This window comes from Vulpes lagopus, chromosome 10, assembly GCF_018345385.1.
Source record: "Vulpes lagopus strain Blue_001 chromosome 10, ASM1834538v1, whole genome shotgun sequence".
In the NCBI taxonomy this organism is placed as follows: Eukaryota; Metazoa; Chordata; class Mammalia; order Carnivora; family Canidae; genus Vulpes; species Vulpes lagopus.
Window position 1 is genome coordinate 50,481,072 of NC_054833.1, and position 563,985 is coordinate 51,045,056.

The window sequence follows — 563,985 nt, forward strand, 5'->3', positions numbered from 1 at the left end:
GAGAAAATCTCAAGCAGACTCTGCACTGACCGTGAAGTCCAATGCCAGGCTCTATCTTGTGACACTGAGATCATGACCTGAGTCGAAACCAAGAGTCAGATATTTAACCAACTAAGCCACCTTGGTGTCCCTCTATTGTTCTTTCAATCTCTATTTATTTCCATTCTAATCTTTCTGTTTTCCTTCTACTAGCTTCGGGCTTAGTTTGTTCTTCTTTTTTTAGTTCCTTTAAGTGTAAGATAGGTTGTGAGAGATTTTTCTTGTCTCTTGAGTTAGGCCTGTATAATTATAAACTTCCCTGTTAGAACTATTTTTGCTCTGTCTCAAAGGCTCTGGAACATTGTGTTTTCATTTTCATTTGTGTCCATAGTATTTTGTTTGTTTCCTCTTTATTTCTTTGTTGACCCATTGGTTGTTTAGTAGCATGTTGTTTAGCCTCCATGTCTCTGTGTTTTTTTCCCAAATTTTTTTCTTGTAATTTCTACACTCATGCCATTGTGGTCAGGAAAGATGCTTGATATGATTTCATATTCTTAAATTTATTGAGATTTGTTTTGTGGCCTGACACGTGATCTTAGAGAATGTTCCATGTGCAGTTGAAAAGAATGTATATTCTGCTGTGTTTGGATGGAATGTTCTATACACATCTGTTAGGTCCATCTGACCTAATGTGTTACTTAAAACTACAGTTGCCTTGTTGATTTCCTGTCTGAATGATCTATCCCTTGATGTAGTGGGGTATTTAAGTCGCCTAGTATTACTGCTTGTGTCTCTCTTTTTGTTATTATTTGCTTTATGCATTTAGGTGTTTCTATGTTGGGTGCAGAGATAATTATAGTGCATATTTATTTATATATCAGTCTTGTTGGATTGATCCCGTTATCATTATGTAATGCCCTTCTTTGTCTCTTGTTACAGCCTTTGGTTTAAAAACAAATTTGTCTTTTCTGGTGTAAGTATTGATATCCCAGTTTTTGTTCCACCTCTATTTGCATGGAATATTTTTTTCCATGCCTTTACTTTCAATCTGTATATCTCTTTAGGTTTGAAGTAATGTCTTATAGGCAGCATATAGATAGTCTTATTTGGTGTGAGGGGGGCAGTTCCTTGTTTTTTATCCATTCTGTGATCCTCTGTCTTTTGTTTGGAGCATTTAGCCCATTTACATTTAAATTTTTTTTTAAGATCTTCTTTATTTTGGAGAGAGAGAGAGAGCGCGCTCACACATGAGCAAAGGGAGGAGAAGAGAAGCAGACTCCCCACTGAACAAGAAGCCTAATTCAGGGCTCAATCCCAGGCCCCTGGGATCATGACCTGAGCTGTAGGTAGATGCTTAACCAACTGAGTCCTCCAAGTACCTCTATATTTAAAGTATATTTAGTGCCATTCTGTTGATTGTTTTATGGTTATTTTTGTAGTCTGTTTCTTGTTCTTTGGTTCTTTTCCTGTGGTTTTTAAAAAATATTTTATTTATTTATTCATGAGAGACACAGCAAGAGAGGCAGAGACATAGGCAGAGGGAAAACCAGGCTCCCTGTGGGGAGCCTATGCAGGATTCTATCCCAGGACTCTAGGATTGTGACCTGAGCCAAAGGCAGACACACTCAACCACTGAGCCACCCACGTGCCCCTCTTCCCCTGTGGTTTGATGGTTCTTTAGCATATGCTTCAGTAACTTCCTCTTTATGTTTTGTATATCTATTGTAGTTTTTTGGTTTGTGGTTACCATTAGTTTTGTATATAACATCTTATCCTTTGTATAGAGAACAATCTATATATTAAGTTGATGGTCACTTAAGTTTGAACACATTGTTGAAACACTAAATTTGTATTGCTTCCTCCATGTTTTATGTCCAAGATGTCATAGTTTACATGTTATTATGTTCTGTATCCATTGACTAATTTTTGTAGACATAATTGATTTTACTATTTTTGTGTTTCAACCTCCATACTGGCTTTATGAGTGATTAATCTACTATCATTACTGTGTGTTTGCTTTTTACCTGTAACATTTTTCCTTACATAATTTTCTTTTAGCTATAACCTTTTCTTTTCTTTTTTTTTTAACCTTTTCTTTTCACTTAGAGAATGCCCATTAACATTTTTTGTAAGGGTGGTTTAATGTGATTAACTTATTTGCCTTTTTTTTTTTTTGAAACTTCTTATCTCTACCTTGTTGGGTAGGGCATTCTTGGTTGTAGGTTTTTTCCTTTCAGCACTTCAAATCATGATATATTGTGTCATTGGAACAGACTGGCCTAGAGGCGACTGTGCTTCAGCCACAATGGGAAGGTGCATGCCCACACAGGGGACACCCCTGGAGCATCCAATTCTGGTGGCTACAAGGGATTGTACTATAGGCATGATAAGACCTCCTCTTTACAAGGCCATTACTTTCAAGACTAGAGGACATACCTGACCTACCTGATACACAAAAACAATCACAAAGAGTCAGACAAAAGGAGACAGGGAAATATATCCCAAGTGAAAAAACAAGACACAGTTACAGTAAAGCAGCTAAATGACACAGAGATAAGAAATATACTGGATAAATTACCCAAAATACTGGTCTTACAGATACTCACTGCACTTGAGAAAAGAATGAATGAATTCAGTGAGAACTTCAACCAATAGACAGTAAATATAAAAAAGAACCAGTCAGAGCTGACAAATTCTTTAACTGAAATGAAAGATAAACTAGAAGGAATCAATAGTAGATCAGAGGATGCAGAAGAAGAGATCAGCAATCTGGAAGACAAGGTAAAGGAAAGAAACCAAGATGAACAGCAAAAGAAAAAAGTAATAAAAAATGAAATTAGAGGAGTTCTGGACATCATCAGACATAACATTCACATTATAGGGATCCCAGAAGGAGAAATAAGAAAGAAGGGGGCCAAAAGTTATTTGAAGAAATAATAGCTGAAAACTTTCCTAATCTGAGGAAGGAAACAGACATCCAGGTCCTGGAGGCACAGAGAGCCCCCAAAACAATAAACCCAACAAGGTTCACACCAAGACACAGAAAAATTAAAATGGCAAAAAGTAATGATAAGAATCTTAAAAGCAGCAAGAGAAAAGAGAACAATTATATATGAGAGAAACCCCAAAATGCTTGCTACTGACTCTTCAGCAGAAACTCTGCAGGTCAGGAGTGAGTGTGGCATGATATATCCAGTATATTTCTGGATCTGATTTATCTAGTGTATTTCTTATCTCTGTGGGGCACACTGCTAGGCGTGGTATCTCCTTTACTCTCCAGGGAGGAGTGATGCTGGTCCTGGCCAGGGCTGCCTGCAGGGTGTGGGGGAGCCAAAGCTGCTTTGGGTAGACAGACATGGTAGGCTGGGTCTGCAGGGGGAGCAGAGAAGCAGGGCAAGCCAGGTAGATAGTGTTAGCATTGGCTCCTGCAAGGTTCTGGCTGTTTCAACTGGGGAGGGGAGAAAAATGACACCTACAAGCACTTTTGTTCCTGGAGAAATCTACAGATCCCTGCCCCTTCGGCACATGTTCTCCTTCATGTGTGACCCAGGCACTTTTCAAACTGCTTCTTCTGTGCTGTATCTTGTCTTGGGCAGTTATTTAGTATGCTGGCGCTTTAAGGTGAGGACTATTTCTTACTGCCTTCACACTCTCCTAGAGTGGAGCCTACTGATACTTAAATCTTCTGATGTTAAGATCCAGTGATTTCTAAACTTACTGTAGTTAAGCCCCACTGGTTTTCAAACCAGATGTCATAGGGACTCATATTTCCCTTTGCATGGTTTCCATTGCCAAGGGTGCCCAGTGTAGGGTCTGATCCTCCTACTTCTCCTTTCTAGTGATGTCCCTCCTGTTTTTGGTTAGTTGCTTCAAGTGGAGGTGTGGAGTTGGGGTGCAGCTCCCAACCTTGTCTCCAGCACTCCTTCCTTTTTCAGTGTGACCTTCTGTCCAAGACTAGCTGTGGTAAATCTGTTCTGCCAATCCTCAGGTCATTTTCAGAATTAGTTGCAATACATGTAGTTGTTACCTTGGTGTGTCTGTGGGATGAGGTGAGTCCAGATTCTCCAACTCTGCTCTGGCATCTTCCCTCTAGTTGAACTCAAGAATCCATTTTTTATTTTTTATTTTATTTATTTATTTATTTATTTTAATTTTTATTTATTTATGATACTCACAGAGAGAGAGGCAGAGACACAGGCAGAGGGAGAAGCAGGCTCCATGCACCGGGAGCCTGATATGGGATCCGATCCCGGGTCTCCAGGATCGCGCCCTGGGCCAAAGGCAGGCACCAAACCGCTGCACCACCCAGGGATCCCAAGAATCCATTTTTTAAAGTGGCTGTACCATTTTGCATTTCCACCAGCACAAGTTTTTGTTCCACTTGTATTTTGTCACTTGGTGTTGTCAGATGTTTTAATTTTAGCTATTCTAGTGGATGTATAATGAATGGTATCTCATTGTGATTTTAGTTTGCATTTCCTAAATGTCTTAGGATGTAAGGTTCTTTAATATGTCTATTTCCAATTTGGATGTCTTTTTTGGTGAGGTATCTTTTAAAATCCTTTGGCAATTTCAAATTAGATTATTTCCTTATTGTGTTAAAAGGTTTTAAAAAAATATGTTCTAAAAACAAATCCTTTATCTGATACTGGTTTAGCAGCTGTGGCTGTGTTTTCATTTTCCTGATGTCTTTTAAGGAGAAAAAGGTTTTCATTTTAATAAAGTCCAGATTACAATTTTTTTCTTTTATGGCCAATGCTTTAATGTCTTCTCTATGAAATCTTTTCTTAAACCAAGATCACAAAGGAGTTCTTATGCAAATTTTATGGTTTTAGCTCTCACATTCAGGTATATCATCCAGTTCAAGTTAGTTATTGTATATAGTGGGAGAGATCTGAGATGTGTTGGGGTGGGGAGGGTTTGCATATGGATATGAACTTTTTTATTGTTGCAAATACTATCTTTTCCCAATTAAATTAGCTTAGAGCCTTTGCTGAAAATTAATTAGTCATATATGAGAGTCTGTTCTTGGATTCCTTATCCTGCTCCACTAATCTGTGTATCTCATCTTTATGGTAATACTACCTTGTATTTGTTACTATGGCTTTATTTAAAGTCTTTCAATCTTTTTTCCTTTTCAAAATTGTTTTGGCTTATCCTAATTCCTTTGAATTTTTACATAGATTTTAAGTTCCAAAAGAAAAAAAGGAAAAATCTTGCTTGTATTTGACTGGATTACATTGATTCTATACATGTATCAATTTGGGGAGAATTGCTATCTTAACAATATTGAGTCTCCCAATCCATGAACATAGTACATCTTTCTGTATATATTTAGGCCTTTGTTTTCTCAATATTTTATAAATTTCAGTGTATAGGAACTTCACATATTTTATTAAAATTATGCCAGCTATTTCATTTTTATATTGTTAATTTTAATTATTTTTATATCAATTTCAAACTATTTGATAAAGGAAATTTTTACAGATATTACTTGATATGATTGGCTTTCATTTAGTGATTGATGAATTGGGAAGCATCCAGTCTAGAAAATAGAAAGGACCTTCTTACAAAGCAAGATGTTTCATAGACCAAGGTGAACAGGAACAAGGAAGTTATACTGGGCATTTAACTGGTTAAAATAGGATTACTTTTCATATATGGAGAAAAGAGAAGACTTGGGACTCGATTAAGTAACTTATGCTGAGCATGCAAGTACTAATTGGTTGGTCTGGGTGTTCCTCTTCTGGGAGAGTTGAGCATAGACTGAACTCTTTTGGTTTGCTGATGTGGGATGTAGAGTAAGTGATCCATCTTGGGCCTAGTCTGGACACTTTGACATTGGTATACAGAAATATTGTTTTGTATATTGACCTTTATCACGTGATCTTGTTAAACTCACTAGTTCTAGACTTTTTAATATATAGAATCTTGAGGATTTTCTACATAGATGATCATGTCATTTGCAAATGAAAGATAATTGTACTTCCTTTCAAACTATCTTTTTTTTTTTCTTTCTCTTTGCTCTATTGCATGGGCACAAACTCCAGTACATTGTTGAATAAAACTGGCAAGAGTGGCTGGCATCTTTGCCTTGTTTCTCATAAGATCTTAGGGGGAAAACATTTAAGTTTTTCACTGTTAAGTATGATGTGAACTGTGAGCTTTTCATAGATGTCCTTTCTCAAGTTGAAAATGTTCCTTTTATTCCTAGTTTGGTAAATTTTTATCATAAATGTTGAATTTGTCACAGGCTTTTTCTGCATCTATTGACGTGATTGTACGGTTTTTGTTACTTTATTAACATTGATTTTCAAATATTAGACCACCCTGATATTTCTGGAATAATGTCATTTGGTCACAATGTACTGGTTTGTTTTTTTTTTTAAATATACTGATGGAATTGATTTACTAATTAATATATGCATTGTGTCCATGATACTGGTCTTAACAGTTTTCTTGTAACTTTTAATTTTTGATATAAAGGTAATGCAGGCCTCATTAAATGGGCTGTTGTTAATATCAGGAAGTGTTTGAGTAGCACTGGTGTTATTTCTTCCTTAGAAGTAGAGGCATTGATTCATCAGGATTATTTTAATTGTGTTTAATCCTTTTCATAGCATGAATATGTTGGAGAGGCTTATGAAATCCACTTTCCATGTTGGGTTTACACTACAATGTCTTTAAACAAAATTGTAACCAGTTGACTGATTACAATTTTTTTTCTTAAAATATTTCCAACTCGTATAATTATGCACACCTTAAAAAAAGTTGTTTAAAAAATATTAAGTTTAGGGATGCCTGGGTGGCTCAGTCAGTTAAACATCCAATTCTTTGATTTCGGCTCAGGTCATAACACCAGGGTCATGAGATCGAGCCCCATGTCAGGCTCTGCACCCAAAATGGAGTCTAAGATTCTCCCTCTGCTCATGCTATCTCTAAATAAATAAATATTATTTTTTAAAAAATATTAAGTTTAGCAATACTTACAAAGATTTATAAGTCTACAGTGGATATTCAAACATTATATATATATCACCAGGGAACATTTGGGGATAGTTTTCAAATAAGCTAACATTAAAATCCACTAGCAAAGTTAACACTACTCAGAATCTGGTTTCAAAATTGTCAGTTGAAGGACATTATTTTGCTTCTAAAACATTTCTTCTCTTTGCTCTCTCAGCTCTAGGATCACGGGTAGGGTAAATACCTGGTATTTTGCAGTTTTAGAGACCTCCTGAGGATTAAGGTTATGGTAATGGTTAGGGATTAGGGTGTGTACCTGGTATCCTGCAGTTCAGACCTCTTCAGAGAATAAAACCCCTGACTTCTGCTGGGGTTAGGGTCAGAGCTATGGTCAGGGGTCAGAGTCAGGGCTTGAGTCTGTATTCCTGCAATAGCACTCATAGGATTTATATAAAGTTTACTTCTATTACTGATGAGTGACTTAGCCATACCCATTAGGATAGCTACAATAAAAACAAAAACAACCCAGAAAATAACAGGAATTGAGGATGTAGATAAATTGGAATCCTTGTGCACTGGTGAGATGAATATAAACTGGTATAGCTGCTCTGGAAAACAGCATTGTGGTTTCTTAAAAAATAAAAAATATAAAAATAAACAAATAAAAAATAAAAATAAAAAATATAATTACCATATGATTCAGCAATCCTGCTTTTGGTATAGTAAGGGATGTCTATGTAGCCATATTCATAGCAGCATTACTCAAAATAGCCAAAAGGGGAAAATAACCCAAGTGTCCATCAATGGATAAATGTAAGCAAAATGGTAGTATATACATATAATGGAATATTCAGTCTTTATGAAGGAAGGAAATTCTGACATACAACATGAATGAACCTTAAGGACATTATGTTAATGAAATAAGCCAGTCACAAAAACACAAATATTGTATGATTTTACTTACAGGAGGTAGCTAGGGACAGAAAATAGAATGGTGATTGCCACAGGCCAACTAGAAGGGAGAACGGGAAGTTGTGGAATGGTAATACGATTTCAGTTTTGCGGGGTGAAGAGTGAAGGTGAGTTATATGGCAATAAGAATGCATGGAAGACTACTGAACTGTACACTTAAAAATAGTAAGGATGGCAAAATTATGTGTATTTTACCATAAGTAAAAAATAGTGACCCACACATTAGTTGTAGACCAGCAGTGAACACACTCACAGCATGGGAAGAGCCAAGTATAATCATGACTGTTTCTCTCCTACATGCTTCTTTCTGTCCCAGTTTGGAAATGTTGACTATTAGCTGCAATAGTGTCAGTGTCCCATGCTCTCACCACGCCAGTGACAACAAAGTGTCTCTAGACATTCTGAAATGTCTTCTGTGAGGGTGGGCAGTCAGGAAGCGCCATCACCGCTGGTTGAGAACCACTGCATTAGCATCACAGGCTGTACATAAGTGTACAAAGTATACATTTTTACATGATGCTATACATTAGAAATTGACTCTATGGTATTTGTGCAAAATTCATTTTTTTCAGAAATGAGAGCCCAAAACTCTGAAGGATTATTTTTAAAAAGTATAAATATTATGGAATGCCAACCTCACATTTAGGATATCGGGACCTTTGTATTTGTCATATTCCAGGATGTATCTTTTATTGTTGTTGTTAAAGATTTTATTTACTTATTTATTCATGAGAGACGCAGAGAAAAGGCAGAGACATAGGCAGAGGGAGAAGCAGACTCCTCGCAGAAGCCCAACGTGGGATTTGATCCCTTAACCCCAGGATCACGCCCTGAGCCAAAGGCAGATGCTGAGCCACCCAGGCGTCCCTCCAGGATGTATCTTTGAGACTTCAGAAATGTCAACTAGATCATGTCTGGGCCCAAACATGGAACATTTATTTGCCGTTCTGTAATGGGGTAATTAAGGAAAACAAGCAGGCTATTTGGACAGACACACAGGCTACCAGACTGGATCTGTGCATCTTCCTAGTTGCCACTGGACAGGAAGCTATGTGCCTGCCCCAGCCTGGAACTCTTTAAGGGTCGGCTGTTCTGCCTCACTCATCACTGTCTCCCTGGGAACTAGCCCTGGGACTGGTACACAGAACACTCAAACATCTGAATAAAATAAATAAGTCTTATTTAACATGTATTTTCTTTCAGGATTATTTATTCAAAAACAGGGAATAGCGTAACTGGATTCTGGTAACAGTATAGTAAAGAAATACATTCAATGGTACTAAAATAAATCTACAGAAAATACATAATTTCATTAAAGTGCAAACGAAATATTTGAAATGGCACATACTTTTATGTTTCAGGTCAGTATACTTTCTACTTTTTTAAAGAATTGCTGACTACAAATAAGAAATCCAAAGTTCTTCCTCTTTGCTTTTATTTCCTTTATACCATGTATAAATCTTCAGCACTTCTAAGTGCATATATTGTAAATGTACACTAGAAGGAGACAGCTTGAGGTGGTATGACCAGCACAGAGTGGTAGCAGGGTGATGACCTCCCTTAATTCAGACAAAACTGTTCAGTCAATGATCTACTAGCCTTTCTATGAGCTGCTCTACTAGGTTTGTACCGAACAACTGGTGAAGCCTGGTTTCTTTGTCCACATTACACTTATACCTTCAATTCACTATATTCTGGTCTTGGACAAGTTATTTCTCTAAACTTCACTTTCTCCAGCTGTAAACTAGAGTACTATCACTAATCTCCCATGGTATGCTGCATGTATTGTAGGTCAGGCATCCAGCATACAACAAATTGTATAATTAATATTTTAAATATCTATTTGTTTCTAGACAGCATTCCTGTCGGAATCTTTGAGAAGCTGAATTCTATCAACTGTGAATCAGCTATTCCTCCTAAATTTGTTATCTGCAAACTTGGCAAACTTTGCAAAACCATTATGAAGAATATTCAAAACAGGACAGGAAAATTATGGCATACCTCCTGGATGATAAGTACATTAATGATGCCATTCAATTGCATATATCAACTAGCAAGAATTTTAGCTACAAGTTTATATGTCTATCCTGTCTAATCTAGCTAATAATTTCTTATTCCATCCACAAAAACTTCAAGGTTTTCGGAAAGACATTGTAAATTTATTACAATCCCTTTATTCACTACTGTAATCAAACTTCCTATATATACCAAATCTTCATTTAGACAGTGTGCAGAAAAAAATACATCAAGGTAAGTTTGTAATTTGAAATGTAAACTAGTAATTTTAAGAAGAGTTCTCCAGAAACCTTATCTGGAATGAATTATTCCAGGCCACTCAAAATGCCCACAGAGAAAGCCTTGCTGAAGTTCATCTTCCAAAATTATGAAATATGTGGATAAACATTCCACCAAATATAAAATTCAACAGATACAAACAATAGGAATTTGATTTAATATAGAGCTGTTAGACTGTAAGATAGGGATATGTAAAATGATTAGTGACATAAAAAAATGGAAAAGTTAAAAAAAAAAAAAACTAGATGTTATAAATCAATAGCCAGATCTGAAAAATGATACATAGGTAGAAATTAAAAACAATCTTTTTAAAAAGATTTTACTTATTAGAGAGAGAGAGAGCACAACAGAGGAGGGGGAGGGGTAGAGGGAAAAGCAGGACTCCCCGCTGAGCAGGGAGCCCCATGTGGGGCTTGATCCCAGGACCCCAAGATCATGACCTGAGTGGAAGGCAGAGGCTTAACCACCTGAGCCACACAGGCACCCTGAAATGAAAAGTAATTTTTGAAAAAAGAAACACGATAAACAGTCTAAAAAGGAGATTATACATAGCTGACAAGAGAATTCATACACTACAAGAGGCACAAAGTCATCAGAGAGAGAGAAAACAGAAAGCACAGAAGGGTTTTAAAAGATACAGAATAGAATGAGAAGTTCCAATATACATTTTTAAAATAGAAACTGTACTGTGTCTTAGAAATTTGTTCTCCATAATGTAACAACTTCATTATTCAGTAACACTGGGAAATCTTACTGAAAATATTTAAGTACTAATTTGCTTTCAACATTCCTTATTTTTAATGTAGTTCTACCATGATACATAAATGCTTACAATTTTAAAGCTTTTTCTTCCTTTTGTAAATTCATACCAAATAACATCATTCATACATAATATCTGGGAAACAAGTGTTAATTAAAAATCTACCTCAAACCAGCAGTTTCTTTCTCCTAATTCATACCAAATTCATGTTCTCTCCTCCAGTTGCTTCCATTTTCAGCTAAAGTCTGTCAGTAATTCTACTGAGAACAACAGTAGTACATACTTGAGAAGAAAAACCAAATGGTTAGGTAGAAGTACAGCACGAATGACACTTATTTCTAAAAGCTGAGAGAAAAGATTTTCCTTGAGACTGTCAAGTTCTCTTGAGGTGACTGAGTCAAGTATTAAACATTTTTTTAAAACACAGTAAATAGTTCACTTAAATATTTGTACCTATACAAAGTCTGTTGGATGGGTTAAAAATGAAGGCCACAATATCATTTTTAAAAGTGGAACTGCAGGGAAATCCATATACTGCATCATACCCACGCTTTCCATCCTGGGAAAAGTCGGCTGAGATTTTTGGGGTCCATAGCTTGCTGTATGAGCAGATTCACCTGTCCCCCCACACTGAGCACCGTTCCTTCTTCCACTCCTTTCAGTTTCTCCTGTAATCTCATCAAGACACGCTCTGCTACTTTGTTGAAACTCTGGTCACTGTCACTAAGGACAAACACACAGGTGGTAGTGAGGTGGGACTAGTGAAAACACACAGGTGGTAGTGAGGTGGGACAGGCTAAAGGGCCTTGGGCTTTCGCAACAGGAAAATCTGCTCACCTGAGACTGCGTTTGCATTCCTGGTCATCTCCACTGGGAGTGGAGTGGAGCTCAGTGTCATCCTCCAGCCTCTGCTGTAAATACAAAGCTTTCAGAGGATTCATAGTCCAGTCAAACAGGGGGTCGTACAGGAGAACCTAGACAGAACATATGTGTTAGAAGAACAATGTGCTTTCTGATGAGGTACTCAAAGAGGAACCAGCGTGAAAAACAGTACAGAGGCCAGTCAAATGGCAGGTGACATGGGACAGGGATGACCCATCGCAGGCACTTCCTGTTCCCTTGTGGGGGAAACGGTGCTAGGCTAGTGCTCTGGGCCTTTGATCCCATTCTGAATCCATTCTTTCTCTGTGGTTGGGGGTGGTGACATCCCTTAAGCTGTTTCCTGACTGGGTGAAACTCCTCTATTAAAGAGAGACAAGAACACTTCCTTCCTTCTAGCTCTCTTCCTCTTCACCTGTGCCTGCCCCATCTCTCCCTCAGGTGGACTGAACAGACAGATCACGTGTGGGAGCTGGACAGCACCAGCAAGCCTGTTTGGGCTTCACTCCTACACCATGTTCTCCAATAATTTTACCAGTAATAAAGCTAACATTCTGGTGTCTGTTCTTAAGGCTTTTTTCTTTTTCTCTCAATTAGTTCCAAATTCCACTGGGAAAAAAACAAAAGGTATATTTTATTGAAAGCTCCTCAAAACCCAAGTTCCCTTTTGTGGGTGAACCTGGTCTGGATCTCTGAACTGTAACGCCATGTCAGTGCCCAACTGGAGTTACACAGGAACCCTTGAACTTATGCACAAACCACAGGTATTCAAAGTCAGAGCTCGCCACATTTTTAATGGCCCTGGGCATTGCCTGAGGCACATGAAACAGATGAGCAGACTTGATACTGCTGATGCAGTACACCCCTATGAATGAAACATGTAATGCTCAAAGGGACTTTACAGTCCCAGCTTACAGAAGTACTGAGAAAACACAAAAGGCAGCAGCAAGAAGTGTTACAATTCTGTCATGGTGGAATATTCTGCTAATCTGCAACAGATTTCTGCACATTGATCTTGTAGCCTGTGACTTAACTCATTTATCAGCCCTAGTAGTTTTTTGGTGGAATATTCTGGGTTTCCTATTTTTGGTATCATGTCATCTGCAAATAGTGGCAGTTTTACTTCTTCCTTACCAATTTATGCCTTTTATTATTTTTGTTGTTGTCTGATTGCTGAGGCTGGTACTATGTTGAATAAAAGTGGTGAGAGTGGACATCCTTGTGTTGTTCCTGATCTTACAGGAAAAGCTCTGTTTTTCCCCACTGAGGATGATGTTTGCTGAGGGTTTTTCATATCAGGCCTTTATGATGCTGAAGTATATTCCTTCTAAACCTACTTTGTTGAGGGCTTTTATCATGAATGGATGTCTACTTTGTCACTTAATGCTTTTTAAGCACCTATTGAAATTATAATATGCTTTTTATCCTTTCTCTTATCAACATATTTGGGATCCCTGGGTGGCTCAGTGGTTTAGAGCCTACCTTCAGCCTAGGGCATGATCCTGGAGACCTGGGATCGACCCGCATCGGGCTCCCTGCATGGAGCCTGCTTCTTCCTCTGCCCATGTCTCTGCCTCTCTGTGTGTCTCTCATGAATAAATAAATAAAAATCTTTAAACAAAAACATATTGTAACAGGTTGCTTGATTTGCAAATACCAAACCACCCTGCAACCAGAAGTAAATCCCACTTGACCATGGTGAATGATTTTTTTAATGTAGTGTTGGATTTGGTTTGCTAGTATTTTGTTGAAGGTTTCTGCATCTATATTCATCAGAGATATTGGCCTGTAGTTCTCTTTTTTATGTTCTACTTACCTGGTTTCAGTGTCAGGGTGATACTGGCCTCATAAAATGAGTCTGGAAGTTTCCCTTTTTTTATCTATTTTTTGGGATAGTTTGAGAATAAGTATTCTTCTTTACATGTTCAGTAGAATTCGCTTCTGAAGCCATCTGGTCCTGGACTTTTATTTGAATCAGTAATCAAAAAACTCCCAACATTTCTTGCTGGCAATCAAATAGTCTGTCCAAATTTTTTACTTCTTCCTGCTTTAGTTTTGGTAAGTTACATGTTTCTAGGAATTTATCCATTTCCTCCAGGTTGTCTAATTCGTTGCCATAGTTTTTATAGTATTTTCTTATAACTGTATTTCTGTGGTGCTGATTGTTATTTCTCCTCTTTCATTTGTGATTTTGATTCTTCTTTTTTTTTGATAAATTTTGCTAGAGGTTTATCAATTTTGTTGATCTTTTCAAAGGACTGGCTCCTGGTTTCATTTCTTTTTTTTATTGTTTTTTAGTTTCTATTTATTTCTGCTCTTAATTTTATTATCTCCTGTCCACTGGTATGGGTTTTGTATGTACTTTTTCTAGTTCTTTTAGGTGTAAGGTTAGGTTATTTGGGATTTTTCTTGCTTCTTGAGGTAGGCCTGTATTGCTAAAAACTTCCCTCTTAAAACTGCTTTTGCTGCATCACAAGATTTTGGACCACTGTGTTTTCATTTTTATTTGTTTCCATGTACTTTTTGATATCTTGGTTGATTTCTTGGTTGACTCATTCAATGTTTGGTAGTATGTTTTTTTTTTTTTTTTTTTTTTTTTGGTAGTATGTTATTTAACCCTCATGTATTTGTGGTCTTTTCCAGATTTTTTCTTTTGGTTGACTTCTCATTTCATATCATTGTGGTCAGAAAAGATGCACAGTATGACCTCAATCCTTTTGAATTTGGTGAGACTTGTTGTGTGATCTATTCTGAAGAATATTCCGTGTGGATTCTAGTATTTTAAGGTGGAATGTTTTGAATATATCTGTTAAGTCCATCTGGTCCAGTTGGTTATGCAAAGCCACTGTTTCCTTGCTGATTTTCTGTTTGAAAGATTGGTCCATCAAAGTAAGATGGGTGTTAAAGTCTCCCACTATTATTGTATTACTATTGATTGGTTCCTTACATTTGTTATTAACTCTTTTATGTATCTGGCTGCTCCAGTGTCGCAGGCATAAATGATTACAATTGTTGTATCTTCATGTTGGACTGTCCCCATTATTATTATATCGTGTGTTTATTATTACAGTCTTTGTTTTAAAGTCTATTTTGTCTAAGTATTCCTACTCCAGCTTTCTTTTGACATCCATTAGCATGGCAGATGGTTCTCCATCCCCTCACTTTCGATCTGCAGGTGTCTTTGGGTCTGAGATGAGTCTCCTGTATACAGCATATGGATAGGTCTTGTCTTTTTGTCCATTCCATCACCCTGTCCTTTGATTGGAATATGTAGTCCATTTACATTCAAAGTAATTATTGATAGTTATGTATTTATTGCCATTTTGTTACTTGTTTTATGGTTATTTTGTGGTTTTTCTCTGACCCTTTCTTTTCTCTCTTTCATGGATTGCTGGCTTTCTTTAGTGATACACTTGAACTCCTTTCTCTTTATTCTTTGCATGTCTATTAATGGTTTTGGATTTGTGGTTACCATTTGGTTTGCAGGTAGGGTCTGCATATAGCAGTCCATATGAGGTTGATGGTTGCTTCAGTTTGAACCCACAGGGAGGTACATCTTATTAATCAAATAATGAAAAGGAATGGAGGCTTCTATAATTAGAAGGATTTCAGCAGAGAAACAACACAAATTATTCTAAACCCTAGGGCTTCTGTTTAGAGGAGACATATTTGCAAATTTTGAAATCAAGGAAGAACCAGAGTACTTTAAAAAATGGACATTAGTCTTACTATCAGAACAGAAGTGGCTGAATGAAAACAATAAAGGAACAGAGACTGGTTAAGCTACAGCAGGGTTTCTTGGCCCCGGCACTACTAACACTTTTGGGCTGAATACTTTATTGTTGCAGGGACTGTCCTATGCACTACAGGATACATCTCTGGCCTCCACCCATTAGATGTCAATAGCTTTAAAAAAAAAAAAATCGCAAACGGTCCTGCCCCATCCCCAGAAGTATGGTTTGAATATGGTCAGCATCAGAATTTCTTATAAGCTGTACAGTGATATTAAAGTACAGCCGGTACAGCAGCACCAGGTTAAAGGAATAAAGGCTAAAGGCTGTAAGTGAGGGAGGCTGACCTGTGCTCCACCTCTGACATTTCCCTGTGGAGGAAACACTACTGGTCTCTTGCCCCACATACTCTTTACCAGGGTGCTAAATCACTGCTGTACATACAGAATTCTCCCCTGGGTAGAGCTAATGTCATTCAGAACTGGAAATCTGGTGTTCCTCCTTCTCCTTCTGCCTGACCCACATGAAGCTGTGATAAAATGTTCTGAACCTGGGGCAGAGGCAAAGGAGATATAACTTCCTGATTTCTCTCAACCACCCTAATGGAAACCATTCTGAAAGCAGGTAATGCCACAGGAAAGAGCTAATATGTCAAAGTGCTGATTTATGAATTAAGCATTAGAGATGACTTATAATACTATAAAATGCCTGGAAACTTGAGGACTGGAGTCGTTTCTCAACCACTATTGACCAATGTGCATACCCTCCTCCCTCCGGCTGCCCAGCATTGTCCTACCACATTAAATCCTCAAATCAGTGATATCCCCCCCTTTTTTTTTAAGACTTATTTATTTATTCATGACACACACACACACAGAGAAAGAGGCAGAGACACAGGCAGAGGGAGAAGCAGGCTCCATGCAGGGAGCCCGACATGGGACTCGATCCTGGGTCTCCAGGATCATGCCCGGGCTGAAAGCAGCACTAAACCGCTGAGCCACCAGGGCTACCCAAATCAGTGATATCCTAACAACACACACAATCTTTTTTTTTTTTTTTAACACACACAATCTAATGACAGAGAAATAAGGACTTCCTTATAATACACTTTACCTCCACAATGGTTAACAGGGTTTCCTGAGAGCTTCTCATAACCTCCATGGTTTTCTCACAGCATCTACGAACACAAAATATGGATTTTGTTATGTTTCTAACATATTCATGTATACTGTGCCGAGACTACTCGTTAATAATTCCCAAATTAACATCTCAAAGAGCACAGTAGTCCTGGGTAGTACTGGGCAGACTGTGGTTTCAATAAATGTTTTTGAGAGGAATATAAATATCTATGTGAATGTATGCTAAGCATTTAGAAGAATAACATGGTACTACTATGAAACACTTCAGTCATTGATTGTGGTAATAGTTAGTTCACTTTGCCTAGAATCTACTCTATTAAAAGCTGAGCACATGGACCAATGCTGGGAAAACTAGACACAACTGCGAAGTGCTTTTAGCAGAAACTGGTCCATCATACACTCCTTTAGTGCAGATTATAAGCCCGACAATTGACACCTGGAGGAGTTCCAAGCAATAAAGAGAGTTCGCAGGGCAGAGGCATTAACGTAGAGGCAAGCTGCTTCCAGAGGGTGCTGGGAAGGACAGCTATGGATGCTCTAGAGGGTGAGGTTACAGACGGTTTGGAGAAGGGGAAACTATTACTGTCTTTACCCCAGGGTTTTCCTTACTACCCATAAATCACTGGGAGGTAATTTAGCAGTGAATTTTATCATCTATAGAAATCAATAATCCAAACAATTTTGACATGAAAAACCACCTGCTTTCAACACTTTTAAACACTTACCTTCTGAAGACGCCTTCAACACCAGTAATGCCCATCCCATCCACAATATCTCTGGTGAGCCTGAAAGGAACTGTTTCAGGAGTAGGGAGGATTTTACCCTGTTCAAAAGCAACTCCTAAAGTAAACAGTACAGCAAGGTTAGGAGGCGCCACAGCAAACTGTCCTCCCCCACGGCCCAGAACTCACAGCAGTTCATTGTGTTTCTGCTCTGCCACTGTCTAGGAGATGCTCCTCAACTCTAAAAAGTGTAACTACTTCAACACATAATTAGAGAAGTTCTAGATTAAAGGGTAATTTTTAAAAATGAAATAGTTATGGGTAGGATTTAAAATGCCAAATATGCATATAATCTTAATTTATATGTATTTAAATATATATACATTGGCTGCATATTAATAAAATTTTTTAAGTGAAACTCTTTATTCTGAGATAACTACAGTCATATGCAGTTGTAAGATAACAACACATAAAATACAAAATATCCCATATACTCTTTATTCATTTTCCCCCAATGGTAACATCTTGCAAAACTATACAGAACAGCCTCATAGCCAGGACACGGACACTGATCCATCATCATAAGGATCCCTCACGCTGCCCCATTTAGAGCCACCCACAACCCTCCTGAGGCCTACTGCCCCCACCCACCTTGTGCTTCCAGCCATCACTACTCTTTTATAACTTTTTATAACTGAACTCATTCTGGGGAAAGCCATATAATAATCTTCTCTATTCTAATGAAAATCAATCTTCCTTTCTCAGCAAACAACTTATATAGATTATACTACAGAACTTATAATTTCCTAAGACTGTACCCTTTTTAGAAATCTTAAATTCCACATTCTAACTGAAATCTCTTCTTCTACCTCCTTATTCTTATTGAAGAATCTTCAAACTCATTGAGATTTCTAGTTTGTCAGCCTCTCTTCTTTCTCTACTCCACTCAGGTTTGGTCCCTCTCGCTACTACCTCCCATCCCCTTCACCCCTGGCCTCCTCCACACTGCACCATTCCAATCCGCAGCTGAGACTCCAGGGATAGGGGAAGGTGTGGAAAACACTACTGGCTCCCCTGCAAATACAGGTCCTCACAGCAGGCAAGCACCCCGTGGACTGTGCGATACGCCGTTTCGTTCATCTCTCCACTCGGCTCTTGGTCTCACCTCCGTGGAGGCCAGTTGACACTGTACTCTTCTCCCAAGACCAGGTATCATCCCTCTGAGGTTCAGCAAGCATACTTTCATTTTCCCATTTAAAACAACAGCAGATGTAATTTCCCTCCAATTCTTTCCCCTCGAGCTCAAGACTTCCTCCTCTCAGTGGAAAAGCTAAAGCACCCTCCGTGTATCCCCTCTGCTTTAGGACTTCCCTAGCTATTTCCAGATCTCTGTCTCACTCCTCTAGCTTATCAATACAGAATATGTTCACATTTCTCTCACCTTAAAAAAAGCAAATAAAAAAACCCCTCAAAACAAAACAAAATGCTCAAGCATGTCTCCCCATCTCTACAGCGAATGGCTCTCCCGTCCTTCTAAACCTCTTGCAAACAGCTGCATGTTCTTGGTCTGCACATCCCAACCTCTGTTCAGTCCCTACCTTTCCACAATCTCACCTCCTCCATTCTATCCGAATTACTTCCTAGACTGCTAACACTGATTAACTATTAAATTCAAAGCCCTGTTTTCAGTGTTGCTCTTATCTGACCTGCCATATCAGACACTACTGAGCACTTCTTCATGAAAAATTTTCCTCCTCTGCCTTCCAAGATATCCCTGCCTCCTCGTTCCCATGACTTGTTGCTTATTCCTCAATCTTTTATTTTCTGACTCAGGCTTTTCAAAGCTTGCATTCCTTAGGATTCTAACCTTAGTCCTCTTTATCAAGGATTACAGAGAAGATCAGAACCTCCTCCTGTCTAGTGACCTCAACTGAAATCTATTAGTGGAAGGTTCTACAGCTCTACCATTTGCTCAACCTCTTTGCCTTCCTGTATATTAAATTGCCCTTTATACCTGGAAGTCCCATTAATACCTAAAACCGCTGTGCAAATGTAAACTTACTGCTTTTTGGTTCTTCACAAAACCTGCTGTGTTCCTTAGCTAGAAATGTCAGTTATCTGGAGTCCCTTCTCCTGCTGTTGCCACGTCAGACACCCTTGGTGCAGGTTCCTATGAAATATCCCCCACATCCCATCTCCTCACCTCTACAGCTTTGATCCAAATCATCATCCTTTCTTGTCTGAACTATTATGCTGGTCCTAACTGGTCTTTCTACTGCCAGTACCACTCCCCAAATTATTTTTCCAGTAATTAAATAATAGTTGTGTCCTACTTAAATATATCTGCATTTACTTTACTTCCCCTTGCTTAAGAGATTAAAGTTAAAAGTCTTAACCTGGCTTTTTACAGTCTTGTTTGTACCAAGCTACCTCACCAGCTACTCAACTACAGGCACCTTCACTCCGGCCACATCTAATGTCTTGCCATTCCTGTATGTTACACCTTCATTATTCCCCATTTCATATTTGCTCTCTCTCCTGTCTGGATTATCTTTCCTTTCCTGAAGAACCAGCTTAAATGTCACCTGTTGTAGTAAGTTTCACTCATTATCTTGGCAGAGTTAGCTACTCCCTCCAGCATGTGTTTATGCTTTTTTTTTTTTTTTTAAACATTTATTACTTTGTTCTATTTGTCTCCATAACATTCTGGGGGCAAATATCATTTCTTAAGACCAAATATTTAATAAATAGAATACAGATGCATCTCTAATATTTTATTACTTACCCAAATCTATATGTACAAGTTCTGCAGACTGCTCATTTATCAAGATATTCTGTACATGTCGATCACCAAGTCCAAGTATGTAACCAACTGGGGAAAATAACAAACCAACCTGAAATCACTGGTATCGTCTATTTCTAGAAAGCATTTAGCCATAATTTCTACTAAGACCACTGACAACATGATTTTTAAGCAGCGTAGGCTATTCAGCTTAAAGGATAATATGTACATAACTTGTCACTTTAAGTCAAATCTTACCAGCTGTTTTCATTAGTATGCATTTTACAAATCCTAGATGATGTGCTAAAAAAAGCTTCCCCCTTACTAATAAATATGCACTTAAAAATATTTGTACTTTGAAAATTACTGTGGTTAAAGTTGAGACCTATTATTGAGAAGGGTCAAAGCAGGGCATTATATGCACTCAACTATTTTATTAAGTACACTTTTAAATTGAGAAGACTATGGGTAAGTTCTTCATTTTTCAGTGAAACTTTCTTCTGCTAAATGAATTATACTTAACATAAATTAATCATTAATTCATTTCATCAGGTATATGTCCAGGAAAAACTGCATTTCTGTTTTTAAGATAGATGTGGTATACCTGAGTACTTCTGACCTAATGGAAAACACCATGTGGTATGACAGAAAAAACAGTAGAGAGGGAGGGAGTGAGGACACCTATGTACCTGGCCAGCTTGGTCATTAATTGGGCCGACTTTCTTATTTAAAAACTCAATTTGTTGAATCAGATTAGTGATTCTCAATGATTCTACAAAGAAGAGCGTTTTGTAATTACCTAGAACTTGTTCAGAATATACACACCCTGCCTTTCTGGGGTATGCTACCTAAGAGATGGAGGGATGGTCTTTATTAATTAAAAAATCAATAGATTAGAAAATCTCTGGTGTTCAAATTAGTTTTTATACTCTAGGATTTTGCTAATTGCCCTGTCAAACTATTCCAGTCTTTACCAATTAAAAAAACAAGGTCAAAATATGTATTATGCACTGCATATTTCAGTGCAGATCATGATTTTTAATCCAAATACAAAATTCTATTAAAAAGATTCAGTCATTGGGTGATAACAGAGATTCTGTGCTAAACAACAATAATTAAAGGAGTTAAATATAGCTATTGTGAGTTTTATGATTTCCCAAAGACGATCTCAGAAAATAACAGATGGAGGGAAGATTGAAAATATACCATGTTCACTACTGAATAAAGAAGAGCCGGACTTCTCTCTTTGGAGAATTCTGTCCTGCAAAAGCTCGGAAGAGCTACAGTTATGAGCCGAGGGTCGGGAGGAACACAAAGCGTGATGATGGAACGAGGAGGGTGGTCTGGCTGACCAGCTCCATCAGCACCATCACCCCCAGGAAGCAGCCAGGGGCACACCAGCTAAGATGGACAAGAAGATTACCAATCGAGGAAGTGGCCACACTGCGAGTATAAGCCAGTCGCTTCTCAAACCAAACAGCTGGGTCCAAGAATTTTTCCATGCAGAAGTAACGGAAAACTGGCTGAAATTTTTGGCAGATATCCATGAAAGTTTCATATTTCTCTTCAAAAGACTTTTTTTGTACATCCTTTAAAAAGATCAAATATAAAATTTTCTCAATATTGTGTTCAACTACTTTAACGTCTACTGAGAGTTTCTAAACAGAAAATAGTACGACAGATGCAGCAGAGGCAACAGGTGAGTGAGGTACCATTCACCCCCAGGAAGCTAAGAGTCTGGTCAGGGAAACCGTGAATCTCAGAGGAGGAGGCACAGTGCCAGGGACTGTTTTAATTCAGTTCTAACCTGAATGATTCTGTAATCTGTGTGGAAGTAAACACAGAACAGTCAGAGGTGGCTCCAGATGGGCTAAGGAGGTTGCTCAGCACCAGGGCACAACAGGACACAGAGAAGCAAGAAGAATGGAAAAATTGCTGCAGGATGGTGAAGTCACTGACGTGTCTCAGATCCATCCTCTGATATCTTCTCACCAGGTAAGACTTTCCTGCAGCAAAGCTCTTCTACCTCAGTGGGCTCAACCCCCACCCATGTGATGACCCCACATCCTTGTCTCCAGGTCACATATCTTTATTAAGCTCCAGCTTCTCTGACTGCCCACTCAGCATCTTCACTTGGATCACGTCCAAACGCTTTACTTTCTCACCCTCAGCAAGCCTCCACCACCTCCTCTCTTCTACACAGTGAAGAGCCCCTCCATCCACCCCACCACCCAAAAACTGGGCATAACTGATTACTTTTTTCTCCCAACCCCCCTTCTAATCAGCAACCAAATCCTATCAGTTCTGCCTCCTTCATATTTCTGGTATATACCCCTCCTTCTCCATTCCTACTTGGATTAGTCTTAATTCAGGGCCACCGTGTCACGCCTCGAGTCAGCTTCTCAAAATGGTAGCCCACAGTGTTATAAGTTCTTTCTCTAAAATGCAAATCTGGTGTTACTATCCTTCCCAAGAGTTTGGCACAGCCTACAGGACAAAGTACAAAGTTCTTAGGGTTCCACCCTCCATTTTGTTATAACTACTGCTCCAGTCTCCTTTATCTCTTCCTCCTGCTTTCTCTGCCTATCCATGCCTCCTTCCCTTTGCTTCCATGCTCCTCCTGCTTAGAAACCTGACTCAATCAGTAATCTTGGCTCAACAGCCACTGCCTATGAAGCCTTCTGAATCCGACTCCACTCCTGCCCATCGACGGTAGAATGAACTACTTCTTCCCCTGGGTTCCCCTGGTACCCAGGACAGCATCCCACCCATCACAACGCCAGTGGCAGCTTACTACTCATTTAAAAACATACATAACAGAAAACACAATAAGAGGGAAAGCAATGGATCTTAGGGTTGGACGAGAAGATTCAAATCCTTGCTCCACCATTAGCTCATTAACCTGGGTAAGTTAAATTTCTGAACTTCCTTACATTTTAAAGTGAGAGGGTAAAAAGGGGTAGGTATGATGATGACTAGTCCTAACATTTGTGAAGTGTCAGCACAGTGCCTGGGAGAAAGGACATGTCCGGTCAATGTCAGGCCACATGGCCAGCATAATGTGGCCAAGGTCTTAAAAGGTCTATTAGTTTTATATAAAAATTATTTCAGGGATCCCTGGGTGGCTCAGCAGTTGGACGCCTGCCTTCAGCCCAGGGTGTGATCCTGGAGTCCCGGGATCGAATCCCACATCAGGTCCCTGCATGGAGCCTGCTTCTCCTTCTGTTTGTGTCTCTGCCTCTCTCTCTCTCTGTCTCTCATGAATAAATACAATCTTTAAAGATATATATATATATATTTCATTATCTGTTTTTTGGTTTTAGTTAGTGTTTTGTTTAAATTAGCTTACCCCAGACTGGAAGGAAACTAACATTCCACCAAATGTTAAACCTCTTGTCAGACAAGAGTTGGTACTTTATATAGTTTAAAAACCTTCCTGTATCACACACACTTTCATGCTGGAGAGTGAGCTTTCTTAGGATCATCAGCTGATGAAGCTGAAGCATCGTGTACTCTTAACATTTGATAGCTGTCAGCTGCAGCAGCTGGCACATAATTTTGGAATAACTTATATTTCTGAGTGTCACTCACCATCATTTTCTTCTGGCAGTGAAGGGCACTCAAGTCCTTTGGCCTGTATCTTTTATGAGCACCATTCTCGTTGTTGACAAGAAACTCACCAATAGGGACGGTTCCCGTGCACCATTCGAGAACCCCGCTTCGCTGAGAAAGTGGAACCACCTGCATCAGAGGAGATACCTTTTGATTACTGGAAGCATATCCAAGAGCATGGGATGACTGCTCAACTACCAGAGTCAGTGGAGAGCAGCTCTTTCAATTGTCTTGCTATTTCTGTGTCGAGGGGAGTTCAGCAACAGAAAATACACATAGGCTCCAAGAATAAGATTTTCTAGCCTGTGGCTGAGACTTATGAGGACCTGCTCTGCTCCATCTCAGTAATTCCCTGAGAGGTAGGCCCTGCTATGGTTTTCAGCATCATCTCATTGAGCCAGTTTCCTCCATTTAGCAGATGAATTACCAGCTTTCCTTATGCTTTTAATTTCAAACAATCTGAAAAACTTCACTTTGGAAAATAATGAATATAGTCTTAATACTAATATACTTTGTTAAGTAACTGTATTCTTGCTTCAGAGTCTTGTTAGCTACACCAAGAGGAAATGTATTCCTGAACATAAAATGAGCCAATCTTACTGGAAAAATTAAAAATTATGGCATATATATAAACATAAAGCAGAAAAAATGATATAAACAAACATCCTCTTACCCACTAAAAAGCTTTATCAAATGTAAGATTTTTCTCCCATTTGCTGTTAAGAGATGAAGCTTCCTTTGTGATCCTTCCTGGCTGCATTTGTGAAGTTTTCCCCACAATTAGAATGACTGCTAACCTGAGCATGTTCATGTATTTTTTTGGTATATTTTTATTTCAAGGCAATATATACATAAATAGTGGTAAACTTTTAAATAAGAGACTGTTAAACTCAGTGAATGCCTCTGCAATTGGTTTTTTTTTCTCATTCAACACTATTTTACCATTAGGTGCATTGTATATGTAACCCTAAATCATTTAACAACCATATGTTGTATAAGAATACCATAATTACCCACGTTATGCAACCTGCATATTAATTAAGACTTACTTCTTTGTGGATTTCCCTTTACTGCTGTGAGAACTAGTGGACCAGTGAATGTATCTCATTTTCTCGAGGGCATGTATACACCCAGGAACTCAATACCTGGGTCACAGGGTATGTGCATCTTCTCTTTAATCAACCAGATATTGTCAAATAACCATCCAAAGTGCTTATGCTGATTTAGCACCTAGTATTGTGCCAATCTGTGAAGTACACAACAGTATCTCACTGTGGTTTCTTTTTTTTTTTTTTTTTTAAGATTTTATTTATTTACTCATGAGAGACACACAGAGAGAGAGAGAGAGAGGCAGAGACACAGGCAGAGGGAGAAGCAGGCTCCATGCAGGGAGTCCGATGTGGGACTCAATCCCAGGACTTCAGGATCACGCCCTGGGCCAAAGGCAGGTGCTAAACCGCTGAGCCACCCAGGGATCCCCTCACTGTGGTTTCAATCCATATTTTCAGAAGCTCAGTGATGCTCAGCAAAATTTAATGGGCTCACTGGCCATTCAAATATTTTCTTCTTGAGTTGCCTGTTTCCTTTACCCATTTTCTACTGACATATTAGTCTTTTTATAACTGGTCTGTGAGAGCTATTTATACATTCTGTATAGAAATCCCTTGTTATTAATATTATAATAATCCTTTGTTGTTACTAGTATTATTATTAAAAACTAATTTTCCTTAGTTGGTCACTTATCTTTCTAGAATCTAATTCTATAAATTTTTTATTTTAACATACTCAAATATGCTGAACTGTTTTGCGTCTTGTGTCCTAAGGAAGCCTTTCATTAATTTATTAACTATGTTGAGAGTCTATTATGTGTTTAATAGAATAAAACAGGCATCTAAAAAAGTGAGTAAGAGGGGCGCCTGGGTGGTTCAGTGGTTGAGCATCTGCCTTTGGCTCAGGTTGCGATCCCAGAGTCCTGGGATAGAGTCCTGCATCAGCCTCCTTGCAGGGAGCCTGCTTCTCCCTCTGCCTGTGTCTCTGTGTCTCTCATGAGTAAATAAATAATCTTTAAAAAATAAATAAATAAAATTTAAAAAGTGAGAGATGCGGTCAGAGAAGGTCTCTTTGAGGAGGGGACATGGGGAGAAATCAAATGAAGTACAGGAGGGAGTGCAGGGTCTGAGGGAAAACTATTCCAGGACTGGGGAGTAAGGAGACCCTGAGCTGAATGAAACAAAATCGTATATCAGCCACAGCAGGCAAACCTGGTGAGCAGTGCACAGCAGGGAGATAACTGAGCATCGATCACAAGAAGGTGGTGCGGGAGAGCAGCAGACACAACTGCGAGAGCAGCAGGGGCAAAGCACTTTCATTCATGGATAAGTCAAGTCATCCGAATTCAGAACAGGAAAAGGACAGATTTATTCCATCTCAGATCTCGTAAATAGATCATCCTAGCTGCTGTGCATAAAACGAGCTGTGGTGGGCCCAGGGAAGAAGGAAGGAGTTAGCAAGGCATCATGGAAGAGACGTGACTGCGGGGCAGGCACGGCAGAGGTGGCGCAACTGTGACTCGACGGACAGCAGACCAGCAGGGACTTGCTGATGGAACAGATGTGAGATCTGAGAGAGGCAGAGAGAGGGGAGATCAAAGGTTTGCTGATATTGCTACATGGTGTTTAGGAATTACTGTTAACTCTTAGCAGTGGGGACAGTACTGTGGTTCTGTTTTGTTTTCTTATATAACTATACAGTGAAATAAATGGACATTTTGTTTCAAAATAATATTGGAGGGGAGGGGACAGGGGGAAGCAGAAATGAAACAAATTTATCCGTGAGCTGAGCACCACTGGAACTGGGTGACAAGGGAATTCATTACGTTATTCTACATACTTCTGTTTATGTTTGAAATTTCCCATAGTAGTAAAAGCAAAAAGAAAAGACCGCCTCATGATTTTGGACTGAGCAACTGGGTAAAGGTTGAGGCATCTGCTGATCTGTGCAAGAGCAGTTGTTCTTGGTTTGGGGTTTGGCGGGAGAATGGGGGGTGGGCGGGCAGTGGAGGTATTAATTAAAAGTTCTACTTTAAGCTTGCTGAGCCTCAGACCTCTACATAACTCACTCATCTTGTCAGGAACCAGCCCTTCCAAATTCTGTATGTGATCTGACAAAAGACTGCTTTTATAGACTAACTTAAGGGAAAAACAGGGTTCATTATTAGCAGGGAAGATGGCCCAAGGGCAAATGAACCAGGACCCTTGAGCCACCATCCACAACATGTTATTTTTCCAGTGATTCTGCCACACAGAACTTGCATGGCCCACAAAGTCTCAAGTGTGTACTCCCACAGCAAACACTGGCTTGAGCCCTAGTCTACATAATGGCATCATATGGAGGAGCAGAAGCAGAAAGTCATCACCTTGTACGTGCAGATAGTCAGCTTCCTCTTCCTGGTCTCTGTGTTCCTCTGCAGTAACGTGTTACACATCTGGAAAACCTGCTGCATGACAGCGTCTTGTCTCAGGTCATCACGGCCCTTCGGAGTGATCACAGCATGTATCAGTGGGCATCATCCACTTTATTACAAAATCATGCAGCCAGCCACATGAGGACTATGAAAGGGCACTCAGCAGTCAATCTGCACATCCTCACAGTCTCTTTAACAACTAAGACCTAATGCTATTCCCTCACTCAGAATGAGCTGTACCACTGGGCAGGCCGGACCAACCGGGAAAGATGCTCCCCCACCCTTGCCACTTCTGTCACTGGGCTAACTGGAGCTCCTGCTCGGGGGGTGCAGGGCACTGTTCTCTCTGCACTATCTCTTGGTGGCCCAGAGAGCTGGGGAGCAGACTAAGGGGACCACCAGCCCCTTGCCGATGCCTTCCACAGCAGTGAGGTGGGGGGGGGGGGGTAGATGAGAGGGTGGGTGTACAACACCGCCCTTAGGACTGCCCAAGCAAGAGCCTTGAGCCTGAGCTCTTCCAGGAACTAAGCAACAGCACCTAATGGTTTCCTTAACAAGCTGCTTCTCAACCTCTTCATTATCTGTACGTTCTACTTCAATCAACTGTTAGAAGGATGGCCTTCCAGAGACACACAAAATTTAGGAAAAGCAATTGGCTTCTAGAAAATAATATATCTATATTCTATAAGTTTTCCTCACTAGCAATTTTTGAGAAGAGAAATAAAGGCTCAAAAATAAAATAAATAAAAAAGAAAAGAAAAAAAAAGGCTCAAAGCAGGATGTAAGTATCAATTACAGTTTTGCTTTGACTTTTTCCACTAAGCCACCAGGGACTGCATTACTGGAGGGAGCCTCACCTTGACGAGCTGTCTCCTTTCCTTGCCATCAGACCCCAAACAGTCTATTATTTTCGGTAAATTTAGACCTCCTGCTAAACGAAATTCTGCTTTAAATGACTGTACAGTCACCAGATTTCTGTATTCTCCTGTGGGGTCCACCTAATAAAACATATAAATGAGAGAATAGGCCAGGTGTACTATGTGCTTTTAAAGAATAATGAAATATACACACCAATTTTAATATTAAGTAGAGGGATGTATGACAGTGTACTGCAGGTTAAGAGCTCAAGTGATAATCTACTTCCTGTTTAAATGAAAGAAACAAAATTCAACACTGGAAAGGTTTATCAAGTCACACAAGTCAACTCCCTAAGCATCTCACTGACCCTGGGGCGCACAGTGTTAGAACAGTGTTGCCAAAAAGCTTCTAAAGAACCTGGTTTCAGGTCTCACCACTGACTTTGTCTATGTTAAGTCCTCTGAGAAACAGCAAATGTCTCACAAAAACACGTGAAGTAAAGTTTAGAAAAGTGTACCGGGTGGTCTGCTAGGCTGAACTGCTAATACCTTTGCCAGTGTAGCTGGAAAGGTATTAGTTAATCCATATGACGAAGCTACATTTTTTTTTAAGATTTATTTATTTATTCATGAAAGACACAGAGAGAGAGAGAGAGAGAGACAGGCAGAGGGAGAAGCAGGCTCCATGCAGGGAGTCTGACGTGGGACTGGATCCTGGGTCTCCAGGATCAGGCCCTGGGCTGAAGGCGGTGCTAAACCGCTGAGCCACCTGGGCTGCCCTGAAGTTTGTTTTGAATCAAACAACTACGTATACTAAGAATGTAGTCAAATGATCTTTGTTTTTAAATTTTTTTAAGTTTTTATTTTGGGAGAAGAAATGTGTGGGAAATATCAGAAAGGGAGACAGAACATAAAGACTCCTAACTCTGGGAAACGAACTAGGGGTGGTGGAAGGGGAGGAGGGCGGGGGTGGGGGTGAATGGGTGACGGGCACTGAGGGGGGCACTTGACGGGATGAGCACTGGGTGTTATTCTGTATGTTAGTAAATTGAACACCAATAAAAAATAAATTTATTATTAAAAAAAAGTTTTTATTTTAATTCCAGTTAGTAAACATAGTTATTAGTTTCAGATGTACAATACAGTGATTCAGCACTTCCATGCATCACCTGGTGCTCCTCACGACAGGTGTGCTCCTTCATCCCCATCACCTGTTTTCCCCTTCCTCCCACCCTCCTCCCCTCTGGTGCCCAGCAGTGTGTTCTCTAGAGTGAACAGTCCATTACTACACTATAACCTCTATTATCATACACATCTTTACTAATGTGGCATTTCTAGCAATAAAATATCACCACAGCATAGCTAAAAGTATTACCTATATTACAGTTAATTTATTTTTTTAAAAAATTTTTTTAAGATTTATTTATTTATCTATTTATGATAGACATAGAGAGAGAGAGAGAGAGGCAGAGACACAGACAGAGGGAGAAGCAGGCTCCACGTCGGGAGCCCGATGCGGGACTCGATCCTGGGACTCCAGGATCGCACCCAGGGCCAAAGGCAGGCGCCAAACTGCTGAGCCCCTGGGATCCCCTATTACAGTTAATTTAATACTGTAACACATACTGTGTTACTTGATAGGATAATACATGACAGTCAATACATTCTAACACACAGACTTTTTAAAATATAAAGCATTTAGGGACTTTCTTGCCAAGTTAAAAATTAATCTTAGCATAAGCACAAAGAATCTTTTCTTCTTTTGGCCAATGAAGGTGAGTCTACAGACCTTCCCAAGGAAGATGGGAGGTGTGAAACTGATGGAACAAGAAAAGAAAGCAGGAGAGTTCTGTAAGTGTTTGAAGGCTTAGGTAAAGGAAGTCTATGGAGAAACTATAGGCTGAAACAAATGGAAGTGCCAATTTTTAAACCACTTTTGCCCTATTTCAAATGGTTAACCCAATTAAGAGGAATTTAGTTCAATAATAAAGTCAAGATGGTTAATAGTAAATTACCTTAATTTCCATAGTTGGAACAACAACATCTTCTAAATTCTTCAGTTTAGTAATTGGCTGGTCTGCTGGGATATTGATGCCTTCTATATAGAAAAGAAAGAGGTTCTGGTGACAACTACAAGCTGAGGAACAGCTCTGAAGTTAAAGCAAAAGAACTTAGCAGATAACACAGACCCCAAACCTTGGCTGATCTGCAGTTCAGGCTTCGACCCAGAAATGAAGACCTGGGGCTTGAGACACAATGTAGTTCAGGGCCAGAGCAGGACAATGGCCGACATGGCTTACAAGTGACCTTACACTTGACCTTGGCTTACACATGATCTTGCATAAGCCCAGGCTGAACACCTTATGATAATCACACAAGAGTCTGCACAGCACACAGATAATTTATTCCCGCCATATTACTATTAAATGTAACCAAAGGAAGTGACGATCAATGTTTTGTTGGCTTAGAGGAATATGATGAAAACGCTCATTCTTATTTTCAAGTATTAAGAATTTAAATGCAAAGACCTGATTCTGATCAGAAAAAGGAATACAATTGTTAAAATATGGGCAGAGAGACTTATAAGTACATGCACATAACCAAATATTACAGCACCTGATAATTATTTGAACAGCACAGCAAGAAGAGCAAAGGATTACATGCAAGGCATTCTAACACGTATGGAGGAAATGATAAAGGCTTGTCATTCTTAAGACCTTGCATTTGCACAGTGAGTAACCAAAATCATTTTCAGAAAGCTTTGACCCTGAAAACTGTCAGTTATTCAGTTATTTTAATGGACTTGCCTCTATGCAATTAATTCTCTGCAAAAAGTATTTTGTACCAAGAGTCCCCCAGAAAAATCAAATCATTAATTTAGTGCAATCACGTATTACCAGATAGATATAATATATTAAAGGAAAAGTGACTAGGGGTTTTTGAAGTTACTAGATAAAAATTCAGCTATGGACCATGGAGTGAATTGTAATCTTAAGGACCTTCATGTCTGCAATTAATGTTACGTATGTAAGTTAGAGAGATTACATATTAGGCGCTATAATTAATATATCCATACAGAGAAAAACAGCATAAAAGCAACACTCATTCTTCCAAACACCTACTTCTCTGAGTCTTCCACTGAGCGGCATCTAAGTTTGCTAATATGATGTAAGCATCACAAAGTGCTTCCACACTTCTGACCATATGAGGTCTCCGACTTCTGATAGTGTGGATTATTCTGTTTGCAGCCTCTGTTCGATCCTGTTCATTTAAAAAAAAAAACTACATAAAGAAATACCCAACACTTGAACTTTTCAGAGTTATAACAAAAGGAAAAGCAAAATTTATGCACTAATATAAACACTGGAAAGACTATAATCCCTCAAAAATGAACAAAATAGTCACCTTCTGAATGAAATACTCAAAGATTCAATAATATCAATAGTAAAGGACTTGGGTGTGTTTTGAAATCTATTTTTTCTTTGCTCAATGCTGTGAGGAAAAAAAGTATTGGTATCTACTATGCTTGGAGAATATTCAGGAATTTGGAACCAGCTTTAAGTAGAATAACAAAGGATTTAAAAACTGAATACAGTTAGCAACACACATTCTTAGAATCTCTGAGATTTAAGAAAGGAATATTGCAGGAAAATATAAATACTACAATTCAAAAAAGTATGTGTATTTAATCCAAATACCTCATCGAGCTGAGAGCTTTGTTTAGGTGCATTTTTAGTTATTCTACTCCTTCTTGCTGCCTCTGGTTTGGTCAAAAATTCATCTTTGTTTGCATTTGCTAAGGCCAGTATAATAAACAAAGTGTGATGGGGGTGCTCCATTGAAATTCTAGAGATAAGCTGTCAGAAAATAAAGAACTATTAGTTTTATGCAACCAACCAACCAACCAAGAATAGGAAATCCGTAACATTTTTCATTCTGTTTGGCATTAAAGAGAAGTGTTTCTCTACCACATACTGCCGTGGGTAGAGTATGTGTGTGACACGAAGGAAGGATAGGAATGACAGGAAAACTAAGTAACTTATACGGGGTGAGCCAAGACAAAAGGAAATTTTTATTTCCACCCCCTTAAAGCATAATAAATATGAATGACTATTTTTGTATTTTCATTTCCTAGAGTGGAACAGTAATATATAACATATGAAAGGAAAGCAACTGTGTTTTGATTTTCAGGTTTACTTACATTATTGAGGACTTCATGAAATCCTAGGCCTCCCATCATTTTGGTCCCCATTCTGGCAGCCAACTGGTACATGAGAGGCAAAAATTTGTATGATGGAATCTTCATTCCATCTCTCTACCATTAAAAAAAAAAAAAAAAAACTAAGAAATAATGTATTTTTTAAAATTTATTTTTTATTTTTATTTCATTTTTTTTAAAGATTTTATTTATTTATTCATGAGAGACACAGAGAGAGAGAGGCAGAGACACAGGCAGAGGGAGAAGCAGGTTCCATGCAGGGAGCCCGATGTGGAACTCGATCCCAGGACTCTGGGATCCCGCCGAACCAAAGTTAGATGCTCAACCGGTGAGCCACCCAGGCGTCCCTGAAATAATGTATTTCAAAAAAATCTCACATATAAGCAAATTAGATAAGATAATGCTACTAGCAGAACCATCTACTTGGTGGTTGTTTTTTTTTAAAAAAAGATTTATTTATTCATGAGAGACAGAGAGAGAGAGAGAGAGGCAGAGACACAGGCAGAGGGAGAAGCAGGCCCCATGTAGGGAGCCCGACGTGGGACTTGATCCCGGGTCTCCAGGATCAGGCCCTGGGCTGAAGGCGGCGCTAAACTACTGAGCCACCTGGGCTGCCCTCCATCTACTTGTTAATAATATTTCACTATCTTTTTTCCCTTGAGATGCATTTTAGGTGGATCTTCCTGATGAATGGTATTCTAGGTTGAGTCACCGGTGAGTCACAGTATTTGATCCTAAATTAAACTGTATTCAGAAATGGAACACTGGCACTGATTACATTCCAGGGAATCCAAGGAGGACAAATGTAGATTTGAGGGCTATTGTGATCTGGACTATAGAGAAGTTGGTGTGTAATAAAATGGAGTAACTTTATCCCCTACGCTGAAACTAACAGGATACCAGCCCCTATGCATTCTAGCTGCAGAGATTGCTCATATCTATTATGAGTCTTATTCTTTTCAACGAGAAGAAACATTTTACTTTTATGTTTCATATTGATTGACAATGTAGATCCTGTAAGCATAACTTTAACATTAGGTATTATCAATAAAATCTAAAATTTTAATAAATACTCATGAAATACTACTGCCTTCATGTTTTCCTAAATTTTTTTTTTCATTTACAAAAGTAATTCACACTTTTGTAAAAATCGCAGAAAAGATAAAGCAGGAGGAAAAACCTGCCTGTGGTTCCATCATCTTTAAGCATCTTCCGAATCTCACAGGTTGGCATTCTGGTACTTTCCAGGGGTAACTGAGAAGGTAGGGGCAAAGACTGAACTAAATGTTCTCACCTCCACATAAACCTGTGTCATTGGAGCTCAAGTACCCATGAGTAAAGCACTGAACCAAATACCGGTGATACAAAGAATATACAAAATCTGTGACACTAGTGGGCTTAACGTCTAAACTTTTCAAGCACAGGCCAGAAGAGTGGGTTCAAAAAAAGACTCACCTTCATCATGCCATTGACTTCAGGAACTCCGGAATTTTCAAGCCAGAGAGAACAAAGACGGAATATCCACATATCATGTCCTTCTCCACTCAATAAGCAACTGATGTAATTTTCAACTGCTTTACATAAGAAACGTTTACGATCCTCTTTCAGTGCACGGAGTGCACATTCATCCAGCTCCAGCTCCCTCTGAACCTTTACTGTGTATCTTGCATTCGATAATTAAAGGAAAATACAAAACCCGTCAGATGGTACAGAACTACAAAATCATACAGGAGATACAACATAAATGAATAATCAGGTGACCATCCCAGGAGAAAGAAGCAAAATTCTAAAAATTCTAAGAGAACAAATTTACTTTTAGTATTTTAAAGTCTGTGCAATTCCAAAGCCATTCTAGACAAACAGGGACAGAGCAGACCCTCCCCAAGATGCCTACTTTACTCAATTTTCTATTTTCCCTATTGTATACCGGCCAAAGGCAGGTTTGAAGAAGGGTTTAATTACATTGGAAGAGATAACTCTTCTGTATTTAATTTCAACACCTATCTCTTTTTAACTATGATACCAACAAATCCAAAAAGCAAAACAAAAAGCTAATATCCATATACTCTACAATGCACTTGGAATCATACAAAGTGAATTCACGGTCTGGTTCCACACACCTCTCTACATATAGTCACTGTATCTCTGTGTAGCTTGTCACTTATCACTCGTAGACCTCTCATTACCTGTTGGTCTGGATTTTATGTTCCCTAAGAAGGCCCACTTCCTCTTTGGCCCTTTTCAAAAGAGCCTGCTTGTTTTCAAACTCTGATGATTTCATGTAGTTTTCAATTCTCTGGTACTGTGTATCTGAGAACCGTGCTAATGAGAGAAACGCTTTCATTTTTCCATTTCTAAGTTCATCACTGCTTTCTCCATCGTAATTTCTAGCAACTTCCACTGCCTTGAAGAAAACACAATTATATTGAGAAATTAAATGCACTAAAGAATCACTCAAATCAAAGAAATACCCGCTCTAAGGTTCAATTTATATATATATATATATATATATATATATATAAATTACTTACATTAATGGTATTGGTATTTTTTACATATATATATATATATATATATATATATATATATACACACACATATATGGGTAAGCTAAATTATACTAAGTATCTGAAATTTTCAAACAACTTTGACAGCATAGAAATAACCTGAACAGCTAATATATTAAAGAATTGTACAAAAACAAATGGCTCCATAAAATTTAAAGATAGTCATATTAAGATTTTCATGCTACACTAGCTATTTCCACAATTAATTAAACTAAAGGAGTCAGAAGGAGCAACAGGAAGGTTGAAAGGGGCTGGGGCACAGAAGTGCTAGCCCTAAACATAGGGCAGCTGAGTTACAAAGGAATAGTAAAGACTGATGTGCATATTCCTTAATCAGCTCTTTTTGTAGATAAATAAATGGAGAAATGATTAGAAACAGCTTGTTAAGAGAGTAGCTGGTAGTGAGGGGGTGGACGGCAGACATATCTGGGCTTATTTCAAAACAAAGTCCTTCTTTTTAACACTGTATTTCATTCTGCCTTAAAAATTACACAGAGCTACCACAGTAATAATATATACAAAAAATGAAATCTTTTAACTTTTATTTGCATTTGAAAGGCACATGGCCCTGAAGAAAAGATTGAGTGTATTCATGCTGCGAACTCTCAAAAATTGCTAGAAAACTTTACCTTTTCTAGATAGGTCTGCATAATCACTGCAGGGTTTTCTAGGCAAGTTTCTGCTAACCAGGTGCCACAAACCCTCAGACACTCTGTGTACAGAAGGCTTAGGTCGGGATCATTCTGTGTACGGAAAGCAGAATCGTAAAAAGTCATTCATTACCTAATGAGTATACAAAAGTATCTTCCATGCAGGGAAAAAGCAAGTTAGAAATAGTTTTCCTCATCTGCTTTCACCATACCACTATTTTAATAATTAAAAGTATGTAAGTTTTTATGAAATAATCATCTCCCACTGCTTATTATTATTATTACTATTGGAGCACCTCATAATTACTGAACACTCATATATGCTAGCACTTCACAAAGGCTTTGGGTATATTAGCTCATTTCAAGAGGTTCAAGGTTCAAGAACCCTATGAAATGAGAACTGTTAGTCTCCCTAATTCGCAGAGTTCAATGTTAATGCTGAGCATGGGTAACTGCACCCAGACTTCCTTCTGGCTACATCTGTGAGGCAACATTTAAGCATCATATGGTCAGCTATCAGTGCTCGGTGTAGTGATAAACTCTCTGATAATGGAGGATTATCATACGAGTGCCCAGTACAGAAACCACAGGAAGCTGAGAGTCACTAAGCAGCATGCATCAGAAGGACAGCATTGTGGGCACACCTTTAAACACCGCGCAAGTCCTGCAAATGCCTCTACTTTTCCATCATATGCTGGACACAGAGCTACAGAAGCTAACACATTTTCAGCAACCAGTAGGTAATGTTAGAGAAAATATCATACATTGTATGTCCTAAGTAGGTGGACTGACAATAATTCCCATTTGCTTTTCTTTTAATGTCTGTTCTCTCATGCATTTCCTCTATTTTTTTATGTCAAACTTATAGTAGCTTTCTCCCCCCACCACTCTCTAGTAGTCCTTTCATGTTTATTCCCACACACCCTTCTCCAATTCTACATAAAGTTAAAACAAAACAAAACAAAACAGCTTCATACTGGGATAAATCAAATTACCACAAGATTGATAGAATTATTATAAATAGAAAAAAAAAAAGAGTATTTTCTAAACTTCTTTTACAAATACTAATTTTCCAGGCTCTTACAATTTCTTGTTCATGGATCAATAATTTCAAGGCTTTCATAAAACTGTGGATTTATTAAAAATATTTTAAAGCACAGTAACTTTTTTATAACAGTAATTAATTTAGCCAATTAAAAAAAATAGTGAACCTGTGCACAACTGGCATCCAACTTCTTGATCATTTGCTTGAGAATACTTAGGGCAAGACTCTGCTCCTTTTTTGCCCAAAATACTTGTGCTTCCTCCAGCTGCCACTCAGAGACTCCACAACTTGCTGGATTATACTGTTTAATTTGAAATATTGCTCTTTCAGGGAGCTGAAATGAAAATGACATGAGAATAAATACTTTTACTACTACTACTACTACTACTACTACCTGAATAATCATGACAGCAGTAACTACCATTCATTGATGACTCTTTGGAAGAACTATCTTAAGCACATCTCTATCTGCCTCCTCCAGCCCAACTGTCTGTTTTCCCCATAAATACATAGATACATACAAGAATATGTTTGTGTGTGTGTTTGTAGACTATATAAACACTATATAAACTCACTGAACTGTTACCGATATAATAAGTTAGGTATGTTCTCATTTCAGAACTAGGAAACAGGCTTAGAGGAGGTAAATACCCTGTCCAAGGCTTAAACTTAAGTCTGATGCCAAAATGGAGAATCTTGAACAATTATGCAAAACAGTATTTTTATAATAATCTGTTTCTCAAGACATTTCTGTTTTACTCATGCTTTCTATTTTCTGCCATAAAAGGAAAGGTCATGGGTGAGACGACATGGTTCTGAATCCTTTTACCTGAGTGTTCTTGGCAGTTCGGGCCAGTATGGAAAGTTCTACAAGGTGCTTGGTAAGAATGTCCCTAAAACATTCTCTCTGGGAGTTCTCCATTTCCTTTTCCATCAGGATTTCCAAAATGACTGTGCGGAGAGCCATGATGGGCTCCTGGAAACTGAAATCACTGTCTTTGAGAAGCTGGGAGTGTTTCCGCCACTTTGTGTATACTTCGGATGGTTGCCTATCAGTGACTGATCTGAAAGTACAATCACAGAATTCATGCAAGCAAGGGAAAGGAGGAAAATAAGATCCCTATTATGCAGGTTCTATATTTAAGATATAATACAAAAGAGTTTTTACAGTAAGGACACTAGAAATTCAAAATGGTTTAAAAGAAGGACCAAAGTTTAGAAAGCTACAAAACCATCAGACCTCTGAAGGTCAGCACAGGGGCTACAGATGATGAACATTTTTAAAGACTGTCTTAAAAAGCAACATTTCTAAGTATATATTCTTCTGAAATGAGAACACATTCATCAAGTGTGTCATTCAGAACACGCCCTGTGGAAAAGCAGACATGTCAGCAAGGAAATGAAGTGAACTCCTGAATTTCTACTGTGCCCAACTAGGCACCGGGGGTGATTCTTTGCATAATGACAGTTGTTAAAGAAATCACAATTCAGTGAGAGACAATGCTGGCAACTGGCAAAGGTTTCACTTACCAACATTATATATTAAATGAAAAGAAAATGCACATTGTGGAATTAGTTTACATGGAAAGTCTGCTTCCCACACGTTACTGCCCAATCCCTCAGGACCACTGCACTGACAAAAATAGAGGGGACACAGGGACAGGAAGAAGACAAGGTGATGACTAGGAAGTGAAAGCTCCTTTAGGAAGCTTCTAGGTCAGCATGGCAGAAGGGACCTAAAACAACACTGATGCCACAGCAGTGCTGCAACAGAATGGGGGACCATGAGCTCTGGCATAAAATCATGAAAAAACAATTTTATCTGGGGTAGGACAGGGGAAGAGCCGTAAAGAAGAAAGCACAATGAAGCTAAATTTCAAAAACCTGTATTTTTACAATAAATATTTTTGAAAATGCTTATTTTAATAAAAGCACAGTGCATGAGGCTAATCAACTTCTATTTTCTAAGAGAAACAAACCTACAACTAGCTTCTTTCCTTATTTCTTAAGTGACTGCTGAGAGAGAAGAGCAGAGCTGCACCTGAGGGTGGGTTACGCAGCCGTCTGAACCACATACCTGGAGAGGAGCTGCCCGATGTTTTCGAGCTCCCCGATGGCCTGCAGCCTGCTGAGTGTGGGGTAGAGTGAGTACACAGACTCGAGGCCACCCTTGCACAGCTCTTCCACTTCCTTCACCCTGGTGGCAGCAAACACAAGACACTTGGGACACTTAGAGGTTTTCAGAAATATCACAGTTCAACCCTGCTGCTACAGAGTTCTTCTCCCTGGCTTTGCTGTTGACAGAGTGCCCCCGAAATTCACGAGCACCAGCACGACACGTGGGCACGGAAGCATCGTCTGGGCCGGAGGTTCATCCCACTCTCCCACTCCTGGCGGTTTAACCCACAGCACATTACTGGCTACCTAAGTTTTTTCACTTTCAGAATTATTCAGAAGCTTAAACAATACGTATGGAAAGAGCCTGACAAAATGGCTAGCACCTAATAAGCACTGAAATGGTAGTCAATCTTCCTGTAATAAAATACAGGATTTAACAGGTCAACAGGTTGTTTGTTTTTTTTTTAGGATTTTATTATTTATTCATGAGAGAAACACACACAGAGAGAGAGAGAGAGAGAGAGAGAGAGAGAGAGGCAGAGACACAGGCAGAGGGAGAAGCAGGCTCCCTGCAGGGAGCCCGATGTGGGACTCGATCCCGGGTCTCCAGGATCAGGCCCTGGGCTGAAGGCGGCGCTAAACTGCTGAGCCACCCGGGCTGCCCCAGCAACTACTGTTAAATAAAAAAGTGTCTTACATATGTTTAGCCTGTTACAGTTAAGTACCGTCTTGTGCATGATCTCATCTGTGCCTCATAACAAGCCTACATATCTGTAAGTCCGACCATTAGTCACCACTTTACAAAATGAACACTAATGCGAGGAGCTCAGCGCCACACAACTACTAGAGGAGACAGGATTAAAACTGCAAGAAGCGGACAGAGGCGGGAATCAACGAGACATCCTTAGGGTTCTGCATAAAGAGCTGAGCTTGTCCCAGTGGGAATTTTTTTTTTTTCTTAAAGATCTGGGGCAGCCCAGGTGGCTCAGCGGTTTAGCGCCGCCTTCAGCCCAGGGTGTGATCCTGGAGACCCGGGATCCAGTCCCACGTCGGGCTCCCTGCATGGGGCCTGCTTCTCCCTCTGCCTGTGTCTCTGCCTCTATCTCTCTCTCTGTGTCTCTCATGAATAAATAAATAAAATCTTTAAAAAAAAAAAAAAAGATCTGAACCATATGAACAAATAAAGGCATAACATTAAACAAAAAAAGTAACAATTTATGCAAGCACCTAACATACAAGCATGTTCCTACATCTAAAACAAAAATTGAAAGGTTTTATTGGTTCTTTCTTTCTATCTATCTATCTATCTATCTATCTATCTATCTATCTATATTTGACAAATGTATTAAAGGATTCTCTAATATAAAACATTGAAACACAGAGAATCCCTTTACAAGGAAGGGAAAACAACTGTTAAGATAGGCATACCCACAGCTCCTACAAAAACATTCCTTCAGAAGATAAAACTCATCTGAGCACTTACTTCTTAGATGTACAGCAGCTACAAAATTGTTAATCCCAAGATTTTGCCTCCCCCTTCTGTACCCCGAGAGCATGAACACTGATTGGCATGATTTATTACACTGTGAACTTGGTTTTTGAGAGGAGAATGGAAATAACAAAAAAACAGCCTGACCAAAGCCAACAAGTCCTTATCTCTTCATTACTAGGGCAAATCTTCACACTGAAATTATCAAGTTTTCAGAAAAGCAGCCATGAATTAAATGTTAAAATATAGTAACTCATTTTATAATACCTGGCATATCTGAGACTTTCATAAAATGTGGAGAATTCTCTATCTCTTAGAGACTGGAGAGCATTGTACAATGATTCATGGTAACTGGTTCCTTCTGTTCCTTTGCTGTGAGATAATTAAAATATAAGGGGAAAAATGGAATTATAAACAAAGAATCCTAAAATATCCACGTATAAATAGTTTCACTGAAAAAACAAAATTCGACAACTAAAATGAAAACTTCTCCATTTCTAGGAATTTTGTCAAGAAATACAAAGAATTTTGCAGATCATTTAAATTATTCAGGCAGAAGAAAGTAAACTTCTCAGATATTTTGCCTGGTTCTAACTATGCTATCTTCTTATTTAATGACTCTGTGAACACCGACTGTGTGCAGGCACTAGGCACCAGATTCCAGAGGGGAATCCATGAGTGGACAAGTCAGATAGGTCGTCCTTCTCATAGAGCTCTTGCTATGGTTTGGAGAAGATGGACAATAAATAAGAAAACTATTGGACAGTAATGACGACATGTGAAGAATTAAAAGAGGAACCAGAATTCTTGGGTGGCTACTCTGGATGAGTGGTCAGCAGAAGTCTGAGATGGGACACTGTTAAACTAGAATCTGAATGAAAGAAGCCACACGCATGGCAATCGGCAAAAAAACAAGATATATGTAAGGCCTTGAGGTGGAAACACATTGGCCTGCAGGAAGAACACAGAGGAAGCCCACGTGCCCATAATGTAGCCAGCAGAGGGAAGGATGGGATGCGGTGATTTATAGAGGCAAGCACGAATAGGCTCCTACAGTAAAATGCTGTAAAAATATGAGAGCAAATCTCTAATTTTACAGCAATCTAATGGTCTGAAATTTGAAAGACATTTCAATTAATGAAATTTTTTTCAATGAAGGCAATTCAACATATAGTTAATAGGATTTCATTTTTTGGTATTTTTGTCATCTATTTTGACATAAAAATTATTTTATTTTTACATAAAAGCAAAACCTTTTATTGGATGAGGCGTTTGGCTTTCCACTCAGAAAAAAAATGGTGACATTACATTTAGGTTATAAACAGTATCTTCCTGTGTTCCTGTTTCTTTTATAAAAGAAAACCTTTTATAAATAAAGCAATCTTCTGTGAACCATCCAGCCAGTAAAAGAGCAATGTGACTAACTAAAGAATCTGCAGCAGGGAGTGGGAAGGGAAAGGACTATATTTTTCTTGAATTTATAAACAAAAAGATGCTCATGAAAATATACATTTTAGACTGCTATTTTCAAGTACATCTTGGGGGTGGGAGCGGAGGTGCCCTGGCTAAGAGGAGGGTGAAACTGAAACGTAGGCATAGTCACTGCTTACTGCTGTCCTAGTCAAGCATTCAGGCGTGTCTACAGCTGACAGCATCTATAAAACATACAATACACAACCCGTTCCCCTCAGAGGGTGAGATTAAAAACTGTTTCCTGTTTACAACTAGAGAAATGGTAGTAAAAAATGTCTGGGTTCTTCCTACTTGACAGAAATGCAGTGCTCCCACTGCATGTTCCTCCACGCAGCTTGGTAGTGGAGCTCCTGTAGCTCGGCACAGCACTCCTTGTTTTCATGATCTAATCCTTTTAAATAGATGGAGAGAATATGGCAGAGACCCAAATTCTGCAAGGCCTAAGCAGTTTAAAAAAAAAAAAAAAGTTCAGTACTCAAAGGTAACAGAACTAGAGAAACAGCAATCAAACAGGAAAAGTAACTTTGATAACACATCACGAAAATCCCAAAACACAGTTTAGTATGCTCCCCCCAGAACACAAAGATGGAGCTCACAAGACCCTGCCACATGATGGGGGAATGGCTAAGGATAAAGAACATCAGTCAGGAGCACAAGGATGGCCCTTGGGCCCAACTCTAGCGCAAACCATGAGAACAGTTTACATGAGACCCATCCACCCCATGGCACACTGCACAGTGAAGAATGTCTTCTGCTGTCAGCTAACAAGACTGTGACCAACAAATCTACATGATCTTTTAGGTCAATGTTCCACCCAATTCAGTTGTGTGTCCCCCTCTGGAGGTTAGCCCAATGCCTGAAAAGCAGGTAACTTGCACTCTCACCTCTAGTGTGCCCCCACTGACACGTTAAAATCATGTCAGCACTCCACTAGTAGTGCTTCTCCAGAGCAGAAAATAACTCACCTGTATTATTCCTGCCTGGCGGGTTGATGAGGAGATTGCCGTCTCAAGGTCATAGGTCACCAGGGCTTTCCCCCACATTGCTTCATGTTCATATGTACGCAGTCTATAAAGAAAGATTTTCAAAATGCCTTTTAGTTTTACATGCACGTAACTCCTTCACAGACAGAATTACCACACCGTTATCTAGAAACACGCAATTTACCTAGTAAGGGGCTGTAACATTTTCCCTCCGCCACAGCCATACAGACTGTCTGGCTCTCCTATACTTCTGTAGATTTCTAAAAGCAGATCCTAAAAACACGGCAGCAACAAAAATGGGAGAGGAAAAATATCACTTTATGAATTTAGCAAATGGGAAATTTTATCATTACCAACATGTATCTCCTAACTCTGTTATAAAAGTAAAAGACAGTGATACCAAAATATAAAGTTTTGAACACAACAAACTGATTCCAGAGAACAGAATGACTGACTCCCCTGAAAAGAACTGCTCACAATTTCATGAATTTAAATAAGAAAGCAATCCCAATCTATCGGACTTTTAACACATACAAAAATAATCATGTGAGTCAGAAGAGCTGGCTCAGTCAGAGGAGCATGTGACTCTTGATCTGAGGGTGATGAGTTCAAGCCCTATGATGGATATACAGATTACCTAAAAATAAAATCTTAAAACAAAAACATTAAATGAATCCCTGTCAAAATACTACAGCATTTTTCCCAGAACTAGAATATACAACCCTAAAATCTGTATGGATTCACAAAAGACTGAGAATTAAAAAAAAAAAAAAACAGTAAAAACAAAAACAAATAATACTATTAACGACTAAAACTGTACATGGGAAATGATGTCTGCCAAATCTGACTCCTGAAAACTGAAGTAGTAAAATAAAGGTCACGAATTTTTCTTTGAAAGAAAACTCAAAATTGCATTGTATTACAATTGATAAAATGTGGTATGGATAAAGAAGTGGCTTACTGACTCAAATCTTTGTTGTAAAGTTTGCACAAAATCGATTGTTTAAAATCATCTCAGTAAAATAAAAATGAAAATAGAAAACAAGAGAAAATGGGGTTGCCTGGGGGGCTCAGTCAGTTAAGCATGCAACTCTTGGTCTCAGCTTAGGTCTTGATCTCAGGGTCATGAGTTCAAGCCCAGCATTGAGCTCCACAATGGGCATGGAGCTGAAAAGAAAAGAAAGAAAAGAAAAGAAAGAAAAGAAAAGAAAAGAAAAAAGAAAAAGCTAGAAACTTTTGCAGAGAAAACCAGACAAGAGCTTTATTAATAGTGCTTGCTCTGGGAGATACTTACTACATACAAATTCACCAATACTGGCATAATTCTATACTTCTAATTCAACTGTTTATATTCACAAACATCAAACTGAGCCCTTGGTGTTGGAACATTCAGGACCCAAGCCTCATACAGTGTCTTAACACAGGAAATACTCTAAGAACTCAGGCAAGACTATAAAAAAGCAAAAAGGGAAAAGAGAAAGGAGAATGGGACAAACCCAGAGAGGACACACCTCACACAAGGTATGGCTGAGGGTGCTAAATGTTCACAAAACATCAGGGAAGACGCTGGAGGGAAGGTGACCCTCTACTAGTCACCTGAAGTTTGGGAGGGTGGGGAGAGCCTTAGCAAGTGCTGCCTGAGGGAGCCTGGAAGGTCCTTCACAAAGTCTGGCTGTGAAGGGAAGGGAGGCCAGAAAGGGGGGATGGAAGAGAACACAGGGCAGAGGGAAATGACTTTGTGTTTGTCTGAAGGGGGATGATTTTATTTTGTCTTCAGGAGGCTTCATACCCAACATGGGACGTGAATTCATGACCACGAGATTGAGAGCTGCATGTTCCAGCGACCGAGTCAGTGGGCGCCCCTGAGGGGGTGATTCTCAAAGGAGTGTGGAAACCTGTGTACACACTCAGAGGAGTGCAGCGCAGTAAAGAACTAATTCTGAGAAAGAGTTCATAAAAATGAAACCATCTAGTCCAGAAAGGACCATCTGGACTAAAAAGAGGAGGTATTTGGGGGAACAGACGCAGAGAGACTTCCATATCTGATGGGGAAGGTGGTGGGACCTCTTCTCTCTGTCCCCTGTTTTCTTCAAGAAACAAGCAGGAAGAGATAAGCAGGGCTTCAGGCAAAGCAGAAGGGCTGACACAAGTCATTTCAGAGGAATGAGCTGACCAGAGATTCAGTGAGGGTGGACATTCAGAGATTTACAGAAGAAGCCATCTGCCCTAAGATGTGACATGCAAGAGACAAGTAAACAAATGAATATATTATGATTACGAATGTTAAATGCTATAAAGAAAATCAACAGGCTACTGTGGCAGAAAAGATACGGTATAAATTTACCCCATGAGATAGGTGGTTTTACTTCCAATTTGCAGATAAAGGAACTCAAGGTTGTAAGTAATTTTGTGCAAGATTTTACAACTAAGTGGCAGAGTAAGTTAATAAGTTACAACTAAGTCTGTCTGCTACTCCAAGGTCTAACCTTCAAACCATGAACTTAAGGTATATGACACTCAGTCTAAATAGTAATGTCACTTTGAAAATCAAATGACATCTCTATAATCTCAGTAACAAAATAATAATCCAAAATATAAAATAAATAGTATCACAAATAATAATGTCTCTATATTTACCTGTAAACTTATTCCAGTTTCTTCTTTACTTTTTTCACTCAAACTAGAAATAGCTGTATTCTGGCTTGCTTCTTCAAACGTAAGACTTCTGTTTGTAACAAGAGCACTTCTTTTAATGAGAATCTACTATTTTGAAGCTTGTTAATATATACTATAGATAGACTTGGATGGGAAAAAAAACTAACCAAGGTCACAGTTAAAACATAATGAACCATTTACTCTAAATTATATGACTTACACCTAGAATAGAAAAAAAATTGTATTACTTTCTTGAAGGAGATCAAATTTTAATGACAGTCTGATATAAGGGAAGGCCACATGGCTTCTGTTCTAAATGTTCTGACAGTGTTCTTACCTGAAGTTCAACCTCATTCATAATCACGGGCACACAAATAAAGACCACACAAGATACCACTTAACACCTGATAAACTGGCAAAAAATTAAGAAGTCTAATAATACTGTGTTGAGAAAGAAGCGCATCAGTGGGATCTACCCACACCCAAGATTATAAAACTAGTAAGTGACAGGATGAAAACTCGGATTTGTAGACTCCAAGACCTTAGCTTTAAACCATGCATTTATATAGAGGACATTCTGTCCCGTAAGTAATTTTAACTCAGAAATCATGCCTATGGACAGTTTATGACAATAATAATCCAAAGTATAAAATACATCTTATCATGGGTAATAGTGATTCCATTATTACCTATCACCTTATTTCTGTTTGGCTCCCTTCCTTAAACGTAAGGATTTCCACTGGTCTACTTCCTCATAAACTACATTTCTGAGAAGTATGCAAATTGGTATAACCGTGTTAAAAGCCAATTTGGCACTATCTTTTAGGAGGCTAAAATTTTGCATATCCTGCAACCCAGTAATTTTATACTTAAGTATATACCATCAGGAAATGAGCAAATGAACTGTAGTGTGTCCTCCCCCTAGAACGTTAAGTGGCAGTGACAAATTCATGAAGTACAGCCACACACAGCATAAGTATTACAAAAATATCGAGCAGAAAAACAAGTCATAGAAAAGTACACATATAATTTGTCATAAAGCTCAAAAATAAGGAAAATAAACTCTATTTATGGGTTCATGCTCCTATGATAAAAATTCCATCCAACAAACAATGAACACAAAACACAAGGTAGCATCACCCACTGGAGGGGAGCACAGAGCGCAGAGTGCCAAAACAGCACGGACAACATCCAACCTTCCCATGTGGATGGGACAGTTTCCTTATTGGCAAGTTATGCAGAAAAAGTTTTCAGAGGAAAAGTGGAAAGTAGGGGGACAGTCCTGGGGGTTATGACTCTGCCAGTCCAAGTCTCTTCACCCTACAGGCAAAAAAACAAGCCGTCGGACCCGAGCTGTCACTGCCTCACGGATCAGGAGCACTAAAATGACGCTGTCAGTGAACACTTCTCAGCTAAATCTGTTTCGCAGAGTTTGGGATTTCTTTCTAAAAAATTATGGACACTAACCTGAAAAATCTCATCTGTTCCCAGCAGTAAGTTAATAAATAAAACTGTAGGATACCTAACACAGTTACTGAAAAAACCAGCGTTCCCTACCCCCAATCCAGCTCATCTGTGTGCCCTTCCTTTGCCATCAGGAACCTGAGGGAAAAACAACAAAACCAAACAGCAAGCCCTATTTGTCAAGGACTCATTCCTAATGTTAACCAAAATAAAATCCAGGCTCACCTGCTTATTAAACAAGCACTTTTGCAAAAATGTGCCAAATTCCATACAATCATCTATCTGTAAATTAAGGTGATTTTATTTACGCTCAAAGAAGAGCTCAGTTACTCACTCCTAAATAGTACAAAATACTATACTGTGAAACCAAGATACTGAAACACATTTAGATCATAATTACTATACAGATCCTGACTCAAATTTTAAGTCTCTAAGAAATAAGCAATAATCAATTCCTTACTCATTACACACTTAAAGAACAGAACTGTCTTCATATAAAGTCTATAATGATTGTGAACGTGATCAATTACATGTTACACACAGTACCTACACATTATAGGTTTTTGTTTTCAGTTGGAAAGCAGAAATTAAATACGAAGCCAGAGAGTTAAGAAATCGGCTCAGGTACACTAATTTATTCATATCTGGAGCAGAATTTGAAAACTGGCTCCCGGTTTTCCATAGTCTAAGAACCACACTGCTTCCAGGTTAAGGACAATCCAGAGTAGAAACTCTAAGTAACAAGTAAGAGAAATGTAGCAATACTATACAACTTTGTTCTTTCAATTCTGTAATATGAATCATTTTGTAGTTGGAAAATGAGGCTAACAACAAAAATAAACAATAGGCCATGTCAAATGAGCATGATCTGAGGAAGGCAGTTGGGATAATGCAGTATTTTTACTCTAGGACAACACCTGCTTGGCTCTTAAAAGAGTTCTAACTCAGAGGAAAAGCTAATTAAATTAGTAGAAACAGGGAGATAGCAAAGTAATCAAAGTGACCTAGTCACAGAAACAAATCAGTTACATTACTTTACAAACAAGTAAAATGGATCTTGAATAAGCAGGGGTATTGGTAAAATGAACTTCAGTGAAATTGGGGAATCACTGATGAGAAAACTATCTTTGATCACTTATAGTAAGTTCCCGATGCTGTGGGGAATACGGAGAGAAGGGTCTCTGTCCCTCAGGAGTTGGCTATCTGAGAATTTCCACAATTCTTAAATAATAAACATCTCTATTTTATTTCAGAGCATAATTACTTATTTCTTTTAAAATATTATCATTTCACTTTAAAAGACTTTTCTCTCTGAGATGTCTTTCAAATGAAGGACTGGGAGCAAAACAAACTATATACTTTAACTGAAACAAGGTCAACATCAATTTAGAAAACCAAAGGTATGCATCCCATTCATTACCTTTTGTCTTCTTCCATGCTTTTCTTATCTGCGTAGATTTCTGCATAGAACAATGCTGTAAAGTGAGCGGCACAGGACTGAGCTACCTTAGCAACTTCTAGATAATTCAACTCCAGCCAGAAAGCATCATCGAAAACTGTTCCTATGGAAGGTCTAAAGAAAAATGTAACATCCAGTCATTACAACTTCACTGTCAGAGAAAAGTCTGCTGCTCTAGAACACAGTGGTATCAAGTGCTGGTTAAAAAGAAATTACATTCAAATCACCAGAACTCACATGTCCCCAGTATACAGCTCTCACCTTCTCAGACACTGTGGCTGAAGAGCCCTATTTCTGACGGTTCATGGATCACACACCATGAAAGCAATGGGGCATCAGCTCACACAAATGTGGGGCTCACTCCTGCCCTCCACCAAGGGATCCATGGGCCACAGGCCAAGAACAGGCTGCACAGAACAGCAACTGACACACAAATTTTTTTTTTTTTTTACACAAATCTTTTTAAGTAGCCAACTGAATGATAATATTGTTTCTTCTAAGACACAATTACATGTTTTTCCTATTGCAGTTCATTTTTGAAGTCAATCAAAATCTCCTGTGGTAACATGTCAGCATTGGAAGAGACCATAAATACTACCATTTCCAAAACCAATATTATATATGAGATGTGACAAGAGATTGGTTAAGAGCACTGGTTTTAGAAGGTACAACCTGGTTCAAATCTAGCTGGACAACCCCCCCCCCCCCACACACACACACACAAGCTGTATCATCTGCAGCAACTTAATTTTTCAAGCTTCAGTTTGTTCACTTGTAAAGCCCAGGGACAACACATGGCATCAACAATCGTTGCAATGATGAAATGATGCTTCTCAGGCTGATGAGTAAAGTGCTGACACTTAACCATAGCTACTGAGGAACCTGAACTTAGAGATCACACACAGCTCCTGAGCACTGTGGCACCTGAACTTGAACCCAGGTCCTTACACCCTCTGTTCTATCCATATTCTCTCAAACTCTTCGTTGAAGCCTATTCAGAATGAGAACCGAATACCAAGAATTTTGTCTTCTCCAGGGACTGCCCACATCAACACCATTCCACCTGGATGATAAACTGAACGATTCAAGAGTGCCTCCCCACACCAAGAATAGAGATGTTTCTAGCTACAATTAAAGCTCTTTATGGGCTTTCTCAGAAGAGGATCTGAGACAGACAAGACAGTGAATCAGTAACTTTGTTTCTAACTAGAAACAAATACGCTGACAGACCTAATATTTCTTCTTTAAGGAGGGAGTGGGATGGATAAGCGGGGTACAAACAAAAGGAATTCAGGGATTTTTCATTTCCCCCTGCCTCTCCTTCCGAGGCATTACCAACCAAGCATTACCAACCAACAGCTGCCACCAGCACCTGAGACATCAATTTCCACCTACTTGAGTTAACGGAGGACTACACTTTCTTCAGAGCTCCAGTCAACTCTGGAGCAGCAGAAACCAATCAGACCACTCAAGGTAGCAATTCCTGCACTCACTGGTAAAAATCCCATGAATAGTAACAGGAATAAGACATGATACTATAAAACAATTTATCACAATCAAGAAAATAAACACTGCCACAGTATACTGAACCATTTTGAGGACCATAATTCCTAGTAAAGAAACTTTTATCTTATGAAGTTCTTAACCAAAGAACCACCCTGAAAACAGATTATTTCAAAATGATATAAGCATCACACAAATTAAATACAGCACCTTGCAGCAGCAGCATCTAAATTAATCATGTTAAAATTCAACCAGCAGTTAACAAGCTACACTTCTAAATCCCAAACTCCAAAAGCAATATTCACTTCATTACCTCTTCTGTCTCCTCATGTAGTCCACGACAGCCAGCATTGTTCTTTGTGATTTTTTATCCACACAGGATCGGAAAAAGTGCTCTGACTCTGACAAAGAAAGATAGCTCCCCTCAGTCCCAGACAGACTTGCTTATACACATTCTTCCCTGTTTGTGTGTCTGTCTCCCTCTATGCTATAAGCTTCTGGAAGGCAGTAACCTGGCACAAAATTGGTTCCTAATAAATATGAATAAATAAGTAGAATTTAATGGCATTTCTTATTCTTTTAGAATAAACTACGAAGCTTAATAAAACCTGAGAATTTAATTACAATTTGTATTTTATTTCTGAAGGGGACTAATTCACCGATTCAGTAAATATTTATCAAGTCTCTTTTATTTATTTATTTTTAAGATTTTATTTATTTAAGAGACAGAGATAGCGAGGGAGTGCAAAAGTGAAGGGCAGATGCAGAGAGAGGGAGAGGGACAGGGAGAAGGAGAGGGAGAGAGAAGGGAGGGAGAGGGAGAGTCTGCCCAACAGACTCCCCACTGGGCAGGGATCATGACCTGAGCCGAAGGCAGACACTTTACTGACTGAGCCACCCGGGTGCCCCTCGAGGATCTTTTATGTACTCACTGCTCAGGATCACCCCTGAATAAGACAGACCACTGCTGTGCACACAGAACTCACTGACTACATCATGTGCTCTGTGCTATGACAGGGAGAATAGATGGCAGGTAGAGGCATATCAAAAGGAACCTACTCTCAACAATTAAAGTTCCACAGAGGACGTGGTATCTGACAGAAGAGTAACAGCCAGTGTCCCAGGAACAGTCAGGTTATCTGAGATGGCCAGAACAAGAACTCATTGAACCAGAGAGTTGAGAAGCAGCAGGGATGCTGCGTGAGCAAGAAACAGAGGGACTGATGTTATTTACAACCTAGAAGTGAGAGGGTCTGGCAATCTTATGGACACAGAAGAGAGGTTCTCTGGCTTGGGCAGCTGGGTGCCACTCACTGAACAGGTACAAGCATTAGAGAAACCAGGCCAAGGGAAGGGGTGAAGATGCTAAGTCTATTTTGGAGAAGTGGGTCCAAGTTGCACAGGAGACATGTGAGTGTAGACAGAGAGACTGACCTCAGAAAAGATAACTATTTAATCTGACAGAAATTGGTATTTACGGGACACCTAGGTGGCTCAGCAGCTGAGCGTCTGCCTTCAGCTCAGGTCGTGATCCCGGGGTCCTGAGAGCTAGTCCCACACTGGGCTCCCTACATGGAGCCCTCTTCTCCCTCTTCCTGTGTCTTTGCCTCTCTCTGTCTCTCATGATTAATAAATAAAATCTTAAAAAAAGAAAAAAAAGAAAAAAAATTGTATTTCCTTTTAAATGACAATTTTACATATGAAAATTGAATTTTCATTCACAGTCATATAGAAATTGGCACTTTACACAGAGGTAAAATAAAGTGGGCTGATTTTTGCCTAGGAATGGTGATAGCATAACATGTATGTATGTATGATAAACATAAAAAAATGTCTTGGCTATGTTGATGATAATGAACTACCAGGTCATCAGAGGCAGTGATTTTATTAAATTTGGTAATAAAATTATTTTAATATGACTTTAAGTGATTTTAATATTTAAAATTTAAATGCTTAGTGGCAACTGAACCACTTATACCTTATTTCCCAAATTAAGAACAGAAGATATAGTTTAGTTTGTAAAGTTTCTGAGAATTTTTTATGAATATCAATTTTTATATCTATATGAATTTCATATTGATCATCTAAAGAAACTCCACATAAGCCTATCTCAGGTCATTTAAAAGACCAACTTACAATCTACTAGGAACTCAGAATGAACTTCCATGTCTACATTTATAAAAACATTATTTCAAACGGTAGATGTGTAAGTGCAGTCAGTGAAGAGGAACTACATAAAACCTAAAATAAAGTGAGGTCCAAGTGACAACACAGCCATTTCAAATAGGTTTCAGCAGCCCAGAAAGAAATGACTGGGAGAATCGTGTGATTACAACCTACACCAAAGTGACAAGAACCACATTCAAGATTCAGAAGAGCAATTTAGTGGCAGCAAAACAGCACACAAATCCATATTTGTCTTAGAACTGTACTGGTCTCTAGTACACTAAGTAAATCTGTACCTGGCTTTATGTTTGCACATAAAATATGCCAATGATACATATGAAAGACAGTAAGTTAACATTATAGATTTGTGAATTTTTTTTCTTTAATTTTTGGTTTGAAAAACTGACCCAAGATGAGCCCTCAGGTATGCATATATGTATTATGTAAATACAATGTTCCTGCTCCTGGTGGAAGTTCTACAATAGACTCTTCCCATGGAAAATATTTATTTTGTTTTTTTTGTTTTTTTTTAAATTTTTTATTTATTTATGATAGTCACAGAGAGAGAGAGAGAGGGAGAGACACAGGCAGAGGGAGAAGCAGGCTCCATGCACCGGGAGCCTGATGTGGGATTCGATCCCGGGTCTCCAGGATCGCGCCCTGGGCTAAAGGCAGGCGCCAAACCGCTGCGCCACCCAGGGATCCCCAAAATATTTATTTTGAAGCTCAGTTTATATTAGTAAATAAAATATAATCTAATCTATTTGGAGGTTTTTTTGTTGTTTTTTATTTTGTGGTTTTTTGGTTTTTTTTTTCCTTTTTTTTGCTAGTGTGGTTTGTTTTTTTAAATTTTATTTATTTATTCATGAGAGACACAGAGATAGAGAGAGGCAGAGACACAGGTAGAGGGAGAAGCAGGCTCCACAAAGGGAGCCTGATGTGGGACTTGACCTCAGGTCTCCAGGATCACCCCCTGGGCCAAAGGTGGCGCTAAACCACTGAGCTACCCAGGCTGCCCTGTCTAAAGGTTTTTTCTCCACTGCTAGAAGGTAGGGGGTCCCCTTCCTTCCGTGGTGCTAATGCTGAGCACAGGACCTGATATACACCAAATGCTCAGTGCATTGCTCTGTTATTAGAATCCAAAATTCACTGAGGCATCACTATGTGTCAAGAATCATCCTGGGGGGGGGGGGGGATCCCTGGGTGACGCAGCGGTTTGGCGCCTGCCTTTGGCCCGGGGCGCGATCCTGGAGACCCAGGATCGAATCCCAAATTGGGCTTCGATCCTGGAGACCCAGGATCGAATCCCACATTGGGCTTCCGGTGCATGGAGCCTGCTTCTCCCTCTGCCTGTGTCTCTGCCTCTCTCTCTCTCTCTCTCTCTCTCTCTCTGTGACTATCATAAATAAATAAAAAATTAAAAAAAAAATCATCCTGGGGGCTTTCCATATGTTATCTCCCTGAACACTGGCTACGACTTTCTTTCTTTTTTTTAAAGAGATTTTATTTATTTATTCATGAGAGACACAGAGAGAGAGAGAGAGGCAGAGACACAGGCAGGGGGAGAAGCAGGCTCCATGCAGGGAGCCTGATGTGGGACTCGATCCGGGGTCTCCAGATTCAGGCCCTGGGCTGAAGGTGGCGCTAAACTGCTGAGCCACCCAGGCTGCCCTGGCTACGACTTTCATCTCCATTCTACAGATGATGAGAAAATAAATATTGAGACGTTATGGAGTTAAGATAATAAAGCATCCTCAAGGGATTCAAACAAATCTTTCTCTATAACTGAAACATTAACAGTATAAATGCATTAACAGTATAAATGTTAAATGAAATTTAACAGAATACCAGAATCCAAATTTGCAGGGGTTGTGGATCGGCTCGTTGGTGAGGAGTGTCTGAAACAATTAGTGAAGAATCCCTGAATCTGTGTAGAAAGCAGGTTTCTCCAGGATTCATTTGTATCTTGCAGTAAAATATCATGAATCAAGTATGGAAGCACAGTCTGACAAAAGTCAGCTTTCACCTAAGAACACAGAGACACACTGAGCAGACAGTCTGAGGGAAAATAATATATCTCACTTAACATTTTCATTCCCCATTACTGGCACATTAGACTTAAAGAAAAACGACAGAGGGCAGTCCCAGTGGTGCAGCAGTTTAGCACTGCCTGCAGCCTGGGGTGTGATCCTGGAAACCCGGGATCGAGTCCCACATCGGGCTCCCTGCATGGAGCCTGCTTCTCCCTCTGCCTGTGTCTCTGCCCCTCTGCCTGCCTCTCTCTCTCTGCCTCTGAATAAATTAAAAAAAAAAAAAAAAAAAAAAGACAGATGAATCTGCCAGGAACTCCATGTATATTGTACCACTTAAGGCAGCACTTAAGAAAAATCAAAGAAATCCAGAGTATCAATGTCAAACACATTAGTTACATGACACCTGTCCATTTCCAATCTAGGTCATCTGCATATAATGAAACAGGATAAAGCTTACAAATGCAATTATTACATCACTACTGCAAATAAAATTTCATAGTTGAAAAGTGTTGCTAATAACACACAGTTTTCTAAATTACTACAAAGGAAAATGGGAATCAAAGTTTAAGAGAAAAGCTGAAAATCTGATCTTGGTGTGCATTTTCTATACTCAGTGAAAAACTACAAATAGGTTAAAGTGTTTAATAAACCAATTTCTGCATATATAATTTGTGATATACTCCACAGTGTAGAAAGTACTTTAATACTTGTGGTATGTGAAAATAGTCCTCAATCTTATTTTTGTCAAGGTGTCCTCTTTATATATTCATGACACACCACACTCACAGAACAGATGACAGATTACCAAATGTACACTTTTTTCTTTTCTTCTTAGCACAAGTACAATGTAGAAATAATGCTGACAGTGTGATAATTTATTCACTGCTAACATTTCTGTAGAAGCAAGGACTGCTTTATAAACTGCTTTCAATCAGGGCACTTTATCAAAATACTTTCTCTAAATTTTTTTTTTATTTCAAGCTTTTACTTAAACTCTAGTTAGCTAACATATATGGTAAAATTGGTTTCAGGAGACTTCAGTGATTCCTCACTTAAAGACAACACTCGGTGTTCATCACAAGTGTCCTCAATGCCCATCCCATACGCAACTCTATCAACCTTCAGTCTGTTCTCCATTAAGAGCCTCTTGTGGTTTATTTTCCTCTCTCTTTTCTACCCCCCTTCCCCTACATTCCCTATTTTGTTTTTTGAATTCCACATATGAATTTAATCATATGGTATTTGTCTCTCTGACAGTATTATTTCACTTAGTATCATACCCTCTAGTTCTATCCACGTCATCAGTTACTTTTAATTAACTAGTCAGATACTTTGTTTTCACACTGTCATTAAATTGTGTTTGATGGTACTATATAAACTAGGTTAGCATTAAAGTCTTAGAGCATTTTTATATTATACTGTTTTGGATGGCATACTTGATAAAAGTATACCAATTCTGTGTTTGATTTGGTACAGACCTTTACCTCTACTGAAATAAACTGTATTGTACCTTCAAAAATTAAAAAGCAGGGTGTCTGGGAGGCACATTCAGTTAAATGTCTGCCCTTCCTGTGGAGGAAGAGAAATAAACTGTTCGCTTGCTCACACCCTCTCTATTAAGTAAATCTTTAAAACAAATAAATAAATAATAGATAAAAATAAAAAAGTAATGTTAACTGCTATCTCTTTTTTCTTATTTAATAAAGTATACGAGGGAAAGTAAATGACAATGACTTTTTTAAAAATTAAGCTTAGAAAAAGAGAGCAGACTTTTGGTTAAAATAAGTAATTTACAATCATTAGTAACAAATTATTCAAGGCACCCTTTAGAGCTCATCCAGTATGCAGTTACCCCACAGCTGAAACCGACTGCACAAAGTTCTAACTAAACAGAGGTCTCACTGGGCCCCATTTGATGGACTCCCAACAGCCAAGCACAGGTGATATTTCCTGAAGATGTGCCCTACCATAGCACTCTTTTTAGAAAGACAAGCACAAACATGTGCATAGAAGCCAAAGGGAATGGGACAACCAAAGACTATTAAGAGAAGGGTCAAATATAAAAAGTACAGATAGAAAGGGAGTAAGGCAGACTAATTAATCTTCTTACTTCACACATTGGCTTTAATAATTGAAGAATTTCACTTTTCATGCCTCCACTATCCAAAAAAGCACAAGTCAGCCTTTTAATCCAAATGTCATGATTTTCACTTTGGGGAATCCACAGGCTTGTATCATCCAGGCCTTCTAAAGGACTTTCTTTATCCAGTCTGGGTACTTCCAAAAACTAGAAAGAAAATAGTCAAAACATGTAAGTAAGGTAATTAGAAATACATTTTATCTTTCCTATACAGAACATATTTAGGTATAAAATCTGTTTCCAAGCCAAACTAAATATAGTTAAAAATGAATCTGGAGGCAATGAGTAACATAAAATACATCTATGTTTATATGGAAGGCCATGTGGTATGATTAAAAAATTACTGGTCTACACAACAGGATACTTGAGTCCACTCTTAGCTCATTGCAACACAAACTCTGCCTCACTGGTCTCATGGACAAAACCAGCTCAAGTCTACCACAGAGAACTGATTTCAAAATGTTACAATTACAGTGTTTTACAGATTGTATTACTGATCTTATTAATAATTTTTATTACCAGTAACTTCACTAAGACCAAAATTATATTTATGATATATTTAAAAGACTATTACAATGATGGGTTTATGTCCTGAAGTTAATTTGGTGAAAATTCTGTTTACCTCCTACTTGCTTTATAAGAAGAAAATATGAAAGAGGAATGTTTAGACTAAAAGAAAAGCAGAGTTCCTAAATATCCTTCAGAATACTCTCGGTCAAATGCTGTAGGATATTAACGTGGAAAAAGGGAGAAACCTAGAGGTCATTTTATATCTCACTAAAGGACTGTGATACTTTAACTTTCTATAGACATATACACTTGCTTGTTGCACAAAACCTACAAACCACACCTAACATCAATGGATTTCATAGGATTGATGTAAAAGCTTTCTACTCCCACAACAAACCGAAATTTCCAGATATAGTGGGTATTCAATAAACATTTATTATTTGAGAGACCTTTTTTCTCGATGTTCTAAAAGGCTGTAGATAGATCAGCATGGGGTCAGTTGTCGTCTTATAAATCTCCCAGAAACTATGTCCAGTCTTTGTGGCTAAAATGCTCTTCAAACAGGTAACAGCAGCTGATCGTACTTTGACACTGAAAAATATATAATTCAGATGCCTATAAAGTATTTCAACTATTGATGAATGTGAAGTAACCTCCAATAAAAAATTTAAATCTAAAATTTAAAATTTATATTATAGTTGAACCTTGAACAACTTAGGAGCACTCATCCCCACACAGTCAAAATCTGCATATAAATCATGACTCCCCCAAAACTTTACCACTAATAGCCTGCTGTCGACAAGAAGACATATAGATAACATAGTCAATTAACATATATTTATATATGTGTTATACATTGTATTTTTATAACAAAATAAGGTACAGAAAAGAGAATGTTCTGAAGAATATCATAAGGGAGAGAAAATACATTTACAGTACCATATTGTGTGTGTTTATGTGTGTGTGTGTGTGTGTGTGTGTGTGTGTGTATAAAATCCACATATAAGTGGACCCAAACAGTTCAAACGTGTCATTCAACCACAAACTGTAAAGGTCAACTATGTCAGGCAGTTTTTACATTAGAAAATTTTACATCTATAAATAAAAATTCCATAGCATCAAAGCCAAAATTATCAAAGAATTTTTACTATTCCTTCAGTAAACCTGAGTTAGTAATCACTGCAGGAGTGGGGGGCACAGAAAGCAAATGTAATTTCATAGCCACCAAGCAGAAATCAGGACAGAATCTGCTGCAATTTTGTTCAACATAAAGAAAATCAATGGGCAAAAGAAAAACCCTATCTGATTGGCTTAAGATTTTTGGAGTTAAGAAGCTGCTTCTCTAGGACTTATTTTAAGAGGCTAGAAATACTTTCAATGAGAGAATAGTGCCTTTGATTTCAACAAGTGCCCAAAACATCCTCTTTTGCAATTCTATTTTAATGTTCTGTATAGAACTTCCTGAAAACTTCCTTATTGTGTGTCTAGTCTACTCTCATTAGAATTTAACATTGGTCCTGTCGGATATGCTCATCAGTGAATCCAGTGCCTGGCACATAGTAGGCCTTCAGAGATTAAAAGAAAAGTATGGCCACTTAAAGGAGAATGCTTTAGTTTCAGGACATGTTATTTATGTAAAGTATCAATCTCCTTAAATGTCAGACGAAGTAGGTGCCATCAGACATTCAGTGTTATTAAATACTCACCAATCTTCTACCAGTGTGTTATTCAGGTAGGTCAATGTGATGAAGGTCCACTGAAGTTCTTTATCTTCAAATAACTCAGAGGCCTTGATAGAAGATATATCTCTGCTATGCTGTAGGGCTATCGTAGAGAAATCTACAGGACCCACTTCTCCCAGGCAGCTTCCAACAGCCTCTATATTTAGAAATTCTTTTTCAGTACAGTTGTAGCTAAAAGATCTCCCATTAAACAAATTTTCTATTTTCAAAAATATGTTTTGTCATCCTTCAAAATTTAAGTGGTTTCTTTTTTTTTTTTTTTTTAAGATTTTATTTATTCATGAGAGAGAGAGAGAGAGAGAGAGAGAGAGAGAGGCAGAGACACAGGCAGAGGGAGAAGCAGGCTCCATGCAGGGAACCCAATGTGGGACTTGATCCCGGGACTCCAGGATCACACCCTGGGCCAAAGGCAGGCGCTTAAACCACTGAGCCACCCAGGCATCCTGATTTAAGTGGTTTCTCAAAGATTGTGAATAGATTAAGGATATTGTATCAGTAGGCCAAAGATATTTTCCCATATAAAATCCTATCCAGGAGAGAGAAATTAGTAACAGAATGTAGACAGTAAGGATGAAAGTCTAAACACAGCTACTATACGAAAGTTATCAACAGATGGTAAAACTGTTAAAACATTTTTGAGGTATTATATATACAAAGTACACAAATCTTAAACACTCAGTTCAGTGAAAACTGACACACACATTCTCTTCAGCACGCAGAGGATGTTATCAGCATCCTCAGAGGATGTTATCAGCACGCAGAGGATGACAGAGCAGCTCCTGCGTGCCTGAGAACTCCCTCACGCTCTTTCCCAGCCGTGAGGGGATTTACCACAACACACAAACACATTTTCTGATAGCTGTCCTTTCAAAAGGTGCAGCCCTAGCTCCTCCTGCCTTGAGTGTGGCATGTACTTGCTGACATGCTTCTAACACAGCGTGCAAGTCTTTTACTTCCTTGATTAAATTTATCTCCAAGTACTGGATTCCTTTGGATGCTATTATAAACAGAACTGTAAATGGAATAAAACTTTCTTTTTAGATGTTCACTGCTGGTGTACAGAAACACAACTAAATTTTGCATATGGATCCTATATCCTGCAGTTGTGCTAAGGTCATTTATTAGCTTTATTACAGTCAATTTCTTGTAGGGTCTCTGGGATTTTCTAGATATGGGATTGTGTCATCTGTGGAGAGAAACAGTTCTACTTCTTCCTTTCCAATCTGGATGCTTCTTCTTTTCTTCTTGTTCCACTCCTCTCGCTAGAACCTCCTGTACAACTTGGGCCACCACTGGGAAAAGTGGGCAACCCTGTTTCCTTCCTGACCTGGGAGTGAAAGCTTTTAGTCTTTCACCACTAAGAATGATGTACAACCAAACTAAAATCTTCTGTTATACAGGAAAGCCACTCAGGACTCCTGGAGCAAATCAGGTCTGTCCCTGGAAACAGCACCACTACAGACAGGACACAGACATATGAGTTCCTTGATCAAATGACACTTCCAGGGTCTGGTAAAGGCTCTGTTTCTCAGTCTGAGGGCTAGCTAGATGAACAGGTACTTTCTGATTATGAAAAACTTCCGAGTTAGATACTATTATCTGTATCCTTTTCTGTATGTAAGGTATATTTCAGTTACAATAACTTATAAATTAAAAAATGCCCTAGATACTAGGCTCCCAGTGAAAAGACAAGATAGACTCCATTGAAAGAAAGTAGAATCTGTGAAAGACCTCTTATTCCTCCAATTTTCCTTATTTGAAACAATGCTGCCATAACAACCTCAAGCTGACTTCAATCAGTGTTTCCATCCTGTGATCACTTAGCCTAAACACATCTAAATAGGACGTATGGTGGCCATTTATCTTACACTAAGACACCCCTCAAATGGTGGCAGGAAAGGGTTTGGATGTGGCTTTAATATCTGAGTTTAATTCACCCAGCCCTCCAAATCCTCATGCTTACTATGTCCTACAAAAAAGATGAAGCACCAGTCAGTTATATTTACAAAATATAGTACAAGTCAATTTATTTGCAACATAACACTACAAATATTTATTTCTGACTTTCTTAAAAACATAAAAGTATTTTTATTTTTTTTATTTTTTTCATAAAAGTTTTTTTTTTTTATTTTTTTTTTACCCACCCCACCACGCCCCTATAAAAGTATTTTTAAATGAACAGTTAGGGGGACGCCTGGTTGGCTCAGTGGCTGAGTGTCTGCCTTTGGCTCAAGGCATGATCCTGGATTCCCAAGATCGAATTCCGCATCAGGCTCCTTGCATGGAGCCTGCTTCTCCTCCCTCTACCTGTATATCTGCCTCTCTTTCTGTGTCTCTCATGAGTAAATTAATAAAGTCTTTAAAAAAAATAAATTATTGAACAGTTATGTACACACATAAATCATTAACTTCTCACTTTATGCAAATGTTTAAGGAAGGAAAATATGAAAGGAGGGTTGCTTAGGGACACTTGAAATAAACAGAAATATAACTCAACTAGCATTTCACATTTCCCTATTATTCCAAATGACAAACTTTTACTGATTTTGAAAACAGAGATGACCAATGAAACACAAAAACTCATATTCATTTAGCCAAAGAGCTTACCTAATACTTCTCTTTCACCAGTGTGGTTCACTGCCATCTTGCATAACTGCAACAAGCTGACAATGAGCTTCACCATTATGCCATCCTGCGGGTTATCTACGAACAGTTTTGAAAAAATTAGTTTCAACCACAATGGAGAAATTGCATTTCTTTACAATATGTTTTATATTAAATTATCTGACTAGAAAATTTTCATTCAGTTTTTCTAAAAAACAAAGTTTTAAATCATGAGCAGGTCAAAAACATAAAGTGAGTGTACTTGAGCTACCTTATAAAACAGAACCATGTAAAAGTGATCAGCAGTATTTGGCAGACAAAGAGTAATATCCTAAGAAGTTGTGCAAACCAGTTAATACTTTAGCAAAATCACTAAGAGTTAGAAACACAAAAATCATTCAACATTAACCTACAAGAGACCTTAGAAGCTCACTTTGGTCTTTAACCCCTAGCATCTAGTCTACACCAGCATTGTCCAATAGAACTTTGTGCAATGAGAAAAATATTCTACAATGTGTCCAACAATAGCCACTAGTCTAGTTAGTACTGGGAACCTGACATGTGCTAGCACGATTGAAGATACTAAATTTTAAATTTTATTAGACTTTAATTCACTGAAATTTAAATAGCTAAAAACAGCTAGTGGCTGTATTAGATAAGACAGGTATGGACCAATGAATTACCCAAACACATGAGAACAAAAGAGAGAAGTATTCATCTTTTACACATGCGCACACACACTGCACGCACCTCAGAACAAATGCACTACAAACTGAACTCATATGATCAAAACCCAAATTAGTTTTTAAAACTAATGGGGAAAAAAAATCTACAACAGAAATAGGAAATTAATGGTCAAAAGATGAAAATCAAAACATAAGTAGAAATAATTTCCTTTCTAGGAAATAAAGGGTTACAGAAGGGGAAGGGGGGTAACTGGGTGATGGGCATTAAGGAGGGCACATGATGAGATGAGCACTGGGTGTTATACTGTATATTGGCAAATTGAATTAAAATAAAATGAAAGAAGTTGTTTCCCCTAAGTACAGTACCACAATAATCTAAACTCAAATCAATATAAAAATGTTTTCTTAAAAAAAAAAAAAAGGCTAGAAACACATATACAAAAATGTGTGTTAATATAGAAAAACACATATACATATGCAAGTATACATATGCACATACATGGCTAAGACACTTAGAGTGGGATACATTTCTTTTATTTAAACAACTTGGAGCAACAGGCAGGGATAGATTACCTGTATGCCTGGCTCTAAGGAATTCAAAGGTTTCTTTCAGACAGCAGGAAGTGGTTAAAACTATTCAAGCAGTAGCGTAACACCATTGATTGTGTCTGGCTTTAGAGAAACCACTGTGGTAGAGGTGTAGGGGATGGATAAAATGGGGGTAATTCAAGATGAGGAGACCATTTACGATCTCATTTATGGTTAGATGAGAAACGATAAGGTCTGAACTACCTGACCAGAGTCTAAACTAAGTTCACGGCTACTAAAGATCAAGAATCTAGAAAAGACTCTTTTGAAAAGACATAGGTCCAAGTAACCCATGTCATTAACATCAGTACCCTGAGATGCTCTCATGAGGTCTGCCATCTGGTCCTTATGCTGTGCGAGCTGTCTGCAGACATCCTTCAAGCCTTCAAGCCTTGTCAAAGGGAGTGCATCATAAACACTCACCGAGAGAAAATGGTTTATTTCCTAAAAGAGGAAATTAGTTAAAAATGTAACCTGCTTTTTGGACATGCATGAAGTCTGTGGAATAAAACGTAAAGAAAGAAATTAGTAAGTGCCTTTTATAGACATTGACTTATATCACTATTATTACCACCTGAGGTAGAAATAAATGACTTCTTCCATTTCAAATCTGCCAATGTTTTATCCACTTAAAATTCCAATAGATTCTCTCATGATAACATACTTAAGATTTTAAGATTGGAATAGCATATTCCAAGGGAAAAGCTTAAATCTCTACTTATTTAGGACTGTAACTCTAGTTCGACATTGTAGTACAATTTAACTACATTGTCATACTGACATAATATTTTTTATAATAAAATTATAATTTATACCAAAAAACACATCTGAACAGAATTTTCAAGTTTATAGAGATTAAAAAGTAAGATTAAAAGCTGAAAAATTCTTTTAAAAGGCAAATACATGCACATACATGTACTTGCACATCTCTAATTCAAACATTAAATTGTCCCTTAAAGGATCAGATGGTAATTTTGAGATATTAATGGATCTGATGTGTATGAAAATCAAGCATATTTTAGATCATATTTCTTCATTAATTTCAGATCTTAACCAAGAAATCTTGATATTTATCATTTTACTGCAATACAAGAGGATATATTGTTTCAGTTTTTTTATTTGTTGAGGGTAAATCTCATGTTATTTTTAATCACAATTTTAAGAAAATATTTAGTTTTTATTTTTAGAGAATTGGAAGTTTTCAAAAAAGTCAGATGATAGAATAATTATTACCTCCAAAAGTGAAAAGGGTCCATTACTGTACTTAATTTTCTGCTGAGTAATGCGCAAATCCTTAAAGACATCATGGTCAGGAAAAGGATCTAAAAGTTTAATTGTCATATAGAGGTTTTCATTATCCTTGTTATCTATCACTAAGTATTTCAACAAGTCCAATACCTAAACATAATTAAAAAAAAATAAAAAGAAAAAATGGTTTAATTATATTTTAAGGTAAAACAACCAAACCTACTGTAATAAATGATAAAAACTTTACTAACCCAGTTCCAAGAAAAGGATCTAATTACTTCTATAGTACCACCTATGACTTCTGTGCTTTCAAATGATTCAACAAATATATAAGGTGCTGCTACAGGATGGGCACTGGGGTAGACACATGCCAGTACTACTGGAACATTCTGTGTACGTAAGACCTCACCATTACAGCAGGGTCAATGGCTGCCCTGGTTTTTATTACCTCTAAACTTCAATCTAAGAAACTACTAAGTTATTCGTTAGTTCAAAATTACTAGGTACTCTGTAATTACATTATTACAAAGATTAATTAATTGCAAATGTTTTTCCAACCATTTTTCAGAGAATATTTTCACTAAAATGGCTAATGACACTGAGTAAACAAAACATTCCAGCTTTGAAAGGAGCTGCCTTTCAAGAACACTTTTATCAATGTTATTTCAAATATCTCTGCAAAGATGATTTGGGGCAGTACCTGGTCCTGAACTTCCATCTGATCATTCACTAGGGGTATAAGTGTACCGATGATGACATGAAGATGATTTTCTAGAGCATCCTTACAGTAAGTGACTGCTGTGTGGCAAACCCGGCTTAACAGGTCACAACACAGGGAGAAGCTCCGTAACGACACATCCATGAAACGAGAAGGCCTAACCCAGGGAAAAAACAGTAAGTTTAAGAAACTATTTCAGTACAAGCTTATATAAAAGTCATTTTTCTTCATCAGCTCTAATTCTGAAGTGCCCTGACCTATAAGTCACTTTTGTATCTAATTCCTTAATGGTTTAAAAGCAAAAAAGAGTAGTGACATCAGCAAAATGACAAGGTAGGCAGCTCCAATCTCCCCTCCTGACAGAAACACTAAGAAACAGGCAAAACTGTCAGAACTCTAAGAGTCAAAGGTTTACAGCAATCAAACAAATCTAAAATTTTAAAAAAAAAAACAAACGGCAACTTATAAACTGTAGGAAAGCTTTGTGGTGTTTTACTTGCCTTGGCCCCACTCTTTCCTCTCCCCTTGGTAGCTGCCATGAAAAATGACAGTCCCTATTTCCAGTGTGGGATCTCGGCTCTCTGTTCTAGAAGGAGCATAGCAGATCATATTTGCAAATTACTGTATACATCTGTTATAAATCAGTCTGGGCACTGCCCACAGAACTCTTGTAGGGTGCCGGGTCTCGTTTGTTTCACATGCATCTCCCCGAGGCTGGAAAAGCCATGAGCAATGCTTGAAAACTGTAAAACTGACCAACTACCCACAGCTGTATAGGACAAAAAGATTCCTGCTGAGACAGACAACAGACTGCCTTACAGCCTAGGATGAAAAGCTAGAAAGACAGTTTCCTTCTGAAATTAGAGCATTCAAAACCACACATCTAACTGGGAAATTCAGAAAGCCACACACATACCCAGGGGTAAGATGCTTGCTCAAAAAACACCTGAGAAAAACATAAGCTTTCACTTTGGGCTAATCCCCAGGGTCAGTGCAATCCTCCCTAAGTGATGAAGAGAGATCCTATCCTAACACAGAGCCAGTTTGCAAAAATTAGCAAAGATTCTCATTCTGTCTTTCACTCACTCACTCACTCCTGGCATTCAAGGAAATCTCTGTCAAAACACTACTTGAATGCAAGTTAAGGAACAGTCTTCAGTAGCCACACACAACAAGGAATACATACTCTGCACAAAAAGTTAAGTGTCCTCATGAAACAAACGGACCATTACAACCCTCAACAATAGAAGAAAAAAAAAGTCACACCCAAGGGAAGGGGAAAATCTGATTTTCCAGTTACCACACTATGACAGTAAAATATCCAGTTTTCAGAACAAAACAGAGAGTCCAAAAATAAATCCATTACATGACCAATTGATCTATGACAAAGAGGGCAAGAATATACAACAGGAAAAAGTCTCTTCAACAAATGGTGTTGGGAAAACTGGACAGCTACATGCCAAAGAATGAAACTAAACCACTTTCTTACACCATATACAAAAATAAACTAAAAATGCATTAAACCTTAATGTGAAACCTAAAACCACAGAACTTCTAGAAGAAAATACACACAGTAGGGATCCCTGGGTGGCTCAGCAGTTTAGCGCCTGCCTTCAGCCCAGGGCGAGATCCTGGAGTTCCAGGATGGGGATCAAGTCCCACATCAGACTCCTTGCATGGAGCCTGCTTCTCCCTCTGCCTGTGTCTCTGCCTCTTTCTCTGTGTGTCCCTCATGAATAAATAAATAAAATCTTAAGAAAAAAAAAAAAAGAAAAGAAAAAGAAAATACACACAGTAATTTCTTTGACATTGGCCAACATTTTCCTAGATATGCCTCAGCCAAGGGAAACAAAAGCAAAAAAACCCCCAAACAAAAAAACGGGACTACATCAGAACAAAAAGCTTTTACACAGCAAAGGAAATCATCAACAAAACAGTAAGGCAAGCTATAAAATATCTTCAAATGACATATTTGATAAGGATTAAAATCCAAAATATATTTTACAGAACTCAAATAATTAAAAAATAATCTGATTAAGAAATGAGCAGAGTACTTGAATAGACATGTTCCCAAAGAAGACAAATGCCCAAAAGACACAAGAAAAGATGCCCAACATCACTTAGCTCAGGGAAATGCAAATCAAAACCACAATGAGATACCACCTCACACCTGTCAGAATGGCTAGTATCAAAACGACAAGAAACAACATGTGATGGCGAGGATATGGAGAAAAAGGAACCCTCGTGCACTGCTGGTGGGAATGCAAACTGGTGCAGCCACTGTGGAAAACAGTCTGGAGGTTCCTCAAGAAGTTAAAAATAGAATTACCATGATCTAATAATTTCATTATTGGGCATTTACTCAAAGAAGATAAAAAAAACTAACTCAGAAAGATATATACATCCCTATATTTATAGACACATTTTTTAGAGTAGCCATGGTATGGAAGCATCCTAAGTGTCCATCAATTAATGAATATGTAAATAAGATGTAGTGGAATATTACTCAGTGGAATATATATACAGTGGAATATTATTCAGCCATAAAAAACGATGAGATCATGCCACTTGCAAAAACTTAGATGAACCTATAGGATATTATGCTAAGTGAAAGGCAAATACTATGATTTCACTCATGTGGAATTTAAGAAACAAAACAAAATAAAGAAAAGAGTCAGACAAAAAGGCCGACTCTTAACTACAGAAAACAAACTGGTGCCTACAAAAGGGGAGGTGGGTGCCAGGGGTGGGTAACATAAATAAAGTGGATTAAGAGGACACTTATTATGATGAGTAATGTACAAAATTGCTGAATGATTACATTATATACCTGAAACTGATATAACAAAATAAATTTTTAATTAAAGAAAATTTTAATGTTAAAAAAATCCATCTCTCAACAAAAGAATCACAAGACATACAAAGAAATAGGAAATTAGGAGAGGATGGTCCATTTAAAGAAATAAAATATACTGGCCAAAACAGCTGCTAAGGAAGCTCAGAGAGTGGAGTTACTAGACAAAGACTTTAAACAACCATCTTAAATTTGCTAAAAGAGCTTAGAGACAAATGAAAACAGAAGCACACAATACCCAAATTTATGGAATGCAGCAAAGGCAGAGCTGAGAGGAAAATATGCAGCAGCAACTGCCTACATTAAAAAAGAGGACTGGGGGTGGGGAAAAAAAGATGACTAGCAAAACACTACCACACACACACTTAAGAATTAGCAGCAGTCTATCTCAAACTCTTCCAAGAAATACAGTAATAATAGGGAATACTTCCTAATTCCTTCTAGGAGGCCAGAAAGTCTCTAATACCAAAGTCAGATAAATACACCACAGGAAAATTATAATACTCAATGCCTCTTAAGAATACAGATTTAAGACTCCTCAAAAAAGTACCAGCAAAACAAAACAAAACACAAAAAACAAAGTACCAGCAAACTAAATATAAGAGCTTATTAAAAGTATCATATAGCAAGTAGGATTTATCCTGGGAACACAAGAGTGGGCCAATATAAGAAAATCAATCCGTGTAATACATCATGTAATAAAATGAAGGAAAATACATGATCATTTCAATACACACAGAAAAGGCATTTGACAAAATTCAATTGCCTTTCACAATAAAAACAGTCAGAAAAAACTGAATAGATAGGAATCTACCCAACATAATAAGAACCAGCAAAAGAAAACAAAACAAAAGGAAACAAAAGGAAAAAGGTAATTTATGAAAAACCCACAGGTAACAACATAATCAATGTTGAAAGAATTGAAGCTTTCCCACTAAGATCAGGAACAAGATAAGGTTGCCCACTTTCACCACTGCTATTCAACATTGTACTGAACTTCTAGACAGAGTAGTTAGACAAAAACAAAAAGGCATCAAAGTCAGGAAAAAAGAAGTAAAACTATACTCAAAGATGACATGATTCTGTAACATATAAACTCCCAAAGAATCCACAAGAAATCTACTAGTTGTAACAAATAAATTTAGCAAAGTTGCAGGTCACAAGATCAATTCATGAAAATCAGTTGTATTTCTATACAACAGCAATAGTAATCTAAAATGGAAACTAAGAAAGCAATTCCATATACAACAGCATCTGAAGAATTAAGTACCTGGGAATACATTTAACCAAAACTATAAAAATCCTGTACACTGAAAACTGTAAAGCAAGGATAAAAGAAATTAAAGAAATCCAAACAAATGGAAAAATATCCCATGTTCATGGATTGGAAGACAAACTGTTAAGATATCAATACTACCTAAATGATCATATACTCAATGCAATTTCACTCAGAATTCCAAGTCTTTTTTTGCATAAATGAAAAAGGTGGTCATTAAATTCATAGGGGAACTGCAAAAGGCACTAAATTGATCTTGAAAAAGAACAAAACTGGAGGATACCCACTTTCATATTTCAAAACTTACTCTGAAGCTACAGTACTCAGTGTGGTTCTGGCATAAGAGCAAACCAAAGGAACAGAATTGAGAATCCATAAATAAATCCACACATCAATGACCAGTGATTTTTGACACAGGTGCCAAGTCCATTTAACGGGGAAAGAAGAATCTCTTCAACAAATGGTACTAGGACAACTAGATTTCTACATGCCTAAGAATGAAGCTGAACCTCTACCTCATACCATATGTAAAAACTTAAATGGATCAACAACCTAAATAGAAGAGCTAAAACTATAAAACTCTTAGAATAAAACAGAGTGGCATATCTTCATGAGCTTGAATTTGACAATGGATTCTTACATAAAGCACCAGAAGCCTGAGGAACAGAAGAAAAAACAGGTAAATCAGACTTAATCAAAATTAAAAATTTTGTGCATCAAAAGACATTATCAAGAAAGGGAAAATAATATTTACAGAATGGGATAAACTACTTACAAATCATATTATATACTGATTCAATATCCAGACTATTTGTAAATCATATAGTAAGAGCTCAATAGCAAGAATGTATAATGAATTCCTACAGCTTCCAAAGAATGTATACAAATGGTTAATAAGCCTAAGAAAAGATGTTCAACATCATTAGTCATTAGGGAAATGCAAAAACAAAACCACAATGAGATACCACTTCACATCCATTAGGATGGCTATAATAAAAATTAAAGCAAAAAAAATTTTAAAACATAAACAAAACAAACACCAGAAAATAACAAGTATAGGTAAGGATGTGGAGAAAACTGGGACTTTGTGCATTGCAGGAAGAATATGAAATGGTGCAGCTGCTGTAGAAAACAGTTTGGCAGTTCCTCAGAGTTAAACATAGAATGATCACAGGACCCACCAAGGCTGCTCCTAGGTATATACCCCAAAGAACTGAAAAAACTCAAACACACATCCATAAACCTATGTTCACTGCAGCATTATCCACAATAGCCAAAGATGGAAACACAAGTGTTCATTAATAGATGAATAAATAAATTGTAGTATATATATATACACATATGATGGAGATATTATTCAGCCATAAATAAGAATGAAGTTCTGATACATTATCATGTATGCTGGATGAACCTTAAAGATGTTATGCCAAGTGAAACAAGACACAAAACAACAAATATTTTATGATCTCACTTATATGAAATATCTAGAATAGGCAAATTCATAGAGACAAGAAACAGATTCCAGGTTATTAGGAGCTGGAGGGAAGGAGAAATGTAGAGGTATTGTTTAATGTGTATAGTGGTTCTGTCTGAGGTAATGAGAAAGTTCTGGAAACAGATAATGGTGATGGTTGTACAACACTGCGAACATAGTATCACTGAAATGGATGCTTAAAATGGTTAAAATAACAAGTTTGATGTTATATATTTTACCATAATACAGAAAGTTAAAAAAAACTCAATGAATGAAAAAGAAAGATTGAATAGCTATATATACATTATTTAAATTAAAATAAAAATTATAGGATACTAAGAAAAAGCCGAAAAGAAAAACATGACAAAACAAAATGGAAAAAGATATTCTTTGTGTGCTTTGAAGAACTCACATTTGAAAGCAATGTTATGTACTAATAAGAATAAAAACATCATCAAAATCAATGGGAAGGAATAAAAATATTTAAACTGAATATATACCCAAAATCTACAGTAACTATGATACTGCAATTTATAATAAGAAGTATATATTTGGTCTTCATCTCTGCTTCTGGCACAAAGCTCCTAAAACTCTAGGAACACCAGTGATGAGGGCAATAAAACTGTCTGTCTCTAACTTCTAAAAGCACCTATGTCACCTGAGGATGAGAACTGGGTACCTGGAGAACCAATCTTGTGATTAGAGGGTTGGAATTATTAGTCCCACTCCTCTGATCTCTGGGGAGGGGAATGGAGGGGCGATGGAGGTTATATCAACATCCAACAGCCAGTGATTTAATCAATCGTGTCCTTGTAATGAGTTTTTTTCCCCCCTGAATAAAAACCCAAAAGGACCAGCTTTGGGAGCTTCCAAGTTGGTGGTGAGGGCAGGGAAGCTCTACCCCCTTTCCCTATACATGGTCCTATACCATCTCTTCCATACAGCTAGATTATAATAAACTTAGGAAGTTTAGTCAGTAAACAGCTTTCCTGAGTTCTGCTAGCAGCTTCAGCAAATTAATCAAACTCAAAGAAGAGGGTCGCTGGTACCTGCAGTGCAGAGCTGGCTGGTTAGAGCACAGGCGATAATCTGGGCTAGTGACCTGCATCTGAAAGGAAGGAGGGGCAGGCAGTTTTAAAGGACTGAGCCCTCGATTGTGAGATCTGACACTAATCAACTATATATGAGATGAATTGTAGGACACCCAGCTGGTGTCTAGAGGATTCTCTGGATGTGTGTGTGTGAAATACCAACCTCCCCACACACAGGAACTGGTGAGCAGAACTGCTATAGTGACCTATATATTTCAAGCCATCTAAAATTCGTTTAAAATGTTGGAGACCCTTAGTACTTTTTTTTTTTTTAAGATTTTATTTATTTATTCATGAGAGACACAGAGTGAGAGGGGCAGAGACACAGGCAGAGGGAAAAGCAGGCTCCATGCAGGGAGCCCGACGTGGGACCTGATCCCGGGTCTCCAGGATCATGCACTGGGCCGCAGGCAGTGCTAAATCACTGAGCCACCCGGGCTGCTCTTATTTTTAGAGTCAGAGAAATAGTAATACAATTTTTAAAAATAGTGGGCAGATTAAAAATAGTGGGCAGATTAAAAAGCAAAATTAGGAGAATAATACTCTGGCTTCTTCCTCTTAAAACCACAGAAATTTCAATTAAGACAACATGATAGAAAACACAACTTATATCTTAGTCTAAATATATTACATACCTTTTGTTGATATAATGAATCAAAGTATAGATAACATCTCGAAGAACAAAGGCCCAGGCTCCTCCTAAGGCACTTTTTATATCTTTCAGTAATAAAGTAACAAACAGGTGATATATTTTAAGAATTCTGTGCTTTTTATAAACATTATTTGTCTCAGTGGCTTGCTCACATATGGCTAGGAGAATTTTCTGATAGGAATCCTAGAACATAAAGACACATTTCATAAATAGCTTATTTAATAATGTATACTCAATCATAATAAATTCATTTTATATTTAGAATAATAAGTTACATATAATTTTATTTTGGTTTGATATCAAAGGCAAATATTTTATTTAAGAAAATCAGTATCTGAAACTGTTGTCAATTTATCTAGTTTTCAGATAGCAAACAGTAATTTTAAAAAATATATACTCCCTAAGCCAATATATAGACTGAAGTATCATGAAATTCAGGCTTCATATATAACATATTTTAAATAATGCTGACAAGTAAAATATCAAGATATAACTTGTAAATGAGCATTTTTCTCATTTATTCAGGTGAGTTTTCCCTTTATTTTTCTTTTTAAAATGTACTTGCACAGATTTTCTAGCTGAAAAAGAAGGAATTCTTTCTTTAGTTATTATAACAATAATACATACTTACAGGACTTTTGGAAAGAATTTCCAAAATGCTTTTAAGCTTGGTTTTATGGCAATTGCTGATATAGGCAAATGTTGCTTTAATCACATGTGATGGAAAATGAGGTGGATTAGGAGGAGGATCCAAATCCCTAAGAGTTATAGGAAAAAAAGCAGTCATTATTTTCAGAACAAAATTATCAAGGAAAATAAAGATTCTGTTGATAGACCAGTGAAGTTTCAGAAAGAAAATTTAGATTATAATAACCCCACGTTCTAAAATTATTTTTTCTACTAAATAAAATCACAAATGACTTATCCCAGTCTACATGTTATCAGTCAAAATATATAAATACCTTTACCCTCTAATCGATTTTAAATAATTTGCTTAAGAAATCTTTTATGAAGTTAATGGCAAGTCTACAAATGAGCCTTGGTATCACTTCAGGCCTGAATTAAAGCTCTATGCTACTACTATAAACACACTAACATTTTGAGACTGGCAATCAAACCATTTATATGAAATGGAATTATATACTAACAGTACTGTAGGAGATATTATTACTTTTCCATACAGCACCTTTACTGGGTGCTGAAAGCACCTTTACTTTCAACTACCTGGCAATCAAGCAGGGAAAATAACTAACATTCACATACAACCAAGTGGGTCTCACATTCAAAACATTGTAGTAAAGTAAGATTCTGATATTAAGGAGCATAATAAAGAAATGGTGATCCAGAAATGCAAGACACAGATAAAGAGAAGAAAACAACAAATGTGCCACAAAGAAGAAATTTCAAAAGTCAACAGATGGGACAATGCTCAACTATTACAGAAATACTGAGAAGAAAAAGGTCATCAGATTTGCAAACAAGGTGATCAACCTGAAGAGCAATCATCATGAAAAGGCTACAGTAGGAGAATAGAACTACTTCAACTCATAAAGGTAGTTATTTTTAAAGAAACAACTTAAAAGCACAATATTGTGTCTACAAACTGAAACAGACGTTTGAAGGTGTCAACCAATAAGCTTCCCAAGGAAATTCTGAAATTGCAGTGAATTCTGGAAGTTGAAAATATCCATACCCTGAAAAGTCACAGAGGTCCATGCTCTGGCTGGCACCAGAAGTTGCTGGTTCATGTAAGGTCATCAACAACTCCACAACAATCTCCGGTAAGTTACTAAGGAATAAATGATCAATCTGTAAGGATACAAAATTAAAATAATATTTAAGTTTTTATGTCTGTGACCTTTAAGACAGCTCAAGGGGCCAATGTTATAGCACCATTTCCAAAATTAATCAGTGACTAAAAAGGAAAGAGATAACAAAAGACCTAAGATATGCAAGACTTACAGCTAACTCCACTTTTTTCTGCCATACAACCGACCTGTAGCCTGAGAGGAAAGGAAGGAAATCACACCAAACAGTCTCCTTTATTCTGACTCTTGTTTCATTTTAAAGAATCATTTTACTTGATTAAGGCTTGAGGTGTGGCACTGAATTCCCCAACCTACTAATTTTCCTGCCAACCAAATTCCCCACTGATCTACACTGATTCTCTGTCTGCATTTTACCATTGACTTAGTTGGAAAATCTAGCTCACTTAATGATACTTTACTGGTAAAAATCCCAGTGACTCTGCTTCCCAGATTTCTACTTGGTTGATACCCCAAATCCTGAACCCAGCTGCTAGCCACATCCCCTGTCATCAAGAGTAAACTGAAATCCTCCCAGACAGGACCACGCCCTTCACTGATCCACTTCCTGTCATGATGGCCTCACAAGGGCATAAATTCTCTAAAGAATAGGTCTGCTCCACTTTGCTTCACCAAAATGAATAACAATTGTGGAGACTGCAAGGTGGATTTATCAGCTCTCCAAGTAACAAATTACAATGCTCTAGCCTAAAAGGTAAAGGGCTGATTTACTTGGTGCACAAGATTTGAAAACACACTTCCTCACAACAGAAACATTTTAAAATGTGACAAGACATCAAATGTAAAAATCCTAGCCTTTGCCTCAGGCTTACACATCATTCAGGTCATCATTTCCAAGGTTTCAATCTTTTAGAAATCCAGCCTCGGGGCACCTGGGTGGCTCAGTGGTTGATCGTCTACTTTTGACTCAAGGTGTGATCCCGGGGTCCTGGGATTGAGTTATGCAGCGGGCTCCCCACAGGGAGCCTGCTTTTCCCTCTGCCTATGTCTCTGCCTCTCTGTCTCTCATGAATAAATAAATAAAATCTTAAAAAAAAATCCAGCCTCATTTCAAAGGGATCAGGAAGGATAAACCAGCCATGTCTGTTTAATATTGGAGGACACAATGAATTTCCTCCACATAAGGTGACAAGTGGCTTCACGAGTTTTGTATCATTCTACAAAGCAAGATCTGTAAAGTTTAGCTAAAGGGCCATATAAACTGTACAGTTGTCTAATGAGAGCTAACCAATGTTGTAACTGTTAATATTTCAGGCTTTTGACAATTGACAGTTTTTAGAGACTGAGGGACTAGTAATAGTTGTATGGACACTTCTGCACAGAAGAAAAGAATCCAGAAGACTGATGCGGAGAAAGTATCTTATTAGAGAACCAAAGAAAAAGTAAACCTGTAACAACTTAATGCTAAAAGGAACTGAAACTAACAAGAATTTAGGTCTTTAACCAAGAAGCTAAGAAATTATTATTCAAGTAGGCCTCTTTCCATTCTTGAGAGTGACATTTCAATCAGGCCTCAATGTAATTATTTTCCCCTCCTAAATGAACTCCAAAAATTGCTACCTTCTGGTTTGAATATATTTTAAAAAGTAGTGAGATTAGGCCTGCTTCAAAAGACTAGGCAGGGAGATGGCTGGGAGGGGATAGAAGCAGGGTCTTTCATCAATTCCATAACCTTTGGAGCATCAACATTCTGTTCCAACTGTCTTGAGAAAGGAGCTCCTTGCTTGCCTCCATATGCTCAAAACCAGTTCTGACTGGCAGTGGTCCACCTAAGCAACTGAGAAACTCCATGTTCCATTTCTTGGTTCTATACAGGTAACTGGGCAAACAAAAAAAAGTCTCCTGAAGTTTATCCAATCGTAATTTTGACCATTAGCCAACCTTTGTTAGTCATCTTGTACTTACATAAAAAAACAAAAAACAAAACAAAAACAAAAACAAAAAAAAAAAAAAACACTTGAGAGTGAGCAATCTTCTTTTACCTTAAAAAAAAGTTTATATATGTGTTTTAATGTAATTTCTCTCAAATAATTTCGGAAATATCTAAATTACAATTAAACAGAAATGGTTAGGTCCCTTTTTACTTGACTCCATCTTTTATCTAATAGTATTCACTACATACGAGGTAGCCAGGATACATCAGCAAAAAAAAAAAAAGGTAAAAAATCCTACCTTCAGAGTACTTATAGCGGAGAAGACTGATAAATCTGGTAACAAACTGGGTGGCTCACTGGGTTAATAAGTGTCTGCCTTCAGCCCAGGTCATGATCTCAGGGTCCTGGGATCCAGTTCTCTGTCGGGCTCCCTGCTCAGCAGAGGGCCTGCTTCTCCCTGTGCCTTTCTCCCTGATCATGCTCTCTCTCTTAAATAAATAAATGAATAAAATCCTAAAAAACAAAATCCTGGGAAAGAGCCCTGAGTTGGGCTCTCTGCCTCTCCCTTTGCCCCTTTCCCACCTTGTGCTCTCACTCTCTCAAATAAAATCTTTTTTTAAAAAATACACACAACCTTGCTGGTTCTCTAATGTTCACCAGATTAAGGAACTTTTCTCTTAAGGTATCTATGACTTAAAGAAATGTGATAGAAAATATTCATTTGTAAAAATATTGAAGTATTTAACTTTTCTCTACCCGAACCCTCTGAAATTCAGAAATTCTCAATGAGCATTCTTTCTTCCAGGGCAATCACAGTCATTTTGCATAAATTCAAGAAGAATCTGTTCTCCTTATAACAGGACATCATTGGGAATACTGATTATATTACCAAGGCTTTGACTGGAATGTCACATTTGAGAGAGACATACATAGACTCAGATATAACCAGACAGCTTTAAGAAACTAAGGTTGACTTTATGAAGCATTAAGCCAATAAAACCCCTTGGAAGTGTTGGCCTGATACCTTTCCCAGCAGCATTACTAGGTGAGTAAAGAGTGTCACTCCCTGGCAAGTACAAGAATCTCAGGATGCTTTGGGAACCTCATGAAAAGGAATCACCCAAATCTAAAGTTACTGCAGAGATGTCTGATGGCAAGCACTTGGCTTGGCTTCTAAAAGTTCAATCGAGATCCCTTATAAAAAGCTCCAGCAAAGCAGATTCTAAAAGATCTATATGGTCAATCACTACTCTTGCTAAATTTATATAAATTATTAGAACAATTTTGTTAAAATAAGACTCGTTTTACAAACTAGTTTTCATTTGATGATCTGATTAAAAATGAATGTTAATATAGTGTTTCAACAACACATCTTTATAAGTAATAGATTTTAAGCACTTGAGACTTGACACTGGTTTCATAATTTGCTCTAACCATTAAACTATATTTTTTTTCTTTGGTTTTCATCAAGGTGCCTCATATTAATTACCTGATTGCTTGTGAAACAGAGTATATGATGGCTAACACCACTTGCTATGCCATCAAGGCCTTAAATAACTCAAAATGGCATGAAGATATTTTCATTGCTGCACAAGGTGAAACAAGTGCTAGTATAAAAACAGAATGTTGTGGGATGCCTGGGTAGCTTAGCAGTTGGGCGCCTGCCTTTGGCTCAGAGAGTAATCCCAAGAACCCCGGGACTGAGTCCCACTTCAGGCTTCCTGCATAAAGCCTGCTTCTCCCTCTGCCTATGTCTCTGCCTCTCTCTCTCTCTCTGTGTATCTTTCATGAATAAATAAAATCTTTAAAAACAAAACAAAACAAAATAGAATGTTGTGTATATATTCCAGATATCACCAAAACTACCAGGATTGCTCAAATCAATGCTTTAAATTACTTTCTCTTCCCTTCAGTGACTGGTTAAAACTCCTGAACTGGATGACAATTATGGCCAACTATAAAAGGTCTTTTATTCAGGCTTCTCTTTCTCATTATAATATTAACCTTATTTTGTTGTCATTTCTGGTGTCTCCCTGACAGACTCCTTCACTGCCATAACTTCCAGCTGACAGACGATCCTTTCTACTCAAGGAGGTTCATACATGTTGTCTATACTTTGGATTGGCTGCTTCTACCTTTGGTAACTCCAATGTATAAATTCTCCATGTAAGGTGCCCAAGTGGCTCAGTCAGGTAAGTGTCAAACTCATGATTTCAGCTCAGCTCATGATCTCAGAGTCATGAGACCGAGCCCAGCATCAGTCTCTGTGTTCAGCATGCCTGCTTGATATTCTCTCACCCTCTACCCACCCCCACCCCAACTTGTGCTCACTCTTTCAAATAAATAAAATCTTAAAAGAAAAAATTCCCCACCTGACCAAAGTTAACCCATAGAGAGGGACATCTCTATGTCCCTATTTAGCAGAAAGAAGTTACAAAAGATGATCCTCCACCCTCAGCAATCCTCAAGATTTAAGGGTAAAAACTGTTCAGGGGAGAATGATGTGGAAAACAGTAGAAGGAAACAGATCAAATTAAGTTTCCTTAAAACTGGTAGCCCATTGACAATACTTGAGATGGGCAGAGTATAATATTCCTTCAGGAAACTCCCAACTGTCTTAATGTTAATGCCCTACCAAAGGGAAAAACAAGCTTAGCTTGACAACAGCCAGGCCTTCAGTATCCCAAGTCTTCCTGAGTCTACTTTATTGCATGAAAATCCTTTTGGAACTCCCCTTTGTCTTTACTTCCCCTTACCCAAAGTATATCATGAGCTGCTTCTCACAGTCCTGGGGCAGCAGCAATTTTGGCCCACAGGTCTTGTCCCAAGCTTTAATAAAATCACCTTTTTGCAATACCCCATGCCAAAAATTTAATAATTTTTATAAACATTTTAAAGAAAAAGGAAACCATAAAATTATTCTAAAGTTTTTTTAAATTTCTGATTAAAAATACTTCATTTAAAAGCCAATAAAAAGGAAAGAACACTGTAACAACAACAGTAACAACAATATTCATGGATTGCCTATACTAGACAGTGATTACTACATATTAAATTTTACTGCATAAATGATGAATAGTCTTAAAACTCTGAAGTTGTATCTCAGATGAATTAGAGGATGATAAGTATGGGGAGCACTCAGTTGGTAGAGCATGTGACCCTTGATCTAGGAATCAGGAGTTCAAAACCCACACTGGGCCCACAGCCTACTTTAATGAATTACATATATAAACAAATGAGATTAAGTAGATAAAAGTGAAGCCATACCTGTTTTCCTAGTAAGTTTTCATCTTTAAGCATATCATAGACTTTGGTAGCTGTCTCTCTCTGCTGTGCCATCCCACTATCTCCTGTACACTCATAGGCAAAGTAAGGAAGAATATTTACAAGAATCTTTGGAAAGCAGTGTGTTAGAAGACTTTTCCAATCCTCTTGAATCTGATTAGCAATGGACTTCACCTCATCAAAACGACTTCTAATCACCAGATGTGGGATCAAAACCTTGTAACATGATCTGAAAATATAAAAATTTGAAGTATATGTTATATATAACTTACCATAGTCAAATTTTATAATATAGCTCTTAAAATAATGGAGTGCTTTACTTAGTAAACATTAGAACATCACTTTATCTAGAACACTAAGCATTTTTACTCTAATTTTAGAAGTGGAATTGAAATTAAATGAAATTAAACTCTAAATAATCAAATACAAGAAACAGATCTGAGAATATACCACACTAATTCTATGATCAAAAACAGTGCGAACTGAATTTATGTCTTCTGCATTACCAATTTATATGAAATGAAATGTGAAAGTTAGGAATTCAAACAATGTAAATACTGTTATTGCCAAAATGAAAAGAATAAGGGCCAATAAACACATATGAACTATTTACTCATCGTCCTGATACCTAAATATTATTCTTTACTTGTTCCAAACTTCTCCATTTTCAAAATTTTCTTCTTAAAAGTTAGGAGTTTGCAAAATAAATATTTTTGTATTAAACTTTAAATCTAACAAAAATAATGACAAAGTGGTTGACAGCCAAGCAACAGAAAGGAAGAACAATTTATCTTTGTCCTAGGAAAGATTATCAAATATTAAAGCTGAAAGAGCCCTTAAAGATCTATGTAATCCCTTACTGCACAGATTGAAAACCCAAGGCCCAGGGGTATTTTCATAACTTGCTCAAAGTTACAAAGCTCATTACTGGCACAGCCAGGACCAGATCCTAAGTCTACTGATTCCCTTCAATGCACTTCAATTAAAACAAGCAGCCCTGCCTCTCACACTACACAGCCTCCCAGTTCTGTGGCATATGTGTGTGTGTGTGTGTGTGTGTGTGTGTGTGTGTGTGTGTGTGTAAGGTGGGGGAAAGGAACTGCCAAACATTTCCAACTAATTTTAAAATGAATATATTTCACATGTGCCATTTGTAGACCTACCTATAGAAGTCCTCAACATTTGTGTAGTTTAGTAAAATAAAAGGGAAAGAATATAAGCTATTTTCAGTATCTTGAAGATTTAGCCATTCCAAAACCAGATAATCCAAATGAGAAGCCATGAAGTCTTCTAAACATCTATATCCAAAAGTTTCAGAAACCTTCTCTAAAACCTGCACAAATCAGAAAGAAGTCAATGCTTTAAGAAACCAATGAAAAAATAAATCATTTAAATCCTTTTATTTACAAAATGACTTTGAAGCAATCATCCAACCAATGTCTTCTATACATTGATTTCCTCGTCTAGGAGATAGGGGTAATAAAACTACCTAGACTTCAGAAAGACTAAATGAGAAAAACGTATTTAATATAATTAGCACTGAGCACACACAGCACACAGCAAACAATAAATGTGAAATGAACAAAAATGGAAAAACATACTGTAATGCTCAACCTTTCATTATATTTCAAAGGAAGGTCTAAAGTAAAATATTGTCAGTCCTAAATCTAAATAAGAAAAATCCAACCACTATAATCCACTTAAAATAATTAGGTAGTGTAGGGGCGCCTTAGTGGGTCAGTCAGTTAAGCAACCAACTCTTGACTTTGGCTCAGGTCATGATCTCAGGGTTGTGGGACTGAGCCCCCCCATCAAGGTCTACGTTCAGGGTGGGGGCTGGGGGCAGTCTACTTGGTTTTCTTCTTTTCCCTCTCCCTCTAGTCCTCCCCCTCCCATGAAAAACAAATAAATATTTAAAAAGCAATAATAATTAGGTAATGTAATAGTATACTTTAAAAACAACAACTTCTTCTAATACTGAGAGGTGAAAGTTTAACCCATGTAGGACCGATTCCCAACAACGTGGACTATTATGAAGTTCCATGGAAATCGTGCTGAGAGAATGCTGAGTGATCTAACAGGTCACTGATCTATCACCAGCTCATCACACGAACAGCTACAATGGAAAGGTCTAGAACTTTCCAAACTCTGATGTGGTGGAGGGTAGAGGCAAATATTTGACAACCTAGTGCTGATGCGACTGCACACTGGACCCAAGTGCTCCTTCCCTAGGCAACTTAGAAGTTTCACAGCTCTATCATTTGGCTCCTGGCCCTGCTAGATCCAAGGTTGTGACCCAAAATCTACCAGGCAAAACACTTGCTACTGATCTTTTCTCCATGCATTTTTCTCAATATAAGCAATTCCAGAAGGCCTGGTCTGGATAGTAAGTCATTCATCCTGCTAGTTCAATGAATACTTTGTGAAATACTTAATATAAAAAAAATAAACAAATACTATTTAAAGAGTTACTACTTTCCAACATTCCAAATCTAAAAAACAAAACTGTCTCCAAGCTTTTAATCAGTGACACTTCAAAATAAACCCTAACTTTTTAAATTATTTAAAAGTTACCCAAGGAGGAAAATAAAAGATATGCATCCACATGTACCTTTTTAATGAGGTGAGGTTCTAATCCATTCTCTTTCACAGACTTGCACAGTGCGAACAAAGCCTGTTTTTCACAGACAGGGCTACAGCATAAAACCACAGCTACTGTCATCAGTAAAACAGATTTTCTGTTATAAATTTCATCCAAAAGTTCAGGGTTCTCAGCTCTGCAGGACTTCAAAAGAATTTTTTTAAATACTAATATAAATATATAAACATTACAAATAAACCAGTCTAAAATCGATGTACCCATTATAATATCTAAGCAGCCACTGAGCAGTTTTTAAGATTTCATTTATCTGAGAGAGAGACAAAGAGAGAGAAGAAGCAGGGAGAGGGGCAAGGGAAGAAAACAGACTTCCTGCTGGCAGGGAGCCTGACATAGGGCTTGATCTTGGGATTCCTACAATCATGACCTGAGCCGAAGGCAGACAGAATAATACATACTTCTAGCTTAGTGATCATTATAATATCCCCACAGAGGTGAACATTTTTAACTAGCTATAAAACTGACAGAAGTTTCTCAAGGCGCCTCGCTGGCTCAGTTGGTGCAACATGGGACTTCTGATCTTGGGGTTGTGAGTTCAAGCCCCATATTGGGTGTAGAGATTACTTAAAAACAAAATCTTAAAAAACAAACAAACAAACAAACAAAAAAAAACAGTTTCTCTTCACATTTTGAAAACTCTGCTACTCACTGATCCTACTTCCTTTTTTTCCTGGAACAGGGAAAAGTAAAAGCCCAATTCCTTTACTAAATGGCCATCACTGACGTGTCTGAAGATAGCTATGAGGTTCCCACTAAGTCAGCTCCTCCACCAATTAATTCCTTACGGGAAACCGATCTACAGACTGTAACATGTTAAAAATCTTTTACTCAGAACCAAACCCGACAAGCTAGTTGGCCTCTATACAGAGGATCTGAATCTTTTTATTAGCTTGTTCATGACATTATGCTTCTACTAATGATGTCTAAGACAGAATTTGCTTCTTTTGATAACCATTACAATGTGGATTCATGTACTGCTCTCAAGATGTAAAACTTCCTAGGACTTTTTACGAATGAATTTCTATCAGGTCAATATTTTCCCTATTTTGCATAAGACATACTAGTCTTAAAATGTATGATAGACATCTCTATTGTTTATATTATTTACATTCATTTTTCCATTATATTGAAACTTTTTTGAAATTTACATTCTTTCATGCAACTATCCTTTTCAGTTTTGTGCTATCACCAATTAGACAGTATTTGGCTAGCTGTCTCACATACTTTTTACAAACACACCAAGGCATAAGTAAGTGAATAATTTCTAACATTCAGATAACCGTGCCACTTAAGAAAAATATTATTCTAAGGGCGCCTGGGTGGCTCAATCAGTTGAGTGTCTGACTCTTAGTTTCAGCACAAGTCATGTTCTCAGGGCCATGAGATCAAGTCCCTACTTGGCTTGTGCTCAATGGGGAGTCAGCTTGGGATTCTCACTCTCCCTCTGCCCTCTCACCCCCTGCTCTCGTGTGTGTGCACCCACTTTCTCTCTCAAATAAATACAATTTAAAAAAATATACTGCTCTATGAAGAAATAGAGAAATCATTACGTTGGCTTAAAAAGACCAACATAATTCTATATTCCCTATTAGAACACTGTCTTTAATCCATTTCTTCCTATCATCACTTGCTCTCCAAATTAGCTTCTAATTAGATCTTATAAGAAATGATATTTTAAGAAGATTGAAATCATATCAAGCAACTTTTCCAACCACAGAAGTATAATATCAATTAGGAAAAAAAAAGACAAAAACACAAACACAAGGAAGCTAAACAACATGCTACTAAACTACCAATGGATAACTGAAGAAATCAAAGAGGAAATTAAAAAAAAAAAATACATGGAAACAAATGAAACTGGAAATACAATGTTCCAAAATCCTTGGGACACAGCAAAAGCAGTTTTAAAAGGGAAGTTCAGAGCAATATCTCAAGAAAACAACAAAAAATCTCTAATAAGCAACCTAACTTTATACCAATGAACTAGAAAAAGAACAACAAAGGCCAAAACTGGTAGAAGGAAGGAAATAATAAAACTTAGAGAGGAAATAAATAAAAGAGACTGAAAAGAAAACAAAAAGAAAAAGAAAAGAAGAAGAAAGAAAGAAAAGAAAAGAAAAAAAAAAAGATTGGGTGCCTGGGTGGCTCAGTCAGTGAAGTGTATGCCTTGGGCTCAAGTCATAATCCCAGGGTCCTGGGACCAAGCCACCCGTTGGGCTCCTTGCTCACTGGGGAGCCTGCTTCTCTCTCTCCCTCTGCCATTCCCCCTACTTGTGCTTTCTAATAAATGAATAAAATCTTAAAAAAAAAAAAAAATCTAAATGTGAGACCTGAAACCATAAAAATCCTTAAAGAAAAATAGTAATGTTTGTCTGAATGTGTCTCTTCAGGCAAAGAAAACTAAAGCAAAAATAAATTATTGAGACTAGGCCAAAATAAAAAGCTTTTGCACACTAAAGGAAACCATCAACAAAACTAAAAGGCAGAAGATATTGGCAAATGAGATATCTGATAAGGAATTAAAAGCCAAAATATTTCTAACTTCTACAACTCAACATCCAAAAATCACTTTGATTAAAAAATGGGCAGAGGACCTGAATAGACATTTTTCCAAAAATATCCAGATGGCCAACAGACACATAAAAGATGCTCAACATCACTCATCATCAGTAAAATGCAAATTAAAATCAGAGATATCACTGTCAGAATGGGTGGTATCAGGAATTCAAGAAATAACAAGTACTGGTTGGATGTGGAGAAAAGGTAGGCATGCAAGCTGGTGTAGCCACTGTGGAAAACAGTATGGAGGTTCCTCAAAAAATTAAAAATGGGAATTCCCTATGATCCACTAATTACTCAAAGTGCTCACTCAAAGAAATAAAAACACTAGCTTGAAAGATACATGCACTCCTATACAATACTTACAATATCCAAGTCATGGAAGTAACCCAGTGTCCACTGACGAATGAATGGAAAAAGATGTGACTGGTGGGAGGGTATGTGTGCAGGTATGTGTGTGCGAAAGATGGAATATTACTTAGCCATAGAAAACTAAGATCTTGACATTTACAACAAATGGACCTAGAAGATGTTATGCTAAGTTAAAAAAAAAAAGACAAACCCCATATGATTTCACTTACATGTGGAATCTAAGAAACAAAACAAACAAACAAAAAATTAGACTATAAATACAGAGAACTAGTGGTTGTCAAACGGGAGGTGGGTGAGGGAATGGGTGAAATAGAGATTGGAGATTAACAGATACAAATCTCTATCTATAAAATGAGTAGGTCACAGAGATGAAAAACACAGCATAGGAAATACACTCCATAATAGTGTAACAATGCTGTCTAGTGACTACACTTATGATGACCTTGGGTAATATACAGAATTACTACATTATATACTTGAAACTAATATAACATTGTAGGTTAACTATACTTCAATTTAAAAAATTTTTTTGATTAAAAAAAAGGAAGCCATCTGTACTCCTATAAAAACTCAGTAAATTTTGTTTTTCCTACAAAAATAGTACATATGAGTTGAACCAAAAGAAATTGTAAAAAAAAAAAAAAAAAAAAGAAAGAAAGAAATTGTGATTATTGGGCCAATTCTAACTCACTTCAATTAGCTCACAGTTGTTTTAGTAAATTGGTGGATGCAAACTGTCTTAGGCCACACTTGGCAAAGTAACATATGGCATATTGATAAGAATTATATGATAATAGCAAATACACAGTGCTAAAATTACCACTTCTGTCATTCCTTCCTGAGCTTTCAAGTACGCATTTTCAAAAGCTGTCTGCTGAAGCTTCAAAGGAAGTGCCTTCAATAATGTGGAAGAACCTCCATGTTTCATATCTTGGAATAACCTTAAAAAATAAAAAAAGCAAAATAGTTTTTTACCTTAAACACTATTTTCCAAAGCATATTATGGGACACAAATAAATCACACTGTGAGATATACTAACATACTGGTCCTTCTTTCAATAAACCTAATGAAATCTAAGCCCATTTAAACAGGTTCAGATCCAATGCTTAATATTAGGTTTTTAGCATATACTCCATTTCCTCCTAGAACTGAGAGGGTCTCAAAAAATCTTTTAGCTTATTACTCAAGTAGTCTTGAACTCAAACTAGCCCATAAAGGTGACCAATTAGAGGAAGCCTCAGACTCCTGTCCACTTGCTGTCATTTTAAAAAGTGATCTTATCCCAGGGTGCCTGAGGTAGTTCAGTCAGTTAAGTGTCTCTTGATCTCAGTTCAGGTCTTGATCTCAGATCGTGAGTTCAAGCCCCATCCTGGGGGCTTTGAAAAAAAAAAAGGTGATCTTATCTCACAAAGTGGATAGCTTTAAGCCTTAGTGATCTATGATCTATTTAAATTTTTATTGATGGAGAAGAGCTGAACAAAGCTTTCATACTTTTTGGTGTTCCTGAATCCTCCAGTTTCTCTAACATCTCTTACAGTAGACCAATATTAAATATCACCAATAACCAGAAAACAAAAAAATCTCAACAAATGTTATATTCATGTCATTCTTGAATTTATACATTTTTCAAATCTTAAAGAGGCTTCTGACCACTGCTCTGCTTCATTATACTTCACTGTGTTTCTCCATACCCCTAGATGTTTAACTTCAGTGGGTATTCCCATCTTTTAAGGACTTGGGAGTCTTGAAGTAAAGTTCATGTTCATTAGCAACCCTTAAAACACAAGCCCTGAAGAGAATCCCATACCTGAGGAATTAGACACAATTCCAATTTGAGAAAATATTACTGTCAGATATTCAAACTGTTCACATATTAGGTTTATCTAACACATATATTTATGTGACTGCTGGGGCAATTTCTTTATAGCAATCTTTATTTATTGATCACCTATATCTGAATAGTAAAGTTACTCAAATGATTTTCAGTTTTGGTGATTTTAAAGCATAATTAACTTCCTTTTCAAATACTAATTTATTTTATAAATTACTCAACACCTACCACATGCCATTATTGTTTTTGGTGCTCAGTATACAGCAATGAACAAAACAGACAAAAAAACTAATGCCTTCTAGAATCTTATATTTTAGGTAGATGTGTTATATTTAAAACAACGTTCCAAGTAGTCATTCATGCTACTGAGAAAAACAAAGAAGAGGTACTTTATCTGCAGGGAGTGTAAGGTGGAAAAGGCAGAGACAGGTTACAATTTAGATTTTAAAAATAAAATAAATAAAATTTAAAAAAATAAAAAATAAATTAAAAAAGATTTTAAAAATCAACTGGACAACCTGATAAACATGTAGTGCTAGGAAATTAATATTGCTTCCTCAATTATTCAAACACTACACAGGTCGCTACAATAGAATTACTCCAGTGCCTAACTATATATTCATTCAAATAAATATAATTGCAATTAGCACAATGTAAAATGTGCTAATCTTCATTTTACAAACTCATGTAAAAATCACAGTAATAATATCCAACCATTCAATAAGTCCCATAAGTGGTAGTAGACACAGCTCATTCAATTCCACCTCTTCACTAGCTGTATGGCACTGACCAAGTTACTGTCTCTCGAAGCCACTTTTCATTTGTAAACTGGAGGAATTAGTGGTATCTCAGTGATAGAACTGTCAGAATTAAGAGAAAACATAAATGCCAAACACATGGTATATGCTCAGGAAATCCTGGCTATTTTTTGTACAACAAGCTGTGCTACACATGACATTAACCCCTGCAGCACCCCAGACACATCAGGAATCTAGACCCATTACCTATTGATTGACTCTGCAGCCAACATGCTAACTTGATGATGATTATCAGCAAGAAAATGTGGAAATACTTCATTTACAGGGAAGTCTTTTCCCATCACATTAAGAATAGCCCATTTTGAATAAGGATCAGCCTATGGGAAAAGAACAATTGGTGTTAAATATGAGAGAAAAATTATCCAGTTACAAACAGAAACAAGGACTACTTTAAAATTTTTAATGGAGAACTTACTAACAATTAACATGAAATAACTCACCTCAAGCAAAGTTTTAAGGCATTTTACTAGTGCCATTCTTACAGAGAAAGTGCATTTTCCCTCTTTTGCTAAGTGCCTGAAACAAAAGTGTTTGAAAGTCAAATAATTATTCCAATAAAAGCATAGTCAAAAAAATTATTGGATATTACACTTAGTCTTACATTCTTATCCTCCCATACTAAAATTTCTTTCCATATTAAATTTGATTCTCATTATGTGGCACACGCTGGTCAATATTCTCAACTTTCGTTAAGAAAGTTAGTTTGAGGGACACCTGGGTGGCTCAGTGGTTGGGTACCTGCCTTCAGCTCAGGTCATGATCCTGGGAACCAGGATCAAGTCCCACATCAGGCTCCCTGTGAGGAGCCAGCTTCTCCCTCTGCCTATGTCTCTGCCTCTCTCTCTCTCAGTCTTGTCTCTCATGAATAAATAAAAAAATCTTTAAAAAAAAAAAAAAGAAAGAAAGATAGTTTGAAAATGAGTTCATTTGGGGCCCCTGGGTGGCTCAGTCACTTAAGCATCTGCCTTCGGCTCTGGTAAGGATCCCAGGTGCCTGAGATTAAGCTCCGCAATGGGCTCCCTGCTCAGCGGGGAGTCTGCTTCTCCCTCACCCTTTTGCCGCTCCCCCTGCTCATGCTCTCTCTCTTGCTCACTCTCTCAAATGAATAAAATCTTTTAAAAAAAAGGTTCATTTTAATATACATTGTTTTATATGATTATGACTCTTCTAGGGGCTATCATACTTCAGCATACCATGTTATATACTTACATTAAAAGGAAATCATTTGTAAAGTTTCATTTTCATTCTTATATCAAAGATTTCAAAACCAAATTCCATACTGATTCAGAAGTCCTTATCAATCAAGTGGGTTCAAGAGTTCTAAACTACATGTGTGTTCTTATGTAAGTATCATAAAGTTACATCACACAGTGACTACATGCTTAAAATAACCAGAAGCTGACAAGGCCAATGTGTTCACTAGTTCTTCAAGCAATTAAGGAGGAAAACAGAAGCTACACACTACTGTTGTTAAAGGTTGTATACAGTTACATGCAAGGATTACCATAAATTACTACGTAGAAATGCAAAGTTTGTAATTGTATCCAGAGCAGCAAAAGAACATTAAGAACTCCACAAAAACTCTGTACCTACCAAAATGCTCCAATCACTGTTAGAAACTGCCCTTGAGCATCCCTTGTGTTTTCAGCATCCATATTGCCTTGACACAGGTTCCTCACTATATGAACAATGTGGTTTAAAACTGCCTTACAAACATCCTGGTCACGTCGATACAAAGAACACACATTGCTGCAGTGGAAAAAATTTAACTTTGTAAGTGTAACAGAACATACCTATTAGCTTATAAATTTAAAGTGAACACAACACATGGCTTTAATTTCTTACGATAGTGGTTTTAGAAGTTCAACAACCTCTTCCATTGGCAAAGGATATTCTTCTCCAGGAAGCTCCTTCAAAAGCACTAGATACTAAGATAGTTGAAGAGAAAAAAAATCATTTTTTTCATAAATGATTTACTAAGTATAAATGTAACCATAAATTCAGCCATTAATGCATGCACATGTATACACACACATACACATGGTGAATTTTCAAAAGAGGCAGTACAGTAATAAAGAGGTCTGAAGTTAAACAGAGCTGGATTCCAATACCAGCACTACAACCTGTTACCTGCATAGTTAAAAACTTACCTTGTCACCTGAGCCTCTGTACTCACACCTATAAAATAGGGATATAGCCCTTAGCTGGCCAGATTGCTGTGAGGACTAAAGGAAATGAATGTAAATGTCTACTATTTATTGTAGGAATTCATTAAGTAGATAGCTGTTACTACTTTTGGGATTAAGAGCTTGAGCAAGAATCTGAAATTACTGTTAATGTCTCTATGCTCCAAAAATAATGCTTGAAGATAAAACTTAATGGTTAAAAACTGTTCTATGAATGAATTTTGGACAGTGGAGATAATTGTGGGCAGGGAAAAAGTAGAATACCCTCAGTTATCTTCCTATGAAGCGATCTTATAGGGTTCTCTATGCTACCGTTGGTACCAACAACCACTCAGCAACTACAGGTATAATCATGGTAGTTGGGCAGCCTGGGTGGCTCAATGGTTTAGCACCGCCTTCAGCCCAGGGCCTGATCCTGGAGACCGGGGATCGAGTCCCACGTCAGGCTTCTTGCATGGAGCCTGCTTCTCCCTCAGCCTGTGTCTCTGACTCTCTCTCTCTCTGTGTCTCTCATGAATAAATAAATAAAATCTTAAAAAAAAAAATCATGGTAGTTATAATAAGGCAGCCAGTTCCTGAGAGCTGCCAAATCCCTTTCTAGTTATAGTAAGAAATCAGAAGGCATTTTTCTCTATCATGTACATGTAGAAAAATGTTTCTTATTCCTTTTCAGATATTATAAAAGAAGATTAAATTGGACCATCTTAAATATCCGTGTTGAGAATCACATGTGTGATGTTATTAATTAAGTGTCTTGAACTGATTTTAAGCACCAAGGCCTCAAGAAAAGTACACAGACCTCCTCATTGGTCAGAGCTGGATACTTGACTAGTTTGCCAGGGTCAAAACCAGGGTATCAAACAGGATTCAACCAAGCACGTTTGCTGGGGTCAGAGGATCAACCCACTTATTCACTGCAGCTGAAACATGACGAGAGATTCTGGCATGGACTCAACCTACCTGACCACGAAAGGTTCTAATCAGGGAATTCCCCTGGCATGTTTCCTAAGGGCTGAGGAAACAAAGGCATATGTGCCAATCCACTGGGACTGAGGACATGACCACAGACTCACCCAGCAGATCTGCTGAGCCAGAGGCTCCCTCTCAATGTTCACCAGTGCTGGGGCAAGGAGGATGGCCTCCATGGACAGGAGGTACATTACATGTAAGAATTCTGAGTGAATATACTGTACTGAAGGTGAGTGGGAAGCCAGCTTTCTTCCGTTGGGAAAGGGAGCTACAAATACGGACAGAGAAAAAAACACAAATTCTACTATGTTGGACTGGAAATGAAGATATCTATCTGTATATGGATAGACCGGGGGTGGGGGGTAGCGCAGGAGAGGGATTTTTTTTCTAGTATTCTCACCAAAACCTAAATCTAAATCTAATTATGAGGAAATAGACAAACCTAACATGAGGGCTTTTGGAGAACAAATGGCTGTCCTATTCAAAAATATGAAGGTCAGGAAAAGTAAGGAAAAACTAAGGAACTATTCCAGGTTCAGAAACTGAATAGACCTGACACCTAAATGCAATGATATAATGTTAGTTTCCTGATTATACTGTGCGTATATAGGACAGTATTACTGTTTTTGGCAAACACGCACCAAAGTACAAGGGCATCACATCAGCAACTTAATCTCAAAATGTATCAGAAAAAAAGACGTATGTGTGCAAGCACGCAGAGGGAGAAAATCAAACAGCAGATTTAGTAAAATGTTAACTGTGGAAGTGTATGGAAGGAATAGAATTCTGTAACTTTACTGTCACTTCAAAATTATATCAATATATATTAAACTGTATATTAGCAAACTAGAATTTAAATAAAAACAGAAAGAAAATATTTAAAGCAAAAACAAAACTTTAAAGCATAAAGATTAAGGTCAAGGCAAGATTCAGAGCTCAACTATAAGGTTATGTATTATTTTTACATCAGAGACTGTTTCCTAGCCTACTATAAAATAATTTATAATTAATAACTCAAAATAATAAATCTATCCAAAGTCCATGCAAGTCCATTCAGTATCCACTTAAAATTTTTTCACAGTACATTAAAAGAAAAACTGTATTTTATAACTAGCATCAGACTTATTCCTCAAGGAAGCAATTTCAAACCATCAGAGGTACTGTAGGATTCTTACAAATCAGTCTGTTAACATTTATCCAGCAACAACAGGCAGAACTAAAGATATGTCACTTTCCCTTAACTCACCATGTGCAGATGGAGAGATTTACTAGGGTCGAGCACGCTAGAATCAATTAACATTAACAATTTCCTCCGAATGTCAGCTGCTCTAAATGACACAGTGCTGGTCTGAGCAGTAGTTACACACACACACAAGAACTTGAGCATGTCTAAGAAAAGCAGATCTTGCTTTGACAGATGTTCTTCAGCTAAAGGATTCATGGCACCTAAAAATAAAAAGCACTTATTAAAACTAAGAAAGGGATGCAGCAAACACATATATTAAATATTAGCTCAAATATCCTCTGATCTACCAAAAAAGAGAAGTTACCCTAGGATTCTGTCATCAAGAAATAATCTATGGGAAAATTTATACAAACAAATTTATTGCAATACTGATAATTATAGAGAAATAAAACTGAGTCTAAATTTCTGGCAAAAAAAATGGTCAACTGAACTATGATAAATATGTTAATTGGGATATTATGAAGTCATTACAAAGGATAATTATCAATACAATAACTGAATGAAAAAATGCTATAATTGTTAAAAGAAAATGAACAAGCCATAAAAAAGCATTTGAATGTTGATGCTGATGGTAATAACAGATAAAGACTAACAGTGATGGCCCTATGAGTATTTTCATTCTCCTACTTTCTGTTTTCCAAATAATCCATGATATGGTTCTATTTTTTTAGTAAATATTTTGAATTCCTCTCATGAAGAATAAAACAACTAATAAAATTCAATCAAAAATCAGAGAAATCTAAAGTATACAGAAAAGAACAAACATAATAGACTATACAAGGGAAAATAAAATGAGCATAATATTGGTATCTATGAGGACTTTTATAATGCCAAGTCAATACAGAAAGGTAAAAGAAATCCCAAGCAGGAAATATGTATTTACCAATAGTACTCTGGCCCTCTCCAGATACATTTGCATCACTAGCATTGCCAGCAGGGGAATCACTGAATAGATTCATGGATGACTGATCTTCCATCTCCATCAGATTGTCATCAGTATCGTCTTCCATTGATTCTACTTCTCCAAAGTCAAATGGCTTTCTGATAAAGGACGCCTTCAAAGAAGAAAAAGTAGTGCTCAAACTGGCTTCTTTCAGTAGCATGATGCAGTTAAAATTCATCTATTCAAACAAATCAACATTCACGTGTATGTACACTGCAGTATTATTTCTATTAAGTGTCCAACAATAAAAAATGGATATATAAATCATTACGTCAATATAATAGTAATATGCAAACCTTTAAAATAATTTTGTTTTTTTTTAAGTTTTATTTGAGAGAGAGGGAGATAGTGTCCAAGTAGGGGTGGGGGTGCTGGAAGGATAGGAGGAGGGGAGGGAGAAAGAATCTTAAGCAGGTTCCACACACAGCACAGAGCCTGAGGTGGGCCTCAATCTCAAAGTTCAGAGATCACGACCTGAGCCGAAACAAAGAGCTGGACATTTAACCAACTGAGCCATCCAGGCACCCCTTTTTTTTTTATTTTTAAGGATAGATGATTATTTTAAATTCTGGTACAGTATTACACAGAAATACATATAAGCCTGAATAATTAGTTTCCAATCATTCAGTCTGTTATTAATTATTGAAAATCTAAAAGTTGAGCAGTATGTAAGGTCCTGACATTAAGTAGCAAATATGTTCTTTCTGAAAGCCAAGTAACTTTAATTTTCCATATTTAAAAAACATGAGATGCACATATTGTGAGATGTATCCCTACTGAAGAGAGATATCAATGAAAAAAATATCTTAGAATCAATGAAATAAGTTGGTAAAACAAACATACTTACCAAACTTCTACATATATCTGCAATATCATTCATTAGCTTTGATGTCAACAATCGTAGGAAAAATCGAGATGCTATCTTATTTGGACTGGGCTGTAATTAAGTCAAAAAGCAAGAAAAAAAAAAAAGGTTATTCTTGGCAGATAATATTTTCTCTCTCTTTTTTTTTAAAGACTTTATTTATTCATGAGAGACAGACAGAGACATAAGCAGAGGGATAAGCAGGCTTCATGCAGGAAGCATGATGTGGGACTCGATCCCAGAGTCCTGGGATTACGCTCAACCACTGAGCCACCCAAGCGTGCCTATTTTCTCTATCTTAAATGAAATACAGATTTTTTTTTTTTTTTTTTGCACTGGAAATTCTCTACTATAAGAAGCATGGATAAATACTTTATTATCAGGACCAAGATATAAATCACATTAAAAACACTAACCCCATTTCTTCAAGTAATAATTATGGCACATGGAAGTAAGTTGTATATAAATGTTAAAGTAAAATACCAACTACTGACCTTAAATTAAGTAATAATTGTAAGTTAGAGTTTTTTTTCTTCCACTTCTCTCCTCCCCCATTTACAAAAGAACATAGAAAAATACAATTTTTTCAAGTAAAAAAAAATTACAAAATCAAAAATATATGCTGATAATATGTTTATATAGCCATGTAGTTATCATTAACTTCAAAAAACCATTTTTTCCAACTATTACCATCATTCTGGCCTGGCTCGACTAAACTGTAGGCTTCTTCCAATCAAAATAAAGATTGCACAGAGTAACACTCTTTCTACCAAGTGTTCTATGAGACACTTTGGGCAAAAGAAAGTAATATGTATGCTGCAATGATCTTCATGGAGCTTGCTCACCCCACTACAGTGATACGTGCATCACACAGCTAGTAGTCAACATTCTTATTAAACGAACAAAAATATGCTGATGGTAAAAGAGTCATCTATGTAGCTGTATATAAAAGTGGCAAAATAACCTCAGAAACTTTCCTGAAATGATGAAATTACTTCATTAGAAACTCAGATTACCTGTTGCTTTATTCCTTTGGTTGCTTTTTTTTTTTTTTTAAGATTTTATTTATTTATTCATGAGAGACACAGAGAGAGAGGCAGAGACATAGGCAGAGGGAGAAGCAGGCTCCCTGCAGGGAGCCCGATGCGGGACTTGATCCCAAGACCCCGGGATCACAACCTGAGCCAAAGGCAGACACTCAACCGCTAAGCCACCCAGGCATCCCTAGTTGCTACTTTTATTTGCCATTCAATTTGATTTTAAATCAGTGTATAAACCTATGAATGGACCAAAAAACCAGTAACACCACGAAGTAGTTATCAACCCTGTAGATGGACCACACAGTCAAGTAAGAACACCATCTTACCTTCATACAGTTACACAAGCAACTAGTACAGAGATTCATCATATTTCTCAGTGAAACAATCCTAGATTCCTCATGTGTCTTGTTTTTAAACAGAGTGATACTTTCTCCTGCACACTGCATCAGAGACTATTAATAAAAGAAGGAAAATCCAGACTCGAGTTAAAATTACAGTTGTGTGATTACCTTTTAAAGTTTCACTTACGAAGTAAAATTGTTTTTGGAAGTTATACTTGGTTATATAGTGTAATTAAAAATCATGGTAACAATTTTTTTAATGACATTATGCCCTTACAAACCACACCACTGACTGAACAAGAACTCAGAGATGGAAGGCAGTTTCACGCTTGGAGCTGACCCATGTAACAGTCAAGGATTCTTTAGGACAATTGATCACAGGAAAAACTTTTAAAAAGTGCCCATAAAAATCAGTATTTTTGTTAGTAAAATTGAATTTAATGCATTATCTCAATTACTCTATTTATAGTTGGCTTAAAATAACTGCAATTGTTAAGAACAGAGAGTATCGTTTCTTTCACATAGCATAAATGAAAGAAAAGACCTAACCTACCTAAAAGTTTTGTTTTTTCAAGCCAACATACCAATTTCCCCAAGCATACACTTCACTCAAATTTCTCCACAACTTTACCAGAATAAATTTTCATACCTTGGCTTTCTGGAATAGTTCTGATGTATATGCCTCCTCTTCTGTTATTACACTTACAGAGCAATAGCAGCCGAGAACCCCCACCAAAAGACTTGAACACCGGATAAGCGTCTCTGCATCTGTAGTCTTAAAGAGAAAAAAAAATACATGTTTCAATATTGAGTACTCCATGATTATCTTTTCTAAGAACAAATTTATGTACATATTGAGAATTTTAGTTAACTGAGTTAGTAGTGACATGATATTGGTGATCTCTGAAAAGATCTTAGATATCCCTGCAGAGTTGTGATAACTAGGATTCACAATTATCTCCTAACAGCCAAGTCAGGTATCTATCTCCTCTGAAATTGGCAGAGTACTGCACACATAGGTCCTTAACACTGGAGGCTGGGAGGAAAGAAAAAAAAAAAAGGTAGACAAATGAAAGTCTATAACTCTTAGAATGCAAGTTGAAATCAGATTCATATAAAAGGAAATTAAAATGACATTCTGACCTTCTGAAGGATAAGAACCTTGACTTATTCAGCTTTTTTGGACTCTAGAAACTAATACAAATTTTTGCAAGTAGATACCACATAGCCAATTTTATAAAATTATTTACAAATTTATAATGGCTACACAGAAAAGTAAGATTTTCAGATTGCTTTGTTCCTATATTGAAGGAATGGAATTTTAGGGTAAAACACAGAAGACTATATTACAAAGTGGCTACAACCACGACCCAGGGGAATGTTAGTAACTAAGGGTGAGGCATACTGTCTCTTCTCTGGTTCTCTGGGTCACCATCTCCGGCTACTGAACTCACTCCATTGAGTAACTGGAAGATTTTATTTTATTCAACAAATATTTTTACTATTTACCATACAACAAGGCATTTTGGAAGATACAAAAATTAATAAAAATAAATACGCCCTTTAACAAGCTTACAGCAGGGTTTGAGACATTTGTGTATAAAACATACACACAAACATCCACACTACAAGGAAGCTGTCAAGTGTCATTTTTTTTTTAAGATTTTATTTATTCATGAGAGACACAGAAAGAGAGAGACAGAGACAGACAGACAGGCAGAGGGAGAAGCAGGCTTCATGCAGGGAGCCTGATGTGGGACTCAATCCTGGGTCTCTAGGATCAGGCCTTGGGCTGAAGGCGGCACTAAACTGCTAAGCCACCTGGGCTGCCCATGATTTTGCTTTTAAATCAAGTGTTTCATCACCCCCTCAGCCTTTCCTAACCGTCCACCGAAGTTGAGTCCAAGATAGGCTGTGGTTCTGAAAATCTCACCTCAGGTGAGTAGTTACTTAAGAGCTGTTCTGATAATCCCAGGAGATAGCGATCCAGAGATTCCTTGAGATTTTTGTGGACAGAAAGGCCTCCAGTGGACTGCTGCTTCTCTACAGCAGATTCTTTCACGATGGTTAAAAAACCCATCTTGTCAAAAGTTGTCTTAAGAAACAGTTCTTCAACTTCTGAGAACGAAGGCTCTTCTTCATCTTTTTGGTGCTGTTCACTTCAAGAAAGTAAGATCTTAAATTTAGAACTGAATGACCAACTGCTTCACCTCCATGTAGCAGTAATATATTACAGATGAACACATTAACTTAGTGTCTACATTATTCACAAATGGCTTACACAGTCAATGGATTATTCTTTAATATGCTTCTCTTCTTTGGAATTGGTACCTACTTGCACCAGATTTCATTATATGATAGCAAATTCTATTAACAGGTGGATGAAAACATACAGGTTACAACCTCAAAGGAAAATTCAGAAGTAATAAAAACAAACATTACTAATACCAGGTATAAACACTAAGATAAACATTATCTGAAAACTTTTCCCTTTTTCCGTGTTGATTTCTCCAAAATGAAGGAGTCTGTCATCCTCTACCCTCTCCAGGGAGATCAGCAATCTTTATGCCAGTGAGTCATTCTCAGCCACAGTGATAAACATTGGTCTCTTGAGTCAACTAAAATGAGGTTTTTAGGTTTATTTTTACTTTCTCTCTCCTCCCTTATCATTAGTTCTAAAGCTCATAGATTTTACTTGACATACAAAAATGGGTTGTATCTTTAAAGAACTCATTCCTAACCTCCCATTGTAACTGTCCTGTATAATCTGATGGCAAATGTCACAAATTATACAGTATGAAAAAAGTCAACTCGATCAAAATTATAGAATGCACATTACTATCACCGAATTAAAAGCAGCTTTTCCCTAATAGCTCTAATGGGCTAATGAGTGTGACTTTTTAAATTTTTTTATTTTTTTATTTATTTTTATTTTTTGTGATTTTTATAAATTGATCAACTTAGTCCATAATTTTTAAGATATAGCTACTTACTACTCTGCTAAAATTATGATCTTTGTAATTAAAGCCATATCTTAAAACAACTCAGAACTCTATTAGCTAACATACCATTCTGGCACTCTTTGGAGAAAATTCATTGCAGCTTTACAATTTTTCATAGTGAGACTCACAAGAATTTTCTCCACTGCAAGATGAGGAAAATTACTACAAAGGAAAAAAGAAAAATCTTCAGTTAGAAGACCAAAAGCCATTTAAAGCATTCTTTAAACTTAAACATCCACTTCTGGCTGTAAATCTTGACCTCTAAAATCTGGATCCAAAATTAAAATTTCTTTCATCTGTACTGAATTTTTTGACATCTAAACCAAGAATCAAGAAGCATACATTTTGTTACTATCTTTTTCAATACTTCCTAGCAGCAGACTCGTCCAACTTTTAAAAATCATTTCTGAAATAAACAGATTATGAAATTAAAGCAAAAGTATTAAGCTCCTAAGGTATATCCTGCAGCCCCTCAGCCCCGACTCCCTGCTGTGGAAGGGCAACCAGGTGTTCCCCCTCCTGGTGTTTAAGCCTCCTTCTGTCTTTGGCTTCCTCCCCCATTAACTCAACACTTATCACCCAGAACATGCTCCCATTATGATTCTAGGATACGTCTGCATCAGATGTAGACAGAAGATCACCAAGGAACACATAAGCACTTAAAAAAAAAAAAAATTCCTATTATTTAGACACATCCCCCTTATTCTCACCGTCCTGGCAGAGATAAGAACTAAGTAAAAGAACATAAACAGAGATCCAAGCACAACACAGAACACTGTAAAAAACAAAGGGACTGTTTAAGATCTGGAGTTAGCTCTGAGAAATCCTGAATTACCACTGTAAAAAAAAAAAAAGCCATCTCGTAGCAGGTAATGGAGAGGACCTCACAAAACAAAAAGCAGCATGCTAATAAACTATTACCTGTGAAGAACTGGAGGCAGCTCTGAACTATCTTCAAAGTCATCCTCTAACTGATAGAGTAAGAGCCATTTCATTATCAATTCCTTCAAAGAAAAATTTCTATTTACTTCACCTATATTCTGCTCCACTCCTGTTCTTACAGTTTCTGGAACCAAACAGATGTTCATTGCCAGAGTCAAGCAGCATACTGCAGGACTAAAACAAAGGACGACCATTGTTAAAAATAAGCTTTTTTTTTTTTTAATATAATTGCTATGGGTTGGTAATTTGCAATAGGTGTCATCATGAGAATTAAAAAACAAAAATAGATTAGGTGTGATAAAACACTAAATGTTTCATACCCTTTAGTGAAAGAATGGGAGAAGCATTACAAAAGGAGATCCCTGAAATGCTACTTATATATTCCTGCAGCAATGCATCCATTTTAACAGTTACCACCTCACTTCCAACTTCTTTCCCTCAAAAACAATTTGAATCTCTTTGGCATGCAAAGTCTTACAGGTTAGTAAAGCTTCCGCCAGATGCTTATGCTCTTTTTGCATAAGTCTTCGAGATATGCTTCATGCATTCATAGGAGTCCCTTAGAAGGATTCCAATTTCTTGTTCAGTAGCAGATTGAATTTCTGGACTCCGTATCCCTGTATCTGTGCAGGTCATAATTCCAAACCTTTCACTCATTCCAAATTTAGTAACCATCCTCTTTGCTAAAAAATGAGCTTTTTGAGGTAGAAAGATCTGGTCTATTTACCACCATTGCTGCTACTAATGTTTAAGACAATGCCTGACACATAGTAGATGTAGAGTGAACTTCTACTGACCAACTGAACACAAAAAAATTGTGAAGTCTGATTACATTTGAGAAGAATCATCTCATCATAACTGCAGCACTATTTAAAAAAAAAGTTTATGAATACTGAATAAGTCCTTAATATTGAGTTAAAGATAAATATAAACACTAATTCTTTAAAATTGGCCTTGGTAATCTCTGTATACTTGAAACTAAATTTACATTTATTTACCTATTAAGACTTCTGGACAAACAACAAAAACATTTAAAATAGAATTTAACATATTGTTAACTGAAGTTACAAACTATAAAACCGGAAGAAAAGAAATATTTACGTCTACATATAAATCTAATACAATACAGAGTCAACTTACCATGAAGGTCTGCAGGCTGACCCAGTAAATAACTTCCAGAATTCTCTATCAACCTCAATTAAACTGCCTTGAATTATAGCTCCAAGTAAACCAAAGTTTTCAGCTTGTATTTGTTCAGAACTTATACCACGAAAGGTAACAGACCAAATTTTACTCCAGAGTTTCAACAAATCTGATTTCTGTGAGCCTTCTAAGTTGGACTTTTTGCCTTGACACAATGCAACTTCCATGAGGCATCGCAACACATACGGTGTGCGCTCCCCATGTCGTCGTTGAGGTAGGAGCTGGTATAGTATCATCAGTAATGATGACAACTCAAAGTTAGGCAAGCTTGAAGGGTATTTTGATATTAACTGGGTTGTAATCTGTAACCTAAAAAAAAGGGATAATTAATTTGAAAACTATTCAATTCCATAAAAGAAAAGTATATAGACATAGCACCCTTACAACATCCTAGAGTATCACCATCATTTTCCATATTACTCTCAAAATAAACTGCCTCTTAGTATTTTTTAACTCCTACTTCCTAAAATGGCAGGAAGAAGGAGGACTTTCTGGCTAGGTAGGTACTATTTCCCTTCCACAAAAACTATGAGGAGTAACTAAATTAGGGGCACCCAGCTGGCTCAGTTGGTAGAGACTGTGACTCTAGATCTCAGGGTCCTGATTTCAAGCCTCACATTGGGCATGGAGCCTATTTAAAAACAAATCAAAATTAAATTAGAATTTTCTACTTCTGAGTTATCATACCCACTCTTGCTCTACAATCACCAGTAATATTCCTCTAAAACAAGAAAACAAAAAACCAAACCAAATAACTATTTTTCCTAGACACTCAGTTAATAAACACCTGTTGTGAATTCTCTAGAATGTGAACAACTCAAGAAGGGGAATTTTACCTTGCTCCTCTCTGTGTCTCTAATGCTTGGTGCACAGCAAGTATTCAATAAATAACCTCTGACTAGGGATGCCTGGGTGGCTCAGTGGTTGAGCATCTGCCTTCGGTTCAGGGCGTGATCCCGAGATCTGGGATTCAAGTCTCACACTGGGCTCCCTGCATGAAGCCTGCTTCTCCCTCTGCCTATGTCTCTGCCTCTCTGTGTGTGTCTCTCATGAATAAGTGAATAAATCTTAAAAAAACAAAACAAAACAAAACAAAACAAAAAACCTCTGACTAAATGGAAAAACTGAAGTATCTGAAATTGGGATTCCTCTACCATATAAAAAAAAAAGCAACTTAAGCAACAGGTACCTATATCAAGATGCTTTCCCCTCACATCTCAGTTATATTTAAATATTACAACAACATGGCAAAAATCAGGGCACGGATCACACAAGTTTGACTGCCATCTACAAACTTGCAACTGTACTTGGGAAGCTGCTTAACCTTTCCTCGGTTCATCTTCCTTTTGGTAAAGCAAACAGGTCGGGCTGGATGAATTCTCAAGATTCCTACCAGACCTAATATTTGTGATATCACAAAATTCTACAACTTATTTATATCATTTAAATAACTGCCTATGCTGAACACAGCAAATTTTTTTAAAAAAAGCACCTTTTACTGTGGCATGAGGTCCAAGTTATTCTGTGATTTCTGAATGCCATCTTTAATTTCTCCTAATCTACTTCTCCTGGAAGGTGCTAAGATGTTCAGCTCAGTGTATTCCAGACAGGCCAGGCAGCCATCCTCCCATCTCCCTCGCTAAGGCAGTATGCTTAGGAAAGGTGGCCCTGGCCCAGCACTGGCTCCAGCAGAGGAGCCTTGGTGGATGAGCTCAACGTGTCCTGGCAACCTTCATCAGGGAATGGTTTAGAAGTGGACAATTGACCTAGTTACAGCCAGGCCATTCTACTGGAGGGCTTGTGAGAAAAACGAAATGGCACTAAAACAACACTGGAAGAGGCAAGAGTAACATTTTACCAAGGCACAAGATCAAAATCACTCTGTGACTTCTGAAGATGATCTTTTATTACTTCCCAGCCTAATTCTATTTTCTTCTTTTTGCAAGGTACACTGTAATCATTAAATTCTCTTTGTGTGGTAGTGTAAGACTGAGAAATCTCCAGAGATCTAGTATCTTCATTAAAGACCTAAAAAATAACAAAAAGAAAATCTATTTTTTTATACTGCCCCTGTTTTCTAATAGTTCATGAGGGGAAAAAATGTTCCTCTTCAAATGAAGACACAGGGAAGTTCATAGAGCAAGAGTAATAAATTACAGAAATAGCTAAATATGGTAACACAATAACAAACATTTTGCATGACTGTAAAAGCTCTCTAGAAAACAGATATTATCAAGTTACTAGATTTAGTTCCCAGAACATTGACTAAATGCACCAAGACACCTAAAGCAAAGCAAAAATCTGTTTTCAACGGGATTAAATTTCAAATTCTTTTGATTAAAAAAAGGGGGATTAAATCATAAATTTACCATTAAGAAAATATCTGACAACCAAAATTACCCAGGATGTTAACCAAATTTCTAAGTGAAAATGTGTTACTTAAGAAACAAAACCATCAACTGATAGATAGGTAAGCAAAATATAATATATCCATACAACAGAGCATCATCCAGCAGTAAAAAGGAATAAACTACTGATTCATGGCACAACATGGATGAACCTTGAAAACAGTGTGCTAAGTCACAGGAGCCAGGCATGGAAGACCACATGTTGTATCATTCCATTTATAGGAAATATCCCAAGTAGGCAAACATATGGAGGCAGGAAGTGGATTACTGGCTGGTTGTGGAAAAAGCAGGGAATGGGAATAATAGGTACAGAGTCTGTTCTGGGGGTGATGCAAATATTCAGGAAATAGATAGTGGTGATGCTTGCACAACACAGTAAAAAATACTAAAAGCCACTCGCTTGTACACTTTAGTGAATTTTATGCTACATGATTTCTAACTCAGTAGAGAAAAAAATTTAAAAAACATTACGGTTGGGATAATCTGATTTCCTACAGACTATCTTTTAAGAATGAAGAGTTTATCACTGGTTTTCACTAAGTTCGTATGTGCAAAATAGTTAAGCCAGAAGAGCAATTGAAAAGGAACAATTTAGTATACAAAGTCATTTTACAAGGCTTTTTTATCAGAACACATGTTTAAAAAACTCAGTAAAAGGAAACTAATGGAAAATTTCAAAATGTGACAAGACCTACTATACCTGGTGACAAATATCTGCCATCAACTCAATCAAGTTTTCCTTGACAGCAACATTACGAGAGCCTGAAGAATATTTCCCTCTGCTTCCTATATGACTTATCTCATTAATTAGCAGATCATACAAGTTATATAAGATACTTTGCCATTTACTTGATTCATAAGCACCTGTAATTCAAAAAATTAAAATACCGTTACATATACACTCCATTTGCACTGACAACTCCCAGAAAACCATTCAGGTGTTAAGGTGGAAACTGGTCCAACTGTCCCTTCAGTACCAGTGCTTCTTCAGACAATATCCTTGCAGGCTCTGCTTTGTAACAGTATCCAGCTCATACTCAGTTACCTGTATCGGTTATAAAATTCTTCTATAATCTGATCTTTCTCTAATCAACTCAATCAAAATCCCAATCCAACTTTAATTTCTTCTCTCCCAAGGCAAATACAATTCATAGGTCCTGTCATTTATATGAGGACCAAGTTCTTTGTACATCTTTAAGAGAAAAACATTACTAGTTCCTTTCATGTATTAATGACATATTATCCAGACTTCTCATTCCAGCCATCTTTCCCTAAACACACTCCAGTTCACTTCTGTCCCTCTTGAAATGGTGACTCTACAAAATCTGGTGGACGTGATAGGCCCACTGTGATCTGACCAGTATGATATGGGAACAAAGGAACTATGACTTTCCATAGAGAACATCTATTAGTGTAGCCTACAACTACATTAGTGTTTCTGACAGACTCATCACCCTGCAAATTTTCAGTTCATCCTAAAGATACAGTTACCTAAAACCCTAAATATATCATGTCATTCCTGGATAAGCCGGATCTTCATCCTGATGAGAGCTGTGTGAGCAAGGAAAACCTATGAAAATCCACCATTCTTTGACTTACAGCGGTTTCATGGGCTACAAGTACATCTAACTTCACATATGAGACATAGACAGCTACTTATGAAAAAAATTGGCTATCATAGTTTTCCTCTATTTTAACAATTTCTCAATGTAGCTTGATTTCCTAACAAGGACATTAAACTTGGCATGATATATTCATACAAAGGCTAGTACAAGCTCAAAGGTAAACACAGCATCAGCATGAGGGTACCCATTCAGTTCCAGTTCTACCCAATAAAATTCCTGTCTACTGAATGAAGCTACACCATCTAAGATTTTCTTTCAGGATTTTTTAAAATTGAGGTATAATTCACATATAACATTAATTTCAGATGTAAAACAATGATTTGGCATTTGAATGCATTATGAAATGATCACAATGAAGCTGGTTAATGTATCTTACATAATTACAAAAAAAATGTTTTTTTTTCTTTATGAAGACAGCTTTTAAAATCTACTCTCTCAGCCACTTTCAATGCACTACATATTAACAAGCAATACTCTCTTGGTGAAAGACAAATGTAAAGGTTATCAAGAGAGGAGAAATCATTCATTTCTAGTTTTCCCAGCAAACAGGGGCCTGGATTAAGTATGAGGTTTATGGCAGTATGGATATACTTTCCTGAAGAAGTGACTAATCTGGTTGTAGGCCACATTTATATTTTACCTCCTGGTAAAAGCAGTACATAGATACACAAGACCCTGCCTTCTCTAAACTCATTTAAACTCTGGTCTGTATAATTCCTTTCTACTTATTGCTGCATGATCAGCTCATAGAGGGAACAGTGTCTCTCATCTGTCTGTGTTGCTCATAATACTCATGAACATACTAAACAAGTGGTAGAGCATGACAGGATTTGCTACCACAGCCTCAAATTCTAAAAAAAAGTGTGAGAAATATCCTCAAGACTAATACCATTACCAAGCACAGCAATCCAGAGGAAAGTCATAATTTCCTAATGAAATACTTAAGCCTTGATGTTTCAATGAAGAAGCAAATTCAAAACAGCAAAAACTTATATACCTTTTTCTTGGGTTTTGGCTCCCTTTGGATGATGCATATAAATTTGTAGTTGAAATAATTCAATAATTACTTCTTTTAAGGAATCATTAAGTCTATGTTGAGTCCAAATATAAAGCAAGGTAGGAAGAATTTCATCTCCTAATTGACACACTCGAATTCGAAAGTTACCAGCCAATGTCTTGAGGAAGATGATAAACGCTGCTAAGATGTGATTTAGACCTGCGGCGCTCTTTTCCTGTCTGTCACGGAAAATAAATAGACTCAGATTGGTGTTACAGAGCAGAAAAATGAACACTGAAGGCAGTTATAAAGTTGCATGCTGAAAAGAAAAAACATATCTAGTCTTCAAATAACTGTAGCCTTAATTTCAGAACTGTTCAGAAAAAAAAATCTTAATATACGGACTACACAGCAACAACAAACAAAACAGCTATTTGGCACTGAGACATCCTTCCTGCTAGCTCTCTGCTGATACAGGTGCAAAATGATACAAACAGGTGCAAAATGATACAAAACTAATTTGTAATACCACCATTTATATCGTGTTTCACATTATAGATTGGGTAATATCACACAGATATAAGACTGATACTTCCAAAATATATTCCTATTTTCTTTTTTCTTCAAAAATGGGGAAAATGAAACTACTTCAGAGAATATTTAGCTTTTCCTGTTGCTAGAAAAGCAACATCATTTTCATGTTCTGTCTGCCTTTGGATATTCAGGAAGTAGGAGAGGAGAACTGATACTTTCTTTGGGAATCTACTAGTTCTACTATAATGGGCCCATTCTTTTATAATTGGTAACATTCTTAGTTATTGGATTTAAAGGATGTCTTTCAAGATCAAATAGATTTTCAAAACAAAACAAAAAAGATTAGATTACCTGGCATGCTGAATTGCCTTGGAAAAGAAATCCAAAAATTTGGAATTTAATCCATCAGTTTGCAAACAGCATCCTTTAGTCACAGCATGAATGATTCTAGCCACTAAAACTCTATTCATGTCTTGTGGAGGTTTAAGGTATAGATTGAAGTACACAGAGAACAATTCTTAAAAAAAACATACACACAAAAAAACATAGTTATTTTTAAAAATATATCAAAGTACTTAACTTAAAGGTCCTGATTCAACTTAAATTTCAATAATATGGGCTGCCTGAGTGGCTCAGTCAGTTAAGTGTCCAACTCCTGGTTTTGGCTCAGGTAATGATCTCAAGGTCAGGATAGAGCCCTGTATCAGGCTCTACAATCAGCGAGGAATTTGCTTAAGATTCTCTTTCTCCCAGTGCCCCTCCTGTCTCACTTGCTTGCTCATGCACTCTCAAATAAATAAATCTTTTCAAATAAATTTCAATAATCCCATGTAGGCAAAAAAAGTTAAATTATACTAATTGACACTCAATATGTTAAAAGTATCACATCAATATTTAATTTCACTTTACATAAACTGCCTTCAAGAGAGGAACAACTTTAGGCCAGAGATATGGGCAGTCAGCCCTCAGACAAGCTGCTGAACTTCTCTACATCTGTACCCCTTCCTCTGGGTCTAAATAGAGCATGTTACAGAGTACACATGCCAGCCACTGCTTTATTTTGAGGCCGTCTGATTAATGTGTAAAACGTATCAAGAACGGTATCAAGGGGCTGAGATTTTATTCTCCTTGTATCATAAGGAATCAGAATGCCAGTTTCATGGATGGCTGGCTGAAGACATTCCTGATCAGAGAAAAATGACTGTTTATTTCTCACAGCAATGAGAGTAGTTATAGTACCTTCCTTTTTTGCATAAATTCCTCAATCCCAAAGGCAACATGAAGAGGGCCACATGACACAAGTGCAAACAGTGAGCTACATTACAGGAGAAAAACCTCAAGCTTTCTATAATAAATGAGAGGCAAGCAAACCTGTCCTTTCCTCTGAGGAAGCCATCATCTCAGTCCCCATCTCAACCTTTTAAGGTTCACCATACACACAGTTTTTAAAAAGTCAAGAATAAAGCAGTCAGGGTCTGCTTGTAAGACATGCAGAAACATTGACATGCACTGAGAATCCTCTCCCAGAACAATGAAAACCAAAGCTGCTAATGCAGAATTTGCTCCCCGTAAAGAAATAAACAGAAAGTCCTTGGCTGGTAAAGTGAGTAAGGGTAGCACCTATGGGTATCTTTCAACTGTATGATCACATAATTCTGTAGAAATAATTTAAAGTCAGATTTCAAGTACAAAAGAATAACAAAGAAATACCTCAAACAGTATAGTAAGGAAGATGATTATTCCAGTGATTCTTATCATATCTGACATTAATTTATACAATTCTGCATCAGTGCTTTCCGAAGTTCTGTCATTATAGTACCTAAACAGTTAAAAACCCTAAGTCAGGGGCACCTGGGTGGCTCAGATGAGCATTTGCCTTTGGCTCAGGTCATGATCCTAGGGTTCCAGGATTGTGCCCCCTGTTCAGCAGGGTATCTGCTTCTCCCTCCCCTTCTGCTCATGCATGCTCCCTCTCACTCACTGTCTCTCAAATAAATAAATAAAATCTTAAAAAAAAAAAAACTGAGTTAATACACAGAAATGTGGAGGCAAGAAAACAGATTGGGGGGGCACCTGGGTGGCTCAGTGGGTTAAGTGTCGGACTTTGGCTCAGGTCATGATCTGAGGGTCCTGGGATTGAGCCCTGCATGGGGCTCTGCACTTTGGAGCATCTGCATGTCCCTCTCCCTCTCCTCTGCCCCTCCCCACTGCTAGTGCATGTGTGAGCTCTCTCTCTCTCTCTCTCTCTCTCTCAAATAAACAAACAATTTAAAGAAAAAAAAAAAAAAACAGGAGCAGTTATCTTGATCACTTCCCTCTTATTACCTACTAGGAGCAGAGAGGTGAAATGAGAGTGCCAACCATCTTCGATTAAAGCTCAAGTGTTAGGGCTTTTGCTAGTCGGGGGAAGTGATCCCAACTCTCACATAATCCCACATACTATCCTATTAAGTGGCTAAAAACCCTGGCATAAGACATTCAATGAAAGTTTCAGAAGCATATAGTCCAACTTCTTAAAAAAAAAAAAAGAAAAAAAAGGCTGTGGGACATGCCTCCAGGTGAATTCACTTCTTCCATGAATTCAACAACAAAAAAGCTCAAAGAACAGACAGTGAAGGAACAGGATATTAAAAAGGACTTCTGGAGTTAATAAAATTCAATTAAATGTAGATTCTTTGGGACTTCATATATAGATAATCATGCTACCTGCAAACAGGAAAGGTTTTCTTTCTTCCTTTCCCATCTGGATGTCTTTAATTTCACTTCCTTGCCTACCTGCCCTGGCTAGAACATCTAGTACAGTGCTGAACAGGAGAGATGAGAGCAGAATCCTTAGTCCCAAATCTTTTATGAAAGGTTTTATTTTATTTTATTTTTTTTATGAAAGGTTTTAAACTATGGATTCGATTTCTGTAATAGTCACAGAACTATTCAGATTATCCATTTCATACTGGGTGAGCTCTGAGAGGGTGTGGTTTTAAGGAACTGATCCACACACATTCAGTTGTCAAATGTACATGCACAGAGTTGTTCACAGCCATGGTCTTAGTACTACTCTTCTAATAGTTGCAAGATGTGTGGTTATATCCATTTCCTTCCCACTATCAGCAATCTGTGTCCTCTTTTTTATCTTAGTGACTCTTGCTAGCAGTTACAGATTTTATTGGTTTCAAAGAATCAGATTTCTATTTCATTAAATGTTCTCTACTGTTTCTCTGTTTTCAATTTCAGTGATTTCTGCTCTCCAAAAACCAAAGTTTTTGGTTTTGTTTTTCTAGTTCCTTGAGATGGCAGCTAAGATTATGGATTTGAGATTTTCCCTCTTTTCTAATGTAGGTAGTTAATGCTACAAATCACCCTCTCAACATAACTTTAGCTGCATTCTACAAATTTTGACATGTTGTATTTTTTCATTTTCATCCAGTTCCAAGTATGTTCTGATTTCCTCTGAGACTTTTACCGCGACACCTGAGTTTAGAAATGTGTCATTTATTTTCACCCAAGTATTACAATGGACATAGAGCACTCATGGTAGAAAATCAAGGGAGGAATAAATTTAGAAAGGGTAATCAGAAGAAAATGGCAGTGACATTTAAGCTGAGGCCGGGGGCCTCTGACAAGAGAAGGACAAATGCCAAGAGGGAAACAAAGGGCTTGCACTCTCAAAATGGAGTGTGTGAAGTACTCTGCAGCACCGTCAGAAGCAAATACTAGAACTCATACTTTTTATATTTAAAATTAATTACAAATAAATATGAAGTTTTAGGGGTGCCTGGGTGGCTCAGTAGGTTGAGTATCTTTGTTCAGCGTAGGTCATGATCCCAGGGGTCCTGTAATTGAGTCCCACATCAGGGTCCCTGCTCAGCAGGGAGTCTGCTTCTCCCTCTCCCTGCCACTCTCCCCCTGCTTATGCTCTACTCTCCTACTAATAAATATATATTTTTGAAAAATCAAGCCTTACTGATATCTAATATAGAAATCAACAATGGTCATTTTGCAAGGCAACTTTGACAGCTTCTTACAAAACTAAACATACTTTTACCACACACCCAGCAACCACACTTCTTGGTTTTTAACCAAATGAGCTGAAAACTTATCTGCATACAGATATTTATAGTAGCTTTATTCATAATTGCCAAATTTTGGAAGCAATCAAGATGTCCTTCAGTAAATGAATGGATAATTAAACTGTGGTACATGCAATGAAATACTATTTGGTGCTAAAAAGAAATCAGCTATCAAGTCACAAAATACCATGGAGGAACCTTAAATGCATAGTACTAAGTAAAAGAGGCCCATGTGAAAAGACTACATATTATTATTTTTTTTTAAAGATTTTACTTATTTATTCATGAGAGACACAGAGAGAGAGGCAGAGACACACCAGAGGGAGAAGGCAGCCCCATGCAGGGAGCCCAACGTAGGACTCGATCCCGGGTCTCCAGGATCACGTTCTGAGTTGAAGGCAGGCACTCAACTGGTAAGCCACCAGGTGTCCCGAAAAGACCACCTATTATATGACATTCTGCAAAAGGCAAAATCAGACTGTAAAAAGGTCACTGGTTGCTAGGGATCAGTAGGAAGAGCAGGATGAGCAAGCACAACACAGAGGACGCCTAGCGCAGTGGATCTATTCTAGGTGATACTATAATGGTAAATACATGTTACTGTACATTTGCCAAAATCCATAGAAAGAGGTGTTAACATAGGTTCACAGATTGAAACAAATGTGCCAGTTTGGAGCAGAATGCTGACAGCAGAAGAGGCTATGCATGTGTGATGGGGGGTTTAAGGAAACTCTCTACTTCCTGCTCAATTCTGCTATGAACCTAAAACTGTTCTGAGAAAGTAAAGTCTGTTTTTTTTTCTTTTTTTTTTTAAAGATTTTATTTATTTATTCATGAGAGACACAGAGAGAGAGAGAGAGGCAGAGACACAAGCAGAGGGAGAAGCAGCCTCCATGCAGGGAGCCTGACATGGGCCTCGATCCCAGGACTCCAGGATCACGCCCTGGGCTGGAGGCGGCGCTAAACCGCTGAGCCACCCGGGCTGCCCGTAAAGTTTATTTTTTTTTAAATGTCTGGAAACCACTGGGTTAGAGAATCTGAATAAAGGCCACTGTAGTTAGAACACAGAAGTAGAAGGATAGGGATGGTTCTTAGTTATGGTCAGGCAGGCAGGCAGAAGCAAAATTACCCAATGTTTTCCAAGGCCTAGAAAAGGAGCACACATTTTATTCTAGTTGTACAGGAAAGCCACTCAAGTTTTTAACAGTTCTTCTTCCCTACCTTATTAGAGAAACTACCTTCTTCCTTGAGACAAGCCTAAGGCTCTTATTTTGGAACCCCTGATTCTCAGGAAACACAAAGAGGTGCCTGGGCTCAGTTGGTTAAGCATCTGACTTCTGATTTTGGCTCAGGTCACGATCTCAGGGTGCTGGGATGGAGCCCTGAGTCTGGCTCCTCACTGGGCAAGGATCTTAAGATTCTCTCTCCCTCTCCCTCTGTCCTCACCAACCTCCAACCTGGCTCCTATGTGCATGTACTCTAAAAAAATTAATTAAAAATTTTAAAAGAAGAAAACATAGTCCATTTTCCTGTGTATTCAACCACTCTCTTTCCACGGAATACTTCCTATTACATTTTTATGTCTTCCAGTCACTCTCATCTTTTAACAGGACCCTTCTTTCCCTTCCCCTACAACCAAAGCTTTTGAAAGTGCTGTATCTGTTAATCCACTTCCTCACTTGTCACTCAGGCTTTCACACTAGTGCGTTACAGAATGGAATACCATCAACCAACAGACTCTAGTATAGAATAATTCACCCAAGAACAGCAGGAACACATATGCATTTTTAAATGCATATGGAGCACTCATCAAGTACTCACCCTTGGTCATAAAAGAAATCATAACAATTATAAAATAACTTAAGATTATAAAAAGTATGTTCTCTGAAAGTAATCTAATTGGACTGAAAAAAAAACTGCAAAAGGGAAAAAACAAAAAAACAAATACCCCCAAAACAATTGGAAAGTAAACATTTTAAATACTTTAAACATTTCCAAATAACCCACTGGTTAAAGAAATCTCAAGAAAAACTAGAACATATTTTAAACTGAAGAAAAATGAAAATACAACATTGTCAAATGTGATATGACAAAGCAGTGTCTAGAGAAAAATTATATTAAATGCACATATGAGGAAAGAAGCTCTCCAATCAATGACCTAAGCAACAACCCTAAGACACTAGTGAACAAATTAAACCCAAACTAAACATAAATAAAGAACTAATAATAAAACAAAAACTCGATAATGAAAGAAGCAGTATCACTACAGACCCCACATACTTTAAAAGGATAAAAACACAATAACATTTGAGAATTTCACACTCCTACATTCAACAGCTTAGATAAAATGTATAAATTCTTAAACAAATTACCAAAGCTAACTGAAAAAGAAATAAACTAAATATTTCCATATCTATTAAACAAACTTGAATTCATAGTTAAAAACTTCCAACCACTACCTCCAAATTCAATCTAATAATATATAAAAAGGATAATACATCATGCCCTAGTGGAGTATATCCTGGGAATACAAGGTTGACTTAACCTATGAAAAATTCATCAGTGCAATTCATCCTATCAAGAGATTAAAGAAAAGACCATTAAAAAAAAAAAAAAGCCCATAGGATTATCTCAACAGATGAAGAAATCTAATAAAATTCAACATCCTTTCATGATAAAAACCATGAGCAACTAGAAACTGAAAGTCTTCAACCCATACTGATAGCTAATGTCACGATTAGTGGTTAAACAATGAATGCTTCTCCCTAAAACCAAGAATATAACAAGATGTGCTCTCATCACTCCTACTCAAAATTATACTGAAACTACAAAACTGGAAGAAAACAGAGGAAAAGTTTTATGTCAGATTTGTTAACAATCTCTTGGAAATGACACCAAAGGCAAAGGCAACAAAAGAAAATATAAATTGTACTCAAATTAAAAACTTTTTTAGATCAAAGGATACTATCATCAGGTTGAAGGCAACCCATGAAATGGGAGAAAATATCTGCAAACCATATCTGATAAGGGGTTAATATACAGAATATATAAAGAACTCCCATATTTCAACAACAAAATAACAACCCGATTAAAAACTGGGCAAAAGGGACGCTGGATGGCTCAGTGGTTGAAGTATCTGCCTTTGGCTCAGGGCGTGATCCCAGGGTCCTGGAATTGAGTATCTCCGGGCAGGGAGCCTGCTTCTCCCTCTACCTATGTCTCTGCCTCTCTCCCTGTGTCTCTCATGAATAAATAAAATCTTAAAAAAAAAAAAAAAAAAAACCTGGGCAAAAGATGTGAATAGTTTTCCAAAGATGATAAATGAACAATTAGCATTTGAAAAATTCAACATCACGAGTCATTAAGGAAATGCAGACCAAAACCTCAATCAGACACCACTTCACACACATTCACATTAGGATGGCTACTATCAAAACAAGAAAAAGTGTTAGTAGGGATGTGGAGAAGTGGGAACCCAGGTGATTGCTGGTGGATATGTAAAACATGTAAAGGGATATAGTCCTTGTACAAACCAGTTTGGTGGTTTCTCAATAAATTAAACACAGAACTACCCTATGATGCAGCAATTCTACCTCTGGATAAATACCCAAAAGAATCAAAAGAAAGGACTCAAACAGCTATTTGTACACTTGTGTTCCTAACAGTATGACTCATAAAGCCAAAAGGTAGAAATCACTCAAGTATCCAAAGACAGATGAATGGATCAACAAAATGCAGTATATAAGTGCAATGGAATATTAGTCTTAAAAAGGAAATTCTGAGACATGCTACAACATGGATAAACATTGAAAACATGAGTGAAATGAGGCATTCACAAAAGAACGAATACTGTTATGACTTCACCTACAGGAGGCAGCCAGAGTAGTCAAACTGCTAGATACAGAAAGCAGAATGCTTGCCAAGGACTGCCAGAGGGGAAAAGGGGAGCTGTTGTTTAAGGAGTACAGTGTTTCAGTTTGGGAAGATGGAAAAGTGTTGGAAATGAAAGGTGATGGTTGCAAACAATGTGGATATACTTAATACCACTGACTATAAACTTAAAAATAGTTAAAATGGTGAACTTTAAGTCATGTACATTCCACCATTTAAACAAATCATACTGAAGGTCCCAACCGATAGAACACAGAAGAAAGAATTAGTGAAAGTCACACGGCTCAGAAATAAAGGGGAAAAAACACAGATAATAATATGACTGTCTAAAGAGAAAATCCCTCGGAAGCTACAAAAGAGCTCCTTAGATCTACTAAGTATTTTAGCAAGGTCCCAAGACACAACATTAATATACAAAAATCACCTGTACTTCTGTATGACAGCAATCAGTATGGAAACTGAAATTTTTTAAACTACACAATTTACAAACTACAGCAGTATAAATCTAATAAAAATATATAAATTCTGTAAGTTGATAATCCTAAAACACTGATTTGTCAAAAAAGACCTAAATAGATATATCATGTTCACAGACCAGAAGACTCCATGTTCATGTGTTTGCCTGTTCTTCCTGTCTTGTATAGATGGAGGTTCCTGGGATCTGTCCTACATGACCACCCACCCTGACCTGCACATATACAGGCAGGCTAAAGAATGTTGTTTGTGAGACTTGTGCTGCGTAAGTGACCCTGGGAGCCTGATTAGCTGCCATTAGCTGGCCTCCAGGTCAGAATTTGCCTTTCTAGTCTAAAGGCCAAGAACTTTAAATTTTGCCTTTCATCCCCTCCAGCTCCAGCATGGGCTGCCCACCACCCACTGGAATCTGGGAAGGAACACAAACAAACACACCTAGCCCAGGATCCTAGATAGGTAAAGACATGATAATAAAGGAATGTGACTAGCTCCAAACTGCACGTAGGCAAACAAATGTTTAACTCCAAACCCTGTCATTTTCCCTACAAATGGGGATGGCCAGTTGGAAGTCTCGCTTGAGGGGAGGATGTTCCACCCAGGCCTCTCAATCTGGACTCCAGCCTGGCTCTCTCCATGGACCTTCCCTAGCTAATGAGGTTGGATGTTATAACTCTGTCTTATTCTCCTTTACTGTTAATTACAGCCCCAATCTATGCAGATTTTCCTTTTCTTCTTTCTGTTTCTATTAGGTTTTTTATAATATCAATAAAGTGTATTTTTCCCCTTCAAAACTGAGAATATTAAAAAAAAAACTGAGAATATAGCTGCTGTGAATCTTTTCTCAGAACATTTCCTTAATTATTCCATAGATTCATTGCAATACCTTCCAAAATTCCAACAGAGAATTTGTAGTAATCAACAAGCCAATCTCAAACTTTGTATAAAATTTCTGGCTTGGTCTCAGGCCATCCTCTCATCTCACTCTAAACTCTTCCTCTAGACAATCTCATCTCTAATTGGGGGTTCTATCACTTCTACCAAAGATATATTTTGGAGACGCCTGGGTGGCTCAGTGTAAGGTGTCTGGCTTTGGCTCAGGGTGTGATCTCAGAGTCCCAAGATCAAGTTCTGCATTGGGCTCCCTGCATGGAGCTCCCTGTTTCTCCCTCTGCCTGTGTCTCTGCCTCTCTCTCTCCCTGTCTCTCATGAATAAATAAATAAAATCTTAAAAAAAAAAAAAAAAAAGATATATTTTGAACACAAACTTCACTTCTTGAGCATAGTCCTCGCTAGAGAATCAAGTTTAAGAGAAGGGAGCTAACTAGAAAAATAATTCAACCAAAGGGCCGATCATGAGAAATGACAGTATGCTCAAAGATAGAAAGGACTTCAGAGAACGTGTCAGATGATGGAACCATAGTAAGGAGACTACAGCAAGGACTGACTTTGTTTCAGTTGAGACCCGTGGTTACAAGTACTAATCTGAAATATGCAAATTTCCTGAATATTTAAGATGGACCATTGTGGTAAGAGATGTGATGGGTATCACCAGCCTATTTTCTACTTATTGTGAGGGTCAAGTTGGGATAGAGCCTCCCTCACGCTAAGAACAAAAATAAAGGCCCCACATGACAGCTAAGAAATTAATATAACAGCTAAAAAGGCTTTCATTCATGTGGGAACAGCAGAATATACTGCAGGGCACTGATTAGGTCATAGTTTTACCATCCACACAAATCTCATCTTGAAATGAGAACCTGACAATAAACAATACAGATAAATCTCTTTTCATTTAGTTAGTACAATTTATCTTGAATACTTTCCATGAAAAACACTGAGCTTCTAGATTTTCAGAGGTGGTAATATTAGAAGACTGACATATAGCTTACTTCATTCAAGCCAAATCCCATTTTCACCCATTGAACCCACTGAGAGACAGAAATGCTCTACCTCTGAAATCAAACTCAAACTTTTCAGTCTCTGACCATAACTTCCTTCTTCTGTGGTCTCAGTACCTTTCACTTAGAAGCTGTCAGACACAATGGATTCCTCCCTGGCACCCACTCTCCTTATCTAGTCACTGGGCCCTGTACATCCTATTCTACTATATTTGACTCCCATTACCTTGCAAGTGACCTGCTAAATGCCTAATCCAACAGATACGTGTATGTTTTACCATTTCCAACATATTTAAAGTGTACTACCCTTCCAACCTGAAACTCGCCTTCTTGTTTCTTTTTTCTCTGTGTTTTAATTATGGTGAGGTTGAGGCGTCATTCATCTGTGAACTCACTGTGCCCAAATATATCTATATTATAGTGCATTGCAATTTTTGGTTTGTTTTTTTTCTGCCACTGGTCTGTCAAGTCCTTGATCAAGGACAAGGGGCTTCTTTCAATTCTATAATTCCAGTTCTGATAGAGACAATAACTTAGGAAGTCCATAACAGAAGAAAATAAAGGTTGGACTATTTAATTTTACTAAGAAACTGTTAAATTGCAAGGACACTTAGGGGATACAGATTCTGACTGGTCTTTGGTGACATTTCATTTCATTTCAGAAAAAATTCACAAGTAACAAATTTCAAAACATACCTAGCCACTGTTGCTGAGATATTTCACACCAGTATTTCCTCACTGAAAGAATGTCCTTGAGCAGAATGTTGCTACAGTCAGCTCCATAAACGGCACCATTAAATGAATCTTTCACTGTATCCATGATATAGTTCAAGAGTTCCTGACATTTTAGTCTGGGCGCTCCTATTTAAAAATAAACAAATAAAAACATACAAATGCTAAGAAAAATAAGAATACTTGGAATTGCAAAGAGCCTGCATGCCCCTCTCTGCCTGCCCCCTCCCCATTGCCAACTCATGCATTCACTGTCAAATAAAAAAAGCTTAAAAAAAAAAAAAAGATTGTAAGGAGGATATTTGACTTTGAAAACGAAATTACTTTCAAATCATACAACAGCATTTGAGGTATATAAATATATAAGGCTGTAATATTTCCAGTTTTATTTATTAGATGTCCCAAAAATTCAGTATTAATGGATATATTCTCAAAGACAACAAAAGGACATTTAGAAACTGTTTATTTTCAAAAAATCACACTGATGTTACACCTAAAATTTTACCAGATTTCAACATTAACAATATTAGAACTGCATATAACTTTTCTGTTATTAGCTATGAGCAGCTCACAAGTAATACATATCTGATTATATTCTAGTTTAGCAGTTCTTTAATGATTTTATTTATTTATTCATGAGAGACACGAAAGAGGCAGAGACACAAGCAGAGGGAGAAGCAGGCTCCATGCAGGAAGCCCGATGTGGGACTCAATCCGAAGACCCCAGAATCACGCCCTGGGCCAAAGGCAGAGGCTCAACTACTGAGCCACCCAGGCATCCCTAGTTTAGCAGTTTCTTAGGATGAGTTCAGCATTTTCTTACCAAACTAGGGTAAATAAATATACACTAAGATAATTATCATTTTTATTTGTGGCTTATATCCTTTTAAGCATCTGGCCAAGGATGAAATGCACAACCACATGATCCTCTACTGTAATACCCTGTGCCTCTCTCTCTTACAGTCCTTATAACATTTTCTTATCTGTAACATCTGCTAAACTATGACATTCCTAAGGAATTAGTTAATTTCTGTATGGCAACACAGCCCAGTAACTGTCCTAAATAGTATTTTCTTAGTAAACAATTATTGAGTAACTGCATAAATCAATGTCACAATGAAATCATTTCCCTATGGTCTTAATCTCAACAAATTTCCTTCCTCCACCAAATTTGAGAAAGGTTTCAAAAACTATGCTGACATTCTTTTCTAAGAAAACTTATCATCAAAGGACAACTAAGTTGGCTGGAGAGAATTTAAGGAGCCTCACAGGACTTAACATTTACAAAGCTGGGTTTTCCATTCTCTAGGCTCCATCTGTACTTTGTGTAGAAGCAGACAAATGCCAGTGTAGAGGAACGAACAATATTTGCTTATTGGTTCCTTCCCAGCTGTCTTTTCTGAATCTCTTTCTTTCGTCATACCTCGAATACCAATGCAAAGTAAGCCTGGCAAAGTCTAGACATGTGTTTAAATTCCAGGCAACTCCCCAACACTTAAAAAAAAAAAAAAAAATAGTGAGATGACATGATAGTTACACTTTGGTTTTATAGAGATGAAAGATGTTTAAATTACAAAGTCAAACTTGAAAGAAAAGGAAGCCTCAAATAAAAACACAACTTTTCAACCACTGAAATAATCTTACATTGACAATTTCATCAACTCATTCCCATAAATCAACATACTGATACTTTCACACATTTTTCCAATGTGATCTCCACTGTTAATTTTGCAATTGTAGGTTTTTGCACCATGAAGCAATATTACATACTGCAAACTTTTCTGGTGGGCTACAAATAGGCTTGGGTATCTTTCTCTTAATAACTCTGTATGTACATATTAAAATGTGTTAAGAACCCAATGTTAGTAGCCAAGAGAAGAAATTTTAATAACTGCAGGGCTATCTATCATACAGGGCAAAAGCAGGTGCAGGGTATTCCAGTGTAAGCTGTCAACGCTGGAGTCGCTGACACAGGCTTGCCACTATGCATATAAATTAGCACCTCAGACCTGGAAAACTAAATTTCTGCTAAACCATTGCTTTTTTAGACTCAAGTCTCATCACACCATTCTGAAATATCACTAACTTACCATCTATATCCTTCTACTTAATAATGTTTATCAAGGCTTTTCTGATTCTTAAGTCTTTTATTTTAATTCCAGTATAGTTACCATACAATGTTCTATTACTTTCAGGTGTCCGACACAGGGACTCAATGGCTTTTCTGATTCTTTTTTTCTTTTTTTAAAGATTTTATTTATTCTTGAGAGAGAGAGAGAGAGGCAGGGACACAGTCAGAGGGAGAAGCAGGTAGCCTGACATAGGATTGTTAAATAAGACCTACATACAACAATCCTAGCCTGACAATCCTAGCCTGACATAGGATTCGATCCCGGGTCTCCAGGATCATGCCCTGGGCTGAAGGCGGTGCCAAACCACTGAGCCACCCGGGCTGCCCGGATTTTGATTCTTAAACTAAACTTGGTATCACAAAACCACATCCTTATGTGTGAAGAGTAAACAAAGTCTGAGCCCAAGAGTTGCTAAACAAACACTTCTACTTCTAGCCTTTAGCATCGTATGAAGCTCATTTCCTTACATAAACCTAGTAGGATCCTGCACTTTGGGTCAAAAATATCAACTCTTTATAAAATACCCACTGCACCAATTCAAAATGGGAAATACATGGCTGATCAGGAGCAAAAAACCACTGGGTATTTTTTTTAATCAGTAGTAAGCTCAGTTTTAGTTAAGAGAATGAGTTTTGACTGCCAAAAAAGCTAATGTAGTCTCAAAATGAATTAGTAAAACTATAGAATAAAAGATATGCAAGTCCTGGTCCACTCTGTACCAATTAAAATATAGCTATAATTGAGTCCCATACTTTGAAATATAATTAAACTGAAGAAAATTCAGAAGACGGAGACACAAAAACTAGGTCATATGAGCTGAAGGAAGTATGTCAGTTTAGCTTAAAGTGGATTCAGAGTAAATGTCACAGCTAACTTCAAATATATACCAAAGGATGTCATACTGAAAAAATTTATTAGGATTTGTCTGTACTATCTCAGAAGGTAGAAGCAGTAACAAAAGGAAACAGGTCTCTCCACTGTTAAAGCTATTCAAAGATATTAAAGCCTCAAGAGGTATGTTTGATCATTAAGGCTACCTAAGTGCTACGAAAAAAGAGAGGGGATCCAAGAAGCATGGGTAGTTGGAATACTAATTTTTAATCCTTCCAACATGGAGGCTATCATTCCATGCTTACATAAATTCCTCCAAATATTTGAACTGATTATAAATTAAAATCCATTTACATACTAGAAATTAGAGTTAGCACTCAAACTTTTATCTTAACCATATTCTGACTGAACTCATGCAATAATAACCTTTAAACCAGCTATTTATAATAAGAGCACTTACTTTTATTTGCACATTTGATGAAATATTTGACCAAACTACTGATTTCTTGCATCTTTTTCTGCCTAGTGGCTTGTGTTGAGGCTGACACACTTGGTTTTGCCGTTCGCAGACATTCTGTTTCTTTCTGAACATATTTCTGTAAAAATCTTCAAGAAAACAAATAGAATTGCAAAAACTTATTAAACACAAATTATTACAACGGTTTTGAAAAGTCCTTTTATGCCATCATAAAGAGAATCTTTTAAGCCATAATACTGCAGTCAAGATAAATAAAATAATTTTCTTTCAAGGCTGAAGCCCCACGACACCAATTTAAAGTCTGTTCTGCAAAGCTCTAAAACGTAACCTCCGTGATTTTCTGTTGCTTTACTGCTTGCTTTCTCCTTTTAGTATTAAAAGCTTACAATGCTATTAGGGCTTTTAGTTCTCTCTTGCTATTTTGTACACAACCCAATCCTTTCCCAGGCAGTTTATAACAATTCTAAGCCTCTGAAAGAAGCCTGCCTAGAAGACATTCATGATTAGTTGGAAGTACCATGTGCCTATTGGACCTACCTGATCAGCTAATGCAAAATAATACTCATCCTTAGATAATAGTTATATTTGTGTTATTTGAAATAAACTAAGTAACCAGAGAAAAAGCACGCATTTTTTTAATGCTATCTGCACTTATATCTGTAAGTCCATCCAATACCAAGTAAGTGGTAAAAATAAAAGTTCTAAATACTTAAGAACAAGTAAATGCACTTCCTCTTGATTGAAGATAATTTATTTCAAGCTTTCCAGTATTCTATATTAATTTAAAATATTGTATTCATTTTCCCAAGTTTCACAACCTACTTCTAGTTACTTTTTCACAGTTGAAAATTATATCTTAAAAAGAAAAAAAAAAATTATATCTTAATGTAAAAAGATATGAATTCTGCTTAGCACCCCAGTCCAGCAAACAATTGTCTTTCCAATGCCTGATTTTTTTTTAACTGTATTCATATGGGAATTATTCTGTAATTGTTTAACTATAATTTAACATGTAACAGTTACTCAGAGCAATATTAAAGACATAAATAATAAAACGTGTAACATAATTTTATTCTCCAACTTGAAAAAAAGTCTTTTGAATGAACTAACTCGAAAGGAATTCTCTCATCTTGAGTGAGATATACCTAAGAACTTTTATTGAAAAAATGGCCTAAAAACTTAAACTTTTTCTATATGAACATCTCTTAAAAATCATGTTTCAGATAAATAGTAAGTACCAACTTTATATGCAAGGTACAACAGCTTATAAGGAGCAAAGTTAAATAAGACCTACATACAACAAAAATATCTCAACAAATAAACATGAAAGAGGAAAAACAAAGACAATAAAAAAAATTAGAATGGAATACCTAAAAACAGCATCCCAATTCAAATATTTGCTTTGTTTGGAATCTGAATGCCGATCTAAATGTTGAATAGTTTCAGGATCCCGAATCAGGCGCTTGAATTTCTCAACTTCTTTCTAAAATGAAAAAGAACATAGGAATGGGTTGCCAATCATACACTAATTTCAAGAAAAGATCAAATTTCAGTAATTTACTACCCTTCGTTCTGTAGCTCTATCATGTTCTAGTTGACGGCAGCAAATAAGCAGATCATTAAGTGCTAGACTCATGGTTCAGAACTTCAGAAAACATATCACTGTAAATAAACACATAAATTCAAAATTATTTCAAATTTGGTATTAATATATAGTCATATTAACTGTACAATTACAGGCATATTATGATCAAACATTCAATGATTTTTCTTAATGTTTTCACATTTAAGTGAGATTTTATTAGAATATACCAAAACAAAACCTCAACACACAAAAGGGTACTTGTGTGTACAATAGCAGGATAAAAAAAGGAAATACAGAATTTATTGTCCTGAGACCTCTTCCAAGAAACACGGTAATTAAAATAAAATGTGAAAGATGAACAGAAGACAGCCAGGTCAAGAATAAGGAAAGAGCACTTAAACATTTAACATTGACCAGCTGAAATATTTAACCACACTCTTTCTTATATGGAGTGACAAGACATGCTATCTGCTGAGCCAAAACCTGAAACTGCTTATGCTCTGAAATTGTTATGTAAAAGGTTGATATCAAAGCTAGTAATAAGCCGTGCCTACCACTTAAGTCTCAACTGGCTTTATGGTTCTCACTTAAAATATAAAAACAGGGATCCCTGGGTGGCGCAGCAGTTTGGCACCTGCCTTTGGCCTGGGGCGCGATCCTGGAGACCCGGGATCAAATCCCACGTCGGGCTCCCGGTGCATGGAGCCTGCTTCTCCCTCTGCCTGTGTCTCTGCCTCTCTCTCTGTGTGACTATCGTAGATAAATAAAAATTTTAAAAAAAATCTATATATATAAAAACAGAAGGATAATTATGCTCTTGCTTTTGTTTTAAAAGAAAATTAACTACAATAGTGCCAAAAATCAACTATGTTTTACTGCGCCTTAATGCCATCGCTGTAGTCCTACTCCTTTTAGGTTTTCTGACATAATCAAAGCTTCCATTGATAACCTTTAAAAAAAAAAAAACTCATTCAAGAAAAGCATTTTGTGTCATTCTCCCTGACTCTTAAAAAGAAGCTTCATTAGAGACCATATCCAGTCTTCCTACAAAAAAAGAAATCCCTGTTACAAAATTAAACACTCTTTAAACACTCTCAGCAAGAGCACTCTATCTAACAAGCCTACCATTTTGTTGGCAAATAGCTCTAATTTGCTTCCCCATTTTTATTCATTGGTTGTTCTCTTTTATACCTATTACAATCTCCTTTACCCTGCTGTAGATTACAAATTGTTATTTACCTGACAGTATTTTTCATTTGATTATAATTCCTTGAGGAAAAGGACTATTATTTTTATTTTCCATTTCTTATGGTTTTATCTAGGACTCTTGCCCCTTCATATTGAATCCTAGTTTAAAACCCTCTTGATTGAGACAAAAAGGAAAATAAAACTAGGACTATAACCAGTAAAAACACCTTAACAATATCCAAAGAACCATAAATGTAGACACATTTATTTCTAAGTACACAAAAGATGTTTTTTGTAATGTAAAAAAAAAAATGCAAGTTTACTGACCATGTGACACTTCCAGAAGATGCAGCCCTAAACTTTTTTTTTTTTCAAGTTGTGGTTTTTCTGCTCGTCTCCTACTGTTTCTCTTTGTTCCGCCTTGAAGATTGATTACTTTGAAGAAAACACAACAGTTTAGTCAGAAACATTCTTTCACTGGGCAGCTACTTGTTCAAGGCACTCTGTAAGGGGTAGCCAGGCATATAATGAATTAAAGAGACAAAATCCTACCCTTGTGCAGTCATAACTGATATATGACTCAAAGGAACCAAATATACAACTGAGAGCATCAGTTGATAAGCTGCCAGCGAACATATCTCAGTAGAGGTTACCAACAGAGTCAAGATCCGAAGTGGTGTCAATCACAAAAAGAGCCAGAGGACCAATATCTCAAGGAAGGACACTAGTACCACCAAAAGGTCCCAAGATGAAAAAGTGCATGGTCTTCCTTTCCAACTAGGGCCTGGCAGAATGGCTCCCGCAAAGAAGGGTGGCGAGAAGAAGAAGGGCTGTTCTGCCATCAACGAGGTAGTGATCAGAGAACACACCATCAACATTCACAAACATATCCATGGAGTGGGTTTCAAGAAGCGTGCCCCTCGGGCACTCAAAAAGATCCGGAAATTTGCCATGAAGGAGATGGGAACTCCAGATGTGCGCATTGACACCAGGCTCAACAAAGCTGTCTGGGCCAAAGGAATAAGGAATGTTCCATACCGTATCCGTGTGCGGTTGTCCAGAAAACATAACGAGGACGAAGATTCACCAAACAAGCTCTACACGCTGGTTACCTATGTACCTATCACAACTTTCAAAAATCTACAAACTGTTAATGTGGATGAGAACTAATCGCTGATTGTCAAATAAAGGTATAAAACTGCACAAAAAAAAAAAAAAGTGCATGATTATGTTCGAGGAATTGAAAGAAAACCGAAGTAACAACGGGGTAGTCAGCTAGAGTAAGAGAGCTGAGACATAAGGTTGAGTTCGATTAATACATTAATCCAGAACTAAACTCCCCTACCAACATGCAACTGAAACCGTACATACTTCCTGAACAACAGTCTCTGAAGCGGCAAGTCCAACATTCCTTCTTAGATCTCAATCAAGTTGATCCCCTTGCAGAATTAGACAATGATGCCTACATCCCTTCTTCCCACATAGAATACTGCCCTTGGCATGCCATTCTTTTCTGGAGTAACAGTGTGGGCTCTGTAGGTAGCTTGTACTGGTTCAAAGCCTGGTCTTGCCACTTACAAGCTGTGTAACCTTGGGCACTAGCTAATGAATCTCTCAAAACCTCAGTTCTTTCATGGGTAAAATGAAAAACAATACCAGAACCTACCTCAAAGTTACAGTTAAGGATTCATGCACGGATTTAACGCAGCGTCTGGAACACAGCAAATGCTCAATCAACCTTAGCAATTACCATTCTTTCTTCCTTCGTTTTCTAAGTCTTTCTGGATGTTTCCTCTTCCACCCACACCTGCAAAACTATCTCCCTACTTCCCACCCTGGCTGCTTCTGACGTGATCTCATCCATCCCAAAGACCCCAACATGCTGAAAAGGCCTACATCTATTTCATTCAATGCCAGACCCCACTCCAGAGCTTCAGAAACTTTCCAAGCTGTGTGCCTTTACATGCATTGCCCCTCCTGCCTGGAAGACCCCTTCCTCCCTCCTCCGGAGGTAAGCGAACAATCCGAGGTCTCCCTGCAGACCTGCACGGTTCTCCCTTAAGATGTATTTTTTTTTATTATTGGAGTTCAATTTGCCAACATATAGCATAACACCCAGTGCTCATCCCATCAAGTGCCCCCCTCAGTGCCCCTCACCCAGTCACCCCGACCCCCCCGCCCACCTCCCTTTCTACCACCCCTTGTTCGTTTCCCAGAGTTAGGAGTCTCTCATGTTCTGTCTCCCTTTCTGATATTTCCCACTCATTTTTTCTCCTTTCCCCTTTATTCCCTTTCACTATTTTTTATACTTCCCCCAAAAATGAGACCATATAATGTTTGTCCTTCTCCGATTGACTTATTTCACTCAGCATAATACCATCTTAATGGATTGGAAGAATTAATATTCTGAAAATGTCAATGTTACCCAGGGCAATTTACACATTTAATGCAATCCCTATCAAAATACCATGGACTTTCTTCAGAAAGTTGGAACAAATTGTCTTAAGATTTGTGTGGAATCAGAAAAGACCCCGAATAGCCAGGGGAATTTTAAAAAAGAAAACCAGAGCTGGGGGCATCACAATGCCAGATTTCAGGTTGTACTACAAAGCTGTGGTCATCAAGACTGTGTGGTACTGGCACAAAAACACACACATAGGTCAATGGAACAGAATAGAGAATCCAGAAGCGGACCCCCAACTTTATGGTCAACTAATATTTGATAAAGGAGGAAAGACTATCCACTGGAAGAAAAACAGTCTCTTCAATAAATGGTGCTGGGAAAACTGGACATCCACATGCAGAAGAATGAAACGACCATTCTCTTACACCATACACAAGACAAGATTCCATCAAAATCCTAGAGAACACAGGCAACACCCTTTGTGAACTTGGCCACAGTAACTTCTTGCAAGATACATCCATGAAGGCAAGAGAAACAAAAAGCAAAAATGAACTATTAGGACTTCATCAAGATAAGAAGCTTTTGCCCAGCAAAAGAAACAGTCAACAAAACTAAAAGACAACCTACAGAATGGGAGAAGATATTTGCAAATGACGTATCAGATAAAAGGATAGTTTCCAAGATCTATAAAGAACTTATGAAACTCAACAGCAAAGAAACAAACAAATCATGAAATGGGCAAAAGACATGAACAGAAATTTCACCAAAGAAGACATAGACGTGGCCAACAAGCACATGAGAAAATGCTCTGTATCACTTGCCATCAGGGAAATACAAATCAAAACCACAATGAGATACCACCTCACACCAGTGAGAATGGGGAAAATTAACAAGGCAGGAAACCACAAATGTTGGAGAGGATGCGGAGAAAAGGGAACCCTCTTGCACTGTTGGTGGGAATGTGAACTGGTGCAGCCACTCTGGAAAACTGTGTGGAGGTTCCTCAAAGCGTTAAAAATAGACCTGCCCTACGACCCAGCAATTGCACTGTTGGGGATTTACCCCAAAGACACAGATGCAGTGAAACGCCGGGACACCTGCACCCCGATGTTTCTAGCAGCAATGTCCACAATAGCCAAACTGTGGAAGGAGCCTCGGTGTCCATCAAAAGATGAACGGATTAAAAAAAAAAAAAAAGATGAATGGATAAAGAAGATGTGGTCTATGTATACGATGGAATATTACTCAGCCATTAGGTTCTCCCTTAAAATCACCTTGAGCCCTAAGAGTCCTTTTTCTTGTCGGTACCTGGTGAAAACTGCAGCGAGCGCTCCTGGGAGCTCCCCACCTGCAAGGATTATGACAGAGAGACAGGACAGCGCGCTCACACACCAGTCGGCCACAGTTCCACGTCCAGCAAGAAGATTCCAGAGTCGGGGCTCTTCACCGCGCCACTCTCCTGTGAGCCGCAGCAGAGGCTCGCGGATTAAAACTAATCAAGAAAAGAGGGGGAAACATGGCTAGTCCTCTAGTTCCATCTGGGCCGTCGGTGGCAGGGAAAGGGGACGCGCAGGAGGGCCCACCAGGGCATCTGGAAGAAGAGTCGAGGCGAAACCCGCGAGGAAGAAGGAGAGAGGAGGGACGGGAGAGAGACAGGGCGGCGGGGGGGGGGGGGGGGTCCACTACGAAGGGTCGAGGCGAAGCCCGGTAGCGGCTCCGAGAGAGGGAAGGCGGGAGAGTCCGGTCGTCGGGGCGCCGGCACGGAGCGGCTCCAGTCCCGGGACGCAGAAGCCACCGCCTGCTTCCCACGCCCCTAACGGTGCCCTCGCACAGCCAAAGCGGCGGCGACTGCAGCCTACATCCCGGCTCCACTTGCCTTCCACACCCCCGCGGCCACAGAGGCTCCAGCCAGCTGGAAACCCAGTCTTCCCGCTTCCGGTTCAAACGCTGCGTGACCCCGCAGTCCGGGTCTCCCACGGAAGAAGCCGGGGTCACCCGGGAGCAGGCCCCATCTGCCCATGCGCGCCGACCCCCGCACGCTGTGCGCTCGGTGCGCTCTGACTTCAAAATATTTGGCTCGTCGGAGCAAACGCGCCTGCGCGCTTCTCGCCAATGGCGTGCGAGCCTGCACTCCCCGCCTGCCCCCTGGCGCCGGCCGCTGCGCCGTCCTCCCACCTCCTCGACGCCTTCGGCCCCGCCTGTCCGACTCTCAGGGCGGAAGTGACGACAGTTCCGAGGGGAACGGAGGCGGGTTTCATTTCGGCGCCTTTCTTTCTACCGCGAAAGCGATTGGCGGACGCGGGGTGAAAGAGGCGGGACAAATTGCCGCGGGTTCAGTACCGCCACTGGAACCGGGAGATGCGGCGCAGGAGCTGTCGCTGCTCTGTTGGCTTGTACCTGAGTCTCGTCTCCTGTGGCGGTTCCCGCTGCGGCTTCGGTCATGTTGTTACCTTCGGACATAGCGCGGCTGGTGCTGGGTGAGCGCGGACGCGGGAGGGACGGGCCGTGCTGACCGGGCTGAGCAGGACGGAACGACCTTCGGGGCCAAAGGTTCTCCCGGGGCGGGGAGGCTCTGGTGTTGTGCCTCCCCGTCTGCGGCTCGAGCCCGGCGGCGGTTCCGCTGGGACCGGGCGCTCGGGCCCCGAGAGCCTCTTTGTGCGCGGATGTTGCGCTCCCCGGAGGCGGCGTGGCGAGGCAGGGCTGAGGGGAGGCGCGGCGGAACACCTGAGGCCCGGGTGCTGAGGGGCAGCCAGGCCTGCACGCCTCGTCGGGACCCCCGGAAGGAGACTTGTCAGGGATGGGAGAGCACGAGGACGTCCCCGACCTCCGGGTCTTGTAGAAAGACCTTCGCGACGTCCTTCTCGTACTCGCTCCTCCAGCTAGGAATTTGGGGGCGGACGGGGGTCTTCTTCCCTGTCCTCCCCTCGCGCTCCCGCCCTCCCTCTCCGCAGTGAGTGGTCCCCAGCTTGGGGGTCTGAGATAGCCCGCTGAATTAGTGTAAAACAGCCCCAATTCCTCGTCTTTCCACCGGCCAGAAACTTCGCAGAGGAAAATGCCTTCCCGTTGAACGTGTTCTAGTCCTCTGGTTCGTTTCTCCTCCATTTGGGGACGGTTGGTGCCACGGGCCTCTTGTCAGGGCGTATTGTCTGTGTGGGCAAACGGGTTTGGTGGTTGTGTGCCCCCGGCAAGAATTAGAGAGATTCGTGCTGCCCTGGGGAGTTCAGACCCCCAAGCCGGCGGTTTGCAGACCTTGTCGTACGCGACACCCCTGAAAGTACATGGTAAACATCTGTGATGAAACTTCCCGTGGTGTCCGCAGCAATTACTGTCGTTTACCCTACTGTTAGAAAAATCCCATTTGTCTTATTCCTTTTTAAAATACTTAGCCCTGTCCGGAAAACTGGCCTTTGTGCTCAGGGCTTTTGGCGAGCACATTTTGCAGGAAACGAGAGGGTAACGGCTGCACGGCGCCCTCCCCCCCTTTTTTTTTTGGAGAAGCGAATGACTTCATTTAATATTTTGTTAATGGCGGGTTCATCTTTTGCTTTATTACAACTGAATTATCAATAGATCTGTCTTTATTTCTGAGACAAAGCTGGCTGTCTTGTAGTTGTTATATTTATTAGGATTATATCCATAAAGTAGACTAATTTAGAGTAGACTCTCAGTGTTCCAGATGAATATTGGCGTGCTTTATTTTTTCCTCTAGGCATATCGTTTGCTTAAGAATTTGACTTTTAGCGATTTGGTGGTAATCAACTCCAGTTTCAGTAACTAATCTTTAATAGGGTTTCTCACCCTGGCCCTGTTGACATTTGCGGCCAGGTAATTATTATGGGGAGCTGTCCTGTGCATTGTGAGAAGTTTAGCATCCCTAGCATCTATCTATTAGATGCCAATAAGACCCCACTCCCACCCACCCCCCACTTAATGACAGTTTAAAAAAAAAAAAAAAAGTCTCCAGATAGTGCCAGTTTGTTCCCTAGAGGGAAAAATCATTCCCTGTTAAAAACAACTGGTCTTAAGGCAATCTAATTTTCTGATGGAAATAATTCACTTGTATTCTCCACAAACCAGCTGCTCTGCTTGACTCCTACTTTCTTAATAGATAAAAATTCCAAAATTTCCAAATTCATTGTTTCTTATCCTAAAAAATCTTTGTCATTCACATTCCTTTTTAATTGCCACCAATCCTATTTACTGTGCCCCTGGTTATGCCTTCTGTGGGACTTCTGTCATTGTTTCTCATATAATCATGCCACTGATATTTACTGTTTTAAAAAAATGCCTGAAGCATTCACACTACACATATTCTAAAAGTAGAAAAAAAACTGTGCACTTATTAAAATTTCAAGTTATGCAAAAGAATACATGATACAAAAAAAGAAAATCTCCCCACACTCATTACTCTTCTAATATATCTTGAAACTCATATCAGCACACAGAGATCTGTAATTCCACAACTGAGAGGCGTAAAATTGTAACTGTCTTGTCGTGATTCTTCTTTTGGTACCCCCTGCCCATCTTCACCTCTCTTTTTGTTCGCTCCTTTTTTTTCATAATGTTAAAGAAATTTCGGGTACTTAGTATTAGACACTGCCAAATGCTAAGAATAGAGAAGTTCCCCTTAGAGTTCACAAAATAAGGTTCTTTTACCCTCAGACATGTGTCCCTCCCCCCCACATACCCCAAAATACTTTACTTAGATCTCACCTCACATTCTATGTCATGCTCTGTGCCGCCCTTTTACAAATCAAAGAATGAACTCTACTTTCCACCTCCCTTTTATTCTTCAACACGCTGACCTGCACCTCACTGCATGTAACCAGCCCTTGTTCTTCAGCTACATCCAGCTGTTGTCCTGCTGGACTTTTTGTTAATATTGTACCTGCCAAAATAAAGGAGACTGTTGCTTATTACCCATGGGACACCAGTTCGGTTTTCTCAGCATGTCGTTCGAGGAGCCCTGTGGGACTGATCCTGCCTGTCTCTCCTGCTTGATCTTAGCTGCTTCTCAATGTCTCCTCTATGCTCTAGGCATACCAAAGTACCTGCAAGTTTCTCCAAATAAAATCTACAATCTCTGAAACCTTTTCTAGCAAGTATAACTATTAATTTCTCCTTAAGTGCTTCAACAGCATTGTACATCACTTCTGTGAACCCCTTAGAGTGTTTTCTCATTGCTCGTGTTTACTTATTTTTTTTTTTGAAATATACATGACATAAATATATACAACATTTTAGCCATTTTTAAGTGTACGGTTCTTTGGCATTAAGTACATTCACATCAATCTGTAACCATCATCATCATCTACCAGTAGAACTTTCTCATCTTCCTAAACTGAAACCTTTTTGTCCTCAGCTTTCTTGATCTGGGATTAATAAAATAGGCTCTGAAAGTTCTTGGAAGCCCTCAAAACTGTAAAGATTTGTGTCGGGTGGGGCATTTTTATAAGTGAAAGGTCCAGAACTTTTTTTTTTTTAGTTTCTAAATAGGTTTGTTCTTTCTGTGTGAGTCAGAATCCATTCAGGAAAACAGAAACCAATCTGAGTATTTAACGTGGGGGGGATTTAATGAGGAAATTGGTTACACTGGTGATAGAAAAACTAAGACGCAAAGCAGCTTAAGTGAGCCAACTCAGAGAATAGCAGCAGAAGGAAGCCACTCTGATAATCAGGAAAACTAGGAGACGTGAAGCAGTCCAGGGGCTGGATTCTCTCTCTGGAAGATGGAAGGTAGACTTTTCTGGTGAGGGAGCAGTAGTCCCAGAGGAGATTCTACTGAGGCAAAGAGGGAATGGGAGGAAAACAACATGGCTTCTTCCAACTGCCCTCCCGTCTCCCACCAGTGCTTCCCATTGTTTGAACACAGCCAGAAGCCAGCTGACATAGAGCCTAGGAAACACTGCCTGTGTGGGGTCAGGTTTCCTATCACACAGCACGGGGGGGGGGGGGGGGGGGGGCAGATTTGGAGGCACGCAGAATTAGAATTGACACACCTGAAAGGTTCAGAGCCACTGATCCGATTCACTGTATATTACTAAGACAGTATAAATATTTATAAAACAACTGTGATCATAACATTTTTTTTTTGCCTACTGAATACCTGCCATTCAGTCAGATTGTTACTCTGTTGTCTGTTATTTATTCAGGTTGTGTTTCTTTTTTGTTTTTTGTTTGTTTGTTTTCATAAAAATATGTCATTGATGCAGTTTACAGCATTTTTGGATCCTTACCCATTCTGTCTTTTCAATTGTATCTCCACCTGTTCTCCATCATATACGTGTGCTTCCTCCAAACTGGGCACATTTCCCTAACATCCTCTCCATGTGTGCTTTTCATGAGCTTTTTTGGGATTTTCCCAACCATCCTTCAATATTCACTTCTTTGTAACATATATAATTTTCCCCAAGTCTGGGCATACTTTCTCAATCCCCTATCCTCCCATAAAGTCCTATTTGTTTTACTACCTTTGCTTTGTATTACAGTTACTGTGTATGTATCTTCTGGGTCCTTTTAGGTAACTTGTTTATAGACAGAAACTTTGTTATTTGTGGATCTAATAATATAAAGCACTGTAAGTAAAGTCTTCCCAAGAATTGCTTACATTTTTAAGTAATCATTAAATTAGTAATTTCTGGAAAGTTGTTAGAATATGTAAAATAGATATTTTCAGGTAGGGGGATTTAGTATCTCTTACTTTCTTCCTCAGGCACCTCTTTCTTTAGCTTTCTCTCTCCATAAATAGGAAGAAGAAAAGGCAGACTCTTGGTATCTCAGTTCCTAAAATTTGGATTTATCTTCCTTTTCAAGTTATATTTCTCCTTCAGTCTATTTAACCTGTTACTCATTACAACTTCCACTGAAAAGTAGGCCGAAGACAATATTTTTAAAAAGGGAAACTCAGGCATGCTATCTTACCTATTTGTCCAGCTTTGTCAGTAAGTTTACATAAAGGATAGTTCTTTTATGTTAGAGACGTATTTAGGAGTAAAAGGAAATAATGACTGATGGTAATTGAGTAATTTTTTGTATTATAGTAAGCCATTGTTGCTCACTATTTTGTATTTTCATTGTGACATTTGAGATTTGGAATAATTTATACCTAAAACTTCCCCCTGTTATTAGTTAGTCACATAGTGGTCATCATGGTCATCTGATGGAGGGGTGCCTGGGTGGCACAGTCGTTAAGCTTCTGCCTTCAGCTCAGGTCGTGATCCTGGGGTCCTGAATTGGGCGCCCTGCTCAATAGGAAGTTTGCATCTCCTTCTACTCTGCCCCTCCCACCAATCATGCTTTCCTCTCGCTTTCTCTCTGAAATGAATAAATAAAATGTGTAAGAACAAACTGGGGCACCTGAATGGCTCAGTGGTTGAGCATCTGCCTTTGGCTTAGGGCGTGATCCTGGGGTCCCAGGATCAACTCCTGCATCAGGCTCCTTGCAGGGAATCTGCTTCTCTCTCTGCTATGTCTCTGCCTCTCTCTCTCTGTGTCTCAATAATAAAATTTTTAAAAGTCTTTAAAATCATAATTCCACCATCCAGATCACATTAGTCTAGAATAATTCAGCCCACCGTCAGGACCACTTGGGCTATATGATTTCAGGATGCTGTGGGGATTTGGGTTTTTTTTCTTACTCTTCGTGTAACCACCTGTAGATCCTGGAAAAACCATGTAATGTCTTCCATGCTCAGTTTCCTCCTCTGCAAATTGAGGAAGCCCAGGGTCCATCTCAGGTCTAAATTTGTGATTCTTGGATAAATCTGCTTGCAGGAGGTGCTTGTGAGTAACTCTGGGAGGGTTCCTAGTGCCCTGCAGCCCAGTGAGAGAATAAAGCTCATATACTGAAGGGCCACCTAATGACTTCATGGGCTTTGATGTGGGTAGCTAGGTTTTAATTTTCTCTTAGAGCAACATTCCCTGGGGTAAAGTGTACTTTGCAGTGGATTAATAACAACCACATCAGATATTTCGATTGCTAGAGGATATCTCATTTAGAAATCAGGTTTAAGTCATACTGTTTTAATAGCTTTTGCTATCAGAACAAAATAAAAGACCCCAAAGGAATGTTTTTACTTGCGGTTTAAATTTATTGGAATGTCAGAAGTACCTAAGAGTTTTAAGGATCTGTAAATATTTAAAACAAGGTGAGGGGGATCCCTGGGTGGCGCAGCGGTTTGGCGCCTGCCTTTGGCCCAGGGCGCGATCCTGGAGACCCGGGATCGAATCCCACGTCAGGCTCCCGGTGAATGGAGCCTGCTTCTCCCTCTGCCTGTGTCTCTGCCTCTCTCTCTCTCTCTCTGTGACTATCATAAATAAATAAAAAAATTTAAAAATATATAATAAAAATAAAAATAAAACAAGGTGAAATCACAATACCAAATCTAATCTCTTAAGTTTCAGTAGAAACCAAAAGGAACTAGCAAAATCCCTAGGAACACTGTCAATATAAACTTAATCCTATGATCATGTCTAATAACTCACATTATGAGAGTTGGGGGAAATGCATAAGTTGTCAGTATAAGCACATAATCAATCTGCACATGAGAAAATGGATCATGTGGAGGATGCTAAAAAGTCTTTTTCCTTCACTGGTAAACCAGTGATAATGCTACCAGAAACCAGGCTGCAGAAATAATAAGCCATTCTACCTGATTTTCCAGGATTTAGCTACCCACACCCCTTCGTCAGAGCTTTATACATTACTCTAGCTTTCTGTGATTATGGACCAAATATATTAAATCTTTTATTCACCTCTTATTTAATCTTCTGAAGGGCCCAGAAAAGTAGCAATTGCTTACTCTATGATATGATGGGAGAAACCAAGGTCCAAGAGTTTACGTACGTCCTGTAAACTGCTTTTTCTTCAAATGCCAAAGAACAGTGAAGGAAGATAGTTCCTTGACCATAGATTTTTATTCATTTGTTCATTTTTCCATGCATTTATTCTTTTGCCCATTTATTCAGGAACTTGTTCTATTTTTAACATAACCTACTCTAAGGAAAGCTTCATATACATCCATCCCACCCACCTGTCTTTTTGCTGTATTTATTATATGTATATATTTTATTCATGTATTTACCAGTGATGGATATTTGGGTTTTATAGAACTTATTTAAACTTATAAAATTTTACAGCAGTCTTGCTTATAAGTTTTTATGTAGACATGTTTGATTTCATTTGAGTAAATACTGAGATGTAGGATTGCTAAATTAGGTTTAAATGTACTATCTCTAGGCACCTGATTGGCTCAATTTGTAGAGCATGGGACTCTTGATCTTGGGTTCATGGATTCAATCCCCTCATTGGGTAGAGCCTTACTTAATTAAAAAAAAAATTTTTTTTAATGGATCTACTATCTCGCTATTTGTTTTCTATTTGTCTCATTTCTTTCTTGCTCCTTTTTCCCTACATTCTTTTGGATTCCTTTTAGTATTTCATTTTGTCTCCACTATTGGTTTATTAACTTTAGCTCTTTATTTTTCTAAAAAGTAAAACAGAATGCATCAAGTCTAATCTAAAATAGGAACTCTGTGGATGCCTGGGTGGCTTAGTCGTTTAAGTGTCTGCCTTCAGCTCAGGTCTTGATCTCGGGGTCCTGGGATGGAGCCACACATGGATTCTCTGCTTAGCGGGAACCTGCCTTTCCCTCTCCTGACCCTCCCCGTCTTCTTGTGCTCTCTGTCTCAAATAAATTAAATCTTTAAAAACAAATAAATAACAAAATAGGAACTCTAGATTGCCCAAAGTAGGTATGTTTTTAAGAGCAGGGGATAAATATCTTAGATATTGCTATTTTAAGATATGTTGTAACTTTTAAACACTTTATAGAAGTAATCTAGTCTTTTTAACAAAGCCTCTTCTCAAGTGTATACTAAAGTGTAATGTCTTCTGATAAACCGCGAACTATCTGATCTGTGGTAATTCCTTGCCTAGGGTAGCTAGCACAAATGACCATATTTTTCTGAGAAAGGTTAATTCTATCACTACCTTCTGTCTAGGGTGGAGTTTCTCAACTTTATTTCATTATTACACCCTTAAGGAATATTTTTAGACTTTTCCCCCCTAATATCCCACATAATACTTTAATGTCACAAATATATTGTTCATATATTGTATGTACATCTATGATTTTTGCATAAAAAGGGTGATGTTCTCTTTATTCCCTTGCCTCTCCTGTACCAGTTTTCATCCCCTTAGGGCTATGTTATTTTTGAGAATTTTTGATCTACAGAAAAGCAGATCCACTTTAAGTAATTTGATTTTTACACCACCACCTGTTAGAAGTCTCAAGTGGCTAGGAATACATCTGGGGTGCTTAGTACTTTTGAAACTCTTGTGAAAAGAAATTATCTTTAGTTTTAATTTTTAAACATGTAAAAAGCTCCCAACTGCCCTGATCCCAGAGTGATTCCAATGGTTCTTACACATTTTAAATGTCTATATTTGTCAAATCGTAAGAGCTGATCTATTCTAAATAATGTAACTGTCTAAAAGCAAACCATCATAGAAATGATTTCAGCTGACTATAGAATTACAAGGGTTTATATTGGGTCATTTGTGAAAAATAAAAAGTGGGGGTGGGGAATAGCAATCTGCCTTTGATATAATTTCACAATTGAGGTCATTTCACACCTTCAGTAATGTAGATACTGAAGTAGTAGTATATGAAATAAAAGATTTGTGGTTTCTAAATGTCTTCCCCTACTCAAAAACACAGTTTTTGTGTATTTTGTTTCTCCTTGAGGCATTAGTGAGCAAGCTGTTAGAAAACTGATTCATCAACTATAAGTAGAAAGTGGTGAGTTGATTTCCAGATCCCAGCTAGGCCATTTCCTCTTTTTTTTTTTTTAAGATTTATTTATTTATTCAAGAGAGACATAGGCAGAGGGAGAAGCAGGCTCTTTGCTGGAGCCTAATTCAGGACTCGATGCCGGGATCATGACCTGAGCCAAAGGTAGCTGCCCAACTGCTGAGCCCACCCAAGTGTTCTTAGGGCATTTCCTAAAATGTTTGGGGATGACAATTTTTTTGCCCTTTGCTTTTATAATCTTTATATATAATGGCTTCAGAGACCCTCTCATTAATTTTTTGCCTTGGAGGGCCTAGTTAAAGTTACAGTTCCAGGTGAAAAGAATAGAACCATATCATTTTAAAGATGGAAGAGACCTAAATAATTGCTTTAGTAAATACTTGAGTATTATACTAGCACTGAGCTAAGTCTACTACAAAGGTAGGTAAAAGGGAATCTATTATCTGATAAAAGGAGTATGCACATACTGAGAGGATTAAAAAAAGAGTCTCTGAGGAAGTAGTAGTTAACCCTAGACCTGAAGAATGAGTTGGAATTAAGCTAAGAAAATAAGCTGCCCAAAGCAACAGGAATGGAGTATACAGTGGTCTTGATATCAGAGCATTTGTGAATTTGAGGAATTAAAAGACCAGTTAGTCTGGGAGAGAGAGAATGGCATGAGAGAAGGACTAAAGAAGAAACCAGGATGCAAAACAGGTAGAGCTTCATGTAACATATTAAGAATTTAGGATTACATTTTTTCATTGAATTGTGATTATTCACATACCACAACATGTAAAATCCAGTGGCATTCAGTATATTCACAATGTTTTACAAACATCACTATCTTAATTCCAGAACATTTCCATCATCCACAGAAGAAACCCCTGTTAATAGTTACTCCCATTTGCCCCACTCACCCATCCTCTAACAACCACTAATTTATCTTTGTCTCTGTGGATTTCTGTATTTGGATTTTTCAAGTAAATGGAATTCTACAATTTGTGGCCTTTTGTATCTGACTTTTAGAACTTTGTTTTCAAGATTTGCCAGTTGAAGTAGTTACCTTTCGTGGCTGAATAATGTTCCATTGTGTAGATATTCCACATTTTGACTATTAAGAAAAAAATGCTATGAACATTCATTTACAAGTCTTGTTTGGGTATACTGTTTCAGTTCTCTTAGATATATGCCTAAGAGTGGATTCACTTGATCATGTGGTAATTCCATGTTTAATGTTTCTGAGAATTTCCCAAGTGATTAGTGATATTTGTACCATTTTACATTCCTACCAACAGTGAATGAATTTCCAGTTTCATCAGTCTTTGCCAGTACTCACTACTATCCTTCTTAATTCTGGCTATCCTAGTGGGTATGAGTTGGTATATTTCATTGTGGTTTTGATTTTGTATTTCTCTAATCACTAATGAAGTTGAGCCTCTTCTCATGTGCTTAGTGGTTCTTTATATATTCTGGATTCTAGTTCAGTATGATAGATAGCTTGCAGATATTTTCTTCCATTTTGCCCATCGTCTTTTCACTTCCTTCAGAGTATCCTTGAAAGCACAAATGTTTTTAATTTTGATGAAGTTCAGTTTATCTAATTTTTCTTTGGTTGATGGTTCTTTAGATATCCTAAGAAACCGTTACCTAATCCTACATCAAAAAGATTTATACCTGTGTTCTGTTCTAAGACTTTTGAAGTTTTTGCTCTTATATTTACATCTATGATCCTTTCTTAGTTAATTTTTATATTTGGTATGAGGTGTAACTTCATTTTTTTGGTCCAACTTCATTGTTTTCCATGTAGGTATCCAGTTCTCCCAGCATCCGTTGTTGAAAAGACTAATATTTCCTCCATTAAGCTGACTTGGCACTGTTCTTGAAAATCAGTTGACCATAAATGTCTGGACTGTTGTTAATTCTGTCTCATTGATCTTTAAGTCTATCCTTATGCTAGTACCACATTACCTTGATTACTATTGCTTTACAGTGTGTTTTGGAGTGGGTAAGGGTAAGTCCACCAACTGTTTCATTTTCAAGATTGTTTTAAATACTCTGGGTCCCTTGTATTTCCCTGTGGATGTTAGGATCGGTTTATTAATTTCTACACAAAGGCAGCTAAGATTTTGATAGGGACTGTGTTGAATCTAAGAGTATTGACTTTGAAAAACATTAACTCTTCTAATCCATGAACAAGAGAGATTTATCCATTTATTTAGTCTATCTCAGTGATATTTGTAGTTTTTTAGTATAATAATACACTTTTTGCTAAACTTATTTCTAAGTATTTTTGTTGCTATTGTAAATGAAATTGTTTTTATTTCTTTCTTGGATTGTTCATTGCAAGTATATAGAAGTGCAGCTGATTTTTGTCTATTCATCTTGTGTCTTGAAGCCTTACTGAAGTCATTAATTGGCATTAATAATTTTTCTGTGTGTATGTGGAGTCCTTAAAATTTTTATAAGTGACAGCATGTCATCTGCAAATGAGGACATTTGATTTTTTTTTTTCTCTTTCTGATGTGGATGCGTTTTACTTTGGTTTCTTTCCCGGTTGCCCAAACTAGAACTTCTAGTACAGTGTTAAAGAAATGGCAAGAGCAGGCATGGTCTTGTCCCTGATCTTAGGGACAAAGCTTTGATTCTTTAACCTTTGAGTATTGTGTTAGCTGTGGAAATTTCTTAAGTGCCTTTATCAGATTGAAGAAATTCCCTTATATTCGTAATATTTTTATTATGAAAAGGTGTTGGATTTTGTCAAGTTGTTTTTCTACATATGTTAAGATGATAACATGCTTTTGACCTTTATTCTATTAATACAATGTATGAGGTCAACTTTTCTGTTAATAGAATGTATTACACGGATTTGTTTCTGTTTTATTGAACCAGTCTTGCATTTCTGGCACAATTGCACTTGGTCATGGTGTATAACCACTTTTTAAAGTTACTGGACTTAGTTTGCTAGTTATTTTGTTGAGAATTATTACATCTGCTTTTTCACAAGGGATATTGGTGTGTAGTTTTCTTGTGATGTCTTTGGTGTTAGTATCAGATTATTACCAAATTAGCAAATGAAATGGGCAAGCTTCTCTCCTTTATCTTTTTAAGAGTCAGTGAAACTTTTTTCAGTATTTGATAGAATTCACCAGTGAGGCCATTTGATCTTAGGCCTTTCTTTATGAAGAGTCTACTACACTGCAGTCTGTAATTGATTCCAATTTTGTTTCTTCTTGAGTCAGTTCAGTTAATGCCTTTCTAAATACTTGTTTAGCCTGGGCTCTCTAAATTGTTGGCATACAACTGTTCATAGTATCCCTTGGTAATCCCTTTATAATTATTATTATAATCCCTTTATAATAAAAATATTTTCTACTTTTCTTTTCTTCTTTGACCCTTTGGTTATTTAGGAGAGTCATTTAATTTCTACATATTCATGAATTTCTTATTGATTTCTAATTTCAGTTTATTGTGGTCAGAGTGCATTCTCTCTATAATTTGTCTTATTTTATTGAGACTTTTCATGTCCTAAAGTGTGGTTTATCCTGGAGGATGTTCACACGCACTTGAGAAGAATTTATATTCTGCTATTGTTGGGTGGACTACATTATAGATGTTGATTAGGTCTAGTTGATTTATAGTGATCAAGCCTTCTGTTACTGAGCTCTCTATTCATTAGCAAAAGTAGGATGTTGAAGTCCATACCTTTTATTGTTGAATTGTTTAGTTCTTGTTCCACTTGTTAGTTTCAGCTTCATGTTTTTGGGGGCCTTCCTTGCCTGTTACATGCATATATGCTTGTAATTGTTATCTTTTTGATTGATTATTTTATCATTATCTTTGTCTCTACTAACAATATTTGTCTTAATTTGTCTGCTACTAGTATAGCCTCTCCAGCTCTTAGTTACTGTATGAATGGTATATCTTTTTCCATCCTTTTATTTTCAATCTGTTTGTGTCTTTGAATGTAAAATGTGTCTGCTGTCAAGAGCATGTAATTGGATCATAGTTTTCATTCTGTCTGTATCTTTTGATTGTTAATCCATTACCACTTAATGTAATTACTGATAAGATGAGGATTTTTGCCTGCCATTCTGTTATTTGTATTCTATATATGTTTTACTTGTTACTCTTCTCTGCCTTTTTTTTTTTTTTTACCATTTTAATTCCATTGTTGTTTCCTCTTTATTCCCCTTAATTTTTATTTTAGAGAGCATGCAGTTGAGAGAGGGGCAGAGGGAGAGAGAATCCTCAAGCAGCCCCCCCTGCTGAGCACAGAGCCCTGTGCCAGGCTCAGTCCCAGGCTCCTGAGATCATGGCTTGAGCTGAAATCAGGAGTTGGACTCTAAAACCAATTGAGCTACCCAGGCATCACCCATTGTTATTTCCTTTTATATTTTTTATTTTTGAGTTATTTTCTTAGTGATTGCTTGGAAATTAGAAGTAACTTTTAAAACAGTCTTATTTGGATTAGTACCAACTTAATTTCAATAATACATAAAAACTTTACTCCTGTATAACTCCATTGTTTTCCACCTTCATTTTGGTTTTAAGATCATATAAATTAAATCTTTAAAATTATATGGTCACCAACCCAGATTTATACTTACTACTGTATACAATTGTTACTTAAAGCAGAGGAGAGTTACAAACAAAAACTAATTTATACTGTTTTATGTTTACCTGTACAGTTGTCTTTAGTAGTGTTCTTTTATTTTTTTTTTAACATAGATTTGTTTCACTGTCTAGTGGCCTTTCATTTTAGCCTAAAGGACTCCCTTTAATGTTTCTTAAAGGGCAAGTATGATAGCAATTTCTCTGGGCTTTGTTTTGTATTTTTAATCTAAGACTAGCTTAATGTCTCCATTTTGAAGGGGTTTTGCTGGTCTTGCTTGACCTTATTTGTTGTTTTTAGGACTTTGTGTCATCACCTCCCTGCCTGTGGCCTCCATGGTTTCTAATGAGAAAAAAGCTATTAATCTTAGTGAATATCCCTTGTATGTGATGAGCTGTTTCTCTCTGCTTTCCAGATTTCTGTCTTTTGATAGTTTGATTATGAGGTATCCAGATATGGATCTGTTTCAGTTTATCCTACTTGCAGTTTATAGAGTTCTCTGGATAAATAATAGATTGTGTTTTCTAAAATTTTGATGTTTATTATTTGTGCATCATTTCTTCAAATATTCCCTCTGCATTTTCTTTCTCTCTTCTCCTTCTAAGACTTTAATTATGTTTATGTTGGCACAAATGTGGTGTCTCACAGGCCTCAGAGACTTAACTTTTTCTGATACTTTTTGGTTTTGTTCCTTATGTTGGATAATGTCATTTGATCTCTGTCAGGTTCACTAATTCCTTCATCTGCCTCGTCACATCTGCTCTTGAGCTGCCCTCTAGAGACTTTTTCATTTTAGTTATTATATTTTTCTGTTTGTTTTTATTTTTGAGAGAGAGAGAGATCACAAGCAGAGGGCAAGCACAGAAAGAGAAGCAGACTTCTCTCTGAGCAGGGAGCCTGACTCGGCGCTCGATCCAGGATCCTGGGATCATGACCCGAGCCAAAGGCAGCCGCTTAACCAACTGAGCCATGTAGGAACCCGGTTACTATACTTTTCAACTCTGGAATTTCTGCTTGGTTTTTTTTGTATAATTTCTTATTTCTTTTTGATGAAACATTGCTTTCATAATTTTTTTTTTTTTTTAGATACTTAGGAATAGTTTTCTTCTCTGAACTTCTTTAAAATAGCTGATTTTTGGGACACCCAGGTGACACAATCAGTTAAGCATCTGACTCTTGGTTTTGGCTCTTGAGATCAAGCCCTGCATCAGGCTCTGCATTCAGTTTAGAGTCTGCTAAAGTTTCTCTCTCTCTGTCCTTCTGCCCCTCCTCCCTCATTCTCACACTCTCTCACACACTTGCTTTCAAATAAATTTTATAAAAAATAAAATACCTAATTTTTTAAAGTTTTAACTCTAGTGTCTTGGCTTCCTTGGGAGTGATTTCTTTTTGGCCGCTTTTATTTCCCTTAGTATATGGGACATACTTCCTTGTTTCTCTGCATTTCTCATAAATTTTTGTTGAAAATTAGACATTTTAAATAATATAACATGACAACTCATAATCAGATTCTCCTGCCTCCCTCATATTTGTTACAGCTCTTTCTTGTTGTTTCAGCAGTTCTGGAACTAATTCTGTAAAGTCTTTTTGATTTTATGTAAAGTCTTTTTGACTTTTTTTTTAGTTTATATTCTATGACTGAACGTTAATTTTTTTTTTTTTCTTTTTTTAATGCTGGGAGTCTGTAAGTCTCCAATTGTTAGCCAAGGGATTGTGTGTATGTTGCGGCATGCTTCAACATTCAGCTAAGCAGTTGCCAACTCTGCCTTAGCCTTTACTTCCCACTTAACTCAGAGCCTTACTTGTAAACCAGAGGTGAGGGCTTAGGGCCTTATCAGATCACTTCTGAGTGTGTGTGCTGCCCTACACTTGCACAAGTCCATCTAATATCCCAGAAATATATCCTAGCATTTCAGAGCCTGCTATGGACTGCTCCTACCCCAGCTTTTGTCTCTGTATTTTATCTTCTTTAGCTTGTTTGACGCATTCTTCATCAGAGGCAACTGTAGTATTAAGCAATTCCTGCTGATAGTTTTTTGGGGTTTTTTTTGTTTTTGTATATTTTTTTATTGGACTTCAAATTGTCAACATATAGTATAATACCCAGTGCTCATCCTGTCAGGTGCCCTCCCTCAGTGCCCATCACCAAGTCACCCCATCCTCCACCCACCTCCCCTTCCACTACCCTTTGTTTGTTTCCCAGAGTTAGGAGTCTCTTGTGTTCTGTCACACTCTCTGATATTTCCCACTCATTTTCTCTCTTTTCCCCTTTAATCCCTTTCACTATTTTTTTATATTCCCCGTATGAATGAGACCATATAATGTTTGTCCTTCTTGGATTGACTTCACTCAGCATAATATCCTCCAGTTCCATCCACGTTGAAGCAAATGGTGGGTATTCATTGTTTCTAATGCCTGAGTAATATTCCATTGTATATATAGACCACATCTTCTTTATCCATTCATCTTTCGATGGACACTGAGGCTCCTTCCACAGTTTTGGCTATTGTGGACATTCCTGCCATAAACATTGGGGTGCAGGTGTCTCGGTCTTTCACTGCATCTGTATCTTTGGGATAAATCCCCAGCAGTTCAATTACTGGGTGGTAGGGCAGCTCTATTTTTAACTCTTTGAGGAACCTCCACAGTTTTCCAGAGTGGCTGCACCAGTTCACATTCCCACCAAGAGTGCAAGAGGGTTCCCCTTTCTCCACATCCTCCCAACATTTGTTGTTTCCCGTCTTGTTAATTTTCCCCATTCTCACTGGTGTGAGGTGGTATCTTGTTGCGGTTTTGATTTGTATTTCCCTGATGGCAAGTGATGCAGAGCATTTTCTCGTGCTTGTTGGCCATGTGTATGTCTTCTTTGGTGAAATTTCTATTCATGTCTTTTGTCCATTTCATGATTGGATAGTTTGTTTCTTTGCTGTTGAGTTTCATAAGTTCTTTATAGATCTTGAATACTAGCCCTTTATCTGATACGTCATTTGCAAATATCTTCTTCCATTCTGTAGGTTGTCTTTTAGTTTTGTTGACTGTTTCTTTTGCTGTGCAGAAGCTTTTAATCTTGATTAAATCCCAATAGTTCATTTTTGCTTTTGTTTCCCTTGCCTACATAGATGTATCTTGCAAGAAGTTACTGTGGCCAAGTTCACAAAGGGTGTTGCCTGTGTTCTCTAGGATTTTGATGCATTCTTGTGTCACTTTTTTTTTTTTTTTTTGTCTCACATTTAGATCTTTCATCCATTTTGAGTTTATCGTTGTGCATGGTGTAAGAGAATGGTCGTTTCATTCTTCTGCATGTGGATGTCCAATTTTCCCAGCACCATTTATTAAATAGACTGTCCTTTTTCCAGTGGATAGTCTTTCCTGCTTTTTCGAATATTAGTTGCCCATATTAGTTGAGGGCGCATTTCTGGGTTTTCTATTCTGTTCCATTGATCTGTGTGTCTGTTTTTGTGCCATACCATACTGTCTTGATGATCACAGTTTTGTTGTACAGCTTGAAATCCGCCATTGTGATGCCCTCGGCTCTGGTTTTCTTTTTCAGTATTCCCCTGGCTATTCAGGGTCTTTTCTGATTCCACACAAATCTTAAGATGATTTGTTCCAACTCTCTGAAGAAAGTCCATGGTATTTTCATAGGGATCGCATTGTATGTGTAAATTGCCCTGGGTAGCATTGACATTTTCACAATATTAATTCTTCAATCCATGAGCATGGAATATTTTTCCATCTCTTTCTGTCTTCCTCAATTTCTTTTCAGAAGTGTTCTGTCGTTTTTAGGGTATAGATCCTTTACCTCTTTGGTTAGGTTTATTCCTAGGTATCTTATGCTTTTGGGAGCAATTGTAAATGGGATTGACTCCTTAATTTCTCTCTCTTCAGTCTCATTGTTAATGTATAGAAATGCCATTGATTTCTGGTCATTGATTTTGTATCCTGCCACACTGCTGAATTGCTGTATGAGTTCTAGCAATCTTGGGGTGGAGTCTTTTGGGTTTTCTAGGTGCAGTATCATGTCATCTGCAAAGAGGGAGAGTTTGACATCTTCTTTGCCAATTTGAATGCCTTTAATGTCTTTTTGTTGCCTGATTGCTGAGGGTAGGACTCCTAGTACTATGTTGAATAGCAATGGTGAGAGCAGACATCCCTGTCGTGTTCTTGATCTTAGGGGAAAGGCTCCCAGTGTTTCCCCATTGAGAATGATATTTGCTGTGGGCTTATTGTAGATGGCTTTTAAGATGCTGAGGAATGTTCCCTCTATCCCTACATTCTGAAGTTTTGATCAGGAATGGATGCTGTATTCTGTCAAATGCTTTCTCTGCATCTGTTGAGAGATCATATGGTTCTTGTTTTTTCTCTTGTTGATTGTTTTATGAGTGTTGAACCAGCCTTGCATCCCAGGGATAAATCCCACTTGGTCATGGTGAATAATCTTCTTAATGTCCTGTTGGATCCTATTGGCTAGTATCTTGTTGAGAATTTTTGCATCTGTGTTCATCAGGGATAATTCTCTTAATTATCTATAAGATAATTGTCGATAATTCTCTTTTTTGGTGGGGTCTTTGGTTTTGGAATTAAGGTGATGTGGCCTATAAAACAAGTTTGGGAGTATTCTGTCCCTTTATCTTTTTGAACAGCTTTAGTACAGTACGTATTGTTTCTTCCTTAAGAGTTTGATAGAATTCCCCTTGGAAACCATTTGGACTGGACTTTTTTGTCTTGGGCAGTTTTTGATGACTACTTCAATTTCCTCCCTGGTTATTGACCTGTTCAGGTTTTCTATTTCTTCCTGTTCCAGTTTTGGTAGTTTGCGGTTTTCCAGAAATGCGTCCATTTCTTCTAGATTGCCTAATTTAGTGGCGTATAGCTGCTCATAATACATTTTTAAAATCATTTGTATTTCCTTAGTATTGGTTGTGATCTCTCCTTTTCCATTTGTGATTTTATTAATTAGAATCATTTCTCTTTTGTTTTTAATAAGGCTGGCTAAGGGTTTATCTACTTTATTAATTCTTTTAAGGAACTGACTCCTGGTTTTGTTGATCTACAGTTCTTCTGGTCTCTATTTCATTGAGTTCTGCTCGAATCTTTATTAACTCTCTTCTTTTGCTTGGTGTAGGTTTTATTTACTGTTCTTTCTCCAATTTCTGTAGGTGCAAGGTTAGCTTATGTATTTGAGTTTTTTTCCAATTTTTTAAGAGAAGCTTGTATTGCGATGTATTTCCATCTTAGGACTGCTTTTGCTGTATCCCAAAGATTTTTTGAACAGTTGTATCTTCATTTTCATTAGTATCCATGAATCTTTTTTTTTCCATGAATCTTTTTAATTCTTCTCTAATTTCCTGGTTGAGCCTTTCATATTTTAGCACAATGCTCTTTAACCTCTATGTGTTTTAGTTTCTTCCAAATTTCTTCTTGTGATTGAGTTCAAGTTTCAAAGCATTACGGTCTGAACATATATAGGGGACAATCCCAGTCTTTTGGTATTAGTTGAGACCTGATTTGTGACTATTCGCAATATGAATGTGGTCTATTCTGGAGAAAGTTCCATGTGCACTTGAAAAGAATGTGTATTCAGTTGCGTTCAGATGTCAAGTTCTATATGTATCTATGAAATCCATCTGGTCCAGTGTATCATTTAAAGCTCTTGTTTCTTTGGTGATGTTGTGCTTAGAAGATCTGTCATTTGCAGAGAGTGCCGTATTGAAGTCTCCTATTATTAGTGTATTATTATCTAAGTATGTCTTTATTTTGGTTATTAACTGATTGATATGCTTGGCACCTCCCACATTAGGGGCATAAATATTCATGATTGTTAGGTTTTCGTGTTGGGTGTACCCTTCAAGTATGATATAGTGTCCCTCTTCATCTCTTACTCTACATTCTTTGGGATGAGCTTTAATTTATCTGATATAGGATTGCTACCCCAACTTTCTTTTGAGGACCATTTGAATGGTAAATGGTTCTCCAACCTTTCATTTTCAGGCTGTAAGTGTCCTTAGGTCTAAAATGAGTCTCTTGTAGACAGCATAGATGGATCTTGCTTTTTTATCCAGTCCAAAACTCTGCGTCTTTCATGGGATCATTTAGCCCACTCAAGTTCAGAGTTACTATTGAAAGATATGAATTTAGTGTCATCATAATACCTATTCAGTCCCTGTTCTTGATTATTTCTTTGGGCTTCCTCTTTTACAGGATCCCCCTTAATATTTCTTGCAGAGCTGGTTTGGTGGTCACATATTCTTTCAGTTTCTGCCTATCTTGAAAGCTCTTTATCTTTCCTTCTATTTTGAATGAGAGCCTTGCTGGATAAAGTATTCTTGGCTGCATGTTCTTCTCACTTAGGACCCTGAATTTATCCTGCCAGCCCTTTCTGGCCTGCCAGGTCTCTGTGGAGAGGTCTGCTGTTAATCTAATAGTTCTCCCCATATAAGTTAGGGATCTCTTGTCTCTTGCTGCTTTAAGGATTTTCTCTTTATCTTTGGAATTTGCAAGTTTCACTATTAAATGTTGAGGTGTTTAATGATTTTTATTAATTTTGAGGGGGGGGGTCCATCTCCTGGATCTGAATGCCTGTTTCCATCCCCAAATTAGGGAAGTTCTCAGCTATGATGTGTTCAAATATGTTTTCTGGCCCTCTGTTCCTCTTGGCACCCTCTGGAACCCCGATTAAATGTAGATTTTTCCTTCTGAGGCTATCATTTATTTCCCTTAACCTTTCCTCGTCGTCTTTTTTGCTTTTTTCCTCAGCTTCTTTCCTTGCCATCACCTTGTCTTCTGTGTCACTCACTCTTTCTTCTACCTCATTAGCCCTCATCTTTGGGACCTCCAGTTTGGATTGCATCTCATTTAATTGATTTTTAATTTTGGCCTGATTAGATCTAAATTCTGCAGTCATGAAGTCTCTTGAATCCTTTATGCTTTTTTCCAGAAGCACCAGTAGATTTATAATTGTGCTTCTGAATTGGCTTTCTGACATTGAATTGCAATCCAAATTCTGTAACTCTGGTAGAGAGTAGTATTTCTGATTCATTCTTTTGTGGTGAGTCCTTTCTAGTCATTTTGCTCAGTGCAGAGTAGTGTATGAGTGGGCTGCGTCAAGAATATCAACCACGGCCTAAGTAAATTTCACCCTAGATGATTCTCCTTAGAAGTGAAAGCCCTTCTCTCTGTAGTGTTCCAGCTGTTCTCTCTTTAAATCTCAGGTCAAATTTGTAGGTTTTCAGGATGGTTTGAAAGTTATCTGGGTAAGTTGGTGGGGCCAGGTGAGTTGAGGACCCTACTCTTCCACCATCTTGCTGGCCTGCTGATAGTTTTAAGCAGACATCTTAAAGGAACAGGTTCTGTGCACTGGGTAAATTTTGATTCAATTCAAAGTCAAGCCATACAAGTGGAGGTTTCCAGGAAATTTTCACACAAATCAAATTCCAGCCCTCTCTGACCCCTCCATTCGCTGCTAGGCTGTATGAAAATCAACAGCCTGCAATCACATTTAAAACAAGTATACCACTCAACTGGGAAGATGAGCATGAGAGTAGAGGCAAGTTCTAATGCCACACTGTTCATTATTATGGATATTCTTCTTTTTTTCTTAAATACTCCCAAAACTTTGATTTTCAGAGCCCTGAAAAAGGTTTTTTTGTTTTTAATAATTTGTGCTAGTGTTCTTGTTGCTTTTATAAGGAGAGGATTTTTGGAGGTCCTTACATTGTCATTCCAGCTGAAGCTGCTCAGAATTTAGAAGTTTAAACTGAGTACTATGGGAAATGATTGAAGGACTTTACACAAGGGAGTAATTTCACCATATTTGATCCATGGTCAAGGCAAATGTGCCTTACAGATGAAGCACTTGAGTCCCAGACGATATGGGATTCCTGCCCCCCTCCCCCCAATTTACAATGCAGATTTAACCAAATAGAAGAACCTGGTCTCCCAAAATCCCATCCAATGTACTTTCTATATGATCCTGCTGTTTTTAGTGGTGTGTTTAGGTAAACCCCAATAACACTAAGGAACAGAAGGATAAGTTGCTACTTGAGACATGGAGAATTCAGGTGTATGCAGGTACCAAGCACTGATCAGTAAAATTGCTCCCTAAGTGTCCATTAGATGTAAATGCTATAGCTGTCAGTGAAAGTGTCTTGATTCCCAAATGACATAAATTTAAAAATCAAAGGAGAACCCTTCTTTCCTTTAAAGCAGGTCTTCTGTTCATTTTTCTGTTAAACTGTTAAGCAATTAAGTGAAATGTACAAGTAAATAGCAACATTGGGAGAATGTGGGTTTTTTATAATCCATTAAGTTACTTTATACCATCTGCCAGCCTAGTCAGTATGGAGGATATGGATTAGAAAAACATTTATCATTTCTTTATTCATTCTCCAGTTATGTGTCAATACTTACTGATTCCTTTGTGAGCATTCCTGTGCATTCATTGTACTTCATCAATTTGTTTCTAGTTTAGCTAGAGTATCTTCCATCAAACAACCATCTATTCTGAGACTACTTTGTACTGCAGCATAAACCAGTGGTTGTGGGCAAGGCTGCAGAAGTACAGCATGTTGTACCTGAGGTTCCATATGTGACAGGAAACTGCGTTTCTACAGCATTTTGGAGAAAGTACAGAAGTTACTGGAATTACCTAACCTTCTGTTTTTCATTTAGGTTATTTACAACAGGAAAACCTCACTTCTACCTGCCAGACTTTTATTTTGGAAAGTTCAAATTTAAAAGAATATGCAGAACACTGTACAGATGAAGGTTTTATCCCAGCCTGCTTACTGGTGAGTGACTTGTTCCTTATGGGAAGTATTTCCTCATTGACCAACATGAGAGACCATCAACAGCAGTCTTAACATCCACTCATTAGCAGCATCAAAATTGGTAGAGATTTGATAATATCCATGCATGACTGGAAAGACCTAAAAACGACCAGCTCTTCTTTTCACACATTTATGCCCAAGCTGGCAACTTTGCTTCTAAGAATCAGTTTCAAAATGACATTGATTTCTAATTAGTTTCACTACTGCTTATTTTAGGGTTCACTTGTTTTCTGCCTGCTATGAACTAAATATTTGCATCCCTCCAAAATTCATGTTGAAACCCTGACCACCAGTGTGATGGTATTTATAGGTAGAGACTTGGGAATTAATTAGGTTTAGATTAGGTCATGAGGTTGGGCTCCTTGTGATATGATTATTGCCTTTACAAGAAGTGGAAGAGAGAGAGTTTTCTCCTTGAAGAGGCACAGAGGAGATGCCATGTGAGCAAACAGCAAGAATGGAAATGTCTAGAAGCCAGGAAGTTGGCCCTCACCAGGAACTAAATTGGCTAGTACCATGATCTGGGACTCCCCAGCCTTCAGAGTAAGAAATGTCTATTATTAAGCCACCTGTTCTGTAGTATCTTACAGCAATCCATTTTTTCCTATATCTGGTTGCTTACTTCAGAGAAATGTAAAACAGGTGTTTTGTTATCCTGTCACCTCTTTTTAGAATATCAGTAGACCAACAGAGTATCATCTGGAATATAATGGACATAGTTAGGGGTCATGTTATTTGATATATTATTTTGCTAGTTTATTTTGAACATGTCTCCCTAGATTCATTTCAGCTGTTGTAGACAACATGCTTATCTGTGGAGGAAACCTGAAAAAAAACCTACAAATCTACAAAATCTACACGTGGAGAATATCAAACATACTACATTCATTTAAGTTGTCATTTCTCCCCATTTTGGATCTATATATCCATTACAGTCAAAGTCCCCACAAGCATTTTTGTAGATAGCAACAAGGTGAACTCTAAATTTTATACGGAGAAGCAAAGGAACTAGGATACCCCAAATAGTTCCAAAAAAGGGTATGTTGGAAGACTCACATTACTTGATTGTAAGACTTACAACCTCTAGTAATCAAGATTGAGTGGCATTAGGGGAACGTAGACACGTAGGTCACTGGAACAGAATAGAGCCCAGTGCAGACCCACCCAAAACTGATTTTGACAAAAGTGAAAAGGCAGTTCAGTGGAAAAAGGGTAATTTTATCAACAAATGGAGATAGAAGAATTAGACTTCCAAATTTAAAAAAAAATCCTCTACACATACCTCGTACAGAGACTAACCAAAATATATAATAGACCAAATGTGCAATGTAGAACTATAAGACTTTATAAGAGAAAACACAAAATTTGTGTAAGCTTGGGTTTGATAATGAGTTTTAGATGTGATACCAAAAGCACTGACAATAAAAGGAAAAATTGGTAAACTTTGTAGCAATTAAAAATTTTGCTCTGCAGTAGACTTCAAAGAATTACAAGCCATAGGCTGGAAGAAAATGTTTATATTATCATATATGTGATAAAGGATTTGTACTCCGAGTACCTTGTAAAAAAAACTATTGAATTTTTTTTTAATAGGCAAGGATCTGAAGACAGCAATAACCTTATGAAAAAAAATGCTTAAAATAATTAGTCATTGGAAAAATGTAAATTAATACTCTAAGGAGATACCAATATATACTTACTATATTAACTAATGTAAACAATTTAAAACTGTCAGAACCTTAGCAGTGAGAAGGCAAAGCAGCAGGAACTCACATTCATTGCTGATGAGAATGTAAAATCATACAACCACTTTGAAAAACAGATTGACAATTGTTTATAAAATTAAACCTTCATTCCCCATGTGACCCAGTACTCATACACCCAGATATTTACCCAAGTGAATTGAAAAACATGTTCACACAAAAACCTGCACACTGATGTTTATCTGTGATGGTCAAAAACTGAACAGCATGAATGAATCTTAAATAAATTTCTCAGTTCTTCTAAATTAGCCATTCTCAACAAATAAGTAAAAGGTATTGTAGATAATGGGAGCCAGATTTCTCTGGGAGAAGACACAAATAAGCGTGAGAATGAAACCTGTGGCAGTGGCTTATAGTCGGAGATACCACTCTAAAGCCATATTTAGTATTGGTACAAATCTATACAGAGACATAGGTATGTTTGTATATGTGGATTAGCATGTCTGTATGATTGTGTAGCTCTTTCTGCTGTGAGAGCCCAGCTGTGGTGGTACCCCAGTAGCTACGTGCACGCTCAGCCCCCCTGTATCTTCTCTCAGTTCTGGAGGCTGGGAAGTCTAAGATCAATTACCCTGATTCAGTTCCTGGTAACAGCAGTCTTCCTGGCTTAATAGATGGCCACTTTCTCATTGTGTCCTGACATGAATTTTGGGGGATGCAATACTAGCCATCATTAATTATTAGCTACTAGAAATAAAGCATGGTATGATGACCAAGGTAGTATTAAGCAAATCCCCAAATTTCTCAGACTTAGTAAAGACCGAAGAACAAAGTAGAAATCTTCGGGACAGAAAGGGACACTGATCACCTGTCCTATGTTAGATGTTGTCTTAGACATGTTTCATGTATCTTTACTCAATCTTCACAACAAATGACTATGAATTGAGAATTAAGTCCACTTTTACATATGAAAGTAAGCCTTCCAAATTCTAGATATGTCACACATATAATAGTTTTGAACTTGAAGCCAGAACTGTCTGTTCTGGCTCGTTCAAAACCCATCCTCCTCGTTCTGTTAATGACCTCAATCTTGAGGTAATAAAAACCTGCACTTCAGTAGTGAATGTGTGAGACGTTGGGAGTGAAAATAGGACAGTGCTGATCCATGAGAAGGCTCTCTCTTATGCACAGTGTTTTTTCACTTTGTTTTTTGGCAAGTTCACATGGCTTTCAGGATAGAAAAGGCAAATTAGGAATGGGTCCTTATTGTTTTCATAGAGTTGGGTGACTAAAACTAAACAAACAAAAAAAAGAGTTAGGTGACTGGATCCCTACCTCACAGCTGAAAACTGCTTTTCTGCCTTTGGACTATTTTTGCCAGAGAAACATAGTCACAGTGTCTTATTCAAACAGGCAAGATTCTTGACTTAGAGATTTGATGCAACCCCTAACTTAAGTGACTTTTCATTTTTGATGACATGTTCTTATCAGAAAATCCAGATCTTTTATAACTTTCTATAGTGAAATATTTCACGGTGGGAAATTATTGGTAGTTTTGCACAATTTTTGTAATGCTTGATCTTTTTCTTTTCAGTCCTTGTTTGGAAAAAACTTGACAACGATTTTGAATGAATATGTAGCTATGAAAGCAAAAGGTAAGAATTCAGGGTCAGGGATTCTTTTCTGTTTTATACAGCATTTATCCAATTGTTTTAATTAGAAATAATTTTTAAAGATTATTAATGCCTCTTAAAAGCCAAAAGAACACTTGTCTCAGTTATTTCCCAGTAAAACATATCTCAGCATATCTAATTACTTTACATTTATATTGATAAATGGCAAAAATTTGAATGCTAGTGAATATAACAAAATAATTTTCTTAAAAAATAATTCATACTCTAGGTATAAACTAGGTCTAAACTGATAAATAGGCATTACCACGTGTTCTAGAATTTAAGCCAATATTTTAAGTTCTTGGTAGTCTAAATCTCAACAACCAGTCATAAAATTCTGGTTTATATTAACTAGAATATAAAGTAATACTTGCCTAAGTTAATATTTTAGAGGGGAAATTAAAATTGTTTACTTCATTCTCTAATATTCTGTCAGAAAACTGAGAAGTAGAGAAGCCAAATAACCTCCAAGATCACAGCACTAGAAACCATAGAAAGTACTAGGCCTAAATATTCTTGCAGGAATATTTAGAGTGTAAATAACTTCAGAAACAATATGCCATTGCAATATAAAGGTTTAATCCCATCTTTATGTTGGGTAGCTTTCTCTGGTTTGAGGGTTTTTTATTAAGTATATGGTAAAGATTTTAAATATCCTAGAAGTGTCCCATCACTGTGGGCTTGTAGAGCACATTCTAAAAAAATTTGAGTCCTCAGGTGTTTTACCTGTAATTTTAATAACTGGTAGGGTTTCTGTTAAGGGATTGCTGAGCAATTGCACTGATTTGGACATAAAAATAGTGGTTGTAGAAAAATAATTTCCATGTAGACTCAGAGAAGTTTGCATAACCTTTATGATGTTATAAGCCAGATTATTTTAATTAACTTTCAAATGTCCTATGATCTCATAAAATAGATTTAAAATAGTTTATCTTTTGTTAGGAGGCCTGATTCAGTTGGTGGAGCTTGTGACTTGATTTCAGGAATTGTATCTTTAAAAAAACTTTTTTTAAAAAATAAAACAGTTTGTCTTTCTTTAACACAAAGAAGATAGAAAATTGATCTATAAAAGTTTCAGATCCTTTATAGATGTCCATTTCCCCTCATATTATATCTGATACTCACTGGCTTAAGAAGACCGTCTCATTTATATTTTTTTTGCAGGTCATTTTACACAATAGGCTTATTTCCTAGTTTCTTACGTATGTCAACATCTGAGAGAAAAGTTTATTTTCCTTGTTGATTTTTGTGTCCAAATTCAATGATGCATTTTCTTCAACAGTATTTATTAAGAAACTTTTCCTCTTATGATCTAGAAACGTCAAATGATGTCCCAGCAATTATGTCATCTCTGTGGAAGAAGTTAGACCACACACTTTCTCAGATCAGGTAATAAAAAGCCTGTATAGTAAGCTTATCAGAACATGCATGATGATTTTGGAAGGCAAACACATAGGAAGCTCTTTAGGTTTAAATCTTATGACCCAAACAGTGCATTTCTATGATACTGATCTAATTTTAAGTTTACTCTAGAGATTATTGATACTTGTTTACTTTTGATTAGAATAATTGGCATTAAATGCATACTTCAATAAAGTGTTTAGAAATAAGGAAACTGAGATTTACATAAGTTAAATGACATTCCCAAGTTCCCGTAGCGATTTAGAGGTAGATCTCTGGCTAGAATACAAATTTAATGCCAATCTTGTGTGAATTTCCTTACATAGTTGCATCTTCATTACTCATACAAAGAATTGATGAATTCATCCCTCATTGGTTCTTCCCCAATAAAGAAACAGGCTTGAATAATCTACTTCTGGAATCTTCTAATTTTAGAATTTCCTCATGGTAGCAATGTCAACCTTTTACATAGGTCATGGCCTTGGAATGCCAAGGCATTCCTTTTGGCATCCTTAGAAGGATGTCAGCCTTCTTGGTATTAGTTATAATATCTCTCATTTAACTTTAGAGTCTAGTATGAAAACTGGAGTTTCTTACCCTTTACCTCAGAGCTATAGATAAATACCCGACATAAATTCAACAGGGATTTGGGGTCCCTGGGTGGCTCCGTCAATTGAACATCGGTCGGTTTCAGCTCAGAGCATGATCTCAAGGTTGTGAGATCTAGCCCCATGTTGGGACTCTGCACTCAGCAGGGAATCTGCTTGGGATTCTTTCTCTCCTCTCCCTCTCGCTTTGCCCTTCCCATTCCTGCTCCCTCTCTCTATAAAATAAATAAATCTTAAAAAAAAAAAAAATCCGGGGCTCCATTTCTTTCCTCAGTTTAAACTGCTGAACTGGTTCCAAATGCTTGCTATCTAACCCGGTACCATATCCTATTTCATAGTCTCACCTTTTTTTCCCCTTTCTTGACTCATTCCTTCCTTTTCAAATAATTTTCAAAGACATTCACAATTTGGGGTGCCTTGGTGGCTCAGTCAGTTAAGCATCCAACTCTCAATTTCCGCTGAGGTCCTGATCTCAAGGTTGTGGGATTGAGCCCTGAATTGGGCTCTCCCCTCAGCAGGGAGAATGCTTGAGATTCTCTCTTTCTGCCCTCCCTTTGTTCACACACTCGCTCTCTCTAAATAAATAAATAAAATCATTTTAAAAAATTGTATTTTAATTAATACCTATAAATATTTATAAGTTAGATATCTTATTGACAAGGTACTACATAAAATCTTTCCAGGTTGGTTTGTGTGTTATTAAAAATGCTTATTCAGTTTAGTAAGTTTTGTTGTTCTTGTCATTGGAGACTTGTTTAATAGATCTCCCAGGATGATAGCAGTATCTGTGATTAGGTAACCAACTCATGATAAAAGGAGAATTCACCTTTATATATTTACCTTATATGGTGAATTATGTTTGCTTTTCTCTCTTGTTAGAGGCTGGATAAAATAGTTTTATAGTCATAAATTTGATAAAAGCAGGTTGTCCTTTGAAATTAATTTTGGGATTCTGAAGTATTTATGGAATCCTATGTGAAATCCAGAATTTCTCTCGGAAGGTTATCTCTAGTGATAGAAGGTAATTAAGAACGATAAAATTTTATATGTAGTTTTCTTAAATATATAGACTTCCTAAAGTCAAGTCAAATTCTTAATGGAATATCAGAGTTATGCATACTACACTAGATAGAAGCTTGATTGTTAACATTATATGTGTGTGAGTATGTTTAGATGCCACTCTTCTAAAGCCAATAAGATTTGATTGCCCCTCAAAAAAAAGTGCTTGTCTTTTTTGTCTGAAAGATCTATTGCCTTTTAATTCAGCTTACTTCAGATCATACTGTTATTAGAGTGTATCTTGGCAGCAGAAACTTTTTAATGTCTAACTACTTTGTTTTATTTGTTAGGAGCATGCAAAGTTCCCCAGGGTTTGTTGCCAATCAGAGAGGTTGGTATTCAACTTTAAACTATAAATAATTTTCAGAATTGGGCACCTGGGTGGCTCAGTTGGTTAAGCGTCTGCCTTTGTCTCATGTCACGATCCCCAGGGTCCTGGGATTGAATCCCATGTCGGGGCTCCCTGCCTAGCCGAGAATCTGCTTCTCCCTCTCCCTCTACCCTTCCCCTCTGCTCATGTTCTCTCTCCCAGGTGCACTCTCTCTCAAATAAATAAAATCTTTTAAAAAAAAAAGTTCAGAATTACTTCAAACTCACACTATCACATGAACATTTTAATTAACAGTACATTTGTACTGAGTATATTTTTGTTTACTGCTTTTTTAAGTACAGTTCTTGTCATAGGAAATAATTTCATTTATTGTATACATAAGCATTTGAAATGCACCCTGTTTTTCTCATTGGCTCTCATGTATTCACATCTCTTTAATTCTTCATAGGTTTGTTTCTTAATTTGTAGAGGTATCAAAATGAATTATTGCAGAAGAAATATACTCGTAGATTCATAGAGTTTGTGTGTACAGATGACCCTTGAACCATACTGCTTTGAACGGTGTGGGACCACTTATTCATGGATTTTTTTTTTCTGTAAATACAGTATAGGAGTGTAAATATATCTTCACTTCCTATGATTTTGCTTAATGACATTTTTCTCTACGTTATTTTAAGGATACAATACAACATACAAAGTATGTGTTAATCAGCTGTTGGTTATTGGCATGACTTCTGGTCATCAGCAGGCTATTAAGTGTTTGGGGAGCCCTAAGTTCTACTTGGATTTTCAACTGTACAAAGGGTTGGTGCTCCTAACCCCTGGGCTATTCAAAGGTCAGCTGTACTCACAAGTTTGTTTCATAGGAAATTATCACATAAACTCGGTACTTTCAAAGACTCTTTTTCAATCTATAGATTTCACATGTTAAAGAGTAGGACAAGTAGACTTGTTAAAATTACCAAAGTGCTCTAACGGCTCATTTTTTTAATGCCTCATGTGTTTCAGTCCGAACAAGAAGTGGAATTGCAGAAATCAAGCGACAGAGGAGACTTGCAGCTCAAGCAGCTCCTGTCAATTCAGAGCTGCTGACTTTAGCGTATCTTTCAGGACAATGTACTACTACTACTACTACTACTACTACTACTACTCCTTCAACAGCTACACAGGTTATACGGCCACCTGGCCAGATTTCAGCTCCCTTGAGGTCAAATTTTGTAGTGGTCAACCATTCACAGTCACAAGACACTATGGCCAGTAAGTTTAAATTTTTTTTTCTCTGAAATTTTGTTTTTGTCAAATTGTATAAATAGATGATATGCTTTGCTGTCTTTATACTCGTATTATAAAATTATAGCCCAAAAAAAGACAAGAGTTCATATTTCTGTGAATCTGAGAGCCAGGAATAAACTTAGAGACCATCTGGTATATCTTGCTTTTTATATTCTTGTAACACATGATAGTAAGGGGCAAATAGCTAGTTAATGACAGATTTTCTGATTTAATAGTTAAAAGTCACGTGCCGGCTCTTTCCCTTCTTAGATCCATCTTCTCTCTCATCTCTGCAGCTAAATTCATTACCATCCGTTACCTCCTCCCTCGTTTCCATCTTTTCCAATCTCATTTTCACCTCTGGGTAAAAACAGTATACACACACCATAGTATATACTTAGTTTATACTTCTTATGCTTCATTCTGCCATGTTATTTTTTGTTGAGACTGTACTGTTCTTGTACTGTATTATAAAACCTTAAGTCATAGTACATATTACTCATCTTAATATAGTTTACAGTGCCTTGCACATAGTAAAGCATTCAATATATGCTAAGTTTAATATAAAATAATAATCATTATGTAATGATACTTATTCCATTAATTCAAGCTTAGAAAACTATTCCATGTCTTTGACATATGCTTTGTTTTCTTGATATACAGCTGGAGAGGCTTTAAATATCATTCCTGGTCCTCAGGAAAAGAAAACTCAGGCCACTGTAATGTCTCCTGCTAGACGCAAAAGGTAAATGCTTTTTGAAAGGACAAGTTTCCAATAACCATTAAAATTAAAGAATTATACCACCATATTTATGTTGTGACTAAAATAACAATGATGGATTCAGTCCCTGGGACTATTTACTATTACACTCATTCAAAAATTTATTTCTTTTTCCAAATTTTAACCTTAAAATCAGGTTATATCTTATTATGAATGACTTACCACTTTTTCATAGCAAATCTGCTTTTTCCGTAGTAGTACATAAGAATACGTCTTAAAATTGGTGGTATCTCAGATTTTTTTTTTTTAATGAATTTTTTTTAAATAAATAGAATACTGGAATGTCCACAAACACATATTTCAAGTCTTAAAGTCAGAAATTTTTTTTCAGGGAGTCTTTGAGATCAAAGCTCTTTCTGTACTTAGCTCTCTTTGTTTGAAGGATATTTCACAAAAAAGATGATAGTTTTTAAACGCTTTTTCCAATTTTCTAGCTACCGTGCCATGTGTATTTTTGTTAGAGTTTCTCTGGTTGTCTCTCATTTAAGGCTAACCTCAGCCTCCTTTATTTTAGTAGTAAAACAACTATAACAGTATCTAACATTTATAGGAACCTTGGTCTTAAAAAAAAAAAGAAAGAAAGAAACATTGGTCTTTTTATAAAGTCTCTATACAGGGGCAGCTGGGTGGCTCAGTTGATTAAGCATTCCGACTCTTGATTTGAGCTCACGTCATGATCTCAAGGTCATGAGATCGAGCCCCATGACAGGCTCCTTGCTGGGCCTGCTTAAGATTCTCTCTCAGCTAAGTGAAATAAGTCAATCAGTAAAAGATAATTTTCATATGATTTCACTCATGTGGAATTTAAGAGGCAAAACCAGAGGATCATAGGGGAAGGGAGGGAAAAATAAAACAAGATGAAATCAGAGGGAGACAAACCATAAGAGACTCTTAATCATAGAAAACAAACAGGGTTGCTGTAGGGATGGTGTGTTGGGGACGGGGTAACCAGGTGATGAGCATTAAGGAGGGCATGTGATAGAATGAGCACTGGGTATTGTATGCAAGTGATGAATCACTGAACTCTACCTCTGAAACTAATAATACACTATATGTTAATTGAATTTAAATTTAAAAATCAACGAAGAACAAAGATACCAAAAGTTAGGATAAAATGAAAAAAAAAAGATCCTCTCCTTCTCTCTTTGCCCCTCTCCCCACCCCTACCCCCCTAGCTGCTAGCTTGTGCATATGCTCACTCTCAAAAAAAAAAAATTTTTTTTTTTTTTTTAAAATAAATTTTAGGGCATCTGGGCGGCTCAGTGGTTGAGCGCCTGCCTCTGGCTCAGGTTGTGATCCTGGGGTCTGGGGATCGAGTCCCGCTTTGGGCTCCCCTCAGGGAGCCTTGTCTCCCTCTGCTTCTATCTCTGCCTTTCTCTGTGTCTCTCATGAATAAATAAGTAAATAAAATCTGAAAGAGGGAAGGGAAAAGAAGGAAGGAAGGAAGGAAGGAAGGAAGGAAGGAAGGAAGGAAGGAAGGAAGGAAAAGAAAGATAGATTTTAAAAAATAGTCTTTACACATACTTCATTGTATTCAATTCTTTCATAAACCCAGTAACGTGGGCAGCCCTGGTGGTGCAGCGGTTTAGTGTCGCTTACAGCCCAGGGTGTGATCCCGGAGACCTGGGATCGAGTCCCACATCGGGCTCCCTGCATGGAGCGTGCTTCTCCCTCTGCCTGTATCTCTGCCTCTCTCTCTCTATCTCTCATGAATAAATAAATAATATCAATTGCATTATTGGGTTTTTAAGATTTTATCTCATTATAAAGTAGGCAGAGTCAGAACTTAACCTTGCTGCAGACCACATAGTAGTAAAGCTGAACCTCAGATTCATTTCTTATTAATGCAGGTATAGTAATGATTTTCTACTCTAGCCATTTGTTCCTACCACAGAGAGGAAAAATATTCGTTTGTCCATGATCTTAAGATTTAAACCTGTATATGTAACTACCATTGAATCTATTTTTCATACCAATTAAAAAACAAGCTTTAAAATGTGTTTCAGTGAATCTCAAAGGAAAAGTAACACTTTGTCTGGGCCTCATTCAACAATACGGAATTTCCAAGATCCAAATGCATTTGCAGTAGAAAAAGTAAGTGACCTTATTAATAAGCTTTGCAGTTTGAGATACCTGAGTTTTAAAATGTTGGTATTTACGTGTGTGTGTGTGTCATTTGTGTGTTAACAGTATTTCTATAAAACTGTGTAGTGGAATCGCCTTAGGATAGAGAGTAGTAAAATTTATGAGTTAGGACACTGTCCATTTAGAATAGGTAGCATGTGCAAATGCACAAGTGAAGCAATGATACGTTTAGGAAAGTATAAATACATTTTGGTGCTGGATTATGCAACATAATAGGGCATCTTACTAGAGTCAGATGATTAAAAACCTTATATGAAAAGCTAAAGAGTTTGGAACTGTATTTTGTAATCAGTGAAGAACCGGTGAAGGATCTGTGAAAACACTTGGGAAGCATGGTATTCAAGAATTAATATGGGGGGAGACACCATAACTTTGGAGTTCCCACCTAGATTTGTTAAAACTAGCTAGCTCCCATTAACTAGAAGCTCTACCCTATTCTTTTACTAACATTGACTTTCTTTTCTAGCAAATGGTTATTGAAAATGCACGGGAAAAAATATTAAGTAACAAATCTCTTCAAGAAAAGCTTGCAGAAAACATTAATAAATTTTTGACTAGGTAAGCTATGTGTGTTGATGATGCCTAATTGTTTTCACCTAATTGAGAACTATTGTAAAAATTTTTCTTTCCATGTTACAGCGACAACAATATTGCTCAAATACCTAAGCAAACAGACAGCAACCTTACGGAACCAGAGACTTCAATTGATGAACTCCTGGGACTTCAGGTATAGGTTAGGGTGTGTGTGTAGCATATATACTTATAGTTAAAATTGATGGTATCTTGGCTTCATTTCAAAACCATTGCCAAGGAGTGCCTTCCTCGCTCAGTTAGTATAGCATGGAACTCTTGATATTGGAGTTATAAGTTCCAGCCCCATGTTGTATATAGAGATTATTTTAAAAAGAATCTTGACCCCCAAAAAAACCTATTACCAACAGATGTATAAAATTATTTAAGATAATAATCTTCGATAGAGATTTCCTTCCTTATCCAAATGTAAATGTAACCTATTTTTGAAAGTATTAGTGAATTTTCAAATAATCAGTTTAAACTATGTGATTTAAATGGTAAAAGTAGTAAGACCTCTCCAACCCATCTAAAATCTCTTAATTCTTCCACATGTCAGCAGAACACTTTACTATAGCCGTACACAGTCAGTCATGGATATCTAAGTATTTGATACTATAAGATTCATGAGTGGATATGTTTGTGTGCAGTAAGCAACAATACTGTACTATGTATGTATAAATTGCATTTCTTTTATATTGCTATGGACTATGTAATAATATGAGAAAACAATGAAATTTTATATTAAAGATATATAATGAATCCAAGTAAAATGAACAAGATACTTTTAAAAGAAAAGTTTGTCAACAACAAAAAAAAGAAAAGTTATTAATAACTAAGTAAATCATTTGACGTTTCTGCTAAGAGAAGGAAGAGGAGACTGTAGTCACTGTTGCTATTCAATGATGGTGAAGATGGAAGAGCAAAAGCTGGTAAAGGAAGGATTTAATAATTTATCTTTAATATTCATATGTTTTTAAAGAAAATAAAGATTTGTCATGTGCAAATATCTTTCCTCAAGAGCAGCTGAGATTGTGACTGTAGCACATCCTTTGACTTGGACTCTGAGACCGTAATCAATTCTTAATGCCATGCCCACCAAATGAATTCATTATAGCAGACTTGCTTTCAGATGAACAGTAGGTAAGACCACTGAATTTTTTTGGTAGGTTCCTTCAGAATGCTTTAAAAAAATTTTGAAACAGTTTCCCATAGTGAAGTCAGTAAATGTAACAAAATATAACAAGCTTTTTAAAAGCAACTTTAAGTTATCTACCGTACTTCTTTTTAAAAACTTCTCCTGTCTTAATGTTTAACAAATGAATATACCCTATTGTAAAATAATGTATATTTAGGGAAAGTTAAAAATTAAGATTTAAGTAATTTTTTAAAAGAACAGCAAGACACAGTGCCCAACTGAGTAGTAAAAACACCAGATTCACTGAGAAGTTGTATAAATAGGTGAAGTAGGAATTTTAAAATATTTGCAAGTCTTTGTGACCTTGAAATAGGCAAGATTTCTTATACTACACAAGTCACTAACTGTTTAAAAAAAAACAAAAGCTTCCTTAAAATTTACAATACCTGCTTGTTAAAATCATCATTAACGGGCAGCCCCGGTGGTACAGCGGTTTAGCGCCGCCTGCAGCCTGGGGTGTGATCCTGGAGACCCGGGATTGAGTCCCACATTGGGCTCCCTGCATGGAACCTGCTTCTCCCTCTGCCTATGTCTCTGCCTCTCTCTCTCTCTCTCTCTCTGAATAAATAAATCTTTAAAAAAATAATAAAAATAAAAAATAAATAAAATCATCATTAACAAAAAAATCAAAGGTCAAACCACCAACTTGGAGAAAATATTCATAATACATGTATCTGACAAAAAAAAGATAAACCACCCATTTTAAGAAATGGATAGAACACTGAGTGTTATATGTTGGCAAATTGAATTTAAATTTTAAAAAATTAAAAATAAAATTTTTTAAAGAAAATGTGTAGAAGACTGGAACAAACAGTAGAAGATAGGAATAGCCAATAAAGTCATGAAAAGATAACATTATTTGTCATTTGGGAAATGAAAAGAATACAGTAAGATACCATTTCATACTCATTACAATGGCTGAAAGTTAAAAATCTGACAGTACCAGATGTTGACAAGGATGTGAAACGAGAACTCTGAAAAATTGCTAATGGAAGTTATGAAATAAATATAACCTGTTTGGAAATCTGATAGTTAACAAAGTTATATATACACATACACGTTTTCTTTATGACCTGGCAGTCACTAGGTTTTTACCAAAAAGAAATAAATATGTTCACATATGTTTACCAAAAGACCTATGCACGAGTATTCATAACAGCTTTGTCCCTAATAGACAAATAATAAGAAAGCAGATGTCCTTCAACAAAAAAAGGAATAAACAAATTTTGACAGTCATAAAATAGAATACTGGTGAACAATAAAAAGGAATAAGCTACTGATACACATAACAACATAGGTGAATCTCAAACCTATGTTCATCAAAGAAGATAGACTAAAAGAATACATATAGTGTGCTTCCATTTGTATAAAGTTCTAAAACAGGCAACACAGATTCATACTGATAGAAATCAGAAATTGTTGCCTGAGTGAGGATGAGGGGAGTCATTTGCCAAAGGGAGGAATTCTCTAGAAAAGGAAATGGTGTGTATTGGTGAGTGATTTTCTTAGGTGGTGGAAATATTTGACTTTTTTTTTTTTTTTAAAGATTTTGTTTTTAAGTAATCTCTACACCCAACATGGGGCTCAGACTTACAACCCTGAAATCAAGACTTGCACACTTCCACCAACCAAGATAGCCAGGCACCCCATTTTACACTTATTAGTGTGGTGGTTACACAGCCCTTAAAATTATCAAAGCTCTTTGAACTGTGGACTTAGGATCTGTGCATTTTATTGTATGTAAATTATACTTTTGGTTATAAAAATACTTAGAAGATTGATTTGCAGTTGCCTTTGGAAATTTATCTCAGGGTTCTTTTGATCATAATTTTTAAAGCTGAGAATAAAATGATGTACTAGAAAAATGCATTTTGTCAACATTAACTTTAATAAGAGTGTATCCACTGTTTCATAATTTGATTACATTGTGTTCTCAACATTTACGTTACTATAAATTTTCAAGTTCCTGGATGTAGAAATACTTATTCAAGCTCTTGGACTCCTCCTGAATCACATTTCATCAAGAATTATTGATGTTCTCTGTACATCCTCATAAAGTGAATTGGCTCTTTAACTTCAAACAGGTTTTTCTTTTCATTTTATAGCCATTTTTATAAAAAATCCTAAGTTTTTAACACTTCATGAAAATTCCACATTTGCTCCATATGAATTTCCTATCCTATGGGATTCAGTGTATGTCTTACCAATCTTGAATACAACATTGCAGGATAATTTTATAATAACTAAAATTGAGAATTTTAAATCTCCAACCATTAGAATTTTTTCAAAAGGAAAAAATTTTATTGTTTTTATATCTGTATAAGATGATGGATGTTAACTAAACTTACTGTGCTCATCATTTCACAGTATATGTAGGTCAAGACATTACATTGTACACCATAAGCTTTGACAGTGCTGGATGTCAAGTTTAAAAAAGAACATTTACTTTTTTTAAGTAAGTGTGATTTTACTTAAGTTATACACAGAAACATAACTGTAATTTCTCTGTTCATTTTATTTTAAGGTTTGGGAATATATTCACCAAAACAGTCAACTCTAAGACGTGGAATTAACAGGCATTCACTTTCTACTTTCTAGTGTTGCTTTATTTGTTTCAATGAATGAAGTGTTGTAATCAGAAGAAATTTTCGTGGAGAGATAATTATTTACAAAAAATGAGAGCTATCGTAAGCCCTCCAATTATTTTGCTGGTATTTATACCAATTCACTTAGGATCACTCTTTTCTTTGCAGAGTGAAATCCATATGTCTGAGGAAGCTATACAGGATATATTAGAACAAACAGAATCAGATCCAGCATTTCAGGCCCTCTTTGATCTCTTTGACTATGGTAAGTAGACCATTTCTTTCAAGGCAGTTAAAAGAAAAAAGTTTCAATTTATTTGGCAATTTAATCAGATCGAAGCAACATGCCCAGAGCATCTAAAAAAAATGTCCTGTTTTCATCAGAGCAAACGTATGGCTATGAAAAAGGGGGGCTGGTTTTTTTTTTTTTTCTTTTTAACTAGCTATAAAAATGGAGAACCTTTTTTATTTTTTGTGGGTGTTTTTGCCAATCAACACAAAGTACACATACATTATACTGAACACATTTGGATAATACTAAAGGAATACGGGAAATTGGCCATTGCCCTCAATTTTATGATCGTATGCAGTAGTTCTAAAAGTGTTGTCTGCAAACCAGCGTATGTTATCTGAGAACATGTTAAAAATGCAAAATCTTGGGCTCTCCAGGTGATTCTGGTGTAGGCTAAAGTTTAAGAACTAACTGTCTTTTGGAAAAAACTTTGATTTTGTGATGATATACAAGGCAAGATGTTAAAAACATCCAGAAGACCATAATTTTAACATAAAGTTTAACATTTAACAGTGATCGATCACTGTCAGGCTGTATTAATTGATGCTTATTGTTATTTTGATCATTTAACCAACTGTTTCCCTGTTCCCTTTTTTAACAGGTAAATCAAAGAATAATAAAAATATATCACAAGGTATTTCCAGTCAGCATCTGGAAACCAATTCCAGTGTAGTCTTAGCAGATGAAACTAATCTAGCAGTTAAAGGTTCTTTTGAAACAGAACTGTCTGGTAAGAATTTGGTTTTGTTAATATCTTCAATCCAAATCCTAATATCAGTCTCAAAATTTCAAAGGCAGAAAATATTGTTTAATTTGAAAGTTCAAATTGCCACATAGGGTTTGTTTGGTTTTGTTTGGTTTTTAAGTTTTTTCATTAAAGAAAAAATTCCAAGCCTTCTATTAATTTGATTAAAAGGTGAATTTTTAGTACTCATTCTTTCATGATGCAATAGATTGTTGACAATGTAGTATTAATAGTGTTGTCCAGTTTGACAAAAATGTATTAACGTTTAACATAATTTTTTTGTGGCACAAATCCAAATCCCTACTATGTAAGGCTGGTATATGGTATTAGTCACTCAGCCTGGTAAGCTCAGCATCTATATCTCAATTATTCAGAAGAAATTATATACTGTAATGATAGGCTTGCAGTATGGGTTGTGTTTATTACTAAGTCAGTTTTTACATTTCTGCCTCCCATACCAATGAGGTAGCAGTGGATGACCAATATGGGACATAATTGACTCACAGTAACTACTTACTGACAGAGGGAGGGCAGTGAATGTGTTCATCTTATATCCTTTACATATTAGTTTTTTTAATTTTGTAAACCATAATACTTAATGCAGAAGTACACAATAAAAATATGCATAGCTCATTGAAATATAGCCAAGCAAATATCCTGTATAACCATCTCCCAAGTCAAAAAATAGAACACTGCCACCACCATGAAAAGCTCTCGTCATATCCCTTCCCAGCACTATACCCTCCATCTCTTTCCCTCAAAGGTAACCATTTATACTTGCATCTCACATGTGCTAAACTTGGTGCCATTTTAGTACCACCTTTATATGTTCTATTACTAACAAGCTGTACCAAAATAATCTTTTCTGCTCTGTCTTCTTAAATGCCATTACCCTTCCAACTGCCTGAAAAACCTGATGGCTTCCAACTTTAGCATCATGTCTTCCAAAAACTAGTTTTAGAATATCTCAGGCTACATTCCCACTTTAAATCCTCTGCCTACACCCAAACCCAATCTTCTGATTCTTAAACTGGATTGTAGTGGTATTTTGTTTGGAAGATAATGCTTCATTTAAGCACTCTACTATGTACAGAATAAAACTAGAAATCTCATTCTCAGTGTTAGCACTTCACTGAAACAGACTACACCTCAGTGCACATGGCATGGGTGTGATTTCTTCCCATCTCCCCACAGTATGATTTAAATGTGCTCTGAACCAAAGATGATTTTACCATTGTCATGTTAACAGAATCCTAGATGACAGACATTTTTCCAGATTTTTCCCTATATTTTTCATATTATCTGTGTTCTCTGTCGTACACTGGGAGTGCTCTGTAGGTCAGTGCTGTGTTTCTGAAATGTCCTTTCTTATTCCAGCTATTATAGTTCATTTGCTTTTCCAAGATCCCTTCTGATAATAGCCTCCCTGTGACACATAGTCACATCCATTAGGCAGAAAGAAGTGGCTTTTGCTCCTGTACTATTACAGTTTTTACAAGTTTTGTCATCTCTTTCTATGTCTGCTTCCCTTACTAGACTGATCTCCCCAAAGGCAGAGACTAGGTCATTCATCTTTGTATCCCAACACTAATGTGGTTGGTCTTTAATAAGTGTATATTGAAGATTCCAGATAGTAGACAGTAACATCATGGGTTAATCATACAAAATGTACTTGCCTCATTTCACCTTGAAGAATATATCAAATAAAATAAGGTCAACAGGGACGTCTGAGTGGCTCAGTGGTTGAGCGTCTGTCTGCCTTAGGCTCAGGGTCGTGATCCTGGGGTCTTGGGATCGAGTCCCTCAGGAGCCTGCCTATGTCTCTGCCTCTCTGTCTGTGTCTCTTATGGATAAATAAATAAAATCTTATTAAAGAAAGAAAGAAAGTCAGTTAACAGAAATGGTACAAGTTGAAAAGCCAGCTATTTGGGGGGAAAAAAAAAACAGCACATGTGGCACCAGGGCTTTTTACATACTGATAAACATTAGATGTTCTTAAAGCTATATACTTTTTCCTTTTTTGCATCATTTGTTTTCTAAGAGTTTTGAAAAACAAAAAACAATTTGGCACTTGTTTGAAAAGGCATCAGTAATTTTAAAAAAGAAAAAAGTACCTGTAAAGTTTAATACTCACAAAATGGGAGATAAACAGTTTTCAAACTTCCACTTAACAGTGTATCAAAGATTAGTTACTTCCTTGGCAAAACAAGTTTTATAGTAAACATGACTCCCTCAGAAACCAGTATGTACTCATCATTTCCTTTTTTTTTTTTTTTTTTTTGTACTCATCATTTCTACCATCTTTCTGTTTTGCAGATGATCAGTCTGGGCAGCCCTCATTTTGTGCATCCTATCAAAATGAAGACCCCTCAAATGCTTTGAAGAATAGCAGCCACCATGATGAGCTTCGACAGGAAGCCCAGGAGCACTTTTCTCAGATAGGCTCTAGCATCCAAAAAAAGGCATTTAAAACAGTTGCACCTAATGGACAGAAGTGTAACCTTGACATTGCCTTTGAATCTGTGCCTCATTTAAATGACTTTAACCAAAGAGTAAATTCTGATGCTGAATGTAATCAACGTTGTGCTGAATTATACACACATCAGATGTCCACTGAAAGTGCCATGGCAATGGAAGTTGGAAAGAATTCTCTGTTGACGGATGTATCGCATGAGTCTCCCTTACAGCCTGATGAGTCTGGTATACCAATAACATCATTTGTTCCCCTTGGTGGTGAAACTAACAGTGAAAACTTAATTCTCTCTGGGAAGAGTTCTCAGCTTTTATCCCAAAATATTCCATTAAGTGGAAATACATCTAAAACCAGTCAGTTTTGTGAAAGCTCTAACAACACAGCAAGACTTAAAACCAATCTCCCTGGTTCTAAGTCACCAGACCCTGGAGAAATGCAGAGTAAAACTGAGATTCACAGCGTGCTGCCAGTTGCATCACAACAACATGCAGACTGCCAAGATAATTCTTCACTTCAGAGTAAAACATTACCTGTGTCGGTTGAAAGTTCAAGTTTAACTGTACCTGAACAAGGAGACATTCGTCTTGAAAATTCAGTGTCTTCAGTTAAACAACCATCTGATGATTCATCAACTCCCAAGTTAAAACCTACAGAAAAACAGGAAACTCAGCCCTTCAGGTCTGAGAAAGTTGCCATCGATTCACACGAACCTTCAACTTTAAAAGAAGATGGAGATAGTATTTTTCTGAATTTAGGTGAAAGTGGTAACCATGGGGATGTTACAGTGATTGCTCCAGAAGGTAATCCTGTGGAAGATAAGCATTCTCTTCCTTCAGAATCTGTGTGTTCTTCAGTGGGAGATTCTCAACCTGAGTCCCAAAATACTAGTGATAAACCTGCTGTGGACAACTCAGCAGACATAGATGCATCAAATATTGTTTCTCTCAAAATTATTATTAGTGATGATCCATTTGTTTCCTCAGATACTGAACTAAACAGTGCAGTTTCTAGTATCAGTGGGGAAAACTTGCCAACTATAATATTGTCCTCTCCTACCAAGTCACCTTCCAAAAATGCAGAATTAGTTAAATGCCTGTCTCCAGAAGAAACTGCATGTGCTGTCACATCTGCTGAAAGATTAGGGGATTCAGCATCAGTGGAACAGAGCCTTTTGGCCCTCAAACCTGAAGACTCTGTCATAAACAGCACTCAGAATGAAGGCAGCGTCACTTTTTCAGCCAGTGTTACACCATGTGTTTCCAAGGATGGGGGCTACATACAGTTGATGCCAGCTACAAGCACGACTTTTGGCAATTCAAATAACATTCTCATAGCTACCTGTGTGACTGATCCAACAGCCTTAGGAACAACTGTAAGTCAGTCTAATGTGGTGGTGTTGCCTGGAAATTCTGCCCCTGTGAGTGCTCAGCCTCCCCTGCCCCAGTTACAGACACCACCAAGGTCAAACAGTGTGTTCGCTATCAACCAGACTGTGTCACCCAGCTTTTCACAAGGTAACTAAGAACATAATATAAAATTCATTTCTTTGGAATGGCATCTCATTGCTCTTGTGTGTGCAGTTATTGACTAGGAGGAATTAAATCATGGTTAGATAGTGTGAGAAAAGACTGAAATTTGTGATTATACCTTCTCCTTTCTCTCCCTAATTAATTTGGTCATACCTTCTTTAAATCTACTGATGAGTTATGAAATTCAATGGTCTCCGTGATTCTTGAAGATGAACCTAATGATACATTCATCTGCCTTTCCTTATATATTGGCTCCCAAGCTCCTTTCCCCCCGCTTTTTTAAAAATATTATAGGTATATAATAAAAATCTGAATAAATACACACAATTAATTGGTAAGCCTGGTGGATCTGCTTGAAGTGCTGGTTGAGAATTAGTAGAGGATGTGGGACTTGAGCTAAAGGTCAGAGAATGAAGTAGCAGTGGGAGCGAAGGGAGGGAGTTGCCGAGTGTGGGTAGGTGGGTATTCGAGAGATTGAGGTGAGTGTCCATCTGACAGGAACAGTTAATGAGTGTCAGGAAAAGTCTGATTTAGGGCAGCCCCGGTGGCGCAGCGGTTTGGCACTGCCTGCAGCCTGGGGTGTGATCCTGGAGACCTGGGATCGAGTCCCACATCGGGCTCCCTGCATGGAGCCTGCTTCTCCCTCTCCCTCTGCCTGTGTCTCTGCCTCTCTCTCTGTGTCTATGAATAAATAAATAAAATCTTAAAAAAAAAAAAAAAAGTCTGATTTATGAGCAGTCATAAAATAGGACAGCCACAGGCTATAGATACTGTTGACTTCACCATCAAGTTTCTAATCAATTTTACTATTCCATCTAGAAGAATCAACATATAACATATAATAATATAATGTAATCTGACTGTGAAGTCTTAATGCTTGCTCACGATATTTACCTTGAACAAATGCTGTAAGATTACTTCAGATTGACTTTCTCTTAATTTGTTAGCTTTGCCCTTCTTCATAAAGTTTTCTAAGGAGCATAAGATTCTAAGGTAAAGGGACTATAATTTTAGAGAATTTATTTTAAATAAATCAGAATTATTTCGGAGTCTTTTTTTATGAGATAGAATCTTACTGAGATTCTTTTTTTTAAAGGATCTGCCATCATAATTGCTTCTCCTGTCCAACCTGTACTCCAAGGAATGGTGGGAATGATCCCTGTATCTGTAGTTGGACAGAACGGAAATACCTTCCCTGCCCCTCCTCAACAGGTAAAATTTCTGAAGTGAAAATGGTGCAGTGACTTTTCAAACATAGTATAATTAATGGCTGCTTCTCTTCTAGGTCCTTCATATGCCTTTGGCAGCACCTGTATGCAGAAGTATCCCTCAATTCCCCATCCCTCCAAAATCTCAGAAGACTCAGGGACTAAGAAACAAGCCCTGTACAGGTACACTTTTAAGTTCATTAATGTCAATTTTATGTATGTATACTCATTTGTTTGCAGCAGTGCCACAGTATTTTCTTTTTGAATACCTGTTTGATTCCTAGCAGGTGATTTCCAACCTTTGCTTAAAGTTGTTTTTTTCTTGGTAATTTAAATGAAAAGGCAAATGGAGCAAAATAGAGTTCAGAAAGAAACCATATACTTATGAGAATTCATATGTGGTGGACGTAGCATCAGAAGTCAGGATAGGGAGGATCATTTAATAAATTTATTAGTTATTATATGTATTATAGGGAAAAAAAATGATCCCTTCCTCATACGATATGCAAAGGTAAACTCGAAGATGATTAAAGACCTAAAAGAGTAAAGCAGTATAATTAAACAATAAAAGAATGTAAGAGAATAACTTAGTGACAACAATGGTAAAAGGATTGCTTTTAAAAAATGAAAAAACCACATAAGTGGGAAAAGTTGATACCACTGACTATTCCAAAATTAAAGATTTCTGTTCCGACTAAAGACACTATATACAAAATAACACTAAATCTTCATTTAGGGGTTGCTCAGATTCCTGCCTCTGACTTCTCTATCTTCATGGATGACAAAATGCCCACATCGTCAACCTTCCCACCACCTCAGCCCTCAAAATTCTTGGACCTCTTCTATTTCTAAGTCTTGATCTTCATGTCAACTAACCTTTCCCATACCTTCACCTTTAATATTTCCTTCCTTTTAGGGATCCCTGGGTGGCGCAGCGGTTTGGCGCCTGCCTTTGGCCCAGGGCGCGATCCTGGAGACCCGGGATCGAATCCCATGTCAGGCTCCCGGTGCATGGAGCCTGCTTCTCTCCCTCTGCCTATGTCTCTGCCTCTCTCTCTCTCTGTGACTATAATAAATAAATAAAAATAAATAAAAAATAAAAATTAAAAAAAAAAATATTTCCTTCCTTTTAGACCTTTGTAGTTTTTAAAGGCCAATAGCCCGTCCCAAAATACTCTCATTCCCAAACAGTGACTCTCTTCAGCCAGTGAGGACTCCTCTTACTCAGATCCTCACTTTTCACCTGAACCTCTGTTTCCCTCCTGGATTCCCTTCTTTCTCCATCCAGGCTAGACCCACAAGGCACCACCTCAGCCATTCTTCCCAATGTGCACATTCTTCTACCATCCCGGCTTGCCTTCCAGCCTTAGATCTGTCCTAACATCCCTCTCTGCCTTTGTACCTGGGCTTTTCAGATTGTTCTAGAAGTGGAGCTGTTCACTACCACTTAAAAATTTCTCACCCTTACTACCACTTAGCAGTTATTTCAAATGTCTTCCTATCTTTCTTTCCCGTTCCCCCTTCCAACTCTGCCAGACTTGCACAACTCTTCTATCTGCCCAGTCCCCACCCTCCTCACTCTAGGCCAGTGATCTTCTCTCCCACCTGATCAGTAAATAGGAAACTCCATTTTCTCGTATCACTCCCATTTGGTGTGTACCTGTTCTACGTCCAGAATCATTCCTTCCATTCTTTTCTTACAGAAATAACTCCCTCATTCTTTCTATGGTTAGTGCAATCTACCTGCATCTTCTGTCTTCATTATATCCTAAATTTTTCTTGTTGGGATCCTTCCCTCTCTGGCTCTAAAGTTCATTGGGTTCATCTCGTCTGCCAACCCTTCATCCCAACGCCTCCTGTCTTTCTGCATCCACATTATTGTTTTTTCTCACGTTTCCACTAGAACTGTTTAAACTGAGATCATCAGTGACTCTGGAGGTTTTCCATTCTGGGCTTATTTCCCTCCAGCAGTTGACACTATTGGTGGCTTCTGGACCCACAATAAATGATTGCACTCCAGCTTTCCTGACTCTGCCTAACTCAGAATCTTCAGATCCTCACATCTTCCTCCTCAAAGACCTCCTCTGCCTGCTTTTCTCCTCCTTGGTTGACGTCATCACTCGGTCCTCTTTGGCCCTTTGTGTGAATGCCCATCACTGTCTCCAAGGCCCTTGCTCTCTTATCTGGAATATTTACAGCCACCTAAAGAGAACTTCTGAGGGCAGTTTTCTTTCTTCTCTAGTCCATCTTTCTACTCTACTGCCAGAGTAACTTTCTAAAGTATGTCTATTTATACATCTTCCCTATTTAAAACCGAAGGATTCTCTCTGAAACTTTTTGCATAATGCACAAGGTCCTTCATGATCTCCTCTGTGCCTTTCTCTCCAGCTTGGTATCTTGCTGCTCTCCCACATAAATTCCTAAGTCCATGAAAATTAAAGTATGGATATTAAAAGTCCAGAGCTGGTGCTCTGCCTGACATAGGCTTGCAAACATGACAGTTAAATGGGCAGAATTTCATAATAGTCGTATCTGGATTTAGATCCAGAGGGGATAGATGACCCCTGGGTGTACCTGGGGAGTACCCCTAGGTGCTATGTTGAACATTGTAATTCATGGAGCCAGAGACTAGATTCATAGTATTTGCCTGAAATTGAAGCAAGTCATTTGCTCCATGTCTGCATTTCCTCTGTAAAATGGATGAGTAACCATCTTGCCTTGTATATAAAATTAGAAGCTGCTTTTTAAACCCAGTATATGAGAATACTTTGTACATTAGTTGTCATTTAAAATTTTTCTCATGATGTGTGATACTGTGGTCTGTTCCGTTTTCTTTCAGAATTATATACTCTCTCGCAGGAATGTTTTTCTCTTCTAATTATTTCATTTATAATTCCAGGAAAGCAGGTAAATAATTTGGTGGATTCACCTAGTCATTTAGTTGGATGTCATACACAAAGGTGAGCATAAAAGTAGTTTCTATCCTAGATTTTTTGAATGTTCAGATTAAAAACATAAAGGATGTCTTCGTGTTGCTAGAAAATATTTATTTGCAGAACTGAACTGTTTGACAAGAGTTTCTTTATGTTGCTAAATTTTATTTATTTATTTTGCAGAACTGAAGTATCTGACAAGAATATGGCCACTGATCTTGGGAAAAAATTGGAAGAAATGACAGTTCCCTTCTCATTAGAGAGTATAGTTCCAACTAGCAAACCGTTTGAAAGCCACAGACGTGTGCTCTGTTTTGATAGCACTGCTCCTCCTGTGGCAATTACACAGGGCACACACCATAAGGTGGTGTCTCAAAACAAAGAAAGAAATGACATTTCATTTCCTAATCTTGAGTCACCCATTGTGTCCTCCACCTTAAAGCCCCCTTCTAATAATGCTCTCAAAAGGGAGAGAGAGAGACCTCCCTTGCCTAAGATTTTATCTAAATCAGAAAGTGCCAATAGCCGACATACCACCATAAAAGAAACCCAGTCAGAAAAGAAGGTTTCACCCACAGAAACTGTACTTGAATCTTTCCATAAAGCAACAGCTAATAAGGAGAATGAATTATGCAGCGATGTCGAAAGGCAGAAAAATCCAGAAACTTCAAAACTGTCAAATGGGCAGCAAAATGGGGGTTTACGGAATGAGAAAACCGTAGTAGCCTCACTGCAAGAACTAACCAAAAAACAAGGCATGTCCTCAAATAGTAAAAATGTCATTGCAGTAGGTTCAGCTGTGAAGGATCCAAAACAAGAACAAAGTAAATGTGCCAGTTCTCTGATAACCCCACTAACCAAACATAGTACAGAAATGCTACCGGATGGTCAGTGGCACAGCCCCGTAAATAGGCTCCCCGATAGCTCTGATTTACCTGTGCCCCGGACATCTGGCTCAGGGGCAGGGGACAGACCAAAAGAAGACCCTAGAGATGGTATCAAGGTCCCCTCTAGTAGACGTTTTGGTGAAGACAGTAGCACACCCAAGGTAACCGTTCCTCCTGTCAACCCAGACTTGCCTGCCTGCAGCCCTGCCAGTGAGACAGGGAGTGAGAACAGTGTAAGCATGGCTGCCCACACCTTAATGATTCTCTCCAGAGCAGCCATCTCCAGGACAGCTTCGACAACTCCTCTCAAAGACAATACACAGCAATTCAGAGCCTCATCAAGGAGCACCACAAAAAAGCGGAAAATTGAGGAATTAGATGAACGTGAACGAACCTCTCGTACTTCTAATAAAAATCTTGCAAATTCATCACTCCCAATGAAAAAGAAGAAAATTAAGGCAAGTTTGAAAGTCTTAATTTCAAAACCACACCTTTGCCCTTCCTTCAGTGCTCACATTAGAGATCTCAGCATTTTTGCCACAGCTACCTAACCGAACACTCTGGTCAAAACAGCTTTGAGTCTTGCTTAACAAAATATATTCTGTAGCAGTGTGTCTCAGCCAGTGTGGTACTCAGAATTTGTCTAGGTGAAATGAAGCTTTTGCAGAACAATTGCTAAGGCATTTATTGATAAACCCCTTTCTTGAGGAAAGGAGATTTTTGTTTCTCTTGTGGTAGGACCCAAGTTTTTTGGGAGAATGACAATAAGGCATGAAAGATCGGGAAGCCACTCCCATGTGTGGAATTAACAAGTAAAAAACAACTTTGCAACTCCTACCTCTTGGGTTTTTTCACATGTCCTGGCATCTCTTCCATTGGCTCTTACAGACTTTAATATGTTGGGGCATTGTAAAAATTAAATTTACCTGTTTTTTCTTTGGGCAGAGTTATCTGTAGCAAGGCAATGCAGGGATAGCTTTGATAACCAAAACCCGTTTTCCCTAAACCTGTTTAGCCACTTAGTAAGTGAACTGAATAGAAAGATGTTTAAAAGGTCTTAATAGCAAGTACAGTGTCAGGGAAAGAATCATGGTTTTGATGCCATGCAAGCCTGGGTTTGAATCCCGCATCTCTTGCTCATGGTTCTGATTGTAGGTAAGCCCAGAGCTTCTGGGGCTCAGCTGCATCCCTTGACATGAGACTACCACACTTCTAACCTGTTGGCTGGGAGGACTAACTGTAGTGTTCGTAGGACACCCGGAGTGTGCTAAGTGTTTGGAACTTGAACAGTACCTGAAAAAACTTAGGAAAAGCTGCAGTTAGGAAAGCTGCTAAGGCTGGTGGTTTGGTGATTAATGACCACCTTCATAGAAAGCATGGTCTGTCTTATCTCAACATCCACAAACTCTGGGTTTATTTAATGTCTTTCACCCTAAACTAATGTTAAAGTACTTCTGAAGTATAATTTATTAACTTTGAATTTATAAAATGTGTTTCTACTCTGTATAACTAAAAATTCCAACCAGCTAAAAGTTTTGGCAAAATTTTAGTAGTATAGGAAGAAGCTGTTATAAGGTTCTAAGTGAAAGTTTTTGGCCTTGTTTGAGTTCAATATGTTAACTTAGGTTTATTTTTTCTTTTTTTTTCTTTTCTTTTCTTTTTTATTTCTTTTTTTATTTCTTTTCTTTTTCTTCTTTTTTCTTTATTCTTTTTTTTCTTTTTTTCTTTTTTTCTTTTTTTCTTTTCTTTTTTTTTTCTTTTCTTTTTTTTTTTTTTTGACAGAAAAAGAAGCTACCCAGTTCATTTCCAGCTGGAATGGATGTGGACAAATTTTTGTTATCATTGCATTATGATGAGTAAACATTCTGAACATATAAGAACAGTAGCTGTTTAAAACTCGTATCCCTTAAACTATGAGTGTAGGGAATGAGATATTGACAGAACCTGAAAGCATGACCTGCACTTTCCTTGTACTAAAATTTCACTTTATATCTGAATCATGCTGTTTCTGAAACAGCTTCCTAGTTTGTAAATAGATTTACCTGGTATATTTTTTATTTTGGAAAAAACATTTGCAGAAATGTAAGTAAAGCCAATCTGCAAAACTGTATAGCTCTGACAATTATGTGTTGTAAATATTGTATAAATCTTGTTGAAATAGAGGTTAAATCAACTTAGTGTTCTTTACATTGTGTTTTTTGACTTCTTGTGATCCCTAACCCTAAGGCTTATTCATCTGGAATAGTTTCTCACTTTTTGGGGAGGGAAATGATGCTTTTCCTTATAAAAATTGCCTTCAGTAACTGCCCTCAATAGACCTATAAAGACAACCACAAAGTAGTACAAAGGTGATGACAACCCCATCTGGTGGTGAAGCTGGATCAGAAATGAACAATTTAGGTTTTTTCCTAGAGTGAATACTTAATACCCCTTCTTATAATTGCAGTAAAGATTATATTCCTGAAAATTTACACTTTAATGTGGTTTTTTTGGTCATTCTGGTCTCTTTGTTTTAAAGAGCGAATTTTGTAAACCATTTTTGAGTGTTCTCATCTTTTGTTTATAACTTTTAGGACCTTTTACAGAACTTTAATTGTTTAGGTGATTGAGCCATACAAAGTTTGTTTATGTAGTAGTTGAAATTTCTTGGTATGTATACACTTTTCCCTGTATACTGGGGATTTGAAGAATTGCACTAATTCATAGAATTTCATACATAGTAGTGACCAGTGCACATTTAATTTAAATCTTGTATTCTTTGTTAAAGCTTGTGTGGAAGATTATCTTCTGGTGTCCTTTTTAGAAAGCCATGTCCATCATAAGATGTAAAAAGAGAAATCATAGTTTATATTTTCATTTAGTTTCTCCTAAAGTGGGCTATGTTAAGTAACTGTATCTATACTTGGATATACTGCATTGTCTCTGTGCCCCCTAAAGGTCCTATGGGAGAATGAAAGAGGTGCCTTCTCTGTATCAGATACACACATCAGTTAAGTTGAAGAATTGGTTTAAATCTTTAAATGAGAACAAAAATTATCATTAATATCTAACCAATTGTGCCTAGATTAAAGTGTATTCTATTAAGTGCTTTCTGTTTGGTTAAATATTAGTATATCAAGGTTTTTTTCCACAGGCGTATGTGTTGTTAAAGGGTCATTTCCCTCAGCCTTTTTTTTTTTTTAAATACTGGGCATTTAAAAAACTAAATCCATTCTATTCCTGTTTCTCAGTGTGGAAATCACGTCATAATTGCTGAACCTTACTGCAGAAATATGTGTTGTTAAAAATGTCTATGATATTGCGGTGGCCTATTCCTAAGGAACTACATATCATACATTTAATGTTTATTTAACTCAGCTTGATACTGTACTACAGTTAGGTTTGAATAAATATTTTCACTAACTGCAAAAGTTTGAATTACTTTATATTGGAAGTCATTCTCATGTAGATACCTTCATTAAATTTCTTTGTATGTTACTTTATCAGAAGTTCACATAGTGTTGGAAAACAGATTTTCTTCTCATTCAATTAATATGTGTTAAGTACTAAGAAGTCATATACAAAGTAAGTTCACTTTATTCCAGATTCTTAGGTCACTAGCCCAGAGCCACTCAATACAGTCCAAAACAACTTGTATACTTTCAGCTTTCATTCATGTTCAAGAGCAAATCTATAATCCCCTTTTTACCTTATAAGTTCAGATGTCCTGGACATAATTGTAGTGTATACTTGGTAACGTATTCTAACCACCAGATGCCTGGTGACTGCATTTCAGGGTCAGAGTATTTACATCATAAACAGCTTGTGGCTGCTTTTAAAACTACATGTCAGGATCCACTCTTTGTCTTGGACATTATTTAGTGGTGAATGCCCTCAAGGTGTCAAATCTGGGAATTCTTATAATTAAAATATTTGATTATTTTAGCCCTGAGTATTGATGAAACCTTTCAGTAGTATATTGAAATGGTACATGAGAAAAGCATCCATCACTACTCAGCCGAAGGCTAGATGTCATAACTCTTAAGAAGGAAAAGTAAGATTCAAGCTTAGATATAGAGTAATTGCAGATGCTTGTTATTATGTATTTTGTGTTCTTTATTTCTCAGGCCACCATCTTTTGACCACAGGTTTGACTTCTTGAAATTCTATCTTAGGTTTTGACTTTACTATTAGATGTTTTCTTTTAATAGACTTTCTTTTCTTTTTAAACATATTAGTTAACAGTTGTCATACTTTTTTCCTAAATTTTTTTTCTACATACCTGAACTGAAACTGTGAATATAACTTCCTAGTGCTTTTTTTCACTTCAAATAATATCAAGCATTTTCCATATAATATATATATTATAGAAAAAGAAAAACATTCCTATGACAACCATTAAGAGTCATTTTTTTTTAAAGACTTTATTTATTTATTCATGAGAGACAGAGAGGGAGAGAGGCAGGCTCCATGGAGAGAGCCCGATGTGGGACTCAATCCCGGGTCTCCAGGGTCACGCTCTGGGCCGAAGGCAGCACTAAACCACTGAGCCACCCAGGCTGCCCCAAGAATCATTTTAATTTATGACTAAAAAGCTTAGAAAATTTAACAACAGCAAAAAAAAACACTGCTGACAGATTTATGACAAAATGGTTGTTTATGTTATAAACATATTATGTTATATTTCCTTGGGAAATAGTTTAGAGAAAGGAATTACCAAATTAAAAACTTAGTATATGTCTTTTTAAGGATCTCCGTACATTTTGCCAAATTCTTGCAGAAAATTATTTCAGTTTCCATTTCTGCCAGCAAACTGTCATTTCTGCCATAGTGTAGGTCTATCACTTACCAGAGATATGATGAAGGATGTCATCACTGGTTTCTAGGCTTTTATTTCTTGATTTATTAAAATTAGGAGTTAGCTCCCAACCCATATGAAATTTGTTTTGGTATCTGGTGTGAAACAAACATTTAACTACTTGACTAGGTATAATTGGTAAAATAAATAAATAAGGTTTTTCTCTTCACACACATCTTATTCTGTACTGACTCACAATTTCTTATTCACAATTCTAAAATCCAAAAAGTGCTGACAACCAATTTTCCCCCCTAAATTTAGCATCAAAAATTTTTATTTTTTTTTTAATTTTTTTTTATTTATTTATTTTTTTTATTTATGATAGTCACAGAGAGAGAGAGAGAGAGGCAGAGACACAGGCTGAGGAAGAAGCAGGCTCCATGCACCGGGAGCCTGATGTGGGATTCGATCCCGGGTCTCCAGGATCGCGCCCTGGGCCAAAGGCAGGCGCCAAACCGTTGCGCCACCCAGGGATCCCAGCATCAAAAATTTTTAATGGTAAAACTGACCTGATCTGACATGAGGCTATGTGGATCTTTATCTCATTTTGTAGGGATATTCATGTTTTACTAGAAAAGTAGTAATGTGCTTATTAAAATAGTGTGCTGTTTGAGGTTCAGCTGAGAAGATGATATGTACATCATATTATATTTAATCCTAAATATTCTGAATCATGAAACCCAGCTAACCATAAAGGTATGAGACCAAAGACTATGAACCTGTATTAAATCTATGCATATATATTTATACTGTGGTATGTAGATTTAGCGCCACGGATTAAATCATTATAGCTTTGTGTCCATTGTGACTATTCTGATTCTTCCAAGTATTCACCCCTTCCATGCTTCCCAATTAACTCTTTAGAATCACTAGTTTTATTTCAAATTAAAATTCTTTTGGAATATTCATCTGAAGAACCTTAACCCTTAGAAAATTAACTGCTACTGAAAGAAGTAAATGGTAAGGGGAATAGGGTGTGTATCCATCCATACCTTTGTAGTTACCACTAGCCTTATAAATTTCTTGCAAATTGGGTATTTTGGTTTTTGTTGTTTTAGAGAATTCTTCCATTGTTTTAACTGGTTATTTTTTAGTATAAAATTTTTATGGAAGTGTAACCTAGGAAAAATGCACCAACTGTTCACATAGTTCAGTGGACTATGTGACAGCTAAGCCACCCAGGCGCCCTAGTAACTTTTCTACAAGTACACACATCTACTTAATCACCCAGATCAAGACCAGCACATAATCAGTACCCTAGAATCCCCTCCTACTTCTGCTAGTAACTTCTTACCCCCAGGGTAATAATTATCCTGACTTCTACCACCATAATTCCAGCTTTTTTTTTTAACATTGTATGAATGTATTCATGCAGTATTTAGTCCTTATTAACTTTTTTGTTCAGCATTGCAAGATCCAATCATGTATGTAATTTGGATGTCATTTTCAATGCCACGTATTTTTTCATTGTGTTTATCCATGTTGTATTATGCCCCAGTTAATCCAGTTTATAATCGATGAATATTTATTTTCAGTTTGGGGCTATTATGACTAGAACTGTGAATATATTTGTACATTTCGGGGATGAATGTATTACACTTTTCAGTTGGATATACACAGGAGTAGGGTTGCTGGCTCATAGGTTTGCATATAATCAACCTTACTTAGATTTACAGTTGTCCAGTGGTTTTACCAATGATACTACTATCAACAGTGTAAAGAAAGTTCCATTTACTCTACATCATTCTCTGTACTATTCACATTTTAGCCATTTTGGTGGTATATATTGGCATCATAAATGCAGTTTTACTTTAGTTCTTCCTGATAGAACATACTTTAGTTCACTTCCTGAACACCATTTCAAATGCTTATTGGCCATTTGGATAGAGTCTCCTTTTGTGAAGTATCTCTTCATGTATTTTGGCCACTTTTGTATTGAGTTGTCTGCCTTTTTCTTACTGATATTGATATGTACATGTTCTTTCTGTGTTCTAGATACAACTCCTATTTCAGATGGATATTCGATGTCTGAATATCTTACCTTGTTTTTCTTCTTGCAGTTTTTTTATTCAACCTTTTGTATTTTGATTGATCATCCAGTTAACCCAGCACCATTATTGAGACTTTCCTTTCCCAAATACATTGTTATATTACCATTGTCACAAGTTGATAAACTACACGTATGTCAGTTTGCTTCTGGACACCAATCTGTTCCATTGGTCTGCTTTTTTTTTTTTTTTTTGATTGAAGTATAATTAACATACAATGTTAGGTTAGTTTCAGGTATACAACATATTGATTTAATAGTTCTACACACGACTTGGTGCTCATCACAATAAAGGTAGTCACCATCTATCACCAAACAGCATTATTACAGTATTAGTAACTGTATTCCCATTGCTATGCTTTTCATCTCCATGACTTATTTTATAACTGGAAGTGTACCCATTGGTCTATGTTTAAGGATGTGCCAGTAACACACCATCTTTCTTTCTTTCTTTCTTTCTTTTTTTTTTTTTTTTTTGAAGATTTTTTTAAATTTATGCAGGAGAGAGAGGCAAAGGGAGAAGCAGGCTCCATGCAGGGAGCCCGATGCAGGACTCGATCTAAACCATCTGTTTAGGTTTTATTTTATATTTGAACCACTTACTATAAGTAAGTCATTAGAGGCAATGTCTTTCCTAATGCTTTGTTTTTATTTACTAAGGATGTATCATCTCTAAATAGTTACTTGTTATTTTATAATTTCATTTATTACACTGATTAGCACTTCAAGTACAATTAATAATGATCAAAGTAGGCTTCCATGTCTTATTACTCATTTTAGTGAGAATGTGAAGTATAATGTTGCATTTTGTTTGCAGTGTTACAAGAATTTACATCTGGAGTATCTGTTCAGCTTAATTAGGTGCTCTTCTAACATCAATTAGATATTTTTATTAAATATCAATTTGTTTTTATATTAATAATCTTTATGTGTACTTTGCAGTCTTACTGATTCTCTAAATTTGATTTGTCAACATTTTATTTAAATGTTTACTTCTAATGAAATTGGTTTTAAGCTTATTCCAGTTTTTTCATTGAATTTGAAACTTTACATGTCTTTTTAGTTTATCCAAGTATTGGAATGACAACATATGTAGAGCATTTAGGTCAATGCCTGAAACATAAGCACTTTGACAACTACCCACCTGTGCTGGTTTTTTGTCTGTTTTTTGCAACATATTTAGAATGGGAAATAACTATTCCTGAAACTAAATCACCATTAAATCATCTAAGCCTACAGGCTTTTGCAGCAGCAATTCAGGTTTTTTTTTTCCCCAGAAGTTCTTCTAAACTGATAGGTCTAATCAGGCTTTGAGCAATTTTCTGAATTAAATATATTTTTCCCCTAAATCTTGCTCCTTCTCTTTAGAGACTAATTTTCTGATAAAATCACCTCTTTTATTTAGCAATTTTAACTTTATTTTATATTATTTATTTATATTAGCAAAAATAATTTTTCTAATTGACTGATTTGTCATTTATCCTTAATGTTTGTTCTTAGAGTTCTTTTTCATGTTTAACTTTTTAAATGGAATGAAGAGTTATCTGGCTTTTTTCCTTTTATTTATTTATTTTTTTTTAATTTTTATTTATGATAGTCACAGAGAGATAGAGAGAGGCAGAGACACAGGCAGAGGGAGAAGCAGGCTCCATGCACCGGGAGCCCGACGTGGGATTCGATCCCGGGTCTCCAGGATCGCGCCCTGGGCCAAAGGCAGGCGCCAAACCGCTGCGCCACCCGGGCTGCCCCAAAAAAGTCATTTTTTATATATTCTAGAAGCTTTATGGTTTTGGATCTTGAATTTCAGTTTTTAGTCCATTTGGAGTTAAATTAGTTTCACTTTTGCATGTGGCTGTCCAGTTTTCCCAGCACCATTTATTGAAGAGACCGTTCTTGCCCCATTTTATATTCTTGGCTCCTTTGTCCTAAACTGATTGATCATATGTTGCATGGATTTATTTCTAGGCCTTCTGTTCTCTTGCTCTGTGTATCTGTTTTATGCCAGTACTATACTGTTTTGATTATTATAGGTTTGTTTGAAGTCAGGAAGTGTGATTCCTGCAGCTTTGTTCTTTCTCAAAATCGCTTTGGCTGTTCAGGGTCTTTTGTAGTTCCATACAAATTTTAGGATTGTTTATTCTATTTCCATGAACAATGCCATTGAAATTTTGATAAGAATTGCATTGACTCTATAGAGTAGTATGGACATGTAAATAATATTTATTCTTCCAGTTCATCAGCATGGAATATCTTTCCATTTGATTCTTCTTTAGTTTCTCCCATAAAAATCTTAGTAGCATTAGTGTATAGATCTTTCATCTCCTGATTAAATTTATTGCCAGATACTTTGGATAATATTATAAATGGGATCATATACTTAATGTCTCTGTTAGTAGATGGTTAGTAAATGCAGCTGACCTTTGTGTTCTGATCTTATGTCCTACAACTTTACCAAATTCATTTATTAGCTTTAACATTTTGCTTGTCAAGACGTTAGGGTGTTTTATAGATTGTATTATATCATCTGCAAGTAGAGACAGTTTTATTTCCTTTGTTATTTAGATGCTTTTTATTTCTTTTTCTTGCCTAATGCTTTGGCTAGGACTTCCACTTTATTGGTGAAAGTGGGTTTTGTTGCCTTACTCTTGATCTTAGGGGGAACACCTTCAGCTTTTCAACTGTTATTGAAAGTATGTTAGCTGTTGGGGCTTATCATAGATGACCTTTATTTTGTTGAGGTACATTCTTTCTATAATCCTGTATGTTGGGAGTTGCTATCATGAATAGATTTTTAATTTTGTCAAATGTTTTTTCTCCATCTACAGAAATGATGATGTGATTTTTACATTTTATTTCGTTACATGATATATCACATTAATGTGCTGTAGATTTTGGTTTGCTAATGTTGTTCAGGCTTTTGCAGCTGTCCCCATCAGGGATACTAGTAGTACTTTTCTTTCTTGTAGTGTCCTTGCCCGGTTTTGGTATCAGGGTATGCTGTCCTCATAAATTGATCTTAGAAGTGTTCCCTCCTCTTCTGTTTACATGTTTGATGGAGTTAACCAGTGAGGCTGTCTGGTCCTAGACTTCATTGTGAGGTTGTGATTACTGATTCAGGGTCCTTACTATTACTTGGTCTGTTCAGATGTTCTGTTTCTTCGTGATTCAATCTTGGTAGGTTGTATGTTTCTAGAAATTTATCCATTTCTTCTGGATTTTCTAATTTGTTGGTAATTCAGTGTAATCTCATTGTCCTGTGTCTTTGTGTGGTATTCATGTAATGTTTCCTCCTTCATTTATACTTTTACTTACTTGAGTTCTCGTATTTTTGTTCTGATTTTAGTATATGTGCTGTCAAAGGGAGTTCTCTCATTCTTGGTAAGTCTAATGGTTTTTGTGTTTTTGCCTTTCAAAACAAAAAATCAGGGCAGCCCCGGTGGCGCAGCAGTTTAGCGCCGCCTGCAGCCTGGGGTGTGATCCTGGAGACCCGGGATCGAGTCCCACATTGGGCTTCCTGCATGGAGCCTGCTTCTCCCTCTGCCTGTCTCTCTGCCCCTCTCTTCGCTCTCTCTGAATGAATAAATAAATCTTTGAAGAAAAAAAAAAAATCAGCTCTTAACTCTGTTGATCTTTAATATTGTCTTTTTAGTCTCTATTTCATGTCCTTCTATTAACTTAGGGCTTGTTTGTTTCTTTTCCCAGTTCCTGGAAGTGTAGTTAGTGTGTTTGAGATCTTTCTTGATTCCTAATGTGAACATTTATCACTGTGAACCTCCCTATTTTAATTGCTTTTACTGCATCCCATAGTTCTGGTATGTAGTATTTCCGTTTTCATTTGTGTCCATATTGTGTGTGTCCACATTTTTTTAAGATTTTATTTTTAAGTAATCTCTGTACCCAGCACACGGCTCAAACTCAATGAGCCCCTGAGATCAGGAGTCATATGCTCTGCAGACTGACCCAGCCAGGCACCCATGTCAAGATTTTTTTGTCCTTCTCCTTTGATTTCTTCTCTGACCCATTGATTATTCAGTAGCATGGTTTTTTTGTTTGTTTTAAGATTTTATTTATTTATTCATAGAGACCGAGAGAGAGAGAGAGAGAGAGAGGCAGAGACACAGACAGAGGGAGAAGCAGGCACCATACAGAGAGCCTGACGTGGGACTTGATCCGGGGTCTCCAGAATCACGCCCCGGGCTGCAGGTGGCGCTAAACCGCTGCACCACCGGGGCTGCCCCAGTAGCATGTTTTTTAACCTCCATATATTTGTGAATTTTCCATTTTTTTCTTCTTCTAATTGATTTCCAGATTTATACCACTGTTAGAAAAGACTCTGGATAAGATTTCAATCACCTTAAACTTAGTAAAATTTCTTTTGTGGCCTAACCTGTGATCTGTCCTGGATGCTGTCCCTTGTACACTTGAGAAGAATGTGTACTCTGCTGCTGTTGGGATGTTCTGTAAATATCCACGTCCATCTGGTCTGTCTAACAGGTTATTCAAGTCCAGTGTTTCCTTATTGATCTTCTGTGTGGATGATCTCTCCATTGTTGAATATGGAACATAAGTGCCCTACAGTTGTGTTATACGCCTATGTTCAGTGTGTATATATTTGAAATTGTTCAACCTCCTGTTGGATTGCCTCCCACCTCCTTTACATCTTACATAGTTTTTGTCTTAAAGCCTATTTTGCCCAATGCAAATGTAGGTACCCTACTTTCTTTGGCCCCCATACACTAGAAACCCTTCACTTTCTGTCTGTATGTCCTTGAAGCAGAAGTGAATCTCCTGCAGGCAATACACAGTAAAGTCTTTATTTCTCCATTCTGGTACCCTGTGTCTTTTGATTGGAGAATTTTGTTCATTTGTATTTAAAGTTATTGTTTACAGGTATGGACTTTTATGGCCATTTTGATAATTCTCTGGCTGCCTTGTAATTCTTTTGTTTCCTTTATCATCTCTTGTTCTCTGTGATTTGATCATTTTTTTGTGGTTGGCATCCTTCGATTCTTGTCTCTATCTTTTGTGTATCTATCATAGGTGTTTGTTTTGTGGTTACCATGAGGCTCAGAGAAGACAATTTATAAGTCTATTTTAAACTATAACTAACTTCAAATGCATACAAAAACCACACTTTTACACTCCCTTGCCACACTGGTTTTGATGTCACAATTTATGTTTTTACCTTCAATACATCCATTGAAAATTTTTGTAGTTACTTATTTTTAATATTTTTGTTTTTTAACCTTCATACTAGAATTGTAAGTGATTTGCCCACCACCATTACATTAGACTATTTTGAACTTGACCATGTATTTGTCTTTGCCTGGGATGCTGACACTTTCAGATATCTCCTTGTTACTGATAAGCATTCTTTCCTTTCAGGTTGAAGAACTCCCCTTAACATTTCTTATAAGACTGGCCTGGTGGTGATGAACTCCTTCAGCTCTTGCTTGTCTGGAAAACTTTCATTCAAATCTGAAGGACAACTTTGCTGGGTAAATTATTGGTTAGCATTTTTTTTTTCTTTGAGCACTTTGAATATATCCTGCTGTCTCTTTGGGCCTTCAGAGTTTGCTGAAACTCCACTAGTTTTATGGGGTGTGTGTGCCTTGTATAAGTAACAAGTCATTTTTCTCTTTCTGCTTCTAAGATTCTTTGCTTGGCTTTAGCTTTTGACAATTTATAGTGTGGGGCTGTGTGATTCATCTTTTTTGGAACTCTGGGTGCCCCAAATCTTGATTTGTCTCCTAAGCTTAAAGTTTTAGCCATTATTTCTTTGAATAAGCTCTGTGCCCCCTCTGTCTTCTTCTGGAACCCCAATAATGCAAGTATTTGTCCACTTGATGTTGTCACGTAAGTGCTTTGAGTCACCTTCCTTCTGTCTCTTCTGATCAGATTAGATTCACCACCCTGATTTCACTGTTCTTTTCTTCCACGTGGTAAAGTCTGTCTCCTCCTTATGTTTTCACCTCAATTACTATATTCTTCAGCTCTGATTTCTCTTTAGTCCTTTTATATTTTCTTTTTTGAAAGTCTCCCCTTATTTATATTGTTCTCCTAACCCAGTGAGCATCTTTATGGCTGTTTTTTGTCAGATAAATAAGTTACATCTGTCTCATTAAGGTCTAGTTAAGTTTAATCTTTGTTCTTTTCTCTAGAACAAATCCCTCTGTCTTCATTTTCCTTGACTCTCTTAGGTGGTTTCTGCCCATTAGATAAAACTGCCACATCTCATGGCCTTGACAGAGTCACATAGTGTGGAGATAAGCCTCCTCTGAGAGCCAGCTGAAGGTCTTTGTTGTCTGTTAATCTTCTGTGATTGCCCCTGCTGCCTGGTTTTCACTGGATCCTAGGGTATGCCAATACCTGGGACTGTCCCAGAGGAGAGAACTGCAGTTAGCATCTCCCCTCGATGCAGGCAGGACTGTCGGGCAGCAGCTGGGAAGGTTCATACTTATGGCCTTTCCGGAGAGAAAGTAGAGAGACTTGTTGCCAGCTGCCTCTGCACTGGAACTGGGAGTTGGGGAGCGGGGGTGGGGTGGGAGGGGGTGGGCTCCTGCCTCCAGTGATAATCGCTTCTCTGCTACAGTTCTTTGGGATCCAGGAGTGCAAGCCCTGTTGCTTATGAAAGCCAGGTCCAGGGACCCAACCTTTGGGAGGCAGCTACAAAAGGTAAGGCACCAGATGTATATACAAGCTATTTCTGGGAAGATATTGGCCATTTTTAACAGGTTCAAGTGAGAAGACAGAGGTGGGATCTGCTGGCTTCCCAGTCTCTAGGGAGGATCACAGCCCACTCCTACATATATGATCAATTCTGTCGTCCTCCATAAAGACCACTACTTTCTTTTTTCTCCTTGTTTTCAGGTTCTATAACTTTTTTAATAAAATAGTTCCTGTCCTATTTTAACACTTTCTGGCTTGACTACTAAGTAATTCGTGATACATGCTAACCTTCTCTTTTTACTTTATAATGGACTTTTTCACCTTTTACTTTCTATTCTAATTTATTGTAGAATTCATTTATATATTCTAACAGCATTTGCCTTTAGTTAGTAAAATAGGGGTAAAAACATATATATATATATGCTATATTTCCTTCCTCCCCAGCCAGTACTTTAAATTTAAAAATTAAGAAACTTTTACATCCTTGAATTCGTAATTTTGATTCTTTCCATGTGCTGGTAATAAACTTGGTCATTTTTGGAGGAAATATTAGAGCATTTTATCTAATAAGCTCTTGCATGCCTAGATATTATTGCTAGTATATTTGTTTCATTAAAAATATATAGATGTTGATCACTTGTCTTCTGATATTTAATAAAACATCACTTGTCTTCTGATATTTAATAAAACAGAAATAAAGATGTGGTCACCCATTTTTCTACCTAGATGTTTTCTCCAGAATCTTAGGATTCTTTTCATTAATTTTGCTAATGAAGTGCTCGCTTTGGCAGCACATATATTAATTTTGCTAATGAAATAAGGCCTTCAGAGTTTTTCTATTATAATTAATCCTTAGGAGTACCATGTGTTGTTTTTCTTTTTAAGAAATACCATTTATTAATTGGTTCTATATTTGTTTTACTCTCCCAGAATTGTCAGAGAGCTTTCCCATGTCACAGTTACTTCTGTTTGTCTTCAGTGAAGTATTCTAATGTATTTTGGGTTTCCTTCATGTGTCTTACCCACCTCCTATCCCAGTCAGGGCAGAAGCTTACTGAGCACAGCAGCAGTGGGACTACATGGATCGGACACAGCTCGGCTACTTACCAAGCAACTTGGCATTGTAGTCCCCCTACCCTGTGCCTCAGTGTCCTCACTTGTACCTGAGAGGAAGGAATAGTGCCACCTTCTTGAGTTCTTACAAGGCCCAAAGGACTCCATACAGATTAAAAGTCTCTAGGACAATACTTAGTGAATGAGCTACAAGTATTAGCTGTGATTACCATACAGATTTTTTAAGTATTCTGTCTGAATCTTAACATTATTTTTTTTCCTTATATTGTCACATTTTGTTCCTTCTAAGATAAGGATCCACAAGAATCATTTGCCCAGAACTTGTGGACACAGTGCCTGCCAACCATGTGGGTTCCCCAGATGAAATGCAGTTGGATACTTATGCTGCATTCTGTCCTGTTTCAGAAGTCTCTTCATTGTATAAATCCATTCAGTTGAGCAGTCCCCCCACCCTAACTTTTTCTCTCTGTGCTGCTCTCTGTGCTGCTCCCTTCCAGGCCAAACCCCCAAACACTGCCTGACAGTGTTCTGAGAAATGGTTCCCCCTCTAGCTCTGAGCACATGGGTATGTCCTATTTGTAGCAAACACTTTAAAGAGTCTACTCAACCTAAATTAGCTATATATAACATTTTGAACTTCTAAAGATTACAAGAGACTTAAAACAGGAAGAAAAATTTATAATTTCAGAAGGTTTGAGAGCTGATCTTATCTGCTTATAAAAATATTAGAAAAAAAATAGAAAATGAAACAGATTGAATAACCTGACCCAGGTGGTCAGTCATAATGATTACAGGATCCATGTAGTATTGTTGCTTTGGATGACACAAGTTGTCTACAGCTTCTGGATCAACAGGGCAGAAGCACCTCCTCCTCCATTGCAAATACTTGCAAGACCATATTCTCCCTGCTTCAAGGCATGAACCAAGTGAACGACAATCCTGGCTCCAGACATCCTAGGATTAAGAAAGCATTTATGTTAATAAATTATAGAATACCTAACCAAAACATGTTGCAAACCCAAATTAACTTACAGAATTTAACTCCTTAAATGTAGGAGACATGCAAGAAGAGCTGCAGCTTTTTAAAAAGCCAAAGCATAGATTTTAATCTTAAAATAGTGTTAGTTGTTCAGTAACAAATGCGGCAGCTCTGTGTTCGGTGTTAGATCCTATCAGAAGTGGTGTTTGCCTTTCAAGGACAGGTGGGAAGGAAGCCAGTTCCACCAAGAGTAACAGGCGTTAGCCTGAAATAGTTAAGGTTCAGACAAAACCACCATTAGGTATCCAGGAGCCTGGACAGAGCTATTGATGATTCTACCTACCCAATCGGATGTCCCAGAGAAACAGCTCCTCCATTCATGTTTACTTTTTGGGGGTCCAGGTCCAGCATTTTGATGTTTGCTAGTACAACCAGGCTAAAGGCTTCGTTTACTTCCCACATCGTAATGTCCTCTTTCTTCAGTCCTGCATCTTTAAGAACCTATAATTTTTTTTAACAATAGTCAAAACTTATTTTCATTGTTTTCTTGGAATTCTGCAATTTGGGTTTCTATTTCTCCTTGAGGCAAGAGATTTTTTTTTAAAGATTTATGAATAATGAGAGACACAGAGAGGCAGAGACATAGGCAGAGAGAGAAGCAGGCTCCATGCAGGGAGCCTGATGTGGGACTCGATCCCAGGACCCTGGGATTACAACCTGAGCCAAAGGCAGAAACTTAACTGCTGAGCCACCCAGGTGTCCAGTGGCAAGAGATATTTAAATATGGAGTTTCTTAGTTTCCAGGAAGAAGAGCCTTTTATTTTCTGATTTTCTTTTCTCATCTTACTGCACTGTGACCATAGAATGTACTTCTATTTTGCTGCAACAGAAAGAACTAGATTTTCTTGAACGTTCCATGGATACCTGAAAAGAACATATATTCTCCATTTGGGGGTTTTAACTTGATAGCCTTAAGATTACTTGACTATGTTGCTTAGTTGTAGATTTTTGATCTGTCAAATGAGAGAAGTATATTAGTTTCTACTCTTAGTATGTTTTTTCCATATCTCCTAAGCTTATCCTTTATAAAAGTTGCTGTGGGGCTATATGGGCACAGACATTCTTAGATTATATCTTCATTAAAAATTATCTCAGGTCTTTTATTCTGTTAGCTGACAGTTCCTCAGCTGTGCAGAAGGGTGTTATGGAGCTAATGGTTATTATCCTTATGAGATTATCTATAATATTGTTACTGTCCTTTTTCTTTAGAAATTGTTGTTGTGAGCAACCATAAAATTAACCCAAAACTCTTCCTCCCCCCCCTTCCTCTCTGCCTCCAGCAGGCTCAGCTTTCTAAGCTGCACAGCTCCAACTGCACAAGACAGAACACGGTGCCCCAAGTGGCAATTTCTCTGGCTCTGTCCAACCAGAGGCAGGATTGGAACTCTGCCTTCAGAATTGCACATCTCCCTCAGAAACTAGGTGATTCTGCTCCCTTCTGATCCTCTTTCCTGGTATTCCTCACTGCTTTCTGCTCTGCTGGATACTGGTCTCAGAAGGTCCCTCCCAGGGCAAGGCCCTCTCCTTGCTGAAATCACGTCTTCAGCTCTGTCTCCTGTGACTCTGAAGCAACTTCCCTTAGAGACCAAGTGCCAGCCTGGAGGATGTAGGTGTTCTTCAAAATGTACTTTTTATCTGTTCCACTGAAGCAGTAGTTGGTACGTTGCTCAAAATGTTTTCATTAGTTAGAATATTTGGGGGCACCTGGGTGGCTTAGTGGATTAAGCATCTGCCCTCAGTTCAGGTCATGACCTCAGGGTTCTGGGATCAAGCCCCAGGTTGGGCTCCCTGCTCAGCAGAGAGTCTGGTGCTTCCTCTGCTCCTCCCTCCACTCGTGTTCTCTCTCTCTCTCTCAAATAAATAAATCTTAAAAAAAAAAAAAAAAAAATGGGAAGATTTGATACCAAGCTATCTCTAGGCTTCAGCAGATGAAAATTCAACACCTAAACCCTACAGCTTTGCCATCCGCACACCAGAAGCTGGCATGACAGTGACAGAGTACAGCCCCTCACTTTGTTCTCACCTTAGGTACAGCATACGCAGGTGCAACTGGAAAATCAATAGGTTCCACAGCAGCATCAGCAAATGCTTTATTTAAAAAAAAAAATTAATAGATCATTAAAATCTTCTGCAAGTGATATCTAACAGTTGTTATATATAATATGCAAAACTGCAAGCTTCCAAATCCCAATAGATGTAAATGTATTTGTTCCTTTTCTAAGATTCTAAACTTTATAAAATTAGATCCATCATCTACACCATTGATTTTCATTAATAGGAGGTTGGGAGAATTTGTCTCCTGGGACACAATTCCACTTAATGCAGCATCCAAGGTGTAGAGGCTGAGGGCGCACCGTGGTGGCTCAGTGGGTTCAGTTGAGGTCATGATCCCCAACTTGGGCTCCTGAGTCAGCAAGGAGCCTACTTCTCCCTCTCCCTCCCTAATAAAATCTTGGGAGGATTTTTTTTTTTTTTAATGTGTAGAATAGCCTCAGGAACAAATTATTTGTTGCAAAATGCCAAAAATGCTGAGGTTAAGAAACCCAAGATCTCAACTAAAAATGAAGGGGTGGGGATCCCTGGGTGGCGCAGCAGTTTAGCGCCTGCCTTTGGCCCAGGGCGCAATCCTGGAGACCCAAGATTGAGTCCCACGTCAGGCTCCCGGTGCATGGAGCCTGCTTCTCCCTCTGCCTGTGTCTCTGCCTCTCTCTCTCTCTCTCTCTCTCTCTCTCTCTCTGTGACTATCATAAATAAATAAAAAAAAAAAAAAAAAATGAAGGGGTGCCTGTGTGGCTCAGGAGGTTAATAACACGTCTGACTTTCAACTCAGGTCTTGATCCCAAGGAATGGGATTGCACGGGTTCCACGCTTGGCGGCAAAGTCTGTCTCTCTTCCCCTTTCTCTCTCTCTCAAATTTTTTTTAAAATATAAAGTTGTAAGGCTTTTAAAAATAACTAAACTATATTTAAGTCATTAAGAAAACCAGGAAGATATTACAGCTAAAAATGTTTAAGGAGACTGAGAGTAAGACAGGTCACATGGATAAATGCAAAAATACCTAGATTTCCTCTTCCTACACCCTCAATTTCATATTCTTAATTTACCTGGCTACCTTTTCCCTCCATGCCAGGATAAAACATGTACCTGATATGCTCCTACTCATCATACAGAACAGGAAAAGATTCTTAAAGCTTACTCTTCTGTAAAATGAATTATAACAAATACTAAAGGAGCTTCTATCTCAAAATATCTATTTGTTACATTCTGTCACACAGTACAACCTCTAGATAGTAAGTAGCCAACTTCAACATTGCACATTACCAGCACAGAAACTCCATTTCAGGAAGCTTAAAGAGGTTTAGGAAGAAACAAGTTTCAAACATTTTCTACCTGCTACTCTTGCCAGCGGTTTCACCTTGAGCCTCCTGGCTGCATCTGCAGTCATCAGCACCACAGCCGCAGCACCATCATTCAGCGTGCTTGCGTTGGCAGCTGTTACTGTGCCTGAAAGCAGCAGTGAGCGTGAAGTCAAAAGCATACTTCCACACTGAATTCATTTGGTTCAACTTAAATTACTGCTTTGTGCGTGAAAAATGACCAATACATATGGAGGTAATTACTGCTTTCAGGAAACATACATGTAGCTAAGTATATATAATACAACTATAAAAGTCCATCTTGTGTTAGTTTTCTAACAGATTGTTCAAAGGTAACCCAGAAACACATGCATGATGGCAGTAGGTAAATGCTGATTTACAAGTCTTCAAAGATAAAGACCAGTTCCTTATTTTTCTTTCCCCGGGTCTAACTTTGCTTATCCACAATAGAGCAGATACCGCATCATAATCAGGTTCTTCTCTACAGTCACTTGAAGTTAAATGTCAAGAATACTAAAAATCATTAAACTATACATTTTAAATTTTACAGTATGTAAATTATGTCAACTAAGCTTTTATAAAATTAAAACCAAGTTGCAGCTACAAGTAAACTTTTGAAAAAAAAAAAAAAAACTTAATATGATGCTTGAAAAAATACTGATCCAAAAAAAAAAAAAAAGAAAGAAAAAATACTGATCCATCCCTATAGTTGGTATTTAGAAATTCAAATCAGGAAAGGCAGAAGAGTAACTTTGGATTATTATCACAACTGTATACAGCCAATTTTAAAAGGAAATTGAGGACCACCTCAAGGATTTCAAAAGCATTAATTGAGAACACTGGAATCCCATTTATGATAGCATCCAACAGTTAGTTACTTAGGACTTACTATTGCCAGACACTGGAAATAAAACAATGACAACACTGCTGTCACCTTATTCCTCAAGAATCTTACAGGGGGCACCTGGGTTGCTCAGTCTGGTAAGCATCTGCCTTGGGTTCAGGTCCAGGATTGAGCTGGCCTGAGCTGGGCTCCCTGCTCAGTGGGGAGTCTGTTTCTCCCTCTGCCCCTCCTCCTGCTCATGCTCTCTTGCTCGTTCATTTGCTCTCAAAATCTTTTTTTAAAAGAATCTGATAGGGATTTAATGTATAAACACCTCATTTCACAAACTTTCAATATAAATTACATATGAAAAACAATTCTATATTCATCCTATAATCTCTTCCCTAGAATTTATATTATTGAAGGTATTAAACAACTTTAAATATTTTTAGATATGTTATTCTCACATGAGCCTGACATACTGAAAATGTTAAATAATCTGGATGTTTTCTAGAGTTGCTGTTTTAAAATCCTTAGGCAGTTCCAAGACCAGAGATGGTATAACTTCATTTTTTGTCATGCTTCATTTCTTCATACTAACCATTTTCTTTCTGGAAAACTGTCTTTAGCTTTGGAACTTTGCTAAAGTCAACACGTTTATATTCTTCATCTTCTGTCACCAGTACATCTGGTTTGCCTACAACACAAGTGTTTTAAGTTATTACCAGTCACTCAATGAGACACTCCCACACAAGGATGCACCACTCACATCCCAAGTAAACCCTGCTCTAGAATCTATCACCTATAACCTCTGTTAGTGACCTTAAAAAGTTTATTAAGTAGTTTAACACAGTTTAAATCTTTGATTCGGCCACATCCCATCCTCTTCTCTTCCCCCTTCTTTGATCACAGATCCCATCCATTCTCCCGACAGCAGGGCATCCCACCATTCTGAACCTAGTCAGCATTTCTCAATGGGAATGAGACCATTGAGATTGTGGATTCTGCTGGAGTGGGTGCAAAGAGCTCCTACTCTGTGACTGAGCACTGCAGGGGCCACTGTAGATGGAGACAGGCTCAGAGCATGCAGCAAGGGGTACCCAGGTCCCGTCCCTGGAGCCCCCGCGCTGCTGCTTCCTGCCACACAGCCTTAGTTTTCTGGGAGGTGCCCTAGCCACTCTCTCTCTCACTTAAAAGGCTAATAAACTGTCTGTTGCTTCTATCAGATTTCCATTCCATTTCTCAAACTGAAAACATTCTTAGTGGAACTTGCAGTTGAGTTGGAAGCTGGTATTACATTGGGTTGAACTGAATTCTAACTTAAGCAAAAGTATCTTTGTCTTCAATTGAACAAAGATAAAAATGAATGAATTTAAAGCAAAATTTTTAGCAACCTGTGAAGTCTAAAAATTAAAATCTGTTTTGGAGCATCATCCCTCTACCTTTGGTTGTGACTGTGACCGGGATCACTTCACTTCCAAATCTTCCCGCCTCCCACGCCACTTTACTCCTGGTGTAGGAGCTCAGCGCATACGTGTCCTGCTCTTCCCGTGTAATGTTCATCTTCTTCGCAGTGTTCTCAGCACAGTTTCCCTGAAAAAAGTTGGAATCCTTAAAAAACAATTTACTTTGCATAACTTATAAAATACCTACTAACGTGCATAATGTAAAATAGTGGTTAGTAGTTAAACAGTTTCTTAAAATACAACTCTTTCTGTACTAGGTCATTTTTCACTCATGTTTCATCTTTAGATACTTGAGTTAGCCTAGAAGTTGGTATTTCAAAGGCAAATAAAATCAAGCAGGATTGTTTACTGGAGGGCATTCTCCTTAAAAATCAGTAATTACCATATGGATTTTATTGTAGACATCAGTGAGTCCATCTTTTACAATCAAATCTTCAAGCTTTACACCACCGTATGGGGTGGCTCCTCTGCTCATGACGTAGGGGACATTGGACATGCTCTCCATCCCACCTGCCACCATCACATCCTGCTCAACAACAAAAACCATGTCAATTCAAACAAGCTACAAGCCAGCATACCCACTACCCAGCTATCACAAACAAGTGTCTGTGGACTTCATTCATCTGTTACATGGCAAATACTGGAAGTACCCTCTTTGATCCTGATGAAAAGAAATGGTCTCTAAAGTCTGTAATGATAATTCAGAATCCAGTATTTCTGAGAATTCCAGGATCCTTCATGTAGGACTGACCATTTCCTGATGTTCTTCTAACCCTTAGTGGCACTCAACACTGCTAAACATTTAATGTCTTCTAAAAGATGACAAGTATTTGTGTTTGCAGAAATATTCCTACTTCTTTGGTGGAGATCCTCTTGACCACCTTTTCCCAGACCCCTGTGGCAACCTCCTACATGATCATCTGACATGCATCCTTGCTTCCACCCCAGCAGCGTCTACACACACACACGCAAGTCATTTTGGCTGGAATGTTCAGCCTCCTCATTCCCCTCCTTGGAGGACTCCTCGGCCTTCTCACGGAAGGCTTCTCTCTCTCCTTCCAGTCAGGTCATCCACGACCTCTGTTACACTAACACCCCTGCGCACTTTGACCCATCCACCAATATGTGAAACACCTGTTATTTCCACTAAAACTAACCAAAACGTGGCCACTGTGCGCTTACCCCGACCACCTGCATCTTCTTGGAACACTTGCCCTTCCTTCTTTTTTGTTCCCCAATTACTGAGTAACACTTTTATTAGCACTCCAGCACTGCCCTAGAGCTCTATCTATACGTCCCTTGTTACCAGAGAGCTCCTTTTAAGGCTAGAAACCTTGTCACGTTGATTTTGTCACTGGGGCCTGGCATATACAGACATTTAATGAGTATTAACCAATTAACCTGTGAGCGCAAACCAACAAAAGGAATTTGCATAGAAGAGCTAATTTAAAACAAATAGTTTAATGTAAAACATTGAGCATTAAAGGCAAGTTTTTTCTTACAGCCTTTTTTTTTTTCTTACAGCCTTTAATCAGGAATTAAGACCAATACAATTTCCAAAGAAACCTAAATATTTTGCTGGTTTTGAAATCAGGAGATTCTCAATTAGTTCTCATGTAAAATACTGAATATTTCCTGGAGATGATGGCAATAATAAGTGACAGAAAATAAGGTAGCAATTATTCTTCAACACAAAATAAAAATGGCCACTTTCCAAAATAAAAGGTAATTAAATATTCAAAATATTTCTTAGTTTTCCTGTAAGTCAGGTAATTGTATACATGCAAATAAATACCAGCTGAAAGCATTTCAATGTAGTGCAAGTAGCATTTGCTAGAAAAATTACAATAAATCAACTGAGACAAAACTGTCCTTCTCACTTTTCCAACCTGTAAACAATCTCCACTGATTTCCACTCGCTGTTGTGACAAGGGCTTAGTAACATCCCATGGTGGTGTTACCTTCTGTATAAACAAGCTCCCAACATTTACTAAGTGTGCAACTGGTACCACTTTTATGGAAAGCATTTGAAAATATAATCTGAAGATCTTCTGACTCAAGTTCTCCTTAGTTATTTTTCCAACAGATCAATTTGCACACGATGAGATTTTAACATTTTGTCCACCAGTGTCCAGGGAACGTCACATGGCAGGTGCTCAGCTCATGGGGCAGAGGGAGGATTTCCCACTAGTCTGGCTCTAGACTTGGTGTTACCACTACACTGTCCTGCTTTAGACTTTTTGGTCACGTATTTAGAAGTATTTACAAAGACAGAAGCATAGAGGTATGCATGACAGCATTACTGAAAACAGTGAAGAAGGGGAGATAACCAGACATCTATTCAGTCAGGCCCACATTATAAGCTATCGTGGTTCAACTCAGTACAACACTAACCTCCGTGCTGATGTAGAAAGACTTCCCAGACATTAAATGGGGTACAGGGCTCAAGCAACTTGCCCAAAGTTTCTCTGTTCTTAGTGGCAGAACACACAAGAGAGTGATGGACAGTGAGTCTAGGCTAAAGAAGACTTACTCCTTTTATACTTTTCTGTAGCATTTCAGTATCTGCATGTGCATACATGGTTTGTAATAAAGCATGGGCCACATTAGCCAGATAGCACTCTCTCTTTTCCCCCTCTGCCTTGCCTTATACCTGGAAACAAAGCAGGGGAGGAGTGAGAGCAGTGGCGCACTTCGCTGTGGTTCAGGTGTGCATGTGCAGTAACCTGCACACACCCCACCGCAGGCCCTCGTGCAGCATACCCCTGAGAGGCGAGAAGGCACCAGATGGGGATGTAGACACCTGTTTTCTCATTTCAACCCTGTAACTGTCGGCAGTGTCTCAGCCTCACTCCACTCAAGTGAGAAAGGAAGGGCTTGGGTCTGATCAACTCTCAGTCCGTGAATCTGCGTCTGCTCTCCTCACATCATAGCACATACATGCTGAGTGAGCAGCCACCTCCTGCTTGACCTCAGGCCAAGATGAGAGTGAATCATCGAAGCCAGTGGAAAGCACGATCTAACAAATGAACATGGGTGCTTAGATAGGTCATCATGTCTGGACGCGGTCAGTCATCGAATTCCAGGGTCAGCCTTATTCTTATCTATGATGAACACTCTTCTGGCAAATACAAAATCTGTTTTGAGTCTCCCAGAATCTCAGAAAAGACCAAATAAAGGGTCACCTGAAGACCAAAACCATTCTCTAACCAAGACAAGCTAACATTTGAACTCCTCCCCAACAGAAGACAAACTCAGACACTCCTGACCATCAGAAACAACACAGCAGCTGCACTGAGGAGAAAGATTATCAATTCTAAAGCACAAATGCTCTCAGATTTTTAGTGTGTCTTTAACACTGTGTATTATTTTAGTTATAATATGGGAAAGAAGTTCTTCTTACCTGATGCCCACACATGAGACTCTGAGAGGCCATCATGATGGCCTTCATTCCGGAGGCACAGACTTTGTTTACAGTGGTGCACGGGGTAGAAATAGGTAAGCCTAAAACCAACACAAGTCAGTCCGGAAAAGCGAAGATACTCTTCAAACACAACTCTAGGATGTAGATTAGTACAACAGAGCAGGTCAGCCTCTAATCACAACATCCTCACTCCCACCAATTTCAGTCTGCATCATGTTATGCATTTAACATTGTATTTAAGCTGAACAGCCTCCATTTTGCGCTCCCAAACATTTTACATATAAAAGCAAAGATGTATCCCCAGTACCTGCGCCCAGTGCCGCTTGCCTTGTCGGGGCCTGTCCCTCGCCTCCTTGTAGGACATTCCCCATGTAGGCTTCCTTCACTTCTTCTTTTGGAATCCCTTTGATTACAAAAACAAAACCGCGTTTCCATGTTTTATTCAATTTAAATGTAATTAGTGATTATCTAATAAGGTACATGATATTACACAGCAGGAACGGTTTCTTCTTGTCAGCTTTGAGTTTCATCCTAAACATAATACAAGGATTTCTTTACAAGGAAGTTTAGAAATACAGGCACTGAGTGTCTCTAAGTGTTATGTATATAATAAGTGAAAAACAAGTATTACAAACAACAACAACAAGCAAGAAAAGCAAAGTAGCTACTGACCTGCCTTTTCAATGACTCCCTGAATTGCAATGGAACCAAGTTTAGTGGCCGGCAGGGAGGAAAGGCTGCCCAAAAAGGATCCAATGGGTGTTCTTGCAGCACTTACTATGACCACCTCCTGGCAAGACAGAAGTCAGTAAAACTCATTACATTTAATATTGTATCCAAACCATCTTTCATTAAATACACATAATTCAGATACACAGTAGTCCCCCAAGCTTATCCCTAGGGAATATGTTCGGAGACGCCCAATGGGTGCAAGAAACCGCAGAGAGAACTGAACGCCACAGTTTGTCTTCTCTATACATACACACCCAAAATGGAAGCCAGGCTCAGAAGACCAGCGGCAGTAACTCATCAAACGGAAGTTATAACAATATGCTGTAACACAAGCTATGAGAATGTGGTCTCTCAATTGTGTGCTGGACTCGCCCTGACAAGGGTGATATGAGATGATGACATGTCTACGTGACAAGACGAAGGCGAGTGACGGACACAGACTGTGTCAGCACCGGGTTACCACAGACGCTGACCATGGCCAAGTGGAGCATGAAGAAGGGGGAGGAACCACGTTACTACCTAAGACACAGACATCTTGATGAATGACCATTTACTCGATGAAGATTAATCTCACTATGGGAGCAGCAGGAAGACTCATCAGCTCACTCATCAGCTGCGTTATGATTTCAGATCCAACAGAAAACCTCAGACAAACCAACTCTAAAATACACCTAGATCCTTCCCAACTGTCCTCAAGCAGTTTAAAAGTAGAAGCTGAAATTTCACTTCTACTCTGCAGTGAAAATATAAGACATGATCACTTGACCCGTGTTCACTGCTCAGTCAAGAACCCCAACCAAACAACATCCTTCCTGAAGGCAACTGGGCAAGGAGCCCAGGCCCACATGCTGCGTGGGGCAGCACCCCTTAAAAGGACATGTGGACTCACTGTTTCTTAAATGATTAATAACAGTAATATGAACTTTAAGAAGAAGCAGACAAAAGCTCTCGTAAACAGCATCAAACTCTCATTTTAACAACTCTCTCCTCACACTTGCCTTCTACATTCTCCTACTAAGTAAGCTCAGAGATAAATATGAGAGCTGCTCCTTCCATTTTGACAGAAGGCTATCACTAAGTCATCCAAGGGACCCATAGGATCCAGGGCAGCCCTAAGAAAACACCCAGCAAACAGACAACAGTCCTCCCTGTCTTATCCCCAGCCTAGACTGGCCCCTTCCTCCTAGTATCTTCCACGTGGCCTCTGCAGTGTCCTACACCCAATGATGAGGGTCCCAGAGTGTCAAGAAGGATACCGCACAGTTAGAGAGAAGTTTGTTCTGCAGGAGACACTGGCAAGCAGCAGCAGAAACTGAGCAGGACGCCAGACAGAGATCTCTTCACTGGCATTTGGGAGTTTAATTTAGGATTTCAACAGTGAGCCATTCTAACCCCACAGCATCCCAGGGGGACCCCATATCTATGCACATATAAGAATATACATTTTTAAGACTATATTTCTCTTTAAATTCTTGAAATTTTAAAGCACAATTTAAACATACTTACATTCAAAGTGGGTTTTGACATGTAACTTCGCTCCACGTATCTGATTGCCTGTAATATAAAGATTTGTAAAGTTACAACATAAAAAATTCTAATTTACATCTCTCAGTGATGGAGTTCCGGTGATTTCTTTCTGCTTCCTTATATTTTTATTTCCACGTTCTTCACAGCATATGTCACTGCTATAATCATTAAAAAAAAAAAATCACTGTTTTGGAATATACTTTTCTGATTAGCTCCTCGCTACAAATTTTGTTTTAACTTCTGATAACTTCATAAAGTTTAAAATCCTTAAGCCCTTTTAAAATTTTATAAAATGTAGTTTTAAGTTAAATTGTAAGTTCTACATTTATTTTAGACTACCGCAAGAAAATGTCCTTATTGCTCAAAAAATATTTAAATAAAACTTGCTATTTCTTTCATCTACTTCTAACAAATGGATCTGATTCATCTGAAGCAAACCCACCTCATATAAATATGGTCTGTATTACCAAATATGTTATTTTTTAAGAAAGAAAACTGCAAGTAACTTGCCCCTACATCTCAATTCTTTCCACACTGCTCTTAGAAATAAATGCCAAGAACAAGTAGAGATAATACAAGTCACAGTTCACAGACCTGACTGATCTCAAACTGGACAATTCACAGAACGAAGAATTAATTTTTTATCCTCTGAAGTCAGAAAGCTTAATAAATATTCAAATATGACCACTCGTATTTAGAACCTAATCTCGTTGATAGTTATCAATGGCCAATTGTATCTCAGAGCAATCAGCAGCCTACAAATATCTAAAAGTTGGTCTTAGTGCAAACAACCAGTTAAAGCTTCAACTTAGAAGAGTACAAAAAGAACACAGATGCGACAGAGAAGCTACAGCAGAGAGAGAACCACAACCACCACAAGGTAACCTCCCCGAACTGCTTTGTAAAGTGAGTAGATGAGAACGGATACATGCATATGGCAGTTTGGAGACAGAATGTTTTACTGGGGCGGGAGGAGCACAGAATTTCAGACAATCGTTTTTCCAGTGTTAAAATGACAGAGTCACTTTTATGTAGAAAGCTGATATCAACAATTCTGCTATAATGGGCAGCCCAGGTGGCTCAGCAGTTTAGTGCCGCCTTCAGCCCAGGGCGTGATCCTGGAGACCTGGGATCGAGTCTCACGTCGGGCTCCCCGCATGGAGCCTGCTTCTCCCTCTGCCTGCGTCTCTGCCTCTCTCTCTCTCTGTCTCTCGTGAATAAATATTTATTTATTTCCTTGGCTGCTTCCAGGTTGGTGCAGCAAGGTCTCCTCACTGCAGACATGTTGAAACAGCTAGAAAAAGAAACTGAGCATGGCAAAGAAAAAACAGAGCCTGGAACTCACTCAAAAGGGACAAGAAGAAAGAAGAAGGAGCTTCCTTCAGATTAGTTTTATTTTATTTTCATTTTTGCAAATAAAAGTATTTTAAAACCCTTTAAAAAAATAAATAAATAAAAATAAAAATAAAAATAAATAAATAAATATAAATATATAAATATTTATAAATAAATATTTATTTATTCACGAGAGACAGAGAGAGAGAGAGGCAGAGACGCAGGCAGAGGGAGAAGCAGGCTCCATGCGGGGAGCCCGACGTGAGACTCGATCCCAGGTCTCCAGGATCACGCCCTGGGCCAACGGCAGGCACCAAACTACCAAGCCACCCAGGGATCCCCTCATGAATAAATAAATAAAATCTAAAGACAAAACAAAATAATTCTGCCATAAGAAATAACCTAATTTAATCCTGATTTAATTCAAAAATATAATTATTATCATCTTCAGTGCAACCCCTATTCAGAAGAGATGGCTTTACAGTCTTTGTGAGGAAGAGATGACAGAGTCACCTACTACGACCTGATCCCTCATTGGCTCAGTAACCACTGAGATCACTGACTTTCCAGAAGGCATGTTGGGAACTTGAGATCCTATAAAATATGGTCCCTACACTCAAGCAGCATTACAAGTTTACAAAAGGAGAAATGTTAAAATTACCCATACATATTCCATCATCCAAAGACAAGTTGGTAAAAAAAAAACACAAGAGGCATAATAAACAAGCCACCCCTTGGGTTCGGAGGAGATCTGAGTCCATCTGCCTCACTGAAGGACTCCTCCCTGTCAGCCATGCAAGATCAAGTGCCCCCTTGACATATCACGTAATTTGGAGTGTTGCCCCTAGAACCTACTTATTGTGAAGGATTTCAGCATATTGATCGAACTCTTGTCTTACAAGTTTTGACTTGGATTCCCAAATATTTGGAAACTAACACACTTTTAATGGAAACCCATTATCATACTCTGTGGTCTCTATCCAAAGCAGTGATAGTCCCCATTCGTGGTAGACATGCCGGTCACTACCTCTCCAACTACACTCCTTCCTCAGGAGGATGCAGAAGGCACTGCCCTGAGTACCTCTGACTCCCACCCCCCGCTGGCCCCAGGGCCGGAGGGACCAAGAGTGAGGTGGACTCTGACCCAAGCTGGCACTGAGACCGGGTCAACCAATGACAACAGGCATGTGAGCTGAGAGGTCCCAGGTGCTGGAGCTGGGGGGCACCACAGCTAAGCAACACCGTGTCAAAGCAGACACTACGGCAGGATGAAAGCAGAGAAGCAGGGAACAGAACAAAAATACTCCGAGAAGGGCAAAGAGCAGGCCACACAGCAGAGCAGAGGAGGTGCCTTGGTCACTGACCGTGAAGTCAGGGTTCCAACCGGGCCAGCACCGCTTTACTTCCCAGCCTTGGGTGCCAAGGGCTGGCGTCGCATGTGTTGTCAGAAGTGCCCTCCCGGGGGAGTGGGGAATGGGAGGCAGCTCCCTGCAGTCACAGCACCTCCACTAAGCTGTGTGTCTCCTGCAAGGTTTCTGGTATCTCCATTTCGCCGACTCCCCCGCCCCCCACCTCCAGTTGTGCTTCACCCTCCAGATGCCACACCCTCAGGTCTCCCTCCCTGCTCCCCTCACCCCATCCTCCTGGACCCTCCACAAGCCCACAACAGGCTCCAGTTCCTCCCACCCACACAAGCACAGCCCCCTGAACCCACATTCCCCCTGAGCCTTCGCCTCATTTCCTGGCTCCCAGATACACGAGTCCTCCACCCAGCGACTCCAAGTTTGCTGCCCGGTCCTCCCCTCCTGTTCACCGTCTGACCGCCTCCACCAGGCTGTCCAGCCCACCGGCTCCACTCTGGTGGGCACGGCACTGCCAGCTGGCTGTCCTCCTCCGCAGGGCGCTAGGGGAGTGGACCGAGCCACCGCCTCCCTTCTGCCTCCCGTCTGAGGTCCCCTCCCACCCGGGTGTGGCATCTCCTCCTCCCCTGCCCCACCCCAGCCCCACGTCCCATGGCCTCTCCCAGCCCTTGTGTCTCCTGAAACAGCATGTCCATCCTCAGGACTGGCCCAGCAGTCTCCAGCCTTGACCTCTGCACTCACCCCCAGACCCAGAGGCCAAGTGCTGCCGTGACCACTTGAGTGTAACGTCCGAATGAGCGTGCCCAACTTTCACCCAGGAAGGCAGCCTCTCCCCGGTACGTCCCACCTCGGAGCGCCGCACTACCGCCAGCAAGGAGGACACGGGGGTGAGGACACGGGGAGGACACGGGGTGCATAAGCCACAATCCTAGGACTCGCTCTCCCATCTGCCCTGAGACCAGGTACTCTAGGGCGGACGCTGCCCACTCTGCATCCAAACAGCCGCCACGTCTCTCCCTGCTCCATCTCCACCACAGCCACAGAAGCCCAGCCACCTCTCCTGCTAGTGTCACAGCCACTTGACACTGACCCGCGGTCTATCCAGTTTTTAAAACATCAATCAAATCTCATCACTGCCCTGGTCAGTCCTTCGGTGGCTTTCCATCGCTCCCGGAATGACACCTGTACCCTTTCCTTTATTCCACAACAACCTGCTCCTAACTTCTTCCCAAACTCACCTCACTCTTGCTCTGTGAGTCCGCTCCCTCCTCAGCCCGTTCCCCATCCCCCCCACCCCAGATGCGCCAGGAACAGCCCATCCTTGTTATCCTTGTTCACTCAGAGGCGCTAAGGAGCCCTTCCCTCGGTGTTGTCCCCGACCATGCGACCAGCCAGACCAGCCAGCCCGCCGGCCCGGGCACGTCTGCCTCCCTCCTCCCTTCCGCAGGCTCACCTCCCGCAGCGTGAACAGCGTGGCTCCGTCTCTGTCCCTCTCTCTCCTTCTCCCGACCTCCACTGAGCTCCAGCTTCCCAGGAGCAGGGCTGCCCTTCCTCGCTCACGGCCCGCCCCAGCCGAGCTGCCTGAGGATCCCCGGAGCAGAGGAAAAGCCAGGTCGGGGAGGCCGCGGGCACGGAGCGTCCTTGTAGGCAGCGGCCCAACACCACCAGCGGGGTCGGGGTGGCTGGGCTGGGCTGCACCCGGGCCCCAGGAAGCTCACCCGCCCGGCAGCCTCCACAGCAGCCTGGGTGGTCGCTGGTGCTTTCCAGAATATGCACTTTTGTGACCCGGTGACCTGTCTCCACACCTGTCTCCGAGAAGAGACAGTGGTTACTCACGGTCGCTCTCTCCGGGACGGCGGCAGATATGGAACAAATATTTGAACAAAATCTGATGCTCGCCAGCAAGTGTGAAGAACAGCATCACATGGAAGGTCAGGGCTTCGTGAGGCAGAGAAAGGGCCACCGAGCTACCAGGGGAGGGCCTCTCCACGCGGGGGTCAGGAGCCGGGGTCAGGAGCGGCTCCGGCGGCTGAGAGGCCCGTGCTAAGGGCAGCCCTGGAGCATCTGGAAGGGCGCACCCAGCACGGGGAAGCAGCACAACTGAGGCCCTGACAGACAGACACACCTGGCACATGGGGAGGACACGGTGGGGGAAGACATGGGGCGGGAAGGACATGGGAGGAGGACACGGGGTGGTCAGGACACATGGGACACATGGGAAGACATGGGGCGAGGAGGACACGGGGAGGAGGACTCGGGGGAGGAGGACACGGGGTGAGGAGGACTTGGGGCGAGGAGGACACAGGGGAGGAGGACACCGGGGGGAGGACATGGGGCGAGGACACAGGGGAGGACACAGGGAGGAGGACACTGGGGAAGTCACAGGGTAGTGAGGACTCGGGGTGAGGAGGACACGGGGGAGGAGGACTCAGGGCAAGGAGGAAATGGGGGAGGTGGATACGGGGCAAGGAGGACATGGGGGAGGAGGACACGGGGCAAGGAGGACATGGGGGAGGAGGACACGGGGCAAGGAGGACACGGGAGGAGGACTCAGGGCAAGGAGGACATGGGGAGGAGAACACGGAGAGGAGGACTCGGGGCGGTGAGGACAGAGGGAGGAGGACACGGGGGAGGAGAACTCAGGGGAGGAGGACACTGGGGGGAGGAGGACACGGGGGGGTGAAGGACAGAGGGTGGTGAGGACAGAGGGAGGAGGACACGGGGCGAGGAACACAGCCAGTGGAGCCCCACGAGGAGGAGTCTGTGTAGTGGTTTGGGCAATGACAAGCCAGCCAGGGCTCTGCCACCGAGGAAGACTCTGTGCCACCGAGGAAGCGCAGGGCAGGGGGCCGGCTGGGCAGACACAGGGAGGAGCCTGGGGAGGAGCACAGGGACAGCAGCTAGGGGTGGGTTTGCAGCGTGCGTTCAGGCAGAACCAGCCAGTGGCCCCCAACATTCATAGTTTACAGGTAAGGAGAAGAAAGCAATTTGAAGTCCTAACCCACAGTGCCTTAGGATATAATTTTATTTAGAAATTGGTCTCTAGAGAAGGAATCAAGATGAGGTCATCAGGGTGGCTTAATCCAGTATGACTGATGTCCTTATCAAAAGAGAGGGGAAAACTTTAAGATTTTATTTATTTGACACAGAGAGAAAGAGAGAAAACAAGCAGGGGGAGTGGCAAGGCACTTCATCCCAGTGCCCTGAGATCCTGACCGGAGCCGAAGGTAGACGCTTAACCCACTGAGCCACCCAAATGCCCCAAAAAGATAAAGTTTTAACACAGAGAAAGAAAGAGAAGCACAGAAGAAAGATGAAGAGAAGATGGGGGAGATTGCCATGTGCAGATGGAGTGCAGGAACGACATCTCCAAACCAAGGAACTCCCAAAGACCGCCAGCAAAGCACCAGAAGCAAGGACAAGGCAAGGGGGGGGATTTCCCTCCAGGATTCGGAGGGTGTGGGGTCCTGCCAACACCATGATTTCAGATTTCCTGGCCTCCAGAACATTGTTGAAACATTTTTGTTGTTTAAAGCTGCCCAATTTGTGGTATCTTGTTGAAAATCTCACCTCCCCTGGCTTTTCAGAAGACACTACATCCCCCGGCTTTTCTTTCTTTTTTTTTTTTTAATTTTTTATTTATTTATGATAGTCACACAGAGAGATAGAGAGAGAGGCAGAGACACAGGCAGAGGGAGAAGCAGGCTCCATGCACCGGGAGCCCGGTGGGATTCGATCCCGGGTCTCCAGGATCGCGCCCTGGGCCAAAGGCAGGCGCCAAACCGCTGCGCCATCCAGGGATCCCCATCCCCCGGCTTTTCTTCCATGACACCATCCTCTCTTCACTCACCTTTGTGTTCTACGCACCCAGACTGTCCTGACACCGCGTCTCCCAAGGGCCTCATGCCAAGCCCTCCCCACCCGCTGTCGGTGAGCTCGTCAATGCCCATGGATGCCATTCTCATCTGCACTGCTGATTCCCAAATCTCAATTTCCTCCAGTTCTTAGTGATCAAACTGGCAACTCCAAACTCAAGGCCAAAATACAACTCATCACTTTCTGCTGCCACATCTGTTCCTCTGAAAACCATTACTACCCATCCAAACAGCAGGCCAAGGCCCCCAGATTATACCCAACTCCTTCTCACTAAGCCCCTTTTAGCCAATCAGTCATTAAAGTCAACAGATTCTACCTCCAGGCTATCTCTGGCACCTTCCACATCAGATCGCTATCACTACCTGCTGGCTTGCCACAACTCTATACTGGCTGGTATAGGACTGAGGTGCAAAAATCCACAGGGTGAAAGGGAATGAGAAGGAAGCAAAACAGTGAGGGTATCCATTAGGATCCAACCGGGAAAATAAAAACCATTCTACTTAAAATATAATTTAATGCAGAGATTAAATATACAGATGATAGAAAAGCTATGAACAACAGAGGCAGGCAGTACAGATTAGCAACAGGAAGGCATTAGCACACATAGGCTGTTGGGACACAGGGAAGCAGGAGGTTACCAAACCCAAGGGGTCAGGCTCACCTTGCAGAAGAATCAAAGGAGCCACAGACATTATCAGAAATACCATCTAAGGGCAGACAGAAAAAAATTATCCTGGCTTCACCCTTCCAATCTCCCATCCAGAAGCCAGCTGATAGACGCTGTGATGTTTGCACCTGCAAGGGTCAGCCCCACAGCAACACGCACAGAGGGAAAGGAATCTGGCAGCAAATGGGCTGAAGACTGGCAAATTGCAGGGAAGTATTTTAAAGTCTGAGTATTAAAACAATAATTTGGAGTCAAAAACAGTGAAACAGGTGTTTCAAGGGGGGGGGGGGGATGGTCAATAGTATCAAATGCAGTGTAAGGTCAAGAGGAAAGAAAAAAACCACTGGTACTCTTCAAATGAGGGGCACAGAAGTCTAATTCCAGAGGCTTAAAAAGAAAGGATATTAAAAAAGAAAAAAGTGGTTACAACTGGGAAAGGCAAGCTCTGATAAATTAGTTCATTACTTTGCTAACCAAAAGGGAAACTTTGTATTTGAAGGTAAACATCAAAGAGCCAGTCTAATGGGTGAAGGTCAAGTTCCATTCAACAAACTGGCACTAACTATTGAAAATCTTGTTACAACAGGTTTCCAGTAAACGATTGCTTATTTCAAATAATGACCAATACTGATTCTAGAATTCAAAAAAATGAGCATAAATCATACACTGTAAAACCTACAGCTCCTTTCTACTCAGCAATATGTGCTTGATCGTAAGATCTTAATTAAACTATAAATTACAAGGATTCTGGGGTGGCTCAGCAGTTGAGTGTCTGCCTTTGGCTCAGGGTGTGATCCCAGGGTCCTGGGATCGAGTCCCACTTCGTGCTCCCCAGAGGGAGTCTGCTTCTCCCTCTATGTCTCTGCCTCTCTGTGTCTTTCATGAATAAATAAATAAAACCTTTTTAAAAAGAGGGTTCTGTATTTGTTTTGGGTTTTTGTTTTGTTTTGTTTTGTTTTTTTAAGAGAATTGAGTTCACCTAATAGGCCTGGTCAACACTGGTTGAAACCCAGGTTAACCTAAATACATTTTTCCTGACTTCCCAAATCAGTACATGAAATAACAAATCTGCTGATCAAGAACTGATCCGGGTACATTTCCCAATTCCCCTCTGCCACTAGGTTACAGGTGGAAAAAGAACTCTTTCCTGTAAACCCCACCTCCTGACTTCTCTCTTAGCTCACTCACCCAGGATTATTTTTAATTTTTTTTAAGATTTTATTTATTTATTCATAGAGACACACACACACACACAGAGAGAGAGAGAGAGGCAGAGACACAGGCAGAGGGAGAAGCAGGCTCCATGCAGGGAGCCCGACGCAGGACTGATCCAGGGTCTCCAGGATCACACCCTGGGCTGCAGGCGGCGCTAAACCGCTGCACCACCGGGGCTGCCCACCCAGGATTATTTTTAGTCTTCCTTCTCCACTTCCTCACATCCACTCCCTACTTGTCAAGTTCTACATTTATTCTTTCACAAATCTCCTGCATAACGCTGCTCCCCTTTATACCCTCAGCACACAGCTCTGGTTACTTCACGCCGAAACAGTGTTTCTTTCCCGCACTTCCATCCTCCCTGACTTCTGGTTATGACAAAACCCAAAACATCAACCGTCTGCCCTGACCTGGGTCAAGCCCAAAGTCTTGCAACAATGGATGGATTTCAAAATGTCTGGCCCAAACCAACCTGGCAAACTCGCCTCACCCAGCCACGCCCTGGCGTTCTCTACTACTCCCGAGGTTTTGCCAGGCGGTAAATCCAAGATGCAGGTTCCCACGCTTTGACGCTGCCCTTCTCAAGGCCCTCGCACCCGGTTCCCTAAACACAGGACGAGAAGGGGGAGTGGGGAAGCACACCTCAGGGCGCCCTCAGTACGTAACACCATAGGCTACAGTCTGCTCCTGGAGTGGGGAGGAGCCGCTCATTCTCCCCCCTAAGTGTGCAGCAGCAGCAGAGCAGGTGCATTTGTCCATTCTCCCTTAGGGCCCCACCCCAGCAGGCGCGATGGAGCCCCGCTGCAAGAGCACAAGCACATTTCGGAGAAAGCCCGGTGCAGCGGGACGGCCCAGGCCGCGGCCAAGCAGGGCCGGGGCCGGGCTCCGCGCACCCCTCGCCAAGGCGTGCGGAAGCGGCGGAGACCCCGCGAACGCCGGGGACGCACAGGCGCCAGGTGGCGGCGCGTTGTGCGCGTGCGCGGCGTCGGTGGGCTTCCCGGGCGCGGGTCCCCAGGCCTAAGCCGGGGGCTCCGCGCGCCGCAGGCCGGGGCTCTCCCAGGCGGGGGCCGGCAAGCCGCGGCCTGGGCCCTAGCCCCCCTCACCTGCAGCGGCCTCCGGAGCAGGGGGCTGCGCCCGCAGGCGCCACCGCGCAGAAGGGCCGCCAGCACAGCCATGACCGAAGGGCGCGGAGACAAACCTCAGAGGGCGGAAGGCGCCGGCGCGCGCAGCCAAGTCCCCGCCCCGCGGCCCCGGCCCGCCCCCTCCTCCAATAGCAGCCGCGGACGGCGACGGCGCGCGCGCCCATTGGCCGGCGGGCGGGGCGGCGGGGGGCGGGGCCACAGAGGACGGACGCGGCCCCAGGCGCTGGCCCCGACCGCCGCCGGCTCCTGCCCGACTGCCAGGCCCTTTACCCCACTTCTGACCTTGCCAGGCCGGCGGTGGAGGTGTCACCCGGGCGTTCTGCGCTCGCGGAGCTGCTTCTCCCGCTCAGACCCACCCGGCTCATCCAAATACGATTGAGCAACCCAGTTAGCGTTTCATGTGTGGTGAGATACTTTTGCAGTTGTGTTTCAGTAGGAGGAATAGGATACATGTTAATAGCTAACTTTACGGAGCAATTAATAAGAATCAGTCTTTTTACTAAAAGATTCTATTTATTTGAGACAGAGAGAGAAGACGAACAGGGGTGGGGGCGCAGACAGGGAGGGAGAAGCGGCCTCCCCGAGGAGCAAGGAGCCCCATGGGGGGCTGGATGCCAGGACCCTGGGATCATGACTGAGCTGAAGGCAGACGCCTCACCGACCGACCCCACAGGTGCCCCAAGAGTTTCTTTTTATTTTTTAAGTAATCTCTATGCACAACCTGGGGCTGGAACTCAGACCTAGAAATCAAAAGTCACATGCTGGGGAATCCCTGGGTGGCTCAGTGGTTTAGCGCCTGCCTTTGGTCCAAGGGCATGATCCTGGAGTCCTGGGATCGAGTCTCACATCAGGCTCCCTGCATGGAGCCTGCTTCTCCCTCTGCCTGTGTCCCTGCCTCTCTCTCTCCTCTGTGTCTTTCATGAAAAAGTAAATAAATAATCTTAAAAAAAAAAAAAAAAGTCACATGCTCCACCTACTGAACCAGACAGGTGCCCACACGTTAAGAATTACATTAATCCTGGGGCATCTGGCTGGCCCAGGTGGTTAAGCATAGGACCTCGATTTCAGATCAGGTCATCTCCAGGATGATGAGATCCAGCCCGGGGTCAGGCTCTTCACTCCGCACTCTGCTTGGGATTCTCTCTCCCTTCCCCTCTGCCCCTCCCACTCGTGCTCTCTCTCTCTCAAAAATAATTAACTAATTTTTTTTAGGTATTATAGTAATCTTCACAAAAAAAAAAAAACAACCATGAATTAGATGCTGCAGCATCCACCCCTTAACTAATGAGCTAACGGAAGTATTAAGAAGTTAACTTTTTATTCACCATTGCACACTGTGGTAGAGCCAGAGTCTGAACTGACCATCTTTACATTTCATCCCTTTCCTGTGCCTTTTCCCAGAGAACCACGGAAATGTTAGCTATGACTATTTTCCTCACATTTGGGGAACCCGTTCCTTAACCTTGAATCTCTGTATCTTGAACATTATTTTCTTTTACGTTGATTGTCATATGGAAGATAAGGAGTAACCATGTACAAAGTGAACACCTCAACTTACCCCAAGCCCATGTTTTTCCTGAAGTAAAATTCTTAACCTTCATTACATTTTGTTGATACTATGTTTTGTTGGCAGCTGAGGGAGATGGTGTTTTTGAAAGACGGCCAGCCCTGGAGTTAGCCCACCCCACAAGCTCCTCTATCAAGGTAACTTATGCTTACACCTCCAGCCAGAGGTGAGATCTGTGTTCGCTTCCCTGGAATTCACAGGGGACACTCACTGCCTGGACCAGTCAGTGTGGCAGAATTGAAGTTGTGTGGCTTCCAGGCAAAAATATGGACAAAAAACCTTCAGATGATTCCAGTTCCCAGCCTTCAACCCTTCCAGGCAAAAGCCCAGACATGATGGAGCAGACATGGGCTTCCCTTGTGTGCTCTATCTGAATCTGGAAACCGTGAAAGAAATTAAGTGGCTGTTTTTGTTTTAAACTATAATGTTTGTGGTCTTTTTTAACAAAGCAATACATATGCACAGCACCCCTAACTTTAACTTCCCAGGTACCCCAGGTTGTCCCTTAAAGTTTGTTTGATGCCTTCATCTACCAGAGCCTCTATATTCATGGTCATCAAGTCCTACTACCTTCCTTTGAATGTCACACTCAATGCTCTCTCTTGCTGACCCTCCTCCAGGCCAAGTACATACCTTTCCATACCTATTGCTTCAATAGCTACTGAAAGAAAATATTACAATATCTATCCATGTTTAAACTGTGTGTGTGTGTAAGACCCAAAATAGATAATATGTGCATATTATATAAATATATAAAAATATATGAAAATGTATGTATGTGTATCTATCTATCTATCTATATATATAGAGATACACATACATATCAAATAAATAGATGTTGTGAAAGGTCAAAACTGGTGAGTCCAGGAGGGGATCAAACAGTGAAGGATGAGCAGGATATAATACTAGTTACTTCTGCAGCTCTTAGTACAGGACACTTCTTTCACAGTGCACTTCATTTAATCCTCTCAAAAACCCAGTGAGTTAGGGAGTGTTACTATCCACATTTTATAAGTAAGGAAATTCAGATACAAAAGTACCAAAATTTGTCCAAGGTCACAGAGCAAGTAGTGACCAAGCAGCAGTTTGAACCTAGGCAGTCTGGTCTGGATCTAAGGTCTTAACCTCCATCCTAGTTTTGCCTTAGGAGAGACTTGCCCTAGAAGAACAGGGGCAGGACACCTGGGTCCCACTTGTGGTTTTGACTCAGGTCATGACCTCAGGATTGTGAGACTTAGCCCTGAATCCCGTGTTAGCTCCAAGGTCAGTGGGGAGTTTGCTTGGCACTCTCCCTTTCCCTCTCTTCTTCCCCACACTCAGTCTCTCTTTCTCTCTCTCAAATAATAAATAAATAAATATTTACAAAAAAGAGAGCTGACTTCTGTGCTTAAAATATATATATATATATATATATATATATATATATATATATATATATATATTTGAGAAAAAGAGAATGAGGGAGGAGAAGAGCAGAGAGGGAGGGTGAGATAGAATCCTCAAGCAGGCTCCCTGCCCAGTGCAGAGCCCAATGCAGGGCTTGGTCCCAGGACCCTAAGATCATGACTTGAGCTGAAGCCAAGAGTTGGAAGCCCAATGGACTGAGCCACCCAGGTGCCCCCAGGGGTCAGGTTTGATTGGACAATTGTGCCATCACAGGAAATACTGCCACTCTGTTGGACAGGACAGCTTCTAGAGATGTTCAAAGAGACTTAGGGGCATTTGAAGGAGAAGGACAGCAAATTTACTCTTGAGTTACAGCAAACAGCTGCTTTTCAAAACTAAACTTAAAAAAAATAAAAGGAGCTTGGGGCACCTAGCTGGCTCCGTTGCTGAAGCCCAACATGGGTTTTGAACTCACAACCCTGAGATCATGAACTGAGCTAAAATCAAGAGTCAAACCCTTAACCAACTGAGCCACCCAGACATCCCAAGGCACAGCTTGTTTAAAAAAAAAAAAAAATCTAACCATAAGAAAATTCTGGATTTTTTACAGAAAATAGAAAACTCTCCTGCATCCAGAATAATTGTCACACTCGAGTGGTCTATACTTTGTGCAGCTTAGACTTCTAAATGAGTAAAAACTAATTCTGGTCTTCATCTACATTTGTCAAATAAATTTTAGTTGGGAACCAATTCAGGATGAAAGCCTAGAGTCGAGAGTGAGAGCAGAGAGGTAACTGTTGAAGGTGTTATGTGGACAGGTTTCCCAAGGAAAAAATCACGCACAGAGGAACTTAGTGATACTTGCACTTAGGTGGAGGGAGGAATGTAGAAAAAACAGTAGCTGAGAACCAGATTGTGCTGCCCTGTGCTGCCTCTCTGTCGTGATCCTTCTACCATCTGTGAGGTCCCCCGTTCATGTGTAGATGTCAAGTCACAGTCATCTAGGGGGGAAGCAGAACAAAATAAACAGACAAAAGAATACTAGCTTTCTTATTCCAAAATGTCACTCTTCCAGATGAAAGAAAAAATTGAAAATCTGTATTTCCTACCCCCCACCCCAAATACTGGTTAAATAGGACCCAGAGGAGAAAGGCAGGTGCTGGAGAGGAAGTCAGAGAACCCACCAGGGGGTATATATCCCTGAGACAGACCTTCATTTAGCCCAGCCACAAAGGGTGTGACAGCACAGTGAGTTCTGTGTTATGAGAGTAGATGTGAGTTCCCCGATGTCAGCCAGCTGGTCCCAAATAGGAGCCCACAGGAACACAGGATGAAGCAGTAGCCTCACAGAGCCCAGGGATCCACTAAGCCCTGACACAGCTAGATGGGTGACTTTCCTTTCGGAGCTGTGAAGAGCTTGGCACTCAGCTGAGCTGGAGCTGGTGATCCCTGAGGGCCCCACTCCTGGGACATTGGACCTCACCATACGAGTCACGGTGGACCCGGCCCCCCTGGGTGTGAGTCAGACCAGGATGATGGGAATGCCCAAGACAGAACAGGGGAAGGGAACAATCTACAAAGCGGCAGACCTCAATTTATGAAGAGATAACTGAATTTGACTGAGTGTAGGTGAAAATGACTGGATTAAAATTTCTTCTGGAGGGCAGCCCAGGTGGCCCAGAGGTTTAGCGCCGCCTTTGGCCCAGGGTGTGATCCTGGAGACCGGGGATCGAGTCCCACGTCGAGCTCCCTGCATGGAGCCTGCTTCTCCCTCTGCCTGTGCCTGTGTCTCTGGTACTCTCTCTGTGTCTCTCATGAATAAGTCAATTTAAAAAACTTTTAAAAAAAAATTTCTTCTGGAGATAGAAATGGAGTGTTAAGATAAAAAACAAAACAGAACAAATGAAAAAACAAAACTAAGTCCAGTTTAGGAAAGAAACATAGTGTCTGAACACAGTTATATTAATAAAGAGCTATACCTTTCAGAGCGTCTGACTGAGGCTCAGCCCATAAAGCGTGGGACTCTTGATCTAGGGTAGTGAGTTGGAGTCCCACATAGATGTAGAGTTTACTTAAAAAAAGAAAAAGATCTACATCTTTCGAAATGTAGTTCATCTTAGATGGTAAAGTTAATTATAGTTGTTAAAGAATGTAGCCAAAGGGCACTTGGGTGAACCAGTTGGTTAAGTGGCTGACTCTTGGACTCTCAATGTTGGCTCAAGTCATGATCTCGAGATCCTGGGGTTGAGCCACGTGTCGGGCTCTGTGACCATCAGGGAGTCTGCTTGAGATGTTCTCTTTTGCTCCTTCCCTGCTGTCTCTCTCAAATAAATAAATCTTTAAAAATAAAAAATGTAGCCAATAGTCAATAACGCCACCTAGTGGCCTAAGTGTTAGGTGGCTACTTATGTCTTGGAAAGTATATTACCAGTCTTGATAAAATAAAAATTTTTGGCCTCTTCCTCTCTGTAAAGGCCATAATTACAGCCATATCCCCCAGCGTGGTTTTCTAGAGGTAGGTGTTAGTTTTATGAAGGTTAGAACAATATTTTCACATCAAGGAACAAATTATAAAATTAAAACATGTAAGAGATACATAGTGGAAAATGTGGATATAACATTCATAAAACAACAAGGATGTCGTTATTCACATCAACAAGTCTTCCTATAATAGTTAATTTATGGGAATAACTCATTGCACTAGGTTGAATATTGTCACCCAAAGTTCTAACTCCCATACCTGTGAACCTGACTTTATTTAGAAATAAAATATTTTGCAGATGTAATGAGGTCATAACAGATTAGGTTGGGCCCTCAATTCGGTGATGGGGTCCCTGTAACAAGGGAGGACACAGGGAAGAAGACCATATGGAGATAGAAGCAGGCAGTGGAGTAGCACATCCAGAAACCAACCAGCACCAAGTTCTGGCAAACACCTAAAGCCAGGAGGGTGGCATGGAACGGATTCTCCCTTAGAACCTGCATAAGGAAGCAACCTGGCAACACATGGGTTTCAGATTTCCAGACATCAGAATCACGAAAGAATAAATTTCCTCATTCTCAGCCACTCAGTCTGGAGTACTTTGTTACAGCAGTTGTGGGAAACTAATACACACCTCTGAGGTCCAATGAACATATGGAATTCCCTTATGTTTTCTCCATATGCTCCACAAACCATCTCCTTCTTTGAAGTTCTGGGAAGTACAAAGTGTCAAGAGAGCTTCTTTCATGGACATGTGGAAATGTTTATATCCTGTTGTTTGAAGTAAATTTCTAGGCCCAAAGTGGCACCCCTCTTGCCTAGGGGAGCCACGTCAGGAAATCAAAACTTGGATTCTAACTTTTGAGTTCCTGTAGATGCTCCTGGACGGCTATCCAGCTGGCCAATCCTCAGCTGCCAAGACTCCAGTGATTTCCTTGTTCTCTTAAAGCCAGATATGCAAACCCAGTCAATCAACATAAGCCAAATACAGAGGTCCCTGACACGGTTCAACTTATGGTGTTCCAACTCCACAGTGGTGCAAAGGTGATGCACATCAGTATAAACTGCACTTGGCATGTGAAACACTGATCTTCTTTGGCCAGGGGTCCATACTGTCCCCTGATGCTGGGCAGCTCCCAGCCAGCCCTGCAACCCCTACGGTCAACAATTGATGTACTGACAACCATTCTGTTTGTCACTTTCAACACAGCATTCAATAAATTACATGAACTTTCAATATTTTATTATGTATTTTATTTTTTTTAAAGATTTTATTTATTTATTTATGATAGTCACAGAGAGAGAGAGAGAGGGGCAGAGACACAGGCAGAGGGAGAATCAGGCTCCACGCACCGGGAGCCCGACGTGGGATTCGATCCCGGGTCTCCAGGATCGCGCCCTGGGCCAAAGGCAGGCGCCAAACCGCTGCGCCACCCAGGGATCCCTTATTATGTATTTTAAAAAAAGATTTTATGTATTTATTTGACAGAGTGAGAGAGCACAAGGGCAGAGGGAGAAGGAGAAGCAGACTCCCCACTAAGCAGGGAACCCGATGGGGGGATCAATTCCAGGGCCCTGAGATCATGACCTGAGCCGAAGGCAGACACTTCACCAACTGAGCTGCCCAGATGCCCCTCAATGCTTCATTATAAAATAGGATGATTTTGCCCAACTAGAGGCTAATGCAAATTTAAGGTAGGCTACAGGAAGCTATGAAGTTAGGTAGATTAGGTGTATTAAATGTATCCTCAGCTTAACAGTATTTTCAATTGCTTTTTTTTAAAAAAATATTTTATTTATTCACAAGAGACATACAGAGAGGCAGAGATACAGGCAGAGGGAGAAGTAGGCTCCATGCAGAGAGCCCGACGTGGGACTCAATCCAGGGTCTCCAGGACCACGCCTTGGGCTGCAGGTGGCGCTAAACCACTGCGCCACCGGGGCTGCCCTACCGGAGATGGTTTAAGCACGACATAAAATGTTTTATATTCAGCAAACGCAGTAAAAGTAAGGGTAAACGAAGGTCGATTGTGGATATAAAACAGAAGTAGAATTAATAGTGGGGTGGGGAGGGAAGTGGTAGCAAATTCGATCAAGGTAACTAACTTGGGGGACTGAGATAGCTCCTAAGTAGAGCAAGTTTGTGACATATGGTAAAATGTTCAAGAACAAGCCAGAAAGATCCGTTGCTCCTGGCAGGGAAAGCCTGGGCTGGACACAGTGTGGAGCACCCACATGCAGACGGTGGTGGAAGCAAGAGGAAGGAAGTGGAAGCTCACGTGGCTCCGCAAGAGGAGGGAATCCGAGGAAAAGTCTGAGGAGGAGCCAGGGAAGGAGAGCAGAGCTCGGAAAGTGTGAGATGAAGCCAGAATGCATCTGACACCAGGGCTTGAAATGAATTCACTAACTGGGAACTGCTGTGTGTGGAGTTTGAGACACAAAACAAATGCATGAAGGGAATAAACAAAGAGACAAACCAAGAAACAGATCCTTAACTACGGAGAACACACTGCTGGGCACCAGAGGAGGAGTGGGGGGCGGGCGGGGGGAACAGGTGATGGGGATGAGGAGCGCACCTGTCGCGGTGAGCACCGGCTGACCTGGGGAAGTGCTGAGTCACTACATTGTACACCTGAAACTAATATTACCCTGTATGTTAACTCACTGGAATTTAAATTTAAAAGTTGCAAGTGCTGTAAGGAGATCAAGTAAGAGGAAGATTGAAGAACCTTTGATGAAGCAACAGGGACGATGACGTTGGCACAGAACCAGTGCGGACCTACGGCAAGGAGCACGAAGTGGGAGACTGCGGGCGACACTTCGAGAGATGTTTAGAAGAAAACAGAACAAACTAGGGTCACAGCGCCAGCGAGGTAGGAGACGGCGGCCTCGGTGGCCTCTCGAACGTGTCTGTTAGCAGGTCTCAGACCTACTGCGTGTCCGCGGACCCAAGGCTTGCTGGGCCCTCCCAGCTCCCGCAGATGCAGGGGAGCTCGACCATGTGTTTTCCAAGTTCTCAAGCGGTAACGCTGCTGTCCGTGGACCGAAACTATACTAACCGCGGTTGTAGGCAAAGGAAGAAATAACCAGAGGCTGTTTGGAAGGTATAGGAGATACTTGGATTTGGGGAGCAAAACCCAGGAAGCAGGAGATGGAGTTTCAGTGAGAAAGTGAACGAGTCGTCCCCAAGTGAGAATCGAGGACAAGCAGGCGGGGGAAGATGTGCACCACCAGGCAAGCCTGGATGGGAGGGAAGGCAAGTTACAAAAGTTCACGCCTGAAGGTCACATTTCCTCTGCTATTTTCTCAAAGCATCTGCTGAGAATGGTGGAGGTAGAGGACACCTGCAGCAGCCACAGGGAGATGACCGCGTGAAGGTAATCCCAGATTCCACTTTTTTTTTTTTTTTTAAGATTTTTTATTTGAGAGAGAGAAAGAGATAGCAAGAGTGGAGGGAGCGGCAAAGGCAGAGAGAGAAGCAGACTCCCCTCGGGGTAAGTAGTCCCAGGACCCCAGGATCATGACCTGAGCCGAAGGCAGACGCTTCACCAACTGAGCCACCCAAATGCCCCATCTGCTCTTCCTCGGAGGCCCCGTACTTGTCTCAACAAGGAGTGATTTCCCAACCTGGCTTAGTGCAAATTCAGCTCTTTCCTCAGACCTCCTTATCCTCTCCATTCCCACTGCTAAGCTTCAAACATCAACCACTGTTGAGGGAACGTCCAAGCACCATCAGTCTGCCTCCGTAACCACAACGTAAGAGGAGAAATGCTGGATTTCTTGAATCAAGGAATGAAAACAGCAAAACTCCCTAACATCCAGGGAAGCCACCTGTCATGCTTCAGGCTGGCAGCCAAAGAGGAGAGCAGATCTAAGTTTGGATCAGCACGTGTGACCTTAGATCATGACCAGGCCAGAGAGAAGCTGCTACGTACTCTTTCTACTCACTCTAGGACGTCATGATTTCTGATCATGATTTCTTAAAATTTACACCAAGAATTGTGTATATTTACATGGATGTCTTTTTAAAAAATCAGACATTCATAAAAGTTTATAAGAATCTAAGACTCCAGACTCTCTATGGGTCAAAACAGAAGTGTAATGGTATAGAAAGTCCATATTTGATTTTACAGCGTAGAATAAACAATTAGAAAATAAAGGCTCCTCATTCGAAGGTTAAAACATTGACCTCTGTTCAATCTACCCTATTCTCAAATACACATGCTCTCATTCACTGACCGCACATTTGAGCGCCTGCCGACAGCCTTCTTTTTGCATTCAGTTTTAGCAGGACTGGATCCAACTTTTGATATTTTGGGGAGTCTGAGAAAAAAAATTATATAAAATTACAAATTTGCCCTTTTTAATTCGAACTTTTTCATGTTAAGTTGTAGGAGTTCTTTATATAGTTTGGTTATTAACTGCATGTTGGATATGTCGTTTATGGGTATGTTCTCCCCATTCAATAGGTTGTCTTTTTGTTTTGTTGATGGAGTCCTTTACTTCATTTTGGTGTAATCTCCAATTTTAGTTTCAGGCCTCACATTTAGGTCTTTAATCCACCTAATTTTGTGTATGGTGTAAGAAAGTGGTCCAGTTTGAGGGCGCCTGGGTGGCTCTGTCAGTTGGGCGTCCAACTTTTGATTTCGGCTCAGGTCATGATCTTGGTCATGGTTGTCAGGCTCTGCATATGGCAGAGTCTGCTTGGGATTCTCTCTTCCCCTCTGCCCCCTCCACCCATCATGCTCTCTCTAATCTTTAAAAAAAAAAAAAAAAAAGTAGCCCATTTAGCCAACATTATTTATTTAAAAGACTGTCCCTTCCCCATTGCATATTCTTGCCTCCCTTGTCATAGATTGATATTCAAGGCATAGGTTTATTTCTGAGCTCTTCATCCCCATCCGTTGATTTACATGCACATTTCTGTGCCAGTAACACACCCTTCTCACATCCAGGCTGTGTTGTTCCATCCATCGGGCACAGACAGAAGAGATTCACCATAATTCCTAAGGGTCCTAGGGTTTTCAGAGTGGTACATGAGCACTGGCTTCAACTCGAAGTCACCAGCTGCTCAGCCCCTGACAAGAGTCAGCCTGTCCTTTAGCTTTGAGGTATTGATTCTGCTCTGTAGCTCTGAAAGTCCTGGATGGCACCTTCTTCCAGGAGGCCAGTCCATCAACATGGAAAATCTGTTAAGTGTAGCCACCTTCGGTAATGCTCTTAGCTGGAAAGTCTGGAGAACTTACTGCCATACCTTGCACTTTGATGTTATGGACACAGCTTTTCCTTAAACCTCATGAACCAACCTCTGTTTGCTTCAGGTGTTTGCAGCTTCTTCTGTCTCAGCCTTCATGGAATCGAAGAGTTAGGAGCTTGCCCTGGGTTAGGCTTTGGCTTAAAGGAGTTATGGCCTCTTTGATCTTCTATCCAGACCACTAGAACATTCTCTGTATTGACAATAAGGCTGTTTGGCTTTCTTATCATTATTGCATTCACTGGAGTAGCACTTTTAATTTTCTTCAAGAACTTTTTCTTTGCATTCACAACTTGACTGTTTGGCACAAGAGGCCTAGCTCTTGGCCTGTCTCCGTTTTCGACACGCCCTCCTCACTGAGCTTAATCAATTCTAGCTTCTGGTTTAAAGTGAAAGATTGGCGACTCTTCCTTTCCCTTTCATACTGAGATGCCACTATACGGCTACTAACTGGTCCACTTTCAACAACATTGTGTCTCAGGCAGAAGGAGACCCAAGGAGAGGGAGGTGAGGAAACAGTTGGCGGAGTCGCAACACACACATTTATTGATGCAATCTGCTGTCCTCACATGGGGGCAGCTCAGACACCTGAAACCACCACAGAAGTAGCATCAGAGATGCCTCGTCACTGTAACAGATAGGATGAATGTTTCAAATATTGCAAAAATTACCCAAATGTGACCCAGACACAACATGAGCAAACGCTATTGGAAAATCAATCCAGTTGTCACAAACCTCCAACACGTAAAATCCTTTTCTGCAGAGTGTAGTAAGGAGGTGCGAGGTGTAGCCCACAGAGGATTCCCAGGGCCCTTCCAGGGCTTGGGAGAGGCCCAGCAACGAGTGGCCCAGAAGCTCAAGGTTAGCGGGAAGTCTATCTCTAGGGTTAGGTGAATACTATACGGAGACCAGACTTTTCCAAGTTAACCCCCCTGCCCCACCACACCTCCTGCTCAAGTCCCAAGCTGAGCTCAGGGTTGAGTTGGAGTCCACAGACTGAATGACGTCCACCTGCCCCAAAGTCCCACGTTGAAGCCTAATCCCCAGTGGGATGGTATTGGGAGGTGGGGCCCTGGCTTTGATAAGGTTAGGAGCTTCATGAAGGAGATTAGTGCCCTTACAAGAGACCCTGGCACCTCTCTCAGCCCTCTCTCCTCCATGTGAGGACGCAACCAGAAGTCAGCAGCTGCACAGTGGAAGAGGTTCAAGACCAAAACCACCTGTGGTGGCACCTTCATCTTTGACTTCCAGCCTCTGGAACGGGGCGAAACAAATTTCTGTTGCTTATAAGCCACCCAGTTTCTATGGTACTTCCATGAAAGACACTGTCCACAACCTTATTACTAAACTTTCTCTAGCTTTGAAATTTAACTATTTCACAAATTTTCAAAAAACCACAAAACATGAAATAATTATATATATTACTTTTATCTGACATATAAAATTCATATTGTGGTTATGACCTGGCCTATCTAACCTGATGGAAGGAATGCATTAATCACGTTCAGGTCTGAAATATTTTATCTTTTCCAGGCATGATAACCTTAGGCTGCTATCACCATTGGGAAAGCTACACTTCTGATCGCTTTCATCATCTAAAAGAAATCTAAAAGAAATAAGTGGATTACTTTTCATGTTTGATTCCTAAGGCTAAGATTTACTGTTTCACCATGAAATGTGTAAATATACTTATTACACAAATTTAACTCTCAAAAATTACTTAATAGTAGAACATGAACATTTTCTGGATAGGTGAAGGCTTTTATATTACATTTTTATTTTGCAAGAAAATAAATTATACAACTTAAAAAATAAAATCCAAAAATTAAGCAGTTCATTAAAATATTTCAGCCTACTGCATACAGAAACTGCTACCATTTAAAATTGTACAGCATTATCATCTCAGTATGTAGTGGCACACATTCAAAATCGTATATACCATACGAAGATAGATTACAACTTAGGAACGCAAATTTGTTCAACACTCCAGACAACATATATAGTGTAGATGACAGGAAAGCTCTCAAGTAATGTTGATTTCACAAACATGACCTTGGAAGAGTTTATAAGATAGCATCCCAGTCATTTACATGAAAATAGAAAAACCGGCTTGAGTTTAAGATAGCAAATCTTTCTGGAAAACTAACAAATCTTTCACTCAAATTGAATTTTTAAAATTTGCCCTGTGAGCTGGGCCAGTGACATCCTACTGCAAATAATGCAAAATACTTTGTAACTACTCTGGTCATATTTTGTATTAAATTCAATAAAAAGTAAAAACAAGAAAGCTAACATTTCGTTTTTGGAAATTGTTAACATTTTATGCACAAAATAAGAGACTTAAATAAACACGCTGACAATGCAGGGACCCCACCAATAAATGTAAAAATTGGAAGACTTCATAATTTATTTCAAGATCCTCATTAAATCATTGAACACTAATGTCCTAATAGTTTTCTCATTGAAAGTATTAAAATTGTTCTCTTTGTAAGTTTTGCTTCATGTCTACTCACTCTGGCAATGAGAGGACAAAAGGTTAACATTTTCCAGATGGTTCCATCTTTAAATTAGAAAAGGAGTGTTCACAGTTTAAATTAACCTGTGACATATCTCATTGCCCTACTCCTGGTGGCCTAGATTCTTCTCCCTTAACTATGTCAGGCTTCGTCCCTGCTCAGACAGTACCACTTTTAAGTGCAATCAGAGAGAAGGGACTTAATAAAGGATACTAACTGTGATTCTGTACTTTTAAGCTCATTGCTGGTACGTTTTTTTTTTTTTCAGATTTTTTTTTTTTTAATTAGCAAATCTATCATCAAAATGTATTTAAAGAAAACTTAACAATGGTATAGGCACCTCGTCAACTAAACTGTTTTCATAAATACCAAAAATTAAACTTTTGTATACATAACAAAAAAAAAGATGAAAACTGTAAGTCTACAGTATTTGCTGCTGTTCAATTTCCCAAAATATAATTAGGACATAATTAAGTATTAAAAAATTTATAAAATTTAATAGAAAACTTTGCTATGGATTTAGTTACCCACTTTTGCATTAAATTCTCTTTATAAATCAAAACATCATGGCTCTCATTCTCAAATTAAATGACCAAAAAGATGAGAAATTCCAAACATGTTCTGGGAACAATTATGGTTTAAAGCAACAAATCTGAAACTTTAAAAAATGACCTCTAATTCTCCTTTCCATGGTCTTCCCTGGGCATTCTTATATGGGAAAAGCAAATATGCCCAATCCTAAACTATTTGTTAAATGTAAGGGCCACAATTATTACAAAATTATTTTTTAAAATTTCAAACATATCCATTGTCCACAATCATCAATTTAGTTTTTTTTTTTTTTTTTATCAATTTAGTTTAATTCTCCATAATACACTTGGTCTAATAATGGACACATTATTAGAGCTAAGTGTAAGATTTTAAATTAGATACAAAATTCCAATTTCCTATGTTTCAGAACAGGTATATGAATATATACCCAGTGACACCTTCAATGTTCTGAATAATTTGTTCTCCTTCCTTCCAGCAGGCAGCTCACAATGCCTCTTGGCTTGGGACTGGGGATGGATTCCAGGGAATGTTCCTGAAAGCACTCTGCATGATACTGTCCACCGTACACTTTTCAAAGCTTGGCATTCCAATTCCTACCATTTCCAAAATCATAGGTTTAAAGTATTACTTGGTATCAAACAAGATAGAAAATGCGAGAAACTTGGAACATGCAGTGTAATGAATAAAAATCCATGTAGAGCCACTCCTTCCCAACAGGGAATACGTTCCTCTGCTAAGTTGCTGTGTCCTCAAGGCCTGAACTCTGCATTACTCTGGGTGTTCAGTTGTCAGCAACTAGTTAAGTTGCTACTTTGGATCGACTGAAATAAGGTAAGTGTTGCCCTCTGAACATTTTAAAAATGTTTATTTTTTAAAATATATAAATATATATGTACATATATTTGGCAAGTTTACTGCTCATATTAAGACTGAAACAATTTTGCTTATGCTTTTCGGGTCTTACGTTGCGGTTTTTCTCTTCCCTCGGTAATGGACAATCACTACTTTTTACAACAGAATGTCTTCCTTTCCAGAAACCTGAGGCTATAAATCCCTAATCATGAAACGTTAAAATTCCAAAATATCTCTATGCTCAAGATCAAGAGGTCAGTTACGTAACTATATTATATATGAGAAGATTTCTGCCTTGTTTTCAATAAATTTGGCATAGTATTAGGTGTACAAACGTTAAGTGTGTAAGTGAACACACTGTTTTGCCATTTTTGACTGTGCAGTTGAAATGACCTATCTCCATACATTTTTTTAAACAATTGAAGCAACAAATTAATATAAGCTTCAGTTTTTCAAAACAAGCTCTCCAGCCATGTAAGATTTTTAAATCTCCTTATTTAACAACAAACATCTAAACTAGCAGTCTCCTGCTTAAAGAAAGCCAACGTTTCTAAGTTGGAAAAATTCAGTATCATTTTCAGGTCACCATTAAATCCTGTCACTATACTGGAGAGGGTGTGAATAGTGTGATACTGTTAAAATACTTATCTTCTCACCTACATCTGCGCCACCCCCCCCAATATTGTATAGACCAGCTCCCTCTTTTGATCAAAAGAAACCAAGAGTGCTATTTCTAGTTTTAATTGCATTTTTAAAAAAACAAAACATAACAGCATTATTCAGTGCACGAATATCTGAAGATCCTTCCTTGTGCAAGTACATTTTTGTAAGAGAGAAAAAAAAAAGAGGAAAAGAGGAAAGCAACAAGAACCCCGCCCTCACCCTTCCCGACTATTTCTTCTGGTGGGTATAAATCAAATTTACTTTTACAAGTTCATCATGGGCTCTTCATGAATGCAAGTTTCTCCACAAAACAGCATGCTGTTACAGAGTGTGCAACATGAAGGGAATGCCATCATGCTAACTAATGTGACTGGCAAAATATAGTTGTTTTGTCAGGTAAGGCAGAGATTTTAATATTTATGTAATCAAAGTCCAAATAAACTTTCCTCCAGCACAAACTGTTACAACTTTCTGCCCAAGCACTCTGAAATCTGGGTTCTTAATGTTGTCCATAATATTCAAGATTATGCCATGTATATGAAAGTGTTGATGTCAGACTCGTCTCTCCTGATGTATTTGTGCTCTATTAGCCACTCTATTTGCTCTTTTATCATTTTCTTTTGTGGCAAAAACATGTTTTTCAAAATTTCTACTAATTCAGTCTGCAGCTGAGCATTACTAATTTTCTTTCTCATCTTCATTATTTGTATGATAGCTTCCTAAAAGAAAAAGAAAAATGAAAGAGCATTAATATATTAAATTTTAAGTAGAACAAAACATAATTTTCTATGTATTTCATTCTCTTTTCAACATCTATTCAAAAGACTCATTACTAGGTTATCTTCACACCAGGAGGTTTTACTTAAATAAAATTACCTTTTTTTACTCACTGTAAAAGAAAATCTGATTGCAAAGATTTTGAGGAAAAGCAAAATTATCCATAACTGCTCTGCAGAAAACCACACCTATTGTTCTGGGATACTTTCTTCCACACTATCCATATTTTAAAAATTTATCTTGTATGTGAACTCAGTATGTATATAATCAGATATTGTGTTAAACATCAATTAAGATATAACAAACCCCTTACCCACCCTTTTCCATTGTCCACAGAGTTATTTCTTGGGGTAGCAGCACATGCCAGTTGGTGTCTATTTTTAAAAATCAGTAATTACTACTCTACTTATTTATCGGAATAATAAATTATATTTGCAATAAACATTACTTCCAGTTTATTGATTCAATTAAACATTCTGACTTCCTAAAGCAGTAAGCACTGTTTGCCTAAATCAATTTTATAAATATTTCCTTGGTGATTCAATTACTATTAAGCTTGTAAAAGGGATAATTAGAAAATTATTAAATATTCTTTTCTCTTTTGCTATTCCAGTATAAGCTCTGTCCTTAGCAAAGCAAAGGGATCTGTCTGCCTTGGTGGAGATTAGAATTTGTTAAAAAAGAAATGTGAAGGGGCGCCTGGGTGGCTCAGTGGGTTAAGAGTCTGCCCTTGGCTCTCATGATCCCGGGTCCTGGGATTGAGTCCCACATCAAGCTCTGTACTCAGCGGGCACTCTACTCCTCCCTCTTCCTCTGCCTGCTGCTCCCCCTGCTTGTGCTCTCTTGCTCTGTCAAATGAATAAATTAAAAAATCTTAAAAAGAAATGTGAAAACAAAATGAGGGGTAATATTGGCTTTTAACATTCACAGTGAAGTTTTGCTGCAAAGCAGTAACAGACTGGGGGGCCAGACACGGTTTGGCAAGACAGAAGAATCTTCCACGTCCCCCACAGAGACATGAGGATCCCACCCCTGTCACTAGGAGTCCTTCCATTCTCACTGTATTCAGATGCCAGGCTCTTGAGGACAGGGGCTTAGTTCAAGGGTCCAGATAAAAAGGAGGAAGGGGAAAAGCCGTCAGGCACTTGGAGATCCCAGGAGCCAGGAAGGAGGAATGACTGTAAATGTCTCAAGCTCTCCTCCCCCAGCTTTGACAGACCTGAGGAGGGGACTGTGCTTGAGAAGTGTTGAGAAGTGAAGAGAACAGCACCAGGGCACTGGCCCTGGCCTGCACCTTCTAGCTGGACGTCACTGGAAGAGGAGCATGACAAGATGCCTAGAACACGCACTCCTGTGCCTTCTCAGTTCCCACATGATCCAGACAGGGTGTCGAACTCACAGACCCCCATAGGCCTTAAGTGCTAGGCAACGGTAATCCCACAGGACATGACAGTGACAGGGTGCCAAGTGGACCAAGGGGCCACATGGGAGATGTGGCAGGGTCTTGGAGAGTTGAAGAGCTCAGTAAGAACAGGACAGGCAGTCAGAGCAGGGAAGAGCCCCTGTAGTCCTTACCAACTGGAAAAAGAATGAACCAGAGCTCATCTGCTAAGACATCAGCAGGAGACAGCAACAGGAAGTCAGTCCCACAGGTGACAGATACAGCATCCCACCAAAAAGCAAGGACCCAGGACATTGTCAAGACAACAGGATGATCCCTTCACTGTCACTATGAGGTCCAGTGAGTTCCTCTCACCCTCGATCCACCCAGATGCATCTGAGCGGGGATGGCTGGAGGAAGATCAGGGGAAACAAGCAAGGCTGAGCATGACCTAAAGGGACAGGCTGCCTTACTAGCCTGGACACAGTTATCCAGTTTAAGACAACGTAAAAAAAATTAAATTTCCTCTGCATATCCTGTAAAATGACTATAACTGCTCAACACTAATCCATTGAGGATTTATCCTGGTGTAGCCAGAAACTAGGGCCATATCCTGATTTTTCACCCCAAACAAAAAACTTCCCCAAATCTTATTGAATAATCCATTCCCTTTTGCAGGGTCCATGGAAATTATTTCCTTCATTCCAAAGTTTGCCTATACATATAGAGTAGGTTCAATTCTGAGTTATTTTCAACTCATGTGCCCATTATACTGTTTCATTTTTGTTGATATTTTAATAAGTGTTCATAGTTCACAAGGGGAGTTCCACCAACACCTTAATCTTTTTTTTAAGGATCTCAAACGCTCTCATTTATTTATATGTTTGTTTATTTGTTTATTTGAGATAGAGTAAGTGTGAGAGAGAGCACGAACAGGAGGAGGAGCAGAGGGACAGGGAGAAGCAGACCCATGCTGAATGCAGAGCCCAAGGTGGGGCTTGATCTCACAACCCTGAGATCATGACCTGAGCCAAAATCAAGAGTCAGACACTCAACCAAATGAGCCAGGTTGGTACCCCTTTCTCTTAAGTTTTTAAAATTTATTTATTGCTAAATAGAAAAGAAACTGGTTTTCATCCATCTTTTTCTACTTTATCATACTCTATGCTCTAGAAGTAATAAAAAATTTTAATCTTTTCTTTTTACTTGTTTTATACTTTTTATTGAATTGGCCACAGTTTCAAATAATATTAAATAAAAACAGTGAAAGTGAGAACTTAGTTTTAATAAGAATACTTCTAAAGTTAATATGGTCACACATCAGTTGCAATAGGTGTTCTTTCTCACGTCAAAAGGGACCACAATCCTAGCTTTAAACTGTTTTTAAAAGTAGAGGTGTCAGGCTGGCTCAATCACAAGCACATGAGATTTTTGATCTTGGGGTCGGTCATGAGATCGAGCCCTATACTGGGTGTGGATTGCTAAAAATAAATAAATAAATAAGTAAATAAATAAATAAACAAACTTTAAAAACTGTTTAAAAAAATATTCCCCAATTTCACATTACAATGGACTTATAAGTCTTAAAATTAAGCAGAAGTTTAAATACTTCAGTCTTAGAATTGTCAGTTATTGTGGACACACAGTCAGTTGTAATCAAAGGAAGATATAGCTTAATGCCAAGGTTCTGCCCAACCAATGGAATCTACCAGAGGCCACCATGATGTACAGACCTCTCTTTCAGCAACTGAGAGAATGCCAGCAATGCAATTCTTAAATTTCAGTAAAATGCAAATTAGCTCTTCATCATAGTTTGAATACCTACATGCTTTTAAATTAAAAAAAAAAAAATTGAAGGTAAAAAGCAAATTAAAAAATATATATACACATTCTGTCTTAGAACAAACCTGGGTTCTAAGTATTCTTAGTTGAACTATTCCTTCATTCTCTTCTTCTCTCATTCTTTCTGTAGTGAGCTGCAAGCGTCCAATCAAGTTGATTTTACCCCTTTTCTGAACTTTTGCATTTTTTCTATAAAAAACATCGAATTAAATATTTTACAGTGGAAGGCCTTTTAACATCATATTATAGCAACAATGTCTGAGAAAAAAGATTTAGAAATATTCTAAAGATTACGACCCAGAACTATTTAAAGGAAAAGTAACAAATAATCGACATACAGCTTTATTTAAAATGAACCATATGATTTCCCCTGAACACAACAAAGGCTCAGTTAATAACGTATGGGTGACAATACTCCTGTAATAACAACTAATATAATTTATACGGCCATGAAAGTGCTTAGATAGCTGAAGATATATAGACTATTATTCAGCATTATCATCTAAGTGGATTTTGGGGGAATAAAGCCTCTTTAGAGTGCAATATAATCACACAATAAATGTATCCTGGACGAAAAAGTAAAGAAGCATCTCCAGTTCATTATTATGTTTAATAAATAACTAAATGGCATAACCACAGAGTGATGTTTTAAATATAATGTAAGGAAAATACTGTATTAAATAAAATACCAAATAAAATTCCAAAATACCAAATAATAAATACCAAAATTCAAACAAGGTATTTTTATTTTACATCAACCAATGTTGACCTTACATTAGACTGAACTCCTGGTTCACTGAGAAGAGGGTGCCTTCCGTAAAGTCTTTGGGGGAGTTGACTTGAGGTTCATACAATAAAACTTGCCGCTTGAGCTTTGGGAAAGCTACTAAAGACTATGAAGAATAAAGAGAAAATGATTAACATCTAGAAACGTTATGGAGTATGAAGACCAATTCTCCAACATGACGAAAAGAGGTGAGAACAAATTATAAGCACAAAAATCATAATTCAACTTTTATTTGGTAGCTCAATGAATAAAAGAATGTACACGTATCATGAGAAAAGATCAAGGAGAGAAGACATGGTTACGAGAAAGGAAGCAATAAATGTCTCTTTACAGTAAGACAAGACACCAGAGGGATGGTTCATATGCCATTACAGCAAACCCAACTTGCCGTTTACACACCAGCCACTTCCCTCTAGAAAATTATTATTCTGGAACTTTCAAGAGGTCTGCAGAATGGGGGTAAAATGTAGCTAAAGCAGGAGACTAACAAGTACATTTTACAAGCCTTCAAAAGGACCAAAGTTTCCTAATTCTCACATTTTTGGTCATCATAAAATCTTTGAACACATCCTCAGTATGAGATCTTTGGTCACACTCCTCACAGGTAATGTTTAAACATTAACTCAATCTTTCTCTCCTTTTTTTCTTTTTTGTCTTTCACATCTTGGTAACTTGCTTATTTTCAATGTCTTTTTTACCATGAATACCTCATTGGTGCATTAATCCCTCACTAATGTATTTTTCTTGGTTAAAAGTCATTTTCAGAGTGTTATGAATTCATAAATTATAAGCAAGCCATAAAATATTTTCTGCCTTGTGACTGGATACAACTTAAAAAAAAAAACAAACATAAAACAAACCCATAAAGTCCTTCTAAGCTCAGCATCAGGGAGTTCAGTTGCAAGTTTTAGATTTTCAAAGCTGATTTTCTCTCTAGGTCTTTGGTTCCATGCAAACAACACAGCCAGCTGAAACGTTGTTACCTCCAAGTCGTATTGACCTACTTCATTCTTAAATGTTATCTGTAACAGACAAAATAATATAAAGATGAGACTCTCTTCAGGATTACCATCTCTCTAGTATACTATCCCTCACATGAGATGAAACACGAAAAAGACTGCTAGCTGTCTACCAATATCCATCCTTCCTTTCTTATGTGGTAATCAAAATTTTAGCAAACCTCAATGACTACCCAGAATAAAGGTTCAAATCCCAGCTCTCCCGGGGGCAAAATGTGGTCATGTGACCAGTTCTGTCCAATGAGATGCAAGTGGGAATGATGGGGAACCTTCTACAAGTTGCTCTTGAAGTAGTACATTCTCATCTTTCCCTTTCTGTTGGGCTGGAAAAGAGCCACAGAGGGGATCGTATTGGATCTGCAGACAAAAGCAATACCCTAGGCTGATACAACCAGAAGCCCACGTCCCTACAACTCCAAGGACTGGATCCAGTAGATCTGTTTACACTTGACCTGTGAGACAAAGAAAGATCTCTCTCGTTTAAGCAAATCATATTTAGAGTCCTGGTACTTTCAGTTAAAACAACATCAGAACTAACACACAATCTACTTACAATTCCATTTGACATGAGATGATGCCAATGTAATTTTCTACCACTATGATTTTTTTTGTAGAATTCTTCTACTTCAGGTATCAAATCCTCCAGTTCAGTAGGAAGTGAGACAAACACTTTCTCAGAGCTCCTTGACCAGGCACCAGCATTCAGAATTTTTATATTAACTGAATCAGCTACAGGCAAGAATATCAGAAAATATGAAGTAACCAATCTTGAAAATGGATAAAATTAAAAATATATAAATATGTACATACTGGGTAAGCTTTGGTGAAAAATAAAACCCTAAAGGATTTTGCTAGAAGAGTCCTTTTAAAAAAATTATTTTTTAAAGATTTTTTTATTCATGAGAGACAGAGAGGCAGAGAGAGAAGCAGGCTCCATGCAGGGAGCCCGATGTGGGATTCAATCCTGGGACTCCAGGATCACGCCCTGAGCCAAAGGCAGACTCTCCGCTGAGCCACCCACGCGTCCCTAAAAAAAAAAAAATTAAGGATCAGAGGGGCACCTGGCTGGCTCAGTCAGGGGAGTATGTGACTCCCAATCTCTGGGTCATTGAGTTTGAACCCCACATTGGCTATAGATATTACTTAAATAAAAATAAAACTTAAAAAGGGGGAGAGGGTAGTTTTCAGTCAGTTAAGCATTTGACTCTTGGGTCTCAGAGCTCAGGTCTTTTTTTTTTTAGATTTTATTTATTTACTCATGAGAGATACAGAGAGAGAGAGAGGCAGAGACACAGGCAGAGGGAGAAGCAGGCTCCATGCAGGGAGCCCGATGTGGGACTCAATCCCGGGACTCCAGGATCACACCCTGAGCTGAAGACAGACACTGAATCGCTGAGCCACCCAGGCATCCCTCAGCTCAGGTCTTGATCTCAAGGTTATGGGTTCAAGCCCCCTAGTGGGCTCCATGCTGGATATAGAGCCTACTTAAAAAAATAAACAAACTGGGGTACCTGGGTCGCTCAGTCAGATAAGCATCTGCCTTCAGCTCAGGTCATGATCCTGGGGCCCTAGGATCCAGATCCAGCCCCATGTCAGGCTCTCTGCTCAGCGGGGGGTGGGGAGGGGAGGTGTCTAGTCTGCTCCTCCCTCTCCGTCTACCTGCCAACTCCCCCTGCCAAATATTCTTAAAAATTAAGAATAAATACAATACATAAATAAAGATAAAATCTTAAAAAAGAAGCAATTTAGTCTCTTCATGTGGCTGGATCTGAAACATGTAAAGCACAGGCAACTGAGCATCCAACTCTTGTTTTCAGGTCAGGTCATGATCTCAGGGTCATAAAATTGTGCCCCATGTTGGGATCTGTGCTCAGTGCAGAGTCTGTTTGAGAGTCTCTCTTCCTCTCCCTTTGCCCTTCTTGCTCATGTTCTCTCTCTCAAATAAATAAATAAATCTCAAAAAATAAAATAATAATAAAAAATATACACATAAGCAGGATTAGCAAATCTAAATTCTGTTAGATTCTGTTTTGCTGGATGTCTTCAAGGAATGTGGACTCTGTAACATCTTTGTATCTGTTATTGCTATGGCTCATTTTTAATATATTGGAAAATAAAGATATTTTCTTTAAAAAGGTTATATACACACACACATAATAATAAAACAATACCTGGTAAAGCCAATTTATTATTTTTGTGCATTTCCTTAAAAGCTTGGTTCAAATCTTCAGATACTTTTATGTCCTGAAACATTCTAGCAAGCTTGTTTACATAATCTGCTGGCATACCAACTTCCTATGAAAAGCAAAGACAAAAGAGGTAATGAACAATAATATAATCTGATATACTATTAGGAAAAACTTTTAATGGAAAACTAAGTCTCAGATGCCTTAATATAAAATCATTCCCCTTTTATTTATTAGAATATTTATATTCTATACTATTAAATTTGATTCTTAAAAACTAAACAAGGTCACCCCAGCTTTCTCTGCATGATTCCAATAGACATGAATCAGTCACTGCAGCATAGTTCAATAATACCAATCTCTCAACAACACAAGTCAACTCTCAGTTATCACCAAATATGAAATGTGAGGAATGTATAAAGTACAAGATCTACTTCTCATCAGTGACCAGTCATAACACTTTTTTCAAGATCTGTTAGTTATCTGTTTATTCAGTTTATCCACAGAAAGCAAAGCATACAGTTTTGTAGCATCCTTGCCTTCCAGTGATAAATCCACTTAACATTTTATAAAAATGGATAATCAAGAGACCTAAGTGGCAAATGACGATAATAAAAGCATACGAAGGAAATAAAAATAAAGCTGGAAACGAAAATAATCTAATAGAACATAAACGGCACATTGAGGTTGTAATGTTGATACTGCCAACAATGAAGACTCTAAATATACAGGAATAGGAACTTAAGGCAAATTATCTTAAGGTAAGTTTACTGAAGGTAAATTATCAATATAAGTGAGAAAACAGGACGCCTGGGTGGCTCAGTGGTTGAGCATCTGCCTCAGAGTGTGATCCCAGAGTCCGAGATCAAGTCCCACATCAGCCTTCTCCCTCTGCCTATGTCTTTGCCTTTCTGTGTCTCTCATGAATAAATAGTCTTTAAAAAACAACAAACATAAGTGATAAATGAGTAGTAACAAAAACAATCAAGAAGCCCCAGAAGAAGCAACACCAGCAAAAACTTTCACAACACCGAGAGCTCAAAAAACAACAGGCTGGAAGCCGACGACCCAAATTTACAGAGAGTATCACAACTCTCCCAAGGCACAGGGAAGATGCTGACACCGAATTCTAAGTCACAAGTCGAGAAGGCCAGGGCTTGTCAAACTACTCTTCATGTACAGGACAGTCTTCCTGAGATACAACTCATCTACCATAACACTCACTCTTTCAAAGTATACAATTAAGTAGGTTTTGGTGTATTTACAGAGTCTCTGTGGACTGCCCATTGTGAACATTTTGTTTTAGTGGAATCATATACTACGTGGTCTTTTGTAAATTCTTCCACTTAACATACTTTCAAAGTTTACTCATGTTGTAGCGTGTGTCAGCACTGCTTTTCTCTTGACTACTAAATATCCCATTATATGATTAAACCATATTTTGTTCATCCCTTCACCAGCTGATTGACAATTTGGGTTGTTTTCACTTTGTGGCTCTTATTAATTATGCTGCTGTAAACATTCATAGACAAGGTTCATTTCTCTTGAGAAGAATTACTTAGGAGGAGAATTGCTGGGTTGATTCTATGTCTAACTTCTAGGAACGGCCAAACTGTTTTCCCTGGTGCCTGCATGATCAATTTCTCCTCTCCCTGCCACACTTGTTTTCTTTTTATTTTTAGCCACCACAATGAGAGTAAAGGAGAATGGGAGGAAAGCAGGAGTAAAGTAAGTTATCTCACTGTGTTGTTTTTTTTTTTAAAGATTTTATTTATTTATTCATGAGAGACAGAGAGAAAGAGAGAGAGAGGGACAGAGACATAGGCAGAGAGAGAAGCAGGCTCCCCATGGGGAGCTTGATGTGGGACTCGATCCTCATACTCCAGGATCACGCCTTGAGCTGAAGGCAGACGCCCAAGCACTAAGCCACCCAGGTGTCCCTCTCACTGTGGTTTTGATTTGCGTTTCCCTAATGACTAATGATGTCCAACACCTTTGATACATGCATTGGCCATGTAAATATCTCCTGGAAAGAAATGTCTATTTTAATATTTCACCCATTTTAAACTCAGGTGTCTTTTTACTGTTGAGTTGTAAGAGTTCTTTATGTATTCTAGATACAATACTGGACATATGAATTGCAAATATTTTTCTAACTACCTCAGGTTTTTACAAAGAAATAGTACTTTAGTTCTAAAAGATTCTATCCTTTGAATTACAGTGTCCTAAATACATATTCATTTTACAATTTTCTTCCCATGTGTGAGTTCTTAATGTTTTAGAAATTTCTCAGTTACAAAACAATTTTCCCCACTGACTGTTAACATTAAGATCATGTTGCACACTGTCAGTTTGCAGAGTAATTTTTACTATCCTACACTATCATGCAAATCAGAGCAATCTATGTGTATTTTGAAATATATATAAATGAAAGACATATAGAGCACATATAACTACTTTTTGATCTTATATATGAATATAATATTATGTATCTTAACACCATATAAATAAAAGACATTCATTTTATTTTTTTAAAGACATTCATTTTAATATAACTCAAATCCCATTAAAGTGAACTGACAGGAGCAGACTTAAAACAGATATGAGAATCTAGTCATAATCAATTAGCACTGATTATTTAATAAATAAGCCATCATCTTTCATGTACTGGTTCTTTTAGCTACATAAAGGTCGTTATTTACAAGCACCCTTAAGCATTTGGTACTAAAAACACCTTAATGCAATTATCTATCCATAGCCCATTTAATAAGGCCAGTTCAAATGGAAGCGGAATATAGCGGAAGAAAAGCAATAGCAAGGGTGTTTCATTAAAAGTCTTTATTAAGAAAATATACTTTATTAAATATCACTTTATTTCATATTCTTAATGCTATGCTCTTATAAAACGTCCCCTACTTCTTTGACACTAATATCACCAAAATGTATTATTGAAGAACGCATAAGAATCATGTGCTATATTAAGGAAAACAAGTATTAAAAAATGTACTTACTCTTAGCCACTCTACCATATTCTCTTCGATTTCACTATCAGCAGAGATGTCTAATATAAGACGTCGTGTCAAATGAGCTTTGTGGTATCTCATAAAAACATCCTTATTTTGTACGTATTTAAGTACCAACAGCTGCACAGAAAACAATGCTACTTTCAATTCATCTTGGCCATCTCTCTGAGACCTTTACATAACCACAATGTTAAAATCCCAAAATTTACCGAAGCCTACAGAGTTAGAAGCCTGCTGAACCACCCAACTCTGAAAAATGACTCGCCCCAATATCCTACTTTACTACTTTAAAAGTTAGCACATTTGAGACTGTAATCAAATCACCTTTTAGTTCCTATAAACATTAATTTTCTGGATTTAATAAATAATGTAATAAAACTTTACATGAAAATTACGGGTTATTCCCAAAATTTCTCTTCTCTATAGCCTTCTCACTGTGATCTGACACTAATCTTCTAAGCCTTTTGTCTATCTTTTCTATCTTTACTTCTTTATTTTTTTCCTCTTTGCATTCCTGGGCTTATAGCATATTACACTAACACCCAGGAGACAGAAATGCAAGGTACTAACTACACTCACTCATTCCAAGTTATCTATATCTAGCTCTCACAAAGAAAGAAGTGACAAACTTCCAGACTCTCTACTGTCATTTCCCCTTCTTTGTCCTTTAATGGGAGCCAGCATTGAATACCTTTAAAAGAATCAAGCAAGGGAAAGAATTAAACACTATTTCCCTTTTCTAGAAGCTACAAAATAAAAATTTCCAAGAAGAGAAATAACTGGCCTGGAGAGCTCTTACACTATCAAATTCCACAACATTCCACAACATGAGCCGCGCTCACAGAAAGTCTCTTCAGCACCACACAAATTCCCAGTAAGGTAATTACAATTTGTGAAACTTAAGAAAAAAAAATACATACCACTTCTTTAAGCTTTGCTTCAATCTCTTCAGATGTTAGTTTTTTGCTTAATGGGGTTTTTCTTAGCAACATGTCACAGTAGTTGGCAAGCAGCTCAGGGCATTTTGATTCAGGCTGAGTTTTTAATCCCACCCTAAAAAACAAATTCAAAGCAGTTGATGAAAACTGACTGATATCTGCACATATTTTTTTCTAAAGCAGATTTTTCACAAATTTCTTTTGTATAAATGCAGTGATGAGCGCTAAGAGAACGATGAATAGACGATGAGGGTGCAGAGCTGAAGGAGACACTTTCTCTCAGGTTCCTGATGCTGAACCTAAAGGACCCTGGGAGTGAGGCCCACAGATATTCTGTGGGCCAGATATTCTGAGGCCAGGCAATGCCCTGCCCACTCTAGTGGCCTTGTCAATGATCTTTACAATTTTTATTCAGGTACTTACTTGCTAAATACTTTTGAAAAAACTGTAAGTCCTTGCATTTTATAAGTTAACATTTAAAACTTTTCATTAGTATGTCAAGAAAAAACTGTTCCTTTGCTCTCTGGAATGTAACCCACATAACCTACATCACAGTGATGTGACACCTGTCACCGATTTTATTTTTTAATTTTTATTTTTAAAAAAGATTTTACTTATTTATTCATGAGAGACATACAGAGAGAGAGTCAGAGACACAGGCAGAGGGAGAAGCAGGCTTCATGCAGAGAGCCTGATGTGAGACTCGATCCTGGGACTCGACTCCAGGATCACGCCCTGAGCCAAAAGCAGGCGCTAAACTGTTGAGCCACCCAGGGATCCCCCATCACCATTTTAGAAAACTGTACACAAACTTTTCTTAAACAATGAAGAACTCGTATCTCTATTTTACTTTGCCAACAAAATTTAAAAACCAGTGTACTTTTATGGTTGAAAGTCTTGCATATATTCTTTATCCTGCTTCTCTAAACTACAAATGTGAATAAATTTAAATCAACATTTTAGAATTTGTGTATATAAAATTTGTTATTTTCCCAGAATTGAGTTATTCATTTTAAGTACACTACTTACCAAAACTTTTTCCCCTCCTACTTAATGAATCCAGAAATTACAACCAATTTTACTTCTACTCTTTGTAACTGTATGTCTAGCCCTGAAGAATCTTATTCAGGTAAGTAAGTAGATCAGACTGCAAAGCTATTTTTTTTTTTCTTTTTAAGGATTTTATTTATTCATGAAACACAGAGAGAGAGGCAGAGACACAGGCAGAGGGAGAAGCCCTGCAGGGAACATGATGCAGGACTCGATCCCAGGATTCTGGGATCACAACCTGAGCCAAAGGCAGATGCTCCAACCACTGAGCAACCCAGGTGCCCGGAAAAAGCTTTTCTGATGTTACTCAATTCGTTGAGAACCTCCTGAGTAATTTGCTTAAAAAATACATACAGATCTAACAAAAAAGGGTTATTTTTAGTAATGCATCAAAGTATCAATTGGGTGGAAAGCCAAGAACTGGGAAATCATGTGACCTCCAAAAGGATCTGGTACCTAATTATTAGAAATTCATTTTCTGACATCAATCCCAATGTTTCAAAATATTCCTTCCTTATACAACTTGGAGGCTTTTCATGTTTTGAGGCAACACACCACAGTAAGAATAGAGAGGTGTGCTTTTCTTTGTAAAGCAGGGAAGATTAATGGTGGGAAGAAGTAGAAAGGGCAGATCATAATGATAGCTTCCACCAACAGCTTCAGCATAGAGGAGGCAGACGTAGAGGCAGAGGACCAGCATCCACACTGGCAGACTCCAGGAAGGTTTTCTGCATCCAGGCTGAAGACCACTAACTTACTTCTCAAGAACCCCTCTATCTCTTCCAATCTATTGGCACTGTTACAAAGCTTGGCTCCTGCAGTAACTACTGCCCTAAGTTAAGGGTAGTGCTCTATTTATCTTCCTTCCTCCAATTCACTCTGCTGAAAAGTGGTTAGTTCATCAACGTTTCTTTGAAGGTAGTGTCATTTCCCCTCTGGTGGCTGTTTTAAAGCCTTGTTTGTTTGCAGTTTTTAGCTGTTTCACTGTGACATACTTGGGAATGGTTTCATCTGCGTTTATCCTGCTTGAGATTCAAAGAGATGCCTGAATCTAAGAGTTGCCATCTTGCAATAATTTTGGAAATTTCTGGTCAATCCCTCTTCAAATACTGCTGTGTCCCCCTTTTCTGTTCTCTGTGATTCCAATTACATCTTGCTACAGATATTCTGGCTTTCCCCAGTTAACAATTTCCACCTATTTGTCTATTAATATGTATTATTTGTTACTATTTATTTTCTTATTTATTATTACTAAGATCTAATTCACATACGATTTATGTCCATTAACACAATTCACTGTTTTTAAAGTATACCTACAGACTTGTGCAACCATCATAATGAAGTTTTGAAACATTTTCATGATCCCCAAAAGAAACCCTGTACGCATTAGCAGTCAAATGTCATTCTCCAGCTATCCCTCCCTGCCAGTGCCTGGCTACAAGTAATCTACCTTGTGCCTTTATGGATTTCCTTATTCTAAACATCTCAATAAAGGGAATCATACAATATGTGGTCTTTTGTGACCGACTTCTTTTACTTAGCATGATGTTCTTAAGATTCGTCATATCATAACATATACTGGTAGTTCATTCCTTTTTTATTGTGGTAAAATTTTACCATTTTAACTATTTTTAAGTTTACAGTGGCATTTAGTACATTCATAATATTTTGCAAATATTACCAAATATCTGTGTGCAGAGCTTTTTCACTATCCTAAACAAAAACCCTACACCCATTAAACAATAAACTCCTACTCCCCTCACCCCCAGCTGATGTCTATTTTGTTTTTTATATCAATGAATTTGCCTATCCTAGATATCTCATATAAGTAGAAAGATACAAAATGTGTCCTTTTGTATATAGTTGATTTTACTTAGCATATTCTCAGGGTTTCATTCATACTGAAGCATGTAATAGAATTTCATGTTGTTTTATGGCTGGATAATATAGCATTGCATGAATATACCACATTTTGCTTACCCATTCATTAGACAATAGGCATTTGGGATTTTTCCTTTTGGGGGAGCTATTAAGAATAATGCTGCTACAAACATTTGTGTACAAATTTTTGAGTGGGTGTACGTTTTTGTTTCTCTTGGCTATATACTCAGAAATAGCATATAATGCAAGTCAACAGCCATTCATTATCAAAACTTTTAACAAGCTGGGATAAAAAACAATCTAATTAAGGACATCTATGAAAAGCCCTCTGCTAACTTTGTACTTAGTGATAAAATATTAAAGGTCCCCCCTCACCAAGCTTGACAAAAAGGGCAGGGATGCCCACTCTAACTACTTTCATTCAACATTGTACTTAACGATCCTAACCAGTGTACCAAGGCAAGAAAAAGAAGCAAGTGGTATAAAGATCAGAAAGGAAGAAGTAAAGCTGTTTATGGATTACATGATTATTTATAGACAAGTCTTAAGAAATCTACAAACAACTATTAGAACTGATAGCTTTGACAAGGTAACTGGATATAAAATTAATACACAAAAATCAATTCTACTTCTATATTCTAGCAAAATACTGGAACATCAAGTGTTCATGGAAAAAAGAACAAATTATACTACTCGACTTACTACAGAACTATATTAATTAGGACTATGTAGTAATGGCCTACAGATACCCAAATAAATCAATGGAATAATATAGAGAGCCCAGAAATACACACATTTTTTAGGTCATTTGATATTTGACAAAAGGCACCAAAGCAATGCAGTGGGGATGGAAAATATTTCCAATAAATGGTGATGAGAACACTTGCTATCCATATGGAAAAGAAAAAAATCATTAAATTTAACCCCCTACTTATAAGTAATCATTAATTAAAGATGGATCTTAGAACTAAATGTGAAAGCTACAATTATAAAGCTTCTAGAAGACACAAAACATTATCTTTGTGTCATATAGAAATCGAGGTTTTCTAGACAAAACCAAAAAGCAAGAACCATAAAAGAAAAGCAAGTACCTCTCAAAGAATCTATATACAGACTACCTAAGAACCTTTATAGCTCCCTAATAAAAAGGAATAATGCAATGGAAAAAAAAAAAACAGGCAAAAATGCAGAATTGATATTTTATAAAGGAAAATGTAAGAAGGCCAAATAGTACAGGAAAAAGTGCTCAGTAGCAACAGTCATGAGAGAAATGGAATTACAACCATAATGAGATCATCACTACATACGTCTAGAATGACTACAATTAAAATGACAACTCTAAATGTTGGTAAGAATGTAGATCAACCAACACTCCCTTGCTTTACTGGTGTGGGGGTAAAGCAGTACCAACACCTGGGAAAAGAGGACCACTGTGACTCACAAAAACAATGGATGAAAGAAGCTTTACACACAAAAGTACGTATTGTAGGATTCCATTTAGATCAAGTCCTCGATCAGGCAAAACTGATCTATGCTGAAATAATCACAACGGTGGCTACTCCGGAAGGAGGCGAGGTAGGATCACATGGGATGTGCATGGGGGATTTTCACTGTCATCTTCACAGGTCTGGGGCGGGGGGCACATCTGTGAAATCTCACAAAACCGTACACTTAGGATTTATAAATACACCAGTGTGTAAATTTTATCTGAAAACCTAAACTGACACCAAATTCCATTCAGGACTACATGCTGAAGTGTTCAGGGAGTGAAAGTTACTGGTGCCTGAAACATCTTTTTTTTTTTTTTTTTTTTAAGATCTTATTTATTTATTCGAGAGAGAGCAGAGTGAAGAGAACATGGGGGGAAGGGCAAAGGGAGAGGGAGCAGCAGGCTGCTGCTGAGCTCGGAGCCCAATATGGGACTCGATCTTAGGACCCTGAGATCATGACCTGAGCTGAAGGCAGATGCTTCACTGACTAAGTCTCCCAGGCACCCCCTGAAACTTCTTTTGAAATTAATTTTAAACATTGACTGATGGATGTACAGAGAGATACATATTTGACAAAGCAGCAGAGTGACAAAAATTCAAAAATTTTCATTAAAAAATGCTGGGAGGGATCCCTGGGTGGCGCAGCGGTTTGGCGCCTGCCTTTGGCCCAGGGCGCGATCCTGGAGACCCGGGATCGAATCCCACGTCGGGCTACTGGTGCATGGAGCCTGCTTCTCCCTCTGCCTGTGTCTCTGCCTCTATCTCTCTCTCTCTGTGACTATCATAAATAAATAAAAATTTTAAAAAATGCTGGGAGCAGGGGTGAAGAGGAAGACCTTTCTTTATCCATATGAAGAGATTTTGAATACATAGTGTTTATATGTTTCATTTATTTCACAATGTATAAAGAAAACAAGTTACTACGAAACTATATGACCCAGGTATCTTCCACTTTAACATCACTAAGCTGAACATGGCTCAAAAAAGACAAAATGAAAACAAATAAAACAAAGAATTCTTTTTTTTTTTTAAAACAAAGAATTCTAAACAATTACTTTTCATTCCTAAGAAAGCTACTTATCAAATATTTTAGCGTTTATATTTAAACTTTGTTTAAAATAGCAATTCTAGGGGTGCCTGGGTGGCTCAGTTAAGTGGCTGACTCTTGGTTTCATGATCTCAGGGCTGTGGGATTGAGCCCGTGACCAGTTTCGTACTTGGTGGGGAGTCTTCCTCTCTTTCCCTCTGCCCCTGCCCCGCCATGTGCTCTGTAAAATAAATCATAAACAAACAAACAAATGCAATTCTTGGGGCACCTGGGTGTTCAGTCAATTGAGCCTACGACTCTTGATTTCGGCTGAGGTCATGACCTCAGGGTCCTAGGATCCAGCCCTAAGTTGGGCTCCCTGTTCAACAGGGAGGCTACTTGAGATTCTCTCTCCCTTTTCTCCTCTCCCTGCTCAAGCACATGTGCTCTCTCTCTAAAAGAAATAGATAAATCTTACATAGTGAATCTTAGCTAGAAATAATATCAAAACATTTTTTTCAATTTACCTTTAGTACTACTCAGTGCCACTCTAAAGATACCGTAACTAGCTCAGCCTTCTTAATTTTTAAATTTAACTTGTTAATTTTCCATTTTAACTCATTAAATTTTGATTTTTAAATGGGAATATAGATATTTACATTAAAACTGACTTCCCGGGATCCCTGGGTGGCGCAGCGGTTTGGCGCCTGTCTTTGGCCCAGGGCGCGATCCTAGAGACCCAGGATCGAATCCCACGTTGGGCTCCTGGTGCATGGAGCCTGCTTCTCCCTCTGCCTATGTCTCTGCCTCTCTCTCTCTCTGTGTGACTATCATAAATAAATAAAAATTAAAAAAAAAAGAAAAATTAAAAAAAAAAAACTGACTTCCCATGGGGGCACCTGGGTAGCTCAGTGGCTGAACATCTGCCGTTGGCTCAGGTCGTGATTCCAGGGCCCTGGGATGGAGTCCCACATCGGGCTCCCCGCAGGGAGCCTGCTTCTCCCTCTACCTAGGTCTCTGCCTCTCTCTCTGTGTCTCTCATAAACAAATAAAAACACTTTTAAATAAATAAAATCTAAAAATAAAATGATTTTTATTTTTCATTATGGTGAACTGAGTTACATTCTATGCTTTTTATAATAAAGTAACTTTAGTGACTAATAAGGAGGGAAAAACAATCACATAGAGATTCAAAAAGATTAAGAACTTTTTAAAAAAAAAAAACTTTTTCTACGTAAAAAAGTAAGATCAACATTTTTTGGTCACCATGGAGAGAGTATGAAATTATAATTTGAGACTTTTTAATATTCAAAGGCAGCATTAAAAATCATAAAAGTAAAATAAAGCATAGCAACAAAAATCAAATCTAATAGTTTTAGGGAGATAGGGCACTACGCATACCCAATAATGTATAATACACTGAAAAAGTTAAGAATTTTAAACATGATTTTTAAAAACTTACCCTTTCTGCTTCAAAGGTAATTCAAGTTTAAATATGGTAGCATCATTAACAACTGCTTTATATGCCTGCAAAGAATTTACAATGAAATGAACATTATTTTTAATATTTAAAATACAGTTCAATATTTTAATGGTGTCTGTGGCCTGATAGAAGTTTTTAAGTCATGACTTTAGCGTGCTCCCTCTCACATCAGGACTATCATTATTCTCAGATAGGGGGGGTCTCAACGGTGCCTGACAACTACTCTGTGCACATACTCTCCCAGAACATCCTTCATACACTGCCTTTCCCTTCAGCCTCTTACACTTCCTCCCCTGTGAGACCTAGAACTGAGAATGTGGCTCAGTATTGTTAATAAAGACTCCCCACTGAGCGGGTTGCCCAACATAGGACTTGATTCCAAGACTCTGGGGATCATGACCCAAGCCAAAGGCAGATGCTTCACTGACTGAGCCCCCCAGGTGTCTCCAAACATATCATTATTTAAATCTTAACATTTTCTCTTGCCTTTGCTCATCTCCAGCTCCTGTGTCACTTCTTTCTCTCAGCTAAACTCCTGGAAGAATTACCTAATGCATGGTCTCCACTTTTTCTACCACCACCACTCCTATTGGAAAAACCCTCCCAACCAGGCTTTCGTACCACTGCTCAATTTAATCATTCTTGCCAAAGTCACACACAACCTCCATGCTGCTGAAGACAAAGCTTAATCCCCACCTTAACGGACAAAACAGCATTTTAAACTAGCACATCACACCCTCCTCTGGAACCTGTCATCTATGACGCTGTACTCTCTTGGTCATTCCACCCATTATCCTCTCTCTGCATGAAAGCTGGTTCTTCATCTTTCTCTTAACAAAAATGACAGTGCCCCAGGCCAGTCCTTGGATCTTTTCTCTTTTCTATCTTTACTCAACACACTGGTGGTCATGGCCAGTGTCAGTGTTTTAAATGCCACCCATACGCTAAAGCTCCCAAATTTATTATTTCAGGTCTATTCTTTCCCTTACATGCCCAACTTGACATTGCCACACAGATGTTTAATAAACATTTCGAAGTTAACAGTCCCAAACTGAGTTCCTAACCTCCTTACAGCCATCCCTCCGAAAACCTGCTTCTCCTTTGGTCTTCTGCATCTCAGCAAGCATGTGCTTAGCATGTGCTTAGCAAAACAAAAAACTGCATGTGCTTAGCATGTGCTTAGCAAAACAAAAAACTGTCATCCCCAATTGTCTCTTTTTAGCACATTCTACATCTGATTAATTAGTAAATTGTGTATAGTTTGTTGTCATAATCAGCATCCAACCAATTTTAACGACCCCTACCCACTATCATTCTGGGCCAAGCCTCCAACATTACCTATAAATGAATTATTTAAATAGGTTCTTAGCCAATTTTCTTACTTCTTCTCTTGACGCCCTTTAGTCTTTTTTTTTTTTTTTTTTTCCAGCAACCAAAGGATCCTGTAAAAATGCAAGTCCTATCCATTCTGTTCAAAACCTTCCAATGACTTTCAATCCTACTCAGGGTGAAAACCAAACTCCTTCCACAGCTCAGTGTCTCACATGACCTGGCCTCCTATTACCTCTCAATCCACTCAGGCCACAGTGACCTTTTTCTCTCCTGTTCCTGGAATAAGATGGGTATATTCCTGCCTTACAGTTTTTGAATCTGCTGTCCCCTCTTCCCCCAGATAACCATATGATTTTATTTCCTAATTACTTTCAATGCATCAGCATTTGAATCATCAAATGTCCTCTCCATGAAGGCTTTGCTGGCCACTCCATTTAATATTTCAAACTCACTGCTTCCATCCTCCCTTAACTTCTTTCCTACTCTCTCTCTACTTACAAACAGAGTGAGAAAAAAAAAAAAAAAACCCTACTGGAGAAAGTTAATTGTCTTTATAGAGCTACAGAAAGAAAAAAAAAATCTAACTTGGGAAATAAGAAAGGTAGATGAAGGTGAAAAAATGGATGGTAATTTTTAGAGATAGGTTTGTGATATTTATGATGTTTAAAAAGATAAAACCCGGGGAGGATCCCTGGGTGGCTCAGCGGTTTGGGGCCTGCCTTTGGCCCAGGACACGATCCTGGAGTCCCAGGATCGAGTCCTGCGTCAGGCTCCCGGCATGGAGCCTTCTTCTCCCTCCTCCTGTGTCTCTGCCTCTCTCTCTCTCTCTCTCTCTCATAAATAAATAAATAAATAAATCTTAAAAAAAAAAAAAAAGATAAAACCCTGTGGGTCAGTTAGTTAAGCATCTGACTCTTTTTCAGCTCAGGTTGTAATCTCATGGTCCTGGAACTGAGTTCTGCGTTGGGCTCTGCACTCAGCAGGGAATCTGCTTGAGAGTCTCTCTTTCCTGCTTCCCATCCCCTATGTACACTTTCTCGCTTTAAAAAAAACAAAAACAAAAACAAAAAGCCTTAAAAATATAAAACCCTAAGGATAATACTATGTTTTATTATCATACGAATAAGGACAGGAAAAAGGATGAGAGAAGCAGGATAAATGTGACATAATACCCCAGAGTCCTATGAAAAGAGGACAGAAGAATCTAAACTCTACTTGGGGACAGGATGTGGGGGAAGGCAGGGTATCAAGAAAGTTCCAGAAGTGTACTTTGAGGTGGGTCTTAAAGGATAGATGAATAGATATTCAATTATTAAAAAAATATTTTTAAACATTCCCCAAAAAGTGAGGAAGAGAACAATTTTCTTCTTCTTCTTTTTTTTTTTTTTTTTAAGATTTTATTTCTTTATTCATGAGAGACACACAGAGAGAGGCAGAGACACAGGCAGAGGGAGAAACAGGCTCATGCAGGGAGCCCAATGTGGGACTCGATCCCCCAACCCTGGATCAGGCCCTCAGCCAAAGGCAGACACTCAACCACTGAGCTACCCAGGCATCCCAAGAGCAATTTTCTAGCTAGATTCTAGTTCATAAGCATAACTAATTCTTATAAAAAACATGTAACGAACCAAATACAATAAAAATGACTGTCCTCCACTGATAAAAAAAATCTGAGTTGTTAGGTTTTTAGTTTGTAATTTAGTAGCATGTTGCAAGCTTCTCTTTAAAAGTAAATTATGACAATAGTGTTAATAGATAAGAATATATACCTTATCTCTTGCAGTAAGAAATCGCGGATCATCTTGAAAAGCTTCCTTGACGAGTTTACTAAATCTATTAAATAATGTAAGTAACTGCTCAACATATTTCTCAGAGTCCTAAAAATAAAATATTTTATACTCAATTGAGTTTTTAAAAAAGAAAATACCAAAAATGACAACATATAAACGTAATTTTAAGTAAGCACCATAGCTCTAAAATTTGGGAAATTCTCTGAAAATTTTTTTCTTGATATTCAATAGTGTTCCAACATTATTGTTTTGTCATCAATTGCTATTTTAAATATCCAATCCCATATTTTAACAACCCTGACATACATCCATTACTGCTATTGAGGAAACTTACAGTAGTAATAGTTTCAGCAGCTGCTACCATATCTGCCAGGCCAGCACTAATGATATGTTCCTCCAAGTCTTTCAACATTGGCTCTATCCCATTGGGAACTTTGTCCATCAATGAAAACATTAAATGTAATTCTGAAACGACAGAATGCATTCATGTAATCATCTCATCCATCAAACTAAATTTTCTCTTTGATTTGTATCTTGGGTCTAGAATGCCTAGGATGGTAATAAAAGTCTGGAGAAATATTAGTTGGAAATTGAGAACCTTAACAATATTCTGTGGGTACAATTAGTTTAAAGAGTTGTTATACCAAGTACTATAACCTACTGATCTACCTTCTCTGTCTGGCCAAAATTATTTTTAAAAGAAACTCTAATTAAAATTGATCACACATCACAAAATCTAACTCCTCCTAAAAAAGCAAGGCATTTGACCTTCAACTCCATGGAATATTTTTTATTCAAAGAAGTACAAAAGTTTATGCAGAAGGATAATATATTCCATAAAGTAGATACAATATTAAATACATAGCATCACATCATCAAGTGGCAAAAAAAAAAAAAAAATCGTATTAGACTATTCAAAGTAATGATTATAAAAGTGTATTTGAGATAACATAAAACTATTCAGAAGGAATTTTTCGGGGTATAAAAGCACCTTCTCATGTTTTGCCATTTAACTGATCTTCACAAAAATCTTATTGCACAGAACCGGTTACCACTAAATAAGTCCTTTTGAAGGGAGTCCAACATGGATCAGTAATAACTATTTAGCTTGGCAAACAAAAATTCAAATATTTTGTTTATGCCCATGAGCTTTTTCACTACCAAACCACAACTGTATGAACCTAAGTGAACTGAAATACATACTTTAAATGAAACTAGAGATTAAATATGACCTTGCAAATATACACAATGAAATCCGGAGAGGAATACAATCAAAGCGTTAAAAGTTATTATCTCCATGTAGTAAGAATATAGGCTATTTCTACCATATTCCTTTTGGTTGCAATATATTTGCAACCTCCCAAAATATATCTTGATTAAGAAAACATGTCACTAACAAGAAAGTACATTTGCAGAAATCTTAAATTGTAACATATTTTAGGGGAGAGGGACGAAGATCATTAACATGAGTATTACTTTCTACAAATATTCACCACAAAGTTCCACAAAAAAGTCAACTACCTCGTTCTATCCTCTCCCAGATGTTTATCATTTAAATTCGTCTTTAAAAGCAGAGCCTTACATCTGAGAACAAACTGAAATCCACTCCCATCCTCTACACACAAGTACTGATACCTAAGGGGGAATGTTTAAGTTCTAAGTTTGTAACTTTCTTTACAGTACTGCTGTGTTAAATATTTTATCATTTTCTTTAAGCACAGTTTGCTGTAACAAATATACCTATGTATAAAAGGATGATCTAACAGCAACTTATTAAAAGTTATCTGCTTCAAAGATACCTTCTCAAAAGATTATGAGAACTTTATGTGATGTTTTACCTACTTTCAGTTTCATTTCGCTTGATCATGCCTTGGCACTCTGCTAAGATAGTCTCTTTAAAGGATGTCACCAGGGCATTTACACAGCATTCCATGAGCTGAAATATATAAAAAATTGGTCAAGGCTACTGTAAGCACAAACCTACTCCACCCACTTTGCTTTTTAGCTCCATAAAACCATACTGTTCAACAATAGCAAGAAATTAAGTATAATGAAAGTAGAGTTTACTTACTTTTAGTACAGGAACATTGAAGATGGATACTGTATACTAATTTACTAAGGTATATTTACCCTAAGAAAAAGGCTACAGAACTTATGTTCTCTTTAGAAAGAAATTCTAATTGAAGTCCCCAAGGAGAGGAGGAAAAAAAAACTGAAAAATATGCAAAACAAAATGAGAAAAATAAACTTGGATGAATTTCTATCTGGAGAGGACATGTGTTAAAATTAAATTCTAAAATTATGAATACAGTCATTCAACAAACCATCCCTGGATGCCTACTACGTGCAGGCACCAAAAGAAGTGGTTAGGAGAAAAAGAAAACTAAAATATAATCCCCGCTTTGGATGAGGAGCACTGTCTAATGAAGGATAAGGAAGAAAGGAAACACACTAATATACAACTCAGTTTAAAAATAGATCTGCCCTACGACCCAGCAATTGCACTGCTGGGGAGTTACCCCAAAGATACAGATGCAGTGAAACGCCAGGACACCTGCACCCCGATGTTTATAGCAGCAATGTCCACAAAAGCCAAACTGTGGAAGGAGCCTCGGTGTCCATCGAAAGACGAATGGATAAAGAAGATGTGGTCTATGTATACAATAGAATATTACTCAGCCATTAGAAATGAAAAATACCCACCATTTGCTTCAACGTGGATGGAACTGGAGGGTATTATGCTGAGTGAAATAAGTCAATCAGAGAAGGACAAACATTATATGGTCTCATTCATTTGGGGAATATAAAAAATAGTGAAGAGAATAAAGGGGAAAGGAGAGAAAATGAGTGGGAAATATCAGGGAGGGAGACAGAACATGAGAGACTCCTAACTCTGGGAAACGAACTAGGGGTGGTGGAAGGGGAGGTGGGCAGGGGGTGGGGGTGACTGCGTGACGGGCAGAGAGGGGGGCACTTGATGGGATGAGCACTGGGTGTTATTCTATTTGTTGGCAAATTGAACACCAATAAAAAATAAATTTATAAAAATAAATAAATAAAATACAACTCAGTTAAGTGGCAGAACACACACACACACTTACATGCAACAAAAAAAACAGGAACTACGTACTTCATTCTGAGGTAGTAAAAAAGGTCTCATCTACAAGATGAAATCTAAATTGAATCTTGAAAAATAATCACAAGTCCAAAATGGACTGAGTATTGTAGGAATAAGAAGCTGAATATAGCAGGGAATAAACAGAGACTGGAAGAGAAACTAGAAAGGGAGGCTGGAGCCAGATCATAAAGGAAAATCTATGGTTTGGGATTTTATTCTATAGGTAGGGTAGGGAACAAAGAATCAAAGGTTTTTAACAGAAGATCAATGCAATGAACAACAATCCCCCCAACAGTAGACTGGTCAACACGGCTGTTGAAATATTCCAAGTAACATGGCCAGGGTCTGGTGTTCTAGGTGATCCTCAATATAGTCAACCCCATCCATCCCACCCCGCCACTGTCCCTCCAGTCATATAATTACATATTCTTCTTGCAGGCATCAAATAAAATGAATAGGTCGTGAGCACTAAAGCATGGCACACTAAGGCTGGTATTTATCTTAAAAAGTTCTTTGTTAAAAATTCTCCTTGGAATTGACATAATGCTGATAACAACTGAAGCTAAATTTGGGTAATGGGGATTCATTATATTATTCTGCCTACTTTTTTAAAGTTTAAAAATTTCTGTAATAGAAGTTTTTTTCAGGTGCCTTTTTGAGAATGATGCTAACAACTTACAACCCATGGATGTCAATTTTCTAAAAGAAACAATACACACAAAAAGTCGTTGAGGAAGTTCTGCCTTGCCAAGGTGGGAAGGTCTGTCCCAACTCCTGAGTCATCTCCTCCTGTACCAGCTCTGGAACATGATGGCCGAGCACTCCCGCCCGCGGCAGCGAGGCCAGACTGAGAACAGGTCAATCTAAGTACATAGAACTAAGGGGGAAGAGAGAGAACATGCAGTCGGAATGAGCCCCATGCCTGTCACTTCATCCCCAGTTTCTATTTCACTGAAAAGTCACACTTGAATGTAAAGTGTAGTAGTCCAACTTTTACAAATTCCAACAATCCAGCGTGTTTCCAACTGTTCTGAATTGTGTCAACGGCTATAACTGGCTTTAACAACACAGAACAGAAAAAAGCAGAGTGCATCATACATGATAACACTGAATAAGATTTCACAGAACGTTTTAGATATGTGCAAATAAGCGCCGTGTATACTAAGCCACAAAACAAAATGTCTTTCTTACTGTGGGTTACAGTGAGGATGAAAAGGAGAGGACAAGATAACTGAACAAAGTGAGCAGAATCTACTATGTGCTTAGATGACAGGAGCTAGGGAGTCTGTTGAGGCAGTTTCTAGTTTGAGAGAACTAATTCTAATTACTATCACAGGTATCTTTTAATGAGCACTTACTCTGTACCAAGCATTGTGCTAGTGCTTTGCATACATTATCCTATTTAATCACACGGCCACCTTATAAAGCAGATACTTAACACATAAGGAAACAAGCTCAGAGAGGCTAAGTGTTACACAGGTCACCAGGTCTTGTCAAGTGAGGCCAGGTTTGTGACTCCACAGTCTACAATTTCTGTTACTAAGTAACAGAGCAAGTATATACTTAGTGATGGCTACATGCTGAGAACAGACTTAAGTGCTGTAATGAAAAGAGAAGTATAAAACATGGTTTATACCTTCAATAATCTTACAGTCCAGCTAGGGACATGTAAGTATATATCTAAAAATTTGCATATAATTCCCATATAACAGAGGTACATTAAAAGAAATTCAACCTGCAAAGATGTGGAAATACATCCATCATATTATATACTACCAACTTCACGAGGGCAGAGACTATGTTTGTCCATAGCTGTGTATTCATGGCCCCAGGCACAGCTATAATTTGTTACTAAATCTAGTGGTAGAAATAAGAGGTACAGTGAGAATTCAAGTAAGAGGAAACTAATGAATTTGCAGTGACTTTATCACAAAATGGACTATAAGGATTTTTTTTTTAACTTTTTTTTTTGACTATAAGGATTCTAAAGGATTTAAACAGGTAGAGGAAAAATAGAAGTAAAACACTAAGAAAACAAGTTAAAAAATTCTTAAACATGAATCCAAGAAAAAAAAATGAATAGAATATTAAGAATGAGGAAACATTTACTGGAGTAGAATGACTCTTGCTGGACAGTATTAAGTTAGAAAAATAGGTTAGGGCCAAATTATGAAGAGTGTTGAACATTAGATATAAGAAATAATGTTACTATGGTTTCTGAATAAAGAAGTAAAATAATGAAAGTGATGTTTATGAAAGATTAGACTGAACTCAAAAAAGAAGAAATATAAATGGTCTGTAATAATAAAGATGCTTAGTCTCAGTAATTTTTAAATGCACATAAAATTTTTTAAAAATCTAAACTAGGAGTTTGTCACAATTAATAGACTGACAGAACCCAGATTAGCAAAGATAAACAGGCACATTGTTGATGAAAGTTAAGAATTACTACCTTTCTGAAGATCGGTTTGGTATTATTATGTAGCCATTTGTAAAAGGTGCATACCCCTGGCTTCAGCAATTTCATTTCTAGTAAATTCCACTCCAAGAGAATGTCACATGTGTACACAAAAATATTAAAGAAATAAAGGCATAGAAGGATGTCCTAGGAAATACTATTCATAAGAAATAAACTACATAATAACAATAATGAAAATGTCCATTATTAGAGAATACATTAGGTACATTTACTAAATATATATAATAAAATACATAGACATTGGAAATCATGTTATAAACTTCTGTGTTTATAGGGCAAAATATGCATGATGTCATAAATTTCTTTTCAAAGATGGAAATAAGGAGGAAGGAAGGAAGGAAAGAAAGGGAAGAGGAAAGGAAAGAAAACAGGCAACAAGCAAGCAAACAGAACAAGATGAGGATCACGGCTGAAACCGGGGCTTGGGGTTCATTGTACTATTTTCTCTACTTTTATAAATATTTGAAAACTTTCCTAACAAGGCTTTTCTTTTAAATAAGGAGATTAATTATGATATAAATCCCCAGGAGATGAAAAATCCTTTAGAGAACTATTCTATGTGGGGAGAAAGGGAAACTGCAAGGTGGTTTCTCCTTGTTGCAAATGAGTCTTATCTTATCGAGAAGGTCAGTTCCGTGAGGGCAGAGACCACGTTACTTCTCTTTCAGATTTCTCTCCCATCATTTACCAAAATACTATGTACAGAGTCAACCCTAAATATATACTTTTATTTGTAAAATACATCTCGAATGGAAAGGGTAGTGATAAACCATCTCTCTCACCTTGTATTCCCTTTCTGTCTCCTTTTGCTAGCTTCCGTGAAGAAAAAAACTTTTTTGCCACATGCCATCAACTCCTGTATTTTTGCCTGAGATGAGCACAACTTCTAAATCCAGAGAAATCTCTCCCCAGAGGTCTGCAAGGTGAAACACTTTAACTATCAATGTGCTTGATGTTTTACCTTCCTCTATAGCAAAACTCTTCAAAGATGATGCCTGCCATAAAACACAGCGGGCACTCAGTATCTGTGGAATGAATGGATGTATAGGTCTGTGAAGATGAAAGGCGGGACAGGGAGGCTAAGTGATGTAGTAGAGTCTTCTTTTACTGGTATTCAATTTGTACAATTAAATTCCACTTCACTGAAACTTATTACAAAGTAACAAGAATGGTTCTAATTTTGTTATTTAAATCTGTACAAGTAATAATTTGCTTTAGCTCAACTCTAAAATAGGAAATGAAGTAAAAACTATCCTAGGTATCTCCACTTTAAGATTTTACTTTATTATTATAAGGCCTTCAGCCATATACGGATACCTGTAACATTCTCAAGAATTAACTTATTCTATGCATGGTAGGTTATTCTCAAAATTAATTTCCCTTGGCCTTTCTAGCTTGGTTAAGATTTCTTTATTTTATTTACCATTATACCTAGTGGTACTTCCTTCATTTCTAAACTACTTACATAGCAACCATAGAGAGCAATGAAGACTCAGACTTACTCACCTTGACTTTTTCGAAATCACCCTTAATATACTAAAATACTAACAGTTAACAAATACTGACTCTAATGTCTATAATCTGTGATTTGTGACCAGGGTACTAACTTAGCTTTTTTAATCAATGTTTCATGTGAACACTAAGATAGTTCCTATCTGTCTTAGAATCAGCCACGTTCCCCAAACCTGAGCTCTAACAGTAAAAACTACCATGACAGGCACAGTGTTTTACTGAACTCTGATAACACATGTTGGGTATTATACCATTTTACAGTTAAGAAAATAGATTACAAAGGCTGAATAACTTGCCAAAAAGCGCACTGCTTGTAAAATGACAACAAAGGAATTCAAATCCTCACCTGATTCCAACACGTATGCCCCTAATAATAGAATACACTCCTTCCTTGTCAGTGCCTTGGTCTTTGTGAAGTGATGAAGACTTGCTACCACCAATCCATTCTCTAGTCCCTTACTCTGCTGTATAAACAACCTATTTTATTTTAGTGTCACTCTGAAGCCAGGAACCAAATCAGTATTATTACCCACAACTCACACAAGGCCTAACATATTTTAAGTGCATAATGAATATTAACTGAATGCCCCCAGGGAATGCCAAGGTAAGTAGGACAATCACCTAAAACACAAATAGTCATAGAAAAAGTTTTATTTTTTTATTTATTTTTTAAAAAGATTTTATTTATTCATGAGAGACACACACAGAGAGAAAGATGCAGAGACACAGGCAGAGGGAGAAGCAGGCTCCACACAGGGAGCCTGATGTGGGACTCGATCCCGGGTCTCCAGGATCACACCCTGGGCTGAAGACGGCGCTAAACCGCTGAGCCACCTGGACTGCCCAATAAAGTTTTAAAGTTACTTCAGTTTAAATCTTTTTCTCACTTCTTTATTATTGTTTCACTTTCTTCTGTCAATCACGTCTCTCCAGCAGACAGCTCTGGAGCCTTTCTCCTAGTTTTAAAAACACTCTGCTGCTCATGTGCTACAGGATCATCCACCGATAATCAAGCTTATTAGAACTGTGTGCGTAACTGGATCTGAGTGGGGCTCCATAGTGGTCCTATCACCAAAACCCAGCACCCTGGGCTCCCAGCTTCCAGCACAACACTCAGCCACTCAGGACTCTTGCACTGGCTGACTTTTCAGGTTCTCCACTGAATTACAAGAATGTAAGGCTGCTTTAAGGGCTACCCTCTAGATAAATCAAATTCTACTATATTATACATGCTTCAGACACACACACAGACACTGAAGCATGCCCGTAATGTGTGCAAAAATGCATAAAGCATCTGATCCAAGCCTGGGCCCTCAGCTCAAGCTGGGCTCATTAAAACCTCGGAGCAAGACTCCTATCTTCTCTCAGGTCACAAACTGAAGGACAGTCTGGCAGCAACCATAGCCCCCACTTCAACAACAACAACAGAAACACTAACAGTAAATCCAGATAGCCTTCGTGTTAATGTGATCCTTGCACTTCCCACAGTGGATTTTAGATGAACTAATACATTTGCCTTTTTTGTCTGAGATGTGTTCTTGCTCCTTACAACCAAGAGTGTGGACTACACATGTGTGAGTGCCATACACATATTCAAATTTATGTATCAGACTTTTTGATTCTTCCTTACACAGCTCCTACGTGCTTATTCACATTATACTTAGGAACTCAGGACCCAGAATTGGACTTAATTAGATGCCCAGCTTCACCATGTCCCGGCTGTCTGAGGTTAACCTGCTGCACTGTCTGACCCTCAGTTTCCTTACTTATAAAAGAGAAACAATGACAGCACCTATGTACTAGTTCTCCCTCCAAAAGACATCCTCAATCCCTCCACTGCCATCAACACCTCTCACTTAGATTATAGTTCATACTTCAAATACCCAACTACAACACAAACGCTCTTTCATAATATGAAAATTAGGTCATATCAGCTCTCTGCTTAAAACCCTTGAACAGCTGCCCATTGCACTGAGCTCTTGCTCCCTCTCCCCTCTATTTGGAGCACTCACGTCCCCTCACCCACCACACTGTGGCCACACTAACCTTTTTCTATTCCTAAAACATGCTATGCTCATTCCTGAATCACAGCTTGTACACTCGCTCTTCCCTCCATCTGGAGAGCTTTCTCCAAGATTTTCGCAAGGCTATATCCCTATCATTTAGGTCTTAGCTCCAATATCACTCCCTGAAAAAGACTTTCCCTGACCATATTCCATAAAACAAAAGTGAGCAACACCAGCACCAATTCACTCTCTATAGCATGAGTCTAATCTGTAAAGAACCACTTACACTGGGACACTGAAAGGACTTGGCACATACTTCCCTGGGTGCTATTAAAAATATAATCAATTGCTTGTACAGCATAAAGATTTGAGAGACAAACAAGAGCTGAGACAGATTGAATGAAAAAAGCGAAACTCCACTATATACAGATAAGATGCCACCAAAAAATTGTCAGAATAAACAAATTTGGTGAAGCTGCAAGATATAAAATCAATATACAAAAATCTGTTAATTTCTTTGCACTAATAACAAACTATCACAAAGAAAATAATCCCATTTACAACTGCATCAAAAAGAATAAATGCCTAGGAATAAATTTAACCAAGGAGGTGAAAGAACTGTATACTGAAAACCCTAACACACGGATGAAACAAAGAGAACACACGAATAAACAGAAAGATGTCCGCTGGTCACGGAACAGAAAGTTAATAGCATTAAAATGTCCATACTAACAAAAACATACACACTCAATGCAATCTCCATCAAAAGTCCAATGGCATTTTCCACAGATAATGAACAAACAATCCCACAACGTGTAGAGGACCACAAAAGACCCAGCAACAGTCAGAGCAACCCTAAGCAAGAAGAACAAAGCTGGAGGCATCACCTTCCTGATTTCAAACTGTATCACAAAGCTCTAGTGTAATCAAAACAGTGTAGTACTGGCACAAAAGCCGACACAGAGATCAACAGAGCAGAACAGAGAACCCAGAAATAAAACCACACATATATGGTCAATCAATTAGTTCACAACAAAGGAGCCAAGAACACACAATGGGGGAGGACAGTCTCTTCAATAAACAGCGCTGGGGAGCAGTCCAGGTGGCTCAGCGGTTTAGCGCCCCTTCGGCCGAGGGCGTGATCCTGGAGACCCGGGATGGAGTCCCATGTCGGGCTCCCTGCATGGAGCCTGCTTCTCCCTCTACCTGTGTCTCTGCCTCTCTCTCTGTCTCTCTCTCTCTCTCTGTGTCTCATGAATAAATAAAATCTTTAAAAAATTAAAATTAAAAAAATAAACGGCACTGGGAAAACTGAACAGCCACATGCAAAAGAATGAAACCGCACCACTGTCCAGCACGATACTCAAAAATTAACTCAAAATGGGGTAAAGACTTGAACATAACACCTGAAACCACAAAACTCCCAGAAGAAAACACGGGCTTAGGTAAGCTCCTTAACATAGGTCTTAGCGAGGATTCTTTTGAATATGATACCAAAAGCAAAAATAAACAAGTAGACTACATCAAACCAAAGAACTGCGGCCCAGCAAAGGAAACCACAAACACGATGAAGAGACAACCTAGTAACGGGAGAAAAAACACTGCACATCGTGTATCTATGAGGAGCTAATACCCAAAATAAACAAAGAACTCCTACAACTCAACAGCAAAAAATAAACAATCCAAATGAAAACTAGGCAGAAGATCTGCGCAGATGGTTTTCCAAAGAAGACACACAGATGGCCAACTGACATGGGAAAAGATGTTCAACATCACTCATCACCAGGGAAATGCAAACCAAAGCCACCTGAGCTATCATCTCCCACCTGTCAGAATGGCTAGGACCAAGAAGGCCAGAAATAACAAGTGTTGGCCAAGATACTGTGGAAAGGGAAGCCCTGTGCACTGCTGGTAGGAAGTAAAATGGTGCAGTTGCTGTGGAAAACAGTGCGGAGGTTCCTGGAAAAATTAAAAATAGAACTACCATATGATCCAGCAATTCCATACCTGGGTATTTATCCAAAGAAAATGAAACAGTAACTCCAAAAGATATATGCAGTCCCACGTAAACTGCAGAACCTGGCTCCATGCTGTGTGTAGAGCCTGCTTAATTTTCTCTCACTTCCTCTCCCTCTGCCCCTCCCCTGCTGCAGTGTGTAAGCTCTCATTCTCTCTCTCAAAAATAATAAATAAATAAACAAACAAACAAACAAAAACTATGAGAGGAATATCCTGGGAGTAACTTTTATTGACTATACAGGATGTCAAAATCCCTTTGGGGTACAAATGTTTATTCATTAAAAAACGGGACCCTGCGTTCATTCCTAAATAAGAGAATGGTTTAGTGTTAGGAACTCTGTTGATGTGATTTACTGAATTAGTTCAATGGAGGAAAATCCCATGTGGTCAAATCCACTGATGCTTCCCACAGTAAAAAGGTATTTTTTCATAACATGTTTCTTGTATTTTATTTTGATTTTAGCATTATAGGAAAGTTTCAAAAACAGCACAAAAGCCGACACAGAGATCAACAGAACAGAACAGAAAACCCAGAAATAAAACCACACATATATGGTCAATCAATTAGTTCTCAACAAAGGAGCCAAGAATACACAATGGGGAAGGACAGTCTCTTCAGTAAATGGTTCTGGGAAAACGGACGGCCACGTACAAAAGAATGAAACCGCACCACTCTCCTGCACGATACTCAAAAATTAACTCAAAATGGAGTAAAGACTTGAACATAACACCTGAAACCACAAAACTCCCAGAAGAAAACACGGGCTTATGTAAGCTCCTTAACATAGGTCTTGGCAAGGATTCTTTTGAATATGATACCAAAAGCAAGGACAGAGAGGCAGAGACATAGTCAGAGGAAGCAGGTTTTCCCCAGGGAGACTGATGAGGGACTTGATCCCAGGACACCAGGATCACACCCTGAGCCAAAGGTAGACGCTCAACCACTGAGCCACCCAGGTGCCCCCTCCCCTAATGGTAATGTCCTACACAGCACAGCTACAGTACAACTACCCAAATTAGGGAAACAGTATGCTACTATGAATTAACTACAGATCTTATTAGAACATCACCAGTTTTTCTGCTACTGTCTCTTTTCCAGGATCTTATCAACAAACCCACACTACATTCAGTTGGTGCTTAGACCTCCTACTCTTCCTTAGGCTATGGTAGTTCCTTGGTCTTTCTCTTTTTTTTACCTTTTTGGTCTGTTATGATCTGGACACTTTCAAATAATACTAGTCAGTTATTGTCTAGGCCATCCTTCAATTTGAAATTGTTTAATCTTTTCTCATTAGGAATTAGGTTATGCATTTTTTATGAGAATACCACAAGAATGAGGTATTTATTCTCCTCAGTGCACATATCAAGAGGTACATCATGTCAGTATGTCCTGTTACTGGTGATGTTAACCTTGATTAAGATAGTGTCTTTTGGGCTTCTCCGTTGTAAACTATTTTTCCCTTAGTAAATATCTTGGGGAATATATTTTGAAACTATTAAAGTACGGCATTTTTTCTTACACTTTTGGCCATTAATTTTGATATTCATTAGTAAAGCTGGTCTGCAACAATTATTACTGTGATATCTGCCTAATAGTGATTGTCAATTTCCCTCCCTATTTATAAGGCAGAACTCTTCTGTAACAATAAGTTTGAGTATTTTCCAAATGTTTGATGGCCAGTATAAGGCATATATCTGTGTCATCTGTATCTTTTCCCAACATTTTTCTATCAGATTCTTATCCATTTTTGTTTAATTTTAAAGTTCTTTATATAGCAGGGATAATAGGCCTCTCTGTGATACATATTACAAATATTTTTCCCCAGTCAGTTCTCTTTTGACTGTTTATGGTTCTTTTTGCAATTTTAAAAATGTAGTCAAATTTACCAATCTTTCCTTTTGTTAGGTCTGATTTCTGGGTCATGTTAAAAAGCCATTCCCAAGGTTAAAGAAGAATTATTTTAGTACCTATATGATTAGATGTTTAGCATTTCAACTCTTGGCCCATTTGGTGTTTGTTCTTCAGAATACTGTAATATACAAAATCATCTTTTTCCAAATGACTACTGAGTTGTCCTATCACCATATTTTTTTTTATTTTAATTTATTTTAATTTATTTTAATTTATTCATGATAGTAACAGAGAGAGAGAGAGAGAGAGGCAGAGACATAGGCAGAGGGAGAAGCAGGCTCCATGCACCGGGAGCCTGATGTGGGATTCGATCCCGGGTCTCCAGGATCGCGCCCTGGGCCAAAGGCAAGCGCCAAACCACTGCGCCACCCAGGGATCCCCCTATCACCATATTTTAAGCCTATATTTATTCCTAATGATATGAGATCTGACCTTTGTCACATAAAATCCTGGACTGTCTACTCCACCCCATTGATCCAGTATCCATTCATGTGCAATTACCACACTATTTAATAGAGGACGTTTTAATGTCTGGTAGGGCTTTCTCCGCATAGTTTTTTCTTTTCCAGTGTTTTCCTGGCTATTCTTACACGTTTATTTTTCCTTGTGAACTTTTATATCAACTTGTCTGAACTTTATTTTTTTTTTTGTCTGAACTTTATTAAATAGTTGTTATTATTTTCATTAGCATTACAGTGAATTTATAAATTCATTTATGGAAGAATGGTCATCTTTAGAAGCCACAGAATTTAACTTTTTTTTTTTTTTTTAATTTATGATAGTCACACAGAGAGAGAGAGGCAGAGACATAGGCAGAGGGAGAAGCAGGCTCCATGCACCGGGAGCCCGACGCGGGATTCGATCCCGGGTCTCCAGGATCACACCCTGGGCCAAAGGCAGGCGCCAAACCGCTGCGCCACCCGGGGGTCCCCAAGCCACAGAATTTAAGAACAAGGGATGACTTTCCATCTGTTTAAGTCTACTTTTGTGTTTTCTGAATGTTTAAAAAGTTTTCCTTTTATAGGTTTCATACATTTGTTAAATTTACCCCCAATATTTAATTTTCTGTTATTACTATAAGCGATATCTTCCTTAATATATCTTGTTTATTATTTAGTATAAGAAAACTATTGGTTTTTGTATGTTAATTTTACAATTATTGTAAAATTATTTGCTTTATTGTTTGAGTTAGTTTTATCATTGATTGTCTGGAGTTTTCCAAATATACTACCGTATCATCTCCAAACTGAGACTTTTACTACTGCTCATCCCTTCTTATGCTTCCAATTGATTTTTCTAACCTAACTATAAAGGGTAAAACTACTTATACAATGTTAAATAGCAGAAATAGTGGGCATCCTTGCATTGTTCAAGATCTTAGTGGAAATGACTCTAGTGTTTCTCCATTAAATAACATACTGACTTTAGGAGTAAAGTATACACATTTTTAAAAAGATTTTATTTATTTGACAGAGAGAGAGAGAGAGAGAGAGAGAGAGAGCGAGCACAAGCAGGGGGAGTGGCAGGCAGAGAGAGAGGACAGGCACACTCCCTGCTGAGCAGGGAAGCCCTATGTGGGGCTCGATCCCAGGACCCCAGGATCATGACCCAAGCTGAAAGTAGATGCTTAACAGACTGAGACACCCAGGCACCCCAAGTATAACATTTCTGATAATATTCTCTATAACAGAAGAATAAATGAATAGTTTCTTAACAAAATGCATACATCAAAAACCCTAAAAAACAAAACAAAACAAAAAAAACCCAAAAAAACAAAATGTATACATCATGCCAAAATCCACACCATGCTTAATGAAGAAAATGTGGAAGCATTCCCATCAGAGACTGAAGACAAGGATTCCCCATTGTTAACATGTTTCCAAAATTATTAATCGATTTAGTCTATTGAAGGAAATAGGAAACATTAATATTAGAAAGGCAGAAGCGTCATCATTTGCAATGATGTAATCAGCTGCTTGGAATACTCAAGATAACAAAATAAAACTTTGAAAAATAATGAAAGAATCCAGTGAGCTGCTGCATACTATAGTAACATTACTTGAAATGTCCATTTGACGTTTATGAGGCATGGCCTCACAACTGGGTACTATCTAGATGAGATTTTCTCTACTATACATAATACAGGTCCAAAAACTTATTTTTCTGCATATATTAAAAACTAGTCAGGTTTAAAAAATTGAAATTGATTCATATTAACTAAACACAAGGAAGGTAACTGATTAACCATAATAATTTGCTAATTTACAGAGAAAAACATAAATGCCAAAAATACACATACTTCATCTTAAATTCTGGTGTGTATTATAGTGTGGCCCCATATGAAGTGACTGTAACAGTAAAATATGTTCTCTCTACATTGTAATTGTCAACCGTTAATAAGAAGAGTTTAACAGGTAAGCACATAGCATTGCATGTTCTGATGGCTGATAATTCTTCTCAGAGAATTTAGGGCAATAAGTCTGTTCTGAATAGATTATAGTATGGAAAGTGATTTGTTTCTTACTAACTATTCAAATAATGCTGTTCATACTTTATAGCAGGACTTTATACAAACTACATAATAGTCACTGATGAATATTTAATCTATGTTGTTAAAAGTTAAGAGACTGGACAACCTTTGAAGAAAAAGATGGCAACAGTAATTTGGAGGGGGCCTGATGGATGATTTCTGAATTGCTGGTAATTCTTATTATGGTGATTTCACAGGTATGATCACTTTGTGACAATGCATACTTTAGATATCTGTGCACTTTTTCTGTATATGTATTTTATACCTGAGTCAAGAGTTAATTTTTAAAAATAAGCAGAAAGCTGAAACAAAATAAAAACAAACCACACAAAAGACCACTTACATCCTCAATAAAGTATAGTTTCTTTGGAAGCATGTTGTATTGCACTTACGGTCTCTGTTGAAAACAGTAACAAAAAAACTCATCTTTGAACTCTAAAATCCTTCAGCTTGAGGAGATGCCCACACTATTTGGTAACTGTGGAAAGGCAAATTCACATCTTCTATTTTAACTTTTCCCATGTGTGTGGTTTGAAGTAGAATGGGAGGCTTACTTGTTCTCTACCAACTGTCATGTGTCTTTGATTATTTTCACCATTTTCATCCTCTTTTTCTGCTTTCTCTTATTCTTAGACATCTATAGTTGAATCTCTTTAAGCTTCACTTGCATATGATACAACTAAGCTGTATACACTAGAGAAGAAAAACAATTCTATCTTACTAAACTGCAACATCCCCACCCAGATGCTATGGCACATCAATCAACTCAAAACTCCTCACACTAACTCACATTTTTCCCTCAGGACTGAGAGGTCCTCTCCCACCTGATCTCTCCGGAGCACCGGAACTCCCCTAGGCTAAAGCCTCAGAAACACTACTGCTTCCTTTCCCTTTAATATCTAGCCCCACCTATAGGGCATCATCTTCCACCTCTGCAAAGTCTTTCGCTCTTATTACAAAAACCTCCCCATCACTCTTCTCTTCCTCATTCCAATTAATCTTTCATACTGTCACCAGATTAACCTCACTGAGGAAAAACTGTGAGCATGGCATACGTGCTGAAAAAACATACAACAGTTTTCCCTGCATTCTGAAAAGAAGCCCAAGCCTGGCTTTCAATTTCTATAGAGAATTTCTATAAACATCCATGAAATTAGCCCCCTTTTCTGGCCAACATTAAAGTTATTTTAACCACTAAAAGAGGAAACATACTGTACATTATGAAAAGACAAACAAACAGAAAACCAAGGGGAAAAAAAATCCAATTCAACCTGTTTTCTGAACAAGACATAAACATAACCATCACTCAAGATGGAAGAACCAAAGAAAAGTCAGAAGCAAATAAATAAATCCATCCACAGTTGGAAAATGTTTAGTTATAGGCAAATGTCACCTCCTTGAATGTAAATCTAAATCTAGTTTCTAGGTTCCAAAGACTGAAGGGTAATTAGAGGAAATAATGATGCTATATTTGAGCAATTTCTAAGACTTTCCCCAAGCTTGATTCTTATTTTCCTTACTATAGCATGTTTGGGTCATTCTCCATAAGAAAACACTCAGGACAGATACTGTAGCAAGGCTACTATCTCTGATCAGGCTTTTTTTGTTGTAGTTTTTGAGTAACTTACAGTATAAAGAAAAACAAAGTAAAAATATAAAGACTGATGTTCTCTTATCATTTTATCTCATGACAAGTTTGAAAACATCCTCCCATAACAAGAATAAATATTCCTTAGAAGTAATGATTTGATCCATACTCTGTAATTTAGTGTTCACAGCCACTTTACAGAACATAATTCACTAACAAGAATCAACTGTATCTCTAGGGAGCATATTTTACTTGCAACATGAAAATCACTAAAATGGATAAATAGATACACATAAAACATAATACGAGAAGACTGTTTAAAAATTAAGTACATTAAATGTAGTAAAATCTGGAGTAGGGATGGCAAACAGATCTCATCTTGCACATTAGCTCAAAAGAATGAGTTCTGAAGAAGGTGCCTTCTGCAGCTGTGCTCTGGCATACCCAGGAAAGAGTATTAAATGCAATCAGTAATATAGTTCAGAGGCATGAGAAGGATGAGTAATAATACTTGTATCACATATTTGCCATCCCTGGGCTACTGTACTTCAAATAATCTCCAAGAATACACAATCACACAATTACTTACTGCTTCCACAGAGTTACATTCCCGTCTTGTTTCTAAATAACGTAGTGCTCTTTTTTCTTCTTCTTTTAATTTAGCATCTGCCTGCCCAGAAGCAAAATAGCAATCATTTTTAAGAATATCAAGAGAATGGCTCAAATTATCACATATACTAAGTTCTGACTTACATATTTCATATAATTCTGTACACCATTTTGTTGTAAATACGAGGGTGCCTGTGTTCTATAAAATCTCTCTGTTGAATCCAAGTATGCCTTCTCAAAATTGTCCCTATAAATTTGAAGCTTATCCTCAGGATTAGAACAAAGGTTAACTGAAAAACAGAAAATAAAATTTTACTCTAAGAATGTTTCAAATCAGTAGTTTGAGTACAATGAAATAACAAATAGTGAGGAGTCATTATGTGCAAGGGATTGTGACAATGCTCAAGAGAACATATATCACAGAAGACAAAATCCTTCTCCATAAGAGACTTTAAAAAGGTAACAACACAAAGCACTAAAGTGGCAAACAGTACAGACAACACAGGCTATTGTATTTCTGAAGAGAAAAGAGAATGACTTTCAGCTATACGGTCAAGAGACCATTCACAGACGAGATGGGATTTGAGATGGGTCTTAAGGAAAAACTAGAATTTACACAAAAGCTAGTCAAATAAGTAAATATTCTCAAGTACAAAATCACAAGGGCAAGTCAAAGTAAAATGACCAGATCGTCTGTGTGGACTGTAAGGTTAACAGAAAACAAGGTAGATGGGAAGTTAGGAGTGGCTGTGGAGAGCCGAGGCTCTGGGGCTAAGTGACCTGAGTCAATAAATGGAGGATCACTAAATGGGTACGAAAAATACTAACAAAATAATACTTAAAAATTAACCTTGTGAATAGCATATGGGTTAAATGATAGCAGTAAGATCACTGAAAGACGACTATTTCACAAGTCCAAAAGCAGAGTTTACATAGTAAAAACTGGTGGTAGGTGAATAAGAAGGAATAAATTTCAACGACATGGCTAATGAAAGCCTAAAGACTTTGATACTGGGCTGCCCCGGTGGCACAGTGGTTTGGCACCGCCTGCAGCCTGGGGTGTGATCCTAGAGACCCAGGATCAAGTCCCACTTTGGGTTCCCTGCATGGAGCCTGCTTCTCCCTCTGTCTGTGTCTCTGCCTCTCTTTCTCTGTGTCTATGAATAAATAAATAAAGTCTTTAAAAAATAAAATAAAAGACTTTGATACCTAAAGAAATATGGGGACAACAGAAAAAGCCAATCAAAGATAGCTGAAGGTTCATTAATACAAAAAACTCGTACAGAGGAATACTTTGTGCCTACGTTTTACCTTCAGTGAAGATGTAGTGTCAACAATACAGTTAACTAAAGTATGATGACAGGGGCATGGGGGCTATGAAGCACTGTGAGAGGGACCTAACCTAGTCTGGGAATTCGGAAAGGCCTCTGTGAGGAAACAGGATGAGGAGGAGCTAGAAGTATAGTGGGAGCAGGATGAATATTCTCATATTCAGTTTGAATATCAGAATAGTTTAGCTGATTTAAAAAACAAATGAGAATAGCATGAGAATATCATTCAGAAACTGAAAAGTTTAGAGAGGAACGCATACATAGAATAAACGTACTTCCTGAAAATATAAGTATAAAACAAATTACCTACCACCTTTTCTGGGCTATCAATTCAAATCTATATTTCTGTAATTTAAGTCACTAAAAGGATTAGATTTCACCAGCCAAGAAATGAGTAAGATGGAGAAAACCAATATTATCCACACGAATATGGGTTTTTCTATATTTCCCTGAAGAGATTAACACCTTCTATAGGCTCTTAAAAGCATGTGGTGCTAAAAGTAGATATATGATAGCACACATGACTCTGATTGTGCTGTTCCATAATGGTCTCAGAATTTCCATAAAAAAATTATGATCATAAAAGTTCAGAACATACCATAGGATTCTCTTACTCCAATGACCAGTTGAGAATCAAATGCTTCTCCTAATCTTTCAGCATGTACCAGCTTCATTGCACTATCCTGGAGTCTGTTTTTTATATTTGAAAAGATTGACTCATTCCATGTATCAAGCATGAGCTAGGAAAAACAGAAATATGCAATCATTTTGATTATTAATATACCATGTAAAAAAAATATATATACCATGTACCATACAGACTCACAATAAATTTTAACTATAAACACTAAAAAAGGAAATAAAATTCTTATATTCAACTTGAAAACTTCAGGGAACTAATGTATTGACATTCGGTAAAAAAAAAAACACATGATAAATGTTAAAGAACACATGTTTCAAAATCAACATAATTGGATTTTAATTATAGCTCTGCTACTTATTTACTGGATTTCCCATCTATAAAATAGTAAAATAGTAACACAAATTTCAAGTGGTTATTGTAAAAATTAAATATAGCAATACATGGAAAAGGTTACCTCCTCTACAGTTACAAGTTTAAGTTGCAGAAATACTGCACTTTGGAATGCTCATATACACGTTTGTATAAACACATAATAAGTGCAAAAAGCACTAAATGAAAACCTATTGGAGGGATCCCTGGGTGGCGCAGCGGTTTGGCGCCTGCCTTTGGCCCAGGGCGCGATCCTGGAGATCCGGGATCGAATCCCACGTCAGGCTCCCGGTGCATGGAGCCTGCTTCTCCCTCTGCCTGTGTCTCTGCCTCTCTCTCTCTCACTGTGTGCCTATCATAAATAAAAAAAAAAAAAAAAAAAAAGAAAAAAGAAAACCTATTGGATACTGGACCTTAAAAAAACATAAATCCATCTGACAGATGTTCCATTTAAGTGATGGCAACATTATATATATATATATATATATATATATATATATATATATATATACACATACATATACATATATATATCTTCATATATATTATCTTTCCAAGTAACTGTGTCAGATACAGAAAACATATTAATGACAACAGCACCAGCATCAATGATAGCAATAACAGATATGCAACATTCACAGCATACTTAGCACTGCTCTGAATACTTTTCACACACAACTTTAATCCTTAAAACCGATATATAGGTACTGTTATCTCCCTTTTTAGAAATGAGAATCTGGGGCATTGAAAGGAAAGCTAACTTTCCCACACTTATCCAGCTCATAAATGGTAGCACCAGGATGTGAATCCAACAGGTATGTTTCCAGAATCTATGCTCTTAATCATTAAGTGATGCTGATTCCTATAATCAGTAGGGAATGGTATAAATTAAAATAATAACAAAAACAAGAGAGGTCAAGATTATGGGACTGCAAATTTAAAAAGTATCTAGAGGTAGTTTTTCTTTTTTGGAGAGAGGAATATAGTTTCTCATACTGCAGTTATTTCTACCACTGAAATCTAAATTCACAGCATCCCTGTCCACATGAGCACAAAGATTACAAGGGGCAGGAATCCCTATGCCACTATTTGAATGGCTGACTTTGTTCTATAACCATCATAGCAAGTAACAAGTTGTTTAAAGCCCAAGAGGCACTTTTCACTTTTTTACTTTTCAAATCAATGATTCCATGGATTCTCAAAAGCAAGAATACATATGAGAAATGACAGAGTTTAGGTCATTACTGATTGAAGAGTTGAAAAGAAAACCTGAGATCCTACTTTCAGAGCTGAGTTCTTTACATTAAATCACGAAAGGTTACTGGACACGGAGCTTTTAACTAGAAACTATGCAAAAAATATGAAAATAAACACAGTACACAGTGAGTTTATGATAACCAGAATCAAGTAAAAAGATCATGAAAGTAACAACAATTTAGCCACAATTAAATACAAAGATATAAGATGGTAACCTAATGAGAGATTTTTGAAAGAATAAAGAAGCAATTCATAGGAAGATAAAAGTACAAAGGAAGAGAAGAAAATAGAATACTGAAGATAAAACTAGGAAAAGGACAAAACAAGGTGCTAACACCTGAGGACATGGATCCACAACTTAACACCACAGGCCATAATGAAAGGAAGTGCAGCTCAATACTGATGGAAGAAAGTAGAATTCAGTAAAACCCACCAAGAATCGAAAAGGAATTTATACATCAAGTAGAAGAACCCACTTAAAGTCTGATTTACTTTCGAAAGTTGTAGAATCACCCTCTTTCTAAAGTATATTAAGGAGGAACAATGCAAAAGTTAACTTACTTTTCGAACAATGCTGTCTTCCACAGTTGATTTTTTATTGCTGCCCTGTTTACCCATTAAAGTAATCTCCAATTGACAAAATGGCTTCGGTAAAATATCACACTGTGTAAAGAATTTTCGCCATTCAACAATGTATGCTTTTAGCAAAGCTGTATCATCTTGATGGCTCAGTACTCGCTGAAAAAAAAAAGAATCATATGAATTTAAAATAAATACAGGTATTCTTATTGAAAGAATAATAGAACATATTCATGCTATAAAAGCAATGTCCACAATAGCCAAACTGTGGAAGGAGCCTCGGTGTCCATCGAAAGATGAATGGATAAAGAAGATGTGGTTTATGTATACAATGGAGTATTACTCAGCCATTAGAAACGACAAATACCCACCATTTGCTTCGATGTGGATGGAACTGGAGGGTATTATGCTGAGTGAAATAAGTCAGTCGGGGAAAGACAAACATTATATGGTCTCATTCATTTGGGGAATATAAAAAATAGTGAAAGGGAATAAAGGGGAAAGGAGAAAAAAATGAGTGGGAAGTATCAGGGAGGGAGACAGAATATGAGAGACTCCTAACTCTGGGAAATGAACTAGGGGTGGTGGAAGGGGAGGTGGGCGGGGGGTGGGAGTGACTGCGTGTCGGGCACTGAGGTGGGCACTTGACGGGATGAGCACTCAGTGTTATTCTGTATGTTGGCAAACTGAACACCAATAAAAAATAAATTTATGAAAAAAATATTCATGCTATAAATATGAAATATTTTATTTATTGTACAAACTATATTATATTGAAGAGAAATTAAAACATATATATCCAAGAAAAATAAAAACATGTTCACAAAGATTTACCATGGCAATCATTTTGCAAACACACATAAAATCATAATGTACATATGAAACTAATAAAATGGTTTATATCAACTATATCTTAATAAAAATAAAACCCTAAAACCCTAAACCCTTAAGCTATCATCTATTTATCCTCCCCTAACTACCATTCCCATTCATCCCTTCTCTGGCCCTAAGCAATCACTAATTTACTTTCACTATTTGCTTGTTCCAGACTTTTATATGAATGGAAACATGTAATATGTAGTAACTTATTTTATTTTTTTTAAAGATTTCATTCATTGATTTATTTTTCAAAGAGAAAGAGGGGGAAGGGAGCATACGTGCACGAGCAAGGGGAGGGGCAGAGGGAGAGAGAGAATATATATCAAGCGACTATATGCTTAGCACAGGGCCCCATCCAGGGTTTGATCCATACCCCAAGATCACAACCCTAGCTGAAATCAAGAGTTGGATACCCAATTGACTGAGCCACCCAGTGCCCCCAACATAAGGCCTGAACTCATGACTCGAATTGAGATCAAGAGTTGGAAGCTTAACCAAATGAGCCACTCAAGCGCCCCTCAGATGCAGACATTGACTTCATTCAACAGTTTCAAGGGTCCCCCAAGTCCTAGGATATATCAATACTTTATTCCCTTTATAGCAGAATACTGTAACATTTTATAGATACACTACATTTGTTTATCTATTTTCTCCATTGATGGACATCTGGGTTGTTTCCACCTATTGGCTATCATGAAAAATGCTGCTATAAATATCTATATCCTAAAAATCTTCATAAAAAACCTGTGCACAGGCACCAAAAAAAAAAAAAAAAAAGAAAGAAAGAAAGAAAGCACTCAGTTTCAGAAATGAAATAGGAGATATTACAACTGATAACACAGAAATACAAAGGGCTAGGGCAGTTAGAGCTTGCAACACTTGAACTCAGGGCTCTGAGTTCAAGCCCCACTTTGAGTGAGGAGACTAATTAAAAAAAAAAAAAAAAGACCCACAAGAGATACCTATCAACAATTATATGCCAAAATATTGACAACATAGAAGAAATAGATAAATTCCATGAAACATACTGTCTACTAAGAGTAATTTATGAAGAAACAGAAAATAAGAACAAACCAATTACTACCAAGAGGATTAAATTCTCATTACTATGAGAAACCTCTCAACAAACTAGTCTAGGACCAAAAGTCTAGGACCAAATGGTGAATTCTATCAAACATTTGAAGAGAAGTAATACCAATCCTTCTTAAACTCTTCAAAAACATAGGAGAGGAGTGAACATGTCCAAATTCATTTAATGAAGCCGGTAATATCCTGGTATCAAAACCTGACAAGAATGGCACAAAAGAAGAAAATTATAGGCCAACATCCCTAAAAAACATAGATCATAGATGCAAAACTATTCCACAAAATATTAGAAAACTGAATTCAACAATACATTAAAAGATCATATACCATGATCAAGCGGGATTTATTACAGGAACACAAGGTTGGTTGTTTCAACATTCAAAAGTGAATCTATGTGAAACACCACATTAACAAATGGAGTATAGGGGCAGCCCCGGTGGCTCAGCGGTTTAGCGCCGCCTGCAGCCCAGGGTGTGATCCTGGAGACCCTGGATAGAGTCCCATGTCGGGCTCCCAGAATGGAGCCTGCTTCTCCCTCTGCCTGTGTCTCTGCCGCTCTCTATCCTCTCTGTGTATTCTCATGAATAGATAAATAAAATCTTAAAAAAAAAAATGAAAAAAAAAAACAAAAACAAAAACAAGTGGAGTATAAAAATCATATGATCATCTCAAATAGTACAGAAAAAGTATTTGACAAAGTATCTATGGGGTAAAGACTTGAACATAACACCTGAAACCACAAAACTCCCAGAAGAAAACACGGGCTTAGGTAAGCTCCTTAACATAGGTCTTAGCGAGGATTCTTTTGAATATGATACCAAAAGCAAAAATAAACAAGTAGACTACATCAAACCAAAGAACTGCGGCCCAGCAAAGGAAACCACAAACACGATGAAGAGACAACCTAGTAACGGGAGAAAAAACACTGCACATCGTGTATCTATGAGGAGCTAATACCCAAAATAAACAAAGAACTCCTACAACTCAACAGCAAAAAATAAACAATCCAAATGAAAACTAGGCAGAAGATCTGCGCAGATGGTTTTCCAAAGAAGACACACAGATGGCCAACTGACATGGGAAAAGATGTTCAACATCACTCATCACCAGGGAAATGCAAACCAAAGCCACCTGAGCTATCATCTCCCACCTGTCAGAATGGCTAGGACCAAGAAGGCCAGAAATAACAAGTGTTGGCCAAGATACTGTGGAAAGGGAAGCCCTGTGCACTGCTGGTAGGAAGTAAAATGGTGCAGTTGCTGTGGAAAACAGTGCGGAGGTTCCTGGAAAAATTAAAAATAGAACTACCATATGATCCAGCAATTTCATACCTGGGTATTTATCCAAAGAAAATGAAACAGTAACTCCAAAAGATATATGCAGTCCCATGTAAACTGCAGCATTATTTACAATAGCCAAGACAGGAAACAACCTAAGTGTCCACTGATAGGTGAATAAGATAAAGAAAATGTGGTTATATATACACAATGGACTATTACTCAGCCATTAGGAAAAAAATAAAGTCCTGCCATTTGCAGTAACATAGGTAGACCTTGAGGGCATTATGCTAAGGGAAATAATACAGCAAAAGACAAGTATGAGGGACACCTGGGTGGCTCAGCGGTTGAGTGTGTGCCTTCAGCTCAGGATGTGATCCCAGAGTTCCAGGATCGAGTCCCACATCGGGCTCCTGCATGGAGCCTGCTTCTCTTCCCTCTGCTTATGTCTCTGCCTCTCTCTGTGTCTCTCATGAATAAATAAATAAAATCTTAAAAAAAAAAAAAAAGAAAGACAAGTATGATTTCAGTTACATATGGAATTAAAAAAAAAAAACATAAGCTCACTGATACAGAGAACAGACTGGCAGTTATAAGAGGCAGGGAGTAACACGTGGGACACAAATGGGTGAAAGAGCCATAGGTACATGTTTCCTGTTACAAAATAAGGCTAAGGAAGTAATACTGCATATGGGAACAACAGTTAACAATACTGTACTCAGTATTAGAAAGTTGATATGAGACCTTATAAGTTCTCATCACAAGAAAAAATTCCATAGCAATATGTAGTGATGGATGTTAACTAGACTTACTGTTAACAGTAAGTGATCATTTGACAATACATACATTGTGATCATGTATTGATCAGATGATCATACATCAAATGATCTATTGTGATCATTTCACAATATATACAAACATCAAATCATTATGATGTTCACCTAAAACTAATATTATGTCAATGATACTTCAATTAAAAAAAAAACCTACTTACACACAAATGTTTATAAGCAGCATTATTCAAAACATAGTAGTAACAACCCAAACATCTACCAATGATGAACAGATTAAAAGAAGAATGTTGGATAGCCATATAATAGGATATTATTCAGCCATAACGAGAAATGTAATATGGATAAACACTACAGTGTAGCTGAGCCTTGAAAACATTATCATAAATGAAAGAAGCCAGTCATAAAAGGCCACATACTGCATGATTCCATTTATAGGAAATGCACACAACAAACCAATGCATGGAAACAAAGACGATTGGTGGTTGCCAAGGTTTGTGGGGAGTGGGTAATGGGGGATTAACTGCTAATGGGTACACAATTTCTTTTTAGGGCGATGAAAATGTCACAGAATTAGTAGATGATGGTTGCACAACTTCATGAATATACTAAACCCCACTGAAGTGTATATTTTAAGAGGGTGAATTTTCTGGTATATAAATTATATCTCCATTTCTTTTTTTTTTTTTAAAGATTGATTTATTTTTATTTATGATAGACACAGAGAAAGAGAGAGAGAGAGAGGCAGAGACACAGGAGGAGGAGAAGCAGGCTCCATGCTGGGAGCCCAACGTGGGACTCGATCCCGGGACTCCAGGATCGCGCCCTGGGCCAAAGGCAGGCGCCAAACCGCTGAGCCACCCAGGGATCCCCTATATCTCCATTTCTTAAAGGATGGCAGGGTCTATTTCTCCACCACTTGTTTGATGTGGTTCTGTGACTTGTCTTGACCAAAAGAATGCAGATATGACACCCTGAGACTTCCAAACCAAGAGCTGAGGAGGTCCTGAGGATTCCACTATCACCTCAAAGGTTGGTTTCCCCTAGAATGGGAAACTACCTAAGGGAGAAAGGCCAGGGTGGAAGCCAGCACCAAATACCAAGTATGTGAGAAAATTTCTGTCGGATCATCCAGTCCCTGCAAAGCCACAAGCTACCTGCTGACACATTAATAAACTTAGGAGAAATCAGGTGAGCCTAGCTCAAATTGCTATACAGAATTATGAGCAAAAAGAATACTTATATCAATTAAAACACACACACACACACAAATTAAATACCCTAATAACCTGTCAAACATTGTACATTTATTTTTTTACTTTCCATTCTGTCATGTTAAATAATGCTATGAACATTTTAATGCAGATGGAAACCATCTCTCCTGTTTAAGAGATTTGGTCCTCCCTAACAAAATAAGCTCAATTAATCTAATAACTGACCAGTAAAATAACTCACAAAGCTAAATTTTCTTAAACGTTTAGAAATCAGGTGCCCCTAGGTGGCTCAGCAGGTTAAGTGTCTGCCTTCAGCTTATGTCATGATCCCAGGATCCTGCAATCAAGACCCAAGTTGGGGTCCCTGCTTAGCTGGTAGTTTGCTTCTCCCTCTGCCTCTGCCTGCCACTCATCCACCTGTGTACTCTCTGTCTCTCAAATAAATAAAATCTTAAAAAAAAAAAAGTTTAGAAATCAAATAACCATGTTTGGCATTACTATCCCTACAATTTAATTTTTTAAGATTGTATTTATTGGGGAGGAGAGGGACAAAAGTAAGGAAAGGGAGAAGCAGACTCCCCACTGAGCAGGGAGCCCAACACAGGCTCAATCACAGGACCCCAGGATCATGACCTGAGTTGAAGGCAGATGCTCAACGGACTGAGCCACCCAGGTGCCCCCTTTCTCTACAATTTACAAGCTCTGAATTAGTGACACTGAACCTGACCCTCAGAGTCTTTTCTTTTTTTTTAAGATTTTATTTATTTATTCATGAGAGACACAGAGAGAGGCAGAGACACAGGTAGAGGGAGAAGCAGGCTCCATGCAGGGAGCCCGATGTGGGACTCGATCCCTGGTCTCCAGGATCACACCCCGGGCCGCAGGCAGCGCCAAACCGCTGAGCCATTGGGGCTGCCCTGACCCTCAGAGTCTTGCGAAGGTTTACATATCAGACTTCACTGGGTCACATTACAGTGAAACACATAGTTTTGTGAAGTGTATTTTTTAACATTTGTTAACAGTATCTAAGACGATTCTTTAGGAGCTCATTTCCAGAAACTAAAGAATAAAGCTCTATTCATTTGAAAGAAACATAATTGGTATTATCACCATAAATCATAAACAAGCTAATATGCTTTCCAATGCAATATTTCTAACTGAGTTCTAGGAACGTATACTTTTGATTAAATTGTGATACTGAGAGCACCGGGGTGGCTCAGTGGTTAAGCATCTACCTTTGGCTCAGGTTGTGATCCTGGGATCAAGTCCTACTTCAGACTCCCTGCAGGGAGTCTGCTTCCCCCTCTGCCTATATCTCTGCCTCTCTCTCTGTCTCTCAAGAATAAATAAATAAATAATTTTTTAAAAAATTGTGACACTGAAATATTTATTTTCTAAGCAAAGCCTGAAAATATCATTTATATTCATTTAAAGATAATTTCCTATAAAACTATATTTGGATTTTTTTTTAGATTTTATTTATTTATTCATGAGAGGCAGAGAGAGAGAGAGAGAGAGAGAGAGAGGAGAGAGAGAGGCAGAAACACAGGCAGAGGGAGAAGCAGGCTCCATGCTGGGAACCCGACATGGGACTCAATCCTGGGTCTCCAGGATCACACCCTGGGCCGAAGTTGGCATTAAACTGCTGAGCCACCGGGCTACTCTAGATTTTTTTTTTAATTCTTTTATTTATTTGAGAGATCGAGCAACTGTGCACAAGAGAGAGCATGAGAGGGGGAAGGGCAGTGGGAAAAGCAGACACCCTGCTGAGCACGGAGCCCAATGTGGGGGGGGAGTGACCCCAGTACCCTTAGATCGTGACCTGAGCCATAGGCAGATGCTTACCTGATTGAGTCACTCAGGTGCCCCAAAACTATACTTTTTACAAAATCATTTATCAGGGGCACCTGGGTGGCTTGGTTCAACACCCGACTCAGTTTCAGCTCATATCATGATCTCAGGGTCTCAAGACCAAGCCCCGTGTTGGGCTGCACTCAGTGCAAAGTCTGCTTGAGATTCTCTCATTCTCTATCTCCCACTGTCCCTCCTTTCTCCCTCCCTTCCTCTCTAATAAATAATTTTTTTTAAAAAAATCATTTATCAAGATGACAGAATTAATGGTGGTATCAAAACATTTCTTTTTGTAAGTAATACGCCATGTGACATGATTCTTTTAACATCGTGGCAGTGGCTATTAGAGTTAAATATATAATAATCATATACTTTATTCAGTACCTTCTTTTAAGTCATATGTAGAAAAAGACCATTTTTAATTTCCACTGTTAATCTGCTATTAGTATTTAACAAAATTTCTAACAGGCAACTTTGACTAATGTTGTTTGAGACACTAACATAAAAATTCACCTAAAGAATAAAAAATTCTCTCTTGTTTTCAAACTTCGTTTTATAGAAAGGAAAATAATTTCATGTCCTTAAGCCTATCTTCAAAGTGTTAAGAGCTGATTCAATAGAATATTTTACTTCTACATTAATTTTCCCCAGAAAACAAAGGTGTTAATAAAGACAAACAAAATTAGCTCTTGCATAATTGACCTAATGCCTAAATGAGCTCTGTCTTCATTTCAATGATATTAAAAACTTATACATATTATCAATCCAAGAGTGAATTTCAGCTCAGCAGCAGCAATGTAAAGGGCAGTGCAAGAATTATATAGCTGAAGTAGTACTGGAATTGAAGAAAATTACTCTTAGCTTGAGAAGTATTAGTTATGAGGAAAAAAACCCAATTCATGTGTACTGACATGCAGCAAAAAACCAAACCAAACCAAACCAAAAAAACAGTGGTGGGGACTTCTAAAGAATGTATAAAAAACTGAATTCTTGACAGAATCTTTTAATTTCAGATAATGATATACTGCCTTGACAGAAACATCACTGAGGAGGAAAAAACCAATAACAATCACCTTATTAAAAAATGTAGTCAACATGGGGCACCTGGCTGGCTCAACCAGTAGAGCATGCAGCTCTTGATCTTGGGTTTGTGAGCTAGAGCCCCATGTTGGGTGGAGAGATTACCTAAATAAATAAAAAATCTAATCAACAAATGTCAAAAGTCAATGTGATATTTTAAAATTATCCTTGGAAGTCCTACATTCAAAATCAGAAAATAGGATATTCTCTAAGTCTTAAACTTAATATAAAGATACAGAACTTACTGCCTGTGCTTGCTTGATAAACTCAAGAATATCTTCTTTTAAAGCCTGATGAATTTTTGCTGGACCTTTATCATCCCAGAGACAGACTGCATGCACATCCCTGTGAAGGTAAAGCAGGGAAACAAACATGAACACCAGTACAAGGACAAAGACAAAACTCACATCACGTTCTGTATGAATACAGTTCCCACAGACCATGCCGCACACAGCCCAGGGTAGATGAATCCATTCTAAGAACCACAGAATTCTAAGTTACCTAACACGCACATTTTTTCTGATTTTTATTTTACTTTGTTATTGTTTTCCTCCTTAAATCTCTGCTACTAACTGTATTATCTTTAATTATAAAAGCATGCTCCCATCTTTAAATCTCATACCCCAAGTTGACTATCACCAATTTTTTTTCTTATGTTAAATATAAATTATTTTAATTCTTTATCACAATATATGTAAATTATTCTCTTAAAAAATAGTCATTTAAATATAGCAAATCTCTTAGCTTCCCCCATATATTTGTTTTATTTACACACAGATTACCACTTTATCTCCTTTATTTAAAAAGAAAACAAAAACAAAAGCTCTCCTAAACTGGTATATAAAAATTCTGAATTTATAAAGCTGACATTATAGAAATATATTTAATAGTAATATAACATGTTCAAAAAGTTAATTTCTTAATTACCACATTACAGAGTAGGTGAACTTATAATAAAAGGATAGAGTTTTATTATCGAGGATTCTTTTATTCAAAAAATGTTCCCCAGTGACTCATTTAGTATCTAATGGAGCCACTGCTATAAAAAATGTCAAAGAAATCAAAATAAGAGGTCTCCAGAATTGTAACATTCTAGCAATGGCCAAACAGCTTGTTCTATATCCAGATTCTCAAGGACATCATTATAACTCAAAGTTCCATCTGCATATTATTAATTTGAACTTGCTTTTGTCACCTGTTAAATTTAGCTTTCAGCTTAAGAGTGGTATCTAGAGCTCACTGCCTATCATGCAGCAAACACACAAGTATTTGCTAAATAACAATATAATAAGGACCTTCTGATTGATTACTATGTGCTACTTACTATTCTAAGCTGTTTTAATTCATTTAACCATCACAGCAACTCTGAAGGCAGTATTATTTTTATCACCATTTTACAGATGGGGAGACTAAGGCAAATAAAGGTTAAGGAATGTTCCCAAGATTATACTTCTAGTGTACTGGCAGTCTACAGTGGACCCATGAATAGATTATGGTAATACCCTACATTAATAAGTTAATAAATACCCTATGGTAAAACCTCTATGTTCTTCTCCCTAATCCTACTCTCTTCCATTCTTCCCAGAAGTAACCAAGACCAAATTTAGTATTATTTTTCAAGTTTTACAACAGACTATGAACTTCATAGAAATTGTAGCAAACAAGCAGGGGTGCCTGGGTGGCTTAGTTAGTAAGCCTCTGACTCTTGAGCTGGGGCTGGAGCCTGCTTAAGATTCTCTCCCAGGGCACCTGGGTGGTTCAGTCAGTGAAGTGTCTGCCTTCAGCTCAGGTCATGATCCTGGAGTTCTGGGATCGAACCCCTTCCTCCCCATTCATGCTCTGTCACTATCTCTGTCTCTTTCTCTCAAATAAATAGAATCTTAAAAAAAAGAGATTCTCCCTCTCCCTCTCTCCCTTTCTCTGGCTCTTAAAAATAAAGGGGGTGGGGGGGAGAAATTGTATCAAACAACTGTTTTTTCGAATGAGTTTTCCCTCAACATTGCTCCTGGTATTTACCCACAACAGATGCATGTAGTCCTAGTTCATGCACTTTATCTGTTATATCAAATAGTATTTGAATATAAAGGGAAGGAGTAGTAGCAAGCAGTAATATGCGAAATTAAATCTGGATGGTTAAGAATACATTCTCTTGGAATATATAACCAAAGTGCTTTTTTTTTCTTTTCTTTTTTCAAAGTGCTTTTTAAAAAGAACATGTAAGTAAAATTGTTTTTAACTACTTAACTGTATTAGAAAAATCAGGCAGGAAGTGGGAGAGGGATAAAGTAAAGGTTTTTCAAAGGTTTCAAGGCAACAGAGAGAAGGGGTGGGAGAAGGAGCAAGAAAGGGCAGCCTGGGGTGGCTCAGTGGTTTGGCGTCTGCCTTCGGCCCAGGGCGTGATCCCGGAGACACAGGATTAAGTCCCGTGTCGGGCCCCCTGCATGGAGCCTGCTTCTCCCTCTGCCTGTGTCTCTGCCTCTCTCTCTCTCTTTCTCTCTGTTTCTCACGAATAAATAAAAAAATCTTAAAAAAAAAAAAAGAAGGAGCAAGAAGTAAAAAGCATTCCAAAGGTTTCAACTTCCTTGGGTACAAAGAAGATAAAATGGAAAGCGTGACTCTAGTATAGAAAGCAACTATTTTACTTTTGACTAATAGTAACATTCTATGCCTCTGATGGAGAGTAAGAAACAGGAATGTAGCTGCCGCCATGGTGCCCGTGAAAAAGCTTGTGGCGAAGGGGGGTAAAAAAAAGAAGCAAGTTCTTAAGTTTACCCTTGATTGCACCCACCCGGTAGAAGATGGAATCATGGATGCTGCCAATTTTGAGCAGTTTCTTCAAGAGAGAATCAAAGTGAATGGAAAAGCTGGGAATCTCGGTGGAGGGGTTGTAACCATCGAAAGAAGCAAGAGCAAAATTACTGTAACTTCCGAGGTGCCTTTTTCCAAAAGGTATTTGAAATATCTCACCAAAAAATACTTGAAGAAGAATAACCTCCGTGACTGGGTGCACGTAGTTGCTAACAGCAAAGAGAGTTACGAGTTGCGTTACTTCCAGATTAACCAGGATGAGGAAGAGGAGGAAGATGAGGATTAAAACTCATTTATCTCAAATATTCTGTATGAGTTCTCGAATAAAACTTGAAAACCCCCCCCCCAAAAAAAGAAAAGAAACAGGAATGTAACCATTAATGGAAGTGAATTTCCAGATTAAGAAAAGTAAGGAAAACAAAAAAATGAAGAAACAAGAATATCTACTAAGTGTTAAAGTTAGAGAAGCAATAAAACAAGAATATCAGTAGTAATACTAAACATGAATGCAATAAATGACTCCATTAGAAGACAGTATGCCTTTGAAAAGGACCACAGTGGATTATTGCACTTACGTAAGGAACCTAGAACAGGAAAATCCACGGAGACCAACAACTCAGAGCTTCTGTGTAAGATGATGAAGATGTTCTAAAAAATGGATCATGTTCATGTTTGCACAACACTGTGAATGTACCCAGTGCCAATGAAATGTAAAAGAATGAACTGCTTAATGTGGTATATTTTATATAATGTACAATTTACCAAAAAAATTTTTTTTTAATTTTTTTTTTAATTTTTATTTATTTATGATAGTCACAGAGAGATAGAGAGAGGCAGAGACACAGGCAGAGGGAGAAGCAGGCTCCATGCACCGGGAGCCCGACGTGGGATTCGATCCCGGGTCTCCAGGATCGCGCCCTGGGCCAAAGGCAGGCGCCAAACCGCTGCGCCACCCAGGGATCCCATACCAAAAAAAAAATTTTTTAAGGAAAAAAATAAAACCATGTCATAAGAGATAACAGGCAAACACAAACTAAAAAAAAGCAGGGTGGCAATATTAGTGTGATCTAAAGAGGAATTTAAGGTTGAAAGAACTAGAGAAAAGAAATATTATGTAATGATAAAAAGCATTATTTAGCATTACATTATACAAAATAATCAGGAATATAAGAACTTGATACAAATACAATAGAATACTTAAAACATCCTTACTTGCCTTAGTGAGGATGCACTTAGCTAAAATATTAAATTCGGCTCAGATTTAAATGGCTCAGATTATTATGTTACTTTTCTTAAATAACTTGGAGTCTAGGGTTAGGCAGCTGCTGGTGCCCGTGCAGAGACTAAGAGGATCTTTCTCTTTCCACCTGGCTGCGTTAGCACATTAGACTCTTATCCCTGTGAGGATTAAAGGTGGAAAAGGAGGACTGAGCCAGGCACATTAGTTTAATTGATCTGAAAAGCAAAACCTTTCTCAGAAGGCCTCCTGTAAACCTATTTGCTGGAATTTTATCACATGGTGACCCAGACAGCAAGGGAAGCTGAAGAAGTGAGTATTAGAATACGCAGCCACGTGGAAAGTACACAAGGAACATAAAACCAGGAATGGGGTGTGGCTTGGCTAGTCAGAAGTGTCTATCACAAGATCTCTTAACATTTGAAGACCTAGAAAAAAATTAAGGACAAAGAAAAATTTTTTAAATACAATCAATAAATATTATTAGAGATTCTTATTTACAACTATCAAAAAGATTATTTTTTCGGGGCTCTTGGTTGGCTCAGTTGGTGAAACATTTCACTCTTAATCTCAGGGTCATGAGTTCAAGTGCCCCACATAGGGTACAGAGTTACCTTAAAAATGAAATCTTAGGGCAGCCCCGGTGGCTCAGCGGTTTAGCACCACCTGCAGCCCAGGGCGTGATCCTGGAGACCCTGGATCGAGTCCCAGGTCAGGCTCTCTGCATGGAGCCTGCTTCTCCCTCTGCCTGTGTCTCTGCCTCTCTCTCTCTCTGCATCTCTATGAATAAATAAATAAAATCTTTAAAAAAATGAAATCTTAAAAAAATAATAATTTTTACCTAAGAGCATATGTACCCATATAAAATTTTTTTTAAGATTTTATTTATTTGTTCCTGAGAGAGAGAGAGAGAGAGAGGCAGAGATACAGGCAGAGGGAGAAGCAGGCTCCAAGCAGGGAACCCAATATGAGACTTGATCCCTGGACGAAGGGATCACCCCCTGGGCCTAGGCAGGTGCTAAACCACTGAGCCACCCAGGCGTCCCATAAAATTTTTTAAAGGTATTTTTACAGGCTATTTCTCTGATCATAATCTATAAACAAGAAGTGACCAAAAAAGACATCATTGTTAGAAATTAAGTTACAGGCAGCCCAGTAGCTCAGCAGTTCGGCGCCACCTTCAGCCCGGGGTGTGATCCTGGAGACTGGATCGAGTCCCACGTCAGGCTCCCTGTGTGGAGCCTGCTTCTCCCTCTGCCTCTCTCTCTCTCTCTGTGTGTATTCTCATGAATAAATAAATAAAATCTTTAAAAAAAAAGAAGAAATTAAGTTGCTAGATAATGCATGATTTAAGGAAATTTACTAACAATCCAGAGAGCAAAAGAAAAGCATTTCATACTGTAAAACCTATGGTAGCAATAAAAGCAGTATTAAAAAAATGTATAGCCTTGAATGCTTTCATCTGAAACAAAAAGATCTAAGAATTCATCTTAAGAGAAATCAGGGGGGAAAATAACCTAATATAATTCATAGTAACCAGAAAAAAGACATTAATAAAGAAGCAAGTTATTGCGGCATCTGGGTGGCTAAATCAGTTAAGTGTCCGACTCTTAATCTTGGCTCAGGTCTTCATCTCAGGGTTGTGAGTTCAAGCCCTGCGCTGGGCATGGAGCCCACTTCAAAAAAAATGAATATGGATCTTATAATGAAAGTAAATTGAATAAATATTATTCCTTCCAAAGAACTAATTTTTGCCTTTTCCTTTTCTCTGTTGCACCATTATTTTATATTTCATTAATCTGGCTTTTGTCTTTCCTTTCTTATACTTTCCTTAGTTTTAAACTTTTTCCTCATTTCTTGAAATGAACCCTCAGATCACTGACTTCCAACCTCTTTATTCTAACATACGAATTAAATGCTATAAGCTCCTTAGCACCTAAGCTTTGCTGAGGTGGATCGAACAAATGTTGATATGATGATCTCATCAAAGCAATTTTTTGAATTTGGTTATATGAAAAGACCAATAAAATGCATCAACTCCTTAAAGACCAGATTAAAGAAAAATATGTAGGATTAGGGATGAGATATGAAATATATTCACATGTACAATATAAATATACTATTTATAATGCCATGGCAACAAATTTCAAAAACTAGAGGAAAAAGAAATGAAGTATGCCAAGAGACTCTTTGTCTTAGTCTCATTTTATTTTTATTTTTTAAATTTTTTTAAAGATTTTATTTATTTATTCACAGAGACGCAGAGAGAGAGAGAGGCAGAGACACAGGCAGAGGGAGAAGCAGGCACCATGCAGAGAGCCTGATGTGGGACTCGATCCAGGGTCTCCAGGATCACGCCCTGGGCTGCAGGCGGCGCTAAACTGCTGCGCCACCGGGGCTGCCCTTACTTTTATTTTTTTAAAACATTTTTATTTATTCATTTGAGAAAGAGAGAGAGAGCAAGAGCGCACATGAGTGGCAGGGGAAGCAGAGGCAAGAGGGAGAAGCAGACTCCCCACTGAGCTGGGAGCCCGATGTGGGACTCGATCCCAGGACCTGGAGATCACGACCTAAGCCGAAGGCAGACGCTTAACCATCTGAGCCACCCAGGTGCCCACTCAGTCCCAATTTTAAATAGAAGATTTCCAATGTATAACTACTGAACGCTTTCTACTGCTAGAACACTTACAGATGACCTTTATCAGATCAAAGAACAACTTTTTATTTTTCTAAATTTTTTTTTTTTTTAAGAAAATGGAAGCCTGCTTTTATTGATGCACACATTGACGGACTTGCGATTGGAAGGGGCGGTGACATTAACATGACACTGGTGGTTATCGCAAGGGAAACATGAGGGCAGGAGATGGCTTTGCAGGGACATGATGCCTTCATAAGTTAGGGAAACGGACTGCTAGCTGGCTGCCCTTTCATTTCATGTTCTTCACAAACTCCTCTTCCTTTTTGATGGAGACCTTCAGCTCGGGGATGGCTTCTGCTATCATCTTCTCTTCAAAAGGAGAGATCTTACCAATGCCTAGATTCTTCTCGATGCCCTTTTTCCCCAGCAGTAATGGTGTGGAGAAATAGGCACAGTCTGCTTCCTGGGATTTAACAAAGGAACATTCGACAACTCCTTCCTTCCCATTCATTGCATCCACAAGGGAGAAGACAAACCGAGCTCTAGCGTATGCCATGGACAGGGTGGCAGAGCCTGCTCCAGCTTTGGCCTTCACCACCTCCATGCCGGCCTCCTGAATTCGCCCAGTGACAGCTGTCAGCTGGTCCTGGGGAAGGTCCACCTTGGGAGTGCACTGAGAGATCAGGGGGATGATGGTCTTCCCGGCATGACCGCCAATGACAGGAACATTGACTCGCGCGGGATCCAAACCCTTTAGTTCTGCAATGAAAGTGCTGGCCCTGACAATGTCCAGGGTCGTCACCCCGAAGATTTTATTGGGGTCGTAAGCTCCGTGTTTCTTGAAAACCTCCGTTGCAATTGGGATGGTGGAGTTGACCGGATTTGAAAGGACGCAGATCATGGCCTCGGGGCAATGCTGGGCGCAGGCAGCAGTCAGGGTGGCCACAATTGAGGCATTGGGTGTTGAACAGGTCATCCCGTGTCATGCCTGGTTTTCTTGGGACTCCAGCTGGAATAACCACCATATCGCAGCCTTTGAGGCAATCCGGAAGCTGCTCAGGTGCGAGGTAGCCTTTCACAGTTGTTCTGGTCTCGATGTGGCTCAGATCTGCAGCCACTCCGGGTGTGTAGAGGGTCAGGCGGCTCACTAAGGGGCTGTTCTTGAGAAGCAGCGCAAGGGGCTGCCCAATTCCTCCGGAAGCCCCAAGCACAGCTACTTTAGCATTGTTCTGGGCCGAGGTGCTGAAGCTGCGGCGGAGAGCGGCGCCGGCAGGGCAGGCGAGGGCGGAGAGCATGGTTGGTTGGAGCGGGCAGGGAGCAGAAGAGCAGGCGCAGGAGTCGGCGGCTGGCAGGTGACACTCTATTTTTCCAATTTTTAAAGAAACATTTATCTGTTTTTTTCTTCTACTGAAATTATCTATTTCTAATATGATTTAGACTTTTTGTTTTCTAAATTCAGTTTTCATTTTATTTCCTCCTTACCAGTGTTGATTTCTTTACTTACCTTTGAAATTTGATTCAAGATTTTTTAAATTACCCTAAATGGTCATATGAGGATAACAAACTCAGTTTGGAGCATGTGTTTGCGTTGTTCTGCTTCAGAGTTGGAACAATTTTTATCAGCTGAAATGTTTAGGTTTCCACTTTCTTATACTTTTGGCTGGATGACGTCTGTCATTTTCCATTTATGTTCACGTTAAGGTCAGGATTCCTAGTTTAGGAGCACTTCTTCTATTTTAATAAAGCTTAATTTCTTAATGACCAACATTGGTACCGGAAGAAATGGCACCTATTTCATCTCTGCAGGATCCTTAAGTCCTCTAAATCCTTACCTGTCTGAAAACATGCTTGTCTTCATTCAACTTGATTACCACTTGGCTAGAGAATACTAGGTTTGGAATAATTTTCCTTCAAATATTTTTTTTAAATTTATTTATTTATGATAGTCACACAGAGAGAGAGAGAGAGAGAGAGAGGCAGAGACACAGGAAGGGGGAGAAGCAGGCTCCATGCACCGGGAGCCCAACGTGGGATTCGATCCTGGGTCTCCAGGATCGCGCCCTGGGCCAAAGGCAGGCGCCAAACCGCTGCGCCACCCAGGGATCCCTCCTTCAAATATTTAAAGAAATGTTTCACCAAACTCCTACATCCAATTTGGCCAATGAAAAGTATAGGGGACAGTCTGCTTTGTTTGAGAGTTAACTTTTTCCTCACTGCAAGAAAACTAGGGTATTTTGTTAATCTTTGGAATTGTGAAACTCCTTCAGGATATGTGTTGGCATGTTTTCTATCACTTTCAATAATTAAGACTTGTGGGGATGGGTGGGAAGGGACAGAAATTTCCACCTGGGGAGTTTCCACCTTGTATTTTTGGACTATACCTTCTCCTCTATTTCTATTCTCTCCTTCTGGTACAAGTTTACCCAATTCTAGATCTACCTTCCATATCTCTTAATTTCTATTTTACCTTCCATACTTTCTTTTTGCTCTACATCCAGGGAGAACTCTGCTTTTATTTTTTCCAATCACTGATGTGGTCTTCTTTTATGTTTCAGCTCTTTATCCTTTATTTCAAAAATCTCTTCTTTACTTGACTTTCATTTTCAGTTTAAGTTCTTTCATGTTCTTCGTCTCTAACATAGAGTTTTTAAAGAACTCTTTCTAAAGCTTGCATCCTCTGCTTCCTCTAACTCTGAGGTATAGCCTCTAAGATGGCCCTTGATGACCCCAGTCTCTTGGTAATCACACCCGTGTACCATTTCCTCCTACTGTGTACAAGCACCTGTTTGAGTAATAGCACATGAACCCATGTGATGGTTTGTCACTACCACAACTATGGCAGAAATACCATGAATTCTGTCTCGGGAATACCCTCTCTCTCACTCTGGGGAAAGCAAGCTGCCATACTGTACACTGCCCTACGGAGGGCCCTACATGGTGACGAACCACACAGCTAGGGAAGAACACACCCCTACCAGCAATCCTGTAACCTGCAATGTCACTCAGCCCTGACTAACTCTAGGCCCACACTGGCTGCTGAGTTTCACTGCAAGCTCACCAGAGACCCTGAGTTACACCGCCCCATCAAGCTGCTCCCAGCTTTCTGACCCTCAAACTGTGACAGGGTAAAGCGTGCAGTATTTCAAGCTGCTAACCTTGAGAGTAACTGGTTTGCAGTAATGGACAACTGATACATGGAGACATAGCAAAGAAGACAGGAAGGCAGAAGACTCCTGTAATTGTTCAGATGAAATGGTGGTGGGGCAAGAAGCTGGGACGGAAAGAAGGTCAATTCAAGAGATATTTAATAAAAATATATGAAACCTAGTAATGAACTGAATATGGGAGAATAAAAAAAAATAAGACGCTGATGGTAGCTTCCAGGTTTTTGGTTTGAAGCTATGAGTTAACACATTTTTATCATTATAAATTTGGAATACTTAGAGAACTTAAGAGACAGATATGTATGAAAAACAACAGGCCCTTTGAGTTGGAAGTTCAACTCAGGAAAATAATCTGGATCACTTTTGTGGACAGGAGAACTCAAAGAATTTTTAAAAATGGAACTCTGAAAGAAACCAACATTTAGGGCAGCCTGGGTGGCTCAGTGGTTTGGTGCCGCCTTCGGCCCAGGGTGTGATTCTGGAGACCTGGGATCAAGTCCCATGTCAGGCTCCTTGCATGGAGCCTGCTTCTCCCTCTGCCTGAGTCTCTGCCTCTCTTTCTCTCTCTCTCTGTGCTCTCATGAATGAATAGAGTCTTAAAAAAAAAAAAAAAGAAACCAACATTTATGGAGTACACAGAACACAAGAAGTCAGCTCACATGATGGTGATGAGGTAGATAAAAGAGGAAAAAGTATGTCCAAAACCAACTTAGGAACAAGAAAAATACCATTTTTAGTAATTTTTTTTAGATTTATTTATTTTAGAGAGAAAGTGACAGTATGTGAGCAGGAGGAGGGGCAGAGGAAGAGGAAGAGAGAGAGAGGAAGAATTCTCAAGTAGCTCCCCATTGAATGTGGAGCCTGATGCAGGGCTGATTCCAAAGGATCCTGAGACGATGACCTGAGCCAAACCCAAGAGTTGGGATGCACAAATGACTGTACCACCCAGGCACCCACAGAAAAACATCTTTTGAGATCATTTATGGTGAAAGAGCACCTGGGTGGCTCAGTTGGATAAGCGTCTGTCTTTGGCTCAGGTCATGATCTTGGGGTCCTGGGACCGGGCCCCATGTCAGGCTCCCTGCCAAGCAAGGAATCTGCTTCCCCCTCTGCCCTTCCCCTTGCTCATGCATATGATCTCTCTCTCTCTCTCTCTCTCAAATAATGTTTATTTGTTTTTTAAAAAAAGAATTTATAGTGAAGATAAATTTTCTTAAAAATAAAGTCTTACGGGGATCCCTGGGTGGCACAGCGGTTTGGCGCCTGCCTTTGGCCCAGGGCGCGATCCTGGAGACCCGGGATCGAATCCCACATCGGGCTCCCGGCGCATGGAGCCTGCTTCTCCCTCTGCCTGTGTCTCTGCCTCTCTCTCTCTCTGTGTGACTATCATAAATAAATAAAAATTAAAAAAAAAAAATAAAGTCTTAGGCCTGGGTAGCTCAGTCAATTAAGTTCGCAACTCTTAATCTAAGCTCAGGTCTTGATCTCAGGGTTGTGGGTTTAAGCCTCATGGTGGGCTCTAGAGTGGGTGTGGAGCCTACTGAAATACATAAAAAAATAAAAATAAGGTCTCACAAGTTGAAAATGATTTATGATTTAATTCTAGCTTCAATTTCACTAACCAAAGTCAAACCAAAGTACGTATCTAGAGCAGCAGTTCTCAACTGAGAGAGATACCATCCCATAGAAGCTCACTTGGAAAAGTACCCAGAGCTTTTTTTTTTTTTTTGTCTCACTAATGAAGGGTGAGGGTGTACAGGGAGTGTCCCCTACTAGAGTGTCTGAAGATGAAGGCTAGAGGTGATAAACATCCCACAATATGCTGAACAATCTTTTATAACCACCTAGAATGCCAAAAGCACTCTTCTTGAGAAAAAAGGATATATGAGGGGGGAAAAGGAGCAAGTTGTCAAGGGAGTTTAACAATAATATTTTAGTTCCTCAAATTTAGAAAGATATAAGCAACCTAAATGTTATCAATTTACATGATCAAATAGGCTAAACTTTGAAGTTTTTTAAAATATATTTTTTAAAGATTTATCTACTTTAGAGAGAGAGAAAGAGTGCAAGTGGGAGGAGGGGCAGAGGGAAAGGGAGAAGCAGGCTCCCCACAGAGCACAGAGCCTCACATGGGGCTCCATCCCAGGACCCTGAGATAATGATCTCAGACAAAACCAAGAGTTTCAACTGACTGAGCCACACAAGTGCCCCTGGAATTTTAAAGGTTTTAATTAACGTAGGGCTTGCATTTTTGGTGATAATGTGATAAGATATACAAGAATTGTTTAACCTAAAAGGGCTGTATATTGAGCTGCCTTGAGTAACTCCAAGGAGATCAAGAATATCTAAAAATGATGGGATGGGACCATTAACTAGAGCAAGTACAAAGGTACTCACTATTTCTGCTTAGAAATACACCTTAAGGGCCGCCTGGGTGGCTCAGTTGGTTAAGCGTTTGCCTTTGGCTCAGGTCATGATCCCAGGGTCCTGGGATCCAAATCCTGCATTGGCTCCTTGCTCAATGTGGAGCCTGCCTCTCCCTCTGCTTCTGCCTCCCTCCCTCCCTGTCTCTCATGAATAAATAAATCTTTAAAAAAAAAAAAATACAGTTTAAGCAGAGAACATCATGCTCCTCCCAGTCAGGAGCACACAGAAAATAAGCATTACTCTAGATGATAAAATATTATCAACACAAATTGGCAAAAAACAAAACCAAAACCAAAAAAAAAAAAAAAAAAAAAAAAAAACCCCACCACATTCAACATAAAATAGTTGAATCAAATAATTTAAGAAAAATATAAGTAGGGGTACCTCAGTTAAGTGTCTGCCTTCAGCTCAGGTCATGATCCCAGGGTCCTGGGATAGAGCCCTGCATCAGGCTCCCTGCTCAGTGGGGAGTCTGCTTCTCCCTCTCCCTCTGCCCCTTCCTTTCCTGTGCATGCTCTGTCTCTCTTAATAAAATCTTTTAAAAAATAAAGAAAAATAGAAGTATACATGAATGCTTTATATTTCTAAAAGGGCTTAGCTGTTTCTTATTGAACTTTACTTTTCAAAAGGCAAAGAACTATGCATATAAGCTAAGTAATATGCAACAAGTTCTACACTACTTAGGGAAATTAGACTTTTCTTATGTGATAAAGAGAAAAATGAGCATAGCAGCTTAATGTGTGTGGATTATTCAGTCACACACCTACAACTTCCAACTCTAGTATTCCACTAGAGCACACACAGAAAAGTTAGAGCAAGTCTGAGACTGCTATCCTTAGGAAGACATGTTTGTAAGGCTGCCTCTTGGCTGGTTTCTGGGAACTTGGATTTTGCAAAGTTTCTGTTTCCTGATAAGAATCACCCACTGTACCTAAATACTTAGGCAAACAATCTGATTTATGTTGAACACCTGCTTGTCATCTAGAAGTGTGGAACTTCAGTTCATGTCAGGCAGAGGTTACCTAATGTGACTGCCCTAGACCTACACATGTGCTGTCACAATCAGTTGCTAGAGAATTAAATATCTACTGTGTAACTCCAATGGGAGCGGATGCCTGGACACTTGCACCTGGTTTCCCCTGGATTTGTCACCCATATCTTTTTTGCATTTTACTGTAATAAATCATAGCCTCGAATACGACTATATGCTGAGCCTCCTGAGTATTCCTAGCAATCACCGAAGTTCAAGGTGTCAGAAGTAAGATTCACTAGGCCAGCTGGGACTTACTGAAAGACGATGAAAGCACCATGTGGTAAAAGGAAAAAGTGATTGAACAATGAACTGCTGCTGTCTGGGTGGCTATAAAATCATCTATGGTATGAAACAGCATCTGAGTTACATATGTTTTAAGAGAGAAGAGTTACCTAGGAAAGCTGAAAACAATATGACTCTAAGCCCTGGAGAGTTGGCTGGCTCAATCCCCTGGCTGTGTTTGAGCCATGTGGACTCAAATGACAGGAGAAAAAGCACGGCCTGGGTGATACCACTGGTTTTGTTCTTGCCTCCAACAAGGAAGAGAAAAGGCCCAATGTTAAGCTTTGGGTGAGCCAAAAATGTCAAATGTTGGCATTATTCTCCCACTGAGCCAGGAGGAAATAATAATTAAGTCGGATTCCAGAGTTGGGGAAAGCCTTAGATAAACCAGGGGGGAGGAGGGCAGCCCTGGTGGCCCAGTGGTTTAGCGCCGCCTTCAGCCCAGGGCCTGATCCTGGAGACCCAGGATCGAGTCCCATGTCAGGCTCCCTGCATGGAGCCTGCTTCTCCCTCTGCCTCTCTCTGTCTCTCTCTGTGTGTGTGTGTGTGTGTGTTTCTCATGAATAAATAAATTTAAAAAAAAAAAAAAGGGAGAAGGGAGGAAATGCTGGGGGTGGGGTGCTTCCAGGGAGAGGAAACCACTCCAGCTGTCTCTTCAGCCCCCGGGCTGTTGAAGCAATCCGTCCAGGATCCCCCATAAACTGTAACATTAATGCTATCAATGCTGCTACGGGGTTGAATACATTTATAATGGGAAGAAAGGTGAGGTTAAAAAGATGGCTTTGTATTTTGTGGCGATGGTATCTGGATATATGATCCAAAAGGATGTAAAATGTTATATGCTTGTACTTTCAGAAGTACTACAGGGATTGTACCTATCAGGAAAGGTTGTCCCCCCCAAACTTAGTGGACACAATTTGCTTTGAGCTGCTGGTAAGGAGACTAGAATTTTAAGTGTCTAAATAAACAGAAAAAGTCTCCATAACAGGTGATATTTACTATTACTTTTACCTATTGGTATGTCCGAGAAAAGGGAGACAATATGAAATCAAAGGAAATCTTAAGACAGAAATTCACTTTTGGAGTTTTAAAAAGCAGTTTTTAGTTGCCACTGAGCTCCTGTGAAATCAGACGTCTGACCCTTAAAGGCTGATGATTTTCCAGCCTGATGTGCATGTTTTTCAGACTCCAAGACTGCTAAGATAAAAAGGGCTTAGAAAAGTCTTGCTTGGGGATCCCTGGGTGGCGCAGCGGTTTGGCGCCTGCTTTTGGCCCAGGGCGCGATCCTGGAGACCTGGGATCGAATCCCACATCGGGCTCCTGGTGCATGGAGCCTGCTTCTCCCTCTGCCTGTGTCTCTGCCTCTCTCTCTCTCTGTGACTATCATAAATAAATTTAAAAAATTAAAAAAAAAAAAAAAAAGAAAAGTCTTGCTTGTCACTTGGAACATAACTGTGTGTCTGTAGCCATGTTGGCTTTGCTGCTGCAGAAAAGTTGCTCTCTTTTTTCAAATCCTGAATTCACAGATCGTAATTGCCTGGATCTGATTCTGAGCTGAAACTTGATACTGTCTGCTACTGGTTGTTTCAAGCTCAACATAAGCTGTGCTGAACTAAAGCAAGCATATGCTCAGTGAACAGGATGCTAACGTGAGGACTGCTGCAGATTTCAGACACCCTTTGCAGAGCCATAAACTGAAGACATCATGGATTCTGGCTACAGGAAAGAGCTATTCTCTGATGGAGACACCTGAAGTCAAGCAGCTGACTGACTCTCTATACCCAATGCAGACACTAACTGCATTCCTAACTAGCAGTCACTGCCAAAAGCTGTCAGGGGGAGGACAGGACCCACTCCTCTTGACGTCCTCACAGCAATGTCTCACTGTGACTGACTTGTGTTCACTTTTCAACAATGGATTAATAATAACCTGATTCTACCCTCACCTCACCCTCCTTGTACATATACCTTAATAGAGCAATTTGGTTGTTAAACACAGCTGCCTCTAAAAATGAGATCTTTTCTAGGCTGCTCACTAGATAAATGATCAGGACAAAAGGTGTGGGAGGTGACAGAAACCCCCCTTTAAAAATGTTTGAGGGATCCCTGGGTGGCTCAGTTTAGCGCCTGCCTTTGGCCCAAGGGCCTGATCCTGGAGTCCCAGGATCGAGTCCCATATCAGACTCCCTGCATGGAGCCTGCTTCTCCGTATGCCCGTGTCTCTGCCTCTCTCTCTCTCTGCTGTGTTTCTCATGAATAAATAAATAAAATCTTAAAAAAAAAAAAAAAAAAACACTCTAGTTACTGAGTCTACAATAGCTGCTCAGGTAGTTAACAGATAACATTTGTTGTCAATCCTATTGCAGGAGAAACCATGTCCTGTATGATTCTACAAGTACTCTGGGAAGCCTGTTTTTCGCCAGACTTTTATCTCATGTGGGATTCCTTTTTGCTGATTTTGCTTTGTATCCTTTTGCTGTAATAAACCACAGCTCTGAGTGTGACGGAATCCCTCTAACAAATCACTGAATGTAGAAGAGGCCTTGGACTAGTAATAATTGTAAACAGGTAAACAGTCCAGAGTCAGCATTCCATTTGGATATAGAAATGCACCACCAAAATTTCTTTTATGTTAGCAAAAAAGAGTTAATGGATTACTTACGAAAACAGATCAAACCACTGCTGTTTTGTAACAGATTCCTGGCGTAAAAGCTTCAAAACAATCGGGCGCATGAAATCCCATTTGTCTTCAAATTGAAGTGAACCTTTATTCTTAAAGAAAAAAAAAAAAAGATAAGTAGTTTAATTTCAATGCAGTTAAATCAAAAGTGTCCGTTATTTTTATCTTTTAAGAGCTAACTAGAGAAATGCAAGTTTCAAAATTTAAAACAGTTTTCTGTAATGAAATCCCTATACACTTAATTTGGTTTCAAGAAATCATAGCAAGACACCATAAAAACAAAAATTAATTGTACAAATGTATAAAAAATTTGGCCTTGCCCAAGGAGAAGGTCTGGTCTTTGCCCTTGACTTCTGGTAGGTAATCTCTGCACTCTCGGAATGTGTGTCTGATAAGAAGTTGTTGTTTGTCTCATAACCTTGGGTCAAACTCGATAATCTTACAAATGTGATTCAGGAAGGGAACTGGACATACCCATAAAGTCCCTAGGGTTGGAGCCGACCAATCCAGAAACACCACTGTAACTTTGGGAGGTGGTTTTGGGTTAACCAAAATGGAGATTATCCACAAGCAATCCACCAGTCATGCCTACATAATGAAGCCCCAATAAAAACTCTGGACAAGGCCATCTGGCTGGCTTAGTAAGTGAAGCAGATGACTTTTGATCTTGGGGTTGTGAGTTTGGCCTCCACCCTGGGTAAACTCCCCTAGCTAGCAATATTCCATACATTCTGTCACACATTAAGGCCAAGAGAGAGATGCAATATGACTACAGTGGAGAGGACAACAAAAGCACTGTTTGGAACCGTTCTAGACTCTGCCCTGTATGTCTCTTTCTTTGGCAAATCTTAATCTGTATCCTTTCTCCTAATAAGTCACAATGATCTATAAGTGTGTTAAGATCCAGGAGTCTTTTTAATGGATTACTGAACCTAAGGGTGGTTTTGGGAACCCTTAGCTTGTAGCTGGTATCACAAGTGAGGGTGGTCTTTCTTCTGTATGGAGACTGTGCCTTCTAATTTTATAGTTGCCCTAAATTCCCCACAAAAAGTATACTGAGAGTCTATATAAACTCTGAAAACTGAGAAAACCACAAAACCAGAAAAATATCCATTCCCTTTTTTTAATGCTAACAAAAACCCTGACACCAATTTTGTCTAGTTTCCATTTCTTGTGCTCTTCTCACCAGTTTGGACTGGTGAGGGAGTTGGTGGACTCCCTCAACCCATGGATCAACAAGTAGTATATCAAAAGAATGATATTTTATAATCACACATGGTTTATCCCATGAATGTGAAGTGGTTGAATATTAAGAAAAAAGTGTCATCAACTCTTCACATTTATAAAAAGAGAGAAAGACAGTATGTGTTCAGTCATTACTTCTCTGGCCACGTCACTAGCTTTCACCAATAAATTTCCACATAAGTCATTCATTTCCTAACATGTCTCTGAAACATTTCCAAACACACCTATGAAACTCGTTGTTTTTACTATATAATGTTGCTACAGATGCTGCTCACTTGTATCAGTTAAGGTTCTAGACTGACTACATGGACTCTGCCAACTCCCTAAAACTATAACCCAGAAGAGGTCTCTAAACATGTGGTCTAACAAGAAGCTACATCAGTATCACCAACTGTGGAAGTTTCACATATAAGTTTCTAAAACTTAACTGAGACCTATTGGATCAGAATCTCTTGAGTTTACAATCAGTATATTTAGCAAATTCATGATAAAAATATATAAAAATGTTAGAGAGCCCATGACCAAAAACAGGTTAAGAAGCACTAACACTGAATTCTTGTGAAATCAAGTGATACTTCTTACATCCATGGACAGTTTTTTTTCTTTTAAACTTCTTAAGAAAGGCAATGGTCACATGCAGGGCTGCATTTGAATGTGTCTGAAGTCTTGGAACCTTGACTACCCTATGTTCTCCTACAAATGGACCCTGAGAGCTTGTCTGGAGGTTCTAACAGGGAAGTACAGCTACTTGTATACCCTTGACCAAAGAACGGTCCTCCTCCATTGGGGCAGGTCATCCTCTTCAACCAAGTGTGCAGCTTCAGGAGGCACACATATGGAGTGGTGAGGGAAGGAGGGGACACCCGCCTAGGCAGCCAGATCAGCTAAATCAACCCTGCTGATCAATGAGGTGACAGCCGTCACAGCCAGATTGCACTCACATCCTATATCCATGAACACTGATGATCCTAAAAGTTACTAGACTGTCTTGCCCCAGGTACCTATTTTAATCACAATATTCTTATAATAAGCACCCACAAGTGGTATTAACTCAAAATTTTACACTGGAATTAGCCGTCTTTGTCCCTTTAATACCTAGTTTGTTTTTACCTTGAAGACTTCAGTGAATCATGTAAGTAACCTTGCTCTTAAGTGTTGGCTATGGAAAAATTCAGAGTCAGATTTGTAATACTATGGCATAAAATTTGTGTATTAACTTTATGGCTGAATTCACTTTTTCTACTGTTCTCCCTGAGGGAAGAGCATGCAAATATGAAAGAACCATAGAATGTTTTCTTGACTATGACATGGAAAATCATTATATATCCTCTTAATTAGAGGATACTTTATAATGTCAACTAAGTCTATTTCCATTAGCAATTTTGGCAATTCATAAAATTAAACATCGTATAAATCTTGCAATTAAAAATCAAAAAGGCACAGAAGACTGGAGTAAACAGGTGTTTGAGGTAACTTAAATACTGGTTAGACTATGAAACCTATTAGCGATGGCAAAATAACAGGAAACACATTTGGGTTCTTCTGTTTGATGAAATATACAAGATTAACTTCAGAAACATTTTCCCCTAATACTGAACTAACAGAGGGATTGAAAATTGAATGTTTTCTACTAATCTTTTATAGCCAAAAAAATGATACTCAAGCAATTCTCTGGCCTATTTTCCGTTAAACAGAAGAGCATATCATTAAATCATAATTAAGCAGGACACCAAATCTACTATCTACAGAAGAGTATGCCTTCTCAATAGGTGAAGGTGAAGCAATTCTCTGGCCTATTTTCCGTTAAACAGAAGAGCATATCATTAAATCATAATTAAGCAGGACACCAAATCTACTATCTACAGAAGAGTATGCCTTCTCAATAGGTGAAGGGTCTTTCAAATTATGAACTCTGATTTGTGAACACTTCCACTGGCTAACTGAAGCCCTCATCTCTACTAATTTGCTACAAAGTCGCTTCTGCTTTCATTTTTACTCAAGAGTAACAACAGGCTGAACTCACCAATTGTTAGTATATCTAAGACTATCTTGACCACTGGCTCTTTTTCACCAAGAGGATTTCAACATCTGCCATATCCCTGCCCCTCTATCCTTTACTCCTTTCAGCCCAACTAATCCCCTTGCAGGCTTTCTTCTTCTCAAACATACAAGTGGGCTATAAGGAGGCCAGTGGGGAGCTGGCCACGAGGGATACCTGAAGGAGGCGTATTCCAGGCAGAGGAAGCAGTCACCCTAAAGACCCTAAGGGAGAAGCATGCTTGAGGCATTCAAGGTAGAGCAAAGTAAGGATGGACGAGAGAGTAAGCACATGAAGTCAGGGAAGCAAAAGAGGTTTGGATCTTGCAGGGCCTTGAAGGCTATTATAAAGACATTCACTTCTATTATAAGTGAGATGAGGAACAAAGAAAAGATTCTGAGCAGGCAGGGACATGACTGATTTACATCTAAAAAACTTCCTGACTGCAATGTTAAAAATACATTATGAGGGGCAAAAGCTAAAGCTGAGTGTAAGTTTAGGAGGCAAGGTGAGAGTGACAGTGACTTGGACCACTATAGCAGCAAAGGCGGTAGTGAGTAGTTACATTTTGTTTTAAAAGTGGCACTAAGTAGGATTTCCCAATGCATGTGGGATGAAAGAACAGAGTAAAATATGACTCTAAGGCTTTCGTCTCATCTATCAAGACTCACAAAATGAAGTCCACTTTAGTAGCCCAGCCCATGTCACCAATCTAAACTTAAGTCTACCTGCACTTGTGGGAAAATCTCATTGCCAAGGAAACCTAACAACAGTCACCATCCTCCAACTCTGTTTTAGTTAGCTTATTTTACTCTAGAAGAGGGCCTGCTTGCCTTATATGTTGCCAATATTCTAATCAATCAGGCCCTGCTTCAGTACTGCCTCTTCTAACATTCTATAAAACTTGCCCTTGCCCCAAATCCTTCAGGAAGAGTGCTCCACAGGTTGTTAGACACTGTACTCCCTCAACCCATGGATCATCTTCCCTGGAATCAAGGACATCAAACTCATTACTGAATTGTTTCAGTTATCATCTGACATGTCCAAGAAGCATGGCATTATCATCAACTGGAATGGAAAACACTGCACACAGAACAGACTAAGAAGGAAAGCCTTGGTGTTTGGTTTCAGATGGGTCACATTTGACAGATCTACTAAACAGCCCTTTGAAGATGTCAAATAGGCAGTTTCATAAGTAACTTTACAAAAACTTTAAAAAAAGGCCTAGTCAGGAAATTAAAATATGGAAGTCACTGGAGTACAGATAGGTTTTAAAACTCGTTACTGGACCAAGGCAGTGAACATAAGAGAGAAGATGACCCAGGCCCGAAGCATCCAACATGAAGAACTAGGAAAGGAGACAGAAGTAGCAACCACAGAGATAGCAAGTAAATCAAGACTCCAGAATTCCACAACCAAGGGAATACAGTGTATCAAGAAAGGGTGAGTGATCAAGCTCAGCTCATGCTCCTGAAAGATTATGTAAGAGGACTACTGAAATAGCAATATGGAAGTCAGAGACTTCATATTAATCATATAAAAGCACTTTCCATAGAGCAGTAAGGACAAAAGCCTGACCGGAGTGGAATTAAGAAAAAGAAAGAAAAAACTGGAAGAGTACAGACAACTCTTGGCAGTTTTGGTGTAAAAGAGAGCACAGAAATGGCACGGGAGCTGAGGAGGGGAGAGGGAGTCAAAAAAAATTTTTAAGATGGGATAAAAACAGGTTTTCATACTGATGAGCATATTCCTGGACATAGTATTGACGATGTGGGAAAACAGAAGGGTAACAGCTAGAGAATTAGAATTTAAATTTAATTTGCCTTGGGTAGGCAAGAGGGAAAGGGGCCTATAGTGCACAGGTGGAGGAAATGATCACACATTGAGAGGGGGAGGCAAAGCAGGCATGAGTAGATGTTGGTAGGAGGGGAGATGATAATGATGTAAGTGCCACTCTGTAAAATTCATTTTTGATTGCTTTGATTTCTCAGTGATGTAAAAAGAAAAAAAAAGGAAAAAAGCCTTGGAAGACAGGGCGGGAGGTGCCAGAATTCTGAGAAAAAAGATGCGAAACAGATATCTAGGGAAGTAGAATAAATGACTATGGATGTGTGTTGGGGCTCACTTATAGACTCTGATCATGGACTTAAAGTGAAAATAGCACCGATGTATCTTTTTTGCCTCCAACATTCACACAGGTGCTACCACAGAAAGGTGGAGAGATGATTTTACTAGGGTTATGGTTTTCGCAATGAAATTAGAAAGGAGCAAGTCAAAGTGTATTCAAGGGAGTGATTACAATGACTGGACAGAGAATAAGTGCTGGTAAGACTGGGGGAGAGGACACCAGGATGGTAAGCAACAGAGACTCTGGCTTCCAACCATGATGGAATAACAACAGCCAGACTTCCCCTTCTTCCTCAACAACTAGAGACCCAAAGGGGAGTACAAGACAGTACTTCCTGAGAAAACCACTGTAGTTGAGCCTTGCAAATGCCCAACATACTACCTAGAGAGTTTCCAAGCCTCAGCACAGGCAAGAGAATCCAAATAGCCTGGAAGTTTCATTCAGGAGCCAGAGTTTGGAGAGGGCAAGGTGAAAAAACTTTGTGGTGCAGACAGAAAAAAGAGCTGTACAAGAAAGGGAGTTCAGGAAATATACAGAGAGATCCCTCTGAGCCCTTGACTGAATTCTGACTTGCACAGGCATATAAGAAAACTATCAGAGACTGGAGAAAGGTCCATCAGAAAACACTCAGCAGGGCTCATAATAGTTTGCATCCCTATCAGCCAGAGTAGAAATGCTCCTTAACATTAGGGAGAGTCCTCAGAAAGGCACTCCAACTATAGTGGAGCCAAAGTACTCCTATGTGAATGTTGTTCCAGACCCACTCTAACAAAACTCAAAAGTAATAAGCTTCAAAAAGATCAAGCTGATTCCAAGTAACTTAATTGTGTCAAAGCCAAACCCAGAAATATTTAAAGGATATTTGAAAAAGTCAGGCCCCCAAAAATAAAACGCACAATGTCTAACATCTAATCAAAAATTACCAAGCAGGCAAAGAAGGAAAATAGAACCCATCATCAAGAGAAAAACCCATCAACAGAAACTGACCCAGAAATGACATGAATGATAGTTTTAGTAGAGTATAACATTAAACCAGCTACTGTATATTTCACATGTTCAAGAAAATAGAGGAAAGCATGAACATCCTAGAAACAAACGATTTCTAAAAATGAGTATCAGGGAGCTGTGGAACAACATCAAATGACCTAACTTACAGATAACCAGAGTCTTGGGGGGGGCGGGGGGGGGCGAGGGGGAGAGGATATCTGAAGAAATAAAAGCCAAAATGTTTCCTAATTTGATAAAAAACAGAAACTCACAGATCTGGGGCACCTGGGTGGTTGAGCATCTGCCTTCCATTCAGGGCATGATCCCGAGGTCTAGGGATCAAGTCCCACATCAGGCTCCTTACAAGGAACCTGCTTCTCCCTCTGCCTATGTCTCTGTCTCTCTCATGAATAAATAAATAAAATATTTAAAAAAATAAACTCACAGATCTAAAACACTGAATAAGGAGGTAGAATCAATGAATTAGAGGCCCTAGTGGAGCTAGATTTCTGGATTAAGAACATTAATGTGAGTCAAAAAGATAGGAAGGGGTAATCAAAGTAGGCTGCCTGACACTGATGTTATAGAAGGGTGAAATTTTTTAAAAACTTATTTTTATTGTTTTTGTTTAATCATTCCCTTACAATATTTTGTACTATTTCTGTCTTTGCAAATATATGGCATTTAGCTTATCTGGGGTTAGTCAACAAATTTTTTAAATGGTAACTGTGGGGCACCTGGGTGGCTCAGAGGTTGAATGTCTACCTTCCACTCGGGCTGTGATCCTGGGGTCCTGCGATCAAGTCCACATTGGGCTCCCCACAGGGAGCCTACTTCTCCCTCTGCCTCTGTCTCTGCCTCTGTCTCTCATGAATAAATAAAATATTTTTTAAAAATGTAATAACTGTAATATAAAAGGATTTCCTTTTGCTTATCTCTAAATAGCTTCCTTTACATTTTGATGAGTAGTTTGAATATCTATTAACTGTAAATAAATTTCAGCTCAGCTATTTATAACTTCTATTATTTAACTTCAGTATAAACTTCAATGTAACTCATTCCATCACTTTGATCATTTTACTTTATAATATCTGACTACTAATTATGTGTCAGGTACTATTTTAAATATTCACAAGTATTAATTAATTTAATCTTTATAACTACCCTTTGTATTTGGTGATTCTATTATTCTCACTTTACAGATTAAAAATTCTGTACACTACACCCTGAGATTAGGTTATAGACATTAAATGGCAGAGTTGGGGTTCAAATCCGAGCAGTTTAGTTCTTTAGAGCCCCATCTTTTTAAGGTTTTATGATTTTTTTAAAGTAATCTATACACCCAACATGGGGCTTGAACCCATGACCCAGTGATCAAGAATAGCATGCTCTTCTGCATGAGTCAGCCAGGTGCCCCTGCTAGAGCCTTATTCTTAACTACTCCTTGGATCTTTCCTGAAGAGTAAGAGAAGGCCTTACAACCTATGGGCCAGAATCCAACTGTGGACTTAATTTCATTAACAAAAATTAATTTGTTAATTAATTGCAAGGGCACAAAAATTGCAAGGGCACCTGTGGCTCAGTAATAGAGTAACTGTCTTGGGCTAAGGTGTGATCCCAGGGTCCTGGGATTGAATCCCACATCAGGCTCCCGCACAGGGACCCTGCTCCTCTGTCTGCCTGTATCTCTGCCTCTCTCTGGTCTCTCCATGAATAAATAAATAAAATCTTAAAAAAATAATAAAAAAAGAAAAGAAATAAAAGTGCAGGAAAAAAAATCTATGATTAGACATATTTATCTTTAAATATGGTGCAGGAGAGAACACTTCTTCAAAAAAGCTAAATATCTTTTTCCAGGGAAATGAGAAATTTCAAACTACACTTCCCTTTAAAATGTTTAGTTTTTTTATAGAGAAAAGAATTGTTAAACAAATTCTGATAGTGCCCCAATTTTTAGAAACACAAACAACTAATTTTAAGGGGAAAAAAAAGTAACAGTACTGTGAGTCTGAACTTATTTGGGGGGCTTCTTCATCATTCATTTATTCATTCAACAAATATCTTGAGTGCCCCATGTACTTGAAGAATTATGCTAGTCATTGGGATTTTCAAAGGAAGATCTTCAAGGAACTCACATTCTAATATAGTTTTTTCTTAAATGGTGGTTAACAGACTCCTGGAAGGAGGATATATTTTTGAGGCTCAAACCTATAACAATAAATTCTTTTTTTTTTTTTAACAATAAATTCTTAATTTTGTTTTCAAAAATTAAATAAGATGCTAATATAAGTAGAGTCTGGATCGTTTGTATGACCTTATAACCAATCACTAACCATAAAGAAAACTTTTGATAAACTGTACAATATTAAAAATAAAAACTTTTGTTCCTGAAAAGATACCATTAAGGAAGTGAAAAAGCTACCCACAGAGAAGAAGTAGCTATTTCTAATACATATATCCAAGAAAGGCTCTTATCCAAAACACGTAAAAATTCCTAAAAATCAGTAAGAAAGGAAAAATAATCCAATCCCGTCCCCTAGCACAACACTAGAACAGACCCTCCACAGAGCCAGTATCTAAACGGCCAATAACTATATGAAAAAGCACATATCATTAATCATCAGAGAAATACATATTAAAGCCACAATGAACTATCACAACATACCACCAAAAAGGCTCAAATAGAGAAGAAGGACAATACCAAGTATAAAGAAAATTTAGAGAAATCAGAACTCTCATCCTTTTGCTGAGTGTAAACTAGTACAACTATTTTAGGAAACTATGTAGCAATATCTATAAAAGCTAAACATGTGTAATATGTGAGGCACAATTTCACTTCTGGGTATACTTCCAAATGAGCCACATACATATATATACCAAAGACCTATACATCATATCTCTATACTCAAAAGTAAAAAAAATATAAACTCAAATGTCCATCAACAACAGGATGGATAAAATGTGAAATATTCATAATAGGGGCATACTACACAGCAACAAAAGTTTAACATGTAGTAATATAGAGGAATCTCACACACATAATGGTGAGCAAAAAAGTCACAAGAGTGCACACTAATTCATATACAAAGCACATCTACAGTTACTTAGAAGTCAGCAAAGTGATTACCCTGGGGAGGGGGTTGCAATTTAGAGATTAGGACAAGGCAAGAGAGAGGGGCCTTTCAAGGGTACTGTTAACATTCTATTTCTAGATATGAGTGCTGACTATACGGGAATTTTGCTTTATAAAAAAATGTATCCAGCCATACATTTATGATTTATAGGCATTTCTATATATATAGGCCATATTTCAATAAATCCTACTTTAAAAATTGTCAACCTAAAAAAAAAAATTGTCAACCTAGTGTTGCTCATTTAAACATTACTGAGTTTTTAAGTGTTGTATTTAATTAGTAACTATATTTTAATTGTCAAAGAATTCTGAGTTCAAGGAATTTATAGCTAGTTTTACATCTATACATATTAAAAATGTTATAATAGCTTCCTCTCTTCTTTCCTTCCTTCCTGAATAATTCAGGAAGGATGAATCTCATAGTGATGAGATTTCTCATTGTCAGAGAAGGAAGTTACTTATATGGAAAGAGAAAAGGATAGAAATGAGTTTACTGGAATTGGAAGGACTGGGGTGAACTCACTGATTTTGATAATATATAGAAATTAGCTCCAGGGGAATCCCCGGGTGGCTCAGCGGTTTAGCACTGCCTTCAGCCCAGGGCGTGATCCTGGAGTTCCGGGATCAAGTCCCACATCAGGCTCCCTGCATGAAGCCTGCTTCTCCCTCTGCCTGTGTCGCTGCCTCTGTTTCTCAATCTCTGTTGTGTCTCTCATGAATAAATAAATAAAATCTTGAAAGAAAGAAAGAAAGAAAGAAAGAAAGAAAGAAAGAAAGAAAGAAAGAAAGAAAGAAAGAAAGAAAGAAATTAGCTCCGAGTGTGTATGTGCGCATACATATGTATACATGTGTGTCCTAGCTCAGCCCAATGGGAGGGCCTTGGAGAAGCAACACCCCAGTAGCAATTAGCATACCTAGCATCCAGATCTTGATTTCTCAATACCATATTCCATGAAAAGGTTCCTTAGAGAAAATGTTAATTCCAAGGTTGGGGCAGAGATGATCCTGGAACACCTTTTTGTGTCAGAAAGTAAGAAAGTATTTAATCTAAGCAAAATAAATGACAGATTATAACACATAAAATAAAACTCTTTGGATGGGGGGAAAATGTAGCCATTGGCTATTGGCATAATTACACTTAATCCTAAATGATCAGCTATAAAATCATTGAGGAAAAACTGAAACGGAGTCTAGCAAAAAGCCTCCACAATAGTCGATACAAGCAATTACACGATGAAGCCCTACACGGAAGCAAGGTGCTACTGGTGAGATGTTCATGAAGCAATTTTGAAAGAAAAGAATTATGACTTCGCCATTTACCAACTGTGTGACCTTGAGTAAGTTACTTATACCCTCTGTGCTTCAATGGATTTAAAAAAGCTATCTATGTGCAAGGTTTGTCACAGAATTTAGTAAAACATAAAAAATGTTGAGAAATGTGGATGAAATAATTAAATGTGATATTAAGTGCTGGCTATCATTACTACATTAGGACTCTTACCCTAACTACTTTGCTTCTAATTCTCCTACAGTATCAGGATTTGGTGGTAGTTAGATGTAGGAATGAGAGAAAAAGTTGAAAATGACTCAACAAGAGCAGTATTAAGGCACTAGGCTCTCAAATTACTTATCAGTAGAGCTCCCTTACTGGTACTCCCCAATGTAATTCAAAATACAAAGGATACTAAATTCTAAAATATAGATTAGAGGGCAGCCTGGGTGGCTCAGCGGTTTAGTGCCGCCTTTGGCCCAGGGCATGATCCTTGAGACTTGGGATGGAGTCTGTCAGGCTCCCTGCATGGAGCCTGCTTTTCCCTCTGCCCGTGTCTCTGCCCCCCCCCCCCCCCCGCTCTCTCTCTCTCTCTCATGGGTAAATAAAATCTTTAAAAAATAATAAAAATTTTAAAAATCATAAATAAAGATTTTTAAAATAAAAATTTTAAAATTTTAAAGATTTTAAAAATAATAATAATAAAAATTTTTTAAAATCACATATAACCACACACAGGTTGTCTTTTTTTCTCATTTTTTTAAGGGGAGTAGGGTACCGTAAACATGTGGGTTTTTCTCTGCCTATTGGGTAATGCAACACAGCTCTCAGTTTTCTTACTTGACTGAGTAGCTGAAAAGGCACTGACCATAGAAGAAATGCCGGTAGAGGAATGCATTTGAGTTGAACAGTTTGGAAGTAGTACCTAAGTTCAATTTGGGATGTACTGTCCAATAAAAGCAAATGCTGAAGTTCCAACTCCTGGTCTGCATTTCTTTTTCCCTTTGTTCCCTGTTCCTCTTTATTTTAAATAATAAAAGTATACTTACTACTAAATTGTTCTTTACTTAATGTCTCCCCCCAAAGCTGAAGGGAAAAAAAAAAATCACTGTCAAGTTTCTCAGAAACAAGGAGAGATAGGATAAAACAGTAAGGGAAAAAAAAGGAAAGAAAGAAAAATAGGTGAAAAAAAGGCTTAGCTCCCTTTCATACTCTAATCAATACAAAGAAATCAAGATCTCTTCATGTTACATGTTGGTTACCGAGAACCAGGTAAAATACATTCAGCTGTATCTAAAAAGTATTCCCTAATGGAATAATCAGTTCTAAAGCAAATTGGTGGTCAAATCCTACAATCTCTTCTACAGCCACAGTGATTGTTTCAAAGAAAAACAAGCATGTTTTAGGAAAAAAGCAAATTACAGATGAAACGTTTAATTTTGGGGGGGTGCCTCGGTGGCTCAGTCAGTTAAGCGTCTGCCTTCGACTCAGGTCATGATCTCAGGGTTCTGGGATGGAGCCCCACATTGGGAGTCTGCTTCTCCCTCACCCTCTGACAACACCCATGTGTGTGCACTCTCTCTCTCTCTGTCAAATAAATAAAATCTTAAAAAAAAAAGTTTAATTTTGTGTAATGTGTTCAGGGTTGGGAAGATTTTATAGGGCAGTAAAGAGAAATGCTATATAGATCTTTCTAGAATATGTTATTTTATTTTTTTAATTATTTATTTATTTATTCATAGAGACACAGAGAGAGAGAGAGAGGGGGGCAGAGGAACAGGCAGAGGGAGAAGCAGGCCCCATGCAGGGAGCCCGATGTGGGACTCGATCCAGGGTCCCCAGGATCACACCCCAGGCTGCAGGCGGCGCTAAACCGCTGCGCCACCAGGGCTGCCCGAATATGTTATTTTAAAAGTTCTGTGCATTTCCTATTGAAAATCAAGAGTGGTTTTTCTTTTCTTTTCTTTTTTTTTTAAGATTTTATTTATTTATTCATAGAGACAGAGAGAGAGAGAGGCAGAGACACAGGCAGAAGGAGAAGCAGGCATCATACAGAGAGCCTGACGTGGGACTCGATCCAAGGTCTCCAGGATCAGGCCCTGGGCTGCAGGCGGCGCTAAACCGCTGCGCCACTGGGGCTGCCCCAAGAGTGGTTTTTCAAACAATGAGTTCATCTGCAATAATTCCATTTTATTTAATCCCAAGAAAAAGGCAGGTACATAATTGTGTGCACACATAAAATCTGGTACCATGCTAATAGTAATGCCTGAACACACAGAAGTCAACAAAAACAGAAGTCTACTAGCTTGTGAAATGTACTAAAATAGATTTTTAAATTACTTACTTTACAACAAAATAACACAAACGATGACCTATTGATTTGCCCTGAAATGTCCAGAAATCCCTATATAACATATAGGACAAAACACACCAAAACTATAGAAGCAATCACATAACAACAACTTATAACGATGTCAAATGTTGCATTTGGAGGTCCCTGGCTGGCTCAGTCAGTGGGACATGTGACTTTTGATCTCAGGCTTTGAGTTTGAGCCCCACACTGGGTGTATAGATTACAAAAAAAAAAAAAACAACTAAAAAAAAGTTGGAAGAAAACAAAGAATTGTTATATTACTGTACATGTTCTTGTAACATCTTCATGATGACAAACGTACAAAAAAAGTTAAAGGACAAGCTGAGGAAAGACAAGAAATAATGACATGGACACAATAAGTAGCAATTATTTTTATCACTTGCATGTTTTCATGCCCAAATATTCTATGACACAGGGAGATTATTTAAGATTTGTATTTGTTCCCTCTGTGAGGTTTCTAACCTATTATGAATTATATCCAATGATGGCATTCTAATTACTTTACAAAAGGAATTCAGTTTGTGTATTTTAGGTCTTCCATGTAAATCAAGAAGCTATTTGAATGTGTGGGTTCCTATATGGTCTATGAGCCACTAATGCTCCCACTTACGTGATTTTAAAACCACCTGTGAAATCCCCATTAATCAAGAGAACCACAAAACTCAAACATCTATTTGAATCCTTGCAATTCTTGCTATGTTCCAGCCATACTACCCTTTTAAACGTGTTCCTCAAATAAGCCAAGCTCACCACAGCACCTCAAGACCTTTGCCTAGAAGAGAATGCAGATCATTGAGGTCTAGTGTCAATGTCACCTCACTAAGGCCCTCCTCAACCAAACTAAGAAAACTGTCTTTCCCCCATTCCTCTCTGCAGATCTGCAGCCAAGGGCTTAAGCATATAGATTTAATTTGACTTTGAGATTGAAAATTTTAATTTAGACTTACAGAACTTTTTTAAAAGACCAGAAAATTAGAGATGGAGTTGAAATGTAATCAAGTGGCAGGGAAGAAAATTCAAAAGAACATAGCTGAAAGCAATATTTAGGGGAAAAAATCATTTCATTGTAAGTAAAATAGTGCCCCCATCTTCTGAACACTCTTGATTATACTGTTTCCATCATAGCTTGTTTCTACAAAACCTGCCCAAATGTGTCAGTATTTACACATTTGAATATAAGCTCCAAAGATTAGGGACCTTGTCTGTCATATTCACTACTGTATCACATTTAGAATAGTATCCAGCACAGAATAAATGCCTACGTATTTGTGGAATGAACTCCATTAACAAAGATCATATATCCCTGATATTATCTGGAAATACTACAGGTATTGTGACCAATGTTTTTAACCTGAGCTGTCACTTGCTTACAGAGCCTATCAGGCACCAAGTTTTACTCTATCTACTACTATATGCCAAAGCACAAGTCAGATGGCTTTCTGTCACAACTGGGTTCACCAGGACACGTAGCAAAATATCTAGCAAGAAACCCCTGCCTTTGTCTATATGTCTTCTCCACCCTTCTTCTCTGCCCACCAGATGGAGGTCTAGTGTCCTCTTGAGACCACCTGCAGTATAAAATTTCCCTTTTCTAATCCACTGATAAATGGCTGATCTTTCAAAGTTTCTTCTAAACTGTCACGTTCTGGGCAGCCCAGGTGGCTCAGCAGTTTAGTGCCGCCTTCAGCCCAGGGTGTGATCCTGGAGACCTGGGATAGAGTCCCACGTCGGGCTCCCTGGGATAGAGTCCCACGTCGGGCTCCAGAAGAAGCATGGAGCCTGCTTCTCCCTCTGCCTGTGTCTCTGCCCCTCTCTCTGTGTGTGTGTATGTGTCTCTCATGAATAAATAAATAAAATCTTTATTAAATAAATAAATAAATAAATAAATAAATAAATAAAATGAACTGTCAGGTTCTGTTCTGTCTATAGCAGTAATATACATCACCTCCAGATTATGGCATTGTTCACTTATTTTCACAGAACATGAACAATGCTCACGTTTACATTTATCACAGATTTATAATAACTAATTTAGTTCACCAACACCTATAAGCTTGGATTCCTTGTCTCCCTAGGCCATGTCAAATGTAACCATGTCTCAAGGACAGAACAGGAATGAGGGCAGGTGGCCTGAGGGACCATGTGCCTCTTACATGCCCATTCAGAAGGGCAATTTCCCTGAACTCAATGAAAACTGACAAGTTAGGTTCTAAATCTCACTTATGTTCGAAAAGAAATTAAAAAGAATCATGCAGTTGTGTATCTTAAACCTTCACTGACAACATTTACCTCTCAGTAATCACATCCATATAGTTCCTTGCCAAGCATGTTCCAGACTCAGTGCCTTTACGCTGGCGGTTCCTGTTTCTCCACCTGCAGATCTTCTCCTAAATATGTTCATGGTTTGTGCCCTTGCTTCATTCACGTCTCAAGTCCAAGGTCACCTCCTCAGAGGCCTTCCCTGATTAGCCCATCAAAAATAACACCCATCTCTCTCTACCCTGACTCCAACAGTTTTTCTTTATAGCGTATATGACCTATTTATTGGCTTATATGATTTTTGTCTCTCTCTCCAACAGAAATATAAGCTATATAAGGCAAGAATTTGCCTAAATCACCAGCTGGAATTAGAAAATGCTAAATACTTACTGAATGAATTTATTTGCCAGAGATTTACTGATTCCCATTAAGGTTTCAATGAATATGGGGTCTTTGGCACAAATGCCCCTCATTCATGACCACCTCACAAGTCAGATTTTGAATACACATAAAAGTAATGCTGAGAAAAAAAAAAAAAGTAATGCTGAGTAACAAGTTTTATGTATAGAGTCGAGAATAAATTGAGGGCTTGACAGTATCTCTGCTCACATATTTTTCAAATATTCCTCACCATCTACAGAACTTTATTTCAAACTTCTTTGCCTGGTATTGAAGACCTTTCACAGCACATGACTTTCCCTTGTACTCTTGTCTCCTAGTGTTTCCCATATTCTGGGTCACTGTACTTCGACAACTTCAAGAAACACCGTTCACAAGAAGCAGGCAGTCCTGCTTCCAGCACAGCCAAACTAATCTCTCTATTCCCACTGAAATCTACCCTAATCACCACCTACAAGTCTACCCAGTCTTCAAAATCAAGCTCCAGTGCTTGATCATTCCACCAGAAAGGATTTCCTCAGTCTGTGAGGGACCACATAGCATTTGCTAAAACTCCTTAAGTTTTTGCCTTAGAGAAAATCATTAGCACCTTTTAATCTCCTTTAGTATATGGTGAATTCCCAAAGACGACAGAGGTTTTACACATCCTTGTATTGTTCATTGTGAATAATAAGATGTATCTAATGAAATCATTTTAATAATGAATTCTAGAGAGACTCTGAATCTCTCCTTTATTATTTCCATTTTCTTCCCTCTCAAAAAATAAAGTTTCCACTGAGAACAGACAGCAGCATGCTTCCTATTTCAGTTTCAAGTTGGGATTCTCTAATGGACTGGTTTTTATACTTCTATCCTCTTCTCTCTCCCTCTCTCTAGATCTAATTACAAGGGAACAGAACCAGAAATTCCTCCTTTTAACCAATTAACACCAGGTAGTAAGCACCTACAGTGCACAGAAACGTCACTAGACTTCTCTCTTTTTTAAAAAAGAGATTTATCATTTATCATTTATTTATGATAGACATAGAGAGAGAGACAGGCAGAGACACAGGAGGAGGGAGAAGCAGGCTCCATGCCGGGAGCCCGACATGGGACTCGATCCTGGGGCTCCAGGATCGTGCCCTGGGCCAAAGGCAGGCGCCAAACCACTGAGCCACCCAGGGATCCCCTAGACTTCTCTTTTTAAGCAATTATCACTCACTTATGAAGCACCTACCATGAGTGATCACCACAACTAAGGTTAAGGCATCAAAAGATTAATAAAATAAAGTCCCTGCAATAAATGGGGCAATCGACCCTGAAGGGGGGTTAGACATGTAAATAGACTATGCAACTAATATGTAAGGCATAAAGCAAAAGAAAGAGATGCAATGCTATGCCTGTGCAGAGTAGGCAACAATTTCAAATGAGAGAACTAAGAAGAGAGGAATTTGGGCTAATGGTCTTAATGATGAAATGGATTTTAACAGACCAATACTGAGATGGTGGTATACTAGTGAACCAACAAGGACCCAGTCAGGTAGAGGCAGGTGTGTGTGAGAGGCGGACAGAGGGGGAAGAAGAAAGGAGGGGGTAGGGGAAACAGATGGAGAGATATTAGGGAGAGGACCCAACTGGAAGGATATCAAAGAATTTGAACTATCAAAGGTATCCAAGTAGGAAAGTGATATGGTCAGAACTGTGTTTTGGTCCAGAGCTCAGATTAGAGTTAAGAGATAAAAATAGTGAAATCATGGGAGTTCGGACTGCCCCAGAAACAGAAGTACAAAGATAGAATAGGGCTGAAGATTAACTCCTGAGAAACAATCACACTGGGGAGGAGAGGAGGGAGGTCAGTGAAAACACCAGTGATCTGAGAGATAGGACATGACGGAGAGAATCTCATAAAAAATCAAAAGGGAGGTGGAGATGGTCATCACGGTATGGGAGAAAAATCTCATTTGGCAATCAGGAAGTTGCCACTGCTCTGGAGATTGGCAGCCTGCTTCACCATGAGCATCTGGGGGTACGGGGAGGGTAGAGACACAGTAAATTGGGGCAGAAGGTGAAGAACTCCACAGGCAGCAGTGGGGGCTGCCTTCCAGACAACCAGGGGAACCGAGGGCAAGAGGAAACAAGGCCACACAGGTCAGGTTTCTATGAGGAGATGTATGAACTTTCTGACCTCTCAGGAGTGAGAAGAAGGACAGAGATGTTGCTGCCAGGTTCTGGGGAGAGTAGAGACTGAAGAGCACTGGAGGAAGAACACAGCAAGCACCTGGAGACTGAAGGGAACCAGAAGAATCTGTAGCACTGACCACAGAGTGAAGAAGGGCACTCAATCCACAGAACTGTGCACGGCAACAAGCTAAGAAGTAAATGGGGGTTGAAATCTAGCAAAACAAGATTTAAACAACGGATATTTGGAATAGGATACTCAGCTAGAAATGAAGAAAAGAGCACATAGGCCTACATACTGTAAAACAAAGGACACAGAATTACATGTTAAAAACAAACTTAAAGGAGTCATATTGAAAAATTTAGGAGATATAAACCCCCTCAATGATCAAGCAATTGGTCATTATTTACAACAAAATATACAACACAAATCTTTATATAATCAAAAGATTTCCAGAATCCAGCCATAATCTACCTGGTTTATATAGACAATACAATCATTATTATATCAAATTCCAATATTTACAAAGTGGTTTTTATTGCTTTGCTCTCTGACTTGTAAGTTTCCTATCAAAGTTCTGAATCTTGTTATCTTTCGTAACATATTTAAGCTATCCTTCCAAACTGTCATCCACAAACTCAATAAACTTAACTCCACCCAAGTTACTGGCAAGTAGGAAGAAAACTTATTTTTTCAGCAGGATACTAAAGGCCTCCCTTCAGGGTTGATGATTTATCACTTTTTCTTCAGGTACAGCTGTTCATGATAATTAATCCAGTTCTAACTATATTCTCATCTAGCCCACGTTTCTCTATTTTGACCACAAGACATGATAATTCTGTCAAATATACTCTTGTGAAACCTAACTGCATAATGTCTAAGGCATTTCTCATACAAACCAGTCTGAGTCCTATCAAAAAAAAGCAAATGAGGCTAATTTGGCCGCATCCCTGTCAGCTCTATCTTTATCAAGGTGTCCCCAGACTTGAATTTAAGTGATTCTATGAGTTATGTTATGGGTCTGTCCTGGTAGGGTCTCATTGCATTTCTCCAAGACAAACTTTCCACTTTTTAATTAGCTACTTCTTTAAGTATGAATGAGACAACCCCCTCCCTATTCCCAATATTGAAAGAAAAAAGAAAAAAAGTTTTACTGGCCATCTTCAACATGTAAGCTTTTGATGGTATTGATAGAAAAATCAAACGTCTTTTGATTAATGTCCATTATAGGATGTTACTTACACGTATTTAAAATCACATACTATGTAAAATAAGATTCAGAAATTCTTTCTCTCCCTTTTCATAAAACAATTCCATCGAAAATTTTCCTCATAAAACAATTCCATCGAAAATTTTCCAGTGTATCTATGGCATCTGTCTTCATGCTCACTAGAGTGAATGAATCGTTTACCTGTTTTTTTCAAAGCATTATCACCTTCCTTTAATTTATAAAATTTGTCTGAGTTACAGAACTTTTTGAATCCTTGTGAACTTTTTCTTTTTCCGTTGTGAACTTTTTAACCTAAGTCCTAAGTGCTCATTTTCTATACATTTGAGTGGTTTCTTTCATTCTATAGATGTGTGTTGGCTATGTATATTCATAATCTCCACGAGGTAAGCACTCACTAGTGTTCACCCAAGTAGCTTCAGATGTGCACCTTCTCCAAACAATCCTTTGTAAGGCTTCGTATGGAGTACAATACAGTGACTTGCTCCTTCCTGAGACAGAATTTTTGAGGGAAAAAGATCTTGCTTTACATCCAAGTAATCAAGTCAAAGAAAGAAAAAAAAAAATCACAAAGAATCAGGAACCCAATTACTTTTCAAACGCTTCAATGAATAACATTAGCTACTGCTTATGTAAACATCTGAGAAGCTCTAACAGGAGTCTTTAGAAAGTAAACAAGTTTTCTTTCTGAATCTATTAGAACTTTGCTATCCTGTTCTAAATTCGTTTTCTCAGAGAAGCATCCGCGGTAGTAATTCTGGTTATTTACGGGTACTGTGTACTAATTCGGTGCCAGTCCCTGTTTTAAGCATTTTACATACATTAGCATCGATCTTAACAATGCTCGTGAAATAGGTGCTATTGATGGTGCCATTTTACTGCTACGGAAACCTAGGCACAGAGAAGTTAAGAAACTTGCCCAAAGTCACACAGCTTCTAAGTGGCAGATAGAGTTTCGTTCTAAGCCCCTCCTCCTTTTGAAAGAAGACAGACTGCCTCTTAAATTAGTAAGATTCGGTCTACTTTTCATAGAACAGTCCCATAAGTTAGGCGATTATCGGTGGCGGAAAGGAGTCCTACGTGAGGTTCCAGCCTACTTCTCTGTATTTTCCATTTCTTTCTGTTGTCCATGTGCCCTGCGTCCCTATTCCCCTCCCGGCTTTCTGAGGGTCGGGAGTCTGCGCCCCTGGGCCTCCATCTCCGGGGCCACCCCACTGACACAAAACTAACTTGAACCCTGGCCTCTGATCCGGTAACGGTGCGGAGCGAGCTCCGAAAGGCTGGGAGCGCCTCCCCCGCAGTCACCGGGCGGTGTGCTGCCCTCGGGCTGCGTGCGGGGAAAAACAAGAAATAGGAACTCAGGCTTGGGAGCCACGAGGGAAGCACAGCGAGCACAGCGAGCACAGCGGGAGGGCGCGAGCGCCGGGGAAGGCACCGCGAGCTGCGCGCCCCGGAATTCCGTGCGCCCCGGACGAGGCCCACAGGCACTGGGGAGGCGGGCGCCAGGCGAGGCCGAGACCCCCTGGGCAGCAGCTTCTCGGGTTTCCGGTTCGTTCGCCTGGGACTCGCCGCAAGACGAAGCGGAGCCCGCGGAGAGCTGCGGCCCAGCGGGCGAGCGCCCAGCATCTACTCGCGTCGGGGCCACAGTGGCTCCCGGGCCTCTGCCCACCCTGCACCGGGGCCACAGCGGCTCCCAGGCCCGGGCTCGGGCTCGGCCCCGGCCCCGGCCCCTGCCCCTGCCCTTCCTGCGCCGGGGCCCCTGCCCTCGGCCGGGGTCCTGCCCTCCCGGCTCCGGGGCCCCTGCCCCTGCCCCTGCCCGCCCCGCCCCTGCCCTCCCGGCCCCGGCCCCGGCCCCGGCCCCCGGCCCCCGGCCGCCCCTGCCCTCCCCGCGCCGGCCGGCGGGACGGACCGTCCGAGCCTCCCGGCCCCAAGGCCACAGACCCGCGTTCTGGCCGCCGGCGGCCACGTCCCCGACCTCCCCCGCGGCGGACAACCCCCGAGCCCTCCCACCCTTGGCCGCCGAGCCCGAACCGAGCCTCCGCCGGAGAGCCAACGCCGGCGGCCGCGGAGTCCGACCCGGGCTGGCCGGAGGGTCTTACCTTTAACAGATTCGACGTCGCCATGTTCCTTCAACTTCGCCTCTCGCGAGACGGCGCGAGATTTCGTGGCGCTCGGGGCCAGGCCCCAGGCGGAGGCCCGGCTGCCCAGCAGGGCCGAGCGGCCCGCGGGCCGGCACGGGGGGTGCACGGGGCGCCGCGGGGGCGTGCCCACAGCGCTGACCTCGTCCCGGGCACTGGAGCGGCCTCGCTCGTCCCCCTACATGGTCACCGGGGCTTGCCCACGCCAAAGAGCTCATGCAAACGCCCGGGGAGTCGGCAGCGGCGAGTGGGGAGGAGGCAGCAGGAGCCGACCTGACTTGCACGAGGAAGCATCGACGCCGCGAGCACCCCCGATCCTTCGGATTAGCCTTTGTGGTTCCACCCGCGGCGGCCACCCGCAACGAATTTAGCTCGGCTTAGGCCCGGCGGCTCGGGTTCCGCGGCAGCGTCACGTGACGCGGAGGGCGGGGGCGCGCTCGGGAGCGAGCCTAGGAGCCGGGCCGCCGCGGCGGGCGGGCGGCAGCGCCCCCCCTGCTGGCGGGACCGGAGAGCTTCCCTGCGCCCCGAACCGCTACCCCCACCTCGGGCCCGGGCCCCGCGCGTGCAGGGGGCGCCGCCACCCCCACCCGAGGTGTGGACCCTGCGTGTGCAGCGAGCCGGTGTGCAGGGGGCGCCGCCACCCCCACCCGAGGCCCGGACCCCGGGTGTGCAGGGAGCGGGTGTGCAGAGGAGACGCCCGTGACAGCTCGCTCGGCTTGGGTTCGGCAGCTGGGTCAGTAGGAACTGGCACATCGAAGGCGTCCAATAGATGTTTGCTGAATGACTGAATGAGTCACTGCACGCGCAGAAGTGACAACTATTAATATTTCCAACCCAGAGTGCCTGGCGCTGAAAATATCCGTGCAAGGTTGTTCAGGCACTGAGTATTAATGTTGGATTTCCTGAAGGCACATGATCCTAGAAGGTACTCGCCATAAAACCCCAAGCTTTGGCCTTTTAGACCAGGAACCACTGGTTCGGGGAAGAGAATATAACTCAAAGTAGAACCTACATACAGTGTCCCTGGTTTTTATACCATACATGTTTACAAACAATATTCCTTCCTACATTCATAATATTTTAGGGGAAAAAAATAATAAGATCTATGGAGCAAAATGCAGCCAGGAAGAGGCATGAAGTTTGCAACGTTGCAGAGAGAGACCCAAGCAGGCCTCCCTGGGAAAATGGCATTTTGAGCAAAAACCTGAAGGAGAGAGGGGCAAGGCCAGGCCCTGTGTGCAGGAGCATTCCAGACAGGGGATGGTGGGTTGGCAGGTTGCCCAGAGTGTGGGAAGAACAATGAGAAGGTTGGTGTGTGGACGGCAGAGAGAGGAGAGCAGATCATTCAGGGCTTGGCGGACCCCCCCATAAGTAAGCACTGGCTTTGGTTCTGGCTGAGATAGGCTATACTGCAGGCTTCCGAGCAGAGGAATGGCAGGATCAAACTCTCTCTACCCTGTAAATCGTAAATAGAAGCAGAAGGGTCATGTAGGAAGCTTCCCCAGTATCTCCTTACATAACACATGATCGTGCCACCTAGGTGTCCTCACTCTGCAAATGACTTCTTAGAGTGATCTAGGCGTGATTCAACCATGACAGGGTAATAGAACAAGGACTCAAATCCACTGGGCCTGGGATGTCCTGGCAGAATGATAAGGGAGGGCTTGTAGAGGTGACCTGACTGGTAGAGTGATCTGGCCAAGGTCACACAGCTGGGTCAGAGAAAAGAGAGAAAAGGCCTAGTCCACAATAAACTATGTAATCAGTTATCTTTGCCAGGGAAACTGGGTTTTATCTTCAACCCTAAGCCAACTCCACTGTGCAATTTAAGGTGTAAATTGATAACATTATAATCAACCTGATGCATCAGTAAGATGGCAGGCTGATAAAGTAATTGTGTTAATTAATGGCTGACATTGCCTAAGACTCCAATTAAGTATTTCATACTTGTTGGGCTGCCTGTTAAGTACTAGGCACCAAAATACAGGATTTAAATGGGCAGAGAAGACCCATGCCATCTTGAAGCTTATTGTCTAATAAAGGAGCTGGATGTTAAGTATAGTTACATCAAATATTACTTAATTGGGGGTGTCTAGCTGGCTCAGTTGGTGGAGTGTGTGACTCTTGATTTTAGGGTTGTGAATTCGAATCCCAGTTTGGGTGCAGAGAAATTACTTAAATCCTGCTTTAAGGGCACTTGGGTGGCTCAGCAGTTGACCTCAGCCTTTGACTCAGGGCGTGATCCCAGAGTCCTGGGATCGAGTCCCACATCGGGCTCCTGTGGCCTGCTTCTCCCTCTGCCTGTGTCCTTTCCTCTCTGTGTGTGTGTCTCTCATGAATAAATAAATAAATTTTTTAAAAATATATATACTCTTGCAGTCCTTTTTAGACATAATAACTAAAAAGTCAAAGCCTGTGATTTGTACGAAGAAACAAAAAGTTTTTTGCACGCAAAAAGATAGTATGTAACGTTTAATCAACATACAGCTTAATAAGAGAATTGGTGAAAACCTAGAGGGACAACAAACCTAGAGGGTTTACAAGATTTGGGGGTGAGAGGAGAGAAACAGACCCAAGAGTTGGGGGATGGCCGTTGGGCTTCCCAGACCCCTGGAGAGCACACAGAAAAAGAGCCCACCTCAAGACTGCACCACTGCCTAACACCAAGAAGACGCATGGGGCCAGCCCTAGGCCTAACCCAGACATGAATCCAACCATGGCCCTGTGTCAGCTTCTATTCTTATTCCTAAGCCTGAAGATCCTTCTTTGCTCTGCCAGGGAATGTCACACATTACCAGAGCTAAGCCATCTGCTGGTAGCCTCTCAGGAAGGCTATGTCACAGGGAGCCGCCTTCATACATCTTGTAAGACAGTTGTCTGTGCCTTCAGTCAGTGCTCAGCCCACGGCACTACTTTATACAGATGACTCCCTCTTCCGTGGCCCCGAACAGTTCTTTTTTTTTTTTTTTTAAGATTTTATGTATCTATTCCTGAGACACACACACACACACACACACACACACACAGAGACAGAGACACAGGCAGAGGGAGAAGCAGGCCCCATGCAGGGAGCCCGACGTGGGACTCAATCCCGGGTCTCCAGGATCACACCCCGGGCTGAAGGTAGCGCTAAACCGCTGAGCCACCTGGGCTGCCCCGAACCTTCTAAACTCCATTCCCACCTCCAGAAAGTGGGGCCTCAGGCAAGATGGGGCTGGGGCAGGGCGTGGGAAGGAGAGGAGAGCCCCGCTAGCAGCTGTGTAAGACAAAAGAGAACCACCCCGAGATTTCTACCCACAGGACCAGGTCAGGAGTGAAACTTCCACAGCTCACTTTATGCACATCACTTGTCTTGCAAATGTCTTCAACAACCCAGTCCCTTTCCCCACCCATGATGCAGAAGCAATATAGTCACGACCTTGAATAAACCTTTCTATCTTTTCCATGCCTACACCCAGGGAGATGAACATCACCAAAGAGCCCGAAACCAAGTCCAGTGGTTTCTCTTGAAACTCCCAGACTTAGGGGGGGCACCTGGGTGGCTCAGTGGTTGAGCATCTGCCTTTGGCTCAGGTGGTGATCCTGGGGTCCTGGGACCAAGTATCATATCGTGGTCTTCAGGGGAAGCCTACTTCTCCCTCTGCCTATGTCTCTGCCTCTCTCTGTGTGTCTCTCATGAATAAATAAATAAAATCTTAAAAAAAAAAAAAAAAAAACCTCCCAGACTTAGACCTCAGATGAGCACATAACACAACCCAGTAATCCTGGCATGTTCGTCTCCAGTAGGTTTACTTTTCCATTCCATTCCCTCGTACACCTACTTCATTTCAAACCTCTTACTCCCCTACCTCCTCCGTCCATACTTCACTGCAAACATAAACGACATCTTTCTTTTCTCCTCCACCAAATCTTGAAACTACCATCCCTCCTTTTGCAATTCTTTTTCCTGATTGAACTATATTGGCCAGGCATCTACGCCAACTCAGGACCAATGCTTCTTCCTGTATTCTGGGTCCTCCCTCAAGGGCTCCCTTCTCCCAGCACACTTCCACCTCTCTTGTATCATCAATTGTTTTTCCACTCTCCTATGTCATTCCCATCCCCATAAAAAAAAAAAAAAATCAGTTCATAAGCATTTTCCACCTTGAAAGAAAAGAATCCCTCCTCTGACTCTCTTGCCAATTCTAATGGTCATTGCCCTGATCTTACTGCTCGGCACCTTTCAGTGCCGCTCTCCACTTCCCTGACCTGAAGCACTCTCCTTACTTGGCCTCCATGATGCCAAATTCTCCTTTTTGTTTCCTATCGTCTGGTCTGTCTCTTACTGCATGGCTAGCCCCTTCCCTGCCACTTCACCTTGATGGTTGTAGTTCTTCTGGGCTTCATCTTGGACCCTCTTCTCTCCACACATCTCCTTTAGTGATCTCATCAAGTCTCCTCATGCTAAATATCACCTATAATGCTGAGAACTTTCAAATACATCTTTCCAGCTTTGAATCTCACTCTTGGATTCCTGATTCATATACCCAACCACCTGTTGGTCATCTTCAGATCTCATAAACATCTCAAGTATGACACGTTGAGAGGTTGAACTTTACCTGAGCCCTATACTCCCAGAACACAGTGATGGTTAATCCCCTCAACATTTTGTTCTCCAGAAGTGGCTTCCTACAAAGAACCACCCTTCTCCATATACCTTAAAGTGTCCATTCTTTTTAAGGATTCTCATAAAACTCACAGATGATGCCCTCATTTACCTGTGAGAAGGCCAGACACAGGGCCTCAAATTCCTATTCTTTGTCTCATAATGATTAGCTGAACTGTTTATCACCTCCTGCAACTAGTCAGACATAGAGACAAATGATTTTCGTTCAGATGACTGGCTAAGACTCCCCCTGATTTATTAAAGTACCCCAAAATGTCAGAGCACCCCATGAATAACTTATCTACACTTCCAGGCAAAACCATCCTGCTAAGGCACTCTGATCTTGGATCTGGCATGCTCTCCCCATTGCAATAGCCTGAAAAAGGTTAGTTTCCTTATTTGCCTGATGTCATTACCTTTGCCAATGAGCGAAACAGAACTTCTGATTCTTGTCTCTGTTCTCTGCCATTTCCATACCTTGACCTGGTCTGCACCTGCTCCTCTCTCACCACTGCCCCTCCCCCCCAAGGCTTCTCTCGCTCATTTTATTTATTTTTAAAATATTTTATATTTATTCATGAGAGACACAGAGAGAAGGAGAGGCAGAGACACAGGCAGAGGGAGAAGCAGGCTCCGTGCAGGGAGCCCAACATAGGACTCGATCCCAGCTCTCCGGGATCACGCCCTGGACTGAAGGCAGCGCTAAACCGCTGAGCCACCCGGGCTGCCCACTCGCTCAGTGTAAAGCACCATCCTCCACCCAGGTGTTAGGGTCAAAAACCGAGCATCATTCTTCCTTCCTCCTTTCTCCCCACCCCCTACAATCAACGTATCAGCAAATCTTAAGTCTGCTTCCCAACATATTCTGAATCTGTTCATTCCACTCCACATCCCCTGTCGTCATTACATTATGACAAGCCAAGGCAACTTCAGCAGATCCCTAACTATGCTTCTCAAATCCGTGCTCTCGACAGGTGTTATAGGTTGGAGCCGGTGGAAGGATCACCCACCACTTGCTATGTTGTAAATCCATCAAATGATACATTAGAGAGCCTGGATCTAATTTGGACCACTGAAGGATTATTCATTTCAATAATGACTCTATTATTTACGGATAACAGTCCATATATTCCTTGTGAGGAAAATGTTCATTGATCCTGTCATAACTATCTCCTTTGTAGGCCATATAAATCAGTCAGCATTTTGCTCATTTAAGTATTTTTATCCTCACTGAAATCCATTTTAACTCAGCAGAGACAAGAAATTCACAAATATCTATTTGAGGGCTTTTTTATTTTTTTAAATAAAGATTTATGTATTTATTTTAGTGGGGGGAAGGGCAGAGAGAGAACCTCAAGCAGACCCCCTGCTGAGCACAGAGCCTGATGTGGGGCTCAATCCCATGATCCTGAGATCATGACCTGAGCCGAAATCAAGAGTTGGATGCCTAACAGACTGAGCCATCCAAGTGCCCCCATTTGGGAGCTTTTAAAGTATTGGTCAATCCCTTTGAGCCATGAGGGACTAGTTCTATTTTTAAGTTTCAGAAAAAGGATAATCCACAACGTTACTGAAAATTTTTGTGGCCTACTTACTAAAGAGAAAAGAGACTAGCATTGCATTATTGTAATACTAAAGTAAACCTTTTATATCTGTAGGTATATTTTAAAATCCAAAATATAGATATTGGTGAGGAAAAATGAAGTAATTATTCTCTGCTTTAAGGATAATAAAGTATTTTATAGCATGCCAAATATTTTTTTTAATTTTTATTTATTTATGATAGTCACACAGAGAGAGAGAGAGAGGCAGAGACACAGGCAGAGGGAGAAGCAGGCTCCATGCACCGGGAGCCCGATGTGGGATTCGATCCCGGGTCTCCAGGATCGCGCCCTCGGCCAAAGACAGGCGCTAAACCGCTGCACCACCCAGGGATCCCTAGCATGCCAAATATTAAAGAAAAAGGAACTTCCTATTAAACATAATGGAGGCTTAATAAATATGTCAGTCTAGCTATGGTCTTGTTTCACTCAGGAGTTAGGACCCTATTTAACAGTTTTATTGGATGAAATTTCCAGAAGACATGAAGATTGTGAAGATACCTAACATGTATAAAGGCAAGAATCATAATTTAAAATATCTCATGGCAAAAAAAATATTAAAAATAAAAAATAAAAAAATAAAATATCTCAAATGGGGGTTCCTGGGTGGCTCCGTCAGTGAAGCATCTGCCTTTGGCTCAGGTCATGACCTCAGAGTCCTGGGATCGAGTCCCGTGTCGGTCTCCCTGCTCAGCAGGGAGTCTGCTTCTCCCTCTCCCTCTGACCCTCCCCCTGCTTGTGCTCTCTCTCTCTCTCTCTGTCAAAGAAATAAATAAATAAAATCTTTAAAAATAAAATAAAATATCTCAACTGGCTGGAATAATGGGCTAATGTGACAATATTTAGTAAAGAAAGGAGAAAAAACTAGTCTCATGGTCAAAAGCCACATGAGTATGAGGGGTTAGGATGGCAGGCAAACATTGGTGTCTGTAAAAACACTTAAGCATTTTTTAACCTGTGGGTTCAAGATTCTTTAAAATATTCATGACCACTCCAGGGTCTTATTTTAATAAATTCTCATATTTTGGTACAAGCACCTTCATTTTAGCATTGTCAATAAGAGCAGAAAATATTTTTTAAAAAACATAAAAAAACATAAAAATATGGCAATACATGAATGGTTAAATAAACCTTACAAATATGTAACAGAATATTATTTAGTTATTAAAACTCATAGAAGGCTATTTACATGGGAAAATATTCAGAATATGATACATGAAAATACAGTGTTTTTTCAAAGTTCCACATAGGTACTAGAACTCTAACTTTGAAAAAACAAACAGACCCTACAGTTCTATTTCCTACTCTGAATAGGGGAAAAACTGGAAGAAAATATTCAAAATTTTACCAATGCTTGCCTGTGGATGATGGAAAATGAAATAATTTTTATTTATTCATTTAAGATATTTTTAAAGTAGGCTCCACAGCCGGCATGGAGCCCATTGCCAGACTTGAACTCATGATCCTGAGATCAAGACCTGAGTTGAGATCAAGAGTCAGAGGTTAAACAACTGAACCACCCGGGTACCCCCATATTTAATTTTAAAATAACTCTATGGTGCAGGGGTGCTTGGGTGGCTCAGTTGGTTAAGCCTCCAACTTTTGATTTTGGTTCAAGATCTTGGGGTCATGGGATTGAGTCCCACATTAGGCTCCAGGCTCAGCACAGTCAGCTTGTTTCTCTCCTTCTCTCTCGCTCGTGCATGCTCTCTCTCTCTCTCTCTCTTAAAGTGATGAATAAAATATTTTTTTAAAACTAAAAAATAAAAATTAAATATGATAATGCATGTTAAACAAAATATATTACACATGTAAGCACTCAATACATGTAACAATTAGAGCTAATACATATAATACTATACGTAGTGCTCTGTGCACTTCACAAACATGAATACTTTTAACACTGGAATTAATCCCCCCTTGTGGAGAACTTAAGTATCATTTAAACTTCACATCTGGGGGCACCTGGGTGGCTCAGTGGTTGAGCCTCTGCCCTTGGCTCAGGTCATGATCCCAGGGTCCCGGGATCGAGTCCCACATCATGCTCCTCGCAGGAAGCCTGCTTCTCCCTCTGCCTGTGTCTCTGCCTCTCTCTCTCTCTCTCTCTCTGTCTGTGTGTGTGTGTGTTTCTCATGAATAAATAAATAAAATCTTAAAAAAAAAAACAAGAAAAAACTTCACATCTGGCTCATACAAATGATCTGGTAGAAGGGAAAAACTAGTGATGCAGAAGATGGAACGGGGGAGCTTACCAGAACCCTTGCCCTGATGAGGAGAGGGTATGGCCTTGGCTAGGAGCATGGACAGTCACACAGCCGCAGGATGGTCATGATGAGCTGTTGGAAGCTGATGAAATAGTTGGAAGTAGATGAGCTGTTGGAAGTGAGAGTTCTCTTCTGGTCGCTCTGCCACTCAAGTTGAAAGCCTGACAATGAGAACATTGTGAGAAAAGAAGATAGGAAATTATTATTTACGATGGTGGGAGAATAAAGGGACTGAGGAAACACATTCTGATTCCTAGGAAGCCCCAAAGACACACTTGAGACTACCAGTCCTGAATTTTATTTTGTTAAAGATTTTATTCATTTACTTGACAGAGAGAGAGAGCACAAGCAGAGGGAGCTGCAGAGGCAGAGGGAGAAGCAGACTCTCTGCTGAGCAGAGAGCCTGATGTGGGGCTCCATCCCAGGACCCTGAGATCCTGACCTGAGCTGAAGGCAGACACTTAACTGACTGAGCCTCCCAGGCGTCCCCTGGTCATGAATTTTAGTTGAGACTGCTCAGCATAGCTAAAGAAACTAAGACTCAGCAGGGGTAAGTGAAGTGCCCAAGGCCTCACATTCAGCAGCTCAGATGCAAGTTCTAAATAGGTGTAGAACAGGATGGAACAACACCTCAGGGTGTTGCTGAGGGCAGATGATGGAGGAAGTTGGACATACAAGTATAAATATGATGTAAGCATGACAATGGACCATGGGATTGAAGCTGAGTTGGGACCATGAAGAACAGTGAAAAGTTAGAAGGATCAAAGTACTAGTCTAAGGATTGTAGCCAAGATACACTAGGGGACTGAGTTGACAGGAAACATGAGGAGGGGGTTGAAGGGTGAAATCAAGCTCAGGCTGTTAGTGGTTGCAATGACTGGTAATGACAAGGCTGTGCTATGATCCGGAGAAAGGATAGTTGAGGCAGGATGGAGGACAGGACCCTGGGAGAGAGGAGGTTAGGGAATTGAGAAGCTAGGCATCCCAGATGCTTCTGGCATCCTAGTCACATCCCTTAACCCATTTCTGATTTCAGCAGCAACTATGGTGGAGAACACTTCAGTCTTCCCCTGACAGCTTCCCACCTCTCCTCTCTGCTGTCACTTCAAGGTCTTCTCCCTGAGCCCAGGAGCCTCTAGGTTCACAGGCACGTGCAGCCAATGTGAGGAAGATAATGCTTCAGGGAACAACCCTCAACCAATAGGGTCAGGAGCCAGGGAGTAAGGGACCCAGCTTCCAGTCCTTTGAGAGACAATGTTGTCAACGGACTCAAGTCTCCTGTGTTCATGGTAGTGACCTTCATGCCACCCTTTACAAAGGATTTTCCATCTTCTCTGTCTCATTCTCCTTGCTCCCTAGTTCCTGATTCCTGGATTATCTCCCAAATAAACTACCGGTATGTCAAGTCCTTGTTTCAGAAGAAACCCTACTAAAACACCAGGGTATTCATAATCTTCTGTGTTAATATTTAAATCACTAAGAATTATGATAAGGGTCATGTTGGAGAGAATGATAGTCAGAACTTTAATTAAGGAGAAAGAGCATGACCTAGGGGGTCGATGTATTACTGTGACAAGGAGGGCTAACGGGTGGGTCGTCCATTGACACCTGACTCAAAACTGAGTGCTTCTAGGGAGAGAATGATTTGGAAGTGGCAGCAGGAACCAAAGAAGACCAGCACACGGACTCCAGGCTGGTGGTACATCAGCCACCCTGTGAGAGATGCAGGAGAAGCAGTGACTTCGGGGGTGAATAAGAAAGTAAAGAGTTTGAGGATATAGAGGGTTTTACTGCCTGTCCAGAGGCTTGGAGGCTGGGGTAATGGGAGATAGAACCAGAAGGGGGTAAGTGCCAAGGGTAACTGAGGCACTGGGACTTCTTGTGGATATAGACATAACAAGGCTAATGGCATAATGAGATTGGTTTTAATGGGATAAGAGCAAATAGTGGGGGAGAGTCAGGCAGTAAGGCGGGGTGGGCATCTTGCCAGAAACAGAGTTCTAGCATTCCCCCTTCTCTGTGACAGTTAAAAGTGTGGAAACTGGGGAGGGTCTTCCTACTCCATTCAAATTGAGAGGATTCTTGGGAATTCTCTCTCTCTCTTTTATTTAAAGATTTTTATGTAATCTCTACACCCAATGTGGGACTTGAACTCACAGCCCCAAGATCAAGAGTTGCACACTCCATCAACTGGGCCAGCCAGGAACCCTAGGAATTCTCTTGATCCTTATTAGAAGGGCAGGGAACCCAGGGAGAAACATGGGCTGAAGTACTGAGAATTCTGGAGAAAATTTTTTTTAAAAGATTTGCTTTATTTATTTGAGAGAGAGTGAGAGAGAGAGCATGAGCGGGATGGAAGGGTACACCGTTGAGCAGGGAGCCCAAACTGGGTTTTGATCCCAGGACCCTGAGATCATAAACTGAGCCAAAGGCAAGACACAACCAACTGAGCCACCCAGGGCACCTCTGGAGAACAAAATTTAATATACAGTTTGAGGCTAATGTTCTCAAAACAACTGGTGAATTGTCACCTATTCTTTCCAGCTTCTTCATTAACAATTGTTTAACCAATGCCTGAAGCTTATGATTTAATTGTATTTTCTAGACAAGGATGAATTAAATAATATGAGGCTTATGATATTCTACTTATATAATAGAAAGTAACCCCTAAATCCTGAAAAATAGAAAAAGAGTCTAAAGATGAAAAGTATTGCAGGGATGCCTGGGTGGCTCAGTGGTTGAGCGTCTGCCTTTTGCTCAGGGCATGTTCCCGGGGTTCCTGGATGGAGTCCCACATGGGGCTCCCCACAGGGAGCCTGCTTCTACTCCCTCTGCCTGTGTCTCTGCCTCTCTCTGTGTGTCTTTCATGAATAAATAAATAATATCTTTTTTAAAAGAACAGTTTTGCAAAACAACACCATGAGGCCCCAAAATCGTCAATTCTTGAAAAACCAGTGATTGGGTATATGATTTCTGGAACCAACAGGTATTTTATCTTATTTTTTTGTTTATTTATTTTTATTTTTTTAATAATAAATTTATTTTTTATTGGTGTTCAATTTGCCAACATACAGAATAACACCCAGTGCTCATCCTGTCAAGTGCCCCCCTCAGTGCCCGTCACCCATTCACCCCCACTCCCCCGCCCTCCTCCCCTTCCACCACCCCTAGTTCGTTTCCCAGAGTTAGGAGTCTTCATGTTCTGTCTCCCTTTCTGATATTTCCTACCCACTTCTTCTCCCTTCCCTTCTATTCCCTTTCACTATTATTTATATTCCCCAAATGAATGAGAACATATAATGTTTGTCCTTCTCCGATTCACTCAGCACCAACAGGTATTTTAACCAACTTGTTGGGTTGTATCCTATGAACGTTCTCGGAGTCGAATTATCTTCCACCATATCAGCTCGTGGCGGTGACTTGGGATTTAGTGCTCCTCTTGTCTGAAGGACGGTTTCACAGAAAAATTATCAACAGAAACATGCTCAAGGCATGTTTTGCTTGAACTGTGGGGTTGAACCTTCACTTCAAGACCGGATTTTTCTTCTCTTCTCTGAGGCTGCCTCATCAAAGACGCAAACTCTAGATCTTTGCTTCTGTCCCATCTGCGGATCTCCCCTGCTCATGATATACCCTAACTCTTCTACATGTAGGAGAGGAGTGGTTAACCTGCAAATGAGTTCCGAGTTTTCTGACATTTCTGCTGGGCCTGTTTGTTTCAGTGCCCAAGTCAACCTCATCCTTTTCCCCTTCCTCTCCCACCGAACAGTTCACCAGCAGGTAGAAACCTTCCTCCTTGGAAAAAGAAGAGGAGTCAGAGGTCTTAACTCTCTATCCTGGCGTCCACCAGGGAGTACTGTGGGATTTGCAGCCCCTGGGGTGGGGAGTGTTCAAAGCTTCATCTCATAGCCTCCCCTAGTGGTACATCAGTTAACTGCAGAGGCAGGATCTGCTGTCTCAGATAACCTTGACTTTGGGCTTAAGGGGGATTTCAAAGAACCTGGAAAAAACACACAGACACCCTGATACTTTTAATACTTGTTTCATTATCTATAATTACACAGACAACTATTCACTTTCCCAGTACCAGAAAAAACAAGCAACTTTATCTTGCCTAATTAGTGCTAAGTAGAAGCAGAAATTAGCAGCTGTTGGCCAATTATAATTTTTTTTTCATGCTATCACTTGGAGACCTCACATCTTATTAGAATTTTATTTTAAAATTCTATAATAATAGAATTTTACTCAATAATAGAATTTTTACTCAAGCTACTATCATTCAAAAGCCTTATCCAATTTATTTTTTAAATTGTTTAGACAATTTGCAAGATAAGGATGAATTATGAAAATAATATCTTAGCAATAGAATTTACAGACTTTCTACCCAAAACTCAATTTCCTAATTGAATGAAACCCAAAGTTAATTGTCAAAGTATTTTTCTGTGCTAAAGCAATCCAGTCATTGTAGCACAAAGGATGTGTCTGCTGTATTTTGCTTAATAAATTACTTATGACTTATGAAATTAAAACATTCCCAGGCTTCACAACACTAGGCAATGAAGTCACATCAATACATTTTTCAAGTTTATTTATTTTAGTAATCTCTATACTCAATGCAGGGCTCAAACTCACAACCCTGAGATCAAGGGTCACATGCTCTACCGACTGAGCCAGCCAGGAGCCCTGGTGTCACATCAATATCAAAACCTAACTTTTGCCACTTCGTGCACCAACCTCCATTTATGCCCTTCACTCTTTTGTTTTATTTTGTTAATCTCCAGGGAATACTTCAAAATGTTCAGGATCAATGCTGGTTGTATTCAGCCTCACTAAGCTCCATCGTTTACAATACATTGGTGATTTCAGGGGTCCCTGGGTGGCTCAGTCGTGAAGGGTTTGCCTAGGGCTCAGGTCATGATCCTGGGGTCCTGGGATCCTGCCCCGTGTTGGGCTCCCTTTTGGTGGGGAGCCTGCTTCTCCCTCTCCTTCTTCTGTTCTCCTTCTATGTTCTCTCTGTGTCAAATAATAAATCAATAAAATCTTTTAAAAAACAAAAACCTGGGACAATCTGGGTGACCCAGCGGTTTAGCACCGCCCTCAGTCCAAGGCCTGATCCTGGGGACCTGGGATGGAGTTCCGCATCGGGCTTCCTGCATGGAGCCTGCTTCTCCCTCTGCCTGTGTCTCTGCCTTTCTTTCTCTCTCTCTGTGTCTCTCATGAATAAATAAATAAAATCTTAAAAAAAAAAATAATGTATTGATGATTTCAGATAATACAGTTAGAAACTAATTATGCCAACGGACAACAAGCACAAGGGGACCAGTAGGGCATAAAATATTTATGGTATGGTAGTAAAGCTATGCTGGAGAATATATCTTGAAAGGGAGGCCAAGTGTCTTCTTTTCTTCTCTTCTCTCTGAATAGAACTCACCCCCGCAATTGCTGATGAGGTGGCTGGAATACAACAGCCCTTCTTCAACTCATGCAGCTTACAAGGTCCTATAGCTGGAGTCCATCCGCTGGACATACACAACAATCAGCTCAGACTAGCAGGGAAGCTTCTTACATTTACCTTTTATTTTTTAAAGATTTTATTTATTTATTTATTTATTTGAGATAGTAAGAGAGAAGGAAAGAGAGAGAGAGAGAGCTTTGGGGCTAGGCAGAGGAAGAGGGAGAAGCCGACTTCCTGCTGAACAGTGAGCCTGATGCTTGGCTGGATCCCAGGATCCTGAGATCATGACCTGAGCTGAAGGCAGATGCCTAACTGACTGAGCCACTCAGGTGCCCATACATTTACCTTTGATATGGTTTCCCCTAAATTAATTTGTATATTCAATAAAATTCTGATAAAATACTTACATGATTTTTTTTTGTTTGTTTACAGAAACTTGACAAGCTGATTTAAAATGTATTTGGAAGAAACATGTAGAAGAACAGTAAAGAAAAAAAATTTTTTTAAAAACAAAGGAGAAAGAATAACAAAATATAAAAAACAAACAAATGAGGACTTGCCCAGCTACATATTAACCTATATTACATTTATTTTTTCAATGCTGATTTCTTTTATCTTTCAGAACACTTTTTCATCCTAAGAAATTTCACGAAAGTAGAAAAATATCACAATAGAACTCCATATGCCTACAGTATTAGATTCATACTGCTGCTGTAACAAATTATCGTAAATTTAGTCACTTCAAACAGCACAGATTATTCCCTTACAGTTCTGGAGGTTGAAAGTCAAAAGTCAAGGTGTCAACGTATCTGCATTTCTTCTGAAGGTTTCAGGAAGAATCTGTTCCTTACCTTTTCCACCTTCTAGCAGCTGCCTGCATTCTTTGGCAGGTGGTTCCCTCCTCCATCTAGCCAGCAAGCAGCAGAGCATTTTCTCTCTTTGACCCTGCTTCCCCTGCTTCTATTGGCACAGGGTCATCTTTTCTTTTTGGGTTTGACCCTCTTGCCTCCTCCCTCTTATAAAGACTCTTGTGATTACATGAGGCTCACCTGGGTAATCTAGGATCATCTTCCCACTAATCAAGATCCTAAATCACACCTACAAAATTCTTTTTCATTCTGGAGATCAGGACATGGACATCTTTGGGAGATGGTCCATTATTTTGTCTTCTATCCATACCAGCAATTCATAGTCACTCTTGTCTCATGTATACTTCCAATCTGTTATTTTGAAACAAATCCCAGATAGCCTGCCATCCACATTTTAATATGCATCTGTAAGAGGCAAGGATTCAATCTAAAAACATGACAATAGGGATGCCTGGGTTGCTCAGCGGTTGGGTGGCTGCCTTCAGCTCAAGTTGTGATCCTGGGATCCAGGATCGAGTCCTGCATCGGGTTCCTGCGAAGAGCCTGCCTCTCCTTCTGCCTATGTCTCTGCCTCTCTCTCTCTCTCTCTCTCCCTCTCTCTCTCTGTGTGCCTCTTATGAATAAATAAATCTTAAAAAATAAATGAAAACACAACAATAAACTAATATTGTACTAAACAATCAACACACCATGTCTTGATATCATTATTTAATATTCAGTTTTCCCTGATGGCTACTTCTTTTTTACAGTTAAATCAATACAACCCAAACGGTTAATATTCTAACTTGTAAACTTCTGAGATTCCCCACTCTGATGAAAGGTGTGTTGTCCTAGCTCGCTGTCCACTGGCAACATTCAGTTGTCTATTCCCTTGGGGATTGCCTAAATTATAGGGAGCCACTTCACTCAAGGCCCAACTTCTACAACTTATCAACAAAAGAATAAAAGGCTGGGCCATCACCACCTAACTCTGTCAGCTTCCTGAAAAATCTGTCCTGTGACAGTTGCTACCAGGAAGAAGAGTTTCAACAGAGAAGCAGCTAAAATGGGGTTTTAAAGCTGAGTCACTTCTTACTATTATGATGAGGACACCATCCCAGATTGTTAACACTTTGTCCGGTGGTGAATTAATTGAGAAATGCTGGAAGGAAAGTCATTAGCTGGTGCACTATATAAGGTGTCTGAATAAGAGGCCAAGTATAGGAAGGTAACGATAGTAACTATAAGAACAATGGTATTGGGTGGCTATCGCTAAGTACAAAAAAAAAAGATGTTGAAAATCTGAGAGCGTTAATTGCCAATTGCAAACTACACGTGAGACTCAGTCTCCCTGGTAACTTACACAGAGGCTGTCATCTCTTGACAGTGGGAAGGTAAAGAAAGCCAAATACCAGGCCCAGGACTTACTCATCAGAGTAGCTGAGCTCCAGAGAGACTTCAACTCTGACAAGGCAGGTCTTCTATGCCACAGTCAGGGGCCTGATTGAAAAAGAAGGGGAAGCTGACCCATGGCCTGAGGACATCCAGTCCTCAGACATCATGGCCTACAGAATCTTGAATCATCAGACTTCCCTTCAACCCCTGAGCCTGAGAGCCCACCCCTTCCCATTAAGAACTTGCACTTGGCTTGTTGATGATGCAGAGATTTTTTTTTCTTTCAAAAGGCAACATGTGCTTTCCCTCCAGGCCTGAATCAGGGTTAAGACACAATATAACCCAGTCAAGAATATACTGGGCCTGATAAGGGAGAAAAGAGACTACATCCCAAGAGAAACAGCAAGACTGCCTATACATGGTGGCAGGTCCTGGGGGACTGGGCATGCTACTAGCTTCTGAATGTGCTTAATCAATAGGCCAGAAGTAGGGTGGATAAGGGATATATTATTGATTTGGGAGCATTTTCACAGGATCTTAGATTTAATGCTCTGACAAGAACCCCAGGAAATGGTACCAACTTTCTCATAGGTTGCCCTCCAGAAACAGAGAGGAAGTAATGTCAATACATGAAGTTGAAATGCTAGAACTGTTATGACCGATAGCAGAAGAAAGGGTTAAAATGCTCAGAGAAGTGAGCTTGCTGAAGTGGATGTACAATGTAGAGTGGAAAATTCTCCCAGTGGCGGTGCTTCGGTGGAAGGCCTGGAGGATACATCCTATACCAAGGCAAGAAGGAATGTCCTGGTAAGAGGGTCAGCTGTATCACTCAATAAGTGCAGGTATGGCTTTCCTCTGTAGGCTATGGCTGGTGGTAGGAGAGGTCCTACAGAACTGGCTTCCTGATAGGAACTGGGCTAATAGGAGTCTAAAACAACAAACACTAGGTGGCAACCCTTAACCATCAGAATATGGACACACTTATAATGTACCTTAAAGTCAGGGGGGCCTGGTCAGCAGAGAGTTATTGAGATGGTTAATAGGACATGGTGTCCTTGATGGTTTATGTGTCAACTTGCCTGAGCCACCGGGTGCCCAGATATTTGGTCAAATATTTTTCTGGGTATTTCTGTGTATTTTCTGGGTATTTCTGTGTAATTTTTGGATGAGATTGACATTTAAATCAGTAGACTTTGAGTAAAGGAGCTGGATTCCATCCAGTCAGCTGAAGGCCTGAATAAAACAAATAGACTCACCTTCCCTGAGCAAGAGAATTGTCCAGCAGACTGACTTTGGATTTCCTCTACAACATTGACTCTTCTTGATTCTCCAGCAATGGCCTTCAGACTCAAGCAGGAATTTTGACTCTCCTGGGTCTCAAACCTCTCACCCCATCCTGCAGATGCTGGACTTGTCAGACCCCATAATTTTATGAGCTAATTTCTCATAATGAGTATCTTCAATGTATACATCTTATTGGTTTTCTGGAACTAATCCTTTGGGGAACCCTAATACAGTGGCTATGTTGCTAAAAAGATGGACAGCCAGAGTGGTACATGTCAATGTATACTATCAAAAAAAAAAAAAAAAATCAAGGATGTATGATTGCCCGGTTTTCACCCAGAATCTATTGACTTTCAAAGAAGTTGGATCCCCAGAAGGAAGGACCCCACAACATCTGGAGAAGTCTTTTCCCAAAGAGATCTACAGCCATTTAGTTCAGTAACTTTGCATTTAGGAAAGGTGAATACCCAATTATTTCAAGGACCATTTGACACAGGATACAAGTTGACATAGACATTCAAAATCTGAAGTGTCATTGTGGTCCCACTGTTAGAATGGGGACATATGGGGACCAGGTAATAAATGATACACTTGAGTTTCAGCTCACAGTGAGTCCACTGCATCTACAGACTCACATAGTGGTCCTTTCCCCCTGGACTGCTGATGCATAATTGAAATAGACACACCTGGTAGCTGGCACACCATATTGGGTAATTAGCCTGAAAACTAAAAGCTAGCAAAATGGGGAAGGCCAAAGAGTCTCAGCCTTGGCCAAGAGAATAAATATTATATCTTGGGGGCACCTGGGTGGCTCATCGTTTAAGTGTCTGCCTTTGACTGAGGTCATGGTCTCAGGGTCCTGGGATGGACTTCATGTGGGGCTTCCTGCTCTGCGGGGAGTCTGCTTCTCCATCTCCCTCTGCCCCTCTGACTGCTCATTCTCTCTCTGGCTTAAATAAATAAATAAATAAATAAATCTTTTATTTTTATTTATTTTTAAATTTTTTTTAAAATAAAATCTTTTTAAAATAAAAAATAAATATTATATCCTGAGGGCTATTCTTAAAGATTCTAGAATTCGGGGGTGATAATCCTCATCACATCTCCATGGAATTCACCAGTCTTGTCCTTATTTTGGAGGACAAGTAGATGACCAAACTCAACCAATTGCAGCACCAATAGCACCACATTGTAGCATTATCCTGTTCCAGATGTGCTATCCTTGCTGTTGGAGCTCAATGGTCCTGGGTAAATGGCATAAGGCTTTTGATTTTGTGAATACATTCTTTCTCACCTCATCAGAAAAGATGATCAGAAGCAGTTCTCATTCATATGGAACAGACAAGAGTGAAGAATTACAGTTTTGCCCTTACTTCCCCATCTTTTTTCATACTACAGTCCAAAGACATCCGGACTATGTTAGCATCCTGCATAGTATCATATTGATAAAGGATGTCCTTTATGAGAAATGACTGGCTAATATGCTGAAAGCCTTCATGACATGTATGTACTGCAGAGGTACAAAAATAAATCCTAGGAGGATTCAAGAACCTGCCGCAAGAGTAGAATTTTTGAGGGTCTGGTGATCAACTACATGCTGAGACATTCCATCTAAATCACAGAACAAACTGCTGCATCTTATCATGAAGTTGGAAGTACAAATCCTGGTGGGCTTCCTCAGGTCCTGAAGACAACTTAGTCCACACCAGATAATACTTCTCTTACCCATATACCAGGTTTCCAGAAGAGGAAAGGCCTCTACAAGTGGGTCCAAATTGTAGTGTAAGGGTCCCTGCTGCTTGGGCCAAAAATCAGCAGACCCTGTGCCATTAGTGGTTTCTAGGAAAGACACATTGTGGAGTCTCTGGTGAGACCCAATGGGACAATCACAAGCAGCCCCTAGGGTTCCTGCTCAAAGTCATTCCATCGATAGCAGAGAATAATACGTATTTTTTTTTAAAAAGATTTTATTTATTCACGAGAGACACAGAGAGAGAGAGGCAGAGACATAGGCAGAGGGAGAAATAGGCTCCCTCCGGGGAGTCTGATGTGGATTCAATCCTAGGACCCTGGGCGTGACCTGACCCGAAGGCAGACACTCAACCACTGAGCCACTCAGGTGCACTGAATTATATACCTTTTTATTTTATTATTATTTTTAAGAGATTTTATTTATTCATTTGAGAGAGAGAGAGAATCTCAAGCAGACCCCCCACTGAGTACAGAGCCTCACACAGTGCTCAGTCTCACAACCCTGAAATCATGACTTGAGCCAAAATCACATGTAGCTTGTTAACTGACGGGTTACTCTGTCTATGCTTTGTTAAAAACAACTCTGACATAAAGCTGGGCACTGGTAGAGGTGAAGAGCCTGACCACAAAGCACCAAATGACTATGTGGCCATGAGTCATGAGTCATGACCACCGAGCACAGCAACACTCCCTTATAAAAGATAGAAGGGGCATATCCAAGATTGAGCACTGGGTGTGGTCCTGCGGGTCCCCTAGACAGGGACCAACCAGCCACCCACTGCAGAATAATTACACTGAACTTTTTTCATCTTGGAAGATGCAGAGATTTGTTCTTACTAGAACAGATACATATTCTGGATGGTTTTACCCTCACATCTGCAATGCTTTCAACTACAATGCCAATCCTGAACTCGCAGGATGCCTTATCCAGCTGATGGCATCCCCCATAGCACTGTGTCTGATCAAGAAACTAATTTCACAGCAAAGGAAGTGCAGCAGGAGACCCATGCTTATGGAATTATTTGGTTTTACCACATTCTTTATCACTAGAAGCAGCTGGCCTTATTGAAAGGTAAAAGAACTTACCGAAGACTCTGTTATAGAGACATTTAGGAGATGGAACCTGGAAGTATGGGGTTCTGTCTTACATGGTACGGTATATGCTCTGGATCAGAGACCATTATATCCTGTGGGCTCCACTATAGCCTGAATACACGGGTCTGGGAATCATGGAATAGAAATATGAGTTGTGGGACGCCTGGGTGGCTCAGTGGCTGAGCATCTGCCTTTGGCTCAGGGTGTGATCTCGGGATCCAGGATCAAGTCCTACATTGGACTTCCTGCGAGGAGCCTACTTCTCCCTCTGACTGTGTCTTTGCCTCTCTCTCTCCGTCTCTCATGAATAAATAAACAAAACCTTAAAAAAAAAAAAAAAAGAAATAGGAGTTGGGTTTTTTAAAGACTTATTTATTGGGGCACCTGAGTGGCTCAGTGTCTGCCTTTGACTCGGGTCAAGACTCCAGGGTCCCAGGATCTAGTCTCACATCAGGTTCCCCACAGGTGTTGTGCCCAAGATTGCGAATCTGAGAAACCACCAAGGAGACAACACAGATGCAAACACACGAGGGTTTATTTACAAGCTCGAGTTTGGGTCCTAGTATACCCGACACAGAGGAGCAGGGACTTGGACCCAGAGGGGTTTCAGCTTAGTTTTATGGGCTGGTCTAGGGGACCTCCAGAAGGGCTGGAGGAATTCCTCAAGTTCTGTTTACATTCTGATATGGGGCTTTCAAGCATTGAGCTCTGTTCTCATTCTGATATGGGGCTTCCAGCCACTGGCTTGGGCTCTGTTCTCATTCTACTATGGGGCTTTCTAGGACGTCAAGCTGTAAGCTGGTTTTTTTTTTCTCCTGTAACTGAAGTAATGTAAATTTCAGCTTTTATTCACTGGGGCCTGGGATGGCTGTACTTGTGCTAACGCTGAACTTAAAGTGGAATGGCCTTAATTTTCTCGGCCTCCACACAGGGAGTCTGCTTCTCCCTCTGCCTATGTATATGTCTCTGCCTCTCTCTGTGTGTCTCCCATGAATAAATAAATGAAATCTAAAAAAAAAAAAAGATATATTTATTTATTTTTGAGAAAGAGAGAGGGTGCGGGAAAGCATGAATGGAGGGGGAGGGGTGGAGGGAGAGAATCCTTAAACAGACTCCCCACTGAGTTTGGAGCCTGGTGCAAGGCTCAGTCCCAGGACCCATGAGATCACCACCTGAACTGAAATCAAGATTCAAATGCTTAACCAACTGAGCCACGCAGGCGCCAAAGAAATGAAAGTTTTTCTTACTGTCGTTTGAACTCATAGATTTAAAAATATTTAATGCTATTTTACTCCACTATTTTTCATTTTGATGCTCATATTGTCCCAGCTTCAGCCTTTTCAGGTTTGCTTCTATGTTCTTTCAGTATGTCCGTAGTATTCTTGCATCACTTCTTTTACCTTCTCGTGTGACAACATGTCCAAGCTTGTGTTCATTTCTTGCCCCAGACCAAAAAGCAGCCATTTCTCCAAAGAGCGCTGGTGCCTTTTATTTTATTTTTAAAGATTTGATTTATTTATTTGAGAGAGAGGGAATGAACAGGGAGGAGGGGCAGAGGGAGAGGGAGAAGCAGACTCCCTGCTGAGCAGGGAGCCCGATATAGGAGATATAGGACTCGATCCTAGGGCTCTAGGATCATGACCTGAGCCAAAGACAGATGCTTAACTGACTGAGCCATCCAGGTGCCACTGGTGCCTTTTATTTTAAAAGGGAAATAGTATTTAGAGACCAGTCTGGGTGTTGATGCATGTGGGAGGAGATTATAGCAAATGCGTTAGCCATTCTGACACCATATTTTAAAACTTCAATAAATGATTCAGGCTGGCTTACTTGGGGCAGCATATGACTCTTGACTCTTGATCTGGGAATTGGGAGTTTGAGCCCCATGTTGGGTGCAGAGATTACTTAAAATCTTAAAAAAAAAAAAAAAATTCAAGAATGCCTGGCTGGCTCACTCAGTTAAGCATGTGACTCTTGATCTCAGCTCAGTTCTTGATCTCAGGGTTGTGAGTTCAAACCATGTTGGGCTCCATGTTGGGCATGGAGCCCACTTAAAAAACACAACTAAACTAATAAAAAACTTCTATAAATGAAAGTGTGGAATTAGCTCAACAACAGACACATAAGCCGTGAAACTGAAGTCTGGAGAAAGATTCTGAACAGACACAGAGAGAGCTAAAATATAAATAAGCAAGTCTTTTGTGATAAATATGTAAATTCAAGTATTTGGAGAAAGGAAGACATAACATTGAAATAATAGACTATTCAGAAAAAATCCCTATGTCACACCATGCACAAATAAATTCTGACATAAAAACTGTGAACATAAAAAGCAAAATATAGGACAGCGTTGTATAATTTTGGGCCAGGGAAGAATTTCCTAGTCAAGATATAAATCCTAGAAGTTCTAAAGAAAAATGAAAACTTTACAAAAAATAACATACACAAGCTATAACTGGCTTCAAGGGAATAATCTTAAAACACAAAACAAATAGAAAATGGTCCTAAAAAAATCAGTAAGAAAAATTCTAATAATCCAATTGAAAAAGGATATATATTTTTTTTAATTTTATTTATTTATGATAGGCACACAGTGAGAGAGAGAGAAGCAGAGACACAGGCAGAGGGAGAAGCAGGCTCCATGCACCGGGAGCCCGACGTGGGATTTGATCCCGGGTCTCCAGGATCGCGCCCTGGGCCAAAGGCAGGCGCCAAACCGCTGCGCCACCCAGGGATCCCTGGAAAAGGATATTAGTAGATAGTTCACCAAAAAAGAAATTCATGAATGCAGTTCAGTCTTAGAACAGAAAAATGCAAGTTTAAAAAAGAATATTAAAAAAAAAATAAGTAAAATAAGGATGCCTTGGATGGCTCATCGGTTGGGTGTCTGCCTTTGGCTCAAGGCATGATTGCAGAGTCCCAGGATCGAGTCCCCCATCAGGCTTCCTGCATGGAGCCTGCTTCTCCCTCTGCCTGTATCTCTGCCTCGCTCTATTTGTGTCTCTCATGAATAAAATAAAATATTTTAAAAAATTAAAATAAAATGAGACTATTTTTGCCCATTATTTGTCAATATGTCAAATTTTTGGCCTTATTTGATATTAATGAAGGATCTAAGGAAACAAGTGTTCTTATGGGCAGCCCGGGTGGCTCAGTGGTTTAGCACCTGCCTTCGGCCTAGGGTGTGATCCTGGAGACCCAGGATCGAGTCCCATGTTGGGCTCCCTTCATGGAGCCTGCTTCTCCCTCTGCCTGTGTCTCTGCCTCTCTCCTTCTGTGTGTCTCTCATGAATAAATAAATAAAATCTTAAAAAAAAGAAAAAAACACAAATGTTCTTATAAACTCTTGTTGAAGATATCACTGACCTACCCTTTTATTTTATTTTATTTTTTAAAGATTTTATTTATTTATTCATGACAGACACAGGGAGAGAGAGAGGCAGAGACACAGGCAGAGGGAGAAGCAGGCTCCATGCAAGGAGCCTGATGTGGGACTCAATCCTGGGTCTCCAGGATCAGGCCCTGGGCCAAATGCAATGCTAAACCACTGAGTCACCCAGGCTGCCCTGACCTACCCTTTTTAAAGGAAATTTGGCAAGATCTACTAAAAAACATATGTGTAATGACCTTTGACCCAGCACATTTCTGAGATTACATTACATAAAATTACTCACAGATATTCCCAAAAAATATGTTCACTGACATATTTATTGTAACATTATTTATATTAGCAAAAATTTGGAAACAATCTAAACGTCTATTATTGAGACTGGTTAAATAAATCGTATTTCCCACTATATATGTCACTCTATGAGGCTGTCAAGATCAATGTGTATCAAAATGGAAGAGATTTCCAAAACCCTTTTATGTGCAAAGAGCAAGTTACAGAATAATGTTATAACTGATCTCATCTGTGTGGTCCCTCATCCATTATATGTGTATTATATGTGTAAATGCATAGGAAAAAGACAAGAAAGGTAAACATTAAACTGTGAGTAGTGATTGCCTCTTACAGGGAAATGGAGTTGGAGAGCTAAAAGGAAGTCTTCACTTTCCACTTTATGTCTATTATTAGCTATTTTTCTTTTCACAATATAGCTATATTGTTACAAAGAGGAAATATGGGGACCCCTGGGTGGCTCAGTGGTTGAGCATCTGCCTTTGGCTCAGGTCGTGATCCCGGGGTCCTGGGATTGAGTCCTGCATTGGCTCCCCGCAGGGAGCCTGCTTCTCCCTCTGCCCATGTCTCTGCCTCTCTGTGTCTCTCATGAATAAATAAAATCTTTAAAAAATGGGGAAATATGTTGAATATTGAAATAGTCATTTTTCAGATGATGAGTCTAAAGACAATTTTTCTCTCTTCTATTTTTCTTTTCTTTTTTTAAGATTTTATTTATTTTTTTGAGAGAGAGAGAGAGAGAGAGAGAAAGCATGAGTGGAGGGAGAGGGACAAGCAGACTCTTTGCTGAGCTTGGGCCTGACACGGGACTCAATCCTGAGATCACCACCTGAACGAAACCAAGAGCCAGACACTTAATTGACTGAGCCATTCAGGTGCCCCTCTTCTTTCTATTTTTCTGTATTTTCCAAATTTTGTACAATGAGCTAGTATTTTTTACATAGTGGGGATTCTTTTATTCAAATAATGGTATTGGGGTGTCTGGCTGGGTCAGTAAGAAGAACATGCAATTCTTGATCTCAGAGTCATGGATTCAAGCCCCATGTCGGGCATAGAGCTTACTAAAAAAATAAAATAAATAAATAATGGTAGTACCTTAAAAACATGCCAACTTAGGGAAGCCAGTCACAAAAGACCACATATCATTTGATTACAATTTTATAAAATGTCCAGTATAGGCAAATAGAGACACAAAGTAGATTTAGTGATTATTTAAAACTCAGGTGGTATGAGGTGGGAGAGGTGTTAGGAGTGATAGCTGAAGGTATGGGGATTTCTTTTTGAGGTAACAAAAATACTCTAAAAGTGGTTTGTGGTGATGGTTGCATAACTTGCAGTATCTGAAAAACCATCTAATGATAGATCTGAAATGGGTGAATGGTGCCATATGTGAATTCTATGTCAATAAAGCTACTTCCCAAACGTCTTTTAAAAAACAATGCTACCGATTGATAGCCATTTCACACATAAGAAGCCCAATCCTTTGACCCACGGTCCTTATCACACTGTGCACATGCACTAAACTGTTCTGGTGATGATTGTGTCTAGCATAGCTGTGAAAACACAATGGCTGCACTCTTCTGAGCACCTGTCCATTTGGTCAGATGCATTGGTGAACGCCAGCCATCCCCAAGAACTCTATCATCTTCTGTTTGTCCTGCTAAAGCATTCTCCCCTGATTCTAAGATTCAGACCATTTCAAAGAGTCATGACCCTTATGATCTATAAGACTGCCATTATCAACAATCAGTTGCTGGCACACCCTGGAGATTAAAACTGGCTTCTTGGCAATTCGGTGGTTATAAGAATACTATTAAAAACAAAAATAAAAGATGACATTTATTGAGTGCTTACTATGTGCCAAGTGTTGCAAATATTTTACATGTGTAACTAGTTATATGTGCAGAAGCTATGAAATTTTTTTCTGTGTGATTAAACATATCAATTCAAAATTTAATAAGCTCTTGCTGTGTGGAAGACCGAAGCATGACAAAGGCAAACTCAATTAGAAAAAGGTCACAAATTCTGTATTATCTGTTAAGGCATAATAAAAGACCATGATTCTTTTTCATAATTCTTAAACTCAAAAAGCTCTGACCTCAGCTGATGATGGGTTATTTATAGACATTTTTAGTGTAAATGTTCATAATTTTTCTGCACATATATAAATGTTTGATTATGGGGTTCAGCCCCACACTTCACCAGGGTATTATGTAATATATATGGGATTTTAGATCTGATTCTTACTTTCATTTATTTGTAAACACACACACAGACATTTAATTGCAGTTAAATAGCCGATTCTGTTTTGAAAACACCACTAAAGATGGTTCACTGAAGATGGATAATGTAACAATCCTGTGACAACCATAGTTCTCATTCTCTTTATTCATTATTTAAAATCAAATAACACTAATAACATACTTCAAAAAAATGTATATCATACCTTTCTTTCGTTGGCTGTCATTCTAAAAAAAATGATTGTAGCAAAGCACGTTTGTTTCTCTATGGAAGGTAGAAATCAAAACCATGAATATGGAATCCACATTTAATAGGATTAATTCAACATAATAACCATTAATTACCAGTCACCGAAGAGCACATCGATAAAACAATGTTTTAGGCACTATTTTAAAAAAAAAAAGACAATTTTTTTTCCAGAGATAGAACAACAAGGAGCACTAATTTAAAATATAATCTTTAAATTTTCTTCTCTTCATTTATTCTATATCATGATTATGTGTAGTAAGTGAACTAGAATCTGTAATGATTGGTATAGATTGTCACAGCTCAACACTCATGTGTCTACCTTCATCAGTAATTAGGATCATAGAAATACCAAGTCATGCAGCAGTTCATCCAAGTTGGGGAGAATAGTTTATTAATTATTTTAAGATCAGGTAAAGATTGTCATTCAGAAAGTTTAGTGAAAACATTGGGATTTCAGAAAGGTTTTGAAGCAGAGATGGCTATTTATCAGCTGTGGAATGTATTCGATTTTAAAATACAAAGGATCTAACCTGAAAGCTTTTATAGTCTTTCTGTCCTTTTTTTCTTCTTAAAGATTACAAGTTTCCTTTGCATTTCCGACTGAATATCTCCAGGCAGTTACTGAGGAAAAAATGAATTAGCTTACAAAATGGGTCTTTAGTCTTTCAAATCCTTGTCACTGTCAGACCTAAGGAAATTATTCAAATACAGTGCACTCTTTGAAGTCAATGGAAGCTTTGTACTTGATTGAACCAAAGGCAATATAAAATTAAAAGCACTCAAAAGGATTTTATTAATCCATAGATTCAGTTTTTGAACACTGTAAAGTTGGATAAATAGATTGGCAAAGTTATCTTCATAATAATAAAGGCTGCTTTGGTTGCCACTAAAAAAAAAAATCATGGAGTACTTTGAGGTTTTTGGAAACCTAGCATAAACTCTCAGAGAAATCTTGTTTGCTACTATTATGTATATAAAGGCCACATTTAAAAGCATTCTGTTTACAAAATCATTTTGGCTTAGGCTTGCCATTAATTAAAATTACCACATGCGCTGAAAGCGTTAAAGCAACTCAAGATGAGAAGTATTTGTCAGGGACAAGTGTGTTATATGATCAGATAGATGTTTTATTTCATGTTTATCATGTTTATTTAAAATATGTAGTAATTAGCTACATCATCCATTAATTTTGTATTTTAAATTCAAATAGACTTAAATTTAAATTAAGTACTTTTTAAATTAAATAATTTTAATTATATCTGATTCAACTATACCTGACTTCTAAGACACTTAGTCAAATGTTTTGCCTGGAGCAAATATTTTCACTGTTTTGGCATCATTATCCACATTCTCCATAATTATGTGTAAGAAAATAGGTCAGTTATTTTATATATATATGGATATATATATGGATAAAAATATCTAGCTAAGGTTATACAGATGTTTGGCAATCTTGTGTAGGAACTCAGATCTTGCAGTTATTCATTTTAGTATTGTTGCACCACAAACAATTCTTCTATAACCTCAAAATGCTATGGCCCAGTTTTAGTATTTTGTGGATTCAGCTAGATCATATTTTCTCTTTGCTTCCCCCCTCCCCTGCTTTACCCCCGCCCCCGCCCCGCCATACACACACGCGTGCATACCCACACCCTTGACATAGCACAGTAATGGAAAGTGCCCCAACTAGACTTCTGCTTTTGTGTGATCTTGGGGAAGTATCCACTTTTGGGGGCCTTGCATTTCCATTTGTTTCTTCTTCTTTTTTAAAAAAGATTTTATTTATTCACGAGAGACACAGAGAGAGAGAGAGAGGCAGAAACATAGGCAGAGGGAGAAGCAGGCTCTATGTAGGGAGCCTGATATGGGACTCAATCCCAGGACTCCAGGATCACACCCTGGGGTGAAGGTGGCGCTAAACTGCTGAGCCACCCGGGCTGCCCCCATTTGTTTCTTCTGACCTTTTAGTTCTATTCTAAATCTTGGAACAAATCATACCCTTTAGCCCCAATATTAGTCTGACCCCAACGATAGTATTATAAAGGGTGTCCACTGAAAATTAAATCTTATTTTATATTTTAGCTGTTTAATAAACAAGTAGGCACAGGTGACTGTACTTTAAATTGTTAGCTACTCAGTTTTTGAGTTGGTGCCATTTTGGACCGATGGAAAATTGTAATATAAGGTTTAAAATTGTAGCAGTAAAAATAGATGACTTCACATTTTTGGGGGACAGCAATTCTTATCTGATCAGTTACAGTTTGAACCTCACTTGAATGGAATTAATACAAAGATATCAAGAAAATGGTGACAATATAACTTCAAAATCTTACAGTGATGTTATAATTTATATTCTCTCCATAAGTGCTATTAAAAATACTTCCATGAACCGAGAAAATGTTCAAGTATTTAAAATATAATTAAATATCCACTTCAAAGATGCACAAAACCCACATTCAAACAGGACTTCTGATTGAATCAAGTCTCCTGGGATTTCTTTCCCTATCATTTCCACCTTGGAGGATGGGGTGGGGGTGGGGGCTTCAGGGCAAGAGGGCAGAGGGCACATATGAAATGGAGCGATCCCCTAGGTTCATGAAAGCATGCACATTCTTCTGGTCTCTCTGCAGAATGTGGGGATGAAGAGAAAGACCACAGGAAAACAAAATTCTCATCCATTGTAAATGTAATAGGATGCCCATGAGCAGCTGATATCATGCTTGTATTTGCATAATGCTTTCTCTATTTACGAAGCCTTTTCACATATCCACTTGATTCTCAAAATAAGTTTTACAATTAAGAGCACTGATACACATGATGCTTAGTGAGGTTAAGTGACTCGCTCATGTTCAAATGGTACAGCAGAGGCAAGCTTAGGACACAGATTTTTTGATTTCTAGTTAAATATTCTTTCTACCATTATCACTGTTTTCCAAACAAATGGAGCTCCTATTTTAACAGTAAAACGCATGATTCTAAAAAGGGGGCTGCATTTGGTGCCCCTTTGTGATTAGGAATGGTTAACAACAAAAATGTATGTTATAAATACTTGAGTTTGTGATCAAAATGTCCCTTCCAGGAGGAGAATTTAATCAATAAGATAAAAATTATAAAACTCAGAAGTCATTTTATGGCCTTAACTCATTATTATTATTCTATCTTTAATTTTATTGAAATATAATTTGAATGCTAAATATATCAAACATGTACCCAATCTTCCTTGTCCAGAAAAGTCTTTCCTATACTTTTCTTGTACCAGAAACAGGAAAATTAAGTAACTTACTTGGACAAAAAAGCAAATACTAAAAACATTCCATATTTACCTATACTGATAATTTTGACAATAGTTCAAGGTAAATTGCATTTACTTTCTTTGAAAATGTTGGCATATAAATAAACTTGTTTTTCTTGTCTAAATAAGGACAATATAGTATAACATCAAAACATTTGCTGATGAATGGTCTTTCATTTTTATTTTTATAAATATTTGCAATAAAATATTTTGCTTGGATCCTTAGATATTTTTACAAAACATAAAATTATCAAGAGCAATAAGTCAGAGAACAAAAATGAGTATAAAACTTATTTCCTTATGTTCAGGCAAATTAAGGGAGCATAAATATTTCGAAGACTGGTTAAAAGCAATGGTACCTTAAGCAGGAGTTGTTACTTAGTCCTAGTTGATGAGACCTCTGAGATTGTTTACTTTGAAAGCGAACTATGCACTTTTAAATCCACTTTACTATTCAGTATTAACAAAGTAACTCATGAGAATATAATTCGTGATCAAATGTTTTCGATCAGACTATATATGCACAAAAAACCCATTTCAAACTGTCAAGAAAAATGAGTAATATTGAAATATGTGGACATTAAGGTCAGCTATATGCTAACAAAGAGAGAATGGGAGTAATTCTGTAGACACTCCAGTTTCAAGAAAAAGTTGTCTGCTCTGCCCGATAATTTAGCAAAATACCCAATCTGGTAGTGTGGCAAGTAAGCAGAGTGCTCTGAATTAAACACTTACTAAAAAGCGTTAGCATGGGTTTGTAACTGTTGCTTAAATGCTTTCATTGCATCACTCTGAATGAAGTTAATGTTGGTATTTATCCTGAGATGACACCCAATCTGTTCACGTTAGTTCTGTGGCCTGTGTGAAGTCAGCAGAAACACTCTTTCCTGGGCTTTACTGCTTCCTCAGAAGAATGCACAGTATTCGGAACAAAACCACTTTTAACTCCTTCCCAGCCATCCTGAATACAAATTTCCCCCCTCTTAATAAGTTCATATATGTCTCTCGTCAAGATCGTAAAGGATTCCTCAACATTTGTGGCATCTTTTGCAGAGGTTTCTATATACTTCATACCGCAGTCTGCCGACAGTTTTTCGGCTTCTTCTCTCGTAACCTGACGTCGCGAAGCCAAGTCACACTTATGTCCCACCAGCAGAAATACAATCCGAAACGGCTGAACGTGCATTTTTGCTTCTTCTAGCCAATCTTTCACGTGTTCGAAAGATCGTCGGTTGGTAATGTCAAATACTAAAAATCCACCAACTGAGTTGCGGTAATAAGATCGAGTTATTGATCTGAAAAAGAAATAGAAAAACAGGTTGTAAAGGGACAAATTTTTCTGCTTCTCCTCTTTCAAACAATGTAGCACCATAATAAAATTTGAAGGTAACCTGGACCAGAATTTATAAATCAAATATGATGTGTCTTTTTAAAAAAGATTTTATTTATTTGAGAGGAGAGAGCAAGCGAGCAAGAGCAGGGAGAGAGGCAGAGGGAGAGGGAGAAGCAGACTCACCTCTGAGCAGGGAGCCCAGCTCGGGGCTCAATCTCAGGACCCTGGCTAGGATCAAGACCCCAGCCAAAGGCAGATGCTTCACTGAGTGACCGAGCCATCGGGGCACTCCCAAATATGAAGTGTCTTAAGTGGACAAAAATATTCTGAAACTAATAGGCAAGCCAGTTTCATCCACTGACAGAACATTTAAAGTGTAGTTATTTTTAGATAGACAAAAAGAACTTAAGTGGTATGTTATCTTGCACTTAGGACTGTTTTTATTTTCAACTATCTGCTTGAGTAATTATTACATTACTGTGATTAAAAATAGGAATATAGAAAGATATGGTAAAGGGCAGAGGTTGTCCAGCCAACCAGATCTTAAAAATCTCTCTTCCTGTTATTTAATGCAAGAAGCCCCTCTCTATCCATTGAAGAAGAAACGAGGGTGCACCTGTTATAATGTGAGTCACAGCTACAGTCCTGTGTGATACCTCTTCAAGAAACAGGAAATTGTTGGCACATGGAGTGTGAATCTGAGGTGTGCTAGGGATCCCATCTGTCCCTCTAGATCTAGTCTCTGCTCTTCTCTGGGCCTCAAAGCTTTCCCAAACTCCCTCACCCTTGGGCTTGCAGTGAGGTTCAGCCAATGGGAGCACCAGCTGGGTAGCAAAGAGGTCCAGCTACGTACCCTCCTCTCCATCTCCACTCTTGGCTTCACAGCAGCTATGTTCCTGCTTCTGGTTGTGGTTCCCCTTGAATAGCACCTTTCTAATGGGTTCCACCAGGTTCAGGTAATCTCATTCTCTTCCCTCTGTTGGTCAGGTGGTGGATGGCTTCTCACTGTGGCTAACTTTGAATGCCTCACCATCCTTGATTGATGCTGTTCACCTTGCCCACATTTCTAGAAATAGTCACTTTGCTAAACTTTCAGTTAACCCTTCACATGTGCTATTTCCTGACTGAATCATGAGGCAAGGTGGTAAGGCTACACTGTTCTGTATTTCTTGCCTTTACATGCATTATTTTTTCTACCCAGAATGTCTTCTACCCTCCTATTTCTCCTTCAAGAATCAGTTCAAAAATCATGTATAGGGATGCCTGGGTGGCTCAGCGGTTGAGCGTTTGCCTTCAGCTCAGAGTGTGATCCCAGGATCCAGGATTGAGTCCCACATCGGGTTCCCCGTGAAAAGCCTGCTTCAGCCTCTGCCTGTGTCTCTGCATCTCTCTCTGTGTCTTTCATGAATAAATAAATAAATCTTTTAAAAAATCATGTATAGAGAAGCTTTCCCTGCCACTGACCTTTTGTCCTCTTAGGAAATCCTGTTATAACTCCATTGAGCCTTTGGTATACTGCCATTATGATTATATCCATTTTCACAATGTGCTGATTGGACCGGTTGGTATGTCTCCCATTCAATTCAAGACTCCTTGAGGGTCATTTTTCCTCTAGGTATCTGACAATCATATTACCTGGGAAATGATATATGTTGCTTAGTATTTGTTATATTGGATTGATTAGTCTTATTGGAGAGGGAAAGTGCTAAATGTTGTACGAGGCAGAGATTGCAAATGTCTGTTTCTAAGTTGTCAATGATCTTGAGCATTGAGATGATCATTAAGTAAACTCATTTGACCACCCAAGATCTTTATGGAAGGCCTGGTACTCTCTCCATCTGTTGCATTCCTTCATTATCCTTCCTCTTGAAATCACAAGCACCATTTGTTGTGGGTGTGGGAAGAAAGTATTTCACCTCTTTTTTCTTTCCCTTTCATTTGCTTCCCTGCTTCTCCTCAGAATTTGTTTTAAAGATTTATTTTAGAGAGAGAGAGAGGGAACACAGGGACAGGGGCTGATGGAGAGAATCCACAGAAGACTCCCCTGATACAGGCCTCCATATCATGAGCCTGAGATCATGACCTGAGCTGAAACCAAGAATGGGATGCTTAAAAGACTGGGCCACCCAGGCGCCCTCTCCTGAGAATTCTTAGTAGAGACTGTCAAGTGACTATTTTTTTTTAAAGATTTTATTTATTTATTCATAAGAGACACAGAGAGAAAGAGAGGCAGAGACACAAGTAGAGGGAGAAGCAGGCTCCATGCAGAGAGCGTGACGTGGGACTCGATTCCAGAACTCCAGGATCACACCCTGGGCCAAAGGTGGCGCTAAACTGCAGAGCCACCCGGGCTGCCCTCAAGTGACTATTTTAGGAATGTTTTCTCAAGGACTACTGGATTACATAGCCACTGTTAGTAAGAAAAATCTCCCACTATCTTTCACAGGCTTCAAATAATGGGGTTCATTTAAGTTGCTTTAAAAAACATTGAGGGATAATTTGTTATTGTTTTGCTACTTATCTTGATATGTGTGAATTCAGGCAGATGTGCAGTGCTGTAAGAGAAACGACATTAAGGCTGTTACTAGACTGAAAGCTTTAATTTACTCAGCACCAAGTCTGCATTACTTTGATTCCCCCTCCTATTTAATCTACCATGAGTTTAATTTACAAAAACATGCTTTTGTGGTTGAAAACTCAATGCTGAAACGCTTGTATATTAGGCAGAGCCATATCTCACACTGTAGAGAATGGCAGGTTTTCTAGCCCTTTATATCTAATTTTGCAAACATATTTGGAATACAGTTGGCAAATTCTATAGAACAAAATTACAGCAAAGTATATGCCATGTACACTCTAAAACAGCCCTTATTAATAATTGATTAGCTGGAATAAAAGGTCTCAATATGACATCTGTCATTTTCTACATAATAACTTGATCTTCAGTTTCTATATGTGGGTATGGATAAGAGGTTTAGAATTCTGATACGTTAGCCTTCCCATTCAGATATAGTTTTCCCAGGGGGTAGGTTTTCCCTAAAATAATTGGGCATCCCTGCTGTCAATTATTCAGGGGAAGAGACAAGCCTACAGCCTGAAAACTAGAATGTGAGAGTTAGGTCTTCTAGAAGGGGGTAAGGAACATTTAGCTTTTTCTGGGCCTGCTCTTTTGGGTCACGCTTAGGTCTCTAGGAGTTCTTGGAAGTATCAGAAGAAGTAGGGTACAGATCCTGAAAGAACTATGTAGGTCAGCTTCCCTATAAGGAATTCCAGAGTTGGGCAGCCTGGGTGACTCAGCAGTTTAGCGCCACCTTCAGCCTAGGGCATGATCCTGGAGACCCGGGATCGAGTCCCACATTGGGCTCCCTGTATGGAGCCTGCCTCTCCCTCTGCCTGTATCTCTGCCTCTCTCTGTCTCTCATGAGTAAATAAATAAAATCTTAAAAATTTTATTTAAATTTAAAAAAAATCCAGAGTTGATGATGAGTAACAATTCTTTTTTTTTTTTTCCCAAGATGTGTGTGCGCACGCGCGCGCACACACACACACACACACACACACACACACACACAGGCAGAAACATAGGCAGAGAGAGAAGCAGGCTCCATGCAGGAAGCCTGATGTGGGACTCGATCCTGGGACTCCAGGATCACTCCTTGGGCCGAAGGCAGACGCTCAACCGCTGAGCCACCTAGGCGTCCCAGTAACAATTCTTTATAAGCAACAACATCTTGCTGCAAATTACCTTACCTATTTCCTTTTGGGCTTTGAAAGTCTCACTGAATGAATGGATGATTTTTAAGAAGGGGGAAAAATTAGGGGAGGGAGAAATGGAAGGAAGGAGGGAAGAGAAGGAAAGGAGAGAGAAATAAATGAATGGATTCCAATCTGGTCTCAGGAGTGTTATGGGAAAATTGAGAGTTATGAAGCTACTCTGTGGCATGACTGGAAAGGGGACCCAGCACCCCTTACATCCAACATGACACTGGTAAAATGGGGAAGATGACTCATGGCAGACAGTTTCAGGGATACAAGCTCTTCGTAGATCCTTGTTCCTCCCAAGTGAAAGATCTGGTTTTGTTTTTTCAGAGATTTTATTTTTGACTAATCTCTGCACTTAACGAAGGGCTCAAAGTCACAACCCGGAGATCAAGAGTTGCACACTCTCCTGACTGAGCCAGCTGGCACCCCAATCTAGTTTTGAGTATAAAAGAAACCTACTGCTTCTTTTACACCTTGAAAGCTACACTATTAGCAACCCTTCCCCCATTTTCACAGAACAGACTCCTCAACATGCTCAAATTGCTCATTCTATAGGACCAGGAGGAGGTGGTTTCTGCTTTCCCCAGTGCCCATTCCAGATAATTCTCCTCCAACCCCTGTTGTAAAAACAAAAACCAAAAACTTCCCTGCTCCTTTGAGGCTTATGCCTTCTGGCTAGATCATCTGTTGTCATTCGCTAACTGCTGGGTCATCCTCTATAAGCTGAAGACTTCAGCACTTTGTTTTTCTTTCCATCTCAATTCCTGTCATTCTGCTCACTGATTTCAACATCCATTTGGATGGGCTGTCTGGTGTCATTTCTGTTACTTGATTTTTTTTGTTTCTAATGAACTATCCTCTTCATTCTGCTTTTCTCATCTACTTTCTTTTCATCATCAGAAATTCACTACTTCCCAAACTGGAGATTTACATACTACTTTTTGATCAAAATCTCATAGCCTGCAGCATATTTTTAGTGATAATTTTTAAATTTTATCCAGATTTGTAATCCACTGAGTAATTCTACTACTTTCTATCCATTAATACCCTCCTATTTTTACCTCCATCCATACCGTAGTTCTAGGAGATATCACTATAATTGTTTTCTTGGAAACATCTACATTCCCAAGCTCTTCCCCCACTGCTATACTCATCTGTATCTCTGGATCAGTCCAGCATGCTGCTGAATGTTTCTGGGGAAAATCACTCAACCAGGTAGGCTGGTGCCCCTATGAATTAATTATAACCAATCCCAAGTAGACACTCCACACTGCCAAGGAATACTGCTCTTAGCAGGAGAAACTCTTCTCCCTCTTCCCTCACACTTAGACTTCTACCATAGGACGAAATAGGATTTCCGTTTCAACCTTTTTCTCCTCACGAAAGAGAACTGGAGGAACACTTTACTCCTCTTATTGGACACCTCCATTGAAGGAAAAATGGTGGCCATTTGGTTAAAATCTGTTTCTCAGGCTGGTGGGCAGAATTAACTGTGTTCAAGGTTAGTACTCTTGCATACCATCCTTCTCCACCTCTTTCCACTTTCTGAATTCAAGATATTGGTTTGTCAATTGCGAAAGGCAGGCAGGTGCCATGTCTATGCTCACTACTGAATATGCAGTGATTCTTAAGTGCCTGGCACATCGTGGGCACTCAGTACAGTCTTAGGGAATAAGTGGTTGATTTGGTAAAACCATGAACACAGCCATTGGGGAAAGGGGAGAAATGGCAGAGAGAGTGAGGAAGTTTGAGGAAACAGATACTAGCAGTGCAAAAAAAGAAAGGTGCCCAATATTAAGATCTATTAGCAGTGTGTTATATTCTCACACCAAGGTCACTGAGATGTGATGAGCATGTTAGTGGCTAGAGAAGAATGGATAAATTAAATATAAATATAAATAAATATATATACCCTAAATATATATCCCATGAAAATATAATAGTAATCTGTGAAGTTTCTTGGGGGAGGGGATCCCTTAATCCGAGGTATGCTATTAAAACCTCCCCAAAGACAAGCTGTTGTGGTATCTTATGTCCCCCACCAAGAAGAAGAAAGCATAATACTTAATGGGCCTTTTTGGATTGTGGAGGACACTTGTATAATATTTGAATTTACTTCTCTGATCCATTAAATAGGAGACCCAAAAGGCTACCAGCTCTAATAGTGCTGAAAGCAAGAGAAACCCCCGTACTGGTCCAAGCTACAATGCAAGCAGCTTTGCTACTTGGCTCATGGTCCATCAGATCTAATGGTGCCTTCCAGAAGTACCTATAGCAGTACTGGGATGCTCTGTCAAGCCTGGAGAAGGTTCCACTGGACAATCACAGGAGTGGCATTTTGGAATAAAGGTAGGAGTGGCATTTGGAATAAAGGTATGCTCTTTGTCAAGAGCTACTGTGCTTTTGAGAAAGTTCTTGGCTTACAACCTGGCTTTGATAGAGACTAAATGCCTGGAACACCAGTGACTGTGTAATCTGAGGGGTGAACAAGAGCTAGGTGTTTTCTGTTTGACCCAGCTGGAACTTTGTCAATAAGTGTAAGTCATAAACATAAGCAAGATGGGAGTGGAACCTGAGGGGACCCACACTAACAAGGCTCACACACTCAGAAAGCCTACTTTTGCAGGACCCTCTCAACCTGTGGCCCTATGTGGATTTCCCTATAACTAAAGAGGAAAAAAAACCCTACAGATGGTTCTGCATAGCACACTGGCATTGGTCAGCCCCACTCAATAGTGAACTTGAAGGTTAGTGCAAAAGAGAGCCCCTCCCACCTGTGGACTTCTTGTACTTTTTCCAGAGAGAGAGATGGAAAGATGTAGGTAAGGATCCACACCAATTCATGAGCAGAGGCCAAGGGTTTGGCACAGTGGAGAAAGCAAGATTGGAGGACTGATAAGGAGGTCTGGGGAGATGTATGCTGATGTGTCTAGGACATGTGAATATTTGTATTCTATGTGACTATTCACCCCGAACTCCCTCCCCTCTGTGGAGGAGTTCCTAGTAACTGGTGAAACAAAATATCCTGGTGTAATTATTGGTCTGTATTTTTACCCCAGTTTGGACTCAAAGTGATCATGGCAGAGAGATGGAGGCTGTGATTGGGCTCAACAAGACTTTCTCTTCCCTGACTGTCACTGTGCAAGTTGGTTTTCCAGCAGCTGCTGACACTTGAGATATGGTATCTTTCTCCGTGGGGGGACCATCATGGAGGGGACACTGTAACACACATTTAATCTGGACTGAAAACATGCTGTACCACCATCCATGGACTTATGGAATCCCTTATATACGGATGTGATATCCCACACTTTGCTGCAGACCAAAGATTTCATTTAGCAGAGGCAGAGACGGGGAAGTGGGCTGACGCCATCCAGGAGAAAATACCTTGTAAGATTTTGGCATGATTCAGGCTGCACGTGTTTTAAACAAGTGAGGGCTAGAGTAGGAGGTGGTTTCCTCATAAACAGATGCTGTGGTCTGGCAAACAAAGGGTGGAAGTGGGGTGATGGTGCCTCTCACAATTACACTTAATGAGTCACTACAATTTTTTGTTGCTCCTAATCCCTGTGACTCTGAACTCTGCTGATGGGAAGGTTTTACTATCCAAGGGAGGAATGATTTCACCAGAGAACCCTGTGATGCTTCTACTGAACTAGCTGAGACTGCCAATTGGTCATTTGGAGCTTCTTATGGCAGTGGGCGAATGGCAGCAAGGGAGCAACAAGATCATGAGGACCATCCTGGCTTCCTGTGGTTCTTGTTGCCCAGAGCTCCTGGGATCTTCTCAATCATTCCAAGCCTGGTCTTTCTAGCTTCCGGTCAAGGCTCTGTGCCTCAGACATGCTTCCAGAAACATTAATTTTAGATTATGGTCCTCAAGCTGGTTTTGGTGCTGGCAACCACAGACCTGGCTGATAATAGTCCCCATGTTTTGTAAGAGAAGGAGGACATAAAACACAAATATTTGATAATCTTAAACATAGTTTCATGAGGCCAAAACTCATTCTTTTTTGAAATTATTCTGGTAAAAACACATGAGATCCACCTCTTAATTTTTTTTTTAAGATCTTATTTATTTATTTGAGAGAGAAAGCACGTGTATGAGTAGGGGGAGGGGCAGAGGGAGAAGCAGAACTCGCCACTGAGCAGAGAGCCAGAGAGCTGGGGCTAATCAGGACCCTGGGATCATGACCTGAGCCAAAGGCAGATTTTTGGCTGATTGAGCCACCCAGGTGCCCCATCACCTCTTAACAATTTTTAAAATGTAAGCACAAAGCTGTATACCAAATCTCTAGAACTGTTTCATCTTGCATGACTGAAACTTCATGCCCAGTGAACAGCAACTCATTTCCTCCTCCTGGCTCCCAGCCCCTGGCAACCACTATTCTTTCTGATCCTCAGAGTCTGATCACTTTAGATACCTCACATCCATAGAATCACATAGTATTTGCCTTCAGTAACTGGCTATCTTCTTTTTTAAGATTTTATTTTTTGACACAGAGAGTATAAGCACAGGGAGTAGGGAGGGGAAGAGGGAGAAGCAGGCTCCACACTGAGCAGGGAGCCCAATTCGGGGCTCTGTCCCAGGACCCTGAGATCATGACCTGGGCCGAAGGCAGATGCTTCACCAACCGAGCCACCCAGGCGCCCCATGTACCAATCTACTTTCACTTAGCATAATGTCCTCAAGATTCACCCACGTTGTAGCAGGTGACAGCATTTCCTTCCTTTTTATGGCTGAAAAATCATTCAATTGTATGTATATACCACATTTTCTTTTAACTAATCATCTGCAAAGCTGGTTCTTATAGTATTTTTGCTTTAGGAAAGAAAAATGGTCAACTAATTAATGTTAATTTTCCTCTTAATTTTTTTCCCTAAAATAATATGTAGACAAGTGATATGGAGAGTACTAGGATTCACTTACATTTACAAGGAATTCCTTAACTAGGAGCAATGCAATCAGGTGTGAATGATTAGCCTTGGGGAATTTGGAATTTTTGTGACCCAAATGACAGGATTACTGAGATTCTAAAAAGTGTAAAGTATCTCAAACAGTTATCTAGTTTCCTGAAGGAAACTGAAAACAAGATGCTGTTGTCAACAACAAAAGTCCACAGGTCTTGGAATGCACACGATTATTTATGTTCTATTTACTTATTATAAAATTTTATCTGAAAGTGGCAAGACTATCTAAATCGTACATGCTATTAATATGAGTTGTGGTGGATGTCCACAGGCGTTTTAAAAAAGCAAAAAAATACAGAGCATTTGCTGACTTACTTGGGTAAAACGAACCAGATGATGGATCCATCCTGGAAATGCCCTTCTTGTGGCTTTGCCAGCTGTAAAATAGGCATTTAGAGGATAGAAGTACTTTGATGCCAAAGGCTGACAGCAGCAAGCAGCCTACGAATGCATCAGCCTGGTGAGTGCTTCCCTCCATGACACTACATCGCTACTGCCCCTCTGGGAACCATCGTTGTGTTGATGCTGTATTTACCTGCCTCACTTGCCTTGTGATCCAAGTCCTTATGATTGCTTTCAAGAGGAAAAAACACAAGTTTCTCCTCTTCTTTTATTATTAGTGACTCTAACAGCCCCTCTCTCTGCCCTGAGATTTCAAAGCTTGAAGCTCCTAACCTCGGACACCTTTCTCCATACATACAAATGTTAAAGTGCTTTTTCTTTGTGCAATCCCAGGGTCTTTGCATAAAATATAAGTCTGAGGCTGCAGAGGCTATATATACATAACCGATGAGACCTAACGGGCCATATCCTCTCTCTGAATGTGAGTCCATTCCCATGACCACCTTCTATTTTCCTTTTATGACAGATCATCACTTGATGATAGCGAGGCCATTCCATCTCCTTGCATGCTCTCATCACCTCTCATCTTCCATTTTACTCCACAGCACTCAACACTGATCTCCTAGATTGTTTTTCTAGTATATTTGGTTCTAGCCTGACTCCCCTCATTATATGACGAACTCCATGAATGCAAGGATTGTTGTCAGTTTTTCTGGAATGCTGTAACCCTAGTGTCTAACACAGAACCAGGCACGATGAGTCCTACGGATATTTGTAAGGAATACATCAACAACTGAATAAGTTGATACTGTCAGACTGTGCCCAAGTAGCATGCAAATGCCAAGCAAATGAGAGAGTAACAGAGAAATACCAAAATACCAAAAAACTGTTCTTTCAATATTCATAGTAGGGATCTGTGAAGCTGAAAGAGAAATGGGCTGAGTAATTGCACATACTTATAAGCATATAGGTGAAATCATCTGCATTTTCTGAAGAATTACTGGTTAAAGTTGGTAGTAATTCAAATTGTACTTTGCAGGTGGATTATGGGAGGTAGAATAAGTTATGTGTGAAAATCGAAATAGTTTATCTGGAAATTAATGGGAACGGTTTCTGACTTTGCTAATTGTCTGCAAGGTGATAATGAAAGGATGCTTGTTTTCTCTTTAGTATGTGACCAGAAAATGTACAAAAGACTTCAGCACTCACTCCAACACTTTCTGGCATCCTCTGCCAAATTAAAATAAGATGATGATCATCTTCTCATAATTATTTTATTCTCCATATAATACAGTGCATCATGTGATCTAACACAATTAAAGAATATCTTGGGTTATAACTCTTCCACCATTTTTGTGACTTATGTCTGGTTCCATTTGACTTCCTCTGTGCTGCTGTTTCACATACTTTTGTATACCTCTCCACATCTTAGAATTTATAATTGGTGTTTAGCCTTTTCTCATTTCATTCTATCTCTAAAATTATGCAGCTTTTATTTTCAAGTCATTTGAACAGATTATGCTCATGTTCTTTTCTTTTCTTTTTTCTTTTTTTTAAGATTTTATGTATTATTTGAGAGAGAGAAGAACAGGGGAGGAGCAGAGGGAGAGGGACAAGCCGACTGCTTGAGTGGGGAGCCTGACATGGGGTTCGACCCAATGACTCTGAGATCAGGACCCAAGCGGAAACCAAGAGTTGGATGCTCAACCGACTGAGCCACCCCGGCATCCCTCTGTCTTTGTCTAAGTTCGTGATTTTATCTAAGTTACATGTGCACTTACCACACATCCTTATATCCCCCCAGGACCCAACTTGCCAGTATCATTACATCATAATTTTAGGTAGATCATTTCTTGGCATTCGTGTTGTTCTGATCATGGACATTCATCTCATTGCTGAGCCTGAACTACACTGTGACTTCTCCTTTCCCGCACAACGTTTTCTAAAGTTAATAATTACCTTGTGTATTCATAAAGATAGGCCAGGCTTGTCCTAATAACAAACCACCCACCTGCTGGAGGGAAGAATTGTAAAGAATCTGGGCTGATTTTTAAAACCACCATGTGCTACTTCTGCTCAAATCCACTGGCCACAATGAACCTCACGATTCTGTCTCTGTAAGAGAGAGGGGGAATCTATTCCTCCCATGTGTCCTAAAGAAAAGAAACATCTGATATCCACCCCCACATCTTTTTCTTTTTGCTAAGCTGAATAATCCAATTCCAGGGGCGCCTGGTGGCTCAGTTGGTTAAGTGTCTGCCTTCAACTTGGGTCATGATCTCAAGGTCCTGGGATCAAGCCCTGAATTGGGCTCTCTGCTCAGTGGGGTCTGCCCCTCCCCCCTGCTCATGCACTCAAACTCTCTCTCAAATAATTAACCTCTTTAAGAAAAACAAGCAGGGGGCAGCCCCAGTGGCGCAGCGGTTTAGCGCTGCCTGCAGCCCAGGGTGTGATCCTGGAGACCCAGGATCGAGTCCCACATCCGGCTTCCTGCATGGAGCCTGCTTCTCCCTCTGCCTGTGTCTCGCTTCTCTCTTCACTCTCTCTGAATGAATAAATAAATAAGTCTTTAAAAAAAAAAAGAAAAGAAAAACAAGCACTGGTGATGGGCACTGAGAAGGGCACTTGATGGGATGAGCACTAGGTTTTATACTGGCAAATCGAACTTCTATAAAAAATATATATACAAAAGAAACAAACCAACAACAATCCAATTCTAAACTCTCTGCCAATTTTGTTCTTTTAAGGAGTTCTCATTAGCATTTCTTTTGCATCTTGCCAAGAGGGTCTCCCCTCCAGCCATCTGCTCCAACAGTCCAGCTGGGCTGTCCCTGGCACCTGCAGCAGAGGGGACTGTTATCTTCCTGGGCATTACCTCTGCCTGTCTTCCGGCGTAGCTTCCTCATCCCTGGATCCTCCGTGTTCTTCATTCCTGGCTTCCTCCTCTATGTGTGTGTGGGGGGAGCGCACATTCTCAAGCAGCTTCCTTACAGAGACACAGGGGGTACTATTTCAAAATCTTGCATGTGTGGTTTATTCTGCTCTCCCAGGTGAATGACGACTCAATGAATGACTCAACTGAGTCAGACGTAGAATTCTTCCAGAATTTTGCAGTCTCTCTGTTGCCTTCTACCTTCCACTGATGTTTTCAGGAAACCTGAAACCAACATGATTCCTGATTTTTCCCTCCCCACTGAAGGTCTTGTGGTGCCAGTGTTCTAGAATTTCACGACCACGTCCCTTAGACTCTGTCCACCTTTGTCTACTGTGCTAGGTCCTTCCCATCTGAAAACTCAGGTCCCTAAATCTTGGAAAATTTTCTTGAATTGCTTCATTGAGGATTTCTCCACTCTGTTTTTTCTCTTCTCTCTGGAACACCTGTTACTTGTGTGTCAAACCTTTTGGACTATCTTCTAATTTTTAATATAATCTTTCCCCTCTATTTTCTTTCTCTTTTGGAGTGTTTTTTTTTTCCTACTGTGTTTCTAAAAGCTTGTCTGTTCTCAAAATATTCCTCTAAAAAATAGTACCCTGTTCTTCTTTCGATTGTAATATTTTCCCATTATCTCTATGAGGAAATTAAAGACAGTTTTATTTTGTTAACATTCCCTTCCCCTTTATTAAATTTGTTTCTCTGGTTGCTTTGGTCTCTGTTTTGGTCTCTAGGTTTTATGTACAGATCTCCTAATATTTCTTGCAATCTTTCATTGAGATCAAAAGACCCACTTGCCAGAAAATCGGGCTAGATCACTTTAGTTGAGAGAACTCTCCAGTTGGTATCTTTTGTTGTTGTTGTTTTTAAAAAGTTCTTATCTATTTATTTGAGAGAGAGAGAGAACAAAAAGTGGGAAGGGGCAGAGAGAGGAAGAGAGAGAGAGAAGCAGATTCCCTGCTGAGTAGGAAGCCTAACACGGGACTCAATCCCAGGACCTGGAGATCATGACCTGAGCTGAAGGCAGTCACTTAACCGACTGAATCCCCCAGGTGCCACTCATGGTAGTATCTTAAGCCTCTCCCCTTGGGCTAGTCAGTTCCTTCAGAAATAATTTCACCAATGTTTGAAGGTTGCGGCCTGACTGCCAGCATTCTGAGAGCTGAGCAGGGGCAGAGGGAAATGACTAGACCATATTAGCATCCAACATACATGCATTCACTTAATGCCCTTACTTCTAATAAGGGAGCCCAACCTCAGTCATGCCTGGTTCTTCCAATTGGAGACTCTAATTCTTTTCCAAGAATAGATTCCCAGTTTTTGCCAATGTTGGGGGACAGGACATCACCTGATGTGTGGGATGGTGGTGGGGATGTGAGAATCCAATCTTTCTTAACTAGACTGATAATCATCCTTATACTTCCAGAAGTATCTGATGCCAATCATTTCCTGAGTCATTGGGGCTGCATATATTGGGTTGGTTTTTAGCTTTTTTCCATCAATTGCTCAGAAGTTAGTTTATTTTTTTAAGATTTTATTTGTTTATTCATGAGACACAGAGAGAGAGAGAGAGAGAGAGAGAGAGAGAGAGAGGCAGAGACACAGGCAGAGGGAGAAGCAGGCTCCATGCAGGAAGCCTGATGTGGGATTCGATCCTGGGACTCCAGGATCATGCCCTGGGCTGAAGGCAGGTGCTCAACCGCTGAGACACCCAGGCATCCCAGAAGTCAGTTTTCTTGAATCTGCCAATTCATTTAACATTCCTCCATCTGCTTTCCTGCTTCCAAAATTTTGTTGATGTTGTCTCCTTACCTACTCTCCTTGTTTGAGGGTCTATGGTTCCAAAACAAAACTATCTTCACTTTCATGAGATTTCAGGAAAAGGGGCAAAAATAGGTACAGGTTTTCAATCTGCTGTTATTACTGGAAGCCACTTCTTTTTCCAATGTACTTAGTCCTTTTGTTATTTCTCCTACTACTCATACATCTTACATGTCCCAGCATCAAGAGCCATCTTCTCTGTGACATGTCCTCTGAAACGAGCCCCCATCCTCCCTTTCTTCTGCCACTGGAACTTATTTTAGTACTTACAGTCCTTACTGCAATTATTTGATTATTATCTTTCTTGCCACAAGTCTGTGAGAAAGACATCTAATTATCTCCCAGGGTCTGTTCTGTCTTCCTTTAGTGACAGAACCACCAGTTTTAGCTGGCACTAGCACTCATGTGGAGACTGTGCTCCCCAGCTCTCTTATAGTCAGCTGTGGTCATGTCACCAAATCTAGATGAATGGGACACAAGAGGTTTTGTGTGCAGTCTGCGACCCATCTACTTGGAGAAGCCATTTGCAGTAGGGGTTCTCCTTCTTCCTGCTCGCTGGGAAATGGCAAAGACTGAAGAATCCTGAGGCAGAGCCACCCTGACAGCCCAGAACCATTCACTCAGACTGTTGCAGAAGGAGAAATGAAGTCCTGCATTATTTAAGGTGCCCTAATTGGTTAGTCTCTTAGTTACAGGAGCATAGTCTATACTCAGTACAGAGACAGCATGGACCTTGAAAGTGAGATTATATCTTACTTATTTCTTTTTAAAATGTTTATTTATTCATTTTAGAGAGAGAGAGGTAGAGAGATCTCAAGCAGACTCTGCACTGAGCACGGAGCCTAATGTGGGGTTCAATCCCAGGACCCTGAGATCATGATCTGAGCTGAAACCAAAAGTTGGATGCCTAACCCACTGAGCCACTCAGGTGTCCCTATATGTTACTTATTTTTGTATCTATTATTACATCTAGTGCTTGACATACAGTTAAGCTACATCAGTGCCAGGATTTCCATAAGTAAATCATCCTAGTTGATTTCAACTTCTTCAGAAAAAAAAATGGGACAGCATTAAGGACTGGAAAGCTACTCTGCAGCACGTATGAAATTTTAGGACACCAGAGCCAATGTTTGCTGGTAGCTTTGGCCAATACTCGACAGCTCTCCTTGTCTAACAAGGTGAGATGCTTCCTACAAGTCTGTCTGTCCACAGCAGCGGCAGGGCTGACTCCTGCCACAAAATGTAGCAGTGCAATCCCTGAGTACTGCATGGAGGGGAAGGAAGGGTCAGTGTGGGCACAAATGTTTGCTGTCAGTGATCACCATTGCTACTGTTGTGTCAAGCTATTTCCCCTTTGTTTTCTGAACATAGCAGTAAAATAATGGTTTGGGTGGAGAGGTTAATCAATGCGGGTATAGAGAAGACAGGAGCAGGGGGAGACTGTGTGCAAACAGAATACTTTTCAGGACAGAAATTGCACAATATGCCAATAAAACTCTTCTCAATCATGACAGGAGGCATGGTGCAGAAGATAACTGAATACAGATGGAATTAAGAGAAACGGGTCCTTGAGCAAAACTGCTGAGGAGCCATCCCTCTGGGGCAAGCTAAAGCCTTTCTGGACATTGACTGTATTATTGAAAGCTGAGGGGATGCCTGGGTGGTTCAGTGGTTGAGTGCCTGCCTTTGGCCCAGGGCGTGATCCTGGAGTCCCAGGATCAAGTCCCACATCGGGCTACCTGCATGGAGCCTGCTTCTCCCTCTGCCTGCGTCTCTGCCTCTCTCTGTGTGTCTCTCATGAATAAATAAATAAAATCTTGAAAAAAGAAAAGAAAAGAAAAGAAAACTGAGACTGTTGTTTTCAGATCACCTGTCTGTTCTTTCCTGGTCCTGTGGCTGCAGTTATTTATATACTAAAGTGGCCAGCATGTGGATATCAGTGTGGCTGACCCCTGCAGCTTTTTTTTTTTTAAACATTTTATTTGTTTATTTATTTGAGAGAGAAAGAGAGAGTAAGCTGTGCACACAAGCAGGGGAAGTAGCAGAGGGAGAGGGAGAAGCAGACCCCTTGCTGAGCAGGAAGCCAGATGACATGTCTCGATCCCAGGACCCTGAGATAGTGACCTGAGCCGAAGGCAGACACTTCACCGACTGAGCCACCCAGACAACCCTCGGCAGCTTCTTTTATGCGCCTGTTTCCCCACTTTCTCATTACTTTTCTTTGCTGCCAATGGTCCTCTGCTATACAACTAACCATATCTTCTCTTTCACTTTTAATTCTCTTTTCAGAGTCTATCCATCTATTCTACCAAATTGGTCTTAAATTTCACCTCATATTTGCTTTGTTAACATTGGTTTTCCTTTTTTTTTTTTTTTAAAGATTTTATTCATTTATTCATGAGAGACGCAGTGAGAGAGAGAGAGGCAGAGACTCAGTCAGAGGGAGAAGCAGGCCCCATGCAGGGAGCCTGATGTGGGACTTGATCCCAGGTCCGCAGGATCAGGCCCTGGGCGAAAGGCAGCACTAAACCACTGAGCCACCAGGGCTGCCCAACATTTGCTTTCCTAAAGCCTTTCTATGGTAGCCCTTTTATAGCTAAAAAATCCAAAATTAAGAAGTTCCATCCACTCACTCCTTTAACCTTTTTTCCAGTTTTTCTACTGATTCTACCTGGGAGATTTTGTGCTTAGAACAAGTGCTAAAGATACTGTAAAAGTGTGACAAGTGGCTAGAAGCCAGGCAAGAAGATCAACCTCTTAATTTTGAATGAGGCCACAAAACTTGAGGGACTCTCAAAAGCTACTGGATCCTTTCCTAAAACAGCAAGAGTTTTAAAAGAGAAACCTGATGAAAATCATACCCAGAAGCACCAGAAAAAGACATGGAGAATCACATGAACGAAGAAACCTTGAGAGATTCTCAAATATATTCCTAAAATTTAAGGTATTGCCAATACTTTTTTTTTTAAGTATTGTTTCCTAAAATGCTCTACCTACCAACCTATCAGTTCCTAAAATGCTCTATGTAAAAGGACTCTGGGTTAGGGAAACACTGTACCTACCTTGGGTATTCACAATGTCTATTATTATAACTATATATTAAAAGCTCTGAGAAATCCTGCAACAGCCCAGCATTTCCCAAACTATTTGACCAAGGAAACTTCTCAAATTACACCTATTAACATCACTCTGAAAAACACTACACTGAAGAAAAACAAGAGGCAATGCCTAGAATTTAAGAAATTATAATCTTTCTTCAATATGCCAGGAAGTTCTTAACATCTATCTAACTCCTGTTTGGAGTATTCTTTCTTAGTCTCTTCTCCGAGAGGGTTCCATTTGGGCCATTCTTTTGCATTTTGAGGCAGGAATCTGTCACTAAAGCTGTCCCTAAGTTTTACCTATGTTGGGCTATAGCACACTAAGTCCTACAAAAATAAAATACATTTAGAAAGACTAAGGGCGCCTATCCGGCACAGGTGATTGTGTGTTCGAGTCTTACTTACAGCTCAGGTCATGATCTCAGGGTCGTGAAATGAGCCCTGCATTGGGCTCTGTACTCTGCACAGAGTCTGCTTGGCTTTCCTTCTCCTTCTCCCTCTGCCCCTGTCTCTGTGTTCTCTCTCTCTCTCTCTCTCTCTCTCTCTCTCAAATAAATAATCTTAGAAACAACAACAACTAAAAAATCAAAGAAAAACCACACTAACATTCTTAGTCCAGGAAGATAATTTAAGAAGAAACTATGACCAATCATCCAAAAATTAGAAAAAAAAATTGGCCCGGCTGACTGAGTTGGAAGAGCACACAACTCTTGATCTCAGGGGCCATAAGTTTGAACCCCACATTGGGGGCAGAGATTACTAAAACAAAAACAAATAAATTTAAAAAAATAAGCCTAGTGAAAGAGCACATTTTGCCAAGAAAAGTCATTGCTGACCTTTTGGGCGTGGCTTGACAAAGACTTTCACACATGATTTCTGATGCACTCACCATGTTAGCGAGGTAGAAACAAGCCTAAGAGAAATGTCTGTTCCCTCACTTCAGTATTTTTTGGCACCGAGACTTTTTTTTTTTTTTTAAAGATTTTACTTATTTATTCATGAGAGACACACAGAGCCATAGACAGAGGGAGAAGCAGGCTCCCTGCAGGGAGCCTGATGAGCTGGCACTGAGATATTTTTGATAGCTTCTTTATATCTTTGCTATTGAACCCAGTGGATGGTCTTACTGTCAGTAATAAAGTAATTTAACTTTAGCAAGTTGTTCCTAAGTTACAAATGAATTGCTACCATAGGAAGGAAAACAGAAAACCTTCACTATGTTTCAAGAACACTTCTGAGAACGCTGTTGAGATTTTAAGCCAAACTAAAATATGCCAGGTAGCAATCAACACAGAACCACTTACCTGTACTCTGAAACTCTTTCACAGCTTAAACTAGAAATACATTTGTAAATTTAAAACATACTTTGATCTTTGTTTCATGCTTTTCTGAAACTCTTGAAGGTCAAATCAGTACTTTATTACATAAAGTGATTCCTTTCAGAAAACAATGTTTTACCACCATTGTAAGATGTTTCATGATAAGCCAGAGAGAGAGTGTGGGGTGGTAATTTTTAAAGTGAACTTCCCTGAATTATAATATTATCAGAATTGATTAAAACATACTGACACTTAGAGATTTATTAAAATCATAAAGTATAGGCTTTGCAGGTACTTCGTTTTGGAAATAATTAAAATAACTTATCAAAGCAATTTCTGCTGTTCCCTGGTGTGTGCATACCTCAGTATCAGTTGGGTGGCTCACCTTTTCCACTGCTTGACAGAGAAGACTAGAAGAAAGAAGATTCCTCTAAGTCAGTCAGGATTAGGTTAACTAAAGTTATTATTTTTTAAGATTTTATATATTTGAAAGACAGAGATAATGACTGAGACAGCACAAGTGGGGGTAGTACTAGAGGCAGAGGGAGAAGCAGACTCCTCGCTGAGCAGGGAGCCCCATGTGGGGTTCAATCCCAGGATCCCAAAATCATGACATAAGTCAAAGGTAGATGCTTAACCAATTGAGCCTCCCAGGCATCCCCAAGAAAGTTTAAAATCTTTAAACTTTTAAGTAACATGGCTATGAAAGGTTAATGTTCAGAAATCTGTATATGCTAGCCAAACTGCCTAATGATGGCTAGAAACTTCCTCTCTTTCTCACAGACTGAGCAAAGTGCTTTCTTCAAGTGAAAACTACTGTGGTAATCTCTGTACTTTTTTTCCTACACCTTGTTTTGAAAGCTAAAATATGGGGCCTGTGCCAGAAGAGATGGTCATCCCTGTAGCATCAAGAGAGGATTTTCCACCCCTCACCAGCTATATCATCTATGATTCTGCCCTCAAAGAAGCATCAAGATGAGGCGGCATTCCCTCGGTAACTGGTCATCCTCCTTTAGAATATAAATACTCCTGGCAAGACCCTTATTAAGTTGTCTTCAAACATTAATAATCATGTGTCTGTCTCTGAAGCTAAGATAGACTATTAAGGGACGTGAGGGAGAACGGATGAATAGGTCAAGGTCTTGCTACCCAGAATGTGGAAGGGAAGAAAAGTGGGGAAGCCCAAAGGGTCCCCAAGAATGCACCTTGCTTACTTTGTAATTTTGCCTACTGTTCACCCAAGACCTTGAGACCTCTGGGGAACAATATTAAGTTTAGCTCAGGAGGTTCAGTCACCTTCATATACCAATAGGGCATTGAGGTTGTGGTTAAATTCACTGAGTTTTTGAAGAAAAAAGACATTAAGAAAGATAATTACAGGGGATCCTTGGGTGGCACAGCGGTTTAGCACCTGCCTTTGGCCCAGGGCGCGATCCTGGAGACCCGGGATCGAATCCCACGTCGGGCTCCTGGTGCATGGAGCCTGCTTCTCCCTCTGCCTATGTCTCTGCCTCTCTCTCTCTCTCTCTCTGTGACTATCATAAATAAATAAAAATAAAAAAAAAGAAAGATAATTACAGATTTTTCAAATTACTAGCTAGTTTCTGGATTGTGTTGACTATATAGTCACTCAAAATGGGCTGAATTCCCTGAGGGGACAGGGCAGTAGTAGTCTTGACAGAATATGGGCCCCTGGGTGGCTCAGTTGGTTGCCTTGGTCTCAGGTCATGATCCCAGGGTCCTGGAATGGAGTCCTGCATTGGGCTTCCTGTTCAGCGGGGAGCCTGCTTCTCCCTTTGACCCCTCCCCCTTCTTGCCCTCTCTCTCATTCACTCTCTCTCAAATGAATAAACAAATCTTTAAAAAAATAATCTTTACAGAATAAGAATATGTCTGGCTACATGTGTCATCGCTTCACATCCTGCTACAGCTGGTAGAAATGATGCTTGCTCCTTCTCATATACCATATTACCATGAAACACCACAAAAGAAATACTTTGGGGGATGATTGCTCACTTCCTTCTGTGAATTTCTCTTTTCCAAAAAGTAGATCCTTGTAGATATATTTCCATTGTATGACACATTATCCATACCTAGTATATTTATATCTGTGTAATATGTGTCTTAAACTTTATGAGAAAGCTGATTAGCTGTAGTCAATAAGGAGCAAATGAAATTGTCAAGTAGCCCATGAGACTATTTTCTTCCCAGAATCTGAGTAGAGGCTCAGACATGAGAGAACCGGGAGTTGGCAGAGTCAGAGAACCAGAGGGAAAACCCACAAACGCTTGCTGTTGGGGTTCCCAGACTTCCTGACACCTGCATGTCCCATGAGCTTCTGTCATTCATGAGATCTGGGTCATTTATGATTTATCCCCTATTACCCAAACATATTTGGCTAGATTTCTGTTACTTACAACACAAGTAATTTTAACCAAGACATTATTTTATCTGATTACTCAACACAAATAGAGTGTTGATTTTATGGTTTCTAAAAACTTTGAACGACAGGAGACGACGGCAATGACTATGGCACTTAATTGCCAACAATTTCCGCTCTGAAACATATGCAGTTATGAACCTTTCAATCCAGGATCTAAAAATCTTTTTCTATTGAAGACTATGAACTGCAGTAAAGAGGGTAGGAATCAAAAAACAAACCATTTTCGTGAAGGGATTTTAAAAGTTCTGTTAAGGGGTCCGTGGGTGGTTCAGTTGGTTAAGCATCTGGCTCTTGGTTTTGGCTCAGGTCATGATCTCGTGGGTCATGGGTCGAGCCCTGTATTGGGCTCCTCTCTCAGTGGGGAGTCTGCCTGAGGGCTCTCTCTCTTCCTCTGCCCCTCTTCCCACTTGTGGGCATGCTCTCTCTCTCTCAAATAAACCAATCTTTAAAACCAATCAATAAATTAAAAAGTTCTCTCTCTTTTAAAGATTTTATTTATTTATTCATGAGAGACACAGAGAGAGAGAGAGAGAAGCAGAGACATAGGCAGAGGGAGAAGTAGGTTCCCCACAAGTAGCCTGATGTGGGACTCCATCTTACATTCCAGGATCAGGACCTGAGCCGAAAGCAGACACTCAACCACTGATTCATCCAGTAGTCCCCAAAAAAAGTTCTCTTAAGGAGAAATACAAAACTTTCATGTTGTTTGCCCTTAAAACAAACAAACAAACAAACAAACAAAAAAACAGAGAACATAAATTAAGCTACTTTTCAACATTAAGTTCATATGAATGTTTTGAAGGGGCAGGGGAAGACAGGGACAGAAGGCAGCCAGGGGATAGATGAAGCGAAATGAGAGAGTAAGAGATGCACTAAGAAGGGAGGAGAGAAAAGGATGGAGGGTGGGAGGAAAGGGAAGAGGGAAGACAGAGGAGTGGGGTAATAGAAAAATAAAAATCAGCAGCTGAAAGAGAGGCAGGACACAAAAGGAGGAGAAAGATCCTCAGCAGAAGAGGAGTCAAAGGAGATAACACGGCAGACTGAAGGCTAGGGAGAACCCCTGAATATTCACTGTGTTAGTTCGAGGCCACCCTCAGATTTTGGGGGGCCAGTGAAGGGCAGGGCTGTCCCTTAGATAGCACATATGAGTCACAGCCCTTTGCCAAGTTAATTAGCTGGCTGAGGAACCTCAGAAGGTCTTCCATTGCTCTACACCTCAACAGGTCAGGGATTCTGTTCAAAGGATGGGACTCCAGCAACTCATCACCAGAGCTTCTCTCAGGTTAGACTCCTCTGAACATGAGTTATCATAGATTTTTACATTTTAAAAATAACCTGTCAAATAAACTTGAGACATGATGGTTTAATCAAAGTTAAACAGGCTTCCTTGCTGCAAGAGTTCTGAGAGCTTTTGATATCAATTTCTAAGAGAGTGTTACATGGAATACAGGGATTCCCAAATTTACCTGGTCACAGAATTCATTTTTAAAAAGAATCCCAAGGGCTAACTATTCTGCAGGACACAGTTTGAGAAGCACTGCACCAGGAGGATACTATTCTCTTTATGTCTGAGCTTTATAATCACTGGCTGTATCTATAACATATCAGAGATCAGACAACAAGAAATAAAAGGCAAAATCTGGTTTGAAGCCTTGAAGTTTTCTATCCTTACAGCCAACATTGCCACTTCTTTATCTCATTTTATCTTCATGTTGCTATAAGTGCTTTCTACGGGAAGTTCAAAATTTATATTCTTATATTTGATGCTCTCCATACTTCTAGCACCTTCTAATATTTATCCTTATTGATGCTGTGTCATATGATATTCTTGCTTCCTTTCCTGCTAAACTTTGTCCACTGTGATGATTAAAATTTAAAAGTGGTGATTGCTAGTTTCCCTGCAAAGCCCACAATGCCAGATCCACCTTCCCTTCTTCGTGGGCACATGGTAAGCCCAGTCAAACTGGGGTCTTGTAACTAATTTCTTCTCAGTGTACTTAGAGCTGAAGTGATCTGTACCATAGTGGTCTCACTTGCTTATCAAGAATATTGCTTGGAGTGACTGGCTGTCTGGTGGTGGAATGTGCGACTCTTGATCTTGGGGTTGTAAGTACAAGACCCATATTAGGTATGGAGCCTACTTTAAAAAAAAGAGGGAACGTTGCTTGATTTAGAGCTTTTCTTTTTCCTTCCGATGTGCAGGAACACAGTGTTCACGAAGATGATGATATCTTAGGGTTGGCAGAAAATTAAAAAGAAAAGTATCTGAATGATGGCTCAGAGCAGAGTCCCTCCACCAACACAGACCAATTACCTTGAGACTCTTAAACACAGAGAAATAAATTTTATCTTTAATGAAGGCGCTGTAATTTTGACTCTCTTTAATACAGTAATTTGACATTTATCCTCATTAACACACATAATAAAAACATTAAAATTTATGTGCTCATGTATACATTATTTTTGTAAACCTTTATCATTTTGATTTGGTTCCTCTTACTTTTTGCAAGTAATTCTTGTCTTCTAGCTGTGTTAATCTGAACATTGAAAATTAAAGCTTTATTGGTCATATCTCAAGTGGAGGGGGAAGAAAACTAAGGCTAAGTATGGTCATAATTACCCGCTCATTATTTTTTTTAATGCTTTCAAGCTATAGCCTAGTTGTCTAAAGCAGATTCCTTTTTGCTAATTTATATCTAATCAACAATAGCCTTCAAATATAAAATTTCCCATGAATTCCTAATGATATGATATGACTAATATCTTTATGAACTAGAGTATCTTTCTAAGAAATAAAATGTGTAAGGAAATCTACTACTCAAAGAAGTATCAATTTTTTTTGCTAAAGATACAGAATGGCTTAACAAGGATTGTTTCAAATGTAATTTTATGGTGAAACATTCTGCTAAACAGAAAACCAAGTATTTGGACGTAGCTACTGAAATATGTATGTATTTATGAATATATCTTTGGTAAAGAGCCAGACAAAATAAAACATGACTCATTGTCAGTAAACATTCCCTAAATGTCCTTGTATTATTATGGGAGAGGTATTGTTTGGTTTTAATAATGTATATAAAACAAATTACTATTTACATGTGCTCAAATGCATTAAAAAACAATGATCTATTTAGCAGGAAGGAGTTTAAAGTCTAACAAATGAATTATCCTTTACCTTCTTGTCAATAAGTTGAGGGTCTACTTTTTAGGAAATAATACAGTAAGATTTTGCTACTTATGTTTCTTGTAGTTGCAACCCACTAGTTTTTAGAAGTTTAAGGCATAAAGAATATGTTTTTATTACATTCATTTTAAAAGGTAGAATAAGACCTATTGTAAATGCTTTTTTTTTAATGCTTTTTTTTTTAAGATTTTATTTATTTATTCAAGAGAGACACACACACAGAGAGAGAGAGAGAGAGAGGCAGAGACACAGGCAGAGGGAGAAGCAGGCTCCAAGCAGCCCTATGTGGACTGGATCCTGGGACTCCAGGATCATGGCCTGAGCCGAAGGCAGACACTTAACTGCTGAGCCACCCAGGCATCCCTGGGCCACAAAGTATCTTGTTTCATTTGATTGAGATGACAAGCGAAGGAATTTACAATCAATCTTGCAATGGTAAAACTAGAAGGAATCTTAAGAGACCCTTATGACCCCATTTTACAGATGAGAATCACAAATGTGAAATTCCATTTTAACTAAAAGAGGATTCTTGAAAAGGAAAAACAAAATTCTTCAAGGAATTCTAGGTATTGTACAATTCAAAGCTTTAAGAGTAGCCTTTAACATCTCTCAGAAGGGCTGGCCTTACCATCTTTCCTCTTCATATATAGGAGTAAATGAAGGTATAAGCAAGCTAAGCAGTTCACTTATCATCTGTCTGAATCCGTGTGCAGCTGGGAATGAAAACCAGAACTTTAAAAGTTGGAACATCCTCACAGGAGTAGGCTGATCTCATTGGAAGGGACGCTGGCTAGGGCTGGTGAGGAGAAGCCATGTTTGGGAAGGCCCCTCATGGACTACTGCATTTCACAAACAGTACTTGCTGAAGATTGCGAAATGCTTGCTTAAGTGAGTTTCAGGTGACAATGCAGTCTTAAGAACAAACAAAACAAACAACCCAAAACATCATGGTATATCAGATTTCCTACCTTCCTCTAAAAAAAAAAAAAAAAAAAAAGTGTTCCCAAATCCTAGGAATTTGAAATAATGCTTTATTATGCGGTTCAGTTTCAAACACCCAGGAAATGCATACAAATTGCATTTAGTTCTTATTTATGTAACATGAGTTCTTTGCAAAATCCTTCCTTCGGGGTCTGAATGAACATATTTAGAAGGAGACTCTTCATTTGGATCCCTCCCTCTCTATTCAAATCGCATTTTCTGATGCATGCTCACCCTGGAACGTTAAGCACCCATTACAGATAGCATAAAGAAAAAGTTCGTGACAAAATCTCAGTGTCTCTCTCTTCTCCACCAAACCACCAATGATGACAAACTTCTAAAGACAACTCAGCCCTTACTACACAAACAAGGAACCCCCCCCCGCCCTCGTGCTGTGCCTGTGCCCCCATGATCCATCCAGCTGCTCCCTAAGACACATTCCCACGGGTCACATGGCCCAGCGTTTCTGATGACCACATTCGGTGGGGCGAGGTGTTCCAACCATTACCGCATCCTCCTCCCTCTCCGAACGGGGCCCAATGAGCTCATGCAGCAGGCTGGGCTGGAGCTCCGGCTCGCTGGAACCCCACTTTGCAGTTCTCCCGGGCCGCATGGAGCAGAGGCGCGGGAGGGGAGCCCAGAGGGGCGGGGTGTGCGCGGCGAGGGGCGCCGAGTTTGGGGAGCAGGCAGCAGGGGGAGGGGTGCTGAAGAGTTGGGGACCACAGCACCGGCAGACAGAGCCAGGGGCATGCAGAGCCGGGCAAGAGGGAGACGTCCTGGAGTGGGGGGGGCCTGCAGTGGGGGGTGTCCCAGAGTGGGGGGGTCCCGCAGTCGGGAGGGATTGTGCAGGGGGGGGTGTCTCGCAGTGAGGGAGGGTCCTGTCGTGGGGGGGTCCCGCAGTGGGGGTGTCCTGAGTGGGGGGGGCCCTGTTGAGGCGGGAAAGGCAAGGCGCAGGAAATGGGCGCCAAAGAAAGAAGTGAGAAATTGCGGAGGAGGAAGTCGTCCCTGGAAGAGGAGGGGCGAAGGGGAAGCGAGGGTGGCGGAGTGTTTGCACTTTGGAGAGGGCAGGGCCGGAGCCGCCTCCCAGCCGGGCGGGGCGGTCCCCCGGGGTCCCGGCGGCCCTACCTGAAGCGCTCCTGCCCCGCGGTGTCCCACAGCTGCAGCTTGATCCTCTTGCCCGGCTCGATCTCCAGCAGGCGCGAGAAGAAGTCCACGCCGACCGTGGGGTCGCAGGCGGGGGAGCGCAGCCCGGGGAAACGGCCCTGGGTGAAGCGGTGCAGGAGGCACGACTTGCCCACCGTGGAGTCCCCGATCACGATGAGGCGGAACTGGTAGATCCAGATGGTCTCCATGGCTCCCGCCCCCCGCGGGCTCGGGGCAGCCGCAGCCGCCCTCCCGCCGCCCCGCAAGTTTGGCGGCGGGAACTGTCCCTTCAGCACCGCCCGGCCGCCCGCCTGCCGGCTTCCAGCATCTTCCGGCGACTGCGGCCGCCGCCTGGTCCCCGCCCTCTCTGGAGGGAGGGGCGGGCCCCGGCGGGGTGGGGGCGGGGCCTGGGGCCAGGGGGCGGGGCGGGGGCCGCGGCGCGGGGCGGAGGGACAGGGGGAGGGAGGGGACCCGGGGGGATGCGCGCGACTCCCGGCCCCGCCCCCGGGAACTCTCTCTCCCCCGACGCTCCCTGGGCGCCGCCGGGAAGGTGGGTGTGGCGAGGGGACGTGACGGCAGCGGCAGCCAATGACAATGAAGGAAGGGTTCCCCTCCGCGAGGCTCAGCCAATGAAAAGTGAGAGTCGGTTTCCTGCGGGCGTGGGGCGGGCTGGCCAGAGTGGCGGGGCGCGTGCAAGTCGCGGAGGCCGTGCCGCGGCCCCGTCGGCTGCGTTTCCTTCCGCGGACCAGAGCGGTCCCAGGTGCACGGCCGCGGTCCCGGGCCGCTGCGGGTGCCCACTGACGGCGTGCTGCGGGCTCGCTTCGCTCGGCGCCACCTCCGCCGCGCTCAAGGTGAAGGAGCGAAGAACAGAATCGAAACAAATTTGCAGAGCAAGTTCTGGATGCTTCTAGCAAGCGCTATGACCATGGCTCCTGCTCCACCGGCACCGTCCTCACTCCTTGTGCCGCGGAATAGTGAGAAGAATGCCGGGGGCTGCTGCATCCTCTCCGGGTCTCCCAGCCCCGGGGAGGGGGGGTAGTGAAATGTGGAGATGCTCACGCTGGAGGGGTCTCTACCTCGCCAAGTCAGATCCGGGATCCAAATATAGATAAGCACACCTGAATTTTGATGCGACCTTGCTGTTGCTTCATGCCTTTCTTCAAATCGGGGAATGGTGAATTTATGGCCTAGCTTTTGAAACTTAAAAACAGTTTTAAAGTGTATTTTTGCCAAAATAAGAGTTTTCGACAACTCCGCTTTTTTGTTTTTCATACCCATAACCGAACCTGCACAATTGTCGTTCATCCTTATCTTCCTCTCTTGTTTTGGAGACAAAGGTATCACTTTCAATATCACATTTAATCTCCATCACCCAAGGGATTTTGCATTTTTTTACCCAATAGTTGATCTTTTTATCACAGTATGTATAGCTCTAATCGCTTGGGCTCCTCAGCCTATAAACATGCTCATGTAGTCACAAATCCTAAAGCCAGACAGAACTTTACCTTATGCTTCTTTAGATCTTCACTCCCACCATTATTCTCCTTTTCAGATTTTAGGAAAGAACCATCTGTACTCATTTTCCATCCACCAGTTAGTCTTCAACAGCAGCCTTCTCCATACTTAATGAAATTGCTTTAAAAATATCTTATTTTTAAGTAAACTATAAATCCAAGGTGAGACTTGAACTGACAATCTGGAGCTCAAGAGTCCCACACTCCACTGACTGAGCCACCAGGTGTCCCTCTAGAACTGCTTTTGGTAGGTTGTCAGGGACTTTTATCAAAGCCCCTATGGGGCTGCCCCAACCTCTATCTGTAGCTTTCATTCTTCACCTCCCGGTAGTTCTGGTTGATTATAATCTGTTGTTAAAAGCTGATTGGGTGTCAGCTCCTATCCAGAGTCCTTCTCTAAGTAGGGATGGCCAGTGTCAGAGTTCTGACCAATGAGACTTAAAGGGCCTTTGGTAAAGCTTTTGCTTTTCTGATAAGGGTCCAGCAGCCATACTGGACTGGATATTTTATTTCCTTTTTCTTTCATCTGTTTCTTAAATATTAACGTTCCTAAGAGACCCATTTTTCCTTTCTTCCTCTCCTTTTTTTTTCTATTACTTTGAGCTGCTTCTGGTGACCTCATCAACTCGTGACTTCAGTTACTCCTTTACCCACACCATGTGTCCGCCCTCAACCTCTGCTCTGTCTTCAGACCCACATTTCCAACAACCTCTCCCCTTAGGTGTTGGATACACATTTCAAACTCAACACATCTGTGTTGGTTAGGATTCTTTGAAACAAACTCCAGTTAGGGTGATATAAAAAGACAAATCCACTTATCATAAAGATACAGAGGTATTTTTACACAATCCACAGGCAGGAATGCAGATGGTGTCATAAAGGGATTGGAACCGGGAAAGGGAAAGCTGTAAAGAAGCACAGTCAGTGTGGGTCTCTGTCTCTCTGATATTTACTTCCTTTTAACATCTGCTTACTTTTTACCTCTCTGCAAACCAGCTTTGTCTCCTGCTTGGTCCTTAGAGAAAATGATAGTTGTCTCGAGTTCCATCTTAGATATCTAGACACATACAGAGACCGATTTCCATTTTTCTCCAGAGACAATCTAGTTGGCCTGGTTTGGAACAGGTGTTTATACCAAAGATGTATGGCAAGCAAGACAGGAACATGTAGCAAGCCAATCCCCTTTGGATGGGGTATATGGGGTATTAGCAGTTCTGGAGGAAGGATTGGTCAGTGGCTTCCTTTTGTGTCAAAAATATAATCTTTATAATGTCCAAAAGTGAAATCATATTTCTTTCTTTTTTTTTTTTTTTTTAAAGATTTTAGTATCTGAGAGAAAGAGCCATATAAGCAGGGGGAGCGGCAGCCAGAGGAGGGGGAGAAGCAGACTCCCGCTGAGCAGGAAGCTGGATGTGGGGCTCTATCCCAGGACCTGAGCTGAGGGCAGACACTTTAACTGACTGAGCCACGCAGGCACCCTTGAAATCATATTTCTTGCTATGTTTTCCTTTCCTAGTGGGTTAATGTCTTTAGTACCTATTCTAGCTCCCTAAATAAATGGGAGATGGTGGTACTGAATCTGGAGGCTAGTGGTTTGTGCTGTGTATATGGGAGGGATGGAATTGGTCTAAAGGCAGAGCTAAGGATAGTCTAATATGTAGCATCCTGGACAAAACAAAAATGGAAAGGAAAGTAGGCAAGTCAAGTGAAGCCTCTTACAGGGACTAGGTAGATAGAGCAGACCATAGCTACAAGTCAACTGGGAAACCAGCCCAAAGAAAGATTTGAATGAGAGCTCAGAAGCATAGTGAGATACTATTAGCCAGAGGAAGAGGCATGGGGCTATTTATAAGGTCCCTGGCCTCAGGAGAGATCTCACATAAGACTCCATAGGTCTAAGGTAGTTTAGACACTATGCTTAGTTGATTAAGCTAGAATAACAGCTGCACCCATCTTGGGCTCCTCTCTCTCTCTCTCTCCTTTGGCATATTCAGCCAATTATCAAATCCCAGCACTTTGACCTCAGCAGTATCTTTCAGATTTATGACATTTTCTGAACTTCCCACTGTCATTGTCTTTGTTCAATCTCTTATCACTTCAGACTGTACTGCTCAGTGACCTCCATGTTAGTTTCCCAGGGCTGTTGTAACAAAGTGCCACTAGCAGAATGGCTTAAAGTAACAAATTTATTGCCTCAGAGGCTAGAAGTCCAAGGTGTTCCAGGGTTGATTCCTTCTTTGGGCTGTGAGGTAGAATCTGTTCCAGGCCCTTGCCTAGCTCATGGTGGTTTGCTGGGCAGTCTTTAGCATTCTGTGGCATGAAGGTATATCATCCCAGTCCTCCATTATGACATGGCTTTTTTCCTGTGTCTCTTCACAAAATTTTCCCACTGTACATGTCTGTGTCCACAGATCCTCCCCCTTTTAAAGATTTTATTTATTTATTCATGAGAGACAGAGAGAGAGAGAGAGAGAGGCAGAGACACAAGCAGGAGAAGCAGGCTCCATGCTGGGAACCCGACGTGGGATTCAATCCCCAGTCTCCAGGATTATGCTCTGGGCGGAAGGTGGCACTAAACCACTGAGCCACCCAGGCTGCCCACACATTTCCCCCTTTTTATGAGGACACCACTCATATTGGATCAGGGCCCACCATAATGACCTCATTTTAGCTTCATCATCTGCAAAGACTGTTTCTAAATAAGGCACATTCTGAAGTATGAGACATTAGGACTTCTTTGCATCTTTTGTGAGGGATAGAATTCATTCCATGACGGCCTCCCATTTAGATCCACATTGCTTCTAGAATTATGACATTGAGTGCCTTTGGTGACTCATTCACCCCAGGATAAGGTCTGAATACCTAATCATGTAATACAGGTCCAGAGTGTGGCTTCTGTGATTTAGTCAATGACTCCTCTACATGATATGCTACTCAAGCCATACCTTTTTCCCCCATGCTATTGTATCCTCTCCTTTTCATTATTCATTTGGTCAGCAAATTTTTTAAAAGATTTTATTTATTTATTCATGAGAGATGCAGGGAGAGAGACAGAGACACAGGCAAAGGGAGAAGCAGACTCCATGCAGGGAGTCCGATGTGGGACTTGATCCCGGGACTCCAGAATCACGCCCTGGGCCAAAGGCAGATGCTCAACCACTGAGCCACCCAGATGTCCCTGGTCAGCAAATTTCGATTCATCTTCCAGGCCCACAACAAATATTACCTCCCCTTTGTAATCTTTCTAAACCACTCATGCCCCCAAGGAAAATTGATTTTTCACTCATCGGTGTTCCCATAGCAGTTAAGCAAAGAGTACTCTGTACTTCTATGATATCTCATATCTTCTATAATATGTCTCATTACTGAATTATGGCTATTGGTTTGACTGGCTGACTACATTGTAATTCATTGTTATTTCCCCAGCACACAGAGCTGGCACATTGTGGTGCTCTATAAATGCTCACTGAGTGGAAATGAGCTGTTAACCATAATTCTCTATGATCCTGAGCTTCTGTACATGCGTAGTCTGCATGGAACCAGTGAGCTGCTTGATGAACTAAAATTAAATGATTTTATGATCCTAAGATTTGCCTTTGACTAATCCATGAATAATTATAATTTTAAGTATATTTGGGTTATGCTGAGTACAAATAATATTTTAATTAGAAGTGTTTGTAGAAGTTTAAGCTTAATAAATAAGTCACACAGGGAGGGCACATTTATTTAAGAAAGCTACTTAAACTTACTCAGGATATTCTGCTTTAATATGTATATATTTTTAAAGGAAAGTGAAAATATGAGAAATGCCAGAAAGGAGGATCTAGCCTTCTTTTTGTTGTTTATTGACCAGGAGTCAAGGGACCTACATGGAGGTTCCCATGTTGCCGCTAACTATGGAGACTTTTTAAAGTCACTAAGTCTCTCTGGTTCTCTGTTTCCTCATCTAGACACTAAAAACGTTGATCTACATCAGTGTTTTTCAAACTGGAGGCTATAAAATCAATTTGGGGGGTAACTGCCAGAATTCAAACAAAACAAAACACCAGGGCAGCCCGGGTGGCTCAGCGGTTTAGCGCCGCCTTTGGCCCGGGGCGTGATCCTGGAGACCCGGGATCAAGTTCCACATCAGGCTCCTTGCATGGAGCCTGCTTCTCCCTCCGCCTGTGTCTCCGCCTCTCTCTCTGTCACTCATGAATAAATAAGTAAAATATTTAAAAAATACCAGAATACATCATACCTAATAAAGATGTTTGTTTCGTGAGACTTTTGTTTCAGTAATGTATATGTCTCTGTGTGTACTTACATGTAGGTGTGCTGGTTCAAGATGTAAAATTTCTTTTGAAACTAAAACATTTCCAAAGCTAGTGAGTGAGACGATCTCTAATGCATCTTCTGTTGTCCCCATGGTCTATATGAATGCTACACTGAACACTCAGACGTACTTTGTATATCATATACTCAGTTTGGGTGTTAGGGTTTATGGGTGAGACAACAGCAAGATCAACCTGTTCCTCTCTGAGTCTTCAGCACCTCAGTAAATGGAACCATTGTACTTTAGTTGCTCACCAAACACCTGTGCTTATTAGTTTTGTTTCTTAAATCCCAAAATGAGTGAAATCTTATGGTATTTGTCTTTCTCTAATGACATATTTCACTGAGCATAATAATCTCTAGCTCTGTACATGTTGTTGCAAATGGCAAGATTTCATTCTTTTTATGACTGAGTAGTATTCCATTGTGTGTGCGTGTACCACATCTTTATCCATTCAACAGGCAATGGACGTTTGAGCTCTTTGTATAATTCAGTTATTGTTGATAATGCTGCTATAAACACTGGGGTGCATGTGCCCCTTCAAATCAGTATTTTTGTATCCTTTGGCTCAATACCTAGTAGTGCTGGATCATAGAGTTGTTCTATTTTTAACTTTTTTTAAAAAAAGACTTTATTTATTTATTCATGAGAGACACAGACTGAGAGGCGGAGACACAGGCAGAGGGAGAAACAGGCTTCGTGCAGGGAGCCCGCCGTGGGACTCGATCCTGGGTCTCCAGGATCATGCCCTGGGCTGAAGGTGGCGCTAAACCGCTGAGCCCCCTGGGCTGCTCTATTTTTAACTTTTTGAGGCACCTCCATACTGTTTTCCAGAGTGGCTGCACCAATTTGCATTCTCACCAACAAAGTAAGAGGGTTCCCCTTTCTCTGCATCCTCTCCAACACCTGTTGTTAATTTTAGCCATTCTGACAGGTGTCATATGGCTTATCGTGGTTTTGATTTGTATTTTGCTGATGAGTGATGTCAAGCATCTTTCCATGTGTCTGTTGGCCATCTGCATGTCTTCTTTGGCCAAACATCTCATTCTTGATTCCACGCTTTCTCATTTCCCGCATAAGTATTCCATCAACAAATTCCATAGGTTATATATTCAAAATATATCTAGATTCTAACCATTTCTCACCACTTTCACCTCTGCCACCACGGTCTGAGCTGCCATCAGCTCTGGTCCGGATTACTGTAATAGATCTAGTTAGGTCTTGCCACGCTAGTACCATTTTTTATTTTAACCTGGCAGCTACAGTGATCCTGCAAGATGTAAGTCAGATCTTGTCACGTCTGTGGTCAGGAACTAATGGCTTCTTATCTCACAGGAAAAGTCAAACTCCTTGATCTCTCATTCCCTCTTGGGCCTCATCTTCTATCTTCCCTTCATTACCTTTACAACATACTGGGTTCCTCAAACATGAGAGGCAGGCTGCCACCTCAGCACCTTTGTACCCACTATTCCCTCTGGAAGGGCTCTTTCATTTCATCTTTGCATGACTTGCTCTTTCACCTCACTCAAGCTCCACTTGAAGATCTTCATGAAGCTTTCCTTCTCTACTACATGCAAAACTGTACCCCAACCCTCTTGTCTGCTTTATTTTTCTCCATAGCACTTATCATCACATAACTTGATATGCATTTTACTTATTGTCTGCCTCCCCCAAGAGGGACTGTTTTATTCATGGTTGTATCCCAGTGCCTAGCACAGTACTTGGATTATAACAGACAATAAGTATTTGTCGAATAAATTTAAGGTTTCCATAAGGTTACCTCTAGAAGATAAAATCAGGGTAACTTATAAAGGATATTTATTTTCTTTTTCAAGATTTTATTTTTAAGTAATCTCTACATCAAATATAGGGCTTGAACTTACAACCTTGAGATCAAGAGTTGCCTGTTTTACTGACTGATCCAGTCAGGTGCCCCTGATAAGGGGTCTTTAAATGGAAAAGATAGCAACAGGGATGCCTGTGTAGCTGAGTGGTTGAGAGTCTGCCTTTGGCCCAGGGCGTGATCTTGGAGTCCCCGGATTGAGTCCCACATCAGGCTCCCTGAATGGAGTCTGCTTCTCCCTCTGCCTGCGTCTCTGCCTCTGTGTGTGTGTGTGTGTGTGTGTCTCTCGTGAATAAATAAATACAATCCTTAAAAAAAAAAAAAAAGTGACGTTTGATTTCAGATATGAAGACTGAAGACTTTGGATGAGATTTAAAAATATTTCTGGGTATGGAGAATACAAACGAGGTGTATCAGTTACAGTTTTGTATTTATAAGTTAAGTGTTGTATAATCTTTTCCTACTAAGAATTAATTTTGATCATAAATTTGATGTCAAAACTAGCTATTTTCCTAAAAGTTCTACCAGGGAGTCATGATACAGATGGCCGAAGGCTCCATATGAAGTGATTAACATCCTCACTACACTCCATACCTGATTCTCAAAATCAGGGGCTGATTGCGTTGGCACCAAAGTTCTGATTTGAACTGGATAGCTAGTCTCATTTAACTGTCTTAGGAGACTGTTCAAGACAAATAGACTTTTCCCAAGTTTATGAATAGAGTGAACTAAAATAATTGCATAAAATTAGAAGTCAATTTGAAGTATATGTTCATGCCATTCTCAATACCCTAAAAAATTATGATTTTCACAGTTCTTTTCTGAATAGGGCATTTCATCCAAAGTGAATCAGAAGTCAATTCACACTTTAAAAATATAATTTTCTCACATGTGTAGGCATTATTTTTATTTTGTTTTATTTGTCCCTTGAAGGGCATGTGAATGGTAAAATTTATTCTATATACTCCTCTATACTTAAAAGATACGATTCTAGCCCTTGCATTAGTGAAGTCTTTTGCCATTTTTCAGTTGGACCAATGTCTAATTCCACTCTCAGCCTCCAATACAGTGAGCTCATATCAACTTCCAGGAATTTAAATGACCTGAATAAACATGGAAAGGTGAAAAAGGTACTGAATAGACAAAGTTTAAACCTGTGATGTCGGGGCGGGGTGGGAGGGATCCTCAATGACTACATTAGGTCATTAAGTGGAATGGAGACTCAAAGAAAAAGCTGAATTGTAGAAAGAGAAAGTTACAGTTCATATGCCTGCCTGAAGCAGTAGACTGCAGATATCTTACCTGCCAAAAGAGGAAGAACTGATCCAAATGATAACTGATATGTAAGAGTGATTTAAATATGTGTGCACTCCAATAAACTATGTACATTCATTCAGACACAGCATGCATGTGAATCTCAGGGCTTTTGTGAGAAATATATATATACTTGGGTGATGAATGAAAAATCTACTGGAATGGGTAGCTGCATTTTTTTCATGTTATCCCTCTGGAATGCTTGTTTGGACTTCTATATCAGTTAGTTGTAGTATTTTTTCTTTTTAAGATGTATTTATTTATTTGAAAAAGAGAGAGTGTGGGCTTGTCCGCTTGCGTGTGATAGAGCAGGGGGAGGGGCAGAAAGAGAGAGAGAGAATCAGAGAGAGAGAATCCTAAAGCAGACTCCATGCTGAATGCAGAGCTGGATTTAGGGCTTGATCCCAGGACCCTGAGATTGTGACCTGAGCTTAAACCAAGAGTCGGCTATTCAACCAACTATGCCACCCAGGTAGCCCAGTTGGTTGTAGTCTTGTAACAGTGTCTGTCTGTCTCTATTGCTTCAGAAGTTATTCAGGTTGACCAAACTCTGGTCAATTCTACCTGTATATATCTTTCAAATCTGTCTACACTTTGCCTTCCTCAGTACTGTTGCCCTGACTTTGACCCTTCTTATCTCTTACCAAAGTTGTTACAAACTCAATTCCTCTGGTTTTGTTCAACTCCAAAAGATCTTCAAGAAGCTTTCTAACATAGAATAATCTAATCATAGTACAGCTATCTCAAACTATTTCAAATACCCTATGTATATACTTATACACATTGCTTAAAGAATAACATTTAAACTTTTGAGGATGGCATAACAGATATGCTTCGGTACCATTGGATTTCCTTCATCTTCTATTTCCTGTTTGCTTTTTACATTTTCATGCTATACAGAGCTCTTGAAATGCCTTGGTCAGGCTCAACACCATATATTTTGCATCTATTAGTGTTAGCATTAGATTAGGCTATGAGTGACAGAAAACACAAAAATAACAAAATACCAATGGCTTAAATAAGATGGAAATTTATTTCTCCTTCATATAAAGGAAGTATGAAGTTGGGCTCTCTAGGACAAACAGGGCAGCTTTACAAAGGTAGGGACCTAGGCTCTATCGATACTGTTGTTCTGCCCTGCTCCGCATGTGGTTTTCACCCCCAAAGCCATCATAGAAGCACCAGCATCATATTCACATTCTTGAAAACCAGAAGGAGATGTTACGTGCTCATTGTTTCAGTGATTCTCAGTGAATTTCAGAACTTTAGTGAAAGCTATTTAAAAAGAGAATCTCTCTTTCAGTTGGATTTGGAGTTTTGAGGCTAGTGAATACAGCTCTCTTGCCATCATGAGGAGAGTGCCTCCCTGAGGGTGGAACCAACACAGAGGAAGAACAGCTCTTAAACCCAGAAAAGAAACTGGGTCCTTATGACATCTGATCCTAGCATCAAGCTATAGCTAAAGCAAGATACACCCTTGGATTTTTATTTTTATTTTTTTAAAGGTTTATTTATTTGAGAAAGAGTATGTGTGCACACATGAGCAGAGAAGGGGCAGAGGGAGAGGGAGAGAAATCCTCAAGCAGACTCCCCACTGAGCCATGAGCCCTTTGCAGGGCTAGATCCTAGGATCCTGAGATCATGACCTGAGCCAAAATCAAGAGTCAGACACTTAACTAACTGACTGAGCCACCCAGGTAGTCGAACATTTAACTGACTGAGTCACCTGGGTACCCCTGCCCTTGGATTTTTAAATTTAAATTACATGTATGATCATAAATTTAGGACATTGTACCTAAGGTGGGTAAAGAAGAAAGTGAGGACAAAACTTGAAATGATCAATTGAAATGGTGGTAGTAGTGGTATTGATAGGTACTCAATGAGATGAAGATTGTGGGAGTGCACTCCTTGGGTAAAGAAGGTGGATGGGCAGTAAAGAGGTTGGGATGTTAGATTTGTGAATTTGGAAGTAGGTGGTACCATTTCTGGTGATGATATTCAGGACGTGACTCTGGAAAATAGATACCTCAGGTGGTATAGATGAAGAATGTCTACAAAGAGGAGGAGGTCAAGAAAGTGAGAAGCCAGTGAGTTTGATTGTTACATATCAATTCCCCTAGGTGTAGGCCAATGACATCATGTCTGAGTTTAATTTAGCAAGAACAGAATTGTCAGAGACCAACGTTCACTTCTCTTCTGGCTTGGTCTTTCCTAGGGATAGATCTTAGCATGAATGGGGGAAATAACCCATTCAGTCAATCTTCCAGAAATATTATGTCTTACTTTGGATAAGTACTGTGTTCAATGTCATTCTCAATGACATGTACCTGGAGTGGAGTTCAAGGTAGATCCATAAATATTAATAGTGATCTGGGCTAGGAATAGGATTGACAGCCTCTTTTGAGGGCAGAAAAGTCTTAGAAGGTCATGGAGATAGGCCAGGGAATACTCTTGGGTAGAGCCTAGATTATCTCCAAGCAGTAGTTTTGAATTCATTCTAGCACAAAGATGCAAGGGTCTTCAGACCCTAAAGTTCAATGTAATGAAGCATGACTTTAGGAGCTTAACCTGGAAAAATTTTACATTAGATGAAACTACGTGTCTATCTCAATCATTTAAGATGAAAATTCATGTCAGCAACTCAAGGAGTTAACTTGTATAAGTTTATAATTGATAAGCAAATTAAATATTGATATCTGTCTTTTAAGGGTAAGAATTTGTTAGAACAGTTGACTTTTTAGAAGCATTTTTGTCTGAAAATAGCAGATCAGTTATAGCAAAAAAATTTTTAAAAATATTTTATTTATTTATTCATGAGCGACATAGAGGGAGAGGCAGAGACACAGGCAGAGGGAGAAGCAGGCCCTATGCAGGGAGCCTGATGTGGGATTTGATCCTAGACCCCAGGATCACGCCCTAAGCCAAAGGCAGATGCTCAAACGCTGAACCACCCAGGTGTCCCTAGCAAAAGCATTTAAAAGTTATCCACATTTAAGAAGGTTAATCTTTTAGTTAGTTTTTTGTTTTATGGCTAGATACCTGTAATCTACTCATCTACAAGCAGTATCATTAAGGTACAAATTAAAAAAGAGAGGTGCTGAAATATAGTTTGTCTTTATTCTGGTGGAAATTGCCATCTGACTTATCAAAAGATTATTTCTATCGGTGAGCAGGTTATTCAGAAATGAAGAAATATAAATGGCCAGTAAGCACTGAAAAAATGCCCCACCTCACTAGTAATCAAAGAAATGCAAATTAAATCAATGATACCCAATTTTTACCTATCAAATTGACAGTTTTGCTAAGAGTGACTACTTGATGATTGATCACTTCAGTTTTTCCTTACTTCATGATTCCCATCACTGGAAAGTAAATGACTCAAAGGTTAGGGTATAAATCAACACAATGAATTTCAAGATCATTAAAGAAAGCAATTTTGTTGGAATTTCTCAACTGTGAGTGTAGAAGCAAATTTTCCTCTAATCACAGACCTAAAACATTTAGAAAATTTTTCTCTACACAAATGCTCAAAAACCAATATTATTGAGGGGGAGCAAAGAGAAAGAATTGGCTCTCTTCCAATTCTAAACCTTCTCAGATGCCATTTATTTCTGATTGGAAGTCCACCAAAGAGTGTTCAGGACCTATTCATCTTACGAAAGCTAAATGCTTAGGCTCTTATTATTCTTTAAGAAATGATTTAGCTTTTACTACATTTTCTCTCAAGCAACATTTCATTAAGAATGGCAGCTTGAAATGCAGCCTGCATTCTTCAGTAATGCATTCACGGAGTTGCTGCAAAAGAGCATCCATTTATTTTTATTAAAAACATAGAGACGTTTTAAAGATTTTAAGTAATCTCTACACCCAACGTGGGGCTTGAACTTACAACCCTGAGATCAAGAGTTGCATGCTTCACCAACTGAACCAGCCAGGTGCCTGGAGACCTAGTGTATTACAAGAGTCATTGTTATGATCCTCCCTTAATTAAATATACAAAATGATATTTCCCTAAGAGCCTAAAGATCTCAAAAAGAAGAGGAAAAAAAGGTTTTTTGTTTCCTAAACCACCATCTTCAGTTCTCTTCAAATGATGGTGTCTGGCCAATAGGTCTTTGAAGTCTTGAATGGTCATCCTTTCTGCCTGTCTTTCAAGGCTTTCAGGGAGAGTGAACAGGGAATAAATGTTGTGTGGCCAACTGCTACACCTATCCCAACCACACCCCTCCCCGCACATGTGCACAACTTTTGTCCTCAACTCAGTGCCATTACCACTAGCATTTTATTCTTCTCTTCAAATATACCTCCCACCTCCACACATACAGTTTTTAGAGCTAGAAGAAACCTTAAAAATTATACAGTCTAGGGACGCTTGGGTGGCTCAGTTGGTTAAGGTATGACTTGCTCAGTGGCTCAGGTAGTGATCTCAGGGTCCTGGGATCAAGCCCTGTTTCAGGCTCTCTGCTCACTGGCAAGTCTGCTCCCTCTCCCTCTGCTCCTCCCCTCTGCTTGTGCTCTCTCTCTTTCTGTCTCAAATAAATAAAATCTTAAAAAACAAAACAAAAACAATATGTAGTGGCTGTTTTACCTAAATTCTTCATATGGGAGCACATATTCCAAAGCATTTTCAGACTAAGATACAGAAATTTCAGGAGACACCCCAAAACTGGTCATTCAACTCACATACTCCTGTCTATGTAGATAGTTTAAGTCATGGGTTGCTGGTGATGAGAGGTGAGTTTTTGAGAGAGCTAGTCATGTTCTGTGAACTCCTCTTTTCCTCCCCAAGGGAGCACTCACAGAGTTCCACATGTGCCCCTAGCAGTTTGGGAATGTATTTTAACCACACCTGAGCAATCTAAAGAGTGAGAGCCTTGCTGGCTATCTCTTCCAGCGGAGGAGCGAAGGAGAGGTTGCCGATGTGTTAGGACTAACTTGCATTTCTCTACTTTGTTGGGGCAGCAGGATGCATGTGTCAGGTTGCATCCACGAGGACTGTCCTGAAGCTGTACCACTGGATGCCTGTGGACTGCAGCAGGGGTAGCAAACACCAGCCAGAATACAGATCATGCACCCACGGGAAGGGACTTGCCACCGAAAGCTTTCTAGTGATATGGGATCTATGAAGAGCACACAAAATCTACCAAGCTGCTTAGGAGGAAAAAAAAAAAGCTGGTTTAAAATCTTTTCTGAGATCAGAAAGCATGACACCACAGTGTCAGTTAGGTATGCTTTTTCTCTTCCCTTCTCTTCTCTTCTCTTCCCTTCCCTCCCCTTCCCTCCCCTCCCCTCCCCTCCCCTCCCCTCCCCTCCCCTCCCCTCCCTTCCCCTCCCCTCCTTTCCTTTCCTTTCCTTTCCTTTCCTTTCCTTTCCTTTCCTTTCCTTTCCTTTCCTTTCCTTTCCTTTCCTTTCCTTTCCTTTCCTTTCCTTCTTTTCTTTTCCATGAGTAGCCAAAACCCAAGTTTGGGAGATGAGGGAGGAGAAGTAGGTGGGGTGGAGGGTGGGAACTGCCTTCTCCTCTCCCCAATAGCAGGCTTCTCACTGCAACAACAGCCAGAGCTGTGTCGGGGACAGGAAAGTCTTATTTTTTTAAAGATTTTATTTATTTATCTGAGAGACAGAGCGAGAGAGCATGAGTCAGGGGATAGGGTAGAGGGAAAAGCAGGCTCCCCACTGAGCAGGGAGCCTGATGCGGGATTCAATCCCAGGACCTCGAGATCATGATTCCGGTCGAAGGCAGACACTTCACTGACTGAGCCACCCAGATGTCCTGAGTCTTACTATTGAATTGACTGTGTGTTGTGTGACCTAAAGAGAACACAAGGACATCGTATTACCTAAGAACAGCCTGAAACTCACTGGTCTGACTTTTTATTCAGAGCTGGGAGGATATGAGTGCCCCAGAGTGGGTTTTTTTTTTAAGATTTTATTTATTTATTTATTCATGAGAGACACAGAGAGATTGAGGCAGAGACACAGGCAGAGGGAGAAGCAAGCAGGCCCCATGTAGGGAGCCCGACATGGGATTCAATCCTGAGTCTCCAGGATCACACCCTGGGCGGAAGTCTTAAATCCAGAGTGGATTTAAGAGGACCCAAGGGAGCAAAAAATCCCCTGGACCTCTCAGCCCTGCCTTGTATAGCACCCAGTGCTGGAGCTTTGGCTTCTCACTCCACCAAAGCCATGCCTACAAAAGGCACATTTCAGTTCACATTTAGGTAACATGCCACTGGGTATCATGGTCTATCAGGATCTCATCTTCTAGTTGTAACTGCTCCCCATTCCTTCCTAAAGCCTGGGTCACATAATCCCAGATCTCTATCCTTAAATGTCTGTTGCCTATAATCCGTCAGGGTACGGACAGACAACAAAAACCACTCCAGCTGTTTTTAAGTAGAAAATTATTTAATGCGGGAATTGAGTGGTGAAAATAATTGCTGAGAGAGCTGAGAGGGGGGCAGGCTCTTGATGGAGCCTCCAGGGATGACTCATAGGACAAGACTGGCTATTGGGCTGCTGCCATGTGTGCCCTGGTCAAGGTGCTGGGGGGAGGGGGCAGGAGGCCATGCTACAGCTATTGTCTGCAGGAACAGGACTCAGGATGCTGCCACTGCAACCATTGGCTCCAGAGCCATTTTACACCTGCTACAGTCACAGCAGCAAAAAAGATACCATGCATGTTGTATTCTCATTCTCCACTTCACTCAGACCTGAACTCAAGTCTCTGTGCATGTATGAGATTAATAAAACTTAAGTCTTCAAGAGAATTGGATGAATGTGGTTTTTAGCTTTCCAGCCCCTCAAAGAATGAGAGAAGCACAGCAGGAGGTTAGAGTAGTTAGTGAGCGGATCCACTGCGTCTGCCACACCATTTCTCTTTCTTTCTTGACTTTTTGACTTTTTGACTTGGTGGATCACATTGTCCAGCAGCTTCCCAAAAAAGGATGCATAGCAAGGAAAGTTTTGAGAAATTTTTTGTCTCAAGTGTTTTCATTTTACCCTCATATTTACTTAATAGTTTGCCATAATATTTTATGGTTGGAAGTCATTTTCCATCAAAATTGCAAAGACATTTTGGCATTGTCTCCTAGATTCCAGTGTTGTGGTTGAGAAAAGTCCAATGCCATTTTCATTCTTCAACATTTGTGTGGAAACAACTGGCTTTTATCCTTCCTGGAAGCTTTTTGGATCCTTTCTTTATGTCTGGCTTTACAAAATGTTGCAGTGATGTGACTTTCTCTTTTGCTGTGGATTCTTTCATTATGTATATTCTTGCTTTACAAGACAAGGATATTCTTTGTATTTTTGATTTGAGAATTTCCTTTTCTTCATGTCTTCATTCACTTCCTGAAATGCCTGAAAGTTGGATGTAAGATCTTTTGTGTATATCTTCTCATTTTCTTATTATCTTCCATTTTCCATCTCTTTGCATCTGTTTTTCCCTTCTTAGCAGATTTTCTGAACTTATCTTTCAATCTTTCTGATGTATTAATTTTTTATTTTTAAGTAGGCTCCACATTGGGCTTGAATTCACAACCCTGAAATCAAGACCTTGGCTGAGATCAAAAGTCCAATGCTTAACTGACTGAGCCATCTAGGTACGCCTTTCCTGTTAAATTTAAAATTTTTGCTATTATCCTTTTTTTTAGTTATTATCCTTTAATTTCTGAGAAGTTTTTGTTGATGGCTTCTGATTATTTTCTCTTTACAGCATACTGTGTATATAATAATGCAATGGATACATTATTATATTTTTTTCTTCAGTAATATTATTATTTTCAAAGTTTTATTTTTGTAAAGATTTATCTATTTATTTTAGACACAGGCAGAGGGAGAAGCCGCTCCATGCAGGAAGCCCAATGTGGGACTCGATCCTGTGTCTCCAGGATTACACCCCGGGCTGCAGGCGGCGCTAAACCGCTGTGCCACCAGGTCTGCCCTATCTATTTATTTTAAAGGGGGAGACAGAGAGCAAGAGAGCAGGAAGGAGGGGCAGGGCATTAGAAGAAGAAGAGAGAGTCCCAAGCAGATTCCCAGCTAAGCAGAGCCAAATGCCAGACTCTATCTCATGACCCTGAGATCATGACCCAAGCTGAAACCAAGAGCTGGTCCCCCCCCCTCCACCTTTTTTAAAAAGATTTTATTTATTTATTCATGAGAGACAGAGAGAGAGAGAGAGAGAGAGAGAGAGAGAGAGAGACAGGCAGAGAGACAGGCAGAGGGAGAAGCAGGCTCCATGCAGGGAGCCCGACGTGGGACTCGATCCCAGGTCTCTAGTATCAGGCCCTGGGCTGGAGGCAGCGCTAAACCGCTGAGCCACCTAGGCTGCCCAAGAGCTGGTCCCTTAACCGACTGAGCCATCCAGATGCCCCCAAAGTTTCATTTTGGTCCTAGCGTTGTCTGCTTCCTCTGACTTCATTTTATTTTATCTAGTGGTTTGTTTTGGCCTCTGACTCTCCGTTCTAGGTTTCAGCTTCCTTAATTTTGCAAAGTCAACTACCAAGTGTTTAGCTACTTTTATCTTCTAAAATTTGGTTGACACTCTTGTCTGCTGTTTCCTGTCTTCTCTTCGATTCGTCCTGGTGGGTTTAAGTCTTCCTTTTTTTGGTGAATCTATTTACTATATTACTCCCTCATGTTTTGGAAAGGAACAAGGAGAAACATACATGTTCAATATACTGTATTTTATTTACTTATTTTTTCAATACATTATATTTTAAAATGACTTTCATTTGATGTGTGAGGAGTGAAGATCCAGGGAATGAGGTCCAAACACTAGTTTGTGGCAGAGCAAAGTCCTTAGTTCTTCTGATTTCAGGGTTAAGGTTAGTACAAATTTCTGCTTTAGCATTCCTTCCCCCACACCACCAGCACTTATAACTACCTGTGTATCATTCATCCACTCATTCATTCATTCACTTCCCTAGCCCATCTTCCTTTTTTTTTTTTTTTTAAGATTTTATTTATTCATGAGAGTCACAAAGAGAGAGACAGAGACAGAGAGAGAGAGGCAGAGACCCAGGCAGAGAGAGAAGCAGGCTCCATGAAGGAAGCCCAATGCGGAACTCGATCCCAGGACTCCAGGATCAGGCCCTGGGGCAAAGGCAGGCGCTAAACCCCTGAGCCACCCAGGGATCCCCTAACCCATCTTCCATGCTGTACATATGCAATAACTAGAACAGTGCCTGGCACAGAGTAAGTAGTCAATATTTAATTACTGACTACATTAATGAAAAAGTAGGTGACCTATATCTTAGATTTTCCCCTCTTAGGACTTAGAATCCTAAGTGACAAACTCTTCTCCAGGTGGTGGTTGATGAGAAGAACTCAGATATTTTGACTTGGGGTTTGGGAAGATAATAGTTAGCCTTCTTTGCTAAAAGGCAGAAAACAGGGTGAATGAAAGGATAAAATTTGAAGACATACATAGGTTTCAGTCTTGGGTTCAAATCCCAGCTACCTCATAATCTGCATAGCATCCTCTTCCTTTATCAAAAGTCTCAGAAGGTAAGAAAATTTGGGTTTTAAAACCCCAGATCAGTATATCCTTTTCAATTTCTTCTTTCCTTCCCCTCATAATTGTCACCTCTTTTTGGATTTTTACAGTGTCTACTTTTGTAGAAAGGAGGCATTTCTTTTTCTGTCTGCCTGGGTAAGTGCTAACCATATTCTGTAGAACTTGTGTGAGTCCTCTCTCCCACAGTCTAGAAAAATCATTCTGTATTGTCTTGGTAGACAAATCTAAAAAATCTAAATCTTCAGAGTATGCTCACTATGCTTTGGTTTTTTTTATTGATACAGACATAAATTCTGACCTTTGGTGCTTTTGGCTGAAGACCACAGGAAGATAGTATAGCAAGTAATTACATTTTACTTCTAGCCCTTATTTCTAATTGGTCCATTACTTCTTGGTAACTTAATTAAACTAAGAATAAAATCCTTTCAGATTACCAAATAACTCTTTTTTAGGCCATACAGAAATTATTATTGAATTAAGGGTTTATTCTGGGAAATACCAAACTATGGTAGAACTCCCAAAATATTTCTTAAAAGGTTACATAGACTAAGAATCTGTCCCATTGGATTACATTTGGCCTCCAAGTATTTGAATATATTTCCTAAAACGATGTAGATGATGTACTTTGCTTCTGCTATTGCAGAGTGGATACACATGGAGGCAGTGTAGTCTAATGGACAGATCCAAGGTTGACAGACTGGCTTTCACATCAGAGATCTGTTGTTGACCAGTAGTATGATTATGCTCACTGGTGTATGTTTTTAAATCTATAGCTTTGTATTTCGATACATAGAAGAATGCTTTTCAAATTAACAAAAGAATGTTGTACATTTGGAAGGGCTACATCCATTTGATATTAATAGATATTAAGAAATCACTTCTGAGTGACAGACATGTATTTTTTTTTTTACTACCTTCCTATATACATCTCTGTCTGGATGTCTTAGAGGCATTCCAAACACAAAAAGTCCAATGTAAGATTCATTATTTCCCCTTTCAGACTGGCTCCTCTCCCTAGAGTCTTCAAGAGGAAAAAGCCATCTTTTGTGTAGTTGCCTTAGTCAGAAGCCAGAAGTTAGTCTAGAGTCTCCCCCACCCCCCACCCATCCCCTTTACCCACGATGTCCCATCAGCATTAAACTGTGTAGATTCTACTTTTTTTTGTGTGTGTGTGTGTAGATTCTACTTTGTCGTATTTTCACACTGTTCCTGCCTTTCCATCCGTAGTGTAGGCTCCTGTTATCTTCGCCTGGTCTGTTACAGTTTCTGCCTCCTCCTATCTTTTGCACACATTAATGTCCCAAGATCATGACATTCCCGTGCTTCTTCAGGGGGTATTGAGCTCTTGAGGGCATGTTCCTGCTGATCTTTCTGACCTTGTCTTTTATCTTCTCCACATGCCCTCTGTGAACCAGCCACATCTTGGGTGTTTGTAATTCTTTTCTTTTTTTGCCTGCAAAATTTTATTTCTTTGTCTACCAAACCCCTGCTCTTTAAGCAGCTGCCCTTTTAAACTCAGTAAAATCATTCCTGATCTCCTATTACCCTCTCTGTGCTGTCTCTTGCCTCTTGCATCAAGAACCTCCTCCTTTCTCCTTCCAGAGTCCATTTGTGTTGAAGATCCCAGACTGTGGAGTCAGCAAATCTGGGTTTGAATGTAGTCTTTATTAACTGTGTGACATTGGGCAATTTATATGACCTCTCTAGGTCTCAGTTTCTCATTCTATAAAATGGGGATAACAATAACACAGTAAGCACATAATAATAATAATAATAACAACAATAACCATTATCATTATTGCATCATTTTACTTTATTTTATATTTTTTTAAAAAGATTTTATTTATTTATTCATGAGAGACACAGAGAGAGAGGCAGAGACACAGGCAGAGGAAAAAAGCAGGCTTCTTGCAGGGAGTTCGATGCAGGACTCTATCCCAGGACCCCGGGATCACAACTTGAGCCAAAAGCAGAGGCTCAACCACTGAGCCACCCAGGTGCCCCCATTTTACTTTATTTTAATTGGTGATTAATATGTCTGGTTTTCTGTGCTGTTCATGAGCTTGTGAAATCAGAATATCCGTAACTAATTATTAAGCAACATTAACTAAACACTTCTTTATTTAAAAAAATTTTTTAACTAAACACTTATGTGTATACATCCACTCATCCACTCATGTAATCCTCTTAATGTTCTGTCTGGATTTAAGTTTGCCTGACTTCCAAATCCATACTATTTTACCAAATAGCCTCCTGGTTTTAATATCAATCTCTAAGTTCTTCCAATAATTCAGCAGTTCCATAAAAATTCATCAACAGTACTTTCATGCTTGTATACAAAGTAATTATTTCCAAATTTTATTTTGTTTTTTCACATAAGGTACAAATGGGATCAATGCAGTTAGAATTCAGGTACTCATAGCTGAGTAGATTGGAGAAGTTTCTATAAATTGTTAGTGAATAATTAGGATTTAAGCATATCTTTGAATATATTTGGCTTTGTCCATGTGGACACATGATTCTAAAATAATCAATCACATGCATGAATCCTATTGGTCAATTTATTTTTAAAAATCAAACTAGTTAATTGACTAGGGAGCTAGCATAAGTGATTTATTTCCCCATACATAAATATGTAATTATTAGGGATAATTTCATCTTATTCTTCCTAGAAATTTTGTATTCATTATTAACTCAAGTATTTGTATAAATACTTTATTAGTGGGGTGCCTGGGTCGCTCAAGTCAGTTAAGCCTCTGCCTTCGGCTCAGGCTATGATCTAAGGGTCCTGGCATAGAGCCTCATAAGGGGCTCCCTGCTCAGTGGGGAGCTTGCTTCTCCCTCTGCCCCTCCCCCTGCTCATGCTCTCTCTCTCTCTCTCTCTCTCTGTCAAATAAATAAATAAATAAAATCTTTTTTTTTAATTTATTTTTTATTTTTTTATGATAGTCACAGAGAGAGAGAGAGACAGAGACAGAGACAGAGACATAGGCAGAGGGAGAAGCAGGCTCCATGCAGGGAGCCCGACGTGGGATTCGATCCCAAGTCTCCAGGACCGCGCCCTGGGCCAAAGGCAGGCGCCAAACCGCTGCGCCACCCAGGGATCCCAATAAATAAAATCTTAAAAAAAAAAAAAACAAAAAACACAACCCAAATACTTTACTAGCCCATATCTCATGTAAGTGAACAATATATATATATTTAATTTGAAAACATTCCATAGTTATCTCTCTTGATATGTTATAATTTCTATTGGCAGCATTCATGAAGAGTTTTTTTTTTTTAAAGGGTTTTTCTTTTTTCTTTTTAATTTTTATTTATTTATGTATGATAGTCACAGAGAGAGAGAGAGGCAGAGACACAGGCAGAGGGAGAAGCAGGCTCCATGCACCGGGAGCCCGATGTGGGATTCGATCCCGGGTCTCCAGGATCGTGCGCTGGGCCAAAGGCAGGCGCTAAACCACTGCACCACCCAGGGATCCCCCTCATGAAGAGTTTTGATTGATATTTTTTTTTTCATTATTCTTCAGTAAATTTTCAGTATCTTATATTTGCCTGAATAATATCAATAATAATATTATAATATATAATATTATTTTAATAATGTTGAGAGAAGAACTTAAGATAATAATAATTATCATCACTCATATTACATATTTCGTTTCCTGCACTGACATCTATGGTGTCTAAATATGGTATCTCTCCTGATCAGATGGGGGCCCCAAATGTGGGGTGATGACTGGGTGACAAGTGGGTGGTGGGGGAGGTTGACAGAATTCACCCCAGGCAGGACAAAAGAGATAGAAGTTTGTTAAATACACGACCAGGGAGCTGCGGGCAGGGCAGCAGAGGAGAGGCTGTGTGCCAGCAGGCAGTGGGTGAGGCTGTACTTAAAAGTGCAGCAGCATATTTAATTCTCTTTTTTGGTAACCGTGCCTGGTTGTAAGTAGCTAGTTTTTTTTTTAAGATTTTATTTATTTATTCATGAGAGACACAAAGACAGAGGTAGAGACATAAGCAGAAGGAGTAGGAGGCTTCCAGCTTGATGCAGGACTTAATCCCAGGGCCCCAGGATCATGACCTGAGCCAAAGGCAGATGCTCAACCACTGAGCCACCCAAGCGCCCCATGTAGCTGGTATTTTGAGGTGCATCCCCCGATGAACCTGTGTGTAGTTGGCCAGGGGGGTCTCGGTGGTCCTTTCTACATTCCGTTGCTTAAGCCTGTTTGCCCATAAGCTGCCTCTATGACAGATGATCTGGCTTCTATAAAAGGCCTCCCTTCCTCTCCTCTAGGAGAGGCATTTGCTAAGTTCTGTTTTTCTCTACCTACATTATCCTCCTCAGGGAATTTCATTCCGTTTCATTGTCCAGCTACTGTGGCTGGACCAGAATTCCAGATTTCTCTCTCTAGCTTTGTCTTTTCCGTGTATCTTCAGCAGCCCCAGACATGACCCCCTGAACACAAAAGCTGCCCCTCCAAGCTTGAAAATCAATCCCATTCTCTTCCCAAACTGCTGATTCCTCTTCCAATACAATTCCTTTCTTAGGTCTTCTTTCATCTCTTCTTCCTTGCCAAGCAATCACAGCTTCTATAGGCTCTACTGCAATTTCCTTTGTTTGGGTTCCTTCTTTTGCATTCCTATTACCAGATTCCTGGGGCCCTGTGGCAATAATTTCCTCCTAATGGCTCTCTCCACGTTCCATCCTGTCTTTTTTTTTTTTTTTTTTTTTTTTTAATTTATTTATGATAGTCACACATGGAGGGAGAGAGAGAGAGAGGCAGAGAGAGAAGCAGGCTCCATGCACCGGGAGCCTGACATGGGATTCGATCCCAGGTTTCCAGGATCGCGCCCTGGGCCAAAGGCAAGCGCCAAACCGCTGCGCCACGCAGGGATCCCCCCATCCTGTCTTTCTAATGTGTTCTACAAGAGCAACCCGCTTAGTAGCTTAGTACTCGACTTCTCAAAAAGCCTCTCAAGGACTGTCTATCCATTGAAACTGAAAGTACTTGACCCTGGTTCAAGCCTCTTCCCGGTTTGGTCCACACCTCTGCTTCTTTCCTCATCTTTTGTTTCCTATCCTAAAGTCCCCTCTTTGGCCAGGTTGTTTGCTTCTATGTCATACTCCACTTGTTACCTTGATTCCAGATGCTCTCTTACTCATCAGTTCATCCAAGGTCCTTTTTTTTTTTTTTTTTTTTTTTTTAAGATTTTATTTATTTATTCTTGAGAGAGACAGAGAGGCAGAGACACAGGCAGAGGGAGGAGCAGGTTCCACGCAGGGAGCCCAATGGGGGACTTGATACTGGGACTCCAGGATCACGCCCTGGGCCAAAGGCAGGCGCTAAATTGCTGAGCCACCGGGGCTTCCCTCATCCAAGGTCCTAACCATAATTTAAAGCTCAGAAAAAGAGGTTTCCTTTCTTTTTTGCGGGTAGTTTTTTTCTGAGTCTGATGCTGTCTCACCTAATTTTGAACCCCTGTAGAACTTATGGCGCTTGACATTTAGTCCCTTACTTAGCAAGTCAGCTTTTATTGTATACGTTTTATGTCCCCAGTATATTGCCAATTTCTTGATACCAAGGGCACATATACACATTAATACACATGTTAATATCTGGACCCCAAGGACCCTATACATTATACCAAAAATTGGGACGTGTAATCTATGAAAATAGGACAGTACTTATGAAAGACAAGGCTGTGATTTGAATTCACAGCATGTGTGACTTGTGGGAAATCCACCCAAATTTCAAATTTGATAAGTTCCTTTTGTTGATATGTGGAAGTTTGTTTTCCAACAGATGGATTTTGCGGGATAGTAAAGACAATCTTATTTGGCATATAGGAGTTGAAGGTTTAGCTGTTTTTTTATTTTACCTTATCTGATTTAATGAGAAAACAAGTAAATCAAAGCATGGAAATCAAATATATTAAACCTCAGAATATTCCTAGCTGATTTATTTTGACAAGTGTTTAAATTATTTAGCTATTCTGAATTCATTTGATTTTAATTATTTATAACAACACACTGTAGTGCATTCGTAAATATCTCAAAGAGTGTTTTGTAAAAGTAGGCAGCATCTCAGAAGTAATATCACAATAACTCTGCCATTTAATTTTTGCTGACAAGTGGGTTGAGCCTGCAAGGATAATTGTAATGAACATTAGGGGACTGTGCTTATGCAATTGATCCAGGATCGCACTATAGTTATCCTTTCAATTCTTTGTGCTACTATAGTTTTTCAATACTTCTCAAAATTGTCAGCAGTTCAGTAAGACTTTTAGTTCATTCTTGAGCTTAAAATACCATCTTTTTATGTGCTCAATGCTATATGCCCAAATTTCTCAAGTGCTTACCTACTGACTTTGTAACATCAGCACTTTTAAATGATGTTCCATTATATCCCAAATGTCCCAACCTCTTCTCTTTCTGCTTCTATTTGGAAATTTTTCAAAAGCACATCAGTATTTGAACAATCAGGCGATAATCTACAATATAGATTCTATGTGGAACAACTCTAGGTATAATCAGCCTAGTTTCCTCATGCATTTTCCCCTTAATTATTTTCCCTTAACATTACCCATAAAGCTTCCTTATTTATTTCTCAGTGAGAATAGATTAGAATAAAGAGGGCTATAGCAAGGCATTCCCTGAAGTTTGTTGCCTTTGGAAGCAAAACCAGGAAGAATCAGTGCATTAATTGTGTAACTCCTGCAGTGGATACCACCCACAGGAGTATCCACTTTAAGACACATATCGCTAATAAACACTGCGCTTAGATTGTAATCTGATTTAGTGCTGGTAAATAACCCAGAAAGCTATAACCTTCAGCATTACCTAAGATAGACATTACATTTCACAGATATAAATATTCTGGTTACTAGAGAGATGAAGTCATATCTTTGTAAATATTTCAGGAAGCACCTCTGGCTGATAAGTACCTTAAAAAAATTGACAATAGCTAGGTTGCTACAAGATGTGTGGTCAAGGGGTGCCTGGGTGGCTTAATCAGTTGAGCGTCTGCCTTCAGCTCAGGTCAAGATCTCAGGGTCCTGGGATCAAGTCCTGCATTGGGCTCCCTGCTCAGCAGGGAGTCTGCTTCTCCCTCTCCCTCTGTGATCTCTCTTGCTCTCTCTCTCTATCAAATAAATAAATAAAACCTTAAAAAAAAAAAGATGTGTGTGGTCAAGATTTGTGAGGTAGAGGCCATCTTTCTGTTACTTCTGCTGTTTAGCGCGGGCAGTGAAACCTTGGGGTTTTCTGCAATAGCAATCCAGTGTCTGGTTGCTCGCTGTTGGCAAATCAAGGGTCACCACCCTTACTGGGTTGATTGATCTTGATCATCAAGGAGAAATAGGATTCCTGCTATACAAGGGGAAAAAGAAAGAGTTTTTCTGGAATCTAGGGAATCTGTTGGCTTGCCTCTTACGTGCCAAGCCACTGATAAAAGTTCATGGGAAACTAAATTTCTAATGCAGGCAGGACTTCGCAGGAAATAAATGACAATATATAGACTTTCACTTAAGAGGCATTGACTATGCATCAAATACTGTCCTCTATTTTACATATGTCAGTTCCTTTGGTTCTCCCAGTACCACTACGATGTAGGTACGTTCATGATCTGTTTTGCAGATGAGCCTATGGAGGTGCAGAGATGAAATAACTTGACCAAGGTCACAGAGTTAATAAGTGGTGGCTCTGGGCTCCGAATCTCAACAATTCCTGACCCACTCTCTCCAGGTGATTGCATTTTATTGCATTCTTAGTTTGGATCATTCCACCAGGTCATACCCAAATCAGCGGAGGTGCTGAGAGCAAAGGGAGCGGCCAAGGGAGTAATGAGGAAAGAAATGATAAATATCAACTGTGGTTTTATGACTAGTAACAGAAATGAGACCTGTTGTAACAACCCAGATTTGTTCCCTTTCTGTGTTCCATGTGGTAGCAGATCCCCTTTGCCTCTGATTTAGGGGCAGTTTTGGTGAATAATTTCCCTGGTGGACAATCCCTGTGCATGCTGACAGTGTGTCACTTCACATGGTTCTGTTTTCCCTGCCGTTATGAAAGTGTGCTTACACTAGGCACAGGGTAGGGGTGGGGGTGGGGGGCCCAAACAGAGAGTAGTTAGTGCCCAGGGGTGACTCTCCACCATGGGGCAGGGGGTCAGTCTTGCTGTATAAATTCCCACCTCTGTCCCTGAGAGGGTCACCTCTGAGTTATGTTTAATCTGTTCCTCAGAGGCGTCCCAGTGGGATCAGGGCACTGTCCACAGTGGTACCCAGGTATAACAGTGCGGTGTTCTCTTTCTACATTCCTCTCTCACTCACCCCAATCTCCTATTCCTCCTTCATGAGATCATCTCTCAAACAAATAAGGGTATCAAGCCCTAGTATTGGGTTAATATGTATATATTTGAGTGAATTTCCTTCATTTTTTCTTCTTCTTTTTTCTTCCTGCTTGTATAGGGTGTGTTAGTGGTGGTTAACTTTATAAATTAGCCGCCAGTTATAGAATGTGGACTGTGGTTGGACAAATGGAGGAGTGAACAGCACCTAGAGAAGGAGGCAGTGATTCTTTAGAATTTGGATGTAACCCCCTTGTGAGAGGTTTTGCATGTCTTGTGATCAGGAAGGATAATTGCATCTCATGAGACAGGGACAGGTTATTTTTGCACTTGCCATTGTTTAGAAGTTTAAGTATGGGTATGAATGTGTATAGATGTTGAGTAGCCAAAGGGATGAACGATGGGAACATAATTCATAATTCAGCCTCGATTCCCAAGGTTTCCTGTCTCCCTATACTTCAGTGTCTATAAAGTTACAAACAGTGCTTTTAAGATTCTCTTGTGTTTATGATTATTGCTGTGATAGTTTTCCACGAATCAGATACATTTGTTGTGATTCAAGATGGAAGGGACGTGAAGGCCATCTGTTCGCTGCCATGTACAGTTACGGGGGTGTTTTTTCTTCAGTGTCCAATCTCTAGCTGTGCTGATAGCAGGAGGCAAGGCCTGGGGTATCTGACAGGCCTGAGTGAACTCACAAGCACCATGAGCAGCAGCAGAGACTTCCTGAGCCACTAGCTTCCACGGTATGTTCTAGAGGCAGCCTCTGTTTTTCAACCTTCCTGGTTGTAGCAAAGCTTTGGCTCCTTTGCTGGCTAGTTCTATGTTCTTCCTAGAAGTGATTCCTGGAAATCAGACTAGAGCCTGCTTCTCTAGGCATTCCAGTTTTTGTAAGCACCTAATTTCAATTCCCTGATTTATACCCTTTTATGTTTAAAATAGTTCCTAGTTGCTGTTTTCTGCAACTGGAGCCCTGAGCGAAAAATTCAAATAAGACAGGTCTCTTGGGGCGACTGGGTGGCTCAGTCAGTTAAGCATCTGACTCTTGATTTCTGCTCAGGTCATGATCTTGGAGTTGTGAGATTGAGCCCCACATGGGGCTCCGGACTCAGTGCAGAGTCTTTGTCCCTCTCCCTCTGCTTCTCTCTTGCTTGCATGCTCTCTCTCTCTCTCAAATAAGTAAAATCTTAAAAAAAGAAAAAAAAAAAAAAAAGAAAAGACGTGTCTCTGCTGTATCATCTTAGGGTTATCACTGGGTTAAGCTTCTGGATCAGCAGGCCCGAAGGTCTAGCCCTCAACTCCTCTTGCCTTATCAGGGTGATGGCAGTCCATGAGATCTGGTAACAATAGCTCCTTTTATGATTTCTGTTCTCAACTAAAGCAAAGCTCTTTCAAGAGTGTTAGATCAGGAGGCACATAAGGATCATCTCTTTGAGCACCCTCATTTTACTTTAAACAATTTTTGTACTGTTTTTTTCTGTTCGACTTCCTTCTCACTTACTTTTAAAATTGAGCATAACTTCAAGGGCAGGTAAAAGTGTAGCTGCATAAAGCTTTTACATATGTATACATCATGCAACCACTCCCCAGATCAAGATACAAAGCAGTGTTTACTACCCTCAGAAGGTTCCTTCATGTTCTCTCCTAGTTGATACTACCCTTAGATATCAACTAGGGCTGCCTTTACAGATTGCCACAAACCAGGTGACTTAAACTACAGAAATTTATTCTCAGAGTTCTGGAGGTTAGATGTCCAAAATCAAGGTATCAGCAGCATTGGTCCCTTCTGGAGGCTCTTGGGGAGAAGCTGTGGTAGACTCTCTTATAGCCTCTGCTGGTGGGTGGCCAACAGTCTTCAGAGTTCCTTGTCTTGTGGCTGTATCACTGAGCTCCACCTTCCTTATCACATAGCCTTCTCCACCCATAACCTTCCATCTCTGTGTCCAAATTTCCATCTTCAAGAACATCCATCATTGAGGTAGGTGCACTCTAATTCACGATGACCTTATCCTACTTATTACATCTTCAAAGATCCTATTTCCAGTAAGGTCCCATTTGTGGGTACAGGAATTAGGACTTCAACAAATCTTTTTGGGAAACTCAATTTAACCCCTAACACCAAAAGTAACCACTATTCTGATTTCTAGTATAATAGATTAATTCTACCTTCTTGTGCATCTTGAAATTCATATAAATGGAAGCATAGAGTAGTTCTGGCTTGTCTCACTCTATGTCTGTAGATTTGTCCCATGTTGTTTCATGTATCAGTACTTTGGTCTTTTCCAATACAGTATAATATTCCATTGTAGAAATGTATCTGTCCTACTGTTGATGAACATTGAGGTGTTTTCTAGTTTGGGGGATTACTAAAATCTGGTTTGGGGGATTACTAAAAACTGATTTTACTAAAATCAGTTTGTCAGAACTCTTCTGATACCAATTTTGTATATTTTTTATACCAACAAACAACTTTCCCACTTTCTGGACACCAACTGGGTGTCCCACAATTTAGTTCAATTCTGTTACTAAGTATCTGGAGTTAGCATGGACCCCTCAGAGTAAGGGCTCAGCCTCACAAGACTACACTGGTGCTTCAGATGCCAGTCGCAAGTCTGGGCCACCCATACTTCTGACCATCCAGCTATAAAGTCAGAGGGTTCCCGTGGCCCTCTCCTCAGGCTTGATAATTTGCTAGAAGGACTCGTGGAACTCAGGGAAAGAATTACAGTTACCTATTTATTTTAAAGGATAAAACTCAGGAACAGTCAAATGGAGGAGATGCATTGGACAAGTGTGTTTGTGTGGGGTAGGCACAGAATTTCTCTGCCCTTTCTGGATACACCACCCTCCAGCACTTCTCTGTGCTCATCAATTCCGAAGCTCTGTGACTCTCATCGTTTAACATTTTTATGGAGGTTCCACTATGTAGGCACAATTGATTAAATCACAGGCTTTTGGCAATTAACTAAATTTCTAGTTCTTCTTCCTGGATGTCGGGTGGTGGAGGTAAAAGTTCCAACCCTCTAAACACATGGTTGTTTTTTCTGGCAACCAGATCCCAATCTTGAAGAGTCATCACATTAGCATAAACTCACATATGGTAGAAAGGGACTTATGAATAATAAAAGATGTTCATCTTAGCTCTGTTACTCGGGGAAATTCCAAGGGTTTTAGGAGCTCTGTGCCAGGAACTGGGACTGAATATATATTTATCGTATCACAATATTACAGGAGTAATATTGATAAAGGTGCTATGAACGTTCTTGTGTATGTATATTGATGTAACTACGTACCCATTTTCTTTTGAGTATATACCTAGGAGAGGGGGTGCAGGGTCATGGGGTTTGCATATGTTTGGTGTTAGCAGGAATACAGTTTAATGAAGTGGTTGTATTTTTTATGTTTTTTTTTTTTTTTTAAGGTTGTATTTATTTATTTGAGAGAGAGATATCATGAGCAGGGGGGAAAGGAAGAGGGAGAAGCAGACTCCCTGCTGAGCAGAGAGCCCAACTTGGGGCTCTATTCCAGGACCCTCAGATCATGCCCTGAGCTGAAGGCAGATGCTTAACTGACTGAACCACCAGGTGCCCGTATTGTTTATGTTCTCATGAGCAGTATATAAGAGTAACAGTGTTTCTGCATCCTCATCAGTATTTCATATTGTTATTTTTAAAAAAACAGCACTTTTTTTGAGTGTGTATTAGAATGTCATTGCATTTCCCTGGTGACTATTAGTATATGCTATTTTGTGAAGTGCCTGTAAAAATTATTTTGCCCATTTTTTTACTTGAGTTGTCTTTTTCTTCTTTATTTGTTGGAGTTTTTATGCACTGTGGGCATGAGTCCTTTGTCAGATATATGTATTGTAAATATCTTCTCCCAGTCCATTGCTAGGTTTTTTTTCTCCTTAGATTATCTTAACAGTTCAATACTTTTATGTTATAGATTTGAGTAAATGCAGAGTTCCATTTCAGGCAGTGTTGTCAATTAGAAACCCTGAATGACCCTATAAATGAAAACAGATAAAACATAAAGAATATAAGATCATTTAAAATCCATTGCTGGTCTGGAAGAAAAGTAATAACTCTGCAGAGGCCTTGAAACTCAGAGATCCTGGGAACTAAGAATCTGCTAAAGCCTGGTTTTGCCCTGAAGGTTTCTGCTAAACCCTGTAGGTTTCAGTGTAAACGTTAAAGTTCAGGGCATGCTTATGATGAGGGGCCTGGTAATAAACCTCTGAATAAAGCTGGAGGCTCACAGAGCTACGCTTGGAGTATAAGGGTAAATGAAAAATAAACCCCACGCTGCAGAAAGGATCAGAAGAGAGAGCTTTCTGTTCTGAACTTGAGAAAATATTCTTCAGTCATAACACAAGTTGGCTCTTATGAATTATGTGGTTCTAATATATGCTATCTGTGTGTGATTCAAAAAAACTCCTTCAGGGTGGAATGTAATTTAAGGTGGTCCTGATGAAAGATAGTTGGAAGAAAGGCAGGCAGGGATAAGGCCTCCACCCAACTAAGAGGAAACTACCCTTAAAAAGGATTTTACACCACCCTGGAAGGAGCCCTCCACCCATTCTCATGAGATAGATAGATGACAAAAACTTGATTGGATGACAGATGCAGGGAGAGTTAATCAGATTAAAACAACCTGCCAACAAGCCCATTGAAACCCTAGATTTAGAAACTCTGGTGGCAGCCTTCTCGGGTCCCCTCCCTCTTCGGGAGCTTTGTATTATCACTTGATAAACTTTGCTCTGCTGCAAAGTTTCTGGTCTACTTCTTCGTTCTTAGAAGCAGTGTGACCAAGAACTGTGGGCACTGAAGGAGAAGAAATCCCGTTAACAGTTCTAATTCAATAGGGTCCCCAAGTAGAAGTAACTCATCTTTGATAGAAGTCAACTCCAACCTAGACATCAACATATTCACAGATAATATTTCAAAAAAAAAAAAAAAAAAAAGAAGAGTTCAAGAGAAATAAGGCATCAGGGGGCCTGGGTGGCTCAGTTGGTTAAGTGTCCCACTCTTTTTTTTTTTTTTAAGCTTGACCTTATTTTTTTTAATCTCTTATAAATTAATAATCAGTTCAAATCCACCAGTACTGTGTTTATTTATGTATTTATTTATTTATGTATTTATTTATTTTTATTGGAGTTCGATTTGCCAACATATAGCATAACACTCAGTGCTCATCCCACCAAGTGCCCCACTCAGTGCCTGTCACCCAGTCACCTCACCCCCCGCCCACCTCCCTTCCACTACCTCTTGTTTGTTTCCCAGAGTTAGGTGTCTCTTATGTTCTGTCACCCTCAATGATATTTTCACTCATTTTCTCTTCTTTCCCTTTTATTCACTTTCACTATTTTTTATATTCCCCAAATGAATGAGACCATATAATATTTGTCTTTCTCCGATTGACTTATTTCACACGGCATAATACCCTCTAGTTCCATCCACGTCAAAGCAAATGGTGGATACTTGTCGTTTCTAATAGCTGAGTAATATTCCATGGTGTATATAGACCACATCTTGATCCATTCATTTTTCAATGGACTCTGAGGTTCCTTCCACAGTTTGGCTATTGTGGACATTGCTGCTATAAACATTGGGGTGCAGGTGTCCTGCCATTTTACTGCATCTGTATCTTTGGGGTAAATCCCCAGCAGTGCAATTGCTGGGGCATAGGGCAGTTCTATTTTTAACTCTTGTAGGAACCTCCACACAGTTTTCCAGAGTGGCTGCACCAGTTCCCATTCCCACCAACAGTGCAAGAGGGTTCCCCTTTCTCCACATCATCTCCAACATTTGTTGTTTCCTGTCTTGTTAATTTTCACCATTCTCACTGGTGCCAGGTGCTATCTCAATGTGCTTTTGATTTGTATTTCCCTGATGGCCAGTGATGCGGAGCATTTTCTCATGTGCTTGTTGGCCATGTCTATGTCTTCCTCTGTGAGATTTCTGTTCAGGTCTTTTGCCCATTTCATGATTGGATTGTTTGTTTCTTTGCTGTTGAGTTTCATAAGTTCTTTATAGATCTTGGATACTAGCTCTTTATCTGATATGTCATTTGCAAATATCTTCTCCCATTCTGTAGGTTGTCTTTTAGTTTTGTTGACTGTTTGTTTTGCTGTGCAGAAGATTTTTATCTTGATTAAGTCCCAATAATTCATTTTTGCTTTTGTTTTCCTTGCCTTCATGGATGTATCTTGCAAGAAGTTGCTGTGGCCAAGTTCAAAAACGGTGTTGCCTGTGTTTTCCTCTAGGATTCTGATAGATTCTTATCTCACATTTAGATCTTTCAACCATTTTGAGTTTATCTTTGTGTATGGTGTAAAAGACTGGTCCCATTTCATTCTTCTGCACGTGGCTGTCCCATTTTCCCAGCACCATTTATTGAAGAGACTGTCTTTTTCCAGTGATTAGTCTTTCCTCCATCGTCCAATATAGGTTGACCGTAGAGTTGAGCGTCCATTTCTGGGATCTCTATTCTGTTCCACTGATCTTTGTGTCTGTTTTTGTGACAGTACCACACTGTTTTGATGACCACAGCCTTGTAGTAAAACCTGAAATCTGGCATTGTGATGCCCCCAACTATGGTTTTCTTTTTTATTTTTTTTTTCAATTTTATTTTTTTAAGATTTTATTTATTTATTCATAGAGACAGAGAGAGAGAGAGAGAGAGAGAGAGAGAGAGAGTGGCAGAGACACAGGCAGAGGGAGAAGCAGGCATCATACAGAGAGCCTGATGTGGGACTCCATCCAGGGTCTCCAGGATCACACCCTGGGCTGCAGGCAGAGCTAAACCGCTGCGCCACCGGGGCTGCCCTGGTTTTCTTTTTTAATATTCCCCTGGCTATTCAGGGTCTTTTCTGATTCCACACAAATTTTAAGATGATTTGTTCCAACTCTCTGAAGAAAGTCCATGGTATTTTAATAGGGATTGCATTAAACGTGTAAATTGCCCTGGGTAGCATTGACATTTTCAGAATATTAATTCTTCCAATCCATGAGCATGGAATATTTTTCCATCTCTCTGTGTCTTCCTCAATTTCATTCAGAAGTGTTCTGTAGTTTTTAGGGTATAGATCCTTTACCTCTTTGGTTGGGTTTATTCCTAGGTGTCTTATGCTTTTGGGTGCAATTGTAAATGGGATTGACTCCTTAATTTCTCTTTCTTCAGTCTCATTGTTAGTGTAGAGAAATGCCACTGATTTCTGGGTATTGATTTTGTATCCTGCCACACTGCCAAATTGCTGTATGAGTTCTAGCAATCTTGGGGTGGAGTCTTTGGGTTTTCTATGTAGAGTATCATGTCATCGGCAAAGAGGGAGAGTTTGACTTCTTCTTTGCCAATTTGAATGCCTTTAATGTCTTTTTGTTGTCTGATTGCTGAGGCTAGGACTTCTAGTACTATGCTGAATAGCAGTGATGAGAGTGGACATCCCTGTCGTGTTCCTGATCTTAGGGGAAAGGCTCCCAGTGTTTCCCCATTGAGAATGATATTTGCTGTGGGCTTTTCGTAGATGGCTTTTAAGATGTTGAGGAATATTCCCTCTATCCCTACACTCTGAAGGGTTTTGATCAGGAATGGATGCTGTAGTTTGTCAAATGCTTTCTCTGCATCTATTGAGAGGCTCATCTGGTTCTTGTTTTTTCTCTGTTGATATGATCTATCACATTGATTACTTTATGAGTGTTGAACCAGCCTTGCATCCTGGGGATAAATCCCCCTTGGTCATGGTGAATAATCTTCTTAATGTATTGTTGGATCCTATTGGCTAGTATCTTGTTGAGAATTTTTGCATCTGTGTTCATCAGGGATATTGGTCTATAATTATCCTTTTTAGTAAGTTCTTTGTCTGGTTTTGGAATTAAGGTGATGCTGGCCTCATAGAAGGAGTTTGGAAGTATTCCATCCCTTTCTGTCCTTTGGAACAGCTTTAGCAGAATAGGTATGGTTTCTTCTTTAAACGTTTGATAGAATTCCCCTGGGAAGCCATCTGGCCCTGGACTTTTGTATCTTGGGAGGCTTTTGATGACTGCTTCAATTTCCTCCCTGGTTATTGGCCTGTTCAGGTTTTCTGTTTCTTCCTGTTCAAGTTTTGGTAGTTTGTTGTTTTCCAGAAATGTGTCCATTTCTTCTAGATTGCCTAATTTATTGGCATATAGCTGCTCATAATATGTTTTTAAAACCATTTGTATTTCCTTGGTATTGGTGGTTATCTGTCCTTTCTCATTTGTGATTTTATTTTATTTTTTTAACATTATTTATTTATTTATTCATACACACACACACACACACACACACACACACACATACACACACACAGAGAGAGAGAGAGAGAGAGAGAGAGAGAGAGAGGCAGAGACACAGGCAGAGGGAGAAGCAGGCTCCATGTAGGAAGCCCGATGTGGGACTCGATCCCGGGTCTCCAGAATCACGCCGTGGGCTGAAGGTGGCGCCAAACCACTGAGCCACCCGGGCTGCCCTCATTTGTGATTTTATTAATTTGAGTCTTTTCTCTTTTGTTTTTAATAAAGCTGGCTAATGGTTTATCTATCTTATTAATTCTTTCAAAGAACAACTCCTGGTTTTGTTGATCTTTTCCACAGTTCTTCTGGTCTCTATTTCATTGAGTTCTGCTCGAATCTTTATTAACTCTCTTCTTCTGCTGGGTGTAGGATCTATTTGCTGTTCTTTCTCCAGTTCTTTAGGTGAAAGGTTAGCTTTTGTATTTGAGTACTTTCCAGTTTTTTGATGGATGCTTGTATTGTGATGTACTTCCCCCTCAGGACTGCTTTTGCTGTATCCCAAAGTTTTTGGACGGTTGTATCTTCATTCTCATTAGTTTCTGTGAATCTTTTAAATTCTTCTCTAATTTCCTGGTTGACCCTTTCATCGTTTAGCAGGATGGTCTTTTTCTTTTTCTTTTCTTTTCTTTTTTTTTTTTTAGCAGGATGGTCTTTAACCTCCATGTGTTTCAATTTCTTACAAACTTCTTCCTGTGATTTAGTTCTAGTCTCAAAGCATTATGGTCTGAAAATACGCAGGGGACAATCCCAATCTTTTCTTATCGGTTGAGGCCTAATTTGTGACCCAGTATGTGGTCTATTCTGGAGAAAGTTCCATGTGCACTTGAGAAGAATGTGTATTCAGTTGCATTTGGATGTAAAGTTCTGTAAATATCTGTGAAATCCATCTGGTCCAGTGTATCATTTAAAGCTCTTGTTTCTTTGGAGATGTTGTGCTTAGAAGATCTGTCAATTACAGAAAGCGCTGTGTTCAAGTCTCCCAGTATAAGTGTATTATTATCTAAATATGTTTTTACTTTGGTTATTAATTGTTTGATGTACTTGGCAGCTCCCACATTAGGGGCATAAATATTCATGATTGCTAGGTCCTCTTGTTGGATAGATCCTTTTAGTATGATATAGCGTCCTTCTTCATCTCTTACTATAGTCTTTGGGATAAACTTTAATTTATTTGATATAAGGATTGCTACCCCAGCTTTCTTTTGAGGACCATTTGAATGGTAAATGGTTCTCCAACCTTTTATTTTCAGGCTGTAGGTGTCCTTAGGTCTAAAATGAGTCTCTTGTAGACAGCAAGTAGATGGGTCTTGCTTTTTTATCCAGTCTGACTCCCTGTGCCTTTTGATGGAATCATTAAGCCCATTCACGTTCAGAGTTACTATTGAAAGATATGAATTTAGTGTCATCATAATACCTTTTCAGTCCCTGTTTTTGTAGATTGTTTCCTTGGACTTCCTCTTTCTTTCACAGAGTCCCCCTTAATATTTCTTGCAGAGCTGATTTGGTGGTCACATATTCTTTCAGTTTCTGCCTATCTTGGAAGCTCTTTATCTCTCCTTCTATTCTGAATGAGAGCCTTGCTGGATAAAGTATTCTTGGCTGCGTGTTCTCATTTAGGACCCTGAATATATCCTGCCAGCCCTTTCTGGCCTGCCAGGTCTCTGTGGAGAGGTCTGCTGTTAACCTAATACTTCTCTCCATAAAGGTTAGAGATTTCTTGTCTCTTGCTGCTTTAAGGATTTTGTCTTTATCTTTGGAATTTGCAAGTCTCACTATTGCAAACTGGGGTGTTGAACAGTTTTTATTGATTTTAGGGGAGGGTCTCTCTATCTACTGGATCTGAATGCCTGTTTCCCACCCCAAATTAGGGAAGTTCTCACCTATGATTTGTTCAAATACACTTTCTGGTCCTCTGTTCCTTTCGGTGCCCTCTGGAACCCCAATCAAATGTAGATTTTTCCTTCTGAGGCTGTCATTTATTTCCCTTAACCTTTCCTCATGATCTTTTAATTGTTTTTCTCTTTTTTCCTCAGCTTCCTTGCCATCAACTTGTCCTCTATGTCACTCACTCTTTCTTCTACCTCATTAACCCTTGTCGTTAGGACCTCCAGTTTGCATTGTATCTCATTTAATTGATTTTAAATTTTGGCCTGATTAGATCTAAATTTTGCAGTCATGAAGTCTCTTGATTCCTTTATGCTTTTTTCGAGAGTCAACCAGTAGCTTTATAATTGTGCTTCTGAATTGGCTTTCTGACATCAAACTGTATTCCAAATTCTGTAACTCTGTGGCAGAGAGTACTGTTTCTGATTCTTTCTTTTGTGGTGAGTTCTTCCTTCTAGTCATTTTGCTCAGTGCAGAGCGGCTAAAAATAAGTTATACTGGAAAAAGGAAGGAAAAAAGGGGGAAAAAAGGGGGGAACAACAACAACAACAACAACCACAAAACAAGGTGGGGTATCCTCTGATTCTATATAGTGTAAGTCCCTAGACTTTCCCTAGAACTTTCCAGTGCTTCTTGGTTAAGAACTTGCTCTTCCCCTGTCCTTCCAGCTGGTATTCTGGGGAAGGGGCCCGCTGTGCTGATTCTCAGGTGTGTGCACCTGGGGGAGCTTCCCCGCCCTTGCCAGGTGCACGGTTCAGTGGGAGCTGTTTATCCTGTGAGGCCCCTGCTCCGTGGCGGCCCTGCTCAGTCCCCGGCACAAGGTGACACCAGGAGGAACAACAATAGTGGCAGCAGCCAGTTCTCCAGCCCTGGAGTCAGCTCCAGCAGTAACTACTGCAGCTCCCAGTCTGCTGGGGCCTGGATGCTCTGGGGGTGGGGGCACTGACCTGCATAGCTCAGGGGCACCCGGTGGCAGGAGTGTCCTCCTTGTCCCGTGTCCTCCCGGCTTCTGCCTGTCCTGGGGGGAGCGCCGGATTCTGGGCTGTGTCCTCCGTCCCTCTGGGCTCCGGGGCCTGCGCCACTGGAATCGTGCTCTCTGGCAGTGCAGTCCCCTGTGCGGAGCCGCTGCCTGAGCTGCTCCCGGGGCCGCTGGTCGCTTGCCCCAGCCGTTTAGAGAGCTGGTCCGTGGTGTGTGGTGTGCTCTCCCCTGGGGTGCAGTTCCTCTTTTAGTGACCCCAGGAACCTGGGGGCTCCACTGCCCCTCCTGGGATCCTGCCCGAGTTCCCTGCGAGCACGTTTCTGTCCGGGAAGATTGGTGAAGTTCCTGCTTCTCCGGGATTGGGCTTTCCTGTCCTGGGGGCACTTGCCACCCAGCCTTAGCCCAGCTCCTCGCGGCCCCTCCCCCACTGGATGCTTTTTTATTTATTAATTTTTTTCCATCTTCCTACCTTGATAGAAGTGTGAACTCTTCTCATGGTAGCATTCCAGCTGTTCTCTCTTTATTTATTTTATTTTATTTTTTTAAAGATTTTCTTTATTTATTCATGAGAGACAGAGAGAGAGAGAGGCACAGGCACAGGCAGAGGGAGAAGCAGGCTCCACGCAGGGAGCCTGATGTGGGACTCGATCCCGGGTCTCCAGGATCACACCCTGGGCCAAAGGCAGGCGCCAAACCGCTGAGCCACCCGGGCTGCCCTGTTCTCTCTTTAAATCTCAGGCTGAATTTGTAGGTTTTCAGGATGATTTGAAAGTTATCTAGGTAAGTTGGTGGGGACAGGTGACTTGGGGACCCTACTCTTCCGCCATCTTGCCTAACGCCCAAGTGTCCCACCCTTGATTTGGCTCAGGTCATGACATCAGGGTCCTGGGATTGAGCCTCACAGTGGGCTCTGAGCTGAGCATGGAGCCTGCTTAGAATTCTCTGTCTTCCTCTGCCCCTTCCCTGCTTGTGTTCATTCTATGGGTCTAAACACGTGCACACACACACACACACACACAGAAGGGAGAGAGTGAAATAAGGTATTATCAGTGAGAAAAGATAGAATAGATTAACAGCAGAAATAGGCCTATAAAAATTTCAGCTTTTGGAATTTTAAGACAGAATATAAAATATTGTTGTTTAAAGAAATAAGAATAAAGCTTGAAAACACGAGGAGGAAACAAGTAAATATGCAAAGTAACCTCCAGAAACAATTGAAATGAAAATCTCAGAATTGGTTTAATCACCATTAGACACAATTAAAAAGAGAATTACCATTATTGAAGGTAATTTGAAATAATTATCCAGAATAATTTCAGGGAGAAAAATATGGAAAATGTGAAAGAAACTGAAAATGTGGAGGAAAGAATAAGAATATCTGGTCTATGTCTAAAAGGACTTCCAAAAAAAATAAATAAATAAAAGGAATTCCAGGGCTACTTGGGTGGTGCAGTCAAATGTCTGACTTTTGATTTCAGCTCAGGTCATAATCTCAGGGTTGTGAGATTGAGCCCTGCAACAAGCTCTATGCTGAGTGCAAGCCTGCTTAAGATTCTCTCTCTCCACCTCTCCTTTGCTCTTTCTCTCTAAAAGAAATAAATAAAATATTTAGGGCATCCCCTGGTGGCTTTGCGGTTTAGTGCCATTGTCAGCCTGGGTGTGATCCTGGAGACCTGGGATCAACTCCCACATTGAGCTCCCTGTTTCTCCTTCTGCCTGTGTCTCTCTGCCTCTCTCTCTCTCTCTCTCTCTCTGTGTGTGTCTCTCATGAATAAATAAAGAAAATCTTTAAAAAAATATTTAAAAAAGTAAATGGAGTTCCAATAAATAAATAAATAGATGGATAGATAGATAGATAATAAATAAATGGATTTCCTGAAGAAGATAATAGAAAGACCAGGGAAATGTTAATATGGATCTAATGGCTGACTATTTTCCTAGTTATTGAAAGATATCTTCAAATCCTGGAAGCCCAACAAAGCCAAACAAATCCCAAGCATCACATGAACATTGAGACACATTATAGTGAAATGAACAACCTCAAAAACAAACAAACAAACAAACAAACAAACAACAACAACAACAAAACGATGGTAGTAAAAAGCCACAGGAAGAGTCAGGTCACCTACAAAGAAGGCAGTTGACTGACTCTTGGTTGTAGAGGTGTAGACAAGTAAAATATATTCAAAGTGCTAAGAAAAAATATTAGTCAATATAAAGTTCTATACCCACCAAAACTGTCTTAAAAACACAAAGAAGAAGGGTGCCTTGGTGGGTCAGTCGACTAAGTATCTGACTCTTGGTTTCAGCTCAGATCATGATCTCACGTTCTTGGAATCAAGCCCAATGTTGGGCCCTGTGTTCAGCAGAGTTTGCTTGTCTCTCTCCTTCTGCCCCTCCCCCCACCTCCTCTCATAAATAAATAAAAATTTTTTAAAAAAGAAAGAAGATATAATCAAGACATTTTTAGACAATCAAAAATAGACTATCATCAAAAGGCACCATCTAAAGGAAGTTTTAAAGATGTACCTCAAGTGGAAAGAAAATAAATTCTTTTCTAAAAATATTTTATTTATTTCTTCATGAGAGACAGAGACAGGCAGAGACATGAGCAGAGGGAGAAGCAGGCTCCCTGAGGGGAGCCTGATATGGGACTTGATTCCAGGATCATGCCCTGAGCCAAAGGCAGATGCTGAGCCACCCAGGCATCCCACAAATCATTATTATACAGACATATTATTGAAAGACAAAGAATGGGGAAAAAATACCCAAGCCCAATACTAATTAAGAGGAACCTGGAGAAGCTCTATTAGTAGCCAGAAAAATTGACTTTAACATAAAAAGTATTACTATAGATAAAGAGTGTCATTTCATAATGGTGAAATCTTTGATTCACTAGAGATATATAACAATTTAAAATTGCTACATACCTATTGCTGCAAATTGAAAACATACACATCAAATATTGACAAATGTGGAAGGAGTAACTGACAAACCTCCCATCATATTGTATAATGCATTGGCTCTCAAACTTTAGTATACATCAGAACCCATGAAAAGCTTGTTAAGACGCAGACTGCTGGGCCTGTCTCCAGAGCTTCTGCTTCAACAGACTGAGGGTGGAATCTGAGAATTTCTACTTCTAACAAGTTCTGAGGTGTTGCTCATGTCTCTGCTTTGGGAACCCCAATTTGTAAATCACTGGTTTAACAAATGTTTCAATGATATACATCAAACCAACAAAAACTTAGTAGGAGATGGAATATTTGAAGAGCACCATTATTAAGCTTGATCTAATGGACATATTAGAACATTAGAGAATATGTATTTTGTTATTTTTTTAATTTTATTTAAATTTTACTTAGTTAACATTGCAATATTGTTTCTGGAGTAGAATTCATTGATTGATCTTTTTCATATAACACTCAATGCTCATCACAAAAAATGTCTTCCTTAATTCTCATCACCCATCTATCCCATCTTCCTACCCCCATCTCTCCATCAACCCTCAGTTTGTTCTGTATTGTTAAGAGTCTCTTATGGTTTATTTCCCAATCTCTCACCCCTCTCTTACCTTATGTTCATCTGTTTTTTTCCTTAACCTTAAATTCCACATGTGAATGAGACCATATGACTTATTTCACTTAGCATAGTACACGCTAGCTCCATCCATGTTGTTGCAAATGGCAAGATTTCATTCTTTTTGAATTTCATTGTATATATAGACTACTTTTTTTTAATGATTTTTTACTTATTCATTAGAAAGAGAGAGAGAGAGAGGGAGTGAGTGAGAGAGAGAGAGAGAGAGAGAGAGGCAGAGACCCTGGCAGAGGGAGAAGCAGACTCCACGCAGGGAGCCTGGCATGGGACTCGCTCCCAGGACTCCAGGATCATGCCCTGGACTGAAGGCGGCTCTAAACCACTGAGCCACCTGGGCTTCCTTAGACTACTTCTTCTTCTGTATCTTCTGTATCTAGTCATCTGTGATGAACATTTTGGCTTTCTCTATAGTTTGACTATTGCTGATAATGCTGCTATAAACATTGGGGGTGATGTACCCCTTTGAATCTGTATTTTTGTATTCTTTGGATAAAAATTAGTAGTGCAATTGCCAGGGCATAGGGTAGTTTTATTTTTAACTTTTTGAGGAACCTCCATCCTGTTTTCCAGAGTGGCTGCATCAGTTGGCATTCTCACCAACAGTGCAAGAAGGTTCCCCTTCTCCACACCCTTGACAACATCTATTGTTTCTTGTGTTGTTAATTTTAGCCAGAGAATAGACATTTTAAACACACATGAGACATTTAAGGAAATTCACTGTCTGTTTAGGTCTCAAAGCTAATTTTGGCCATTTTCAAATTATTGGTATTATATAGGCTGTGTTATCATGGATTAAAGCTTGAAATTAATTTTAGAAAAAGAACTTAAAAAAATCTTACTATGCTTAGAAATAATGGGATGTCTTGAACTCATGGTCAAAGAAGAAATCATAATGGAAATTGAAAAATACTTATAAGTGAATGATAGCAAAACTATTAAGTTGTGAGATGCAGCTCAAAATTAATGCACTTAAATTATGATTTAAGGAATTAGGGGACTAGAAGGATAAACCCAAATAATGTAGAAGGAAGGAAGTAATACAGATTGAAACAAAAATTAATGAAATAGAAAACAAATATTACAGGTAGTGAGAGGGGCACTGAGATTATTACATTAAACTTTATGGAATATGTATATGAAAAGGTAAAAAATATTTTTGAAGAGGGTTACCTGAATGCTTTATGGTCAGCCTCTTTTGTTGATCTCTAACATGATTATTGAGGCACTTATGGAGCTGTTCCTACTAGAATAAGGGGATGTTTTTGGGGAGCAGTGGAACACCAAATTAGTCATTAAATAAACAAGCCAATTTCAGGTAATTTCTGAATTAGCTTGCTAGGGTTGCCATAACAAGGTACCACACACTGGGGGGCATAAAAAAACAGGAATGTATTTCTCAAAGTTTTAGAGACTGGAAGTCTAAGGTCAAGTTGAACAGGGTAGATTCCTTATAAGCATCTCTACTTAGCTTGTCGATGGTCATCTTCTCCCTGTGCCCTTACATGGTCTTCCTTCTGTAACTATGTCCTAATTTCTTCTTATGAGTATACCAGTCATATTGGTTTAGAGCCCACCCTAATCACATCATTTTATTTAATTATCTTTTGAATGATCTGACCTCCAAATATGGTTACATTCTGGGGTATTAAACATATGAATTTTGGTGGGAAACAGTTCAGCCCAAAGCACTCTGCCTTCTGGCCCCCCAAAATCTATGACTTTTTCTGTGGGCAACCACGGACTAGCTGGAGTAACTGAACCAAACCAAGCCCGGACTTGCGTCCCTCATTCACTTGCTCTGGAGCCTAAAGGGTGAATAGTTGGTAGACGCTTGAGAAAGGGCTTGAGCAATGGTTCTCAGGGCTCGCTTGTACGTGATTGCCCACATAACACAATAGATACAACTTATTCTGACTTGGTCAAAAATGTAAATAACGGTCTGTCTGTCCTTGCTGGTCTGTTTACCATACCTAATATTCCTTTGAAGTATGCACATCTGGAGCAACAAGCTTATCTATTTACCAAGGTCTTCTGGCACCTGTGAGTCTGTCTTGCATGCTGAGAAAGGGGAACTTTGGAGGGTTTCACAAACCTGCTAAAAATAAACACCTTCTTGGCTTTGTTTTGCTCATGCTATAAAATGTTGTAAAACCTCGAATAAAGCTGGCACTGCATGGACATCATCCACTGTGTCCCTCCTGTCCCCATCTCTTTTCTTTTATTTTCCTCATCCCCTTATCCTCAGGACCCTGATCGTGTTGCCACAGCGTGCGCAACACTTTTCACATGCAAAATATATTTAGCCTATATCAATAGATAGCTTCAGGAGCCTAACCCACTCTAGCATCAATTCTAAGTCTAGAATCTCATCTAAATTTAATCTCAATCAGGTATGGGTGAGACTTGGTTTGGCTTATCCTGAGGCAAAATTCCTCTTCAGGGCTGTGAATTTGTGCAATGGGACAGATTATCTACTTTCCAAATTCAGTGGTGGGACAGGCATAGGACAGACACTAAAAGGGAGAAATCAGAAATAAGAAAGAGGTTACTGTCCCAAATAAGTCAGAACACTAGCAGGGCAAATTCCATTAGATTTTAAGCCTTCTTTGGCTTGATGCTCTGTCACTTGCGCCAACCAGGATGATGGTCCCTCACCCCCGGTCCTGGTTGACTTGAACATATGAATTTTGGGGAACACAATTCATCCATAAAGATTTCTATGGTAAAAATGTACCCATTAAATTTGATAGAGACTGGGAGACAGTGGATTAATTTACATCAGGGAAGTCTTCTCTACATAAGTGACATTGGACCTGAGATGATGCTGAAATTATGCTCTAATAATCTGAGGCAGATTATTCTAGGTAGAGGAAATGGGAAAAATTTGGAGTTAGAGGAATAGGAAGAATATTATCCTGTGCAAGTTGGAGAGACAGAGTTGTAGACTGGAGTAAGAAGTCTAATTTTTATTCGGAATAAGACAGGCAGCATTGATAGCTTGCAAGCGAGTGACCTTATTTCATAGGCATTTTGGATAATGGTTATAGAGAGGCAGGAACAGAATACATCCAAAGATACAGGACTTCAGTGCAATGGTTCAGGCTAGAGATTTTGGTAGTCTGTTCTAAGGTGATAGAGATAGAGAAAAGTGAGTAGGTTCAAGATATATTTTGGAAATGGGAAAAAAAGACTGGCTATTGGATTGCATGAGGAGGATCAGAGAAAGGGAGGACTCAAGCATGACCCCTAGATTTTTTAGCTTGAGAACTGATACACTGAGGTGCTATGTCCTAGGACTGGAGTGAATGGCAGAGAACAGGAAATGGGGAAACTGAGTTTCGTCGGTGCCATGTTTGAGAAGTCTTTAAGATTTCCTAGTGGAGATGCCAGGTAAACAGATGTGTGAATTTTCAGCTCAGGGGAATCCCATACCAGACTTATAAAATTTGGGAGTCATCAGCCTATGGATACTATTTGAAATCATGCAACTGGACAATAAGAAATAGCTATGGGTAATACAAACTTTATGTTTCTCCAGATGATTCTCCCCTTCTTTTTTCAATTTTTAAAAAATTGTTGTTCAACTGCACATCAGCATTCTTTTTTTTTTTTTTTAAGATTTTATTTATTTATTCATAGAGATGCAGAAAGAGAGAGGCAGAGACACAGGCAGAGGGAGAAGCAGGCTCCATGCAGAGAGCCTGACGTGGGACTTGAACCAGAACCAGGGTCTCCAGGATCACGCCCTGGGCTGCAGGCGGCACTAAACCGCTGCGCCACGGGGGCTGCCCCACATCTGCATTCTTTTCAATGACTCTTAACTCCTTATATCAGAGGTTGGACAATCTCGGGGGTGGTGAGGGTGGTGGGGGAAAGGATTCAGGCAATAGCACCTGGAGAGGTGAAGGGAAGAGAAATCCTTCAGGACTGAGCAGAAAAGAAGGTAGGAAGTGGGGCCTGGCTGGGAATAAGAAATAATCTTGGTAAAAGCTCATGTTTCAAACTCTTCTTTCCTTGCATAGATAATAAGGTCCTTTAGGGTTGTGTACAGATCTTCTCTATTAAATTTTAGACAATTTCAGGGCAAGAACCATGTCTTATTCATTATCACATTTTCCCTGCCACCTACACAGGTCCCTGATTATAGCAGGTTTTCTAAAAGTATTGGTGGAGAGGAGGAAGAAAGGAAAGATGGGAGAAAAAGTAAGAGTAATTTTCATGTCTCAAATATTGCTGGTCATATCTGGAACTGTGGTCTGCACATAATTTGCATTCAACCATACCTGGTTGATTGATTTATAATATTCTCTATCATAAGATAATGGTTTTAATGTGAATTCTCCAAACTTGACATCTAAGCGCACAGTATTATTGATTCACTCTGTTTAATGACAAATAATTCTGATGTTCTCTTTTTCGGTACCTTGTGTACTTCCAGCAGTTCAAATCGAAGATAGCTAGACACCAAGATTCGTAGAACACTCTGAGAAAGAGAAAATAAGGAGGCTTAGCTAGAACAAGTCAGCTGTTTGTCTTTGTGGGCCTCAAATGTTAGGATGCTAGAAACAGGGGTCTTGAGATGCTTGGGTGGCTCAGTGGTTGAGCGTCTGCCTTTGGTTCAAGTCATGATCCTGATGTCCTGGGATTGAGTCCCGCACTTGGCTCCCTGCAGGGAGCTTGCTTCTCCCTCTGCCTTTGTCTTTGCCTCTCTCTCCGTGTCTCTCATGAATAAATAAATAAAATAAAATAATTTTTAAAAAGAAACAGTGGTCTTTTAAAATAAGAGTTTTTTCCTCCAGCTTTATTGAGATATAATTGACAACATTGTGTAAGTTTAAAGCATATGATATGAAGATTTGACATCCATATATATGTGCGTGTGTGCATAGCAAAGTGATTATCTCACTAAGGTTAGTTAACACATCCATCACCTCACATGGTTACTTCCTTTTTTGTTTTTGTTTTGTTTTTGTGGTGGGAACAGTTAAGGTCTATTCTAGCAAATTTCAAGTTTACAATTCAGTGTGGTTAGCTGTGGTCACCAGGCTGTACATTAGATCCCAGAACTTACCCATCTTATAACTGAAAGTTAATACCCTGACCAACATCTCCCCATTTCTACTTCCTAGCCCCTGGTGACCACCCATATTCTACTCTATTTCTATGAGTTCACCTTGTCCTTAGGATTCATCTATGTTGCTGTAAATGGCAGGATTTCCCTTGCTAAAGCTGAATAATATTACATTGTATTAAAATAAGGCTTTTATATAAAGGCTTTAAGAGGAAGTTAAATACAGATTGCATTTGAAAAGTTCCCGTTTACTTTTCAAGAAAATGACTGTAGCCTAGTTTAGTTCTGGATTTAAAGAGTCTTTTTTTTTTTTTTTTTTTTTTTAAGTAGCCTCCACATCCAGCATGGTGCTTGAACTCACAATCCTGAGATCAATGACCTGAGCTGAGATCAAGAGTCAGACACTTAACTGACTGAACCACCGAGGCAACCCTAGATTCAAAGAGTTTTAAATATTGATGTCTGAATTGGTTTCAAATGTTTCTTCTTTCTGATTCTGTTCAATACAAAAGTTGCAGTCCGTTATGAATATGGTATTTTTAGTATTCATATATGCCTCACAAAATAACATGACAAAAAACTTCAACACTGAGAACCACAATCTTATGTTTTTTGATTGATGAGATTCACTATGGATGTGATCTAACAGCTTTTGTTAAGACAGTATGTTATAGGGACACCTGGGTGGCTCAGCAGTTGAGCGCCTGCCTCAGGTCCAGGACGTGATCCTGGAGTCCTAGGATCAAGTCCTGTGTTGGGATCCTTGCATGGAGTCTGCTTCTCCCTCTGCCTGTGTCTCTGCTGCTCTCCCTCTCTCTCTCTCTGTGTGTCTCTCATGAATAAATAAATAAAGTCTTAAAAAAAAAAAGACAGTATGTAATATCTGATGAGATTTAAAAGTGTGTTTATTTACAATTATTTTTACAAAAGGGAGAAAAAGATATTGAGAAAGAGGCTCAGGTGTGCTTGTCAGTTAAATTGGAGAAGCAAACTGGTGACTTGATGTCAGAGGCAGTTACTATCCTACAGAACATAAGCAAATCACTTAATCTTTATGAGCCTTCATTTACTCACCTGAAAAAATAGTGCTAATAGGCTAGTAAGAGCTAATGAGGCTAGCATTTTGGAAAGCATCTGTGGCAGACTCTACTTTCCAAAGATGTCTGCAACAGTGTCTTCCAACGCACAAGCTCTTTCCTGTGGCTTCCCTGTGACATGTCTCCCAAGGAGAGGTGGGGAATTGTCTTAGTCTATTTCAGCTGCTTTAACAAATTATGATAGACCGTGTTCCTTAAACAACAGACATTTATTTCTCTGTTCAGGAAGCTGTCAGTCCAAGGAGCAGGTGCCAGGATGGTCAGGTTCTGGTGAGAGCCCCACTCGGGTGTAGACTGCTCACTTCTCATTGTATCCTTACATGACAGAGAAAAAGTGAGCCAGCTCTATGGCCTCTGTTCATGGGTAGTCCACTCTCACAACCTAAATTACCTCCCAAAGACCCCACCTCCAAATACCATCACATTGGGAATTAGATTTCAACATACGACCTGAAATCTGGCATTGTGATGCCCCCAGCTATGGTTTTCTTTTTTAAAATTCCCCTGGCTATTCGGGGTCTTTTCTGATTCCATACAAATCTTAAAATAATTTGTTCTAACATCTCTGTTGAATGTGTTGTTGAATAATTTGTTCTAACTCTCTGAAGAAAGTCCATGGTATTTTGATAGGGATTGCATTAAACGTGTAAATTGCCCTGGGTAACATTGACATTTTCACAATATTAATTCTGCCAATCCATGAGCATGGAATATTTTTCCATCTCTTTGTGTCTTCCTCAATTTCTTTCAGAAGTATTCTATAGTTTTTAGGGTATAGATCCTTTACCTCTTTGGTTAGGTTTATTCCTAGGTATCTTATGCTTTTGGGTGCAATTGTAAATGGGATTGACTCCTTAATTTCTCTTTCTTCAGTCTCATTGTTAGTGTATAGAAATGCCATTGATTTCTGGGCATTGATTTTGTATCCTGCCACGCTACCAAATTGCTGTATGAGTTCTAGCAATCTTGGGGTGGAGGCTTTTGGGTTTTCTATGTAGAGTATCATGTCATCGGCGGAGAGGGAGAGTTTGACTTCTTCTTTGCCAATTTGAATGCCTTTAATGTCTTTTTGTTGTCTGATTGCTGAGGCGAGGACTTCCAGAACTATGTTGAACAACAGTGGTGAGAGTGGACATCCCTGTCGTGTTCCTGATCTTAGGGGAAAGGCTCCCAGTGCTTCCCCATTGAGAATGATATTTGCTGTGGGCTTTTTGCAAATGGCTTTTAAGATGTCGAGGAATGTTCCCTCTATCCCAACACTCTGAAGGGTTTTGATCAGGAATGGATGCTGTATTTTGTCAAATGCTTTCTCTGCATCTAATGAGAGTATCATATGGTTCTTGGTTTTTCTCTTGCTGATATGATGAATCACATTGATGGTTTTACGAGTGTTGAACCAGCCTTGTGTCCCGGGGATAAATCCTACTTGGTCATGGTGAATAATTTTCTTAATGTGTTGTTGGATCCTATTGGCTAGTATCTTGTTGAGAATTTTTGCATCCATGTTCATCAGGGATATTGGTCTGTAATTCTCCTTTTTGGTGGGGTCTTTGTCTGGTTTCGGAATTAAGGTGATGCTGGCCTCACAGAACGAATTTGGAAGTACTCCATCTCTTTCTATCTGTCCAAACAGCTTTAGTAGAATAGGTATGATTTCTTCTTTAAACGTTTGACAGAATTCCCCTGGGAAGCCATCTGGCCCTGGACTCTTGTGTCTTGGGAGGTTTTTGATGACTGCTTCAATTTCCTCCCTGGTTATTGGCCTGTTCAGGTTTTCTATTTCTTCCTGCTCCAGTTTTGGTATTTTGTGGCTTTCCAGGAATGCGTCCATTTCTTCTAGATTGCCTTATTGGCGTAGAGCTGTTCATAATATGTTTTTAAAATCGTTTGTATTTCCTTGGTGTTGGTAGTGATCTCTCCTTTCTCATTCATGATTTTATTAATTTGAGTCTTCTCTCTCTTCTTTTTAATAAGGTTGGCTAATGGTTTATCTATCTTATTAATTCTTTCAAAGAACCAACTCCTGGTTCTGTTGATCTGTGGTCATCAAGACAGTGTGGTACTGGCACAAAAACAGACACATAGATCAATGGAACAGAATAGAGAATCCAGAAGTGGACCCTGAACTTTATGGTCAACTAATATTCGATAAAGGAGGAAAGACTATCCATTGGAAGAAAGACAGTCTCTTCAATAAATGGTGTTGGGAAAATTGGACATCCACATGCAGAAGAATGAAACTGGACCGCTCTCTTTCACCACACACAGAGATAAACTCAAAATGGATGAGAGATCTAAATGTGAGACAAGATTCCATCAAAATCCTAGAGGAGAACACAGGCAACACTCTTTTTGAACTTGGCCACAGTAACTTCTTGCAAGATACATCCACAAAGGCAAAAGAAACAAAAGCAAAAATGAACTATTGGGACTTCATCAAGATAAGAAGCTATTGCACAGCAAAGGATACAGTCAACAAAACTAAAAGACAACCTACAGAATGGGAGAAGATATTTGCGAATGACATATCAGATAAAGGGCTAGTTTCCCAGATCTATAAAGAACTTATTAAACTCAACACCAAAGAAACAAACAATCCAATCATGAAATGGGCAAAAGCCATGAAGAGAAATCTCACAGAGGAAGACATGGACATGGCCAACATGCACATGAGAAAATGCTCTGCATCACTTGCCATCAGGGAAATACAAATCAAAACCACAATGAGATACCACCTCACACCAGTGAGAATGGGGAAAATTAACAAGGCAGGAAACAACAAATGTTGGAGAGGATGCGGAGAAAAGGGAACCCTCTTACACTGTTGGTGGGACTGTGAACTGGTGCAGCCACTCTGGAAAACTGTGTGGAGGTTCCTCAAAGAGTTAAAAATAGACCTGCCCTACGACCCAGCAATTGCACTGTTGGGGATTTACCCCAAAGATTCAGATGCAATGAAACGTCGGGACACCTGCACCCCGATGTTTCTATCAGCAATGGCCACAATAGCCAAACTGTGGAAGGAGCCTCGGTGTCCATCGAAAGATGAATGGATAAAGAAGATGTGGTTTATGTATACAATGGAATATTACTCAGCAATTAGAAACGACAAATACCCACCATTTGCTTCAACGTGGATGGAACTGGAGGGTATTATGCTGAGTGAAATAAGTCAATCGGAGAAGGACAAACAGTGTATGTTCTCATTCATTTGGGGAATATGAATAATAGTGAAAGGGAATATAAAGGAAGGGAAAAGAAATGTTGGGAAATATCAGGAAGGGAGACAGAACATAAAGACTCCTAACTCTGGGAAACGAACTAGGGGTGGTAGAAGGGGAGGAGGGCGGGGGGTGGGGGGGAATGGGTGACGGGCACTGAGGGGTACACTTGACGGGATGAGCACTGGGTGTTTTTCTGTATGTTGGTAAATTGAACACCAATAAAAATTAATTTATTAAAAAAAAAAGATTTCAACATACGAATTTTGGAGGGGCACAAGCATTCAATCCAAAACAGGAGTCCTGTATTCCGCACCCCCCTGCCGACCCCCCCCCCCCCCCCCCCCCGCCGCCCGCTCTTGCGGCTTGACGGTCTTGTGATAATATTGAAGATGATGCTATGTGACTTTTGATGCTAGGCCATAAAGGAGGATACTAAGACCCTCCCCCAACTCCAAAAAAAAAAAAAAAAAAAAAAGAAAGAAAGAAAAAAGAAAGAAAGAAAGAAAGAAAGAAAGAAAGAAAGAAAGAAAAGCAGTCTTTAACTTTTTTTTTTTTTTTTTTTAAGTCTTTAACATTTGGAAGCTGGCCTGGCACTCATAGCCAGGCCATTTTTCATTTCTTTTTCTTATTGGACATAAACAATCTCACAAAGTACCATCCTCAGACAAGATTAATCTGAGACTGAAAAAAACGAGACAAAGCAAGGCCAGTTCATAATTTTATCTAAGCAGAATCCAGGATCATTGTGCCACCCACAGAATACCAACTCTCCTTCTCTCTTGGTCAAAATGAGTAGATGCTACTTCTTTACCAATTGCAGTATTTGGCCCTTCCATATAGGTAAGACTGAGATTGAGATACCAATCAGAATTTTATCCAGTCCAATAGCATTCAACCCAGAGAAAATCCTTGCTTCCTGACATCCTTCCTCAAATCATTCAGCCAAAGGCCAAATCCTAGAACAGATTTTTTCTAACATCTTCTTACTGAGAAAGCCAGTGATTCTCCCACGGGGTTTGTTCTCCCTTGATGCAAGAGGTAATAAATTCAACTGTTTAAGTATACGTATATTCTTGGTGGTCTTTGGCTGGAGGACATTAACAATGTTTTGACCTTTTTTTCTCTTGGGACACTAGTGTAGGGGTGGGAGAACCAGTTGTCATACAAGCAGACAACTACCCCAAAGTCACCAGGCTATGAGGAAGCCCAAATTAGCTCACAACAAGAGACCCCATGGAACTAAGTGACAAGAGAGAGGTTGGTCAGTCCCTGGCTGCTCCAGCCCTGACACCTGACCACCCACCAATACCCTCACCTTTCAGCTTCAATTATCTTTGACTGCAACTGCATGAAAGACCTGGAGCCAGACCACTTGGTGCAGACTTCCTCAATTTCTGACCCACAGAAACCAAAAGAAATAATAAAATGATTATTGTCCAAAGCCACTAAGATTTTGGGTTATTTGAAACATACAATAGCCACTAAGCCACTAAGCCACTAAGATTTTGGGTTATTTGAAACATACAATAGATAACTGGAACAGAAAATGTATATGAAGTATCTGGCACACACAGTAGGTGCTTAATAAGTGGTAGCTGTTTTTGGTACTTGTAAGAAGTAAGGCTATTATGTGCAGAATCTTCCAACAACTGAATACTTTTTTTTTTTTTTTTTGAATACTTTTTTTTTTTAGTAAATTTCCTCTGACAGGGCTGCCTGGGTAGCTCAGTGGTTGAGCGTCTGCCTTTGGCTCAGGGTGTGATCCTGGAGTCCTGGGATCAAGTCCCGTGTAGAGCTCCCTGCATGGAGCCTGCTTCTCCCTCTGCCTGTGTCTCTGCCTCTCTCTCTCTGTGTCTCTCATGAATAAGTAAATAAAATCTTTAAAAAAATTTCCTTTGAAAGAACTTTGTGGAATGATGCCCATAGATCCACTGAATATATGTTAATCCTGCTACCAAAATAATACAGACTGATCAATAAACTTGAGTAAGAGGGATGAGCTCATTTTGGAGCAATGTTAGAGTGTTACTACTATGGCTACTTTTTGAGGAGGATCTTCTGTTTAGAAAATACATATAACTGTGCATAACTTCAGAATCACACCAGTGGTTGACTATGTTTCCTGACCTAATTTTTATGTGGGGGTAAGATGTTGTACCTAATTGGTTTTTAATTAGGACTAATATGACCCATGGAAAAAAAGTCTTAATTGAGTATTTTTCAAGTTGCAGAAGTAGTCTATGCCCATTAGAAACAACACAAAATGAAGATGTATAATATGAGGGTGTTTCTCCTCCCTCCTCCCTCTCTTCCACCTCCCTGCCATCACTCCCATGACCTAAACAGTAATCTGTAGCCTGGTATATATATATATATATTTTTTTTCTTCTTTCTTTCTTTCTTCTTTCTTTCTTTCTTTCTTTCTTTCTTTCTTTCTTTCTTTCTTTCTTTCTTTCTTTCTTTCTTTCTTTCTTTCTTTCTTTCTTTCTTTCTTTCTTTCTTTCTTTCTTTCTTTCTTCTTTCTTTCTTCTTCTTTCTTCTTCTCCTCCTCCTCCTCCTCTTCCTTCATATAAACACAAGCAAGCATAAATACATGCATATAGATGTATACTATGTATAAAGATATTTAGTTACTTAGTTGTTGGTATTTACTAAAACAGAATCACATGATATAATTTTTAGTCTGCAACTTGCTTTTTTCACCTGACAGCATATCGTGATCTCTACAAGTCAGTGTATATCCAATCTGCATTTGTTTCCTCTGGCTGCTGTAACAAATTGCCACCAATGTAGTGGCTTAAAACAGCAAAAGTTATTCTCTTACAGTTCTGGAGGTCAGAAGTTCGAAATCAGTTTTATTGGCTATAGATGAGGCTAAAGTCGGCAGTGCTACTTCCTGCTTGAGGCTCTGAGCTTCTAATGGCTGTCTGGACGCCTTGGCTTTGGAAATGTATTTTCAAGCTGAATTTCCCAAATCTCTGTATTCCCCAATTTCTGCTTCTGTCACAGTGTCACTTTCTCTTCCACTCTAAGTCTCCATCTGGGGGCACCTGGGTGTCTCAGTGGTTGAGCATCTACCTTTGGCTCAGGGCATGATCCCACGGTGCTGGGATTGAGTCCTGCATCAGGCTCCTTCTCCCTTTGCCTATGGCTCGGCCTTTCTCTGTCTTCATGAATAAATAAATAAAACCTTAAAAAAAAAAATCTCCATCTGCTTCTCTCTCATAAGGACACTTGCCATTACGTTAAAGCCCACCAGATAAATTCAGGAAAATGTCTTCATCTCAAGGTATGTCATTTAATCACATCTGCAGATCTCTTTTTGCTAGAGTGTAGAGGCTGCTTTTAGGCAACAGGCTTGCTTGCACAATGGAATGAAGAAAGGACTCACAGCTGGCTGAATACAAACAGGTCCATCCTGCGACCCATCTCAAAACATCCATAAGCCCTAAATGACCAATGAGTTACTTACACCTGGACACAGGTACCAAAAAAGGCAAATTCCACGCATTCTATTCCCATATCTCCCCAACTTCCCCATTTAAATACAGCCCCCACCCACTGCCCCTGGCAGACAGTCTCTCCTTTGCTGTCTACCTGTCACACCCTTGTCCTTGTCCAAAGCTCCTTTGCTGTGTATTCCATAAACTTCTTTGTTCTGCCTCAGGTGAATCTTTTCACCACCTATACCCACCAGCCTCCACCCAATCAGGTCACCCCACATTTGGGGCCCCCATCTGACCAGGACAGATACCACATATATTTAAAAGAACATTCTCAGATTCTAGGGAGATTACTTAAATAAGATTTTTTTTCTTTTAAGATTTTATTTATCTACATGAGAGAGAGAAAGAGAGAGAGAGAGCATAAGCGGGGGGAACAGTAGGCAGAGGAAGAGGGAGAGCAGCAGGCTCCCCACTGAGCAGGGATTTCCCCATGAAGGGCTCCATCCCAGGACTCCAGGATCATGACCCAAGCCCAAGGCAGATGCTTAACCCACTAAGCCACCCAGACGCCCCACTTAAATAAAATCTTAAAACCAAAACCAAAACTGATTTAGGTGAGAAGAGACTTTATTTGAAAGAATTATCAGAGGAGGAAGATTATTGCAAAAGGGGGAGGAGGACTCTTCCTTGCCTAGGAAAAAAGTGGAAGGAGGGATCCCTGGGTGGCGCAGTGGTTTAGCGCCTGCCTTTGGCCCAGGGCGCGATCCTGGAGACCCGAGATCGAGTCCCACATCGGGCTCCCGGTGCATGGAGCCTGCTTCTCCCTCTGCCTGTGTCTCTGCCCCTCTCTCTCTCTCTCTCTCTGTGACTATCATACATAAATAAATAAAAATTTTAAAAAAAAAGTGGAATGAAAGAGTGTTTTGGGGGTCCCTGGGTGGCTCAGCGGTTCTGCGCCTGCCTTTGGCCCAGGGCGCGATCCTGGAGTCCCGGGATCGAGTCCCGCGTTGGGCTCCTGACATGGAGCCTGTTTCTCCCTCTGCCTGTGTCTCTGCCTCTCACTTTCTCTATGTCTATCATGAATAAATAAATAAAATCTTTTTTTTTTTTTTTTAAAAAGAGTGGCTTGACCAAATAGTAGATCAGAGAGTGTTTCATCTTGAGGCGACCGAAGTCTCAAGAGGGGCCCATTAAGGGTGGTTATAAGCTGGCTCAGGCTGAGGCAGGGATAAGTCCCAGGCCTGGAGGAAGAAGAGGAAAGTAGCTAGTTGAGTTAACAAGTATTCTGTTCTGAACAGTCAGTGGGAAAAAGCAGTTTAGCCATCATTTAGGAAGGAGAGGATGGGAACTTGGAGGGTCTGTCTGGTTTTGTCCTGAGTGAAAACAACTCTGAGTCTTATCTGAGGCATATTGGGAAGTGTGTGTTTCTTTGGAGCATGCCACTTCTAAGAATACCAAAGTATGGAGCATTAAAAAACATTTTTTTTTTTTAAAGAGAAAAAGTATGGAGAGTGCAATAGGAAGGGCAGAGGGAGAGGGAGAGAGGAGAATCTTAAGCAAACTCTGGGGGGGGGGGCACAGCTGGGATGTCCCTCCTAGAGCTCGATCCTAGGACCATGAGATCATGACCTGAGCCAAAAGCAAGAGTCAGAGCCACCCAGGTGCTCCACTATGGGTGCATTTCATAACCATTACTATCTTCCAGGAGCACAGGACTCAGGTAAAATTCAACACTGTCAATATATAAGGTTTAGTGGACTGTTTGCTTTACAAAACCGAGATCACATCACACGTACTTCTGTATATTTTGCTTTTTTTTTCACTTAAAAATAGCAAGATAAACTCTTCCCACCTCTTGGTACAGCTCTTTGCCGGAAGATGCTGTTGCACCATAATACTCAGTCACCCCTCTACTGGATGACCATGTTCTTCAACAGTCAAAAAAATGATTTTAAGTTTGGGGTTCTTGTTGCTGCTAAACTCGGGGTTCCTAAGGCCACACCATTTTTAAAAATCCATTTTCTTTCTTAGAACCTTGTCACAGAATTGCCAACTCATTTGAATTTACCTTTATTTTGCTCCTTCATACCAGTCCTCCACCCTCCTCTGGCCCTGGGAGGGAGGTGGTGGGGAAAAGAAATGGTCCCACGCCTCCCTCTCTCTGTCTCTCTCTCTCTCTCTCTCTGTCTCTCTGTCTCTCTCTCTCTCTCGTCTTCTGGAGAGGATCGATGAGGATCGGGAACCTTTCCACCTCAGGTGGTTGTCTCTCCTCCGCGGAGAGGCATCCCACGGCGGGCCCCTGGCTGCAGGGCGCCCCGGGTGCCTGCCGCCAGCTGGTGACAGCGTGCGCAGCGCGGCCCCATAGAGACGCGGTGCAAAAATCCCCTTGGGATCTTACCCAGGTTTTGCAATTTAAAGAAACAGCTCTGAAGCGTCCTCAGTTCTTTTAGATGGTAGGTGTGTTTCGTGACCTAGTCAGAGGGAGGGTGGCCGGCCGGGGAGGCAGGGGAGGAGTCAGCCGGCCCTCTCCATTTAGCAAAGTTCCGGCGCTGCAAAGTCACTGCTCTTTGGGGCCGGTGTAACCTCGGCTCACGTGCCGGCGTCGACCAGGGGCCGTAACACCCCGGGGTGCCCGCGCGGTGTCGCCCATCCCCGCGGCCCCACCGCCAGGGCGCGGGAGCAGCGCGGCCCTAGTGCTCAGCTCCCCGGGAGGGGCCAGGTCGTCGCCTGCAGACGTGTGGGCCCGGCCGGGAGAACGGACGGCGGAGGCCTGGCGGCGGCCCAGCCCGGAGGAGGAGGCCCGCGAGCGAGCGCCGAGGGAGGGAGCGTGGGCGGGAGCGCAGGGGGCGGGAGGCCGCGAGCGCGGGGCCGGGTCCCCAGGCCGCCCAGGCGCCGTCCCCGCCCGCCCGCCCCGCCCCGCCCCGCCCCGGCCCGGCCGGTCGGGGGTTCCGGGCGCCGAGCCTGCAGGGGCGCATGGAGGCGGCCTCGCCCGCGGGACCCGGCGCGCCGGGAGCGGCGAGCGCGCTGGGCAGCCTGCTGCGCGGGCTCCGGGGCCGGCTTTTCACCTGGTGAGTGCGGGGGCGGCGGGGGCGGGGGCGGGGGGGTCCCTGCGCGCTCGGGTGCGGGCGCACGCGGCCGGGTGGCGGCGCGGCGGGGCTCGGGCGGCCCCACGTGTGGCTCACCTGGCCTTGTGGAGCCGCGCGCCCCGCCCTCGCCGCCCTCGCCGCCCTCGCCGCCCTCGCGGAAATCGGGCCGGTGTGCTTGGGCGACCGGGGCTCTCGGCCGAGCGGGCGCGGGGAGGGCGGCCCGGGGATGCTGTGAAGGCGGCGCGTCCCGCCCACCCCGGGCAGGTGGGCAGCTGGCGATGGCGGCGCCGCCAGGCGGTCACCCTCGGCCCGCGATCCTCCCTCCACGAGGCAGTGAGTTCCCCCGAGTGAGAAATCGGGGTTAAGTTTGAGGTCCCGCCCCGAGGCCGCCCGGAGCCCGCGGCGCCCTGGCCCCGGGCGAGGGGGCGGCCGGGGAAGCGCGCGTCTGCGGTGGGCGCGCCCGGGGGCGGCCGAGGAGCGCTCCGGGGACCCGCCGCGGCCCCGCCTCCTGCGCACGCAGGACCTGGGGACTTAGGACCCGAGGACCCCGAGCCACGGTGCTTGAGCTCAGGGCCTGGCCGGTTATGTGGACGCTGTCGTGCGCTTTTACCACTCTGTGAGATGGCACTATTCTAGACGCTTCGCTGGCCCAGAAGCAAACGAGGCTGAGCATTTCGCCCAAGACCAAGAGATGATGACCCGTGAAGGGTGGTGCCCACAAAACCCAGTCACAACTGTGATTTAACCACTCCTGGCCGCCGGCACCGCGTCTAACAGGCATTTGCTTTTGTTGTTGTTGTTGTTTTGGGTTTTTGTTTTGTTTTGTTTTTCCTTCTAATTAACGTAAAAAAGTAACCAATGAAAGATTGTGAAAACTCATTTTCTGGTTTACCAGATCAAGAATGGTGTTTGCATTTTTGTTGTGTAAAAGAATAGTTTGAAATAGATGCGTGTACTTACAGGGCAAAGTTGGCCAGAAATCACCTTGTGTCCTCCAGTTGTGTATGTCCTGATAAATGTCCACAGGTTCTCAGCTGGGAGGCAGCATAAGGTAATGGCTAAGGGCCCAGATTCTGGAATCCTATCCCGTGTGTGCCACTTACCAGCTGGGTGACCTTGGGCAAGTCACTTAAGTTCTCTGTGCCCCAATTTCTTATTTGTAACTGGAGATAATAGCAGTTTCTACCTGGTAGGGAAATTGTGAGGATTATGTGGCTGACTCCATAGCCTGGCTCATGGTATGGCTCTGTAGAGGCTACTTGTCATTTCCATCAGTCTCCATTCTTGGGTGTTGGGAGATGCCAGAGGCCCTGAGGATGGACAGACAGTATGGCAGAGAGCAGTATAGCAAGATGTAAGAATAAGGAGTAGCGATGATTTCTTTTTTCTCCTTATGTTCTAATATTTTCAAAATATTGGCATATTGTACAGTCAGGAGTATCTAATAGCTTCCTAAATATGAGATTTTTTCTGTCTCCAAGCACACTTTTTTGTACCTCCTTTACAGATTGTGACTTTCTTCCTTGTGTGATAGCTGTTTGTGGCCATCTTATATCACTGGCGGAGTGAGTCCTTCATAGCAGGAATTAAGAATTTTTCCTTTTTCTATGTCCCACAACCCTTAGCAGACTCCCAGAGCCTGGATGCGCTGGACTCCATCTCATGACCCATGAGATCAGGACGTGAGTCAAGGGATCCCTGGGTGGCGCAGCGGTTTAGCGCCTGCCTTTGGCCCAGGGCGCGATCCTGGAGACCCGGGATTGAATCCCACGTTGGGCTCCCGGTGCATGGAGCCTGCTTCTCCCTCTGCCTATGTCTCTGCCTCTCTCTCTCTCTCTCTCTCTGTGTGACTATCATAAATAAATAAATTAAAAAAAAAAAAAAAAAAGGACCTGAGTCGAAACCAAGTTTACACACTTTGGTTAAGCTTGAGCCACCCAGGCGGCCTGGTTGGCAGAGTTCTTTGTTCATTAAGGTTTCCATTCTTAATGTCTGGCAACCATCCAGACTTGGATTCTGTTCACAGTTTTCCTTGTCTGACCCAGCAATCAGAAAAATTCAGTTTACTAGATATCCAGTATTCTGTATACTCAATATTTTATTTTATTTATTTTATTTTATTTTTATTTTATTTATTTTTTTTTGAGGATCTATGATGTTCTAGGTTCTGGACTACTCTCTGGCCTACAGGGATGAGTAGGATTTAGTTTCAGGGAGTTCACGATCAAGTTATGGTAAGAAGTTATGGCAGATGTTCTAGAGGTGAGCACAAGTACAGATGGCACAAAGGATGAGGTGTAGGGTTAGGGAGCATGGCCGGGAAGGGGATCAGGAAATTAGAAGCATGAATAGGAGGTTTCTAGGTGAACTAGGAGAGGAAGGCCAATCCAGGCATGGATGTACGAGAACGTTTTGCTTAAGGAACTGCAAGTGGCTTGGTGTGAGGTGGGTATGGGCACGAGGAGGAAGGAGCACTGGTAGTCGGTGGACAGGTGCGCACCTGTGATTGTCTGGCAAATGACCTGGCCCTTGGGCTCCTTCTTTCTGTTCAGTTTCCTCGTTTCAAAGGTTAAGGCCCAGACGTTTTTGAAGGAGTCATTTAGGGGTGTTCGTCTATTCATTCAGCAAACATCTCCTGAGTGCTCACAGTGTGCATAGCAAGGTCTCAAGCTGGCATGCACTCTGCTGAAGAGCACTGTTCTCTGGTGGCAGTGAAACAAAGATGTAGGTGGAAGGGCTTTTTATGGTTTGTGTAGTGCAGGATTGGGCAACTCTAGATCCTGCCAGTCTCCAAAATAGCTCCTTCCTTCTCCTTTTCCTTTGTGAGATTATTAAATTAACATCTGCCTCCTTTACCAACTCCAAGAGGTGAGAAATACTACATTTTTAAAAAAAGATTATCATGATGTATTTGAGAGAGAGAGAGAGAGTGAACGTGTGCACGACAGCACACAAGCAGGGGCAGAGGCAGAGGGAGAAGCAGACGCTGAGCAGGGAGCCCATATGGGACTCGATCCCAGGACTCTGGTATCATGCCCTGTGCTGAAGGCAGATGCTTTACTGACTGAGCCCCAGGTGCCCCAATACTACTTACTTTTTAGTCACTACTATAGACTCTGCTGAGCACAGCGCCTACCTTACAATAGATACACAATGAACATCAGATGGTTGAATGAATCCCTAATCCCCAATAGGAATTTTATAATAGATCACATTTCTTTTTTTTTTTTTTAAGATTATTTATTTTAGAGAGAGAGAGACAGAGAACCAGAGAACACAGGCGTGAGTAGGGGAAGGGACAAAGGGAGAGGGAGGGAGAATCCTAAGTAGGCTCCCTGCCTAGCGCTAAGCCTGATGTGGGGCTCAATGTCCCGACCCTGAGATCACAATCTGAGCTGCAATCTGAGCTGAAATCAAGAGCCAGATGCTCAACCAGCTGAGCCACCCAGGTGCCCCCATGTCTCTCTGAAATAAAAACAAAAAGAAAAGACAAAAAAACAAAAAACTGCTCTTTTTCGTGGCGCCTCCGAGGCGGTAGGCTGCTTCGGGATGAAGCTGAACATCTCTTTCCCAGCTACTGGCTGCCAGAAGCTCATTGAAGTGGATGCTGAGCGCAAACTGCGTACCTTTTATGAGAAGCGTATGGCCACAGAAGTTGCTGCCGATGCTCTGGGCGAGGAGTGGAAGGGTTACGTGGTGCGAGTCAGTGGTGGCGATGACAAACAAGGCTTCCCCAGGAAGCAGGGTGTCTTGACCCAAGGCCGCGTCCGCCTGCTGCTGAGTAAGGGGCATTCCCGCTACCGACCCGGGAGGATGGAGAGACGAAGCGCAGATCTGTTCGGGGTTGCGTTGTGGATGCCAATCTCAGTGTTCTCAATTTGGTTATTGTGGAAAAAGGGGAGAAGGATATTCCTGGACTCACGGATACTACTGTGCCTCATCGCCTGGGGCCCAAAAGAGCCAGCAGAATCCAAAAGCTTTTTAATCTGTCAAAAGAAGACGATGTCCGCCAGTATGTTGTTAGAAAGCCCCTAAACAAAGAAGGTAAGAAACCTAGAACCAAAGCACCCAAGATTCAGCGTCTTGTTACTCCACGTGTCCTCCAACACAAACATCGGCGTATTGCTTTGAAGAAACAGCGTACTAAGAAAAATAAGGAAGAGGCTGCAGAATATGCTAAACTCTTGGCCAAGAGAATGAAGGAGGCCAAAGAAAAACGCCAGGAACAGATTGCCAAGAGACGGAGGCTGTCCTCTCTGAGAGCTTCTACCTCTAAGTCTGAGTCCAGTCAAAAATGAGATTTTCTAAGAGTGACAAAATAAATAAGATCAGACACCAAAACAAAAACAAAAAACTATGTTTATCACACAGTCATGTTGTCTTGTATCTCTGTTTCTCAGTCTGGCCTTATTGACAGTTTAGGTGGAATAATTCTTTGTTGTGGCGGACTGTGTTGTCGGATGCAGCAGCACCCCTGATCTTAGCCCACTAGATGCCCACAGAGCACCCCCAGTTCCTCCCACCCCTGAGCGGTGATGATCAAAATTCTTTCCAGACATTGTCACATGGCTCCTGGGGGAAAACTCCCCTAGTTGAAAACCTCTGATTTAGCCCTATTGTTTCTAACTGAGTGCTGCAGGGTGTGCCGTCCTCCAGTGATGCCCCCCCCCCCCCCCCGGGAGTTTCCATCTCTCAGCCGCCACAAACCACACTGTGACAAGTATGCTCACACGTGTCCCCTTGTGTACTGGGAAGAGCCAGTGGCCAGGCTCGGGCTCCTGATAAACCCCAGGCTGGAGACTCTGTGGGCGCCACAGCCTTACTGCTGATTGCCGTTGTCCTGTACCCTTCTGGCAGGCTGTTCTGGGACCATGACAGCTGCCCTGGAAGGAGGAGGAGCCCTCTCTCTCTCGGCCCATTTGCCCTAAGAGCTTGGAGGGCGTGGGTGGGGGAATGATCTTTGGCTGGACAGTTTGAACCTTTTCATTAAACATCTCAGTAATGCAGGGAGTTGGTCAAGGGACAGGCAGTAAAGCGTAGGACAGAGGTGAGGGTGGACTTCACAAGCTTCCATCCAACATGACCTGACTGGGCCCCTGGCTGTCCCCTGCCCCAGGCTAGTGACCTCTCCCTCCTGCAGACAACCTTTAGGTTACTGCTTGCTTATCTCTGCTCCTTCCTTCAGGTTGATTGTGAGAAAAATGAGATGATGGCTGCTAGTGCTTATTCCTTTTTTTTTCTTTTTAAAGGTTTTATTTATTCATGAGAGACACAGAGAGAGAGGCAGAGACATAGGCAGAGGGAGAAATAGGGTCCCTGCAGGGAGCCCACTGGGGTGACTCTATCCCAGGATGTTAGCCAAAGGCTGATGCTCAATCACTGACCCACCTAGGTGCCCCTTCTTTTTCTTTTTTAAAAAAATATTTATTTATTTGAGAGTGAGTGAGAGCGAGTGCGTGTGGGGAGAGGGACAAGCAGACCCCATGCTCAGTGTGGCACGGGGCTCAGTCTCATGGGGCTCAGTCTCATGACCAGGAGAGCAGCACCCTCCCTAGATGATCACTGTGCCACCTAGTGCATCTTGACAGCACTTCTAGACTCTTTCCGGGGCCCACCTCCAATCCCTGTGGTCACAACTTCAGAGTAGGCCTGTATCTCTGTCACAGGGATCTTGTCACAGCTGCCACCCCTGCCTGTCCCTGCTTGCGGTAGCCAGCTTGATGCCAGGTACCACCAGAGGCTATGGGTAGCTGCCAGCAGGTGGGGACTCACTCCATGCCCAGCTATCAGGTGTTTCCACAATCCTGTACAAATATGTTTACTTCTGTTGATGGTGGGTAACTTGCCCATGGGTACAAGGCTGCTGAGGCAGAGGCCTGACAGTTTTCTTTAATTCCGTTTTTTAAATAAGATTTTATTTATTTATTTGAGAGAGAAAGAAAGAGAGTAAGGGAGAGGGAGATGGAATCTGAAGCCAACTCCACACTGAGCACAAAGCTCGACACAGGGCTTGATCCCACAACCTTGAGATCAGAACCTGAGCTGAAAACCAGAGTTGGACGCTTGATGGATGGAGCCACCCAGGTGCCCCAGGTTCCTTTGATTCTAAAGACCAGGCCTGCTTTAGTAGTTCAGAAATCCCTCTGCATCCTGTTGGGGCTCCCCTCAGAACCTGCCCCGGGTTCACAGACCAGGGACGCTTGTGGGGTTCCCTGGAGGGTCCTCAGTTGGGAAGTAGGAAGTGGTGGGCTTCTGGGTGGGTCTCTGGCACCCATCAGGTCTGTTGCTCTGCCTGGTTTATGCCAGATGTTTGAAGAAAGGGCTCTGGAGCTAAAAGAGAGCTGCTGGTTACCCGATAGAGCTCGAACTGTGGCTCGAGCTCTTCCCCCTCTTCCTCCCCACTTCTTTACCTTTACAATGATTACATTTCTGGTGATGTTCATTGTGGTAAAATGTATGTAGCATAAAATTTACCATTGTAACCATTTTTAAGGGTACAATTCGGTGACATTAATTACACTCACAGTGTTGCACACCTATGACCACTGCCCATTTCCAGAATTTGCTCGTTATCCCATACAGAAACTCTAACTCCATGTTCGCCTCTCCCCTCAGTCCCTGGGAAGCACTATTTTCCTTTCTTCTTCTATGACTCTGACAATTCTGGATCCCCCATGTAAGTGCAATCATGCAATATTTGTCCTTTTATGAGAGCCAAGCTTCTTGATGTTCACGATGGTGCCCCCTGTCACCGGCCCACCTCCCTTGCCAGGCTCGTCTCCCAGCATGTCCACCTGTCAGAGGGGATGCTGGCGACAGGGGCATGCCTATGATCCCCCACAGACACCTTGGTCTGCACCCTTGCACCTGCAGCTTCCTCCGTGGATGCTCTTCCTGCCCCCTTCTGTGGCTAGCTACTTAAAGACTCTGTAGATGCCCAAGTCAGTCAGGCAGTCTTCTTCTTCCCTCTCCACACACATCTTGACTTAGGTCCCTTCTTCTGTACCTTTCAGACACTGTTCCTCATTCATTACACTTACCATATTGTGACATAAGGTAATCATCACCAGCCTGGGAGAATGCCTTATGGCTGGAGATGGCAGTTCATCTTTGAAATACCTGTACTGCTTACTTTGTGTCTGGCTTTGAACCGAAATGGTAGCAGTTGATTCCTTGGAACAGTAATAACCTGTTTGCAGCAAGATTTTGTAAATTAGGTGTAAGGATGAGGGCTGAAATTAAAGCAGGCTGTTTTTGAAGTCTGAACAGTAGCCACCCTGAATTGCCTCCCAGGTTCGTTACTTGGGTATATCAGTTTTGGTAAGGTTATTAAAAAAGCTACAAAAACTCCCTTATAGTATTATTTATTGAGGATCATCAGAAAAACAAATCCTTTCACAGGTGAATTTTATGGATAACTTAAAACATCCTCCTTCAATCTATTAAAGTTTTTTTAAACCTAATTGAGTGGCAGTATTCATGTAATGGATGACTCACTTCTGTTAACTAATTCATAATTTTGGGTAGTAGTTCTTCAGCATTTTACTGGTTGTTACTGAATAACTTTCTAGGGCATGTTATTATTTGGTAGGTCCATTTGCAACTAATCCTGGAGATTTTGCCCAGAAAAAAATAAAACATTTAAAAGTCTTCATGGTAGGGGCACCTGGGTGGCTCAGTCTGTTGAGTGTCTGACTCTTGATTTCAGCTCAGGTCATGATCTCAGGGTCGTGAGATTGGGCCCTGTGTCGGGCTCTGCACTGAGTGTGGAGTCTGCTTCAGATCCTCTGTCTCCCTCTCTCTCTCTCCGTTTCTCCCCTCACCTGTCTTCTCTCTAAAAAAAAAAAAAAAAAGTCTTCATGGTATATTTAATTTTTTTTTAAGATTTTATTTATTTATTCACGATAGACATAGAGAGAGAGAGAGAGAGAGAGAGAGAGAGAGAGAGGCAGAGATACAGGCAGAGGGAGAAGCAGACTCCATGCCAGGAGCCTAATGTGGGACTCGATCCTGGGACTCCAGGATCGTGCCCTGGGCCAAAGGCAGGCACCAAACCGCTGAGCCACCCAGGGATCCCCTCGTGGTATATTTAAAACAAATATATGCAACTACTTGCCTTTAAGTAAAGTGCATTCAACATAACACCTTTTCTTCTTGATTCAGGATCATCATTATGAAGTTTAATTATTCTGCTGAGTGGCAGTAATAGTAATATGCTGCTCAGGAGCCACTGAAGTGAATTATTTGTCATGTTTTTTCCTGCCTTTTTTCTCACAGTTGTCACATGTGATTTTTTCTGTGTTATTGAACATATCTCCAGAAGCCTGCATTCTTTCTAAATGATGGCTTCCAACTTGCTAACATCGTAGAAACTGGATAACCCAATCTCTCAGAATTGCTTGTAGTGAAAGTATAAATAGGCCCTGAATAAAGATTTAGATAATTTTCATTTTAATAAATTTAATAAAAACTTTTAGTCCACAGATTTAGGGACTTTTTTTTGTGTTAATTAAAGTCATCAGATTAAGTGATCACAGGAACTTGGCTATTTATGTTAATGATGTAGAGAGAGAGAATCTATGAAAAATCACAGTTAGGTCCCAAACTTCTTTCTAGTAATTCCGAAGCAGGAGTATTTAAGGAACATACTGACTTGGGTCTTCAACAAATCCTTCCTGAGAGTCTGAGGCTAGTATTGTGTGAGAGTTACATCTTGCCAGAGTAGTATTGGGATGAGCCTGCTCAGGCGGATTTAGAAGAGAGGCGCCTGGCTGGCTCAGTCACTGGAGCATGTGACTCTTGATCTCAGGGTTGTGGGTTCAAGCCCTATGTTGCATGAAGAGATTACTGAAAAAAATAAAATCTTTTAAAAAAATTGTATTTATTTATTCATGAGAGACACACAGAAAGAAGCAGAGACACAGGCAGAGGGAGAAGCAGACTCCCCACGGGGAGCCTGATGCAGGACTTCATCCCAGGGCCCTGGGATCACACCCTGAGCCAAAGGCAGACACTCAACCACTGAACCACCCTGGTGCCCCCAAAATAAAATCTTAAAGCAAAAGAGTATAGAAGAGCCATTTCTTAAACTTTTCACAGTGGTATCAAGCCAAAGATAAAAACAATAATTAATAAAGTCCTTGTTGAGTAAAGCTTAGTTGATACACTTAGAACAACCTCATTATTCCAGGGCTTCAGGGTGGGCTAATTCAGTGTCATCCTACAATAATTTTCTTCTCCGAGCATTATGATGCTGTCATTGCCAGCCCCACTGGACACGTGGAAGCTGAGACACAGAGTGGTCAAGTGTTTTCCCTAACAGTCACACAGTCACACAGTTACACAGTAGTAAGGAATGCAGTGAGGTTTTGCCTCCTCCCCTGCAAGGCAGTCTGGCCCTAGAGCCCATACTCCTAACCACTGTACTACCCTACCTCTTGCGAGTTAGGCAGCAAACTGGAAAAAAAAAGGCCTTGAACAATTAACGCTGTGTCCCCTTCCCTCATTGTCCCTCCACACCCTCCCCAGGCTCTTTGCTATTTGTGTCTCCAGGTGTTCCAGAAAGTATATAACATCACAGGATATAAAATATAATGTGTCTTCCTGGATCATCATTTATTTTCTATTTTTTTATTTTTAATTTTTTTATTTATTCATGATAGACATAGAGAGAGAGAGGCAGAGACACAGGCATAGGGGGAGAAGCAGTCTACATGCAGGGAGCCCGACGCGGGACTTGATCCCGGGACTCCAGGATCGCGCCTTGGGCCAAAGGCAGGCGCTAAACCTCTGAGCCACCCAGGGATCCCCTATTTTTTATTTTTTTACATAAGCTCTGCCCCCAGTGTGGGGCTTGAACTCATGACTCTGAGATCAAGAATCGAGTGCTCCACTGGCTGAGCCAGCTGAGTGCCCCTGATTTAATTTATTTTTTAGGCTCCAGTTGCATGGAAGTGGAGTAATAATCCCTGGCTCATAACATTCAGTTGGCCCATGAATGGCTAAATAACTTTTTTTATGCAGTAAGTTCCACAAACCCATCACCACCCTAGAACTAGAATCATGATGGTAACTCCCTTTTTTTTTTTTTTTTTAAGATTTTATTTATTTATTCATGAGAATACACAGAGAGGAGAGAGAGAGAGGCAGAGACACAGGCAGAGGGAGAAGCAGGCTCCATGCCGGGAGCCCGATGTGGGACTCGATCCCGGGTCTCCAGGATCACACCCTGAGCTGTAGGCGGCACTAAAACTGCTGAGCCACCGGGGCTACCCATGATGGTAATTTCCATATACCCAGTCATGCCCTCTACCCACATTCCTCCCCAACCAGAGATAATTACCATCCTGAATATACCTCTCCCCATTCCCTTGCTCTCATTCTTTTGGGTACGATTTTGTGCCTCTGTTTATTTCTAAAAAGTATGCTTTTATTTATTTTTTACTTTATTAAAAGGATATCATACTATAGATAATCTGTTGTGATTTATTTCCCCTTCTATATCACACTGCCAAGATTCATCCGTGCTGTTGCCTAATGCTGCAAGAACCCTCACTGTGACTCTACAATATTCTTTCCTGTGCATATACCATAGTTTATTAAATCACTTAATGGACATTTGGTTTTTTTCCAGGTTTTTTCCTATAGCGAAGAGGATTTCCAGGAACATTCTTCTACAGGTCTCCTATTGATCACATATAAGCACTTTTTTTTTTTTTTTAAGAGAGAGAGAGTGAGATCATGTTTGCATGAGCAGAGGGAAAGGGAGAGAATGTTAAGTAGGTGCTGCACTCAGAGCAGAGCTCAGATCTCACAACCCTGAGACCACCACCCCAGCCAAAATCAAGGGTCAGATGCTCAACCAACTGAGCCTTTCAGGCACCCCAGCACTACTTTTACACACACGCAGGTGTATATAGAGCGTGTGGGAGGGGGCCAACTAGGTGGTAGAGTATGTGACTTTTCAACTTCACAGAATGCCAAACTGGTTTCCCAAAGTGGTTGTGCCAGTTTACACTACCAGCTGAGTATGAAAACAAACATCTGAACACTTGGTATTATTAGACATAAAGTTTTGACAGTGGAATGAATGTAAGATGTATCTCTCATCTGCATATCCCTGATCACCAGTGCAGGTGGGCCTCTGTTCACTGGCCTTCCACGTTTCCACTTCTGAGAGATACCCGTACTACCTGTGAAAGAATCACATTTTGCACATTATTTCTATACTAAATGGTTTGCCCTATACACAGTGCAATTTACATGGATTTTTAAGGATCACCCTTGAAAGTTGATGAAGCTTGGGGCTGGCACCAGCTTCCCGTGGAAAATGGTAATTTGCTTCTCTTTGCCTAATAGGGGCGTTCCGTTGAAAAGTTTGGGAGTTGGCTGGGTTAAATCAGATGCCGGGAAGCTGACTAAAGGAGGGGAGTGAGTTTTTCTGGTGTGAGCCCTTGTGGAGTATTGAAAAGCTCACAGGAAATCTACCTTCCGCCTCCACCTCCAGTTCCCTCCAGGCCGAGTGCCAGGAAGTTTCTAGATCAGGCTCAAACTGCTCTTTTCTGGTGCCTGGTTGGTGTTTGGTGAGTGTGTTAATTAGAAATCCAGCTCACTGCTGGTGTAGGTAAAACAGAGGATTTATGACTTTACAGAGTTTGAGGAGGTTCAAGTGCCAAACCGCAGAGGGCAGGGACACAGCTGGAGCCCGGAACCCAGCCGCACCGGGATTCTGCGTCTGTGTTTGGACTGGCTTTGGATTTCCTTCTTTTAACTGCTCACTGGTTGATTGTCTTCACCCCAGGATCCCATTTGACAGTTTAAACCAGACACAGAAACAAGCAATTTTGTTTTGATAATCCACAGGACGGCTCATTTAGATTTTACAACAGTTTAAAAAATAGTCCTTCCAAACTTCTGATTGAGCCTCAGAGGGCAGGCGGTAGTAGAAATTTAAAGTTTCGTGGGCTGGGCTGTGGCTTCTTGACTGCCTCCTGAGAACAGGGTTAGTCTGTTTTCTTCTGTGCTTGTGCCAGACCAGGGCGGGTGGAGAGAGGGTGGTGTGTCTGTCATAAACCCTCATCATCCAGACTCTTGAAACAGCATGCACTTGTTACCCTGTAGCGATCCCATCCTTCAGAATCTACCCTTCCTCCATCCCCAACCCTCCTTGCCCACTGGCCTGGAGCTCCTGTTCCTGGCCTCTGTGTGTTCACATGGGTGCCCCTCGGAGAATTCTCACAGAAGTGTCCAGGGATTGGGAGGGTCCTGCAGGGAAGAGGCCAGTCCTCCACATACTGATCACAGTTTATGCTGCCCCCTCCCCACATCTAGGCTGTAGGGCTTGTGGTCCTCACATATCCAGAGAGAATAGGTGATTTGTCCATTCATTTCATGTTTTCTCATTTCAACCAATCACAAATCAGAGGATGGAGGGAGGCTATCACATATAAATATTATGTTCTCTCATTTTCATTAAAACATCCCTTAGTAAAATAATTGTTGAACATATATAATCAAATGGGCCATGCTAATCAATACACACTGTTGGAGATGCAGGATAATTTGTTTCTCTTGATCTCCTTGCATAGTTCATAATCTTCAATATTATGATTTATTTTTGTTATCAGGGGGGCAGGCAGTATGTAGAAGGGGGAAAACAGAGACAATGATTTTTTGATTTAAAAAAAATTATTCATGAGAGACACACACAGAGAGGCAGAGACATAGGCAGAGGGAGAAGCAGACGCCCTGTGGGGAGCCCGATGCGGGACTCGATCCCAGGACCCCGGGATCATGACCTGAGCCAAAGGCAGATGTTCACCTGCTGAGCCACCCAGGTGCCCCTGATTTTTCGACCTTAGGCAAGTTGGTCACCGGTGCAATTGTACACATTCCTATCCCATGAGAGGTTTCATGAGTTTTAAATGGAGTAACTTAGGTAAGCACTTAGCATGGCACCTGCCATGTCGTTATTTTTATTAAGCCACCTCACTTTTATTAGGCTGAGAAAGGCTTTTGAGTCCCTAATAGATACCAGTAGTACACTTCCAGTGGGACAGTGATGATGAGCTGCACTGCTTGGTTTGCCCTCCAGGTTCTACCAGATGCTAGCTGTGTGATATTGGGCACGTTGTGTGACATCTCTGTGCCTCAGTTTCTTTATAAATAGCAATAACAGTAGCACCTGCCTCTTAGGATTGTTGGGAGGATGGAATTAATTAGAACTGTGAAATCCTGAAATTGTTGAGCCTGTGTCTGGTACATAGAGTGAACTCAAGTGTGTTAGATACTGTTTTCACTGTTAATAGTAACAATTTTAACAACAATGATGGTAATTACAATAGTAACCCTAACAAGGGTAACCACAACCATAATAATAACAATATTAGATACTGTGTAGATATGTATATGGGGGAAGCACAAAAGTATCCATGGCATAGTTTCTGCATGTATAATCTAGTAAAGCAAATGCAACATAACACACTACAGGCAGGTTGTAGAAAATGGTTCCAATGCTGTAGGAACTGAGAGGTCATCATTCTGGAAATGAGCACCTTTCTAATTTTCTTCCCACAATTATTCTTTTAGCGAAGGGGAATGGAAAAAACCCAGACTTTTGAGCTTAATTTGGATTTTGATCTAGCGCTCTTATTTACCTTATGAACCTTATTGTAAGACTTGAATTTCAGCAAGATGATACCTACATTTTAGGGTTGTATGAAAATCCGGTAAGTTCATGTACATAAGAGGTTAGTACGGTGGCTGTCACTAGTCTCCCTTCCATTTATGGCAGAGGGGGTGAGTATTAATTTGTTTCCTCTGTATTCTTGACTATCTAAGGGTCATTCAGGACAGAACATTTAAGAAGAGGTCACTGAATTTATAATTTTTACTTTCGTTTGCATAAAACTAGTTTGATGGCATGGTTCCCTTTTCTCCTTGGCAAATGGTGAAAGTGTTTAAGTGTAGGATGGCTCTTTTTTTTTTTTTTTTTTTTTTTTTTGTAGGATGGCTCTTGATCAGCATTGTCTGCAGTTAATTTGAGACCTGTCTTGTTACTAAGGAAATTCATTGAGATGAATATAAATAGTTCTAACATCACGATTCGAGTGTCGTTTTAAGGTATCACACCCGTTGTTGACCTAGTATTACTTTTTTATTACTGTTAAAATAACACCACAAATGTAGTGGCTTAAAACAACACGAGTTTATTACCTGACCAGTTCTGTAGGAGGGAAATGGGACACAGATGAATCCAGGCTAAAATCAAGGCATTTGACAAGGTTGTGTTCTTTCCTGGGAGGTGTGGGGGAGGGTGGATTTCCTCGCTCTCCTGTTGGGAGGCCGCCTGGCTTCCTGGTCTCCTGGGGTCCCCCTCTGTCCCCCTCTGTCTGCAAAGCCAGCATCGCTGCCTCTCTTGCTGACTCTCCTCTGACTACAGCTGGGAAAGGTTCTCCCTTTCAAGAAATCGTGTGATTAGATGTGGCCTCCCTGAATAAATCCAGGATAATCTCCGCATCTCAAGGTATTTATTTACCGGTGATCCCATCAGCATAGGCCCTCTTGCCATGGAAAAAGGAAAAAAACTGTTTTCCTGTACTCAGCACTTTACTTCTGACCACAAATTTATGTGGATTTTTCTTACAGCGCCATTTCTCCATACAAACTTGAGTGTCTTATGATTTAGTTATGACACTGCCTGGAGTTAGCAAAAACCCCATAGGCTAAAGGCCCAGTCCCCCAAGATTGCCCTCCTCCGGCTCCCCACCCCCTATTGTAGACACCAGTCATGTTTCCCAGGTTGACACCTTGTACTTCTGATTGTCTGACTACACAGCAGAGGTTCCCATGGCCTCTGCCTTGGGCTCAGTAATTTGCTAGAGCGGCTCCTAGAACTCAGGGAAACAGTTTATTAAATTACCAGTTTATTGTGAAAAGATAAAACTCAGAAACAGCTGGATAGGAGAGACACATAGGGCAAGGTATGGGGGAAGGTAAAGGGCGTGTAGCTTCACCGCCTCACCCCCCTCATCCTCACCTCAGCACATCAGGGTGTTCATGGGACCTGGAAAGCCTCTGAGTCCTTTAGTTAGGGGTTTTTTGTTTTTTTTTTTTTTAAAGATTTATGTATTTATTTTAGAGCAAGAGTGCAGGGTGGGGAGATGGCAGAAGGAGGGAGAGAATCCTCAAGCAGACTCCTGGCTGAGCTCTGAGCGGGGAGCCCAAAGTCGGGCTCTGCGTGGGGCTCAGTCCCAGGATCCTGAGATCATGACCTGAGCTGAAATCAGGAGCCAGATGCTTAACATACTGAGCCCTCAAGCGCCCTTTTCCATTAGGAGTTCTAGGGAAGGCTTCACTATGTAGGCACAGGTGATGAATGAAATCTTTGGTCATTGGGGATTGGCTCTACCTCCAGCGCCTGTCTGCTCCCTGGGGTGGGGCTGAAAGTCACACCCCCATTAACTCCTGTTGGTTCGGGTGGCAACCGGCTCCCCTCCTTTAGGGGCTTTCCAAAAGTCACCTCATTATCATAAACTTGGTGTCATTGAATGTCGCTTGCTATGAATGACTGAAGATGACCCTTTCTCATCACCTTTAGAAGCTCTGGGGGAGGGGCATGATTAAAATGTATTTTTTTTAAGGTTTTATTTATTTATTCATGAGAGACATGGGGAGAGGGAGGCAGAGACACAGGCAGAGGGAGAAGCAGCCTCCCCCCCACCCCCATCGGGGAGCCTGTTCCGGGACCCTGGGATCATGACCTGAGTGGAAGGCAGATGCTCCACCACTGGACCCCCCAGGTGCCCCTGTATTTCTTATTATCTCACGGTATGTGAGGTGACCTCTTCACAGGTTCCTGGGGCCTAGTGTGTGGGCATTTTTGAGGAGCCATTATTCTGTCTACTACATTTGGTGGTAGAATCTAAACATGGCTCCAATAAGAAAATAGAGCACAAAGACCAGACGCTGGAAAAAGGTAAACAAACAATAATTCATAAAAATGTCAAGGAATTGTTTTCTCAGCTCATCTAACCCACACTCTTTGAAATAATCAACCAAGATTTGCTAGACTCTCTTGAAGCTGCAGGATACATTTGAAAGAGATGAAGTGGCTGCTCCTCTGGATGAGCTACCTCTACGGGCTCTAGTCATGGAGGGTAATAGGCAATACGGACCTTTCTGCTGGGCAGCAGTTCCTGTTCTCTTTCTCTTGACCTGAACAACTTGTCTTCATTGACCAAGTCTCAGATGAAGAATCCCTTGATGAGGAAAGCCTCCCACGGAATCTGAGATTAGGTTACATCCCATTCAGACAATTTTGAGAACGCACATGGACCTAGATGTAGGTACAATGCTAAATGAAGTGAGTCATCTTGTTCCTTCAGTGTTTTTCTTCCCTGCTGAATTATGAATTCCATGAGGGCAGGGCCTGTTATTTCTTTGTACTCTGGAGTCTGGCGGGGTCAAGAACCGACAGGGTAGTAAAAAAATATTGGCTGAATTGAACTGGATGCCATTAAGAAGATGGTAATAAAAAGGTCACTGTGGCCTGGTGAAGTTGCTGCCAGGTTGGACTGTTTCCACCAAGCAGACGAGGAGAATTCTCACACATTCTGGTCTCTAGTGGGAGTCTGGGAGTGGTGTACTAGTGCAAGGGCTACACCCTGTCTCCAAAAAGGCACAGATATAAACTTGATTTGATCGTCCCTGAGACAGATCAGCTAGGTGTGCCATGTCCAGGCCATAGGTGTGGTTACCTTCAAATACTTCAGCTGGCTGTTCTCTCTGCGCACTTCTGTCTTTGTTCAGGGTTGTGTGTGTACAATTCAGTAGCCAATCAAGGCAGTGCATGCTGGCCCCTTCAACTAGTGCTCACTTGATTGTCTGCCAAACTATTTTTCCAGAAGATTTGATATTGCTAGCTTTGCCTTATTGGCTGTGGGATGATGTGATGATTAAAGTGGACACATTGCAGAAGGTTGTGTATTTTAGTAGTGTGGGTAGTATTAAATCGGTTGGAGTGTGTTAGGATATATTTGCCCATAAAATTCCAAGTAAAATATAAAATAGTTATAATATTATGGTAACTGATTTTATTCTATGATAACCGAACCTGCAGTTATCGTGGACTATATTATAAAATATGTGGGAAAATATAATATTGAAGTCATATTCAGTGATCTGGATAAAAGGCCAGGCATTTAAAAAAGCGCTCAAATCATCTGATCTGTACTTTTGCAGCTTTATCCATTTTCATCAAATATTGCTTAGAGAGAGAAAAAAAGCTATAGATCATCTGTTTTGAAGTTATTTTATTTTTTTAGATTTATTTACTTATTTGAGAGAAAAGAGGAGCGTGTGTGTGAGTGAGCCAGGGAATGGCGGGGAAGGTCAGAAGGAGAGGGAGAGAGAATCCTAAGCTGACTTTCCGCTGACCATAGAGCCCCATAGTGGGCTCAATTCCAGGACCCTGAGATCATGACCTGAGCTGAAACCAAGAGTCAGACACTTAACCAGCTTCATCATCTGGGCACCCCTGAAGTTATTTAATCATGTAGGAAGGAACATAGTAGGCTAGCAAATGCTGGGGGTTTCTATTTTGCACCTGATTTTGCCACTGTTGAACAACATTAGTTAGGTGACCCATTTAACCCCTCTGAGCTTCACTTTCTTCATCTGTAGTTCAGTGGCACTGTCCCGTGGGTCAAAAATTAAAAACGAGAGGGTACAGAAAAGTTTTTGTAAATGACAAGGCACTGTAGAAAACAGGTATTCTGATGGGGTCTATTAGCATGAGTGTAATAAATAATACTTGATTCTGATGGATACCACATTGGCAAATCCAGGGAGCTTTAAGTCAGCAGTTTGGAAACCTCAAATTGTCAACAAAGAATCACAGGTCATAGAAGACTGGGGGAGAAATGAAAAAGAGAAGGTGAGCTCTGAATCCAAATTAGCACAAGGATTCAAAATGAGTCAAGAAGGCTTCTGAAGTCATTCTTCGTGCTGGCTTCGGTCTCTTTGCTTTCTTAGTTCTTTTTTTTTTTTTTTTTTTAAGATTTATTTATTTATTCATGAGAGACACACAGAGAGAGGCAGAGACATAGGCAAAGGGAGAAGCAGGCTCCTTGCAGGAAGCCTGATGTGGGACTCGATCCTAGGACTCCAGGATCATGACCTGAGCCAAAGGCAGACACTCACCGCTGAGCCACCCAAGAGTCCCATCTTGGTTCTTTTAAGAAAGAACACAGATTGGAAAAAAATAGATTTCTCCTTGCTAGAAAATTTGATATGTACAAATGGAGAAAGAAGAAAACAACCAAAAAATGTCCTATAATCCCACCTAAAGACTCTGTTAATTTTAAGGTTCCATCAGGCAATTTAACTCATCCATCACTGTAGTCATTGACTTCTTACCTCTTCCACTAGCACCCTTAGGTTGTAGACCCTCTGGTGTTCCCAGAGTCAGAATGGAAACAGTTCCCAGGCCCCTGTGTGGCTCAGTTGGTTGAGCGTCCAACTCTTGATTTAGGCTCAACTCTTGATTTAGGCTCATGTCATGATCTCAGGGTCATGGGATCAAGCCCCATGTTGGGCTCTGTGCTGGATGAGGAGCCTGCTTGAAATTATCTCTTTCTCACTCACTCTCTCTCAAATAAATAAAATCTTTGTGGGGGCAGGGGAGAAAGAAAGAAACAGTTCCAGGAATGAGCAAGGTTGGGAAGGTCCAGAGGTTGAAGTTCGTACTGGGTGAAAATACACTGAGGTACAATTAAAGTGAATGGGTGCAATTGGGTAGGTTCCTTGCTGGGTTTAGACCCCATATTAAGCTTGCTCTTCTCTCAACTTCTGTTGTATTGTTACAGAATACTGAAAAATGGGTTAGTCCCACTCCACAGCCTCTAGTCTAAGAAGTTCAATAGGACATATTGTGAAGATAAATAGAGGAAACATGTTTTGCAGATTTCAGAAGTGTCCTTTCCATTGTTTTGTATAATAATCTAAATATAGAAAATTTGATGGGTGTTATTTGTGGCACAATTTTTGGAAAAGCTTGCTTCATTACTTAGTTTAAGTACTGGACTGTGGTTTTGGCAAACCTTTATGAGCATGCTTCTAGCATTGTAGATAAGAAAGCTGACATCTGAAGCTCTGGATTCCTGTACGTTGGCGGAATATTCCAGTTTTCTGTGTCTGGGACATCATGGTCAGTTCATTTGAGGAGATCATCAGTCTCTAGATAAAATGATTCTTTCTTTCAAGCTCACATTGATGCCTGAAAATAAATGTGTTAATTTATAATCAGAATTGTTGCTGTTAAATTTGACCGCTGCTCACAGGAAGACCATCCCAATAGAAAAATCTGCATAGGAGATACAGGATCTTCAGTTGTGTGGTGAATGTTAGAACAAAGACAAAGGAAATTACAAGTCTGTCCAAATCACCCCCCACCTTCATGACACCCATACTTCTGCTCTTGGTATCTGCCTTCCAATTATGAGACATGTGATAATAGATCAGGGGACTCTTGCTCTCCCTTGTAGGACGGGAAAAACTGGTAACTTGCCAAATTTCCTTTTTCTGGAATTTATATTGTCCAGCAGAGCAGAACACTGTCACTCCATCCATATCAATATGCAATGCAACTTATTTTACATTTTCATTTTATTTTATTTTTAAGATTTTATTTATTAGAAAGAGAAGGTGTGCTCGCACCCCAAGCAGGGGGAGGGGCAAACAGCGGGAGAAGCAGACCCCCCTGCTGAGCAGGGAGCCAAATTGGGGGTGGACCTCATGACCCTGAGATCATGACCTGAGCCAAAACCAAGAGTCAGACGCTTAACAGACTGAGCCACCCAGGTGCCCCTCATTGTAGTTTTGATTTGCATTTCCTTGATCATGAGTGATGTTGAGCATCTTTTCCTGGGACTGTTGGCCATCTGAATGTCTTCTTTGAAGAAATGACTGTTTATGTCTTCTCATTTTTTAATTGGAGTATTTGATTTTTTTTTGATGTTGAATTGTTTAAATTCTGTATATATTTTGGATACTAACCCTTTATGGGATATATCATTTGCAAATAGCTTCTCCTGTTCAGTAGGTTGCCTTTTAGTTTTGCTTCCTTTGCTGTGCACGGCTTTTTATTTTGATGTAGTTCCAACAGTTTATTTTTGCTTGTGTTTCCCTTGCCTCAGGAGACATATGTAGAAAAATGTTGCTACAACTGATAATAGAGATTACGGTCTGTGCTCTCTTTTAAGGTGTTTATGGTTTCAGGCCTCTCATTTAGGTTTTTAAGCCCTTTGGAGTTTATTTTTGCCTTTCACCCATTTTCAATACTTATCAACTCATCTTGTTTGACCTCTACACTTCCTCCCTCCTGGATTATCTGGAAGTAAATCTCAGGCATCATACAACTTCATGCATAAATATTTCAGTGTTAATCTCTAAGAGAGAAGGACCTAAAAAACATAGTCATAATACCATTTTCCATCTAAAAATTAACAATAATTCCTTAATATCAAATATCTAGTGCGTGTTCAAATTTTCCCAACTACCACATAATTTTTAAAAGTTTCTTCACATCGAGATGCATATAAGGTCCACACGTTTCAGTGGGTTGTTATATTGTTATATTGACATCTTCTGTAGGCTTCCTCTTGCTCTTATTTTCTTGCAGTTTATTCCTGAAGAAACCGTCATGTAGAGTTTACCACATTCAGGGGTTTGCTGATTGTATCCTTCTGGTGGGTTTACAGTATTTCCTTCTCAAAATGTTTTTAAATGCATAGAGTAACATAAATGGGGTATAAATGGGGTTATAATGGCCACCAGTTACATCTGTTTGGGTATTGAACTATTAAAAACACACTGTGATACATGTTGGTGTATATGTTTCTTTTTAAAAAAAAGAACACATTAAATAAGGGATCTCACCGTGGGAGTTTATCTCTCATGATGTGCAGTCCTGATGAATGTAAATGGTATTTTGAATTTCAGCAACAGTTGCCATCTGATAAGAAAATGTTTGTGATTCTTTGGCAGCAAGGTCTTAGGCGCTCATACTACTGCTTTAGTTAGTTGCCGATTTCATAATGGAAGGGAAAATTAAACTTCACTTAAATGTTACTGAAAATCCGAGTATATTTTTTTTCCCATCCAAGTTCATAGTTTCTCCTGAATATTTTCATTGACCCGTCCATGGACCTCATTAAAAACCCTGTGGTCCTTCCCCCACCTTTGGCAAGAATATTTCATAGATATTGTGTACTGCCATCAGGAGATGCATAATGTTTGCTTGTTTCTTTGTTATGCTAGGAGCTATTGAGGTTTGTTGCCTAGATTCATTATGTTATTAGGGGTTGTAAGCTATTCTGTTTCTGTCATTCCATTTTTAATTATTATTCAAGTATTTCTACATAGACAAATTCTGTCATCCACTCATTACCCTGAAGTATCATTTGTATAGGAAGGGGAGGGTAAATGTTTGCTTCTTCCTCTTTATATATCAGTTTTCAAAATAATGGCTTGTTGGTTCCCTAGCATCCTTTAAAATGACCAGTGAGTTTTACTTTTATTTTTTATTTTATTTATTTTTATTTTTATTTTTTAAAAGATTTTATTTATTTATTCATAGAGACACAGAGGGGGTGGGGCAGAGACTCAGGCAGAGGGAGAAACTGGCTCCATGCAGGGAGCCTGATGTGGGACTCAATCCTGGGTCTCCAGGATCACATCCCAGGCTGCAGGCGGCCCTAAACCGCTGTGCCACCGGGGCTGCCCTATTTTTATTTTTTAAATATTTATTTGTTATTTTAGAGAGAGGGAGAGATAGAGAGGGAGGGAGAGAGATTCTCAAGCAGACTGAGTGCATAGCCCAAGGCTGGGCTCGATTCCACGATCTTGAGATCACAACCTGAGTGGAAATCAAGAGTCAGACCCTTAACCCACTCAGGTGCCCCATGAGTTTCGTTTTGTTTTATTTTATTTTATTTTATTATTTTATTTTATTTTATTTTATTTTATTATTTTTTAATTTTAAGCATTGCTTATTAATTTGTGGATTCAAATGTATTTCATGTATTTCAATCCATTGCAGTTGTTGTTCCTGATGTTCAGAATGTCTTTTTGTCATGACTCCACTAGTCTTTTGATCACTTTCTTGCCATCTGGTGTGACAAGGTATTCCAGGCTTATTTTGCACAGTTCTTACTCCAGGTCAAATCAGCCATTCTCCAAGGGGCCTTAGTTCTTTTTAGTGGACAATAATATTTAGTTGCCATATCTAGGCACTAAATGTGTTCATGATTGTTGGTTGGTCATTGTTTCAGACTGGCTTTTCAGTGCACACAGATAGGAATTATCTATTTTTAAGTTATATAAAATGTCCTTTGAGTTAATTCTAATTTTCAGTGGCGTTCAGAATAGTAAGGGGTTTTATTTTTTAAAAGATTTTATTTATTTATTCATGAGAGACAGAGAGAGAGAGATTGAGAGAGAGAGAGAGGCAGAGACATAGGCAAAGGGAGAAGCAGGCTCCATGCAAGGAGCCTGATGCAGGACTTGATCCCAGGTCTCCAGGACCACACCCTGGGCTGAAGGCGGTGCTAAACCACTGAGCCACCTGGGCTGCCCTGCCCGGGTTTTAACTTACCCTGTTCAATCTTACGTCTTCATCTCCTTTTACCTATGCTATAAATCAATATGTTAGTATAATTTCTGCTTTATTCTATGGAATATATATACAGTCCCAAAATAATATCAGCACCTTGGTGGCTCAGTTGGTTAAGTGTCCAGCTCTTGATTTCGGCTTAGGTTGTGATCTCAGGGTTGTGAGGTTGAACCCTGCACCGGGCTCAGCACTGGGCATGGATCCTACTTAAGATTCTCCCTCACTCCCTCTCCCTCTAACCCTGCCCCCCATCTTCCCAATACTGCCTCCAAATAGTTTAAGATATTTTACAGTTCTTGCTGTTCCTATGGTCTATTCCATTAGGAACACATAGTCAAATTAGTGTTTTAAAATTACTTGAAAGAATTCTTCTCTATTTTGTTTTGCTACCAACTTGAAGCATCCTTAAGTCATGTAACATTTAGGATTTTATTTTATTTATTTATTTTATTTTATTAAACTTATTTCTAAGTAATCTCTATACCCATCATGGGCCTTGAACTCACATCCCCAAGATCAAGAGTTGCTTGCTGTACTGACTGAGCTAGCCAGGCACCTGTGTGTGTGTGTGTGTGTGTGTGTGTGTTTTTCTTTTGGATGTGCCTTTTTAAAATTTAAAAATTTTTGTTGTATGATTTTGTAAAACATTCACATGGCTCCCAAGACAACCTGTAAAACAAGATATATTCAGACATATACCTTTTACTTTGCTCTCTTTCCTGACCTAGAGATAACTTGTAAAAACAGTTTTGGTTTTATCTTTACACTTAAAAATAACAAATTTAGGTAAATGCTAGTATTCCAAACCCATTTTCCTCCACATTTGCTGCTTTTTAAAGTATACCCTGGCAGTCGTGTTCTAGCAGCATATAGAAATGTCTGCCTGGCTTTTTATAGAGCACAGTACTCCTTTGTGTTTATTCGGCTGGTTCCCTATTGTTAGACATTTAGGTTTTTTCTTTAGTCTTTTACTATTATTGATAGTGTTGTAATGCATAGCCTGTACATATGCCTTTTTTTTTTAAGATTTTATTTATTTATTCATAATAGTCACAGAGAGGGAGAGAGAGAGAGAGAGAGGCAGAGACACAGGCAGAGGGAGAAACAGGCTCCATGTAGGGAGCCCGACGTGGGATTCGATCCCAGGTGTCCAGGATCGCGCCCTGGGTCAAAGGCAGGCGCCAAACCGCTGCGCCACCCAGGGATCCCATGTACATATGCCTTTTGTATTTTTTTTCTTTTTTAAAGATTGATTTATTTATTCATGTTAGACACAGAGAGAGAAGCAGAGACACAGGCAGAGGGAGAAGCAGGCTCATGCTGGGAGCCCGACGTGGGACTCGATCCTGGGACCCCAGTATCGCGCCCTGGGCCAAAGGCAGGCGCCAGACCACTGAGCCACCCAGGGATCCCTGCCTTTTGTATTTTTGCCAGAGTATCTTTGTGATAGACCCCTAGGACTGAAATTGCTAGAAATGCACCCTATCCCCAGGACCTCCCCCAGTAAAGATTGTGTCATTTTGCTTTCTTACTAGCAATGGTCAGAAGTTCTGTTAAGCTATTTGAAGTGTCAAAAACAGATTCTGACCAGATTGCTGTCATTAATTCCATGGATTCCTAGAGTTGAGAGACCTCAGAATTGGAAGCACTGCTCTAAGGCCCTGCTACTCAAAGTGTGGTCCATGGACTAGAAGCACAAGCATCATCTGAGACCTTGTTTGAAGTGCAGAATCTCAGGGTTCTCTCCAAATTTACTGAATCAGAACATGCAATTTTTAAATATTTGTTTATGTGAGAGAGCGTGAGCATGAGTGGGGGCAGAGGAAGAGGGAGAAGCAGACTCCCTGTTGAGCAGGGGCCCGATGCAGGGCTCCATCCCAGGAGCCTAAGATCATGACCTGAACCAAAGACAGTCGCTTAACTGACTGAGCCACCCAGGTGCCCCCGGAATGTGCAATTTAACAAGATCTTCAGGTATTTCACATCACATTAAGATTTGAGAAGCACTGGTCTTGAATTACCTGTCTTTGGTGCTTTAGCCACCAGCCAATGTGGCTACTTAAAAGTGAATTACATTGAAATACAGTAAAAACTTCAGGTCCTCATTCATATTCCTAGCCACATTTCACATGCTTTCTAGCCACTTCTCAAACATTTCCATCCCTGCAGTAATTCCAGTGCACAGCGTTGGTCTGTGGCTCCAACGACCTCTAACCTCTAGCCGTTTATGGCTGTTTTAATTTAAATTGAAGTTACATAACATTCAAAATTCAGTTCCTCATTTCCATTAGCCTATTACAAGTGCTATGCTTTACAAGTGCTGTATTGCTATGTATGGCTGGAGGCAACTGTATGGAATGGTGCATCAATAAAACATTTTTGTCATTGCAGAAACCTCTGTTGGACAGCTCTGGTCCAAGGGTTTCCAAAAGTCTGGGTGAGCCATAGGAAGGCAGGAAAGAACATTCATTGAAAGCCTAAGATGGTAGGTACTTTTTATATAGGTTACATTAATTAACTTCTAACCCATACAGGTGGTTTTATACTCATTAGAAAAAAACAGGAGTTCACCTGGATGGCACAGTCAGGGGAGCATCTGATTCCTAATTTCGGCTCAGGTTCTTCATTACATGAGTCATGGGATGGAGCCCTGTGCTGGGCTCTGCACTCAGCTGGGAGTCAGCTTGGGATTCTCTCTCTCCCTCCGTCCCTGTCCTCCCATTTGTGTGCGCATTCCCTCTCTCTCTCTCTCTCTCTCTCTCTCGGACTCTCTCTCAAATAAATAAATCTTAAAAAAAAAAGACAGTTTTGAGAGACTAATTCAACTTCATAACACTAATAAAGGGTGGAGTTAGGCCATCTGATTTGATTCTTTCCACTGTAGTCACAGGAAATTCTTTCCTAGAGATCACATCTGGGGTACAATCTCCAGCAGCCTTTTATCAAACAAAACACGATATTAACCACTGTTTGCCACTTGCCTGCACCTGTTTCTCTTCTCTTTCATGTTTCAGATTTCCATCTAGGCCCCAGTGTTCTCTGATTCCTGTGCTCATATTCGTTCCTCTAGAACCTTGCTTGCATTTACTTCTAAGTGTCTCCTAGCTATACAGTATTTGTCTGCCTTGCATTTTAATATTACAGAATTTCATTAACATTATGACATCTCATTTAACATTACCACATCTTAAGAATGAGTTACATTTATTCACTAATCTCTTAAACATTTACTGAGCATCTGCTCTAAGTGAGACATAATCTAGTGTGGGGGAAAGAAAACCCACACTACCTTTCCTTACCAGCCTTTCAAAAAATCATTTATTTATTTATTTATTCATGAGAGACAGAGGCAGAAACATAGCCAGAGGGAGAAGTAGGCTTTCTGTGGGGACCCCGATGTGGGACTCAATCCTGGGACCCCAGGATCATGCCCTGAGCCAAAGGCAGACAGATGCTCAAGCACTGAGCCACCCAGGCATCCCACCTGCCTTCCTTTTAAGGTAATGATATATACTAGTATGCTTTCTAATCTTTGAAATTTGGCTTCTGTGGCCTTGAATATGCCTTTTTAACAGACTGTAGGTTCTTCAGAGTGCTAGCTCCTCATGTTTATTAGAATTACGTGATACACTGATGGCTAAATTTTTGAATCATAGAAATGTAGATATGGAAAGACTATAACCTGTTATCGAGGTTGCTTCTCACTCTGTAAAGAAAGACTATTTTCTAGCTTGTTGCCAGTATAATTTAAAATGCTCTAGTAATAGACACTGGATAATCTTATATGCTGAGTGTGTGGATTTGGTCTAAATGAATATTTCTTTTCAGAATTGTTACAGGATTTTTATAGATGGGCTGGAAGTTATTGTTCTGTGCCAGGTATTTACAGGTGGCAGGTGTGATGGATTTCACAATCTCCCCAAGGAAGCTGTGCTCAACACAAGTCTTTTAGCCCTAATATGAAATCCTGATTTAGCTGACAAGGTGCACCCCAGCAGCACAGATTTATTGAGACATAAAGTGAAGAAAGATGATTTGCATTCCAACAATGCATTTTATCACTCATTTGAAACTTTTTTTTTTTTTTCAGATAAAAGGGGGAGAATAACTCAGTGGTTTGCTATCCTTGTTGTATATTAAACTCACCTAGGAGGTTATTCAGATAGACTGGTATTTGGACCCTACCTCCTGAGAATCTCATTGAGCTGGTTTGGGCTGAGGTCAGGTTTGTTTATTTGTTTTAAATCCTCCAATGATTTTTTAAAAATATACATTTTACACTTAAGTTGAGGACTGCTGGTCTAACTTGTAAGATAAGAGCTAAAGAAATAAATCAATCTGATCATTGTGTCTCATGTATATTTGATGTAAAACTAGTGTTTGAAGTAGGCAAGAACTCGTAGAGCTTTTTCTTCTTCATTCCTGAATCTTCTTGGAAATTGTTGACTTTTCTGGTCCGTAATCAGGTGTTTCATCCTCTGTGAACCTTCTCTTGCCAGTCTGGATCCTTTCTTCCCCTTGGGCACACACCCAACCCTGACACTTTCCCGTTTTGTTGTGGTTCTGTGTGGTGGGATCTCCCTCCTTGACTAGACAGAAAGCTAGCTCCTTGACATGTTTGAAAATGGCCAGTGTCCATTAAGCACATACATGTACCAGACACTATGTTGGTAGACGTAATGTCCCTGTCCTCTTGGAGTATAGAGTTGGAGGGAAGAGATCCATAAGCAGCGTGCTAGGTGCTATCATAGATGGAGGTGGTACTTTTTCAGGGCACAAAGCGTGAGCCTCCTGATCTGCTCTGGGTAGAATAGGGTCTGGGACTGGGAAATACTTGGGCCTTTTAAATTCTGAATCTCGGGCAGCCCAGGTGGCTCAGCAGTTTAGCGCCGCCTTCAGCCCAGGGTGTGATCCTGGGGTCCCAGGATCAAGTCCCACGTCGGGCTCCCTGTATGGAGCCTACTTCTTCCTCTGCCTGTGTCTCTGCCTCTCTCTCTCTCTCTCTCTCTCTCTCTGTCTCATGAATAAATAAATAAAATCTTAAAAAAAAAATCTGAATCTCCCTTTAAAAATTTTTTTATCCCCTCCTGCTTTTTTTAAAAAATGATTTTATTTATTTATTCAGGAGAGACACAGAGAGAGGCAGACACATAGGCAGAGGGAGAAGCGGGCTCCATGCAGGGAGCCTTACACAGGACTCGATCCTGGAACCCCGGGATCACAACCCAGGCCAAAGTCAGATGCTCAACCGCTGAGCCACTCAGGTGCCCCAAATTCTAAATCCCTTTTGCTTGGCATGTGTTAGGCACCCAACAAACTTTAGTGAATTGAAGACTGAAGAGCTTCTGGGCTGAATACATGAATAAGAGAAGTTAGAAGATAAGGTTTCATTAGCAAGTGTGTGCATGAGTATGTATTTTGGAATGGAAGGGATATTAAGATATGTACTTTTATATTTTCTGGAAGAAGAAAGAGGGGCAATAAAATGCTTTGAAACTCTTTTCTTCTTTCCATCCTTAATAGGAAGTTCTTAAATTCATACTATATTCAAGTGGTATGAATATATAATGTGGCTGGCAGTGGCCACATTCATTTATCTCCTGCCTGCTTTCCCACCCCTGCCCCCTAAGTAGCGATGACTCTTGTTTGCTGTGCTTTCCGGTGGCCTGGCTCTCGCAGCGTGCAGCCACCTGAGGAGGCATGTCTTAGAGTTGGACCACATCCTGCCATTGAAGTTCATGGCGGGGGAGTTTCCATCTGAAAAACCGTGACAGGATATGTCCCATGGTTAGGTGCACGTTGCTTCTGGCAGCTTCCCTTAGAAAGGGACAAGTTGGGATCCCTGGGTGGCGCAGCGGTTTGGCGCCTGCCTTTGGCCCAGGGCGCGATCCTGGAGACCCGGGATCGAATCCCACGTCAGGCTCCCGGTGCATGGAGCCTGCTTCTCCCTCTGCCTGTGTCTCTGCCTCTCTCTCTATCTCTCTGTGACTATCATAAATAAATAAAAAAAAAAATTAAAAAAAAAAAAAAAAAGAAAGGGACAAGTTTTTTTATGGTTTAGAGAGGCCCCCATGTTCAGTTCCAGATTCGTGGGAACTTGGACCTTGTCCAGATGCTTAAATGTGAAGCCATGGTAACAAAAGTTGTGTCCCTGTCCCCAGCTACATACTCAGGATCATGTGAGGAAGGGGATCTAAATGAAGAAATGGTTCCAATTCTCCTGCATTTCATTGTCAACTGGTATCCTACTAACACACATTCTCCACATAATCCTCACAACTATCCAGAGAAGAAGTATCATTACCCTCCTGTCACAGATGAGAAAAATGACTGAAGGGCTCCATAATTCACCCACAGTCGTCCAGTGTGGAGGAGGGAAAGGAAGTCAGTGCTCTCAGCTCTTAAAAGACTAAATAGATCAGGTTCAAATTTGCTTAAAGAAAGGGACCTGAGGCAACATCCTGTCCTCCCTGGAAGAAAGTCTCAGGAGTACAGAACTTTGGTGCTTCTTCCTGAGAGCATGATCCTGAGTATGTAGCTGGAGACAGGGACACAAAATGGATACATGTTCCCATGTTTTGGCTTTGGTTCTCTAACTTCTGTAGACTCCTGGTGCTCTATATAGACCAAGTAGCAAATTTCTTTTGTTTAGCCTAAAATCTAGAATAAGTTTCTCCTTTAGAAAGAAGTGAGCACAAGGGGAAGAGGTCAGAACCCCTGGATCCATGTTGTTTTATCACGCTGTGATGGGTAGAGCATCCCTAGAAAGGATGCTACCCTTGTGGGAGCAAGTGCTGAACTCTGCTCACCTGGATGAAAATTTCCTTCAGTAGCCTAAAAAAATGTCTTTACATCTGGCCGGTTACTGATACCATTCTTCCTCTCGAAGGGTGGAGATTCCTTCAGTGCCTTCCTTTTGAAAGTAACATAGTAAACAACATGAAATAATAGAACCTTTTGAAGAGCCATCTAGCAAAGCAAATAAAATCAAAGATGCTTCTGCTAGCCTAAGAGCAACGATTCCACTCTTAGGTATTTCTCCAGAGCAAATGATTCCTGTAAATTTCATGAAGCAAATAGGAAGTCATTATATTTGTAGGATGCTCTGAGTAGTCCCCATCAGGCCATCCTGAGTGCTTATAATCAGGCCATCCTGAGGAGATTATATCTTAGCATATCAGCAACCCATTTGTAAAAACCAGAAAAATTCTTAGCTATGTACAGTGGGAGACATAGGCGAGAATATTTGCAGAGGCATTGTTTATAAGAGCGCATGCACACACACATACACACACACACACATTCGAATACAACCTAAATATCAAGAAGGGAATGGATCAAGTGATGATCATGTAGTAGAAAGGAATGAACCAGAACCAGTGTAGCAACATGGATGACTCTCCCATAATGATCAAAATAGTGAGTTGTAAAAGTAAACATACATATTATGCTGTTCATATAGAATTTTAAAATAGGCAAAACAATACTATTTATTGCTTAGGGATATTTACATAAATATTAAAATATATGGAAATGTATGGCATAAATACCAGGAGAACTGAGGCAGGGGACAGCAGAAGGAGGATGTGTTGATGTTGCCTCTATTTTATTCTGATAGATACATAAATACATGTTGGCTATACATTATACTTTGTTATATTATATATAAAATAAAAAATTAAAGCTGTGAAAGAGTAGTCCCAGATGAGACTGGCAAAGAGAGCCAGGAGTCAGATGATGGGGTGCCCTATAGGCCATTTTAAAGTTTAGTTTTTGTTTAAGCATAGAGGGATCCATAGTAAGGTTTCAGGAAGCGTGGGAGTGGTTAGCCTTCGGGACACCGACTCCTGCTACTGAGTGGAGATTGGGTTTGTGGAGAGTGGCACAGTTCACACAGTAGAGTGCTTTCTCCTTAAACTGCCATTTTCTCCTGCTTCCAGAATGTTCTTCCTTCCTTGTTCTTTCCGTCTTCTCTGGCCATACCTCTTCATCCCCATGTCTAATTCCTCATCTTTCTCAGGACCGTTAGTGTTGCTGTTTCCGAGAATGTTTTTTTTTTTTAACTTCTTTTCATTTTTTAGGTATATATCTTAGTATCATGTATATCCCAACTTCAGTTACCATCTCTTTGCTCTTGATTCTCAAATTTGTTTCTACAACCTAGTCCTTTTTCCCAGCTCTAAATTGCCTACTGGATATTTTTTCTTGACTGTGTCATAATTAAAGTCCAGCATATCTGAGATGGAGTTATTATCTTGTGCAGATGCGCCTTTTTCTGCTGCCCTTTGGCTCTTGGTTAACCATATTGAGTGAGATCTATCCAGTTGCCTGATTTAGAAAACCAGGTATTCAGATCCTCTCTGTCCACTGTCCTCTTTAACTGGTTTTCATGTTAGGCATTAAGGGAAGGTCTTGGTGCTATGTGCTATGACATATTTAGGGACTCAGGAATGATTACTGACTTGCTGGTCACTTTACTCTGTCCCATTTAGAATATTTCAGTGATCTCACCACCAGCAAGATAAGATGAGAACTTTAGAGCATTATATCCAAGGCCCTTCTGGATCTGGCTTGTGTGGACTTTTACCATCCTCATCTGCTACCATATTCCTCTCTCACCTCTTTTGCTGTTACAGCAACCCACTTGAAATCCCTGATTGTGCCATATTGCCTTAGGGCTGTGTGCCTCGGTATATGCTGTTCCTTTTGCTTAGAATGCCTTTCCTTGCTGTGTTTGGCGACCTCTTGAAGTTTTGTAAGCTAGCCCATTGTAGCACTTGTCTTGCCCTAATTCCTAGTTTATGTGTCTCTTTATCCCCAGTAGACTCTGAACCTCTGAGGTACAGAGGGTGCCTATTTAGTTTGATTGTTTTTTTTTAATTTGAGAGAGGGTGTGTGCACACATAGTGTGAGGGAAGAGCAGAAGGAGAGGGAAAGAATGTTAAGCAGGATCCATGCCCAGCACAGAGCCCAACAGGGGGTTCCATCCCAGGACCCTGAGATCGTGACTTGAGCTGAATTCAAGTTGGACACTTAACCACCTGAGCCACCCAAGTGCCCCTCAGTTTTTACCTTCATGTCCTGGCATGTGGCAAAGGCTCTACCAGCGTGTTTAGTGTTGACTCACCCAGTGGACTTCTCCTTTCTCTTTCTGTCCCTGTGCTAGGATTGTTTGAGGTCAGTTGCAAATTACTGAAGCAACATTCCAGAGGAAAAAAATACATTGTAAACTCTTAGAGACAAAGAGATCTTCTTTGTCTTCTGCATTCTTAGTATTTTCTACTTTGCTTAGAGAATTATTTATATAGAGAGCAATTTAAGCAAAAAATTGCAGTGTTCCCATTCCTGATCTCTGATCTTCCAGGAACTATCTTCATAATCTATTTTCAATTCCTTTTTTGTCAGTCTTCAAGTTTTCACTCATACTGCCTTCTGCTCATCTCCCAGATGTTTAAACTTCCTTGCTCCTTTAATAAGATGATGATGATGATAATAATAATAATAAATCTGTCTTCAACACTGTTGCTTATTCTTCCATTGGCAGTTAGTTGTGTCTCCAACTTAGGTCACTGGTGTCAGGGTTATGGTATCAAGCCCCGTGGTGGGCTCTGCACTCAGCACAGTCTGCCTGAAGACGGACTCTCTCCCTCAGCCCCTCCCCACCATGAGCTTGCTCAGTGTGCACACGCGCTCTCTCTCTCTCAAATAAATAAAATATTAAACAAACAAACAAAAAGAAACCCAGAGATCATTTCAACCCTTCCCCCTGAGGGTTAATGGGCTGCTAGGTTCTGTGCACTCAGCCCCTGTGGCATCTTTCATGTCATCCTCTACTTTTCATCGGCACTGACAAGGCTTTGGTTGGTTGTTAAGATACCTCTTTTTTTAAATGCCAAAGGCAGAGTCTGGGTTTTTCTCTTTTATGGATCCAAAGTGCCAGCTTCTGGAGCTAGGCTGATTCAGAGGCTTGGCTGTACATTGGAATCACCCAGGTAGCTTGGAACATCACTGGTGCCTGGGATCCACTGCCAGAGATGATGCAGTTGGTCCTGGTACAGCTGGACATTGGTGTTCAAAATCTCCATTATTCGGGGGTACCTGGGTGGCTCAGTCGTTTAGCGTCAGACTCTTGATTTCAACTCAGGTCATAATCTTGGGGACATGGAATCGAGCACTGTGTCCGGCTCCGCACTCAGTGGGGACTCTGCTTGAGATTCTGTCTCTGTTCCTCCGCCCATGCACACTTATGCATGTGTCCTCTCTTAAATAAATAAATAAATAAATAAATAAATAAATAAATAAATAAATAAATAAATGCTTTAAAAAAGTGTCCATGATTCAAACATGCAGGCTACCTTGAAAGCCATTGCTTCTTAGTTGAAGAAATCAAGTCTCTGGAAGAATGAAAGATGAGAAAATGCTAAATACTTACTGCATAGGAAGAATTTAAAACTAGAGTTAAAGTTGCATTAAAGAAAAATCACACATACACTTCAGATAGTATATGACATAGCTTGGAAATCAGTCTCTATGTGATCAGTAAAGTGGGGGAAATATGTATTTTTCTGGGAATGAAGGGGAAAATCAGGAATGTGAAAGAGTAAAGATACAGTGTCTCAAGATACAAAACTTTAGTTTTTGTGTAACCAATAAAGTGAAATAAAGAAGCACCTGGAATAATTAGAATATTTCTTTGTGTGGACTGTGTGTGTGTGTGTGTGTGTGTGTGTGTGTGTGTAAAGAATAACTTGTGAATTATTCTGATTTTCTCCTTTATTTTCTAGGAATATTTTGAAGACAATTGCCCTGGGTCAGATGTTGTCCTTGTGTATATGCGGGACCGCCATCACCAGCCAGTACCTGGCAGAAAAATACAAAGTGAACGCCCCTATGCTTCAGAGCTTTATCAACTATTGCTTGCTGTTTCTATTTTATACAGTGATGCTGGCATTTCAGTCAGGTAGGTCAAATGTGGAAATGACCTTTTCAACAAATTATTTTCATAAAAATGTTTGGCTTCTAGATATTTAGAAAATAAAATGTGAAGTAAAGCCAAAAACAGAAAATTATTTTTTCATAGACATTAGTAGAAAAGTATGAATGCTATGAAAATAGTGACTGGACATTTATGTGTAATTCTCTGAAATTGTTGATTAAAACAGGAAGCACCAAACTATTTCAGAAGTTGTCAAAAAAAAAAAAAAAAAAAAAAAAGGCACTGGGGTGCCTGGCTGGCTCAGCACAGGATTCTTGATCTTAAGGTTGTGAGTTTGAGCTCCATGTTGAATGTAGAGATTACTTAAAAAAAATAAAATTAAAAAATAAAAATACAAAAAAAGTGTAGATGCCATTATGAGTTAGGTTATTTTTTTTCTCCTGTGGTTGATACATTTAAGAGAAAATACTAAAAAACCCTTAAAAAGAGGCTCACTCTGCAAAATATGTATTTCCAGCCAAGTGGAGAATGTTAAATGGAACGTCGGTTGCATGTGGATCTAGTCTGTGTTGTGAGAAAAACAAAGACAAAGAATTGACAAGGAATTAACATCTTTATCACTGGCTTTTTCTTTTTAAGAATTTATCAGTTTTTTCCCCCAAGTTTTATTTATTTTAGAGAGAGAAAGTGCATGCATACAAGCAGCGGGAGGGGCAGAGGGCAAGAATCTCCAGCAGACTCCCCACTGAGCCTGACATGGGCTCCATCCCACCACCCTGAGATCACCACCTGAGCCGAAATCAGGAGTCAGAGGTTTAACCACCTGAGCCACCCAGACGCCTGGGTGAAATTGTTTTAGAATCATAGAATTATGATTTCTAGCTAGCTAGAAAATGGGAAAAGCTAGATTCTGGCCAATATTATTGTGTCAGGCATCATTTTAATTGTTTAATGCATTTTGGTTATGTGTTACCTCACTGGATCCTCCCAAGGAAGCAAGTAGGTGTGACTATTATCTCCACTTTGCAGATGAGGAAACTGAGGCATGTAGCACCTAGGTGACTGGCTGTGAGTCATATAGGTGGGATGTGGTGGAGCTAGGATCCAGCCCAGACAGCCTGCCTCTGAGCCCCACTGTCCCCACCGCTCTGCACCAGGAGCTACTAGTCCTGGCAGACATCCTTCCCGCAAGGATAGAGCAGGACTCATGAAATAGTCCTTCATGAGAATAAATGATATGAAATTGAATTCAGAAATGTGAAGACGATGGGTATAACCCAAACTGATCGAGAAGGGCAGACCTTCCATTTTCATCACTTTAAGGTCTGTAACAAATCAGTAGTGTTTGCGAATCATCATATAATGTGAACCTGGGTGCATCAGTGGTGTTCCAGTGTTGGGATCGGTGATTGACTTTTGAAAGAAAGTGGAAACCAGTTGTGGGAGGGGGAAAAACATCTTATGGGGAAGGTGTCAAATTTGACAAGAGCTTCAGGAGTTGGAAGTAGAATTGGATACATGGTTGATAGCTTTGGACTTTGCTCCTCTGTAAGCATTGGCCTTAGGAGAAAGTCAGTGTGACTCATAAATATATCGGTGAGGTCTCCCCAAAGGGATGGTTGGTGGGCACCTGCCATGCCATATTGTGTTGAGGAAGACTAACTTTGTATTTTCAGATGTTCCTGCTAATTGGGCTTTAATGATAATTATTTGATTATGATTCCCACTTGTAGGTTATTATTATTATTTTTTTTTACCATAAAGCCTTCTCATATCTATGCTAACTATATAGCTCCTGTCTACTAGATCCTCAAAAGGAGTGAATTGCTGTTAAACTTGAATAAAGTAGAATTTGGGAGATAAAAGGTGTTTCTTCAAGGGTCCCACCAAGTCTTTTTTTTTTTTTTTCCAAACCCATCACTGACTTAATTTTCTCTTGAAAGCACATCTCTTCCAAAAGAATGACCACGTATAGAGGTTAAGAATTCATAAGAAAACATTTGATTTTTTTTTTTAGAATAATCTGTACTTGTCCGAAATGGCAGCATCCAAACCCATACCTGGATATTATATTTCTGTTACAGTAGGAAAGGAAATCTAATCACTTTTGTCCTATTTACTTTGTCTCTGGTGTTTTCTTTAAACACTTGATCTATGCTGACAGCTTGGGTCTCAGAAAAAAATGCTATTGTAGGCATTTTGGTTATAAGTAATGGAAATTAGGAGTGGCCGCATTCAAAATACATAGTAAACCCTTGCTTTGACTCTTCAATCTCTAAATTAACTCACCTAGCATCATTTTCAAGTCACATGTCCCAACCCAAATTTCTTTAATCCAGGTGGTGATAACCTTTTGTGCATCTTGAAGAGAAAATGGTGGAAATATATCCTGCTTGGACTAGCAGACGTGGAAGCTAATTACCTGATCGTCAGGGCATACCAGTACACGACTCTCACCAGCGTCCAGGTAAGGCGGCATCCTCTGACCAGTGTGGGTTTTCCAGGTTCAAGAAAAGAATCTGAACCCATATGTGCTAACCAAATTTTATTGAAAACCTGTTCCTTGCAGAAAACCTAAACATAGGTGGATACTATCTGTTTCTTCATGGAGCATATGTGCTAATGAGTAAAACTTCCTGGAATTAGTGAAAATGGATACAAGTTAATAGGTTCCCAAACTGCCAGTGCTGTTGCAGAAGAGAACAGCTTCTACCAAAATAAGCATAAATATTTAGTTGGCAATTGATGTTATGATGTTGACAAGAGTTCTTTTTTAAGTTTGCCTAAAGATGGCATATTAAGGGAATATACTTTTGTGCTACAGACCAGTAGGAAGTTTTCTAGGAAAGTAGATATTCAGTACAAAGAACCATTGAGATCACTGGAAGGAAACTTGTAGATATCTGGGGTAGAGATTAAGCATCTTGGGTAGCCAGAGGTAAAACTGGTATCCCTGTTCCTTTTTTAGGTTTATTCTGGCTGGATTGAAAGAAAAATGTTCCTGCAGAGCAGAACTTTTTAATTCAATGTTGAGAAGACTGATTCAGTTGTCTTAATATTAGCAGACTCTGAGCTGTATCATGACACTGACTCACCACTGCTAACAATGAAATGGTTTAAGAAGGGAGGTGAAGGTGAGAGACTCTGATACCAGGTTTAGTCTTCACAGTATAGTAAATTTGCAACTTTTGGGTGCATCAGTTTTCTCACTAGGAAGCAGAGATGTCCTTATTTCATCTCTGGAAAAATTGTATAATGAGACTTATTTGACTTGGAAGACATAAGGATTGATGAAAATTCAGTACTGTCCCAACATGAATATACATTAAATGCTACTGTTATTGGAAATGCATCATATTAAATATTTCCTCTTCTGGGGATCCCTGGGTGGCGCAGTGGTTCAGCGCCTGCCTTTGGCCCAGGGCGCGATCCTGGAGACCTGGGATCGAATCCCATGTCGGGCTCCCGGTGCATGGAGCCTGCTTCTCCCTCTGCTTATGTCTTTGCCTCTCTCTCTCTCTGTGTGTGACTATCATAAATAAATTTTTTAAAAAATTAAAAAAAATATTTCCTCTTCTGTAACCTGGTACTAATTTGTTTTTTAAGGTTTTATTTATTTATTCATGAGAGACACACACACACACACACAGAGGCAGAGACACAGGCAGAGAGAGAAGCAGGCTTCATGCAGAGAGCCTGATATGGGACTCAATCCCAGGACCCCAGGATCACACCTTGGGCTGAAGGCAGATGCTCAACTATTGAGCCATGCAGGCATCCCAACCTTGTGCTAACTTGTGCTAAGCATTGTCTTCATCAGACCTTTTGGTTTGGGGAATTATGCGTTCAGACAGATAACAGGAGGCACACAGACAACCCAGCATTCATAAAAATTAAAACCAGAAGTTATCTAAAGGATGAAGTTAATCACAAATAAGATTACGTGTGCTTTTAATTATGGGTACTAAGCATATATGTATGTAGACGATGGCATTGTTCTAGTCACATCTACCCTCCTAATCTCATATGCAATTTAATTGCTTGATTATAATTCCCAGAAACTTTGGTTGCTTGATGACCAATGATTGTCAGTTTTGAATTGGTACAAGGTCTAAACATAGCTAAGCAAAAACACTTACAGTTGGGTCTTTGTGACTGAAGTCCATGCCTTATTATTGAAAACAATTTCTTTGGGCATCTGGGTGGCTCAGTCAGTTAAGCATCTGCCTTCAGCTCAGGTCATGATCCTAGGGTTCTGGAATCAAGCCCCACATCAGGCTCTCTGCTCAGCGGGGAGTCTGCTTCTCTCCTGACCCTCCCCCCTGTTTGTAATCTCTCTCTCTCATGCTCTCTCTCTCAAATAAATAAAATCTTAAAAAAAAAAAAAAGAGAGAGAGAGAAAAAACAATTTCTTTCATTCTAGCCTCTTAGAAAAACCTAAGCATTTGGTTGTCAAAAGTTAGGTGCTTTTGATCCTCTCAAGGAGTATATTATAAAAAGGGCATCTAAGAGCTAATGCTCCCTGCTGCAGTGGGTGGTGACTGTCACTGGGATTCCTTAAACTGATTCTCTGTTTGGGTAAATCTGCGGGGCGGTTGGAGGCTTGCCTCAGGGGGTCTCTGAACCTCCTCCTTAAGGATTCCTTCAGAGATTCTGTAATTGCAGCCACTGATGAAGTTCATGACATGGCCATTGGCATTGCGTGGACTAGGGCTCCCACTTGACGGCCACCTCTGCTCATCCCCACCCACAGCCAGCTTCTCCTCCATTGCATTTCTCTGGTCTTTCTAGAACACAATGCTTTTTGAAGCCCTGTCCTCCATTCTCTAAGGCTTAATTCAATCTCACTTTCTCCTCTGTGCACTATCTCTAATAAAGTATTTCTAACAAAGTCTAACTCATTTTGTATGTATGCCTCCCCTACCCGAGGGTCTGACTTAGTACCTTGCCTACTGTGGCTGAACAATAATTTTTAAAGATTAAATTAAGTAGGGAGGCTCTTGGGGCTGAAAGTATCAAAGAGAAGACATCCATCACCAATAGTACATGTAAAAAGGGGAATTGATATAGATAGATGGCTAAGTATACTGGATATCAGATGAAAAGTTGTGGAACTTTATGGTAGGAAGGGACCTGGGGGATCATTTGTCTGATTTCTTCATTTCATACTGTCATGCCAAGGGACTCAGAGTGCACACAGCTGGTCAATGGCAGGATGACACAGGCAGCTCCCTTATATGGCCACTTACTGCCCACCAAAAATTGTTAAAAATAGAACAAAAAAATCTTTTTAGAGATTTTATTGATTTATTTGGCAGAGAAAGTGATTTATTTGGGTAGGAGAGGGAGAAGCAGACTCGCCACTGAACAGGGAGCCCAATGCAGGACTTGATCCCAGGACCCTGAGATCATAACTTGAGCCGAAGGCAGATGCTTCACCCACGGAGACTCCCAGCTGCCCCCCAAAATAGAACAAATTTAAGTTTGATTTTAAGACACAATTTAAGGATAGGGAATCTCCTGTGAGAGTTTTGAGAGTGACCTTTTTTTACTTTTTATATTTAATGACTTTGTTAAGTCGTTATGGCTGGATTCTGCTGGTGTCTTCAGGGACAGGCTGTTATCATTTGCATCGTTTAATGGTTTGTTATTCAGGCAGGCTCAGTAAACCACTTAGGGGATTAGAGTTCTGCCTCTGGAATAAATAAGGAGGCAAGGTGCCCGGCCTCCAACAATGACATTGCTTGAAAGGCAATCAGTCAGCAGCTGTGGACGGGATCAAACAGGCTGCTGGAGATTTAGGGCCTGCCCTGCCCAAAACTAGACAGATACAGAGGGAGTCAGAGACAAGGTTAAAAAAAGAACAGCAGGAGCAATAAAACGGGTTCAGGAATGTTGTTAGTATACGGAATATATTTTATCCTTGATTTCACTTCACAAAATCTGTGAATTCAAGAATGGAGTGAATATAATCTCCATTTTCCCTTTATCTTACAAGTGATTTTGAATTCATTGTGATTTTGGCACTGCCTTTTAGGCTGGCAGTATCAGAGGTATAGCAAGTATTTTCTGGACCCACAAACAACAGGTGATGGAGGAATGAATATACGTTGAAGATGTATGTACAAGAGGATTTGCTGTGAGCTAGGGTGGGGTTAGACACTTTGTCCAGGGACACGGCGTCTTTAGCCTTTCTGACGATCACCTGTATTTCTTAGTGGCACTCAGCCCAACTACAATTAAGTATCTGCTTGCTTGACTATTTAGTCTGTCTGTCTAGCCTTTTGCATGCTCCTGAGGGCTGGTCTGTGTCCCTCCTGTTTTCTACACTCCAGCTCTTCTCTTCATGTGTCCCACATGTGAGATGCGAAAGTATTCGTTGAGTGAGTGAGCTGGTGCAGGAGGGAAGGCAGGTCAGCCTCCTGGGCCTAAGGATGAATGCACAGCACAGGCTGTCAGGCAGGATTTCTGGGGTCCTCAGCTGGTTCTCCCACTTCTTCCAAATCTATAGGATTTGAGGGCAGCTCATTTCACCTGTCTGTGCCTTTGTTTCCCTCATGTGTAAAAATGGGGATTGTGATTTCAATCTCACAGGGTTGTGAAGATTCAAAGAGTTAATCCAGGTAAAGGTAAATCCAGGTAAACCACTGAATGAAATATCCAGAGCTGGCAGTAATCGGTGCTCACTCTAATTATTATTTACCCATCTTTTAGCCAAGGACGGATGCCTGAAGCTGTTTGTTTTTCCTTCCCTGCAGCTTTTGGACTGCTTTGGGATTCCTGTGTTGATGGCTCTCTCATGGTTTATCCTTTATGCAAGATACAGAGTGATCCACTTCATCGCTGTGGCTGTTTGTCTGTTGGGCGTGGGGACGATGGTCGGTGCAGACATACTAGCAGGGAGGGAAGACAACTCAGGTGAGGCTGTGGTACTCATTTCCCGTTCAGTTCACAGAAAAAAGTTTTACTCATGTTTTTACTTTTCTGTTGAAAAGATATATGGCAAAAGACAGAAAACATGTCCTGGTTAGACTGTCTTTTAAGTTTTACTTTCAGATTTACTTGCTTCTGCTATGGGAACCTCTTCCACAAAGCACACTTCATGTTCCTCCTCACCCATGGTCCTTGCTCCTTTTTGTCACACTAAATAGTTTTGTTTTGTCTCATGAGAGAGAAGTGTCTTTAAATATTTGCAATAGTCTTCTTTTGGTCCATACATTTAGATTAGCTACTGGAAAACCTACTGTAGGTTCTTGGCTTTTTATCAAAAGGAAACTTGGTGTCCACTGGATGACTGACTTCTTTTCCAGTCGCTCTGTGCACGAACACTTGGACATTCTTTGGGTCAAAGTTCAGGCAATTGATGGTATAAAATCTAAAAACAGTCTTTGAGTTCACAGTGAAGGGAGTGACTTCACTGTGTCCTTTGATTGAAGGACAATTGCCTTGACCAACTCACTTCCTTCTCTGTAGTTTTTAGTGAATTCCCTTCCATAAATTCCATTAATTTCTATGTCATAGAATCATTTCCTAAAGCCTTACATTATTGTATGTACTCCATCTTCCAGTCTCATTGTCTCCTAAGGGGTCAAAACATGAAACATCACAGCAGGATTGTGCCAGAAAGTGAGAGGAGGAGTTAGAGTCCTTAAATGTCCAGAAACCAGGGTTTCTCCTTCTGTAAAATCTTATTTAAATGAATGCTAACCAGATGAATTCCCAGAAACAAGCTAGAGCAGATCCCCTACAGTGATACCTTCTACCTTTCTGTGTCTTATCTTCCTGTAGGTAGTGATGTACTGATCGGTGACATCTTGGTCCTTCTTGGAGCATCCCTCTATGCTGTTTCCAACGTGTGTGAAGAATATGTTGTGAAGAAGCTGAGCAGACAGGAGTTTTTAGGGATGGTGGGCTTATTTGGGACACTCATCAGCGGCATACAGCTGTAAGAGTCTAAAATCTCCTTTAAAAACCAAAATAAGCACATATATGGTACATGATTACTTTCCAGCTACTAATATTCATTGTTGATTTGGCCCCCATTCCCATTTGAAATCAGTAACATGTAAGCAGCTATTAGAAGATTCTAGAAATAGCAAGGATTTTGCCTCATTTTCTCATGTATGTGCAATGCTTAGGATTTCTGCTTACAGTGTGGTAGAGGCATTACCAGTACAGACTTTATTTTTCAATTATTTCCAGAAAATAGTAGCTCCCTATTCAAATGGAAAACATAATGCCATGCTGGCTGCTATTGGAAAAGTGCTTTGTATGGTGTCAAGCATGTTTGTGGGCTCCTTTGTTTTTATTCTTTGTCACTTATATTAAAGATATTTATTTTTATACCCTAAGAAAAATTTAAAAGTCAACATAACTCCTTACCTTAGCTGAAGGATAGCAAATAAAATGCTTATAAACTAGTGAAAATGAGTATTTGGATCTCTCGTTGACTTCTTGTTTTAATCTTATAGATTGATCGTGGAATATAAGGATATTGCCAGCATTCAGTGGGACTGGAAAATTGGTACGTACATAAATGATCATCTTTTTTTTTTTTTTTTGGTCAGTATCCTTTCCTCCAAGTGACAAAAACATACGTTGAGAAATAAATACTTCATTTAAGTCATATTTAACCTTTACGTAAAATCACAGAGTAATTCGGTACACAGAGAGCTCCAGGGGTTTACAGTGAGTTTTCTCTGAAAATGAACCTCCACAGGAGTTAATTCTTAATCTTTACCTTCAGGAATAGCTTTTCTTTACTAGGAATTCTGAACAAGGCTGACCTTTGGTCACACCGACTTTCAATTAGATCTGCATGGCAAGTCTTCAAACTTCGTGTGCAGCTTGTCTGCTTGATGTAATCTGTGAAACATTAACCCAAATAATGTGATGGCGTGTCATCACCCACCACCTTCCATTATGACTCTCGCCTCATATTCCTGGGCATCTGCACAAATAAATAATGTAGAAAACAGTGGTGGAACAGTTAGGAAAGACTCGAGCCACTTAATGGTGGGTGGAAAGAAGTTAAAAATAGTCTGTAAAATGTCATAGAAGTTCATATGCTGTGCTTGGATAATTTAATTCAATTAAGTAACTTGGATTGCCAGAGTGTGCGAGAGTGTGAGTGGGGTGGGGGTGTTGAATATGGGGTTGGAGTTGAAAGAGTGGTTGTGGACCTAAATAGCGAGACCCCTCTGTGATGAGCTGGGTCCTGAAGTGGGTGGTTACACTGTGCTTTCTGGAAGTGCTCAGTTTAATGAGATGAACAAAAGATAATGAATCTAACAGCCAGCTGCCTTGGATGAATAAAATGACTTTATTCTGAATCAGGTTACACAAATCATGTCCAACCGGTGAACCAGATAAAAGCACACAAGAGATACTGGGTGATTTTTCTTAGTGATCCTGGTTTCATTGTCCTTTTATCCTGGCGTCCTGCTGCCTGGGGTGGGTAGATGAAGTGGCAGCCAGAGCTGTTAGTAACGCCGTGAGCAAGTCCATGGCCTTCACCATCTAACACCCTGTTGCAATTTTGAAGTCCTTCCTCTGTGTCATATCTGGTTATTATTATTTTTTTTTCCCCAAGCACTTTCTGTGTCTCATGTGCAATGCTGAGCGTTAACAAAGTGGCTTTGTATATGGTGTGTTAAAGGATCAGGGAATTTCTCCCATAATTTTAAGTAAGTACTCCACTTTTTTTCCCCATAGCCCTGCTGTTTGTGGCGTTTGCCCTCTGTATGTTTTGCCTATACAGCTTCATGCCACTAGTGATTAAAGTCACTAGTGCCACTTCTGTCAACTTGGGCATCCTGACAGCCGACCTCTACAGTCTTTTCTTTGGACTCTTTCTGTTTGGCTACAAGGTAAGCAAATTGAACATGTTCAAAGAGGAACACTTGCTTGGTCTAAAAGAAGTAATAGGTGTCTTTAATATTTTAGATCCAAAAATAAAACCTCATCTTACTGGCAAGAATTTCATTGGACAGTCCACACTCCAGGCAGATAGCATCTTATTAGTGTTATAAGAGTTTTGATGTTACAGACTTCTGAAAGGGTCTTGGGTACCCTCAAGGTCTTGGGAGCACACTTTCAGAACTGCTACACTGGAGTCTTTCTTTAGTACACCTTCAGTGAATGCTTGTTGACCAGCTTGGAACAAATAAGTTAGAATATTGACTGTTGCTTGATACATTTCTTTGTCCTTGTAAAAATTTTACAAGGCAGAAATTGTTTGGCACTGATTTACACTATTCCCAGGAACTGGCCATGAGCTCACAATGCCTAGTTCAGTGAGTTCTCAGAAATTTTTGCTTAACAAGCATAGACCATTTTGCCTTGCAAGGTTACAGAAACTGGGTGTTCTCTTTACAAAGTTGCTGGTTAAGGTATTCCTGAACTAAGACCGGAGGAGTATTTATAGCTTTTTCGTAGCATCATTAAAAAGTAACAGATGCAGAGTGAATCAGAGAAATGATCTGACAGGCCCAGATTTTTCTCTTTTTGAATGAGAACAATTGCTGAGGGCTGCAAAGTGAGCCTTAGAAGTGAGCTGTGGTGCTGTGCTCGCATTTCAGGTGGCCGCCACTAGGGGATGATGGTGTTTCTACTCTACGGTGAAGCTTAGTGGTGATAGGTTATCTATGGGACATACGGCCCCACTCACCTGCGCTTTTTTCTTTTTAAACCCAGTATATTGATTTAGCTTTAGTAGTTTAACTTCTTCTAAGTAAAATAGTATCCAGGTGGGAAGGAGGAAGTAAGGTTACAGACGTAAAAGCTTTGAAGGGAAAGTATACCTGCCACTACCTATTGTCATCTCCCTTCTGTAGATATTTGCTCTTTCACTGCTCTTAATGTTTTTTTTTTTTTAATATTTTATTTATTCGTAAGAGAGAGAGACAGGCAGAGGGAGAAGCAGGCTCCATGCAGGGAGCCCGACGTCTCCAGGATCACACCCTTGGCTGAAGGCGGCGCTAAACCGCTGAGCCACCGGGGCTGCCCATCACTGCTCTTAATGTTAACATGAAAAAGCCTTTTTGTGTGTCATTTTTTTGACTGTGTAACTTTAAACTGTTATTCTCAAAATTAGAGCATGCAAACTTTCAATTCTTTCTCAGTTCTTTTGCCTTACGTATTTTTGTCCCTGCATGTCTAACAGCTCACTCTTAGATCAGATTTGATTGTTTTTGTTCAAAGGCCGTTTCAAGACTTGTAGAGCAAAGGGGAAGTCTGGTGTGATCTTTAGAGTAAATTACAGAGGTGGAAAACCTTTTAAAGAAGAGACCTGGCATTTTAGAAACAGTTTTTAAAGACAAAATTATAAGCCCAATATACCACCAGTTCTTTTTTTTTTTTAAAGATTTATTTATTTATTTATTCATGATAGATGTAGAGAGAGAAAGAGAGAGGCAGAGACATAGGAGGAGAAGTAGCCTCCACACCAGGAGCCCAACGCGGGACTCGATCCCGGGACTCCAGGATCGCGCCCTGGGCCAAAGGCAGGCGCCAAACCACTGAGCCACCCAGGGATCCCCCCACCAGTTCTTAAAATTGTAGTATCTACAATAACTTTGGCTCTGATTTTTTATTTTATTTTTTTATTTTTATTTATTTATTTGTTTATTTATTTCATGAGAGACACACACAGAGAGAGGCAGAGACACAGGCAGAGGCAGAAGCAAGCTTGCAGAGAGCCCGAAGCAGGACTTGATCCCAGGACCCCGGGATCACACCTTGAGCCAAAAGCAGATGCTCGACTGCTGAGCCACCCAGGTGTCTCCTGGCTCTGATTTTTTTTAAATGGATGGATGAGAAAGAAGTTTAAGAATTTCCATACTCCTCAGTGTCAGACTCTGCCTCCTCTGAAATTGATCTTGAAACAATACTGACCAAAGTAGCAACAAGAAACTTCCTGTATAAATCCAGACACAGGGACGCCTGGGTGGCTCAGCGGTTGAGGAGAGGGCTGTGGCTTTGGAGAGGGCTGTGGCTGTCCCATTCCTTAAAGAGCTGTAGAGGCTTAAGGTTAAGAAATAATTGAGCATCTTTAAAAAAAACTAATGTGGGGAAGCCAATGATGACTCACAGAAGCTCAGAGCTGAAGATGACCAGCACTGTACTTAATATTCATTTCAAAACCCTATTTAGTTCCTCCTAATTTTGGGACAGTATCTGGTTTTTTTCTTCTTTTTTCTCTTCCTCTCCTCTCTTTTCCCAATCTGTTGTGTTTTCCTACTGTTTTTCTTTGTCATCCCTTTATTAGAATTCTTTTTAGGTATTAGAACTCTTTGGGGGCATACTATGAAATATTTATTTAAAAATATCTTATTGGCTGGACCAAAAATAATGTGCTCTATTCTTTTTTTTTTTTTTTTTAAGATTTTATTTATTTGAAAGAGAGGATGAGGATTGGGGAGGGCACAGGGAGAGGGAGAAGCAGACTCCCCCTTCTGAGTGGGGCACCCAACGCAGGGCTTGATCCCATAATCTTGAGATCACGACCTGAGCAGAAGACAACCGACTGAACCACTCAGGTGCCCCAGCATATGCTCCGTTCTTAACTTTAAAATCAGATTAGCAAGACCATTCATAAATTTGAGTTTACTGTTTCAAGGAAAAAAATGATCCTAGGCATTTAATTATACATTATTTTCCTTAACTTTTAGTACATCATCCTTGGTCAGTCTTTAGCTTTTCTCTTTCTGTGTTTTATCTTTCATGCTGTTGAAAACAAATATTAATTTCCTTAATACTTGAACTTTTGTATGGATCCTCAGTTCAAATCAGAGCAAATAGAGTGTATAATATTATTTATTTGAACTTTGGGCATATGTCAGAATGCCATTTTCAGTATAATACACAATGAATTGATGTTTTGTCTTCACTGCATTTTGCCCTGGATGGTTGTTTTCCTGAAAAGGGGGTGGGTTGGAGAAGGTCACCAGGAACTCCCGTCTGTCCTTGTGGTGTGTCTGTCAGAATGGGCTCTTGCTGCAGCCAGAGCTGCTGGGAGCAGAGAGTGTAGGAGATTCCTCCCACAGGGCATCGTTCCCTGTGGTCTTCTGGCCTGTACCCTCTCTGGGTTTGAGACTTTTCTGAAAAACGATGTCTCATGAGCTCTAAAAACCTGCATCTACCCAGTCCACCATAAATTTGATTGTGTAGGGATGCCTGGCTCAGTGGTTTGGTGCCTGCCTTCGGCCCAGGGCGTGATCCTAGAGTCCCGGGATCAAGTCCCACATGGGGCTCCCTGTGTGGAACCTGCTTCTCCTTCTGCCTGTGTCTCTCTCTCTGTCTCTGTCTCTGTCTCTGTGTCTCTCATGAATAAATACATAAAATCTGAAAAAAAAAATTGTGTAACACTGGTCTCCTGAAAGTTAATTTATTAAACTTTAACAACATGGATTTTATGGCATAGCACACATGAGGGGTTGTTGGGGACTTGTCACCTCTGTACATTCACATTTTATCTTAGGTGTTTCTCTGTTTCATACCAGTACTTCATATGCGGTACTTCAGGTCTGAAATTGGCTGTCATGGTATCCATGCTGACCTTTGATTCTCTCCCCTAAGTGGGACTGGTTGCAAGGTGAAAGTACAGCTGGACTATCACAGAGAAAGGCAGAACTTCCATTTCCTAGAGATCCAAGGATCCACTTGGCTGATGTGGCAGGTGATGTCATCTAAGACCATGCATTGACCAGTATACACACAGGAGGGCTTGGGGCAACTTTCTCCTTAGGCAGCTTTCAGAAAAAAGATGATGAGAAGGGAATCCTTAAAGCAGAGTTGGCAAAGGGCAGCAGCAACTGTGTTTATCAGAGACCGTGATCCATAGCCTGTTCTTCTCCTAGTTTTCCGGGCTCTACATCCTGTCCTTCACCATCATCATGTTGGGGTTTATTCTGTACTGCTCCACCCCGACACGCACAGCTGAGCCTGCAGAGAGCAGCGTGCCGCCCATCACCAGCATCGGGATCGACAACCTAGGACTAAAGCTTGAGGAGACCCTACAGGAGATCCATTCTGCCGCCTTGTAGCTGGAGAAGGAGATGCCCACCCAGGTTTCCCCGGGAAATGGGGGGCTGTCACTGGAGGCAGGCTGAGCCTGCTAACCCAGAGGGGACGCTTGGAAAATTACTACCTGGGGAACGAGCACTGCAACACTGGATTGCATCCAGGGGTTAGATTTTACAAAGGAATACAAATAATGTATCAAAAGTAGAAAGATGAAAATAGAGCAGAAGGCAAGATGGCTAGGATTGCGTTTCTGTGGGTTTGAGGATCCATCCCTGCTAGCGTCAGGGAAATGGGATGCCCCACACGGTGGGGCAGACACCCAGGCATGATCCAGCCTTGAGACAGAGCCTGGAGCAGGTTGTCCACTGGGCTGGCCAGTCAGGATTGGGCAGTCCAGGGTGGTCGTGGAGTAGCTTTCCACCGTTGGAGGCTTCTGGCTTTTGTCTTGCTGAGGTAGTCCTTGTCCACAAGCCTTGTGGCCTTTATGCCACACCAAGTCTGCTGATTGATTGCATATGGCAGCAAAATGGGTGGAGTAGCACTTGAGAAATCCTGAGAAACAAGTGTGAGTACCATAGAAGCTAGAAGGAGGGTGGTGCAGAAAACCTAGGGACCCTCTCTGCATTGTTCTCTACACTACTTCTCACCAAATATTTATAATGTGCCATGAGATTTTTATGATACTTCAATACAAAGTGCAAGCATGTAGCATCATTATGTCAACTACCACTCTGCCACTTTACAAAAACTCTGTATGTAAACTTTTTTTTTAATGTAATAAAGAAATCGAGAGTAAGTGTTCATGTTATTAAAAATTTTTGATTTCATGGAAGTACAGTCATTGTGTGGTTTCTTTGACTAACCAGTTCCCCTTCTGGATTTTCAATGACTTAATATATTAGGATTTCTTCATAGGCAACTTTTCAGAATCATGTCTTCTGTAAGGTAATGCAGACCCATCCTGGGTTAAGTTGGGATGGAGGGGATTTCAGAGAGAGCCCACAATCTTTTGCTGGAATAAACTTTTTATTTATTTTTAATTTTTAAAGCTTTTTAAAAAAGATTTTGTTTATATGAAAGGGCACAAGCAGGGGGATTGGCCAGCAGAGGGAGAAGCAGGCTCCCTACTGAGCAGAGAGTTTGACGTGGGGCCCATCCCAGGACCCTGGGATCATGGCCTGAGCGGAAGGCAGACGCTTGACTGACAGCCACCCAGGCACCCCCTTGGGCATTTATTAAATGAACTTTGTCTTTGGTTAAAGTTAAAAACATTTAAGGGAAGACCTCAAGTAAGGCCTTTTGTGCAGGCATATACAGGCAGTATTGTCCTGCCCTGCTCTACTGTTTCTCGAACCTGAGCATCCAAAATTAACACTTAGAATTCAGTGTTCCAGAGAAGCAATGCTGTGAATGACAGTCGGCAATTAATAGTACTGCAAAGCTGTGCATCCTGGTTTAAATAAGTTTGTAAAGACTGAGAGTTTCACCAGTCTCTATAATACCACTTTCATGGAAAATATATTTTCAAACATCTGGCTCACCTACAAGCTTTTGAAACATAACACATTCTTAAGCTGAGAACCTCTCCTAAGTTCTTTTCCAGCCTATTAGGACAATATTGATTTTTCAATGTTCTTGTAGATATTCATGCCATTAAAAAAAAAAAAAAAAGCCCCTGCTGAATAGTATAATAGGGCTGCTGGATTGTTCCCTCATGTTGTATAGAGGTAACAAATTGTGCATTTGGCCTGTGGTCATGCCGGAAGAAGAGTGCTGGGGTCGTTTCACTGCGCTTTGAAGGTAGGTTCTCCTGTGGACCCGACCGACCTTCTCTCACCTTCCTGGGCCCCGCGGCCCACGTGTTATCCACGGCGTGTCCAGCAGGTGGCGCTTTAACAGGTGGAACAAGACCTGTGACCTGAACCGTCCTCTTTCATCTTCGCCTCCGCAATGCCCCATTAAATCAGAGTGTTTTGTTTTCAAAGAGGGTGTTGCGATGGGTGCCCTCGGCAGGGCGCCGTCTTTGATGAGCAGCCAGAGGATGGCGTTCCCAGGCTGAGCCGTCTCTGGGAGGGCACGCGGAGTCCGCGGGCCGTGGGAACACCGAAGCCAGGGCTCCTTGCAGGGCCCGCGCGCTCCTGCTCCTGCAACCCTGAATGCCGAGGGGCTGGCGGCCGGGCCCTGCTGAGCCAGCACAGCGCCTTGGCAGAGGAGCTGGGAAGATTTTCGTGCAAAACCCAGCCTGTTACTGCAGGTTTCCCTGCAGCCCGGAGCCTGTCTGCCTAGTCACGACTCTCTCTTCTGTCATTATTATGGTGATGTGCCATTTTCATCCACATTTAATCACTTAGTATCTGGACATATCCTCAGCCCTCAAAAGATATCCATAAATCAGGGAAATTCAGCAGATAGCCACTTAGCTGATTAAAAGGCAAGAGATTTATGAGGAAATTAAGTAATGCTGAACATGCGGTTCTCCGGTAGTCTTAGGGCGCTTTGAGCATCCAGCAGCCAGAGATGCTATCCCCAGGGGTGTCCGGGCTCTTTAGAACAGCAGAATTTTTACTTGTAGGATTTAATGTCCCAAATGTTTGTTTGGACACTTTATTTCAATATTGTCTAATTTGAGCAATTTTTTTAAAAAAGATTTTATTTGAGAGAGGGGGTGGGGAGTAGAGGGAGAGGAAGAAGCTGAAATCACGAGTCGGTTGCTCAACCAACTGAGCCACCTAGGCGCCCCTTGAGCAATCTTTTTTTTTTTTTTTAATTAACTTTTATTGGTGTTTAATTTACCAACAGAAAAACACCCAGTGCTCATCCCGTCAAGTGTCCACCTCAGTGCCCGTCACCCATTCCCCTCCAACACCCGCCCTCCTCCCCTTCCACCACCCCTAGTTCGTTTCCCCGAGTTAGGAGTCTTTATGTTCTGTCTCCCTTCCTGATATTTCCCAACATTTCTTTTCCCTTCCTTTATATTCCCTTTCACTATTATTCATATTCCCCAAATGAATGAGAACATACACTGTTTGTCCTTCTCCGATTGACTTATTTCACTCAGCATAATACCCTCCAGTTCCATCCACGTTGAAGCAAATGGTGGGTATTTGTCGTTTCTAATTGCTGAGTAATATTCCATTGTATACATAAACCACATCTTCTTTATCCATTCATCTTGAGCAATCTTAAAGTGCAGATACTGGGTGCCTGGGTGGCTCAGTGGTTGAGCATCTGCCTTCAGCTCATCATGATCCCAGGGTCCTGGGACCCAGTCCCACATCGGGCTCCTTGCTCAGTGGTGGGGGGGGGGGTCCTGCTGCTTCCTCTCCCTCTGTCCCACCCCCCTGCTTGTGCTCTCTCTCACTTGCTCTCTGTCTCTTTCAAATAAATTCTTTAGAAAAATAAAATGCAGATACTTTTGGGGGAGGAAAGTTAGGTTGAAAGGGAAACAGAAGTGATGCCCATAAAAAACATCAAAGTCATTTGAACAATTGTTGATTCCATGACCATATAGCAAGTATTCAGATGGTTCCCTGAGATCATCCCACCATCAGTGGTTACTACCCACTGCTTGCCCAACAGAGAGGCTGGATTCTGGTATGATGGGGAGGATTCGCAGAGCTAGAAGCTGGAGTTTCCACACGGAGTCTCACCTTCACTGACCACAGATGTGATATTCTTCCTGCTAGGTGACTGTGCTTTTCCACTTTTGCCCAAGTATTAAATATTTTTTCATTCTTCCAGATGTCTTTCTTGACTTTGGTCTTGTGAGCCCGTGTGAGACTTCATCCAGCTTGGTCTTTGTGAAAAGGCTGCTAGAGCAGTGCACACACCTTTCCATGTGGGGACGTGCACAGACACACCACCATCACATCACCACTGTCACCAAGAACACCAACTCTTCCCCCACCCCACCCTCCAATATCTTATTTCTCCTGAAATTTGTCAATAAGATTGATTGCAGCTGCCTTGGAGAATCTGCCCCCACCGTTGACACACCTAGAGGCATTCCTTTGAAACTTCAGTTCCCTAGTCCATCTGTTGGTTGAGTGTAAATGGCACCTTTACTTGGTAACAACTGGTATACAACGTTTATTTGGTCTATCTATTGTGAATTTGGAGGATTAGACAAGAGGGGGAGAGCCAAGGGCTGAATTCCTGATTCCTGCTCAAGTGAGAGCCACATCTGTCTGGTGGGGAGCATAGTGTACTTCCCTGAGGACTCTTGGGTCATGAACATGGTCATGCCCCCATCTCATTGGGGAGCAGAGCAGGAAGACTCGAGGTCAGGCCAGGAGACTCTGGGAGGCTTTTTTGTAGGGAGCCGGCCACTTTCCTATTGCCTGGAGTTCAATGACTGCATGCTAATCTCCTAGGAAGAAGGTTGGGTTATAGGAGGACACGCTTGTGGATTCCCCAAGACAAGGATGCATGGGACAAGAAGAAATTAGGGAAGGTGGGAGTCCTAGGTGGCTGGTATTATGGATGGCACCCCAGGGGTTTCAAAAGTTGGTTTGTAGAATCAATCTTTTTTTTTTTTATGTTTTATTTATTTATTCATGAGAGACACACAGAGAGAGATGGAGACACAGGCAGAGGGAGAAGCAGGCTCTCTCCAGGGAGCCCGAGGCAGGACTCCATCCCAGGACCCTGGGATCACACCCTGAGCCAAAGGCAGACTCAACCACTGAGCCACCCAGGTTCCCAGAATCAATATCTAAAGTAAGAAAATGGGGATTCTGAGGCTCCTTCCACAGTTTAGCTATTGTGGACATTGCTGCTATAAACAATGAGGTGCAGGTGTCCTGGCGTTTCACTGCATCTGTATCTTTGGGGTAGATCCCCAGCAGTGCAATTACTAGGTAGTAGGGCAGTTCTATTTTTAACTCTTTGAGGAACCTCCACACAGTTTTCCAGAGTGGCTGCGACAGTTCACATTCCCACCAACAGTGCAAGACAATGGAATATTACTCAGTCATTAGAAAAGACAAATACCCACCATTTGCTTCCATGTGGATAGAACTGGAGGGTATTATGCTGAGTGAAATAAGTCAATTGGAGAAGGACAAACATTGTATGGTCTCATTCGTTTGGGGGATATAAAAAATGATGAAAGGGATTATAGGGGAAAGGAGAGAAAATGAGTGGGAAATATCAGAGAGGGTGACAACATGAGAGACTCCTAACTCTGGGAAATGAACAAGGGGTAGTGGAAAGGGAGGTGGGTGGGAGGTTGGGGTGACTGGGTGACGGGCACTGAGGGGGGCACTTGACGGGATGAGCAATGGGTGATATGCTATATGTTGGCAAATTGAACTCCAATAAAAAAAAAAGAAAGAAAGAAAGAAAGAAAGAAAGAAAGAAAGAAAGAAAGAAAGAAAGAGAAAGAAAGAAGAGAGAGAGAAGAAAGAAAGAAAGAAAGAAAGAAAGAAAGAAAGAAAGAAAGAAAGAAGAAAGAAAATTGGGATTCTATGAAAATCATGAATTTGAAGTCTACCTTCTGCATTGTATTGCTAATTTACCTAATTAGCAACCCATGTGACTATTTGACCCTTCTAATGAAAATGTAAGATCCATGTGTACAGATCTTGTCCTACTTTGTGGCAAACTGAAACCTTAATGGAATGAGAAAAAGTTCATAAACATTCACTTTAAGACATTCACCACAACACTTAACATAAAGCCTTAAAAATAACAGGGACTCGGTCGTACTGCATTTCTATTTACTGATCATGTGTTTCTCATGTTCTATTCAATCTTCAACTTGTGAATCATTATTTTTGGTTTTGGAAAGTAGATCATAATTATATGATAGAAGAAACCAAAAGATGATTTTCTGTGTGTGATGATGCTGGATAGTATCCACGAACTGCTCATCAGTCTCTCCCAGGTAGTCTCATTCTTGGGATCACTGCAAAAGGGCAGAACAAAGAATTCTAGATGATAGCGGGGAAATGCTGCACTAGCTGGGAGAAACTCACACCTGGATCAGTAGGGTGTATTTCCTGTGGTAGACAAGTGTTACTGAGAAATGACAAGCAAATTAAACAGAAAGGAATAAAAGGAAATTATGATCACCCCAGTGTTAACATGAACTTTGGGGAGAATGACTATATTTGGAAGCCAGAATTTGCACGTCCATATAGAGAGCTAGCACTTTTATAGAATCTCCAAGTGACTGCTTGGGTGGAAAGAACATGGTTCTCTGATTAAAAATCTGGATGATCTTGAGCAAGTCTTTGCCCCTTTCTTTGCCTCTTTCTCTCATACCTCTTACTCATCCAGAAGTAGTATGTGTCTGGCAGTGTGCTAAGTTTCCTTAAAACATGCATTATTGATTTAAATTTCACAATATTCTAAGGAAGTAGATTGTATTTATGCCCCTATTTGACAAGTGAGGAAATTGGGGCTTTATCTATCAGGGTGGGCTAGGTTATGCTGCCATAACAAACAATGTCAAATATATTACTGGCTTAAAGCAACAAAGATTTAATTTTTGGCCATGCGCCATGTCCGCTGTGGATCTGCTTCAAGTTGTCCTCGCTCCAGGGCCCTGGCTAATGGAACAGCCCTAACAGGGAAAGAGAAAATCATAGAAAAATTTTCCCTGCCTCTCAAAGGCTGTCTGGAAGTGACAGGTAGCACCTTCTTTTATATTTCCCTGCCAGAGCAAATCACTTGGCCATGTCCAAATTCAAAAGGATGTAGAAATACAGATCTGCTGTGTTCTTGGATAGGGAGAAGCCTGAGTGTATTTGTGTGCATCTATCAGAAGACCTAAAGAAGTTAAGCAACTTTATGAAATGTAGATGCTCATCTGTGTGACTCCAGAGTGCACACTCTTGACCACCATACCAGGATGCTGTGGTGAAGTAGTAATGCCCGCTTTACCTATCACTGTTGAAATGGCAGTCAGTAATATGAGAAGGAAGTAAAAAAGAGTAATCAAATTGCAAAGTATTGTTTTAATTCCTAAACAAAATAATCATCGTTTAGATACATGGATGTTTTAGTAGAAGCAGAATTGTGAGCCTTAATGCATCTTGATTGGTGGCAATCATTCGATAAAGTACTTGATTTGGTAGCACCCACGCCTGCCAGAGAGTCTTTTTCATCTCTGGGAATTTGTAAATAAACTCTAAGCTTCAGGGGTTGGTTGCTTTCTAGACATAGACCTGAGACCTGGGAAACTATTAAAAATGCCAGCCAGAGTAATTAATGTTACTATGTTAAACCTTGTAAAAGATGGAGGTGTTTGTCTACCAATTTAAAAAAAATATCAAACAAATAAAAAACAACCAACTGGGGACCTAGGTGGCTCAGTGGTTGAGCCTTTGGCTCAGGTTGTGATCCCGGGGTCCTGGGATCAAGTCCCACATTGGACTCCCTGCAGGGAACCTGCTTCTCCCTCAGCCTCTTTCTGTGTCTTTCGTGAATAAATAAATAAAATCTTAAAAACACACACACACAAAAACCCAACCAACAAAAAACCCCCCACAAAAAGCAAACAAACAAACAAAAAACCAAGCCAAACAAAACCCCTGGGTGAATTGGAGGTCACAAGGCATCTCTGGGCCTGAGCAGGGAGGTTTTCGGGAGGAAACCAGCAGCCTTGTGATCACAAAGCAGCGGGGTATGGTGATGAGGAGCACAGCCCCCTGCAGCCCTGGCTCCCCTTCCAGCGCTGAGCACCAGGCAGCACCACCCTTCTGTCGATGTTTGGGCCCGCTGCCCTGGGGTGGGGGTGGGGGGTATGGCTGGCTCTGCCTCCCAGGGCTACATGTCAACTAGTTTGAGTTTCATATCTCACTACTTCCCTGCTCGTCTTGAGACACCCAGTTAGTTGTTTCTGTTGAAGGAGAAAGAGCCAAAAGTCAAGGAAGCATGAAGTGACTTATCATTATTGATGTCACAAATATAAACTGCTCCATAATATGGAGGCACAGTTGCATCATGCTTCATTTACTAATGTGTTACTCGAGAGCTCATAGTCCTTGTTAGTCAGAAATGCTCTTTTAGGGGCTCTCCCATTTCCCTGACTTGCCTGAAAGGCCAAGGTCATTCATAATGGTTAGGGGGTATGTTTGACCCCCTCCCTGCCCCTCAAGGCAGGAGGACCGTTTCTGCTTTGTCAGCCCCTGTTTCTTCTCCCCAGTGTGTGGTGGTACCGTGGGGAAGCTGGTTCTCAAGCCCAGCAGATGATGCCACTCCTTTCTGGGTGAGGCCTGGGCTGATTCAGGTGTGCACAAACTTGATGTGGCTCATTGGGCTCCTCCAGAGAATGATCCAAAGTGGCTGAAGCTTGGTGTGTGGCAGTTCTTAACGCTTAGCATTTGAATTTATACACAGTCATCTCTTACAGTGTCAGCTGAGCTCACTCACTTAAATTGGTGTCTGTTGCCCAGAACTACTGACTTTGTTTCCAGTCTAGAGGTCCACGCTTTCAGGGATCAAACAGTTTTAGTTTTCAATCTTCAAAACACAGAATATTTCCCCACGTGGACCATCAGTCTCCCTAAGGGATACCACTTGGAAAATATTACTGCTTTGAAGGCCATGATGATAACTCACTTTTTTAGAGGAGATTCTCCAAGAGATTCATGTATGTACACACCAAATTCTGGGGCAGTAACTATTTTCAACGAATTTAAGCTATCTTATCCCCTTTTGAAGGGAAGCTGCTGGTAATGAGGCCAGAGCAGCTTTCTGGTGCCTTCTTTGCTGTAAAAGAGAGAGGGGAAAAAAAGCCCATACGTTTGTTATCTGGACAAAGTCATTTCACCATATTAAATTTAGGATGAAAAAAATAAATTTAGGATGACTTACATTTAAGAATAGATTATCAGGGATCCCTGGGTGGCGCAGCGGTTTGGCACCTGCCTTTGGCCCAGGGCGCGATCCTGGAGACCTGGGATCGAATCCCACGTCGGGCTCCCGGTGCATGGAGCCTGCTTCTCCCTCTGCCTGTGTCTCTGACTCTCTCTCTGTGACTATGATAAATAAATAAATAGAAAAAAAATTAAAAAAAAAAGAATAGATTATCAAGTTGGACATATCTAACAATTTTTATATAGAAATATAACATTTACTAGGGATCATTTCTCTGATGCGGATGAATAACTATTTGTGCTTTATTGCCATCAGAGTAAAACATGTTGCCAACAGTAGTATTTTAGTTTTTGGCCCAATGGAATGATTCGTTTGTGATTTTCTCAGAGCAATACAATTTATTTCCGACAGGGCAACTGTACATTTTGTTTTATCATCTTCTGATTTCATAGTTAGTTTTATACTCTCTATCTCTTGGTATAGTCAGCCAACTCCTGCCTCCCAGTCATTCCTCAGCCCTCACTAAGGACTCTGACACTGGCTGCCATCTTCCCACCCAACTGCTCCATCACTTGGATGATTTGTGCCCATGTGGATGAACTGCCCACACACACGATGAACTACACTCACAATGTATTTATGTCCTTCATACCAAACTGTTACCTTAACTTCTATTACTGTCGTGATAAATATATAAATTGTTATCAGAAATGCTCTATATATCAACTTTATCCTATGTTCTTTGGTTTCCATTAGTATTTCTGATGGTTTGTTCCTCACTTTTTGATCTCAACAGCTCCATTATCAACTTTTTCAGGGCAAAGAGAATGTATAGATTTTGAAGTTGATTGCAAAAGCAGCATTCCATTCAGAAGTCCTGGTTTCCCTCTCCGTAGGTCACCAGATCCTGATATGGAGTAAAGTCCCCAGCGACCTCTGGAAACCATGCAAAGATGATTATTACACCTGCGGTTTGACTAGGGCACACCAACTACCGCCTATCTTGTACTTGTACCCTTAGTTGTCCTGCTGGTAGTAGATCCTTCACAATTTGGCACTTTATGCATTCCAACAGCTACTTTTTCTCTCGTCAAGTTTTTATCATTGACAATATCCAACTCTATGAACTCCAAAATTGCATGATTTTTGTCGGTTGGCCTTCATTTTTTTTGTCTGATTTTTGTTTTTGTTGTTTTGTTATATTGTTTTTGTTATGGAAAAGCCCAAAGATTTCCAAGTCCATTTTCAACAAGCTGTCAATAAGACTGACAGGCAAATGCAAAATATCATCAGATGCAGGAAGTCACTCCATTTATATGTCTCCTACAAACAAGACAAATGACTCACCTATCAAATGTATAATATTTACAGAATGCATAAAGAGCAACTGGATACTTCCATTCAGAGTGTCCTGTTGTACTACAGTTATTTCCCTACCTTCTGATTAGCCAAGGACTAGTTCAAGAAGTTTGTTTATAAATATGAGACCTCAGGTACAACTCTTCAAATGGCATATATACCAGGTCTCACCCCATTACTCACATACTGCTCTGCTGTGCTAACATGGGGTCCACACCAAAGGCCCTTTGAGATAATGAGAACTATCAGCCTAGTGGCTTTCTATCAACAAGAATGGTTATTGCAACTTTAATTATAATAGCAAAGATTTGGAAACAATTGGTCCATCGATGGAAAGGTTAATAAATTTTGGTGTATTTGCAAATGTAATGCCACTCAGCAATAAAAAGGAATGCACATATGATACATGTAATGATGTGAATAAATCTCAGAAACATGAGTGAAAGAAACAGGAACAAAAGAGTACACATTGTATGATTCCATTTATATAAAGTTCAAAGACAGGGAAAGCTAATTTATAGAGAATAGGGAAATAGTTTATAAGGAATAGAAATCAGAATGGTAATTGCTTCCGGGCAGCACAAGGATCATTGGAAAAGTGCACGAAGGAACTTTCTAGGGTGATGGGAACATTCTGTATCATGCCTGGAAGTACTGGTTAATGGGTGTCTAATCATCTTATGTATGCCCACTCATCCTCTTACTCAAACCTATCTTGTCTGGCACTGTTCCTTGCTCTGTATGACCCACCTGGATTCTCCCTTACACCTTCCAGCTGTCACCTGTCTTGGTATCTCTTGGGATGGGAACCCAGAGTAGGTTGTGAAGGAGGTCCTGCACAAAGAGGGTGTCCTACAAGCTCCATGTGGACCCCAATACGGCAGTGAACAGCATCTGGTCCAGAAGTATGGCTGTGGGATGTGACCTTCTAACCCTAGGATTGCTTCTCCCAGGGGATTAAGAACCTGCCACCAGATACACTAGGAAATTCAGGTCTGCTCTTTGTGAGAAGAGATATTGGCACCCCAAAATAGCCATTTCCTCAAGGACTCATCATTGCTATAGTAAAAACAAACTACTATAGGTACAAGTTCTTTAAATTATAATTTCAAATAAGTAAAAACGCAGATGAGTGTGCCTTGTTCGGCAGAATAATGCCTCAGCAAAGAAGTCCTAGTCCTAAACCTGGGAGCCTGTGAATATGTTACCTTACATAGTAAAGGGGACTTTACAGATGGGTTCAAGTTAACAATCTTGAGATGAGGAGAATATCCTGGATTACCTGGTGGGTCTAATGTAATCAGAGGCCCTAGTAAGTGAGAATGGGAGGCAGGAGGGTCAGGGAAGCAGTGACAATGGAAGCAGAGTCACCATGGTGTGCCATGAAAGATGGAAGGGGGGCCATGTAACATGGCAGATGGGTAGCCTGTAGAAACTGGACAAAGCAAAAAACCAGATTTTCAGAATTCCTGGGTGGCTCAGCAGTTAAGTACCTACCTTTGGCCCAGGGTGTGATCCTGGAGTCCTGGGATCAAGTCCCACATTGGGCTCCCTGCATGGAGCCTGCATCTCCCCCTGCCTATGTCTCTGCCTCTTTCTGTGTGTCTCTCTTGTGAATAAATAAATAAAATCATTAAAAAAAGAAAAAAGAAAAAAGATTTTTCCCTTGGAGCCTCCATTAAGGAACAGAGCCATGCTCAAAGCTTAATATTGGCCCAGTAAGAACCATTTCAGACTTATGATCTCCAGAACTGCAAGATGATATTATTTGTGTTAAGTCACTAAGGTTGTGGCAGTTTGTTGCACAGCAAATAGAACACTATAACCATCTGTGGTGAACATAGGCTTCTATCCAGGTGTCAGGTGGAATGGGACCAGAGTCATCCCAGACTCTAATCTTACCAGCTAGCAGAGTGAAGGTGGACAGGAATTGTGCTTAAGTCATTGGGCCCTAGATCCTCTTCTGTTAAATGGGGATGATGGAAGCTTCATCTTTCAATTATTTTTCTCAAATATTTGTTGGTCATTACCCTAAGCCCAGGGAAGTGCCTGAAAGAGGGCAACCTGTGTTTAAACCACAGATCTTTTATTTACTAGCTTCAGTCTTGGGCGGGTCACTTCACCACTCTCAGCCTTTTTCTCATCTGCAAAATGAGAAGGATGGTGGTGCCTACCGCCATATGGTATTGTTTGGAGGGTTTAACTAATCAATACGTGTTACACTCTCAGAGCAGGGCCCGGCATTTAACAAGTACTCAATGCACTCATTATTGGGGTAATACTATTTCTGTGACTTCAGGTAAAGTTATAGAATGATGAACTTTTGCTTATGTGTAATATTGTGCTCTAAAAAAGATCACTTCATGGATTCCTATGAGGATTGCAGAATGCTGCCTGGGCCTAAGTAAGCATTCAAAAACACTAACTCCCTTTTCTACTCATGCTTGTGGTTAATGTGGGGGATTTTCCTAGAAACTTGGAGGGGAATTGTATAGTGGTTGAGTGTTTGGGCTTTGAAGAAAGACCTATAGATTTGAATCTCCTATAACATTGTGACATGGGGTAGGTTACTTAGCCTCCCACCACAGTTGCGGCAGGACTGCTCTAACATTTCCAATGGGAGGAGCTCTGCACGGGGCCTGGCATGGAGTAGATGCTTGTTAAAAGGTGGCAAGTTTGGTAGGAGGATGCTACCTGACTTTCCTGGTGTACCTTACAATCAGAAGAACACACTGTACATAGTATATGCTCAATAAATTTCTTCTGAATAGATCTAATTTCAGAAAATAATATTTTGGGGAATTCTCATTTTGTGGGCTCATTTGGTCTTTTCAAAAATTGTTTTCCTCCTATTTACACAAATGGTCAATTGTTGTTATGAAAAACTTAATACATGTAAGAATAAGAAGGTAATACAAGTTCCTCCAAATCTTAAAAACCAGATGTAATCACCATCAATAATTTGGAGAATGTCTTTCTAGATTTTATTCTGCATGTACTCACATGAGTCAAGTTTGTACATACATGCACACACATCTACCTGCACACACATCTACATGCATTGAACTATAATAGTACCTATCATTTTGTGATTTTCTTTTTTTCTTTTCTCCCGCATTCAACAAGGTGTCATAGATATCTTTCCAGGTAGAGAATATTGAGCTTCCTGTCTTAAGAGTTGAATACTTGAGGGATCCCTGGGTGGCGCAGAGGTTTGGGGCCTGCCTTTGGCCCAGGGCATGATCCTGGAGACCCGGGATTGAATCCCAGGTCGGGCTCCCGGTGCATGGAGCCTGCTTCTCTCTCTGCCTGTGTCTATGCCTCTCTCTCTCTCTCTGTGTGTGACTATCATAAATAAATAAAAATTAAAAAAAAAAAAGAGTTGAATACTTGAGGGGTGTCTGGGTGGCTCAGTGATTGAGCATCTGCCTTTGGCTCAGGTCGTGATCCCGGGGTCCTAGGATCGAGTCCTGCATCGGGATCCCCGCAGGGAGCCTGCTTCTCCCTCTGCCTGTGTCTCTGCCTCTTTCTGTGTCTCATGAATAAATAAATAAAATCTTTAAAAAATTGAATACTTGAACCAGTCACCTGAGGCTTGGTAAGTTTCAGAAGTGGACACTAGGTGGCAGTGTTGAAACAATAACAAATTTGCAAAATAAATACCAGTTACAAAGGAACAGGAGGCCCCTGGGACTTCATTCAGCCAAATCTTGTTATTGACATTCTGATAATTAATAACTGTTAAAAGGACAGTTATCTGATTAAGATTGTATTATTTTAGAGGCTCCATATTCCCCCAGCTTGGGCTGCAAGCAGGAGTTCCTAAGACTTAAGGATTTATAAGACTACTTTCAGATCTATTTTATCATCCATCTGTGAAAGTGAAAATGTGCCTTCTATGGAAGGAATAAACAACTTGCCGTCTCTTTCACACTCTCTTCCCATCCCCCATACCAGATACAGCAGATGGACTGACACTTTTGTGCCTCCCCACCCTGAAAAGCCAGCCTGATTCTTGTATTTATCCGTTGCAGCCAAAGCCCTGCTCTGAGGCCATCAGGCAAGAACCAGCTCCCCTGCCAAGTCTGGGGCTTGGCTCTGAGATTCCAAGTCCCAGGGACGTAGGGCCCCACGCTTCCCATCAGGGGCATCCACAGATGGATAGCAGGTCAGCCAAGACCTTCAGAATCCCAGTCTTCTTTGAGCTATCTTGTTTTTTTTTTGTAGATACTTTCCACTTCTGATCCCCACATCACACACGTACACACGTACACACACAGCCTTTGGTATTTGTGCAGTATGCTCTATTGGGAAGAGTGCAAGATGCAAATCAGGAATTTCAGTTCAGCTACTAACCAGCCTTAGTGACCTTGGTTAAATCCCTTACCCTATTTAGCCATCTTGGTTTTGTTAAGTAGGAGCATTATGAGGACGCCTGGGTGGCTCAGTCAGTTAAGCATCTGACTCTTGATTTAGACTCAGGTCATGATCTCAGGGTCATGAGATCGAGCTTCGCCTCAGGGCTCTATGCCCAGTTTAAGGTTCTCTCTCTCCTTCTGCCTCTTCCCTACACCCCTCCCCCCTCGCCCGCCACTTGCTGGGTGTGTGCGTGCACTTGTGCTCTCTCTCTTAAAAAAAAAAAAAAGGACTGTTAGAGAACTACAGATCCAAGATGGAGTCATTTATGCCAGGCCAAGTCACCAAGATGGGGGTTAATACCTAACCTGATTGCAGTCCCAGCCTCCCCCAGAAATGTAGGCCTTTGTGTTGTTTTTTTAAGGTTTTATTTTAAGTAATCTTTACACTCAGTGTGGGGTGCAAACCCACAATCTGGAGATCAAGAGTCTCATGCTCTACTGACTGAACCAGCCAGGTGCCCCCAAAATGTATTCTTAATTGGTCAGTCAGGAATATTCTGGTCAGCACCAATGACATGATCTGTCAAACAGGCCCTCTCTTCAGCCCCCAAAGAAAGCTGAGGTAATCTGCCTCATAAGAGCCCCTGCAAGGTGACCTTACTTGAACAATCCTTTCTTTTCTTTTGCTAATGACTTCTTACCTACCTCCTCCTTTTGAAAATCTTAATTTTTAAAAAGATTTTATTTATTTATCCATGAAAGGCACAGAGAGAGAGGCAGAGATGTAGGCAGAGGGAGAAGCAGGCTCCATGCAGGGATCCCAATGCAGGACTCAATCCCAGAACCCTGGGATCATACATGAGCCAAAGGCAGACGCTCAACCACGGAGCCACCCAGGTACCCCGAAAACCTTAAATTTTGTACAATTGGGAGTTAACTATTTAGTTAACTATCATGAATAGCTTAATAACACCAATTAGATTTTCATATTTACTCTATTGAATTTTTATCAGCATGAGTAATAACAGCTAGCTCCACTGTGTATTAAATATGTAGACATTGTGTATACATGCATAGGACCCTGCCATCCACCCCCATAAATTAGAAAAAAATATTCTGAATTTGATCATTTCTGTTTTTAAGAACAGCTGTCATGGGAAGAATCAATACTTTTTGAGATTCTTTACATTCATTTTATGATTTAGTTCATTTTTATTTTGCACTCCACTGACTTCAAATGCTCCGTGGTAGAGACTCTTTCAAGTTTAGTCCCATCAAAATACTCTGTGATTCAGGACATGAAGGTATTTTCAGAGTCAGAGCTCAGTCCTGTCACATTCACTGACCCCATGTGTCTATTATAGCACTGAGTCACAGACATAAATTTCATCTTACGGGAAGTGGCACGAGGGGAAGAGAAGTGGCTTTGTTCATACAGACTCTATGAAAAGCTACAAGTCGCACTTGCTCTGGAAGCCGACCCTGCTGGCTTCCGCTGGAGAAAATATCTGTCTTGATTGCAGAACCTGTAGAGGGAAAGTTTGAGGAGATGGTTTGGGAAAGGACATAACTGAAAATTTAAAGGCGATCTAGCTCTCTGGTCATGATCACAAGCAACCAAAAAGAGGGTTAACTAGTGACCCAAATGAAGTATCGTCAATTTGATAACATTACATTCAATTTAATTCAGTGAAGTATATTTCAATCCAATTAACAGTTTAAGGGGGGGCGGGAGGGGGCTCGGGAATGTGAAAGAGGAGGCGAGTGTGTGACAGACGTCATCCCTGCCTTCAGGAGGTATAATCTGGAGGAGACCGACGTGCACACAACTGTCTTCTCTGCTGCAGTCCAGTAAACCCCGGGACTTAGTACATCCCGTTCATCCGCCCTTTATCCTCTGCCTGGAACACAGGAGGGGCTCCTCGTTGTGTTTGGACGAATAAACACATAATCCAGGCAAGGCCCAGTGTGACAGCTGCTATCAAAGAGTGAGGTTGGAACCCAGATTAAAAGGGAGTGGGGGAGCCTGCAGGAAGGAGGTGTCTGAGCAGAGCTTTGCAGGGTGGTAGCATTTTTGAGGCCGAGGAGAGGGCAAGAGCCCCTGATCTCTCTTCCAGGAGGGAAGGCAAGATGCTGGGCAAGGAAGGGAGAGAGACAGGGCCGCGATGAACTTCAGTACACCCCACCCCACCCCTGGGCTTCCTGTGGCGGGCTCTGGGTTAGGGCTCTGGGAGCAGTACCTCAGTGAATCTCGAGACATTCCTGTGAGATGTGTACTCTGATGAGCTCATCTTCCAGATGGGGAAGGTGAGGCACAGAAAGGCTGAGTCCTGTGCAAGGTCACACAACCACCAAGGGTCCACGCCGGCACCCAAACGCAGGCAGTTGGCCTCTCCCGAGGTTGTGGCCTTAGCCACTTGGCGGTGAAATTGTACAAGTGGGCACGGACTGCTTTTCTCTCTGCAGCCGCGGCCCTGGGCAGAATCCGTGAGTGGCTCCAGTCAGTCGCATATGGCACAAGCGACACTGTCAGCTCCACGCCTGGACCACACGCGCTGTGGTCTCACCATGGAGCCTCCTCACCTGCTGCCGCCCAACCCAGCCTGAGTGGGCCCGCTGGTCCCAGAGACCTGGCCCATTACCACCTTCGTTCTGCTGACAGCAGCCCATTCCCAGAACCTCCCAGCTGATCCTAGCCCAAATTTCCAATCCAGGAAATCAGGCCCTACATATATTGTGTTTCGTTTAAGCCCCTAAATTTGGGATAGCTTATTATTATTTTTTAAGATTTTATTTGAGATAGAGAGCGAGCACAAGTGGGGGAGCAGGAGAGAGAGGAGAAACAGATTCCTCATTGAGCAGGGAGCCTGACATGGGGCTCCATCCCAGGACCCCGATATCATGACCTGGAGCCAAAGGCAGATGCTTCACTGACTGAGCCATTTAGGTGCCCCTGGGATAGTTTATGAGGCAACAAAGACTAATTGGTACCCAGCGACTTTATGCTGTTTCTGACTCTATCACGTTGAGTAATACATCTCATACATGATTTTGTGTGTGACCTCACAGTTACTTCATGAGATGGGATTTTTAAAAAAGGAAGAGATTGCAGGAAGTTAAGTTGCCCAAGATCAAATCACTAATGGATGGAAAAAACAGGATTAGAATGTATGAAATGTATTGTATATACATATACTGACCCACCCAGGTGCCCCTGGGAACTCCTATGTAGCATAATTAATGTGTGATTAAGTGCCTGGGATCATCTTTTTTCCCCCTGGAACAAACAAACTCAAATTTATAAATAGTCTTGCTAACTTGATTTTAAAGTTCAAAATGGAGCATGCTGGGGCACCTTGGTGGCTCAGTGGGTTAAGCATCTGCCTTCAGTTCAGGTCATAATCCCAGGGTCCTAGGTCCTGGCTATCCCCGTTTGCACCAAATCCTGGAGAGTTGAACTGGATGTCTGGGCCTAAGATGGAGTGCTTCTGCCTGGGGGTGCCACATCAGCCAACAAGAACTTGGAGAAGTTTTTTATCCCTGCAGATGTTCTGCTTGGTGGGAAACACAGTGTATCCACTCAGCCAATCCTCAACTGCCAAGCCAATGGTGGGCTCTAGGTTACTTCCTTATTCCTCAATCTATATCCTCTAAAAGCATCTTGCCTTCTGCCCGGTTTTGCAGTTTTCCAGACCTTTGGGGGGTGGAGACTACCCGCTTCACAAAATACTAAATAAAGTTTGTCGGTATCACCTAAATTGTCTTTTTACATCATTTTTAGCAGTATATAGGGGCAAATTCTCCCTCTTTCTCTGTCATTTGTATCTCGTCTCTTCCTTAGGTAAAAGGATGCACACTTTACACTGTGTTTTGAAACTTGCTTTTTTCATTCAATCCCAGAGATTATTCCATAGCAAAATAAGAGATCTCCCTTATTTCCTTTTATAGTTGTATAGTGTTCTGCAGAATGACACGGATGTACTGTAGTTTATCCAAATGGTTCCTTATGGATGGACATTTGGATTCTTTCCAATCTTTTACTGCAATGACTAGCTTTTTCCATGTGGGAGGAGGTAATTCAGAGGATGGGACCCCTGGCTGATCCAAGAACTGGGTCTGGGAAATTAGAAGCACCTCACTCACTCCCCTGTCCTTGGAATGTAAACCTTCTGTTCACCATGCCCACTGTGGGCACCGTTTTCAAGGACACAGCCTTAAGAGAGCAATGTGGTGTTAAGACCATCTGGATGGTACCTATGACCAAACCCAGTTAAGGCTTCTTTATAAAGTTTTAAGATATGGTGGACAGGTGTGAAAGTCTACATGTCTTATAAGTACCCTTGCCTATCAAAACTGTCACCTACCGATTTGGAGTGACCCCGGCCTCTTTCTGAAGTCTGTCTTTGCTTTCTGTGTACAGGGCCAGTTTGGGAGCCAACAATTCACACTATTGCTGCTGCTGTTGCTTCTTCTTCTTCTTTCTTCTTCTTCTTCTTCTTCTTCTTCTTCTTCTTCTTCTTCTTCTTCTTCTTCTTCTTTTTCTCTTTTTGAGAGAGAAACAGTTCATGCGTGAGAGCAGGGAGGATGGGCAGAGAGAGGATCTTAAGCTGTTCCACATCCAGTGTGAACCCTGTTGTGAGGCTCAATCTCCTGACTCTGAGATCATGACTGAGCCAAAATCCAGGGTTGGATGCTTAGCCAACTGAGCCACTCAGATTCCCCAGTCCACTACTACATTTTAATATAGTAAAGGATGTTCTGGCCAGTACTGAAGCAAACAAAAAAAAGGTATAAGAGGTATAAAGATGAAAAGTAGAGGCCAAGGACATGTCACCCCAAGATGAGTCCCTTTGGCATGAAGATTATCTTAAGTTAAACAGCAATCAAAACCTAGACAGAGGACCTGCCCCAGGAAGAGAGCTATCACCATAGAGAACTGCATCATACTATGAGTTAGCATAGTTGACAGGGAGGAACGTAGCAGGGCATGTTTGATCAAAGTCCTCTGGGTCCCATTGTTTCCGAATACCCCAGACATTAACTCTTTTTCATATTCCAGTGAATTGCCTTCCTTTCCTTTGAAGGACCAGACCCCTATCCCCTTCCTTGGTTCAGAATGACACATATACTTCATTTTGCCAGACTGACTTTGGAATTTTCTTGTGTGTGTGTGTGTGTGTGTGTGTGTGTATTTCTTGTATATACAAAATTAAATTTGATTTTCTCTTGTTAATCTGTCTCATGTCATTCTGATTCTTAGTTCAAGGACCTTGAAGGGGATAAGACATTCTTGCTCCTCAACAGAAGAGATAGAACCAATCTATTCAATGTGCAAATATATTAGAACTAATACAAATGTTCGATGAAATTGTTGGATACAAAGTCAAATTAAAAGAAGCAACACCATTTCGCTAGGCCAGTAATAACAAACTTGAACATAATAGAGAAAGAATCTGTTGACAACAGCAATAAACCTTGCACAAGAGGATAATTAAAATATAGTGGCTGTAGACTGAAACAGAAGTTTTCAACTAGATATTCATGCAGCAATAGATTTTTTATTTAAAATTGTGTCAAAGTGGTAGAAGAAAAAGTTTGAAGTCATTTTCTTTAAAGATTTTATTTGTTTATTCATTCATTCATTCATTCCTGAGAGACAGAGAGGCAGAGACACAGGCAGAGGGAGAAGCAGGCTCTCCGCAGGGAGTTTGATGTAGGACTTGATCCCAGAACCCTGGGATCAAGCCCCAAGCCAAAGGCAGACGCTCAACTACTGAGCCACCCAGGTGCCCCAGACTGAAGCTATTTTAAAAGTACAAGTTTCATGAGAATAGATGCCTAATTGAGAACATTATATAAAGTACATTATAGTTAGTGACTCTGGGAATCAGGAATAAAGGGGAAAAAATAAAAGGATAAAGTAAAATAAAAGAAATAAAAGAATAAAAAGGTAAGAAGAGTGATATTTTGCATGGACTAATGATGACCGTGTGTTAAGAATTAGGATTCTGCCTAACTTTTCATCTGAGGTAAAAACAAAACAAACAAAACCAAACCTCATAAATAGACATCCCTGCAAATCCGCAGGGACGAGGTTCATGTTACATTGGGCAAGCGAAGGTTACATAAATGGATCATTAGAAATCGCACGGCATGTTGAGAAGCTGTATGACAGATTTTCCAAGCATGTAAGTATTTTGTTGAAATAAATTCAACAACTTGTTAAATCAAAGTCTTTGTGTCTTAACTAAAATGGCAGGTGTGATACTTGCATCCTTCTGAGATGTGACTATAAAAAATTCACCAGATTTTCTTCCATGAAACCTAGTTAGTAAAGTGTAGGGGTTTTCCACTATCGTGTGGTGATTGTTACTCCATAGAATTTAAAGTGGGAAGCAACTCAGTGACTTGAGTCACAAAGATTCATGGTTAGAATATTTCTGCCTGATGGGATATTCTGCACAAATACCACCTCCTGTTGATGGAATTCACATCAGGGCCCCTCTGGGTGATGGTGTTTAGAAAGTGCACGGTCTTAAAGAGGGTTGAGTTTCAATTGGCCTAATCCACTTGGCTAGAAGAATGAGCTCTAGGCAGTGTGGTCAAAACAAAAGTATCCAAGGGAACTGTGTTCCTTTGACTCATAACATATTTTTAGAAGAAGCCTATTAAATGGTTGTCCCATCCAGTTCTCCATGTGATGCTTAACAGTCCTTAGCAAAATTTCATTAATTAGTTATTTCATTACAATTGAACATCCTTGTCTGGAAAGCTCATTAAGCCAGTAATAGGGATTGTGTTACCCTTTTCATACATTAACATATTTATTAACAAAGTGTATTGAATACTAACTCTGTGCCAAGCAATAGCATACAAGGTTGAAGAAGATAGAAAAACTTCCTACTCTATGGGCCTTTCTATCTGATTAGAGAGAGGAATCTGCATAAAGAGTATGTCCCTGAATAATCAGCATTCGGTGATATAATAAAGGTGTGTCATGATATGGGATAGCTATATTAGGTGGAGTGGGATGGTAAGATCTGTCCGAAGAGGTAACATTTAAACTGAGATCTGTATAGCAAGACAGAGTCATTCAAAGGAAATTTCAGAGGAAAAGCACTTAAGACCGAGGTGTAGAGACTCATTAGCCAGAATGGTGATAGCTGGTGTGTTGGAAAAAGAGGAAGATCTTGACTTGAGGGTGCAGATGTTTGTTAGTCCTTTTTTTGTCTATTGTGAGAATCCTATTATTGACTCACATTATTTATTTACTCATATCTTTTGCCTTTTAAAAAACTGAATGTCCTTTCTTTTTCTTAGTTTCTTTTAGGTGTTCTTGGTACAACCTTGAAATTAACTCCTTGTTGATTTTATATATGGCAAACACTTTCTAATGTTTCCTTACCACTTGGTGGTATGGTGTGCTTTGTTGAACAGAAATCCTTAATTTTGTTGTAGTCAAATCTCATCAAATTTTCTCCTTCTGGTTTTGCTTTCTGGGTCTTGTTTAAGAAATCCTTCCCTGGGGATCCCTGGGTGGCGCAGCGGTTTGGCGCCTGCCTTTGGCCCAGGGCGCGATCCTGGAGACCCGGGATCGAATCCCACATCGGGCTCCCGGCTCATGGAGCCTGCTTCTCCCTCTGCCTATGTCTCTGCCTCTCTCTCTCTCTGTGACTATCATAAAAAAAAAAAAAAAAAAGAAAAAGAAAAAAGAAATCCTTCCCTGGGACACCTGGGTGGCTCAGAAGTTAAGTGCCTGCCTTTGGCCCAGGGCATGGTCTTGGAGTCCCAGGATCGAGTCCCACATCGGGCTCCCTGCATGGAATCTGCTTCTCTCTCTGCCTATGTTTCTGCCTCTCTCTCTCTGAGTCTCTCATGAATAAATAAATAAAATCTTAAAAAAAAAATGAAAAAAGAAATCCTTTCCCAAGGACCCTTGGGTGGCTCAGTCAGTTAGGCATCTGCCTTGGGCGCAGGTCATGAACCCAGGGTCCTGGGATGGAGTCCCATATCGGGCTCCCTACTCAGTGGGGAGCCTGCTTCTCCCTCTGCCCTTCCCCCACTGCTTGTGATCTCTCTCTCTCTAAATAAATAAATATTTTAAAAAATCCTTCCCTAAGTTGATAGGGTATTTCCTGACATTTTTTTTTTTATTTGCCCTGTGGATTTACCTTTTACGTGTAGTTTTTTTTTTTTTAACACATCTGTATTTTGCTTTGATTAATGGTGTGAAGTATGGATCCATGTTAATTTTTTTCCATGTCATGAGCCCCTCTTTTCAACATCAGCTTTGCCTCATTTTAAGTGATGCCACTTTACTATAAACCAAGATCTGAGCACTAGGGATGCTCATCGGTGCTGGCGTGTTTCAGAAATCATGAGTTCATGCTTATACTTTTAATGCCATTTTGAGACTGCAAGAATTTTCCCTTCTTCTGCCCGTTGCATAGTTATACCTCCTTTCTTCCATACTGAGAACTCCTCAAACATAATCACATCTACTCAATCCTACAACAGATATAGGATAGATTCAGAAGAGTTGCATCCATACTACTATGAAAAACAAACCTACCAAAAGAAGAGTTCAGGATTTGTGTGCCATTTTCACTCTCTCTCATTCATTCATTTGAAATGCAATTGAGTTCATTTGTTTCTGTTTATACTCTGCTTTAAGTATCACCATTTTTGTTGATTTAATTGCATTGTTTGAATATGTAGAATATTAACACGCTTCCCAAGGTTAAATGTATACACAGAGGAGTATTGCTTCTGTCCTATTCATTCCTCCTCATTTCCTCATTTCTCCTCACTCCTTGTATGGAATTAATTTTATTGTTCTTCTGGTTATCCTTCTTGCGTTTCTTTTTGCAAAAATAAATAGATATGTGTATGTTTCTTGTCTCCCTCTTTTTTTTTTTTTGGTAAAGATTTTGTTTATTTATTGGAGGGTGGGGGAGGAACACCAGGGGAGGTTAGAAGCAGACTCCACGCTGAACTCAGAGCCCAGAGCCCAAGGTGGGACTTGATTTCAGGACCCTGAGATCATGACCTGAGCCAAAATCAAGAGTCAGATGATCAGCTGAGCCATCCAGGCACTGATCTTGTCTCCCTCTTTTAACACAAAAGGTAGCATACTATGCATACTTTTTAGTACTTATTTCACTTAGCAATGTATCCTGGAAATCACTCCTTCTCAATCCTGCCATTTATTTATGCTGTAACTATCATACATATTTTATTTACTATGCTTATTTACTATTTAAAAACATTTCTTTTGGTAGTTGGAAAACTTGCATTATTCGTTGTAACAGTTATCTTTATTTCTTAAATTGAGAAATAATTGACATGTAACATTAGTTTCAGGTGTGCAACATAATGATTTAATATTTCTATATATTATGAAATGATCACCACAATAAGTCTTGTTAACAACATGCATTACCACACAGTTACCTCTTTTTTCTCTCAGGATGGGAACTTTTCTGCAGTCAACGTGTGGTAAATTACAGCCCCATGACTTACTTGTTTTATAATTGGAAGTTTATACCTTTTGATCCCCTATATTTGCCCACTCCCTACCCCTGCCTCCAGCAATCATCAGTCCTTTGTTTGTTTGTTTGTTATGGTTCCACATATGAGTGAGCTCACATGGAATCTGCCTTTCTGTGTTTGACTTACTTCACTTAGCATAATGCTCTCAATGTCCATTCATGTTGTTGCAGACAGGAAGATTTCCTTCTTTTTTATGGCTAAGTAACATTCTGTTGTATATACGTACCCATACACCACATTTTCTTTATCTGTTCATCTGACGGACGCTTTAGTGGCTTCCATGTCTTGGCTATTGTAAATAATACAATATTTGTAAAAATTGTAATGATTGTAAATAATGCTGCGATAATGCACGTGGGTGCATATAACGGTTATCTTTGTTCTAAAGTCTTTTCTTGTACCCCTACTTCCTGTCTTTAAACTAACAATACCCTTTCAGTTTAAAAGGGCATCCTTTTCATTCAGAGCCAGTCATCTTTTTTTACTCTCCTTTATCGCTTCTCCTCCTGTTATGTTACAGGATTTGTTTTTATTTTGTTCACATACTATTTTCCACGTCTTGTTTCATTCTTAGTTCTGCAGTGAAATATGTCCACTACTCATCATCAGAAACCTTGCTGAAGTTTTCTTAGTTTTCTCTTGGTTGAATGAAACTTATCCCTAGTAGGTTTTTCCAGAAGTGCTTGTGTGTGCCTGGAGGACAGCTTGACTGTGTATAAGATCCTTGGTTCTGGGGCACCTGGGTGGCTCAGTGGTTGAGCATCTGCCTTTGGCTCAGGGCCTGATCCTGGGGTCCTGGGATCAAGTCTGCATCGGGCTCCCTGTAGGGAGCCTGCTTCTCACTCTGTCTGAGTCTCTGTCTCTCTCTGTGTCTCTCAAGAATAAATAAATACAATCTTAAAAAAAAAAAAAAATAAGATCCTTGGTTCTGCCAGTCTTCCTCTCAAACCTGCTACCTGGTCCCTGTCGTCTCCTGTAAGACTGGAGACCTGGTGGGATCATCCTGATGGCAAGTATTTGGTCCCGTCATCAAAACTGTGTCAGATCACAAGTTCTACTTCTGGTTTCAATATATGGTTACCAAACCTTTAAGCTTAGTGTTTTATCCAAGAATTAGTAATAATGAAGTTTCATGTCAAGGCATTTGGCTGGGGGTGGGGGAGAGAGAAACAGTCCAGAATGTCCAGACCCCATCGCCATTTAAACCTGGTGTGGAAGCTTAATTTAGATAGGGTTCCCAGAATATAAATAGATAAGACACTAACTGGGGAATGCCTGTGGGGTGAGGCTACTGAGAAAAGAAGAAGCTTTCATAATTTAAAAAATGTTCCAGGGCTTCCTTCCCTTGTAACAGCTGACAGTATATTCCTAGCCCCTTTCCAGAACTTACTCAAACAAAAGGTCACCCATCTACAATCTCTTTAAAGCCTTTTGAGATTCCTAGGAGGTTAGAGTGTCAGGCCTGGAGGCCGTCTTAGAAGTGGTCTAATCTACCTTTTCTTTCTCTAGCAGATGAACAGACTGGAGGTGTTAAGACTGGATGGGATGAGAATATTTGAAAATTGCGTGTGAAATGTCAGACTTCCTTAAAATGTTTTGAAGAAGAATTTTGGTGCAGAAATGAACAAAGAGTTATAAAATATTCTTTTAAGTTTTAGAGTTGGATTAAAAAAATATTTTTAAGAAAAAAAGCCCATAAGTGTAGCATCATGCATAGAAAAGTTAAATCACTATGTTGTACATGAGACTAATGTAACCTTGTGTTTCAGTTACACTCAAATAAAAAGAGAAAAAAAGGAAGCCCAACAAAGTTGAAGTCCTTATGTTCCCTTCTTAATCTTATTCCTGCCCTTTCCCAGAGAAAACCATTATCATAAATTTGGTATACGTTCAGTCTATGCTTTTACACTTTTGCTCATATATGCATTAAGTATTACAGAATTATTTTAATTTATAGAAATGGTAATATAGTATATAGCATTCTGAAATTTGCTCTCTAAAATTTTTTTAAAGATTTTATTTATTTATTTATTTGTTTATTATTTTTAATAATATATTTATTTTTATTGGTGTTCAATTTGCCAACATACAGAATAACACCCAGTGCTCATCCCGTCAAGTGCCCCCTTCAGTGCCCGCCACCCAGTCACCCCCACCCCCGGCCCTCCTCCCCTTCCACCACCCCTTGTTCGTTTCCCAGAGTTAGGAGTCTTCCATGTTCTGTCTTCCTTTCTGATATTTCCTACCCATTTCTTCTCCCTTCCCCTCTATTCCCTTTCACTATTATTTATATTCCCCAAATGAATGAGACCATATAATGTTTGTCCTTCTCTGATTGACTTATTTCACTCAGCATAATACCATCCAGTTCCATCCACATCGAAGCAAATGGTGGGTATTTGTCATTTCTAATGGCTGAGTAATATTCCATTGTATACATAGACCACAGCTTCTTTATCCATCATCTTTCAATGGACACCGAGGCTCCTTCCACAGTTTGGCTATTGTGGACATTGCTGCTATAAACATTGGGGTGCAGGTGTCCCGGCGTTTCATTGCATCTGTATCTTTGGGGTAAATCCCCAGCAGTGCAATTGCTGGGTCATAGGGCAGGTCTATTTTTAACTCTTTGAGGAACCTCCACACAGTTTTCCAGAGTGGCTGAACCAGTTCACATTCCCACCAACAGTGCAAAAGGGTTTCCTTTTCTCCGCATCCTCTCCAACATTTGTTGTTTCTTGCCTTGTTAATTTTCCCCATTCTCACTGGTGTGAGGTGGTATCTCATTGTGGTTTTGATTTGTATTTCCCTGATGGCAAGTGATACAGAGCATTTTCTCATGTGCTTGTTGGTCACGTCTATGTCTTCCTCTGTGAGGTTTTATTTATTTATTCATGAGAGACACAGAGAGAGGCAGAGACATAGGCAGAGGGAGAAGCAGGCTCCATGCAAGGAGCCCGATGCAGGACTCGATCCCGGGAATCCGGGATCAGGCCCTGAGCCAAAGCAGATGCACAACTGCTGAGCCACCCAGGAGTCCTTGCTTTCTAAAAATTTTGATGGCAAACAATACTTCAGTGAATCACTTTGTATGTACCTCTGTGTGTGTGTGTGTAAGTTTCTTGAATTATCTATCATTTATCTATTATCTATCTATTATCTATCTATCTATCTATCTATGTATCTATCATCTATCTATCATCTGTCACATATGTATCTATGTATCTAGAAATGGAATTAATTGCTGGGTCAATGAGCATTTTCAGCTTTATTATATATTGTTTTATTCCTTTCCAGAGTGGAATTCTTGGTTGTTCTATCTTCATTAACAAACACTTCCCATTATTAGACCTTATATGTTTTTAAAATTTAAATTCAACTTGCCAACATATAGTATAACACCCAGTGCCCTCCTTAATGCCTGTCACCCAGTTACTCCATTCCCCCACCCTAGACTTAAAAATTATTATAAATCTGATTGCAGTGGAAGGCTTGTTATCTTAGTGCTTTCCTGTGCATTTTTAAATTAACAGTGAGCATTTTTCATGATTTATTGACCATTAAAGTTTCCTGTTTGTTGCAAATTGCCTACTGATAGTCTTTGCCCATTTATGTCTTTTTCTTTTTGATTTGCAGGGATTTCCTGAACTCTGGATATTATTTCTTCATTTTGATGTGCAGTTCCTATTATTTCCCCAGTCTTTGGCTTATCTTTTAACTTTGTTTATGGAGTCTTGCTTTTATAAAAATTCAATATTTTTATATAGTGAAAGTTACAATCTTCTCATTTGTAAGGAGGCTGACCTATAACCTTATACCAAGTCAAGACAAGACCAAGTAAACCCCAATCATTTCAGTGTCCTTCAGGCTGCTGGCGAACGACTCACCCGGCACAAGTATTCTTGTGATGGGACATACTGTGATAATTAGCCGTGCTCAGTCCGTATCGGGTGTCAGGACGCTCTTGCCTTCTGGAAGGAGCTTTGGATGAGGAGTCCAGTCTACTACTGGCTCTCTTCCTAATGCTGTGACTTTGGTAGAGGAGCTGAGATGGGGCAGAATGAGCAGTGAATGTGATTCCAGAAGGCCTGGCTTCCAGTGCTACCACTAACTCCACTTGAGCCTCAGTTTCCTGATATGTGAAGAACAATGGTGCTGTTTCACAGGGCTGGATAGGGGTGAGAATACTTTGTGAGATGAGAGATAAAAGCAAAATGTTATTATTACTCACTTCTGGGGGCTTCAGTTTTCATACCTGTAGAATGAGAGTTATAGAACTAGGTTTGAAGACCCTTGCAGCTCAAAAGTAGCCTGTGATTCTGTGACTGGGGTGAAAACAGATCATCCAGATCAGATGGGATAGCAGGGGGCCTCTGGTTGCTTAGGACCCTTGGTGAGGCCACTTTCTGGAACAAGAAGTATTTTTTTAAAAGATTTTATTTATTTATTCATGAGACATGCACACACACACACACACACACACACACAGAGAGAGAGAGAGAAAGAGAGAGAGAGAGAGAGAGAGGCTGAGACACAGGCAGAGGGAGAAACAGGCTTCATGCAGGGAGCCCAACGTGGGACTCGATCCCGGGTCTTTGGGATCATGCCCTGGACTGAAGGTGGCGCTAAACCGCTGAGCCACCCAGGCTGCCCTCAAACAAGAAGTATTATGAGACCAGTGAGATCATTCAGTAGCCCTTCCTCTCTCCCTCCATTGTATCTCTCATTTTTTCCTTCTTTCTCCCATCTATCCATTCTTCTTCTACTCTCCTTTCTTCCATTCCCCATACTTGTTATAGTTCCTGGAACACTCATTCTCACCCTTCCTGGCTAACTTCTCATTCTTCAGATGTTCTTTGTCTTTCTGGGCAGTGTCCCCTTGGTTTTTTCTGATCCCTCAAATTCTTTGTGTGATGCTCTTCCCATGGGATCCCGTAGCATACTCACAACCCTTATCATTGCATGTGACACGATTATTTTAATTGTCTGCAACCCTGAATAGAATGGAAACCTGGGGGTATAGGAGGTGTGTCTTGCTCACTGCTGTATCCCCAGAGCCCATTCTAGTGCCTGGAGCATAAGAAGTACTGAAATCCTGTTAAACGAATGAATGAATATACAGGTACTGTGCTAGGCATGGATATAGAAATAAACAAAGCAAATTCTTAGCTCTCAAGGAACTAACAGTCATGCAACCAAGTAACTGCAATGCTGTGATGTAACAATAAACAACAGAAATCTATTCAAAATGCCAATAAATAGAGAGAGAAGAGTTTAGTGGGTCAAAGAAAGCTGTATGAGAGGGAAGTGAACTGAATCTTGAAGGATGAGCAAGAATGTGTTAATCTGAGAAAAGTACAGGGTGTGCCAGACAGAGCAGTATGTTTATTCAGGACTTTACTCAACAAATGTTTGTTGAAGACCTAGTATGTGCCGAGTACTGCTGCAAGTGCCGACAGCATAGCCAGCACAAAGGGAAATAGCCCCTCCGGTGTCCCTCCCTGCCTCTCCCTCTCTCTGACTCACGTCATCCTGTACCTCTGCAGATCTGCCACTGTGGGTGTTTACTGCATATGGAGCCCTATGGAACAGTTGGCATACTTGATCCAAGAGAACAGGGTCCTGGCTGCTTTTGTGCTGAGGAGGACGTGAGGGTTTGTGTTTCTCAGTGTTTTGATCAAAGGCATGTTACATGAGAACGCCTTGGAAGTGTAATCTGAGTCCCCTAAGGCACCTCTCCATCTCTCTCAGGCCACAATTTGACCAAGGACTATCTTTGGCCCAACACCCCTTGCAAGGGTCAAATATTAACACAGGCATTAGCTAAAGAGAAAGAATAAAGTTAGAGAAAATACAAATGTAATAAAGTCTGGAAGAAGTTTCAAAAGCCAACCTAGTGATGATGCAGGGTTTTGGGGGGGGAGGATCAGTGGAAAGAAATACAGGCATCTATAGACAGGTGAAAGATAAATCATAAACATGTTGTTTTATGATAAAATTAGAATTCCTTTTCCAGTAAGTTTGGGATCCATTTATATAGAGTGCTAGAAAGGAAATGGTCTTCTTTGTTGTCTATTTGAGTTCTACTGATTTACCAGAGTAAGTCCACTAGTCCTTTGAAACCAACTCTCTTTTCCAGCTGATTGGCTGGAGGGGTTGGCATAAGGTTTATAACAGAGAAAGAGAGAGAGAGAGAGAGAGAAGGGAAGGAAAGAAGAGGAGAGAGAGGGTAGGATGAATGTGTTATAACATGTAAAAACATTTATCTACATTTCATTTTGTCTTTTTTAGAGGGAGAGTGAGCACGTGCGTGCGCAAGCACACACACACACACACACACACACACACACACATGCACAGCAGGGCATAGGGACAGAGGAAGAGAGAGAATCTCAAGCAGACTCTGTCCTGATCTGGGAGCCTATGCAGGGCTCAGTCTTACAACCCTGAGATCCCAACCTGAGCTGAAATCAAGAGTCAGACGATTAACTGACTGAGCCACCCAGGGCCCCATCTACATTTGAATCTTTTTTTTTTTTTTTTTAAGATTTTACTTATTTATTCATGAGAGACGCAGAGAGAGGCAGAGACACAGGCAGAGGGAGAAGCAGCTGACGGCAGATGCTTACTGATGCTTACTGATGAGCCACCGAGGCATCCCTACATTTGAATCTTTGAAGTTATATAGGTCCTAGTGTAAAGTGACTAACGACTTTACAAAACACATGAGCAGTTCTGCACTCGCTCCCACATCTCCTTCCTCTGAAGCCAGCCATCTCCACCTTTTTGATGATTCATTTCATGTTTACTTATATATTTTTAAGTAACATGTTTGCATTATTCTTTGAGTTTTCGTATTGACTTGTCACTATGGTAGATAAGTCATTATGACTTATTTCTTTTTACTCCTGCCTCCCCTGCAATGTCCCAATAGAGTTATATGTTAATATCATTTAGCTCAATATTCATTTTTTTACATTAGAGTTGTAATTGAGCCATGTAATAAACTGTGACTACTTTTCATTTTCTGTATGAAATTTAATTTTTTCCAGGCAGTAAAAAGTTTGCTAGCTTGCTTTTCTAATACTTATAAGTTATTTAACTCCAAATTTTGCCATTCTCTAAAACTCCTGTCAAGACCTTCAGGCATTTCAGGCTTCCTAGTGGTTTGCAGTTTCCAGAAGGCCATCACTCATGGCTGCCTGACCTACTCCAGTGTGAACCACTGGCTCTTTATTCTAAGGTACCCAGGTGTCACTTTGCCATGATTATCTTGCTATCTTCTTGGAATCTGTAGTTTTTTGGATCCCATATCCTCTTTCACAGGTAACCCCATCATTTTTGTGGAACACACCATCTGGGGCTGAATTAATGGGAAGCTAATTATTTGAAGCCAAGTATGTCTAAAAATATCTTTACCCTTTCACTTGATGGATAGTTGACTGGGGATAAAATTCTCAGTTGGATATAGTTTCTCTTCAGAATTTTGAGGTAATTTCTCCATTGCCTACTAGCTTCCAATATTGCTGGTGAGAAGTTGGACACCACATTGAATTCTTCTTCTTTGCATGTTTCTTCTCCTCCATATGATTTTTTTTCCTGTAAGCTGCTTTTCTTCTGTTTATTTTAGGCTCTAACTTCTACATTTTTGGCTAATAAGTATGTGGACGAAAAACTGCTAAGAGTTTTTGAGGACATGAATCAAGCTTCTCATTGTAAAATTCTCTATGAGATGAGCTATTGAGGGGTGCCTGTGTGGCTCAGTCAGTTGAGCATCTACCTTTGACTCAGGTCATGATCCTGGGGTCTAGGGATCGAGTCTTGCTTTGGGCTCCCTGCTCAGCAGGGAGTCTGCTTTTCCCTCTCCCTTGTCCCTTTCCCCTGCTCGTGTGCTCTCTCTTTCTAACAAGTAAATAAATAAAATTTTAAAGAAACCATGTGCTTTTGTGGCCTTTTCTTCTTTATTTTTTTGGATTTTTAATTTTTTGTTTTAATTCCAGTTAGTTATCATATAGTGTTTTTTCTTTTATTTTTTTTAAAAATTTTTGTATATTTTTTAATGGAGTTCAATTTGCCAATGTATAGCATAACACTCAGTGCTTATCCCGTCAAGTGCCCCCCTCAGTGCTCGTCACTCAGGCACCCCAAGCCCCCCACCTCCTTTCTACCACCCCTTGTTCCTTGCCCAGAGTTAGGTGTCTCTCATGTTCTGTCACCCCCACTGATATTTCTCACTCATTTTCTCTCCTTTCCCCTTTATTCTCTTTCACTATTTTTTATATTCCCCAAATGAATGAGGCCATATAAAGTTTGTCCTTCTCTGATTGACTTACTTCACTAAGTATAATACCCTCCGTTCCATCCACGTTGAAGCAAATGGTGGGTATTTGTCATTTCTAATGGCCGAGTAACATTCCATTGTATATATAGGCCACATCTTCTTTCTCCATTCATCTTTCGATGGACACCGAGGCTCCTTCCATAGTTTGGCTATTGTGGACATTGCTGCTATAAACTTTGGGGTGCAGGTGTCTCAGCTTTTCACTGCATCTATATCTTTGGGATAAATCCCCAGCAGTGCAATTGTTGGGTCATAGGGCAGTTCTATTTTTAACATTTTGAGTAACCTACACACAGTTTTTCCAGAGGGGCTGTACCAGTTCACATTCCCACCAACAGTGCAAGACGGTTCCCATTTTTCCACATCCTCTCCAACATTTGTTGTTTCCTGTCTTGTTAATATTCAACATTCTCACTGGTGTGAGGTGGTATCTCATTGTGGTTTTGATTTGTATTTCCCTGATGGCAAGCGATGTGGAGTATTTTTCTCATGTGCTTGTTGGCCATGTCTATGTCTTCTTTGCTGAAATTTCTGTTCATGTCTTTTGCCCATTTCATGATGAGATTGTTTGTTTCTTTGCTGTTGAGTTTAATAAGTTCTTTATAGATCTTGGATACTAGCCTTTTATCTGATAGGTTATTTGCAAATATCTTCTCCCATTCTGTAGGTTGTCTTTAGTTTTGTTGACTCTTTCTTTTGCTGTGCAGAAGCTTTTTATCTTGATTAAGTCCCAATAGTTCATCTTTGCTTTTGTTTCCCTTGCTTTCATGGATGTATCTTGCAAGAAGTTGCTGTGGCCAAGTTCAAAAAGGGTGTTGCCTGTGTTCTTCTCTAGGATTCTGATAGATTCTTGACTCACATTTAGATCTTTGATCCATTTTGAGTTTATTTTTGTGTATGGTGTAAGAGAATGGTCTAGTTTCATTCTTCTGCACGTGGCTGTCCAATTTTCCCAGCACCATTTATTGAAGAGACTGTCCTTTTCCAGTGGACAGTCTTCCCTGCTTTGTTGAATATTAGTTGACCATAGAGTTGAGGGTCCATTTCTGGGATCTCTATTCTGTTCCATTGATCTATGTGTCTGTTTTTGTGCCAGTACCACACTGTCTTGAAGAGCACAGCTTTGTAGTACAACTTGAAATCCGGCATTGTGATGCCCCCGGCTCTGGTTTTCTTTTTCAATATTCCCCTGGCTATTCGGGATTTTTTCTGATTCCACACAAATCTTAAGATGATTTGTTCCAACTCTCTGAAGAAAGTCCATGGCATTTTGATAGGGATTGCATTGAATGTGTAATTGCCCTGGGTAGCATAGACATTTTCACACTATTAATTCTTCCAATCCATGAGCATGGAATATTTTTCCATCTCTTTGTGTCTTCCTTAATTTCTTTCAGAAGTGTTCTATAGTTTTTAGGGTATAGATCCTTTACCTCTTTGGTTGGGTTTATTCCTAGGTATCTTATGCTTTTCAGTGCAATTGTAAATGGGATTGACTCCCTAATTTCTTTCTTTAGTTTCATTGTTAGTGTATAGAAATGCCACTGATTTCTGGACATTGATTTTGTATCCCGCCACACTGCCGAATTGATGTATGAGTTCTAGCAATCTTGGAGTGGAGTCTTTTGGGTTTTCTATGTACAGTAACATGTCATCTGCAAAGAGGGAGAATTCGACTATTTCTTTGCCAATTTGAATGCCATTTATTTCTTTTTGTTGCCTGATTGCTGAGGCTAGGACTTCTAGTACTATGTTGAATAGCAGTGATGAGATTGGACATCCCTGTCTTGTTCCTGATCTTAGGGGAAAGGCTCCCAGTGTTTCCCCATTGAGAATGATATTTGCTGTGGGCTTTTCGTTACATGGCTTTTAAGATGCTGAGGAATGTTCCCTCTATCCCTATACTCTGAAGAGTTTTGATCAGGAATGGATGCTGTATTTTGTTAAATGCTTTCTCTGCATCTATGGAGAGGACCATATGGTTCTTGTTTTTTCTCTTGTTGATGTGATCTATCACGTTGATTGCTTTACAAGTATTGAACCAACCCTGCATCCTGGGGATAAATCCCCCTTGGTCATGGTGAATAATCTTCTTAATGTACTGTTGGATCCTATTGGCTAGTATCTTGTTGAGAATTTTTGCATCTGTGTTCATCAGGGATATTGGTCTATAATTCTCCTTTTTAGTAGGTTCTTTGTCTGGTTTTGGAATTAAGGTGATGCTGGCCTCATAGAAGGAGCTTGGAAGTATTCCATCCCTTTCTATCTTTTGGAACAGCTTTAGTAGAATAGTTATTGTTTCTTCTTTAAACATTTGATAGAATTCCCCTGGGAAGCCATCTGGCCCTGGACTTTTGTGTCTTGGGAGGTTTTTGATGACTGCTTCAATTTCCTCCCTGGTTATTGGCCTGTTCAGGTTTTCTATTTCTTCCTGTTCCAGTTTTGGTAGTTTGTGGTTTTCCAGAAATGCGTCCATTTCTTCCAGATTGCCTAATTTAATGGCGTACAGCTGCTCATAATAAGTTTTTAAAATCATTTGCATTTCCTTGGTATTGGTTGTGATCTCTCCTTTTTAATTTGTGATTTTATTAATTTGAGTCTTTTTTATTCTTAATAAAGCTTGCTAATGGTTTATATATCTTATTAATTGTTTCAAAGAACCAACTCCTGGTTTTGTCAATATGTTCTACAGTTCTTCCGGTCTCTATTTCATTGAGTTCTGCTCAAATCTTTATTAACTCTTCTTCTGCTGGGTGTAGGTTTCATTTGCTGTTCTTTCTCCAGTTCCTTTAGGTGCAAGGTTAGCTTGTGTATTTGAATTTTTTCCAGTTTTTTTGAGGGATGCTTCTATTTCGATTTATTTCCCCCTCAGGACTGCTTTTGCTGCATCCCAAAGATTTTGAATGGTTGTATCTTCATTCTCATTAGTTTCCATGAATCTTTTAAATTCTTCTCTAATTTCCTGGTTGACCCTTTCATCTTTTAGCAGGATGCTCTTTATCTTCCATGTGTTTGAATTTCCTCCAAATTACTTCTTGTGATTGAGTTCTAGTTTCAAAGCCTTATGGCCTGAAAATATGCAGGGGACAATCTCAATCTTTTGGTTTCAGTTAAGACCTGATTTGTGACCCTGTATGTGGTCTATTCTGGAGAAAGTTCCATGGGCACTGAGAAGAATGTGTATTCAGTTGTGTTCGGATGCAAAGTTTGGTATGTATCTGTGAAATCCATCTGGTCCAGTGTATCATTTAAAGCTCTGTTTCTTTGGAGATGTTGTGCTTAGAAAATCTGTCATTTGCAGAAAGTGCTGTGTTGAAGTTTCCTACTATTAGTATATGTCTTTACTTTGGTTATTGATATACTTGGCAGCTCCCACATTAGGGGCATAAATATTCATGATTGCTAGGTCCTCTCTTGTTGGATAGATCCTTTAAGTATGATATAGCGTCCCTCTTCATCTCCTACTACAGTCTTTGGGATAAACTTATTTAACTGATATGAGGATTGTTACCCCAGCTTTCTTTTGAGGACCTTTTGAATGGTAAATGGTTCTCCACACTTTCATTTTCAGGCTGGAGGTGTCCTTAGGTCTAAAATGAGTCTCTTGTAGACAGCAAAGAGATGGGTCTTGCTTTTTTACCCAGTCTGAAACCCTGTGTCTTTTGATGGGATCATTAAGCCCATTCACCTTCAGAGTTACTATTGAAAGATATGAATTTAGTGTCATCGTAATACCTCTTCAGTCCCTGTTTCTGTGGATTATTTCTTTGGGCTACCTCTTTCTTTTACAGAGTCCCCCTTAATATTTCTTGCAGAACTGGTTTGGTGGTCATATATATTTTCAGTTTCTGCCTATCTTGGAAGCTCTTTGTCTTTACTTCTATTCTGAATGACAGCCTTGCTGGATAGAGTATTCTTGGGTGCATATTTTTCTCATTTTGGAGCCTGAATATATCCTGCCAGTCATTTCTGGTCTGCCAGGTCTCCGTGGAGAGGTCTGCTGTTAATCTAATAGTTCTCCCCATATAAGTTAGGCATCTCTTGTCTGTTGCTGCTTTAAGGATTTTCTCTTTATCTTTGGAATTTGCAAGTTTCACTATTAAATGAGGAGGTGTTGAATGGTTTTTATTGATTTTAGGGGAGGATCTCTCTATCTCCTTGATCTGAATGCCTGTTTCCCACCTCAAATTAGAGAAGTTCTCAGCTATGATTTGTTCAAATATGCTTTCTGGCCCTCTGGCCCTCTCGGTGCCCTCTGGAACCCCAACTAAATGTAGATTTTTCCTTCTGAGGCTGTCATTTATTTCCCTCAACTGTTCCTCATGGTTTTTAAATTGTTTTTCTCTTTTTCCTCAGCTTCCTTCTTTGCCATCACCTTGTCTTCTATGTCACTCACTCTTTCTTCTACCTCATTAACCCTTGTCGTTAGGACCTTCAGCTTGGATTGAATCTCATTTAATTGATTTTTAATTTTGGCCTGATTAGATGTAAATTCTGCAGTCATGAAGTCTCTTGAATACTTTTTGCTTTTTTCCAGAGCCACCAGTAGCTTTATAATTGTGCTTCTGAGTTTGCTTTCTGACCTCAAATTGTAATCCAAATTCTGTAACTCTGTGTCAGAGAGTACTGTTTCTGATTCTTCTTTTGTGGTGAGTTCTTCCTTCGAGTCATTTTGCTCAGTGCAGAGTGGCTAAAAACAAGTTGTACTGTAAAAGAAAGGAAAAGAAAAAAGAAAAAACAAAAAAATCAAGGAGGGGTACCCTCTGGTTCTATATACTGTAAATCCCTCGACTTCCCTTGGAGCTTTCCAGTGCTGCTCGGTCAACAACTTGCTCTTCCCCTGTGCTTCCAGTTGGTCTTCAGAGGGAGGGGCCTGCTGTGCTGATTCTTAGGTGTGTGCACCTGGGCGATCTGCCCGCCCCCCCCCGTTGGGTGCCGGGCTCAGTGGGAGTGTTTAGCCCCCTGCGGCCTCTGTCCCCTGGCAGCCCCGCCCCTCTCAGGCCCAGGGTGACACAAGGAGGAACAACACCACTGGCAGCAGCCAGCTCTCCAGCTCTGGAGTCAGCTACCACAGTAACTACCGCAGCTCCCAGTCCGCACTGGCCTGGATGCTCCCGGGGCGGCTGGGGCGCTGACCTGCACAACTTGGGGGCGCCCGGGGGCAGCAGCATCCTTGCTGTCCTGGGCCCTCCCAGCCTCCGCCTGTCCCGGGGGGAGCGCAGGATCATGGGCTGTGTCCCCCGTCGCCCTGGGATCCGGGGCCTGTGCCGTGGAATCGGACTCCCGGTGTAGCTCCTGAAGGCAGCAGGGCGCAGCCCCCCCACCCCCAGTCCCACCCCCGGCCCCACCCCCAGTCCCAGCCCCAGCCTGACGCACCAGCTTCCCCCTGAGGCCTCGCCAGGCCCCCACTCCAGCCCTTTCCCGAGCTCGGCCCGCAGTCTGTGGCGCTCCCCTCCCACCCCCGGGTGCACTTCCTGTATTAGTGACTCCGGGAGACTGGAGGCCCCACTGCCCCTCCTGCGGTTCTGCCTGAGTTCCCTGCTAAGTGCTTTTCGGTTTGGGAAGAATCCGGGGTGGATTTTTAAAGTTCCCACTTCTCCAGAGCTGGGCTTTCCTGTCCTGGAGGCTTTCACATCCCCCCCACCCCACCTAACCCAGCTCCTCGCGGGGCCCCTCCCCCACTGGATTCTTTTTTATTTTTTTTTTCTGCCTTCCTACCTTGTTTGGGAAAACCCTTCTCTCTGTAGCGTTCAGGCTGTTCTCTCTTTAAATCTCAGGTCGCATTCATAGGTTTTCAGGATGATTTGAAAGTTATCTAGGTAAGTGGGTGGGGCCAGGTGACTTGGGGACCCTACTATTCTGCCGTCTTGCCCCATCATGTAGTGTTATATTAGTTTCAGGTGTACAGTATAGTGATTCATCACTTATACACAACACCAAGTGCTCATCATATCAAGTGCACCCCTTCATCCCCATCACCTATTTTGCCCATCTCCCGGCTCACCCTCCCTCTGGTAACCGTCAGTGTGTTATCTATAGTTAAGACTCTGTTTCTTGGTTTGTCTTTCTTTTCCCTTCGCCTATTTATTTTGTTTCTTAAATCCCACATATGATTGAAATCATATGATTTTTGTCTTTCTCTGACTGACTTATTTCACCTAACATAATACTAAGACCATTCATGTTGTTGCAAATGGCAAGATTTCATTACTTTTTATGCCCGGGTAATATTCCATTGTATGTATATACTACATCTTCCTTATCCATTCATCAATTGTTGGACATTTGGACTGCTTCCATTTCTTGGCTATTATAAATGATGCTGCTATAACTATAGGAGTGCATGTATCCCTTTGAATTAGTCTTTTTGTATATTTGGGTAAATATCCAGTAGTGAAATTGCTAAATCATAGAATAGTTCTATTTTTAACTTTCTGTGGAATCTCCATACTGCTTTTCACAGTGGCTGCACCAGTTCGCATTCCCATCAATAGTACATGAGGGTTCCTTTTTCTCTACATCCTCTCCAACAACTGTTGTTTCTTGTGTTTTTGATTTTAGCTATTCTGACAGGTGTGAGGTGATATCTCACTATAGTTTTGATCATTTCCTTCCCACATCTGCATGTGTCTGTTGACCATCTCTATATCTTCTTTGGAAAAATGTCTGTTCATATCTTCTGTTTTATCTGGATTATTTGTTTTTGGAGCGTTGAGTTTTATAAGTTCTTTATAGATTTTGGATACTAATCCTTTATCAGGTCAGTCATTTTTTTAAAAAATATATTTTTTTATTTATTCATGAGAGACACACAGAGAGAGAGACACAGGCAGAGGGAGAAGCAGGCCCCATGCAGGGTGCCTGATGCAGGACTTGATCCTGGGACTCCAGGACCATGCCCTGGGCCAAAGGCAGGCATTAAATTGCTGAGTGACCCAGGGATCCCCCAGATCAGTCATTTGAAAATATCTTCTGCCATTCTGTAGGTTGCCTTTTAGTTGTGTTGATTGTTTCTTTTGCTGTGCAGAAGTTTTATATCTTGAAGTAGTCCCAATAGTTCATTTTTACTTTTGTTTCCTTTGCCTCAGAAGACATCTCGTAAGAGGTTGTTATGGCCAATCAGAGAACTTATTGCCTCTTCTAGGATTTTTATAGTTTCCTGTCTCACATTTAGCTATTTAATCCATTTTGAGTTTATTTTTGTGCGTGGTGTAAAAAGTGGTCCAGTTTCATTCTTCTGCATGTTGCTATTCAGTTTTCCCAACATCACTTGTTCAAGAGACTGTCTTTCTTGTTGGATATTCTTTCCTGCTTTGTCAAACATTAATTGGCCATATAGTTGTGGGTTTGTTTCTGAGTTTTCTATTCTGTTCCACTGATATTGAGGCCTTTTCACTGGGGAATTCCAATGTCAGTAACCTTTCCCCTTGGGCTGCTGAGATTCCTCAGAGAGAGTTCTCATCTATTGCCTGGAGCTTCATGTGAAGGCTTAACTTCTACTCTTCTGGAACCTGAGCAGGGGAAGAAGGCTTGGTTGGAAGATAGGTTCACCATATAGATGTACTTTCATTTAAATCCCCCTTGTCAATAGGGTACTTCTTTCTTTAACTGTGCATTGGTTTCTCAGTCCAGAGACTCTCTCTTGGGAATAAAACCCCAGCCTTCTGCCTAGATGGTGGAAGGGGAATTGTTGGCTGTACTAAGGATTAGGGGAGGGAAAGATCTTGGCATGTAACAATTTCTTGAAAAACTCTCAAAAAATTCTTATTTTAGCCACCTCACTTTTTATCCCCATTGCCACCAATCTGTAGAGTCTAAATCAGATTGGCTCTTGGCTTTCCCTACTACCAGTTTAGGATTCAGCTTTCTTAGCTTTGCTAAATTGGTTACGCCCGTCCTTTTGCTTTACAGCTTCTAAAATTTATTTGCTGCTTTTTCTTCTTTTATTCTCCTTGTCCTTATGGCTTTATGTCTTTTTTTAAAAACATCTTTCTACTGTTATTTTAGTAGGGTTTGGAGCGGGACCAGAATCATATGCATATGTTCAATCTGCTATCTTCACCCAGAAGCCCAGAAAACTTGTAAATTGAGGGTAAAGAGATGCTATTCCTATTACTGAATCTTGAACATTAATTGAAGCCAGAAAATTAGCAACCAGATAGCATAAAGTTTCAAAGCTTAGATGCTGGAAGTAAGCCTGGGATTGAACCCTTTGTCTGCCATTTGCTGGGTTTCTGATCTTTTGACATTTACCTAACCTCTACTAGCCTCAGTATTTTTTAACAGTACAATAGAGATAATAATGCAGGTCCCTTTTGAGATTTTAAAAAAATATTTTATTTATTTATTTGAGAGAGTGAGAGAGCACAAGAGTGGAGAAGAAGCAGGCTGCCCATCAAGCAGTGAGCCTGATGCAAGGTTTGATCCCAGGACTCCAGGATCATGACCTGAACGGAAGGCAGCTGCTTAACCCACTGAGCCACCCAGATGTCACTCCTTTTGAGATTAAAGCACATATACATATATGATGTGCGTTTTACATTGTCTAAGTTCTACAACTTTGCTCAATAAATTGAGGGAACTTCGGTGCCCATGACAGGACAGTCAGCAAAGATAAACCATAGTAAACAACTTTATGACCTTCTGATTGCATGTTATTGAGCACCCATTAAAGACCAGGCACTGTTCTGGACACTAGGTATATCATGGAGAACAGAATACACATAAGGTTAGCTTCTGAAGAGTTTAGAGCAATAAATAAGCAAAGTGAATATATATTTAAAATTTGTGCTAAGTGCTATAAGGGAAAAGAACAGAATGCTATGAAGGAGAATAACCAGGAAGAATTATTTTGGGTCTGTCTGTTGGGAAAAGCTTTTAATAACTGAGAATATTACTTATGACAAATCCAGATAAATGTTATAGTGGATCAATAAAGTGCACATACTTTTTAGCTAGTCAAGGTAAATTAATATTAACCTGCAACACATAGGTCAGAGGGATTAGAGATGTGATTTTTCTGTCAAGTCATTTAACTTCTCTTGGCCTTAATTTTCTCATCCATAAAACAGATTGGACAGAATAATCTCTCAACTCACAGCTTCTACAATTCCATATAAACTTAGGATGGTAAGAATATTATAAATGAGGTTAATTGTAGACAGAACAAACTTTCCCCCATTTATTCCCCATTATATAGTTTTATCACTGAATTTATTTATTTATTTTTTAGTAAAACATAAAAATCATTCAACATGATTGAAGGAAGAAGTGAAAGAATCCTTCCCCTCCTTCCCCTGCCACCAAGGACTCCACAGCTTTGGTCCTAGCTAACTCAGAGGTCTTCTGTAGCGTGCCTCCATTCATTCTGAACACATGATGTTATGGTCTCTAGGATGAAAAACATAACTAGAAGACCAGAAGGTAAGTGACAAAATGTTAATAGTGTTTAGTGTTGCTATTTTTAACTTAATTGTTTCCTCCTAATATTTCTCTTTTTTCCCCCTGCAATTTGCTCATATTACTTTTATAATCAGGAAAATGAATTTTATTTAAACAAATAAGGCTTGGTGTAATGAATAATAACAAATATACTTTATCTCTTTTTTTTTATTCTTGAGGAGAGCTATTCATTTGATAAAAAGTTTGCGTGTTGATAGTTTTTTTTTATTAAAGATTTTATTTATTTATTCATGAGAGACACAGAGAGAGAGAGGGAGAGGCAGAGACATAGGCAAAGGGTGAAGCAGGCTCCATGCTGCGAGCCGGACATGGGCCTCGATCCCGGGACTCCAGGATCATGCCCTGGGATGAAGGCGGCGCTAAACCGCTGAGCGACCCGGGCTGCCCCATGTGTAGATAGTTCTAACTAGTAATTATATTTTGCTGCAACCAAATTATCTGTGACAATTTTGTCTATAGATGGTTTTTAAAAACATGACAGCCAGTCTGTATTTCAATTTTTGATAATCATGTAATATATTCATAAAAGAAAGTACTGGCCTTTATCAGCAAGATCTTCCTTTGTATGATGAGTATGGGGGCAGACTTCATGGAAAACAAAAATTTCTCTGATATCTTTCAATAATTAATAGAGTCGCAGATTCATTATCCTTAGAAAAGAATGGACGATTGAATATTCTGTCTTCTCTCCTTATCTAATGTTTTTCTTATTTTTAATCTTAGTTTTGTTTTGGTTTTATTACTTTCTAGGAATCATAGGAAGGTCAGTAGAATAAACATATTCCCATTGAATGATCCATGTTGGATTCCCCCGTATCAAATGATATCAGAACTCTTCTAATTCTTCAAGAAGTTCAGGTAGAGATTTATTATGTAATATTGTTCATGAAATTTAAAAAATATTCCATTTACTTATTTGAGAGAGAGAGAGCACAAGCAGGAAGGAGAGGGAGAAGGAGGCTCCCCGCTAAGCAGGGAACCTCACGTGGGGCTTGGTTTCAGGACTCTGAGATCATGACCTGAGCCAAAGGCAGCCACTTAACCCACTGAGCCCCCCAGGTGCCCCTGTTGTTCATGAAACTTCAAGGGACTGAGGATGTTCCATGAATGATGTAGATTGGATTAGTGCCTGGGCGCTATGGAGTTACCACCAAGGTTTGTGAGGTTTTTTTTTTTTAAGATTTTATTTATTTACTTGAGAGAGTAAGAGTGAGAGAGAGAGAGAGAGAGAGAGAGAGAGAGCACAGAGGGAAAGGAAGAAGCAGACTCCCTGCTGAGTCAGGCTCAATCCCAGGACCCCGAGATCATGACCGGAGCTGAAGGCAGACACTTAACTGAGCCACCCAGGTGCCCCCAAGATATTTGAATTCTTATTCATATCAAGCACAGCCTATGGTCTGGATACATGACACTTATCACTATTTTTTAAATATTTATTGATGCTATAGAATTCATTTAAAGCTATTAAGACTTTTTTTTCAGTATGCATTTTGTTAATAAATATTTTCTTAAAGTTTAGGAAACATTTTTCCAGTGAAAAGAGCATGATATGGAATATGTATCTTTGAATGACTATAAATATTGCTTTCATATATAAAGGGTAAGACTCCACCCCTACCTGACCATTTAACTATTTGTATGGATCATTTAATTTTCCTCATTTGAAAAACAGAGAATACAGTACAACCTGTATTTATTCCTCTAGGAATTTCATGAGTCTCGAGTGCTTTGAAGAAACCACATACTTTGAGAGGTGCCTGGGTGGCTCAGTTGGTTAAGTGTCTTGCCTTCCACTCAGATCATGATCCCAGGGTCCTGGAATGGAGCCCCATGTCCAGCTTCCTGCTCCACAGGGAGTCTGCTTCTCCTTCTACTCCTCCCACCCTCCCCAACCCCCCTAAATCCTGCTCTTTGTCTCTCTCTCTCTCAAATAAATAAATAAAAGGTTTTAAAAAAGAAGCCACATACTTTGAAAGTATCAGATGTCACTGTGATGACAGTTATTATCACCATTGTCCACATAATACCACATAATAATTTGAAGCATAATGAGAGAATTGAAAAAAATAAAGATGCACCTACCTTACTACCTCAGGGTTAGGGAATGAGGTTCACGTTTTTTTTATTTTAAAGTGCATTAAAGTTTTAGTTTTTGTTGTTTACCTTAGTAATAATTTGTTTAAAAAATAGAAGCAAAATTTCTGGGTCAGCATGATAGAATGAGTACATGCAGAAATCTCCACCTTCTGTTCTAAATGCATAGGAATGTGAGATAAAATATTAAATAATATATATAATCACATTAGAAAAACTTCTATGGACAAATGCAGAGAGGGAAACTATGGAGATAAGCGAGGCCTGAAGACTCCGTGGTGCTTGGGAAGCTGGGATTGAGGCAGAGCAGTGGCATCCTTGCCTTCATGAGATCAAGCACTAAACATGCCCCAATCAGGAAAGGATGGAGATGTAGTGCTCTTCTTCCATATGGAGACAAGGGCTATTTTCTTTGCTCTCAAATATCACCTGTGTCCTACAAACATGAAGACATGCATGAAGACATTCAGTGTCATGAGAAACAGTCATAAATCCATAAATAAGAAAATTCATAACTAAAGAAAGAACACTAACAGAATAGTCTAGAAAGGCCTTAAAGTTTAAAACTGTCAAAAAATATCACCAGAAAGCAGAATTATACTCCATATGATAATATGATTAGGAGTTTATAAGAGCAGAAGAGTCATACATGAAAATGAACTTATGGGAAATCTTAGAAATAGAATATAGTCATAAAATTTAAAAATAGAAAGGATGGCCTAAACAGTAATTTTGAAAGAGCCAAAGAGAGGGATAATGAATTGGAGGATAGAACAAAAGGTGTTTTCCAGGATGCAAAGACAAAGAGATGTGAGAAATATGGAAGATAGAAATGGGATGAAGGACATTAAAAAAAGTTAAAATCTTAGGAATCAGGGCACCTGGGTGGCTCAGTGGTTGAGCATCTGCCTTTGGCTCAGGTCATCATCCCAGGGTCCTGGGATCGAGTCTCACACTGGGGTCCCCACAGGGAGCCTGCTTCTCCCTTTGCCTATGTCTCTGTTTTTCTGTGTCTCTCATGAATAAATGAATAAAATCTTTAAAAAAATCTTAGAAATCACTATAGAGAAAGAACCAGTAGTATACTCCTCAGTCATAGCAATAGAAGCTGAAAAAGAATTCAGTTATTGCTTCAAAGTACTGAGAGAAAATAAATGAAAACTTAAAATTTGATACTTGGAAAAATTACAAAAACATTAAATGGACAATTTTCTAGTAATATAATAAATTGCCAGAATCAACCTAAGAATAAATAGAAAACCTATGAAATGGGAACTATAACCATGAAAAATCATGAAATAAGTAGTCAAAATTTTCCTCTCATACTCCAGAAAGGTCACCAGGGTCATATAGTTTAGGAAGTGGTTGCAAATCTTAAAAAGAAAAAAAGATAATGCCTATTTTACACAAACCGTTTTTGGAGAAGGAAGAAAGGCAGAAGCCTGCTATCAGGCTAGCATAATCTAGATGCTAAATCTAAAAGATTTAATTATAGAACTTGGACTGTATCCCAAACTCATAGCAGCTGTTTCATCTGGGGAGATGGAAAGGAGCATAGCATTGATGGTTCAATGGGACCTCAGCTTTATCAATCATATTTTAATCCCCTTATTTAAAAAAGACATGAAGCAATAATATGACAAGGATATTAAGAATTGTTAATTTTGTGTGGTAGGCACATTTAAATTATTTTTTACATTTCTAACTTTTAAAGTTTCCTTCTAAAAAATCTACAACAAATTACTTTGCTGCTCAGCTTCAATAGGGAGAAAATCACCCCTTTATTTATTTTTTAAAGATATTATTTATTTATTCATGAGAGAGAGAGAGAGAGAGAGAGAGGCAGAGACACAGGCAGAGGGAGAAGCAGGCTCCATGCAGGGAACCCGATGTGGGACTCGATCCTGGGCCTCCAGGATCACGCCCTGGGCCGAAGGCAGGCATCAAACCGCTGAGCTACCCAGGGATCCCCCCAAATCACCCCTTTAAAGCATATTAAAATGTACCAACCTAAAAAACAGCTGTCAGACCTGGTCAGGGATAAGAAGCCTAGAATGTATTATTTTTAGATCAATAAATCCTGAGTAGTTCAAATTACTCCAGGTCTTGTGAACATTATCATCTTTTCTCATGTAAATTACTGAAAGGTTAGAGAGTTTTACTTATTTATTTATTTATTTGTATTATTTTATTTTTAAAAAGATGTATTTATTTATTTTGGAGAGAGAGGTAGAGTGTGTGTGAGCAGGAGGAGGGTCAGAGGGAGGAGAGATTCCTAAGCAGATGCCACACTGAGCAGGGGGCCTGATGCAGGACTTGATCTCATGACCCTGAGATCATGGTCTGAGCCAAAGCCAAGAGTTCCACACTTAACCAACTGCACCACGCAGGCTCCCCGAGAGGTTTATTTTGAAAACATTCATTGGCCTATGACTCTCCAGAGTTGAACAGTTATTAACCAACCATTTTTGAATTCAGATATATTTTTATCCAACAAATTTCAGTGGGGGTGCCCACTACATTCTTTGTGCTACCTGACTCAGCAGTGCGTCTACAGTGAGAGAGATCTGATCCTCCCTGTTCTTCTTCTTCTTCTTCTTCTTTTTTTTTTTTTTTTTTTTTAGATTTTGTATTTATTCATAGAGACAGAGAGACAGAGAGAGAGGCAGAGACACAGGCAGAGGGAGAAGCAAGCATCATACAGAGAGCCTGATGTGGGACTCCATCCAGGGTCTCCAGGATTACGCCCTGGGCTGCAGGCGGCGCTAAACCGCTGGGCCACTGGGGCTGCCCCTGATCCCTGTTCTTAAGTTGGGAAGATGGACAAGAAGGTCCATGCTGACAGTAGAGTGGAATTAGTAGTGTGTACAGCGCGGTGGATTCTAACCCTAGAGATCAGGATGTTTGATTCCAGTACTAGTGTTAATCATCAAACAAAAATAAGAAATGTTGAGTGGAGGGCGAAAGGCTGTTTTAGTCAAAGGGAATGGCATTCACAGATGGAGAGAACATCCCAAGGATTGCAAGTTTGGGATTGCTGCACAGGACAGCAGTGAGTTTAGAAGCTAGATTGTGGTAGGCTCCTGTCTCTGCAGCTGAAGATTTTGAACTTCATCTGGGAGTTACAGGAAATCACTGACACACAAAACAGTATGCTCTCTATCTGGAGTCCAGAGAACTCCATTTCTACTCTGACCTCCGTGGAAGGATAATTGGGGGGAAGTGCAGTATGCTACACTGTCTGTGCAAGGGTGCTGATGCAGGAGGGCCTGAGCATGAGCCTGAGCCATACATAGGGCTGCATTCCAACATATGTCAGTACCTGTCTTATGTCCCGATAGAGCAGACCTGAGAGATAGTGATTGGCTCTGGGAACTTAGCCACCTGCCGAGAGACAATTCATTCTAAGAAAAGAAAAGTTTAGTATCAAATGTATAGTGGTGGAAAGGAAGAGGTGAGCCTGAGGTAACAAGATGCCTATTCCTTCCCCTATGAACTCATGACTGGAAAGACACTGGAGTGAGAGCAAGGAAGTGTTCCTCTGGTATTCCTCAACAGTGTGTAATGCACAAAAAGGCACACTTCCCCACTGCCCCTCTTCATTTTGCTCCAGAAGTGAGTGTAACTCTGGTACCACGGTGGTCAAAGTCTGTGGTACCCAGCGGAGGTGGCTGCAGAGGAAAGGTGTCTCATAGGCACAAGACAAGGCAAGCCGTGGTGGTGCTTGGGAGATGCAGTTGTCCATAGCGGAAGTGACAGGCATGTCTTATGCTTGTGCTGGCACTCAGTGGGAGTTGGTTGACAGTTAAGGGCAGGATGAGTGCTGTAACATCTAGCAAAAGTGGGGTAGAGCGGGAGAAGAGGAAGAAAAAGTTAGCTGGCTGGATTTTTTTTTGCAAAAGGGGTACCCCCATTAGGACACAGATATAATTGGCCTGAGGTGTGGGGATCCCCTTTCCTCTTCTACTCTGGCAACTGAAGGCAAGAACCAGCAAGATACAAGCTAAAGAGGAGGCCTGAACCACTTCTCTCAGATAAGCTGCCCCAATTCCCAGAATACTAGCCCCTGGCAACTTCACATCACTTACTGTAAAAGTGTAAAAGGTTAGGTTACTCCCCACACTCTAGAACAAGTGCCCAATTGCTCTCAGAGATAGTACATCCCTCATCCAAAAGGAAACTTAGCCTGCCGCTTGCATCCAGCTAATCTTCTACATTGCTGCAACGAGGCGCTTTGGTTTTATCATTGCCTTCACAGAGAGCAGAGTTAGGTTTTCATGATTCTTCACGACTCTGTTCTCTCTGCTTTCATAGCCATAGCTAAAGCCAAATGAACTCGTTCACAAAGAACGAGCAATTTCATCTGATCCTTATTATTCGTGTTGAAATTGCGATTGTGTTATTCTGACTGACAGGTTCTCAAAAGAGATTCAGTGAAATCCTCGATCAAATTCACTAGGAAACAGAAGGTTTCAAGTAGGCGTGCCTGGCTAGTGTCCCTGAGTGGCTCAGTAACAGCACATCAAAAGACTGCTGAATTCTTATTTCCCATCAGAAAAATAACAAAGCCAATCTGAAATATGGGAATGTTTTGAGGGCAGATGGAATTAGCCTAGTAGTAAACACATTTTTTGGCTGCTTCTTTTTTCTCCCCGGTTGCTATGTTTAATGCGCTGAAAGAAAGCTGTTTGCTTGCAGAATCTTATTATAGAGCAGAAATACACTTGTTCCAGAGAAGAGGAATTTAATCGGTTCCAAGTCGAATGATGTTAACAGGTGTCATCTCACCAACCCAGGACTTGAAATAGGTTTTTATAAAAAGGACTAATACATATTTTTCTGGCTCTCGCTCCCACCTGTTATATAAGACCGCATGCTCCTGTCATGGTCCTCCTGATGGTTTCCAGCAACTTGAGGAGGTGGTTCACATGGACTCATGCACAAGTGCTGTTGGCTACCACACAGTGCTTGGCTTTTCCCTGCTTTTTAGCTTAAGCTACTCTCTGCTGCTATTTGCTACTAAGGCCTTCAGAGCTTAATATGAACTGCAACTTGTGTTTTTGCTTCTGCCGGGCTCTGCGACACCGGCAGAAGGAAGTAACATCGCTGGTTCTGTGGATATGCTGAGGTCTGCGAGATGGCACAGGTGGAGGAAGAATCTCTCTCTCTCTCCGGCTCAGTGCTACACACTGTTGAGGTTAATTGTTCAAAGAGGTATGGAGTTTTGAGCCATAGCTCTCTCTCCTCTAGGGCCCAGACTCTAAGCTAGAGTGAAGCAGGATGGCTAATATGTGAGTACAGTGACCACAGGAATGTGCCTCTCACTGACAGCAATGCCATCAAGGAGGATGCCCGCTGAAATCATAATCACATCTGCACCGAAGCCGTGCACCCCATGGGATGCTCCAGTCAATGATTGAACATAAGACGAAGGCCATCTCATCCCTGGGGTACACGAGATGTCTCTGACATGTGACTGTGACTTGAAGCTTCCTAATAGCCTGATCAAACTTTCCTTAGAACTGAACTGCAGTCTGAGATGCTCCTACCCAACCTCCCTTTTCTTTTTCCCTTTTTCTCTTGCTGTTTGATGACTTTCTCAGTTTCTCTCTCCCTCCATATTTTCTCTCTCAGGAATTTCTCCTGATATATTTTTCTTTTGCATATTTAGTTCCATCTTGGCATCTACATCTCACAGGACCTGGCTAACCAGTGAATTTGTGTTATGTACAGTGGGATGACTATCTCTTCTTCCTGTTGCTGAACCACGTATATCTTTTCGGTCACTTTCCTTCAAAGGAGTTTTCTCTCCCAGGTTGTGTCTAGATCCTTTTATGAATAGACCTCATTCATAAACATCCTCCACTTGTGTTTGCCGGGCACGCTCAGACATGTCTGGGTCTCAGTAGGGGATGTGATACAATGGAGGTGCAGACTGAGCCCCATGCTATACATTCTAGAGCATCTATTATACTTCATTGGTTCGATGCACAGCTAGAGAACAAAAGAAATAAAAGAAACCATCCCTGCCTTTGAAATTAAAATCCAGTTAGTGAGTGAAAAAGTCACACGTGTGCCAGAAGGAATTGAGAATACAGATAATGTTCATTACTTTTTGAAGGACATGGAGAGAGCTTCAAGAAATAGGGTTTCCTCTTTCTCTGGGTTAGTACTTGTGTGTTTAGGATAATGAGAAAGCATAGCAGAAAGTGGTTTCTTTCCTTCTGAGCAGCTCGACAAGAAGCTGGATGTGAAGATGTGAAGGTGAGAAAGGCATCGTTCTCATCATCATACTCATTACTGTGGTGTGCTAAGAGCTTATCACCTTTCATCAGGCCTTGCTGATTTCTCCCATCGTGTGGTAGACTTGACATAGAAGCCATGGACTGCCTCAAGGTGTTCCCTTTTTGCTAAGTAAAAAGGTGGTTGAAAATAGGGATTTAAATGAGGAATAAGCAGGCACAAGGGCTCAGCCCTGATTCTCAAAGGGTGTGCTGTGCCGCAGATGTCTAGTGGCGGTGAGGCGGGGAGGGTGCAGAAGTGCCAAGTGGATCACCAGGACCAACGTCAGTGTGAACACTATTTACTTGGCTTTTTTGGCTCTTGGCTGAATTCTACATTAATAGGCATGGAAATAACGTCAAAGGATTTTCAGTACGTCTTTTGTTGATGGGCAGAATAGTACCTTAAGAGAAAGTTGATAGGGGATGAGTGCTGTTAAGTCATGGGAATTCCTCCCAGAAAGGAAAATATTAACAGACTTTAAGGAAGGTTAATTGAAAGGGATGCATTTGCTTTGGCACTGAGGTTTGAAATCTTGTTATTTTTTTTGTTTTTGTTTTTGAAATCTTGTTATTCTCGGTTTCTTAAATGGGAGACAGTAATGTTGCTGTTGTTGTTTTAAGAGACCTGCAAATCCTCAAGGCTGAACTCTCCCATAGGCATTTGAATAGTTGTCAGGTGACTTTGGGTGGCTTGCATATTTTTCTGGAAAGGGTTAGATCAAACTAATAAGAAGCTAAATTCTCAATGTAATCATACTCTCCTGTGACATCACAGGATAAGCCACTAGTATGCAGAAGCTTCTGAAGCCTCTATCTGGGAATTTGTCAATGCACTGGGCAGAGTTGTCCCTGGTATAAATTGGATAAACTTAAACAGGACAACCAAGTAGACAAATGGAACTGACTCATGATGAAGCAGTAGGATTTTCCCTCCCGGTTACGTTGAAATTAACCAATTCAACCAAACTGGCAGCGTTGGTGAGCTGTTTTGGAATATGGTTAACACTTCCCCATTGTATTTAATGTTTTAAATGTTTTACAGCAAATTCTATTTGAACATGTACAAAATAAATGCTTGTCCGCTAAATACAAGCTTTTGTGTGTGTGGGGGGGGGTGCGTAGTACTTGGTTTATTTCTGATGCAGGGGAATCTCGGGACAGTGGCAGGTTCCGGGCTGAGGGGGTGGGTGTCGGGGACGGAGCAGGTCCTTGCAGGTGGGGAAGGCCTCATCCTGCATGGACACGGTGCTGTTGCTGCCCAATCACATGGTATAGTATGAATTTGATTCTATGTGAATCAAAAAAGATAAAGGTTTTCCAAGTATCAGATTCCTTTACCAAAAATATCTTGGGAATTTGAGATTGTGTCTGTGCAGCCTGAACATGGATAGAAAGTAGCAGAATGGATTCCACCCCCCATCGGGTGGGGAGATTAATGGCTAATAGTAATTTTCTTTATGATTTGATATTTTCAAATGTCCTCTAATAAATATATAACTTTTTGATTGTCCCTAAAATAATTTTGAGTGGATTAAAAAAAGGTCCGGGTGTGGCTTGGTGACTGGAAAACACTCCCAGCGTTTGAAACGAGCTGGCAAGGGCTCCGAGGCAAAAGACAGAAATCTGACTACATTCAAGGGGTTTGCCAGATGGCAACAAATCAGTGCCAATGTTCGATTGAGCTATAATTATTATATACTATCTGTCACTTTACCAAGCTATCTTTTTACAAGGCATGTGGTGACAGAATGTTGTCTTAACATTTTCTTTCATTGAGTGTATGTTGAAAATGAAGAAATGGATGGAAAGTCTTTCTTTTAGTAACATCTCTGGAGTATGAGGCACGGTGGGGAGAGGTTTGATTATGAACACAACTCTATAGGGAATTTTGCTGGTTTATGCCTTCTGGGAATGCTTTATATTGATTGACCCTAACTGGGAATTCAGAGGGGGTTTGCTCTAGTATCTGTAAGGAAGAGATTTGCTGAGCAAACACAGTTGCTGGGGTCCTATTGAAAGTGCTTCACTGATATACTTTCCAGTTCAGTTAAGTACTTCAGGGGCTCCACTCACCTCCAGACATCTGAAATGTTGATTGTAAGCTCATTGTAACAGCCTAGTTTTAGTTAGTGTTTGTAATAGAAAGTTATACAAGTCTATTTCTTGCAAGTAGGTTCCATTACTCACGATCGCACTAGTTTCAACCAGGTCTCCTTTTACCCTCTAGGTCTCTCCCAAGGATTGAGTTTTGCTGTATGAGTTTGCTGCAGTATTAGTTTACCGACAGAGAGATATAAACCATGGCTTCCACAGCTGTTTCAGATGAAACTGTATATTAATGTGTAAACTTCCAAAATACAGCTTAGCTGGAATGTTATGCAGAGCAGGTGACTGAGGAGATAGTTTTCACTGCTTGGACGAAGGTCAGTTTTGAAGGAGCTAGAGATGTCTGTTGAATTCTGGTGCCTGTGTGGTTTGGGAGGTGCATGTGCAAGGCAGAGAGCTCTTCTCATTTCAAATAGTTAAGGATATGGGTGGTGAAATGAAGTTGTACTTTTAAAAAAGATTTTATTTATTTATTCATGAGAGACACACAGAGAGAGGTACAGACATAGGCAGAGGGAGAAGTAGGCTCCCCATAAGGAGGCTGATGTGGGACTCCATCCCAGGACCCCAGGATCATGCCCTGAGCCGAAGGCAGATGCTCAACCACTGAGCCACCCATACATCCCAAAGTCTTTTTTTTTTTTAAATTCTCACATGGTAAGTAGGGAAAGTGGCCAAATTCAGCACTGATCTGCTAATATTAATCTATCATTCTGGCTTTATGATGTTCGAAACACATGTTAGAGCTATTCATGAAGATGTAAAAGATAAGTTTTAAATTCATATCAGTTGTGCCTGAAGTCAACTGGAAGGGAAGACTTTAAGTCCCTGTGGTGTTAGTACAAATAGGCAGCCAAAGGACTAGAGTCTTAGTCAACAGACTTCTATATTCCCCCTAAACACAAATAGCCTCAAACTTTTGGAGGTTGTTCCTTTGACATGTTTCATCAGTGACATCACGGTGATTGCCACCTCCCTCAGACTACTTTAGGCCCTGCCCAGAGTCCAGGAGTCCAGAGAGCCTGGGAGACAAGCGGGAGTGGGAGCCTGAGTTGGAGAGAGAGAGAAGAAGCCTACTGCAGCCAGGTGTGTCCTTGACCTTCTTTAGATGACAGCAGGATTTTTATACATAGCAGAGAGAGAGAGAGAGAGAAAGGAAAGTGTGTGTATGTATGTGTTGCGTGTACAATTTGCAAATGAAAAACACAGAGGCATGTTTATATTTCTTAATGAGATAAGCAATACCTATTGTACCAAGTATTTTTTAAGGTGCAAAGAGTATTATTTATTCTTACTTGCCTTTTTTTCCCATCTCCTGGTATGCATTTCTCCCTTCCTAATTCTCAAAGCCTCCATTCAAAGAAGGTCAATGTCAGAGCTTTTCTGGTTTTTATTTCACTGATATGGCAATCACTTTGGATCATATGGTGTGATCTTAACTCTGGGGAAGATTTACAATGAGGCCAAAATTGTCTTTGTGGGGTAACAACAGAAAAGCCAAAGTTTGCTGATCTGAATATCTACCTAACTTTGGTATAAATGTGTGTGAAAGTAAATTCCACTTCTTATTGTTAGCATATATGTTGATTAAATTGGATTTGTTAGAAATTCTCATCTTAACTCTTTGTGTTTTATCCACTTAAAAATATATAAAACAGCAAATATTCAAGTACACCATCAAAGCGCAAGAAATGGTAAGAGGTAATCTGTAGGAAAGAAAGAAGTGTATGAGGTAGCCTGTCAATTCAGAGACTACTGGAGAAAAAAATGTAAAGAATCATAAAACCTAGTTTGAATACTAATTATAAAGCAACACTTGTGTACTATCACCCACGTCAAGAAAGAGATCATTGCTGGCACCTCAGAAGTCCATTCTTGATCATCTCTCCCTTTCTGCCCCACCATAGGTAATCACCATTTTGATTGCTAAGATAATCTTATTTATGCTTTTTTTTTTATGGTTTTGCCACCTATGTCAGCATTCCTAAACTATAGTATTAAGTTCCCTGTCTTCAGTTTTGTATAAATGGAATAACATTCTTTGTGTCTTTTGTGAATTCTTCTTTGGCCTGACAATTCTATTTGTGAGATCCATCCATCTTGTTGTGTGTTGCCATAGTTCATATATTTGCTTTGCTCTTATAGCATTCAAATGTATGAATATTCCAAAATTCATCATCCATCCCACTGTTGATGAACATCTGAGTTGTTTCCAGCTTGGGGATATTATGAAAATGTGGCTGTGAACATTGCTGTATATGTATCTTGGTGCACATGTGCTTGAGTTTCTAGAGCAGAATCAAAATAGCTGGATGATAGAGCCTTTTATTAAGGCACTAATAGCCTTAATAAAAAAAATGTAAGTTGTTTTACCAAAGTATTGAAATTTTACATGACTTTGTGTAGTCAGGGCAGTTAATTGCAGTAATAACTCATTTTTGTAATCACTCCTGTGTAGTAACCACAATTTTAACAACTAGTTCTAGTCTGCCAATTCTAGTTCTGCCTTTAACTTGCTATGTGCCATTATGCAAACAACATACCTCCTCTCTCAGTTTCTCAGCTACATTATGGGAGAGAGAAAAATCGTGGTAATATTTGCCTGAGTTGTGAAGGTCACAGAGTTGTGAAGGTCACACAAACACAGCTGTAGACGGCTTTCAATCACATTTTCTGATTGTTCTTGTTGGGTCACTATCCATGGATCCCTTTATTTAAGAGTTTAATCTAATAGGCAGATTTGGTGAGATAGTGATTTTGCCCTTCCTGAACCGGGTTGTTGTGATCATTATAAATATAGTCTCTCTCTTCTTTCCCTATCTCTCTTTTTGGGTATCTCTGCATTTCACCAAAATGCTCCCAAATAAATTAGTGTATGGAATAGGATTGTATTATATTAAGAGAGAGGAGCCTGCCTATGATTCTCATCCTTTGCCTCAAGGCCCCAGGTGTGGATTCATCACCTTCGCATTCCTCTATGCTCTTGTATACCTTCTAACACATTCTCTCTACTTCCTTTATCCATTTATTTTCTTCTGTTTGCTTTCTCCTTCAAGCAAATCTTTGTAAAGAGTTTCATTGGAATCTACTATATACTGAATGTGGAGGGTGAAAAGATGGATAACAATTAAAAAGGAAATGATACAAAAATCGGTCATTATCAGCCATTTTTAAAGCAAGATTTAACAAGCTACTGTTGACACCATCTAATCTGAACCTGTGTGTTAATTACACCAACCATTCCATAATATGAAGAATGATTATTTGGTTAGTGTATACAATTAATAATTTTGCCCATTAATAATATAATAAACAGTAATTATAATTAATAATTCAATCTGGTTAGATGGTTAAAAATGCTATTTGGGTCAAAAGCTTGCTAACCCTCCTTCCTACTCCCTGAATTCCCAACCTTAGCAAATAAACAAAACTCTCCTTCCCCCTAAGCTTTTTCACTTCATAGTATCTAAAATCTTAGTATCTAATAAATACCTAGAAGTTTATCTTTAATCTTAATTTCATTTGGTTTGAGTACTCAAAGTACTAGTTGTACCACATTGCTGAAGGTAATAATCTCATCGATTGCACTGCACATGCTCTCAAAGTATGATTTCCTGCATGTACTATCTGTGCAAACTATAAAGACACCATCCCTGCTCTTTGAAGTGTTTACAATATAGGCACATCCTGCACTTGACTAAAAATAGCTGGCAGAAGCCCTTTTTGAAATAGAACTACCCATGAGGTTAACACTTGCTCTTTTGACTGAGTGCCTGTTATGCGAGGGACTTTTGGTTGACCCCCGTGGGCTCTGTGCCCAATTCAGGGCTTATAAGAGGCCAAGCAGCTGCTGTAAGCACTTCATGCATTCATAGGCTTAGATGAAGACCTACGGCAGCCTGACACCTGAGAAATTATGGGATCCTACTTTTACATGCAGTTCCAAGCAAGAACAAATACTAAACCATACCTTTTTGTTTGTTTTTTATTTTGTTCTGGTGACCTTGTTTGCTGGTACCCCATGTTAGCAAGGCAAGCACACATATCCTGGGAGAGAGAAAATATAACATTTTGTGTTTTATCCAAAGCATCTATACATTCATTACAGGAAAAAAATCAGGACTTTGTTGGTCTTTTTGACATTGGGCAGAAAAACCAGTTTCTTTTCATTAGTCAGGGTTCTTCAGAGAAACAAAACCAATAGGATTTGTGTGTGTGTGTGTGTGTGTGTGTGTGTGTGTGTGACCTACATCTGTATGTTAATATTAAGATAGATACAGGTAGATATATGGATAAAATTGGCTTAGGTGATTGTGGAGTCTGGCAAGTCCAAAATCTATGGGGGAGATCAGCAGGCTGGAGACCCAGGAAGAGTGGCAGCTCTAGTCCAAAAATAGTCAGAGGGCTAGAAGTTTAAGATGAAGGTGTTGGCAGGGTTGACTTCTTCTGAGGCTTCTCTCCTTGGCTGGTAGATGACTGTCTTCCCTGCCTTTAAATGGTCTTCCTTCTGTACATGTCTGTGTCCTCGTCTACTCTTCTTATAAGAACACGTCATAGTGGATTAAGGTGCATCTTAATGGCCTCATTTAAACTTAATTACCTTTTCAAAGACCCTATCTCCAAATATAGTCACCTATTGAGACATTGGGGGTTAGGATTTCAACATACCAGTTTTGTTGGGGCCACAGTTCAGCCCATAACACTCTCTTCTTCCACAACAAGGAAAGAATGCTCATGTATCTCCATGTTTTCTTTGTCACTCTCCATTAGGTGAGGACAAGCAGGAGCTCTTGGGTGTGCCCTCAGAAGTCTGCTATCAGTTCTCACCGAGCCAACTCTGAGAATGGGGATATCCACCCGGGAGCTGTTTCTCAACTTCACTATTGTCCTGATCACCGTTATTCTTATGTGGCTCCTTGTGAGGTCCTATCAGTACTGAGAAGCCATGTCGTGCTCCTGGGATTGACTGCAACTCTCCAGAGCTGCTGCTCTGAGCTCCCACTGCTGTCATGGGATGCTTTTCTCAGCACCCCAGGGCATTTCTGACCCACACTCACAATATCTGAGGTGCCTCCAGTGTTAGGATTGATTGTATGCACTCTAAAGATGCTGCTCGCAAGGGCTGCCAAGTATTTGCCAGTGAGCATTAGATTTATTCCTCAACTCTTACTGCAAATGTGTTAGACAAGCCACAAGGTTAAAATTAAATGATTCATGATGGTGTAGAATTGTAACAAGCCCCTGATCTGTCTTACCACACAGCCCTTCCACCCACACTGTCTGCAACCAAACGCTATATCAACTCACCAGAAGAAAGAAATGTTAGAGGAAGTCATTGTCAACCCCTGTAGCTATCATGTGAATAAAGTTAAGTCAACCACAAAATGACTTTTGGAATTTATTTCAGCTTCTATTTGTGATACTGCATTTGACCCTTGGCTGGGATTGAAGTGACAAATGTTACAGTATTTCTAGCGTTTGAGATAAGCCAAGATTTCCAACTGCTAAGGATTTGAAACCAAGTCAATTAAGATTTGTCACATTTCAAATAATTCTGTTGATTCAGTGTTCCTCAAACTTTCCCACTAAACGAGCCTCCAGGGCAGAGAGAATAAATTTCACTAGGAGGTCTGGGGCATAGTTTCAAGGGTCCACTGAAAGCACACAATTTCCTTGAAGTTTTGCATTTTATCTTAAAAAAATCACAAAAATGTATATTGTACTCTATAACACCTCTTTGTTTTAAATATTTACAATTATGTGCCACCGAGTAAAAGCAGGACATGAATCACATCTCTAAGAGTAGCATATTCCACTTTGCTTATCATGGGTTGTTATGCACGTAGAGCTAGTCATTAATAAACTGCAGTTAGAGCAAGGAGGAAAATTGGAAATACAACTTTACATATGTGTGTATGAAATAGACGTTTCTTAAACACGTTGCTAGGATGCCCCATACTAGAGAAATCACACTTGTTCCTTGTGCTACTTCTGGAGATACCACAGAGAAAAGGAACATTGATAAACCTCATCTTTCAGAGCTCCCTCATGGAGATGAGGACCCTTTGGCTGAGAATTCAGCCCATCTCTGAGTCAATGCCTGCCTCACCTTGTGGTTCTCAGCCCTGGCCGCAACAGCGTATGTCCTCAGGGATGATTTTCCAAAATATTTACACGAAGTCCTCTTCAGACCAATTAATAAAAACCTCAGGGGGTAGAGCCCAAGCATCTACATTTCCCCATATTCCTCTAGCTGAGTTATTACTAGTGTTTCCCTTACTCTAAGGAGACCTCAGAGAATCTACTACTGTTTGTGTATGTGTTTGAGAAGGTGTGTGTATGGTGGTGGAGAGGGAGGTGGACAAAATGAGTGACAACAGTCCCTTCACCTGAGTCAGTAATGGTGCCAACATTTACAATAGGTGCCATTTATTGAGTCTCCTATCTATGACACTTTCCATATATCACACCATTTAGTAGATGTGGTAGCTGAGGATCGCAGATCTCACTAGCCAAATATAAGGGGTGAAGCTAGGATGACAGAAGTATCGTGTTCATCTTTGTTGGGATTGCAAACAAATCATGCTTTATTATAGATCTCCAAACCATTTGATTGTAAGTTTTACCCTCACATTCTTTAGCATTCTAAAACATCAGGCTAATGAGATAAAGGTAACAGTTTTAATTCTCTTTGTAATTTCTCTGCTTGTCAATCCTCATCTGCTTTTCTCTTGCCTTTATCTTCTTTTTTAATTTAATTTTATTTATTTATTCATGAGAGACACAGAGACATAGGCAGAGGGAGAAACAGGCTCCCTGTAGGGAGCCCAATGTGGGACTTGATCCTAGAACCCCAGGATCACAACCTGAGCCAAAGGCAGACCCTCAACCACTGAACCACCCAGGTACTCCTGCCTTTCTCTTCTTAACTTGTTATGATTTGATCTACTGGTAGGACCCATTTGCAGACCGCATTATGGATTACCATTGTGGGGGTAGGACATCCATTAGCAAATATGTCTAATTTCCTCCACGTTCAGGAGTCCTAGTCATTTTGACTAAATTCCAGTTTGACTTGCAAGTCTCCTTTCCTTCTTTCTTCCTTTTTTTAAAAATATTTTATTTGTTTATTTGAGAGAGCACAAGTGAGAGAGTATGAGCAGGTGAAGGGGCAGAGTGAGTAAGAAGCAGACTCCCCACTAAGCTGGGAGCCGTACTTGGGGCTCCATTCTGGGAGCTAAGATCATGAACTAAGCTGAAGGAAGATGCTTCACAGACTGAGCCACCCAGGCACCTTGTAAGTCTCCTTTCATGTATGACCATCCCTGAGTCCTCAGGTACCTGAATCATCACAGTACCCCCCGTGTTGGTACCACCCACTCAAACAAGACACTAGTTCTCTGCAGCCAGAATTGTTAATCCTACTTGTTAGCTAAAGTTCCAGTTCATGGGCTTGATCCAACACTAGCTTCTTTTTTTTTTTTTAGTTCATTCATTCTGTAAGTGCCTATGTGAAACTATGATGTGTTGGGCATTATACTAGCCACTGGGGATAAAAACGGCTAATAAGACAGGCAAGCCCCCTTCTCAAGAAGCATATCATTTAGTGGGGAGACAGATCTATGAATGGGTGGTTATAATGGCATAATTAGTTCTTCAAAGAGAGAAGGGTGGGGTGAGTGTTGTTGGAAGAGATTCCAGGCAGAGGGAACAGCAAGAATAGAAATTCAAAGGTCAGACAGCATGGCAATTATTCCAGGAAATTGGAAGTATCAGCACAGCTGAAGCACGAAGTACCTCTCCAACCCCTGGCTGAAGCTATGGCACGTAAAGGCGGGTCTCAAGGTTCTGACTGCACCTGACTTCCAGGTTGGACCATCTCTGGCTTTCCTCACTGTCATGTCTCCTCACTCACTGGAAGGGACCTCCTGCCACCAATAATCATGAACAGTGTCTATGCTTACATAGGAATTAGACACAGCCTGGGAACACTTGGGAACACTTTGCCACCCATACCCACAGCAGTGAGTTGAATTCTCCCCACTTACCATCTCTCCCTTGGGGTGGCTCTTCGTTGGGTGATGGTCTCTTCTTGCCATGAACCTTAGGCTGCCCATTCAAACACCTTTTAAAGTTGAGCTGCTCACATTACAGTGTCAGCCAACCAAATGAATTTTAAAAAGAAAGTATTTTGAAGTGCTAGCTTTGGTTTTTCTTTCAGTCTTCCTTAAACTCACTACTAAATTGGACATCTTTTGGAACATCTGTTCCTGCCCCCAACCTTTTAAAAAAATTTTAAGTAATCTCTGCACACAATGTGGGACTCGAGCTCATGACCCAGAGATCAAGAGTTGCATGCTCTACTGACTGAACCAGCCAGTCAGCCCTGGGATGTCCCCTTTTTATCTAATGATTTTCTTACATTGGGGAAATACACACATTTTTGTTAGTTGTTGACAGTCCTAACACCATATCTGGTTGCCAACTCTTCTCTCTAGGACTGCCAAGTAGTTGGCCTTATAGGTACAAGAAAATTAGAGATATAATTCATGTCCCAAGCCCTGGTTCTAAGGAAAGAGCCCTAAGATATTCCAACCTGACCAGCAGGTTTTTTATAAGATTTTTTTATTCATGAGACACACACACACACACACACACACACACACACACACACACACAGAGGCAGAAACAGAGGCAGAGGGCAAAGCAGGCTCCATGCAGGGAGCCCAATGTGGGACTCGATCCCAGGACTCCAGGATCACACCCTTGTGGAAAGCACCGCTAAACCACTGAGCCTCCCGGGCAGCCCTTGACCAGCTTTTCAATCACATTTCCATCTTTGCTCCATTCACCCAGACAGGGATATGTGAAAATCGTCATAAAATGATGGTGCTGGCACTGTTGTCCTTTTTTTTTTTTTTTTTTTTTAGATTTATTTATTAAGTTAGAGAGAGAGAGAGAACATGTGAGCAGGGGGAGGGGCAAAAGGAGAGGGAGACTCCTCCAGCCGACTTCCTGCTGAGTGGGAGGCCCAATGGGGCTTGATCTCACTGCCCCGAGATCATGAACCTGGAGATCATGACCTGAAATCAAGAGTCGACTGCTCAACTGGCTGAACCACCCAGGGGCCCCGCAACTATTGTCTTCTAATGTTGGCTTTCAATCATTTTAGAAGGCATCTCAAAGGGACAGTCTACATTGCACTTTTGCTTTTTTTTTTTTTTTTTTTTACACTAACCATGAACTATATCCTCTCACTGAATAACAAATTGGGGAATCCTTCTTTAGAAGGCAATGTCACATTAAAAGATAAAGGTCTTATCTGCAATTTTGTTTTCCTCCACTTTCTTCCTATTTATTTAGAATCAAAATAACAAGATTCACAGAAAGGAGTCCTCTCTTGTTCTGCAAACCTGTCCCTTGGGTGGTATCCTGACACATCAATAAATGTTTTCAAACCAAGTATGGATATTCTGGTCTCTTCCACCCCCACCTTCATCCATTGACCATCAGATATACTGGAGAAATAATTGTCAAACTGTATTGGAGTGGCTTGATCTCGTGTGACCCCTCACTTTCCTTTTAGCTCATGGTGAAGGGGACTGATTTTCTTTTTGCTTAGCTGTCCCTTTTACACCCCTGGGACACAATTCTTTGTGCCATTCACACCTTCCCACAGCCCTCTGGGCATGTGATCCATGTCATTCCTAAATGGGATCCCAGAGCCTTCCTCAGCAGGTAGGGTATGTGTGTTACCTCCTTGAGAGCTCACGATCCAGAATCCTGTCCTGAATGCCTAGAGTGCCCCCAGTAGATAGGGATCAAATAAACTAAGCTGGTTCTGTGCCTCTCCTCCCAAATATATTACTTATCATTTTTGAGATATATTTTATCATTTTCCTGCTTTTAGAAAGTCTTTAAAAATATTTTGGCACTGGGATCCCTGGGTGGCTCAGCGGTTTAGGGCCTGCCTTTGGCCCAGGATGAGATCCTGGAGTCCCGGGATCGGGTCTTGCATAGGTCTCCGTGCATGGAGCCTGCTTCTCCTTCTGCCTGTGTCTCTGCACCCCCGCCCCCCACATATCTATCATGAATAAATAAATAAATAAATAAATAAATAAATAAATAAATAAAATCTTAAAAAAAATATTTTGACACAGAAGACTTTTCTCAGCTGACCTATGTCTACCTGTAGCTTCTCTTCTGTTTACCTGTCCCATATGCCCCGCTCCACCCTTCATTTCCTATCATTTCTTACTATTTGTAGTTTTCAAGTATGCCATGCTCTCTTCTAGTGCTGTGATCTTGCACATCTGTTCCCTTTTTCTGAACTTTCTTCTCTTTCCTTTCCTGGCTAATTCATTTGTTAAGGTTGTCATTAGGTGTTATTACTTCTTGGAAGTTATCCTCGGAGATTCCCTTCTGTGAGCCTCATGCCTAACACGCTTTTAGCACCTAACCCATTGCATAGTTTGTTGTTTGTCTCATTTCTTTTTAGTCCATGGGAGTCTCATTTCAAAGCTAAATTTTAGTTCCTAGCTGGTTGACCATCATCGCTAGATAAGCATCCATCAAGTCCATCAAGAAATGCTTGGCTAGGTATAATAATCTTGGGAATAGACATGTACCAGTTTCTATGATTAAGTGCATGATCTGTGCTCGCCATAGTGTAAGAAAAGAGGAGGCATGAGATCTGTAGTCCAAAATTTCTGTCACAGTAATGAGCGAAGCAAACTTCTTTTAAACTTTAGGCAGTTGAAACAGCTTTTCCAAAGGCAGTTTGCATCTTTATGAAATATTCATGGTGCTTACTTCTTTTGATCTATCTCTATCACCACCCCGAACAGTTGGACAGTGTTTATGAATGACTCAGCAGAGCCCAGTGTGTTGAGCACATATTTGAGTTCATCTACAAACAGAGAGATACTGGAGAAATGTCCTCTTTTCCAACTGCAAAAAGTTAGGGTAAAACTACATTTATAAGTAGCATAGTTAAATAAAACTTACTGTACACCTACTGTATGTTAGAAACTTATTTCTCCTTTATCTTGTTAAGTATTCATTTTTAGTCATACCTTGAAAGTGAGAAGACTGGTCAGAAAGGCTCAGAAAGGACAGATGACCAGCCTTAAGACAGAGCTAATGAGAGGCAGAGCTGAGAGGCAAGTCCAGTTCTTTCCACCTCAGATCACGTAGAGTTCTTTTCAATCACAGGGCTGCTGCTCTGGATTATCAGATGAGTGACTCTAGGGCAGAAGGCATATTCCCTTATTCTGGGCTTAAAGTGCCAAAGGATAGTATATATCAGCGTCCTCCAGGCAAATAATTTAACTGCTCTACAGCTCGATCACACAGGGTGTGCAATGTACACAATTCTGTTTCCCAAGAGTTTGATACAAAGTCCTGGAATCATGTTTTCTTTGTCAACTGAGCACTAGACAAGAAAGGACAAGAATATTGATGGCTGATTAAAGCTATTTTCAATGTGTCAGTGTTATCTATGGGGATTAAGTAGAAACGACAACTACGTCTACAGCATTAGCCACTTACACAAACTTGCAGGGATTTGTCACATGGAGATGTTTTCATCTGCTTATTAGATCATTTTAAAATAAAGAACTTGGGAAAGAAGGGTTTTTGGATTCACAGACCATATTTTGCATACTATCATGTGACCTCAGATAAGTTACTGAACTTTTGTGAGCCACAATTTTCTTAGCCATAAAAATAGAGAATAATATTTTCTTTGTAGGAAGGTTAGGCATTATTTAGATATCCTATATTTAATTAGATAATTAGTGTCTGTCAATTAGTAAATATTCAATAAGCAATAGTTAATATTGTAGTATCAGTAAAGTGTGTACAATGTTTGGAACATTGTGGCCCTAAAAAAGTGTAAAGGATTTGTGGTGGGCAATGCTGCTGAGATGCCAATGCTATTTAAGTGGGAGAATTAAACACTCTGTTAAAGTTGGGATAGATTTTTAAAAATATTTTATTTATTTATTTGACACAGAGAGAGAAAATGAGAAAGAGAGAGTTCACGCGAGTGGGGAGCCTGACTCAGGTGCTGATCCCGGGACTCTGGGATCATGAGCTGAGCTGAAGGCTGATGCTTACCCAACTAAGCCACCCAGGTACCCCAAGTTGGGATTTTTTTTTTTTAAAGCAGAGGAAAGGGATAGGAGAATTGCCGATTCCTTTACTCCAAAATAATATAGCATTTTTCTCAAAATGCAAGGACATTTGAGTAATATCTGGATTCCTGCACCAACCCTGGACATACTGATGGAATCTCTAGGGTGGGCCTTGCTACATTTTAAACTTACTCCCTAGATGATTCTTATAATCACTAAAGCTTGAGAACCACAAATCTACAACATCCACACATGCCAAACCACAGGACTTGTATCTCTAATACTATTAAGGTTTTGGGTGCTGGCTGGATTCACAAGTTCTCCCAGTTTCATTTTCTCAGAAGGATCACAGAATTCTCACCCCATTCCCTTGAATTACAAACTTATGTTCTTGTTCTTCCCCATGTTTCCAGGTACAAGCTCGCCTTGTACCCCTTATCCCCCATTCTTAGTCGTTCCCATGCCAGATCTATAGATGCTCTCTCAAAAGTATTTGGTTCATCGTACCTACAGATTCAGATGTTCTCTACACCTCCACTTTACTAATATGAATACTAATGCTAATGAAAGTTAGTATTTCTAAACCAGAGGTTATGTAGTATGTTAGCGTGTATGCAAGAGTTCCATTTTGATACATTTTCAAAGAAAATGTTGGAGCTGTCACTCAAATTTTGAGAGCTTTAGAAACATAAACATCAATGGATCTTTCCAAATTGTGTTCCCACTTGATCCTCGCCTTCTTCCTGACAATGTGACTGCACCCAAGGATAGAACATCAGCAGAAAGCAGTCTTCACATTAGATCTCAGATTTTAAAAATGCAGAAAGTTGTTACTTTCTCCCTGGGTGGATAAAGTGAAAATGACTTCTCAGCAGCAGCTGTTCCATCCAGGGTCTGCATGATGTGATACCGGTCTGGTGGCAGCGTTCACAGGCTCTAGCCAATACTGTCTGACCTCGATCCACCTGTGAGTTGCTTCTCTTCCAACCACTTACCCACTTTATATTCCTCAAAAAGGCCATGGAAGAAAAAAGTCTATTTTCAATACATGCTAGGTCTACAGTGACATGCAGAGTGACACTCAGCACTCCTACCTCCCTCCACATCCTGCCAAGTCCTACAATGACTTGTCTTCACATACAACCTTCTTAGGTGTCCAGAGATCTTACGGTGATTATCTGATAATTCAACATGAAAACTGCCCTGTCTTTTGCTGCATCTTCCAATGAACTTTCCATTTCACCCAGAATGATAAGACATTCTTAATGTCTTAAAATCACTTTTGAGATTTCTCTGAGTGGAGGAGCAATGCTTGGAATCAGGTGGTTCTGCACCGCTGTTTGTGAGTCACTACGCCCATACCCAACCTGTCAGAATGAATGAGACCCCATTTGGATTGCAGACTAATGGAATAAGCGGGAAATTAAACTTGTTAGATTTGATTTTGTCACATGTGATAATACCATCAAACCTTGATTTTGGAAAGGAGAGACAGTTATATGCAACTGGGGAGACTGCCAACATGAGGTACGTTTTGCATTATACCATATGTCACTGACTTTAACAATGGTTCTGGACCAGTTCATTTTGAATATCACTTATGAAAGATCATATCATTGACATTTAATATTATTGATGATTAGCCTCTGAGCCATAAAGCATTCTCTTCCTGAGAGAGATATGTAGAGTGAAATATATTTCCCTTGAAGATGTCTCTACATGGTTCCATCTTTTCTCTTCCACCTTCTCCTGGTATTTTCAGTGTCCCAAATTTGCTTACTCCAATACCATAATGATTAATATGACTACTGGATGAGGCTGTATTTAATCTGCAAATCAATCCCCCAAATAAAATCACATTTTTTCCTATTTATGGTGAAAAGGCAAAGCAAGCCCCATCTTTAATCCTAGCTGTATAAACCACATGACCACCATCCATGGAGATGAGAATGAAGGAATATCTCTTATGGGAGAAAAGGGTGCAGTAATACCCAAAACAAGGCATATATTTTGATAAGAACTTTTTTTTTTTCAATTCAAAACTGACAAATGTTGGGGCACCTGGGTGGCTCAGTGGCTGAGCATCTGCCTTTGGCTCAGGTTGTGATCCCAGGGTCCTGGGATCCCATCCTGCATTGGGCTCCTTGCAGGGAGTCTGCTTCTCCCTCTGCCTATGTGTCTGCCTCTCTCTGTGTGTCTTTCATGAATAAATAAATAAAATCTTAAAAAAAACCTGACAAATATTCTTCTGAATATTAGATACGATGACTTTTTAAAAAAGGTATCAGAGGCCTTTTTCTATCTGGGTGCAAGCAAAAAAAAACTCAGTCCTTTTAAAAAAATTAATTTTAATTGTAGTTAGTTAACATACAGAGCAATATTGGTTTCAGGAGTAGAATTCAGTGATTCATCACTTACATATAACAGCCAGCGCTCATCATAACAACTGAAGAACTTGGTCCTGAAATATAAGTTGTTATATCTTATCGTACTACTTTAACTACAACTGGTTAGGACACTTCATTATAATATCTTATATTTCCTGGAGAGAAATTTATTCCAATTTTGTTTGGCTGGAGTTTCCCTGAGGCTGTTGGAACTCTTTGGTAGAGTGAGTGGTCTTAAGCTACTCTTCCACTAAGGCAACAAAATGGGAAGTAATGTTGACAGAAAATAAACAGTTTCTTAAAAAAAAAAAAAAAGAGGGAAAGGAAGAAAGAAATTAGAAACCTTTTAAATCAAGGCTTCATGTTGGGCCTCATCCAGTGACAGTACTTAAATTAGACCATGTGATGTAGGCACAAACTTCAATAGAGAAGCAGGAGATACTTCCCCCACCATAATTTGGGGCTAATTTCAAACATAGGGAGTAACTTTCTCTTCACTACCAGACCTCCAATAAAATTTCTGGAATGTTTCAGCTAGAGAGGATTTCAAAGATAGTTGGTTCAACAGTGAAATTGTATGGTGGGGAGCCAAGCTTAGAAAAGTTAAGCAACTACTCCTGGTTTGTTAGTTGTAAGAAGCCATACGCCTTAATGTTTAGGCCACCATTTTTCAACTGGAAACTCCAAATAATTGGATTTCTTTATTGGAATCTCTCTTCATAGCTCTCAGATCAGGGGATAAAAGGGAAAAATCTGATACTTTTAGGCTGTGGTCCAAAGAACAATCTCATTCTGTATGTATACACCTGAAAGTGTGTGATTGTGTGGCTCTCCATGGCCAAGTTTGTATTTTCTGTAGGTCAGAAAATAAGCCGGCATTTCATCCTGGCTAGATGTCCAGGCCACCCCACTTAAAATTCAGCTTTATAATAGTGCAGTTACCTAAAAAATATAGGCTCAGGGGTACTGGAATCAGAAGCCTGCAGAATCTCTCAGAATTCTTCTTATGATTATTTAGCCTTCATTATTATGGCAGGAAGAAGGAAATTTTCAGCAAGGGTTAAAATTTTAACTATGGGGAAGGACAAACAGCTCCTATGACCTCTGAGATTTCCTACAATATCATTGGATGGTTTCCCTGAGAACTTTCTTTACAACTCAGATGCTAAAACTAGCTGCTTTCAGATATCTTTCCCTACTCTCAAGGAACATGATCTAAATATGAATCATCATAGGCACCAAGACCTTGGCTAGAAAATCTTCCTAGTGACACAGTATCCTATTCCCTGAGAGATGCCAGAGAAATTCTTTCCACACCTTCTTCCTCAGAAGAGAGGCAAGAGGGCATAGTGGAAAAAAGCTCTGGCTTTTGCCACAGATGAAGTATTCATCCTGACTCAGCCATTTATGGGCTGTTTGACCTACGGTAAGTAAAAAAATTTCCTGGAGCCACAGTGTCTAATCTAAAAATGGAGATAATGTTATGTATCTCAGAAGGTAGTAAAAAAGTAGAAATAATACATATGGTCGATTCTAGATAAATTATAACTTGTAACTAAGACACATAGGTTGAATCTGATGACTAGAATGGAGCACCATCTCCTTAGAAGATAAACTTGTGAGAGTTTAATGCCCCTCCAACTCCCACACATGGATCAGTGCATGTGTGTGTTGGGAGTAGGAGTTTGTATGAAACAAGGCTAGAATAAGAAATAAGACCTGTGGCTCCTGGGTGGCTCAGTTAAATATTTGACTCTTGATTTTTGGCTCAAGTCATGATTTCAGGGTGGTAAGATTGAGCTCAGGGGCTCCACACTAAGCGACAGGGGAGGGGATCTGCTTCTCCCTCTCTCTCTGTCCCCGCTCCCACATGCACTCCCTCTCTTAAATAAATAAATAAATCTTTAAAAAACACCAGACCTAATTTTCATCCTTTTAACTGATTAGTACTGTCTTTACCCTTTTCCCTTTCTTGTTCCTTACTCATACATACTTTAAAAAAAACAGTTGATTTTAAAATCAAAAGTAATACATCAATATATTCTTGCTCAAAAATGTGAACAGAAGCATCCTTGTAATTCCTTTTTTCTGGCTTTATGTCCTGTGTATTCACATTGCATTGGCTAGGTTCTCCAATAATATGTCAATTAACAGTGATAATAGAGGGCATCATCCTTTAATTTTTTCTTACTTTACTGAGAATACTTGTATAGTTTCCCCATTAGATATGATATTTGATGTAAATTTCTGGTAGATAACTTTTACCTGGTAAAGAAAGTTTCTTTTCTATTTTGAATTTGTTACTTAAAAGAATCAGGGTATGGATTTAGTTTTACCAAATGGTATTCCTTTGAGATTATCATATAGTTTTTTTTCCTCGTTTGATCTAGTAATTAATTAATCTATTTACATTCCTGGGGTATATTCCTACCTGATCACAATGTATTATTCTTTCACTCTACTACCTATTAGAGTGGCCAGAGATGCTGGTGGCAAAGATTTGTACAAAGAGTAGAGCAATAAGCAGGATGGAGTTTATTCACTCTCCAGGGGAGGAGAAGGCCAGACCTGGAGAGAGATGTAAGCCAAGTGTCTGTTAGGCTGGCCCTTTTAAGGGGTTTTAAGGATGTGAGAAGGTTGCTGCTGTACTGATGTGGGAGGGTCTGTGAGAATGGGGTCGACTCTTAGCCAGGTAGAGCAGAGGTAACTTGGAAGGAGGGAGGGCTCTGTCCGTGGCTTGTCCAGAATGTGGGTTGTGGTCCAGCTAGAGAGGAAGATATTTTGTAGTTATGGTCTATTTTCTGAGAATGAGGGGTACCATGACCTGGAAAAACAAAGAGGGCCAAGTACAGACACCTGTGAGTTTTGTTGGTAGGCTTGGCTGGGGAGAGGGCTTTGAATAGAACCTTTTCACTACCAGAGTAAGAGTGATCCATGAAAAGCTCAGAAGTGGCTTCATACACAGATTTAGGGCATCCACTTCTGCAGCTTTCTCTCTCTATGATTTTTTCCAATATCCCCTAGCTCTCAAGAGCACCTTTTCATGGTCCTTAGAAAGCTGGAGTTAGAAAGCAGGAGTACTGTTTTGTTTTTGTTGTTTTTTTTTTTCCATGCAGTTGCATACTTTCCATTGCTGGGTCTGGCTCAGGAACAAAGGGTAGAAAAAAAGAAAGAGAACTCAATTAATAAAGATTCCTTCAACACTGTTCAGATCACAGTTCTTTTCTCAGTTCTTATGTAATAAAGAAGGATTTTGTCTGGGTTTTAGGTGCCTGCATGCTCACTGATGAAGTTTTGGAATACAGGTGAAGCCAGAGCCGATGACCAAGAAAGAATTCTTGAACGTCTTTGGTGCAAAATGGTGGTTTTGTTAAAGCACAGGGAGGACCCCTGGGCAGGGAGAGCTGCTGCCCTGGGCCTGTGAGGGGTGGCTGATAATATACCTAGGAGTTGGGAGGGGTTTGAGGATAGTGTACTCTCTAAAGAATTTTGGAAGCCAGGTTTCCAGGACCTTGAGGGGGCTGGCTATTGTTGGGAAAAGGTCACTTATTACCGTCTAATAAAACCTGAGTCATGAGACCCTTCAGATATATATCCTTGGTGGGCCATGCATGTCCTTGGGGGGTGATTGCCAACATGTATCTTAGGGGTTTAGAGATAAAAGGAAATTTCTAAAGGAATTTTTATATGTTAAAGTAGACTTACAGGCTCCTGTGGGTCGGGCTAAGATTGCTTGTTGCCCTTAGCAAAGTATGAACATCGAGGCAGCTGAGTCCACAGAGGAAGGTCCCTCTGTCTGTTTCAAGGACTTGTCAATGTGCTGCCCCAGGCTCGTGCCTTGTCCTCAGCTAGCCCTGTGTTCCTCCATCACTCACCACTGCTGCTTTGTTGCAAGGGTTGCAGCTTTCTGACTTGCTGAGGGGCAGGGGCAGGAGGTTAATAAAAGAAAAAAGTGGGAGATTTCCTTCAAATTCACAATCCCCTACCCGGTCCTCTGACTAGAAAATACAAGTTTCTCTTGGAGCTATTCTGCTGATACATGCTGTGCAATTCCAGGACTTGGCAGAGTCTACATCAGAAGATTTGAGTAGAAAAATAAAACCCAGAAAACTCACCATATTAACAGTAGTTGTGTGATTTTTAAGAATGATATAGAGTGAAGTTTATTCACTTCAGGCAAAAGCAGAAGTTCCTGAAGAGGGCACTTGATGGCATGAGCACTGGGTATTATACTGTATGTTGGCATATCGAACTTAAATAAAAACAAATGTAAAAAAAATAAAAGAATAGTTATCAGCTTTGAGTCTTATGGGTGCAAAGTGTCTGTGTAAGCACATAGCTCTGCCACATCTGGAAGTTTGACTGTTTAAAGCAGAGGTGACTAAGAAGAGGCCAGCAACTGTGGAACACTGTACACTGAGTTATTCAGAGCAGCTTGCTTTTTTATTTTTTAGATTTTATTTATTTATTCATGAGAGACACACAGAGAGAAGCAGAGACACAGGCAGAGGGAGAAGCAGGCTCCATGCAGAGAGCCTGATGTGGGACTGGATCCCAGGACCCCAGGATCACGTCCTGGGCCAAAGGCAGAGGTTCAACCACTGAGCCACCCAGGTGACCTCAGAGCAGCTTTCTTTGAATATGGTTTCTCTTTAGTATAGAAAGAGGTACATAACTGCCAATGCATCTCCCTTGTCACCACACTGTCCAAACTGTATCTGCTGATGTATAGCTTATGCACTCTTTTCAGGCAAATATGATATCTTAAATAATTTGCTGCAAGATTAATTATAGTTGTTTTATCCCTTCTGTTTAAACATTTTCTTTATAGTTACATGGCTCACCATGGCATATGATTTATTAAAAGTGCGCTTTACATGGGCATTTCTCAGAATTTGTCTATTCTCTCAGTTGAGGTGCTTCTACATCCAGGTGTTTTTAGCTAAAATCTCAGTGTGCATCCTATGTGTTTTCTCTCTCTCTCTCTCCAGAGGATTTTCAGACATGGCAGGGCATGGAGTCCTATGAGCTGTTCTTCCATCTACCGCACCACCTCTCTTTATTATTCCATCATTACTTATGGAGGGCCTATTTATGTTCTAAACAAGATATAAAACCTGAGCCCAAGGGGCACCTGGGTGGCTCAAGGGTTGATTCCAGGGTCTTGGGATTGAGTCCCATATCAGGTTCCCCAAGGGGAGCCTGCTACTCTCTCTGCCTATGTCTGCCTCTCTCTCTGTTTCTCATGAATAAAGAAATAAAATCTTAAAAACAAAAACAAAAAACAAAAACCTGAGCCTGGGTGCCTGGTTGTTGCTGAAGTCAGTTAAGCATCTGCCTCTTGGTTTTGGCTCAGGTCAGGATCTCATGGTTGTAAGGTCAAGCCCTGTGTACAGCTGCATGCTCAGCAAGGAGTCTGCTTGGAAATGTCTCTCCCTCTCTCCTTCCTGCATGTTTTTTCTCTCTCTCTCTTTCATTTTCTCTACAATAAATGAATAAGTCTTTAAAAAAAAAAAAAAACCCAAAACCTGAGCCCAAACATTTTGCTTTTTCAAAAAACAAATGACATGGGTGATTGCAGCTGTAAAATGGATGACCCCCCCCCCCCCCCACACACACACACACACACCTCGTATAGCACTGGCGAGGGAAAGCAGTACCACCTAGTTAAGGAGACAGATCCTTTGCCTGGAATGAGCCATTCTGGAAACTTCTAGCTACTTGAATTCCCTCTACCTAGATGTGTGAACAGATCTATAAACAGCAGAGGGCGCCCCAGTATAACACGAAAGCCCCAGGGCTGCTGACCAGCTCCGCAGTTCCTGGGTTTGTGCTCGTTTCTTGCAGATCTGGTGACAGCGGTCAACAAACATCTGGTGGGTGGTTTTTATGTGCCAGGCACATATACACTTTGGGCTGAATTAATTTGAAGATGAATTTGGCTCAGTTTCTGCTCCTAAGAAACTTACATGCAGTCAAGTAGAGAAGATAAGAGTCTGTGTTAACTAAAAAATAACAACAGCTAACATTTATTTTCCACTTACTGTTTCACACACCGTGCTAAGGGTTTTGCCTTCATAATCTCATCTATTATTAGTGAGATTTATTTAAGTTAGGTACCGTCATTATGGTTGGCATCACACTGTGAGCAGTGAGTGCTGTGACTAAGGAAGAAGGGTGCCTTAAGTTTACTGAAGGGAGTCAGGGAGTGGAAAGAAGTAAAAAGTGACATTAGCCTTTCCTCAGCTGTGAGCTGGTTTAGTGTGCAGGTTCGAAACCTTAGTACCTAGCCTCAGTAAATATCTCATGGTAAGAGAAAAATGCTTGAGCTTGATCATGAATGATGAGATTTTCACAATATAGGAGAGAGAAAAGGGCCTTTTAACAGTGGGTGCAGGATAACAAAAGCAGTGAGATATAATTGTGAGATAGGGAATTTCAAGTACTTTGGCATGAAGGAATATCAGAGTACAAGGTAGGCGTGGAAGGAGAAACTGAAAAGTAGGTTGGCATCTCAACCATGCTGTGTAATAAGTCACCATAAGCTATTGCTGTGTAATAAATTACCATAAATGTAGTAGTTTAAGCAATCAGAATTTATTATTGTTCATGAGCATACAGGCCAGTTGGGGGGTTTTGCTGATCTGGCCAGACTTGGCTGACTTCAGATGGGCTTGGTTACAAGTCTGTGATGACCTGATGGGTAGCCTAGGGGCTCCCTTGCCTAGGATGGCCTTATCCACATGTGTGGTGGTTGGCTGGTGAATCAAGGTGATTGGGCCTGTAATCATTTATTAGGCTAGCCTGGATTTATTCACTTGGCAGTGGCAGGGTTTCAAGGTGAGTGGAAGTAGGTAGGGCCTCTTGAGATCTCGGCTTGGAATTGGTACTCTGCCATTTTTGCCATTTTCTGTTGGCCAAAGTTAGTCACAGGCCAGCCTAAATTCAAAGGGTGGGAAAATTGACTCCACCCTTTGATGGGAAGAACTGCAAAGTCAAACTGCAAAGGTTGGGGATACAGGGAAGGGTGAAGACTTATGGACATGTTAGTACTCAATCTCCTGCAGTAAGATCACATACCAGAGATTATCACCATCTGAATACCAAATATGGACAATATTTTGTAAAAATGGGAAGCTCTCAAAGGCATGACATGGATTTGGGTTTTATTAAACAAATTTTTTTTCATTTCTTAAAACTTAGATTCAATTAGCTGACATATAGTAAATCATTAGTTTCAGATGTAGTGTTCAATAACTCATCAGTTGCATATAATACACTGTGCCCTTCACATCATATGCCCCCTTAATGCCTATTACACAATTACCCTAGGCCCCATCCACTTCTCCTCCAGCAGCCCTCAGTTTGTTTCCTACAGTTAAGATTTGTCATGGTTTATTTCTCTGTCTGGTAACTTCCCATTCAGTTTTCCCTCCTTTCTCCTATGATTCTCTGTGCTATTTCTTTTATTCCACATATGAATGAAACCATATAATTGTCTTTTCTGGTTGACTTCTTTTACTCAGCATAATACCTCCAACTCCATCCACATCAATGTAAATGGTAGGTATTCATCCTTTCTGATGGCTGGGTAATATTCCATTATATATATATATATATATATATATATATATATATATATATATATATATATCACATCTTCTTTTTTTAAAAAAAGATTTTGTTTATTTATTCATGAGAGACACAGAGAGAGGGAGAGGCAGAGACATAGGCAGAGGGAGAAGCAGGCTCCCGGCAAGGAGCCTGATGTGGGACTCAATCCTGGATCCAGGGATCACGCCCTGGGCCAGAGGCAGACACTCAACCGCTGAGCCACCCAGGCATTCGTAGACCATATCTTCATCCATTCTTCATTCAATGGACATCTTGGCTTTTTCCACAGTTTGGAATGTCTACAATTGGACATTGCTGCTATGAACATTGGAGTGCAGGTGCCCCTTTGGATCACTACATTTGTATCTTTGGCGTAAATACCTTGTAGTGCAATTGCTGGGTTGTAGGTTAGCTCTGTTTTTAACTTCTTGAGATTTGGGTTTTAGAAGGATATCTCTGGTAGTGGTATGATACAAAGTTTGGAGGGAGAAGAGATTGAAGGTAAGATGACTTTGAGGTGACTAATGCAATAGTTCAAGACTATAAGTTTAAACAGAACCTCCAACATTATTAGTTCACTCCATCTAGTGATCAAGACCACTTCTCCTCTCTGTACCCACCAATTCATTTTCATAGAGATTTAAGGGTTTGAGTCTAAATGTGTAGGCCTATAAATTAGCTTAAGTGGCCTCTGCATTTCTTGTCTATATAAAATTTCCATCATTTTAAGAAGAGCCTTGTCTATGGTTGTTCCAAATGCCTTGAGGGTGAAATACTGTCTAAAAGTTATTTCTTATATTAAAGAAATATAGGTTGTGAGGGATCAAGGAAGTTTTTGTGCAAGAGAAGATGTGATCATATATATCACTTGGAAGGTGAGTTTCACAAGGATTAGTAGAGTATATTGATGGAGGAAAGTTGTAGAAAGGGAACTGTTTGGAACCACAGAGATGATTCATGTAGGAATTCATAAGGCCTGATTTAGGGGGTGGAGTGTGGGGAATGGGAACTGGGAGTCAGGGAGGAATGATCTGGAAGGTGTTTCTGTTCAGCTGGGGAGAACTTTCTGCAAATAGAGAACAAACTGTTGGTTGCCACTGGGAAGGGAGGAGGAGGATGGGCAAAATGGGTAAAGAGCAGTATGAGATACAAGCTTCTGTTTGTGGAAAGAGTAAGTTGTGAGGATGAAAGGCACAGAATAGGAAATATAATCAATAGTATTTTAACAGCACTGTATGGTGACAGGTGGTACCTATACTTGCAGTCAGCAAAGCATAATGTATAGAGATATTGAATCGCCATGTCATACATCTGAAACTAATGTAGCATTGTTTATTAACTATACATCAATAAAAAATAGTATCACGTGTAAACAAACAAAAAAGTTTGATAAATTGGACCTCATTACAATATAAAACACATTTTCTTAAAAGTTTCCTTTAGGAGAGTAAGAAGATAAACCACTGAGTGAAAGAAGTTTTCAATATGTATATCTGATATAAGATTCATGGACTATAGAAAGATATTATGTCAATCAATAAGAGAAATTGGGCAGGCTATTTTTTTTAAATGAGTATAAGTATGGAACAGGAATTTCACAAAAAATATTCAGATGGCCAATAAACAAATATAAAAATAGTTAATTTCATTAATTATCAGGGAAATCTAAATTAAAGCAAAAATGGTATGTGCACCTGCCAAAATGGTTTAAAATAAAACAAACCAATGTAATAATACCAAATGTTTGTGAGGATGTAGAACAACCGCAATTTTCATATACTGCTATTGTGATTTAAAATTAATGTAGCCATTTTGAAGTTAACAGAATCACTTTGGAACATTGAGAAAGCTGTATATACAACAAAGGGTGGTGGTGGGGGGTTATGTGCTGCCTTAACTGTAAATAAGAGCGAGAACAGCAACAAGGTTGGCGAAAATCCTGGTATAATCATTCCCCTGGCTCACTCTGAGAGCAACCTGGACCCATGATTGGGTCCTGCATAGGATCCTCTGAAAAAGGGGCGAATGTGGGACCCAGGAAATTTAACAAAATCCCCTACCCCTGGACAAGCAGAGCAGGACTGACTCTATTTTGGGCTGCACCCGCCTTGTGCTGACCTGCTTCTTACTTAGGGCACTGCCCCGCCCTAATCAATGACCAGAGCACACCCTAATCGGAAATCCGGCTCAGTGGACCAGCATGTCTGTGCAACTTTCTGCGTATCCCATTGGCCACTGGCCCTATAAGGTTGCTAAGCCTCTTAGTCTCGGGGTCCAAGTCCCTGCTCCGCTGCGTCGGGTATATTTGGTCCCAGGCTCGAGCTTGTAATAAACCCTCGTGTGATTGCATCGGTGTCAGCTCATTGGCGGTTTCTCGCATTCGCGATCTTGGGCACAACAGTATGTTAGTTTTATGATTCAGCAGTTTCACTCCTAGATATATATATATACCCCACATCAGGAATGTATGTATATAACAAAAGACTTGCACGGGAATGTTTATTACAGTACTCTTCCTAATAGACCAAAATAGAAAACAAAGTGTTCATGAATTGTAGCATAGGTAAATTATAAAATTCAAACAATGGACTATTATTCGGCACTACAACATAATAAAGTATTGGAGTATGAAACAACACACATAAATCTCATGTACATAACCATGAATTAAAGAGGCCAAATACGATAGAGTCCATTTCCTATAATTCCATTTATATTAAGTTCAAAAACAGGCAAACTAATAATCATTGTTGATAGAAATGTGCACCATAGTAGTTCCCTTTATGGAGGTGGTTGATTAAAGGGAGCATGAAGGAGCCCTCTGGAGAGCTGGTGATACTCACTCCCTTTCTTAATATGAGTGGTGATTACACTGGTTATACATAGGTTAAAAGCCATGTTTTATACATTACTGTATTATACTTCAATTAAAACTTATATTAGAAAAAAGTATAAATCATCCCAGAGGCCAGATACTTAATTGAAGCACCATCTTGTTTTGGAGAGTTTATGGCAAATTTTCCACAGTGGAATAACTAAATACTAAATGGCCCAAATGGAGGTTACTCTTCTGCTAGAAAGCTGCACTATTAAGCTTTAGAAAATGATTAATTTCACCTTTTGCACAGTCACAAAAAGATCAGAGGGAACTTGGAATGCGACTGATTGTAGGGGTATGTCTAGGAAGAGAAAGAGATGGACGTAAGTTCACTAATAAATGTCAGTCTTTAGTCCCATCCATTATATCCCCAAGGTCACCATTTTATAAAAATTAAATTCTATTGCTTATGAAAGCAATAGCTCATCATCATGGAAAATGATGGCTTTTGGGAGGAGATAAACTTGAGTTGAGACAGGCAGTAGAAGTTAGTCAGATATAGACATGAAACTGACTCTGCCATTGTTACTAAGTGTGGGACCCAAGGCAAGTTTTCACCCCTTCTGAGCCTCAGTTTCCTTGTATATGAAAATATGACTGTGCCTACTTGATATGTTGTGATAGGCATAGAGAATTGTTTGTACAGTACTCAGTACATAACGGCAATAGCAAACCATCATATAGCATTTACCAGGTGCCAGACATTATTCTCATTCTCTTTATTACTTAATTTCTCAGGCAATGTAACTCATCGAATCCTCATAACAATGCAATGATGTGGCTATTTTTTTTATACTTATTTTACTAATGAAGAAACTGAAGCCATACATATTGAAACAGCTAGCTTGTTACATAGTGCATAAATGAATAAACTGAAATTTATTATTTTTTTGGAATTCAATTTTTATAATTTTTTAAATTTGGGTATAGTTGACACACAATGTTAGGTTAGTTTAGGTATACCACATAGTGATTCAACAAGTTTATACATCATGCTTTGCTCACAAGTATAGCCACATTTATGCCCAATAATGTGATTATCAAAGTTAAAAAAAGCAACAAAACCCAGTATACTAATGGGCTACTTCTGTTGGTCAGGAAGACAGCAGGAAAGAGATGGACACATGGCTGTAGCCTGAGTAGGTTGCCACACTAAGCACAGTAGCAGCCTGAGATCCTGGAGAGCAGGGCCAAGAGTACCGAAAGGAAGAAGTAAGTTGTTACCACAGGTAATTTGCAAATCAAACCAATCGACATACAAGTTTCAGTTCACACGTTTTTTGATATACTATTAAGTGATGCAGATGTCTAGATCTTGAGGCAAAGATAAAGGAGCTGGGGACAGGAGAAGCCAGCTCATGAAATGAGAGAATAATGATCCTTGTGCAATGACCAAGTGCACACAGGCAACATGCAGGAGCAGAAGGACATACAACCAGATTAGGGAGATGGCCCTGGGGTGCAGGAAACTTGAGGGAGAGAAACCAATCCAGAGTTGCCCATGAAATGGGAAGAATATAATCCCTGGAATTTAGAAGCTCAGTTTACTAAAGGATCTGAATCATGTTGTAAACCATAAAGAAATCTGGAAAAATTTTCTCATTGTTCTTGTGCTAGAACAGAAAAAGCAAGGTTGACCTCAGGAAACATGAGTTTTGTTTCTGCTTGACCCTGGATAAGCCACAGAATGTCCTTGGGAATGGGGGGGGGGTGTTAGTTGTTGGGTGGGTTTTTTTTTAAAGACTGATTGATTGATTGATTGATTGATTTTTAAGTATCTCTATACCCAACCCAGGGCTCAAGCCCACAACTGCAAGATCAGAGTTGTACCCTCCACTGACTGAGCCAGCCAGGCACCCCAGAACATCATTGGATCTTAGTTTTCTCATCTATAAAATGAAGAAATTCTGTAATCTCTAACATTTCTTCCATGTCTAAAAATTCTCCATCTCTCTCTCTCTCTCCACCTCCCCCACCCCGCCTCTATATACAGCAAAAAAATATAATTTCTGGAGGATTTCATTCACTTTAACTTTGGTCCAAGAATCAGCTCTCCTCCAAAGAGCTGGAAGAGGAGAGAAAAACGAAGCCAACTCTCCGGTCAATGCTGAGGATGAGGGAGATATATATATATTCATCTCCAAACATATAATGAAAAAGAATGGTCTTTTGGCATTACCATTTTCCAGAAATGTTTCAAATATCCCAACAGTAATGAAGACTCTTTTTTTGACACTGTGAAAATAATCAAATGTCTTTCTCGCCTTGGAACACTAACCTGTTTGATGATATGAGGAGTGGTAATTCAATATCAACTCTCCTTGCTCTCTTAATACATGTAGTAGACTAGATAATTATTATGCTTCCAACATGCATGACCCCCGCAATCCTAATAGTACTCCACTTTTCTTGTGGGGAAATAATTCTCCTCCACTGTGTAATCTTAGAGACAAGAAAATCTTTGGAAACCATTTCCCATAATAGAAGATGAAGGACTCAGATCCTCCTTCTCCTGGCCCTAGGGATAGAGGGTTGGAATGATGCAAGTAACTAAGATTGGCCAATAAGACACATCGTGAGGACTTAGAATTTGAGCCAGCTTCAGCTGAATTAGGGTTGGGTGTTACTCTTTCACCACAGTTGTTTACCACACTGTTCCTTTCCCGCAAATCCTACTGAGATTTCCATGGGTTTTTATGGGCCTGGTTGTTTAGCCTCCTATCTATTGTGTTGGCTACCTGATATCCTACCAAAAATTCCCTTAGCTTAAGCTATTCTGAGTCAGTTTCCTAGCCCTCTGGTTGTACAGTAAAGGAAAACTGAACATTTCTGTGAAGAGTGTTCCACCTGTGTACAGGACCATATGCAGGTCCACAGGAGGGTATATGGTGCTGCTGAGTGGGAGAAGCAAAGACTATTCAGGGTCAAGCAGTGAGATGAAGACAAATATGGTCACTTGTGCTGAAACTGTCATTCCTTGTAGTCGTGATAATAACAAGACATAAATATTCATGGTGCCATTATTCAGAGACTTACGAAGTGTTGGCAGAGGATGTGCTGTCTGGAATTTTTGCTTCAGTGCCTGAAATTATTAGTGACAAAATTTTTTTAAAAGAGAAACACCCAACAAACTAGTAGTCTCAGAGCCAGTGAGATAATGAGAATCTCTCAAGGCAATGGCTTTGTGAAAGGAGGGTCCTGGCCAGCACCAGCCCAGGGGCCTGCCATCTGACAGGGAATATTTGTCAGGCTTGGGCTTTCACTTCCTTGGCAACCTGGGCCTGTGATTTAAGACCCTTTCATCTTTCCTGCCAAAGAGTGTGTGTGTACATTTAGATTTCTGAGGCTATTCTTTTTTCTCAATGTTGTATTATTTTTTACATAAAAACATTTATTACTTTCTTTAGATTATGAATGCATGAAAGAAAATCTGCAACACATAGATGTGTATAAAATAAAAACAGCTTCTACCACCCAAAAGTAGCCAATTTGGTATATTTTTGTTCAGTTCCTTTTCTGAAAAATATAGAATCTGAGTGCTGAACTGGGGGACATAGCACAGAGTTGTGTCATAGAGACCTTCATTGAGCTGGAGAATGGGGTTTGAGGCATATCCTTGTTGACTTCTAGCTGGGAAGCTTTGAGCAAGACACTCAAGTTTTCCTCACCTTGGTTTTCTTATTTGTAAACTGTGGATTAAAACTGTATCCCACAGAGTGAGTCTGAGAATTAAGAGATGATGAGTATAGAGCACTAGACTGAGGGTGTAGCGTGGAGTTGGTGGCCAGCGATTGTTAGCTATTTCAAATGGCTTTAGTGTTAATAACTTAAGTTATTCTGTCCCAGAAGTCTCCGTATGCTCCTACCCATCCTCATCCCTATATCTACCAGTCACCACATGCTGTTGATTTTACTTGTTCTGTGCTACTCCCATATTTCCCCTCCTCTCTGCAGGGAGGCGATCCTCAAAAGCATCCTCCCAGTCTCTGCTTTGGTTTAGGCCCTCAGAATTTCTTGCTTGGGCATCACAGTTTGATTTGCTATTTTCCCTGCTTGCTGCCTTCCAAACCATTTTCCATGCAGCAAAGAGAAGTTCTTAAATGTAAATCTGACCATATCACAGCTCTGTGATAGTCCTAGAGTTGCCACGTTTATCTCTGTGCATGTGTGTGTGTGGTTCATGCAGGAGAGTGAGAAAGTGTGTGTGTGTATTAGGATTGTGAGGGTGAGGGAAGGAATTTTGTGCTTTAGTCCCAGAAGAAGTATGGAGAGGTAGAAATGTGTCTGAAATCCCATCTGGTCCTGAGACCTCTCCAGTGGAGGAGAGGAGTTTGGGCCAGAGTCTGAAGGTACTGTCTTCTTCAGCATTTTTGATGATACCATAGCTACAAGCAGTGCTACTGGAGAGACCTGGTGACGAGGGGGCTCTAAATTATTTGTCATAATGTCTGCACCTACAGCTGCAGTGTCAGCTGCCAAAGCAGCAGTAAAGCCAGGAGGCTGAGCTGCCCAGCAGATTCTTGGGAGGCAGAAGCCTCAAGGAGGGCTCCAGCCTATTGCCAAGCCTCCCCCTCAGTGGTTTGTGGGAAAACCTATCTGGATGCATGAGTATTCCTAGACCTTTTAGGCAAGCTTTTGAATAAGAGCTCTGTGTTCCTGTAAATGAGCAGACCTGGTACACCACTCCCTCCATGACTGGGCCTTGCCTTTGTCTTTGGTTCCTGCTTCATTTCTAGTTAGGTACCAAGGAGTACTCTGTGCACACACTGTTCTGAGCTCCTGGTGTTTCCTGGTTGGGTCATGTATGTCTCTGTGCTTTGTGCTACCTGATATATTAGTAAGGATTCAGTCCAGTTACAAATAACAGGGACTTAGATAAAGAACAGCCTAAGACACATAGTTTATTTTACTTTCACATAAAAGTCTGGACAAGACAGTCCAGGGCTAGTGGGCTTGCTGGGGTCCTCAAGGACTTAGGCTACTTCCAGCTTACCACTTTGACATCCCCTAGAATGCACCTCTGGTATTTATGGTTCAAGATGGCAAGTGTCACATCTAGTTTATAGCAGCAGGATGAACTGAGAAATAAGTAAAGGGGCAGAGGGTGTGTTTTACATTTCTTTAGTGTAATGTTCTTAGAAGCTTCCCACAAAACTCCTACTTATATAATATTAGCCAGAATTAGTCAAGTGATCATACCTAGCTGCAAGGGAAGACAGGAGATATAAGTCTTTACTTTTGAGTAGCCACAATTAGGGGTTTCAATCACTATGAGAGATGGGTCAGTCAGATATTGGTGAATTACTGGCAGTCTCTGCTGTATCTAGAAAATTCCTGCTCAACTTTTATGTACAATGATTCAGCTCCTCTGGAAAATAATTTGGATCTTTCTTAAGAAACTAAATGTGAGGCATCCCTGGTGGCTCAGTGGTTTGGCGCCACCTTCAGACCAGGGTGTGATCCTGGGGACCTGGGATCGAGTCCCACATTGGGCTCCCTGCATGGAGCCTGCTTCTCCCTCTGCCTGTGTCTCTGCCTCTATCTCTCTGTGTCTCTTGTGAATAAATAAATAAAATCTTAAAAAAAAGAAACTAAATATGCATTGCAATCTATTGTGTCTATTGATAGATGAATGGATAAAGAATATATATATATATATATATATATATAGTGTGTGTGTGTGTGTGTGTGTGTGTGTGTGTGTAATGCAATGATAGCCATAAAAAGGAATGAAATCTCACCATTTGCAACATGGATGGAGAATATAATGCTAAACGAGATAAGTTAGTTGGAAAAAGACAAATCCAATATGATTTCACTTATATGTGGAATTTAAGAAACAAAACAAATGAGCAAAGGAAAAGAGAGAGATACAAACCAAGAAACAGGCTCTTTTTTTTACTCTTTAAAAAAATTTAAATTCAATTTGCCACCATATAACACCCAATGCTCATCCCATCAAGTGCCCTCCTCAGTGCCATCACCCAGTCACTCCATCCCCTCTCCCCTTCCGCAACCCTTTGTTTCCCAGAGTTAGGAGTCTCTCTCTCATGGTTTGTCTTTCTCTCTAATTTTTCCCCATTCAGAAGAAACAGACTCTTAACTATAGAGAACCAGCTGATGGTTACCAGAGGGGAGGTGGGTGAGAGGATTGGTGAAATAAGTGATGGGGATTATTTTCACATAAAAATATGCAAACGAGTATTCAGAGAACCTTTTATTTATAATAGCCAAAAACTAGAAACATTTCAAATATGCTTCAACAGATAAATGGCTAAACTGTGACATGATTAGTCCATGGAATACTACTCAGCAGTAGAAAGGAATAAACTTTTGACATATCAAAAAATTTGGATGGATCTTAAGGGAATTATGCTGAATGAAAAGCTAATCAAAAAAGGTTACATAATGTATGGTTCCATTTATAAAACATTATTGAAATGACTAGATGATAGGGATGGAAAACAAAGTAGTGGTTGTCAGGGCTTAGAGACGGGTTGGGGAGGAGGATGGGTGTACTTATAAAAGGTTGCATCATTATGGTGATTGAAATATTCTAAATATTCATTGCGGTGTCAATTACACAGATGTACACACAGGATAAAACTTCATAGAACAAAACTCACACACACACAAATTAGTACATATAACACTGATGGATTGAGGGTGATTGTATCAATGTTAATTTCCTGGTTGTGATATTGTGCTATAGTTATGCAAGGTGCTACCGTTGGGGGAAATGGATGAAGGGTGTATGGGATCTTTCCATATCATTTCTTTTTTTTTTTTTAAGATTTATTTATTTATTCATGAGAGAGAGAGAGAGAGATAGAGAGAAGGAGAGAGAGAGGCAGAGACACAGGCAGAGGAAGAAGCAGGCTCCATGCAGGGAGCCTGATTTAGGACTCGATCCTGGCACCTGGGGATCACGCCCTGAGCTGAAGGCAGACACTCAACTGCTAAGCCACCCAGGCGTCCCGTATCATCTCTTTTAACTGCATGTGGTAAGATGTACAGTTATTTTAAGAAATTTGATTTAAAAATGTTTTCAGAAGCTAGGAAAGTAAACAAAATTAATGTATTAATCCATAAAAAAATAAACCCACAGTAAGTTAATGGCATTTTAGTTGAATCCTGTTTAGATGATCCATGTATCCTCTGCAAATAGTAATAATTTTTAAAAAAGAGAAACCCTCACATTTGTGTAGCACATTCATACATGTTAATTCATTTTATATTTAAATAGAGTCAGGAACATGAGTATAAGCAAGGAAAAGACCTAGCCAGGAAATTAGCTATGTGGCTTATTGTAAGGATAAATGCAACCCCAAACATAGCAGTTCCATAGGGACATTTAAATAGATTTCTTAAAGAAATAAAAAATAAAAAATGAAAAAATAAACAGATTTCTTATAGTTGGCTATAGGAAAATTAAAACCATTTAAATTGGTTTCAATTTGCCAGTTTTGTTCTAGATCATGAGAAATGATTCAGACTGTTTTAAGTCAGGTGAGTTCTTTAGTTTATTTAAGAGTAGTTCTCCCTTATTCTACAAATGTTTGGTTCTCTCGCTTTTTAAAAAGGTTTTTGAAGTTTTTATTTGTTTAGGGAGGGAAAGAGGAGTGGGGAGGGACAGAGGGCAAGAAGAAGAGAAAATCTTAAGTAGGTTCTATGCCTCCTGCAAAGCCCGAGGCAGGGCTTGATCTCATAGTCCTGTCAGATCTGCAACATATGAATTTACCCTGAGATCCTGACATGAGCCAAATCAAGAGTTGGATGCTTAACTGACTGAGCCACCCAGGTGCCCTTTTGCAAAAAAAAAAAAAAAAATTAATATATTTTTATTTAAAAATTTTTAATTTAAATTTCAGTTAATATACAAGGTAGCATTAATTTCAGGTGTACAATATAGTGGTTTGACACGTCCATACAACACCTGGTGCTCATCACAAGTGCGCTCCTTGTTTTCTCCTAAAATAAAATCAGAACACTTGGGCAGGAGAGCTGCATTATCTGATTCTTACCCTCTTGGTGTTTCCAACCTTCTGGGTTTGCTCCAGGAAGCACATGCCTCAGACTTCAAATGACTTCTCTGGATAGTTACTAAGTTGCAACTAGGTGAATTCTGTTCTGTGAGGGGAGACTTTGGCTAATATGTGAAGACTCTGTTTTCTCCAGCATGTAAGAGACTGGCCTTTGATAGATACCTTGAGAATAAAACTCTG

The 563,985-nt window shown here is 40.0% G+C and overlaps 9 protein-coding genes, 1 long non-coding RNA gene and 2 pseudogenes across 20 annotated transcripts; 7 read left to right on the top strand and 5 right to left on the bottom strand.

Moving 5' to 3' along the window:
* Positions 1-9,114: 9,114 nt before the first annotated feature.
* On the bottom strand, positions 9,115-126,258 carry ATM (ATM serine/threonine kinase). Of its 6 annotated transcripts, none has more exons than XM_041771454.1 (65): positions 126,079-126,258; positions 124,033-124,077; positions 122,694-122,801; positions 121,158-121,255; positions 120,964-121,076; positions 119,576-119,721; positions 116,117-116,281; positions 105,442-105,607; positions 104,557-104,795; positions 102,635-102,798; positions 101,385-101,554; positions 99,464-99,835; positions 98,303-98,497; positions 97,448-97,543; positions 96,313-96,538; positions 95,029-95,154; positions 94,365-94,490; positions 92,981-93,070; positions 92,074-92,245; positions 91,191-91,390; positions 88,635-88,717; positions 88,383-88,538; positions 87,230-87,305; positions 86,976-87,106; positions 84,960-85,080; positions 81,161-81,334; positions 79,713-79,882; positions 78,532-78,778; positions 73,258-73,373; positions 72,196-72,322; positions 71,548-71,747; positions 64,200-64,374; positions 63,485-63,649; positions 62,563-62,695; positions 60,981-61,076; positions 58,338-58,509; positions 57,081-57,222; positions 56,092-56,268; positions 53,797-53,974; positions 50,096-50,183; positions 48,241-48,393; positions 45,339-45,426; positions 42,886-42,974; positions 42,684-42,786; positions 42,010-42,158; positions 40,513-40,617; positions 38,716-38,835; positions 37,468-37,702; positions 36,805-36,972; positions 35,573-35,686; positions 34,563-34,780; positions 33,832-34,039; positions 32,359-32,472; positions 31,856-32,014; positions 31,280-31,418; positions 30,173-30,255; positions 28,158-28,298; positions 27,253-27,369; positions 23,817-23,966; positions 21,649-21,814; positions 20,229-20,315; positions 17,447-17,561; positions 16,696-16,759; positions 11,810-11,946; positions 9,115-11,695 (listed from the first exon to the last, which is right to left on the bottom strand). In XM_041771454.1, the coding sequence occupies exons 4-65, from the start codon at positions 121,227-121,229 to the stop codon at positions 11,512-11,514; spliced, it is 9,171 nt and encodes a 3,056-aa protein (XP_041627388.1). In that variant the 5' UTR covers positions 121,230-121,255; positions 122,694-122,801; positions 124,033-124,077; positions 126,079-126,258; the 3' UTR covers positions 9,115-11,511. The 6 variants fall into 6 exon arrangements, with proteins under 6 accessions (XP_041627388.1, XP_041627390.1, XP_041627392.1 ...); XM_041771456.1 differs by having other exon boundaries at positions 126,045-126,258; XM_041771458.1 differs by having other exon boundaries at positions 126,163-126,250.
* Positions 122,867-123,584, top strand: LOC121500045 (60S ribosomal protein L31-like). The gene has a single exon (XM_041771460.1). It carries the CDS (start codon positions 123,159-123,161, stop codon positions 123,534-123,536), a length of 378 nt encoding a protein of 125 aa, XP_041627394.1. The 5' UTR covers positions 122,867-123,158; the 3' UTR covers positions 123,537-123,584.
* Positions 126,259-127,074: 816 nt separating the features above from the next.
* LOC121500334 (protein NPAT) lies at positions 127,075-176,866 on the top strand. The gene is made up of 18 exons (XM_041771978.1): positions 127,075-127,247; positions 148,849-148,967; positions 152,304-152,364; positions 153,699-153,771; positions 155,741-155,781; positions 156,790-157,038; positions 157,717-157,798; positions 159,841-159,928; positions 160,446-160,537; positions 160,619-160,706; positions 164,501-164,597; positions 165,226-165,354; positions 167,686-169,356; positions 170,468-170,583; positions 170,657-170,762; positions 173,479-173,539; positions 173,696-174,857; positions 176,182-176,866. The coding sequence occupies exons 1-18, from the start codon at positions 127,211-127,213 to the stop codon at positions 176,257-176,259; spliced, it is 4,350 nt and encodes a 1,449-aa protein (XP_041627912.1). The 5' UTR covers positions 127,075-127,210; the 3' UTR covers positions 176,260-176,866.
* A 9,806-nt stretch (positions 176,867-186,672) lies between these two features.
* On the top strand, positions 186,673-192,127 carry LOC121499984. Its single transcript, XR_005990282.1, has 3 exons — positions 186,673-186,781; positions 187,876-187,958; positions 191,346-192,127. It is a non-coding gene; the product is annotated as an uncharacterized LOC121499984 (long non-coding RNA).
* On the bottom strand, positions 189,684-211,103 carry ACAT1 (acetyl-CoA acetyltransferase 1). Its single transcript, XM_041771322.1, has 12 exons — positions 210,972-211,103; positions 201,394-201,441; positions 199,828-199,945; positions 199,463-199,558; positions 199,135-199,235; positions 196,114-196,257; positions 195,708-195,858; positions 194,867-194,962; positions 193,456-193,569; positions 192,089-192,153; positions 190,349-190,506; positions 189,684-189,980 (listed from the first exon to the last, which is right to left on the bottom strand). The coding sequence occupies exons 1-12, from the start codon at positions 211,041-211,043 to the stop codon at positions 189,860-189,862; spliced, it is 1,284 nt and encodes a 427-aa protein (XP_041627256.1). The 5' UTR covers positions 211,044-211,103; the 3' UTR covers positions 189,684-189,859.
* A 12,354-nt stretch (positions 211,104-223,457) lies between these two features.
* CUL5 (cullin 5) lies at positions 223,458-316,421 on the bottom strand. Its single transcript, XM_041770690.1, is given in 20 exon segments — positions 223,458-227,001; positions 230,348-230,471; positions 231,057-231,175; positions 231,930-232,091; positions 232,642-232,817; positions 234,260-234,383; positions 237,286-237,417; positions 238,218-238,350; positions 245,146-245,210; positions 248,268-248,375; positions 248,623-248,753; positions 250,131-250,224; positions 266,042-266,122; positions 266,206-266,351; positions 267,991-268,132; positions 270,223-270,399; positions 278,664-278,763; positions 294,670-294,779; positions 316,006-316,032; positions 316,035-316,421. Coding segments are annotated over 20 exon segments (2,574 nt in total). The 5' UTR covers positions 316,263-316,421; the 3' UTR covers positions 223,458-226,806.
* On the top strand, positions 281,102-281,527 carry LOC121499704 (60S ribosomal protein L22-like). Its single transcript, XM_041770692.1, has one exon. The coding sequence runs from the start codon at positions 281,126-281,128 to the stop codon at positions 281,510-281,512; it is 387 nt and encodes a 128-aa protein (XP_041626626.1). The 5' UTR covers positions 281,102-281,125; the 3' UTR covers positions 281,513-281,527.
* On the bottom strand, positions 285,380-286,449 carry LOC121499703 (annotated as a pseudogene).
* Positions 316,422-342,466: 26,045 nt separating the features above from the next.
* On the bottom strand, positions 342,467-373,487 carry RAB39A (RAB39A, member RAS oncogene family). Of its 2 annotated transcripts, none has more exons than XM_041769988.1 (2): positions 373,159-373,487; positions 342,467-347,139 (listed from the first exon to the last, which is right to left on the bottom strand). In XM_041769988.1, the coding sequence occupies exons 1-2, from the start codon at positions 373,383-373,385 to the stop codon at positions 346,713-346,715; spliced, it is 654 nt and encodes a 217-aa protein (XP_041625922.1). In that variant the 5' UTR covers positions 373,386-373,487; the 3' UTR covers positions 342,467-346,712. The 2 variants fall into 2 exon arrangements, with proteins under 2 accessions (XP_041625922.1, XP_041625924.1); XM_041769990.1 differs by lacking the exon at positions 373,159-373,487 and adding an exon at positions 347,361-347,503.
* Positions 373,488-430,196: 56,709 nt separating this feature from the next.
* SLC35F2 (solute carrier family 35 member F2) lies at positions 430,197-479,189 on the top strand. 5 transcript variants are annotated; one of them, XM_041772501.1, is made up of 9 exons: positions 430,600-430,711; positions 455,793-455,886; positions 464,186-464,361; positions 466,677-466,804; positions 471,096-471,255; positions 472,126-472,282; positions 472,809-472,861; positions 474,052-474,206; positions 478,197-479,189. In XM_041772501.1, exons 3-9 carry the CDS (start codon positions 464,217-464,219, stop codon positions 478,380-478,382), a joined length of 984 nt encoding a protein of 327 aa, XP_041628435.1. In that variant the 5' UTR covers positions 430,600-430,711; positions 455,793-455,886; positions 464,186-464,216; the 3' UTR covers positions 478,383-479,189. The 5 variants fall into 5 exon arrangements, with proteins under 5 accessions (XP_041628433.1, XP_041628435.1, XP_041628434.1 ...); XM_041772499.1 differs by lacking the exon at positions 455,793-455,886 and having other exon boundaries at positions 430,197-430,711; XM_041772500.1 differs by lacking the exons at positions 430,600-430,711; positions 455,793-455,886 and adding an exon at positions 430,765-431,062.
* Positions 434,236-435,070, top strand: LOC121500623 (annotated as a pseudogene).
* Positions 479,190-531,676: 52,487 nt separating the features above from the next.
* Positions 531,677-536,129, top strand: SLN (sarcolipin). Its single transcript, XM_041769853.1, has 2 exons — positions 531,677-531,830; positions 535,515-536,129. The coding sequence occupies exon 2, from the start codon at positions 535,588-535,590 to the stop codon at positions 535,681-535,683; it is 96 nt and encodes a 31-aa protein (XP_041625787.1). The 5' UTR covers positions 531,677-531,830; positions 535,515-535,587; the 3' UTR covers positions 535,684-536,129.
* Positions 536,130-563,985: the final 27,856 nt, after the last annotated feature.

Bases quoted from the DNA above. Each gene is read 5' to 3' on its own strand.
- ATM (XM_041771453.1), bottom strand. From the start codon at position 121,229: ATGAGTCTAGCACTTAATGATCTGCTTATTTGCTGCCGTCAACTAGAA. The intron at 105,608-116,116 runs GTATGTTTTGAA...GTTTTTTTTAAG, and splicing joins ATCTCAGCAACAGTGGCTAG to AATTGTTCTCTGTGTACTTC. The intron at 94,491-95,028 runs GTATGAAAATTT...TTTTATTAATAG, and splicing joins AACTATTCCAGAAAGCCAAG to TCTCTGATGCAGTGTGCAGG.
- LOC121500045 (XM_041771460.1), top strand. From the start codon at position 123,159: ATGGCTCCCGCAAAGAAGGGTGGCGAGAAGAAGAAGGGCTGTTCTGCC.
- LOC121500334 (XM_041771978.1), top strand. From the start codon at position 127,211: ATGTTGTTACCTTCGGACATAGCGCGGCTGGTGCTGG. The intron at 148,968-152,303 runs GTGAGTGACTTG...TTTTCTTTTCAG, and splicing joins TTATCCCAGCCTGCTTACTG to TCCTTGTTTGGAAAAAACTT. The intron at 155,782-156,789 runs GTTGGTATTCAA...CATGTGTTTCAG, and splicing joins GTTTGTTGCCAATCAGAGAG to TCCGAACAAGAAGTGGAATT.
- ACAT1 (XM_041771322.1), bottom strand. From the start codon at position 211,043: ATGGCTGTGCTGGCGGCCCTTCTGCGCGGTGGCGCCTGCGGGCGCAGC. The intron at 196,258-199,134 runs GTAAGAAGAACT...GTTGTTGAGCAG, and splicing joins GTCTCATGTGTGGGCATCAG to GATGTGATGGTGGCAGGTGG. The intron at 189,981-190,348 runs GTAGGTAGAATC...TCTTAATCCTAG, and splicing joins TCTCTGGGACATCCGATTGG to GATGTCTGGAGCCAGGATTG.
- LOC121499704 (XM_041770692.1), top strand. From the start codon at position 281,126: ATGGTGCCCGTGAAAAAGCTTGTGGCGAAGGGGGGTAAAAAAAAGAAG.
- RAB39A (XM_041769988.1), bottom strand. From the start codon at position 373,385: ATGGAGACCATCTGGATCTACCAGTTCCGCCTCATCGTGATCGGGGAC. The intron at 347,140-373,158 runs GTAGGGCCGCCG...TTTCTTTTTCAG, and splicing joins GCGGGGCAGGAGCGCTTCAG to ATCAATAACTCGATCTTATT.
- SLC35F2 (XM_041772499.1), top strand. From the start codon at position 430,617: ATGGAGGCGGCCTCGCCCGCGGGACCCGGCGCGCCGGGAGCGGCGAGC. The intron at 472,283-472,808 runs GTAAGAGTCTAA...TTAATCTTATAG, and splicing joins CTCATCAGCGGCATACAGCT to ATTGATCGTGGAATATAAGG. The intron at 472,862-474,051 runs GTACGTACATAA...TTTTCCCCATAG, and splicing joins TCAGTGGGACTGGAAAATTG to CCCTGCTGTTTGTGGCGTTT.
- SLN (XM_041769853.1), top strand. From the start codon at position 535,588: ATGGGGATATCCACCCGGGAGCTGTTTCTCAACTTCACTATTGTCCTG.